This window comes from Prinia subflava, chromosome 3, assembly GCF_021018805.1.
Source record: "Prinia subflava isolate CZ2003 ecotype Zambia chromosome 3, Cam_Psub_1.2, whole genome shotgun sequence".
Lineage (NCBI taxonomy): Eukaryota > Metazoa > Chordata > Aves > Passeriformes > Cisticolidae > Prinia > Prinia subflava.
Window position 1 is genome coordinate 47,560,631 of NC_086249.1, and position 562,223 is coordinate 48,122,853.

The 562,223-nt window shown below is 40.3% G+C and overlaps 9 protein-coding genes and 2 long non-coding RNA genes across 28 annotated transcripts; 4 read left to right on the top strand and 7 right to left on the bottom strand.

The window, feature by feature from the left end:
- Window positions 1–505: 505 nt before the first annotated feature.
- Window positions 506–13,298, bottom strand: LOC134547958 (uncharacterized). Its single transcript, XR_010079656.1, has 3 exons — window positions 13,185–13,298; window positions 3,036–3,178; window positions 506–1,660 (listed from the first exon to the last, which is right to left on the bottom strand). It is a non-coding gene; the product is annotated as an uncharacterized LOC134547958 (long non-coding RNA).
- Window positions 13,299–13,370: 72 nt separating this feature from the next.
- On the top strand, window positions 13,371–191,551 carry VWA8 (von Willebrand factor A domain containing 8). 2 transcript variants are annotated; one of them, XM_063392167.1, is made up of 46 exons: window positions 13,371–13,625; window positions 25,036–25,113; window positions 34,775–34,905; window positions 37,022–37,132; window positions 48,950–49,117; window positions 50,984–51,148; window positions 51,547–51,596; window positions 51,918–52,026; window positions 54,555–54,659; window positions 58,452–58,583; window positions 59,905–60,039; window positions 60,120–60,197; window positions 64,755–64,915; window positions 66,084–66,197; window positions 73,503–73,671; window positions 73,966–74,043; window positions 77,017–77,132; window positions 78,048–78,154; window positions 80,040–80,146; window positions 84,522–84,593; window positions 94,948–95,024; window positions 107,035–107,110; window positions 107,750–107,885; window positions 109,206–109,325; window positions 111,190–111,395; window positions 119,429–119,580; window positions 127,660–127,768; window positions 128,775–128,913; window positions 130,656–130,858; window positions 137,355–137,471; window positions 137,943–138,007; window positions 138,107–138,232; window positions 138,852–138,961; window positions 140,976–141,130; window positions 142,842–143,043; window positions 149,444–149,525; window positions 151,495–151,699; window positions 166,562–166,670; window positions 167,420–167,576; window positions 170,315–170,423; window positions 174,258–174,383; window positions 176,239–176,397; window positions 184,182–184,280; window positions 185,467–185,705; window positions 188,062–188,202; window positions 188,591–191,551. In XM_063392167.1, exons 1-45 carry the CDS (start codon window positions 13,481–13,483, stop codon window positions 188,168–188,170), a joined length of 5,718 nt encoding a protein of 1,905 aa, XP_063248237.1. In that variant the 5' UTR covers window positions 13,371–13,480; the 3' UTR covers window positions 188,171–188,202; window positions 188,591–191,551. The 2 variants fall into 2 exon arrangements, with proteins under 2 accessions (XP_063248237.1, XP_063248236.1); XM_063392166.1 differs by having other exon boundaries at window positions 188,062–191,551.
- A 21,748-nt stretch (window positions 191,552–213,299) lies between these two features.
- On the bottom strand, window positions 213,300–226,642 carry RGCC (regulator of cell cycle). Its single transcript, XM_063392168.1, has 5 exons — window positions 226,487–226,642; window positions 226,113–226,289; window positions 217,133–217,240; window positions 215,549–215,611; window positions 213,300–213,919 (listed from the first exon to the last, which is right to left on the bottom strand). The coding sequence occupies exons 1-5, from the start codon at window positions 226,521–226,523 to the stop codon at window positions 213,912–213,914; spliced, it is 393 nt and encodes a 130-aa protein (XP_063248238.1). The 5' UTR covers window positions 226,524–226,642; the 3' UTR covers window positions 213,300–213,911.
- Window positions 226,643–239,474: 12,832 nt separating this feature from the next.
- On the bottom strand, window positions 239,475–301,394 carry NAA16 (N-alpha-acetyltransferase 16, NatA auxiliary subunit). 2 transcript variants are annotated; one of them, XM_063392169.1, is made up of 20 exons: window positions 301,264–301,394; window positions 289,837–289,921; window positions 287,500–287,604; window positions 286,771–286,928; window positions 285,573–285,707; window positions 279,511–279,664; window positions 277,893–278,012; window positions 275,659–275,754; window positions 272,037–272,143; window positions 251,803–251,875; window positions 251,397–251,566; window positions 250,882–251,034; window positions 248,887–249,015; window positions 248,140–248,353; window positions 246,212–246,405; window positions 245,378–245,486; window positions 244,772–244,870; window positions 244,046–244,189; window positions 241,538–241,635; window positions 239,475–241,273 (listed from the first exon to the last, which is right to left on the bottom strand). In XM_063392169.1, exons 1-20 carry the CDS (start codon window positions 301,315–301,317, stop codon window positions 241,073–241,075), a joined length of 2,598 nt encoding a protein of 865 aa, XP_063248239.1. In that variant the 5' UTR covers window positions 301,318–301,394; the 3' UTR covers window positions 239,475–241,072. The 2 variants fall into 2 exon arrangements, 1 of the variants encoding a protein (XP_063248239.1); XR_010079657.1 differs by lacking the exons at window positions 239,475–241,273; window positions 241,538–241,635; window positions 244,046–244,189; ... (4 more) ...; window positions 248,887–249,015; window positions 250,882–251,034 and adding an exon at window positions 262,102–262,273 and having other exon boundaries at window positions 251,504–251,566.
- MTRF1 (mitochondrial translation release factor 1) lies at window positions 301,159–320,017 on the top strand. Of its 6 annotated transcripts, XM_063392170.1 has the most exons (11): window positions 301,551–302,004; window positions 305,432–305,563; window positions 308,550–309,008; window positions 311,500–311,591; window positions 313,214–313,295; window positions 313,506–313,613; window positions 313,705–313,877; window positions 315,040–315,157; window positions 316,311–316,447; window positions 318,076–318,174; window positions 319,805–320,017. In XM_063392170.1, exons 1-11 carry the CDS (start codon window positions 301,557–301,559, stop codon window positions 319,922–319,924), a joined length of 1,968 nt encoding a protein of 655 aa, XP_063248240.1. In that variant the 5' UTR covers window positions 301,551–301,556; the 3' UTR covers window positions 319,925–320,017. The 6 variants fall into 6 exon arrangements, with proteins under 6 accessions (XP_063248242.1, XP_063248240.1, XP_063248243.1 ...); XM_063392172.1 differs by lacking the exons at window positions 301,551–302,004; window positions 305,432–305,563 and adding an exon at window positions 301,159–301,281; XM_063392173.1 differs by lacking the exon at window positions 305,432–305,563 and having other exon boundaries at window positions 301,900–302,011.
- Window positions 320,018–323,234: 3,217 nt separating this feature from the next.
- WBP4 (WW domain binding protein 4) lies at window positions 323,235–346,463 on the bottom strand. The gene is made up of 10 exons (XM_063392185.1): window positions 346,402–346,463; window positions 339,889–339,961; window positions 338,402–338,464; window positions 338,178–338,301; window positions 337,173–337,385; window positions 336,329–336,384; window positions 333,414–333,480; window positions 331,312–331,451; window positions 330,055–330,284; window positions 323,235–328,300 (listed from the first exon to the last, which is right to left on the bottom strand). Coding segments are annotated over exons 1-10 (1,176 nt in total). The 5' UTR covers window positions 346,404–346,463; the 3' UTR covers window positions 323,235–328,092.
- Window positions 346,464–346,541: 78 nt separating this feature from the next.
- Window positions 346,542–434,653, top strand: ELF1 (E74 like ETS transcription factor 1). 9 transcript variants are annotated; one of them, XM_063392177.1, is made up of 10 exons: window positions 346,569–346,663; window positions 373,613–373,676; window positions 396,919–397,228; window positions 405,443–405,617; window positions 413,254–413,361; window positions 413,952–414,116; window positions 419,297–419,380; window positions 422,375–422,567; window positions 423,655–424,122; window positions 432,950–434,653. In XM_063392177.1, the coding sequence occupies exons 3-10, from the start codon at window positions 397,157–397,159 to the stop codon at window positions 433,563–433,565; spliced, it is 1,881 nt and encodes a 626-aa protein (XP_063248247.1). In that variant the 5' UTR covers window positions 346,569–346,663; window positions 373,613–373,676; window positions 396,919–397,156; the 3' UTR covers window positions 433,566–434,653. The 9 variants fall into 9 exon arrangements, with proteins under 9 accessions (XP_063248252.1, XP_063248247.1, XP_063248249.1 ...); XM_063392179.1 differs by lacking the exon at window positions 346,569–346,663 and adding an exon at window positions 346,676–346,756; XM_063392184.1 differs by lacking the exon at window positions 346,569–346,663 and adding an exon at window positions 367,993–368,194 and having other exon boundaries at window positions 432,953–434,653.
- Window positions 434,654–437,311: 2,658 nt separating this feature from the next.
- SUGT1 (SGT1 homolog, MIS12 kinetochore complex assembly cochaperone) lies at window positions 437,312–463,022 on the top strand. Its single transcript, XM_063392186.1, has 13 exons — window positions 437,312–437,522; window positions 437,603–437,648; window positions 440,799–440,889; window positions 441,561–441,630; window positions 441,950–442,020; window positions 446,119–446,172; window positions 447,895–447,911; window positions 448,989–449,014; window positions 449,426–449,522; window positions 450,533–450,640; window positions 460,316–460,406; window positions 461,696–461,877; window positions 462,478–463,022. Exons 1-13 carry the CDS (start codon window positions 437,476–437,478, stop codon window positions 462,577–462,579), a joined length of 1,002 nt encoding a protein of 333 aa, XP_063248256.1. The 5' UTR covers window positions 437,312–437,475; the 3' UTR covers window positions 462,580–463,022.
- Window positions 463,023–467,583: 4,561 nt separating this feature from the next.
- Window positions 467,584–482,265, bottom strand: CNMD (chondromodulin). Of its 2 annotated transcripts, XM_063392187.1 has the most exons (7): window positions 482,106–482,265; window positions 481,703–481,837; window positions 479,187–479,327; window positions 476,025–476,138; window positions 473,250–473,403; window positions 471,880–472,082; window positions 467,584–469,500 (listed from the first exon to the last, which is right to left on the bottom strand). In XM_063392187.1, the coding sequence occupies exons 1-7, from the start codon at window positions 482,175–482,177 to the stop codon at window positions 469,285–469,287; spliced, it is 1,035 nt and encodes a 344-aa protein (XP_063248257.1). In that variant the 5' UTR covers window positions 482,178–482,265; the 3' UTR covers window positions 467,584–469,284. The 2 variants fall into 2 exon arrangements, with proteins under 2 accessions (XP_063248257.1, XP_063248258.1); XM_063392188.1 differs by lacking the exon at window positions 481,703–481,837 and having other exon boundaries at window positions 482,106–482,255.
- Window positions 482,266–491,523: 9,258 nt separating this feature from the next.
- On the bottom strand, window positions 491,524–496,380 carry LOC134548629 (uncharacterized). The gene is made up of 3 exons (XR_010079834.1): window positions 496,259–496,380; window positions 495,252–495,420; window positions 491,524–491,934 (listed from the first exon to the last, which is right to left on the bottom strand). It is a non-coding gene; the product is annotated as an uncharacterized LOC134548629 (long non-coding RNA).
- Window positions 496,381–503,709: 7,329 nt separating this feature from the next.
- Window positions 503,710–508,062, bottom strand: PCDH8 (protocadherin 8). 2 transcript variants are annotated; one of them, XM_063392191.1, is made up of 3 exons: window positions 505,544–508,062; window positions 505,195–505,402; window positions 503,710–504,727 (listed from the first exon to the last, which is right to left on the bottom strand). In XM_063392191.1, the coding sequence occupies exons 1-3, from the start codon at window positions 507,953–507,955 to the stop codon at window positions 504,354–504,356; spliced, it is 2,994 nt and encodes a 997-aa protein (XP_063248261.1). In that variant the 5' UTR covers window positions 507,956–508,062; the 3' UTR covers window positions 503,710–504,353. The 2 variants fall into 2 exon arrangements, with proteins under 2 accessions (XP_063248261.1, XP_063248259.1); XM_063392189.1 differs by having other exon boundaries at window positions 505,195–505,405.
- Window positions 508,063–562,223: the final 54,161 nt, after the last annotated feature.

A 562,223-nucleotide genomic window follows, 5' to 3' on the forward strand; every position in this document is an offset into this window, starting at 1 on the left:
AGGAAGGAAGGAAGGAAGGAAGGAAGGAAGGAAGGAAGGAAGGAAGGAAGGAAGGAAGGAAGGAAGGAAGGAAGGAAGGAAGGAAGGAAGGAAGGAAGGAAGGAAGGAAGGAAGGAAGGAAGGAAGGAAGGAAGGAAGGAAGGAAGGAAGGAAGGAAGGAAGGAAGGAAGGAAGGAAGGAAGGAAGGAAGGAAGGAAGGAAGGAAGGAAGGAAGGAAGGAAGGAAGGAAGGAAGGAAGGAAGGAAGGAAGGAAGGAAGGAAGGAAGGAAGGAAGGAAGGAAGGAAGGAAGGAAGGAAGGAAGGAAGGAAGGAAGGAAGGAAGGAAGGAAGGAAGGAAGGAAGGAAGGAAGGAAGGAAGGAAGGAAGGAAGGAAGGAAGGAAGGAAGGAAGGAAGGAAGGAAGGAAGGATATAAAATATAGGAGGGCATATTTAGCCATGCAATGGTGTTGCTGAACTCCTCTTGAGCAAAGTTCCAATTCTTCAAAACTTTAGGGCTTCCAGTTGTGCCAAAAAACCCCAATGAAAATAAATTCTCTAAAAGTTACAAACAATTGTACAAACAAAACAAAAAACAATTGTCTCAAACAAAAAATCCATTTTTATTACATTTCTTTGGACAGAAGTGGGACAGTATCGGTATCTTGTCCTTACAAACAAGTAAGGAAAGTTTTCCTTCTGCTCCTCAACAAAAAATATTCTTTTCATTAGCAAAGGGAGAGGAGTGGAAATACTTTGAGCTACATATGGTGATTAGCTATGAAATGGGGAAGTAAGCATAGAAACATGAGAAAATTTAGCTCAGGTCACAGATGAATTTTCAGCATTTTTCTTTTGCTGGGCCTTCTCAACCTACAGCTGAACCAGTACAGCTACAGCTAATATATGTAATAACTGCTACTGAAGAAAGTGGTATGTATTATTAAAAATAGTGTCAGAACACAGGAAAAAATACTGAAGATATAAAAACAAAAGTAGGAGATAATCTTTAATTCTGGGATAAGGGGGAACTAGAATACAGGGCGTGTCTATTGTCACAACTGAAGAGGTTTTAAAAGGCATGCAAAAAAGAGCAATTCAAATCAGACAAAGGTGTAAGTAGTTACTTGGCTTCACCTCACATGTCTTTGGGTGTCTGAAATACCCCACTTAGCACTGAGCTAGGGAGGCAAAGTTCCCATCAGAAGGAAACAGATGATTCAAAGTAACAATTCATCTGAACCTTACCTGCCTTAGTTAAGAGGAAGTGTCCTTTCAGGTATCTGGATTTTTCCCTGAGTATGAGGTGGACCTTCTGCTGGCTGCTCAAACTTTGGTGACGTTTCTATTTGCTCGTGTTAGAGCAATACTAGGCAACCCAGGATATGCACTGTCACCACGGAAAGCATCAAAACCTCGTTGAGATGAGGAAGCCTTTTGTACTGGGTCTGAGAGGACTGTAGTGAGTGAACCTGAGACAACACCTGAACACCCACACAGCCACTCACTTATTCCCTTCTCACATGAAACAGGGAATAAACAAGCATCTGTGTAAGTATTGGCACTTGACCAAGGTCAATCCACCACATAAAGTGGGACAGACCAACTTTATGTGTTTGTCAGTCTTGTACTAAAATCCTTTATTTCACCTGCTTGTCAAGAGGACTTTGTATGTTGATCAACCTGTTGAATTAAAAGATTGCTAAATGAATGTTTACAAACCCTGGGAGCTATAAAAAGAATCTGAAATACTGCTATCATTAAACATATTTTGCACTATACAGTTCTTCCATCAAGAAACAGAAAGAATCCAAATGATGGCTCTTTCCTGTGGATTTGTTAATAATGAGAAATCTTTACAGAACCAAGCAATAGGGTTTGTGAAATAGAGATGCCATATTTTTAGCAGGAATTTTTTGCCTGGGCTAACACACTTGGCAAGAAATTACCGTTAAATTCCACATTTCCTGATATTGACAAGGAAGTAAGAGAAGTAAAATGCTGATTTACTTACATACACATGCACAAAAAAAAAAAAAAAAAAAAAAAGAAAGAAAAAAAGAAAAGAAAAGAAAAGAAAAGAAAAAAGCTTGCTATATTTAGTTGTCTAAACACTTTTCCTGTTTGTCCACTCAATTTTGGTGATGTCAACTGCAATGGTTTCTTCAGTTTGTCTCCCTCTAGTGGATTACCTCTTTTGTGTGTCAGCAGATGCTTAATTTTCAATTTTTAATTTTTCCATCTCTGGTATTGTGTGGCTATAATGTTATTATAATAATTGAATAATCTATACACAGAAATTACTCTTTTTCATTCCTGATGACTGCATCATTTAAACTTATATTTGTTCTTATTGCCCCAGGTATCAGTTGTCTGGGCTACAATTCATGCAAAGTATTCTCAATCCTCTTCTCATCTAAAAAGAATACAATTATACTGTATTGCTTTTTAATCATTCTTCTGTCTTTTAGATGAGTTCAGGGACTGGATCAGTAGAGGCCTACATAAAGCAGACTTTTAAGTGGTCTAAATTAGGACCTGGTGAAACAAAATAAATCTAGGCACAGTTAAATCATGTCATAAATATGGAATGCCTTGTCTAAGCCTCCAGCAAGTATAATCTTTCAGCAACATCAATATATTCTATTGCTTGATGAATATAAGACAAAGTGGACTCGTCTTATTTTTCAAAGGATACATATGTAATTCGGGGGAAAATATATTTAATTATAACCAACACAGAATCTGTCTTGGGCTTATTTGTATCATCTGCATTACAATCTTAGTGTTTCTGTGGTGGATCAGAGCCCTTCTGTGTTTAACATCTATAAACCACAGCAAAAAGGCTTATTTCCTGCCTCAAAGATCTTACACTACGAAAGATAGGGCAGCCAAAAAAGAGGACTTGGCAAAGAGAAGGTGGGAATGGAAGAAGCAAATAAGAATTGATAGTTGAATGGTTGCTGAATACTATTAGTATTAGCACAGGCTGCCAAACATCTTTGTGACTGCTGTATTTTATAGGCAAAGAAAAGGTTTTGGGTTTACAAACACAGACCTGAAGATGGAAAATCTCATGATCACTGGTACTGCTGTGTCTGAAGGGGCACGACTCTTCCAGAGCAGAAGTTTCTTCCTATGAATACATCCAAATTATACTGTTGATTTTCTTTCCTTTTGTGCTCATCCCAGATAGCACTGCTGTTCAAGTAGGACATAAAATAGATTCTGTTGTAATTAAGCAAATAGCTGCACAATTAAATCTGAAGTTAGATAAGTGGTGTGAGCTGCACTTCATAACTACTTGTGAAGTTACACCTAGGTTTATTTGTTCCCTGTTCACTGGACTCCTATCTTCCCTTCTTCAAATCCCTTCCAACACTTATGGGAATAATAATCAAGAACAATAGCAAAAAATCTCACTGTCAAGCTCCTGCATACTGAGATGCTAAGCCACCACACTTTTACTTGGGCCTGTTCCCTCACATGGCAGTGAGCTGATTCATCTTGCACTAGCTTAGTGAGTGGAGAGAGGAGCTCATGTACATTCCCACTCCCCTTTTTACATCTGCTTGGGAAGGGATTTCAGGGGTTGATCTGGATTGAAAAATTGTGTAAGAGAGCATTAGTACCTTCCCTTCCTTACCTACTGTACTCCCTACTTCTATAGCACACAACATAGTGGTAATTAGATTGTCAGCCACTCTGTGCAATAGAAAACACAGCCAAAGCACTCTCAAGTTTTAACAAAAAAAATCCTCTCTCCTGTGAGCTTGTGTAATTGTTCTCCTTGGACCGATTCTACTAACGCCTACCCACTTGAATAACTGTACTCTTTCTTTGAAATCAAAGTGTGACTGTCTAGTTGCATGAAAACTAGCTTAAGCCCTCAAATTCTGAGCTTTTCAAGACAAAACTGCATCTGAAGTGGTTTGTGCTGCTCTTGAACTACTTCATAGCACACTATGAAGCAAGGAAATAAGAATAGAAATGGAGGCAAGGCTTGTAAGATGTCCTTAAACTGACCTTCAGAAAGAACAAAAAATGAACACTGAGAGAAAAATTGTCAATGAAGAGGAATATTGTTCCAAGTGAATATGTCAATGAAGAGGAATATTGTCCCAACATAAGCTCTACAATCCCATTTAAGCATTCTTAGAACATTAATCCATTTAAGATATTAGGACAGAAAAAGAGCATTGCTGAGGACAGCAAGTGAAAGTTGAGATGGGTTGGGTTAGTCTGTCCAACTTAGACAGATATAATATTTCAATTCTGAAAATACATTCAGAGGAATTTGAGGTATTTTCTTATTTAAGAGGTTCCATTATGGACTTTAAAAGTCTTTATTTTACCATACAGCCACTTGTAAAACAAAGGAAAGAAATCCACCTCCTAATGTATGAGCTAACCAATAGAGGCAGTTTAATCTCCTCATAATTCCCATTTTCCCATTTCTTTCACTTGTCATAAAATTGAATCTTCCCAGACAGACTGTCTGATAAAACTATATAGCTAGCTATAGTACATCAAAGAGAACCAGTGAAAGTAAGTTTCATTCCCAACACACATTGAAATTCTTGCTGCCCTAAAAAGAAAGAGGTTTTTCTATCTCCTGCCTCTTCTTTTGGAATCTATCATTGGTTCATGCAGTTAATGTCTCTAATTTTCAGTTTGAACTGTTTCATCTGAACGTAATGGAAAAGTAAAACAAAGAATTGAAACAACAATCAGATTATTAAAGGTCTTTGCCTATTGTGTAAAAGATAATACTGCTGAAGTAAAAACACTAAGAGAATTCTAAGTGAAGTTGGAGTTTCCCTGGAGGACCTATGTTAAATAGTCTTGTCCTAAGAAAGTAAAGATTGTACTTCATTACAGATGTAGACTTTGAGAGATGAATGACAAACATTTTCAAGGTCTTTTCTTTTAGAAAGAAAATCCTGTTATGGCCTCATGACAGCTGGCTTGGCTTTTTCTTTTCTTTTAATTTCTTACAAATTTTTAGGCCATTCTTTAAAAACACATTTAATCAATTTTCAGTTTAAAATTCCCAGAAAAAAAGTAACCTCATTCATTCAAATTTATATTAAACTCAAGAGATTATATTAATACAACTCTGTGGGACTTGAAATCTCATACCAGGTCATTTAGAGCTGTTTTAAATCTACATTTTCATACATGTATAGCCTGTGAAGGTTTTCATTCTGTGTTCATGTAATGCTAATGCAGTCATGACATGCAGGCCACAATGCCCCTTTCCACAGACGGCAGCACAGAAGTCACAATTTTGTGTCATTTATTTACATTGACAAGGTCGAGGGGTCAGGCTGCTGAGTGTGAACTCTCCTGTTAGATGGACCCAGAACATATGCCAGCAGGGAATTCACTGGCAGCTCGCTTAAGCAAGGACTTGGGATATTAATGTCTAAATGGAACAGTTGGGTGCTCACCTCGGCTTTCATTCTGGAGTAAATATTTCACTGTGTGCCACTCATAGCTCTGCCCTGTGGCCAGCCAGATGTGTTGACAATTTTTCATAAAAGTAATGCCTACAGAGAGGTCAAAGGTTCAGGAACGAGGCAATAAGTATTTTCACCATTTGGGAATATGTAAACCCCATAAAAGACCTCAGGCTCTACTGCACTAATGTAAGTTCTGCAGCTAGAGAATGGTAAAGCTGTATTCATTAACAGCAGACATGAGCTTGTGAGATTGCCTCACAGTTTATTGAAACTTAACCTTTGTGATACATGGAATTAGCCTGTGCTTCACAGGGATGATGCTGAATTACAGGGGAGCAATGTTATTCCTGTTTTCAGGAAATCTGGCATTTTAGTGATGATGTTGGGTCAGTGGCACATGCCACCAGTGACACTTTGGAGGTTATTCTGTGCAATCTTCTATAGACAGCAAAAGGCTGTCTACAGAAGACAGCCATCGAGACATAATAATTAGGAAAAGTCAAGTTGTTTATTACTTAAGGAAAAAGGAAACCTACCATTTCAACATGAAAAGGGATAAAGATTTCAGATAATCACTGATCAGATTTTGCTTAGCTCTTAATGTATTAACAGCTCTCCTAACATCTTGTGGCTGGCTTTCAGCTGTGGGCTGTGTGTGGAAAAGCTTTAGAATATAGGCACATAAGACTGGGATGGAACTAGTGTATTTTACCCAGATAGTACCTGTCCATTCCACTAACCAGCTTTGTGTACAGTTGTGTAACACTCCAGCTATAAAGTCAAACACTAAATACAAACCAGTGAAGTTAATTTGGCAGATGTTAACACCATATAACACCAGTGTTGAGGTGTGTGAAGACGATACCAGATTTGTTTTAGAGGGTCACAATAGCCATGAAGGACACAGGAAAGACACAGTGCCAGTGACCATATGTCTGATGCAAGTACAGATAAATCAAGTAAAACACAAGTGAGGTGATACCTGATATTGATGATTAATATGTATCAGAAGTAGTGCGGTCAGCACAACCAGGGTAGTGATTGTCCCTTGTACTTGGCACTGGTGAGGCTGCACCTTGAATCCTGTGTTCAGCTTTGGGTATCTCACTACAAGAAGGACATTGAGGTGCTGGAGCAAGGACATTGAGGTGTCCAGAGAATGGCAACAAAGCTGGTGAATGGTCTGGAGCACATCTTATGAGGAGCAGCTGAGGAATATGGGGTTGTTCATCCCAGAGAAAAAGAAGCTCAGGAGAGACCTTATTGCTCCCTACAACCACCCAAGGGGAGGCCGTAGCCAGGTGGGGGCTGGACTCTTCTCCCAAGTAACCAGTGATAGGACAAGAGGAAACAGCCTCAGGTTGTGCCAGAGGAGGTTTAGTTGGAATATTAGAAAAAATTTATTCCAGAAAGTGTTAACAAGCACTGGAACAAGCTGTCCAGGGAGGAGGAGGTACTGAAAAGACATGTAGGTGTGGTGCTTAGGACTTGGCAGTGTTGGGTTAACAGATAGACTCAATCTAAAGGTCTTTTCCAACCTAAATTAGTCAATAATTCTAAAACACATATCCCTGAGCTCCTCAGATTGTAGTAGTCACTATGCAGGAGGACTGTCCTCTTCAGGAGGTGAGACAGCAGCAGGATCTCAATGTGTGGATTTTCTGTCTCTTCTTGAAGGGGTCATGGTCTTTGCTAAAGTGCTTACATCTGAAGTGTTAACACTGTGCTAGGTAGTCCCTAAATCCATTAGCTCATACATGAGCATTGTCAATGCATGCTAGGCTTTATCAATCTATGAATATCTGTGAAGCCAAGGAAATCCCAGTGTCTGGTTGTCTTACTAATTCTGTAAGAAAATTTTGTAGTGAATGGGGCGACATCAGACTGGTGACCTGTTACTAGTGGGGTTCCTCAGGGCTCCATCCTCAGCCCTGTGCTCTTCAACATCTTCATAAATGACATGGATGCAGGACTGGAAGGGATACTAAGCAACTTCTTAGATGATACAAAACTGGGAAGAGCTGCAGGCTCCCTTAAGGGCAGGAGGCCCTGCAGAGAGACCTGGACAACCCATATGAAGTTCAACAAGTTCAAGTGTCAGATCCTGCACCTGGGGTGGGACAACCCTGGATGTACAGACAGACTGAGGAATAAGAGGCTATGGAAAGGGAGCTGGGGGTCCTGATCCATGGCAAGTTGAACAGGAGCCAGCAGTGCCCTGGCAGCCAGGAGAGCCAACCTTTTCCTGGGGGGCATCAGGAACAGCATGGCCAGTTGGGCAAGGGAGGGGATTGTCCCCTCTGCTTTGAGCTGGGGCAGCCTCACCTCCAATCCTGGGGGCTGATTTAGATGCCACAATGTAAGAAAGACATTAAACTGCTAGAGAGTGTCCAAAAGAGGCCAGTGACAATGGTGAAGGGCCTTGAGGGGAAGCCATATGAGGAGCAGCTGAGGTCACTTGGTCTGTTCAACCTGGATGAGACTGAGACCTCTTGCGATTACAACTTCCTCACAAGGAGAAGAGGAGGGGCAGGCACTGATCTCCAGTGACAGGACCCCAGGGAATGGCCTGAAGCTGTGTTGGGGGTTAGATTTAGGTTTTTTTTCTTCTCACAGAATTTTTTCCCATAAGTTTCCAAGAAGCCTTAATGACTACTTAGTCAGAACAAAAAGGGGTACTTGAGAGATATAGCAGCACAAGGCTACACCTATTGTTTCTGAGTCCCTGGGAGTGTCCCTCAGAGGGGAGAGATGATGAGCTTTAGGAAAGGCAAAAAGACAGATCTAGGGGAGGGAGAGGCACTCTTGCTCTCAGCGCTGAGGAAGACAGTCAGGCTGCCCTCTGCCTCTGTCTCATCCTAGGAAATCTATCGTCATCTGCTGTGTACCCAAGAATCCTGAGCTCGCTTTCTCCAGCCTCTCCCCCCACCGCCGATGCTTCTTCGGAGCTTTGAGGTTCCCCTGCTGCTCTGTAGCCCTGCACTGCCCAGCCCTGCCGGGACACCCCTGCTGCTCCAGCTGCCAGCGCAGAGCTCCTCATCTCATCCACCAGCCCGGGACTTTCCTTCCTTCCAGTTCGGCCTCTCGGAGCCCTGCAGGGGCACCGAGATCAAACTGCTTTGGGCTTTTGTAAAAGAAAGCCCTCAAGGTTCTTGGTTCTGTTTATTATTGATGCTGTAGTTGTTGTTTGTTTGTCGTTTTGTCATATATACTAGTAAAGAACTGTTATTCCTACCCCCATACCTCTGTCTGAAAGCTTCTTTAATTTTTTTTAATCAGAATAATTTAGAGGGAAGGAATTTGAATTCTCCATCTCTAAGGAGGTCCTGCCCCTTCCTAGCAGATATCTGTCTTTCAAACCAAGACAAGCTGTCACAGGACTTTTAGGTTGGATACCAGGAAAAGGTTCTTCACCCAGAGGGTGGTTGGGCATTGGAACAGCCTCTCCAGGGAAGTGGTCACAGCACCAGCCTGGCAGAGCTCAAGAAGTGTTCGGACAACTCTCTCAGGCACATCATGTGACACTTGTGGATGTCTTGTGCAGCACAGGTAGTTGGACTTGATGATCCTTGAGGGCTCTTTCCAACTTAGCTTATTTTGTGTTTTTGTGATAACTTTTTACTCTCACCCAACATCCATGCAGTTTTCATGCTCCCCTGCTCTCTTCCTCTTCAGGTTCCTCGTGCCTAATTCACCATTTTCTAACTGTCCCTTTAGGCTTGGCTCCTAATCCTTCTACTCTGAAGAAGAACAGAAAGTACATCAGAGAGTGTCTTTGCAGTGCTCTCCAGTCATGAAGGAGAAATAAGAGAGGGAAGTCTGGCTCAACCAGTGCAGTCTTCTTGTAGATCATCCTTCACATAAACAGAATATGTTGACCTGCTCCTTGATCTAAAGCTCATGTATGGTGAAGTATCTCATTTTAGAACTGTTTTCATGTGGGTAAAACCAGATGCAGATTTATCAAGCAGGATAATGATTTTAATTTTCATTCTCCCCTCCACTCTCCAATAAGACCAGGGAAAGCAGTAAGCATTTCCTTCAGGTGATGTGGCTGCTTAGCCATGCAGCCTTCCCAGTCACATAGGGGTTATAGCTGTTCCTCAGTAAAACATTCTCTTTTCTTTTTTGAAAAGTGGCTATGCTATTTTTGTTCAAGTTTTCAAAAGAAGCATTCTGCCTGCGGCAGAAATCCAGCATGAGAAATTTCTGCCCAAATTATTAAAGAATGGTGGAGTAACAAACTACTGAAAACAGATGGAGTTTGGCATAAGAAATTACAGATGCTATCACTCATGGCCTTTATACTCTCTAAGCATTTATACCGTAACACATACTCAAATGTGCACTACCACTCAGCAGAATTCTCATTTCCCTTACCTTCTGTATTCCTTAAAAGAAAAATAAATACAGGCTTTCTGGCTGTAATACTGATCTTCAAGAAATGTACCTCCAAGCAGCCAGAGACTATGAGGTCAACCTTCTACTCAGCAATCAGGTGACAAGAATCTCCTTACCTCCATGTCATTATTTCTTAAAAAAAAACAATAATGACTTTATCCTTACTCGCTGTTTTAGTACAGTGTAACAGTGCAAACAGCAGAGAAAAACTCAAGAGACCGAGGGGTCTGAACAGATACCAAGAAAGCTAATGCAGTGGATTTTAATAGAGTGGGTTTGAATTTCTTGAAGGATTTTGCCATACAGACAGACAGCAAAAATCTTTCAATCCTTAACTACGAAGGTAGTAATTATACATTCTAGGGTGGAAAATCTATCATAAACATCATTCACAGAATGAATTGTAGCACTGACTCTTGCTTATAAGAGTACAGAAGAAAGAGGTGGCTATTCTAATAACCATTAGATACAGAGAAAGACAATGAATGAAATTGACTGTCAGTTTAGCAAGAACTAGGACATAAGACCCTTTACATTTGAATCTTCATATCTTATTGGTGGATCCATTTCTTTTTTTATATCAACTTGGATTAAACTAGGGGACAAATTTAGGATTCAAGTCAACAAAGAAACAGCTATGCATTTCCATTTTTATTTGATTTCTATTGTTACAAATCATTTTCATACAAGAGAAGCACCTTCTAGTATACCAAAGACTCACTATGGTGAATTAGAGTGGTTCCATGGAAATAATAGTTATATTTGTTCGAAATTGATACATAACAGAAGAAAACAAGTCTGGCTCTCTCTACATATACTATCTAAAGCAAGACATCAGTGGCTACAGCTAATTTGGGAGAACAACTCTAAGTTTTAATCCAAGGAAACTAATTTTGCCTAACTGGAAAGACATTCTACAGAAGTATCCTCTTGATCTCAGAAAAAATAATGGTAAACAAGGCCTGCCTCAATGGTTTGACTTTCTCAGTTAGTATCACCAGATATTAACCCACACCACTAGGGAATTGTTTGAATTCAAAGAGATTTCCCTTTTTTTGTTCTTCACATTTTTTGGACATGGTTTCAAAGGAGTTTGATGTTAGACCTACCTTCTAGACCAAGCTTTAACAGTAAATGAAGACTGACCTACTCCTATTACTGCAGTCCAGCCAGACCATTTCTGTAAAATTCAGGCCTCAGTGCATTCAGTGGGAGATTTCCTATGAAGTTCAGATGAAGCCAGGATTTAATCTCAGCTTCTCTGTTCTTGTGTAGGAGACCTGGCTACAACTAGGCAGAGATGATGCATTGTTCTCTACAGTCTGCACCTGTGTCTAATTTAGTCTTGCAGCTAGAGCTACACAGCAAAGTACTTGACAGCTACTAGAGAGAATAGTCTGGAAACTGTCAACTCAGAGGGATGCTTTTAGAGTTCTCACTCTTCGGAGTAAGTTCTTTTCTATTTAATCAAAGGAAAAGAATTTTTGTTAAGAAACTTGACATTCCAAATAAGAGTGCTGTTAAGTCAGGGAATGAAAATATGAAATTGCTGTTTGTTACCGGAGCTGTAAATCTAGCTGAAAGCCTTCACAAACACACCAGATGCAGGCTGCTAAATCCTTCCACTTCATGACAGCACCGAACCACTGATGGAATCACGCTTTCCACAGAGAGGATTGAGCAAGTACCAGATATGTAAAGCCTGTATGCATCAGTTAAGATTAGCAAGTGAGACGGATGCCACACTCCAGCAATAATTTAATATTGTACAGCCAGATAAAATTTCACACGTATACAAGTAAAACCTTGATTCTATACATTCACACTATTAAATTTTGAGTACTGTCAGGACTGAGTGTATGGCCTAAAAACAGTGCAACATTCAAGTTGCCATCTGAGTATTTGTGTATATATGTATACATGCAACAAAATTACCACATCCATAATTATGCACAGAGATAACAATGTTTCCATTATATCTTTCACTGCAACATTTTGAAAATCAGTAAGTATAGTTTCCTCTTGCTGCAGATGGGAAATTGGAGGCTGACCTCCAGGCTGAATTCGAAGTTTTGGAAAAGTTGATTAATTCAGAATTTTAAGACAATGCTTTAAAAAGCAAAACATTTTATAGATACATGACTCAGAAAGGGCTGAAATTTAAAGCATTCCACTTGACAGGTGCATATATATACACACATACAGAGGTAAAGGAGGCTTTGTATGTTCACAGTGTGAAATTACTGTGCAAACACTGTCAATCTGTACAAAACCGAAAGGTCTCCTTATTTTCAGCATTCAGGTGATGCATTTAATAGCTTGTGTATCTGTTGCTATTTATTCTTTTTATATAGCTATGACAAAGAGGAAAAATGTAGTCTTCTAATTTAATATCCCATATTGCTAAGTTATATTCATAAACCATCCCACTGCTATTTTGCCTCACTGGCCTTCTAGTCTGTTCTAGCAGACCTTCTTGTTACTTAGCCTATCTTTAGCCTCCAGCATTTATGATCTTCAGCTTACAAGAAATTAGGGCAATATCCATAAAAGGATGTTTCAATTTAGTTTATCCTGCCTTAGACCCAGAAAACAGGTTCACAGACCTATATAAGGTACTAAGAATAGAAATTATACCTAACCAATACCCTGGCCAACGGGAAATGCTGAAGATCGTGAAATTTCACCTCTCATAAGTGTTTAATGCACCTAACACCGAACTGCAGAAATTACTAGGACGAGACAATAGTTCGTAATATCTTATGGGGGCTTAGAAGTCTAGGTTGCCCATGTTTAAACTGATGCTTAGTTCCCACTTTAATGACTTTTCTTTGGGATAATTGTTCAGTGCTGGAAACATGCAGGAAATGGGAAGTTTACAGGAGCAAAATCCTCCTGGCTGAGACAGCCAAAACCCGAAGTACAGCTGATAAGGGTGGTGGCTTCACTCTGGCTTCTACTTCCACAAAGGTCCCTCACCGTGTTTCTACTGGTGCTGAGATCCAAGTCTCAACTGGATTTTCCTTGGAATTGGGCTTAATTAGCGTGAAAGCTTCGGCCCTCCACAAATTATTCTAAAATTTACTCCCGAGCTTTCACATAACTCCAAGAGCATTACCTTTAGCTGGAATAAGCCACTTTTGAAGTCTATTTCTGCAACACGACCTTTTAAAAAAACCTCACATCTAAGGCAAACGTCACTCCGGAGTAACTCAAATTCCTCCCGAGGTACGAAATGCCTGAATGCCCCAGGCGAGGCCGGCACTGGGGCAGGAGGGCCCGTGAGCGCAGCGGCACTGGAGACACCAGAGGTGGGAAACACCTTCGGCGCACGAACCCACCTCAGCCGCCGCTGCCCGCGCCTGGCTCTCCGGGCTGCTTCAAACGTTTCCAGCTGTGGAGTTCAGCCCCCTCACATAAAGAGAAAACACGCTGTCCTCGCAGCTAGCCACACACCCTCCCGAGGGGCTGCGGCCCCGCTCCGGCAGGCCCCGCACCTGGCGGCGCCGGCCCGCGCCCGCCCGGCCCCGGTTTCCGGCGGGACTTTGTGCGGCGGCGCTTCCCTTCCCCCGCGCTCGGCCGGGCCGCGGCGGTGCCGGTGTGTCCGCCCCGCTGTGCCCGTCTCCCCGCGGTCTCCATGCCGTCGCGGGTGCTGTGCCTGGGCGGCGGGGCCGGGGGTCCCGCTGCGCGCAGGGTCCGCCTGCTCCTGCGGCAGGTGGTGGGCGGCGGCGCGGCCGCGGCGCGGTTCGGCCGCTCCGAGGTCAGGGCGCTGCACAGCTCAGGTAACCCACCCCGGGGGTCTCGGCCCCGCAGCCTCCCCGGGCTGCCCCTGTCCGGCCACAGCCCCAGCGCTGCCAGCGGGCCGTGGGGAGGCCGGCAGGCCCGCACCGCCCTGGGGGCTGCGGGCTTGTCCAGGCTGCGCTGCCGCCCCCGTGTCTCATGGGCGTGAGTGGAGGGGTCCGGAGAAGGGCAGCGGAGCTGGCGAGAGGTCTGGAGTGCAGGTCCATGAGGAGCGTCTGGGGGCGCTGGGGCTGTTTAGCCTGGAGAAAAGGGGACTCAAGCGGGCACCTCATCACTCTGTATAACTCCCTGAAAGGAGGGTGTAGCCAGGTGGGGGTCGATCTGTTCTCTCAGGTACCAACTGACAGGATAAGAGGGCACAGCCTCAAGCTGTGCCGGGGTGATTTAGGTTGGACTTGGGGAAGGATTTCTTTGCAGGAGAGGTGATTAAGTATTGTAATGGGCTTCCCAGGGATGGTGATGGAGTCACCATCCCTGGAGGTGTTTAGGAAATTGACTGCACATGGCACTTGGAGCCGTGGTCTGGTTGACATGGTGGTGCTTGGTCATAGGTCGGGCTCAGATGATCTCAGAGGTCTTTTCCAACCTGGCATGAGGGGAAAGGGCAGAGTTCAGTCACAGGCTTGCAGGGACGCCTACTGTGGCTCCTGGTAGCTCCTGGTCCGAGTGCTTCAGCCACGGTGAGGCAGGGGGCAGCCCTGCAGGCCGTGCCTGTGAGAGCCACCCCGCTCTGCAGAGCGTCTGTCACACCGTGCCCTGCTCTCTGTTCTGCATCCCAGGGCTTCCCTTGCGGCTGGGCAGAGCCTCGGTGTTTGTGTCGGGGCTGCCAGGGCTGGGGCGTGTCTGCGTGTGCCGGCAGCATGTGGTCATGAGATAGAGGCTCGACCTTGAGCCTGCAGATGCCAGGAAGGATGACCTGAACTGGCCTGGGATATCCTCTGGTGACCTTTGAGACAGGTGATGGGCCCGTGCGGAGCAGAAGTGGTGTCTGGGAAGGGTGACATATGCCCGTGGTAACTGAAGCTTCCCAGGATGAATGCCAAAAGCAACAAAGCTAAGTACAGAGTGAGTGATGAGTAGTGATCTGCAAGCGATTCTGATGGGGGAGTATTTGCTCAAGCTCTTAATTACACCCCTTTTAATCCTATTTCTCTCCATTTTGATATTTTAAAATATGTTTACTAGTTGACCGGTTAATTTCTTTGTTTAGTTTCTGAAATGTTACTCAAGACAGAAGTCTTTGAGGAACTGATAGCCATAAAACTACTTCAAAAATTTGTAAATAGATAATATTTTATTTGTGAAAAGTACTAAAAAGAGTTATTTAGCATCAAACAAATTAGGGTGAAAGAAAAGTTAACGATGAAGTGAGTCAAGTAAAACAAACACCTGAAGAAGGTAGTGGAGCACTTTTCAGCCCTTTGTTGGGATGAGTAACCTTAAAAAAAAAAAGAAATTTAGCAGTGTAAAATGGTAGCAAATGCAGCATTGCTAAAATTATTTCATCACTTTAAATGTGCTGTGGAATGCAACTGAGTTTAACTCAGCAATATTTGTGAATACACTGTATAAATGTGAATAGTAGGAGTGTTCCTAGTTACAATCAATGATGGTAGGAGTTTTGGTAGAAAGATTTAAGTCTCAAAGGTCTAGAGACTCTTGTAGATAATATTAGGGATATTTACTCTCCTGACACCTGAGACATCTCATCCTTTGTTGTGTTTCCCATTTTCTGTGACTTTGGGACCTTGATATTAAGAATACTGATTTTTTCCTGTTTTGTTTTGTGGGTGTTTTTTAAATTAATTTTTAAAATGTTTGTGTGCCCTCTTGCAGACCCTAGCATTTCTTTGAGGATACTGAAGTTACAAAGGATGATCTGAATTTTTTTGTGCCATATGTGTTTTTGCTATTTCTGTGCAGCTGCTGTAATTACAATTCTTGTTGTAAGCGGCATTGAGGTTGCATGTCTCCTCCATAAAGAAACAAAATGTGTCTTAAAGTGCTGGAAGCTGTTAAGAGTCGACTAAAGAGCAAATTGTTGTGTAGGCAGTAATTTGGATGTGACAGCTCTGCCAGGTCGGATTTACTGTCTGTCCTGGTACCTTTTGAGCGTAAGGGAGGAACTGTTGCCTGCTGTGCTGTTCCATGAAGAAGCCATCCTTCTTAGCTTTTCACCTCATCTTTGCAAAGTGACTGTGGCTTGCTGGTTCACTGGGGGCTGTGGAGGAGTCCTAAAGCTGTCAAGTAATAAAGCTTAAGAGAAGTCTCAAAATGAAAGAGACTGTATGACAAAAGGGTAATGGGAATATCTAGGAAGGGTTTGGGGTTGTACTATTTAATTAATTTACTAATTTATAGTAGCCAATGTTGTAGAAGGCTGACTGACAGAATCATTTTTTAATGCAGTCTTCTAAAAGACTAAAAAGTATCAACGTTTTGTAGACTGTGGAGTTCCTTGTCATGAATTAGTTTAAATGCACTACGAGCTGAATAAAGTGGGTTTCTATATACCTGAGTTGTCTGTTATTTAATTATTTTAATATATTTAATGTAATATGAATATTATAAAAAGCTGACAGAATATAAAGTATTGGAGTTGCTTTGAGGGGTTAGAGGGAACAAATGCTGAATTTGATGTAAACTGAACAGCTGGAAAAATAAAAAACATTGCCAGTCAGATAGTACAGGCAAAGGAAGGTCTCTTGTGTGCTTTGCTGCTCAGTGTACATAAAATAACCTATGCTTTGTCATTTGTGTAGACCAAAATATACACTAGCTACATTTGCTGTTTTCTGCAGCTCTGCCTGTTCAGGTTCACTTCCTCTACTTTTCTTATATGAAATTTTTGGTCAGTTCTAGTTCCTAATCTAACTTGTGTTTAAAGCCTAAAAGATCTCAGTAGTACATACAAGTGTATCTGCTGAGTAAAACACAGTCACTTGTGAAAATTGCATCACACTTCAAAATCCTGTAGCATTCATCATCACCCTACAGGATCTAAATGATTGATAATCTGAAAGAAGACTATGAATTTGACTGTGTGTTTATAAGTGGGGGGTTTTTTCCCAGTTTGTCATTGTCCAAAAACTAAAGAGCTGGTTGATGATGAGTGTAAAAGCTTTCTGGCACATTGCCTTTTCCAGTTTTACCTGTGTCATTATCTTTGTTGAAGTTCACATGTTGACAGCTGTGAGTGTGTTTCTGGCAATATTTTTTTCCTCTGGCAAAACTTATTTATAAAGAGACTTCATTCTTTCTTCTTTCTCATGACATTCTATAATTGTTCATTGCCTCTGTAGTTGTACTTAGGGGGCTGCATTGTGGTGACTGAAATGATTCCAGGGATTTGATTTATGGTGAGCCTTGTGTATGGCTGTTGCGTCAGCATAACTCAAAAGGCAGCAAACGGAGATGGGAATTTTTAAAGTCAGTTGTCTGAAAGTTTGCAGAGTTATGCCTGGATTATTTCAAATTATTCTAACATTTAGAAAAAAGGTTCATGGTAAAAAAAATAGTGTATTTTATTAGACATGCTGTAGCTGGAACAAAGGGGTGAAATGTCAGGTTGACTTCTGCAGGGCTTCACTTCTGGTATATGACTGGATGTCAATAAACAGTTTCTGAGTGTTAATATTTGCCAGTTATTTGAAATATATTTTTTTTTCTGTTAAACGACTGTTACAGGCCTGATATATGTTAATGTGTTCTACAAGTTGTGCCCAGCTTAATGCATAAGATTGAAGTTGTAGCTGCTTGGCATACTCAGGGACTCAGGATAGTTGTAGGCAATGCCATAGCTAATTTTGAAGCTGTTTTGTTAATTCTGGATAGTCTTTCGGTAAATGTGAAATTTCAAAAACATTTCTGTTGATTTTCAGTTGTAGATTCGTTTTGGTCGAAATACATTTTTTAAATTATACTAACGTACTTGTTATCTAAGCTCAGTTTAGACTAGATAGTCTGGTTTTTCTCCGCTGAGCAAAATGTACTTCAGACATCTTTGTACAGTTTTAAAACACTCTGAGCTAGCTTTTCACAAAAGCAGCACTGGCTACAGAAGATTTGAAAGGGAGCACTTGCGATGCGGTGGGCATCTGTTACCGTGTGACTAAGAGGAGCTGCTGGATATGGCTTTCTACAGACAGCCAGCAGTAACCTCCCACTCATGAGCTTTCATGCTCACAGAGGATTTCAGCCATGCAGACATCAGCTAGGAGGGCAGCCTGGCATTGTGCGTGCACTCTTGGTACTTCCTAGGCTGTATTGGTAAAAATTGTGTAACTCAAATGCCAGAGTCAGGGTTCACTCTTCACTTTGCTGCTTTCAAGAAAGGAAGAGTTGTGACCAGTTTGATCACAGGTGGCAGCCTGGATCTCAGTGACTGGAACATGACTGAGTTGCACATCTGGAGGAAGGCTGGGAAAGTGAGCAACAGAATTAGGATCCTGGACTTGAGGACGGCAAGCTTTTACTTATTCAGGAGATTGATGGGTAGAATCCTTTGGGTAACAACTGTGAAGATGGAAGGTGTACAGGAGAGCTTGAAAAATTTTAAAGAAAACTTAATTTCAGCTCAGGAATGAACCATTCAGCTGTAGCAGAAGGCCTGTTTGGCCAAACAGGGAACTTCTCAATGACCTAAAACACAAAAGGAAAACATACAAAAGTGCAGGTAAGGACAGACAGCAGGAGTGTAAATGTGCAATTTAGTATGTAGAGGCAAAATTCCCACCATCTTGGCAGAGTGCAGACATTTAGTCCAGAAGGACCCTGATGAACATGAGAACTGGGACAATGGAAGCCTCAGAAAGTTTAAGTATGAAGATCTGCTAGTGGACTAAAGTGTTGCTGGGAAGGGACTGGCTGAGTAACAGCTTTGGTGAAAAGCTGTGGGATAGCAGTGAAGTCTGGCTGAACACAGCAGGGGAAGAGATTGGCTTCAGTGGCTGTGGAACATCCGTCCTTGAAGGTTGGTTAGACAGAGCCACAGCTCATCAGATCTCATCTTGGTGGTTGAACTGATGTTGAAGATTACCAGTGTTTCTGCAGTGTTTTGATATTTGATAAAATGAGCAGCTTAACACCTCTCACATGGTAAATGTATTACCATTAGAGATATTCTGGAATTTATCAAGTCTGTGTAAGATCATCATGGTAGTACACATTTCAAGTTGACTTTTCGCCTCACAAGAGTTATAGGTGAGCATTATCAGACTCCCTACTTTCAGGGTATTGGCCCAAACAAATAATAGCTCTTGCTAAGCAAAGATTGTATGCTTCTTGCATGGCTGGATCATAGAGAACATGCTGAGTTGGAAGGGACCCTCAAGATTCATTGAGTCCAACTTCTGGCCCTGTGCAGGACACCCCAAGAGTCAGACCATGTGCCTGACAGCATTGTCCAAAATACTTCTTGAGCTCTGTCAGCCTTGGTGCTATGACCACTTGCCTGGCCAAGATTCAGCCACCCTCTGGGTGAAAAGCTTTTTCCTAATATTCAACTTAAATCTCCCCTGACACAGCTTCAGGCTATTTTCCCAAGTCTTATCACTGGTCACCAGAGAGCAGAGATCAGTGTCAGATAAGATTCTGAGTTCATGTTGTTGATCTTCCACTAATGCAGAAAAATGAATAAAAATGTTATCTGTCTGGAGTAAATACTGAGATTCTGGTTTCATGAGACCTTGGACTGTAACCAGTAGAGACACTCATTAGCCAGCCCAAAATAGACAATTGGAAAATCTAATGTTAGCTTCTGAAAATTTCAGAAATTTAATAAATAACCTGAAAATTAAAAAAAATAGAAGGTCTAAAAAGAATGTTGAGATTGACTAATATTCAAATTTTATGTTTGAAGCAATTGTATTGGTTTTTTAGAGGGAAACACTTCTTTTTGCCCATAAAAAACAGAACTTTAGTGGATTTTTTTGCTTAGCTCAGGGATAGGTTTTGTCATGTAAACGTTGTTTCAGTCAGCAGCAGCTGTCACACTGCAGCGTCCTGTTGACAGGAGCTGAGCTCCACCACGTCTATGTGTGAAGGCACTGGTGATCAAGGAACAAACCTAAACCTTGTAAGTGCAGGGAATAGGCTTCTGTCCCTCATATTAATGTGTGTGGGAGGTTTCCAATACTGATGTGAGGTGCAGAATAGGTAACAGTGTTGCTCAACGAAAGTATTTGCAGCCATAAAGATGGCCGATAAGAGCTGCTGTGAAATGTAAAAAAGAAGTAAGTTTCAGGGCTGCTTTTTTTTTTTTTTTTTTTCCCTCCCCTGAATTGTGTATTTGCAAAAGTTAAGGAAAAAGAAAAAACCCTGGAAGTATCATTTCTGTTTTCTTCAAAATAAGTCAGCTCTTCAAGGATTAGTAAGAGCTGACTCTCTTGTCTGTTTCTTTATGGAAGCGTACTGGATAAATACCAGTTCAAAGCATATTTTTCGTCTCCTTCACAGTAGAATGAAATTAGGACCTGGAAATATACATTTGAATATAATAAAGATTTCAGACTTCCCTTTAACAGGTGTGATTTTATCACATAGAAATTATTATTAGCAGGCCTTAGCACTTTCACAGTTTTAATATGCTCCTGCTGTTGCAGGCTCTGAAACCAGATGGACGGTCTGTGTACAAGTGAATGTGTTATATACTAAGGAGAGTGTGTTAATCTCACCTATTTTCAGGACTAAACAGGCCAGAAGGCAATAAAATCAGCAGGCTAAAAACATAATGTTCCTGAAGCTTCATTGTAGTGTCATACAAAAACACAGATAATACAAATATGATTTACACATGAGATTGGAACTATTTGTGTTGTGTACTCAAAAATCAAAATACATGTATCAATCTCCTCAGGTTCTTTTCCAGTAGAATTTCTTAATTCCTTTTTCTTAGAATAGCTTAGCTGGAGGTGCTGCCTTTCTGTTCAGAATGAGTAGAAGAAATAGGCCTGCTTGTCTGAAGATATCTTCACAGTTACTGTAAAAAAGATACAAACAAAAATATTGTTTCTGTGTGAAATGTAGGTCCACAGAAGACAGCATATCAATCACTGCTCTGCAATTATGGGTGTCCATGTGTGAATTTTCATATTGCCAGAGGTGCAATTCACACCTGTCTTTCTCAGATGCAGTAGAAAGAGCTCATTGCATATATTGAGGCTGTTTTCATATAGTTTTTTTTTTTTCCAGAAAGTCTCTTCAGAATCCTGTGTGCTGCCAGTTTTTGACCCCTATTGCACAGGCTCTCAAAAGACCTCCTGTGTCTGTATTCTGTCTGCCCTGTGAACGGGATGTCCTCTTTACCTTTTGGGTTCTGGCCTTTGTGGCTCTTGCTTTGTTTCAGCAGCCACGTTTCTTTGTGCACATTATGCACCGCTTGTATCTCACTGTTTCCCCCATAGATTGTGGTATCTAAGGTTACTGTTTTCTCTCTGGGAGACAAGAAAGCAGAAGCACATCTTCACTGCTTGCCCAAGCAAGCCTCAGACAGAGTCTCCTTCACAAAACCCTCTGGATATAGCTGTTGTTCACAGTAGTGTGCTAGTAGCTTGTGGAATGGGTTGGAGTATATATGGACTGTTCCCTAATTTGCCGTGTAGTCAAACAGTTTGTGATACATGTGCTCGAATTTTGGGTTTTGCTGATTTAACACCACTGTTTTACCAAGCAGGCTGTTATCAGTTCCTTGCCAGCTGGTGAAACAGAAAGAGCCTATCCAGAATGACATCTCTGTTCAAAGGGTTTGGAAATGCAGTGGAAATGGAGTAACCAAACATGAGTTTTTAAACAAGTATAGAAGAAACAAATTGAAATGAGATAATGTAACTCAGGTGGAAGTGTGTGATAAGATTAGTGGGCTAATCCTCCCTGTGCTCATTTAGCTAGGAAAATGGACTCTGCTGTCTTGGTTTATTATTGCTTAAGGTTCTGTTGAACACTGCTAATATTTTTGCTTTTTGGACAGATGCAAGCTGGAGGCAACATTTGTCTCCAGGCAGCAACAAACCAATTAAAAGCTGAATACCCTGTGTGCTCAGCTCTCACTGTATCTTACATGGTTCTCTCCCAGTCTGTTTTTCATGAAAGCTTGTAGGGTTCTTTGATGTCTGGAATACTTGTGGGATTTTTGAACATGGTTAGATGTGTTGATCAAGGACTGACATTAATACCACCAGAAGTGATACATTTTTCATTTTTCACCTAGACAAAACTTGGTTTTGTTTTGCTGTTTTTTTTTTTTTTTAAGAGAGAGTAGGAAATAAACTAAGGCTTTTTAGTAGTGTGCTAATAAACTAGGTAATTGGAATTCTATCCTGTAGATGATATCATCGTCCCAATGTATTGAAAAAGCTTGACCTCTTGTTGTTTTGGCATCTTGGCCCTACTGGGTTTTGGAAGACTGTGTATGCATGAAATAATATTTACTATTGAGCTGAGGTGATTTCAGCTAGGAGCTAATTAATCATATACTCTTGTCTCATTGCATGTTGGCTGGGGAATTCTGAGAAAATAAACTGTCACTAATTTCTTAGGGATATGTAGGGCAACCTGCTCTTTTTAGAATGTTAAAGTTGTTCCAGGCTGAGTTAATGAGAAAGATGTCAACTTTTGGAGGAAGCAGTGTACTTCTAGGGTGTTTTCATCAACTTGGAAGCATTTTCATAGAACCATAGATTAATAGAATATCCTGAGCTGGAAGGAACCCACAAGGATTATCAACTCCTGGCCCTACACAGGAATTTGCCCCAAGAACCCAACATGTGCTTGAGAGCATTATCCAAATACAGTTCCTGAGTTCTGTCAGGCTGTGACCACTTCTCTGAGGAGCCTGTTCCAGTGTCCAACCATACTCTGGGTTGAAGAGATTTAGGAAGAGGCTCCCCTGACACAGCTTCATGCCTCCCTGGTCATCAGAGAGAAGATACCTGTTCTTGTTCCTGCCCTTCCCCTCATGAGGAAGCTGCAGACTGCAGTGAAGTCTCCTCTCAGTCTCCTCCAGGCTGAACAAGTCGTGACCTCTGCCACTCTTCATATGGCTTCCCCTCATCCCATCACCATGGACAGCCCAGATTAACACCCAGGTGTGGTGGCAAAAATGTTGGTGCCCTGCCATGATCCTTTTTAGCTGTTCCCCAGTGAGAAAGAACGAGCTTGGAACTGTGTTAGAAGAAAGGGAAAGGGAGAGTAAAAGAGTCAGTAAAATAGTTTTTCTTACTTTAAGACTCAAAGAAATAGGCAAAACACTGGGATAGCCAAAGGCTAGATTTTAGTCCCTGCAGTACCTGTGTCTGTTGTTCAGTGAATTTAATTTATGTAAGAGTTTCCAGAGTCAGGACCAAGGTTCTAAGCTATTGCAAGACTTTCTTTTGGACTGTGTTTGAATGCTTCAGGCTGGAGAGGGCACAGTAGTCTTTGGTGCTAAGGAAAATTCAGCAAGATTCAGAAAAGGAGCTAAAGCCCTAGAGAGCTAACAGAGGGTTAATCAAAGAAGGGTGCTTAGTTCTAGCCTAGTGAGTGGGAACTGCTTGGCTCTGCTTGCCCTGAGAACCAGGAATGAATACTTGTCTGCCTTTGATATGGCAGTACTGCTGTTGCCTGTGTCCCACTTTCTGGCAAGCTGTTGGAGCACTGTATTGCTCCAAATGCATTATTGCATGAAATGTATTATATTGTATTGCACAAAATGTAGGAACAATCACCAGCTTACTACCTTCTGCCAATATTTTAGGGAAGAATGGAGGGCTGATTATTTAGACTCCAAAAGCAATATAAAGACCCATGTGCAGGCATGTATTTCAGGCTGTGAATCCCAGTCTCTGTATTCTAGCCCTTCAATTTCACAGGAAATCAGCTGTAATCCTTTCTTCACTGCTTCCTGTTTGTTACTGTAGGTGATTCTGCTCTGGCTGTTATAAATCTAGCCCTTTCCCATGAATTGTGGGAACCATGTCAGAACCTGGGAATTCTCAGTCCTGTGAGATGAGCAGTAACATCTGGGTGTGCTGGAAGAGTACTGCATTTGAGTGCAAAACTAGAGTCATGGCTGACTGAGATACTGCATGTGTGGGAGGAGTTTTAGTTGCCTCTTTTAATTTGGGCAAGCTGCTTCTCCAGCATCTCCCTTTCTGGTTCCAGCACTGGTCTCCCAAACTGTTTGGTGTCTTTCATGGTACTGGAGATAGGCAACTGTAGATTGGGTGCTCTTGGATGGAGCAGGACAAGGGGCAGGTCTACAAGTGGATTGGATCCTTGTTTGATCTTGTTTGTGGGCTCTGTACTTTCTGCATCTCACTTCTGAGAGATGTATAAACACTCAGCCACTTTCCAAAACTTGACCTGAGTTCACAGAAAGGAGGTGTAATCAGTGCTGTGGCAAAACTATACCACTGTGCAGCAGTTTTACTCCAGCAATCCTCTCCATCCTCATGCATGCGCTACAGGGCAGGGGAGGTGGTGTTCTCTTCAGCAACAGTAATGGGGAAAATGTCCTTTTCCTAGAGTCATCTTAGTTTCATGGTTTTAATACTTGTGAATTCATTTGTGGGTCCCAAACTCTTGAAAGACAATAAACTTTGGTGTTCTTACTAGTCCAAAACTCATTTTTCTGGGTTTTGGGTGTTTCCTGGGTTTTGATTGTGCTTTTTTTTTTTGGTGTGACTTCTGCTGCGCTGGTGCTTGCCTATTTCCGTACTGCAAACTAGACTTCACTTTTGTTTTCCATGAGAACGTGCGCAGGGCATGCCCTGCAATTCAATTCAATCCTGTGGTGGCAGAAAGGTAGATAAGACAGGCAGGTCCTAGTGAACAGAAATTTAAGGAAAATTACCAGATGCTTTAGGTTTGTTGAAACCCCAAGTAAGAAGTGCTTGGGACCACTCAAACTTTGGAAAGGTGCCAAATTCTGCAGCTATATAGTCAGGGAGTACAGGAAGGGCCCACTGCCATGAATGTGTTATTTTGTACCTCCAACAGGTACTGTCCCAGGCTGCTTGAAAGCTCGAGAAAATGATCACCCCTACTAGTTTTTGTTGCTGATAGCTCTACAGGCAAACATGCTAAAGTTTTAATTTCAGTAAATCCACAGTGTTTGCTGGAATTGTGTTCTACACTGGGGTTAATTTCCATAGCTCCCAACATCTTAATATTCTAAGAGCAGCAATAAAAGACGAAACAGGAAAAAGTAATGTTAATTAAATGTAAATTGTCCAGGTACCTGATCTAGTGAAAAGCAGCAGAGCCTAATTAGTAAACACAAACAGATTAGAGGCTGCTTTGTGAACACATAGTTAGCCTCACCACAGCAGGCCTATGATTTAAATTTTAAGGACTTTAAATACTTAAAAGTGTCTAAGTATGTAAGAACTAAAAGACTTATTTTCTTTATTATAGGTGATACTGTCACTATTGGAGATGTGTCTTTTAAACTCAAAACGCCGAAGAACCCAGAACTTGTTCCACAGAACTACAGTAAGCATTTGCTTTCCTTTTGTTGAAGTTTCAAGGTTTTATTAAAAAAAACCTTCTACTCACTCAATCACCTCACTGACTTTACTGAATTGATCTAAGAAATCTATTTTGAAGAAGCATGCAGTTTGGGGGAGGCTGTCTTTGCTATAGTTCATTACTGTATTTCTGGTTCAGCTGGTTGTATAGAAATCTTAACTTTGAATATAACATGTCCCATTGGTCAGTGGGACAGCAAGAGAATAATTTGTGTATATTTAATTATTTTGTTCAAAAGCTTTCTTATCCAGGGACTACTTCTAAAAATAATCTCAAGTTGTTTTGTCATGAAACTGTGGCTGTTTAGAATTATCATTCAATTGTGGTATGATTATATGTCCTAGGAGTTTGCAGATGTATGGTGTTTTTCTACTGTGGTATTTAGTATTCCCAGATTATCACATGACTCTTGTCAAACATACAGATTGTTGGGATCCATCAAGTTAATGAGAAGTCAGTTGCATAGTCATGAAAAATACTGTCAAATGGGAAATGCACAGCCAGTTATGCACATCAACAATGTGCACACATGTACCTAAAATTGATTCACATTATCTTTTGACACCTTATTATAGACATCACTGGTTTGCAGCCATCCTTACTTCCTGACTGTTGTTTCCAGTAGCATGTTTAAATTCATTACATGGCATTTTGAATCAAGAAAACTCCTGGGGCACTGGTCTTTTTGTTTGGTTTGTTTTATTTATGTTTTAGAAGGATGGCATTGATAATATCAACAATAGATTTTCTGTTTTGCACAGCTGGCAATATAAAAAGCTTATATTGTTTTCTTAGGCTGCATGTCATCAGACTGACTTTAGGTGGTCTTGCTTGAGCAGGGAGATTGGACAAGCTGACATCAAGAGGTCCCTTCCAGCCTCAACCTGTGTTTTTGTGATTCCTGATTTTGTAATAACTGGGATAGTAGACTATTGATATTGACATGTTTAGATAATTGTTTCTTACCTCTATTTTGTCACACAACATTTAGTCTGAAATATTTTCCATTGGAGAGATGTAGCAGAAATACAAAGTCATAGAACAGTTTGGGTTGGAAGGAGACCTTTAAAGGTCATTTAGTCCAAACCCACTGCAAAGAGTAGGGGCATCTTCAGGTACCTCAGGTTGCTGAGGGAGCAGTATTAAGAGGAAGGTTTTGTTTGTGTTGACTATTTGACTGGTATGAAATCTGCCAGTAGTCTGGTGGGCCAGATCACTGATCTGCATCTGGACTGCGGGCTGCTGAAGCCTCATAACTCAGTAGGCATCACACTGTCACTTTCCTGCCAGGTGATCTAAGGTACCAAAAATTTGCAGTGCCCTGTGCCAGCCCTTGTTACAGGGTAGCCTATGAGGAAAGGGTTTCTGGTTTAGACTGTAATGACACTTCTGATTCCTCGTGACTTCCCTGGGAATGCAGCCAAACAGTGGAGAAATTCCGCACTGTATTAATACTTTTTACAGCTCCTTAAATAATAGATTTTTGCTTTTTGTCCTTTATTCTGCACACCTCTTCTCTCATTTTGATCATCAAGGACATCAGTTGTCTATGCTAATCCAGTTCACTTATTTATAATTCTGATAGATTGATTTGCTTTCTTGTTTTCTGAGCTATACCAAATGTGTTAATTATAGCAATGCTTTACCAGTCACTATTACATATTTTCTTCAACCTGCACTTTTCAGCAAGTTAAATGCTAGCTCTAAGTTAGTTTAACAGTTCTTTGGACTGAGAAGGAAAGAGAATTATGAAAGCATTTAGTAGAATCAAAGGAGAGATTTTTCTATTTAATGACTATAAGAAGTTAAAAGTTATTTAGAATGGAACTGTACAGAATAATGAGATCTTATCTAAAATCTGATACCATATAATGATAATAATAATGATAATAATAATGATAATATTGTTGCTAACATAAATTTGATACCAAGTAACAGGAACATTTATTAGAACATATGTATTATTAGTAGGTTTGTCCTTTTTTTTATTTTAATATTCATGACTGAAAGGAGCCTGTGTCATGCATGGATACAGTTGTTCATCAGTAGTCATGTACTGAAAGTAAGCTTACTTAAGGTTAAAAATTTTTCTTGTAAACCTAAGTATCAAATGAGTTAAAATTAAGTGAGGTAGAATACTAATGTATTTTATAGCAGAAAATTGATTTCAAATACTTGAGTGCAGTTTCTTTATATATTTAAATTTAAGATTTTTTTTAACCCTTATTGTTTAAGTTCTTTGGTTATCTTACTATGGAGAACAAAGATGTATTCCTGTAGTGGAGTTAAGTAGATTGCATTGACCTTGTGTTGATTATCATCTTGTTGTGAGATATTTAGAGAGTGTGTGTGCATTACTTAACATATTTTTTCTTCTTTTAAGAGTACTTCTCTTTTTGCTGGGTGAGTGACTGCTGTAGATACAAGTTGATTTGGTGTAAACCAGACAGAAGTAGTTGCATGTTTATACTAATTTATAAACTAAAACATCATATATTTTGAAAACTAATTTTTAAATTAATATTAAATTTAAATGAAACATGTACTTACCTGATTTCTTTTAAACTAAGGCTAGAAATAATTAGATCATTTGCTTAAGTGAGAAATATCCCTGAGAAGGTCTCTGACATTGCAATGTTTGTAGTGGAGTAAGAACTAGTAGGAGGGAGTTGAAGCAATTGCAGTTGATTTACTAGTATTGCATATGATATTGTTTTCTAGTTCATCACTTGTGTAAAGTAGAATGTTTCTGCTTTTGTTCTTCTGCCAGATAAAAGCCATATTAAAATGTGATGATGTTGAAAGTGCATATCTATAATTTGCAGCTAATTTTAGGTATATTATAACATACTCTTAACTCAGTGTTATTTTCTAGGCTAAAAATAGCCTTAAAATCTGAAAAAATCATAACACAGTAAATAATGTAAGTGTATTAAGGACCTACAAACTTGTCATTTTGTCACATAATTGATACCAAAATATTTCTTTGTGGTACTAAATTAGACTGATTTAACTGCTTTATTGCACCTTATTACATTTTGCAGAAATGGATAGGATAGGTATTGCTGCTTGCCCTATGTTTCCATGTCTTTGCTTTTCAGTTTTTTTGCTAGGTCTCTAGCAAGTACTCGATGAAATGCTCCATTTTGTGTGTTAATGTGAAATATTAATTTGTTGTGCTGTTGTTGGCAAATGGCTTTTTCTTGGAAGACGATAATTAAAGGTACATAAAATCTGAGTTCTTTTTGTAAGTGACAAGTAAAAATGAGTCATGCACAAGGGAATTTTATTAATGGGATTTCTGTCATAATTGTGTCTGACACATTCTAGAAAGAGGGCACTTATTTTTGCACTGCTTGTTCTTTTATCAGTCTAAAAGTCTCACCATGTCTGAAAGCACAATAGTTTCTTTAATTATACTTCGGAGAAACTTTGTATGACTTTCTGTGATAGTTTAGATCTAAAATTGAATTGCAAGAATGCACTCTTTTTTTGGGAGGGGGTGGTTCATGACAGTGTACTGCTTTCCTTAATGGTTTCTAGAAATGTTATGAAAATGACAATGTACTTGATATTTTAGCTATTTATTAATCTTGTAAAATGACTCTGAACACAGCTCTTCCAGGACATTTTGTTCAATGATGGCAAATCCTCATTAGGGCAGGAAAAGGGATGTTCTTTTCAACAGGGCTTTGCTGCTCTGTAAAGGTGCAAGTGCATTTGAGAGAGTTTACATGCAACTGCACTGAACTGTGGAAGATTAATTTCGAAGTGTAATTTTTGCCACATGTCTTCAATCTGAGCATCCTGCCAGTGTGTGATCAGAAGTGACATGTGTGTATACAAGGGATTAAGTGATGAATTTTGTTAGGGGTTTGTTTTTTTTTCAGTTGAAATATATGAAACAGTAATTATTGTGAGGAATTCAAACAGAATGTTTGAGCATGTAATAATCTCTTCCCAGGATGGTATGTGCCACATATTGAAGCTGGGACTGGTGTATGTTCCGTGTTTGCTCTAAGTGGGCTCAGATTTTCACTGGAATGTGTGATCGTTCTTTTTTGTGTTAACTTTACATCTGAGTGTCGGAGTGCAGCACTTTCTAGAGACAGGTCATATTGCAGGATGACTGTAATTCCATGCTAACAAACACTTCAGTCATTACATTTCTTCCTTCCTAGCCTCAGGAAAGGTGTCTTTATTCAGAGATGATAATTATTTCAACAGTTTGAGCTTTCATGTAGGCTTCCAATGGTTCTGTTATTGGGATGTTACCACCCCATCCAGAATCTGGAGTAGTGGGCCTTTTGTCTGTACTAAGAGTGAGGCACAGGCACACATGGGGACATGGAAACTTACAGAGAAGGTCTGGATGGAGCTCAGGGAGTTGTCTGCACTGTTCCTTGTGCTTCAAAGCAAGGTCAGCTGAATCCGAACCACTCCTGAGAGATATTTGTCCTCCTTGTTCTTAAAATGTGCTCGTGATATAGATTTCAGAATTTCTCTGCACACTTTCCTCCAGTAATTGAGGATTCTTTGGTGACAAAAGCTTATTGGAATGCTTCATTTAAGTTTTTTTGGGTGTACTTTTAGTTGCCAGGGGTTTGTTCTATCTAGCATAACCTTAATGCAGAGAATTATTTTCTTCATGGTGCTTCTGTCTTGCATATTGGAAAACAGTTATGTCTTTTCTAGACTCAAATCAAATATCTTAGGATAATTTCTCTTGGTTTTTTTTATCCTAGATTCTCTCATACTTTTTGGTGCTGGCCTGAGCTGGTTGTGCTCAAAAGCACACACACTCTGTCCCTCCAGTTGGAGTCTGAGCTACGGATAAGTGCTCTGACTATGTATTTTTCTGAGTAGTGCGTCCATCCAGCTGGGAATAGTTTAACTTGTTCCATGTTTGTGTCACGGAGAAACTTAGTCTTCAGAATCTCATTCAGGGTTTCTTCCAGGAAGCTATTAGATTTTGCATGTTTTCTTTATATTACCTTTTAATTTCTACTTACATGGAGAAATATGATTTATCTGTGTAGAACTAATACCTTCCTGTGAAGTAATCAACTCAGAGGAGTTGATAAATGAGTTTATGGTCTCATACAAGAAGTAACTTCCCCCTTTCTAAGCCCCTGCAAAAACTTGCAACTTGTTTCCTTAACACCGCAAGACCAAAAATTTTTGGAATGAAGAATGTTCCCATGAAAAATTTATAAGGAAAAATAGTATTCCAGTGAAAACTGTCTGTGATGTAACCATGTTATGAGACTGAAAACTCTTTGGGTTCTGTGCATCAGCATAAAATGGGAAGAGCAGCAATGTTTTATTTGCTAAATGGCAGCAGCTGGAAGCAGACCACATAGGAGTGCCTCCCTCTTTACCTTGGCCATGCTGCCTCCTTCACCCTGTCCTGGCTAACTCACTCTCTTTCCTCATTGTCCTCCAGCCTGAACAAGTTGGGAAGTAAGTCTCAGTGAGCTCATTTAAAAAGTAAAATAAAAATTCCCTTTTTGAAATGTGCTTATGTTTTTAGACAAAGATCTCCTTCCTTGTCCCTTCTCCCTTAGCTGTATTTTATGGCTGCTGCTCCCTGTGTTGGATGTACTGCAGGCAGCCATGGACAGCTACAGGACCCCTCCGTCTCCAGGTGGGAGGGATATTTTGTTCCTGTCATTAATTTTTACCTCTCCTGAAACAAGGAGCCATTTTCAGACTCTGAGCATGCCTTTCAGTGAAGGTTCATGATATGCAGAAGTCTTTTTATCTGCTGAAATCATGTATATTGATGTCTTCTAAGTGCCTGTTGGTTATTATGTGATAGACCAGAGTCATACAGGGACAGGAGTTCTGCTGTATTTTATACTGCATCTGGAATGGGAATTCTTGGGAATCAGTTTACCTAACTGTCTGAGCAGTGGGAAGAGTTACATATCTCCATTTAAGGGATTTCTTCTGTAGGTGGGACACAAGGACTTGCCAGCAGATACTGTCTGGTATCTCCAATGAATCTTATGGCTTAAGTGAGTGTGCCAAAAATTCAAGTATGAGTGAACTGGAATATTTCCGAGGCTAGCACAGCCATTTCAGTCTTGGCTTTATCAAAAACTGATTTGTGGATCAAACAAGAACAGCTGTTGTGTTTGCTTCAAAAATCTATCTAAAACACTTTCCACTTTTCTTATTTGGGGATTTCTCTGTTCAGCTTCAGCTGCTCACTTTACAGAATGTTCATGCAGATTCTGCTAGGTGCTGTTCCACTTATTATGAATCAATAGAATGCAATTTCTTTTGCTGTCTGTCCTTGGTACACAGGAATAGCAAATGGTAGCACCAACTACTCTGCTGCATGTGCCAGATGGAGTCTTAGAGAATACGTAGCAGAGGCTTGCTGTGCACCCTCCTGCAGATTAAGAATATAGGGCCTACTATTGAACTGCTGCAAATCAGCAGAGCGCCGCTAAACAGATTGTGCAATCCCCGCTTGCATTAGATGCTATCTGACTCATCGGGTAATTAATAAAAATTGCTGTAATATGCTTGCTGATGCTTTCCTCAGTGAATTTGCCCTGTGTTCTAAATGTCATATAGAATTATTACATGATATTTGTGGTAAAGTTGATATACAGGTCTTGAATAAAGAAGATTTTTTTTTTCACGTCATATTAGAGAAAACCTAAAAGTCTTGCAATTCAGAGAACACAGTACAAGAAGTCTAAAATTATATAAATGGTATACAAGATACTGTGTATGTGCATCTGAGGTTGCTTTTGAAAAGCATACTGTGCTTTGGAAACTGCAGCACAGACTGCATGTACAAGAAAATGTTACATTCTTCTAATTTTAAAAAGACAACTGATAAGGTGAAGTGGATTTAGTATCCGAGCAATGTACAGATATTACATGTTAGAACTGATGGAACTGACAAGTGGAAGCTGCTCTCTTGACAGTTCACCTTAGGGAATCCTAGCTTGAAATTGTTGGCATCATTTGTAACAAGCTTCCTTTGAGTGAGTTTGCAGATGTCAGTGTGCTACTTTGTGATTGAAAACATGTATTATAATTGATCTAGATGTGATCTGTTTGTGTGGAGAATGATTTGAATGGGAAAGCAAGGAAACCTTTTTCTATGAAATTTATCAATAAGGAATTGTCTTTTGTGACCTTTTCTCAAAAAAGCAGGAAATTCTCAGACAGTGAGTTGTATTTTTTATATTGCTATTTCAGAGTACTTTTGGGCTGTTTAAACACAATAATGATTAGTGCCCTTAAACTCCTTAAGGTTTTCATGGGGATCACGTTCTAAGATTTTACTTTTATTTTTTTTGAATGCTGTACACTTTGTGTTCTCTTTTACATGATAATTTTTCTTGCAGAGGCTGCTGAACATTCTGAAGTGCTGTTGCTATTTATGGTACTGTTTTGAAGTGTGCGCCAGGTTTTTTTCTTGAGACCATCCTAAAAATGAAAAAGATAGCTACACATATTAATGAGAATTATGCCAAAGGCATTTGTAGTCAAGCTGTGTCAAAGCTGGTTTTGCTGTGCTTCTAATGCATTAATTTTGATATGAAGGAGTTCCAAGCTTATTTTTCCACTGCAAACAAAGTACTTTTCTTCTGTTGAGAACAGCTATTGTAGAAATACACTAGAGGCACATTGACTTCATCCAGGTAGAAGAAATGAATATGAGATTGGTCCTATAATTTTAATCTTACCTTTAAGATAATACTTTTGCTTTGTGTTGTGCTTTTCAAATTTCCATACCTGTCCAGTAGGTAAGTTTGGACACAGCAGTTATTCTGGTCTGATGTATTACCCTTTATTTCCCAAAGAGTGTATCTAGTAGGAACTTCCCTAATTTCCTTGCAAATCTTGTAGAAAGGACCATGTTATTCCCTGCGAGGAATTGATTTGCACTTGGCCAGCTGTGTGTGCCAAAAGCTGTACTGCTTTTGGAATGCAGTACTTCAGTGAGGAAGAGGAAAGCATTTTGCATTCATATGATCTCACCACAACATATATGAAAGCTAATCCTGGACACACTAATGGCAGTTGTTCAGAAAACAAAACTAGGCAATAAGGCAAAATTGTTTGTTTACAATTAATCTGATAATCCTAATGCATAGATTGCTCACCTGCACATGTATGCTATTTCTGTTCACACTGATAGTAAGGATATTGTAAATTTGTCTGGAAGTAGATGATTTCAAATGGATTCCCTGAGTACCAACCAAAGACCAAAACCTTCAGTCAACTTTTGTTAAAATTTTCCTGATCTCCCTTATGCTTGAAAAATCTTCCTTGATTCTCACACAGTCATTTAATGCTGTTTCTATGGTCTTACAAAAATGGATTTTAATTCTGGTTTGCAAAGATTCAGCAGTGAACTGAACCCCTTCAGAACTGAGTGGTGCTATTGCCTGCTGTCCTTAACTCTGCCCTGCACATACTGGTTCCCCTGTATCAGATATAACACCAGGCCTTGTTTTTGTTAATGTTGGCTTCTAATTGCACCCAGTAGTCACACTGAAAAAAGGTAAATAACCAAGTATTAGTTAGGAGATTTCTTGGCCTCTTTCTCCTTTCTTACTGCACTTCAGCATCCTGGTCGCTGCTCTTCAGCCTTCAGCTCCAAACCTCATCATTGGTCTTGTCAGACTGTTCTGAGAGCAACCATACACATACATGCATCCAGAAATCCCCCTCCTGACTTGCTTATGTTCACCTCCTCCTGTACAAGTGCTTTTTGCTTGTGGCTGAGAAAGAGCCAGGCTTTGCCAGCGGAATATGTGAAGGACCTTTCTGGGGATAGGGCGATGTACGGCTCCTTCAGTGTGCTGTTTCTGCATGATGCTTTCCAGTGCTGCCAATATTTGTATACATGTGGTGAAAGTTTTAGTTTAATTATTATCAGGTTATTGCTTTTTAAGTTAATGCATATGGTATTTCTTAATACAAGTAAATAGATCTGCTTTGATTTGTTTTTTATTGTGATTTTGGAAGCTGTATGGTATAAATATAGTGATAGGGCAAAGTTTTGATTTCCTTAATAATTTAATTATCAAAATATAAACAAGAATGCAGCTGTCTGTTAAAAAAAGTAACCAATTCAGTTTGTCCCTGAACACTAATCTTAGTCTGGTGCAATCAGAGTTTTTTGGGGTTTATTCGAGCTTCATGATTCACAGAACCATTGGGATATATATTTTAGATATATTTTAATAATCTGGATAAATATTTTAGAAATTATATTTTGTAAATATATTATGTAAATATCGAATGTATTTATATTATATTAACTGATGCTGGGGAGTCCACTCAACACTGAGTAGTAAAAACAGTCTTTATTTAATCAGTTTAATGTGAAATACAAATCCACAACTTTTTTTTTCTGATGTAGTTGTGCAGGGAAAAAGCAATGGGTGAGACAGATGTATAAATTTCTATGTGTAAGTTTAGTGGTGTAAATTCTGTGTGGAATTGTCTGCTTTTCAGCTGTCCAGATTAGGGCAGTACAGCTTTGTGTATTTTAATTTTGGAGATAAGATCAAAGAAAGTGTTGAATGGCCAGATATCTAACACTTTTCAAAATTTAATAACGTGTTCTTATCTTTGTGTTTTGAAGTGACAGAGTCTCTGGCCCAGTCTGTAGTCCACCATTTAAGATGGATAATGCAGAAAGATCTTCTTGGCCAGGATGTCTTTCTTATTGGGCCTCCTGGGCCTCTCCGGCGATCTATTGCCATGCAGTATCTGGTGAGTATGTTGGGTTAAATGTGTTGTAGACATCATTATAAATGTCAGTTATTCTTATACTAGACAAATGGTAAAAGGTAGTCCTAGAAAATCTTAGAGCAAGCTAATCAGGAAGTAAGTTTTTTCATAAATGTGCTTTCTAAAGCTCAGTTTTTGTTATAGACAAATACAAAGTACAGACATTTTAATACATGTTTTTCTGCTTAAACTCCAGGGGAAAAAAAAGAGTTGGAAAACTGTGTTACCATATGCTATCACAAATGGAGAAACAGTTTGTTCTCAGCGTTATGTATGTTTAGAAGATTAAGATATCTGCCTAGTGCTACAGACAACAAATCGTTTTTGTTTCATTACATAAAAAAAGAAATGAAGGAAAGGATTTGGGAGAGAAGTGTTCTGAGTAACATTTGGGAACAGTTATTCTGAGTGGTTAGAAAGAGTAGATGCGTGTATGATCCTCTCTTGGAATGTGGGAAGGACGTGCCTACAGCCATCTGCATGAACCATGGCAGCACCATGTACAAAATTTCACATTTAAAAAGTCAATGCCCTTAAATGATCAGGAGGAGGGGGATGTCTGCCACAGAAAGTGATGTGGGTAGGACTTGGTCTGCCATGAGCTGTATCTGGAATCTGGTTGAGCAGAGGAATCACAAATGGAGGCATATAAACTGTTGTCATAAAGATCAGACATTCCTTTAAAAATCTAAAGATGCTAATTCAAAGACTAGGTCTCTGAGGTAAAGCATAGAAGAGAAAGCTGTAAGATTTTGAATTTTGTAAAGGAGAGAAAAGACTTTTTTAATTCAGCAAACCAGATGTGCTATTTGACAGTTTGATACATTCCTTAAAATAAATTATAAGAGTTTGGTATAACCTAAAAGGAGGACTTGGAAAAACACCTGATATCCAGGCATAGGATACAGAATGTTCCTTGTTATTTATGCCACAGACTATATGCACTTGAGATCTATTAGAAAGGCTGCAGCTTTTCTGCCAAATGCAACTTTTGGCATTCAATGCCATGCCAAAAAGTGGTCTTTCCATGTGAGCTGATACATGCTGTGGTGCCTTTAATGAAAATATATAAAAACCTGGAAAACTTCTATTTGCTATTGCTGAAAGCTACTATGCATTCCTACACAGGGCTAATTGCTGAGAAACACTCTTTTCCCCCGCCTTTAATTAAAAGAAAGTGCAGCTATATCTACCTGCAGCATAAAGGAATGGGTGGCTTTGTAACCCAATAAGCACTGCAAAAGTGGAAAGGAAATAGTTTTAGTTGTATTTTATGTCTTCGCTTTATTTTTTTCATACAACTGTAGTTTACAGGTTCCTGTTAGGAGAGGTCTGTTAAATCAATGACATCTTTAACTGAGGAGTAAAGGTTAAGGGCACTTCATTATGGATCTGTTTCCTAAGCAGAATGCATGATAACCCAAATATGGAAGTAGCAGATATATATGTTATAAATACATGGAGGAATTGGTTTTATTCCTTTAAGTCAGCATACTCAAAGTATCTCATATGGAACCAAAATAAGGAAAACAATGGCAGGGTTCTCCTGTTTTAAATAGTCTGTAGTTTTACAGATGCAGAGTGCATCTCATGACAGCTAAGGAGGAGAGGATAAGAATAACATAATTCATCAGTGTGCTGGCAGAGCATGTGCAGGTAATAATCACAGCTGCATCCTAGTATAAATGTTAGTGAACTATGAGAGTTGAACGTTTCAATCTTTTACAGAAAACCTCTGATTTTTATTTGTGATTTGTAGATGCTGGCTCTTTTTTAGAGTCTGGAACCACAGGATTAACCTACAGGATGTTACAGATGTTCAGTGCAAAGAGTATATAGCTGGTTATTATGCTTTTAGAATAGATTTGGGGAAAATAAAAGTTTATTGAGCAGAAATTCAAACCATTTTGTTTGAGGCAGAACACACTGTTAACATTTTAAAAATCAGAGATATTAGATTTTGTTCAGAGTTATTTCAGATCACTGTGCTGCTGCCTAGAGCTTTTTTTGTACAATTATACCATTAGGTGTATTCTTAAAGTTCAGTCACTCAGGTTATGGTGTTATTTTTGCAATAACTTTAGACTGCTGTCCACAGGAGCTGACAAAGCGGGAGGTTGAATACATCGCACTGTCGAGGGACACCACAGAAACTGACCTCAAACAGCGACGAGAGATCCGAGATGGCAGTGCTTTTTATCTTGACCAGGCAAGTTGCAGTCACACACCACCTAGGCATTAATCACAAGTGGTTTGAAGGAAGTCATGGTTTATATTATGAAAAATCAGTATGTGGATTGACATGTTTCTAATCCAAGTAAGAAGTCTTTTGGATAATGATCTCATTATTAGCATAAGTGTTGTCTTCATCCAAATCTAAGATTACTCTGTCTCTTAAGAGTGCTACAGGGGTTAATTTAGACAGACCATTTTTGATAAGAGTAAGATCCATTCTGTGCAAGTTAGATAAGCACTACCCTTGCTCTCTTCCTCAACACTTGCAGCACATTAGATATATTCTTGAAATGAATCTTCTGCTCTAGTTTAATTGTAAAAGCATCTAGTTCATGTGTTTTACAACTGCTCTGTGTTGTGAAACCCAAGCACAGTCAAGGGACACAATTGGGAGATTTGATTTGAAGCCTCATTGCTGATCTGAAGTAAAACAATGATTTAAACACTCCTGCCATCCGTATTGCCCAGAGCAGTAGCTGATTTAGCACAGCCAAAGAGTGACTTGGGTTAGGTAAGATTTCTCTTCATAAGTTATCAATGGCATGTTTCCTTTCTGATTCTGCAGGTAAAATACATACTTCTGTTTTCCTAGATACCTAAAATTTTTACGTAAGTTAGGTTTCTAGTTATACAGGGTGAGTAGTTCCTGTGATGTAGTATGAACTTAAAGGAGTTATCTAAAAGAGTTTTCGGTTGGTGATTCTATAGAGGTTAATGATATCACTATCACATGGGTGTTTCCTGAGGGAAAACTGGAAAGCTTTGTTCTCTCTCTTAAAGAGACATTTTTCCTTGCTTTTTTTTCCTCTAAATTCCCAATTACTTCTTTTTCAGCCTCCAAACTTTCAAGAAACCTTTAAATAGATTTTCTTGAAACCACAATAAGTGGTTGAGCAGTGGAAGATCCTCAGAATGAAGAATTAACAGTTACATATTTTATTTTAGTTACTTTTAGGATTTCAAATTATTTCATGCTTATCTGGAAATGTGAGGATTGCACAATAGGAGTTAATTTGAAGCACTGTGCTGTGTCTTGGGGCTGTAAATGGCTTCTCATTTACCAGAGGATAAGAGCATTTGTGTAGGCTGTGGGATTGACCCATGGACTCGTTTCAACTCCACACCTGTCTGCTGTTACGAACAGCCTTATCCTCACACTTGCTACAGGATAGCCAAGGTAATTGTCTCATGGTGTAAGAGCATTAATTAACTAATATTTGTAAGGGCCAGTATCTTGAGGACTGTAAGAAGCTCACCAAGATGTGAGATAGTCTGTTACCTCTGTATTTGTCTGTAGACTTTGATCCCAATGTTGGTATGAGACAGCTTCACTTTGTACAATCTATTTTGAGTCATCTCTCTCCAGCATGAATGCTCTGGGAAGATTTGCTTCTTAAGATCAAGGTCTAAGATGACCATCTTCCTCAGTGAGTTAGAAATTTTCTAACTATTTCTAAAATAGTTGAAAGGTGTTTGCCAGAATCCAGCACAGCAGTATTTCAGACCAAGACTTTCCTTTAGCAAGATACCAAAATACTAAAATCAGTTGGAATGGTTGTGTCTTTCCTTGACTCATGTTTTACTCATCATATTTATAACCAATGTATGTTTAAGCTCTGAGTGGAGCTTAAGAAAATAATTACTTGGTATTTAGATGAACACATTTAAAATACTGGAAACATGAAAGATTAATCTCACAGATAGTGTTGTTCCAGCTGAAGTTTTCTTGTCCTGCATTTTAGTTAAAGATGCATAAAATATGGTACATATAGATCTAATTTAATTATTCCATAATATTATTGAGCTATAAAGTTTTACAGATTACACTGGTGCCTGAATTTCAGTGAGTTCATTTAATGATATTGAGGTTTGCAGATGCTGTATTAACTCAGAGCATTACAGAAACCAGACACTACTCTTCTTTAAACTGCAAAGCATTAACTGAGAAAGGTATCAGTAAGAAGCCTTAACAAAATATTCCTTTAAGAGCTTGGGTTGCTCCAGTTGGCATAGCTGATACAAAGAGAAGGTGAATCCATGTGAGGAACAGAAGATAGTAGACTCTGCTTTTCAGATTTTTGTACCATTTCCTTTCCTGTAGAATCTCATGCTTGCTCTTCATGTCACCCAAGAGAAGACAGCAGAGCTTGAAAGTCTGGTTTCCAGAACGTTCTGCTTCTGAATTCTATGGGTTCAATAAAACTTATCTGTTGCTCAAGATATGAGGCTATACATAAGCAAGTCATAATATAGTAATGTAGTTATTTTACACTTTGAATAATAATATACTGTAACAAAACCTGACATCTTGTGACCAGAAAGAGCATTAATTTAGTGGATTATCAGGTTTGCAGACACAGAAAGATTTGCAAAGTTGTCTCTGAGTGACTATTAGGATGTTGTAGTTGTTTATAGCTCCACGTTTAATAGTGACAGGTTAAATGCTGTAAATGATTATCTCAGAAGTTTCAAAACATATGCTATATTTTAATATGAAGTTATGGAATATGATTGCAGTTACACATTTAAAATATATTTGAGAGGCGGTGATTGGGAAGCAGTTGTTGAAATTCTATATTGAAATACATATTGAAGGGCCAGCATATCAAATATTCTTGCATATCTGCATTTCTTAGTACTAGAGTGAATCCAGTAGGAGAGTTGGAGTTAGGTAGTTAGAAGAGATATTTGATGAAGGTGGAAAAAAAGGGGGTTATTTACCTCAGAAATAGAGCATTAAAATAAAGGTAAACATTGAATTGTCAAATTCACTGGCAATTAAAATAATGTAAAATAAAGAACTTATGATGAGGTAATGGTGAATTATTTGTTTTAATTCGTGTACTGACATCAGAAAATTCTACTTTCTTGTCTTACCTTGGGCCATTAATTTTGGCTTACAACTGTAATTCACTGTTAAAAGCCTCAAAAATGTCATTATTGCTGTTACTGAGCTAATTAAGTAACCTCTTGATTTTATTCTATAATTTATTGCATGGGTTAATTATATTGTATATCAAGTGATTAGTTAGAATTACTTTATATTACATAAATATTCAAATGGCCCCTTCAGATTTTACTTATATTGATAGAAGATCTTGTCTTGCAAAGTGGTTTTCTGCTTCTATAACTGACAGTTAAGCTGTCAACTTCATTGAACCAGTAAGAAGATTCTAATAGACTATTGTATTTCCAAAAATTAGCGAGTTAGATTTGATTTTTTAAATCTTTTTTTTTCCCCATTTCTGATGTAGTTTTGCTTTTTATTTTGTGTGTATAGCTACGTAAGTCACATCCCTGGTTGAAACTCTTATTACTATGGCCTCTTAACATTAATAATTATTACATCCAAGGAAATCCTACATTATTTTAATGTAGCAGGTGTATCTGGGAGAGCAGCTAAGCCACTCTGTTAGTGCTTGAGAGGTGTATTGCTCCAGGATTGTGTTGCAAACCACATCGTCCAGAATGCCCCTTTTTGTTTATCCTTTATCTTCCAGCATTGGCATTAAATGAAGGAAGCTTCCCAAACACAAACCATGTAACAAATTGTACAGTCTTTTCTGTTCAAGACAATCAAACTGACTGAGGCTGGAATAAGTTGAAAGATGTCATATGGTTATGTGGTGAAAATTTGAAAATATGATGGCAAGTTTTTGAAGATTTGCTGATAAAGCTGCGTCCACTGAGTTGATACATATGTATATCACTGTCATTTCTGTCTGTACAAAATTAGACTGTTTTGCAGCGTCTTTGAACAATGTGAACATACTCATTTTAATACAATACTTTTACATCTCCACCTGCATCAGCATCATAAGTTATACAATCGTAAAATGTAAAATTGATTGTCAAGGTACCAGAAGAAGAATCTTCTGGCATGGCTTGAAACACTTCATGTGGTAAACAATTAAACACCCGGAGTGACAGAAATGACAGCTTAAACTATCCTGTCTGTAAAATGAACGTAACATGAAATCCCCTGGCATAGCACTACCCAGACTTGAGTTTGGCTTCTTTTAATCAAAGCAGATTAGAAAGGGAATTATAAAATAAGACGTGAGATTAATCGAATGAAATTGTAATCATATTGGAGAGTGAGATTAGAATATTTGAGAGTGTGTGCATATACACATATGTGTGTATGTTTGTGTATACAGATTAAAACCGTTCTATATCTTCCTAAAGAGATGTATAAGAATGATTCCGCTTTTAACAAAAATTAACCACTGAGTGGAAATTGTGTGATTCTGTGATTTACTAACTTACTGCCTTGGAGGTGGCAGTGGGTTTTTGATGTGCTGGTAAGTTAGCCACAACCACATTGTCACCAAGTATAACTTAATGGACTGACTAACACTGCAGTATCTGTGCATCTAGAACAAGAAGATAGTGAAGTCTGTAGAAAGAAGAGACAAGCAATGCACTCCAAAAGTGTGAATGTTCTTATTCATTTTCTTATTTTCTCCTACACTGGAGACAGAGGGAAATATTAGGTAGAAATCAACAGTATTTGGATGAAATTACTCTTTGTTGATGTTGACATAATATATCTTGTAACTAAAAGAAAAACACATGTTAAGAACCCCCATATGGTAGCCTCTTATCTCATAGAAGTGATATTGGTTTAATCATTTGCAATACTTCATTTATGCTTCCTAAAGTGTCAGCGTTGAACTGGATTTGTTGGGCTAGCAGCTCAGACTCCGGTATCTTGTTTTGATGTACAGGCCATATAGATGAATGTCTGTGATGTAATGTGAGGAATATTAGGCTCATGTATTTATAATTCCTTGTAAAAATTATTTTTTCTTATGTTTGTGTCTGTTACATGTATATTCCACTTCCTTTTCAGCTGTTATTTCCTACTGTGGGGAAAGGAGAAATACTTTGTAATATGTGGGATCATAATATCCATAGGCAATATGGACTTGATGGATGATGCTCTGAGTCAAAGTGATTTAAGAGTGATAACTAATTTCATAATTTTTAGGTATCTGTCAAGTATTTAATTTTCTTTTTATTTTGCTACTCATCTGGAAGAAAAATTTGAATTACCCTTCTCCCTTATTCCTGTATGAAAGAGAAACCTGGCCTAGATTTATTTCTTTGTAGGTAATTTTGCTAATAAATATGTTAAGAAACTCAGTTTGTTTTCTGCTGGGCCTGGTTTCTGGCCACGAGGCAAAATGTTTATCATATCTGATGTACCTGTGCTCTCATACTAAGATACTTGTTGTAAAGCAGCTAAAATAGCTGGACCCTGCCAAGGCAGGGACATAATTTCTTGTAAATACAGTTTGCAGGCACTGTTGCAAAAACACCTGATTGTTGTGTCAGGGGAAGGAGTAATGGAAGTAAAAACAGATCACTTGACATGTGGTACTTCAGATATGGAAAATAAAACTGTGTGGAGGAAGGTGAAATCAGTGACTGGGGATGCAAAAATCAATGACTGAAATGAAGGATTGTTCCAGTTCTTGTCACATTTACATATTTGCGTTCTCGTCATATGTTGATTCACTTTCTAGGTTAAACTTTTCTAGGCAAGTTTTCTGATTTGAAACTCTAATAAATTCAGGAGTTTATTTCTTTAGCTGCTTTTTGTTCTGTGCCATGGTATGCCATCATGAAATGGATGCTCACCAGTTCAGGCCATTCATCCTCACTGAAACACTAACTACTGCAGACAGTTGGATTCTCTCTTTGGTTACTGGCTAGTACTGACAGTACTTTGGGATACTGCAGTTTGTCTGCCTTTTGTGGATTTTGAAATTAAAACAGGAGTGGATAACAGTATCTGCTCTGTAATTTTGCTAAACTCACAGGAGAAAAATAGTTATAAAACCTACGCAGAAAACTCTTGATTAACTCAGTGGGGAGGTAGGCTGAATAGTGAAGACGTAGTCCCCTGCTCCATTACAGAGGGAGAAAAAGGTTGAATTAATTCTTAAGTTATCTTTTTAATTTGACTAATCATATTAGTTAATATTACATTGATTTTTCGTTAAATATGAGCATCACATTTGGAATGTGTGTAACTCAGCATATTTGTGGCCTAAGTTGAAAAATGCAAAACTCTAGCTTATCATCATCTACAAAGTGACAAATTTTGTAACAAAAGATAGAATACACATTTTTGATGAGACGTAGGTCCGTTTGTTTGTCATCTCGGAATAGCATTATACACATTCATAACTTTTTTATTAAATATATTTTATTTTAAACAACTAACATAAGATTTTAAAACTATTTAAGGAAAATATAACATTAAGTTTTCATTAAAAGGTGACATTTTAGCTTTTAAAGTGGCTGAATGTGCCTTTAGTAGGTTTTTATCATACTACACAGTTTTTGCTGATACTTTTATTTTGGAGAAAGCCTGTTCTCATACTCAGTCATTTACTGGCAGTCCTTGTCAACTGTGGAAGTCCCAGGTGACTGGAAAGTTGGCAAATGTGACACCTGTCTCTAAGAAAAGTCAGAGCAAATTTGTGGTTGTAGTATTCTATTACTTCAGTCCAGTAAATAGTCATCTATTTTAGTATGGCTCAACAAGTTTCTGCGTTGCTCAACTCATGAGGGAAAACAATAGCTAGGGAATTAAGAGGCCTTAAAGCTCAACAAATACCTTGAAATATAGTCTTTGGTAGAGAGATACCATTAGACATGTGTTTTACATATATCTTGAAAGTCTAAGAAAGTAGTTTCCCCAGTAGGATACAGTAAAAACTCCTCATATTCCATTCTGCTTCTCTGCCATTTCTTTTCCTGGTATCTTTTACTTTTTGGGTAGTTTTAACAATTTACATTATAAGGGTTCAATTAATTGTATTTGATTCATGGAAATGAATTTAGAAGATAACAATTTCCTGTGAGTTTTGTGGTATTTGTTAGCATGGTAGCTTACAGTGACTCAAATCTCTGATGTATGGAAGATAGGCTGTATCATGTATTTAACAGTTTAAGTTTTGTCAGCCTGCTGCAGCCAGTCAGCTCAAAACCAGCCAAAGTTTTGTGTTGTCTTTACCAGATGGTTGTTCAGGATCTCTTTTCATCATAAGTGACATCTGGACATTACATTGTTGTGATGTTTATGAGATGCAGAAATGAGTGGAAAGAATTGAGTGGATGCATTTGTGTGGGATATTGTGCGGGTGATGGGAACAAGATACTGCATTGGAAGGGACATCTGAAATGTAGGCTGCAGATGTAGAGAATCCTTACCTCATTAGTTCTTGTGCTCCCTGAGTTGCTTGTACTGTTTTTTTTTTCTATGTTCTTATGGTTGCTGTGCTTGAGATCTTATTACAGGGATCCAGTTTTCAGAGCAGGGCGAAGTCATAATCTAAAAAACCCTAAAATGTACCTTGAGGTAGCTCTTGTAAAAGACACAGTTACTGATTGTTGTTAAGCAATTTCTAGCCTTTTAATTGTAAAACAGTTCTGAAATGTAGCTTGTCCATCATACTCTGAATGGTGGCCAGATTTGAAAAAAGTCCTTTGGAGTTCCCCAAGAACCTTTCTCCTAGATTTCAGGACAACCAGAATTTTCTGGTGTGCAATAAGCATTTTCCTGAGAGAAGGGAACTATCACCTCAGTTCTGGTATGTGAAAACTATACTGTTAAAATTCTTGTGGCTTTACAAACTATTTTGGTAAGCTATATAAAAACGTCTTCCTTTCTCCAATGTTTTTGCATTTCAGTGTGTGCATTATGGTGAGCTTTTTTCTGTACTTCTTCTTGTTCTGACACTATATAACTTCATCCATATGCTTATGCACTGTGATTTATGTCAAAATGGGGTTTACAGCTTCATTTGTCGTATTTTGCACTGCTTGTCATGATTCAGCTACAGGAAAGTCAATGACAGGCTACCTAGGGTTATCTTGTTCCTAGGGTGTTTTTGCCTTTGTTTTAAAGACAAAAGTTACTTTTTTGTAGGTGCAGTGTGAAACTATTGTAAGCATTCTGCATAATGTATTTGTTGCATAAAGCCACTACAATGAGAGCAGTGCTGTGTGAAGTGTTTCTGCTCCCAGCTTCTGGTATCTGCAGGTATTCCCTGGAGCAGGTATCCAGGTTACCATCCTTCCAGAGCTCTGGGAGCACAGGTGGGAGGCAGCAGCATCTGTCCTCTGATGAGCAAAATAGTCCCCTTGCTGCAGTGACAATAAATCTGAAAGTAAACATTTAACAAATCCTTCTTGGCCTTTTAACAAGAATTAATATGTTTAATCTCACATTTAGTGACAAGATTATGATATAGACCCCCTCTGTCAAATTTGTGCTTTATGTTAGACGTTTAGAGTGAACAAAACTAATAAGAGAGGGGAGTCAATGCAACTCTCTCTGGGCTCTCATTATAGAGTTATGAAAATTTGTTTCTTGGGAGCATTTTTAAAAATTATTTTCAGCAACAGATTACAAACTTAATTTTCTTCCTCTGATTTTTTAAAATGCATTTTAGCTTCCATAACAATCCATCAATACACAGCTAAAACCAATATTTTCAGAGGACTCCTTGTAGTATGCCTAGCTTATTGGAAAAACTTACTACTCATTACCAGCCAGAATGCAGAAATAGCATAATTCAGCAAGAGATATTTCAACCGTTCTGGTCTTAAGAGCAGACTTTATGCTACTTAACACAGGAACTTTAGAGGTAGATGAAGTGTGCACTTACTTCATTGTATTCTAGAGAACAATTTCCCTTATTCAGGTATGCTTTGAGGATGGAAGAAAGCACGTCAGAGAAAATTGGTGCCCAGGGGGGTGGGGGTGGTGGTACTGCTGGTTATGAGGTGTCTTTCAACCTTTCCTGAATCTGATTGTAAAAGGTGCATATAGGTAGGCAGAGATATTTTTAAATTTTATTTTCCTGAGAAATAGAATTTTGAATAAAAACTTCAAACAGTTTCCAAGATGTATACTTTTAAAATTTTTTATCCTGTAAGCTAATGATCAGCAGTTAGCACAGTGTATGTCGTAAACTGCTTCTCAGGATTGCATTGCTAATGGAGAGCATTTTCTTTCTCAAAATTAATGATTGTTCTATACTTCCTAAAATTTGCTGTCTACCCCTACAGCAGATTTTTTTCATATACCAGTTCCAAGAGAGAGGTTTTTGTTAGTACTGGAAGCCTATTACTTCAGCACATCCATAGTGTGTGTGTGTGTGTCTCAACATGAGTCAACAAGATTCTATGGATACTCAAAATATTTTGAAACCATATGAACAGAATGTGTATTTTCCTCTGGCTAGTAAAAATCAGTTATAAAGTCTTCATAGGCTTATAATATGCAGAATCCAACCAGCTTGGCAAATAAATTGTTTGTTAAAGCAAGTTCTGGCTATGTTTCCAAGCTGCATTTAGACAAAATAGCATTTTGTTCATGCCAGGTATTGGACTGTCTGCTGGAGACTCAGGTTTTCTATTCAAGCAGGTTGGAGCAGCTTTTTGACATGACCAATGACCTTCCTAGGGAAGAATGTTAGTAGAAAATTTGTTCTTTGTACACATTTTATGGTATGAGGAGAGAGGTATTTTATGTTGCCTGTTAGGTAGTGCATGATGTCCTGAATGAAGAAAAAAATTCATTGCTTTTTTTAAAGAATTAGTGATTCAGTGGAAGAGAAATAATCTGAGATTTAGTCCTGGTTTAAAGGGCTTATTCCAGGTTCCTCTGATACTGATTATGAGGCTAAAATGATAAAAAAATGTTGTCTTTTTAAGAAGGGAAGGCGCTTTACACACAAAAGGTGTTCACCACCTCAGCTTAGTTCTGGCTTCCCCAGACAAAGACAAGACAGCAGGGGCTCCCACAGTCAGTGCTTCCTGTCCCTAGCTCTGAGACAAGGAAAATCAACGATGAACAACCCCCTGAAAACCAGGTCACCTTGTGCCATGCCATCTGTTTCTGGACAGCTCTGTTGGGACCCTGTTCCATGTGGCACTGCTGCTTTTGACCAGTCTATGCCTCTGGGGTTGGGTTGGGCTGAGCTCCTCTTGTCCTCGTTTTGCTTCAACTTCATTCCCTGTGGCCACTTCCCACACTGGCACCATGCCATGCTGGCTCTGCTGAGGTTTGACTCTGTGCCAGCTCCACTTCCAGACTGCTTTGCCAGGCTCCACTGGGCTCAGCTGCTTTCATCACCCAGAGCCACACGCTCCTGAGGGAGGGCAGGGTCTACATGGCAGGTCCTGGCAGCCTCTCCCCGAGTGAAAGAGTGGAGACTGTCCCACCTGTGGTGTGTGCTCACCCTTTGCTTCCCCTGAAGCCATGCCCAGTGATGACCTATGTGGCATAGAACAGCAGCCTGGCCATGAGCGTGTGGCTCTGAGCTCCAACCCCTCTTTGAAACCAGGGCAAGTGTCTTCTGTGTCTCCTGAGATGGGTGTCTGAGTCAGTCGTGTGCTTTAAACTCATGCAGCAATTAATTTGGTGTGCTGAACTCATCTTTATTTCTACTTTTTCCGTATGCATTTGTCTTTTATATGTCTGCTTTCATATGTAATTTTTGGTGGGTTATTTTTCTATTCTGGTACTTCTTCATTATTCTCATCTCTTCTTTCTCTCTGACCTATTTTTTGGCATCTATTGTATTCATCAGAGATTTCCATCTAGCATTTTATGACAGGTTCTTCTGTAGGAGTTTATAGGAGACACGCTGGGAAAAGATTTCATTTGTTCTCCCTTTGCAACTGTGCTTGTGTCTAAAATTGTGTCCAAATGTGACAGGAATGCAAAGAAAGACTCTGGTGCCTCTAAATGTTGTCTGTGCCCCAAACCTGCCACATTATTATCAGCTTAAACTTCTGCAAATTGGAAGAAGGCAAGAATGCATTATATTTCAGAGTCTGTTACTGGGCAGTAATTATGAATATTAGGTATCAAGTGTACTTAATGTACTTGAGTTAATGTCATTGTAACAAAGCTGCACAAAACCATCAGCACTAGAGGTTAGTTTTACATTTTGACTCCATGTTAAGAAGGAGCCGTATATAAACAACCAATAAAGCAGAAAAGAAACCATTTTCTAACTGTAAGTCTTCAAAGGATTGTCAAGTTAATGGCTGCATTTTTATTCTGGTTTTGTAGAAGACTATATTGAGTCAGGGAATATAATTTTAAATTAAATTAATCCTTTTAATTTTATCACTCTTTTAAAAATCTGATTATTTGTGGCACTATTTTGCTTTCATCATCCATGTTTGGTTTCAACAGACTTACATTCTAATCCAACTAAAGTGATGTACTAAGTATGAATTATGCTGGTGCATGTTCAGAAAAATGTGAAGGAATACCGCACTTTTTTTCTAAATGTCTTACTATAATTGTAAATAGGTAAAATTCCCTTGATTGTATGTTTTCTCTTAAAAATGCTATCCCAGAATTATTTGGTGGTGTTAAAATACTGAAAATACCGAAAATACTATGTGACACCAAAAAGAAAGGATATATATATTTATATATGCTGTGTTAAGTCTAAAATTTTACAGGGTTTTGTATCATATTCTGTTGGTGCAAAATACTGGTACTTTTGTCAGTCCCCATAGTACTTAGGCAGTAAAACTTCAGCTCATGAATGTGTAGCACTGTTAAAGATAGTCAGATGTCACTCTTCCTGATAACTACTGATATGAGTCATGTTGATTCTTGTAGAAATAAATGTTGTTTTGGGAGAGTTCTTGGAAGAACTTGAAGGTTCTTTTTTAGCAGGATTGAACTGATTATGCAAATTTTATTTCTATTAAAGTGTTGTGGGGTTTTATTTTTTTTAAAAAGTGTGCAGTTCGTGCAGCTACTGAAGGCAGAATCCTTATTCTGGAAGGCTTGGAGAAGGCTGAGCGGAATGTCCTGCCAGTGTTAAACAATTTGCTGGAGAATAGGGAAATGCAGCTTGAAGATGGTCGTTTTCTCATGTCTGCAGATCGTTATGACAAACTTTTGCAGGTATGGAAATTGGATTTTCTTTTTTTTTTTTTTTTTCCCCTCCTCTTGGTAGTGCCAGAATATTATTGTGAAGGAGAGAGTACTCAGGAGTCAAATGGGGGAAATCTCACCAAGGTTTCATCATTTTTTTCATGTCTATGTTGTCTACATATGAAAAGGAATAGTCCATATTAACCTTGTATGAAGCCTGTATGTTTATAAAATGTGAACACCGCAATGTGAGAATAACTAAAATGTCCTTGTGAAAAGATATTTAAGTTGAAATTGTTGCTGTGAAGTTTAGATAATGTTTCAGCATGGCAAAAGCTTAGTTTGTTGCTAAGCTTTTAAAATATTAGGATACCAAAAGAGTGAGGTCAAGATGAGTATCTCTATGTTCAGTCACTACATTGGTGCTGTTTTGCCTTTAATTTAAAGAATACATGTAAACAGCAATCTAAACTATAGAAAATGGTTAGAAGCTTTTCCTTTGAGAGGAAATGGGATTTTAGTGTCTGTTGTTAGTACAGCTTAAGCCATTTTCATTTCTTTGGCTTTGAGTCCCACTGCTTGGGTGGATACTCTTCAGGCTTTTTTTTTTTTTGACAGTTTCAGTAGTACTTTGCATCTCTTCTTCCACTTACTGTAGTTTCTAGTCACATACCTGTCAGTCTGACACCTGCTTGCTCGTGTTTCTCTTCCACACCTGTGGTTAGGTGTATGGTTCAAACCCATGTGGCATAGCAAGGAAATTTGCAATAAGCCTTCAGTCACTGATCTTGATTGTATGAAGTTGCCAGCTGTGCTGAAGTACCATAGTGAATTTCTGAACATATATCACTATTTCTTATGCCTTTCATCTGTGGTTAAAATTCCTCTGATCCATGCCATTTCAATAAAACTTGTTATATTTAATTAGTAGATGCAGTTATTGGAAGCATTATTATATTTCAAAAACAAGCTTTTAAAATGTAATTGTATTTAAAGAATGAAAATGAGAATTCAAACTTAGATTTGGTTGTAAAACATCTCTCTTCCTTTTAAACACATTTCTAATGATTAAATGTTTCAAAACGAGTGCCTTAGGCACACTGATAATACTATATGAATTAAATCTCTTGCTAGAACACTAAATCTAATATTGTTGCTTTGTTGTTTGGGGACTATTGTATTATATAAACTAATGTTCAATTTTGCTTCTCTTGCGTGAAAAATTAATGTGCATTTAGGTCTGAAGGAAATGTATTTGTGTAGTTTCAGGGAGGACTTAGCTGTGATGTGGATAGACAGCATTTTTGTATGCAAAGTATCCTTTGCTTGACATAATACAATATTCAATGTAATCATGAAGAAGACTAGTTCTGTATTATTTCATATGATAAAGTATAAGTTGTGAATGAAGCTTCTAAAATGGAGATTTTAGTTGCTTTTACACTTATAAGAGAGGAAAAAAAGAAAAAACCTTGTTCATTGTAACACACTTCTAATGTTTTAGTATAAAATATGTTTTGTGGTCAGTTTATTTTCTGTTCTTTGTAAAAAAAGTGTTGTATTTGTACATTTTCACAAGATATAATGTAAGGTAGCATCACAACAGGCACCATCATCTCTAGGGATTTTGGTCAGAATGCTACAGGTATGAAAACTATACCTAATTCATCATTTTTTCTATGTTCATTTTGGAAAAACTTGTTTGTGTCATCCACAGATTTGCCCAGTTCAAATCTTTCTAGTCACTCTGCTTGAAAGGCAAGAACATTTGAGAACGTTATCACCTTTAGGCTGAAGGACTGGAGCTTTTAGTTGAGCTGGAACTTAGTCATCATAAGTTTTTAATGACACAATCTGGGTTTTTTTCTTCCTGGTGCTTTGTTCCAATTTATTTAGGAGCATACAAAATCAGAGTTGGATGCATGGAAGATTGTTCGGGTTAGTGAAGATTTTCGAGTGATAGCCTTGGGCCTGCCAGTGCCTAAATACTCCGGTAACCCTTTGGATCCACCCCTGCGCTCTCGATTTCAAGCTAGAGATGTTTATCATCTGCCCTTTAAGGTGAGTGTGGTAGCAGAAGACTGGATCATGTGTATTCAGTAGAGATAATATTCTGAAGTTATGTTTTACTTACCTTGCCTCTGAAAAGAATTCTTGGGTAAGAAATTTATCTTAAAGTGCATTTTTCATATTTTTGTATTGCATAATGTATTCCTGACATGCAGTCTTAGAGTTGCCATGAATGCTGCAGCAGAAAAGTAACTTCCATAACACAGCCCTAAAAAAAAGAATTTGATCTTTTTTTTGTTCTTAAATAAAATTAATTCTCTGTCAAGGAGTGAGTAGAATCCTAATGTTTAAATTAGAGGGAAAGATAGAAAATGCTTCATATCGTGACCTGTGACCTACAGTATGATGCCAAAATTAATTTACTCTGTGATTTTATGTTCTATTTCCAGGACCATCTTCAGCTCTTATATTCAATTGGATCAAACATTTCCACAGAGAGGTAATTTTTCATAATTATAAAATCCAAAATTGAATGAAGAAGCTATGTCCTTTCAGGATTCCATGGTATTTTTGTGTCTCTATCACTGCATAGAGACCAGAAGTGAAGAAATTTATAATACATGTGGTCATATGCTCACACAGCTCTTTGTATGCAGCCTTCATATAATGAATCCTTAGTGCTTTTGAACTTCGGTCACACCTTACTTGTGTGCACTCAGAAGTAGTTTCAGCATCTTTTACTATATTTAATTTTTTGTGCTTTAGTATTTTAAATACAGATAACGTGTATAAAACTCTGTAATTACCTTTTCATATGCAGGATTTCTCAGCTCCTGTCTTTTGCTACAACTCTCTGCTCTCAAGAATCTTCTACACTGGGACTTCCAGATTTTCCTTTAGACAGCTTATCTGCTGCAGTTCAGATTTTGGTATGTGCATACACGTGCTGTGAAACTGTATGGGTTTAAAATTTCTCAGAATTAGATCTGGTTTATTCATGTTGTTAGAAGAAGATTAGCATGAATATTTTTAAAAAACCTGAAAAAAGGGAGAAAAGGCTCAGATATCTCTGGATAATACTTTAACCAAACATATAGCATAATACTGAAGAACAAAATATGGTATACATAAGATCTGTGTTGTTATTAAATGTATCTTAGTGCTCAATTATTTTTCCTCCCTCTGGTAAATCACATTGCCTTACTTCAGGGGATCTACAGGGCATTTATCTGATGGCACTGAGGTAATGAGTGGAGAGAAATTAAAAACACAACCTAGAAGTGCTTTGGATTTAAATTTACACATGTAAATCAGATGGATTGCATTACAAAGACATCTGTTGCTCTCCACTGACACCTTAAAGGACCCCCAAAACAATGTGGGCATAGGAAACAGTTAAATTGTATAAGATGAAGCCTACATTAGGCCTTTGGGCTGACTAGTGGATTTAGAATGAACAGAAATAGAGGCTTATGTGAATATGCAGGCTGTGCACACTCGAAGGTGCAATGCTTCCTGACTGCTAAATCCCGAGGGAAATAGAAATTGTACATATGTGGAGTTCACAGTGACAGGTCAGGCAGGTCAGGACTAAAGCTGAGTCAGACTTTCTGCTTTCCTGGATAGTCCTTTGTCCCTTGGACATGGTAAAAAGTCAAAGACAACATGGAAGGTGACTCCTGAAGCAAGTTAGGGGCATGAGATATTAAGAAGTGATGAAAATTCAAATCAGTGAAATTAAGTAGTATTTAGAGGGCTTTGGGAAAAATGTTGTTGGATTTTGAAACAAATTGCAACTTTTTATTCCTTGAGCTGCAAAGTGAATAATTATTTTTAAATGAAAGCTAGATGGCTTTCAGAGTAACAGAAGGAAAATGAGCCTTAAGCTGTTATCTAAACTGTGGAGTGAAGGAACCATTTTATTTTACATTAGAGAATGTGAAGTGTTACCATTGTATGACAGTGTCTTTTTTAGTTAAATGGAAACTGTTTCTTTTAGAATTAGTTTTAATCACTTAGATTTCTAAGCTGTGCTCAGTGAGTTTGAGCTACACCATTTTTCCTTTGTATGCTGGGTCAGAGCCATACTCTGCTTCTAATTTAGTTGGTCTAACTGTTTAAAAGTGAAGAGAGTGCATTGTGATGAGTAGTTTCTTATCTTCTGTCAAAGAGTCAGACATTCCCAAAACATAATTTCTTAATTTGAGAACTCCTGCATAACAAAAGGGAATTTTTTTCGTAGGGTCTTGTTCTGAAGAGGCTTCTTTTATACATTCCATTGTAATAATTATTAATTTGAAATAATGTGGAAAAATTACATGGTATGTCTTATATATAGATAGAGAGCTTTTAAAATGCAGTAAAGGGCTCCCTGATCCTTGAAGCTGTACATTTACTATGGTGCAATGAATGGTTTATTTTTACTGATTTTTTAAAATGTGGAACATTATAAATAGTGTTACTGCTTATAAATTGAATTACGCATTTCATGAAATATGCTTCTCCTGGCTTCATTTCCAAAGAACTCTTTTTTCAGTTGTGTGCTTATGTAAACCCAAGTGTATAACTGAAAATAAGTTAATTTTATTTGAATTGTTTTATTTGCTTTAATGAAGGCTTAAAAAGATAGTGCCAGTCAAATGATTGTTTTCCACTAGTGTTGCACACAAGTGGTCCTTAGAAATATGCAAGTCATTTTTGAAGCAAACAATCAATACTTAATCAATTAACTTAGAGAGTTTGAAGCACCTTTTTTTTTGACAGGAAAGGCTTTGTGCTTAGTAGTCATAAAGTCTTCAGTAGTCATAAATGTGTTTCTCCTTCTTTATTGCTGAAAAAAACTAGTCAAATGTTTTTCTAGTTCACGCAGTGATTGACAAAAGAGTTAGTACTTAACAAGGATATAGTAAAAAAAAGGTTGGGAGGTTTTTTTCTGTATGAACTGCAAGCATATTTAGTTATTCTTTTTGAAACAAATCAGTTTTGATCAAATTGTTCAGAAATTTCTATGAACTGATTTGTTAAGTAGAATTGGTACAGTATAATAGAATCAAAATTAAATACTATAAATTGCTGTGAATGTGAAATACAGATTTCTTGTTATATGGTTTCTTTTCTAGTAGTACTCTGAAACTCATTTACCCATGGTGGGATTTGTCTCTCTTGGCCATATTTGTCTTATAGGTATCTGAGCCAGTCACTGTAGCTTCTGTTTATGCACAGGAAAGAAAATAATTTTTAGGACATCGTTCTTTTAATCTACTTTGGGCATTTAAATGATAATGAATTACACCTGAGAAGTGCCTGTTTCAACATCTAGTTAAATACTGCTTGTAGTGGTCCTTGTGCATTGTCCTTACAGTCTTATTTTAAGTTCTAAGCTGTGCAAAATTTTGAGTTAATGGCTAATGACAAAATGAGCCAATATTTTTTTCAATTTTTTTTTAATCTGAATTAGGATTCCTTTCCTATGATGTCAGTTCAGCATATTATTGACCGGCTTTACCCCTATAATCTTTTCCTTGGTAAGGAAGGCAGGACTGCAGTCAAAGACATGTTAAAAGTAAGTATTGCACAATACATTTATATTATAATTCCAGGGAGTGATGGATTATGGCAGTAATTCTCCTGACTAATGGTCTGTCCTGGTTTAGGGCAATTTTGGGAGGAAACTTCAGAAATGGTCCAACTGGCTAGCATAAAAAAAGATGTTTAAGGGTTGCGCTCTAATCCAGCCTCAGCAGTGGTCTTTAGAGGTGCTTAACATACAAAACATTTGTACAAGTGCTACAGTTTGCAGTTTGCATTCATTAGTTCACTAGCTTGCAACGGACAGGACAAAAGTACCAAAATAAACTTGCTGATGATGTGCCTTTGTTTACCCTTACTTATTTGCACTTTGACAACTGTATCAATTTGTATTCTGATTCTTAAAGATGATCCATAACTCAGAAGATCTGACATAGGAAAATATGAGTTGGTTGGAATTTTGGCCTTCAAAAGTATTCTGTACTTCCATGAAATACTGGCATGACAAATTATTTTGACTGACAGATGAACATTTGAAATATAACTGTAAAAATTAAATAAAAAACTATTTAAGGTTTTTCTGTGCAAGACTGAGATATGGAGAAGTCACTGATTTCAAGGAAAACAGCTTTTAGTTAAACATTGTCAAACAGTAAGCTTGAGCATGTATGACGTATTTCCCACAACACTGGAGTTTTCTTTTCTGTATGCAACTGAGAGGCTTTTATGAAACTGATTGGCTTCATTGAGGCTGAACATGGTGTCAAATAAGAGGCTCCACATTTTCTGTACTTATTCTTTCATTGTCCAATAAATTTTTAGTATTTTACTCCACATTCATTGGATGTTTTGGGTTCACTCTTTTAATTCTCATGTGCCTTTTGTGTGCCTTTTTCAGTGTTGAAAACACCCACTGTTTGGATTTTTTTACCTTCTAATCAGGAGAATCTTTCAATGCGATTTTAGAAAAATGCATACAGAACAGATTTTTCTTAATAAATGAGCTTTTATCCAAGTCACTTTTAGCCTATATCATTTTTTAGCTTCACTCTAAAGCCCTATAATTTTTCTTCTTTTTTTTCATGCTTTGATTAATTCTGTGTTTACTGTCTTGATCTTATATCAGATAAAGTCTTTTTTGTTGCCTGTGCTCATTTTTGTATTACCTGCACACCCACTTTAATCTTCTCTGATCTCCTCATTGAAAACTGTTTCCTTGCCTCACAGTACATAGGAATTGTATTCTGTTTGTATTCTGTTCTATTTCATGTCTAGACAAGACAGAATTCTTCAGAATTCTTCTTTCTTCTAAGATATTTCTGTTGCAAATTTTGTTCTAAGGATGGATTTGTTTCTCTCTTATTCCTTCCAAAAATTTTTATAATCTTTGGAGTTTTGCATTAATAGATGCTCTTAGTGCCAATAAATACCACTGTAGTGGAATCTGTCAGACTCGATCTATCAGTCCATCCCATCTTGCATTTGCAGCTCCTGTTTTGCTCCTTGTGAAGCAATTCGGTCCTCTGGTTCTTTGGAAAATTCTCTTTTCTTCCCATGCAGGGAATCTTTCAGCCTTTGGATGCCTCTTTTGAAGAGCCTAGCTGCCTTGTGAGTTCAGCTGAGTGGTCGTCTGCAGCTATGGCTCATTTAAGCTCTCTGTTCCTTTGGCCAGCTAGATTTCTGTGTATTCTTTCCATTTTCCATTTTGAGATATTGCCGACCATTAGATGCTTCCAAGTGGTCAGAATTCCTCTTCCTTTTTTCCCCTAGCTTTTACAGTTTGCCTTTTCTTACATGTTCTTAGAATCAGAACATGGCCTGATGATTATGAGCTCCTAAACCTCTTCCCTGGTTTTTGGTGACTGCTCTATTCTTTTTGTTTTCCTCTCAGTCGGTGGGGCTGCCTGCTTCTGGCTTTCCAAGTATTTCTTAAACTTTGATACTGAATGGGCTCAGTAGTTGTTCTCTCAAACCAAAGATATATTTTCCTTTGCAGCTATCAGCTTGAACATTTTATAGAGGAAGTTGTTTCTGGCTCAGCAGAAGTGTTTAATGTGATGTACGTCCATTTTATGGCACTCTGATTCCATTTCTGCCTATCATAATTCTAAATGAAGAACTGTGTCAAAGAGACCTGCCTTGGTCTGAAAGCCACAGGCGGTTTTGTTTACTGCTCCTGTTCAGGTGTAAATGTGGTATTTACTAGAGGTCTGAGGTTGTTTAATTACTAGAGTATTCAGTTCAGCAACTGTGTAATTACATGTGATAAATTCCCATTCAGTTGTATGAATTCATGTAAATTCAGTAACAATTTGCACATAGACATTTGTTTTTCACTGTCCTGACCTAATGTCTAAATGCTACAGAACCCTCAACAACAACAAAGAAAACCCCACCAAAACTAAAAAACCACAACCAATCAAAAAAACACCTTAGAAATTTTAAAGTCCCAAGACCTTTGTGTACTAGTTCTGCTGTTGCTGTCCCTCAATCCTTGTTACCCAGTATCCAGCATCTGCTGGTGCAGGTAGTCTTGCTCACAGTTATGTCCTCTTGTTGGTAAGGGATTCAATGTACAAGCCATTGGCCGTTTTGTATAGAAGCACCCTTGACTCTATCATAAATGCCATTAACTTAGTAAGAATATTGGAACTGATTAATGAAGATAAGAGTGAGAACACTTGGTAGTTGCTTTCACAGAATCATAGTTGGAGTGTTTCTTAGGATCATATTTAGAGATAATACTCAGTAGACATTCCTGTCCTCTCTTGTTGTTCCAGAATTTAATGGTATCTGAAGTAGACTCAGCTGTTGCAACACAAATGTAATTTGGTGCAGCCCTTTGCTAAAGCAAATTTATTTTAAATATGTGTTTAAACATAGTATTTTTGTAAGCTTTTGCTCCAGAATGGAAATTTACAAAGTGATTAAGAGAAAAAGCTTTTATAGAAATCCATCTCAGTTTTCTTTTTAAACTTTAATACGCAGTGCTATAAATCCTAGTAGTAATAATAAATATGCCTTTTAAGAGAGATTTTACATTAATGACTTCTGTTTAAAAAACTGTTTTCTAAGAATTCTAAGGAGTTGGGCAGTACTCCGTTTTCTCTTGTTTACTCAATTTTCATTCTGTTGAATAAAATGGCTCTATGAATTCAGTAGTTCCAGCTATTAGCCTTTTTTGTGCATAAAGTCCCCAGTATGAGTCTTCTTACTGAACATTTTTAAATGGTTTTCATGCTTTCTATGTACAGGAAAAATAAAGAATATAATGCTCAAAAGAGGATAAGGAAAACATATGTCCTATTTTATGCCCTTGATAGACTCAGGACATGCTGAAGGCTTAATTTGTAAAGGTTGTCCTCAATTTTCATTGTATGAGGCAGCTATGAAACCAAGTAAAAGCAATATTTGCTTGTTATTCTTATTGGTAATCAGATGTTTAAATCTAAATTGGTTATAATGAGCTGCAGAGATAAGTGATATATTATTGCACATTCTAAAGGCTATGGTTCATTTTATTTGTTATTTTAGACTATCAGGCTTGACAAAGTCACTATGTGACACTTCCACTTTACATCTCTCACTACACTGACTAAGTAGTTGGTATACAATCTCTCTGCTTTGGTTTTAAATGTAAAATATATAGGCCATCAAGAATATGAACACAGTAAAAGTTGAAGTAAATGGATTTAGGACTTTGCAAGCGATTAATCATGAATATGCTCCTGGCATTATTTTAGAAGGAACAGGTGTTTTTTCTGTTTTTTTAAAAAACCAGAAGGTTGTATTGAATAATTGAGTTCCTCACCCCTGATTTTTACAGCGCTTCGAGCTTCAAGATTCAGAAAAACACTTGTTTCCCAGGAAGATTACTCGAGTAGAAAGTACACATGGAAACAAACCCTTCAAGGCTGATGTAACTGTCCAAATTGGTGAAAAAGAAGTGACATTCCAGGTATGAATTTATATATTTATCAAACTGTAATATGTTTTTAAAAATCACTGACTTGTTTTCATCCCTTTAAGAATTTGACACACTTGATACTAAAAGTTATTTGCACTGAACTTTTTTTTTATGGTAGAATAACGTATGGTTTTTATTGGAGACACATTTAGATTCTGGAATATTAGTTTATGGATGCACATGATTTTATTTATAGATAAACTCATCGTTTCCTCCATGTGAATCATTACAGTTTGATTGAAAAAAAGGCCTTTCAATTTCTTTTTATTTTGTTTTATTGGATTAGAATAGCAGAGAGTACTTATGATGCTCTTAATACTGCTTTCCCTTTTTCTTTTTGTAAAAACAATAGTCTGTCTTTGTTTACACTTCAAATAAAATCTAATGAGTGCTTGGTAATGTTCCGACACAGGATGTTGGGAAAATGGAACAAAGCAATGACATCAAATATGATTAGTTTGAGTTTCTTCCAATGAAGTTTATGACCTGCTAGGTGGTGAAATAAGTTCTTAATCAGGAAACAGATGCTGATCTGAGAATTTGAAGTTAATGTTGAATTTGGAGAGCCTAGAGAGTCTGTGAAGAAGGTGAATTAGTGGGAATCAGAGAGATTATAATAACATTAGTGAGAAATATCCTAGAAGAGTTTGTACCATGGCAAAATGAAAAGGGGAATAACAGCAAATGGGAATTTTTCAGAAACAGTTGAGTCTGTAGGAACTGGATTCAGTTCTTTTCTGAAGCAAAGATTATTGTTTTCGTTTGACATATAGGTGATACATTCTGAAAGTACTTCTGCAGAATGTCTCTCTTATGCTCTCTGAACAGGAGGGCAAAAGAAGTTTGCAGATGAAACATTTTCTAGACTAGAGCAGGAAGTGGAAATGTAGAGCAAGTGCCTTAATGTGGTGAACTATTGAAACTCTCCAAAGTTCAGGTCAAAGTAGTTCCTTCAGATTTTCACAATACTAATTACTCTATCTCTTCCATGTTTCGCTGATGAGCAGTGAATATTGGTAACTTTTATTTGCCTCTCTTGTGAACAGCCTGAAATTCTTTGCATACCCCAATGCTGTAATTGTATTGATTCACAATTTGTTAATTTTTTTTCATGAACAGTGGGTGAGGGAGTTTGTCTATTAGAAATTAGGTGGTTTAATTTTGTGACAGTGACAGTTTCAAGTTTGATGGATGACAATTATCAGCAAAATATTACAGTACTTTTGGACAAGAATAGTCTAGTTCACACATACCTTACACTTACCACAGTATAGCTTATTTAGCATTTTGATTTACTTTTTCTTTCTTATAGGTTCCAGCAGGAACTGGAATGTTAAAAAATCATTCTCGATCAGATACTTTCATAAGGACTTCCAGCCATAATCAACTATTGGCAGAAATGATGCAATCCCATATGGTTAAAGACATGTGTTTAATTGGAGGAAAAGTAAGAATTTGAATTTCTATTCTCCCTTCTTCCCCATGACCTTTAGAATATCATCTAATTAATATTATTTAACTTTTTAGGGCTGTGGCAAAACAGTTATTGCGAAGGAGTTTGCTGATATACTGGGATACAGCATAGAACCTATCATGCTATACCAGGTAAGGAAACTATCTGTTGGTGGTCATGCTTTAAATATGATCTCAAACAGAGGCTTTCTCACAGCAGCACTAAAGGTTTGAGTGGTTTTGCAAGCCCCAGCTTTGTCAAGCTTAAGAGCAATGTCACAGCCAGTGGTCACTCAGTACTTGAAAGAATTGTCTGTTCTTAGGGTTGTAGTGCACTCTCATCTCATGCCATAAACTGAAAAATTACAAGATTTAGAAGTAGAATTAATTAATTTTCTAGTTTTTCACACAGAGATCACATGTGTAAGGTTTTCTCCATAACCTCGAGGAATGAAAGTGCTTAAATAAAATATGAAGTCAAGGGTCTCCTATGAGAGAGTCAAAATACACCAAATATAACAGGATTTACAGTTCTAAGTGATAATTGGCAATGCTGCAGGAAAATATTAGCATCAGATTTAGTGCAATACACTGGTCTCTTTCTTCAATCCCTCTTCTGCTTTAATTTTTTGCCCAGACAGCGCGGAGACCTCCAAGGGAAGAAATAGCAATGGCATCTGATTTGAAACTGTACAGGCATGTGGGGAGAAACACTGACAGAGATGGGTGGTGAGGTTGAAGGGTTGAAAAAGTGGGAGGAAAATAGAAAAGAGAAATAGTGATAATGATGGTGAAAAAACAGACAGTCCATTTTATGTTTTCCTGCACTGTTAAGAACCTCCCCAGACAGGATCCCACTGCTTTTCCTTTCCCCTCTGTGTGGCTTCAGCTGATAAGGGTGAAGACTTTGAAACTCTGTCTACATAACTGGAGTCAGATGGATGACTTCTGCCCTTTTCTGATGCTTTAACGTGGCCGAGTGGGAGCAGATTTGGGTTCCAGGACTACATATCCTCATCAGTGTTATGTCATGTTCATAGTAATATACCTAGATTCCCAGCAGTGCCTACTATCTTTTGTATAGTGGCCTAATAAAATAGGTGTATAGCTTCTGAGCCAGAACTGTGTGTCCTGTACTCCTCTTTGTACTTGTCACTATAAACATAGTTTTAAATCATCCCAGAATAAGAACTTCTGCTGCTTGACAGACCTGCTGTAGGGCAGGTGCAGCCTAACTCTTGTATTGTTACACACAATACAATATTTGGTATTCACCAGCAAAATTAGATAATTATTTGCTTAAAAACATGGCCCCTGTTTCTCAACTTCCTGCCTTTATAGTATGCCTTCAATGAATATGAACAGAGGGCTTCATTTTTGGAGTTATATGAGCAGAGCTGACAATGGAACTATACATTTATTTGAAAGGGATCCTATAAAATTCCTATAAAAATAAAATCTAGGGAAGTATTTGAGGTATTTCCCACTGAAGTGAACCTTTCCTTTGGTTTCAACAGGGTTTGGTCAAGCTCAGAGGGCTAAGGGGTTTTATAGAAAGGCTTTTGGTGATATCAGAACAGTATCAGTAAAGCAAATAAATGACTGAGAGCTGCTTGTTCACTGTAAATTCCTGAGTAGCCAAGCCTAGGTAAGATCCACATACGCATCTATATGTATAAATGTTTCCTAATGTACAATGTGTTGCATAAACTCAAAAGCTTTTACAAAAAGCAGTGTATAAAAATAGTATTGAAGGTAGCTGAGCTATAAATAGAATTTTAGAATGCATTTATTTTTCTTAAAATATATAACCTATCAGGGCTTTGTATAGCAAAGTGTTAGGGTAATTTAATGATGAAACAAATGTTAATTTCATACACTAATTCAGCAGTGAAGACTAAGTGTGATAGCATTTTTTCCTACTTTCATTCAAAAAAGTGTTTTCTAGGGTTTTTTTCATCATATTGTCCTGAATCCATTTTTAAAATTAAGGAGGCATTTCTTTGTTTTATGATTCTTACTTACTTTCTGATAATTTTTGCAGGCACAAAAATGAGTAGAGGGACATTGGTCTGAAGCAGTAGCACTCTTTCTCCTCAGGCTGACTGAAGAAATTCATTCTTGTTTTTATATATGTGTGTGTGCATATATATATATATACACACATAGTCTTTACTTTTAATATTTGCTTCATCATTCTTTGCAACTGAAATTAATTAATAGTGTAAAAAGGTGAATCTCTCTATATTGATTTCATAGAAAAAACAACACTAAAAGCTTTTATGTTGTGAAGTGAGAATCAAATTTACGTAAAGCAAACCTTTTGGAACATAGATCATCTCTTATACTAACAGTTGGCTGAAAGAGCAGTTCCTGTCTTATTTGTGATATCTGACATCATTATATGGATTTCTCATTATATGCAGTTACATGTAGGTAAATTGCTGAGAAAGGAAACTCATCCTGATTAGGAAAGGTTTGTTTTTAAGTTGTCTCATAAAACAGTTAAGCAATACCAGATGAGAAGCAGTAGCCAGCTAGTGTTTTGTGGACTGTAGCTAGAGAAGTTTTATTCCAAGTTGCTTAAAATAAAATATTTTCTCCATCCAAAATTTCAGAGGGGAAAAAAGTAACAGTCAAAGTGGAGTTATAACAGTTTTCCAGCAACTTGCTCTTTTTCTTCCCTAGCAAAAACAGTTTTGTAAGCACATCAGTAGTGTTTGTGTACTGTGATGTTTTTGTTTCTAGGACTTTTTTATTTGCCTGACCTCATAGGTTTTTTTTTACCAAATCCTTCCAGGTTTTTATTTGAGAAATACTAACAAATGATGAGTCCAAATTGGCATGAAAAGCAGGAAACATAGATTCTTCACTTCATAATTGCCAAGAACATGTTTAGTACGACAAGCCATGAGAAATGGCTAGGTTGGAGGCTTATGTTGGTATAGCTGCTGGAGGGAGTGCAGCAGAAGATATCTTACTTGGTTTTTCTCCTAAACATTTTTTTCCTGTATACAAAGTGCTCTAGAAAATAACCAGTGACATTTAAAACACACAAGTTATAATGGCTGTTACAAATTAAAATAAACTTTTTGTTTCACAAGGCAATATATTGTCTTGCTTTGTCCAAAATAAGAGGAATAATTAATTCTTATACTTCACTTACCTTCACTCCAGAGGGATGCCTTTTTAGCATTAGATTATTATAAGATTAATTTTATTAGCATATACTAAGTGATTTGAATTAAATTTATTAAAAATTGGGTTAGAGTAAATAAATAACAATAAATCACTGGACAGGTACTTAGCCATAAAATAAATTCTTTACAAAAACTGTGCAGGGGTTAGCAATGGTATTTCTTTTTAATCATCCCATAATTGAATCTCATTCAACCATTTAAATCACAATGATATATTCATGTTATATTTCAGAAATATAATGTTTTGCACAAAATCCTCTTCTGCATTTATCTGCAGAAAACTAATGTGTGGTTCTCATTGTTAGAATTAAAGATGGACATGCTGTGTAGCATACCAGGCTCCCAGTCAATTCATACTGTATGTTGTTTCATTTCTTTAGAGGCGAATTATGTAAAGATGTGTTAGTTAAATAGTCATTACAGCATTTACTAGCTGCTGAAGGCACAATCCTTAAGCAAGTCCTAAACCCACATTTTTCTCTCTTTTATAAAAATGTTTGTCAAATTCATTCATAAAATAGAAAAGCATGAACACAGTAGTAAAACAATAGAAATACAACAATAAAAATATGGTATGGTTTTGTGGATTTGAATGTGAGACTTTAAATTATATAAATGTGGAAGCACTGAAGGAACCAGACTTTGTCCTGTTATTTTAGGGCTTTTAAGGAAATGTAGAAAAAGGAAATGATTCAGGCCATATGACGTAATGTGTTCTATTTTTATTCTTTAAAGTTCAAAGTGTTTATAGTTGTGAAAAAGACATATGCAAAAGCTACAATTACAATAGAAAGTATGTTTTTATCTGATTTTGGGTTGTGTTCACAACACAGCCTGAGGAAGGAATTTAGTTTTTCAGGTCACAAAATTACTGTTCTGTCTTTGTTTCTCTAGTGCTTACCTGTTGTAATGGAACATCTAAAATGTGTGTGCTGGAGGATATGCTAGATTTTGTCTTTGGTTTTATTCCTTGACCATTATTTTGTGATGGGCTATGTACTTTTGATAAATTCTGTGTTACAGGCTTTTTTCTTACCCTGTCTATTATTCTCAGATGCTTCCACTGTATTTTCCTGCTGAGAGGTGGAATGTCATGCTGGTTGGTGTTCAAGATTAATGATAAAATCTTTGCTCTTTCAGGTGGCTTCCATATGAAAGAAATTATTCTTGCTTGCTCCAGGTGTAAATTGCTGCCCCCTTCTGTACACAGGGCTGTGTACAATTTGTCATATGCTTGTGTTTTGTTAAGGGGCAGGGGGGAGAAGGAGTTGTGCTCTTGTTTCAAAGAGGTGATATTGGCAAGTCTAGAACTTCCAAAGAGTATTCAGCATTTTGTGAGTAGATTTGTGCGTATTTCTAATACTCTTTGGAAAAGTAATTGAAGATTTCCTGCTAATCTACCTATATTCTTGGGAAGAACAGAATGCAGTTTTTTTAAGGAGAAAGCATGTAGTTGTAATTTAAGATAATAGATCATAAATATATTCTTTTGATGGACTGATCCTTCCAGGATATGACAGCTAGAGACTTGCTGCAGCAGAGGTACACTCTTCCGAATGGAGACACCGCCTGGAGACCGTCGCCGCTTGTCACTGCAGCTCTGGAGGGAAAGCTTGTTCTTCTTGATGGCATTCATCGAATTAACCCTGGCACTCTAGCTGTGCTCCAAAGGTCAGGGTGTGAGCTTGGATAAGTCAGGTGCACGTGATGTGTGTATTGAGTGCATGCATACTGAGACCTTAAGTTCCTGCTGGTGAATATGGCTTTGTAACTTCAGGAATACTGGAAAGATCAAGCTGAGCATTGACGTTTCGTGGACTATGTAGTGCTCATTATTAACTCAAGAGAAGAAGCAATTCTTGAATTTTCTGTAAGCCTAAAATATTACAGGAAATTTCATCCTGTTGTAAATATAGAGTGTAAGTCTGAATTTTGGAATGAGCTAGATTTTATTCTAGAATTATGACATCTGAAAATTAGTAATATTTGTGCAACAATTTTAAAATGCGAGATCTCAGAAAACATTTGAAACACTTTGAGTGCATTCTGCTTCTAAACAAGCATGTTATAATATAAAATATGTTACATAGCATACTTTATATTGATTGCAAAGACCTCTTTCTAAACATTATTTCATAATTCAATGAAAAATTAATTTTGCAGAACACAATAATAGCAAGTACTATGGTAATAATTATTTTTACTGTCAGGTCAAATTTTTATGTAATTTCATATGCAAGCATCATACACTGCCTTTGCAAATCAAAGGACATCATGAGCTTTAAAAGCATGTTGTAGTAAAAGCATTTTTTTCTTTCTCTTATGTATATGCAGTAGGACAGAACAGAGATTTCTACTTGCCTATGTTTTTGCCTTTTCATCTGTTCAGTCTTCCTTTCTGATTTTTAATTCTGCCATGTGCATGCATTATAGCTAATCAACATATCTGCATATCACAAAATAAAAGCTGGGTCTCTACGTATGTTAATCATGAACACCAGCTGAAAGATAGCATTTCAAGAAATAAGTGTATTACTTGGTACAAGCATAACAAAAAAGCAGTTTCATGCTGTTTATGCACACTCCACTGGTAAGACAGATTATCTTATTTTTCATGTTCTTACCGTATGGGTTTATGGTAAAAAACTGAGTTGACTGACTGTGCTAAAACTTACATATATTGTTTTACCTCCATGCCTGGATGCATCATGAATTGGTATCACTTTTTCTTTTTACTGAGGTGTATGTTAACTGAGATAACTTTTGAAAACACCCTTAGTTGTTGTATGTATTACAAAAATCAATCAAAGGCAAGATAGAGCTTATTCTTTATTTTCAGACTAATACATGACAGAGAACTGACTCTCTATGATGGCACCAGATTGTTAAGGGAAGATAGATACCAAAACTTAAAAGAAGAATTGCAGCTCTCTGATGAGAAACTACAGGAAAGGTAAAGTATGACCTATGACAATAGAATGCAAACAACATTTCAATTTTATAATTTTTTGTCTAATAAAAAAACTGCAGAATGCTTTTCTGTTAATCTGATTCCTTCTAATTGCTAAGATTTGATCTTTTAAACATCAAATTCCTCCTGAACTCTATTTCTTTTTGTGGTATGGCAAAATTATATCCTGTTTAGAGTGCTTGAACTAAAAGAAAAACATTCAATATCCTTTAAGAGAAGGAGTTCGAAATTGAAGAGAAGTTCTAAGTAGGTACAAAAATAGATACAAAGCTGTATAGTACTTAATTTTGGAACATTTTATTTAAAGGCTTGCAAAATAAAACTAAATGGAAGTTAAATACTACTTGTTATTTCTTTTGCCTCATGAGCTAGATAGCTGGTATTTAATTTACAATTAATATGGGGCAGGAAATCCTAAGGATGGGTTGGGACCCATTATGCTTATTCTTTTTGTTCCTTTACTTCCACTTGTCTGCTAGAAACATTCCCCAGATAGAAATGTTTTCTAGTCCTCTGAGGCCTTACTTGATACATGATCAAACGCTGCTGACTGATTTTAGTTAGTGGGAGGAATATTGTTGGTTATGTGTCAGTACAAATGCAATCTAATATTCAGTAATATATAGGGAGCTAAACATATTGTGATTCTGAAATGGATCTATCCTCTGAAAAGACAGTTGAAGTTTTATGTCAGACATCCGTGCTCATATTAATGCGGCAGGGTGTGTGTGTGTGTCCAAACTTTGAAGAGGCCTGATGGGTTTATAGCAGGAGGTACATTCATCATGTGCCACACATTTTTTCTCAATTGTCTTACTGAATCAGATTTTTTCCTTTGATCTCCATAGTCCACCCTTTAGGAAAGCTGCTTTTCTTTTACTTCCTAGTTGTTTCCATATTTCTGGTTTCCTTTTCGATCAAAATACAGTGGGTTAAAAAAAAACAAAGGCAAGAACTGCTCCTCCAAAACCAACAAAAAACTCAAACTTCATTCTAAGCCTAATTGTTGCAAATTCTATCCAGTCTGCATAGGCCATACACCTGGCTAGATGGTCATTTCCTGCATTTGTTTGTTGAGTGAAGAGCTATATATCAAGGAAGTGTTCTGTTTATCGGGATTTTAAGCACAGACTTTGGAAAGAGCAGCAAAAAACCTCCAAGGGCCTATCTGGGATGGTATCACAACACTGCATCGGACTTTGTGCCACAAAATATGTCTGTTGTGCCAGTCTCCTCCCTGCTCTGTGTTCATGGTCTTGTCCAAGCTGCTTTCAGGCAGAATGGCAGTGGCTGTACTGTTTTGCCTAGCACCCTTTAGTTCATTGCCAATATACTCCAAAAACCCGGACAGTTCATCACATGTTCGTCTTCAGAGCTGCCTCTCCTAGTGGATCAAATCTCTCTCAGAAGAGTAGAGGTATACATCTGGATCCTACACGTCCTTTTTTGTTCTAACCATGGCTGTTTTGGCAGTGGACTCCCTTTAATCTTCATTATCCATTAGACCCATGAGCACTGTCCAAACTGTCTTCTTTAATGATTGTACTGCAGACCCTTCTCATTTGTGTTGCCTCTGTATCTACTTTCCTTTTCAGCCTCATTGAGTAACCTTTTGGTTCAGCTGTTCAATGGTAATCATGCATTACTTTTACTGTCTTTTACTCCAAAACTTGGGGGGTTTTTTGATTTCCTTGAAAAATTGTCTCTCTTTCCTTTAGATCTCAATGTACTGCATTTGTCTAACCACCTCAGTATTTTGTAATATCATGTTGCTGAGTTGCTAAGCTCTTAATTATCTGTTCGGCTGACAGTCAGCTTTCACTCTCTAATCCATAAGCAAAGGGTGTCTTTTGTACTACACAAGAATCCATTTCTAATTAGTACTTGGTCTTAGAAACAAACAGATACCCCATTGTGTAGGCATTCTTATATATGGAAGTTCAGTGTGACCATTTAGCGCCATCTTGCATGCAGACGAAAATTCTTGCTCCTGAATTATCTGAAGTCCATTTTGCTGAGAATCCTCACCTCCTAGGTGAAGTGTTCAATCTGCCCTTGTTTTCTGTAAAGACTTAATAAAAAAGCTAGGTTAAAGTAATGCAAACATGTAACTGCTTCTTTGGTTTTGGCTTTGGTCTTCTTTGGCTCCTCTATAGAGAGGGTACTGTTCTCATCAGCCAATGAGAAACTGAAAGGTGTTCCAGGACCTCATCTGGTTTTGGTGCCTTCCATATTCTGAAAACACCACTGCCTTTTAACTGACTCCAGGATGAAATGTCAATAATTGCTGTTTGATTCCAGGACTGTATTTGTCCTTGCTACTCATCCTCTTCAGCAGTAGTTACCAGTCACTGCAAACTTCAGTACCTTCCAAAGTTTCAGAATCCAACAGAATTAATCCATCAAATCATATCTGAGGTACTGACAGCTGATTTAATCATCAGTGCTCACCATCCCTCCTTTGTCTGCAATATATTGTCTTTGGAGAAGCTAAATAGAGTATGTTATAATATGAATTTATTAGCAGATCGGTTGAGCAAATTCTTACCTAAATCGCAGCTGAGAGCTGCTTTCCATATTGATGAGAGATGTTTCTCTTGCTGCATGCCAATGACTGGGACTAGTGGCCTGAGATGGATTTCTGAAGATAAAAGACAGCTTTACTTGTCCTGATTTGCTGGATCTGACTAAAGTAATTTCAGTGCAACTGCTTTTTGCCAGGCCTGTGGAATATGTGTTGTCATTCTCAGTTTTGTTGGGACTGAATCTGCAGTGTTTGAGTCTACCTAATTGTCTACCTAAACTAAATTTTCCAATAAGGGAATATTAATATGTTCCTGCAGTTTTAGTGCCTTTAATCTTTAGTGTGTCAATAGTCAGAATACTCATATGTGTAGTAGAAGAGAAAGAAGAAGAGAATCAAGAGGTTTGCTTGACTTTTTTTTACTAAAGGGATGATATTTCAGATCATATTGTGATCTAGAGAAATCACATGCCTCTGTGTACAAATGCAGACAGCATTACAGTAGAGAATGTGAATGTGCTTAAACCATGATGATGTTATTAGAGGTGCTGGACAAAGTGGAAAGTATGGTTTGGTTTTCAGTTTTCAATTTTTGTAGATTAGAGCACTATTACTCATAGGTTGTATTTTTGACAACATTTCAAGTTTTATGACTTTTGTAAGAGCTAATAAAATACATTCTGATTTTAAATGAGATTAATTATTGTCATTGAGTAACATGTTCACTATTATATCATTCCATTTTTACATCTGTAGAAGAAATTTCATTTTTCTAAGAAGGGCCTTAGGCTGACGGATGCAATTGCTGTATCAGGAGTGGCAAGTGCAAGCAGTGCATTGCCCTTGGGACATACTCCTTGGCCTCCTGAAAGCCTCTAAGCTACAAAGTAACTTGAGAGTCCTACAGAGTCCTTTTTCTTATATTTTTTGTTCTGCCAGTTTGACTGTGAAGTTAGCAAATGGTCATAGAACACATTCTCTCCTCTGAGGAAACTAAGAATTCATGTTTATGAGTTTAAGGAGAAGAAAAGAAGCTGCCCTTGAGAAAGTGACAGATGGTCCTTAAAGATATTTTACATAGAAGGAAATTATATCTGCTGATACCTTACTCATTTAATGACTGCATGATTTACTTCCCTGAACAAGTTCAAAGAGTAAGAGAAAGTGTGTCCAAGTAGTGTGCATATCCGAGATTTCTGCATGGAATTTCTGCTGTAATCATACATTACTTCACCAAGACAGATACTGTAAAGGTAGCACACAGCCTTTACAAATCAAACAGTGAAGTGTTTGTCTCAGGATGCAGTATTTAACCTGTTTATGTGTGTGTACCCCCTCAACACACACAGATGCTAAGTTCTTGATGTGAAAGGCAGCTGTTATAGGAAAATGTAGGAGTAGGTACATAATAGGATAGTTCAAAAACTAAAAAGTCTCTCATAATGCACGGGTGATTTTAATGCCTTGCAGACAGTGGATTCTTTTCCATGTGGTTAGGTTGAATGGAATGCACAGTAGATAAGACAAATATGAAATGTGGCAGGGAGTGAATTTAACAAGTAATAGAATTTTTAATTGCTTACATTTTTATCTTTTACTTCATTTGTTGTTTAGGGGTTTGGCTTTTTTCCAGTTTAGTGAATTTTAGGATAAAGTCATCTGTTAATGTTAGACTGTGGTGAAATTTAAAAGAAACAGCAAGAAAATAACAATAGGTCATTTGGGTCCTAGTGTTACAATAATTCCCAACTTACAAAGTTTAATAGAAAATGAGCTTTATTAAATCATGTTACCAGAAGAGATAACCAAAAATAGTTTGGTCTTACAAAATGTGGCATTGGAAATGCCATTTGGCATTTTATTTTATTTGTTTTGTTTTGGTTGGGTTTATTTTAGTTTATTTTGGATTTTTTTATGAGAAGCTTCAATTGTTCAGAACCATGGTCAATAACAAGAAAATCTTTCCCTAAAATCACCCTGATTAATGTGTGTGATTTGCTTTGTAAGAGCAATGGTGGTAGTCCTTGGCTGAAATTAAACAGTGATGTCAAAAGAGGGACACTCATTTTATTAGGAGAGTGCCTTGCTGCCTGTATTGTCAATAAATGTTTAATGGAGAGAAGGATAGAGACTCTTTGCATGAATCAGTTAACATAAAATCCTCCCTGTGTTTGAGGCTCATTAATTTAAAAGATGCCAAGTTTTTAATGAGATACACTTACTTTGTCTTCATCTGTAAAACCCACAAGATTTCTTGTCATGTCAAAGATTTCTTTTCTATGAAGTACAGCTCCATGTAGGAGCTCTCTATATTGTATTCTTTTTGAGACTTGATCTGTAATGTGATGGAACAACTTTTAAGCTCTGCAGTTGTGCTGATGGAAAATGGGAACTTACAGAGCTCTGTAGAAGTGAGTCATTTACGGTATTTGTTTAATAATGCACATAGCCTGATATTTTCAGCATCGCAAACATCACTCCAAACAATAGGCTTTTGAAATAGCCAAATAGTTTTTTTCATGTTTACAGCCTGGAAACCTAAAAGCAGTGATGTTGTCCAAGTCTAGAGAGTACGTCAGTGAACTGATGTCACCAAGTTAGCTTGCCCTGACTTTGCACCTGCTCTCCTCTCACTTCTTTCTGTGCCCTCTCTGGCTGTCCCCATGAAGACCTTTGAGGACAGTGACTAGGAGATGATACAAAAGAAATGTGATTCCTTTACCAGGAAATGATACAAAAGAAATACAATTCCTTCACCTGAAAAGTTGATTCCTATTGTGTTCTCTTATGTATTGCACAAGAGCCAGAATTTGATGGTTGGTTTTTTTCTTAGTAAGGTTAGGGAAGGTAAGTCTGAAAGTGTATGTATTTATCCTATCTAGGAAATACTTTCTTCTATAATAAAGTTGACTAATTTTCCCTGACCTTCTTTTATGCTTAGTGACGGTGACGTTCCCATTGGTTCCTCTTTCATGTGATGTTTTCAAACATCTATTTCTATTTTTATCAATCAGGGAGTAGTTTCTAAGCTTATGACTTTCAGCTAAGAATAACTCATACCACTGCCTTTGTTTGCTTTGATACAAGAGACTGTGGTAATTGCCCTGTTGTATCACGGGTTTATTGTTGCGATGTACAGATGAGCCAACTATGCAGTAGGTTTGTCAATTTATGTCTTCAGTAATTTGTATAGAAAATGACATGGTAACAGCAATATAAACTGCCTAATCAAATTTCACTTGCTTTTTCCAAATGAACAGCCTCTATTTTAATAAGATTAGTGTAAAATTAGTTGATGAAAACAGGCCCTTCTTGCACAAAATTTGACTGGCTTTTGTATCTGATGTGTTGCTCCATTGTTTCTGCTGCTTCTGGAGATCATCTCAGTTGATCAAAGGTGCTGATAACACCAAGATCACAGGTCTGATCTCTGTATGGGTCATTCACTTAAGAGTTGGACTTGATCCTTCTGGATTGCTTTCAGCTCAGACTATTCACTGATTCTGTGTGATGCTACAATCTTGCAGGTGTGCTGATTAATGAGTACCAGTAAGTGCCCAGTTCAGAGAAGGTGGAAATATTACAAACATAAGGGATACAAAAGATGTGAAGAAGGCAAAAATCCAAGGCAGCAGTCTTTTAGTGCCGTAACATACACATCTAAAAGTTGTATATTTAAGTTTGTGTTGCAAATTCCCATTATCTTCAGTGGAGTCAAGACTATTAGTTACCAAATCCTCAGGTGAGAACTGGCTTAAGCTAGGAGGTCAGTCCCATAAAGATTTAAAAAATTATAATAATAGAAGTACCTTTTACAGCCAGGAACAGTGCATGTTTTTTCACAGGAAGCTGCGGAGGCAGATAGGGTGAAGAAGGGAAGTTCAGAACGGTATTAGAAAAAAATTTTGGGCAAAGATAAAGCAAGTAAAGATCTATCCTATGATGTCTTTGAAGTTATGGTTGGGAGGTGCTGAAAGAATGTGAGAGGGACAGACTACTGGTTGTGTGTTGACTTTTGCGCTTGGTTGATTTAAGGAGCCAGAAGGCAATTCTGAAATTCTTGTAAATCTTAATCATCCACTGGAGAGACCTGTCTCCTCGTGCTGGCTCTAAAATGAGCCAGAGGTGAAGTGATTGGTTTGGTCTTTGAAGCTTAACTTTCAGGAATGTTATGAAGTTAGACATATTAATCCAAGGATCACAAAGAGCATCTGTAAGGGAGTGTTCCTAAACTGTTAAAAAATCAGCTCTTCACAGTATCTAAGCAAATCTCTAGTGTGTCATCATTTCTGTCAGTCTAATTCAGCAAAAGAAGTTGCTCATTACTGCAGCTCTGATAGGTCTTCTTTTGTCCCAGAGTTGCCCGTGAGACACCCTGTTCTAGGTAAAGCACTTGTAAAAGTCCATAAAATGAGTGAGATATGCCCATTTCGGACATACAGCACAGTAGACTGTAGCTTAGTTGGTGATATTTGTCCATCTTGAGGCATGTAGGTCCTGTTGCAGATGAAGAGACATGGGTACACTTCTGAGCATAAAAAATGTGTAAATTTTAAAAATCTCAAGTTGTTTTATGCAGCTTGTGTCTTTTTTTAAAAAAATAAAGTTGCATTGCAAATGACCTGAATATACTATTCTATGTGTCAGTACAACAGTTTATCTTTTTTTCATCCATTGTAAAAATTTAATCTGATATGATTTAATGATATTCATTCCTTAAGTCAGGTAATGCATTTTTAAACTCTTTTTTTTTTTTTTTGCAGGTCTATCTTTCCTATCCATCCTTCTTTCAGAATAGTGGTCTTAGCAGAACCTCCTGCCATTGGAAGTAGTATGCAACAGTGGCTGGGTCCAGAGTTTTTGACACTGTTTCTTTTTCATAATGTTCGATCTTTAAGCAAGAGTGAAGAAATTGAAGTTATTAAACAAATGGTAAGTACGTTCAGTACCTTAGGCACTTACTGGCTATTGCTTACTGAACAGGATTATTTGCTACATATAAAATTTATTGCTATTTCAGTGTAGCATAAAGGAGCTGATTTTTGAAGCTTATGAAAGCAACATACCTGTTTCTCTTTTAATGGCATAATTCTTATTTTAATATTAAATACTGCTGTAATAAAAAATACTCTTTGTCATAAGGTGACTGTGGCAACTCTATGCTTATTGCATATGTGGAACTTGGATATCTTGCAGTAAGATTAATATTGTTTTTCTTTCAACCAGATTCCAAATGTACCCAGTGGTGCTGTGGAAAAGTTGTTGTCAGTAACACACAAGCTTCGGGAGACAAATGATGCCACTGTAAGCCCTTTTTTTTCTTTTTTCTCTTTGAATTTACTATCTCCTGCTGTAACTGTCTTAACAAAGGCTAGGTGAAATGTGCTAAGCTATAGTGTTATTTCAAAGGCTGCCTGATTGGAAAACTAGCCCCAGAAAGCTGTTGCTGGCAATTACTGTGCTGTTTGATTTATGGTGCGTGTATTTGGAATCTCCGTAAGTTTTAGGAATTTGCACAAATCCCAGAGAATCAAGAACAGAACACCTGATGTCAGTGAGTTTAGGTATGTGACTCATAGTGAAAGATGCTTTCGGGTGCCTTTTTAATGTGTATAATCACGTGTGTTCAGGTATTTTTTGATTACTTTGCTTTGGTAATTGAAGAATTGGTAGCTGAAGTTATTGGGGTTTTTTGGGCAACAGGAGCTATGTAGTCATTATAAAAAGACCAGCAGCAGCAGAGAAAATAGAAAGCTCCAGAACTCCTGGCTGCATTGCCACTATAGACTAATTCTATTAAAGAAGCAATGTCAAAAAAAAAAAGTTTTGCTGACAAAGTGACCATAGAATTCTTTAAAAATACACAGTTAAGTCATGGTGAAAAGAAAAAGAAATTATTGCTATGGCAGCTAAAACACAGCATGGGTTTGTAATTAAAAACGTTTTTAATGGAATCCAGCAGTACCAGCTTAAGTAGTGCACAAATTTAATCCTTTGTCCTTAGTCTTCATGATTTTAACATGGATGATAGTTTTTATAGTTTTACTGTTTAAGAAGCTGAGAGAGGCTGTTATGTTCTTCTGAGCTTAAAATAGTAAGTACAAAATTGACTTGTAGGTACACTGTTGGGACAGTTGTTATAATTATCGACTGAGCTTCCTACATCTAATGTATAAATGTATCAGTTTTGACATACTTGGAGACATACCATGCCTGAATAGAGCATCACAAAAATCTTTTCCAAATCTGTAGATATCTGTAGAATTGTGAAATATCTAAATGAATTATGTGATACTGAATGAGAAATGAATCACAGTATGGTTTGAAAAAGAATTCTTGTAGATCAGCAGTGACATGAGACATTTTGGGAACAGCACACCTCTGCAGAGAGATGAAATGTGTGCCTTATGTATATTAGGCTATTTATAAAATTGTCTAAGTAAATAAGTCTCTGCCAGAGATTATCCTGAAATATTAACCATTGTTTAAATTGATTTTGTTAACAATAGAATACCTGTAGACTGTTCACTCTGTGGGCGTTGTCTGCGTCATTGTAATTGTTTGCTTGATTTACAATAGAATCGGGAGACCATAATCAAGATCCTGTTGAATTAGATGCCTCATAGATACATATTTAAAAAATTGTCACTAACACAATTTTGAGTTTGCAGCTGTTTGATATAAAAAAAACAAAACAAATGAGGTAAGAGAGGAGGAAATTTTGTTGACAACACCCTTAACTACCAGTTGGAAATACTCAGAAGATGTGATACATGCACCAGAGGATACTATCCACAGAGGATAGGACCATTTTCCTCAATGGTCCTATCCTCTGTGGATAGTAAGGATAGAACATTTGCCCTTCCCCCTTGCCCTTGGTTCAGTCATGGCTGAGTAGGTCTTGAAATAACACATTAAATGCCATCATTTATATAACAGTGTCCACAGTGCTGGCTTGTGAACTGGTTGTTCAGAAGATGCTTCACAATCTTCTGTCAGTGAAAGCAGAAGGAGCAGGAGTAGTAATCTTTGCAGTTAGCCCAATCTAAATAATTCTTGCTCATTGCTCAGAGGTATGCTAAAAAATATTATCCTTTCCTTTCTCATAATTTGAGAGAAGTTTTGTGTAATTTCATGGAACTGACTTTTATTTTTTAATGTAAATGCCTTTTTGTCAAAACTGCTGTTTTTTGGGGGAATGTGTTGGTGTTAAGATATTTCTCATGCTTAAAAATTAATATTAAGGGGAAAAAAGGCTGTGAAATTCATTAATCATTGCATTTCTCTATTTTTTTCCTCTGGATTTCAAATGTCAGGATTTTTTTTTCCAATTGAAACAGCAATATATATTTAGACCATTTTAATCCAGTTAAAAATCTTATATAAACTTGTATAAACCCAAACAAACCATTTTGAAATTACCTAATTAAAATATTTCACTTGACCAAGGCAAAACATGGCGTGACTTATCAGATCACACTCATTGTTGTGTGTTTCCTGCTAAAATAAGAAACCTATTTGTATTAGATACCTTCATCCGGTAGATACAATTATAGAATGATTTCTTTCTCGGTCTTTGGATCTTTCTTTAAATACATGGTTGCTTGTTTTTTGGTTCTGTTTGTTTGTTTAAATTTTGCTGTTTGTTTGAGGTCTGCCTTGCCTAGCATTGAATAATTTCTGTAAATCTTTGCTGAATCATATCCAGTTTTTAGCATTTGTTTTAGCACGTGGACAACAGCAAAGGACACAGTGTTCCAGTAATGGCCGGCCCAGAAGGCGTGTGCAGAGGTGATACGATCTCCATACTGCTGCCTGGTGTTGTCTTGTTTATATGTCTAAGAAACCTGCCAGACCTTTTTGCCAGAGCATTACAAGTGGAGCTCATGTGCAGTTTGTGAAGAGCAGATGAGTTTTTAGCACATTGATCCTTTCACAGTAGCTAACCTGCTTTTTATTGCTGGTATTAATGTTGGGGTTTATATTGCACATAAACTTCAGTTCACAGCACATTTTTCTTCCTGTTGCTTATTAAGTGATATTTTAAGGCTAATCTTTTGATGACATAATGATTTTCATGACAGTGACTTCTGCAAAAAATACAGAATTACAAGCTTGCTTATTAAAGTGCATGAGTTACTGTAGAAGGCACAAAGCGTCTGTGAATCAGGAGAGAAGTTGAAATAATTCCTTCTGGATTATGTTTTTCTTCTGACTTCTTTGCTCTAAATCCCTCAAACGGGTTAAATAATTAAACTACCCTATATTTTTTGACAGGCACAGTCACTGGCCTCATTTTTATCTACTCGACAACTGTTGCGAATTTGTCGTCGACTGTCACACCATCCAGATGAAAGCCTTTATGATGCTGTTAATAAAGCCTGCCTTTCCAGGTAGAACTGCTAGTTTTGGTGAAGTTCAAGAGCTTCTGAGTCAGTTGCTAACATGCAAGATAGCTTTTCATATGTTTTAGTAAATAATGCAATTGCTGTCTTGCTCCTTGAAGTTAGTAATTTCTTTAAAAATATTTCTGTGGTATTCTCAAACCTGGAAGGTAAGTAGAAAGGACTTGGTACACTTTTTCCATCTTTATAGAGATATGTCTTTATATTATATAAATTAGGTTGCCATTATCAGCATTGCATCACTGTCTAAAAACACTCAAAGCAGAGCTATATTAATGTCCAGTTTGACTTATGTTTTATGAACACTTGGGATTTTGTTTGTGGCTTTTGGTTTGTTTGGGCTTTTGTGGTTTGGGGATTTTTTGGGGGTTTTTTCCTCTTTTCAAAAGAAAGTAAGATGTTATCAAAAGGTTTGGAAAACTGAAAGGGTCTAGTTCGAGACACTTCAGAGGTTAATCTTTCTATCTGGAACCTGAGATACAAGTGAACTGAGTAATGAAAGAAGCTATTTCCAAAAAATATTTGTTTCTGTTATGGCTCTTACTTGCAATAAGTGAGTGAGTGAGGACACTACATGCCTCTAGTTCTAAACCACCCTACATTACAACCCTACTGCAATATTTGATAACACTTAAGCCTTTTAAAAAGAGTGCACCACCACTACACCAAATGTAGTTCATTGCCTATGAAAGAAGCTCAATTCCTCTCCTTGGGGACAGGTGAAATGTGGAAGGCTTATTGTGAAAGGAATAGACATTCAGGGTTTGGAGGTGCAAATGAATCTTCATTTTAGATTTTAGATTACACATTGCATTAGATTTAGATTTTTAGATTACAGAAAATACTGAAAACTTTAAGAAGAAAAACCCTTAAGAAACAATCTCTCTATTATTCTCCTTGTAGATTTTTACCAAACCTCGCCAGATCAGCTTTACATAAAAATCTCCAGGATTCTGGTATTGAAGCAAGTCCAGATGACACAGAGAAAGTAGAGAGAAAGGATTACACATGTAAGCTTCTGCTATTGTTTTTTTTTCCTGCTCTGCATGAATGTTATTCATATTGCTGGACATTTAAAGGTGTGTTAGTTATCCTCAAAATCAAATGTAATTTGCCTCAATTACATCTCTGACTTTGTTCTGTCAGAATGCATTGCTGCTATCAGTATGTTGTATTGTCTGCTGAATTCCATGCTCATGGAATTTTGTTTTCCATCATGTTTAAGTGTTTCTCAGTCTATAAGATCCATGGTCTCAGGCTTTTAGTACTGCTTTTTCATTTCTTTTCATCACTGACAGCTAGTCCTCTGTACAGTTCCAGCCTTAGTTTTCTCTATTCTGTTTTTTTACCATTGCTTCTTTCTCTCCCACTAAAATCACCTTTGTTTTTTGAGATTTTTGTAAAAGTTTTGTGCTCCCATTTGCTTTCATTCTAACACACCCTTCTTTGTTATTCTCTTTATTCTCTTTAAATTGCTATAGTAGTTGCATGTCACCTTCATCGAGCAGATCTTTGTTTCTTCAGCTTATCCAGCTTGTACTCATTTGTAGTAGCCTTCAGGGCTATGCTATATTTCTGCTTCTGGCATTTTTCTCACTTCTACTTTCTCATTCCTGTGTGACCCCCTTCTTGCTAGCTGTATGTCTTTTCATATCCTCTGTCAGGCAGCGTACTGTGAGCAATTTGCCGTTTTCCATTCACTACGTTTTTCCTCTCCTTTGCCTCACCAGTGTTATCTCTGCTCTTGTTCTTCTGTACGTTCGTTCCTAGATGTATTAGATTTCTGTATTTTCACTGTTAGATCTTTACAGTGGTAAACACATCTTTGGTTTTAATTCATGTGGATTCTATTTTTATGAATTTATTAATGTGTGTGTATATGGAAGTACACATGTAGATACTGACGTATTAATGGATATATAGTTTCTATTATAGGCAGTGTGTGTCTGTAACTATATACAAATATCTATGCAGCCATAGGTATATATATATGTATCTGAAACCATCTAGGTATTATTATATCTCTTATTCGCATTTTATATATATATATATAAAACTGTGTATACAAAATTATTTGAACTCTTGCCAGTTGTGTGATGCTGCCTGCTTACTTTTATTACTTTTAATCTGGATACTTCCCTTGAATTTTCTGTGTTTCTCTGTTTCACGCCATAAAGGCAAACAGCTAAAAACATCTGTCTAGAAATCAGGGTATTTTCAGTTTTATACCATGCCAGATTAAGAAATCAGTAGCAAAAAAAAAAAAAAAAAAAAAAAAAAAAAGATAATTTTTATTGCATATGTTATTATTTATTTGGGTTTTTTCCTAAGTACTGATTTTTTGGTTATATTTCAAATATACCATGCTGAAAGAGAGGATCAGCAGTGGCTCTGTGCTACTGTGGTGGGAGTGCTCGCCCTCTCAGTTGGGCACCAACTCAGGTGCTTGTTACCTGACCTCTGCACCTCACTCCACAGTAGGAAAGGGGAAGACAACAGAAGAATGGAAGTGTGAAATCTTGAGGATTGGGGAAATGTAGCCTAACAATATTGATAATATTCCAGCAATACAGTGAGAGTGTGAAATTAGACCAAGGCAGTGGTCACAACTTCTGGTGTTTCTTATGGTGCTTCTCCTGTAAGATCACCTTTTCATCATTTATTGTAATACACTTCTTTACAGTTTTGAAGAGAATTTAAATTGATGATAATGCAACCTTTTGTAAATGGATACTCTTTCAAGTGTTCTCTTTCTTTAGATAGAAATAATTTGCTGCAAACCACAGCTTTGTTAAAATTTCTAAATCGTTACTTATGAATGTTAGGTATTGATTGCATGTCTGCTTAGAAGATGTTGTAAGAAATGCATTTGCTTGTTTCCTGAAAAACGACTAGGTGAAATAAACAATGGGATTCTGAAGATAGGGTCTGTGACCATGCCAGTTTATAACTCAGCTGAGAAAATGAAAGTGCCAGATGTTTTGTTTTATGAAAATGCACAAGTAAGTACAAATCTCTGACTTCTGAGTTACAAAAGTTTGTTAAATGTGTACTAAAAGGTATTCTCATATGTGTAGTAAATAATGTACTAGCTAAATTTTAAGGATCTATTTCTGAAGTAGTTTCTTTAGTCTTGAATTTTTCTCATAGTATTTGGTGGTCATTTCAGACATGTCTTCATCCCCACGTGAAGAGATTGTAACAATTCTGTTGAACATTTTATTTATGTTTACGCCTACTGGACTGATCCATCCTTAGGGCTGGATTGTGGATTGCATCCTGAGACTGTGTTTTACAGGCCTGTTGCATAAAGTTGTACCTCCCTGGGGTGGGTTGACATTGGCTGAACTCAATTTGCCCACCAAGCCAGTCTATCATTCCCCCTGGACAGGGGAGAGAAAATAGGCTGGAAAACAACTCATAGCTTGAGATAAGGCAGTTTATTAAGCAAAAGCAAAAGTTTGTGTGTGCACAATCAAAAAGAAAAAACAACAGTTTAGTTCTCTACTTTCCATCAGCAAGTGATATTCAGCCACTTCCCAGGAAGCTGTGGGCTTCAGCACATGTGGTGGTTGCTTGGGAAGGCAAACACAGTAAATAACAAATGCCCCCACTCCTACCCTTTTGTTAGCTTTTGTTTCTGAGCTGATGTCATATGGTATGGAATTTACCTGTGGTTACTTTGGGCCAGCTGGCCTAGGTGTGTCCTGTCCCAGGGCCCTGCCTACCCCAGAGTATTGATGGGAGGGAGAAGCTGGGGAGACAGTGCTGGTGCTGTGCCAGCCCTGCTCAGCAGGAGCCAAAGGTGTGTTAGCAACACCTGTCCAGCTACCAGCACCGCAAGGGCTGCTAGTAGAAAGTGAACTCACTGAATCATAGAATATGTTGAATTGGAAAGGACTCAAAAAGATCGAGTTCAACTCCTGGCCCTGCACAGGACCATTCCAAGAATAACATCATATATCAAAGAGCATTGCCCAATCGCTTCTTGAATTCTGCCAGGCTGGTGCTGTGCCCACTTCTCTGGGAAGCCTGTTTCAGTGCCCAACCGTCCTCAAGAACCTTTTCCTGATATCCAACCTAAACCTCCCCTGACACAGCTTCAGGCCATTCATTGGGGTCCTGTCACTGTCACCACAGAGAAGAGATCAGTGCCTGCCTCAGTGCCTGCCCCTCCTCTGCCCCTCATGGGGAAGCTGTAACTGCAATGAGCTCTCCCCTCAGTCTCCTCCAGCCTGAACAGACCAAGTGGCCTCAGCTGCTCCTCATACGGCTTCCCCTCAAGGCCCTTCAGCATTGTCATTGCCCTCCTTTGGACACTCTCTAGCAGTTTAATGTCTCTCTTACATTGTGGCACCCAAAACTGCACACAGCCCTTTTGTGAGGCTGCCCCAGCCTCACAAATCCCAGCAGAGCAAGGATTGGCTCTCCTGGCTGCCAGGGCACTGCTGGCTCCTGTTCAACTTGGTCCATCAACCAGGACCCCCAGGTCCCTTTCCATGGCACTGCTCTCCAGCCTCTCAATTCCCAGTCTGTCTGTACATCCATGGTTGTCCTACCTCAGATGCAGAATTTGGTACTTGCCCTTATTAAACTTAACATGGGTGACAACTGTCCATCCCTCTAATTTGTCCAGGCCTTCCTGTCCTCAAGGGAGTCAACAGCTCTTCCCAGTTTTGTATGATCCACAAACTTGCTTATTACCCCTTCCCATTCTTTAGTATCCCTTTCAAGTCATTTATGAAGATGTTGAAGAGCACAGGGCTTAAATTGGAGCCCTGTGGAACCCCACTACTGACTGATGTCGCCCCATTCACTGTAACTCTTTGTGCCCAACCCATGAACCAGCTCCATCTCAACCAGACCCAATACACTCCTTTGCATTAGAATTAATATTGTATATTTGAAAAGCAAGGAGAATAGTACTTAGTAAATTAGTTTTTGGAGTTATTAATGATAGTGTCAATTTGTTCATAGTAGTAGTAAAGAGAGGTTAGTGAATACAAGGAAAAGAAAGGGCTTTGTGACTTTGAGTTTTTTGGTTTCTGTTTCTCCAGCACCCCTTTTGTAGAGCAGCTTTCTTCCTTGTCTAGCATGGAAGCCTCAAAACTCTCAAAGGTATCCTTAGCAAGACATTTACTCTTGGTTACCTTCAGAATATTTTGCTACTGAAAGGCAACACTCACAACATGATCTTGTGAAATTCTTTTGTTTTAGGGGCCTAGTATGGGCTTCCATACTTTATTTTCTTTGTCGTTTTTCGTACCTCACTTATAATTTTGCCCCAGAAAGACTATTCTACATGGGTATCACCTATTAAAGGGGCTGACAAACCATGTTAGGGGAACAGATGACAGACTTAATCTTCCCTACTAACATTTTATGTGAGATTTTGTTCTGTGTTTCCATTTTGATAAAAGACATAATTTGTGTCTGTTGGAAATGAAATTCTGAGTTCTTCTAGCACTTAACACCCGCATTGCTTTTTTTACCTTCTTGCTTGTAGCTTCAAAAACCCGTAGACAAAACTGTGTTCAGATTTTATTCGGGGAACCTGTGTTAAAATTGCTGCAGAGAATGACCTGCTCTGTATCTGTCTTTGAATAGCTAAACCTGCTAAATGCTGAAGGAAACAGCAACCAAATGCCAGTTAGGATAGATGTTCCAATTTCTAAATGAATTCTACTCTTATTTTCTGTATTGCTAGTTTGTAGTTTGGTCATTCAAGTGCTGTAATGATCATTTAACAGAATCTGCTGCAGAACGAATTTGATTTGAGTTTAGTGCAGTGCTTCATTACCTAAAAGCTACAGAAATAAACTGAAAACAGAGAAAAAAATGTCCTCAGCCCTTTGCAGTGCTGCACAGTGTAATGAAACACATAGATTTTTGTCATTGTAGTATGTTTGGTCTTGAAACAATTCACATTACAGTGAAATTTAATATTGCCATGGAACGACATTGCTGTTGGTCCACAACAGGTGGCATAGAGATGGGAATAATTTTTTATGGCATTGGAGAACATGGATTGATAAAGGTGATGGATGTGTCTATTTACAAGTCATTTGCATAAATAGCTAATATTAAATGTCTGCATGCATCATGGTACAATACTAATTTAGGTCCTGGTACAAAAAAAAAACCAAAAAAACCCACAACTGGTCAAATTTATTCTCCTCAGTTATAAATTTCTAGTGTATATATATGCCAAAAATAGAATAATTTGCCTTGAAGTGCTCCACTTAAATTGTGTATTGAGTTGTCTTTTAAAAGTAGTCTTTTGAAATGCCTGGTTAGGATTTCATGGTATTAAGCTGTGTTTACAAGAGTTTCTTTCCCCACCCCCAGCCTGTGTTCTAGAGAGATTTGCAAATTTAAAATGTCCTTCACACAGAAACTGAGGATATCTGTGCTCAGAAATTATAAGCAAGCTGCTGATTTTTAATTTTTATTTAAATCAAGTACTAGACATGAGATGATACTGTGTTTATTTAAAGACAATCATTCATTTCTCTAAGTAGGTTGAGTGACCTACTTACAGATGACCTATTTTTACTAGATACAGTGGAGAAAGATACACTGCTTTACTGCAAGTAAAGTAGTCTGCATTTCCACATTATCCTGAAATCCTTTCTATCCTTTTAAGCAAATCATTTGTGAGAACTGAGATAAGGTTAAATGATGTACAGTGTGTGTGTTACCTTTCATGATATTGGATATTGAATATATATATAAAAGTATACCTCCAGCATTTTGGCTTCAGTTAAGCACATGTGAACTAAGAATTAATAAAAATAGAGTACTTAGGCACATCTTGTAAGACACATAAACACTTTCAGACTTGAGCATGCATTTTCCTATCTTTATTTTCCTTTAAAGTTTGATTAGAACAGAAAAAGTATATTTGTTATTAAGTTAGACCTGGTGTTTAATGTTTAATAAAATATCTGTGTATAATTAACATATGTCCTTTATTCTCTCTGTTTGGTTTCTGTAATGTTCTGCTAGGATATTGCTGGAAAATTGGCACAAACTAAAAGAAAGTTCTTACACTCTGGGTGACAGGCATTCAACCAGGCTAAAAGGAAACATACGAGGAATAATTACAGAGAATTAAAAGTATTTAGGGAAATCAGGTGCCCAAAATGAGTTTGAGCAGAGGACGTAAATGCTTCATTGTTCTAGTCAGTGGATATATTGTCACTGCTATTACTGGCTGAGAGTCTCTTGCTATGAAATAAGTAGCTGTAAGTATAAAGTTGAAAAATATTTGGCCCAAAGTCCTTGAAGATAGGTTTCTGTTATACCACTGTCATTAGTGAATGCATAAACTCGAGAGCATAAAATCAAGTGAAAATTGTGGTTTTGTTTCTCTAGCATATGATGGTAATGGAAGATATGCTCAAGGACTTTCTGTTGGGAGAACATCTTCTTTTAGTTGGCAACCAGGTGAGTTAAATATTTCTTGAAAGGCATGGAATGAACTCATTATTCAGTAATGAAATTAAATCTCTGTTTTGCTTCTTTATAATTGCATTCATTTCCACTACTGAGGTACTTGGCCCATTTTTCAATTCCTTATTTAACAGTGTCCAAGGGTTTTATGGGCACACATTTGTGGAAAATGTAAATGCCATAAATGTGTTTTATATGGCTGTCAGAGTAAAAAGTCAAGGCATTAATCACAGAATATTCTGAGTTGGAAGGGACCCATAAGGATTATCAAAGTACAACTCCTGGTCCTGCAAAGGACCATCTTCAAGAATCGCATACTGTGCCTGAGAGTGTTGACCAAATGCTTCTTGAACTCTGTCAGGCCTGACCACTTCCCTGGGGAACCTGTTCCAGTGCCCAAACACCCTCTGGGTGAAGAACCTTTTTCTGATATCCAATCTAAACCTCTCCTGACATAGTAAGAGCTATATGTAACATCACTATCATTAAAATCTTCGGTGAATGGCTTTGGTTATCCTTCTTGACTGTATCAAACCATGCCTTTAAAATCTCCAGTGGTAGGTAAGAGGTGTACACTTCAGTATTACCTAAATCTTATTGATAGCTAAATATTAGTTCTCTCTAAAAGAGTAACAGATTTGTGTAGTTCTTTGGCTAGTATCTTTGCTGATCAGTACTTTATTGGTGAGGTTGGTTTTTCCTCCAAAAAGTAATCCGCCTTTAGTTTAGCTGTCCCTTAGCCAGGATAAAATTATCTTTTAACAGGTGTTTCTCTTTTGGTTTTGCGTTAGTCCTTTAAAAGGTCTAACACAAAGCATTAATTATCTAACCAACATGGCAATGAATATAAAATGCTAATTATTATTAATGTGCATATATTGAAGTATGCTCTTGTCTGTTTAGCATCCTTGTTATCAGCTTGAATTTACAAAGATGGTGTATTTGAAAGCTCTGTAGACTTCTGATGGATAATGCCAGCTTCTCCAAAGGGCTTAATCTCTTCATAAACAGAAATTGATCTGTTTCATAAATGAAGCAAGATCTATTTATTCATTTGTTCGATTTCATAAACAGTCCTGCTGATGCCTGCTTCCAAGCTGGTATTGAAAAAGTTATGTAGTACAGATTGCCTGCAGCACCTGCTGTTGAGGAATAGAAGGAGCCGGCTGAACCACAGGAAAATGGAGGCAGGGACAGAGTCCTTAATGACAACTTTTGCAGTCCCTTGCTGCCAAAGCAAGAGTAGCAGGTCTGGGGACAGCAGCTATGGTCACCCAAGTGCTCAGTGGCTGCCAGACTGGTCCATGGTAAATGAGACAAGACAGAGATGAAGCTGGGAAGGCAAGTCAGCAGGTCCAGGCTGAGATCAGCAAGATACAGGGCCAAGCACAGCATCACCACAGTGTGGGTTGGGAAGGAACCAAGGAAAGGGCTTGAGTGTTAATGCAGCTCCTAAGACATGGGGGACAAAAGGAACCCTGGCAAGGCAGGAAAACCATGTCAGAGCTGACCTTCAACACCACCAAGTAAAACCCCAGGGGTGGGGAAAGAGCTTGTGTAGACCAGTGGTACAATCAGAGCTCCTGCCGCATCTGCCACATGGCAGAAAAGTTTTGAAGACTGTGCAAACACAATTATTAGGATATAAGGTATTTTTCCAGCCATTGTATTCTCATCTCTAATAATTTTATGCATGTCACATTTTGCCCCATCTTTTGAGTCTCTAGTTGAAGACAGCATTAAAAGATTTGACTGGATTGAAGTATTGGAACATACTGCTTTGATTCTAGACATCAGCTCAGCTATACCATTAAGCTGGAAGATCAGTTGGTTTGCTGAGCTTTCTTTTTGGCAAATCAGCAATACAGTTGTTGGTTGTTTTTTTTTAATTGCTAACATACTTTTGAGTACTTCCAGGTTTACGCTTTACGAATTTGTTCCACAGTTTTTATGTGTGACTAAGAAAAGACCAACAGGCTCTTTCCTTTCAAAATACTGTTTTTAAGTTTGAAGTGCTGTATTTGCCATTCTGCAGTCTTTCAGAACCACAGCAAACATTCTTCATTTCTTGGGAATGATCACTAACCATTTAGAAATTCCTTGGCTAGTTCCTTAAATATTTTACTGTAAATTTGTGCAGCTTGTGATGAATCATGTTCAAGTACTTTAAAAGCAACCGTATTACATCAATTGTGCTTTCATGCAGTGTGTGCTGATACCTCATTGAAATTATTAGACTTTTCATCCATTTTTTGTAAAGAAATTTATTAAAAAAAAATTCTTTCTTTTTTTCTGTTCAGTTACTTTTATCAGTTGAGTCGGTATAAGAAGCTAGGGTTTTGTGATTCCTTGATATATACATCAGTATGTACCTGTGTTTCCCATTTGGAAGAAATAGATAATGATTTTGAGGAGATACAAAGTACTCTTTTGTGTTTCTTTCTGTTAAACTTCTTGTTAGTGAATGAGTGAATCGTGAAAATTTAGTGTAATAACTGAAAATTAAAATTATCTGAACCTGGATATTTCAAAACATAGGACTCACATCTCTTTGAATGCTTGCGTCATTTCCTGGATATTTAGTTGAGTTGCCATTTACCTTAGGACATAATTTAGTCTTTCAAAATGATGACTGTGTAAGTGAGTATCTCCATTCAACTGTGATTTAACATGCAAGGCTTGACTGTAGTCTTTCTTTTAGAGTCTGGATTTGGTTTTGGTTGGTTTGACTAAATGTGGTTTTCCACCTTTGTCTCTTTTGTTTGCCCAACACATGTACACACACAAAATTCCTGTTAGCTTAAGACCTCTGTCTTTTCAAAGCCTGTAAATGTGGTTTCTTCTATAAATCTAAGAGCTGACTGATGAGAATCCTTTCACCAAGATTGTTTTCAAGGTACAGATTCTGATGATTAGTATCAGTGAATTATTATTAAATTATCTCGGTGGATGTTAGGGACTGACTTTTTTAATGGAACTGAGGAGAATTTGAAGACAAATGTTAGATACCAACAGATATTTTTAGAAGTACTTGGCTTCTAAAGTAAACTGTTTTACAGCAGTTCATTCATGTTTGTTCGCTGGGGCTTATATGGCCCAGGATTTCACAGTATAAATGTTTTAGATGAAATATAAATGTTTGTTTACGGTGATTGGTGATTTATTTTGGATGTTAAATGGAATGTGTTTCCATTTTGTATACAAACAAACAGGTTTCTTTGAGTTCAGTGGATAGATACAAATTTTCAGCTATGAAATAGCTTCCAAGTAAAGGACATGCCTGTGCCTTAAATATGGGTTCTGATATTGCTTCCTGAATGAGCCTGTAGTCTGAGGAATGAGACCATCTATGACCATCTACAGTTTTTCAAAGCACCTGCAATGCATCTTCTTTGGCTGAGAGTAAGAAGCTGCATATTACTCTCACACCAGCAGGCAAAGAACAGCAAGAGCCCCCAGTTATTTCAAATGTTGCAGTGACTGTTTACATACTTATTTAATACAGGTGTTGCAGTGGCTTTTGAACTTCATGAGACAGACTGGAGTCATGATTCTTACTACCTAGGAAAATTTTTAGGCTGTGTTTTTGTGGTATTTTTCCTGATGGACAATGTGCAATTCATGGATTGGCCTCTACTTGCTGTCTTGTACTGTCTCCTTGGATTTTCTTTGGCAAATGCAAGAGAAACTGTGTTAATAAATAGAATTTGTTTATGTGGAAAGTGTTGGAAAATAGCATTGGCTGAAATGATTTTATTTTGTCTCACAGTTTTAAATGTTATATATAACATTTCCCAAATTGTTGCATTTGGGGGTTATCTAAAAAGATGTGTTGGATGCTTTCATCTTTCTAGTCATAGGTGAGGTCTTGGCAACCATCAGCTGTCTTTGAAGATACCAAACATAGTATTTAGACTTATATAGGATCTGTGGCCTTCTGGATAGAGAAGACTCACAACCCTCTCACTTTGGAATTGTTTTATTGCCTTGAAATTCTAAAGCACCCAACAACATGTTAAGCAAAATTGAAGTTACTTTATTTGGCATGATTCTGTTGCCATGATGTATTGAGTGAGCTGTTCAGAAGCAGAATGAAGAATTCTATGAAGGTGCTAAATGGTGTAAATAATCTGAAAGAAACTCTAGCAGCACTTGTTGAAAGTGTTGATGTGAACCCACAGTAAGTAGACTATCAGAAATACATGAATTATGAGTACTTTATCCAGCCTACAAAGGTGATGAGTGGACTGGAGCATCTCTCTTACGAGGAAAGGTTGTGGGAGTGGGGCCTGTTTAGCTTGGAGAAGGGGATCTTGTCAATGTAAACAAATACCTTAAGGGTGGATGTCAGGACAACAGGGCCCAATTCTTTTCAGCAGTGCTCAACAATAGGACAAGGGCAACAGACACAAACTGAAATACAGGAAGTTCCATCTGAATATGAGGAAAAAACCTCTTTACTGTGAAGGTGAAAGAGCATTGGAATGTGCTGCCCAGAGAGGCTGTGAAGTATCCTTCTCTGGAGATTCTCAAAACCCTCCTGGATGCAATCCTGTACAACCTGCTGTAGGTGAACCTGCTTTAGCAGGGCCGTTGGGCTAGATGATCTCCAGAAGTCCCTTCTAACCCCAACTATTCTGTGATTAAAATAACTTAGAAATGTAATGGCATTCTGGTACATTTGCTAATATATTTCCCTGACAGAAGAATGTAATTTCATCCTTTCTGCTGTCTTTCTTTAACTGGGAGATCAACTTACATGAATACTTGGGCTCACACTAGGAATTTATTTTATTATTGAAGAATTTAGTAGGACAAATGATTGAGCCTTTCTTAAAGATATTTAAAATTACATGCTTGATTAGATCTTTTCTTCTAATATAATATTTTTATTCCTAACTCCCTGTGAAAATGAATTAAGTACAAACTGAGAGTGTAATAATATCAGTCATCAAAAAACTTGAAATAGCAAATGCTTGGCATTTCAACTTTTCTAGAAATAAGTCTTGTTTTCCTGCTTAAACTTGTTTAAAAATAGACAGTTTCCTCTGCAAGTCAAGAATGTACTATCCCAAACCAATTTTTTATTATTATTGTGAGCATGAAAAAACTGAACTCCAAATGAGCTAAATTGGGCCAAATACTATGATATTTCTTGTCTAGGGAATTAGGTATCACAGTTGTAGAAAACTCAGAAAATATTTCTCTTTGACTTGGTACAGTCAGTGTGTACACACAGGAGAATAGGCATGCTTTTTAAATGTCTCTGCTTACAGTATTGCTTTCTGCCTTTACACATAAACTGAAGAACCAGAATTTAAAAAGAAACAATGAATTGATTTTTCTTTTGGATATTTCTTCTGAGATTCTTTTCATCATAAACTTTTCATATGCTCCTCTCCATTGGACCACAGTTGTCTTACCTCACTGGAAATGATTGTGTTTAGCCTGACAGGGCTCTGAGTTGACGGGCTCTGGTTGTACTTAAAGTCAGAAAAAGGCATAAACTCTACAAACTTATCTAGAACTGCAGTCAGAGATGTATCCAAAGCATTCCATTCATGATTTCTATCAGGGAATAAAGTTGATTCTTACGGTGAAGTTTTCTTCTTTTGCTGTCACTATAATTTTTGTGTGCCCCAGATGATAAACTTGTAATTAAAAAATGAGATAACCACAGAACACTTACTTTTGTAACTGATAAATATGTAGATAGCAGCTGGGGCAAGAGTTAAAATCACCACTGCTTTTGCACAACTATTTAAATTTGTTGCTAACATTCAAGCAAGGTAGCCATGATAGGGTTGATTGCAATGGTCCTCTGGTAGCAGTGTCTTGAATCTGCTGGTGGCACACCTTCTGCAGCTATTAAAATGCATTATTGACAGTTTTTCCAAACAGGGCTTCTCAGCACTTGGAGTGTGTGAAATAATTCTGCGTAGGTACTGCGAGTTGCTTTGCTGCTAATAGTACATTTTTTTAGAGAACCAGAAATACATCCTCTGGTCTAAAAATCGCAGCCTCTGCCAAAATATATGCATTGCAAATGTCTTTGTTGACAGAAACACACAAGCTGTGGCCATGAAGGGTGGTTTGGTGCCAGACCCAGTGTTAGAAATGGCATGTTATCAAAATTGTTTTAATTTTCTTTATTTCCATTGTTCAGAAAAAGTTTCTGTAATAATGATAATACAACAATTTCTATGATGTTGGAAACTGAGAAGTCTGACATGAGGGTTCTGTGTACTAAAATTGTTGACTCAAATTTGTCTTTCATTCTCTAATAATGCAATTTTAAAAATACTAGAAAATAAAACTCCTTAAGGTGAAAAAGTGATAAACTGCTTTTTTACCAGTTTCAAAATTTGTTTCATTCCTTTGTAATGAAACGTGCTCTGAGATGGAGAAGGTGTGATTGCAATGTTTTAGCTGAAGGGCAGTAATGAAGAGCACAACACGGCAACCTCTCTACCTCCTTCAGTATGACCTTCAAATCGTTTAAAAGAAAATAAAAACGAGGCAGCATGGGTTATATATTTTATTTTTTTTTCTTTTTTGCTAAGAGGCAGACAAATAATTTTAAGAACTTTGGTCCAAAGGATTGTACTATAACTTTATTGTCTTTATTTGGGCTGTGCAGGGTATAAATTTGTCCCACTATTATGGGTCAGGTCTTCATCCTGAACTGCAAAATGCCTCCTGGGACTTAAAACAACCTTGTTTATATTTGAAACTGCAGCTTCTGCTAGGAAATGAAGCCATTTCATCCTTGGTAGCAAGTGTTTACAGTGTCAATTAGAAGGATTTTTAACTAAGGGATTATTTTGCCTTTTAATTGCATAATTCTTGTTTGTTGTTCATTAGTGCAGCTATTTACTTCCCATTTTTTCTATTTCAGTTGGTCCCGTGTGTCTGATGGAGTAAAAATTGTCTAATATGTGCTTTCTGAAGTATTTTTATTCTGTTCAGCTGAAACACCAACACAGATGTTCTCTTCTCTCTAATTAGCATATGTTTATATTTCTGTTAAATTAAGTAACTGCAGCATTGTGTATATAAATAGCACACAGCAAGTGTTAATGGCAAACTGGCTTGTCCTCTGAACATTACCTTAGGCTGCAATGATTGTAAAATTACATGAGATTATGTTCTGAATCCAATCCAAGTTTGGCTCAGTCTTTTAGTATGTTAAAGTGAAAGGTAGCTCAGGTTATTCCTGTTTAAATAGTTTACTGCTAGCTGTGTGAGTGTCCAGAAGATCCAGCTTGATCTTTGGCAGACAGGGCAAAGGAGGGTGACTTTGCTGCCATTTTTGTAATTTCTTGTTTCTTAAATGCCTGCAACTAGAGTTGATTTGGTTGGGTTTTTCCAAAATGTGTTGGCGTTTTCCTCGTCTTGTTCACCTGAAGACTACTAAATATATTCTTTATCCCATGGAGGTCAGCTGAATTTGGAACAAACCTGCTCTTTTTGCCTTACACTAATGCACAGTACTTAAGGAACAAACTCATCCAAGCTCTTGTTTTTTGTGTTTTCATAATGGTGCAAAAGAGCCTTCTGAATATCTTTGGTCCCTTCCTTTCTTTCTATTATATTGTGACTTCTCAGCGGAGTAGCTGAGACGAAGAAGAATGGTAACTTGTCATGAAGTAGGAATGTAGAGGGATGGAATCAAATAGCTTTGACGTGAACTTTGCTCCAGCTACTGTTGCCAACCAAAGATTTTATGTGGTACACCACAACCTCTGTGAAGGCACACAATGTACCCTCTGAAGCAGTTCAGTCTGGAAGCTGGGCAATGTTAACTTGTTTATAATAGCTTAAATCTGGTGGGAATGCCTTCTGGCTTTTACATACTGCATGCACCTTTTAAAAAATGTATGATGTTCTGAAATTGAAGTATACTCAAACAGAAGGAGATATCCTGAGAGTGTGGCGAGATGCACAGATTAGAATGAAGAAAGGGTGAGATGTGGTCACGGCACAGCTCCCATTGACTTCACTGGTTACTTTGGTAACTCTGCTCTTTCCCTTCCTCTGCAGTGGCCCTCCACCATGCTTGTGTCCTCTGAGGGTTCTTAGAAGTGAGGTGCTCTCCTCTTAATACACTTGGTGATGATAGCAACAAATACGCAAAACAAGTTGTTTGCTCCTCTTTCTACTGGAATGGGAGAAGAAGAAAAACACTAGCAGTACTATTTTTTAGTTGGGAGAATATATTTTTTTCAGGCATAATTCTAAGAATCTATCATAAATATAGAAACCACATGCTCTTTCTGTCGATGCACATGAACACATTTTCTTTTTTTCATTACAGTAACCATTTTGCTTGATATTAAGTATGTTTTACATTGATTCAGTATGTTGATCTATTTCATCATCTTTGTACTGGCCACAGCTGGCTGAAGTCCCACTCTGCACTGAAACAGGATACGCAATCTGCTTGGGCTCAGTACAGAAACTGTGTGCAGACATCTGCCCAGCCATCTTTAGCTCTCTTAGGGAAGGAAGCTGCTTTCAGCATGGGTGTTTTGTGCTTGACATTAGAAATGTTTATTCACCCATTTATGATTTGACTGCAAGTAGCAGGAAACGTGAATAAAACTGTGTGCACCACTAGGGGATTCTTAGCCTGTTTCTGGTTACTTTTAATGTCTCTGATGAAATTTCTAAACTTGCATATTTCCTCCCAAATCGATATGTCCTATAAGTTCCTGCAAGAACCTGTGAGCACAATTTCACTCCTTTCACAGCAGTGGAGAATTGTTTCAGCTGACAGTTTTCAGAAACTACTGGTGAAAGGTGTTAAATGTGTTGCAGCTTCTTACTATACCTAAAGCTGTAGATTCTTCTGAAGATTCAGATGGAAGATTTGTGAGGAGGCGTGTGGCAGAGCACTAACAGAGTTGGCTCTTCTGTGTGGGAGTCAAGTCTGCAGTAGAATGTAGGTAGTTCTATTTTTGTCTCCTCTGCAGTATTTTTTCCTCTGCTCTCATGGTGAGAACTCTCCTTCTGTGATTTCATTATACATATGTGTGTGATTCTGCATTCTTACAAATGTAGTCAGAGGAGAGACTGTGGTCCCATTTTAAGAAGCTTAAACAGTTTGCAGTTCTGTAGCTGGCAGTTACCATCACTCAGCTAGAACTTAGTCTTAGACATTTAGTCATAAATGTCGTAACGTGCAGCTCTGAAGGCTCCTATTCTGTTTCAGGGCCAAGTGAAACAGATTAGTAAATCTCAAATTGGTTTCATCTAATCTTTTTAATCTTTCTTTGGGTTATATTTATTTATTTATATTATTTACACTGGTGTGGACTATTAGATACATTCATGCAGTCAGAGTGATAATCTCATCAGAGGGATAATGTCTTGTCAAATAGCTTTTGGTTGGTCTATAATTGAGCTTTTCTTTCTACTGTTTCCTTTTTGTTTGCAACCTGTAGTGCTCTCACTGGCATTTTGAGCTTCCAAGTCAGCAGCTACCTCCTTACAGGAGGGATAAGAATTTTTGCATTTGAGCTGTCATCTTGGTCTGCATCTACATTAGCATTTCAGACCAGATCTAGAATGTACTTTTGAAGGGAATCTCCTTACTGCAGTTTGGTACATACCCATATCTCATAGGATGAGGATGAAGTGGAGGGTGTTCTGCAGCAGCCCACCTAATTTGTGCTCTTTAATAATTCCTTCCCTGGGACCAGGTTAGATCTGGACTGAAATACCAGTTCCTAAAATGCTTTTATAGGATGCACCAGGCTGTTGGCAACACCTAATTACATGTCATCATTTTCCACGGCTTGCGAGTACAGACATCCTTCAATAGAGCTATAGATCAGTTTTATCTCCAGCTGAATTCTGATTCCATCTGGATCTCTTTTTGTGACTCCAGTGGAATGGGATCAGCAGCTATTACCAAGACTGTGCCCAAATTTCATGTGACAGTTAAAGGATGATTCCTACGGCCACCAAGAATTAACTTTGCCTATTAAGTGCAAGACAACTTCCTAGCATTGACATTACAATACCTTTGTGAAATAAAAAGGCTGGAAAAACTTGTGTTAGTTAAAGGATGCTCAGCATGTGTGACATAATTCTAGGGACACAATCCAATTTCTGGTTATTTCTAGTAAGACAGATAAGTATTTTGTGAAAATATATATATATAAAATAAAATACATGTGATCAACTTGTGTTCATAATTTTCTGAAATAGATTGAAGTTGTATTTATCTCTGAAGGAGTATGGAGAGTATTTTAACCATTTTGGCAAGTTATCTTTTCTGTCTTTATAACTCTTAAATATGTGCATCTGTATTTTGTCTTAATGTTATATTTGTTTACTGCAGGGTGTTGGGAAAAACAAGGTTGTTGACAGATTCCTTCACCTTTTAAACAGACCCAGAGAGTATTTACAGCTGCATAGGTAAGAATGTGTTGGATTTCCATCCTTTTTGGTTTCAGTCAAATTTCTCATGTTATTAAAACTCATGTTTCTGAAGTTTAATGTGTTCTTACTGTTTGAACAAAGACCCCCTGTTATGGTAAGTGGCACAGACCACAGGAATTTGTCTGGCAGAGGCAATAAGCTGGCAGGTTGAGGAGTGGGTACAAGAATGTAATGCAATCACCTTGTTTGATACATGAGGAAGTAGAAGTCAAAGTGTGGTGATGCTAAACTTTGTTCAAGAAGAAAGTTATATTTTGCTGTCATTTCTGGAAAGATTTCCCTAAGCATGAGGTATTGTGTGAGGGAAAAGATGTTTGAACATATCACTCATCAGACAAGAAACATTTTACATAGTAAAACCTTTTTGGCTTTTTTCCTTTGGCACTCCTCCTAAGTGCATGTATTTCTTTCTCACCCATAAAAGTTTAGATTAGAAAATTATATCATAAGCTAAAAAACAGACTTCAAGACAATAAACCAGCCGAAAACAATTCAAAAGCTGAAATAATAGGAAATTATCTGCCTGGTTTTTATGACATGAACTAGAAACTAATAAATGGAAATAAATAATAAATATGTCTAGAAGACTCATTTTCAATTGAACTGAATCCCATTTCAGCTTCATTCCTAATCTTTATCTCTTTGTCTTCAACTTCCTAGCTTCATCACCCTGTCTCTTTCCATAAACACTTTTTTTTAAATAGTGCTAATAAAAATGTCCATCTTTGGTATTTTGTCCATTACAAACACATTCTTTGTAACACTTTCTCTCTCACTTTCTCACCCAGATTTTTGTCTTCAAATGTCTTGTACTTGTATTCCTGATAGCTCTATCTCATTACTTTTCTACTGCTGTTTTCCTTTATACTACCTATTCTAGACTTCCATCACTTCTATATGAAGTACTGCTTTTGTGACCTCCTGCTTTCAGCATTGTGTTAACTTTCCTACTTGGAACAGCCACCCACTTTGTCTGGATAAAATACACTGTGATTTTTGCAAATCCCAATTGTGTCACAAAGTACTGCAGTATTTCTGTCCTTTGTGTTTTCTCCAGTGATGAAGTAGAACAGTGCTTTAATATGAATCCATGTAGCTCAGGAGAACATTGTTCAAGCACCATGTTTGGGGTTTTCATGGGGCTGTAGCATGTATAAATTACAGTGTGGTAGTTGAGACATCACTAGGAAGAAAAATGTGCGTTTATTGTGTTGCCAATACAGTGTTCTATAGTCTCTATAAGATGCTGCTTATGATTACAGGGGGTTAGAAATAGGTTGAAATAGAAAATGAAGCAGAAAATGATGAGCTGTGCTATGCAGTTTTACAAAAATAATCCATGAATATAGAAAAATCGGAAATTTCTATCTTCTGGGTAGCATTTTGAAATGCTATGTGAAAAACTCAGTCTATATGATATTTTGGTTATACTTTACAGGGTGTTTAAACAAGGATTACAGTATTGTTAGTGCACTCTTCTGGATTCAAAACAAAGTAAGAGCAAGTTTACAAAAAAACCCAAACAGTTTCCTAGTAAGCTTTTACATACTTGGTGAGGGAGATTCAGTCAGTAGCTCATGGCATAGTTGTGCTTTATTACAAAATATTCTAGAATGCACGCTTCATCTTTGATAGCCGCGTGTGTTTTTCCAGATTTCCTAGCTAGCTACTGTAAGTACCTTTAAGCATGCCAAGGAAAGTATTTCTAGATATAATGCTTTTAATAGTGCCTGTATACATGAATTGCAGATCTTGACAAATTTGTTAGGGTGGGGTTTTTTGTTGGTTTGGGGTTTTTTTTACTGTCTTGATGAAAGAGTGTAAGGAGTTCTGCTGTTCTAACTCTACATATGTTCAATGACATTCAAGCACAGAGTAGTTACCTTAGAGGTAATAAGCTATTACCAGGAGTAATTTTAAAATCTCACACTAAAAGTTTAAGAGGATGAGAGGAGACACAAGACAGAAAAAGGAGTGTGTTTTTCCTTAAACTTCCTTTCTGATATCTGTATTTACTTGCTCTGCAACTGATTCACATGGGAAGGGTCAGCCTGACCTAAAGGTTTTGATTGTTTTGTGGAGGTTATAAATCATTTATCTTAACCTTTCATATTTTCTCATTGAAAAAATTTATATTGTTGAAATTTATAAGTCTTATAAATTATTTCAGTACCATAAAGCAGAAAATCATAATGGAAGGAAGCTGCAATTATATTCAATAATGACAGAAATTAAGAAAAATGTGTGCTTATGAATTATTCAAAAAGTTGGCTGCTTTTTCTTGCATACTTCCTAATATTAGCAGCTGATCAGGAGTTGACCAGCTCTCTCATTGCATTAATTGTGGAGTTATGGAAACAGGTAATATGGCACAGGCTCAGCACAGCCTCTTCCTAGGACTGCACTGATGAAGCATTTTGCTACTTTTCTGTGTTAAGGAAGTACTTGCATCTGCCAGGAATTCCCTGTCACTCCTTTCCTACAAGAGTAAGTTTCAGTAGAGAAATCCCAAATTTTGTTTACCCTCCTGGTATGGTTGTCTCCATTTTGTTCACCCAGGACACCACCTACATGTTACAGAATAAATGACAGCTTTACCTTGTTTAATATTAAAGAACTTTTAATAGTTCTTTGTAGAAATTAAACATGTGCTGGTTTTACAGCCAGTAAGAAATGGTATGTAAGAAAAATTGGTTTTCTCCAAGCTCATGTAACAGAGTCAAGTATTTGTGTTGCTCCTAAATTAGTGAACTCTGGGAAGCCTCATTGTTTTATGAACCTTTCTGTTACTACTTTTGCTATCTCTCCTGTGAGTGATGTGGAAAGAATTTTCCAGTGGTTCTACACAAAAATCTGAATCTGAAATTTGGTAGACTAAATTGGTATTTTGTTAAATCAGGAAAATAATTTTCTTGGAAACTGATAATCATAGAATCATAGAGTGTGCTGGGTTGGAAGGGAGCACTAGGATCATCAAAGTCCAGCTGCTGGCCTTGCACAGGAGCAAGAGCCACACCATGTTCCCAAGAGCACTGTCCAAATGCTTCTTGAACTCAGATACACTGCGACCACTTCCCTGGGAGCCTGTTCCAGTGCTCAACCACCCTCTGGGTGAAGAACCTTTTTCTAATATCCAAACTAAACCTCCCCTGACACAGCTTCAGGCCATTCCCTGGGGTCCTGTCACCTTGTCCTCTGGTTTCTGTCATGAGGACATCTTGCTTTATTGTTCTTTATTGTATATTTATGTTTAATTATATCTTGGGGGTTTTTTATTCTCTCATAATAATATCTTGCTTTGAATTACAAAGTCTCTAAAACGAAGAAGATTCCATAAAAAGAAGAAAAAATCATAAAAATTTAGAGAAGACCCATGCAAGAACATATGCCATATTAAGACTGTAAAATCCTTCTTAGCACTGATGAGAGCAATAGATAAGTATAAAACTGCAAGCTCTCAGCTCTCCTACATAAAAATGTCAGAAGAAAGTATCATGAACTTTAAATAGTTGTCTCCTTTGATATGATTGAAGAGAAAAAAAAAGATTAATTTTGCTTCTCTTATCATCAAATTACTAATTTCACACAAAAATGCTTTTTCTGGAGTAAGATGTTCTTTATCTGTCATTTAAGCATTCAAGTGTACATCTATTTGGAATTAAGTCATACTCTCAAGCTGCTTTTTATATTTCAATTAGAACGATTTCTCCTCCTTGCAGTTACTTATTTTGTGATGACTATATATACAAAACTACAGCATTTATCCTTTTGTTTTCAGTGCAAGCTGGATTTATTGTTCCAGTTTAGGGATTTTGGAAGGATTTTTTGGTTTTGTTTGGGGATTTTGGTTTTGTGGGGATTTTGGGGATTGTGAAGAAACTTCTGATAGAAAGTTTCCTAAAAGCCTGGGTTCTGACTATGAGGATGTAAACTTTAGCGACACGATTTTTATGGTAGTTTCTGGTGGTATAAATGAGGTGCTAAATGTGTAGGCATGTGGATTAATACATATGCATCAAGTTTTTGGAGTCATATATTGTATCTGATCATCAAAATACGGTGCTACACTTAATACAAAAGTGTAAAAAAATAAAAGAAATATTTAAATGTAGTTTATTCTGATATACTCATTTAGGCAACTAAAACAACTGGAAAAATACTGGGGAGAACACAATGTCAGCTCAAGACCTGTGAGAGCTGTCACCTCTGTTCTGCTAGTGTTGGATTTGCTTTAAGTCACATAGCCAAAAAGAGTTACTCGTAACATGAAATCTCTAAAATTATCGTCTGCCATCATGAATTGTGCTCTTAATTGCTCTGGTAGCAAACAAAAACCTCTCTGTCTTGATAGTGCCTATACGAAAAATTAATTGCAGAACATCTGTGTTCTAAGAAAGATGTTTGTTATGTTCAGGAAGGCATTAAGTTCATTTTTCTATGTTAAAACCTTTTCTTTAAAGTTTGGTGTACATTGTGCTCCTTGATTTTTTGAGGTATTCAAAATCTGGGCACTGTCTTGAGCACCTTGACTCTACATTGCCCTCTTTAGTAGGCGGTTGGACTAGATGACCTCCAGAGGTGCCTTCCAACCTCAACCACTCTGATTCTGTGATTTATCAATTTCTACAAGGTAGCTAGCTCTTTTTCAAGGTATGCTGTAGTAATGTTTTAGTCTTACAAAAAAAAAAAAAAAAAAAAAAAAAAAAAAAAAAAAAAAAAAAAAACACTAAAATGAGTTTATCTTATCTTCATAAAATTATATAATCATGGGAGGGGACTATTTGCACTGTCCTTAGCTGATGATCAAATGTGATAGTAGTAACAGTAGTTAAAGCTCTGAGAATTGAGAAACAGCTTCAGACTAAACATTGTTTTCAGAACACAGTGTGTTAATGAGAATAAATTCGATAGCTTCTAGATCATTTATTTATTGTTATGATATGCATGTAAATAATGAGTGATTGTTAAACAGAAGTTTCTCAGATTTTTCCAGCTTCATGCTGTGTCAATGACAGATTATCTGAAGCAAATGCAAAATTTGGAGCCCACAATCTCCTCTGCAAACTATCTGTCACTGTAGACTTTCCTCTATACAACTGAAAGTGATCGGGAATAAAGAGTACTTATCCTTTTCTGTTGTGATGGGAACTTGGTTACTCTTACCTAGTAGGAGAACTGGATCCCTCCTCTGGGCTACTAGAGATGTGGCCACTGAAGTCACGATAAATAAAGCTAGTCAGCTTCAACTCGAATGTTTTCAGTGTATAGATCTGCATAAGAACATCACCATCACTTACAGAAATAGAAGCTTTTGATGTGTAGACTGCAGTGTAATCTACATCAATAATTTATTGATGGCTATGAATGGATTTTCTGCTGCTCAAAACCTCAGTGAATCTGCGGATGTGAAATGATTGGTTCCATTCCATTGTTCTCTTTCTATGTATCAAGAAAATAATCTTCTAGGAAATTAGTTTATTGTGAAAAAGAGAATATGAATCTTCATAGAGAGAGATGACAAAAAGAGGGAATGTTTTTTAGTGTATGAGTGTTTTGTTCTCTGTGAAGTGAAAAATGTTAGAACAGCTTATAAATATGATGTGTTGCTTTTTCATGAAAATGGGGAATGTAGGAAGTTTTTCTTCTTTGGCTTTTGATAAAACAGGTTTTACCCCTAAATTGGCGATGTTAAGTCTTAATTCTCCATGTGATATCTTTTTTTGTACAAGTTGAGATAACTTATTTTTCTAAGCATTTACATATACACTACACCAATTTCTCTTTGTTGTAAATGTGATGTTTGACACTGCCAATGGAATACTAACTGCTATTGAAATTCTATTTTGTATCTGATGATCTTACTCTTCTCTTTCAAGATATGACACTGCCTTGTTCTATGTGTCCCAAAACATTTCCTTTCAAAGAATTTGCTTATCACATCTTGATTTGATATCATATCTTCCTGTCAGAGTTACTATATTTACTCTAGTGAATGATTATTGGAAAGTGTGATACAGAGCTTATTTTAAAAATCTACTGCATTTTGTGTTGTGCCTTTTCTAGTTCCCTACTAAATTACAGTAATCTGATGAGCTTTTTTCCAAAACTTACCTGCGTTTGCATATGTTATCCTTTTCAAAACAAATGTAATTTTGCTGTGATCTTTAACAATCTAATTAATGGGGAGTTTGGGGTAGGAAAATGAGCTTATGGTGTCCCTACAAGCAATACTTACTACAAACGGTGCATTAATCTTTAGATCTTAATTTTCTTTCCCTCTTTTTCAGCACATGTAATCAGTATAAAATCTAATTATCTGTTTCCCCTCTTGAGATAATTTAAAACTACCCTTTCAGCTTTATTGACTTCAGATTTTATAAATTCTAATTTAAAAAGTTGTTTCAGCTTCCTTTGCCCAAGACAAAGGTGGATACTAGAATTATAGTTTATTTCTTCTCAGAATTGCATTTTATTGTCATCTCTTGAAAGAACATAGGACCACATGAAATAATTCAAATGCTGATGTAGCTCTGCAAGTCTGTTTTTTAAAATGAACAGTACAGAAAAGATGTAGTGGGCTGTTGAAGGAGGTGTTCTATAGCTGCACTGGTTTATTTCAGTTGAACACAGCAAAGGCAGGGGGTGGGGGTGTTGTGTTGTGCTTTTGTTTGTTGGCAGCCACAAAACAAAAGCCTAGGTAATTTTTCCTCATGAGTCATGAATGTTTAGATTATTTTCTTTTAAAATTGTCCTTTATAGCGTGTGCTTTATTCTTTATGTAGGTCATGTTTGGAAATAAGTAATAAGATGACACATTTTTGTCATGAAGATTTATGTTGTGAAGCAGTGAGTGCATTAACTATATAATAGGTGTCTTCATGGGTTTTTTCACATGTTTTTTACCCATTTTCTTAAATTCATTTTCAGCCAATACAGAGTTGCAATGCTAAGCTTCCAAGATTTCATGCTAGTCAATGTTTCCAGTGTTAGCTTTTCATAAGCTGGCTGACTAGCTCTGTTATTGTCAGATTCCAGGTGTTAGAAAGCTACTTCATTTGTCTTTTTTGAAGGAATTGAATTCAGCTTTAATATTCTGCTGCATAGCTGTTATGGAGAAATAGCTCAGGTTAGAAGACCCTGTTGTTTCATTTTCCTCTAAAACTGAAGAGTTTCTCACCGTTTACTCAAATATATTCTTACAAGCAATAAGGGAGGCTGCAGGGTGTCCTGTTTCTCCACTTACGGATTTCACAGTTAGGGTGAGTGAATTTTGCATCTTGTTTTGGCAGATGGATCACATACAAGTAATTGTGTAACTTCAGATTAGAGCATATAATATGAATAAAGCATAACTCCCTTTGACCTTTCTTCTGCCACCTGCAGTCACATTGAGTAGTGAGTACCTTTATAGTCAAAATAATTTCTTGCATTTTAAACAAACTTATGTCCCGCTGAGTAGCTGTTACAGCCTAGCAGGGAAAAAAAAAAAGATGGATTTAATTATCAGTGCATACGAATAAGTCAAAAAGCCTTTATAGGGTTGTTTTTAACAGAGCAATGAAACATCTGCTTGGCTTTTCAGATATTTCAGAATGTCCTAAACATAGCAGTCAGATCATGCAATGGAATGACTCTGTGATAGGTTGGCTAAAGAAATTAATTTGTAAATGTCGAAATCATGGAGATTGATTCTTTGTGTTGGGATTGCCTGCTCTTCATCAAGATAATCCATGAGTGGATTAACTGACCAATTAACAGCTGCAAATGGCCTTTGGACTAATTATTTTTCAAATACTCTTCAAAATTAGGTCACAACAGATGGGTATATTCATGTGTGATTGACATGTAATTGAGAAGAAATGCATATCTATGTACATAGGTATTTAGATAATAGATGCCTCACAGAAATGAAGAAGAATTTCTAGAGCATACATTCTGCATCTCTGATTTTTCCTTTCAACTACCATAAAGTTTCGTGTGGTAAATCAGAAGGCCAAACCTGAGCTTGGTTTATGTAACCTTGTTACCATGAGCAGAGACTCCTAAAACACAGGGTTACCTTGCACAAATAATCTTTTACCCTTTTAGCCTCAGTGTAAGTACACACAGAAGCCAGGACTGTCTTCTTCTGTACTTGTCAAGATGGAGTAACTCCAGGGAATGTGACTGTGATGTTAGCTGGGGCCCTGACATTGTGTCCTGTATTTGGGCATAAGCCTTCCTGGTATTCAAGTCTTAAATTAAGCATTGGAACGCCTTTTGTTAAACTAGAGGGTAAAAATCTAACTCTCTGAGGCTGATGGGAATTTCTCCTGGCACAGTTCATGGTTCTTCTCCAGGAGGAAGGCGTTGCTGTCAGTGAAACAGAAACTGTCACAGTAGTATGTTTGAGTCAGTCTGCAGACCTCAGAAACAGCTGCCTTTAGGGTAAATAATGCAGCAGTAGCAAAAAATAAATAAAAGACAGTGAAATGAGCTAATAAACATGAGAAGAATTGTCAGAAGTCCTATTATGAATTGAGTGGTCCTGTCAGAGGAGTTGCTGTATTTCAGTAGTATTTTTTTTTCTTTTTCCTTTTTAAATGGAACATGTAAAAGTACATTCTTAGGAAAGGCGTTGGGGAGCTTTTCATATTTTTCTTTTACAATGAGGTGAAGTCAAATTCAGGTCAGTTGAGTAAGATGACAGTATGTCAGACAGTTTTTCTCACTCATTTCTACATTCCTACAGTCTTGCTTTTTTGTGTGAGACATTTTCATCTTGGGTACTAAATGTGATGAAATTAGGAGGTTTTGGTATTCATGTCTTTGTTAGAGCCAGTTAGCTAATATTAAGGTGCTATTATTACTAAGTGAAAGTAAATTGGAGTTTTTAATTCCTTTCCTGTGGGAATTTTGAGTGCCAGACATATTTTACATTTAGGAAATGCTGCTTGCCATGTTGTTCAAAAATATTTCAGACTTAGTGTGTTTTTAGCTTTCTATTTTTCAGTGCCTTTACATTTACATAATTCATTGCAAAGTGGAAATTTAAGAAAAAACCGTAAGGAGACAGTTTATTTTTAGCCATTCTTTACATGTTTATGTCATGGTGGGTTTCTGAAGAACAGAAATTAATGATATATAAGTGTACAGCATATGATCCTGAAAGGAAAATAACATTAATCTATAATAACCCTTGTAAAATCATTCATAGATACATGTTTGAATGTAATAGCCTAAGCAAATACAGGAGTTTTGCACATGCTTATATTATCAAGCCAATAGAATTAATATTTGACTTACATTTAACTTCTGTAATACATTGCAAATCCCCCAATATATTTCCTTAAATATTAAGGCTGACTATCAATTAAACAGAAGAGAGATAAAATAAGAAAAAAAAATTAGAAGATAGATTCAAGATGGCAATTTTTATTTTAGTTTGATAGCTTCTGTATTTTTTCTGATTATGCTACTTTTGTAATAGCACTTAAATGAACAGTAAACTCTTGTAGTGTTTATTTTCACAAAAAATATGTCAATTCAATCTTCTCTGAAGAATGAGATCATCCTAAGGATTTGTGTGGGCTGCTGACTATTATGGAATACTAATCACAACTTCGCATTCCATATTAAGAGGTTGTAAGTAATCTCTGCAGAGCCAGAGGATTAACTCGCTCAGCAAAAGCAAAATACTGTTTCATGTTCCAGTAAAACACCATTTTTCTTTTTTTTTGTCATCACCTGTGACCATCCATAGCATCTCTAGAGATCTTCATTTCCTGATGTATTCTGTTCACTTTATTATTTTCCATGCATTATTTCCTTAAGTGCAAATTTATGATCTGTAAAGCATCCTGTAATGCATCATCCTATACATTATTCTTGGCCTGTGCTATCCTCAGGTCCTCTCATTTTCTCACCTTTCTATTACTTTGAAGATATCACAGTTCAAATTTGACAAATTCTTCCCCTTTTTACCTTGTATTAATTCCTCAGATTTTTTCTTTGAGTTATTTCTGACTAATTAGTACCAGTGACTGTGACCTCCATATACTCTAGCATTTCGTTTACACATTTTAAAATTCTTCTGCATCTGCAACTGTATAGGCTTGAACCAGAAATGTTAACTTATAGTGGAGGGAGGCTGATACATACAATCTGAGTATTCAGTCTTTAAATAATCTGTGTTCAAGAAACAAATATCATTGGTTTGTTGTTATTTTTGGATCTGTTATTGATTTCTCTGCCCGTATAAATTGGTTAGACAGTAGAAGCTTTGTTTTTGTGTCTGTGGTAGAATTTCTAAGGTAATAGATAAATGCTACTGCTTATTTTAGTGATTTAAAAAGTTTTATATTGCAAGTGAATACAATGTTAATATAACTATTTGGGGTGGGGTTGCCTACATGTGACAGGATTAAATGAAGTGAAGGTGGTCCCATCTTTGTAACCTTTCCCCTTCTGGACTGAAGTTCAGATCAAGTAGTTAAACATTAGAAATCTCTCTGCCCTCTGCTTTATTCCTGTGCATGGAAACTGTGGGATAAATCAACTGTGGGCTTAAAGCTAAACAAGAAAATATTAGTTATTAGGGACACAAATCCTGCTGACAGCAGTTTCAAATAAAGGAAATGTGCAAGTTATGCTCTCAGTTTAAAACTGTAATTGGAAGCTGGCCACTTAATAGTGTGCTGCAAACAGTACTGTTTGATTTCCTGTACCCATGGAGCTTATCAGAATTGTTGGTTTTTACAAGGTGTTGCAAAATTAAAGATAGAACTAAGTGGATATTTGGAAGAGTGAGTCAGCTAGGCCTAAGCAAGCAGTTTTGTTACACAGCACAGCTGTGAAAGGTAAGAAGAGATTTTTGTTGCACCAAATGTCACATATAGTGCAAAGGTGACCAACCTTGCCAATGGGCCAGTATGTGGATCTCTAGCAGCGTTAAGAGAGGTTCTCCTGATGCATTTTGTCCTGTGATCGGCCCATCAGTCTTTTGACACAGATTAATCCAAATTTTGAAATACAGGAGGAAAGGGGTGACAAAACCAATTTGCCCTAAGATTGAATTTCCTGTTGCCCATGACAGCATGGGAGTCATGAGGACCTTCTGTCATGACCAACCTCTGGATCATTCTCTAGCTCTTTGATCCCTCTGAACCCCAAAGTAAATGGGGTTAATTATACAGATCTTAACAAAAGTCTGGGCAAGTATTTTATACAATCAGGAAGGGCTTTCCCTAGGTTATGGACATAATTTATGTAGGGGAATCCATTGTGGTGATATCTATTGTTTCACCTTTCTGAATTGCAAGTGTTTTTTATTTATCTGTACATTTTGTGGTGGTTAAAATAGATGAAAATAGTGGAAGTTAAGGAATATTCTCATTACAGATTTTAATTAGCACTATTTTAAATTAGAAGACAAGGTAATTCAGCAATTCAAACACAAATAAAATTTCAGAAAGAAATTCTGCTACTGAAGCCTCTGTCCCATCTAAGAGCTTATACTGTTCATGAGATGAAATGTCGCAAGCCAGTAGAGCTCAATAGAGCTAAAAATAATTGATTTTAAGAATTCCACATGATTGGTTGTTGGATTTGTTTGTTTGTAGGGGTTTTTGCATCATGATGTGTGGAGAACAGCTAAAACAGTAACAATTCCTGTTTGTCACATAAATGACAGTTTCAGCATACTTAACTGGAAATAGTATCATCAATAATGTGCCTGCATACAAGAAATACTTCTCAATGGTTTTGTTTTCAGGGTTTATGAGAAATGGAGAACTACTGTGAGAGTCCTGGCAGAGGCAGGGATATTCACTTTTGACCACTAAGCTGGCAGACTGTTGTTCCCAGTTATTCAAATATTCTAAAAAAAGATATCTTTTCCTCTTAGGAAAAAGTCACTAGTCAGTTTTTTATTTATTAATTTTGCATTTTATTGTAACTAAATTCCTGTGTATTTCTAATTAATACCACCTGCTTTTCCACATTTCAGGGATACCACTGTACAAAGCCTTACCCTACAACCTTCTGTAAAGGATGGTCTTATTATATATGAAGATTCACCACTGGTAAGTAGTGGCACTTGGATTTTATATTTGGAAATGGTTTTGATTTATAATGTTGATGCCTTGATTTTTCATGACACAGTGAGTGAGCATAGTAGCAAACATTTTATTAATTTTTATTTTGTCACATTTGCTAAGCCGAATGTGAATAAGATGATAATCTTGGGAGTCCCCATACACAAAATGACTATGGAAAATAATTTATTATTAACCTGACACATTCTAACTGGTAGAGTGGTATTTGCCTCCTTCTCCTCTGTAGCACCTCACACCTACATGCTAAGTTGGGCTCCAAACAGCTGTTGCAGCCATTCTTCTGTTCTTTCAGCTACATGCTGACAATCTAAATGCAAACTGGCTTTGTGCTTCTCTGTCTGCACTCCAAGTCCTTCACAGTCAGGCTCCTCACTCCCCTCCCCAGCCCACCCCTTTCCGTCCCTATCCAGGAGAAGTGGAAACACCCAACTTTCTTGTCTCACCTGCCTCCTCTTCCTTCTGTTGTGGTTTGGTCACAGCTTATCCCTGTTCTGAGTCCCTTTCTTGTCTCAGTGCCACCAAGGTGTCGCTGCTGCTCACTGAGAAATCAGTAATGCAGCTCCTCATAGGGTTTTGGTTGGTAGTGATGATTCCTTTCTCTTCTAGGTAAAAGCAGTGAAGTTCGGACATATTTTGGTAATTGATGAGGCGGACAAAGCACCAACAAACGTTACCTGTATCTTAAAAACTTTAGTAGAAAGTGGGGAAATGGTTTTGTCAGATGGAAGGCGAATTGTTGCCAGTAAGTAGAGTGAAAGCGTTTTCATTGTTTTCAGTAAAATGTAACATGTTGCTGGTTTTCAGCAATTACATTGCTCAGTAGCAACACAGAACAGTCCAAATGGATAAATTGTTGGTTGATAAAAAGTTCACAATTAAAGAATTTAGTCATTTTTTTTACTACTTTTCCATTAGCCACAAAAGTTTACTTAAATTAGCATTCTTGTGTATTTTGCTGAAGAATTAAAAAAAAATCCTGAATCCAGCAAAGTGTATCTTGACCTCTCTGCTTCTCATTCACCATAAGAAATAAAAATCTAGTTGAGAAAATTACAGTCTTGGTTATGCCCATCCTGACAGCTGGAGAATCATTTGATTGTGTCTAGAATGAAGATACGAGTATACCTAGGGTCAAACTGTTAATGGTTTTATCTAATGCTTACTTGATTATATGCTTGCTTCATTATTTAAATAGATCCTGCAGGATGAGAGCATCTGTAATTTGGTGGAATTTAACTCATCTGAATTTCAGGAAATAATTTTTTTTCATTATTTTTCAAATAAAGGCCATATTTGATGGTCTTTCTGGATGGTGCTAGATACCATACTTTATGCAACTAGTTTCATTTTAACAGCATTGGGAATAATGTTTGAGTGCAGCAATCATTCAACACTCACATGCCACACCTGAATTTTGTTTGTCCTTATAAACTCTAGGTGGGTGTATTCTAAGATATTTTGCTAGCCAGTCCTAATAATTACTGTAGTATTTTAGAGGCAGGTAAATGATTACCAAACACCATGTACCACTGGAATCCTGCTGAAAGGGAACAAGGTTCTCAATGGGGCCAGTCTGAGTAGTTTTGGAGAACCAAGTCTTCACATCTGTTAAATAATGTATCTCTGTCTTCTCACAAATTTTTGTAGTAACCAGGAAGAGTTTCAGTCCTGTCTTCCCAGATCAAATAATGTCAGACCTGTATAAAATCACATTTTATTCACCATTGGCATCACCATTTCAGTGAAATTAAATATAAAGGGGACAGGTAGTCTGCACCCCAAGAACAGTGGATGCATTTTTATGTTTTTTCAATTAAACACTTTGGTTAGATTTTTATGAAACAAACTATGAAACTTTGAAATGAAACCTAGGAAACTCAGTTGAATGACATGTAAGAAGCTATTGAGCCTTTTTTTTCTAACTGTTCTTCTAATTCTAAGAAGAATATAATTGAATTAGAAGAATTTTTCTTCTAAGAATTCTTCACCTAATCTATTTATGTTCATTCATGCAGTATTGCAAAGCTTAAATATGCAAGTAATACATTTCATTTTTTTCCAGATCATGCTCATGTAGAGGGGAGAGAAAATGTAATAGCTATTCATCCTGATTTTAGAATGATAGTTCTGGCAAATAGGCCTGGATTTCCTTTCCTGGGTAATGACTTTTTTGGCACATTAGGTAAGTGATTCATATTAATTTATGATCTTTAATAAACTTGACTAATAGAATATCTGTCTTTATTAATTAGATTTTGAGGAGAAGGGTCCCTTATCCCTACTGATACTTTGTTTCACATAAGACACTAAGACTATCATGTAAATTTATGTATCTTAATAAAAGTGCCCAAACTTGCCAGGAGGGGAAAAGCTGTATGTGATCATTTCTGTTAAAATTATTTTGTCTTATGGGATGTGGATGGACATTGCAGACAGAAGGTATACAAATACAGCAAACAAATCAACTGTAAGCTTGACACCTGACATCTCTCTCAACTGCTCACTATCTTTTTCCCCATATCAAACAAGCCACAGCTCATGTGCTGTCCTGTTTGGTACAAGAGATGGTAGCTTGATGGATGGTTCTTTTCTTTCCTTTCACCAGTAAAGGTTACTGTATTTTTTGCTGCTAGCACTGTGCTACCTGCTTCATAATCCTCATTTGATTCTCCATGCATATAGCCGTGTATGACAGCCTTAGTAAAATACATATATTTGACAAGATACTGAGTTAATCTCAGTGTTACGTGAGGCTGTCCAAATAGCACATCAATAATTTTCATAACAACAGAAAACTTATTTTGGAAAGCCTCTGGTAGTTCCCAGAAATTCTGTGTATCAACAAAGAATCCCTAGAGCTTCATCTCACAGCAAAAGCAAGAAATTAAGTTGCATAAGGGAAAGTAGTGAAGCATCCATTGCTCCTTATATTCCAGTGTTAGTTTAAGTGGGCCTCTGGCAAGGTTTTAGCATTGTTATGTGATGGCTGTGAATTGAATACCCTCCAGACTATACTGACTGTATTATCTATGTTAGCTTGGCCATTTATATGCAGGAACCTAATTTATATGGTTTTGCCTATTAACTTTGGCCCTAATGCTTATTCTGCAAGAAATTACATACTCAAAAAAGCAGGTGCAAACCCAGTTCCATATTACCTGGCTGTTCTTTGGTTTTCAGGTGAATTCACTGAATGGACATTCTCTGTCTGAAACTTTGGCTCTGAATTTCAGCAAGCTATGTTGCCCCAAGAGAATTTATTGTAGTGTATTTCTTTTTCATAGCCTAATTTCCTGCCTTAAATGTACCCTTTAAACAAAACCAATCATCCCAGTGTTTACTGCTTTTGATCCACATGGCAGAAGTGTGGTTGAGATTTTGAGGTTCTTTATTGATACTGTTTTTCCAGCTTAGGGTTTCTTCTGCTTTTAATTCAAGTTCTCTTTCTGCTGATGTGATCATGCTTCTTTAAAGCTTTGTACAACTGTTTAGAGAATTTTTGTGAATAAACTTGATTTATAGGTTATATGATTGGGATAAGTATAATGCCAATGTATGGAAGGAATATCATGCCGAATTTCTTACCATAGTTTAAGACAGGCAGGGAGAAAAGATAAGATAAATTCAGTATTTTCTCTAGACCTCTTAACTGGGTTTGCTTTAGGGCCTTCCTGCATTTCAAGATTTCCCTGCACTCTATGTTGTTTTGAAGGGGTTCACAAATAAGTTCCATTCAACCAGTTATGTTTTCTTAAAGTTTTTTTTCTCTTACTTCTTCCTGCACTCATTTGACTTGTGTTTCTTCTTGAAGGTAATTTTTCCCTCCTGAAATCAGTTCCATTAAAATGACAGGAGAGATCTCTGTGTTTCCAGAAACCTCGGTGTTCTTCATAGTTTGTACTTCACATTTTTCACAGTTTTAGCAACTTGGTTCTCAGCATTCTTTTGAGTCATATCTTTTCTATTAAAGGTGCTGTATTAAACTTAAAGGGGCTGTTGTGATGCTACTTCTTTATAAATGACTTAACTTTGTGGGTTTTTTGTAGGTGACATCTTTAGTTGCCATGCTGTTGATAATCCCAAGCCACAGTCAGAACTGGCAATGCTTAAACAGTATGGTCCCGATGTTCCAGAGGCGACTCTGCAGAAGCTGGTAGCTGCTTTTGGAGAGCTCAGGAGCTTAGCTGACCAAGGAATTATCAACTACCCCTATTCAACTAGAGAAGTTGTGAACATTGTGAAACATTTACAGGTACAGTACATCAGATTTAATTGAAAACTTGAGTTCATCAATACTAATTTTTTAAAGCCTGAAGGTTTTAGAAAAAAGATGCTATTATTGTTCATGCATTTTTATTTAGTTCTTAGGAAAAAATTTACATTTTGAAAGGAACATAATATTCAGATATTCAGTCAGAGGGTAAGGATGACAGAGGTGCATGGGCAGATTTTTTTTCCTACATATTTATTTATGGATAGAAATAAACCCTGTAAGTCTGTTTTTCTACTGTGTGAGAAAAAAATCGCATACTGTGAGTACAGTGTGCAATGTTCATTCTGACCCTCATTATACAATTCCTTACTCAACATATAATACTTCCAGGACAGTGCAACTATTCATTTTATTCTGCTATAAATTTTGTGGATTTAATCCTTTCCTGTGAAACAACATTTCCTGCTGCATAACAATAATACATCCATAGTGGATTTTTTCTAAGGCAAATAGATGGATAACAACTCACCAAGGAAATATGAAGGAGTCATGATTACTTCCTACACACATTTAACTGTAAAATTGTGAATTCTGATTTCATGATGGTCTGGTTTTTAAATATTACAGTAAAGTCTGACTTCTATCTTTACAAATTGAAGGATGTTTTTTGGCTGAAATATTTGATATAAAAGGTGTCTTAATGTTCTTTGAAATAGCAGTCCTTTTAGTTTGTTCTGTTTATAATCTTAAAGTTGGTAATTTATTAATTTGTCAACCGTTTCTTGAATTATTGAATCCTAGTTTTAAAAAAATAGTGGAAATTAATGTAAGTAATACAATTAAAATATAGTTTCTCATGAATTTTGACCTACTGCTTCTATGTTTTATACTGCATAGCCTAGCAGGGCTGCATGATAGTTTTGTGTTTGTGGTCATGAACATATTCACACACAGTCAGCCATGTACATGGACATTCTGATCCTGCAGATTGAAATTACTGCTTTTAAAAATCTTCATCCAGATTTCTGGGGAGAATAGATTTTTGTGCTCTGGGGAGAATAGATTTTTGTGCTCCGTGGTCTCTAGAGTGCAAGAAGATCTCAAGACAAACTGGTACTACTATGATATCAATAACATAAAGAAAAAATAATGCTCTGTAACTTTGTACTAAGGGTTAAAAAGATTTAGACCTAAAGGCTGAGGAATCCAGATGAACACATAAGCAAAGCAGTCTATCAGGATCCATTACCAGCTGATAGGTATTTGTTTACCAAGCTGATAGAACATGTACATGCTGATCTCTGAACACACAGTTACATTCAAAATGAGAGTGGAAAAATTACAGACTTGAGGAATATGTACTGTGCTACTGACAAGCTAATTTTTTGGGTGTTTGCAAAATGAACTCCTTTTTGTCTTCATACCTTTCTGCTGTTCCTACCTTCCTTCCAAGCTTCTTTCCTTCATCATCTCTCTCCAAGTAACCTGAAGTTGTAGTAATTTCTGTTGGTAACCAGTGGAGAAACATAAGACTTAATTCTTGTTTTATTAGAGTGTGAACAGCATCTAATTGAAGATTGAAAGAGCTGCATTGCTAATTGAGTTAAGGGCTCTTACTGTCTGCTTCTGTCTCCTCCACTTAAGCAGACTAGTACAGTCACTTTAACCTGGACTTCAGGTGCAGTTCAGTAGGGAAGCTTCTCATCTGCTAAGCTATCACCTTTTTCAAAGTGCAAATATCCAAATACATCTCCAACATGCATCTTTGACTTGTTTTATAACATTTATTTTCAAGATCCCAGTCTCCCAGCAAGAATGCAACATTTTGTTTACTGTAACTTGCTTTTCAATCTGAATAATAAAAAAAATAGGAGTAGCCAAATGTAAACAATGAATATGAACATAGTGGTTATTCCAAAGTAAGAAACTTTTAGGTCTTCAGGTAGAGAATAAAGAGGAAGGAGGGAAATGAGTCAATAAAATTTCTGGTCCTTAGGAAGGAAGGAGGGAAGTTAGTCATGCTGTTAAAAAATTTCCCTTACAGCAGTTCCACAGCCCTGCTCTCTTTGCACTGTTGTGTCGATTTCTTTCACATAATTTTGGAATTTTTTGCTTGTGTACAAAAAGGTTGGATGTTCTGGAGGAAAAAAATTGCTTTTGATTACTGCTGTCTGAGAGCACATCTGAGTATCAGGACTAGTCAGTTAAAAATATACTGATTGCTATGCTATCAGCATATTGTTAGGCTAATCTCTGACTGACTTATTGGGATCTTCAGCACTTAGGATACACACAGAGAGTGCAGTTACAAGATGATCCTCCCCATGAAGATTATGCAAGTAGGGAAAATGTAGTAATTTAGTTGCAGCTTAGATCCTGTGCTCAGAGCTAGGTTGCCTCTATACTAACTTTTTCCTAGGGAAAGGTTTTTTTGGTGATGCTTGAGACAACAAACTATTTTGAAGACCCAAAAGTGCAGGCATAGAAAGAGTTGTCTAATGCAGATACTTAACTTGATTGCTGCAACTTTTCTTCCTCACATACTGTACTGGGAAATTTGGGTCTTGCAGCTCTAGTTGGCAGGTGACCTGGATACAGCCTTTTTGTCTTGCTCGCCTCCAGTTTTCAGACTGTCAGTGTCAAAAGTCATTATGTTAATAGTAGCTTATGGTTAAGCTCAGAAGCTCAGCCCTTACTCTGTTGGGCTACCATAAGGTGCCTGTAACCAGGGAATGCTATGACTGCTGCTCTGCAATCTAATCTGCTGTTTTTCATGAGACGTTGGTAGGTGTTAATCGGGAAAGCCACATTAGTCTAGATAAAATGGCAATAGCTTTTTTACTAACTCTTTTTTAGTTTTGGAAAGCTTAGATTTTTTTCTTATAGGTCATCTTTCTTGTTTATATCTGAGATTGATTCCTAATAGTAGGCACAAGTTATAACAATTTTCAAGCAGTAAGAAACCTTCTGGACCTGAAGTCTACTCATCATCAGGTCTGAATGCCTTTTCAGTAAGCTTTTGTGGTAAGATAGTGCACTTTTTGGGTTTTATTCTGTCTGTCTGTTTGTTTGTTTGTTTGTTTGGGAGTTTGTTTGTTTTTTTATATTCAGCCTAGTTTCAAAAGGAAACTAGGCTTATCAAATAACCTTCTCAACAGGCTTATGAATAATCTTCTCATTTTGCTGCCTAATAACCTTTACCCTTTTGGCCAGTCACAATGGATCTCAGTTATCAATTTTCAAAGATAATTAGGTTTCTGCTGGTTTAATCAAAATCAGTGCTATGTGACAGAGAGGAACTGATTGAAATTGCAGGGGGAGAATTCAGGTGTTTTGTTTGGCAGTAGATGATGCCCACTAAAGACATGAGTACTGGTTAGTCCATTAGTATGTCTGTCACTCAGGATGAGCCATAAATATGGTGCTTCTGGCCCTGCTGAAGGACAACTGAGGAGGCACAGGAAGAGCTGGCAACATTCAGTGAAAGGGCATCAGGGGTGGATGCAGGGAGCACAGAGGAATGAGCAGGTAGGCAGAGATCTGGTGGAGTGTGCAGGGTGGGCCTTTGAGATGTTGCTGGCAGGATGGAAAATAGTCACATATCTGAAAGATACCAAGATACATAGGGAAGTGGGTGTTAGGGAGAACACAAGGTAGAAGTCTAAAAGAAAATGTCTGGACTCATTACAGACTGAATACCAGATAATTTATCACTTTCTTTTCAGGGCAGTGGTAGTACAGTAGACCTCATTGGTATAGCATGTTTGAATTAAGATTCTTGATTTCTAGTAGAAAATTACAATTTTCCTTGTAGCTGTTACACAGACTGTAGCAATACATATCCTCCTGGAATGTTAGATCCATAAAAATATGGCTCTTTCACCCAGTCAAATTCTCTATCAAATAAAGCATACAATATATAAATAAAAATATAAAATTGTTGAAGGCAAAAAACTGTATTACTTGCTATTTTAAGGAATAGCTAAGAATCTAAGTTGTGAAAATAATCTAAGGTACACACAGAAGTGTTACTTGTAAGGGGAAGAATCAGTGAATGACAACTAGACAGACTGATAAGAGATCAATATTTTCTCTAGTAATCTCATTTTAAAAATCAATAGAAACCAAATAATTTTTTTAATGTTCAATTTAAACCCCAAACATTCAATCTCTTTTGGGTTTTCTTGTCTTTTTCTCCCTTTAAGTGAATTGTCATTTCCTTTCTTCAGTAAGCAGTTGTCCAAGCAGTTATTAAAAAGGGATTGGATTTGTTCTGGTTGAAACAAGACAGTTGTGATTTTTTTTTTTAATTACTGAAGTAGAGGACCTTTGTACAAGTGGCTTGTGATCCCAGAAGCCATCTGTTATACCTCAGGAAATTGTTGATGAAGTCCTGCTGATATGAGAGGCATGGCACTATTGAGGCAATTCATTGCAGAAAAGTGTATTGATGTCAGAAGTTACGCAGTGATTCAGAAAACTGTGGACATACTTGGAGACTTGTAAGGAAAACTGGATATTATTTGAAGTACTTGACCAAGATTTCTGCAGTACCTAGTGCAGGTGAAAGTGTAGTTCATGAGTGAGCTAGCTAGCTTGGTGCCAGTGTGTTGGTTGTGACAAGAACAGAGAAAACGCAGTATTCATCATATAAATATTCTTTCGGAATGATGCCTACTTTTGACTCCAAGGTGCATTTTAAAATACAGCAGTTAGCACTTTCACTACTAAACATTGTCACAAACTTTTCAATTTACCTTACATGTGAAATGTTTATACAGTGTTTAGTTACAATAGCTGATGGGAAAATTAGTTTAGTAGCTGTTTCATTCAGTAAGAACTGGACATTGTAATAAGGATGGCACAGGCTGTGGAACAATTTTATATTATCTCACAATAACTTGTATTTTGCTAAGCTGTAATGATGCAGAACTTCTAATAGATCCCTCATAGACGGGTTTAAAAAGCAGAACAGAGTTTAACATGCTTTTATAGCAATACTAGTACTAAAATATTCTGTGCCATGTACACCACAGATAAAAAAGGGTTTGTTCTAGCTTAATTTAGCAGTGGTATTCTGGTCTATCACAGTCACAGTGACTAGCTAATTTTAGTATTGCTCATGTCACATGTATTATATTACAGAGATCAGATACTTATGAAGTTGGGAAAATATTAAACTAATGCTGATATTTGATTAAGACTACAGGTCAAAAAAAATCTGAAAATCTTCTGTTTTCTTCTGGTTTAGTTTTTAATCAGTATTCAAATGTCTGTATTTTTAGTACATTTATAAACTTCTCTGACACTTGAGTCTTTTTTTCAAGTTCTCTGTACCAGCCTAACTCACTGATGGGGAAGAAACCAGTTAAGACTACAGGTTCCTAAAATACCTCTTCACAAGTTTATGTTCATCACTGTAAATGTGCCATACTGAGATGGAAGCATTTAGGTCCTTGAAAGATCTAGTATTTGAATGAAGGGTCTGTAGAGAAAGAGTGAGACATTTTTAAATAGAAAGATTCTCACTCCCATTTCTTGCCATAAAAAAGGATAAAATAAATCAGTTAAGCAGTAAAGTTCTGGGATATACAGCAAGTGGATAATTTTTTTTAATTCTTTTTATTTGGTTTGCTCCATTAGCATCTGTGGTGGGCTAACCCTGGCTGGATGCCAGGTGCTCACTAAATCTGTTCTCTCACTCTCCTCCTCAGCTGGGAAGAGAAAATACAATGAAACACCTGTAGATGATCACTCACCAATTACTGTAACAGGCAAAACAGACTTCACTTGAGGGAATTGGTTTAATTTATAGCAAATCAAATCAGAGTAGGAAGATGAGAAATAAACACAGATCTGAAAACACCTGCTCCCTGCTCCTCTCTTATTCCCAAGTTCAACTTCACTCCTGCCTTTCTTTACCTCCTCCCAATCAGCAGTACAAGAGGATGGGGAGCGGAGGCTGTGATCGGTTCTTCACACATTGTCTCTGCCATCACTTTCTCCTCAGGGGGAGAACTCCTCACTTCCTCTGCTCCAGCGTGGGGTCCCTCCCGTAGGAGACAGTCCTCCATGAGCTTCTCTATTGTGAGGCCTTCCCACTGGCTGCAGTTTGCAGGAGCTTCTCCAGCCTGGGACCCTTCCACATATTCTGCCAGCAAACCTGCTCCAGTGGGGGCTTCTCTCCCCACAGGGCCACAAGTCCTGCCAGGAGCCTGTTCCAGTGTGGGCTTCCCACAGTCAGAGATCACAGCCTCCTTTTGGCATATACCTACTCCAGCTTGGGATCTTCCACCTCAGTTGCTTTTTTAATAAATTACACCAATTGCTCTGAGTAGTTTTGTGATATTAAAAATTCTTTATTTCTCTTATTTTAACTTATAGAATCCTAGAATAGTTTTGTCTGGAAAGTACCTAAAAGATATTCTCGTTCTAACCCTGCTGCTGTGGGAAGGGACATCTTCTACTAGACTAGGTTACTCAAAGCCCCATCCAACCTGTACTTGAGCACTTCAGGAACAGGGCATCCACAACTTCTCTGGGCAACCTATGCCGGTGACTCACCACCCTGATAGTAATGAATTTCTTCCTAATGCCTGATCTAAATCTGCCCTTTTTCTGTTTAAAGCCATCCCCCCGTCCTATCTCTACGTCCCCTTCCAGTCCCTCTCCATCTCTCTTATAACCCCTTTTAGGTACTATAAGATGTTATAAGGTCTCCTTAAGTTTTCTCCAGGGTTAGTAACTCTCTCAGCCTGTCTTCACAGTAGAGGTGCTCCAGTATTCTGATCATCTTTGAGGCCCTCCTGTGGACTGAATCCAGCAGGTTCATGTCTTTGTTATGTTGGGACCCCCAGAACTGGATGCAGCCCTGCAGGTGGGGTCTCACCAGCACAGAGTAGAGGGGCAGAATCCCCTCCCTCGCCCTGCTCTGCTTGCAGTGCAGCCCAGCACACGTTTGGCTTTCTGGGCTGCAAGTGCACATTGCCAGGTCATGTCCAACTTCTCACCTTCCAGCACTCCCAAGTCCTTGTCAGAGCTGCTCTCGATCTGTTCATCCTCCAGCCTATGCTGATACCAGTGGTTATCCCAACCCAGGTGCAAGACCATGCATACAGCCTTGCTGAACCTCATGAAATTCCTGTGGCCCCACTTCTCCACCTCCAAACAGGTCCCTCCAGACAGCATTCCATCCCACAAGCATGATAGCTGGATCAGTCAGCTTGGTATCATCTGCAAATTTTCTGAGGGTGTACTAATCCCACTGTTTCATTGATGAAGATACTAAACATTCCTGGTCCCAGTGCAGACCCACCAAAGTCTGTAGTGACCATTTGTCACACAGCTCCATCAGGACCTTGAGCCATTGACCACTACCCTCTGGATGCAACCATCCAACCATGTAATTCCCCATCCCCAACCAGTCCAGCACAGTAATAAAACTTTAATTTCTTTTAAAGATACTAATGAAAGTCTGATAAATATTTGAGGTTTTAAAATGTACATAGCACATTGCAACTAGTATTTTTCCCTAAGAAAAAAAATAAAAGTTTGTGAATCTTAAGTGAATGTCTGTGTCTACTCAAATCCATCATGACCTAAAATAGTTTTTGTTAGCCAAGCAGTGTATTATCTTCTTCTCTACATTCAATATTATTCAACATAAGAGTCAGGATTCTTAATTATATGAATGAAGTACATGAATGTGTGTCTTTATGTCAGATCTTCATGGTTTACAGAAAGCAAATTTTAAAAATACAAGCTAGTATTAATTATATTCTTCAATGATTACACCATCTTATTATGTGTATGATGAAAGTAATTCTTTGAACCATTAATGGTGTTTGGTGTTAAATAATTGTCACATGCTTTTTTTGTTTAAACCAAGTTAAATGTCAGTAATTTCATTCTGACTTGAAATGATGTCCTGAAAATGAAAAGTAAAGATTGCTTCAGCACTTGTCTGTCAATCAAAGCTACTGTTACAATTGTTCATTTTAGAAGTACATCATGACATGCTGTAACTTAATAGATAGTCACTCAAAGAAATTTGTCGGTCTGTTTCTTTGCAGAGATTTCCATCTGAAGGACTCGCAAATGTTGTTCGAAACGTATTTGACTTTGACTCCTACAACAATGAAATGCGTGAAATTTTATACAACACATTGCACAAATATGGGATACCTATTGGAGCAAAACCAACCAACGTACAGCTGGCCAAGGAGTAAGAATAACATAAGATATATATTACGAAGACACGTTTCTTGTGATCACTTTTCATACTGTATTATCTTGCTGTTAATTGTTTTAAAAACAACCTGGAATTCTTGGAAGTCAGTCCCCCCCAGCTCAAATTTATAATCTTCCAAATGAGTTACAACAATATAAATTGCTTCATGATCAAGTATTTGCTTATTATTAATATTTAATCTATAATTTCCATGTACATATTAATAGCTTGTAAGGTAAACAGGTATATCTTAATAAAGGGAAATACTTGTTTCTTCTCCTGTGTTTTTAATTTAATTGCAATACACTTCTGTCCTGTTACTTATCACCTAAGTCTGCAGAAAAAAAAAAGATTTTCTTCAGTGGTAGTTGGGTTTTGTCTTTGATGCTCTCAGAGGGCTCTACAAAAGCATTTCTCCTGAATGGAGCAGTGCATATAAGCTCCAAAAACATCTTTTATATATGTCTGTAAATCACTGTTATTCTTTATTTATCTTACTAGTTGACATATTACACTATATACTTCTTTTGCAGAGGTTAGAATCAAAACAGCTACATTTTGTAGTAATGCCCTCCCGTCTTCAAGCCATCCCTCCACTCTCTGAAGGGTCCTTACCAGAAAACTGGAGATACTTTTTACAAGGGCCTTTATTGACAGGACGAGGAGGAATGGCTTTAAACTGAAAGGGCAAAAGTTTAGATCAGATGTTAGGAAAAAAATCTCTACTGTGAGGGTGGTAACACACTGGAACAGATTGCTCAGAGAAGTTGTGGATGCCCCCTCCCTGCAAGTGTTCAAGGCCACATTGGACAGTGCTTTGAGCACCCTAGTCTGGTGGAAGGTGTCCTTTCCCATGGTGGGGGGTTGTAACCAGGTGATCATTAAAGTCCCTTACAACCCAAACTATTCTATGATTCTGTGAAACAAATACACATTCTTCCAAAATTCACAGAAAACAGGCTTAAGTAGATCATATTAAAAAGCAATTAGAAAACTTACTCTGTCTTGAGCTTTAATATGTAATTTATTTATGAAGAAACAAATATTTCCCTTTCATGGAGAAAGGTTTATGGACATATGGAAAATTGAGTTTCCACAGGACATACATATATTTGCTAAGGAGGGACTGATTTTTATGGCATGATGTATTGATAGTGATTCTGGTGTGGGTGAGTGAGCACTGGAACAAATTTCCTAGAGAGATTGTGGAGTGTCTCTTACTGGAGATATTCAAGAACCTTTGGATGCAACCCTGTGCCATGTGCTCTAGGGTGACCCTACTTGAGCAGGGAGGTTGGAGCAGATGACCATTGTGGTCCTTCCAGCCTTACACATTCTGTGGTGTTCAGCATCCATGTCTAGGTTTCTCCTGCTGCAGCACCACTGTTATAATATCGAACATCCTACATGTAATTATTAAAAAAGATTGGCAGTGTAGTGCCTGTGGTGTACCTTCTAATCTTGATGACAGGACTATTACATGCCTTGGGAACCAGTATTTGAGCCTGTCAAATTCACAGAACACACTTGAAACTCTTGCCATAATTTCTTTGCTGAACATCACTTGGTAATTTCTATTTTAAAGAATTACGATGTTTGTCACAGTTTTTGAGAAATTTGCTCTTTGTATAATTTTAGAAGTATTAGATGTGGGAGAGGACTCTTTAGTAATGAGACAGCCAGAGGTTTAGGAAGCATAAGAGAAAGATTGCTGTAATTGGGGACTGCTCAGTCTAGAAGCAAGGAGATAAAAGAAAAATGCAATTATATTGAATTAAGGATAATCACCTGATCATTTTGAATTCATCACTGAGGTTTTCTAGGACAGGTTACACCAAGGATGACAGACTTACAAGATCCTCACAAGATGCTTATCAAAAGCTTCATTAGACTGGCAGCTGTGAGCACGTAATTTGTACACTGAAGGCCCAGGGGATGAGAAACTACAGGAGCAGTTCACACACAGCTGATAAAAGCAACTTTTTTTAGATCTCACCATGCTAGGCTGGGCATCTGGCTTTGATGGTCTAGCTGTGTTGGTCTCAATCCTTCACTTGTATCCACTAGAGCTGGCAATTCGGGTTCTTAGCCCTCCATTGTAAGACAACCTTGGTTTTAGTCATGAGATTCACTCGTATTGGAGCTTGTAAGCCACACATAGATCACCTTGAGTTACAGCCACATCTTTAAGGTTTAGGCACAGTGGATTCTGTCTTGAGGTTAAAGAACATTGAGATAGTATCTCCAAATCTGTTCCAGCCCATATTGCAAGCTCCCATGATTGACAGACACATTGAGGTAATTTGGTATATGTTGTTTGGACTGCTGCAGTAAAGGTACTGGAGTACTGACCTCTCTATTATTTTCCATGAATCTGAGAATAGGATAATGATGTTAATCTAGTCAGGCCCACTTCCTTCAGAAAAGATGCAGATTATTCTAAAACCTTACCTCATTTTTTTTTGTGATTCATGCCTGAAGATCTTCAGTGATTAAGTTCTATAACCTCCCAAGGCAAGTCAGTGTTGTTTCTATATAGCCTCAGCATTAGAAAATCACCTCTCAATCTTCCCTGTTTTTAAAGCCTCTGGTTTTATTTTTCTTTTATGATTCTTGTCTTCACTTGATGTGTGTCCATCGTTAAGTATTGGGTATGAAACTGGTCAAGTTTGTTTTTGCTGGAGCCAAGTACAGTAGTATGAGAGTACAGAATAGAAATGTACTGACACTTTAAAAGTCCAGGATGTTTGCATTTCATGCAATATTGAACTCATCTCTATCTTTCTAAATGTAAATCTCCACGTCCTTTTCACAAACCCCTCTATGGCTCTTACCCCATCTTTGCTTTATGTGATCAACTTTCTTCACACATTTTTCTTACTGTATTGGATTTTTTCAAATTGGTTTTATGACATGTCAAGATCACTTTCTGTTTTAAGCTTGTTTTCCTACCTGCTGCTAGGCTCTCACAAGCTGGCAATCTGAAGGTGTGATTTCTAGGTGTGATTTCTATGGTGTTCCAGTGACAACAGCACATCCCTACACTACACTTCTGTGCTTTAGTCTTTTTTTGGTAGACTTTAAAGACTTACTGGCCATCATAATAAATTGCTCAGCAGTTCTATTAAGTAACATGAAAACTGGGATAATAGTCCAAACTAACTCTGCCAGAGGATGTTAATCATACAACAGCAAAATTGTTGTATAAGAATACAAATTCTGTAGAATCAAATTTTGCGATACAGAAGCATTTCCAGGAGATTCTGGGACAGGAAGATAGTTACAGTGAAATGCTGATTCCTTTATATAGGTGGTCTCTGGCATGTCTTGGATCAAACAATTTGTGAATTCTTATTTTATTAAGCTTTGGAGATGTCTGTCACCTATTACTGAATCAAAACCAAAACTTGTATAAATCAGAATTATTTAAATTTCTGCTGCAACATAACTGCTGTAATTATAGGAAAAAAACCCATGAGACACACAAGCAACACACTAAAACACAGGGTCTTAATAGAAGAATTATTTAGGTATATATCCAGCTGAAATTGCTGAAATCCGGGAGAAATTGAACAGATGCTTGCAGTGACCCTTATGGGAATTTTAGATTAGACTCTGGAATAAATATACCTAGTCTTGGGAGGGAAGATTAGATGGTGTGTAATGACCATTTATGGAATGAGTCTTGCAGTAGTTGTTTTATCAAGAGAGAAATTAATTTGTTGATACTAATTTATTTATTAGCAGAATATATAGTATATTAGTATCATATATTAGACCTGTAAAGGAATGCTTTACTTGGTCTTTCTGCTTTCTTCAGTTGTCTTTTTTTTCCCAGGTAGGATAACCATTCTTCAAGGCACTGACATGTTTAGTATTGTCAGGTGTTAAAATACTGTCTGTGTCTCCTGATACCACCTGTCTACTAGTTTGTAATTTTTATCAATATTGTATGTAAAGCAGATGGATTGTCTATGTTGGTTTGCCAAGACATAGTAGGTAAAATGAATTATTTGTGGTACTGCGATTCTGTATGTGTACAATTACATTTTGTTTTTTCCCATTGACATCTGTTATATCATATTTTTCTGAATTCATGTTAATCTGCTATCTTCGGGCACAGTTCAGACCATCTGCAATTTCTAGCTAAAACAGCATTTAATCCTAATTCTGACATTTATCCTTGAAATTGCCATGCTATACTTTCTCTCCTGTCAGTATTCACTTCCAGGTGCTTCCTATAACTTCAGTATTTGTTTTATATGGACTGGGTGTTTTATATGTAATGTCAACATGTCAATTTTAATGGCTTTGTTTTTCCCTTGAGACTGTTCTTTTGTGTGTGGGTTTGTTTTTTTTTTTTCCCCCGAGTAATCTGTAGTTAATTATTGGATATGTCTCATATCATTCGTATCTGTTGTCGACCCTGCGTGCTGAGGGGCCAACTGAGGAAGGGAAATTGTCAGGGAACAGGAGTTTTAACATACAACTGTTCTGAATGTCTACTTCAGAATGTCTACTGAATGTATTCAAATTAAAATATGTTTGGATAAACTATGGAGAACTGGTTGGCAGGGAATTTTCCTGATTTCAAGCTGTATCTTACTTAAGTCCAAAAAGGTTACGTGGGATGGAAATCTTTTCAGCTAGATGGAGCACAGGCTGTTACTGGAGGCCTTGAATAATACATTCTGTGCCAGCACTGAGCTGGTTTACAAGGTCATATATTAAGCAGCTTTGTTGTCTGTCGTAGTTCATGTCCACAGCTGTACTAATACAATGTCTGACAGTGAAGAGTTTGCTTTCAGTGGAACTTCAGTTTTACAAGATTCATAGCCATCTTCTAGTATGTTCTCTGAAAGCTAAACAAATAACTTCATAAAGCAGGTTCTGTTGACTTTTTGAACACAGTTGTTTGGTGATTTAGGTTTTTTGTTGTTTGATAATTTTTTTAAATACCCTAAAATGAATTTATTTTCTTAAATCAAAAATATAAAATGGAAAGAAATTGTGTTCTCTATGTGTCACTTTGAAAAGTTTTCTAGCAGCACAAGAGAACTATGTTTGGGCAGATCATTTCTCCTTTGATGGCTGTGGATGCAGAAATTCAGGCTAAATCGTAATTTTTTGTAGAATTGCTCCATCATCTGTAGGTCTTGTGCAATCACTTTTCTGAACAAAATAGCTGCCTATATATACATTTCATGGACAGCAGTAATCATGTAGAAAACAGGAATCTAAAATTAAGGATGAATAAACATTAAAAAAATTTGAATTTTCCTTAAGCAACAGCCTTTAACACATCTATAATCAAAGAACTGATCAGGAATGATTCCTTAGAACTTGCTCTTAGATCTTGGATTTCTTACAAGAATAATTCAGTCTACCTGTAGTTTTTCTGTTCTGGAAACCCTTTCCAGCTTTTGAGGAAGGCAAAAATCCCAGGTAGCTGTGTACATCCCAGCTGGAGAGACCAATAAAGTTTTAGTATCATTCTTACCCAACCATTGCACTTTTTATACCTATCAGATCTCTTTGCCTTACAGATTTTTGCCAGTGTTGACATTTCCATTGCATTCTATCTACCTTTTACATAAATGCTATTGGATTAATTAATTTGAATTACAGCAGTGCGGCAGGAGTCCTGTCACTTCAAGTTATTTTCAAAATTTGCTTGTTATAATTATAAATCGTGGGAAAAGAAGATAACTACTTTGATGTGTATCATATGTATTTACTAGGGGAAGGCTGTTAAGATGTATACACATTTTCAGTGTTCATATATTGTTCCAGTCATTCTGCACCCTCACTCCCTCCTGAAAGTCGTTCAGAAAGCAGACTGATTGTAAGACCTTAATGCCACCAGCTTCTTCAATAGTCGTAGTCTTTCTTAGACCAGATCTATAAGAGCAGTGAGACAACAAAGGAAAAAAAAAAAGTCAGGCCCTGGAAGAGTGAGATCCCTACTACTCTTGACAGAGCTTTGTATTCTGAACTCTGCTTTCTGTTTTATTCTGAAATTCAGATCTACATTTCCCTCCTCTGCTATTTATGACGACTTGCTCTGCTGCCTCAGAGAAACTAAATCATTCAGAAACAGGGAAGAGAACAAAACCTCAAAAATCTAGGAGAAAGTAGAAATCAGTTTTCCTGAGGGAAGAGAGGAACTATTAGCAAAGAAAATCTCCAGAAAGCTGAAACTGAGTGGAAATGTTTATTTGGGAATGCAGTCTGTAATTCTGTTGCTATAAAAAGCAGGATGTTTGGTTAGAGCTGGTTATTAACATATGTTTTGTTTTAAATTTTAATAGCTATTCATGATCATTAGTAAAGTTGTTGATTTCTAGGATGTTGTCCATGGGAGTAATGTGTAAGGAATTAAAACTAAAGTCCAAATCCTTGTGAGAGCTGATGTTCCACTGAGCTAATGGGAAATAGCTTGCTGATTATAGGCATGTCAGAGATTATGCTACTCAGAGTCATAGAGCAAATAGATGGTTTCTCCAGGGCTTTTTTTGCACACAAAACAACTTGTGGCTCAAGACATAACCAGTGCTTTGCCAACAAATTACTTAGAAAACCAAATGGAAGCCAGAAGTAAAATTCTATTTCATAGACATCTAAACTGACATTTAGTCTAGTGACTTGACTGCCTGTTTTTCTGGTTGCATGAATAAACGTATCTAAGAATTTCATATATGTTGAAATAGTGCATCATGAATGTTTTTTCCTAATTACGTTGAATGTTGTCATTTGCCATGTAAAAACAATGCCATGTACTTAGGAACTTTCATTGTTTTTTTTTTAATCTGGCTTAATTTCTGTTCTTCATTTAGGAAGAGTTTTGTATATATTAACTAGGTGTAAGAATGGGAAAATACAGAATGAAGAAAAATGCAAAATTAATCACTCTGCAAACATTGATATCAATTATATTCTTATTCTGAAAATAATATAGAGAAGAAATTAAACAAACCTCTAATATCTAAAAGTGCCAGGTTGGTTGGTGAGGAGAGGGAAAATAATATTAACAGTAGGAACAAACATCATCAGATAGGACAGAAGAGACCAAGCAGATACTTTTAACAGTGTCAGAGAAGTTCCTTAAAATAGACTTTGAAGATATTTATAGAAACTAGAAGAAAGAATGTCTTCTATTCTCTTGCCAAGTCCTGTAGCTGTACAATAATGTGCAACAGCATGTAACACAGAATGCTGTTTTGATAGGAGGAGGAGGAACTGGTCCCAAAGAAAGAAGCCAAAAGTTAAGAATTTGTTAGCTTGAAGTTATCCATGCCAATTAATGAAGTCAAACTGCTTTCAGTGGCCGTAAATCACTTCAGAGGAAAGAAAGAAAGAGAGAAAGAAAGATTGCATTGTCTGTGTTTTGCTGTGATGCTACATTGTCACTCATCAGCATTTTCTTCTCCTGTGTAAATGAGTTTTGCTGTGGTCTACATATTTCTTCCTTATATAAAAGATACAGAAACTAGGAAACTAGACCAAGGCAAGCAAATGTGGCTTTTGAGGATGTCCCTGTCCTTTCTGTAGATTGTAGATTTCTGTAGCAATGGGATACTCTCATGTATGTATTCCTTTGCCTTTGTTCATGTGAGCAGTGGTAAAATAAGCAGAAATAATTTGCAGAACTTTCATTGTGTGGTTAACAAGCCACAGTGCTTACTGTGCTTATTCTGCTGGTCTTTTAGAACAGTGAGCTATTGACAGGAGTTCCTTTAAGGGGTGCTGTCATAACCTGCCTGATCCAAATAAGGCAAAGCAAGAGATGGTTTGGATATATCTCACATAATTCAGACTGGAAAACTTTTCCTTTTGAGGCCGTATTATATGCATTGCTTCTTCTTTTATGATACTGCTTAGATTGTGTCTGTATTAGTAGTCCAGAAGGCTAAAATTTTTGTGATTAAAAAGGAGGTAAATATTTTAGCAAGGAAACACTTTCTGCAAGAGAGTATTCAGATATGTTTTGTTGGAAAAATGCAGTTGTCTAAATTACTTATTTCATATCATTACTGGTTAATAAACTTCATTTGTTCCTACATTATTTGACAGACTGCCATTACCAGATCATAAGTTTATGGGCTACTGGAAAGTTGATCAGCCAGGAAATGCACAAAAGAAAATGCTGTGTCCATCAGAAACTCAAAAAATAGATGTAAAGGTTTGTCTTTTAAATTATTTTTTTATTCGTGTAATACTGGTTTTATGTATTGGAATGTGACAAATCTGAAATGTGATTAATTTCTTCAGAAAAGGGTGTATACAAGGCATGGTCCTTGTTGCTTGTTCTTGGAGATTTTACACTGACTCGAAAAATTACCATTTTTGTATACCTAGCCCTCACAGTGTAAGATGTGCTTGAAAATAAGTAAGCTTGACCAGAAGTTTTTGAAAAGAAGTATTTATAAGGATATTGAAAATACCTTATCTGAAAAAATGTTCTAGCTGTTTTGGATGTTTGGGGATGGCCAGTTACAGGTCCCAGATCTCAATTTTTGGCTAAGATCAGAGACTGAAAAGGTAGCTATTTTCTGTTTCTGTTTTGCCTGCAGCTGAAGTCTTACAGGTCTTTGGCACTGGCAAGTTTGCACCTGAACCTTTGGTACAATTTGATCTGCAGCCAAAGTTTCTAAGTCCTTTTCAGCTCTGAGTTCTTGGGTTAACTTCAGTAATTATTACTTCTTACTGAGTATTAATTTCCTTACTTATTTCCTTACTGAGTAAGGGAAAACCTGTACTTTTAATGTGGTTTATGGATGAGATTTAAACTTTATATAGTAATAAACTGCCATATAATTTCTTTGAAACAGATATAATCTGGTATTTTCTTTGTATAAACTGTGTTTTATCAGTACATGGTATCTCCTCGTGCTACTAAGTGACAATGATTTCAAACCGTGGAAAGACTAAAGAGGAGAGACACGAGGTTTCTATACCATAAAGGAAATGGTAGTATGGACATTCAGAGAGTTTATAGTTTCCTTTTCCCTTTAATTTGTTTAGTAATAAATAAAAAATTTAGTAATAAATAAAAGATTTTAATGAAATTTAATTAAAGTAGGGTTTTTTTGTTAATAGTGTTACAACATGAAGAAGACTTCTGTATTTTCATAGAAAATGTGGAGAGGATTATTTTAAGTAGCCCTCATGCTTATTTTTTGTTTTAGGGCCCTGTGTACTTAAATATTCAAGGCTTTCCACTGGAACGACATGAAGCCAGGTCCATCAGTTTCACAGAAGAACTTGCTTTTTGGACACTGCCTTTAGATGAAATTAACTTAGTTTGTGATGTCACGGTAACAAAAGGTATAGTAAGAAAAGTTACTGACTTTTGTAGTGATCTGCAGTGTTACAAAGAGGTGAGAAGTTCTGGAGATGAGGAAGGACTAGGCTGTTGACTTTGTGTTTGCCAATAACCAGTGGCAGAATATAAAAGGGCAATATGAGGGATTTCAAGTGTAGTAACAACACTCCAGTGCATTTACAGTAGTGTGTAGATTTCTAGATATGCTTGCAGTAGAATATAGTAATAATATTAGGGATTGTAATATGGGAATTAAAAATATGGAATGTGGGAGTGAACTATGGGAATAACTTACCTTTTTCCACTTATTTTAAATAGTAGGTGAAATACAAAAATAAACCACTGAAATCGATGCATAATTCCACTGAGTCATTGCGGTCATTGTAGGTATATGCATCTTTCTCAAACTAAGAGAAAGATGTGTAATTAAAGTAGAACATAACCACAAAATTGCAAGTTTGTTAAATTTTTAAGTTCAACACTGCATTACTTGACAAAAACAAATCTTTGACTTTTCCTCACTCAATTCAGTTCTAATACAAATCTTTTAACTTGGAGAGTGCTATGCATTTTTCCTCTGTTCTCACAGAGATTCTTTCTCACTGAACCAAACCTGTCTTAGTTACCTTTACAGCTTATGTCCCAGAGGGAATTGCACCATTGGAAATATTCATGAATGTTTTTAAGGTTCACCATCAAGCATGCCTTGATGCCTTAAGTTTTTAGCTTTATATTTTTCAGATCCTGTGCTGCATTAGTGTATAACTATGAACTCCATATAAAGTGTTAATAAGCTCTCTTCACATTTTGGTCACACAAACCAATCCTTCCATGCCTGAGAACTAAGGTCACCCTCACAGCCTCAGGCCTCAAAAAGTATAAACAAAAGTAAACTGGGGGAATGTGACTTCATTACCTGAAGCTGTAATTGGACAATTAACCCCTGATATGCAAATAGACCAAACTTACATCTGCCCAAAAAACTCGTGACTGTCGTCCATTTTGGTTGTAGCCTCTGTGAGGCTCCTGCACTGGCCAAGGTGTATCTGTTAAAGGCCTTTAATTAATACCTACTTTATTCTTTAACTCTGTCTAGCCTCTGTTCTAGGTAGTTGCTCCAAGGCATCAGCCTAAACATTATGTATTATAAACAGATCTTTAATGATAAATACTGGAATGCTGGAATGCTGCTCTTTTTATTTGCAGTCCAATTTACAAATACGTTAGCAGATTTTCACTGAAACGAAACAGAAATTAGGTATCTTTGTACTGTTTTCAAGAATTGTCTGAATAATTGTCTGAATAATAATTTCAAGAAATTATTCAGGAAGGTGGTTTATGTGAAAAGTTCTGTAAAATGTTTGCATTCAACCTATTTTTTTTTAATTAAATACATGAATTTAAAGGGAGGGTAGGATAGAGAAAGAAGAAGAAACAAGATTATAAACAAACAAAATCAGATTAATTTACTAGCAACTGGCAGACACTGCAGTCATGCCTACACAAATGTGACTTGGACTACTTGTTTAGAATTAATAATGTTGTAGCAAGGTTAACATGTAGTTGCTGTGCCTGTTAACATTTAGTTAATATCAAGAGATCATTTCTCTTTATCTCCCTTGTCAACAGTGGTAATTTTTCGTTACTTTTTGCTGTATCATCTGCCAAGTTTATGACATATCTATTTCCAGAAGAGAAATGCACAATGTCAGTAGCCTTTCACTATTTTGTTTTCCTATTTCAGAAGAGGAACATGGAAATGTTGTTTATGTAACTACATGCAATCCTGTTTCCTTGTACTTCATGAACGTTTCTAGTCAGACTGGATACTTTGTGGATCTTTATGACCTCTTCCCAAGAACAGTTGGAAGTGTCTGGCAACCTTTTGTGACTGCAGCACCACTGGGAAATCCACTTAAAGGTCAAGTGGTTCTGCATGAAGAGGAGGTAAAAAAAAATAAATTCCAGCTAAACGTTTAGTTATGAACAAGTGTCATGAGGGTATGTCACTGGGGACACCACCTCTATAAACTGGACAAGGCTACCTCCTGCTGAATATTCTCTTTTTTACTGTACTTGTAGCTTGAGAGTTGCCTTCAGCTTTAGTTTTTAAATGGAGATTTTCCTCTTGCGCTCTTTAGCTGGACAATGTCCTCTTCTATTCTTGAAGCTGAGTTCTGCCTGCTTATCTTCTCTTACTGATAGAGGATGATTGGCTTTATCGAAGAGAGGGGGAGAATGAGTCAAGTGCAGGCGTCTCAGTCAAACAGCATGTTTGCAAAGTACAGAGTAAAGAGTTTTATGTGAAATTAAGTTCTGCTCCAATCTTGTCTCCCTTTTACTTTCAACTAGTATATAAAAGAGATATTTTCAGAGTCATCAAGTAAAATGTTGCTTGTATTTGCACTGTATTTGTTTTGTGAATCCTTCTATTTCTTCTGTAACCTGTGAAGTGTCAAGATTAGATGGAAGACCAGGTAAGCCTTGACATCAGCAATGCAAAATGAGAACCACTGACAGTTTCAGGGTTGATTTGATGCAAATGCTTTTGTAAAGACAACTCTTCCATACTTTGCACTTCTCCTACTATCTGAGCAGATTGTAACATTTCCAGTTCAAAACTTCTTTGCTCACGAGTGGGAAGAGACAACAGTATATACTGGGCAGCTGCTGTTCATTTCTTAACATTAATAATGGTTTATTACGCTACCTACCAGTCATTGTGATTTGACGTGGGCTATTATTAAATCTGGTCATTATTGTTGGCTGGTTTTTCCTTTCTTTGAATTTCTTCTGTTGGTTTTTCAGTAGGTGAGAGACTTCAGTCCAGAACACCCTTTCCTACATTGAGTTGCAGTGTTAATAGTTTTCAGTCATTTAAGATATTTTTGCAATAATGTTGTTCCAGAAACATTTGTCAAGCTTGATGCCACTTTCTGGTGTCAGATGCTGCAGTTAAGCTCAATGCCTTATGAGAAACACAATTCTTCTGCCTTTGATAGAACTGCCTATGCAGGTGCAGCTGCCTACTGTATACTTTCCAATGCAAACTGGAAATAATATTATTCTGATGTTACCTGCTTGTTGAACAGCTATAGAAGTACTATTTGGGCTATTTTGAGGTGCGCGTAGCACTTCTTTTGGTTCTAAATAATTCTTGTCTTTCTTCAGTGAAGTTGATGCAGGAAACTAAAACAGATGGCAGTCTGTCTTGTATCTAAGAATGTTTAGAATGTCTCACACTTTTTAATATAAAGCCAACAATATTCTTTGCATTCCAAATCTCAGAAATTCCTACCATTTTGTTTTTAACCAAATCACAGTGGCATCAATGAATTCTGGTGTCAGAAATGAAAGTTATTCCGTCAAGCTTTAGGTAATTATCTCATAGTCTGGTTTTGACTGTCCTCATGGAATATACCTTTTAGGGATGGTAGATAGATGATAGATACATTTTTCAGACTCTGAAATAAAATTTGTTCTGTAGAGAGACTGTGGTAGTTCAGTGTCCTTTTCCAGATGACTTCAGTCACACTGTAACCTCATGTTTTACTCTGACAAAGCTTAAATATTGCCGGTTTCAGACTTGCCTTTCTTGGCAAGTGCTACAGGTGAATATATCTTGACTGTAAATAAGCCTATTTCACACTAGAAAATAATACAGAATTGAAATATTCTGAATGTTTTGCATTGTCTTAGGACTTTTTACATACTTTTACCATTAGGCAGACCTTATTCACTGCTTCTGAAAATATGTTTCATTTAATTACAAACTTGTTTGCAAAAAGCCCTGTTCTTAGGGCACCATTCAAAAGTAATTTTAGCCTTCTTGAGAACTTGAGCAAGTAACTTCGAAAACAAAAAAAAGAAGAAAAATTATTCTCTTGTATGTTGCATGTTCATATCCATGGATTACATTGGTAATTTATTTCCGATTGGTTCTCAAGTGAGGCACTAAAACATAGGTTAGATGAGTGCTGCTGTTGTAGTTTTCACAGCCACTGCTAATCCTTGCTTATGCTGGGGTTCAAGTGTTAGGATCTCTAGTTACCACTGAATCACAAGAGGGAGCCATGCGGCGGAGCCGTGGAAATATCATGCTCTCTATGCACCTATAAAGTGAGGTGGATCCTGATGTGTATGAAATTTAATCCATTATTATTGATGTTAGCAGGTAAGCATATGGTCTAAGATAATCTTCTGAGTACCTTCTGTATTTGCTGGGAGAATAAAAATGACCTGGAAAGCATTTCATCTCAGCTACAGTAGAACATGTTTAATTGCCCTCTGGAAATGCCTCTCTCTTTCTGCTGTCTACAGAGGGAGGCTTGGCATTTAGTCAAGATGCCTACATTTGAGTGTACTAAGATCACTGGCAGGCATATACTCAGAACTTGCAGTACTCACATGTTAAGAAAAGTAGATTAGTGGCACATCTGCATTTTGAGCCAGGCTACAAGGGTTAGATAGTTATGCCGGGGTGCATCAAGCAAAACAAGAAAAGGAAATAATATAAATAACATATTTGATGCTTTAGAGATTCATCTGTGTTTAGTTGCAAAAAGACTAAGAAGTATTAAAAATATCTGTAGAAATAAGAACTAGCATTTGTTAAATAAAAGGGCCATTTGACAACTGCTATTTCATAATAGTCAATATAACCCATTAATTAGACAATACCAAAAGCAGCTTTTCCAATTTTTTTTTCTTTTAATAAAGGTCTTTGGAGATTAATGTTTCTGACTAAGTTATAAAAAAGAACAATTCTAAATGGATGATAACATTATTGGAAAAGATGAAAGGATGATATTGTGGCTCTTAGATAAGCTCATATGTTTTATCTTCTTCCCAGATGACATCCAAAGATCCTAGATTCAGTAGAGCCCTCCAGTGAAATAAAATGAAAAATCACTATTTCTTCCTGTCCTTTTAAATAAAAATTTACTGAAAGTAAACTCCTCATGGATTTAACTTAATAGCACATGTGGGAGATTTACCTGATTTTAAGCCACATTTACATATTCTTGGAAGAAATGGTAGATGATTTTATTCCTCGTGGTGGCCATTGGTCTCAGTGGGTGTGAGCTGTTTTGACTCTATTTTTTTGTTCAGACTAAACTCATAGACTTCGAAAGGACTCTGCAGAAATTTCAATTAACTTCTTTGTAAGATGAGAATTGCATTCATCTTTTCAAAGCAGCAATGCCTCTGCCATCAGTCTTCCCCACAAATACTTCAGGGCCTACTCTTATTTCCTGCTAAATCTTTGTGCCTTCCATATGCACTTTTCTTTCTGCATCTATCACTTCTACTGTTCAGAAGCAGAACAAATACATACAGAAAAGAATTTTGGTAACCTTTATGCATGATTTTATATGGGGTTATAGGAGCAAACTGCACATGGAGAATTGATTTGCCCATAAATTAACAGCACACTTCCAGGATTTTTTACAACCACTTTACTGTGTTGAAAGGCTACAACTGGACAAACTGAATAACCTACAGTCTACCTCCGGGAGCACAACCAGCTTTGTTCAGGCAGTGTCCTGCTTGCATCCTTTAACTTTGCTTTTATCTTTCTTGATCAGGAAGTGGGGTGGGGAGGGAGGGAAATGCTTCTCCCTGTCTCACATGCTGCTGCAGTTCTGTCAAAGCTCTCTGATAGCAAGGGAGTGAGGGGATCTGTGGCACAGAAACTGACACAGAGATCCACCTCACTCACCTTAGGTAGGAGATGGCAACCATTTTTTAAGAGAAGACTTCTTTTAACAGTTTGTGATCTGGCCTGAAGCTCAAGTGAGGACTTGAATATGGAAGTAGCAGTAACATAATAGTAATAACTTCTGTAACCTCCAGTCCCCATGATATTCTGATGTATGTCTTCAGAACAAAGGATGTATTTTCTTATTTTCTTTAAATATTGATTATCTTCTCTTTTTTTGTAAGTCTTCCTTTTCCATGAGTACACCTTATAGTAAAGGTCTGCTTATATAGAAATGTGTGCACCTTCTGTAGAATTGGAGCAGGCTCATTTTCCATGAGCACAAAGTATATACCACTACTTGTTCTCAGGCCACTGAAATCTCAAATACAGTTGTCTGCCAGATCACCTGAAGGACACCACTTGAATTAATTAAACACCAGTAGTCTACTTCCATACATTTCCCTACCTATGAAGATATGATGGTTTGAGCCCCAAGTCATCAATTCTTGAACAGACTTTCTCCAGTTGAATCTGATGAACAGTGTGTTTATGTTTGTATCTGTGCCCAATATTTACAGTGTCAGGATTGTCATGTTTCTGTCACTCAAGGGATCTTTGAGTAGCTCTAATAGAAAAGGTGGGAAAAGGTTTTCTAATAGAAAAGGAGGCAAGAGTATGTATGATTACCCTGCCAAGCTAAGGATCAGCCTTAGTCTGAAACAGACAGTGTTTGCAAGCTTGCTTGCTCAGGACATGAACATCAAGGGCAGAACAGATCAAAACTGACAGTGAATTTGGGTAGAAGAATACAAGAATTTACTGAGTTATTTGCACTGTCCCACTCTGAAACTTCCCCAAGCTCTCCCCTCTGTATCCAAAACCATAAGGAACAACTTCCCATACCAGCAAAATGAAGTCACAGCCCTGTTCAGTTTAAGAACTTTTTAGAGGAAAATGCTAGCTAAGATAAAAACAGGAGTAAGGAAAGGGAAACTTTGTAACTAAAAATAACAACACACCACTTCACAAGATTGGTTATTGCATCTGTCCAGAGTTTGGAATTCCAGACATTGGGGTCGGGAGGTCGCCCAAAGGTTACTTTTCTCCCAGTCAAGAACAAACAGAGCAGAATCGCACACCAAGGTCTTCTCCCAGCCCACTTGAAGAGTTGCCAGAGCTGCTCTTGGATGTGTTCACAAGTGACGCAAAAATCTATTCTTAAACACAGACAGAATATACATCAATCACTTAGCACAGAAGGAAACCATTAACATCAAAAGGGGTGGAGTAGAGAAGTTTTTTATACTACCAACTGCTCTCATAAATTTAACACTAAAAATGTAATTGATTCATATGTATTCTTTATATCACATGGAAGGCTAATGTTGTTTTAGAATTGTATAAATGAAATATGGCAGAAAACCAAAGAAAATATCCCATTTTTTTTCCTGAGCCACATTTCTGTAATTTCGGTTTGTAGTACATAAGCAAGTGTCTTTTTTTAGAAATATTGAACTTGAACTGAAATTCCCAAATGCCCCAAATAACATGATAATATTTTAAATACTTTACCATATTTAGTTTCAAATTACTGTCATTATCAAAGTTAACTCTCACAAATATTTCTAGTAACAGTATGAAGAATACCCAAAAAGAACAAAACTTCTGTGACTCAGATTGTTTGTATTTGTTTTATTTAGGGGAATTTGTGGGAATTTATGTTTTACTTCCTTAACGTCTATTGTGTGTTTATTGCACATGTTGTACGTAGGCAGTTTACTTTTAGTAAGTCCTTGCAGAACCTAATGTCCTTGCAGAACTGAACGTTTCCTTGAATGGCAAACAAAAAATTGAACCCAAGGCTTAATTAACTTATTCCTTTGTACCTTTTGAATTTCATTTGGTGCAGTTAAGGTTGGCCCTGAATGACTATTGTCGTGCATTCTTAGTTAAACACATTAGGATCAGCTGTAGTCCTTTGCAAAAATAAATGTTTAAAAAGCCCCCGTCATTTGATAGCATGTGTTGATCCTTGGGCATCAAGTAACAAGTGAGGAATCTGAAAAAGTTCAAAATTTAGCACATTGTTTTTTCATATGGTACATGGAGATTTGCACCATCCCATCTGCTTCTGGTCTCCATCCTTTTGAGTCATGTTGCTGTCCTCCAAAAGCTGTCCTACGGGTAACACTATAAGCTGTCAGAGAGTGCAGGTCACAGAAGAATTATCACACTTTTGGATATTTAATACGCTCCACAGTATGAGAAGTATGAACTTGGAGAAAAAGTACTAAGTCATTTCTTCTTTCACCAGTTTGTCACCTTCAGTGGGACTTAAGCAATGGGTACAACAGAAAATTGGTAAGAAAACATAAAAACTGAAATGAAATATTTTAGTGACGTGACAGAGCTAATTGATATGTCTCTTATCTGTAGCTGCATCTTAGATATGTAAGCCATACTAGTTCAGTTCCTAGGGGTTATGCAGAAGTGAATGTGAGATATGTAGAAAAAATGCTGTGGAAAAACTGTAATATCATTCCAGCCCTTGCATGTACTTCTTCAATTCAGTTTCTCCATGAAATGAACCAAGAAAATCCAGCTTACGTTTTGCAACAAAATCTAGATCACCTTTTCAAAATGGCATAAGTGGCTCGAGTTGCAAAAGTGCTCCAAATAGATTTGTTATAGTCTCTTAAATGAGCTTGAGATGTACATGGATCTGCTTTTCATTTACAGAGCAATGTTGTTTTGTTACTGGATACAAGCAATGGTGCCCTTCGCCGACTTTTGCTCTCACCAGATGTTCAAGACTCTCCGAAGAGAACATCTTGGTGGAGCAACAAAGAAGACATGGTGAGGAATAGTACCTGCCCCTATTATACTAAGGTTTTTTTAAAAGCAATGTCACTATTGGAAAAACAGGATCATTAAGTTCTTCCTTGTTTTACAGCCCAAGCATTTAATTGTTTAGTCTTATGTATGTTTAAATGTCTTACACATAAACTAGCATTGTTATGGAATATTGATATAAAATATATATAAATTTTCTGAAAGTGTGCATTTTTAAAATATCCCTTTTTAGAGCTAGAACTGGAAATAATGGAACATTTTGTTACAATGAACTATGTCCAAAATAATGAACTCAGTTATTATACGCCTTATGACTAGGAACAAGGCAGGCTGGATAGGATTTTGAGAGGTAGTGAAAGCTGTGAATTCTTCTAAATAAAAAGGAAAAAACTAGTACACTTTCAGAGAAGTCAGGGAAACTCACTGGGACAAATCTAGCAAACACTAATTGTTCTATGACGTATTTTTATACAGAGCAACTACAAAATGTGCCGAGAGTTTTCACACAAAAACTGGCTGGTATTCTACAAAGAAGCTGGGTGAGAGTAAATTATATCCTTGTATTAAATTGATTTGTATCAGATCTCCTTGTGTATATCCCTATCTGATTATTCTTTTCTTGGCTTCCAATTTTACAGAAACTACCTTATTGTACTGGATGTATTGGAGGGTCAAACTCACACCATCTCACTTCCAATCAGTCTGAAATCTGTTTTCCTGGTGGCTGAAGACCGGTGGCTCTTGGTGGAAAATGAAACAAATAAGTTAGTTCAGCCTAGTTTTCTTGACGGCATTATTTTTTTGTGTCTTGCCTGTGTTCAGGAGTTTCACTGCGGGTCTCAAAGTGTTTTTTTCTGTTTGTGAAACTGGCTGGACTTAAAAAATGAGTGTTTAAGATGCAGATTTGTTGTGGTGAAAATGCAGGTAGACTTTTAGAGTAGGAAATGGAGAAGATATGCCAGCCTCTGAAGGTCTAGACTAGCTTTGATCATATGCATGTTAATATTAATTTTACTGAGGTGATATTTGATCTTTAGAAATGAGGATGTTGGTGTACCTAACTCTGGACATGTTGTCAAGAGTTAGAGCCTGCTTCCTTTACTTTCATGGTCACATGAGAGAAATGTTACTCTGCAGTCTCATTTTTATAAATGCGCAGCAAATTAAAGTGTGTAAATAGTTACCAGAAGACAAATCTGCCACTTGCTGGCCTACCCTTTGCTATCTCACAGATGTTTGGGAAATTATATTTAGTTTTAGCAAAAGGTGTTGATAACCTTGTTTATATAAATGTAGAATGTTTTCACTGTTTCAGAAGATAAAAGTCCTGGTTTAGAGTGACAAGTTTAATCAGGAATTGCTATAACTGTATACCTTTTACAGGAAATTTCTTTTAACCAAGAGTGCCCATATGGGAGCTCAAGACAGTGAGGTTTGCCAGCTGCATGCATTGAGTGAAGAGCCAGTTGACATGGGATTTGGCTCAACAACAGGTACTGAATGCAGGCTTGGCTAGTTCCATTTTTTTTAGTTCTTTTTGTCATTTCTGTTTGCAGCTGCATAAACAAGATTCTTTATAGGTCTGAGTAACCATCTCTGATTCTGCTTTTTCCCTCTTATCATGTTTGGTTAATAGTAAGAGTTTTTCTCAAGGCATGGCACATTCCATGCTCAAACTTCAAGTTGTTTGAATAAATCATTTTTGTTTCATTATAGTGTTCAAGACCCTCAGTCGTGGACTTTCAGCAAACAGACAAGCATAATGAATGGAAAGGGAAGAAAGATGACTAGGCAGGAATTAGAACAGAAATAGAATGGAATAAATACACTAATGATTCCAGGCTGTAGACTGTTGCAGGTCTGCTACTCATACTCAGATGAGCTAGAAAACATTTCCCAACCCTTAGAAAAATGCAAACCACCTACTGTTAAAACAGAACAGAAGTCACAGTTTCTGTAGTTCTGTTGAGAGTTTGCAGGAGGCCATTGGGGCCGTCACACTTGTGTTGAAAGATAGGGGGAATTTGATCAGTAAAATTCCCAGATGGTGTTAGGCATTGAGACATGTCTTAGTTGCACAGTAAGGCAGAAATCTGCAATGGTTGTCATTCTGCCTGGTAAGATCTGTCCATCTGCAAATCTGATAGCATTTTCAACACTGAGCATTTGATCACAGTGCGCAAAATCTTTAGTCTGCTTGGTTTAATAAGACTGGAAGTATATGGGCATCCCACTTAAGAGTTCATAGGTTTTGGTCATTATATATCAGAGAGACAAATAAAGGAACCGCTTTATATCTCTTAAAGAAGGAACAAGTTTTGTTCTGGTTCTTGTGGCTAGATAAGAAAAATGAGATTAACACAGTGTAAACATGGTACAAATAAACGTTACTGACAAATAATAGGACTTTGTTTACATAATCAGCAACCAGGTGGATACCAAAAACTAACCGTAGCCTAAATATCCAGAATTCTTTTTAACTCTTGTACAGTTTACTCTACCAACTTATCAAGCACTATCAGAGCACAGTAGTTTCCTTCCTCTTACTACCTTATTTAGAAAACATTCTGGAGTATCATTCCTCAGATGGATAGAAATGTTATTATAATTTCCAGTCTCAAAGTATTTGTGGGCAGTTTATTGCTGCATGCTTTCTATGCTATTTTTATCCTTTGTTATCTTGTTTCTTCTCTTCCATTCTGAAGTACTATCATATCCTCTGTCCACCTTTTTCCAAATCATCCAGCAAACCCCAAATGTAACATCTTCAGCCTGTTCCTGCAATTTGAGGCAGAATCTGTGGCAGGAGAACTAGAAAAAGGTAGACTAGTGTGGTTTTACTGCTCACCCAGACCATTTATCCTTTGAGGGAGGACAGATTTTCTCCCACTGCCATGTAAACAATAGTCTTGTGCCTATCAAAGTGGAAACAGTGCAGAACTAAAGATAGCAGGTTCTGACTGTTTTGATAATTTGAGGCAAGCTAAAGGGCTCTCACAGGTGCACAGAATAAAATTCACTTTTTCTTAGCTTAAAGACAAAGAAAACCAGACCATTATTTAACAGACATGCATTACAAAGAACATTATTTAAATTGCAAAGACAGCAAGAGAGTCACCAAGATATGTCACATTGACACTTACTTGTGCAGACCTATGTTTTGCCTTTTGGTGCATTTGTATTAAAACAATTTTCAATGAGGTCACATGCTGTTCTGTTCTATTCCATAGGCTTCCTGCCTCATTTGTACAGTAGAGGGCAAAATTAAGTGGTATAAGCAACTACAAAGCTACTATTTCCTGATTTTAAGTACTTGACTTTACAAAAATAGGATTACTTCCTTCTCCTCTGTGTTATAGTATAGTATAATCAGATCTTCTGCTTTTTAGTAATTTTGTGCTCAAAGTCATAGGCGGTGTTCAGCGCTCAGCACGCTTACAGTTAATATAATTTCCTATTGCACATCTGGATGTAATGACTTTCATTTTGTTTAATTTTCCTGTTTAGTGTCGGAATTGTGTGTGCCTCATGCAGTTTCAACTGACCAGCTATCTTCAGAAAACCTCAGTGCAGCTGTGGGACAAAAGATCAGCTCCCCCAACAGGATCTTCTCAGATGAGCATAATTATGCTACTATTGTTATTGGTTTCCCAGACCTCTTGGTAAATACTCAGCATTATTGCACAATGAAATAATGTGGTCTCATTTATTCTGTAACCCGTTAAGTACCTATTCACCAAAGGATTTGGAAAAAGAAGGGAATGACAGCAAGGGACAAATTCATGTAGTGTACACCATTTTTATGGTAATCTAATCTAGAGGGTTGGTGGTGGTATTTTAGGTGGTAAGAAATGGGACAATACAATGTCTAGCACAGACAAAATTCATTTTTGGTGAGCTCTGAACAGTGCTGGCTAGAGTAATATTTTCTAAATCATGTGTTTTTACAGTTTTTTAATTAAGCATAACCTCTGAGAGGAAGGCTATCAGTATAATTTTGAACTGTTCAGTGTGAACTCGCCCAGTGTGCAAGACTAGATTAAGGAAAAAGAAAAAAAGATGCAGAAATTTATAGCAAAACTATAAATCCTCTTCATTTCTGAATAATGTAGCCGAGTATAAATACTACATGTAAGTGTGCTCACTGCCATGACATAGTTAGAAAAGGACCAGAAAAGAAAGTGAAACTTAGCAGTCTAATGACTAGTGCTGTTGCAAGGAGTAAAGGCAAAGACAGGGATAATACAAACACTATGTTTAATTCTTTGGACTTTTTTTGTATTTGCTACCTCATGGTACATAAAAAGAGTAGTGGTTATGGAATAAGTAATTGCATGTCATGTTTATTTGATAAATTGGGGGAAATTAGAAAATGTAACTGTTAAGAGACATGAATTTTTGGAAAGCCGAATGACAGAAGAAAATTCTTTGCAATCCAAAATGATTCAAAAATATGTTTTTGTCAGTAAGACCATCTTTGCAATTAGCTTTTGTGTTTTCCTTGGTTTGGTTTTATATTACCAGATGGTTTATTCAAGCTTTTCATACTACTTACAATAGATGTGAGTTTATTGCTGGCAAAGGGAGGTGGTCTAGAGTAGGGAGTACTAAAGAAGCTGCACACTTCCATACTAACACATCAGTATGGGTGATGAAGCATTTTTGGCTCTGCCTGATTTAGTGAGGTACCATTTTTACTCAGACAGAGTTTCAGATACCCTTGTGAATTTCAAAGAGGGAGTGCTAAGAGTGATGGGGCAGAACTTCAGATTCAGTGTTTAGTGCTGGTGATGTTGGTGTTTAGTATGAACAAGGTATCTGAGCTCTTTTTTGTAATAGCAGTGCTCAGTTTACCGATCACTGAGACCTTTGAGAGTTTTTTTGCCAGGCTCTTTCAACCACAGTGGGAGATGAAGCCACCAGCTTTCCTGTAGAGAACTACACTTAAATCTCTGAACCTGGAGCTAAGTCCCAGCCTTATTGCTTAACTTTGAACTTATTACCGAAATATCTGTTTGCATTTATCTATATTAGTAGAAACCTAACAGTTTTTTACACAATTTGATTCCAAATTACGTTATTTCAATGCTTTGTTCCTGGTTAAATAATATAAAAAGATTAATTCAACTTCAGATCTTCAGAGCATCTTGATGCCTAAAACTCATGTAGATGGTTTCTTGGTTTTCACTCCTATAGGAGTTTTTGATGACAAAATAATTCAGGTCATTCCTTGTCATGTGATAGCATAAGAAGTGACCACAATAGCTACATTTGATTTGAAATTAAATAAGAAGTGGAACTTATCAAAAAGTGTTTGTTCTGTAGATATAATAATAGTAACATTTTCTTCAGTAGACACGTTCTCTTTTGCAGTCTCCCAGTGAAGTATATAGCTGGAAAAGAAACTCTTCTCTGAGTCACAAGCATGCTTCTCCTTCTGATCCATTGTATTATGGAGCCCAGAGGAAAAAAGGAGCTGCAAAACAAACCAATTGTGTTACTTTATTGGCTTCTAATCAAATAGTCCGAATTTTAGCACCTGGAGATGTGCCTCTGAAAGACATTTACCCAAAAGGTAAGAGGTTCATATGCTTGTGCTGCAATACACTTGTTTTTTGTTTTATAATCTGCTATATCATTCATTAATTTTTCCAGAATGCTCTTAAATAGTCACAGAGCAGGTATTTGAACAGGAATGATTGCAGTTGCACTTAGTTTTAAAGTTAATTTGAATCTTATTAGCATGCTGAATTATACTTCTGAGAAATTACCAGGGTGCCTACACTGTTGATATCTCAGTAGATAGGATTTTCCTCTGTCTGCAGAGGAAACACAGTAATAGACTGTCACCATTGCAGTTTAGCAATTGGCATTCACCAGTATTTCTAGCTTCTGCTCAGTGTCACACAGAGATGCAGTGATAAACCTTTTGTATGACTAACTCAGAATTCTATCCCCAGCAGAGAAAATAGGAGAGATTATTTTTGGAATGCATGTGAGCCTATCCACTTCTTTGTCTTTCTCTTCATACTTTCTCAATATGTGCACTTGTTTTGCTGGGGATGTTGCAGAGAACATCCCTGTGTCAGGCTTTAAATCTTCTTTTATGAACCTGTTGTCCACAAGTTTGTCTGGTGCCTCTTTGAACCTTTGCAACTCCACAGCAAACTCACAAGTTCATGATCTTTTGTGATCAACTGATCTCTTACCAGGTTGATCAGGTCCCCCTTTTCTAGCATTGCAGTCTTGGGTGAGTAACAGTTCTGCATTCACCTTAGCCATCGCTTTCATGACTTGGCAAACTTCAGTAACTCCTGCCTTCTCTCCAGCCTGAAGAATCCAGACTATTTAGTTCTACTCCTGTCCAAGAGAATGTTGCATGAACGACATTCACGTGCAGCAAAACCATCCTCCATTCTGACACTAATAAAGCAAGTGTAGACTACAGATCTTCAGACATTTTTGTGCTGCCTTGCCAAGCTTCCTGTTACCATTATAACTTTAGCTTCTTCAGCCAATAAATAAAAATATACTAGTTAGTGTTTAATAACAGCATTTGTGAGTTATGCATTAATTACCTTTAGGAATCTCCAAAGTTAACTATCGAAAGAGAAAATGCCCAAAATATTTGTATATGGTTGAATGGCTTCATTTCATCAGCACAAGAAGCTACTCCTGATTTAATCTCTGTGTTAACTCTCTGTCCCAGAATAAACATTTTATTCCAAATTAACTCAAACAGAATGAATGATTTAATCTGCTTGTCCTCATTTAACACAGATCAACTTCCTGATGTATAGAAACCTTTTTTATAATTAAAAGGGTAAAACATTTACTTGGCTAAAGAAGCCAAGTCAAGGATATCAAGAAGGTAGAAAACTTCAGTTACTTTCTTTTATAACTGAAGGAAAGATTACCTCTTAAAAAGATTAAACTTAATAAAATTAGTTGAAGTTAGAATCTTGGAACTAATTATATAACTTCAAGCTGTAAGCTTCTTATACTTTATAAACTGCAGAAGGGTCAGACTGGGTCACTTTTTTTCAGGCCTTCACAGAAAAAAAAATCTGAATCTGAAGTAGATGTTTTAAAAGGTAAATCTTCTCAGCTTTTGTTAGAATTAGTTTACTGATTTCAGAGTGAGGGAGGTATCTTCCCTCAGCACTTCCAATTGATACCTAAATTGAGATCTTGACTGCTATTTCTAAAGTCCTTTTACATTGCTCTGCTATGTAACACCTTGTATTGCTAGTTTGTTATAATTAAAAATCAGGACTTTCTTCGTGAACCCAGGATACCAGTAACCTGAGCAGATTATGAGTCTGCGAATTGGCGTCTCTGAAAGAGAAAGCTTCTCTGACCAAGCAGTTTAATTTTTTTTCTCAGCTGTGATGAAATATGTTTATGAATAGTGATTGATAGCTTTAAATGTATAGAAAATTGTATGAGGTTTGTACAGTGCTTTATAGCCATTTAACTTGAAAGATTTCATGTCTTGAAGATCGTTATCATTGATTTTTCTTTTCTGAGTGATGTTTTAATTTATGAATTACAAAGACTAATTTTAACTGAATCATGTTTAATACAGCCTTACTGATTCAATTAAATAGGACCTGACCAAGACTCTAGGTTTTCTGTACCTTAGCCTTTTTCAGGACTTTTTCAAGACATTTCCACTTATCAGTTAATGGCTGGATTTTCTAGTGAAGGAGGAGCTATGAGGGAAATCCTATGGTGACCTGTGCTACTCAGCATGACATGAAAAAATTGAAAAATTAATTAACACTGAGGCAACAGTGCTGATAATAGTGGTTATTATTCATGGTAGGAAGGATTTACCATGAAGAATTACAGGAAGTACTGCAATTCTGAATGCAGTGGAAATAAAGGTGAAATTCAGTATAAATGAATATATGGAGGAAGAAAACAATCCTAACTCTACATCAAAAAATATGGGGATGATGAGAACATCTTACAAGCATTATTTTGTTTTCACGATAGATGGTTTCATTAAGATAGCAGTTCAAAGCTCAGTAGCACTTGAAAAAAGCAAATGAAATGTTAAGAATTACTAGGGAAGAAACAGAAAATAGCAGAGAACCTCTTTGTGCTGTTGTACAAATCCACATATCCATAATACTGTTCAGTTTTGGTTTTCCATCTCAAGGTTGGGAGAAGGCTGAACTGAGATAAGTCCAGAAAAAGACAACAAGGATGAGCAAGATTGCATCGGCCGACCCTCCAATGTGTGAAGAAAAGATCAGGAAAGGGACATGGTAGAGTTCTACAACAACATGTATGGCATGGAGATGTGGAAAAAAACAACAATTTTGCACTCAGTTAGGGAGTTAGGGAGCAGCTAATGAAGCTATTAGGAACTTCATCAAAACAAACTAGACATAGTTCTTCATAGAGTATTAACCTGTGAAAGCTCTTCCAAAAGGACGTTGTGAGTGCTGAAATATGGATCCAAAAGAAAACTGGACAAAATCCTGGAAAGTTAACTAAATACATAAATATGAAAACACAGACACCACATTCAGTTTAAGAAGCCCCTAGATTGGAACTGGTTGGTAACTTCAGGAAAATACCATTGTGCCCTTTTCTGTTCTTACACATTTCAAGCATCTAACTCTTCTTGGAGATAGGGTACTGGATTAGACAGACCTAGTATTGTCCTTGTTATGGCACAAATCAAAAATATTTCCAAATGAAAAAGGGAAGACAGAAAAAGAGAAGCATGTGTCTTTGTGCTCACTTGGAAGGTGAGATAATAAGGTAGTAGCCTTTATGATGCCTATTCTGTTCTTGCAACCCTCTCTGCTGGGCTGTTATTTCTTCTGGAGTTTGCCTCTCAGTCTCACTGATTGACAGAATATTGGATTGAATGCACATTTAACTGCTACCAGTTGCTGCTTACCAGTCTTGGTCCCTTGAAATTCAGTGTTGCTTATTTCTAACGGTGCTCCGTTGTTTCTGTGTTGGAAACCTGTAGCTACTTACCTATGAGAGTTGTATCCTTCCCTGGGAGATGGTAAAGTGAAGCAAAGGCATCCTGCTACGTGAAATCATGTGTCAGTCCCTTGAAGTTCTTGGACTATTGTCTTCTGTTGCCTTTGAGTTGTTGTTCTGTATTTTTGATTTTGTTTCCATATCTGTCAGATTTTCTTTCTCGTCTTCTTGGACAAATGGTCAGTTCTGGCATAGAGCCTTCCATTTCTATTAATAATTCAAAGTACTCAGCCAAACTCTAGCATACTCCAGTATGTATTACTGAAGGTGTTCCAGGAAAAATAAGCAGGGAAATAATTGCCTATATATTTTATTGGAACTGTAAACCAAATGATAGTTATATTTGAAAAGAAATTAGAACAAGTAATAATTTCCCCAAAGACTGCCAAATAGATGTATGGACACAAAATATAAACTCAGAAAAGAGATCATGGCAAAATCCAGCAAAGAAGAATTTATGTTTATTCTAAAAACAAGACTGTAAAGATGAGGGACTACTTGAGATCAAATATTTACTTGGATTCTCAACATTTTCTATAGATGAACATAAAATAACAGCCTATTACTGGGTGTGTATCTCTGAGAGTATGACAGTAACTGAAACAACATGTAGTGTAACACACAATGTTACCAAAATAGCCTTGACACATTATCTGGTCCACCTGTTTATATTGGGACAGGATGACATGTGCAGTCTCCTCTTAACTGTTGTTTGTCAAACAATTGGTCTGTTGCATTGCTTCATTCTCCTTGTATAAGAAAAGCTTTTTATGGCATCCATCTTTTCTTTCTCTAAACAAAAGTGAATACTTCATGTCACCTTCACTCACTCAGGATAATATTGCTTTCTTTATTACAATCTTCTCAATAAGACTGGATGTGTTTTTTTAAAAAAACCCCTCTGTTTAGCAAAAAAAAAAAAAATCCTTGCATTTGTCCTGATAAACCCATCTGTTCTGACCACTTTGTCATCCTCTGGACTATTTCATGTCACAGAATCATGGAATGGGTAAGGTTGGAAGGGACCACTTGAGGTGATCTGATCCAATCTCCCTGCTCAGCAGGTCCTCTAGAGTATGTTACTCAGGATTGTGCCCAAACAGTTCCTCTCCAGAGAAGGAAATCATACAACCTCTCCTGGCATCCAGTTCCACTGCTCACAGTAAAGAAGTTTTTTTATTCATGTTCAGGTGCAACTTTCTGTGCATCATTTTCTGTCTGTTGCCTCTTGTCCTACTGCTTAGCACCACAGAGCAGAGCCTGGTCCATCCTCTAACACCTTCCCTTTAGATACTGACAGACACTGATGAGACCTCTTCTCAGTTTTCTTTTCTTGAGGCTGAGCAGGCCCTGGTCCCTCAGCCTTTCCTCGTAAGAGAGTTGCTCTGATCTCCTCATCATCTTCATGGACCCGTTCCAGGAGCTCCAGAGGAGCCCAGAACTAAACATTGTGTCTGCTTCCCTAAAGTTTGATGTCTGGAGCTGTGCATAGCTGTTCTTCTCCATCAGGCTTTGGCAAAAGAAGAACAAACTACACTTGTTCATGTCTGATGTTCATATTTCATCGTCAAGATTGTTGATTGCAGTTCTGGGGCCTAGGCAGCAGTTCTTGTGTAACATTTGAACATTTGATTGCCTTTTTGTCTGCTTCCTACTCTGCAATCCTTTGTCTTTTTGTTGTCTTTGTTTGATTTGTGTTCTTTCTCTAATTTATTAACTTAATTTTTAATTCTTATCCTGAAGTTCTACCCTTTCTAGTTCAGTGTCTGACCTTGTTCTAGATCTTCATCAGAAATTTTAATGTGTATCTTATTCTTCATTACTAACAAAAGAGAGAAAGCACATTTTAAAACAGTAACGAAATCTAGGGGAAACCAAGAGTGGCCTTGGACCCATAAACCTGCATTTTTCCAGACCTTTCTTCCCTGTTTCTGGTGTGTTTGATATTCCCATTTTTATGAAGATGAGTAAAGTCAGTAGTTATGCTGCTGTAGGCATGTATACTATCAATATATAAATACATTGGATATGCATACAGTGCTGCTGTGGGTTTTTCTGTGTGCTCCTTTGAATATTAGATGTCCTTATGCTGCTGATCATACTCGTCTTTTCTGTGTGTGCTCTATGCAAGCATCAGCACTTGCACAGGTAAGATCAGACTGCTTCATTTCAAGGAAGTGAAAGACACATTGTTTCAGAGGAAAATCTGGACTTGCTGTCATCCATTTTGTATCCAGGCTGGGCAGTGGGATTCAGTCTTGTGGTTTCTTTTCTGAAAAACTGCCTCAGTTTACTCCATGCAGATGAAAGTCCACTTCTGAGCCCAGGCACAGTGTACTCATAAATTGGCAAAAGCCAGTGCAGGCTCATAAATACTCATAAATTTTCTGAGGGAAGGACCATATAATAGCTGTATTCATTAAACTGTCCATAAACAGAATATTTAATGCTTGATAGTCTAGGGCCTATAAGTTATAAAATCTTTGCATACTGAGAATCTGTCTCCAAAAATGTAGCTCAATTTCAGGGAGCAGCGTTTAGGTTAGTATTATTGAGAATTTTTTAAGTGGAAGTCATAAACACAATATTTTGAAATGTTCCTCAATGTACTTTTAAAGTCAGATGTACAACTGACATTATCTTCAGTGACAGATCAAAGCAGTGAGTTAGGGATTGCAGTAATGCTTGAATAGTGCTTTTGTGAGCAGAGCTATATTTGTGTGTAATTTTGACATTTACTGTACAAATACATTGTTCTTTTGTAACTGTGACTGTCTGATTACTCACTATTGTAATAATGAAACAATTCCTTATTTGCAAGTTATATTCCTGAATTGAATATGAAAACTTATCATTTTCTGACAAGTACTGTATAATAAAATGTTTACATTTAATCTGCTAAATGTGAGTGCAATAACCAGTTCATCATGCAGCTGGAAAATAACATGTTTGTTTGTTTTCAGATGTCACTCCTCCACCAGCTGCTGGATACTTGGAAGTAACAGATCTTAATTCAAAGAAAATCAAATACATTGCAATTCCTAGGTAACTGATTTTATTGATTAGAGCACTGTCATCTTAGAAGAAGAGCAAAGAGAATTTAGTGTCTATTAATTCTTCAGGATAAGCAAATATTTCTTTTGCTGTGGAAAGTAAGACTAATTCATACCTAGTGTAAAATTCTGCAAACATTCCAGTATGTTTTTGTCAACATTATTTGTCTGTTTTTACTAGTTAATGCTGATGAAAATGTAGCAATTAATTAGTAAATATGAAAGGTAGCTTTATCTTCTGGTTTTCATTCCCTTTGGTCCTTCCTCCTCTTCCATCTACTTTATTCTCAACCCTCTTTCATTACGGTTTGCAGTTGTTATTTTCTTTTCCTTTTTCCCTATCCTTAGCATCTGAGAAAGACAGGCAAAATGATCCAGTGCTAGGTATTAGGAAACTGAGAAGTTCTGGTCCAGTATAAAGTTCACTTTGAAAATAGCTGGAGCTTTTCTGTAGTTCTCCCTTTGGAAAGTATTCATTCCCAAGGATCTTGCATGATACACAAGTATCTTATATGATAAATTAAAATAGCCAGATTTTGTGGCTTCTGTTTGGTTTTAACATCTGTCTCTCACAACTGTAGAGAGTATTTGCAAATGTTTTGTTGTATAAGATATATTTTGGTCCCAAATTGTCATTTTCTCCTGTAATAATAATAATAAAAAATATTATTGTTTTAAATAGCACTCTCTTCACTTTGCATATTTAAATAGTACATGTATGAAACTCACATGCAAAGAATTTTTTTTAATTCTATGCACTCAGTGTTAATTTTAAAAGTACTTATTCTCATTTAAATTCATCCTGGTTCATTAATAGTCTGGAGAAAATTTTAATTACTAGAGATTTCTTTTTGCACTGTTCACCATTTATAATTGATCCATTGGCCTAGATCTTACACAGTCATTCAAAAATGAAAGACATTACCATAAAAATAGTAAGGAATCACTTTATTTTTCACTAGGATTTTATAGGAAATAACAGAAATTACGAGGCCGTATTTCAATATTAGGACCCTTAAGATAGCATTAGGATTTAAGCTGTGTATGACAGATCTGAGCTGAAGTCCAGATTTAAAAATGTACTCCAGTAAGAACTGATGAATAAAGTAAGTTTTCATCATATGTATATGAATAGTTCTCTGTTAAAATCTAACCACCTTTCTTCCTTCTGGCAAAGTTAGCCCAGTCAAATGCTGAGATAACTTTCAGTTGAGTTACTACATAGTGGTTTCAGTCATAGGTAGAAGCATATGTGTTGCTCCTTCTTATATTTTTGAAAATTATTAATTTTGCCATAAGTAAGATTGCCAAGTCTTTTTATTTATGCATGTAATTAACAGTAATGAAAAATGCATAGATTCTTCTCTACATTGTCTAAATTTCCCTCCATGTTATGTACTTACTAGGCCCTGTCTTTCATCAGTAAATTTTTGTCAGCAAGCTGGCTGTTTAAAAAAGTGGTGCAATTCTCTGCACATAAAGCTGTGTCACTGTTAAATAAGTATTTAAATCTTCATATTTTATTAAAGCACTAAAGAAAGGTGTTACTCTGAGTTGATGGAAATGTATTTTCCTCAGTGCTCAGATCATGTTCTCTCTATTTCTTTTTTAGCTTTATATTTTTCTGTAGCATCTTTTTACAGTTTTTGTAGTCTTAATATTGTTTTTTCTAAAGATGGACTTACTTTTAGATAGATCAGATACAGCAGTGTATCTAAACTACAGCAGTGCTTTTGGCAGCATATTGCCTTTCAGCCTGGTCTTTTATACTGCTTCTTATACAGTCAAGTGTCTTTTGGTTATGTCCAGTTTCAGATAAAATAGTGGGTCCACAGGGCTTAGTTTATAGTCTCTTATAAAACAAGGATGTGATTTCATTTAGTTGTCACCTTAACTGCAGAAATGCTCATCCCCCTTTTAATTGCAGCTTTGAGAAAAATACATTAATTCTTGTTTTTCAGGTCGCAGTCTCTCTCTCCATATACATCTTGGCTCTCTAAGATCTCGGATGCTGATGCCCTGCTGGCACCGCTGGGCAAAGTGGGTTTGGTTACTGTGGACATGGGAGGAGGTGTGAGGCTCTGGGAGACTGGGCTGGAAAGCCTCCAGCAGTCACTGCAGGAGTGGAGGAACATGATTGGCCAGGAAGATGGTCGTCCTGTGCAGGTAGGACTTCACAAAGCTGAACTGGGAAACAACTAAATGAGCTGTGGATGAGTTTTCTGCTGGGAAAAGGGTTGAGGGGAGAGCTGTGTGGAAAAACACTGTGAAGTAGAAGTGCACCTGTGAGAAAAAATTTAATAGACTTCTTTTCTGAAAAAAAAGAGGCACAGTGGCTCCATTTAAAAACATTTTGTAGCCCCTGTAATTATGGTTACTGACAGACTCTTTGTCTTACACTGTTTGTATTTTTGCCAAATTCCAATGCAATTAAATGCAAATAAATTCTTTATCTCCTACTGATTTTTTAACTGCAACTTTCAGAACGTACAAGAATGAAATTAATTTTTAAGAAAATTATATACTTTTCCAGAATTTGAATTCTTGGGAAAAATTACTGGGGTTTTACTATGAAAAAGACACTTGAGACTTGGGTGAAAAACACCTTGAATTCATGGCATGGTGTGTGTGCATGTATGCGTGTTTGTATATACAAGTGTTGATGTCCTGGCTAGTAGGTGTGATCACCATTGCAACACAGAGGGAACATTCAGGACTGTTCAGTTTCATCTTTAATTAGAATGGGAAAACAGAATGAGTCTATTCTTAATTACATCTTTCTTTGGTTTTGGTTGGATTTTTTTATGAATGAGATACCTCAGGCCAAAATGTCTTTTTACTTTCTTTTCCCACTCTTAGCTGCCTTTCTACAAGATGTTCTTGGGTTACAGATACTTGGGCAAGAACTGACATGTTCTTGTTACTGGACCTCAGCAAATACCATCCATAAACGTCATGAGAAAAGGAAACTCTTACCCAGTAGCACCTTTGTGCTCCACACTGTGGCTTTGCCAGTGCCATGTTCATTGCCAGTGCAGTAGCACTAGCACCATCTTATGGTCAGATATAAACGGTTTACACCAGGCCAGGGAGTTGGACCAATTTAAATAAGTTTTTTTTCCTTTTTCCTTTTTTTTAATAACTTGTTATTTCATTCAAAAATATTACTATATTGTCAATAATAGCCAAAAATTATTCAACAGTACTGGCTTGGAAAGTACATGCTATAAGAAAATTTAAGTAATTTAACTAGAAATCTCAAGTAGTAATTTTAAAGAAGGCTAAGAAGTTTTCCCACAGTCACAAAGCAGTTTTCAAAGTCTGCTGCACAATTTCTCTCCACTGACAGCCTGCCTCACTACTAGGCACACTCCAGGGTAAAGTCTCCTTAGAATATCTTTCTTTTTTCCTGTGTCAAACCAGTGGTTTCTCAGAACTGAAATAACGTGCTCTTTGATTTGTGCTAAAGGGCTGGAACAAAGCCTCCTATGTGATCTTCTGATTTGCATGATTATCATTAACTTCTGTTTCCCTACTTTATTTTTTTGTTTTGCTTTGAATGGAAAGATAACGAGACCTAAGAAGCTTTGTTTACAAAGGCATTGCAAAGCAATAAGAAATAAATTAGGTCTTTAGTTTTATGTAATCTCCAATAAGATAATAGATATTTAGTTGCTGTGTAAATTCTGTATTTTGATGATTGGATATGATGGCCTTCACCTTTCCTACTTAATTTCTCAGTAGACCTTGACATAAAAGCAGTACTTTATAAAGGCATTAATTTCTGGAAATGAAAGGATCCTATTACCTTAAAAACGTATTCATGTAGCTTCCCTGTGTAATTGAGCATGGCAAGAACATGTCTCCTGATTCAGGGAAAATTACTTTGCTAAGAATGCTGCAGATAAATATTTCCTGATACCTGTTTTTGCAAAATTGGATGTATTTTGCAGCCATGTATTGATTTGATCATTCAAGTGAATGAAAATTATCTCCTTTTGTGTGATGTTTCATGTGCATGCTCGTGTTAAGTAACTTGTAGGTTGATGAGGTTTGCCTAGTTCTTTTACTAAACCCATGATTCCAAATCATCTTGTAGCAGGGACTGACTTTAAGAGAATTGTCAGTGTTCCACATATCACCCACCTACCTCCAATTTCCCCTTCCCTTAAAACTGCCATTTTTGCATCCCACAAAACTACCAGAGGCATAGCAAAGCTTATTATCCTTTGTGGTGATGTTCTTGGACCAGTCCAAGACCTGTCTATGTGGTTGGGAATCACTGATCTGCAGAAACACACACAAATTGTTTCAATCTTCCTAATTCTTTAGAGAAAAAAGAATTAGAGGACCTTCAATATAAATGTAGTTTCAAAGAATTGAAATTAAATGAAATCTTCAACCAGGCTTTGGTTGGACCTATTTGTACTACCTTCTAGGGCTGCATTTTTGCTTTCACAAACATGTTAGCTCCGAGAAGGAGGCTGGATATACTTCAGCAATGAAACAGAGGAAAACAAACAGCTGTTCCACTTGCAATCAGTAATTAGGCTCCCTTGATATAATTTGTGGCAATCTTCAAAACAGTCAACATTTGTTTTGTACTGTTGACATACTCAGCAGAGTTCAAACTGCTGAAGTCTTCAGGCTACCAAATTAGTTTATCAAAATATGGTATGTGTTTGCATAAGCCTGCATTTATAGAGACAGGTCAGAATTTTTTGTCATTTGTTGAAGTTTTAAACTCAAAATAATACTACCATTTTCTGAAATTATTAAATTGGAGTGTCTAAAATACAAAATCTAAACAAAATACTGTATTTTCTAAAGCTGTGAACTCTACTCCAAAAACCATTGAGCTTTTTCACTGGTTGGTGTCTCTGACAACAAGGTCACTTCATTATCAAATACCTGAAGAGAATTTGACAGACAATTTATTTTTAAAATCTTCCCCTAAAAGTTGCATGGCAATAGGCAGACATTGATAAGCTTGTGTTACTTTTTTCATCCAAGGGTTGTTGATGGAAATTAAATAGAACAGCACTGATTACATTCTGATATAGTTTGGATACTGTCTTTCAGTAAGCATTATTTAGTGGTATGTCCCATTTAGATAAAGTACAATGCTTAGATTAAAATAATTCCAAAATGTTTCATTCTATGTACTCAGAATGCCACTGTTTTCAGAAGTCCCAGGACATATCCAAACTTGTAGAGTGCATAAAAATGGACTTAGTCAAAGATTGCAAGAGCTTTGTCATCTGGTTTATGATAATATGCATCTGAACTCAAAACAGAATTCACAACATTTTTTGAAATCCAGGTGTAGTCTTGATCTTGGTAATATCACCATGCAAAGTGACATCCTGAAGCTGAAGATAGTAATTTCCTTTCCTGAAGCTGAGAATAGTCCTGTCATTTCAGTACCAACATTGTCAAAAAATGTGATCTGATTGATTAAAAAAAATAATAAATCTTGTAAACGAAGACTATTTAGGGGTTTATTTGGGTGGGGGATTTTTTTTTTGTGTCAATTTTTTAATGTCTTTGTTGAAAGTGCAGTAGTTATATCATCTCCTACATGCATGAGATGGCTTTTTGAAATTGCAGTAGTGCCCTCTGTTTGTGGCTATATATAAAGGCTTAATGAGTTAAGTAGTTGTGATTGTAACTATTTTGATTTGCTATGGCCTGTTCTCTCATTTTCAGTATAGGAAGCCTTCCTCATAAACATGCAGTTGGAAATTAATTCATATTTACATCTAAGTAGCAAGACAGAAAAAGAGACCTTTCCATTTTCCTGTCTTTCTGCTGTCCTAAAACAGGGTCACCATTTCCTGGTACGTCCCAGATCTTAAAGGTCAAGGCCTGATTGTTCTACAGTACATTTCTTCTTCAAGGATGGATGTTGCTTATTTCTCTTTGGCCTGTGACAGAGCCCCACTGTAACATAAATGTTCTGTGTAATGTGTGTTTTTCCTCAGAAACATAAAAAGCTGAAACGTTTAACTCAGGTTATGTCTCCTATAACTCTGAGAAACTCAGGTGAGTTTCCTAGATGATTCAGATTCAGCCAATATGATGTCAAGATCAGATAGTGCAGGACTGAGCAGAGCAAAGATATAGCACATGTGAATTGAGTGGGCACAAGCTGTGTAAATATAGATAAAGTACATTTACCTGTGAGTGAGTGCATGTGCTGTGTAGAACCTGAATAATACAACACTTACATCATCCCAGCTCTCTAGTCTAAAGACTGATGGGCAACACTCAGCTTAAAAAATGACATACTTCTTTGTAGGTGTGTCAGTCCAAAGGAAGTGTGTAAGAGAGACAGACACCTTAGTATGAAGTCAGGCACTTCCAAAGAAAAGGATCAGCCTGGAAACATTTTCTCCCATTTTTTCCTCACTTTGCTTTTGTGACTTCACCTGACGTAAAGGTTGAACTTGAGTCAAAGTTGAGTACATTCCTGAAGTATTCATAATGCCAAAAATATCACACTTACTGTAAAGTTAAAAGAATCATGTTAAATTAAGTGAGGGGTGTGCAAATGTAGCCAAGTGTGTTTATTGTATGAATTCACACACAGGTATATGTATATATTTGCACACACACACACGTGCTCATTTTTTTCCCCCAGTTTTCATACCTAGACCTTGGTTCTCTTGAATTAGAATTACCTGAAGAGATCATCACAACTTTTCATGTAGCCAGTCCCACAGGGACTATATTTCATAATAAGCAAGAATTGAAAGTCGATTTGAATAATGATTCTCTTATTCCCTTCCTTAAATAGTCTCACTTATTCCATTTGTATTCCGTGCAGCTAATCATGTAGAACTCTACATGAAGTATTCACTCCTTAAGTGAATTCTTTTTTTTTTTTTTTTATTGAATGCATCCTTTTTTTCTCTTTTTACTTTCCAAAGCTGTACTTTAAAGCTCACGTTAATGTGAGTTCACCTGATGAAATTTAATTTTTTATGTTGGATGTTTATCTAAAGAATAATTAATTCAAGAGTTTCAAGAATTCCAACTTGCCTATGTTTACTGCTCAGAAGCTACTTTAATCTCTACTGTTAGTTTGGGGGTTTTCTCCCTTTCTAAAATGTGACATTGTACTTTATAACGTAACAAAAATCCAGCCTTTTCCTGATGTTAAGGCTGAACTGGGCAAAGCTGCAGTTCTTTAATCGAGCTTTAGCAGGAGTGGCCGGTTCTTATCCCCACCAGCCTCTCGTTCTGTATTTTCTACTTTGCACCAAGCAGTCTTTCTGACCACACGAGGGCATCAGTGGGCTAATAACAGTGCTTTCCCTCAGCTTTTAAATACTGGCGGTGCAAACCCCATCAATCATGAGAAATACGTGGAGAGCTTCTGTAAGTTTGGAATAACCATATGATGGCATTCTGCAGACCTGCACAGGATCCTGAAAATCTTGAAACACTGCAGATTGCAGCGTTATCTAGCCAATAGGTGGATTGCAAGATAGGTTGATAGCATTTCCAGTTCTGAGATCCATGAGCCCAAATCCACAGCTCATGTCTGTGACCTCTTCATGGGCCATATAATTTATTCAGCTGAGGACTAGCAGCTGTCTAACAGCCCTTGAATGAAGGCATCTGAGTAGTGGAAAGCTGCTAACTCACACAGCTAAAGAAATGCATCTCTCTAGAAGTATTTATGGGATAAAGCAACTCATAAAGATCATTGGTTCTCTGTCTGATACTTTTTCTATAAATTTTCTCAGCTTGAGTGAGGGCCTTGTTAGAAGCACTGTTAGACACTGAAATGTGTCTAAAATATATTTTCTTTCCTAAGGAGATCTTCCAGTCTAATTAGAGCAGACAGACAAAGAATGGGAGGGAAATAACCTTGACTTTCTATTAGAGCAGACTGATCCAGCACAAAGCTCCCTTTTCTTCCTCTGACCTTCCTGTGGAAGCCCAAAGTTCTCATGGGAGAAAAATATATTTTCATTTATTATTTGTTATTATTACCTCAACACACCGTCTTGAAGATCTCCAAAAGTCTGCACCAATACACACTGCTGACATAAAGGTTGGAGCTTCTAACACCAGTGAAATACTGCTGCCCTAGCAAGTCAGATGCATACTAATAATTATGCCTTTATGAAAGTGGCTCCCTGATTAGTGAAAGGACAAACATAGGGAAAATTTAAATAATCTGGTATGTTACAGTAATGCAAATTATAAGAGGCTTTCCTTTGGAAAAGAAAACAATGTAGTAGATATTAAATGACTTCTGCCTCTGCTTCATAAGGACAGCATTGACAAGGTCTGAGGTATGCAGAAAATCAGGCTTTTCTCCTTCCACAAGTAATTTTTTTCAACTTTCTTTTTACCCTATGGTCTTTAGTCTGGACCATTCCAAACTTCCATATTGTGTTCACTTATCCCATCTTTCTAGCTGTTGATTATTCACAGTACTCCAGCAGAAGCCAAAGTCATTGTTTTCTGAGTTCATTGATCTTGGAGGTGTGTAATCATCATAATAAATAACCAAGCTAGACATTATCTGTCTCTTCTGATAATATTTCATAGTGGATTAGAATACTAAAAAGATTATGACCTCACACCTTATAGTTTGACAGAATTGACATGGGAATTTGAAATAATGAGAGGACAATGGACTTTACATAGGTGTTTACATAACAGAAGATCCATTAGATGAAATAAATGTATTATATTCTCTTACTACTTTAATGAGTTTTCTAGCTTTTACGCTGTACAGTGTATATTTGTGGACAAAATACCTTAATGCATCTGCTGTGCAGAGTTTCTGAGTTGGTTCTTCAAGTGACAGCATTTAGTTCAAGAAAGAGCCCACAGCAGCATTTTGTACAGTGGTTTGGTTTTTTTAGTTGGTATATATAAATTCATTTGCAAGCCAAATACAGCTTTTTATAAATTTCACTCCAAATCTCCACCTCTTCCTTTTCCAGATTCACTTTTCTAAAATGCCATAAAAGTTATGATGCTTTCAACAACTCTGGTATTCAAGACAAAAGCCTGCATGAATTTTAAATGCTACTTTTAGAATTAAATGTTCACAGGGGTCAGATGATGCATGAAGCTTCAATAGTTCAGTTTGAACTCCTGCAAAGTTTTACAGATAAGATAGAAAATCAAAATGAAGTCAAATGAATGAAAGAAAACATATTAAAAGTTTTATACTACTGTGCTATAAATGTTTTTTTCATTTCAGGATACAATTGAAGAAACAGAATGCATTTCACACATTTTTATTGTCCTATCTAAGACTGAATATCTTTTCTGTGGAAAAATTACTTGTGGACTCAATTTTGTGCTGTTGTTGTGAACAGAAATTATGCTATTAATTTTTAGTACATAGAAAAAAGCTGTACATATGGTACAAATGAATGTAATAGAAACCATTAGAGGGAGTTTTGCCTGTTTATGCCTTTCTCTAGTTTGTGTAAGCAGATTATAAAAAGTTTTCTTTTTCTCTTTTCTGGAATCAGTTTTATGGTAGAGTGTAAAACCACAATGGAACAGGAAGGTTAGCCTGTGATCTGCCTGATGTGGAGCTTCTTTGCTCTTTGAGAATGTAATGCATATTTTCATGCTGCTGATAAAGAATGTGTTAGAGAAAGGTATGTTCTTGTGACCTGGTAATTGCAGCCTAGGATAATATTGAGGGTTTAAGGTTGGAGAAGCTCAGGAATAAAAGAAAAGCAATTATTTTGTTTCAGGGAAACATCAGTCTTTTGCACATCTGCAGAAGTACATTCTGCATTCCATGGAATACATTTCCTAATCCTTTGTGCCACTGTGGATGGATTACTTTTAATGCATTTTTCACCTGGAGTACATTTGTGTTTTGTTACAGTCAAAGCCAATCTTTTTTCATAATAATGTATGAGAGTGAAAGCTGGTTTTGAACTGATTTTGATAAAGAAATTACCATCTCCAAATCACCCAAAGGCAAAAATCTACAAAATTTTCCCTTCTTTTCCTGCAGTATTCTTCTGCTCAATCTTTGTTTATGGCACTAATGAAGAAAGCGAGTTAAGATACTTTAACTTTATAGTGTTTCTAGTGGGTTTATATTCATATAACCAATATTTTTCAGCAATAGTGTCTTCTATGGAAAGTAACCCATATTTTTCACTGACTAGGAACTGCCCTGTTTAATATGTTTTATGTTAATGAAAAGACATTAAAAGATTAACAAAGATTAACTCTTTCCTTTTGTATCTCAGATGTGTTACACTAAGAGTGGATCTCTTCTAGTTTGGATCTTGGAAGACTTCTTTCCTTTATGATAAAAAAAGTAAATGAAGAATGGGATATTGCCAGCCTGCATCTGCCTGCTTTCCAGGATTGTCTAATCATGCAACTAATTAAGCACACCTTCTTAATTTACATTGAACTAAGCACCTGAATTATATAAATTGTACCTCAAATCTTATTGCACACATTCTTTTCCCTATTTTCTTCTGATCAAAAGTAAGAAACAGCCAGTAATGCATTATTATTACTAACAATAGAATAAGTGCTTGTAAAAACAATATTTGGACACCCTAAAATTTTCTTTTTAACGATTTTCCTCCATAAATATGGAGGTTTACAACTCTACAGCTGCAAATACTGCAGCTGTGTCCCTGTTTGCTTGTATAATTTGTATGCATTTATTCATTTGTGACGCTTGAAATCGTGCTGGTTGCATCTTTAGTAAATGTGTTCTACGTGGAATGATCCACTGAATGCTTAGAAGGGCTTAGTAGAGAGGTTGATTCCTTGTCACCACATGCAACAAGGAGGAATTCCATTTATTTCTATTATGAAGGTGTAAAAGCCTGTCAAGAATGCCCAGCTCTGCTTAAACATTCCCAAAAGGATAAGAAATACTTGATTTGAGGAGGTTTGGGAAGGAAATATAGACTATTTTTTAAAGTAAAAATTTCATCCCTTTACACCTGCAGGATGTTAGTGTGGAATCAAAGTGGGGTTTTCTGGTTTTTCCACCTTTTTGTACCTGGAGTATTAAAATAAGCATTGTGTTTTATGTGAGAGGATTAGATATGAGTTCACCCTGTCAAGGCCAGAGATAAATAAAACTAAGAGGTGAAAGGTCTGTTCCCCGTACATGAGGCAGCTCAACCCCTTTGGAAACCAAAGTTTCTTTGCCATTCCTGAGGCAGAAATTTGCTTTTGTTGCTGTGAGCCCCACAAAGGAACTTTCTGGCAAGCAGTCCTGAATGGAAGGCACTGACACCTCCTGTGCCCTTCAGGAATTTTAATGAAGTTAACCCTGTCAGAATACAAAAGTAAGCTGCTGTATTAAAAGACCATCCAGTCTATGGCAAATTTGCAGTGTTGCAGTATCACTTACAGGGCAGGAATATCTACAACAAAAAAAAGTTACCTGCATCTCAATTGCATCCCAGTAGGCATTAAGGAAAAAGCCCTTCACATTTTGCAGGAAGCTGTCACTCATTGATTAATTTTTTATTCAAAGCTAGAAATATTTTCAAGCTTGTCTGACTTCTGCTTACAAATTCCAAAAGGTATTTCCTAACATGTAACCATGAGTTCTCTTTCTGCCAGCAGTTAAGTCTGAGTACATGTTCTGGCCCTTGTTTTAGAGAGTCAGCTTTTTACACAACTGTAATGGAGGTTTGGACAGTGAAAGCTGTTGGCTCAATCTCTTGCATAAACTTGCCAGGATTAAACAAAATTTCAAGTGGTATAAGACAGGAGGAGAATGAATTCCCTCTCTTTCCCTGTCTCCACAATAAATACAACTTGAGGAATTTTAGTCTTTAGCTAGTTGTAACAGACTTGAAGAGTGAAGAGCTGATGAATGGCTTAAAATACTTGGGGAAATGTTGTTAATACTCTGAAACTGAATGGCTGAATAATAGATCTACTGAAACATTCATTTCAATTGACTTTGCTAAGTGTCTTTTACTCATTATATTGGATACTATTATAAACACATTAATAATAGAGCTATTGATATACATTCAATGCAGATGTACTTTGAATAGTCCTTGCTAAGATATAGAAGTGCAGAGTTGTGCTTCTTGGGACTCTCTTTGAGTGGTGAATCTTCTTTTTAAAGAGTTGTTTTTTTATTCTTCTCAGTTGCTGCAATGTAGAATTAAGATTACTGAATACCAAAATGCTAAGGTCACTTGCACAGAATCAGCTGAAGCTGAATTTGATAATGCTTTTGGTCAGCTTTACTCAGAGAGCCAGAGAGATTTTTCATGCAATACATTATAAGAAAACTAATTCTGAACTCAAAAGGGAAGTACTGTATTGTTAAATTAACTCATATGTTAGAGTGAAGTATGGATATGTGTGGGACATCAATAATTTTAATAATAGAGTGCAGCATCCATCTTCATAATTCCCATGCTTTTATTTGGGGTTATTTTCTAATGGGGTCATGCAAGCTCTTTTCTTCCCATAGCTGTGACAGAGTCTTTTAGGGGCAGTGCACAGTGTATCTGGTTCAGCTGTGTGATCCTCAACAAATACAGCCTCTGTCTCTTACTGAGGGATTATAAAAGTGTCAAAAGGATGCCAGTGTTTCTTTACTCTCCAGGGGTTAATGTTATTAAATTAGATGATTTCACATCACATTTCAATAGAATTCAATCCCACATCCACTTAACTGGCATGAATGTGGTTCTAGATCCACTTCCAAAATAGTTAAGATTTGTTTAGCACACAGTATATCAGAGTTTGTCTAACCAGCTGAAGTCTAGACAAAACTCTCAGCCTTTGACTCATCTTCACAGTGGCCACTGTTACAGATTGGAATGTGTTTAGTGGCTGTTTGCATAAATATGGCACAGATGTGAAACACCTGGCTTCACTGTGTGGTTGTGTGGGGTAAATCATGCAATGGACTTTTTTGAGGCTCTTTATTTTCATCAAGGATGATAAGCTCACTTAGTTTCCAAAGTGAATATGTTTGTGTCAGTTTTCCCTATGCAGTTTGCTCTTAGAATCCCAATTTTGTTGGGGAAGGGGAGAAGAAAAAAAAATTCAAAAGTAGTGTAGCTATGCAAAACCATATTGCCATACATTCATATTTTTCAGAAGGAACTGATCTAGAGCAAGTTGTTCACATACCATGCATCTCTCACTGAACGTAAAATCAGTGTTTAGTTCTATTCCTGCCTGGCTGCCCTTACTGTCAGGAGTTAATGGATGTGTAAGAGGCAAGACCAGAAAATTAAGTCAAAGCATTAACAAATCATGATAGTTGTGGTTATTTCTTAATTTCCCTTTTTCTTTGGCACTCTTTCATGCTATTGCCTCTTAAGCACATTCCTTTGGCATCTTTTTGACCTGAACTGTTCATATTCTTCTCACGCAAAATTTTGGTTTGTTTCATTGAATTTGGAAGACCTACAGAGCCTGCATCACAAAGTCCTTATGAGTGTATCCATTACCTATTGCTGCAAGTGCCTGAGAGTATAGAAGGAAAATGAGAGAACAAAAATAATTGAAACCAGAGACTAAGATAATGGGTAATTACTGATAATTAAGACTCTACAGAGAATAAAATAAGAATCATATATTCCAGGAGAGGATGGCAGCTGTGCTTCTTGTGTGACGAAGACTTTGAAGAAAAACCTGCCCAAACAGGGAGTGGAAAAGTGCTTTCACACTCTGATTGTGAATCACCAATATGTATAAACAAGTTTAGATAATTTACAGTTGAAACGTGTGCCTTGAATGTTTTGGAAATAGTGGTTATTTTGGAAATCAAAAGGAACTTTCAGAGGGAAAATTCAGTTTTTCTAGCTATTCTACTCTGACCTGTGCCTCATAGCTGGAGCTCAAGGCTGCAAGACTGAATTTGTGTGTTGTTTCACAAAGCCATAATGTGCACACCAGGCAGTATGGAATCTGCACAATGATGCAGTAATGAATGGTGCCTTTCAGTGCATCTTAGCTAGGAAGAGCACAGATTTCTCTCAAGAAGGAGAGTTTAATCAAAACTTGTTGAAAGAAACAAAGTTCATAGAAGTCTTGCAATTAGACTCAAATGGAAAGTATTCAACAGGGGACAGGTCAGCTTTTAAGCAAGGAAATATTTTATATATTTGAAAAATACCCATCATGATAGTAATAAAAAACTCATTGTAGAAATTGCAGTAAGACAAGCTTGGAAAAGCTACTGTGGATTTTAGGTTTGCTTAAGTCCCTTCTCTGCTTTTAACGTTTGTTTTTCTTGTCTTCCTTCTCACTCCAGAAAAACTAGATATTTCCTGCTGAGTGTTCTTCAGTTTCTCAGGTTTCACAATCCATCTAGTTTTGGATTCTGGCCTTTAAATCTATCTTTCCAATAGTTTCTAATGTCAGGAATTTCTCCAGTCCTAAGAGGGGTGACTTACTATGGCTCTTCCATCTCTTTATATTTGTCGTGCTGAAGAATGTATCATTGTCCAAAAGTTTTCTCTTCTGTTTTTTCCTCATCCTCCCTCTGATTTCATGTCAAGGCTCATTGATATACTGTCTATTTTTTTGTAAAATATATCTTCAATTCTAATATAGGTATTTGGTAGTCTAACTTCTAGTTTATAGTGATGCTTTCAGAATAGGGACAAGTTGTTGGCTGTAAAATTACGTTGCAACTTGTAAAATTATCGTCCATAGGTAGGGAATAGGAAGGAGAAAAGTCTGACATGTCACTTAAGGAATTATCTAAAAGCCAAAGAAAAACCAGGAAAGTACATGCAGGAGATTCTCTTCAGAGGATTCTATGGTGTGCTAATATAATGCAGTTTCCAAGTATATGGTAAATTGAAAAATAATTACCCCACCAAACCAGTGCTAATAAAAATTGGTTGCTAAGGTATTCAGACTACTACCTTCTGTTACCTTCTGCCTAAAAGGCAGAACCTTCTTTTTAAAAGAAAAGTAAATTAAACTGCTGCAACTCACTGGCATGACATTTACACATCTGCTGGTGGTGTTCCATTCCAGTATCATTGAATTTTCAGTTATGTTGTCCATTCAGCCATTAACTATACATAAAAAGAAAAATAGTGAAGAACTTGCATTCTTAAGCTATGATAGCTTGTAGCCCTTATTTCTTTTCTTCTTTCTCAACCAATTTTTTCAAAGTTTTAACAGAAATTAAATATTGGATGTTTGGTGTCCTTTTAAGAAGAGAAAGCAAAAAAATCATTATAAAAGAGAAGATTTTCTATTAATCACTTTGCCATTTCAAAATTACAAATACCTACTTTAATCAGATCTAATTGGATCAATACTGTTGTAAAATAAGTTTCTCTTAGAAACTTGTCTGGTGCATGTGTATTAGAAATATTATTTGTGAACAACTTATTCTTGAGAAAGATAAATGAACAACAAAGCTCTTTTATCTACAGACCTTTTCACTGAAGATTTAAAACATGTTTGAATTTCAAAATGTTTAGTGGAATTTTTCAGTGGAAAAACTTGACAAAAATAGAATATGACATCTGCATCACTGGTTATAGTTATGTTGTTTCATAGAGCTTTCTGTTACAGACAATATTTTTCTGTAAAGAGTACGTAAGCATGAACATATAAAATTTTTGCCTAATTTCATGTTTCTCATTATAGAATAATATTTTGTTTTCCTTCATAAGGCTGACACTATCATTTTGGTTTTATAATTTTGTTTTAAACTACTCAGCAGTTTTTGTTAACCAGCGTTTCTGATAGTCTTTTTTAATCCACCAGTTAGCCAAAAAAGAACAGCTGATTTTTAAGGAAATCTCTTAAATCAAAGAAGTCTATAACCCTAAGGGTAACATGCTGTTGTGGTTAGATGTTTCTCCCTATACAAATGTTAAATGGATGTAATTTATCAGATTAGACCTTGATTTTACACTAATGACATGGTTCACAGAGGATGTATTGTACCTCTTTGAATTGATATAAATTCTGTAAAGGGAAAGAAAATGATGTTTTGAATAGCTGCCAGGACAGTGTTGTTAGAGCACGTTTTCAGTTCAAAAACATGTGTGGAATTCATGTCAGCAGTCACTGCAAGACAGTGAATTCAAGGATTATGCTTCTCTATACTGAAAACCCTGATAATGCCAGAGAACTTCTGAGAATGCAATAAATTGTAGTTATTGGGACACATAAATTCTTTGGAGAATTAAATGTATTATGGTAGATAAGAAGAAAGTTAATTTCAAGTGGTTAGAGACATTAATTTTCCATCTCAGTAATTCGTTTTTGTTAACAGAAAACCCAAAAACTTAAAGTGGCACTAAATTATAGAAGATTAGTAAGGGGCAGTTCACATATGATTCACTGATTTACTACATGACTCAGAGTTCCTAACGGGAAGGAGTATTTTTGCCTTCAGTCACCCACTTAAATCCAGCCCCAGCCTAAAGTGATTCAGCCCTGACCATCTGGCAGCTGTTGGGTGTTTAGCTGGGCCGTGAATCAGCGGCGAAAGTGCTGTCAGCAGGCAGGTCTAGAAAACCCAGCACGGGAGAACCTCTGTGGTCCAGACAGTGACAGTGAGGATTGCATGAGGCTGTCATTTGAACTGGCCATTTGCTGACCAGTCTTTAGTCCCTGTTCATGAAAGGAACTTCAATCTACCCATCAATAGGGAATGTGGGACATGAAATGTGTAAATTGATGTGCAGTGCTGTGGATATACAATATGTGGATATACACTCTGAGAAGTGTTTGAACTGCAGGTGATTCTGTCTACAGGGGCATTTTGAGTTGTGCTGGGCAGTTATCAGGAAGCGATTTCTAGTGTGGGTATGAACAGAATGCAAAGGAGTTCAGATGTGGCAGTACTCTTAGTTTGGGTGTGGGTCTAATGCGCCACTCAGGAGCCCTGTTTTTCTCTGCTCTGTTCTGAGGTGGAATGTTGCATTTATTGAACTAATGCTGGTCCTACAGCTATTCAGTACACCTAGTATATTATTATTCCATTGTTAGGGTGTTTTCTTTACTATAAGATATTTACCTCTCTCTTTCTCTCTTCTACAGATAACCATTGAGAGGGAAAGTGGTTTGGATGTCAGCTCCCCCAAACATGGAAAAGTGGATCCAGACAACATGCCACATGTTGGTGGAAATATGTGGGCTGGTGGAACAGGTTTTTCAGTGTTTTTTGTTTTGTTTTGTTTTTAATGCATCATTGACAGATATGTAAGGAAGATGCTGTGCCAGTCAAAATTGGTTTTATACAAAGCTGTCCTCTGCCTGGAGCTGTTTTACCCAATACGGGGTTGCTCTTTTGCCAGTAAAAGAAGAGAAAAGAGGTATTTGCAATATCTAACTTAAACCGTATGTAACAGATATCTTCTTCAATTATATTTTTTTCTTCTTTTTACTGGCCATGCAGAGAACAAGAAGCTTGCAGCCACAGAAGCTAGGCTGATTCATTTGCCATTCTCTTAGATGCCCCTTGTAACTGCAAAAATTTAGGTAGTGTAGGCAAGAGGTACACAGAACAGGCAAAGTACCTCCTAATTCTAACAGGTCATGATCACTAGATAAAGTGATTTGGAAGCAGTGTAAACCAACAACTTCTAGGGAGAAGACAGAGTCTGGGACCAAGGACCCTTGAGGATATGTACAAGATTGATGGTCCCCTTTTTACAGCGTAGGAACCATTACCAACCTTGTCTCAAGGAGCTATAAACACAAGTATTCCATGGGAGTTCTTCTTTACCATGATAGCTGTTTGGTTTTGAAAACCTTTGGCAAGAAATATTTCAAGTGGGGATTGTTAGCAACATTTTTGGAACATGTTGATGTAGATGACAATGGAAGCTTTAAAGAAAATGTGTTCTTATTTTTTTATCAAGTGTATATTCCTAATTTTTTTTATCTCAACCTTAGGTGGGAGAGACACTGCTGGCTTAGGTGGCAAGGGTGGGCCGTATCGACTGGATGCTGGCCACAGGGTTTACCAAGTATCTCAGGCTGAAAAGGATGCAGTGCCTGAGGAAGTTAAGAGGGCTGCTCGAGAGATGGGCGAAAAGGCCTTTAAACGGAGGTAATGTGAAAGTCTGTCTTTCTTTTCCATTTCCTAGAGAATTTGAAAAAGATAGCTGAAAAGAATTTCCTTTCTTAACTGCATTTATCAGCTACCTTACCCTGTTCATTATCGCTTAACAGAGATTACCAGCACATGTTGAGCTGCTCTCAACAAGATGTGTGGAATGTTTTATTGAATTAAACCACAATGTTAAAATGACTGTGTGATTTGGTAGAGTAAAACATAGCTAGATGGAGAAGGAAATTGAGGTAAGTATTTATCTTTTTAAAAAGAAATAGATTATATGAAAATTTCTTTGAATTATGATGAATACAGATTGTATGTTGTTAGGAGTTAATCGCTTAACAAGTGTCTTTCAAAATGGACCACTGCAAGCAAATTGCTTCTGTTTGAAAGATCTGTAGGCAGATGATTAGAGCATGGTGCTAATAATGTTGTGGGTTTGATCCCTGTGTAGGCCATTCACTTAAGAGTTGGACTTGATGATCTTTGTGGGTCCCTTCTACCTCAGAGTATTCTGTGATGCTGTAATTTGCACTATTAAGCTTCAGCAGCTAATTAACACAAATAGCAGGTCTTCCCAGCCTGGGTGTAATGTGTGATTACTGATAAGACTTTCCCAGAATGTGCACAGAGATTCAGATTTCTTCTACCACCTGAACTCTAAAGTCAGTCTCTGGTATTTTGTATTAAAAGAAGCATCCAGACTCTTCAAAATTGCTTCTGAGCTGCTTCATAATAAAAACAATGGATATGTGTGGTTGGATACTGGACATCTGTCTGTGCATATGTCCATATACAGACCTGGCATGCTTTGATGAGTTTCTACTGCCTGTGTGGTGATTTACTGAAATAGAGAAAAGTGACCAGAAAATTCCTGGCTACTGTTACAGAATTGTGCAGCTATGCCCTGCAAAATCTGGGTATCTGCACCTGAGGTAACAATTCTTGTCCTGCAAAACCCAAGTGGGCTGGCACGTACCAGCTGCAATTATAACCTGTTATGAAACCACATTTGACTTGGATCATTATTCTGTACCACTTGGAACAGTTGTGGGAACTAACAGATAAGAATAAGGAGGTTGGAGTCCTCAGACTGACCAAAAATAAAATAAGAAAAGGGAAATGGCAGATTTCAGAGCTTTGTTTATACAGGACTATCTGGAAAGGAGAAATTTCAAATACAAGTTATTGATGCTTTCCTAGCTAGATAGTATTTCTAGTGGTAAACATTTTTAATTGCCCTATTTGACAAAAATGGAATTAACTACTACTCTGGAATAGATGCAGTATTTTTCATGGTATTTTTCTGAGCTACCTTTCACTTTGGATTGATGTAGAGTGCAGCAAAGTAAAACAGCATGAGCGGTGCTTTTTGTTTGAAACAAAATGTTTCTTTTATAGATCTGAAGATATTGAGCTCTTTTAGCAGGAGTCATGAAATTAAATGAGCATCACTGAAAGTTACTTTTTTTCTACCTCTAAGGAATAAGAGTTGGCTATAATGACTATGTGTATGCAAAACTTAAAATAGAAAAGACATCATTATAGAGACAACAAAGACTTGATGTTTGATTTTAATATTATCTTCAAAGGGTTGGTCTAAACAGCAGTTTTCAGGTATACTTTATGATTCAGGCAATTAACTTGTGATACTGTTATAAAATTTGCTATCAGAAATAAAATTAGCCTATATATAGTTTACTATCCTATATATACTTTACTATCCATTTATAGTTCAGTTAAAAGAGCAGCATTTTTTCAACACTGGGAGTGAGATTATGCTGTTACGAAGTCCTTGTGTGAAATGGGCCAGGCACAGATAGGCCAATATGTTTAGCTCAGGACTGAGCCCAGCCACATGCTGGCAGGTGGGGTGGGCAGGTACACAACTGCTGCCTCTCTGCATGGTGTTGGGTCATGGCAAGTACTGAACAGTGAACACTCCAGGCATATCTGCCTGTCCCCTAGCTCATTCTTCACTGTTGGACCTCTGTCATTACATTCCAATGGTGAATTTCACCTGTTCTGCTGTGTTGTTTAAAAGGTGATACAGAACTTGAAATGGGCACATCTTTGCTTATAAAGAAAGCATGTATCTGTTTTCATGGTGCAGGTGTGCTCTCGGTTACAGGCCTCTGGACAAGATGGTGCATGACTCATTTTCTATGGGAAAGCACATTTTTGTTAATGTTCATTTAAAACGTCTTTGCTTCAAGGTTTCTTCATTTAATGAAGCACAAAGATAAGCATTCGAGACAATTACTATTTGTAGGTCTTCAAGGACAGATTTTGCAGTGTGTCTTTACTTAACCTTTGTGTTGAAGCATGAATCAGGATATGTTTAAAATTCTCTGAGAGTGAAGTAATGAATAGACAGTCGTGATCCTTTTATGTACAGATAGCAACACCTGAGCCAATAAAACCTTTCAGATTAGATCACATTTTTCAGAATCTCTGATTTACTTCTCAAACTTTAAAGCAGATTAGGAGAGAGTCACAGGTTAGTAACTTTAATAATTTTTAATGTGATACAGTCCCTGTAGACACTGATGAGCATCTGTTTTATCAAAAATTCACAAGAGCAGCTGTCCCTTCTCTGGTTTGTCTCTTCTGTGTTCTTGTAGCAGTCTAAATTTCCCTGTTATCAAGTAAATAAGCTTCTGGTTTGCATAAGTAAATGGAAGATATTCTTGTTTCCTAAACTGTTCTTAGCTCCTTGTTCTTTCCTTTAGATTGAAAGAGATTCAGATGAGTGAATATGATGCATCAACTTACGAAAGGTTCTCTGGAGCAGTCCGACGTCAAGTTCAGTCACTCCGCATCATCCTGGACAATCTGCAGGTAATCTTAAATTCTCTGATAGAGGAACATAGGGAGGTCATTACATTAGGGCCCAAATACTATCCTGCTAATATCCTGTTAACATCTAGTGGTCATACCTTAGGTAAAAGCTAAAATCAGTTAGGAAAAACAATTTCATATTACTGTTTTAAAAGGCAGCCTACAAGTGGATCCCAATGCTCATCTCTACAAGTTACAGCATTCCCATTCCACACCTTACAGAGATTACTTACTGAGGAGCACAGTTTTGTGGCAGAAAATACTACTACACATTATGGAAAGAATTTGTGAAAGTGCGTAGAGCCCAGGTTTGCCTTTACCTCCAGTTCAAAAGAGTATTTTTTAGCTGTGAAGTGCAAATGCTATAGATGTTAAAAGAGGCACCCACTCCAGGCAGGAGCTTTACTGCATATGCAGCTGAAAACATGGATTTTTCTCATGTTTGTTTTTAACTCTTGCTAACAGAAATAGGTATAGCCCAAATCTCCTAAATGGAAACTCACTTAAACCACCAGTTTGCCTTTCTTCTGGTAACTGGCGTGGTGGTTGTTCTGGGTTTTTTTTTAATATTAGTGTTCATATTCAGGGCAAATAAAATTGTAAGTGCATTCTTTCAAGGAGGCATCTGCTAATCTTCAGTTAAAATTAAAGGAAAAGTGATTTACTCCTTATAAGACATATTTGATTATAAATATTTCTGTTGAGGGTTACTAACCACTAGTATATATATACCTCAGTTTATTAGTCACTGTACTGTGTCTTAAGCAACAAAACTGAAATACAGGAAAAAAATCACTCTGTATGATAAACAGCCTCCTCCTGGACAAAGAAATCCAATCTCCTGGTATTGCAAGTAAGGAGGGTAGTGTTTATTTGACTTATTTATACCTTTAAACCTTTGTAGCTACAACAGCATTACTATAATCATATATATGCACAGTGAACCATTAGCCAGTTTTATTATGAATGTATCAATTCAGAGAAATCCTCCTGTAATGAATATTTAAGTTAGGCATGATTAGGTGATTCATGCACTTTCTATTTGTCTTAGTTCAGAACACAGACTTTTGGCTTATAAAGACAGGTCTCTGTTGAAAAAAAGTTGGATGTAAATCTCAGTTTTTTTCAACAACATTTATGTCTAAGTGGGTTTTTTTGCCATGTTTCTAGCACATGTGCTATTGGAAGCACGCTCTGGGTATGAAATCTATAAGTGAATCTTCAGTTTGAAGTCTTTTCTTGTCTTACCTGTCTCTTGGAGCCAAAATTCTTACATTCAGGGATCGTGTTAATCAGAATAAAAAGGTAATATATTTTAATATAAGGAGGCATATCCTCTTACTTTTTTAAAAAACGTCATTTTAATATCAAGGCAATGTCTTAGAAGCCGCAGTGTTTTATGAGACTTTGCTAACTTCCTTCCCAAACCTGTATCAGCTAACCACAAAGTTAGGAAATGTAATTTATGATGGAAAAAACAAATTACTGAATTTGAAAAAGCTAGCCATGGAATAAGAGCAATAGTGAAAGAAAACTTTTAACTTTATAAATTTTTATATAGTTTTTGGTAGGGATTTTATTAGAAGATGAACTAGGAAAATGAAGATAAATGATAATAGGAATTAATTGCAAAATGCCTTTTGTTAATAACGAAGCTAAGTACAAACACATTTCATGTGAAATTTTTGAGAGGGGAAAAAAGTTTCTTGAATTCTTCAGCATGGTAATTCATCCAGCCCTCATGAGGCACTGTGCATCTGTCTCCCATTATTTTCTGTATAGTCCTGTGTACACCATGAGTTCTCAACTAGAACAGTTTTCTTTCTGTTAGCAGTCAGTCATTCCTCATATCTCAAAAAATAAACCAATGGCAAAGTTCATTACAGTAAAATTTGCAACTCAAATGTCTCTGTGTTTTTAACTTTGGGAAAATCCCAAATTACCTTTTCAATAGACAACATGCTTGGCTTTTTAAAAATTTGTTTCAAACTGTGTTCACATAATCAAAACATATTGCCCATATTTATTTAACCTGGGTTTTCTCTTCAATATATGCCTTTTATTTTTGTTTTTGTGGATTTGTTTAAAATATATTAATTTGATTAAATTTTATCTCCCTAGGATCAAGATTAAGGTCCAGTTGTCTATGGCTCACCAAAAGTTAGTAGCAGCAGAAAGATTTTTGTAATAGGCAGGTCCTTGAAAGTGATACATAAACATAGTCTGAGAATGTAATTTCATTGTTCATTTTGCTTTTTATAACTAGCTGGTATCTGTCAGCTCTTTGAACAACGTTATCAAAACATAATGAGGTTTTGTTTATCTTCTGTAGAAGTAGCAATGCCAGAAGTCCAGGAAATCCTGTCACTGATGGGCTTTCTTCTCTCCCCTCAAGCTTGTCTGTCTGAAGTCCAAATTCAAAAGGTTATGGTCAGTCACTCAGAAAGAATTCTTTAATGTTAGGTGACTTGCTTTACAGAAAGTTCTTCTCTTGTTAGTGATTATTGCAGAGAGAATTAGGGACAACTGTCCCTGTAGCTTCTGAGCATCATTTAGGCCCCTACACTTAAACTGGGCAAACTGAGCCTGAGTTACTGAGCCTGCTGGGCACTGTCTGATTTAGACCACGTAGAGTGGTCTGGCCATAGCAGCAGCAAGAATAAAATAGTAGCAGTTCTATAATAGGCATGGCTTGGAGAGCTGGAAATATGAAAAGCCCTGTGCCCTGTCAGTAGCAGTTTTGTGATCTCAGCAGCTAAAGGAACGTTTGTGTAATGTTTTCCCAGAAACAAATGTAGACCACAACTAGCAGTGTTTAATACATCCTCTACCATTATGAGCTACATATTTAGACATGATAACATCACATACACAACTTTTTCTCTGACATTTACATACATAATCGCTGGGGGGTTTTTTGTTTATTTTTTGGGGTTTTTTTTGTAAATATGCCTATGACATCTTCCAGTGAAAAGAATTACTGTAGTGGTGCACTGCGATCAGCCACTGCCATACTGATAAGATATAACATCTAGCACATTTTTCTAGTTTCCAAATATACAGACTTTGCTGTCTTTAGAAGGATCTTACGTATTATGAATCATGATGAAGCTGTCCTTGGAAAACATGTTTAAGTATGTTGCTTTTAATAGTATAACACTTGAGTCTTCAATCTTAACTGCATACTTTGCATGCTACAGGTGTTTAATGAATATTTGAGTTCATGGATTGTAATGTATTTTCATCAAGTCAGGCTGTCGATAACCAATGTCCTTTTAACTAAAACAAAATAAGTGTTTTTTGGACTGTCTCTTGAGTATCACAGTTTTAAAAGTAGGTTTTTTAAAGTATGTAATTAGTTATACTCTTAATACTGTTTTAAAAGCAAACATTTACCATTGCCTAAGGTGGATAAAGTGGATGCTGTTTAGTTTTTTATGTCATCCAATGACTTTTTCTTGTTCAGTGTGGACTGAAAACACCTAACAAATGGTCAGTTACACATGTCCCTTCAGTTGTACGTAGTTCTGAACAGGCATGCCACACATTTTTCAGCATATTTGCAAGAAGAAGGGTTAACGTTTCTGCAGTTCACAGTTCAACTCCCATAGATGAAACTACTGAAAAAGGCCAAGTTACAGAGGGAATATGGTTTTTGTCAGTGTTCGTTTTCCTTTCAGAGAAGAAGACCAGGACAGCTGTGAATATGTTTGGTTTGACTTATGCCAAAACTATCACATCATTACAAAGAAATTAACGTGTATGTCGTGTGCAGTAGGTCTTAAATTGTCTAACATACACTCCCATCACTGAGGAAGATTTTTTCTGTTGTAGGCCAAGGGTAAAGAAAGACAGTGGCTGAGACACCAAGCTGTTGGAGAGTTAGATGATGCCAAAATCATTGATGGGCTGACAGGAGAAAAAGCCATATATAAACGACGTGGAGAACATGAGCCACAAGTGAGTATCCAACAAGAAACAGAGAAAGGTGAAGAAGAGCTTAACCGGGTTGCTGATTTCCTAGTGGTTGTACAGTGTCTGTGTTTGGAGTTTGAGCACATTATATGGACAAGAAACTCAGAAAAATATCTCTGGCTTGGGATGTCCCTGACACAGAGGCAACCACAGGATGGAAAATTTGCTGTACCTCTTCATGTAGTCTTGCATAAACATTTCCTGTTGACCACCCTCAGAAAGAGGACACCAATCTAGGCAGTGCTAAGTTTTGACCCATTGCAACAGTTTTTTATGTTCTTATTTCATACTTTAATGATCAGGAGGCAATTAGCAGAAAACATTTATTTTGTTTGCTTTTATAGAAAAAAGGAAAATATTTTCTCACTAACTTAAATTTTATTAACAAATATGCTGACCTCCTAGGAAGTTTAAAAAAAAGTGCTTTGCAAATGTATTTTCCTTATTCCATGGTATTAAAATAATTTCAGCTTCCACACATACTTGGATTTACAAGGATAAAAATTATGATAGAAAAAAAAAGTGTGAGGAAAAGCCATTAGGATATGATAAAGTTGACTGTCCTATGGCCCAATTCAGCCATTCCTTGGGAAGGCTTTGCAGTTAGACCTATGTGAGTCAGCAACAGAGAAACCACTTGAATCAGACCAAGTAAACCGGGCCAAAACTAGTGGGGCTAGTAATTAACAGTAATATTAATGACAGATGGCAATTTTTAAGTACACTAAGTCTTTTTTTTTTTTTTAATGGCTGAGCACAGCATCTTATTGCATGTCAGCTACCCACATGCAATAGATCCCTGGTGGGTTTTTTATACTATTTGGTCCCTATGTGGCTTTGAATGATTTATGGAATTTGGTACTGCTTGTGTGAAAGATCAGTAAGGGAAAAGTGATTGAATCCTCAATTCTCATTTGTTTCAAAGTGAGTTTACTCAATATATCACTTTTAAGGCTTTGTAAAAATAATTAAATTAGGAGAAAAAAGGACACCTTTAAGTGTGTTCATAAAGACCAAAATAAATGTAGGATTTAATGGGCTTTCTCTTCTTTTGTTTCTGGGAGGGCAGTGATGCCACAGTCTATTAAAAGAGTAATTAAAAGAATAAAGTACACAAATCCTTTACAAGTAAAAGCTGTAAATTTTAGCCATTTGTTTATATTGTGACTGGATTTTTGTCAAATCATCTTTAATAGCCTCATACTTGAATCCAGACACATCTCATTGCATGCTAAATAAAACACCTCCCTTGAATGTACCGTGCCAAAAATTGTTAGAACAGATGGGATTTGTTTTCAGAAAAATGATAATGGTTTCAGCATTAGAATGAAGATGGAACTAGTAGTTAATCAGAACAAAATTTCAAACATTTTTAGAATGTTATTAACCTCAGCAGACATTTTTACAAGTTTTTACAGTCATATACAGTCCCTGTTAGTACTGCATGCCAAGGAAAAGCATTTCCATTATAAACCTGGGCAGAAAAAGCAAATTTGAAAGTTTCTTTACTGAAATGAAATGTTAAGAATTAAAACTAAAACAGAAAAAATATTTTCCTGACAAGCATGTGTGGAATTTTTTGAGATATTTTGTTTCCAGTCATTGAAGGTGAGGGAAAACAATGAGCTGACTTATCTGTCAAGGAACTGGTTTGAAATAGAAAAATAGTTGGGATTTTTGTTCTTGAAAAAAAAAAACCAACAAAACCAAACAATGTTTGCTGGATAAAATTTTCTTGATTTGCAAAGTGCATTGGGTTCTCTTTCTGGAATGTTTTATCTTTAGTGATGTTTGGCTTTCCCATTTCCATGGGCTCAGTTCTGTTGTGTTTCCTTGTCAGCTGGGGAGCCCCCAGCAGAAGCCCAAGCGCCTGCGCCTGGTGGTGGATGTTTCCGGCAGCATGTACCGCTTCAACGGCGTGGATGGGCGCCTGGAGCGCTCCATGGAGGCCGTCTGCATGGTCATGGAAGCTTTCGAGAATTACGAGCACAAATTCAAGGTAATTGCAGCTGGGCTGGCAGCTCTGGTTATTGCACAGGCTGTGTGCAGCAGTGGAAAAAGCGTTTCAGCAGTCAGTCTAGCCAAAGAATTTTATTCATTCCCACAAGGAAATAAAGACATTAATCTATTTCTAGCAACCTGAAAAATAATACTAATGAAAGGGTAAGAAACATTGCACATTTCAGCAGGGGAGTATTCAATCTAAGACTTTGATTTAGTGAGATTTGCTGGGTTTTTTCTGGTTTTATCTGTTTCTTTGAGAAGAAACACTTAAGCCTACAAAACACTAGTAAATATGAGCTTCAGGACATGCAGAGAGGTCACGTCCTTCCATCTGCCCAAAGTGCACACAGCAGTACTTGGTCATGAGAAGAGACCAGACTTCTTTGTCCCTTCTCTCTCCTAGTTAACTGAAAGCAAGAAATAATTTCTTGTACTGAAATATACTAGGTTCCAAATGTTATTTAATGGTAGCCTGCAAATGAAATGTAAAGAAATGTCTTTTTGTCTCGGTAAGCCTAAACAAGGTCTAGGCCACGTTTCTTTAGCCATAAAGAAGACAGGAATGGCAGTCTCCAGTTAATTCTAGACATACCTTGTGTTTAACACAAGAACAGACATGTCCAGTACCTTTGCTAAAGAGCATATCAAACATAAGAATTGAAATAGATCTGAACGAAATGTAAAATCTCCTGAACAAAGTTAATAGAAACTTAGTCCAGATCAACTTAGTCAGGTCTGCTTCACCTTGTTCCTCCAACAACATAATTCCGCAGGTTTCTGTTCTTCCATAGAATCTCATGTACAAAATCAGGCATATGTTTTTAGAATGTCTTCTAAAGTACAATCATGCACACTTCTATTTTTTAAGAGAAAAGTCTATAAAAGGAGGCAGGCATCATTTTTTCCTAAGAAAACAAGGAATGTGCTACCATCTTCTTTGGCAGTATTGCTTTCTTGCCCTTAAACATTCTTAAATGGTACATGTTGTAGAATTTCAAACAAATTTGAAACTATGGTTTTGTTCCCAAAGTCCTGAAAACACATTGAAAATATGTTCACATTCCTGAAAACATAATGAAAATGGGCTGGGTAGAGAGTGATGCTGTATAATCCTGTTGGAGGAAATTGCTGTAACCATAAGATTCTACTTTAGCCCAGAGAAGCCATACGGAAACTCAAATGTAATTTAAAAAATAATTGGAAGTCAGGGCTTTATTGGTTCTGCTGTTTATGTATCTCCTGCTCACTGATAATAGAAAAGTCAAGGACAAATATTTACAGTGCAGTTATGCAGCATGATTTGTGTAGCTTGGCTTTGTAGCTTGGCAAATCAGGCATATCTGAGCAACTCAGATATGAATGAGTATGGCAAAATGCAAGATCATTCACACAGAAAAGTAGTGGGCACAAGGATAAATATCATATACTGTAGTGTAGTCAACATGGTTTTGTAAAGGGAAGTAAGATATCTTTGTGTTACAAGCAAAGTTGATTGGTTAGTTGGTTGGTAGAGTCTCCTTGGTAAAGAGCAGTTGACAAACTCCCTGCCCACATAAAAAGGAATAAAAAGGGATTTTGGGGGGATAAAAAGGAAATCCTTTACATAAACAAAATACTGCTAAAAAAAGCAGTTCTAAAAAAAAGTTTCACTCAGGAAACTGACTGAGTGGTCGTTTCTTAGTGGGTCAGTGGTGGAGCTGTGTTGGGATCTGTGCCAGAGTCCATGCTGTTATGTTGTTTTGTATATGTGTAAGTGATCTGTTAAAAGGGATGAATAGCGAGGTGGCAAAAGTTGCTAATTCTATGAAGTTATTTGAGAAAATTAAAAGGGAAATCCAGCTGAAAGAAGTTGGAGAATGACCTGGCCATAAATGGGGACTGGGAAATAAAATGGTAGGTGGTGTTTAGTGCTTTTAGATGTAAAGTGCTGCAGGTGGAAGAGAAGAATTTTGGGTTTAAATACACAGTGAGAAAGTCTCAGCTTTCTGTTAGTCCTCACTCCCAGCTAATGCCCAACAAAGATGTCTTGTAATTATGTTGCATGGTCTTTTGAACACTCTGTTCTCACCAGGTGTAAAAAAGTTAATAGAATGTTAGCTTTCTAAACTATTAACAAAAGAAGAGAGAAGAAAGGAGAATGCATGAGAATGTTGCTATAAACAATCCATAGTGCATTCACATTAGAAGTAATGTTTGCTCCCCCATCTCACAAAAGTTGTTGTAGAGCTGAAAAAGAAGAGGGATTGCAAAGATTGCAAAGGGTGTGGAAGTGTCCCCATACAAGGAATGACTAAATAACTAAGCAAGTTACTTAGTAAGAACTGCTCAGTGTGGAGGAGATAAAAATCAAGGAGCTGATAAAATCTCGACTAAAACAGAAATGGTGACCAGGGGACAATTGTTCATTGTAGTCTTATTTTGAACAATAAATTATGTTCCATTCACACAGCTGAGGAAAATATCTTAGAAAGTGATAACACTGGAGAAGGATGTAACACAATGGCAGATAACCACTTATCCTTATTTCCAGTGCAGAGAACCCAGAACCCTCGAATGCATGGTAAAGGAATGTAGAACTAGAAATGCAGCCAGCACACTGTGAAGAATAAGTTAAGATCCTTACAAAATCTCTTAAGTTCTGTGATTTTAAAATCTATGTGTCAGGCTTCAGAGAGCAGGAGAGGCAATGATTTTTTAAAATATCACTGACTTCATTCTGTACAACTCTTGAAATTTTGCATTATGCTGCTGATTTTTTGCAGCTGAAGGCTTGGTATGTCTGCAAAAATATACATTTCTCAATATCTAGGGGAGAAACCATTTGAAAAAGAAGAACTGTGTAGTGTGCAGTTAAAAATCTGCAGTTTATCACTTCTTTCTTTCTTCCGTATTCTCTTCTTCCCTGGTTTTATAAAAATAGACTCTTTTGCCCTTCAGATATGCCTGCTGTTATCTGTTCTTGTTGTAGCCCCATCTGCACAGCTCACAACAACATATGCTGCAAATTTCAGGGGTATCTTGTAAAACATGTGTTGAGCCAAGGGGATCATCTAGCTTGTTGAGCAAAGGGGATTTACATAGTTAAGTTCCCTTCAGCTATCTATCTAACTGCAGTTCAGACGTTGGAAAGCAATTCCTGGCTTTTGCTCAGGATGACTTTTCTGATGGTGCTTGGTTTACTTCTCTGCTAAATATGGTTGTGAATTAATCTGATGAGCTTTTCTTTGGCTGTTTTATCTTACCCAGCTGAGCTTTCTCCATGGGTGGTACCCCTTGGTATCAGAGATTGTTTATTGTCTGATGATCTTAACAGCACTGAGTGAAGGTAGAAAATAGTTTCTTTTTGCCTTCTTATACAGAAGAGCTGAGTATTGGGTATGTGACTGCACCAAGCAGGTAATGAAGTTACCTTTTATAAAGTCAGACAAGTGCAGCAGGTATTTTTCAGCTTTTTATGCTCATGTGGGACATCCTCCCTACTTCCATTTCCCATAAGTGCAGGTAGGGGGAATTGACATTCCTTGTCAAGGGGAAAACAGGATGCCCATCTTCTAAACATCCCATTTTGTGCCAATTGTTTGAAAATGCACAGAAGGGCAGTTTGTTCTCTTTTTTTATCTGAGGTAGTACTATGTCTGTCAGAAACTGTATGTTTTTATATCATCCCCGATTACCATGATTTGCACACATAATGGCAGATTGAGGAGGCCTGTCCACTAAATTATCCAACAGCAATTTTATGAAGCCTTAAAAATATTGTGACTCAATAAACAGTATATTATGTAACTGGTAGGAAAAGCCTGAATTGTTATTTATAGCTGTATTAAAGGCATATTGAAGATTTTGTATGCCTCTTTTAGCATTCGGTGTTTGTAGAATTTACTGTGGAGGCAACACTGCTAGTTCAGGAAAAGAAGAAATGGTCCACATGTTTGGCAGAATAGTTTCTTTTAAATAACAAACAAAAGGCTTGAAATAAATTCAGAAAAATAGAATGTTCAGTATTGTCCAAAGAAGAGACAAATTTTATAAAGATCTAGCCCTCCAGCAGAGTCTAATTCACACTGCCTTTTACATTCAGCACACATCTTCTTTCAGCTTTTTAAATGTCTTCAGAAATGAAACCTTTTGGCATGGCAGCTGCAGAAGACAAAGTCTTCCATTTTACCCATATTAGGCAGCATCAACCATCCATTCAGTGCAAAATGTGACTGTGGAACAGAGATTGTTTTAGCCTTTCCCTATGAAAGAAACCAACAAAATGATGCTATTTCAAGATACATGTTTACATGTTGTGTACTGTGAATAGGGGAGTCATTGTCTCAGTGTACCTGAGGCTATTGGAAAACAAGCTCCTGTGTACCACAATAATCTCTTATTTCAATTAAGCTGCACTACGGCAAATGTATTTTACTGCTGGATTTGTCCTGAGAGCCTTTGCTTGGAATTTTGTAAAACAAAACCAAAGTCAGTTCCAAGTAAGATTGTATCACAGCTTTTCACTACCTTGTAACTCCATCCACATAGTTCCTCCTTAGGGAATTTATAGGGAACATAGCACCAGATTGGAACCTTGCTCTCCAAAGGCCCTTCTTCTGTGCTTGTCTTTAGCTACTGCAAAGGAAGGAAACTGCTTTTGATGAAGTCTGCATGTGCCTGCATGTGTTGGGGTTCCCAGTTGACCAAGACTGTGGAGGTGTCTGCACCTTTTCTTTACAATAAGTGCACCAAGATAATATGAAATCACTAAGGGTTCATTTACTAGAACACAAATCAGGAGGAGGTAATAATGTACTGCAAGACAGAGAGATTTTAATTCTTTGCAATTTCAGAGTGAGCTTCTTTGTTCCAGTTTTGCTCCTGTCCAAAATTCTGTTTTCCTAATTTGTGACAGATTCCATACATTCCTCTGGGCAAACATCTCAGTTCTGTCACTTCTAGTGATTTGCTGTGAGCCTACTCCCATGCCCCCTCCCAGGGAAGGTCTCCCAACCTGCAGTCTTATGTTGATTTAAGTCAGTCCAAGTCAGTGCAGCTACATTCCCTTGTTGTGAACTCGTCCAACCTCACAGTTTGGGGAGCTGACCTTCCCAAAAGCAAACTCACACTCATTAGATTTTGGCTACTCCTGGTCCTTGGCTTGGCTTCCAGAGGGATCAAAGGACCATGAGGACCAGTGCACGAGGGCTGTTCACCACAGCTCCTCTTTTCCACAGTGCAGCAGGATCTCACTCAGTTTCTCAGGAGGCCCTACTTGATCCAGGATGCAGCAGTCAGGATGAATCAAATAGCTGCATCTTCCCTGCTGCCTCACCAAACGTTTTTAAATCACAAATAGCATAGTAAGCTGTCAGCAAAGAAACAAGGAAACTGATAACATCTGTTAAAGATAAGCATACATATCAGGTGCATGCATGGGCACACACAAAGAATAATAAGCAGCTCTCTGGGCAGGGAGCAGACAGGACATGATGTTCCCAGGTGGATGGATGCCTTTCCCTGCCTGCAATAGTTTGCTCAGATCATTTCAGCCTCGCCGTGCCTGTAACTGGGTAGTTTGTTCCTGCCTTGTGCAAGAATGTGGAGGGGGCCCTGTTGAAGGGTCAACATCTAGTGTTTCATCTAGGAGATACAGCAATTCCCCTTACACAGGCTGTCTCACTGAGTTTAAGCTCAGACTGTTTGACATGAAAACTTGGTCTGTTACTGGTGTATGTCAAGAACCACAAAGATATTCCCAAACAGCAACGTTTGCCCTCTTCCCATTAACTCAGTATGGCAGAGCTGACACAAGGACAGCCAGTGGGAGACATCCAGGAAGCCAGGAAGGAGCCTTCTACAAAGGGATCAACCTTTTTACTGAGAAGGGAATGGCAGCATTTTGCTTTACATAGTTAGCTTGTTGATTTAAAAGTGATACCAAATGCAAAATTGCTCAGCAGAGGATGTGCAAGGTTTCGTAATTAGGAGCCTGCCCTGAAGATGTGTGGGCATTTCTGACATTGGATAAGAACCACGAGCACTGTATATTTTCTGCTCCATTAAACCTCTGCTTTATTTAGTTCCTCTGATTTGAATAGTCTCTAATTTTTAAAACAGTACTCATGCACACATTCCCTGTGTGTGGTTCAGGTGTTATTAAATAGGATATATTCCTATTTTATTTAGGAAGTATGCTGAATGTAACCTCAACACTAGCCTCAAAAATCGTGTTATTTTCATTTGCCATATCTTCGTATCCATCAAGAAAGAGAGAGTCTGAAGCATTATTGGTGATAAGAAATAGGTGTTGAAGAGAAAGTGTGAGGCAGACTGAAAGCTTTACATGAGGCTGGGTAGCAAATACTAGGCATGTGAGAGCTGAGGAGAGCAGAAATGGGGAAAGCCAACAGAGCAGAAAGAAATGGGATTGTGTGGAGACTAGATTATAAAAGGATTTCCTAGGGGAAGGAAATCTTTACATGGGGCTGTCGTGAAATAGTCTGACCTTGGGTGAAATAATGTACAGTATGTGGCATGTTTGCTCTTTTACAGAGCAAGATGTCACCTTTAAAAGTGTTGTTCCAGCTGCTGTAGCTTTCTTTTGATATATTTTTAAGCAAATTGGGGATGTGGAAACCAAAAGAGCTTTATCTGTAAAGGCTGCCATTTCTCCTCTCTCTAGGACCTGACTTATTCCAAATAAAGAGTCTTTCAATAGGAAAGAAAAGACAGAGAAACTTTGAGGAATAGACCTGCCTTTTACCAAATGATTATGTGGGAATTAGGGATGGTGAACTCAGCAGGAACCTGTAGCAGTACTTGAAAAAAAGAAAACAGAAAGGTAAAATACTGCATCAGAGCTCCCTGTAAGTAAAGGCAGGTCTGTGCCAGCTAGGCATGGGGAAATACAGGCATGTTCATGCTAAGGAATTGCCAACTCAGGTCTCTCTGGGCTCAGATTCTGTACACTGTGCTCTCTTGCTTGGTGTAGACAGCTCTTAAATCCATTTTTGTCCTGCTCATGAATTCTCCCTGGGGTGACTGCCACATCCACAACACAAAGGGCAGGTCAGGACCTTGCCATAACTCAGCTTGTCTTGGTTTTCACGTAACAATGAAGCTCTCACATAAAACAGAGGCCTTCGCAATATTGCGTTATTTGTTCAACAGCATATTTGAACTAGTGCGGTTCTACATGTCAGTTTTGCAGCATCTCACAGGAGAATGATGTGCACACCATCTCCTTTGAAAACATACAGGGGCTCTTGGAATTCTCTTCTCTCCATACTTTCAGCAATGTCTTTGATCTGTTGTGCACAAAAATAAGGAGTGCTGATTTTCAAGAAAGGGGACTTGTAATACTTCTTTTTTTCAGAGCAGAATGAGGTCACTAAAAAGATTCATCAAACATAGGAGCTACTCTCAAACAATGTGCTTCTTGTTTGTCAGAGTCAAGAGGATGAAAACTGCTGCTTTAGAAGAAGTACATGGACAATGTGCGAGGGCAAGGTCTTAATCTTACACATCACTGCTCTGCAGTTGGTGGGATGATGTGAAAAACAGGCTATGGAAATAAGGAACCGTTCCTTAATTTCATTATTTAGCAATTCTTTCCTATGTTTTCGTGTCAGTGAGAAATTGCAAGTACTTCCCTTAAGCAGCTCATAAACAGACACAGGAAAGAGTACTTGGGGTCTTTTGTTCAAAATTGCAAATTACCTTTGATCTGTCTTAAGTCATTGTGAGCCAAGGACCATTTATGACTAACAGGTGACTGATGATGTTTCTTTCTTGCAGTATGACATTGTTGGACATTCAGGAGATGGCTTCAACATCGGCTTGGTTGGGAGTGACAAAGTTCCCAAGAACAATAAGCAAAGATTAGAGATTCTTAAGGTAAATCCTACTGATAAGTGATGCTGGTAATTGAGGATTTTATGACTGCAAAGATAAAATTGTAGGCAGGTCACAGAATGCAAAACATGGGGATAGTAAAATAAAGGAAAGACAAGAAAGCAAAAATCTGCATATTTGCATAAAATTGAAACAGGACCTTTCAGAGACATGGCAGAAAACCAATTGTGCCAAAATAGTAGAAGCTGGGTATGCCTTATTCTGGACTGCTGCACCTAAATATGTCGTTTTGACTCCTATATCAAAGGATAGGGGAAGTTCCAAAGATTATACAGTGATATAGATAGCTCTGCCCAGATCATGTGATATTATTAGTGCATAAGTGACTCATTCAAAACTGTAGAGGGGTCCCAGGTCAGTGATTTAGCCTGGTACCTTCAAGAAGTTATGCGTCACAGTAGCATTGGGAAAATGTGTCAATGCTAAATTTGAAATGTTAAATCACAGTGGCAAGGAGAGTGTATTCACCAAAATCTTTCTGTGGTAGGATGAAGAAAAATTGAGTACATTGTAGGATTTACCTGGATGGCAGCTTGATAGGCTAGAAGCAGGTATTTGAGCTTCCTTCAAAAACTATTTTTAAAATAGCTCCTTTGAGTAAAAGAACTTAATATAATAACATCTAAAATTCCTGGCCTTCTACATAGGTAACAGCTTCATCAATGAATATGGTGTATTTATTTTGTAACAGCTCAAACAAAATGTTTTATCATTTTTAAATGTGACTGCCACTGTCAGGAATCAGATATTTGATAATAACTAAGACACTACTAGGATTTTGAAGTCTAGTGCAAATTATGAAAATGCAGGAGCTGTTCATAGCATTAGGAAACGAAGTCCTGCTTTTCTTCCTAAAATACAACGTATCTACTCAAACTGCAGCTGACCAAAGTATTTTACCTTCTCTATGGCCCAGTCTAATTCAGTCCCTGTGTGGGTTTTGATTGTTTGACCAACTGTGTTTTTAAGAAGCGCTGCCGGTCTTAGAATATGACATATCACGTACAAAGATCTGCATCTTCTTTTCTATCTGGAGCACGGTCTGCATTTCTGATGGATCCCCCAATACAGCAGTACTGCATATTTACTCCCTCCTGTGCTAGCTGAAATGAATGCTTGTTCCTAAAGTCATCTTACATGTTTCCTCGTGGTTATGCTGTGCACACAGACCATGCATGCTCACGCTCAGTTCTGCATGAGTGGAGACCATACCTTGGAAGGGACAGAACATGCCATTCGGGAAATCACCAAGGAGGAGGCTGACGAGTATTTTGTTATCGTCTTAAGTGACGCGAATCTTGAGCGTTACGGAATCCAGCCATCGACGTTCGCAACGGTCTTGACCACCAACACTCAGGTCAATGCCTTTGCCATATTTATAGGATCCTTGGGAGACCAGGCAGATAGGTAAGTGTGTTTGGTTTGTGCCTAGTACTGTTTGCTTTCATTCAGCATAAATCTAAATCATGCCTTTATTGCAGTGAGTTGCCCATGCTGTTGTTCTGCATTGAAGTTTTGATAATACCATAAAATCATAGAATGGCTTCGGTTGGAAGGGACCTTTAAATATCATTTATTCCAACCCTCCTGCCATGAGCAGGGATGTCTTTCACTAGATCACATTGTTCAAAGCCTCATTCAACTCAACTTTGAAAACTTCCGGAGATATGGCAAACACAATTTCTCTGAATGACCTGTGACAGTGCATCATCGCAATCATTGTAAAAATTTCTTCCGTGTGTCCAGTCTAAATCTACCCTCTTCCAGCTTAAAGCTGCTACACCTTATCCTGTCATTATGGGCCCAGGTAAAAACTCTCACTATGTCCTTATGAGCCCCTGTATTTATTGAAAGGCCTCAATAACGTCTCCCTGGACTTTCCTCTCCAGGCTGAACAAACCCAACTCTCTCAGCCTGTCTTCATAGCAGAGGTGCTCCGTCCTGCTGACGATTTTTGTGGCCCTCCTCTGGACCTGCTCCAACAGGTCCATGTCTTTCCCTTTCCTGTGCTGAGAACTATGGAGCTGTACACAGCTCCAGAGTGAAGTAGAGGAGCAGAATCACCTCACTCACCCTGCTGGCTGCACTGCCTTTGAAAGCAAGCCAGGGTACAATTGGCTTTCTGGGCTGCAAGTGCACATTAATGGGTCATGTCTGAGTTTTCACCCATCATTTTTTTACTATTATCATTATTAATGTGCTGGTGAGAAGCTCTAGCTCCTGAGTGGTGTCAGGGTTGGCTTGTGGATCCTGCAGACATCCCTTATAGCCAGCGAGTTCAGAGAATCCTGTACATCCAAAGGAAGCAGCTGATGCCATCCTCCTGCTGCAGGATGTGCACTATACCCGTATGTAGTGTCACCATGTAATCATAATAGAGATGTGGTGCCTTTGTTATTGCCCAGTATATGATTCCAATGTGTATAGGCCTAAGAAAAGAGATTAAAACAAAAGATGCTGGACTTAATTGGTCTTCCAAACAGCCAGAACTTTGACTCCCATACTCCCCTTGTGTTAGAGACAAATTCTTTGGAGTGTCTGAGACAATATGGTGGGTTTAGTTCCACTACATAATTTCACTTTAAAATGTTTGGGCACGAGAGGAAAAAAAAGAAATTCTGTCCCAGGTATTCTTCCAGGTTCTACATCCACTGAGGACCAGTACCTGCAGCAAAAAGCTGGTATAGCCACCAATGTGAACAGTGTCTTCTTCTGTTTCTGTTTGAGTCTTCAACTAGAGGAGAATGAGAGAAATCTGAAAGGGAGTTGGTCCTCAGTAGATAATTTTAAGCAGTAAAGGGTTGGAAGATACAACTGCACAGACACGAGTTGTGGCTGCAGGTCTGTATGTCAGAGCTGTATTATTCATGAAAAGAGAATCCATTCTGAAAGATTATAATTACAGAAAGTCCCTTTACTTTTGATAGGAACTAAAAAAAGAAAAAAAAGTCTTTGACCATATCCTGCTGTGTAAGAGATCTTATAATGGCCTAGTTCACTGGCTATGGAAAATGCACACAATGCTGTCACTGAAATGCATCTCTATGTATGTGAAAGTACAGAATTAGACAAAGCCCTGCTGTAACTGCTGTGGGGGAAGGAGAGGGAATTCTCTGTTGCAGCTTTTTTTAAAGCTAATTTTTAAAGTGAGAATTTACTTAGCATTAGAGGAATAGTATAGAGCAAAATTTCATGTAAAAAGCAGAGAAAAGTAAATCCCAAGCCTGCTAACTGGACATGAGGGAGATGGGGTTTGTAACATGCATCTAGTTTGACTTTTGAGGGTGGGTTAAGCTGTGAAGAAAAATGTGTCAGGTTAATATTGGCAGAAGAATACATTTCCGTGTAATCTGCAGCCATGTGAAAGAAGAAATACAAAGAGCACAATTAGAATCATTAGACTTGTTGAACCTAAAGAGCTGTGGGTTCATGGTAGTCAATTTAGGTTAAGTATCATCATTTCCAGTGTAAATCTGTAGCTGTCCTCAACAAACCATTTGTGGTGATGCCTCATGGGATCACTGGTACCTTGATCAAAATGGAGTTCTGGCATGTCTGAAAGAGGGCATGGATAAAAATCTCTGGAAACACTCTTGTGTTGCTGAAAGGAACTCTGTGCCCTACCTGCTCTCAGTGTTTTCTGCTTCTGTTGCTTTCCCAAACTTTTAATTGCATGGTGACAGCAATGTGAGGAATCCTGTCTTGTGTTAGGGAAGACAATTTGAGGTGGTTAGTGTGTCTTGTCCCTCATTCTGCTCCTTAGGCTGCAGAGGATGCTGCCAGCGGGTCGGTCTTTTATTGCCATGGATACCAAGGAGATCCCTCAGATTTTGCAGCAGATCTTCACATCTACCATGTTGTCAAGTGCCTAAGCATCACTGATGTCACCGGGCTCCTGCTGGAGGTACAAACCCTACAGCTGAGGATAAACACAATTATTAATGAAATACCCTTCTCTAATCAGCCAAGTAACCATAATCTATGTGAAAGCCAGGCTGTAAAATTTTCCCCAGAATCTCTCAAGCACCTTAGCACATTCAAAGAGCTGCACTGGGGCAGAGGATGGCAACAGAAGGAATGTTTTACCAAAGGGACAAACAAACAAAGGACAGTCTGTGATCATTCCTCTGCCTGCTGTGTTGCCAGCACTATGGAATCATCTCACCCTGTTTCATTAAACATGGTTCACTGGGATTTGGTAATCCTGTGCAGGGCAGCGCCATGCAATCTGTGTCAGTGTTTCGCGTGCATATGTTTGAATGGGTGATTAACTCCATCTCTGATTTAAACAGGACTGCTCTTGCCAGGCAGGAAATCCTTCCTTCCTCTCCTGTTGCTTTCTTGTCTTGATGGGCATCGGGGCTTCACCCCGCCACCGGGAACAATGGAGCAGTTTGGGAACACTGACCGTCACATGTAAACATTCATTGTCTGATCAGGCATGGTGCTCCGAGTTGTCAGATCTAGAGAACGCGGCTGTTAAGAAGTAAAACAGCACAAAAATAGATCTCAAAAATAGAGGCTCAGCTCTGCCTATGAAAGGTAAGGGGAAAGGGTCAAAACGCTCTTAAGAACCCAAGAGGCAGCATTTCCAAGGAGGAATTCCTGCTGTGTCTCCTTTGCACAACCAACGCTGCTGCACCCACTGCACTGTTACACAGAATCCCTGGGATGGCCTCGGCTCATGGGGGTGACTCTTCAATCAGGAGACAAATAGATTACCAGTGCTTTGCTAGAGCACGTTCATGGTATGTTTTTCTTGGGTCATTTGAAGGTGAAATGAGGAGAGATGTAGGCATGAAAAAATAAGTTATATTTTATAAAGGAAGAGGAAAAAGTATTTTAGCAATATATCCGTGTTAAAATATATTTAATATCCAAGTTAGTTGTAAAGAGTTATTTTATGATTCAGTCAGTTGGTGTTTGGCTTGTCCCATGAGGCAATAATTCCTCTTTATCTCCCAAAGAAGAGATATTTTGTAGTTCTTTGGGAACACTGGAATACTCGATGAATTGAATGTATGATTTAATTAAGCTGGTGCGGGGGATGTGCATCATCACTGACACTCTGCTGATATTAGTTAGAGAGTAACTGAATAGAAGAACATTTGGGAAGGTGTTTATAAAAATCTGAAGGAGGAATTGCAATTCTTTTAATATTTCTCTGCAGTTGATCAAGCTGCACCTTGAGCAGTATCTGTGTAAGGGAGGAGGCAGATTAATTTGATCTCATTAAATACAACCATTGGTTTTTTAAAGGGTCCAGCTTATGATGGTCATTCTTTACTCCATCAGTCCTGCAGCAAAAATCTTTACCAAAGCATCAAAAATGTCCCCTGTTTAGGATGAGTTTCAAAGTCTGGTCAGCTTACAAACTCTTTATGACAAAAGGGGACGGAAGACATTTTTCAAAGTCTTGTTAGCATTGTTATGATAACTACATATGTGAAAACAAAGAGATTGAAGATGCAGTTCCTGTTTGGAGAGAAGGGAATTGGGAGGAGAAGGTTGAGAAGGTTATCCCTGGTTGGGACAAATGCACATGTATGCACATATACACAGATGCTGCTGCTAAGGGGAAGTGTGCTTCAAAATAAAAATATCTTGGTCCTGTAAACATATGATGAAGTACTAAATGCAATAAAGAATTGATATATTAATAAGGCTCTTACTAAATGTCTATTTACATGGAAATTCCTTTAGCAAGTCTGCCTGTATTGCCAGCAGTCCTGAAAAAAAGAAGCTTTTTCTTGCAGTTAATTAGCAAATGCACTATACACTTTCTATATGTCTTGTGTGGATAAACTTTCTCACCTCAGATTTACATGCAGTAAAATATTGTTATCTTAATCATTAAAAAATTGTGCTATTTAAGGGAAAAGCCATGATAAATCCAGTTTTTAATCTTTTGTTTGATTATGCCTCTAAATTATACTTTATGTATAAGTATCATTTACAATTACCTTTCATTACAGTTACATCCTTTGCAGTTGCCTTTTTGTAGTGTTTGGTTTTATCCTTTGTTTCAGGACATCTGTTGCATTTCAGTTCTTGTTCCTTGGGCCCATAAGATACAGCCATGTCCAGGGCCAGGCCTGGCCGTGACGATGGGCAGGAGTGAGTGGAAGTTCTAAACCTGCCCTATTTCAGTTTAAGGCCATTCCCCCTTGTCCTATCGCTATCCTTGTAAGAAGTTCCTCTCCAGCTCTCCTGAGCCCCCTTTAGGTACTGGAAGGTGCTGTATGGTCTTGCTGAAGCCTTCTCTTCTCCAGGCTGAACAACCCCAGCTCTCTCAGGCTGTCTTCACAGGAAGAAAGCTCCAGCTCCAGCCCCCTGACCATCTTTGTGTCCGTCCTCTGGGCTCACTCCCACAGGTCCATGTCCTTACTGTGCCGGGGCCCAGAGCTGGATGAAGCCTTGTAGGTGGGGACTGTCAAAAGTGGAGAGGAAGAGGTATTTCAGTAGATTTTGAGAGAAAGAGAGAAGAAATGAGTGAACCTTTTTTAAAATTTTCAATTCAGAAGGAAAGGGTTTGAGTTCTGGCTTTAATAACATTTCATTGCAGAGCATATTTGACCTGACAGCGTCTCTCTAAATTATAAAAATTCAGGGCAAAATTTTCCCCAGGCCGTACATCTCTCACCTGCTTTAATGCCCATTGCTACCCCAGGGAAATCAAAGCAGCAACTGTGCTTTTCTCTGTCTCACCAGGACTTGCAGCATTATTTCACTGCTCAAAAATTCAGCAAACTCTCCTCTTTCATGTTGCTGGGATTTGCAGAGCTTCCTAATATGCATTTATTTTTAATTAGTGGAATGCTTAAGAGTAACATGGCTTTGTCTGGCTAACAGCAGCACCAGTGGCTGCTCCCATTGCAATGCAGGCACCAGCTTTGTGTGTCACTCAGCCCTTCTGAAAGCGTGTTAAGGTATTTTTCATCTCTTCTCACAGTTTAATAAGGCACTTTTGCACTCATCAGTTTTTATGGAAAGGCCCTGTTTCAGCAAATGAATAGAGCTGCCAGTTGGAGCAGGGCCTGACCTATCACTAATGCTTTAATAGCATTAGTCACATCAGCAGTAGTGATTTTAATTACCTCTTGTAATGCAGATTTTGGTCTAATTCTGTTTCTATATGTAATATGTTCATACCCACTAGCCAGTTAGTAACACTACACAGTCATTTAGGATTATTATTTAACTTTGGTGCAAAAATTAAAAAAAAAAAAAAAAAAAAAAAAAAAAACCAAAAAGTCCAAGCAGATGAGATTTTAATCAGAGCAAATGCAGGTGATGTCTCACTCAGGCGTGAGATTGTTTACAACAATTTGTAGCAAACAAATTCCCCTACAAAAAAAATCACTCACAAAGCAAGCTGTTCAGCTGAGGGATTTCCTCTTCTAGGAGACAGGCTTTACACCACCAAAATAAACAGGTAACAAATTGCCTAATTCAGAAGAGTTTTTGGTTTTGAGATTGCTGTGTCAATGTGAACAGCACTGTGACTGAATAAAATGTTTCAAAGTCAACTGTGCTTTCTGGGAAATAAGTGTATGTGGGAAGACTGCAGAAGAAATACAACATTCTTCAGGATGAAGGTGATGGTGGGTTTTTTTCAAAGGCAAGAACAAAATCACAAAATTTGAATAACTTTATTTTCATGGCCATCTATTCTCCACCTTTTGATAGGACAACTAAGCATATGAAAATGAAAATCTATTTTTAAAAAACAGATACTTTAACATTACTCACAACATCCTTAGTCTGAACATCTGGTGTGACTGCATGCAGAAAAATTCTGTGTATCAGAACACAGATCTACTATTACACTTGTAGTGTGATCCTAGTCAAGAAAAACCTCGTTGCAGTAAATGTACTGAGAGTTGGAAATGTAAAAGAAAAAAAATCTCAGATACTGACACTGGTTTTTCCACCCATCAGATATAGTTTTACTTTGGACAGGCTGAGCTGTGCAAATCCAGGTAGGGCTGGAAACTAGACCCAGACCCTGGTTGCCTGAGGCTGTGGATCCCTACCAGCTAGGTGTAATCTGGCACCAGAGTTCCCTGAGTTCCAAAAGAAACATAAGGAGAGAGAGCAAGCAGAAAAAAAAAGGACAAAATCCTCAACTTCAACCTGCTCAGCTTTCTGAACTGGCTTGACTTGAGCACTCAAAGCAGGGGCAATCAGGATGGACATGAGAAAAGCAGATGAAGCAGCCAGAAAGATCTACCAGGCACAGCCACAGCAGTAAAATTAGCCCCAGTGAAAACCCCAGTGCAGGGCTAGGAGAGAGAGGTCAGGGGAAGCACATTGGGCTCACAGAGCAGCAGTGAGGTGCTACCATGTCCTGGCCAAGCCTTGCTGTGAGCACCAAGCAGCACAAACCTACCCTGGCTGAGGATGGGCAGGCTCAGAGATGGAGCTGCCGAAGTCGGCACCACATCGGAGCCAAGAGGGCTGAGCCTCAGCCTTCAGCCCTTGTGCTTAAGCCTCCTCATCAGCAACAGGCATCAAATAAACTTCCCAGGCACGTGCTCAGAATGAATTGAGGCTTGTTAACCTCATGGAACAGCAGCATGGGGACTAGAATACAACATCTATGTTCCCTGCATACAAATTGCAGGGGCTTTCTTGCTTTTTAAATATGGACAAGTTCATTCTAGCACAAGCCAAATTTTACTGGTCCCTGGAACCTCTTACTGAGGGTGGAAATATTCACTCAGCACCTGTAAACTAAACACATCTCACAAATATGAAGAAAAAAAGAAGTTCTTTTTATATCAGGATTTGATACAAAGCCCATTCTTAGCAACAGCCTTTTCAGTTCAAATCATTAAATGAATATTTTATATGAACTACTCTGGCCAGGCTGAGTAAGATGACAATATTATATGCAGACTGTGGTCTGGAAAAAGTCCACAAATAACATTCATGGTTAGGAAAATGTGTTATACTGAAGGGTGGTATAAAGAATGGTGTCCCACATATTTTTGCTGTCGTCATGGCTAAATCATGCTCCATACCATCTGCACCAACATCTGCATTTCAGCTTGGATTGGTTCAACATCTGCAAGGTCACCTACTTTGTTTTCCAAGTTGATAATTATAAATAAGTTTGAGATTTTTAAAGAAATGCATTTTGTTAGAAGCAAGGATGCCCCCCTTGAGTGCTGCATTCAGCAGCAGAAAATGTGGCAGAATTTCGATGCACCGAAATGGCCATAATTTTTTTTCCAGCAGAATTATCTGAAACTGCTCTGCAGGTCTCCACCACTCCCTGCTCTCTCCAGCTCCCTTGGCATTCCTCAGGAGGCTGAACAGGAACACTGAAACTCTGTCCTTCTCTGCTGTACCGAGGACAGAGTACCTCATTGCATCCCTTCAGAAAGAAGTCATATAATGTGACCAAAACAGCAAAATCAGAGTAGTCAGAGTAGATACAGCTGCCATAGTCCTCCTCACTCCCTCAGTTTTCTGACATGACCCACTTTCAGTGTGGCACAGTTCCCAGAGAGTGAGCCAGATGCGAGAGGAAAAGGGATTTCACACTGATCAATACATTTGCAACTATGACCCTGGAAAAGGACCACGTTTATGTTTAAGCACAGATTTCATGGTACAAGGGCTGAACAGGCAGGCACAGACTTGCAAGCAAGCCCCTAGTGAGGAGATGTTCTGAACTGGCTGTCAGCTTGCTATCTGAGGGCAGCAATCATATTAGGAAGAGCAAACAGTGGAGCCCATGCTTGCCCAGGGCCATGCTGACCTGGAACACATGGGTCTGCTACGCTGCAGCTGCTCCCCGTGTCATTGCTGACTTCTCCTTTGCTGTTATCTTCTTTTTTGAAGAGGACAGAGATTCTTTCCTGCTTCTGCTGGGATTTCAAAAATTTGCTGCAGAGGTTGTAGCTGAGCACTGAACAGGCACAGACTGATGGAGCAGTGAAGTGGGGACAGTCACTGGAAGTGCCACTAAAAATATTTTTTGAAAGGTTGCCTTATTCTCCCTCATTCTTACATTTTTAAGTCCCCTCAGTTGCCATTGCACTCAAGAAGATCTCCATGCCCACAAAACCAGCAAATTTCCCTCTGTGTTATAGCACCTTTAAGACCTCAAAACTCTCCTCTACTTTAGCACCAGCTCAGAAACAAAATATCATCATCCCCTCAAATCACTCCTCTCTCTGCTGCAAACAGTACTATATTTACATCAAGGAGCAAGATCAAGGAGCCTGTAGGGTCTGGTCTTTTGCAGGCAGGACAAATTGGAAGCAGAATGTCTTAAAATACACAAGGTCTGGATTAACACAGCAGAAGCCTCACACCCCAACACTCAGGAGCCAAGCCCTGAGCTGCAGCATCCATACCCAGACATGGGCCAGCATTAATACTGCTTGTGCACTGGGTGCAGGGAAGTGTGAATTATTTTATTAAAGCTTTAATCACATGGTATTAAAGCTCTGAAGTAATTTAGGAGTTTATAATGCAATGAAAACATGGAGTGTCCTTTCTCCTCTGCTTTTTAATTCATCAGCTCTGAGTTTTCATCCACATGCATATCACAAATAAGTCATTCAGTTAGAACTAAGTAGTGACAAAGGCCAAAATATAATTTCAAATTACCATCTTAGAGTATTGATCTAATACTTGGAATCACAAAGTAGAAGCAAAACGTTTCCATAAATGCATCTGAATGATTTACAAAGGAGCTAAAAGATCCTGGTGTTTGGTCAAAAGCAGCTCACAACCTGTTAGCCTTTTTGTGATGATCCTTCCTGTTTAGTGCAGTTCCTAATGGGTGTCTCAGGACTGACAGGCAGATGCACAGTCACTTCACACAAGTTAAATCTCACTCACTGCCACCTGCAGTCCCCTCCACGAGACCCTGCACTCCCTTCTCAGCCTCATCCAGATCGTTTGGCTAAAAGATTGCACAAGTGGTTTGCTAAAGCAAGACACTGAAATGCACACCAAGCATCTGCAGCAGTCTCTGCATTGACATCTAAGCGTGACCCTTGCAGAGAACTGTCTCATGAGCCTCTTGAGGCGTTGTCTGCACCCTCCCCACGGCACACCTGCCCCAGAATCCGTTACACAAACTGGAGCCAGCACGCAGGGGGGTTAAAAGCTTCCTACTTCTCGAGCACTGGTGTGTGCCCTCATTAGCGTGCCTCGCTCGCAGGGTGGGCGAAAAAAAAAAAGGGAAGCAGTGGTGATTCTCTGTAAAAACAAAAAGGGAAAAGATCCTTCCTTTCACCGCCACCACCAAAAGTGAAGAGGGAAACCAGGAGAGAAGTTATTTTTCTAAAATAAATGAGAGCAGAAATAGATGCGAGGGGCTGGCTAGAAAGAGGCAGAAGAGAAGTCAAAGCCAAGCTGACACAAAGAAAAGCAAATGGCCAAGAATAAGTGTGCCCAGGCACAGACTGAGGCAGAAGCGACCCTAAAAAGAGCTCTTTTCTATCTCTATCCTTCTCAAGTGCTGTGGAGAGTGGCTCTGAGTAGGTGTCGGGCTCCAGCCTTGGCGTCTCCTCGTCCCACCCAGCAGCTCTTCCCCAGCCACCCTTTGGAGGCCCAGGCTTTGCAGGGCAGCATCTCCCTGGGCTTTCAGCTGAGACCTGCTCAGTGCAGCTTCAGAAAACAAACACACCTCATCAGAGGGCTTGAGACCTCCTGTCTGTCAGCTCACAGCCTGCAAAGTCCAGCCTAAATTGAGATAATGTGAGACAGCAAACCAAAAGGGCACTGAGCTCTTTCCGTGCCGTGAAGGGGTCTGAAAACAGCATTATTTAACTCAGCTGGCTGCTCCTAACAAAAGGCACGTTGTTCCTCTGGATGACTTCTTCTAGGAAAAGCATGTGTGTGAATGTGGGAAACGCAGACTGGCAAGGCAATAAAGGTCAAAGTTTAGTCAATTTTTCCTCAAAACAGGAGTTCAGCACTCCATGGCTTAAAAAAAAAACAACTAACCGACCCCCTTTGAATCACTCAAGTTTCACACTCTGTCCAAACCTAGGTGAGCATCATTTCTTCAGTCCTTAAATTTTTTTAACTTCTAGAGTTAAAAAAATGGGCTTTTCAGGTGGATTTAGACCCAAACCATAAGGGACCAGTCTCCAGGCCTCAATCTCCAGTTCCCTCCAGGCTGCAGTGCTCACTACTGCTGACTTTCCACCATGTAGGTACATGAATGAATGATGTAGCCACTAATGTTGTCCTCCACTGCCTTAGGGTAACAGCTCCCATCCTACATCTTTCCTTCTCATTTCCTATCTCCTGCATCAGCAGGATTGCTGCAGGTGGGAAGAATTTGCTGGGTTTTAACCTTATTGATGATTGATTTTCATGTGTCCACACCAAGGAGGATACGCCAGTGTGCTCCCAAGCCCCTGTGAGGCAGGCATGCCTCCTGCAGGAAAGGGTGGTGGAAAATGGAACAGGCAGGGGCTTTCTCAGCATTAAAGTATTATGGTACAGGATTACATTAAGTCAAGACAGGAATTAAGATTCTTGCAACAAACCCATGATTAAAACAGTTTTAATTTAACAAGGGCTAATGCATACAAATATTTAAGCATTTGAGTATCCCTTTCTACTAACTGAAACTTAGAAGTATCCATCAGTCATGGAGCCTTGGTTAACACTGAAAAATTCCAAGATGAAGCAAACTCCTCAGGGAGTCAAAGACAGAAATTCTACGCATAGGCATAAAAGTAACTTGTTCCATTACAGATGGGGTTTGAACATTTCTTTTGCAGTTCAGATGCTGTGGTGTTTGTGAAGACACAGCTGTAGTGTGGTTTAACCCTTTTCTGAAATGCTAGTTATTTTATTAATATTTATCTTTTTTATATTAAGTATTTATCTATGTTATATTAAATATCAAATATTTATTAATATTTTATCTGTTGGTGATTGCTGCAAAGCATGCCAAGAGGTTTGCAGTGATGATTTACTTATGGGAAAAAATTAAAGGCATGAGACATCCTGTGAGTCACATTAACCCTTGTGCAGCCAGAGGCAATGGTTCATGTTTGTACCATATTTGACACAATCTAATTGCAACAAGATGCTCTAGGAAAAGTCCAACTCCATCTTGCAGGCCCACCTGAAGACAAATATCTTAATTTCGGCTGGTGGGCTTTGTTAATTTACGCTATTTGTATCTCATGCATATTTTTAGAAAAATAACAAGAAGAGAGCAATCAGGGGATTTGGGGGGCTCTCTTCCCTGTCCTTGTGGGCATGGCAAACATGTTGGCTCCCAGACTCAGGGGCGACCGTGCTCCAAAGGGCAGCACGATGGCAGATGCCTGGTGAAATCTGAGAGGGTCAGCTCCAGGCCCCCAGAATGCAAATACAGGAGGAACCTAAGGGCACAGACAGGTAAGAAGCTCAAGAAAATGGCTAATCCATCATCATCCAAGCTCCTGCTGGCTATTCAGCAGGGTGCCAGCACACACTGACCATTTCTGCTTGGACTTGGAACACACAGTCAGTGGTCAGTCATGTTTATGCAATCCTTCTTTTCACCACAACACTGTTGGAAAACCCTTACAATGAAAAAAATTCTCTACAGCTTCTCCAAATGCAAGGACAGAGTTTGGCATTAAACCCCCAAGAGATTAAATTTGTAAGCAGACACTGTCTGGGTTTTGTCAGTTTTGTCCCTGAAAAGCACAACCTCCTTTGTCCAAACAACTGGAAGAAGGAGGAATATAATAAAAATAACTGAAAGACCCCCTGCCTTGGAGGTAACTCCATCCTCCTCTGGGTACAGACCACCAGCTGCTGCCCCATGGCTGTCCAGTGCCAGGCCAAATGGGGCAGCTCACCCTTCCCGTGGCTTTGGGAAGACCAATGTGACACAGATCCTGCCAGGCACCTCCTTCTGCAGGGCACTGGGCCAGGGGAGGCTGGTTGTTGGCACAGAGCAGCCCCTGAGCCCACTTCCCCAAGGCCAGCCTTCCACATCTGTGTTTCTAGTATTTCCTAAGCCTCAGGAGTCCAGGAAATCCCAATCACTAACCAATCTCTCATTATCTTAAAACCAAAAATCCCGTTAATGGCTTTACCTCATACTCTGCAGCTCTGGAAAGGTGCCCACTCCTTCTTGAGTTACTTACTTCAGCTGATGATCTTGGCAGGTTTTTCCCAGAGACCTTGGCTACTGTTCCTTGGTGAAACTGTGCCTAACCCTCTTGTTTTGTGGTTGTCTGTCCTCAGGCTTGACTCCACAGGGCATTAATTCCTGCAGCCGTTCACAGACTAAGAGCTGGGCAGGCAATTAATCAGTGCAATGCAGAGGCTCTCAGGCACCTACAATCAATTAACGACTTCACCATGTGTTCATTAGTCAAGAAAATGTTTCCATGCATATACCTGTGATAAAATCACTGAGAGTGGTTAAACCTGCTTTCCATAGCTTAATTTTAAAACTAAGCTTTATTGCAATGCTTCTCCCATGGCAAGGCTGAAAGGTGCAGCCCTTGCTCCTCTGAGTCCTTTAAATAAGTTTAATAAAGTTCCCAGTTACAAGCATTTCTGTGCCATTATCTGGCATGAGGTACATGAGACAAAACCCTTCAGAGCCAACACCTTTATTAAAAATGTTGTTAGGGTTTCATTTTGGACTCCTTTGAAGGTCAGTGGGATTTAATGACCCTCCATGCTTTCAACACTGAAAGCTGAGCAGGGGCTGTGCAAAGCTGAGGCACAGCCACGGACAACTGGTGGAAGGAAATAGCTCCAAGTTTCAAGGCGAGACACCATCCATCCAGAAATCAGACAGTAATGTAGGATGAGGCCAAAATTCCCCCAAGATGTGCATTTGCACCAGCCAGAACATAATGGGCTTCTACAGGTGTCTCATGTGTTTGGGCTCAGTTCAACCGTTTCTTATTAGGTGACACTTTTGGGGAGCTGCATCCAGTCAAAGCAGCCCGTGATTTGCCCTTGGGGTGTATCCACAGAGAGGTTTCAGCCAGGTTCAGGACTAACTCCATCAGTGCCTGTTGCTTCCTCAGCTGCATTTTAAGCCAAACTGCTCATGCAGGGCACTGGAATGCTGTTTTCAGGAGTCATGGGCAAACCATGGGGGTGCTCATGTCAGCTGCCACCATCCCCAGTCCACTGGCAAAGTCCACTGGCATTGGTGACAAGGACATTGGAGACTAAGCTGTATCTCCTAAAAGAAAAAACTGGGGTTTCTTTATCCTTCCTAAGACAAAACAGAAACAATTGTCTCAGATAATCTGATCAAATTTTGCTTGCAGACTGGTTCTTTACCCTACCACATGTGTCCATGGAAGATGGTTGTCCCATTGAGCCAGGTGGGTTGAAGGACTTAGAATTCTCTCGGCCACCACTCCCAGGCAGCCACTGACTCTTCTTTGTCCTGAGTTAGCAGCACAAGCAAATCTGGGAGTCGTGCTCGGCGCACACCAGCTGCTGCATAATGACACAGAGACAAAGGAGACCCGTGTTCCCAGGCCTGGCATCTCCCAGCAGAACAGTCTCCTCTTTGTGGCTTCAAAGAGCCCAGAACTATTTACAGCACTTCAGTTTCTGTTCTTCAGTAGTTTCATGTTCATTTGAAAACAACTTTCTAATTTTGTAATGCCACACAAAAAGCACAGACAGGATGGATTTGTCAGCTGCTTCTGCCTGTAAAAAAATAATAATTTTACCAGCAAGTCCTCCTTCACCAGACTCTTTCCACCCCTTCCCCAGTAGTCTCTCCCACCAAGAGCTTTTTCAGCTTCTGCCTTTACAGGTGGTTAAGTGTCTCACCTCTGGCAAAAAATTCATCGAGGCAATAGTAACACTGCAATGGAATGCACAGGGCAGGACTCACAGAAAGTCATTTTCGATTTCTGAGCTTGAAAAAAGCTGTGAAGCCTCATTAAGAGATCTGGAAACTCCTGTGAGATGACAGTGCAGCTCCTGACCTTCTGGGAAGCTTGTGGGAGGCATTGGTTTGTGTTTATGGTGAATGCAGGAAGGGGCTGCATGTGATTTGCAGCATAGAACCACAGAAGATTTTGGGTTGGAAGACACCAACCCCCTGCCATGTGCAGGAACACCTGCCACTTCACCAAGCTGCTCAAAACTCCATCCAACCTGGCCTTGAACACTGCCAGGAATGGGGCATTCACAGCTTCTCTGGGCAACCTGTACCAGTGCCTCACCATCCTCATAGTGAAGAATTTCTTCCTGTTGTATGATCTAAATCACAAATCCAAAATTAGTGTCTCATGACTGGGGAATATTTTAGGGGAAGAATTAGGTGAGAATTAGGTCATAATGCTGTGGAAGAGTTACAAAGGGGCTACAAAAATAGCTGGAAATATCTGTATGACTGTCATTACATGGACCTACATACCTATCACAACATCTGCTTGAGTAACCTAAAGTGAAATTAAAGACTCATCTGAAGTCCAGAATGACTTACTGTCCCGTTCCTTAAATGTCACGCTGAAAGAGAGCAAACTAAGAAGTTCCTACAGCGTTTCAGAAAGAAACTTGTCTAGATAGTGAACACCAATAAAGACAGAACACCTAGCAAGGTCAGAGCCACCACTCTTAAGTTGGTTATATCTGAACAAATACTTTTCTTTTTCCACTTCTGAGCTCTTCAAACTTACTGATTTTGGAGCCCTCACTTTTTATTCAGAGATTGCTTTAAGATCACATTAGGTGAAATTTCCCTCTTCTTTTTAAGCAAACCTTCCAGCCCTTATGGTTTCAGGAAAAGTTTTATAAATATCACACAAGTCAAGCAAAGGATTAAAATGCTGTCATAATTTCTGATGCCTGCCCCAAAATCAGGTTTGAGGCAGTCTGGAGTCTCCTTGGTGTGTTTTGAATACTTGTCATAGCTTTAGCTTTAGCTTCCTAAAATGTTCTTGTCTCAGCAAGGCAGACAAAAAAAAACATGATGACTGTTTGACCTGAGCAGATCAGATACACCGTCCTGAAAGAGAACATGACTTCTGGCTCAGTGTGTGTGTCCTCAGCAGTTTGCTATTTGGCCTTTCTTAACAAACAGCACTTCAGCAGTGGGACTGGGAGCTATTCCCAGGGCAATTCTTTGAGTCACTCTGTCATTGTAAAATTTTTTAATGTCCCTTTAAAATGCTCTCCAGATTTCATAATATTCACCATCAAGTGTTTGCACCTTCTTCCCTGGGCATGTCCTCAAAGGCTCCTAGCTGCATGAGTCTCCATACCATGGAGGGGCATGCCTTGGACCAGCAGTTTCTAAGGTTTCCAAAAACTTTGCTAAATCAGTACAGACTGGTTCTGGCTGGAACATTTTACAGCTGGGGTGCTGGGGTGGTCTGAAGAGCTTTTTTTTCCTCCCTTTGTGATGCACTGAAATTCAAGACAGGTGATGAGGGGACTGGAAAAGGTATTAGAGAATTTCTAATAATAAATGGGGGAGATGAGAAGCTTGGGCCCAAATCTGCAGGCAGCCTCCTGTTTCCAGGTCCAGAACATCATTTATGTTGGATTCAGAGGTTTTAAGACAATGTCAGATTTCACCAGAGGTGATTTGGGACCTTGGAGAAAAAGAACAAGCATCTGATGTCCAAGGTTAACATGTTATTCAGGCAGAAGCACAGGCCCTTGGAGAGTGAGCATCAGAAGATAAAGATGAAGGAACACAGCATGAAAAGCTCAGCAAAGGCAGCAAGGTATGCCATAAATTAGTAGTCAGATATCCAGAAAAACACAATTAAATGAGATGCAATTACTAAGTCAAATAAGTATGCAGAAACAAGGATAGCAAAAGAAGCTACAGTGTTAGATCCCCTCTGTGCACTGGAGATGACCAGGTGGAGTCAGCTGGAGTCTCCTTGGAAGACTTTCCATGCACTGGAAAGATTTTATGATCAGTTGCTGCCAATATTCAGTCACAGAGACAGGTCTCCACCTCAGATCTTGGATACAGACCCGTGTCCCCAACCAGCCAGAGACTAAGATCTTGGAGCAGAACACTGGAGAGAGCCCTGAGGTGTATGCTAAGCACAGAAAATCAGAATGTCTTTTAACTCCCGTCTGACATGAGAACTCGATACAAAAGGAGAACTTGGATGGGGCCTGCAGGCATCTGAGCAACCTAGCCCATACATGCTGCATGGGAGAAGAATTTGGCCCAGGATACACAAATCCACTTCTTAAAGTCAACCTGTGTTTCGGAGCAAAAGAAACCCAAAAGAGGCTCCAAAGTGAATCACAGCTGTGGACTGCACCAGAGGATGGAGGCAAACCTTCAGTGAGTCACAATCTTCTGGAAGAGGGATGCATGCTTGCAAGGAATCTTTATCTTGGGCAAAGTCAGTCACTCCTGAGTTATGCCAAAGCAACACCACTCAGATGATCAGACAGAGAAGAATATCCACATTGCCTTTCCCAAGCAGAGCAGGTGGCAAATGCAGAGCAGGTGGCAAATGCCATGCAGGGGAGTGACGATGTCCATCTGCAGCCCTGGTCCCTTTCAGAGAGCCCTTCCCCCTCTCTGAATCCTAAAACCCAAAAGAGGACTGGAAAGAGGTGGGAAGAGGCCTGGAGTTCAAAGTGGATCAGTTCAGCTCCCCAGGAGGGATGTGGTTGCCCCCCTGCAGTGAGTCAGGGGCCTGGAGGGCACCCAAGTTGCACCACGGCGGCTCTTGTGCCGCTGCCAAGGCCAACCCCTGCAGCCGCACAGGAGCCTGCCAGCCCCGACTGCTGGGAGCAGGAGGAGCTCTTCGGTGGCAGGAGGGGAGAGGGGGTGCTGGGGACAGCGAGGGGGAGCATGGGAGGCAGGAGAGGAGAAAGTGAACTGAGGGCAGAGAGGATGTCTCAAAAGAAAGCCAGAAAGCACCTACACATAGTGTATAAATAAAAATTTTCCTGTCCCTAATCTTGACACATGTGGGAAGAGACCTTTTTGCTGTGTGTGCTGGTGGATCTGGGGGTGGATCTCAGCAGCTGCAAGAGGAGCACACGCTCCTCAGTGACTCCCTTCACATCAGGATGGAGGCCAGGAGAGGCCTGCAGACATCCACCCTCTGCTGTTTCCCTCAGCTCCTGCACACCCAACAGTCAAACAGCCCCAGATACTGGGCAGCTTTAGCATCCCTAAGAATGAGGCAGGAGTCCTGCCTACACACACCTCAAACTCTATTTCCTTTCACTGAAACAACTTCTACCCCTCAAGGCTGGAGGCTTAACAAAAGGCCATAAATGGGATCTGCTGATTCAGTGTGTTTTCCAAAGAGAGATCACCTGTGTGCAGGTAGGAGGAAAAGCCATCCGCTCAAGCTTAGGCACCCAGGAAAAGGACCCACGTCAAGCCTATTATTTCAAGCCAGTGTAATTTTCCTAGAACTGGTAGGGACTTGGGTTAATCTGGCTTGCAGTTGGGGAGAGGCTCTCAGGCATGGGGTCAGGCACATGAGCTCAGTGCCTTTAGAACAGGCAGTAGGTCTGAGCATGATGCTGGCAGTGAGTCAGGTCAGCTCCTCATCTGGGCGGCTGAGGTTTCACAGGACGGAGTCAGCGACTTTCTCAGCTCCAGTTAAAGCACAGAGTGAGCTAAATATGAAAAAACAGCATGAAGCCAAGCCTCTAAAAGCTGAGAATACATAATTTGATGCTAAAGTAGGTCTTGATTTCTACTGAGCTGGCTCTCTGGTGCACATTCCAGCATCGGCTGCTTCACATATCATCAGGCGGGAGTGTCACACTACCACTTGTTCACTGCTTGCACTGTAGCTTGGTTTCTGAAGCACTGAGCCAACAAGTCAGGCAGATTCAAACTTGCCACGCAGAGACTTGGGTCCGTGTTTGGGTGTTGTTTGGGCAAGCTTCCACTAAAAGCAGTTTATTTTCCCCAAAGCTTTGGCAAGGAAGTAAATATGCTAAAAGGGCCAAGACACACATGGACTATCCATCACTTTCTTCCCTCTGGATGAATGACATTAACACTATAATCCATCCATCTGGCATATCTGAAAATGGTTCAGGATCCATTTCTGCCAGCGCTCCTTTGATGGTTCCAAAGGAGAGTACCCGAGCTAGAGGGCAGGAGGCTTTTAGAGGGGTTTCATTCTACCAGTCCTACCATCTCCTGAACCTCCCTTCACCTGCTGCTAGGTGGAGGAGGAATGGTTCACTTCAGATGGTAGAATTTGGGGTCAACCTTCCTTTAAACCAACAAGCTAACCCCCAAAAGGAGTGGATACTGTAACAAACAACCACAGAAAACTTAGAAAAAATTGCTGGTGCTTGTGTCTGCAGGGAGCTTGACACAGCAGAGTCACTGTGGGGCCATAAAACAACAGTGGGTTTGCTCCCTTTGGGGAAAACCCAGCATCCTGGAGTCTTTTCTTCACACAGCCAACGTGACAGAGGCAAGGCCTAATGGGGCAGCAGAGAAACACTGACCTGGTTAACACTTACACATGCACATACCACATTAACATATATTTTTCTTCTATTTGTCATCTGGTTTCATGAAATTAGATGGAGGCATCACACTAGGCTCTGCATATAGGCTAGCAAATCCCTCACCACATGAACTAGGGTTGTCTGGAAACCTTACATGTTTTTTTCCATTAGGAACAAGAGACTGTTGTAATTCTGGCAGTGAGATGAGCTGAGGGCATCAGTCTCCATGTCATTTCCTATGATATCAGTCTGATTATGGGGGAAAATAAAAGCTCAAAACCACAGAAATTGGAGAGAGGCCAAAGAATAGGAAAATGAGAAGCTGAGCCCTTAACTGAGCAAAGCTCAGAGAAGTCTCTTTCCAGCCTTTTCCCCTTAGCATGGTCAGTTTGTTACCACACATCGCTACCATGTAGTAATGTTCCTTCTTGATAAAAATTCTACATTTGCAAGGCTGGCAGGTCTGTCATCATGCCATTTGGTTCTCAAAAAAGCCAGGAAAATTTATTTAACAGGAAAGTATTTATAAGTTTCAAAAGTCACAGCATAACTGGTCTGGCTTTAAGAAATGGTCTGTAAATTGTAGAGAAAACATCTGAAATTATACCAGTGATCTAACAGACATATACTGCAAATGCATTTTTATGTACAGATATAAAGCAAGAATTGCACTTTTGGGATCCCAGTTTCCAGTCTGTTAGCATGGTACTGCATGCAGACACACCAGCTCGTGTAACTCTGCCTCTGAAAGCTCTTCAGAGAGCTCTGTGGGGTGCCAGAAACTGAGAAAGCAAATCATTACAGCCTGGCACCCTCAAATTCCTACCTTGCCTTTTCCCTGCTTCTGCAACTTCACCTCTGCTACTGAGTTCCTCTTTTAGGGACCAGTACCACCCCACCTCAGGCCAGGCGTTTATGTATATGCATATCTGTGCACATCAAGCCCCCAAAGGAAAGGCTTTGCTCGAGGAACTGGCTCAGTTCAGAGTCTGTTTCCCATTTTGGACATCGTCATCACCACACCAAATGCTCACCCCTGCATGGAAAGAGAAAAGAAGGCTGAGAAATAAGAGCTGCCTGGAAATTTTTCCATCGAAGTCTAGACACGTCATTATGGGGAAATAGCCTGCAACAGAGGTGCTCTGAAAGTAAAAATTCCTGAATAGAAAAAGTAGCTCAAAGGAGGTTTCCAGAAATGTTTGGGTGATTTTACTCTCCCTTCCTCTCATTTCATGAGGTGCTAACAATGGCATGTCACAGGATAGCACAGAAGCTCAACTGTCTTACTGTATTTTGAATATCAGCCAATAATCAGAACCAGATTAAATCACCTTTTTTTTTAACATCAGGCTTTTGTTACATGGGAGCCAAGAGACATTTCAAAACAACTGCTATTCAAAATACATAGGGAAGTCTGCCTCATTGGCTTGGTAATGTAAAATTTGTTTTTAGTCAAAAAGAAATCAGTTTTTGAAAGGTCACTGGAAAAACACAATTGGCAGAAGCTGAATGGCTCCTTCTTATTTAACCACTCTATCATGAGAACTAGGGAAGAGTGGCAGATGGTCCAGCCATCACTGTGAGAAATGCTTGTTTTAGTCTTAAACATGAGTCCATAGACTCATGTGAGCCATTGTGGATGCATCCTATTGAAGAAACACTAAAACAGATCTGACATTTGAAACATTTAAATGTTTCTCTGTCCAGATTTCCCACTGTTTGGGTGCTTGTTCCCTTCTCATCCATCCCTACTCTGATAGGGATAAACAAATAACACATATGCTAGGGCCCACCCTCTGAGGTTGAACCATTTAATCACAAAGAAAATAAAATTAAATTTAAAACCACAACAGTACCAACAACAACAACACCCCAAAAACAGATGTCATATTCCAATAAAGTGTGTTTTGGTGCTTGCTGCTGCTCTAGCACAGCCAAGGCATGTGCAAGGCTGCAGCTGAGCCAGGCAGGGCATGGGGGACAGGAGCAGAGTCACTCCACAGCCACACTGGGCCTCTGAGAAGGGATGTGATGAGGGAGCTGTTGCCCCTTGGTGCACAACAAGGCACTGATGATGCTGGGGAAAGCCAGAGTCCATGAAACAGTCTAAATGCTTATACACTTCCTATGGCCCCACAAATCAGGGAGATGGGGCCAGCTGGGAAGCAGAAGATTTAAAAACCTGGAGAGATGAGCAGAGTCTCATTTAGCTCAGCTCTGGCTCTGCCTGCTCTCCGTCTCTGAGGTTACAGGCAAGGGGCTCACGCTTCTCACAGCTCTTTCCCAGAGAAGACTATGTGAATTTTGAGCCACAAAAGAAGATGAAGGAGGAAAAGAGATCTGCAGCCTCTAACTGTGTCTCCTTTCTTTTTGCCTTTCTGTGGATGGACTAGGGCAGCCTGTAACATCCACCTTTTGGTCTGATTTGGGAAGACCCCTCTGTAAGAAGGGGTTTTGTAAGATACAAAGAGATGTAGAGGGAAGAGAACCATTCATGGGAAGAGTTTTGTGTTAAGAGGTACCTCCACAGCTGGTGGAGGTGCACTTCAGTAATGCATTTCACCGGGGATCATGTGTTTCTTTATACCTTCATGGTCGGTGGAAGTGTAAAGAAACACGTGGTCCTTGGTGATAGCATTACTGAAAACACTAAACAAGCATACTAATGGATTTCAGACAAGTTTCTCAAAACTCTGTAACTTTTCTCTGCAATCCTCTGGGCTGGACTTACCTGGTAGCAAGCTCAGGAAAAACCCACCAAGTTGGTTCTCCTAATTTCATTCAATGAGGGCTCAGGAATGTCAGACAAACTTACTATGGCAAGACATTTCCTACAAGATTATTTAAAGATGAAGTGCTGTGAACAAGAAGCCCTAATCCTAAACTCAGCATTAATGCAGTCTTTGGATCACTGATGGACACTGCCAGCCTCCTCTGGCCAAGCACCAAACCTTCCCCTCTCCCTCCAAACTGGGGCTGCTGTGTGCTGGAGAGATCTGCCCTGAGCTTTGTAGTGGAACTTATTTATTGGAGCATGCCAAAGGGCTTCAAGGCAGATGATGTATGGCTGCTAATGTGTAGTAACTACTGTTGTATTAGCAGCACATTGTACCAGCTGTCAACAAAATAAATTCTCTGGGATGCTATTTGGAGACTGAGAGCTGAGCTGTTCTCTTTGGCCTCCGAGAAAAACATGTATTTTGTTTCACATCATAAACTCTACACATAAACAAACATAAAGCTACTGTTCATAAATCAGTTTTCCAAGAGCATAAAACTACTAAACTATACATAGCCTTGAGAACCAGTCTATGGAGACGGATTGCCAGCATCAGGGTTTAATGTTGCATGAGAGTCCATGGAGGTCACAGCTTGAAAGCACAGAATATTTGTGGGTATAAGCTCTTTGCACCACTCTGTTGCCAAATCGCATGGGGAAAGAGTGTCAGGTCCCATCCACCCTCATGAATCACTCTGCTTCTCAGAGAGACGGAAGAAAACCGAGGGACAGCACAATCATTCACTCGGTTTCAACCTAGATTCTAGGCTAAACGTCTCCTGAGAGGTTCTAAATAGCATTCAGAAACTCCTACCTGTGCTGCACAAGGAAGCTGACACACCCCAAAGGCACAGACCTGGAGCTCTGAGGGAGCCCTCAGCACAGCTACACCCTGACCCAGAGTTAAAGCCCAGCCCAGCTGCAAATTCCACTGTGGATTTCGGTGGCAGCCATTCCGCCCTCAGCCCCTGAGCCACGCACTACGGATAATTAACCTGGAAACCGTGTGCGGCTGAGATAGTCACTGGCATAGTCCTAGAACGCTTCTTAAAAAACAAAACAAAACAAAACCAGCCCAAGGCTGCAGATCCCCTGCTACAGCAGCAGGGCTGGCTGACCGTGAGCACGGGGTAGGCAGGTCAGGGACCGGAGCTGGGCCGCAGCCGGGAGCGCTGGTGGGGAGCAGCAGAAGGCAGAGGGTGTGCTCTGAGGTGTGCTCTGAGGTGTGCTCTGAGGTGTGCTCTGAGGTGTGCTCTGAGGTGTGCTCTGAGGTGTGCTCTGAGGGGGCAGAAAGCCAAAGGGCAGGGCCTGGGCTCAGCACCGAGCGCCATCCTGAGCCTCCCCGCGGTGTCCTTGCTCCTGCCCGAGGAGGTGACTGGAGCTTCCCGCCCTGCCCAGCGCCCTGGGAAGCGGCAGGCCGTGCTGGCGGTGCTGAGGATGAGGAGTGCCCGTCTCCTGCAGCTCGTTCTGCCAGCTCTGCTTCCCAGCCCGGAGCTCCGGGGGTCCATCCTGTGACACCCCATCCGGGCTCGGTGCCCGGGCTGTGGTGCCAGCGCCTCCCGCCTGGCACAGCAGGGCCCCAAGGCCAGGGCTGAGGCACCTGCTGGGCTGGCACAACGGGATGCAGAGTCCCAAACACAGCACCCCTGCCTGGCTGGGGGGTCTGCCTCTGCTCTTCCAGCCCCACCAGCTGTTGGTACACTTAAAGGCTACTTGTAAGCAGGTTTATTTTGACACCTATACTTTTCTTTAGTCAGTGTATTAAGCCCAAGTGAAAAACCTGCTGGACTGCAGTGCTTTACAATATTTGCTGTAGCAAAGGATTAGGGGATAATTCAGCCTTCCTCTCCTTTCTGTAAGGGCTATTGAAGGAGCCAAGGGCAACATTCTAACCTCAGTGGTTTATGTAAGTGCTTAATTCAGGATAAATTTGTCCTGACCTTATTTGATAGAGTAGCAAGATTTTTTTTAATGTGAAGACTACATATGTACCACAATACTTTAATTGGTTTGGGTGTTTTTAAGATAAGGGAAACACTTTTAATTAAAGCTTATGATCTGAAATACATTATCAACAGAACCAAAGGATGGCAATCAGTGTTACAGCCATCAGCTATGGAGAAGGCAATATTAATCTCCAGTCTGAAGCCTATTTAAGCATCCTCAGGCCTCCCAGAGAAGACAGTGAGCTCTGATGTCTTGGGAGAATGGACACACAGGCCTCCAGTCTGTAGCTTTTAAAAGCTAAACTGATAAATATTTTAGCTTTCCAAACACAGGTGTGAAAGAGCAAAAGCTACCAAAGCACTGGGGTGCCTTTGTAAAGACTGGCCTATTTTAATCCCACAGGTCAATCTACAGCATTTGACTGATAGCTCTTTTAAACTCTAAGAAAGAAAAGAATCTTGAAAAGATCTGACTTACAAATCTGATTTACAGTTTAGAATCTAAACTGATGAGATGTAGCAGCCAGGATCATCTTACATTATTGTAAAGTTATCTAGAGAGCTAGAGCTGTCGGCCAGGCTGAAAAATAAATCAGTAACGTAGCGAGTAACATAGAAAATAGGAGATTTCCCCATTGAGAATATGGATTTCGTGCTGTCAATATGCAGTGTTGGATGTAGTTCAAGAACTGCTCCAGTCATATTGGCTTTGCTTCCAAACATTGCAACTTGGGAAGTTTCTCTCCAACAGTCTAGCAGATGTCATGTCTAGCACCTTCAGACAGATTAAATCTCCCATGATGGGCTCTAGTGGTGCAAACACCACTCATATAGCCAGCTGGGTACACCTGAACCAGCTGAGATGAGCTCCAGAGGACACCCATGCAAGGTGGACCTTTCCCACTGGTGAATTCCCAATGTTTCCCAGCAGGCAGAAACTTCCTGTGTTTGTGTTCTTTGCAAGCATCCACTACTGAAACCAAGGCTTAAACGACTCTGTGAAGCTCTGAACATGGATTCTCCTGCCCTCTTTGACCCTCCAGATTAGGCAATGCTACTGGAAGTCAGTTCCACACCCAGCATTTACCAAAATGCCCATAACAGTAACAAAGAAGGGGGAAAGGCACCAGCACAAGGGCCATGGGAGCCAGCAGGGGTAGAGCCCTTCCCTTACAATCAGGTTCCATCACTGCCAAGGATGGATTTTCCTCCCTCCTAAAAACTCACCTGGCTGTCAGGGCATCAGCAGTGGCTACAGACACAACCCAGGAAAAACATAAATCCCTCCTTTGTCTGGCCTCCCTCCCTTGCTAAGGTCACAAAGCACAATGTGTTACCTGGTATCAGCTCGCACCAAGGACACACAGAGTCAACAGCAAAGCCAAGATAACATACATTAGCTCAAGCCTTGGTGATGGAGGGTTTAACTAATCCAACTAACCCTGAATTTGCAGCAGGTAAAGAGTACACGTGCAAGGAATTGTTTCACCTCACCTTCCACAGGTTAAGCTGTGGCAACACATCTGCTTAGTCTAAGCTGCTCATTTCCATTTCTGGGTGCATGGTGTTGGCACAACAGTGCCGAGACTCTTCTGAATTCCAATTCAGCATTGCAGCACAAGAGCGAGGTCAAAACTAGGATTAAAAAGTCAGCCAGGCCCATATGGACAGTGCAGTCTCCAGGCATGTTCCTTGGGGATAAAATATGACAGAACTTTTCCCAGCAATGCATTTTTCAGTGCTATATGTAATCAGATGATGAACTTAAGTCATAAGCATCCTCCAGTGAAATGACATCTACATTAGTCATCCTTCCTTCTGACACACTGAAAATTGAACATAAACTGGCGGGCAACCAGATAAACAGCTCCACAGAAGAGACTCACAGATTTGCAGCTGATGATCTCCAGATCTGCTGTATAAGCAAAAAGTCTCCACCTGTCTCTGCACAAACAAGATTTAAAAAACTCAAACAGATGGTGACTTAATCCCTAACTCCATCACCACTGACGTTAGTCAAAATGAGGAACACGCCTTGCTAAGACCTTTGCTTATACTGGAAAAACCTTCAAAATTGGGTGTCCATAAGGACAAAGTATTGCCATTCCAAAGTACTGCACTAATGTGGTGATTTCAATCTATACAGGGAGACATCTGACTTTAAACACTGATTATAGGCACAGAGTATTCAACAGGATCAAGCAACAACTGAAAATGCAGAAGTGGAAAACTCCTGCCTCAAACAAGCCAGCCTGAGGAACAGAGGAGCAAATAGTTCTCCATCTGCCACCACCTCAGGATCACTTGAAGTGCCCACCCCCCTTGTTCACACCATCAACTAGCATTAAAATATAGAAAAACAGCCAAAACTGCTGCTGCTGTTCCAGCAGGTTTAAAGTCATGCCTTATGCTAAGGATATTTCTTAAAAGGGAAGCAGAAGCTTGTCCCTGCTGTCCTGGTTCCCCTTCCCTCAGCTCCTGCTGAAAGGGACAGTGTCTCTGCCTTTAACAGAAGTTCCATACCAGCCAAAGGAACCCCTTCACACCTGGGACTGGGAAGGAGGGGCAGACACCCCTCTTAAGGTCCATAGAGGCAACAAAAAGGAATAATTGCTCCTGTATATTTACAGCACAGTAGCAGTGAATTTTACACTGCTAATAATCAGGTTCCTGTGATGCAGGAGCTTCTGAGAAGGTCCTGGAGCAAGGAGAAAGACATCACTGTCTCACACCTGAAATTTTCTTCACAGATATGAAAGTTAACCTACTGCAAGCATGAAACTTTACCCTCCTAAATCATTTTACTCCCTTTCTATTCCAAGGGATAATTTACCAACAGAATCTGCAGTCGGACATGCTGAAAGGAATGTTTCCTCTTCAGGAACACACTCCACCACATACAGCTCCACTTTGCATTGCCCTTCTGCCTGAAAGAGGGAAAAAACCCTCACACAACAACCTCAAGACTTTTTCAGACTGATAAAAGTGTACCTAGTTCAGAATTTTTTCCTTATTGATGAATAAAAATGGGTGAGGGAGGGGAAATCATATGGTGTTTAATAAAACCCGAATGTTTTGGTCAATTGTTAGGAAATCTAAAGTCCAAGGAGATGAATCTGCACCATCCTTATGCTGTTCCTATTAGGAAGTACACAGTAGGTTTTCTCCAAGCTGCAGAAGGCAGGCCCAAATGTGTCCTTTAAGGTGCCCTAAGCAGACAGCTGTGTCACAGGTACACACACTGCAGACACACTAAAGATAACACAGCAAGGGCCACAACAACTGAGCCATTCAAGGAACTGCTCAGGACAGAGCTTTGGCCAAAACTAAGCAGGAGTCCAAACCAGCCCAGCCCCAGCCCCCCTGGTCTGAACAGGCTGGAGAGCACAGCTCAGGCTGCAGAGCCAGGTGTGATGCCTGCAGCAGCTGGGGAGAGCTCATATGATGACATTCCCAGAGCCCAGTGCATATGGAAAGAATCAGGTTCCTTGTGAAAGTGCAGCTTCACCTTCGCTCTTTCAGCACTGCACTGATGGCCAGGAAGTCTTTTCAGAGAGGTTGGCTGCTCCAGACCCAAGGGTCTGGAGTTAGAAGTACACAAGTACTTCTAACAAGTAGTTAGAAGTAGTTAGTCCAGACACAGGTATTTTCTCAGTGCTACAGGACCTCTATATTTTTAAACTGATGGGCCTTTAAACTGTCTGGCCTTCCAAATACTGAGTGCTTCATGTCAAATGGTCTGAGAGTTTAAAACCAGCTTTTATATAGGGATCGAAATAGGTGTTGTTCAAATGTCAAAGTCAGCGTTATTTTATTTGTATTAATACAAATCTGAAGTAGCAGTTTGACCAAATTTATTATTTTCATGATTGTATTAATTTTACATGGTACAAAGCTCTTATTTAAGCAACCACATTAAACTAGCATAGCAGATTTTGCCTAACAGGAAATATACCATTATCAAGATATTTTAAAGCATGTTGTTTTCAATAAGAGTTTAATTTGTACTTGTATTTCAGAGTTTGCATGTTCATAGGAAGCTTCCAGACATCTGGATTCCAGTTCAGGGTTTATTTGCATACAAAAATATATTATAATGGAAAAAAGCATTAAAGTTTTCAACTATATAAAATTACAAATATCTTTGCATAAAAGCAACTTTAAATTAAAATTAAAAATCAAGCTATATTTTAAAGCAAAATACAGCTCTAACATTTAAGTTATCTTATTCCATCTGCTGCAAAGTAAAGAAAACAAACAAACAACAACAAAAAAAAAACCAACAAAAACCAATGTTGCCAGTTAAATACTTGGAGGAGTTCACAAAGGTTATGCTCAGAGGGTATTTTGGGGAGTGGAGTTATCAGACAAGGGCAGCAGTTCTCACTGATTGATGTCACTTATCCTTCAGAGGACATCCACATGCAAGCACAAGGCTAAAAATACGTTTCACATACCTGAAAATACAGAACAAGAAAGATCATTAAGTTCTCTCTTAAATAAGATTTCTTGTTGTTGACATATCAGACACTTGCCTGTCCCCAGCTTGCTCGACTGCCTGACAAGCCAAATGATCTGTTTTTTTAAGTTTACACGAAAGCTGAAATGCTGGTGTGCAAAAGAGACAAGGCAAGTACTGTTTTAACAAGTGCATTAGGCTTGAAAAGGTATGTGTACAAAGTTCTGTGTGACCTCAAGCACATACACACAGCTCCTCAAAAATGTTAGGATAAATACCAGATGGAAGTTGGACTTCTTCATCACTGTACAAATGAAACTCTGCTGAGATCACTGGAGATTTGTTTAGATGGGATTTTAAAAAAAATCACACCAAAGAAAAGCACAAAACCACTAGAGCAGGTGGTAGTTCCTGCCTTCACCTTTGATGTACTTTTGCAAGGGAAAATGAAACCTACTTATTACAGGCAGCCCCTTTAGAGTTGCAACATGGCTGTGCAAGATACAGCAATGCAAATATTTACCAGTTTGGGCTTTCGCTGCCCTACACAAACCTTCAAAAACTTGGATGTTTATCAGAGGAGTGGTCAATTAAATTTCAGTGGTAAAGATAGAGTCAGCTCAGGCTTACATCCCTGACAGAAGACAGGAAACTAGAAAATGTATTTTAAGTCTGAGAAGTGAAACCAGCATTCAGATACAAGACAGCAGGGAAGCAGGAAGCTCATAAGGGCAGCTGTCTTGAATTAAGTCCATATCTTCAAGAAATACAGGGAAAGGAAAATACCTAATGAATACACAGAACTCTCAGTTCAGAGTTTGAGAGGGCTTTTTTAATGCTGCTATTTAGGTCTAGTCCTACAACTTCATGGTTTGGGCTCTATAGCCTAGTTCCACACAAAAAAAACCCCCTCAATCTGAGACACAAAAGAAATGGTATTATGTCCACAACAGAAGAGGAAGAAGCAAAAGGAACAGGCAGAGCACATGGTTGGCAATAGGTGGCCAGTTTTTTGGTTGTTTTTCCTTAAAAATCATAATGAAGAATTCATTACTATAGCTGAAAGACATAGTTTATAGATAGTGGCAGGAAAAGTGATCTAGATTCCATTCCTGGCAAAGACAAGCACAAATAGGATTTTGACATGCAGTTTAAGTCAAGAGATACAGATATCTACTCCTTAATTCTTTCATAAAGCCAGATCTAGAACAAGAATGTTTTCCCTCACCTAAGGATACTCCTCCAGTTACTTAGCTTTATAATGAAGAAATAGATCACCAGTTTTTAAACTGAATTTTGAGTATTTAAGAAACTGACATTTATTTATCAATCCACTGTCAAGGAGGGGTGAATTGCAGCTGACTCAGAGGTGGGACCAGGGGTTCATTGAGTTCAGTCTGTCACACAGCCTGAACTGCATGCCTCGAACATTCAGGCAAAGTATAAATTTAGTCTGTTTTATCTTCTTATCCAGATAATGATCCACAGGACTAGCAAGCTAAAAGGAAGCCACACTATATAAACTATTTCTATTTTTCCCTTCCCTCTCTCCCTGTACATTGGCTTTCAACACTCTTTGTAACAAGGACTAAGTGAGATGCAAGCAAGCAATAAAAAATCTACTTACTTGCTAGTGTTCTGTCAAGATCAGCAATGAAGTCCTCCAGTTCTTTTGTGTCTCCAAGCTTTGCTGCAAAATAAGGGTCAATACTGCTTAGACATGACATATTTCCCTGGCTAGAAGAAACACGAGAAACACACAAGCCTCCAAATAACTTTCAGGGGTACCAAACATGCTGTGGGTTATCACCAGCAACGCTCAGGAGGGTTGCTGCAATGTCCAGAAGCCCTTGGAGAACATGGGAGACTGAACTGAAATTCTAGCTTTTATAGTTTTCTATTTAACAAAAGCAACACAAAGCAATACTTTATGTAGTCTCCTTAAAAAGAAAGGGTTGCAGTGAAGAATAAAAGACACATCAACTAATCCATGTCTTTGCTGCTGTGGTCATCCTTCCTGTTTCATCTCTTCAGATGCTGCATGCATGGCCCTAATCAATCCAAATGAGCTCCCAGTCCTACCCAAATCTCAGCCCTTTAAAATCATGTCAATGTCACAGGTTCACTGTGCTGGCAGATCCTTTGGTCTTGGGCCATACACCATACATTTGTAACCAAACATCCACCAAATTTTCCACTCCTGGCAACAACACTGGTTCCATTCAATCTAGTTTTACTGCAAGTTGCTTCCTGATCTCATTTCTGTGGTCCTTTCCAAGACAGTTCCAGCTCTTTCTGTCTTCGCATCAGGCAGAGCATCTTGTCCTTTAGTGCAACTCTTCGCCAAATATTTCCTGTCAGTTTAACTGAGCTCTTTTTTTTTTTTTTTTGCTACTTCATAGAAACTGTTAGTCATTATTTCTCTCTAATATCCCACTAACTGAGAAGAAAGCATTTAACTTGTTTTTTTGTGACTGATCACTGTGGAAAAGAGATGAACGTGTGAAAAGCTGTTGAACGTGCACCTGAGGAGAGTAGCTGTAACAAAAGCACCATGTAGTGCATATGTGTGTTCACTTACTGGTGTGTCTGCTCCAGAGTTAATCCAAGTTAACCTGACTGGGGAGTCAGATCAGCTGCAAGACAGAAGCCTCTTTGAAGCAGCATAGCTTCAAAGGAGGAAGGAATTGCTAACATATGGCTTGTATAAACCCTGTGTAAGGTCTGTATGGATCTCAGCAATTGTGTTAACTTAAATGGCAGCATATGGCTTCAGAGGAGTCCTCTAGCCCTGCATTCAGGCCTAGCATTTCTATAGAGAAATGGGACACTTAAGCCACAGTCACTTCAGTAAAGAAGTAGCACAAGTTAATAATTAATCCTTATCAGCCAGAAAAACTATAGGGTTTTTTAGCTCAGTGTTTCAAAACCAAAAGAGTTGCCAGGCCACCTGCAAGGTGCAGATACAGAATGCTATTGTCATTTATAATCAAGACAACAATACTTGGATCAGTAGTGTGCTCAACAATAATCCTTAGTTTTGTTGTCAGTAAAAAAACCAACAAAACAAAACCCCAAAAACAACAACAACAAAACATCAAGAAAAAATGCCCAAAGAAAAGTCCATTCAAGCATACGAACCCTGCCTCCCAGCAAGAAGCCCATATAATTGAGGATTAGGAAGAAATGCCAACAGTTAAAATTAAGATACCTTTGCAAGGAGTTACCGAAGGGGACGGCAAGCTTGGAGTAGATGCAGCTGAAGAGTTGAGCTTTTCATCACTGAGACTGAAGCTATTTCTGTAGAGGGAATCTGCACCTGTAAAAAAGCAACATTATAAAATAAATTTGACACCTTCTGCAAGTTTGCAATATAACTGAAATCTTAAATGCAGTTTTTCCTATATAGACTTCAAAGTCTGTAGAACTCAAATTTAAAGTCTTCAAAACCAGATAAGTGAATAAATAAACGCTTTACTGTGTGAAGGCTGCTGTTCCCACTCCTACTCTTATGAAGAAAGCAGCCCTAGGTTCAATCCTCATCCCCAGTAAGGAAAGTGTTAGCTTTCCCTGAAGTCAGCACCATTTGAAAAATTAAACTGAAATTAAAACTATCCCACATCAGCAAAATTAGACCTGGTAGGACCTGTCTCATACACAATATTCTGGGAAATACTATTACCTAAGTTTTTTAAAAGTTACAAAAAAAGCCTGAATAGAGAATAGAGGGCTCCAGGGCAAGGACAGCCCCCCAGAATAAAGAGTATGTTTAGTGTTGTCCTTTATCCCCAAAGCAAGTGCACCCCTTTCTCCATACATTACTCTGCTGTTTTAGAGACGGCATTTTTAATTCTTTTATTCTGTGACTCTCTGGAGTTCATGAAGCAGTACACCAGTACACAAGATACCCTGCAATCTCATGTTAGGTGATCTTTCAAGGAAAGCCTTATATGCCCTGGAAAGGAACAGAAAAGGCCCCAATACCATTTTGATGTTCTTGTATTTTAGAGGAGGTCTTAAGCTTGAAAAGTATCAAAAAGTATATTTATGGCTAGGGCACCCCAAGTATTAGCCCTGGCTCCACTGGAAGGAGGCATTGTCATCCTGCTAGAGGCACTGAAGCTGCTGGTCCTGCAGCTTCAAGCCAGTGACCTGAAACTGCAGCTCTACAAAAAGACACCATTGGGATACAAACATGTCCATGCTCTCCATTTACTTGGCATTGCCTAGGACATCAATGCATGTCCTAGTGGATGGGGTGGTGACTACCACAGCTTGCCACTGAGGCCAGCAGCTCTGCTCCCTGCAGCACACACAGCACCTGGAGCCACAGCCTGGGAGGTGGCCACGCTGCACACCAAGTCCATTCCAGAGAGAACTGTCACACTCCCTTGGATGCCTGTCCCATTTGCCGTGCCAGGAGAGGAGTGCTTAGCTAAATGAAGGGTGTCTGGATGAATTGGGAGAAGGGGGCAGGACCACAGCTTGCCTTGCCAAGGTGTGCACAGCTCTGCTGAACGCCTGGATGTCTCCAGACAGCAGACACGGAGACCAGCCTCTTGCAGACCGCTGCTCTGCCTCACATTCAGCTGTCTTTGGGAAGAACAGTGTGTGTCCACACCCCACCTCCTCTAGCCTGCCGTCCTTTCCAGCACAAAAGCAACTTCCACAGGAGCAGACAGGCACAGTGACAAGTCAGACCAGACAACTGCACCTACAAAGCCTCTCAGATCTTTCCTCAGCCATAAAAAGCTGATTTGTTTGTTCTGTGCCAGCTTCCAAGCTCACCTCTGTTACAATACACACTGAAAAGGCCTGGGGAGAAAAGCTTCAACCTGGAACACTTTCCTCTTTCCCATGCATTTGGCCCACCACTGTGCTGTGTCTTTCCTCTGCCATCATCTCAGGTCCTGTTCTGGCAAACACACACATCCCACAGCACCAGGCCAACGTGAGCCATGACATGACTGACATCCGTGACCTGGAGCTTTTGCCACCTGGTCAGCCCTCCTTGGTATTTCTTATTTACAGGGATGGGTACCCTTCTTCAAACTACCCTCTAGCTGCAATTTCTTTATCTTCACTCTTAAGAAGTGCTCTTCTCTCTAAACTTCAGCAGATCAAAACCGAGCTACTTGAAACTTTAAATACAAGAAAGGCTTCATGAATACAATGCAGAAATGAGATCATTTTAGATAGAAAAATGGGGAAAAAATAAGCCATTTTAAAAGTAGCTCCTAAAAAAAAAAAAATTAAATAACCTAAGGGTAAAAGAATCTGGTAGTGCTCTGCAATGATGTGTATCACTAGTGCTGTACTGCACCACTTGAACTGATACTTTCTCTCCATTAAAGCTATGACAAATTTCCTCTGAAATCAGTTTGCAGAACAATTACCTACTAAGGCCACATTTTTTTTAGCCAAGATGCAAGCTGCAGTGACTAAGAAACACAGAATGGAAAATTCTAGCTGTTCAGGACAAAAACCCTGACGTCACCAAAAAGCCAAGTAACTTGTAATAGCTCCCACAAACAGTAATTCACTGAAACACTGACAGAACACACCAAAGAGAAAACACTTTCCTGGCTATTTATTTGAAAAGAGGAGAACAAGAATTTCCAAATTAATTCATATTTTAAAGGTTTTACACTCGTTGAATTAATAAAAGATACAGAGAACTATGGGTATAAATCTGAGTACACTTTTAATGTGAAATCTCTGCTGCTAACATCCAGACATCAAGTGTAGCAAGGCTGGGTTGACTACAGAAAATGTTATTTCATGCTGCTTTCCACAAACCTTATGTTGGGAAATAATTACAACTGGGCAAAGATGAAATATGACAAAAATGTTGCCTTAAATCTCTGAATGTTTTTCTTCCAGTTTCAAAAGGTGAAATGTTTTCACATAAGTGTTATCTTCTGATGGGTTGTAATAGTTTCAGGAAAATATCAACATTTATCTTTCTCAAAGCAAAAATATACTCTAGCTACTGACTGTGGCTTATTCATGCCACCAAGCATCAGAAATTCTAGCGATGTAAGGAGGAACTCATTGACTCCACCAGCAAGGTCACCATAACTGCTGAAAACAATGTACTGTTAAAAAACACTTATGACATTCACCACAGAAAAATATCCTCTTTGCCAAAGTGTGGCTGTAGGGCAGAAAGCTCTGGGAAAAGGACACTTCAGTCTTTGCTCTCTACCAGCTGCCAAAGCCAAGATTTGCTCATTCACCTCCAATAATGGCCCTTGGAAGAGTTCCACTGCCAGACAAACACAGCATCCTCTGCAACCCAATAACCAGCGGCTGATGCCAGGGATCTCTTGCTGCTGTCCTTCCTCTTCCAGCTCCTTCTCTCCCACCACAAGTTTGTAATTCGTTACTTATTTTTCACTTTGTACATTGATTCTAGTCCCTGAGGTTATATATAAACCATTTCACTTCAGCTGTTTGAAAAATAACAAAAGTCAAATTGCCTCTTAAAAAAAAAAAAAAAGCCTTAAAATCTGAGAGTTTTGTCAGTGAGTTGATTTGCATCAGTCAAGCTACACTGCAAAATTAGGGGGTAGGAATAAATATGGGTGTACTTTGGCAAAGTAATCTGTATTTAGTATAACTTTAATGTTCCAGTATATGGTTAAACCACAAAATAAACCATGGCAACACCATGTAAATATAGACATGTCCCCATGAAATGAGCAATTGAAAGGCTCCCAGTAATAATGGGCTGAAGGAGGAAAACCTCAGACTTTTCATTTTAAAACAGACAACGGAAAAGTTCAGCTGTGCAACTTCTTTAATATCATGCTCTTTCTAGTACCATGGCTCAAGATACAATTTTGAAGAGCACTGGACCTAGTAAAATTTTTACTGCAGTTTTCAGTAGGAAAAGTTTTAGGGGAACAAGTTAAAGCACAGCCCTAGGGCTTTCAGAGAGAAGCTTCACAAGTCCACTCAAGTGTCTACAAATCATGAACTCATTATAAAACAGTAACCCAGCACCTAATGAGCAGACTGCACAACTAATTGCTAACAGAACATAGCCCTGCTGAAAAATCAGAAAAAAATCTGGAAATTGTAATGTCACCAGTAGAAGTGAGAAATATTCATGATACAAAAAGCCTGTTTCACAATATGTATGTTTCAGCCCCCAAGGACAGTGTTTATTTTTATCATCATCATCACAGTTACACTTGGCTGCATTGTTTATTTTTGTGGGGATTTTTGCCTAGCTAACAAACATCTGTTCCAATACTGACCAGAAAATGACACCTCTCTATTAATACATCTAAGCACCATAATTTAAAGGATTTCAAATCATATAGCCACAAGAAAGTGATCTAGAAAGCCTGAGATCCAGATGTACAAGCATGTTTTCTCATCATATACAAAGCTTACCTTCCCACTCCCCCTCATGCTTACGAGCTACAAGACAGTTTCCAACTCCAGCCTTCCCTTTACCAATTTCCTTTCTAATGAGTAAGAGCAATGGGTATGCTGGAGTGACAAGAATGGGAAATGTTATGAAAAAGTGCATTTCTCAGCACACTAAAATACCTGTAGAGAAGGCAATGCACCGGAAACTTCCACATTTTCTTCCCCTTGAACACGTGAGTAATGTAATAAAAAATTATTTGTCAGATCATTTAATAAAAGGGACTTTTTCCAGAAGAGTCTCACTTCACTTTTTTTCATTATAAGCATTTTATTGTCCTCTTGTTTGAGACAAGCCACTGGAAGCTCACAGACACAATCTACCTCCTTTTCATGTTACAAGACTGGCATTTGCTGCAGAGACCAAAGGCTCACCTACCTCACATCCTGTCTCTCACAACAACTCACAGCAGATGCCTGTGGAAGAGCTTTAGAGTGGTGCAGCTTTAGAGTGGTGCAGCCACACACTGATAGCAGCAAGATGAGCTCTACCAAGTTCTCTCAATGCACACACCAGTCTCTTTCCTGAGACAGCAGTGGCATCAGCCCAAGCAGTCCTCAATGGCCCCATCCCTCCTGCTGGGATTTTATCAAGTTATTTTTGAGTATGGGAACATCAGTAATACCTTAAGGCAATATCTTTAACTGTTCATGAATGAAAAAACACCTTGTTTCTTTGAAACATGCTAATTCCATTTGATTTCCTCATACTGGTGAGGTAGCAGTCACTTAGGATTCTCCAGAAGACTGTCTTGTCCCCACCCAAAACATCTCTTTTTTTGCCTGAGAGTCTCAGACTATTTAAGCATTTGGAAAATAAATTGCATCTTCAATCATTTCTGTTGCCTTTTTCTTTGCCTTCTTTATGGTCACATAACAAGACTGACAATGTAAACAGGTTTTTCAGGGTGAGTGCTGCAGTACTAACAGTGGCTGATGCTTCACCTCTGGAAAGCCTAGGCATTAGCATGAGCACATGGAGACATCCACAGCCCTGTCCATGTAAACACAAGTGCTGGCACTACACCAGGCAGAGTGTTAAAAGATCCTGCTCAACCCCTGCACCTACTTGATTTTTAAATCATTAAATTAAGAGTTCTAGATGCACTCAGGATTTCTTTCTTGTGTTTGAAAGCCATGAGGCATTGCTCAGAAACCATTTACTTACCCCTAAAAATAGCTACAAGGAAACACAGTTTCTTTGAGCACAAGAATTGAATCATGAATTTATTTTGCAACGCTTTTAACAGAGAGGCAGGAAGCTGAACCTGCCTCAGGAAAACATGGAGCTACAAGCGTCAAACATTCCTGAGAGCATGACAACAGATTACGATGTAGCTTTTCAGTGTCATTGTAACTTTGACCCAAGAAAGCACTAAAGCACTTGCCTTCTCAACCTCTCATAAAGTCCAACTTCCCATTCATTATCCTAAGCCTCAACCTGGAAGACTGTCCTGACACTGCCATATACTGTACTGGCACTCTGCACTGACCGGGCATGCATTTTACACAGGCAAGCCTGCTCTTTACTTTGCAAGCACAAGAAGACAATGCTATCTGTAAGTTCATTAACACAGCTGCATCCACACTAAGGGCTTCTGCCAGCACAGCACTCTCCAGCACAAATCCTCCTTTATCACAGCCAGGATATGCTGTGAATAGCAGAGAATTACAAAGTATTCCTCAGCTTAGGAGTTGCAGCACGATTTATAACCTAAAGAACGAAGCTGCTAGGCTCTGATTAGTTTGAGTTCATCAAGGTGAACCACTATGGTACTCACTCACAGTCCAGGAGCTCTGGAATGCTGGAGTAACTCAGCAGTTGCCTCATGGCTTCCAGCAGTGCCCAGTCAGCTGTGGTGGTTAATGTAACACCCGTGGGCCCAGATGTTCACACACATCTGCACGCACGAGCCTCTCTGTTCCCGCAAGGTCTGGAGTCCACTGTGCTACGTACAAGGCTTAACCACTGCCAAGCCAGACCTCGTCCAAAGATCATTTAGCCATGTGCCAGGACAAGATGTGGGAGAGCAAAGTACTACTGCACTCCTTTTCACACAGAGACTTCAAAACACTACTTTTTCTCAAGAGCCAGAAATACATAATATAAGAATTTAAAGTGGTATTTTTGGAGCTAGCTCCCTCAGGAGATTTTAAAGAATAACAGAATATTTTCAGGTTTAACTGCATTGATAGAGATCTTCTGTAAACTTTTCTGTTAAATTAAATGGGCTCATGGCAGAAACCCCAGGAGAGGAAAGGCTTTCCTTACCCTACTAAACAGTACTGTTCAAGTACAACCACTTGACACCTGTCAGTAGCTTCCCAGGAAACTGAACTTAAGGCTGATTCAGGGGCACTGAAAGAAAAAGTTGCAACAATTTAAAATCCTTCCCCCCCTTACAGTTCCATCCCTGAGTGGAAAGATCTCACTGCAAGAGTGGCCAGAAGATACATATGCCTAACCTTCAGCCACACCATATCAGCTAAGAGGATTAGATTGAACAGTAAACATCAGATAGCACTAAAACACAATAGTCTGAACTGCTCTATACACACGTGATAAAGTGTACTTGCAATAGTCTTGGCACTGAAGAACAAGATTTTGCAAAGATGTAAAGAAAAATATCATTCAAACTACCTGCAGACAGTATGATTTTTAAAGACTTGTGTTATCAGAACTTGCTCTTTCAGCCCAGTTATCCCTTGATTCTGCAGTGGTATTTTAACCTAAGCTTTATCACAGGAAGAGCAAGGTCACAAATTCAGCACTATACTGGCTAACACTAAATTACAGAAATCAAAGGGAAAATAAACTCAAGAAATACTTGAGTTTGAACTGAAAGAACCTGGGTAAGTAGGCAACTCCCTGCATTTATTCTTAAAATAGATGTAGGGAGTGTAACTAGATTACATCAGACACTAGAGCCTGTTTATAAAAGAAGCTCTTCATAAATCCACAATTCCTCTCCAATCCTACTCTAACTTCAAAATAAAAAGTTGACTGCACTGAATGACTCCTTTAGGAAGAAATGTTTCACCAGGCCTTTCCTGAGCCATGAGCAGAGCTGGGTGGTTTTTTTCCTTTCCCTTAAACAGATCCTCATAGAGTCTGGTGCACCCTTCCTGGTCCCTCATATGCCAATGTGCAGAAGGCAGGGATTTCAACTTCTCCAGAGGCACCTTTCACATGATCACCAAGGCAGGAACTCAGGCATGGGACAGGATTCGAAAACTTGATGAGTTCTTCATACAAGATCTTTGAGGACTTTGTATGGAGCCATCAAACCCTATCTATCCTATTACCCCACTGAGACACAGTAAGCATATGTGAGAGGTCACACAATGAAGACTGCACAAGCAATAGTAACACTTGGGCTGCCAGTTTGACTCAGTGAAGGCAGATTTCACCTTACACACCCTCAGCCACCAGAAAGAAAATTTTCAGTCTAAATTCGGCACACAATTCTAAATTCCCCTTGGAAGTAGCGAGATTCTTAGAAGGAGTTCTACACTCCCTACATTATGAAAAAGAAAAATAGCATCTTGATCTTCCACAGAAAAAACCCAAAGGCAGTGCTAGGCAAGCTATCCAAGTTCAGGGCAGGTAAAACAATACCTGTCAACAAAATGAATTACATCTATGATGATAAAATAAAGAGCTCTGATAATCTGGAGAATATGTGCTCTCACAGCTCAAGTGCTAGCAAAACAGCATTAGTGTTTAAGCACTAAATCAACAAAACTGCACCTTGAGTCCCTGGACTGATAAAGAGGCAGGAAAGAAATTAGAGGAGCAGTCTTATCATAAACAGCTGCAAAGCAGTTAAATTTCATCAAGCTTCCCAAGCTGCTCTTTAAGTTAGGAACTTAAAACAAAATGCCAGACCAAACACAAAACCCAAACCAACAAAACTGGTTATAGTTTGCATTTAGCAGGACTTCTGAGAAAGTAACCTACTGCTCTCAAAGAGACCAGCAGTTTACAGACGCACTGTCTGGAAGAGGAAAGGTGTTTTCTCTCCCTGATTAGTAAAGCCAATAAGAGGGGTTGAACTTTTTTCCAAGTTAAGTAGAAAAAAATTAGCTCCAGTTCTATATTTTCTTGCTCCAAGCAACTTTCTACCCTTCCTTTTCCATGTTCTGCACGCACCATTCATATACTTTGAGTGTATTTGGGCACAAGGAGGCTTTAAAACACCTCTGAAACAGTGTTTCAGCACCTCTGAAACAGTGATAACACTGTCATCCATGCAGATGGATGGATGGATGGATAACCATTCTTATAACGGGAAATCGGGGTGAGTTTCCACCTGCTGTGGAAAGCACATCGTGGCTCTCTCGCTGTGCCCAGATGATTCTGGTTACCGAGACAGCGGCTGGACAGTCCCTGCCAACATAAGAGACACCTTGCACTGCACACGCCGGGACGTGCCGGTGTCCCGCAGCCGATGGCAGCCCGGCCTTCTCCCAGAGCCAGCTTTTAAGGCTCCCCTCCAGCAGCTCTCCCCTCCGTTCAACACCAGCGAGTAAACCCAGCGGGGCCAGACTACTCATCCCTGCGACTTCCAACCCAGCACGCAAACGAGAAGGCAGTGCTTTTACACAAACAGGCGGGTTCCCGCTCCCGAATCCCCGTCTCTCAAAAAGGGCGACGTGCTGGTTTAACACCCGCTCTGGAGCGTCGCTTCCCGGCCGCCCCCGCCCCCGGGACCGGCCCAGCCGGCACGGACGGACCGACGGACACTCACTCTCGGAGTCGCTGAGGCCGCTGCCGTCGCTGACGCTGGCGCTGCTCCGCCGCTTCATGCGCTCCAGGTGCTCCCCGTAGAAGAAGCGGCGCCGGCCGGCGGGGCAGGAGAACTCCGCCAGCACCGCGTCGAACTCGCCCAGCGCCTCCGCCAGGTCCCCGCCGTCCTCCCCCGCCCCTGCCGGGCGGCGGCAGCGGCGTCAGGACCGGACCGGACCTGCCCGACCCGGACCCCGCGCCCCCAGCCCGGCGGAGGGAAAGAGAGGGAAGAGCAGGGAGAGAGGGAAGAGCAGGGAGAGAGGGAAGAGCAGGGAGAGAGGGAAGAGCAGGGAGAGAGGGAAGGGATCCCGCCCGCCCCCAGCCCGCCGCTCCCACCTTGCCCCGCCGGGCGCTGGGCTGCAGGAGACTTCATGGCGGCGGGCGGAGATGCCCCGGCGCCGCTGCCGCCTCCCGCCGCCAGCGTGAGCGCCCGGCCCCGCCGCCGGCCCTCTTATAGCGGCGGGCGGGGCGGGGCGGGGGCGGCCCAGGGCGGGCAGGTGTCCCGGGCCCGGTGTCGCCTGTCCCGGCCCGCCAGCGGGAGTGCGGCTCCTCCGGGAGGATGGCGCTGCGCTAACCCCGGCCGCGGGGTCAGCTGTGTGTGCCGGGCCGTGCGGAGGGAGGACACAGCGGCAGCCACAGCCGGCTGGAAGGAGGGACTGTCACGGGAACACAGGCTGGGCCAGCCTTGCCCGGCCCCATGACTGCCAGCAGGACAGGGCACACAGCACGGCGGGGAGGCAGCAGCTCGCTTGCAGAGAGCCCCAGGCTCTGCGTACAACAGCAGCGCTGCTCGGCCACCCCCGGATCCCCCTCCCTCCCCATGCCCGGGCACTGTGCTGGCGTCTGTCCGCGGTTATTGCCCTGCTCCGTACAGAGGTGAGCAGCGGGCACGGCCATGGGGCAGCGGGGCCAGTAAACTCCAGAGGAGGAGCCGAGGAGAAGAGCAAGGGACATGCAGGGAATGCTCAGGCAGAGGGAGTCAGGCCCCAGGTGCATCAGCCAGAGTGTTTCCAGCGGAGTGCTTTCCTCGCTCCTACGGGGAACACTGCAGCACTTGTCCCGAAGGCAGATAAACCTGATGTTTATACATGCCACGGCTACGGAGTGCTGCTCCTGTGCCGTCTCTTGTTCGTTTGAAATGTAAGCGATCTGAGCAGCTAAAACACCAGCTGTGTTAAATACGCATTGGGGAAGACTCTGTCATATTTAGTTATGGCCAGAAATACTGAAAACAGACATCAGGCGCTAGTCCATGAAAATGCATCAGGACTTATGATTATGTTTGTGTGCTGATGAAAATATTTAGAATTAGAAGAGCCAGGGAGAGGTAAGAAAAAACATCTCTGAAACTTTTTGACATTTTCAGACATGGTGTCATTGTTCCTTCCAGACACAAAATGAGAAAAACTGTGTTCTAGACAATAAAACAGATTTGTCCACCTCTCCTTACAGGCTGATGTGGAGGCATTTATTTATTTTTGCAGTGAATCAAAAGAAATTCTCATGGTGAAGTTCAATTGTTATTTATTCTGTGGCTTCCTCCTCTCTGTGGTCTTCCACTGTTGTTTTTTTTTCTGCTAATATAAGTGTCTACAAACAATCCTTTTTAAAGACCATAGTGACACAGATGGAAAGCGAGGTTAAAAAGTAGGGGGACAAGGAGATACAAGGGCATGACGTCAATAGCACGAGCAGGATGAAAGACAATGGATGCAAGGCAGAAAGGGGAACTGTCGAGGACGTGACTGGTCACAGCCCACAGCCCAGAAAGAAGAGGGCCTGGCCCTGCAGCTGATGGCAAATCTCTTTTGCTCAATCACATATGATCAACCCTCAGCCCTACCTGTACCACACACATCCCCACCGAGCACTGGGGCTTGGTCTACAGCACAGCCTGGCTTAGGGGCAAAAGGTGTTTGAGGTTAGGCTTGAATCTGAGGAATACATCTTCTGAGGAATACAGGCAAAATAACCAAAGGCTAGAAGTCCTCCTGTGCCCTTCCTATTGTTTCTCATAAAGATGGTCAAGCAATCTCACAGACTTTTGGGACAAGGCCTGAGGTCACGTCACAAAGAGCGAGCACAAAGAGGGATGAAGCTGTACAAGAAGGTTTATGTTGCCTGGGGCCTTGCTGCCACAGAAAGGGGAATGACCTGCCTACTTCTCTCTTCTTGTGCTCCTGGCCTAGACCTTCTGCATGTCTTTTGAGCAGGTTTTTCTCATCTGCTGCTGAGCCATTCAACACGCTAGAACAGCAGAAAACTAATCCAGCAAGAAAGCGAGTGATTTTATGTTGAATTGAGTTGAACGGGCTCAGCTCAGGGAGCTAATAAAAGGAGGGTGTGGATAGATAGGGGGAAAACCAACTGTTTTTCTGTAGTGATATAAGAATTTATCCCTGGCATTCTCTTTAAATTATCTTACACTCAAATTGACCATTTTTAGAATGATTTCTAGGCATGCTGAAGCAATTATTCTACAAACTTCCCTTCTTTACAGCCATGTGTTTGGGAAATCTTCTTTCCTTAAGACAACTTGAGCTTAAAACTACTTAGTTGTGTTTACTGTTCCACAGACTTAATATTTCTTTCAGTAAATACTCATGTTTTCTCCTAAGCAGCCTTGATTCTGCTGAATGCAACTGAGACAGCTGGTGAATTTCAATTTTCCATATAAACCATTAGCTGATACAAGAGGAAACAAAGATTCACTTTTATGTTTCTTGGTTCTGTGTCACAGACCATGTAGCCATGCACATCCATAAACATTCTTGAAAGGCCCCAGCATGCTCCAGCTGAATGCTCCAGCTGTGGCTGCACTTTTGCCACAGATGCCAACAGGAGCAGCCCACATCTGGCAAAATGAAGAAGTCACTTTTAAGTGCAGTGCCCTGAAACGCTGCAGGCTGACACGCCTAGCTGCTCATGTTTATAGGGAGAAACATCCAACCCAACTCCTAATGTAAACCTCAGCTACTGAATCCCTCCCATTTTTCTAGGCAGCCATCCAAGCTGTATTTAAAGTGAATTTCTTCTTGACCATTCGACACAGTGTCTCCAGATCCTCCTCAGCTGGTGACACGATGTTTACAGTGGCTTCCTACTGCATTTTTAACCTCACAAACTTGTGAGCCACACAGCAGTTTAAATCAACAAATCCTGCCTGTAAATATGCTTCAGGGAAAGGCTTTTAAACAGGCACTTTAAGATAGCCAAGCTGCAAGGCTCATGAAGTTCTAGTTTTCTAAACAAAGCATGGGGTAATTTGGGACACAACATATTGTGGTGTTGCTACACTGAAAAGACTCCTAGAATGGGTTTAAAAAGGCATTGATGCTGCAGGTTGAATAATCTAGTTGCTTCCAAGGCATGGCCCAGAGATGCCCACAGATCCATGAACAACTTCTGAGGCATTCACATAAAACAGGAAAAAAAACAACAAACACCAAACCAACCCAACCAACCAACCAACCAACCAACAGCAACAAAAAAGCCCCACAAAACACAAAAACAAAAAAACCCAAAAAAACCCCTCACCCAAAAAACCATCCACACCAGAATGAGAAATTTACTGGAAATATGTTAAAATTCACAGTACAGGTGCAGCACCATACGCACATACACAGAAACTGGAACTGCTGAAGGGGGAATTCGCAAATCTGAAATGGCTAAAAAGTTTTTGTCTAATGAATCATTTCTTTTTATCACTTCAAAGATCAAGAAAAACCCAAAATATCAATTCTGTTCAGTATCATATTCCCACAGTTAAAAACAGACATGTTGTGAAACCTACACCTGTATTCTTATTGGTATTGATACTAGACAAAAGCCAGAGTGCCAGATCCCTGCCCATGGAAGCAGCCTGGAATTTTGAATATTTAATTTCCACAAGTCTTTTAATATTTATTAGTCTGTGAAGATAATAATTCTTTACATAAGTAACAATACCAAGTTGTTAAAGTAGATAATTTAAAACCTGTGAATGCCAAACAACAGCCCATTATTACCAAAATTCTAGCTGAAGGAAGCAGGGGAACCTGCAATTAAGACAGCTCTCAAAGAGGAAAATGAAAACTGCCAGAGGATGAAAAAGCACAGGTGCCAGCCAGACTGACACACAGGGAAACCCAACTCCTTGGGCTGCAAACATCACCAGCATAATTTGTCTCCCTGTTCAGCACATCACAACCCTGCCCTGGGGATGCTCATTTGAAGGGAGGCAGTGGTTGACACTCCACCCTATTTTATCCTTCAGGCTGCAAGTGGAATTGCCTATGGGAGTTAATTGCTAACTTGTTTTGTAATGAGGAGAGCTGCCTAATTAAACCTTGTCAGAGATGAGCCATGCATTTACATAGGCTGCTTTACTGCCATCCAAGGTGTTTTGCTACTTCTGCTGCCAGCTGGGCTAAATATAAGCCCATGACCTGTAGCTCAATCCACACCACCAGTGGGGAGAGTGAGTGAGCAATATAGTAATCTTAACAGACTTTAAGAAAAAATCTTAATCTTTAATAAAAAATCTTTTGCCAGAGATCTTTCATGAGATTTTACATCCTGTTCTCCCTACACATTCTGTAGACCTTGAACTGGAACCCAGAGTTATTACAGACTGATGCATTTCCTTTTGGTTTTCTCTCTGCCCTTGACTGATGCACGGTGGATGCAAACTCATGGACCTGCTCACAGCCATTCACAGCTGTGGCCTTGTGAGCAAACCATACACCTTCCTGCTGAATTCTGCCAAAACCTAAACTCACTTTCTCTGCCCATTATCCTTCTAAATTTTCTGCTTGTCAAATTAACCTCCTAAGCTGGAACACAATATGGTCTGTGTCTCTTCCTCTGTCAGTAACTAGAGGCAGAATCTCTTGGAACTTTTGAATGGATGTCTTTAAATAAGTTAATGATGCCAAAACATATTTATGGCAGTTTGGATTTAATCACTATTGTCATAGCTGGATTGAAAGTCATTTAAACTGATAAAGTAGATTTGTAACCTATATTGATATCACTAGAATATGGAGTTGAAAGTTGAGCTTCTGTCTACAGTAGAGATGTAAAACCACTCAAGACCTTGAATGTTCTGGGTCAAGGGACTTTGGCTGAGCACTGCATGGGAAAGGGAGAGAAGTTCAGGTAAGGAGAGGGATGGTAGTGACTGAATAAGAGATAAAGAAGTTTCGAAATAATTGTTTGCTGCTTTTTGAGAGAAAATTAAAGGATTCGTGTCTCTTAATGGAAAATATGTTCTTACTACAAATTTGACTTGGGACCATAGTAATTATATATCCAGCTGTCTTCTAGTGATTTCAGTTTCTACACTTTTTTTTGTCCATGAGCTGACTTCTTTCAGAGTAAACTGAACTGGAAGGCCAGCCCAAATGTACCCCAACTCCACAAGAGCCATGTAGGTCCCAACCAAAGACTTGGACCTGAAAACGTGAGGTTTTTTCCTTTTGTACTCAGGAAAGTACTCCCTGAATGCATGTTGTTCTTCACATTAGTGTAACTTAAACCTAAATTTTAACTGTTTGGGTCAAAAGAGGCTTCTGACAGCCTAACTCTTGGTCACATTTGCAGAAACACCTTTTATATCGAGCTTGATGACAAGACCTTTTCCTCTTTTCCTCACTGGTCACTTTTTTTTCCCCCCCAATGATGCCTATATTTGTTTAGTTAGTACAAAACATGATCCAAATCCTGAAAATAGAATGTGTAGGAGCAAAGCACACGGAATGGATTGCATTTTAAAACTGGAGTTACAAGAGTTAGTGGGCTGTAATAGATATTACAGGTTTGAGGAACGCTTCAATCTTGAATTCACTAACAGTCACAGTAAAACTTCATGTCCATCAGAAAATCCTCAAAATCCAACATGCACTGACTGTAAAGTATATAGGCAGTAGATAATACAGGAGTGGCAACGGAGAGAGGTGAGAAGCTCCTTTTCAGAGTGAGATTGCTTCAGAAGTTGGGAGAAACCAACCAATACACTGCTTGAAAGCTGTACTGGTGTTTCTGGATCTCAGTACAAGGAGGTGGATGCTGTCTGGCAGTCTTTTCCCTGCAGTGAAAAGAAGTCACCAGAGAACAAGCAGAGAGAAGTGGATGAAAAGCCAAGAAAGTGTAAGCAAAGGGACCACGGCAGTAAGCCAGGAGGGGGAGAGAGCCTGGCATTTGGAGTGCTGTGTGGCAATCAGAGGTGAAGCAATTGCTTCCATTCTGGCTCTGTTTTTGGGAAAACAAGGCTGTGCACATGTCCTTTGCATGGAGAGGTTGCACATGAGACTCTGCACAAGGCTGAGTGGAGGAAAGGATTTGCTTTTCTTCCATTAAGTCCTCCCTCAGCAGAAGTCATCCAAACGAGTCCAGTAGCAGTAAATATCTGTTTGAAAGGGTAGTGTGGGAAAAAAAAAAGGAAAAAGCATACTTATGAATACAAGGTAAGAAATTTATCTCTTGTGTTAGGCTGTGGGCCCAAGCTCAGGGCAAACCACCACCTCTACCTCTACCTGATGTTGCTGCCACCATACCAAGGTCTGTATATATGGATCAGGAACTGGAAATGCTGAATTCTTTACTCTTCTGCTTGTTTTGCTTCAAAATCTTTCATGACTACCACTCCATCAAGAGACTGTACTATTTCAAATACAAATGAAAAACAGTTGTTTTCTACCTACTTTGACTCTGAATTGTTGACAGATTGAGGAGTTAAGATTGCTGGATACTATGCTACTTTAGAAAAAAATGGCAATTTTGTCTAAGAGAGAAGGAATGTTCACTCAACAGTAGGTGATTGCATACAAGAAAAAAAAAAGGGAATTTAAGGCTGAAGAGGCTTGTATTTCATGAAAAATATCTGACACACAAACCACATTGGAAGCAAATTTACAGCCTCGCAAAGCAAAACATGTAACAGAGCACTTATGTATTAAAACAATAAGACATCTCTCCTAATTTCCTCCTCCTTGTTAGTAAAACAAAAGGTAGTGGATGGTAGATGATTCCACATCAATGCTATTTGCCGTGACTAAAAATTACACCTTTTATATTTTTTCTATTATATTTCACACACTCAGGCACACAGAGCCTGTTTGGCTCAGTCATTAAGTACTTCCTATCTAACACTGTGAACTCTGTTTCCAGAGCCTTAAATCTGGCCAGGAAATAGAGATTCTAAATATACACAATTAATAACTAGGCCAAAATACCTAGCCAAAAAGATCCTGCCCACATCTAAAGGAATAAAAACACTTCTTGCTGAAGAATTTGAATTAGATTTTCCTGGGAACACTGAATACCCTCTGGGTTTTGTGGTGGCTTTTTGGTTTGTTTTTTAAAATGTACATGGGTTTCCATTTTGTTGTTTCTGCTTGTCCTTGTGCTATTAAACCAGTATTTTGAGTTTTCCATGGTGTATTGCACCAATCTCAAGGAAACCTAGACCAGTATAGCCACAAGAACAGGAGAAGTTTGGAATGGCAGGGGTGTTGGGTGTTGTTTCCATCCATCCCACTGAAGCAAGCTACCAAACCAGGCTGAAAAAATCAAGACTAACTCTCCCTCCCATGCTCTGTTGGCTGACAGGCAGTAGGAGACAAAATGAGAAGCCAAGACTGCTTGTTTGCTGAAGGCATGTAGATGCAGAGGTTAGAGCAGGAGAGGAGCTCTTCAGTTATTGCTGTTGCTGTATGCCAGTCATAGACCAGGACCCCACTGAGTCAGCCACCATACAAATGTGGAACAAAAGCAGTAATTTTTGAGCTTTGGTTAGCCAGTAATTCACATCCCTTTAAGGACAGGAATTTGCATATTTATGGTTGGGCAATAGCAATGCTTGAGTCCATTGGAGCCTCTCCTGTTACCTGTACACAGGGGATTGTGTTGATGGGAAGAATCAGTGTTCCAGCCAGTGGCCATGTACTGCATTCAGCCCTTTCCTCTGAGTGAGGCAATTGTACTTCATTTTAGGAATAACTATTGAGCCCTGGGTGTTTTCCTCATTTTTCTCAGCTTCAAATAATTTTTGTGACAAGCCATAACAGAATCTTGTTTTCGTCACAAATGGATGTTAAGTAAACCATGCACTAATTCTCCCAGCCAGAGGGAGGATCTGTGACAGCAACTTCTTCCATATGCCCATTTTCTATTTTCAACTCTTATTTCATAAATAACAGGCTTTCAGAGTTGCTCACTCCATACTGCCCAGCACTACTAGTTGCATGTCTACATCAGAGGACTTGCATCCAAATCTAGAGTTCAGAGCATATACACAAGAGGGAGGCAGTTTAAAAAAATAAAAGAACATGAAACACCCCCGAAAAGCAGAAGCTTTAACACTGTAGACATTTAAAAACCACAGCTCTGCACATCCAGATTTATCCTGCCATGGCACTGAGAAACATTTGTATTGTGCCATTGTATCCAGGGTTACTTGGGCAACAGGTGTCCCTGAAAGCAAATTCAAGGAGCACACACCTAACTCTACACTTCCACAGCAGGGTGCAACACTTGGCACTTGACACAGATATGAGTTTCCTGTTATTACAGCAAGATTACAAGCCCTCAGCAAGAAGGAAGAGACAACAGAGGAAAAGAGGTGGCCGCCAGAGACAGAAATAGCTTGTGTTTTTTGGAGGATCTCTGCAGCCCATTTATATCATGGTAGGCCATGTACCTGGTCAAACCAGGACAGCCACTGCCCACTGTGGCCCTCGCTCCTCAAGAGGGCCAGGGCTTCTGTCAGCATGGTCAGGGTCTCTCATAATAGATCCAAGTGCAGTGACAACTTTATTCTGATCAGTTATTTGTTGCTGCCATGGCCCTGCCCCTGCCTGGCTCCTCTGAGGCCAGGATTGCGAGAGATTACCTGTGAAACATGGCAGGAACAGCCAAGCATGGTCATAGCAAACCCAGAAGGATCATAATTTCTTCTAGGAAAAACATACTTCCTATGATGGAAGGTGATTGAGAGGAATTTGTACCTTCCTTGAACAGAAGGCCACATACAAAACAGCCTGATACACCTGTATGTGGACTGCTCATCAAATACTTGATTAGCCATTGCTCTCTTTTCATTGTCTATCCATCTGTAATTGGTAGACAACCAACCCACATTTGCCGGGTAAGGTTTGTGCTAAGCTGTTGACTTGAATCTGTTCACAGAAGCAAACAGCAAGTGCCAGAGCCTGAAGTGGAGAGAGAGAGACTGGGGAAATACAGTGGGGAGAACATAAAAAGCTCTTGGCAACACATTGTCAGATAAGCTCAGGAAATCACACGGATATACATCTTTCAGCACAACTTGTTATAGTCTAGGTGGCACTTCAGAAGCAAAAAGAAAATCAGCCTTGCAGATCTCAGTACTGCAATAACTATTTTTAGATGTCTGGCATCCTGAGGTGCCCATAGCTTTGCACTGGATACAGGGCTGCTCCTATATATAACAGAGCTGTCCAGTCTTCTGATTTTTTATGAATTCATTGCCTAATTAAACCAGAAAGTCTTCAGTGAAGGTGTAAGCTCTCAAAAGAGAAGACTGACTACACCAACTGATATCCCCACAGGGCTGTTGGTTTTCCATTGCCTGTCCCCTGGAGAATCACCTTCTGTGTCCTTCTGTGTTCACAAACGACACAGCTGAGTGCCGTGGTCCCGAGCAGTGCAGGACCAGCAAGGGACTGCTGACATTCCTGTACCACGGGGGAATGGATGCTCTGCAATGCCTGAGCTAATCACCAGTGCATGGCTCACCACCTGAAGCAGCCCTCCAACCCCTGAGCAAACAAATCATGCTCTCTCTTATGGATCCCCCAAAAATTTATCCATGGAAAATCTAATGGCTTCATCCCAGTGGTTTGAATTTCTCTGGATGGGTATTTAGACATGCAGGGAATGTCTTATTAATAGAAAAGTTCCTCCAACTTCAGGAACTCTCAGAGTTCATTTTAAACACGATCAAATGCATGGATTAGCTAACATTTGATTAAACATCTCCAGTGACAGTTAACAGGTTCCTTTGGTGCTTGATGCCTTTTGTGGATTCCTGGATGTCTCTTGCACTACTGTTTACAGAGCTCGGCCTCAAGCAAGCATTGTTTGCTTGCATTTACAGATAGGCTTTATGACAGTTTACTACCTGTAGAATAAACCTTTGTCCCAAACTCAGAGTTCTCTATGCTAGGCACTGTATGGGGAAGAGGAAGACAGCTCCTGCTCTGGTCCTTGCTTCCTCCCTTCCGTGTTGCTTTAAATATGAGCATTTATCATATGAAATCGACCCTAAAACTACCATGTATTAGTTCTTCCATCTTACTGCATACCTAAAATACATCTAGGAACCTCTCAAAACCTGAGCCTCCTCCTAAGTGCTAACAACACATTCTCAAATGCTTTGTCTAGACTTGAAATATGTTCAAGCAGCAAAGTTCAAGTGGGGAACAGACAACATGTGTAGTTCAAGATAAAATAACTGGAGTGAAGGCTAATCTTCAAGGCCAACACATTCTGCCTTTCTTCAACAGCCTGAAGGCAGGAATGAGATTGAGTAAAACTTTTGCATAGGACATGAGATTTCCCAAAAAAGCCAACCTGATCATCTGTGGGCTCAGACATCTTTTCCCAGTATGTCTGTTCTCCAATGGTAAGAAGTCCAACCAACTGCACTCTCTCAACTTGAAATCCCCACATCAATGCCTACAGACAGCTAGGTTATACAAACACGAATCTAATTCACATATTTAAGCATATACAAAACAACAACCTCTCTCCAGTGCCTGAAAGGATGAAAAAATATAAGCTTTTTCCTACACTTTGACTACAAAACAACACTTACAAGACTTCAGTGTTTTGTTACTACGAAAACATTCTGGATGCAAGGCTTCCCCCTAGTGGAAAATCCACGAACTCTTCATTAGAAGCTGCAGTTAAGGCCTGGAGAAACAAATGCCATGAGTACATATAATGCTGCTGTTGAAACAGCAAGTGGCAAGTGCATTCACACGTGCCAACACGATTATGCTTGAACCTTCTACGTCACACTTAACGCTTGACCTCTTTCTAGATGCTACAGCTGCAGGGATGGGAGAAACCATCCCTGTCACCTTAATTCCCAGTTCAGGACTAAATGTTTGCTATCCATATACGTAGCAGGTCAGGATTTTCTGTTAGGACCTGGGTTTTGGAACAAGCTTATTTCTTATGATGAGAAGGTTGTCAGCCTTGGGGTATGCCTGCCTGCCGGTAGGAACAGAGGCAGGAAGGAGGGCATACTGTGTGAGATGGCAGGACCCTATGTGAGATTAGATGCTGAGTCAATGAGCTCTCTTGACATTTATACTGTTAACAAAATTATTTGGTTGTTGCAGGGATCAGCAATAGGGGTTTTAGAAAAGCCACAACAAATCAGCTCAAAACAAAAGGTTTTCAAAGATGCAGAAAACAAGACAGGTAACTAAATAAATGCACTATAATTAATAGCAATTGTAATCAAGGCATCTATAGCTTCACATACAGTCTGTGAAGGAAATTTGAAAGTGTTGCTAAGACTGGTAAAGAGCAAATGAAGCCTAATTAACCTGTATAGCAAGAGACGACCGAATACTTCACACAATCAAAGGGCTGCTGTATGAATGCAAGGGCTGCAGAACATCTGCTGGGGCTGGGCAGCAAAGCCAAGGCCAAGTTAGATTTGTGCCCAAGCCTTGTGGCACATACATCCCAGTGGTGTTAGTCCTATATTCACCATTATGTATTCAGGAAGCACTGCTGCTACTCCCATCGTTTTCAGCTCCTCCTTACGAGCTTTCACAAATCCCGAGGAAGGGCACAGCCACAGCAGATCCGACTGAAATGCCAAAATGGATAGGCAGCTTCTTGTACCAGTGGTGTAACATTTTTGGTATCCTGCTAGTCAGTGGGGATAAATCCTAGGCCATGACAGTTCACAGTGCTGGCACAGTGCCCCAAGCAGCAGCAGCGCCTGCACTGCAAAGGAAGAGGAGCTGCCCCTGCCTCAGACCACTGCTGCCACACTTCCCCTGCACTGGGTTCTGGCCATTGTGTGATGAACTCATTAACCACCAGAAATCAGAGCAGTCAAAACAAACGTTTCCATCAGTTCAACAAGCTCAGTTTAGCTTTCCTCTCTGAACGATCTAATGCTGCCAGGCTTGTTTAGATAAATGAGGTCCTGGGATTCTGCCAGAAGCCTTGTGCTGCATTTGTATCTTTTCCTTCTTTCTGCCTGGACACCTTAAGGTAGCAGCAGGTAGTTAGGGCACACAGCATGCTCTGCCCATCTGCAACAAACATAAAATCTGGAGATCAGATTGACAAGCATTTGTTACCCCAAGAAGTTCACACCTGCAACAACAGCCCTAAGGAAAACTCCACAGACTGCATGCCTCCAGAAGTTGCAAGAGAAAACCAAACCATGCACTGAGGGACAGAAGACTCAATTTCCAGAATTATCCTAAGTTTCTACAACTCTTAGCCTAGATATCAAAACTATTCATCTACATTATCAAGGAATCCACTGCTGAAGAGGTACTCTGGCTGTTTTTGCTGAAGTCTGACTTCAAGTATCAAGCTAAACAGCACAGGACTGGATAAGCAGTCCTATCTAGAGTGCCACAGCCTTCTTTTGAAGGCCTGAATTAAATATCTATCAGGAGAAGGTTAACACTAAAAAAAGACAGAACACACGTATCTCTTCATGTCTTCACTGTATGCTGCCAATAGGGTGACTCCCAGGTGCTGCTGAACCAAAACAATCCCCTTATGGTCCACCACCTTTCCCTGCCTGAGACATCTGTGTGCAAGCTGTTCCACAGCAAGCGGCACATGGTGAACACGTAGAGACAAAACCACATCACCATTTCTCAGGTAGTGTGTTACTATCACAGCATCACACAATGGTTTGGTTGGAAGGGACCTTAAAGACCACATGGTTCCATGCACCCTGCTATGGGCAGGGACACATTCCATTAGACCAGGCTGCTCAGAACTCCATCCAACCTGGCCTTGAACGCCGCCATGGATGGGGCATCCACAGCTGCTCTGAACAACCTGTTCAAGGGCCTCACCACCTTTACAGGAATTAATTTCTCCCTGTTATCTGATCTGAACCTACTTGACTGCAGTCTGAAACCATGACTATTTATAAACACACATATCAATCTGCTAAATAGTAATTTTTTCCTTAACTGCTTCCAGAGTTAATGTTAAAGCAGTGAATGTTGCAATTCAACAGAAAAAAATGAGAACAATGGGCTAAAGTTTGATGTCCATAACTATGCAAAAATTCCAAAAACAAGGCAAGTGTGTACAAAATAATTTATTACAGCATAACATGTTGGCAATATTTTACAGTGAATTTTCCATTCAACAATTTTTTAATCTAAATAGATGACACACAAAGGAGAATTTTAATTAGAACAGTTTATTTGTCTTAATAAAATCCCCTCTTCATGAACTGGTATTTGCCTTTGAGGGGCTAGTTAATACTACTGAAATTATTTATATTGCAGTGAAATAAAAACAAACCGAGATTGAATAATTCCATTACAGTTTCCAGAGAACAGATTTTCTGTACAAGCCATGGTATAATTATGTTTAGATAGCAGTTCTTATAGAATGTAAAGCTGTCATGAGATAATGTAGCCATTTTGTCGAGCAATGCTATGCTTTAAATAGGTATATTAGATTTAAACTTCCATTTTGATGTGTTGTATATTTAATAGTTAATGCACCAGAATACAAAGTAAGAAAAAAGGTTCATTATGATCTGTAGTCAGCCTCTTTGTGATCCCTTAAACAGTTTTGAAATGTAAAACGTATTTCTCACATACTGTTTTGCCTTGCAGCACCTACAGCAATAGCATTTAGGCAGAAGTTCTGGAGTATTGGCCATAAGTAGACAAGTAAGACTTTTAATGGAGGTAATACAGCACACCCACCACTGAGTTTTTATGATGCAGAGAAAAACTGTATTCCCCATTACTGTACCTTCTGCATTTGTCCAAAGCTGGAGCAACTTTTTTCATCCTAAGTGTCAGTGGGTGAACAGATGGGGAGAAACCAGAAGGAAGAAGAGGAGAGATGGAAGAAAGGACAAACAACAGTATTCAAACTCATTACGTCTTCTCAGAGAATTGCTTCAGAATATTAAAACTTTAAGATGTTAAACTTAAAATAAGGATCATAAAATTAAGGAAACAATAGCTATGGAACACAAGGTAGAGGGAACAGTTTTCAGAAAACCTTAGATATTTGTTGTTTTCGGGTTTTTTTACACAAACCTTATCTTCATAACTGTCAACACTGGTTCCAATATAAGACACACACCTGACAAAAACATGCAACCCCCACAATGATTTCATTGTTGCTGTGCTTCAAAAGAAACCAAACTGACCAAAGATTAAAAAAGAAATCCAACCAAAACAACCCAGAAAAAAAAACCCCTAAAGAAGAGTAAAGACAAAGAGGGCAATTCAAGCAGCACTTCAGTCTTAATCTGCTAAAAACTCTCAAATGATAATTTATTAACAAGATATGTTCACATATACCTGCATATGTAACAACACTTAAGTGAAAGCAGTCTTCAATAACCATATTACTGTGAGGGAGAGCTGATGAATTATTAAAAGACTTAAACCTGTACAAGTATAAACATGAAAAATGCTAATTAAAGATGTTTACATAAATATTGGCAGTTTTCCTTTGGAGGGGAAAAAACCCTAATAGCATACTCCATTTAACTATCCAAATATTTTGTTTTAGATATCTGTTAAAGATATTAAAATACAACCTGGAAAAGTAACCCTGATCTGTATCCAGCCAGCATGTAATGAGAGTCAGAGTTTCATATACACGTGTGCATGTAGGTATACACACACACAGGGGCTTGCACAAGCTGCTTCAGATTTCATTGGACAGCAAATCATGGTTGATGGCCGTGTGATTCACAGATGCAATGCTGCTGTTGTCCTCGTTTGTGGCAGGCATGAAGGCAGACGTAAAAGGGAACAGTTTATGACATGCTGCTTGATATTCTTCACATTGAGCGTGGCAGCTTCCAAAACTGCCATCAAGCAATGCCTCAAAAACCTTTGTTAATGTCTAAAGAAACAAAAGCAACAGTTAATAAATGCAATTTACAATTGTTTTATTTTTAAAGGCACATACTATTAAACAATACTAGTCTGAGCAAACAGGTTTATCTGTTGGTATTTATATATCTTTTAGTTACAGGACAAATTTGAAACCTTATTCTTTTAAGTATTAATTTATCATGATAAATGAAGCGTGCACATTATCCTGTGTTAAATTACATACTATTTGAGATCCCACACAGTTGGTGGCTTTGTATACTGTATCTTTTACCTTCACATTTTTGTCTCTCATGTTTTTATCCAATCTAGTTGCAACAGCAATTGCTTTTTCTTGTCTTGATTTGTCCAGGAAATACATCATCTTTGCACCTTATCACAAAACAAAATGCACAATGTTTAGTTTTCCTAAATGCCATGCTACATATACAGACACACAGAACCTGAAAACTTACACATGAACATGAATTAGACTTCTTTCAAGTTGTAATAAACTTAATCTTCCTCCCTGACTTGTAACTGAAAACTAATGGTAACTGAAAACTAATGAAACAAATGCCATTTTGAAATTTTTTAGAAGCTTAAGGACTGAATAACACTGCAAAAGTGACACGCCTCACTTTACTGACAGGTCTTCAGCAGAGAAAAATATCACAGAGTACACTGATGACAAACCCTTCAAATCAGCAGGCTAAATGAAATCCATCCAACCAGTGCAGAAGCAAGCAATCCTCACAGACACACTGAATTGTCTTTAGAAGTACTGGAGGCAGGTGAACAACAGTTACTAAACAACTGTGGACCATGGCCCAGTGAAAGCTCAGGCCAGTCCATACGGCAGCACGCAGGGCCATGGCTGCTCTAAGGGCACAGCTCAGGTACACGGAAAGCACAAGTTTCCTGGACCAGACTACATTGCTGGAAAGGAAACCACTGCATTATGGAACTACACAGCTGCTTGGACCACGAACAGTTTACCAAAACTGGTCTGGGCATCTCTGCAAAATTCTGCTCCTAGTATCATAGCTGCCTTAATTTAAAATCTCATCTTAATGAATGTGTTGGCATTTCATGTACTTTCCTTTGCCCAAATACAAAGTCCAGACCCAGCCCACTTTGTAATCTACTGCAAAAACCAAAAAGCTTCATCATTTTACTGGAAAAGTTTAAACCCCACACATTCTGAATGTTTTGTCTGTCTTTTGGTTTTGCTCAACTCATTTCCCCAATTATTAGTTTTAACAATTAAATAAAGTTTCCTAGTTCTTATTCCTTTTTGTAAGTTTAAGAAAATAAATTGCTAGACTCAATGTAGAGCCACTATTGCCTAAAACACTTATATTAGCCTAGTTACTCTTGCCTAAAGTTAGAAAGGCTATGGTACAGAAATTGGAAAGAGGTTAGAAGTCTGCTTTATAGTTTTTTACCAGTAATTTTAAGCTGAGAAAACATTCATTTGTGCTCTCAAATTTAGGGTTTAGGTCTTTCAGGTCTTCACATTTGCAAACTTTAATTAAAGATAACTGTTCAAGAAACATAAAAATTATACAGTAGGTAAGTCAATTGCCTCAAGCCTGTTCCAGCACAAACAGAAGATTGACACACAGCTGAAGTCCTAAAGCTACCAAGAACCTACTCAGTGACTAATGTTTTCCATAACACTGGAGAATCAGAAAATAAGATCTGTAAAGCAGCCAGTGAGATGCTAAACAGTTACAGGAGTGGAAGAACACACCTCTAAGAATTAGGGGCAATTGACTGCTGAGATGTGTATTTGACTTCTCAAATCTTGAGCCTGCTGGCAGCAAAGGAGTACGAGTATTTCTTTCAAAATGCTGTCCTGAAACACAGATCTTATAGAAGCCACTAGAAGTTTGTGGTATTCTACCTAACCCTCCTTTAGGAGCCAACAACAATCCCCTGAAGTCAACTCCTTCCAGTTATTCTGGACAGACCCTGGGTAACTTTTAAAGACCAGGTGAGGTTAGCCCTAAGTACTTGAAGTGCCTGATAAAACCACACTTACTGTTGTTTCTTAACTGCCAGAAATGCATTTTGTTTTCTCTACCAGTTTATCAAGTCACATCAATGTTCCAAAACTTTCTGTACTCAATTCCAACTTCCTTTACTTAGCTCCAGCAGCTACTTGTGGCTCTTCTATATAAACAACATCTGAGTGTCAGATTTCAATATTTTCACTGCTGACCATGAAGCAGAAAAGCAAAGGCTGCATAACAAGTTATCATGGTACTTTTATTGATGCTGTTGCTATGGGATGAAGTTATGAGTAGGAACAGAGACATTCCAGTTGAAAAGAAAATAGAGAAAAGCACTTGCTAATGGATATGGGATTTTGTAATATATTTTCTAATATTTCAAAAAAGGAAAAAGCTGTAACAGGAAAGATGACAGTGCTTCAAAACATGAATATCTATGGTAGTTTGACTGCACTTTTTGAAGGTAAGGAGCAATTAATTTATGCATCTAATAAAAAAGTGAAGTACATTTTAAAAAATGGTACAACCAGACAGAAAGGCACTCCTCAACATAAACATGCAATTTTACATCTCATTAGAATTTATGTATGAATTCATAGAATGGTTTGGATTGGAAAGAACCTTAAAGATTATCTAGTTCCACATGCCCTACCATTCCCAGGGACACCTTACACCAGACCAGGATGCCCTAAGCCCCATCCAACCTGGCCTTGCAGACTACAGATAAAGATTCTGAATTTACATCACTTAAATCCTTTTCAAGAGCATGAAAAAATTAGACAAACCTGACAGTTGGTGCTGAATGGAGGTAGCATTTTGTTTGAGAAATTCTTCATTAAAACTCTCCAAGTTTTTATAAACAAAGATTTTCTGCATTTCTTGAGTTAGGACCTTGCTCACAATTTCTGGGAGGTTACTATGGTCAGACACTAGAAGAGGGAAGGCAGGGGGGAGAGAAGCAAAAAATAAAAAACCATTTAAACAACTGTAGAAAACATTGAAACCACACACATCATTGCTAAAAGTCCCAGTTTTAAAATTTGTGCACTTAAACAGGAACCTCAGATCAAAATATGTCAGCACACAAACACTGCTGATGCATTTACAGAGGAAACATTCATACAGGGTGCTCTGTCATGTAAACTTGCTTCTACAAGTTCACCACACAAATTGTTTCAGTCAGAATCTCTCTCTGCCACTTATTTTCTTAAAACTCTAGGTTTTCCAGAATCCTTAGAACACTCACTTTTCTGTGACATCTAGCCAAAATGAATTGTTGGGTCCACCTGGTGGATTAATGGAGGAAGGAGCAAAATATAATACATACACAGTAAACTGGGTAGCACAACCTGTGTTTTCTTTAGTACTGCCATGGAGAAAAACCCATTTATTTTTATTTTTATTTGTATCTGTTTGTGTTTCATGAGTATACATCACAAAAATATGTAATTATGTCCTTGCAGAATGTAACTTCTTGTATCTTTATAATCACATATTTCCTACACACATACCAGCTTTAGAGAATTTAATCAAGCACTCATGTAGCCATGGGTTATTCCTGTTGATAGCAAAAGCTCTTTTGACAGACTGTAACATTAACAGAAACTTTCCTGTGGAAAGGAGAAAAAACAAATGTTAGGAAACCAAGATTAAGAATACAGAACTTTTTCTCTTCATTATCAATTAGTGTTTTCTTCAGTAAATCTAGTACAAGTACTAGAAACAGCAGTTACTATACAGACTTAGAACAGAAGTTTATTTTCTCAATTCAATTTGCTTAATAAAACAAGTTCTTGCTGCTCAATCTCTGGCAACACTGCACAGATGTTACCATCTATTTACTTTTGGTTTCCTTTAGATAATTAATGATCACACCACAAATACCATTCCACAGTATTTATGAGTATATAGCACAACATAGTCTGCTCTTGGGGTATTTTTTGTTTAAGGGTGACTAAACAAAAACACTATTTACCCTATTATTATTGGATATGATAGACACCTCAGCTTCAGTCAGGTATTTATTCCAGATCATTTTCCACTACACTTGGATAACACAGGCTGCACTGAAGGATTAATATTTTGTAGAACAAAAATAAAATTAGGCAGTACTTTACCTTTTCTAAAGTATATTTCAAATGCTAATAAATGTGTTTCTATATCATCTCCAATAAGATTCTTAAGTGGTATAAGGAACTTAATGGCTTCTTCTAATGGATTTTCTACCTGTTTTAATAAAAGAACAGTGAAATTTATGGCTTAAAATAAATGTCAAATAAAACCCAGAAAACAGTTTCTGTTATTCAGAGCATTTAAATAATCAGAGGTCAAAGGTGAACTGCAGCTGGCTTTCTGAATTAAACTGCACCACAGCATTTTTATTTAAACAGTAAGAATTTTAGAAGTGTCTGTTCACCATTTCATGTTAACAAAGACAGCATTATTGCTAAGTCTGGCACTGCTTGTGCACTCAAGTGTTGTAATTTAGTATTTAGGAAACAATTAAATACCACCACCTTACACAACAAGCTTGAAGTTTACTGTGGTAACAGAGGCAGTTCTCTGTGCATAGAAAAATGCTGGCTCATGTCTTCAAACTTTGTAAACTGCAACAATTTCTATTATTTTTTCCTCTATTCACTGTATGAAAAGCAGATTTCTTCAGGCAAAAATGCATCTTTTTGTTCAGTATCTATTTAAATGAACCATGGCCTACTGTTTGAGAAAAACCCCTGAAATTTAAGGAAAGCAACAGTATTAATGTAGAACTTGGATTTATTGAGGAAAAGTTCTTCTCTTTAGTGTAAAAAGAGATGGACTACAAAAAGGTACCTCTGCATGCAAAAATGATTTTATAAAAACACCTAGATTTTTTTAGGAGAATCTGATAGCAAACATATATAAGTTTTTTATGACAATTACAAGAGTTTAACATGAAAAACCATGCTAACCCTTTCCAGTTTTTCAGGAACCAGCTCTTCCCTAGGTCCACTTGTTTCCTCCTCCTCTTCATCTCTCTTTTTCTTTTGATTTTTTTGCTGTCGTTCTCTTTCTGCATGCTTTCTTTCTTCTTCAAGTTTTGCTTTCTTCTGTGCTCTTCTTTGCTTACTAAGCATTTTCTTCAATTCTTTGGCTGAGAGATTTTCTACAGATTAAAGTAGCAGACAACATACAAACATTTAATTCAAAATCTTGTTTCCCTCAAACAAGTCAGGTCATTATGCTTCTCTCCATCTCAACATGGCAAACTGTTAAGTGATTTCCATAACTACCATCAGTCACCAGAGCATCACCACTACACAGGCCAACACTGCTGCTGCTTTACTGCTCACAGCCTAACACAACACTTGATCTTGCATATTTTCTCTTACACGGCTGTTACAGAAACCTCAGTGATTTCAAAAGTTAGCTACACGAAGTTGTTACATCTGTCACAGGTTTTACCTTAGAAAATGAACACTGGTAATACTAAGCTCTCATTTTGACTGTAGCTTGTTTCTAATGCCATCTAGAAACATCCAGATGTATTTTCATTCCATCTGAAAAGATGCTGAACTTGCTATTTTTCATTAAAGTGTCTGACTACTATACAGCCATGATAACTGCACTGATTTAATGCAAATGCCATGGATAACTAAACAGAAATTATCTGTTTAGCTGGAATAACACTGCAGCTTCCAGTTTGCTTACCCTGGTATTTCACTGAGAGTAGGATTTTTGCTAAATGTGGCAAGGCACAGAAAAATGGGCTCCCAAGGGACTAACACACCTATTTTGTGGCGATGGCAGCATGACCTCCCTGCTTGGGTCATCCCTATTCTGAGGCAGGGAAGCAAGTGCTCTTTTCACCCCATCCACACAGTGCTGCCTTCTCCCACAGATCAGCTACTGAATTCCAATGAACAGCAGGCAAATGAACTAATGTGACTTCTTAGACACCATCTACCTTTATGATATATTGCTATGCTCTCTGACAGATCCTCTGTCACACACTTATCTTACATTATATACAGAAACAAATTAAAGTTGGAGAGAAAAAAGGTGCAAGTTCAACTGTTCAAATATGCCTCTTCATTACTCAAAAGCAGGCACAGAAAAACTTATTCACCTCTGAATAAAGGTAAGACTTTATTTGCAATATTAAGTGGCATTTTTGGTTTAGCTTTCCTTTTTCTCTATGTCAAATATTTTTCCCTTTGCAAACAGCCAGGCATGAATTTCACTGCTTTGGACAACGGCCACTGCAAGGCTGACAGTAACTGCAATTCCACTAAATGAGAAGCAACTATTTATTTTAAAGTAAAAAAAAAAAATCTTAAATAATCTGCCATTGAACCCTCAGATTTCCAAACCACACCCCACTGGCTTCCTAAGAATGTCTGTTTTCCATCTAATATTAGCTTTAAATAATGTTCTAAACATATTAATATTGCTTATAGATTTACCCACATATTCTTTGGTCAAGTTGTGTGGTAAAACTTAATGCAGTAGTAACTGGTATTACCATGTCATAAATTAAATAGAAGACCAAAATTAAATTATTACAATTCAGACCTCTTTTCCACAAAATCTATCAAGTGCTTCATAATTCATTAGTTAAAAATATTTGTCTAATGGCTGAATCTGATTTTAATGTTCTAAAATGTCACTCCTCCCCAAATACTCGAACACTACAGCTAGGTTCATTCATGTTCTAGTTCTACAAAGCAGTGAGATGTGAACAGAGAGAACTGTAGCCTGTTATTGATGATCTCTTTTCAGCTATTGTGACAGAAAAAAAGAAAAACTTGTGTTCTATTTACTCTGTAACATGTAACTTACTTAGCTTATGTTTTTACATGTGTCACAGACATATGAGCCTTCATTGAAGTGTAGGTACCTGAATTCACTTCTTGCTCTTTGCTTTCATTGGTAAGAGGATTATCATGGAGCTTCAAGTAAATTTCAATTGCTGATCGGGCAGCCTTGAAGTAGAAGGCATGTTTCCTGAGCACATCTTCTAATCTCAGAAGGTCTACATAGGCACGGAGAGTCATCTTTCTCATGCAGTATGTGTGGAAGTCAAATTGATCATCTGTTATCTCAAAAAAATGCTAAAAAAAAAAAAATACACTCATACTTATCCTTTACTTAGTCTACTTTTCATTAGATAGAGGTGAACACAGTTACAATTGCTATTACTTACAGACAATATTTAACAGGTATAGACATATCCTTATAATACTGACTGTTCAAAAGAACCTATCGGTAGGGAAAAACCTCAGTTAACAAAGCCTATAATGTGATTATTCAAAGACTTAGGCACTCTAAAATGTGACTGTTCTGATTAGGAACACAACTGTCAAAAGTCAGCATAAAGTTAATGCACGAATGAATAGCTGTCTAGTTAGGAGATATGGTACTTTATATTGAAACTTTCTCACTTCAATAATAGCCTTTCACATAATAGCTGGAGAAGACATCTCCTGTTACAATAAATCAAGTATTAACCTGCTGTTAAAAGCCATTATACTACAAGTTTTGTATGCTTCTAGCATACAAAACTGTGCTGATTACACCAACAAGTACCTTCCTTTGTATATGAGCCATACTGGGGAAGCAATGGGTGGTGCTTGCACCTACTTACCCTTTCTACTTCATGGCATTTTTTCAAGGCATCACCATACTTCCCTAGCCTTTGGTAAGCTGCGGCACATTCCGTCTGGAACCACATACACTGCATCTCATTAAGGTTCTCCATGGCAGAAGTTCCTTCCTGAAATAAGTGTCATCATCAGGTTTTGCTATTGTCATTTACCAGCTGCATCTTTCAACTGTGGCTGGTTTCAGGCCACTAGGAGCCTAAATCAATCCTTCAAGTTACTTGGAATACAACAGGAAATGAATACCCAGTGACTGACAATAACACCTGTGATATTCAATGCTCCCCCAGGTAGGTAGAAAGTAACAGCTTGAAATTATTAAAAAAACCCAATTATCTGAAGATTAATGTCTCAACAGGTTTTGAAGATTAACTCATGCTTGTACACACAGTCTCACTTCTACAATTTGGGGTCAGAAAAGAACATTATTGAAAAAAAAATTCTTGAGTTCAGCAAACAATTTTAGCTGTTTCCCCCATCAAGTAAGTGGCATCACCAGTCTAAAAATCCACCAACATATTCACTGCTTTATCACGCAGTATGAGCAATTACACATTTCTTAGAACTTGTTTGTCTAAATAAGCCAAGTTAGATTTATGCTTGATATTTTGACAAGAAAAAATCCTAGGATTGAGACTTCATAAGACCTGTAATGTTCCAGACTAAATGAACTGGGAAAACAGTCCATGTATCATTAGGTTTTCAGAACAGTCTTTATAGCACAAAAAAGACCCAGTTACACTCAGTATTTAGTTACTGAGGATGATATTTATCCTGTCTTTCCAGATATCTATGATAAAATTCTGTCTCTCTTACTTTAACACTTCTGACAAGCAAAAACGATGAGTTTTAGTAATCAAATTTTCAGTCCTAGAAATACCTAGCAAGCTGGAATCCAATTTCAAGTGTTACCACACGTAAAATTTAAAAGAATGAAATAGCCTAATTTATGTATTCCAGGATATCCCACAAAGTAGTCTTCATGTTCAGTTCCATGAATTATATGAAAATCTGATGTTTATAAATCCAAATTTTGTCCAATATCAAAAAAATAGAATTTAAGTGCTTATCCTATCTTTTAGGGATAGACTCCACTTCGACAAAAGTTTTGTGCGTAATACTAGCTTAAGGAAGGAAATGTTCAAGTCTAAATTAATTTAGGTTAATACTAAATCATGAATACAGTACACACTCCTGTGCAGTTAGATCAGATGGTACCAAAGAGAAACAACAAGGTATCCATCAGATGCGTTTCAAAAGCAGTATTTTGATGTACGGCAATAAAAAACGCTCCTGGACAACTAAATTTCAACAGCCCTTTTTCCCAGTATTTAGTGGGACACTTGGAGTACTGCATCTATCTCTGAGGCCCCCAGCACAAGAGGGACATGGGCCTGTTAGAACAGGTTCAGAGAAAGGCCATGAAAAGTCAAAGTTGGAACACCTGTCCTGTGACAAAAGGCTGAGAGAGTTGAGGTTCACCATGGAGAAGAGCAGGTGGGCTCCAGGGAGACCTTACAACAGCCTGTCAGTACATAAAGAAGTTCATAAGGCAGAAAGGAAGAGACTTTTCACCAGGATTAGTAGCAGCGTAAACATGAGCAAAAGATTTGAATTAAAAGAGGGCAGCTTTAAACTGGATGCAAGGAAAAAAATTCTTTACTGTGAGGATGTGGCAATACACTGGATTGTAGTCGCCCAGGAAAGTTGTGGATGCCCTGTCCCTGGAAGTGTTCAAGACTGGGATGGATGCAGCTTTGAGCAATCTGAGTTAGCCAAAGAGGTCCATACCCATGGCAGTGGCATTGGACTATTCCATCTTTAAAAGGCCCTTTGCTACACAAACCGTTCTATGATTCTTCTGTAGGTTCTTACCACCAGGCATAGGAGCATCATAATAAAAGATATTTGATGAAAAGTTTAAGTGAAAAACCACCAGAGGCAAGCAAAACACCTCCTAATTAAAGCAATATACTTGCCCTTGTGAATTTAGAGCACATCTCCTCTGCATCCTTCACCATATTTGCTCGCAGCATGTACTTAGCACATTTAGAATTGATAAATCTGTCTGCAGTATCCAAAGATTGTGCTTCATCCATCCATTTGGCAGCTTCCTTGATGTTACCTACATGCTGTTAGGGAGAAATAAAATAGTTAACCTTCAGTAGAGGCCTGCTATAGACCATCTCCTGAAAACTGTATTTGTTACTGTTATTTCTCCATAAGAACCAAAAGCCAGTGTTATTCTCATTCCCCCACTCCCAGATTTTTTTCAGAATTACAATTCGCTGTAAGTTGTGACTGGTTTTGCAAAACCCAAACAAAAGGGTTTTCATTTTCTTCCTGACAAAACAGTGCCCAAAAAGAAACCCACGTGAAAACTGATACCCATAACCACTGAAACTGAAATATCGCCCACACATTCACACGAGTTTCATGGGTTGATTTTTCTTTTATACACTAGGTACTCCACGTGTCCAAATTCCCCTTTTACCTTGTAAATTTTTGCTTTTAAATAGAATAGCTCTATTAATGTTGGAGTGCTTGCAATTGCAGCATTAATGTAATCCAAGGCCAAAGAACACTGGCCAAGTTTGTCAAAGTGCTGTGCCAGGAAATACCGAACCCAAAGCAGTGTTGTTGGGGGCTCTTTCTCTCCATTTTCTGCAACAAAATGGGAAAGGTTACAATAACCAGTAAAGCTGAAGACTGCATTTGAAAAATGAACACAAAAACAAAGCTTGGCAAATTCAGCAAATATTTCCTGTAATGAATTTTTTTACTAGAAAATATAGTAACTATGTTTTGCAAGAAGTATCAGTACTTCAACAGTTCCTGATAACTTCCATAAACAGTATTAATAGTTAGAGACTAATTAACACAAGACCATAGAAACTTACCACATGTACTAAAAAGGTCACAAGTTTTCAAAGAAGCTTCATAACCAGTAACAAGTTCCTGGATTGTAGAAACCTACATATCAAAAATAGGATGTGCTTAAGTTTTGTTTTACTATCATTTTAACAGAAACTTATACACTGAAAAGAATACTTGAGCAAATTAGAGAAACTATACAAAAATAACTACTTATTTTGGAAAAAAATTGGATGTATCTTCACATAGTCTACCTCACCTTTCAGAGGTATTTTTGATCACCCATTTTAACTGGTGATGTGGCAGGTAAACAGGTTGATCTCAGACAGCTTACAGCAGAAAGTGTTCAAGTCCACATGATTAGTATCTTCCATAAATATTCCAAAATATAACTTAATTTCTGCTATTCATTTTTAAGCATTGAAACTGAGCCAATTTTTAAAAAGGGTGCTTTGAAAAAGACCATGTGTGAACTTCCCATAACAATGAAGAAACAGACTTCTGTGGTTTTTTGGCAGGTTGATCTGTAGTATTAATGATTTTTGTTTTGTTTGAAAGGTATTGTTGCTTAGAATGCAGGTTCCATCTTTTGACAAAAATCTATAAGGCTAACACTTCCTGAAATCAGACCTTGTCAACAATATTGGCTTTCATTCCTGGGTTTAAGACTCAAAATTCATCCATACTGTTTTTAATTCACACTATATAGGTTTGACATTTACAGTAAGTACAAAACGTTAGATTCTGTGCATTTCATGACAACTATTCCAATTCCAGGTCCACAGCTCAAAAATGCCACTGAGTATTTCTAAACATTTTATGAAGTGCTCAACCTGTTTTGTAGCTTCATTCAAAACATGCCCACCACATCCAGCAAGCAACCACCAAGCCTCTTTAGGTAACAAGAACAGTATCACAGTAAAAATATGATCTATGTATATACACTCGAAACACAGAAGGGACTTAAAAATGTAAGAGCTGACTGTAAGCACAGCAGGATAATGGCTACTTTCACCATTAGGTGAAATCCCTAGAAGGTAAAAACCTAAAACATCAATGGTTAAAAGTAAGATGATCCTACATTTTAAAAGCTGGTTGCAAGAGTAAAATAGAATTGTAGAGACGGCAAAATTTTTAAAAAGCACCAATTGACAACGTATGCATTTACTTCAAGATATACGTTGGGAGAGAAGGGAGAAGAGAATAAACCTTGTTCTAAAAGATCAAAGTATACAATTTGAAGGATACCACTTAATTTAACCTAATTCAGCACAATAGGCAAAAATGGTTTCAAAGAGAGCAGAGAAAGTGACACACCCAAGTCACATATAGGCACTGTAAATATCTCAAAAGTGTAATAAAATGTATAAACACACATTCTGGAAAGCTCTCAGCAAATCTCAGAAGAAATGAGTTTTAGTAGCAAAATCTCATAAAATATAATAAAATGTTACTGGACTTCAAATAACTACCAAGGGATAAAGGAACGTGAAGAAGTCACAAGTAAATGGATGAAGGCAAACAAATGCATTAAGTTGTTCTCTGGCCTGCCTCAGACATCTGTTCACTGGAAGAAATCAACACCCTCACAAAATATTTGAAGATTCTTCTCTCTAAAAAAAAGTTTAAAAGCAGAAGCATCTGCTTCAGATAACAGGGTTGCAGTGTGTGTATGCAGCTGTGTAAGTGTTACTTCCTTGCTGATGTTCACTGCAATTTCCAAGTACTCCCAAAAGTTATTGTCATCTGGCTGCTACTAACCTCATAATCAGGGAACTGTGTGTAAAGGGAGAAAGACTGCTTCATTTCTTGAATAAGTACACCCCACCACCAAACTCTACATATAAATGCTTCAATTACCACACACTTGGGTGTACAGCTTCACATCTGGACAAAGACCAAGCCACCACCAGAAAGAATGGCTTCACCACCCCTGAGCCTGGTCCCTGCTTTGGCTGAGTGCTAGTGACTGTATCCAGGGTTACAAGTGATTTCCTCCCTCTTCCACCTCCGTGCACCAATGCCCAATTTCTCATTCCATCAGCAGCTGGCACTGGCAGTGGACAGACCTGCAACATCCCTCTATGAGAGTTTTTAATCAGCCGACATTAACAGTGAAATAAAATACTCTGAATCTTGAGGAGATGGAGAATACCAAGATGTATTCTGGTGTAAAAGATGCCAAGTTCTTCCAAATTCAGAAGTCTGCAGAGGTTTTGGCTTTTGCAGTTCAAGAAAATACACTGTAATTGTCATTCTGGAAGCTACTACGAACAATACATTTGGAACCAAGTATTCAGTGAAAGCAACAGCTAAGAAAATGCAAATTGGATAGCTGGATTATTGCAGACATACTTATTGAAAATGGCAGTATCTTTTCCTCTTACTTTTTATGCTTCAGTCTCTTGCTAGTAATTTAGGAAAATAATTCCAGGTTTGTGTGCTGCTTCAGGGAGTAAATGATCTGGAAATATGAACCATAATTTCTGTGTCCATATGAACTACAAATTTAGTTGGAAAATCTGTCTCTTGAATTTGCTATTATCTGTATTCTAGAATTACCACTGCCACCTTAAAGGCAATAATATTTTACTGTTGCTAAAAGCTACAGCATTCTTCATAATTTTATAATTTCCAAAAATTGTGCTGAGGTATCTGGAAATACCATAATATTGACCAAAAACTATTTCAAGCAGAATTATTCTAGGAAAACAATGTTTGTTCTCTTGCCATTGAGTTGAAAAAGCTTAAGGTATCACAGAAGTGTAGCTGAAGTCATCAACAAATCTCTCATTTCATTACAAAAAGACTGAATTAATTCCTGGGGTCACCAGTTTCAGAAGCCTCTTAATCAGAATTCAAGCCACAAACCTTTTCATAGGTCACTGTCTGCACCTTTCCTTCATTCCGGAAGAACAATGAGCTGAGCAGTAACACTCCGAGAAGGAGGGAATGGGCTTTAGCCTTCCTCATCTGCACCAAAAGTGAAGTGCTCATTTTTCCTCATATACCCTTAAAGATTAAAATTGTACATGCTCTCAAACCATTATATATTCTTGTCAACTGCAGTAATCCTGAAAGTTAAAAAAGCATCTTCCACACTTGGTACTACCTCAAGCAAAGACTCCACAAAGGTTGCAATGCTCTTCCACTCCTGTGCAGTTCATTTCCATTGGAAAGGATAATTTTGTAAGTAAACTTTGAGTAAATGCCTTAAAATGAATGGTTGAGAAATACAAACAGACTGGAATAAATATAATGCACACACACCATAATTTCTTTTTAAATTGTAAATAACAAGAATCGAATCAATTTGGAAGTCCAAGTCTGAAATACCTTTTTCTGTGAGCACCAGTTTGTAATTATTTGATTAGACCAATACATGTTTTGTGTCCTCTTTTGTAAGGGACAGCCTGAGGGAAAGTGACTGTCTTCTAGGTAAATAGGTGCTGGCTAGAATTCTTCTACCATCTTTTGTAGCCATTACAGTGGAACCTATGGGCCAGTCATGAAATAGAAATCTATGCTGCATGCTGTACCATACACTGACTCCTGCTACAGAAATTTCTCTTTAGACAAAAAGAGGCCTATCAAAGGTAGAGAACAATAGGTAAGAACTACAGTAGACTAAATTTTAGTTTGATGTTTTTCTATATTCCATATTAATACATGGAAAGTAAGTTGAATGAAATGACAAAAGGAATAAAAACAAGGAGAACCAGCAATACAGAAACGTTAACAAATATCCGTAACAAACGTGAGGTGAAATACATAATGGAAGACGAACTCAACAGCCCACTACCACAAAGCAAGGATGCAAATTTTTCAAGTAAAAAGCTTAAATTTTCTGGTTTATTTATGGAATCTAAATAACTACATTGATCCCACATCCTATTAAAATTATAATAGACTTCTGTTTCAATGACAACCTTCCAAACACCAATACAGTATTTCCTTCAATGAAACAACTGCAAGAAAAGGAACTAAATTACTGTAATGTACTATAAAGTGGTTAGACTTCAGTTGTGTCAGTAGTTGTTTTTTCAAGACTTCAGCTTGTTCATTTATCAGTTACAAATACTTCAGTTAACTATTTTTGTTTTTAGTTGCTCCCATTAGAATTTAGTAAAAAGTTACCAGCACTTCTAGCACAAACACAAGTCAAAAGCTACCATATAAAGGCAGTTTGGGAAGCAATCCACATGTTGGCATTTAGCACAGGTTTGAGTCCCTGCCTTTTGATTTCCTGAGGACACATTTAGTATAATCTGCTCCATTTTCAAAGCAAACTGACCAAAAGGGAAACTTTGAACACTAGTAGTGAGATGTAAAGTTTCAAGGTGCACCCATAAAGCTGTCCAAACAAGAAAACATGCTACTGATCTATAGATACAGATGCAACAGTAATCTTTAGCTTCGAAAAACTGATTATGCATTAGTACAGGCAAATCTTCAAGTAAATCCCAAAAATAGTTTTAAGATGTGTGTTCTGGTATGTGCTTTTATAAATAGATTTCACTCTTGAAAAATTCATACATAATTACATAATTACACTACTGATTCAGGCGAGGGATACATTATTGAGCCTTAAACATCATCAGCAGCGAAAAGGACACAAAACAGTCAGGGACACTTAAAACACTGAAATGGTCCATCATCATGCATCAAATGGATCACTTCTGGATATAATCACACAATAGGAGACTGAAGCTGTAAAAAACCACTTTGAATGTTTCCTCCTCATGGAATGCCTAATAATCACACATACCAAAAGCTAAACATTTGCATGTTGTGGTTGTTTTGGGATTTTTTTAAGAAAACTGAAAGTTTCTCAAGACCAGCTATTCATAGTTCTGTAGTGCATCCAGAAAAGTTTTAACTGTTCAGTTACTTTAATGAAAGCCACTTTATTCTCTTTCAAGCATAGTCCACTGAAGGCTACTCCTAAACAGCAAACACTGTCTCTAAGATGATGCTGCTGTCTCAGAAAATAGTCTAATCTCAGTGTCAAGTCTACAAGATTCTGAAATATCAGTGTCTCATATTGTACTTTGTTCTTCAAACAGAATCCAATAGATTCTGTAAGTTTGAAAACCCCTTGAGCTGGAGATTCTTCCATGTGGGAAAACGGGAAAACTTCAGCTAATCCTTCTCATAACCTCCTACAAAGGGCTAGAGGACAAAGACTAGACAACAGTTTTTCAGCAGATGACTTAACAATGCTTCTCTTAAGCAATTTCTGGGTACTTATTTGACAGTAATTAGAGCAGATAGGTACTAGAAAAATAAAAATTTCACAAGAATCTCACCTACTCAGGTTCATCTGTCTGTGAAAGAAGGATGACATCGAAGAATCATTCTACATTCAAAACCCGTCTAGTATCAGACTGGGAAAAAACAGAGTGAAAGTCCAGGGGCTGCTTATTCCCCACCTATGCAACAGGACTTGTTTGAGACATCAATCTTCAAGTATTTAAAACCTCCAGTTGAAGGAAAAAGACCTGTAATGTTCAGGAATCAAAACTGCCTTGCTATTACTGAGCAGGTATTTTTCAAATAGTTAGCAGCCTGAAAGTTCAGACACTGTATTTTGGCATAAGAATCAGATACATTCTCTATGGGCAGGCCCTTCATTTCGGGGACAGTGTTAATAGAGCATTACCTTTCTGAATTTCAATATGCAGACAACTTTAACAACAACTGTAGTGCTTCCTGAGGAGGGCAATGTTTGCTGCCAAACTTTTCTCCCTCCTTCAAAATAAGGGAGTAATTGCCCATGAACATCATCTTATATTGATAAAGCACATCTACTATTCTAGCAAAAGGACATCTAATGCAGAAAAGCCTGAAAAAGAGAGGGAAAACAACTGGGAGGAGGGGATACCCTTCATGAATTTGCTCATCCTGTGAAGGATGAACATCATCTTGTGCTGGAAAATACATAAGATGATTCCTAAAACAGATGTTCTCTAATCTGGAATCTGACAATCTGACTTAGATGGCAAGCAGCTTTTTATGATTCAAAGTGTTGATATGGGTGGCCTTCACCACTGGGAAGATGAATTTTTCAGGTGGTTCTAAAGCTCTGGAGCAGGAGAAGCACTGTAGAAACCACCTGCAAAGGCAGTATTTCCGCAGCATTTTCACTTAAGGCAAAATGATGCATACAGGGGAAAAAAGAGCATGTGTACTTCAAGGAAAGGTTATGTCATCTGTCCTTGAAACTCGGGATTGAACAACATTTCTCCTTAAACAGAGAATGCTCCACATAAGCATCTTTCCTGAAGAAAACTTGTTTCTTGCACATGATGCATGGTGCTGATGACACTGGCCCTGCTGGTCACAGAAACCAATCCCAAAGAAGCACTTTTTTATCACCAGCAAATCAAACGAGTACTTATTTGGAAAACCAACTCCTAAAGATGCAAAACCTCCACTTTAATAGTAGAAAAGTATGTCTCAAAGCTTGGTTTACATCTCAAAGTACAACTGATTTTTTTACTTATCTCCCTTCACCAGCTTTGCTAGTAGTGGTGCTTATGTCTATTTTTATGTCACTCATGTCTACTCAAGAAACTGGAAAATAGCTGTACTTCTAAGAATATCTAAACCCTCCTATATCCAGGTATCTCCACTTCCATAGATTGAGGTTAGACACCATTTGCAAATGACTTTGCTACACAGTACCCAAAGGAAACTGCTGTTGTGCAACTTCAAAATACTCAGTCTTCATCATCTAGAAAAAAATGGGATACCTAGAGACTGAATGACAAACAGCCTTTAACAGCAGTTGACTGTTGTCATTGCAGCAGAAAACCATGCCAACATCAACAGAAAATCCTTGTGACCAAATTAAGAATATCTTTCACAACACAAAGAAACATGCAGTGTATGCCCTGAAGCAATACTCTAAATACCTCATGGGAAATGCAGAAGAAACAACAAAAATAGTCCACCAGAGTACTATGTCAATACTTGAAGTTTTTGCTACAAGAAGATCTTATCTAAGAGAGTGATAAGAAGGTGCATGAAGCATTATCAGTATCACATCTTGCAGATGTGGTATCAGTACACCCCGAACAACATTTATGAGCTTAGTACCAAATACATTAAGAAAACATACAATGCAGTTGCTGGCTCAGAGTTCTGGAGAAGACCTTTGATGACAACATTTTGAACAGGGTTTCCAGCTGGTCTGTGCACACAGCACCAAACCAAGCCTTTCTTGAGCTGTCTCCAATATCAGTCCATTTCTGAGACAGTGGTCATCATTCACACATATACAAAGCCAGCCAACACAGCAGAGCTGAAAGCTGAACCCACAAAACAATGAAGATTCCCACTATTATAAGGTGGTTCCTTTTCTTTTGATTATGGTCTCCACACCATTCTAAACAGAACCTTCCCCAGAAACAGCTTAGCACTAGAAAAAGCTGTGACACAATGACAGCACAAACAAGAATGTGTCCCGTTGCTCACAGAGACAACTTCCATAGCCTCCCTGAACAGGGTTACTTGATTGCTTGTGATGAATGAGCCAGACTTACAGCCTGGCAAGGAACTTGTACTCCCTTCTTGAGAAGGGCCTCTGGAAACACTGTGATGGAGGATCCCAGGTTTAGACTCAGTTAAGCTCTGCCCATATGGCAAACCTCCAATCTGAAGTTCCCATCCCTACAAATGCTGATGCTTAAATGTGAATTTTCAGGCCTGCAAAAATACTTAAGAATGGTAGCAGAGGCACACTTCCAATAATCTCTATCTAGCATAGCCCCTTCACATGATTAATGGTATTTCCGTCCACGGCATTTTGACCATACCTTTGTGGATGGAAAAGGGAAGAAAGTTTCAAATAAAGAAGCTACCAATAGACTCAAACAGAAAAAAAAAGCTCATAAATTCAATTAACTACATGGGGGGAAAAGGGCAGGAAGAAAGGGCAGCTACACTTGTTCTGAAGTGTTTTACTACAGCTTAATGAACACAAGAAGCATCTTCCATCTGTAGCCAAGAGGTGACTGGCATGAACTGAGATCTATTTTTTATCCAGACAAAGAACAAAACATGCCAAACACACGAGCCAGCTGGCACACTTGCACTGCACAGAAGGTCTGAATTCACGCTCTCCCAATGTAATCCACACAGGAAGGTGTTTATGGGCAGCCACCTAAAAAGTTGCATTTCCTATGACTTATTATAATTCTATGTAAATTAATATCTGAGATCACAGCATCTATAAGCTTAGTTTAGAGAAGAACCAAAAAAACTCTGCAGCAAGGCTCAGATTGGTTGATTTTGATTTATTTTTAAAGTAACATTTCTCCATTATTTAAAAAATGTCCCATCTACCTGCTTTCAAACATAAGACATCAACATTCAGATTCATCAGTGTAAAAAGTAAAAGGTGTAGGGTATGCAAATGACTGAGTATTTCCATTTTTAGTCACGGCAGCTATACTTACTTGCAACTGCTTCCTTTGTCTCACTTGAAAAGTTTCTGCTCCCCAACTGTTTATACAGCAGATATAGATTTCCCTCACCCAGTGTGGTATGAAAAAGCCCACAGAAAATATTCAAATAAATTACTCCAATTGTGAAAGCCTAGTCCGCCTTATACAGACAACTTCCATTGCTTACACGTTAGGCTAACATCTGAATGCAATAAAAAAAGTCACAATCAAAAAATATTCTACAACCTTCACACCATGAAAATAACACCAGGAAAACAGGACAAGCAGCCTTTTACTTAACAGAACTTGCCTTAAACTTCTTGTTTATCTTTGACATATACAGATATAAAGGATGTAGCTTTATTGTTTTGTGTATCACCCAATGAAAGAGTTGCTTTAAAACTAACAGTATTTCACACATCTCTATTTTAAAATTTATTCAGCTGAGCCATCAATACTCCCTTTTGTTTCCCTGAGAAAAATATTCTTGAATGTGTGCATATGCTCATGTTACACAGGCAAAGACAAAAATCTGTAAACTGCAGTAGAACACACATCTCATGGTATCATGGTTAGTCACCAACTTCAGTATTTCTCACTGTGTGGTGGTTAAGCAGGCATTTACTCTCAGGAATTCTGCCACAGAGCTACCAGCTTGTAAGGGCTGGCTAACGACAAAGCAGTAATCTTGCACTACCATATTTAAAACCACAGATGTCCACTCCTGCTAGCACTGCTAACAGCTAATCTTGAAATAAAATCAGTGATACTTTTTCCAGTGTCAATAGCCTCAAATGAACATACAGGCTACCTGAAACACTAAGCTCCAGAAGAAAAAACTTCCTCCATTTATCTGTGTGAATCTAGTTTGCATTTGTCATTCAAAAGAAGCTTGTAATACCTATTCTATGTGCTTGCTCTGCTGAAACAACGTGCCCTTAAAAATAATGCTATGTACAAGCATAATCAAATGGAAAGTTTATAGCAGCAGTTTGTACAATACAAATACAAATTCAGACCAAAACAATACCTAAGATGACAGTGTGGTCATCATGCAACTAATTTAATGAGAAACTGGTTTTCTGTAAGCTTTTGGACAAGTCTGGGGACTGAGCTAAAGAAAGCAAATCATTTGACATGAGCAAAACACCAGTAGGAGCAACTATAAGCAGAGACATCTAGAGCATTTCTTGTGGGTCTCCAAATAGGTTATTTGGAGCTGTTAATCCCAATATGGATCACTCAAACTAAGAAAGCTATCTTGATAAAGTAGTTCATAAATCAGCTGCTACACTTGTCAGCTCCTGGTTTACATGTTACCTCACAGACCTAAACTGTCAGCCACCAGCATGTTTTACACTCCCCATTCTCACTGCACAGTGGAAGCATCATAGCCTTGCTGTACCTACAACGACATTTTCAAGCCTGCTTGTTCCTCTACTTATTTTAAAACATTTCTTTACTCCTCCTTATGATCCAGCTGTACAATACAAATGCTATCTTTAACTATGAATGTACCAGTTGTCAGCCAGATCCTGGGTAAGTCCACTTACCAGATGACCCCTCCTGGAATTCTAACTCAGAGACACTGCTTCCTAACACTTGAAATGATAGGGCTGTCCTTGGTTGATCTTACAAAACTATTTCTTCTTAAAATGCAGTTTCCTAAAAGAACCAATGTTTTTACTTCCTTATGTACTCCACCAACAATCTGCAGAGAACATCTAACTAAAAAAAAAAAAAAAAAAAAAAAAAAAAAAAAAATCAACCAATAGTGGCAACTTGCTTTATATTGCTTTAGCTTTCCACATTAAGGAAGAAATATGCCTTCTTTCCAGAAAGGTTAAAGAAAGATCTTCACTGAAGACAGCCTACCTTCCTGTGTAGACAGTCTTACACCTTTTTTTGAGACTGCTGTTTCTGATGTTTCTTCCAGCCAGACATTTTCTCTCATCCAGTACTTCCTCACAGTCTCCATGATTTTAGATACTCAGAAAAAGGGCACATGTGCACTAATGTCGAGCTTCAATGGAATCAACCAATGCACCTGCAACACAATCGACGTAAACCTTGATGTTGACTAATTGAAGATCTTCGCTCTTTGGATTTTTTATCTCATGGATACAGAGACCAGCATGTATGGGGAACCAAAGAGGATTTTTGAGCATTGATCAAGTACAAGGAAAATTTTCTGGGGAGGAGGTGAGGGTAGCACTCCAAGATCCATTTCTTGTGAGGAAGAGTAATAAATGAGGCTGTTCACAGATATTTCTAGTACATCTGGACTGTAGCTTGTAGAACATAAAAATTACTTTATTTCATTTAATTGCTTATACTTCAGGTTAGCTTCCAGCAGAAACATTCTGCCAAGAGCCACAGTTATATTCACTCTGGGCAGTAACTTTGCATCAGCAACAAAACTCATAATAATCAACTGGCATTCCTAAATGCTAGTTTTCGCTTCCCCATACAAAGGCTACAGCTTATTCCTGACATAAGAATTATATCGACTGCACAAATTATATTCAAGCAGAAAGATATCAGTAGGATAAATGTCATTTAAATAGTCAAGTACTCTTGCTAGTCAGAAGCTAAAAAAGACTCAAAAAAGATTTAATAACCCTCCATGTTATACAGTGAGCTTTTTAAATTAAAGGTTTCACATAAGGAAACGCAAGGAAAATGGTTATACTAAGATATCAATATCTTAATAATAACAAACATCAGATCCTAAAGCACTAAGCAAAGTATAAAAGCTACAAAACCACTTGTAGCTTAAAAGAAAAGCCAGCAACTAGATAGTAAATCTCTTGGCTTGGACAAGAGACTAAGACACCCATACCACAGTACTTAAATTTACACACAGACTATATTGTGTTGGGACATTTTCCTTGTCAAAGCTCCATGTTTCTCAGGATACAAAAACCCCCATATATACAGTCACAATTCAAAACCTTTCATTCGCACAGCAGGTTTAACTGATTATTCCAAAAAGTCTCCACAAATTATGAAAATTAAACTGTTTATACTATTACAGAAATATCAAATATAAGTAAAAAAATCTACTATAATTATTTATATTTTTTAAAGCTGCATCTAAAGTAACATTTCAAAGTTGTAGAGGAAAGCAGGTTATCTTGTTAATAAAACCCCCCAAACACAACCACAAGTTTCTTTATGTTGGATGAAGTTCTTTTTATGATAGCCTCCCTGCTATCCTCCCATGTATTTCTCTTGCTTAGAATCACTTCACTGTTATTAGCCACCTACAATTCTTACAACTTAGTCTTTGGTTAAAAGTCACAAAGACCAGAAATTCACTTTAAAATACATGTTACCTTCAAGTGTGTTTTTGAATTGATGATGTAAAGACCTTAGTATTTTATGGCAAGATCAAGAATATTAAGTGAATAAATCTCCAGCGGCAATATGAGAACTACATATCTTAAATAGTCTTAAAAAACTACATTTTTTTGGAAATAACTACAATTCTTCAAAATACACTATCATAACTGGTCCCACTACAAGCACCTCTTGTAGCCTGTGATTTTTTTTTTTTTTAAATCATGTCTGTGGACTCTCCAAATTAGTTCAGCAAGTATTTTTTTAATTTTCCTATGTTTAATCCATCCGCCTTTTAAAGTCTGGCATTGCAGAAATGCTTTGTCGAGCAGCTCCACCTTTTAGCTTAATAGCACAACATACAAAGAAAAAACTGAGAAAAATTTAAAGCTGTACAGATTCAGACACTGGTATTTAAACACTTGCACTGTTCTTTCAGCAAAAATGGCAGGGTGGAAAGATAGGGTGGAATGGACAATTGGGAATGTGAACTACTCTATCCACAAGTCAGGGTTCCTATGTAATCCATTCTGAATTGTATGAGAGACTCATAGATCAGTTCCCTAAGAATATAATCTGCTGGAGTCTTAAATTCTCTGTCTTTTATTCTTCCCATCAAAACACACAGTATAGAAAAAACCAAGCATTTTTCTGGTGCAGAATTTCTATGTATTAAAACTCCAAGATGAGGATGACAGCTCATGGTACTTGTGTTATCACTTCCCATAAAGCAAGCTATTTGGGGGTTTAAAGGCCATCTTCTCTTTAAACATATGTCACTGTAGTTGTCACCGTAGATCACAGTAAGGCACCAGGTACTAGGAATAGTAGATATAGGTAACAATTGTTAAAAACTTAAGTTTTGATTTCCAAAGCATAACACCTCATTTATAACCTCGCATACGACATCTGTCAAGCCTTAGACAAGGCGTGCCACTGAGCACCTCCCAACAGCTGTGCACTTACAGAGCACACTGACCCCACCAGTGTCACACCAACAGTCCCTGCTGCATAATGTTACCAATGCCAGCAGGTTTGCTAGAACAAACTGACTTCATCAGCAGAAACCTACTCAAAGTGAACACGAGCTATCTGACCTGAGAAATTAGTCTGGATGCAATTATAACTTCGTTAGACTTTTACCAGTATTTTGTTCTCTTCTTTTCCTTTGCCATCTAGATGGAGGCAAACTTATCTTCAGAGAGCATCTACATCAACAGCCTAGCTAGACTGCTGCTTTCTAAGCTGGAAGTACTCTTTACACAGCTCTTTTTCTTTAACTGAGACTACAAGCAGATGATCACTGACAAAATACCAAATGCACAACACTTTCGATTAGAATTTGCACTGTGAAATTTTGCAGAAATAAAGATAGCTGCCATATGTGCCACTTTGAGAGCTCCAAAATCAAGACTGATGAAGGACTGTACAGAAACAATCATATGTGATCTGCAGATCACATCCTCAGCCTAATCCCACTGCACTCTTTAATATAAACAACCCATTCTTTGGCAAGTGCCTACCTTAAAGCATCAGATTCACATGCTTCATGTGACCTGTGGTGAACTATACATTCACTCACATTTAACATAAATCTAGTGTGGGTCTGCAGTTACCCAGCTGTGTTTTGAAGTTAATCCATTTCTAAAAGGCAGATTCTGTGACAAGTTTTTCCCTTTGTGAATAGCCTAAAGCAAGAAATTCTAGGAAGTGATTAGGGCTCTGCTGGCAAATGGATATGAAAATGACAACTGGAGATTCCAAATTACAGTATATGGATTAGGGATCTCAATGCTTCTGTATACAGGCATTCATGTCTATCAGCATGTCAGTCTTTACTGTGCCTTGCTGCAATGTTTGCTGTAGTGCCTCAGTGCTGCCAGACTTACATAAAATGCACTTGCTCTGGCACTGCAGTAGCAGCTCAGACGAGCTTCCCTGCTGCAATGTAAATGGCTACAAGCTGGTCCTGCACTTGAAGGCGAAACACATTAAAAAGTTTAGCAATCATAAAGGTTTGAAGAGACCTCTACAGACTGCCTAGTCCAACCCCTTGTTACAGAACAGGGACAGCTGAAGCAGAATATTCCTCCTGGCCATGTCCAGTCACATTTTAACCATCTCTGAGAAGGCAACTTCACTATATCTCAGCAACCTGTTCTCATGTTTAACAACCTCTATGATGAAAGTGTCTTTTCTTTTGTTCAAATATTCTCTAGTATTTTAATTTGTCTCTCAGGCACCAATGAGAAGCATCTGTCTTTTTTTCATTCTTGCCTTCAGTGAGTTACATATACAAAAGCCCATCTGAACCTTCTCTTCTCCAGTCTGACTAAGTCATTAACAAACATGTTCCCCACTACTGCCCCAGTGTTATCTACTTGAGGACACCTGCTGGAGTTCATGCAGCAGATGACAACACTGAACCTGGCAGTTCAGTCAGTCTTCAGTACAAATTACTGTCTACTATGGTGTACTTCAACATGTTGTCTCTTATCAAGATGGTGTGAAAAGCCTTGCTAATACACAGGATCAACTGCTGTCCCCTTGTACGCTGAGATAATTTTGTTACAGAAGGCTATTAAGTTAATCAAGCATGAATTCCCTTCAAAAATCCATCCTACTTACTGCTCTTTGAGCATCTGGTAATGTTTCCAGGATTATTTGCCTTATCAGCTTCACAAAGATTGAGAATCAACCTGACTGGCTTACAGCTCCTCAGATTCTCCCATTTGTACTTGTGAACATTCACTCTCCCCCAGACCTTAGAAAACTCCATCCATCATGACCATCTCTCAAAGACTGAGTAGAAGTGCAATTACGTTGTCTAGCACTGCTAAGGGTTGGAGATGCATCCCAATCAAGTTTGATGTGCACATCCAGTATGTTTAGACATTCTATCCTCCAGCAACAAGAGGAGTGTATTTAAGAAAGCAATTAAAGTGACACCCACATACCCTCAAAAATCACAAAAGTGGTGTACATTCTCTGCTACCTTGATATACCAAACTTGATACTTCGTCAGCAACTCTTACAAGAGTACCAGAAGATTTGCCGGAAGTGTTGAGGTTGAAGTGACAATCTCGTTAGAAAAGATGACAAAAAACAATATCATGGAAGGTGCTTTGAACTTTACTGGATTCTGTCTCATGAAGTGTGGAGTTGTATTTTCATTTGTTTGCTTTTTATTTTTTAGAATAACAGCAAAGTTGTCAATGAAGTCACTGACAATTGGTATCTTCTGCTTCTCCTTGATATATAAGAGGAATCCACTCTTGGACATGTAAAAGAATAAACACACACAACATCAAGACAGCACTACATGCACCAACTAGGCCTCAGCTGAGCAATGCACTGCTCTTGTGTTGTATGCAATTACAGAACATATACAGGTGCCTTAACTGAGTCTCCTGATTTAAGAAGTGTCCCACCAGAGGTGCAAAAGAGTTCTAGAAGATGGAAAGATAAATATCATCATATCCAATGTTTGCCTTGGTGCTAGCAGATATGAAGATGCAGGTTGAGAAGGTAAAAGAAACTTAAGTACCTGCTTGGGACAAGTCTTCCTCCCAGGAGGACAAGGCATGTGCTGTATCTACCAATTAAAGCCATAGATGCAATGCATGAAGAGCAAAGTTTAAACTGCAGATTTAGTGTCAACACTACCACGATGTTTTTTAACAGAGTGCTTTCTCTTTATAGTTAACTCTTACCCCAGAATTCTTTCATTTTATGATAGAAATTATCCAAATAAAGTTAACAGGGGGGAAAAGGTCTGAGAAACCAACAAATACGGAACAAACAGAGAATCCTGTAGAGCAGTAAGACATTCACAGAGTTCCCTCAGCATGCCTTACACAATAGCCAGGACCAAGAATGTGTTACAAGAGGAATTGTACAAGCAGGCAAAAGCTGGTGTTTGAGAAGGGTTTTTGAGAACCTGTAGAGAAGCTCCCAGCTCTTGTTCAGATCAGCCATTTCCTTTCTCCAAACCTCATGGGTGAGTAGAATCTGGTGCAATGCTTTTTACACTTGTGAGCTTTGCCTTTATATGATCAGACTCATTTACGCTACTTCATTATCACCGTGGGTTTTCGCATTTAAAAAACCTCAGGCTGTCATATAATGAATAGAAGGAAAGCATAGCTAATTTCTTCACCACATACAGTAGTTACTTTAAGAATCATCTGAAACCAACTGGTAGGAATGAACATTATACTTCAAGTAATTTTTTCTAAAAACAAAACCATCAAGACAGTGTTCCACAAAATGATTTCTCTAACATTTTGCAGATAAAAAGTGATCTATGACTGAGTACCAGCAATGGAACCAGCACCACCGAACACAGTCTATAGGATATTATAAACTTCCTTTGAATGAGACACTGAAAAACAGTGTAAGAGACTGAGTCTGGCAGTCTCTATCATCCTCCAATTGACCTTGTCTTCAGTTGGCAAGACACAGAATCTGGCTGTGTACCAGTGTAGCAAGTTAGGAAGTGATTAGTGCATGCCTTGGTATCTGCAAACACGGAGCACAGTAACAATTATCACCGGAGAAATAACTTGAACTCTTTACATCCTAACTCCTTTTACTCCTTATTCATGCACATAGACTGTACAAAATCAATTGCCAATAGCATAAAAAAAAGTAAGTAGACATTGACTCAAATGGCCTCTGTCTAACTGTTCATCCTGCAATTCAATGCCCCTCTCCTTATTCCAATACTAGTGTTACTTTATACTATAGCATGGTATAGGACTGCACTCAGGATACTGAACAACTGGTATGATTTTTTTGAGTATGCAGTACTTTTATAATCAAAAGTTCTATCCACAGCACAATATATTGATCAAGTTAAGATGACAGCACAGTTTATAGGGAAAAGACATTTGTTAGCTCCTTGTCTTATGGCTTCTCCACCCTTCAGCCTGAACTACTTCTGTCTCCTCCAGTCTAGGTGTCTTGACAAAGAAGAAACAATAAAAAAGGAAACCTGTTCACATGCTACTTTACCATAGAAGCATAACAACACAAAAACTGAAGAAATCACAACCTCATCTGAAGAGCTTTGAAGGATTAAACCAGTTCTAAAACTATGGAGAAAATCATAAGTCAGATCACTGACTTGCAAGCAGTGATGGACCACCAAGTAATAAACTGGGTCTTGCTGAAAAAGCACACACAGTAATTCACAGAAAAGCCAGCTTAACACACTTCCTACCCATCAGAGTCTATAGTTCTATTAAAGTCTGCTTTAACATAATCAGCAGCGGGTTAGCAATTTCCACCTAAGAGGCAACAATATTGCTGGGAGTGATGAAATCCAGCTGCTCTAGAATTACAGGAAAAACACAGATTGAATAATGCAATATGAAGCATATTTTAACTCATTAGAGACTAATTTATTAAGGAATGATCTACTTCAAAACAAGTCTTTGAGTACATACAGAGCTTTATTGCTTTTTGGCAGTCTTTCTTTATTGAACATATTTCAGATTCTTGTGGCTTTGGCTGCTGAAAGAAGGTTTCTTCCAGCAATAAACTTACTTAAAGATTACTTAAAGAACTTAAAGATTACTTTAAGAAACAAATAGTTTACATTTCCCACTTATTGGACCCTTCTGAGACTTCACCCAAAGGATCTTAATTCTACTTACACTGTGAAGGAAGATTAAAACCCCCTTTCCTACTTAAACAGTAAAACTTATTCTTTTATGAAGTGATGAAGAGCCAGTTATAACCCATACCCTTCACCATACCAATATTCACACAAGTATATAAACAAATTCCAATTCAGTAGCAGAAAAAAATAACATCCCATGCACCCAGTTGGCACTGCAGTGATGCCAGTTTTATTTTTGGTGGGGCATTCATTAATTCTTTCAAGAAGCAGCTGGCAAAGCCTCCTCAATGTTAGTTTCATAGATATGAAGTGCTCATGGAATAGATACTTTGGGAAGAAACCTACCTAGCACAGCCAAAAGGCTGAGTACCAACTTACAGCAATTAGATAATCAACATCTCCCTGAACACATCGGACAAATGTTTGCCTTGGTCTACACAACCAGTCTTTTCTCCTTGCTGTTCATGAAAGATAACAGCCCACCCAGAGCTCTAGAAAGAAGGAACTTCCTAGGCTTAAATACCAACTTTTTCATCAAGTCTTCATAACTATGTAATTTCAAAATCCAGCTGCAGCTGACCACACCAAACTGCATCTGTTTCCAAAGAAACACAAGTGGAACTTTCTTCCCAACGGGTGGAGAAATCAGAATTTTTCTAGGTATTTTCTAGAAGGCATAAAACAATACTGACTACAAACCTCTTTCAGCCAAACAAGTAATTTATGTGAGAAGCTAGTACTAAGCTCCAACTTCGACAAATTAGATACCAAAATAGAGTATTTTCCTGGAAGATGTAGCACACATTACTTTGTCACAATTTTCTGCCCTCAACCTCTAAATTTCAGTAAATCTAAAATTAATTGTCAGGGACAAAAATTAAATTTTCTTTTAGTTGCAAAGATTCTTCTGTCACACTACAGCTATAGGTAAACGCAACCAAGTGAAATGTAAAAGACAGCCTATCTTGGTACAGAAATGTGACAAAAATGCTTTTGCAGAAGTTAGCAGCATAAACAAACCCCATGCATGTTTAGAAAAGGTGAAGCTCTTGATTATAATTACTTTTTAGGATTAAGCTGGCAGTTTTGAGCAGCACTGATTTGATATAATGAATATAACTACCAGAAAGGCACCTTTCTGTGTAAACTCTGCCCCAAAATATGGTAGCCCTCTTTTTTTACCTATCATGTCAAAAATTACCCAAGTGCTAAAAATCTTCTCAGATACCAAATGAGTTTATACGTATCTTTCAACATCCAGATTCTTCACGCTTCAAATCGCGGAGGTAAAGCTTCCCTAACATTGACTGTACTTGTATCTAGAGACCCAGTGTATGACAGTGCAAAAAATTTCAATTCCATTTCATTTACATTGATAAGTGTGCATTAGCAATAAGTGGGCACTGTAGAAAAGCCTGTACTATACAAGTGTCCTGTTTTCAGCTGGGATAAAGTTAATTTGCTTCTTAGCAGCCAGTACAGTTCTGTGTTTGGAACTCAGCATGAGTATAATGCTGACAACACACTGATGTGTCACTTGTTGCTAAGGTGTGCTTACACTGAGCAGAGGACTGTTCAGGTTCCCAGGCTCTGTGAGGCAGCGGGGGCACAAGAAGCCAAGAAGGAGCATGGCCAGGACAGATGACCTGAAGCAGCCAAAAGGATATTCCATATCATACAGTGTCACGGCCAGCACATAAACAGGGGAAGTTGGCTGTGAGCTGTCAATCACCACTCAGCAATGGGCAGGGCACTGGTCAGTGAATGGAGAGCAACTGTTCTGTGCATCACTTGTTTCTCTTCAATTTTGTTCTTCCCCCTCCCCTTTTCATTACTATTATTAGTAATATTACAGTTTATCTTGACTCAACATTAAGGTGTCCTTATCTCAGCCCACATGGTTTATGTGTTTCTGATTCTACTTCCCATCAGGCAGGGGTGAAGTAAGCAAGCAGCTGCATGGTACTTAAGTTGCCAGTTGTGGTTAAACTGCGACATGAGACTGGAATTTACCAACACTATCTCAACCACGGAAAAAGTAGAGATTACAGAAGTTATGTAAGAACATGTTAGGACACTAGCAAAGAAACTCTTCAAAAGAAGAAGAATACTTCTTAAATATTTTAGTCCAAATAAAGGAGTATTCACTTGTGGTTGAAAAGCTTCATCATGTATTTAGGGTTTTTGCAGATACAAATCCCTCCTTTTACCTAGTCTGAATGGATTAGAATACTCATAGTGTTTGTAGCAAAGATGATATCTGAAGAGACTGATCTGAATGATTCTGTTTTCTACACATTTTAGTAACATGCCTTAGTTCAAAAATTTATTTTTGGTATACCTTACTATCAAGTTTAGAAGGAAGAATTACATTTGAAACAATAGCTCTTATGCGACACAATTACACCAAAACTGAGTTTAGAAGTACAAGAATTATACATTGAAGTTTCAGCTAAAGACTGAAACAGGAAACAAGCCTTTGTGGTAAATACTAATGTATTCATGCAATGCAGAAGTGTACATAGAACAATAGCCACCTGTTATTTTAAAAGCTTCACTTCTGGTGACATCATAAACCATAAGTTGAAAGAATCCTGTAACACTTGCACACAAAGTTAACGACCATTTTTGATTTTTCAAGAACTTCATTGCACTCTGAACCAATCTGACTTCAAGCATTTTGACATCAAGTGATCATTTACATATAAGATAGCACATTAGGGAAAAATACATTCAACAACTAACTGGTAGGTTACAGGAAAAGCTACATAAAAACGCTTAGATAGTCTATCAAATTCAATACAGAAGACTTCATTAAAACCAAATAAATACTAAATTTTACCTTTTCTGGATTGTAATATAAAGATTTCAAAGTGGTAAACAAGGGTGGGCAGCCTTTACTGAAGTTAACCCTCAGGAACTTATCCGTTAGTTCTCTAAATTTTTCACCTAGGAACAAAAGCGTGTTTGGTTATATGTCAGTGATTGCAAGTGTTATATAAATATATCCACTAACTGCTGTGCAACTCTGGATAACAGAGGAACTAACAAATTGCAATTAAGGGCTTTAATCTTCCCTGTTATTTAATAAGACACAAATATGCTCCAGATTTAAAAAGAAAAATAAAAAAAAAAAATCAGAGAAAAATGTTTAAGTTGCTAGTGTTTAAGAGTCTGCTAGCAGACATGGGAACAGTCGTCAAACCTGCAGTTTATTAGAAAGAGAAAATATGAAGTGCTGACTACAGAGGATGTAGCAAAAGCTATTTAAACTAACACTGAAAACACCCTGTAATATTAAGCATAAAAATGGAGATCTCGCAAAAGCTCCATCATTGGAAGTTTTTATGATTAAGTTAGACAAACATGTTAGGAGTAGTGCAGACGAAGTATTCTGACTTGAGGAAGAAGGACGGATTAAATGAACCCTCTGCCTCTTTTGTAGTCCTATTTTTATTAGTAGGACATGACTTGTGGTATGATTGTTTCTGGAATTAGAAACAAGATTTATTGCTTCACAAACATAAGCTCCATATCAGAATCACCTGTATCAAAATATACTGCAGAAGGCTAAAAATCTGATCTAATTATATTTTCACTTAAAAATTACAATACTTGCAGTAAGTGCTACCTTTCCGAGAAATGCTGTTTAAAAACAAAGGAAAAGCAGTTTAGTTCAAAGATAAGACATCCAGCCAGGAAAATTGCTGGTGTTCATGTTTTTTTCCTATGATGAAAGTGATTGTGATTCAGCCTGAGGGGAGAGGTGAGGGCAGGCTGGAGGAGGTGGTTGTTTTTTTGTTGTTGTTTTTTTGTTTTTTTGTTTTGTTTGCTTTGCTTAGGGATGAACTTTTTCCCCACTTCAGTGCCTCCTCTGTTGTGGACTTCTCTAACTTTCTCAACAAGGAAGTAGCACACTTCTTGTAATACTAAGATTCACCCATAAAACTGACAAAACTGTTGATAAACTTAACTTCAATAAGAACACATTAAAAATTTGATTAACATATTGTTTTTAGATATTCAGAAAATGCAGACACACTGCTTTGTATACAAGGTTTTCATTTACTTCTATCACTTCTCAGTTGTCCTACACTGTTACCAGCAGTGTTGCTAATAAACACTGAGACTAATGAAAGTAATTCACGTTCGCACCTTGCTGTACTAAATCTAACTGCTGTATATAGAAACTCCTACTACCTGTGGATGGGAATCCATAACCGGACTGTAAGCACATGTTTTATTGCGGACTGATTAATTACAAATGTGTTGTCTCACACTACAGAAACTCCCCTATATAAAGAAAAAAATCCATCTCAGCTTCTTCTGTTGAATTGTTCTAATTATTATCTTGCTAGAAGAATCATAATTTAAAATTTTGGACAGCAAGATTCAAGTTTCCACTAAATACCTATTTACTTATAGAAAGCAGAACAGTTTTAAAACAAAGTCTAAAAAAAAGCACACAGCTGGGCACCCACCTATGACAAGAAGCCAAGTTACATTTCGCCTCTGAGGCACACACCTAACCACAGGAGCATAAACACATCTAAAACTGCATGGACACACACTTGATCAGCCTTCCACCATAAAGGTGGTTTCCAGCTCAATCAAGGAGCTGATTTGTATCAAATACAAGGTTAAGATGCAATGCACAGCAAGGTCTGGACAAGAACTTGTCCTTTTAACATAAGCCTGGATTTTAGAGTATTTGAATTTTCATGAGTAATTTAATTCTGAATCAAACAGTGACAGCTGTAACTGGTCAGTGACCACACTAGAACAGTAATTGTATTTAACCAGAAAGTCTATCCTTTCGAAACTTGCAAATATCTTTCTGCAAAGATATTCCTTTCTACATCTTCACATTCTCACTATCAAATTTCAACCAAAAGAAATTCTTGTCTCCTGTACTTGTAAACATAGAAAATCATTTAGTAAATAGATTAATCTCTACAGGATCGAAAACAGTCTTACACATTCATGCCTGATAGGCTTAATAAGTAAGTGAGCAGAAACAAGTTTTAATACTGAGAAATTTTTATTTGTTATAAAAAGCTATAGGAAGTAGCCAAGATTTTATAATGAATCTAATAATGAATTTTGCTTTCTTTTGTCCTATTGTTACAGCATGAGTAATTAATTCTTGTTACCTTACAGATTTCTACTTATAAGAACATCAGCTGTGAAACTACACTGTCAGATATAAAGGCAACCTAGAGCAAAACACACAGTGAAATGAAATAAACAGCAAAACACACCATTAATAAAGATATAGGAAAGCCATTTTGGAGGTTTCCTTGTTTGCTGTGCTACCATAACAATCTTATTACATTAAAAAAATCCCAATTACTCATCATCCTGCTTTTGAAATCTAGGTGAAATACCTTAAAATTTGCCTCTGTATCTTCAAAGAAACTGAAGTATGGTAGATGGTACAAGGCACAAGTGGCAATTTCTTATGAAGCAGTTAAAATCTTTTGATTTTACGCAGGAAATGTGTGTGCACATTCAGACACACGAGCAACAGGGGAGTAGACTAGATGTGCTCTGGAACATTTTAAAGTACCAACAAATGTGATGCTCAGCAAATGAGCTAAACTAAAAACTAACCTTATAAATTTAAAAGTATGAGGAGGTATGTTGGGAATTTGCAGCTAATCTCAAATTTCTTGACACTTGATATCTAGCTTATGTACTTTCCAAAAGTTTTCTACTGGAGTTTCAGCAGCTAGACAGCTACACACTAATTAGATATTTTTATGGTATTTATCATTTCATTTAGTCTCCTTCCCTCTATTTTAGATGAGCACAGCTTTCTATTTTAACAAGTATATACACATTTTCCTTACAAAACTGAGGGTATTTGTGCACTGTATTTCAAAACAAATTTTGAAAGGGCAAAGTCACAAAGAACTTAGCTGTAAAATTAAATAATTTGGGCTACATAATACTGCATATATTTTTTTCCTTTTCTTTTGAAATTAGCAGCACAAAGGCAGATTTTGTTGTCAAATTAAGTTCTAATGTCTCTACAAGAAAGTAGGTGTACATTTTTACAGCAAAAGTATGCACATTAAATATACAGGAAGGGGTATGCATACATATACATTCACACCTTGAACTAGAGTGTACTATACACCGCATTTTAACTCATGATTCTTAACTTGCATAAAGCAGAAAAGTTAGGTACAGGAATTCCTACAATCTACATATTCTGTACTGTAGTTTTATCAACACAAATATTACATAGCTCATATATCTGAGTGCATGAAGCTTTTCTATCAACTCCTAAAACATAAAACAATTTTGTCTAATCTAAGAGAAATGCATACATTTGATTTGTCTACATCTTCAAGTAGGTATTGAACACACAGTACGTATTAAATACACATTAAACAGCCTGATAACTTCAGAAAAAATAGGGAAAAAAACTATTACAGAACAGATATGCAACTTGTTACCTGAAACAAAGTTTAAAGGTAATCTTCTAGGTGAAACTGCTCTGGGATGTCTTTTACTAACTTCTTCATAAATCTGAAGCCTCTCTTCTAAAGTGCCTATTATCAGCAAATACAATAGATATAAGTAACAGACATTAAAACCTATTCTTTTAAATGTCTTTAAATGTTGAGAATTAAAGTATTGAGAATTAAATGAGCTAGACTCCTTATGCTGATTTGGAACAATTTAAGCATTTCACGTTACTTTTTTCCAGTTAATCATAAACAAAAACTGTACTGAGAACACACTGTATATACAATACACAACTACCAGCATTAATCACTCTAAGGATAAACTGTCAACAGCACCATTACCTTGCACATTCAATCACACAGAGCTGGAGTTTGGTTTCTTTCAGTTACATGTTCTTCCGACCCATTCACACATTGTACTACATTCATGGCTTCAATTAACCCTTTTTTCACTAGGCAACCATTTCAGACACACTTAAAAGCATTCAGAGAAACATGCTGCATTTCTAAACCATAGGTATACAAATAGCACACTATCCAAGCATGCCTGTATTATAGTGACAGCAAAAGCAGGGTACAATACTGCCAGTGGATGTACTGCGCACCAGAACTCTTTATACCTCAAAGTTTAACAAAAATAAAGCTACTTGAAGATTTTCTACCCACTCCTCCCCTTTCCCCCATAATATGCTTTGGAGCTCCAATGTGGTTAGAATTTAAATAACACTCATCTTTTGCTTTAAAATGCCATTTTTATATAAATAAAATCATTTTTTCTTAAATATTAAGTTTATCAAACAATTTAAAACTGAATGTACAGATCAAGGCTTCAATACTTATATATAAAATATATCTGTCTTCCTTTAATAAGGAAAACAGTTTATCTTGTCACTGAGCTCAGATGTTGGGGAAGAGGGGGGAATCTATTACCCAGTGTCTCCAAGAGACGTAGAATTATAAAAGTAATGCTAAAATATTGTTTGGACTGGAACTAAAGCATATAAAATCCCTAATTGAAGTCACAAGTTGGAGCTCCAGAACTTACCATGGGGGAGGAAATAGTCCTAAGAACACCTAAAAAATAAAGTAGCATTATTAGTTTTATAGAATTAGTACAGTTTTAGTCTACATAGGATTTTAATATGTCAAAAACTACTGGACTGGTGTTTTTGTTACAAACTACATGCTTTCATCAACGTATTTGTTGTATCAGAAAGAATAACTGAGTTCCTGGGTATTTTAAAAAATTTCTGAGAAAATAACCATGTGATTCAAGTCTATGAATACACCAGCAAAACCACTCCAAGGGGAACACTACACTGAATATATGCAATAAATTAACAATTTTCATTACCCAATCACTAGCTGTATTTTCACACCACATGAGACCTAATGGTAAAAGTTTCTAGAAGGAAGTTGGTTGAGAAATACAAAGCAGCTGTAACACCTACACATAATATAATTGAGAGCTTATGATTTATGATGTCATCAGAATAACTCCAATAAACTTTCACTAATTAATGAAAAACTAAATACAAAGAAACCATTCCTGTGTAAATGTAGACACTCTGGAAAGTTATCACTGCAAAACGTTTAACATAACAAACACTTGCAATACTGTAGCTTTGAAAAATGAGCTATTTTTTCTGGAAAAACACAATAGCAGAAACATGAGCTGGCACCAGAGCAATGAGGGTTTTAACACATTTATCACCTTTACCTTCTAAACTGCCAATTAAAAAAAAAAGGAAAAAAAGGTATTTTTTTCAGATGGTCCATCTTAAATGGTCATCTTAAATAGATATTTGAGTATTTCCTACCCGCCCCTAGAAAGAGGTACCACCTAAACAAGTTTCAAAACTACAATTTTATCTTGTGGTATATGATAGCAATCTGACAATCAACTACCAGACAGGAATTAATTGCCATTTGGTTTCCAAGTTCACATGCAGCAAGGGAATGTTCTTCATTTAAGCATCTCAGCAAATGCAACCCTTAATTCCAAGAATATAAATACTTACTGTTGATATTTTCATGCATACAAGTTTTTCAGTGAACATTTTAAAAATGAAAGAGCATACCACGTAATATTCGAGATCAGAAGGTACATAATTTTCTGCCAAGTAAAACTTTCTAATCTAAAGCAGTACCATATCAAACAAGAGTTCTAAGTGTATCCTGTATCATACATCTTTTCACTACATCTGTGTAGCTTCACTTACTGGGTTGTAGGGCCTTTTCCAAGCCTTCATAATAATACCAGTTTTCTGCATTACGCTCAATTAACTCTTTGTATACTTCACCAGCTTCTTTCAGTCTTCCTAACTTGAGTAACATCTCTCCTAGAAAAAACACAGTACAGAACTATGAATTACACCAGAAAACACTGGTGAGTAAAGTTTACAATACTAGATATATAAAATTGCTCTTAAGCTACACAGATTCTTAAAAAGAGGCCTTATTTTCCCAAAGGCATTTGCTGTGTGTTACAAATGCTACTTGAAGCTACCACATATAGAGCTCAGAATATTCATCGTCTGTGAAAACAAAGACTACTTGTATGTCTGTATCTAAGTATTTAAAATAGCTGTTGGGAACATCAAATACACAAGCAACTCCTCCTTCCAGGATTTCATCACACAACCAGATCAGTTTTTATCAAGCTGTTTACATAAGCACATTTTTCACATCAACTAACCAGTCTTTAACCGGTTAAATCACACTGGTTTGCTACTAAGTGAATGGTTCTACCAGGTGTAGCTTGCAGGGAATTTGTTTTCTTCACAGCAGCTCATGCTGGGCTGTGTTTTGGGATTTGTCACAAAATGTTCATAAATACACCAACATTTCCACCACTGCTAAGTGGTACTTGTAGAATATCAGGGCTTTGTCTTTTCACTCCAACTCTGCCACCCAGCAAGTAGACCAGGGTGGACAATAAGGCAGGAATGGACACAACCTTAACAGCTGATCCAAACTGGTCAAAGAAATATTTTATGCCATTTAGTTTCATACTAAGCAATAAAAATTGAGGAGGAGTGTTGGGGCAGGTAGCCATGGTCTGGAGACCAGCTGAGCATCAGTCTGTGGGAAGTGTACAGAGACTGCATCAGCTGAAGATTTAGGTTTCATTTCCTTCCTTCCCCTTTCCATCCCTCAAGCTATCTTCATCTCAGTGCACAAGTTCTCTTGCTTTTGTTCTTCCTATTTTTTGACAAGTGAGGCTGGGTGAAGTGAGTGGGCAGCTGTGTGGGGCTGACCACACTGGTCAGGGTCAGCCTGCCACACCTGTGCAAGCAAGGAGTAGCTGAAGAACACACATATTCAGAATTCAGTATTAGCACTTCAAATCCACAAAACAACTGAGTTATTTTTAACCAAAAAAGTCAACTTCAGTATTCACTTCAATAAGCAAGTGCATTAGGAAGCTTGAAAAGGTAACAAGAACTTGATACTTTAGCAAAAAGGAAGAAAAATTTGTGTTTATTCTTCATGAAATTCTTTATTCTTTATGAAATTCTTTTTCATAGGATTAAAACTGGGTTATCATAGTTCTGATTTATGGAAAGCTACTCCAGTGTACCAATATCATCTGAGATTTTCTTTATTCCTGTGCTAACCCAAGACAGACTACCTGCACTGACTATCCACTTTGGTAGGAAAAGTTAATTGCTTGTGCACAAAATTGTAAATCTGTTGGTGCCAGTTTTCCTACAATAATTGTTATAAATAAAGACTTTACATGTTGGATGTTTTTCCTTTTACTCCTTTTTCGTATCTGAAAGCCATTAGCAAAAATTTCTAACAAAATTGGCCAAGGGAAGAATAATAATGACTTACCTTTGATTTCTTCTACTATTAATTTATCACATATTTGCTTTTCATATGTCTCTATATGTTCTAAAGACTCCTGAAAAAGATCTGCCTCTCTCATCACTTGATTCTGATATAAAATCAATTCACTATACTCATAATCTATTTTATTAGGAGGAACCTGGAGGGAAAGAAAACAACATATTAGCTAACATTTACGTGTACCTCAGATTTATGCAGTATTACAGAATTCAAGATTTAAGCTACAGAACATAATCAGGTCTGTTTATATACACCATCTAAACATTCAAAATGTAAAATTCCCATTACTCACAATCAAATCAGATTCATTCAAGAATATCCTTTGTAGTTAACATTTTAGAAGAAGTCCTTTATTTCTCTTTTTTCTATCACTGTGGCAAGCTTAAAACTGAATTATATGAGAGAAAGCAAAGATCCTCATTTATTTTCTTTCAGAAGCACCTATGCACTACACACCAATTTTGACCCAAGTTCTACAGCAGATGGCTGAGGTCTAACAGTATCATTTTCAGTATACCAGAGTTCTGGATCAAACTATTTCCAAGAGGAATGACCCATCCATGGCTCGACAACTGGAATTTTTGATAGAAAAACTTACACTATTTCTCTTGAACCAAGTGTTCTCTGTACTAAACTTCAATCCCCTGGAAAATACAGTGCACAAGTATACAGAAGCAACAGAAAATTATTTTTAGGTCTGCCTGCAGTTACACACCTAGGACTTTCTAGAGGCCACAGTACAACTACAGGCTCATCCACCGTGAAGTGCTACAACAGCCAAGGAAGCAGGATGACATTCAAAATTACTCCTTTCAGAAATAACTCCCTAAGGCGGTTTAGGCCATGAAAAGTCTTGCCAGAGTTACAGTAATTCTTTTCATACTAAATGCTCTTCACTAATACACAAAACACTACTCTAATTGCAACAATGTTAGAGAGAAAATGCAGTCTCTCGAAAATGCCCAGCAGATCAATGAAACTATATGAAATGTACTGTCCCAACAGAAACTGTGACAGACTTAAAATCTACACATGATTTTTTATATAATAAAAGATGAGAAGCAGTTGAGTTTGACAAAGGTTAATGATATTTTTTCCTCTTACACTACATACTTTGTTTCTTCCCGAGCAACCAACACTTTGAAGTCACATCGGCCATTAAAGAGTTTACTATTATTTTCTGTTCCCTGAAAAAAACTTTTCCTTGAACTTTAGAGACAAATAATTAAAAAAAAAAAAAATCAAACACAACAACATAAAAAGCCAAAACACTACACTGGCTGAAAGAAACATTCTTATTAAGAATGCTGTCCTAAACCACTGCTTCCAGCCCTTCCCTAAGCACAAACTGACTTTATAGGATTTAACATTTCTGATTGCACGCTCTTCAGATTTTGAGAGCAAACTTTTACAGTACTACTGGGCATTTTTAGAAAGATTTACTTTTATACATAAGTGGTCTGAAAGATAGTATAACAAAATACTGTAAAGATTTGTGTATCTGACAATAAACATTACTATTAAAATAATATCATTCAAGTACTTTTTTTAGCAGCTAATACAGTATAGCAAACGATTGGTAATGGAACAAGACTATACTTTACACATACTAGTCAGCAGGTAGCATGAAATTCTACCCACTTCTCAAAGTAGCTCTCATCTACAGCTTCACTTCCATTTCCACCTTTGCTCAATTTTTAGTCTATATTAGCCACAAATCAAAACACTGTTACCAGGAATGCATTTTTAACTGCTTCACAGAATGGACTCATGGAACAGGGGTTAAGCATGTCTTCCTGTTTATCCTCACTGCAATACCATGAAACAAAACTACACAGCACCAATTTAGTTCTTTCTCCTTCACCTCCGCATAAAAATATCCTTTCCTCCAACACAACACACATATCTAAATTCCAAATTCCAGAAGTAGCCCAGCTTTTTAGCACATCATGAATTGGTTTTAGGCCTTCAAAACACAGATTACCCAAAATTCCTTAAAAAAAAATATACACAATACATAAACAACTAGCCTCCTCATGGCTGTTTTGGCTCAGCAGGATAACAAAAAAACCCTCACAGAATCAAATAATAATAATAAAAATTTCAAATTAAATTATTCTTATGCATAGAGTAAATCCAGCAGAAAGATACTGCACTTACTATCACTCCACTTGAAAAGTATTTTTAAAAGTAAATTTAAGAAAAGTCCATCTTCAAAGTCATCAATTTAATGATAATTTAAATCTTTAATTCATCAGAAGGCAAGCAGTTAACAACTCCAGTAGTTAATCTGAATAATCAGATTGTTTTATAAAGAATAATATATTCTATAAAGGGAATGTCCACACGATTGTTACTGCTCCTCCTCCTCTTTACTCCTCCCTCCCCCAAGAAGAGTTATGATTCTTGAACAGGAGATGTCCAACTTTCTCCTGAACTCAGTTCTGGTGTTTTAGAAGAAATTTCTTCCTCTCCTCCTGGACCAAAGAAGGACGAATTTTTCAACCGCAGGTCCTCTAACAAGTGTCACTGACAGAATGTGACAAGATGCAGCCAAAACATACCTAAGAGCAGACCCCCAAAACTCCAGAGGTTTTCTGTCCATATCTGTATTTGTGGGCCTGATGCGAAAATTAGGAATAAAATAAAAATTAAGAATAAAAAATTGTTCTGGAAAAGAAGAAAGGAAAAACCGGACATACAACAGTAAAACAAATTGCATAGCTGTTTTACACCTTGGTTCCTGAAATTTAAATTCTGAAACTGTTACATAATTTTGACTTAACTTGGGACAGCACAAGCTGTTACATTTCCTGCAGTGATGTCTAACTTTAACCTCATAACCTGTTTTAGACTGAGATATTGTGCATCTGGCCAATTTACAGCTTTCAGATGACAGGCAACATTGATCTTAATACATTAAGAGACAAAAAATTCCCCATTTCCAGTGATAATTTAGCCACTAGAATAAAACTGTCCATGATAAAAAGTAATTTATCACTTTAATTTGTTGATCAACTTCCTGACACTATTTCTTCCTTTATTTTCCCTGCTAAGCAAGCTTCCTAGCTATTACTCTTCCCAAACCCAGCAAACAGTTTGTACTAAAATCACCTAGGCTTTTTTCTGTTGACAGTAAACAAAGAGACTCTCTACCCTTCAGAGACAGCTTTCTCATCTTGCCATATTCTTCTTTTCATTTTCTAACTTTTTTTGACAACAGGCTCATCAGTAAGTCTTGATCTCGCAGTAATGAGTGCTTTATAGATAAAATCCCTGCTGTCAGAACTAAGAGTGTATTTTACTTTTCACCCATAAGCTTGCCCCGAGGGACAGTTTTACAGCAAACTAAGCCAGACTAACTGCAGTCTGGATCAACAAAGGCAGCTCACTTCCCTCTATTATTCTCCTTCCTCTTTCCCCTCTCACCTCACCGTTGTTCAGTTCAGCCAATCAATCCTTCCAAAGAGTGATTATCTTTTTGGCACTTAGGCTTCCTGAACCAACCCTCCACAAGTCAGACAGTGGTGCACAAGGAAGTGGTGTGAGCACACAGGAAAAACTCAGATTGCTCATTTTGGCAACAACTTGTAGCTAGATTAGCTGCATTATTTTGTAATACTGCATGTTCAGGTATTCATCTACAATCACTAAAATGACAGTTTCTTGATTTTTTTCTTAGTTTTACTGCTTGGTCTTGGCTGTTTGCATTCACATCTGAAAGGACAGAGCTGCCTGAGTAATTCAAGTAAATAAATATCATTCTACATTACCATTATTTATCAATTATTATGAGAGCAGTGTTTTATGTAACATGCTACATTTCTTTGTCTATTCATTAACATGAACAGTAAACAGTATCAGGCCTAACACAGATTGCCATAAAACTAAAAAACATCTGATTGTTGAAGAGTCCTGCTCACAAGACATTTGGATCCCCTCCAGTCTTTCAATCCTCCTTTTAAACTACCACTCTTCTATTGCAGTCACATGCAATATTCTGTGAAGTCCATCACAGAAGTTCATTTATCAAGTTGAATGCATACCAACTACAGGCCAAGAAGGAAGATTTGGGAAGGAAAGTAAACATGATGTGTACCTCCTCAAGATCCACGCAATGTTCTGAACTAGATCATTTTAACTGCAGGACTGAAAAAATCCACACACGCAAACCCAGTACATTTGGGGAGTACTGTGGAAGAGCCAACACATGGTGAAACTGTGAGTTTGCCTGGGCTTTCCTGACTGTTCTGGACGCAACACATTGATCCCCTCCCTCCAGTGTTTGGGGTTCTACCTGGGCCTGCACTCATCAGAGAGCTGGGCACAACAAAGCACAAGACTATTTTCAAGAGAAATGGAACTAACATGTTCCTATGCATTTTTTAGTGTTTTGGAGGAGAAAAGACAATATACCACTTAACTGTCTCTAACAATTCCAAAAAAAGAAGACAGCTTTACAGGACTAATTTCCTACAAAACTATGTTAAGTAACATTTGTAGCATATTTCTGTCCTTCAATGCTTAAGCAGCTTTTTCACCACTTGCCTCTGACTAACATGATGCTAATCAACAGTTAAACCAGCTCATTGTACAAGTACAAACAGCCTTCTTATTTACCAATAGGAATTTCCCAAATATCTCCAGTTTTATCAGAAAATGGCATCAGTGCTTGTGCTCATCTTAGGCTCATCTTTGTTTTAGGGTGGGATTTGAGTTGGTGGTAACTTGCACAGCAGACTCAACCAATATAATACATTCATCTACAGTATTTAAATCTGGCTTAGTCACTAGACTGAACAGTGTATCATGACAGCCCTCAAACAACCATATTTACACACAACCTTTTAGAAAAGACAACACTAATATCACTTCCATTCTCTCCAAGGGGCCAATATCACTACTAAGCTCTCTTAGTCCTCGAAGAGCCTCAGTTTCTGATGCCACATTTGTTGTTTTTCCATCTACTATATATTCTTTCTAAATCAGTCATTTTGACACCAAACTCAGACTGGGTGCTGCTGACTCATTTGAGAATGATGACTTTTTGGGTGTCAAACACTCACAGAAGAAGACCCAATTTTAATTAAAACTTATTCTTTCCAGTTTTTATCCAATGCTGAAGTTACAGCTCTTTTGAAATATCAAGCTATATATATCCAGCATGCAACATTCTTTTTTTTGACCACGATATGTGATCAAGACAAACACTGGTCTCTCCTAGCCATTTATTTCCTTTCTTACACTTAATCCCACAACTCAGAAAGGATATGAGATTTTTGTTTTAAAAACACAATCTAGATGTCATGTATTATCTTAGTATTTTTACACAGTACTTCCAAGATGCCTCCCCAGCTGAATGGACCTATAAACATGTTTCTTTCTTTCCACATTACAGAATACTCAACACATCCACCCTGTTCTGCTAATTTAGACTTTATAGCTCTGCATTGCCACTAACAGAACAAGGGAACAGTCTCTCTCAAAAAGGTTATACTCATGATGTTAGGATTGTACCATTTGATTTACTCAGGTCTCAGCAACACCAAGTCTGATCAAAGAATTTTCAGCTACACGTTCATGTTACTCTGACACCAAGCATTGATTTTAAGTGTACTATATACAGATGCATAAAACCACTGACAATATTTCATTCTTTGTAAAGATGTAATGGCATCCAGACTATGGCAGGAAAAAGGGCAAATGAGCACATCCAAGATATTGAAGTATTTTCTGTAGTTTCATCTTTTGTCCAGGAGCAGGATCATCACAGGTTTTTTCTAGCTGTAAGTCTCACAAACATTAAGTTACTCTGCATGATACTACTCATATCTCCAACCCTAACACTTTATTGAGAGGGATGGAAAGTATTCCTGTATAATTTGTGTCTGCTGCTAAGCTCCTGGAAATCTTTCTGCTCAAAGCAGAAAGCTTTACAAATAACACATTTATTCCTAATTCATAATTGAGTTCTATTTCCAAAGAATTAATCCCTCAGATTCTATCCCTTATACAAAAAGTGCTCTTTCCAGACCAGGAAATCTTACCTGCTGGGTTTTCCTGAACTCTTCAAGTAATTTTAAGGCCATATCATAATCTTTTAGTAAGTGGTATGCAATGGCATATCCAATCCAGGAAGCACGTTGTGTGGGGCGCAGCTGAAGTAGCTGGTATCTTGTCTCCTTCAGTAAAAAAGCAATTTTAAAAGAAGAATCTTTAACCAGAGTTACTACACACTTATCATGATTTAACACCAAGACAGCTAATATTTTAAAATAACTTTTAAAAGCCCTAGACAACCTTTGAAATTCTAACAGCATGGGGAAAAGCAGCGTATTTCTATTTGATAAATCTGGAGGTTACATTCTAAATACACAAGTCATGGAACAAAGCAGAAAATTTATTTGTGGAGACACAGAACATGTCATTTTCAAGAGCACCTCCTAAGGGCCTGAATTATTTCCAAAGACAGAGCTTTGAAATCTCAGAAAACCCTTTCCACCAGTAAACAGGAGCTCACTGCCACTGAAAGAGTGGCAGTCACTCTCCTAGGCAGAAGGTCCTCACACACTACAGCAATACTTCTCAGAACTTCTTCCTGAGTCAAATCATATCCTCAGGTCAGCCATTCTGTTTTCCCTTTGCATTAGCAAATTCACAAGAATTAACATCCTTAGTAAGGAGACCAGCTAATGCCAAGTCCAGTCCTCTACTTCACATGAGACAGACAAATCAGTTCAATCATTTTGAAACTACTCGCTGGTTTTGGACAAATTTTAAGGTTTTATATACAATAATAATCATCATTGGGATTCCAGAATCAGTCATTGCGGGAGCAAGTTACCCACGTACTAACAGGAAACACGATAGTGTATTTCTTATTAAAAATACCTTCAGCATTTGCAATCAAAACACTGTTTGTAGGGTTCACAATTGCATGGTAAGTACTTGCTAATTTAAGTATTGTCCCTTTTTCTTACTATTTTAGTAAAAAATGAGTTAAGAACTACTTTTACAAAGTGACTAGTGAACCCAATTGCAGAGAACAAATATTTCTAGTTCTGCTCTCGAACTTATACAGAGCTTTACTGCAGTATCTTTTCCTGCTTTCCTAAACAATAGCTTAAAACATTTTTGAATCAGAACAAGATAGGCAACAGAAATACCACCAATAAAAGGTTTCACAGTGGAATAGAAAAAGAGAAGGCTAACAGCAACAAGTGGGAATTCAAACAGAATACTTACTCTATACCCTTCTAAATCCCTCATCTGAATCTGCAACAGAGAGAGATCTCTCAAGATTTGTAGGTTATCTTTATCTAGTTTGAGTGCATTCCGGTAACACTTGATGGCTTCATCATATTTCTTATCTGAACGCTGCAGAAGACCGTACACATGCCAACCTAATGCAGGTTAAGGAAGATACATTTACAATTTTCACAAAGTAACTGCAGTTACAGGCCAAACAACTTGACAACTTCCTTGAAGATCAGTACCCTTACAAACGAAGATGGATTATTGCAGCCAGACTTTACTAAACCACTGTAAAATATTAAACACTTCTAAATATTTTTTTAATGAGACGTTACTGCTTAAGTCACATTTGTGACTCCCTGAGCATTGTTATACAAATTAAATTATCCAAACTCCACCAGACTGTAAGAGTTAATCACAAATTTGTTGTTTAAAACATGCTACCATAATTACAGCAGGAATTCTTACTCACGGAAGTGTTTCATTCTAACAATAGAATTTGTGCATGTTTTCTACTTTTCCCCTCTTGCTTATCTCTAACTTCAATAAGACCCCAGATTTTATAGTAAGGAAAAAACCCAGAGCTTCATTTGATTCACTGACAAAAGGGGATCTTAGCATTTTGCCCATCAGAAGTCTTTGTCACAATCTCAGGATCTTAGATTTGCATCAACAGTGTGCCACAGCAAAACCAATCAGGCTTTGTACTCCAAAGGATACAGACGTGACTCTTCACATCATTACGAAGTCCTTTGCGAACAAATTCATACGCCTCCTCCTTCTTCCCCAAGCAGTTCAGGGTCAGTCCTTTCATCGCAAGTGTCTCTGTAAGAAGCATCAGATACTTACGTTTCTGACTTCCCATATGCCCACTTCACAGTGCGCACAGCCTTTGAAGTTGTTACACAGTGAAGCCCCCCATTACAATACAAATTTAGATTGGTATATCAGCCTAGCACAGCTGAAGACTATTCCATGGAAGCATTTCCTTTCTCAAAACTGGTCTTAAAAAGACCACTTGTAGAGCATCATACAGATGTGATGAACACAGACAACACAAACGTCTATTAATTAAAAAATACACTTAGCAGGCTTCGAGGGAGTTAACAATAAGCTAAAGCAAATTTAGAGAGCTCCTCAATGTGTATTAAAGTTCTAGATGCAAAGATCAAGGGAAAAAAGGCTGTGTCACACCACAAGAAACAAATCTGTCAGAGTCAGTTTCCCTGTTACAGACTTCTTACAAAGCATTAGTTAAGGGAAGCATATTTACTGCTACCGTATTAGGAGTGTAAGAGACCTCAGTGCAGTAACATTTTAATCAACATTCTGAGAGACACAAGACTTCAATCAGCACATCGGTATGACTACTGCTCTCCTTCTTCCTCCATTCCTCAAGGCACACAGTAGACAAGCAAGTTGCATGTAATGCATGCACTATGCCTCCAAGCTGTTCCAGATTCATATTTCAGGTTTTTTGTTAAACAAGAGGCCACTTGTTTTGGTCCCTGCCAAAAGATTAGTCACTTTTTTCATCATAATGCTCTGGTTTTCTTCCAACTACAACCTCTTCCCCAGTATTAATGGCAACAGACTGATCTAAAGGTCAGCTGTAACAGCAGTTAGAAGTTTTACTGATAGACCCATTTAACACTTTCCTGTACAGTACATTTACAAGTGAGTGATGACCCAAAATTAGTCAAGGGTTTGTTTGTTGTTGTTGTTGTTTTTCAGTTGTCCTATACCCACACTGTAAGAACAGAGAAAGCCAGAATGACACCTTTCAAATAATATTAGGATGTTTGAAAAAGGATATCCACACTGTGGCAATGGGAGCAAGCTAATCCTGCCTCCACAAACACGAGAGATAACCACACCAATCCATCTGTTTTGCCACCTTCTCACTAAACTTTTGAAACTCCTTTTCTCTGAGGCTAAGTGTGACAAGTGCAGCTTTCCATCAGATCACTTCACTGGCTGGCTTAGTTCTGCTTCAGCTGTTCACTCCAGGCTTTCCTCCCAAGCTTCAAAGCCATTAATGGCTCAAATCCACGTAGTACGTGGATTGCCAAGGCAGCTAGCTGTCCTGGAAAAGTTGAAGAGGCAGCAATAGAAAAAAAGACAGACCTGTATACTGAGATATTATAAAAACAGAAGTGCTAGTAGAGATGCATTAGGTCAGAGCTGAACAAACCACTTGAGCTTTGAAGCAACAAAAAACCTACTTTTATCTCTAGGGAAGTAATGAAGATAACAAAGCAGACATGGATGGAAGCATGAAAATGATTAGTCAAACATTTTGACAAGATTTGATAACATCAAATAGGAAAATAATTTTACTGACACAGTACATGCACACTCAGGTTGCTTCAAGAGTAAAAAAAACCAAAAAATATTCACTGTATCAGAAGGAATGATTGTCTGAATAATATAACAGAAACCCGTAATCCAGTAAGACTAGAGTATCCTATTGAGAATGTAAATAGAATTTAACAGATGTAAATAGAAGCAATATTCTGCTGCTGTTTCTTACAATATTTATGAGAGCAAGATCACCAGGTTCTGCCTTCAGCTTCAAGTATTAACAGCAACAGTATTACACTTTACTCTACTCCCTTTAGGCAGCAACTTGGTATGCAGTATAGAAAATTTAAGACTACAAACTTGACAAAAAACCCTCCGGATTTTTAATTTATTGGCAGAACACGTTCATATAATATTCAAAAAAAGGCTGGGCTTGCTTTAAATAGGAATATAAGAAAAACCCACTCTAGCATTCAGACCCAGAAACCTAGAAAGGCAAGCTGGAAGCTTCACCAAAGTGTTGCCTCCACCATATATTTTCATCTTCAACATCCCACTGCACAGGAGTGTTTGACTGAGGCAAAGGGGAAACCTGATCTGAATGCACAAAGACTGAAAATCCAGAGTAATTACTCAGTCATAACAGAATCACACTCCACAATAGGCTCTTTTCTTTCCTAATAGTATGATATAGATAATACATTTAAGCTCTTGACAGGAGACAAAAAAAAAAAATCTTGAGTCTGCAGTTACCTCCATGTTCAGCAAATTTTGGGTTAGAAAGAATCATCTTGCAGAACTTGAGTCCATTTTTGTACTGTTTTTGTTCGTAACATTTCTGTAAAAGAGGTGAAATACAATCACTGAAATGCATTTAAAACCACAGTACTTGAACATATTACAAATGTAGTCATTCATCCAGTAAGGTATGGTGATCAGATCACTAACAAACTGTAGGCAAATATACCTATTTGTATTAAATTGCCTATTCTTAGCATTTAGAACATGCAACAAATACTCTCATGGTCCACTTTTTTTAAAAAAGTAATTCATTCTCAACAGAAATAGGACAGGGAAGTACCAATATCTACTTCAATTCAGAAGTATTTCTTAAATAGAAATTTCTTTTTGATTTCTTCTTCTTAAATTTAAATTTCTTAAAAGAGAAAGCACAGTTAGAAATCTTGACTCAACAGAACTTCTGAGGAGAATTAATCTCCGAGTTTACACACTCCTTTCAAAATCCCATTTCCCTGGCCTAGTGACTTCCCAGAACAAGACATCTCAAGACAGGAGACTTTGCTAGCTGCCAACATAGACTTTTGGAAAGAAGAGAGAAACCATGAAGTAGGACAGACTTATCATAACCTCAGAAATTGATACAGAAGTATCAGTTTACCTAATTACTAAGCAAACTGGCAAACAGTGTGGTTCAACTGTGGGAACATATGGAAGAAACAAAATGTGAATGTAGGTCCTTTTTCCTCTTTAGGAAGGTATTACCTAAATCACTAAGGTTTTGGTAATTTAAAGCAATTACTGATCACTACAGTGAATCACTAAAACAAATCTGTTTAAAGCAGTTAAAGGCATGCTTGTGTGTCAGTAAGCATGAAAGTGGTCATGCTTTGAGGTCACTTAAGCTTTTCAAATGTAGGAAAACCACCAAACCAGGCTTAACTTGGCACCACTTCTGGTCAATAAGGAGTATTGTCCTGCTGTAATTGAGATAGCTATTCTCAGGAAAAGATATGTCAGTTCAGTTACGTGCTTGAGTGCTTTAGCAGTGCTTTCTCTCATAGATCATTCCCACTCCATCAATCTTCCAGCACAAAGGCAAAATCTGTGTTAAATTAATACAGAGAAAGTAACTCCCTTGCAGATCATCCCATTACTTCACAGGGTAAAAGCAATACAGAAACACACCTAGGCTCACTCTGGGGTGGTTGGCTAAGGCAGCAAAACAAGGGTCTTCCCCCAGTCTGTGAGGAAGGGCTAAATGCAGACAGTTTTTAGGTTCTTGTTGCCTGAAACTCAAGACACTTGCAGTTAACCATGACTAAGTGCAGATTAAATCATAGAATAATTTAGGTCAGCAGGAACCCTTGGAGGTCACCAAAAATCAGCTCTCAAAACAAAAGAGGGCTGACCCTGATATCAGACTGGGTTGATCTGACTGACTGACTTTCGGCAGGATGGCCAGAGAGTTCCCATCAGAAGCAAACAGTTACACAATGGGAATTCACATTTAAACAACAGCAACAGAAAAGCTCTGACATTTTTTAAACTGAGAACTGGTTTCAACGTCTTTTACCACAAATAACCTAGGCTGTGGCAAAACTTGGAGTCTCCTCTAGGGGAAGGTGAAATTCTCCTATTCATCTACTCTCTTTGTTAACTTATGATGCTTAGTATAATTTTTAAAGAATCCTAGGAGAATACCAACAAGTGCTAAGTATGTTTTCTAAACTAATTCAAGTACGCCTAAAAATGTAGCAATAGTGAACATTCATTCACAGTTCTACAACTCTTGCAATGTTGAGTGAGACCCCAAATATACAGCAGTGCTTAACTAGAAGCTATTTGAGTCAAGTGTGCATTTAAAATAGATTAACTACTGGAGAAAATCAGATCCATTATCCTTGTTCTGACATTTTTATCCTATAGAGCTCAGTCTCAGACCTAGAATAAGAACTGAATTGAAGATAATTAGAGATAAATGTGATTTTTGGAGGACAGACAAGATCATATTTTCTAAAGCCCGAGAGATGAATGGGAGAGAGAAATTGATGCACTCCACAATGACAGGAAATGTAAGTTCAATATTCAGTTTTTTGGCTTGCTGATAAGACAACCAGCATCCTTAATTTAGGTTGACAGAAGATCTCAGAGCCCCAAGTCCAAACTTTAATCCAGTACTGCCAAGTTCACCACTAAACCATGTCCCTAAGTACCACATCTATATATCTTTTAAATATCTCTAGGACTGGTGATCCAACCACTTCCCTTGGCAGCCTCTTCCAATGCTGGACAATCCTTTCAGGTGAAGAAATTTTTCCTCATATAAATGTTAAACCTCCCCTGGTGCAACTTGAGGCCATTTGCTCTTCTCCTGAAGCTTCTAGGAGAAAAGACCAATCCCCATGTTACTAGAGCCTCCTTTCAGGTCCTTGTAGCACACATGGACATTCCATAGTTGGAAAGCCTGATGTCTCCATATGTGTTCTCAAGTCTTTCACTTACCAGGACAAACATGGCTGAAATGCATTCACTAGAATCTGTCCCACTGCATTAAGTCTTTGGTACACTAAAAGCTCAAGTTAATTTGCTGAGGTTTTTTTAACTGTCTTATCTGTAGTACTTAATGTGATGTTCCCCATCACCCCTTCATGGCAATCATTTTCTGCTAAAGCTAAAAACAAAGCATGAATGTTCACACACTTGAAACCTCAAAGAGAAACTGGCAAGGCAAAAATGTTATCCAGAACTTCTGCTCAAAGGATGCTACCTTGTCTGGCAAAAATCTCATTTATTCCCTTTTTCAACACTAACTCAACAACATAATCTACTTGTAGACTGCCATACAATTAATCTAGATACCATTTTGTGTACTTTCAAGTAAGTATCAAGTGCCTCTACACAGATGTCAAATTGACACTGCATCTGAGAAGTAATCGTAATTGTAAAGGTAAAAAAAATCCTACTAACAAGGATACAACAATGAAAAACAAGAAAAGACTTAATTCTTGTATTACAATGCTTTGCTGCATCTACTTAGCAAAATGCCATTCATAAATTCTATTTTTATGTAATTTTTAAAAATACTTAAAACCCCTTCCACTACTAAATAGGAACAGAATCAAAGATCTGAATCACTAGCATTACTTGTAAAACAGAAGGACTTCACGTATCACTACTCAATCACATATGTCATTTACATGTTACTTATGTTTAACTATTTACAACACCAGGTTAGTGCAGGGATGATTTACATCTCCCTGAACATAGCATCTGCTGCCTTGAAAAAGGCCATGCATTAAGAGAACAGCTCTATTTTTCACATACATAGTTTAATACACAGTTAGGCAATTTTATGGCTGAAGAACTTCGCATCATCTCAGACATTAACACTCACTTCCAAGAAGTTGTCTTAACAAAAACTTCTCAACTAGCAACTCCAAGAGAGATTGCAGCTGCAATAACCAATTCCTCCCTCCCTGGCCCCAGTGCCTCTGAAGGTATTCCAAGTGATGTACTATTTCACAAAGCATTTTTATGTGAAGCCTAGATAAAGAGTAGTATCACATTCAAAGACAACTTTTTAGCAGGGCTAAGGGGTGATGTTTTTATGCAAATAGATCAATTCACAATAGACATAAGTAAGACTTTTTTTTATGATTATAGTAGTGGAACACTGGAACAGGCTACCCACAGAGGTGACAGATGACCCCTTTCTGGAAACATTCAAGGGGTTCTGAGCCACCAGAGCTAGTTGAAGATGTCACTCCTAATGGCAGGGGGTTGGACTATGTGGCATTTAAAGGTCCCTCCCAACCCAATCTACACTATAATTCTGTGTGAAATGTCTTTCACAACAATCCCACAATTTAAAAATTGGTTCTGCTGTCTCTCAACAACAACTGAGCAAATGCAAAATCTAAATAAATCAAAAATTTTAATGTTATTCTCTGATCCTACTTGTACAGCTGACATTCTGTTAAGACATGTCTGCACATCAATAGGCTGCCTTACTAGAAACATGATGGAGCATCAGAACCACCAATAGGAAAAATAAGCATTTCAAACCAATGAAAAAATTTCAACATAGCTGCATAAATACAGCTTCAAGTTTTATTAGAAGAACAAATGAGAGAAACACTAGGTTGTAAAAGACCTCTCTAATTGCCAAGTCCAGCTGTCACATTCCCATTGAACCATGTCCCTAAGTGCAGTATTTACATGCCTTTGTAAATACTCCCAGAGTTGGTGACTCAACCACTTCCCTGGGCAGCACGTTCCAATGCTTAACCACCCTTTCAGTGTGAAAATTTTTCCTCATAGCCAATCTAAACCTCCTCTGATGCAACCTGAGGCCATTTCTTTTTGTCCTGTCATGTGTTACCTGGGAGAAAATACTGACTCCCACCTCACTACCATCTCCTTTCAGGTAGTTGCAGCAAGGGATAAGGTCTCCCTTGAGCCTCCTTTTCTCCAGGCTGAACTATCACAGCTCCCTCAGCCACTCCTCAATAAGACTTCTTTAAGACATCACTTGTTCTACTCTTCCCTGCTACTGTACTTCCATATAATCCTGCCTGCAAACCTCTCAGCACTCAACAGTTCCAACATGCTTCTTGCCAGGTAGTGTCTTGGCTCCAGTTATCAAGATTTTGGTGTAGAACTCAGGAAGGGTTTTGGCAACACCAAAGAATCACTGAAAAAAAATTACGCATGTTCTCAATGCTCTGTAACACTGATGGAATGCTGCTCAAAGAAGGAAACCAAAGACTACATGTGGAACATCAGAGCCTAGGGAAAAAGGACAAGGCTTACATATCAAGCCTTATGGAAAGAATGTTGGAAATCTCCCTCAGTCACAATGGTGATCAAGTTCAGTAGTAAAAAATTCTCAGTGATCAATGATACAGATTCTGATCAGCACCTTTTCCTGTGAGCTATCTGACAAGTACTTTGGGGCTGATCAAATTACTTATACACACTTCTGACCAAAGCCAGGCACAATCAATACAGGAACATCAGAACACTGTCAGTATTCTTAACTGGCATTTAACATTTTGACCTTTTAAAAAGCCTTGTTTTACTGCACATCTATAAAACAATGTCATCAACATAAAACAGACCTTGTCTTTCCTACAGCAGCTGATAAAATTAGTTAAATACCTCAGTCAAATTTTAGGCAACACTCAGTAGCTACTGATTCTAAGCTAATAAATCATTATTAAATTATTCAGCAGTTTGACAGCAAGGTCTGTCTGTCTTGTCCGAAGGAGTTCAGCATCCGTGCTGGAAATACTCCTCATATTAGAAACTATACGGATGTTTGCAGTACTGATTGAAGTACTGCAATACAAAAAGAAAGCATCATGATACCATTTAAATTCAGAGACAGATTAGAAACCTCTCCATGAGGTTTTCCAACAGTATCCCTCTCTCCATTCTGACTTCAGTTCACCGATGTTTTACAGAACAAAAGAAAAGGATTAGTGGGAAGGGACTTCGGGTCACAGAGGCCAAGAAAACCCCATCGCAAGCATCTTAAATTTCCAGTCCCAGGGCAACCATTCCAGAGCACCAACATGTTTTTCTACCCATTCTCCATATCCTACCAGGGTTTTATATATGCATGGCCATCCCATGACTGCTATTAGTCTGCTGGTAAGAGCAGCTAACCTTATCATCTGAAATAAAGAGAGGAAGACAACCTAGATACATCGTTGCTTGCTTCAGCTGTCAAAACGGACAGGCCACACCATTCTTCTCCAGAGCTGGGGACTTCGCAATGCAGAACAGTGCTGAGGCAGAGCACAATGGTGCACAACAGAACGAGCAGCCAGCGCTACATGTGGTAACATTTTGATCAATGTATTCACCTCACAGTAATATCCAAGTTTTCACTATCATGATACTCTGTATACAACAACAGCATTTTGTCCCTTAACCAGATTTTCACAATTATTCAAGTTCAAATCATCACAAGACGCACAACTTGGTACATAAAGCAGGTAGTAATAACAGTTGTAATCACTGCTGTTTGTATTCTTTATTATTGGCAGAATAAAATTACTGTTGTATTTATCATGGGAAAAAACACGTGCAATAAGAGAATGTTTTTTCATCATTTATTGTCACAGACCTCTTTAACAGTCCTGTAAACTACACCTCTTTTAAAAGGGAAAGCTATTATCAATAAGCTTGCCTTAAATTAAGGCCTAGTGTAATTTCATGCTGTGCACACACCTCAGTGCAATCTGAATTCCTAGAATATCCTTTGCTTCAAGAGGGCAGAAACAAGAAAACAGAATAGAAAGAGCTCTTGCTGACAAATGCAATACTTTGCATTTGTAACTTTTACACTGCTTGACTTAATACAGTTCTCTCCTGTTTATGAACACATGTGTGCCCCTGCAAAGCAAAAACCGTAGCAGCAACACTAGAAATGAGAAGTTGTAGCCCTGACAGACATTTTCCAGTAGTTTTCAACCTGCACTTTGTGTAGAAGTACTGAAGAGACTGATCTGACATCTCCTGGGATGAATTGCAATTTGCTTAGCAAGAACTCAGACTAAGCAGGTGGCTCCACAACCTAGTGGAACTGCATCTGGGAGCAGTTAAGTAAATGAAACCATGAACACCAGCACTGTTTCGTGGGATCTGATACAACACACAGTAAAATAAACACCAGGCTTTAAAAGTTACAATTTTTTAGGCATCTTGAAGCAAGTTTAAGACAATCACCAACACAATTTAATTTAATCTCAACACTCCATTCTTAACAAGGCAGTGATTCAGCCAAAAGTCACATGAATCACAGCAGCTCAGAGCTGAGCTCAGACACACCTGGTACAGGCCACTAGTAGATACACAAGTGCTGGATGCAGAGAGGCTTACGAGAAAGACAAGCTCTGCTGCAGTTCTCACCAGCACATTCTTAGCCTCCAGTTATTTGTGCCTCACCAACACTCCAAGCAAAAGTGTTTATCTTCACTCACAAAAAGAGTAAAGAGGGTCTCCACCATGCACTCCTCAAAGCGTCCAAACTCTTTCATATGGCCAATACATCATGCAGCAAAGGGTTCCACAGTACAATTGCCTTTTTGTTAACAACTTCTTGTTTGGAACTTGCTACTTTGCAGCCACCATTTCCACCAAAATCAAAATGAATCATGGTAGCTTGAAGATAGGCAAGTATAGACTTAGCTTCTGAATCTTCTGTTAAGTTCTTTCTCCCTCTAGGAGGTAATTTTATACTCCTCCTTTTGAGGAGGCCTGGGGGAGGAACCAAGAGAAAGAGCAACACACACTGCACTGCAAATGTGGACTTGCAGTGTACTTGAGCAGTGGCATAACATCACATTCCTTTTCCCAGGATTCACCAGTTTTCAGTGTATAGGGCAAACTGTCTTAACAAAACTTCAAATACCTCTAAAAATCTCAAATCTTGGGCCCATCCATCTCACAGCCCATACAAGGTCTGTATTAAAGTTAGGATTTCCAAGTCTTACATTCATCTACAACCCATTTCACCTGTTATGACCCAACTTGCTCCAAAAATATGGAAGCTTTCAGGTGGCCTTCACTTTTTGTGCCACAAATAGTTTGGAACTGAATTCTTCTTGCTATTGAGTGCTTGTTCTGTTCCACATAAACAACCAAATAAGAAAAAATTCCAGCATCAAACACAAAATTACTTAACTCTGAAAAATTACCATTTTTTAAAAGAAAAGTATGAATAAAAGACCAGAATAAAGAAACAACCCACAGCATTCCACAGAAGGCTGCTTTCTGAGCCTTGTATGACGACCTTCACAAACTCCTTTTGAAAAATGAAACCAAGAATATCTATCTGGGATAAGGTCTTCTCCACATGAGACTCTCAAATCACTGATGAGTGTGAAGTGTGACTTTCCCTTATGAAAGCCTTACTGACTGTCACCATTAGCCTGGCATCTATCCTCCACAGCTCTGTCATTCCAGTAGTTTGCAGCTGGCCAGGCATCCTCAGCACCTCGTTTAAAAGCCCTATGGAGGGAACCGCCCACGCTCCTCCTAAGCTGCCCGTCCTCACAGCGCAAGCACCAACCACACCAAGAATCAGTCTGAAGTTACACCAGAAGATTTTAAGTGACTGCCCCAAACTCTTTTCTTTAAAAAAGGGATCTTCAGTGTTAGTGACTTCAAACTTCCACTGCTCCAGTGGTGGATTAATAATGGTTCCTCACCTATGGTATTTGCCTCATTTGGCAGGCCCTAATTAGCATAACAACATAACTTCCCAGTTATCGAATTTAATAGTTCAGTAACTCCCCCACATCATTACTAGGAGAGTGACTAGTTGCATGCTTATAAACCATTATTATTTCATTATATAAATTGTTTAAAAATCTTTTAGAATTCTATGCATAAGAATTAAATAAATCCCACAAACACCTGTATAGTTCTATTTCATTAAAGAATAAATCTCTTAAGTTCATTGAAGAAGTTGGAGAACAAAAAGGAGAAGAGAATTACAGAAGTTGAACAAATCCTCAGACAGGGCACTTTAGGTAATTTTCCAACGTTTCCTTACCCTAAAAAATGGAAAATACATGCCTGAATGAACTGAGCAGCAACAACTCACTGCTGCAAGGCTATACACTTGCAGACTTTTTGTGTCTTATTAGCTGAAATCGGCGGCAATTAAAGCAGCAAACCTTATTTTAGGCCACAGCAATATGAGGAATTTGCCAAGAACCCAAAGGATTAGTAATTTACAAGCATGATACTATCCACAGTTCTATTAGTCATAAAACAAACATCAGACCATACCTTACACTGCACGAGCCTGGGCTGACACCAATACTTATTAGAAAACAGTAAGCAATTCTTAAAAACAAAACCAACTTGGCAAGTGAGCCACGAAAGCATGAGAAGAACCCCAGGGCTTTCCTCCCAAGCCTATGAGACTACTTACAAAGACTATTGCCATGCCCTGTCCAGACAGAGCTGACTTGATTCCATAAAGCCAATGTTGAACTCTGAGACAGTTTATAGTATGGATTCTTAAGTGAAGGGGAAAAAAAAAATCAAAGCTGCTTATACTGAAACATACTCTGAAGGCAAGTTTACAACTCAATTTTAAATACACAAACCAGAAGATCAAGCTAAGCTTACTAGAAGTAAACACCAAAAACATGACACCAAACTTCAGCCTTAACAAGAAGCATTTCTAAGTTACCATGAGCATGCTACAATTGCTATTACTTCCCTAATCATCTAACTGCTGGTTTAAGTCAGCCTGCTCAAGCGCTGCCAAGCATGCAAGCACACAAATTGATGTGGCTTAAAGACTATTTACTCAGCTTCTTGAGCAGACTCCCAGCTTACACTGAACTCCAAGAGGCCACAGCAGCCAGGGCAGCTCTGACAGCTTTGCTGTTACATGGGCATCTTGTTCAGAACCTCTCTCCTATGTTACATACATAGCAGGTCACTGAGAAGGATTTATCATGATCTCCAAATGAGTTTCCCCTTTCACAACTGCTAATTCTCTGCAGAGCATTCATAAAAATACTAGAGTCTCAGTATATGAGTACAATTTCCTTGCATCTGTTCCAAGTGATTAAATCACTACATGCTTGTAGGGTCTTATTATGCAGCCTCCCACCCAATTTTTGAAATTACTAGGGATGCTATGGGCATTTTAAATATTCTAGCAGTGCCAAAGTAAGCAAAAGCTACTTCGACTAAAGTGCCTTTAGCACCACAAGCTATACTACTAAACTAAAATGCTCTGAGACATGTCAAGCAATCGAAGGGTTCCATTTGTAGTATGCCAGCATTAGTATTTCAGAGTCAGAGCTGGCCAGAAAAAAATTATAAAAAATTAACTTTCAAGAAGTGACACTATATGGAGACAAGCCAGTAATTTTATGATCAACACTTTGCAACTGGCTACTACACACCAGTTAAAGGCTTCTGAAAGTTTGAGAAAGCAAGTAAATTTCTGTATGAACTTCACTGAAGGTTTATGTATCACTCCTCCCTGCCTAAGCACTAATTTCCAACAGTTTTATCCACTGTTTAATATTTTTTTTAAAAACTGTCTAAAATATGATCTCCAGAAAAGCCATTCTATAATCCAATCAAAAAAACTTTGGCTGCTACTGTGAACTTGTCTGCTGCTAGTAAGAATAATCACTTAACTGTTCTAATATTAGTCACTTATTTTTAGCAGAGAGAAAGAGGAGTGCTAGAATGACTTACTAAGATGCATACCATAAGCATGCAGTAAGCAACAAATTACCATTAAGAACCAGTTTTTTAAAACCTGCTTACTACACAAAGCAGCCAAAAGAAAACAGCTCTGAAGCACCTGCCGAGACACACCAGCTCCATACAGAGCACAGGAGCTCACATACACTGAGCTCAAATGTCTGCCTCTGAACCACCAAGTACTGAAACTGCCTAACCCATTCGTAGAGAACTAAAGATATTCGTGCCTGCCAGCAGGATTACCTAGTGTGCTGCACAGACGTCCTCTGCCTGCGGAGTGGTAAACTGACACAGAACACCTCAATTTTGTTGAGGCTGGAACTCCATTACTATCACACTGGCGAGTTCATGAAAAGGGGAGCGTGGTGTTTTCTTGTCTCGGCAAGGAGGAGTGGGGCTTTTCCTGCCCATAAAGTGTTAGCATGATAAAGTGTACAGTGATTGAGTTAGAAACTCACAGCTAAAGCGAGCTCCTTCTTCAAAGTTATTTCACAAACACTAAACGTCCTTTACACCATTAAGTCTCAAAGAGCGGAATTCGCCCAGCACAAAGGACTTGAGACAAGTCCCCCGAAGGACGCACACAAGCAGGGTACTTCAATCCACCACACGTCTTCAGCTACACTCAAAACTGCTGAGCGAGCGAACTACTTTTAACCCGGTCCCTACACCGAAACCGACGCTCTCGCTGGAAATGAGGCACAGATGGGAACCAGCCAAGCAACAGCAGATCCTGCTGCGCTCGCACCGGGCTTCGAGGTCGCCTCCTCCGGCGCCGCGCGGGGAGGGGAGCGGGGAGCGGCGGCGCAGCCCGGGCTCGCCCCGCAGTCCCCGCGGCGGGCGGGAGGAAGGCGCCCGGCTCCCCCCCTCCTGCCCGCCCTCGCCCGGCCGGGGGCCACACAGCCCTTCTCGGCCGCCGACACGAGCAGGGGCGGCTCGCCCGGCCTGCTCGGCGGGCCCCAGACAAAGGAAGGAAGGAAGCGGGGACGAACCGGGGCGAGGAGGCGACGGCAGCCCGGCTCCCCCCCGGGCGAGCGCGGCCGCCGCATCCGTGTGCGCTCAGCCGCGGCCAACTCCGGCGGCGGGCGAAGTGACCCCGAGGGCACTGAGCGAGGCCGGCGTGCGAGAGGGAAGAGGAGGGAGAAGCGGCGGCGGGAGGAGGAGAGAGGAGCGGGGCCGGTGGCTCACCAGGATCCGCTTGAAGAGGTTGCTCTCCTTGGGCGGCAGCGGCACGGACGGCATGGCGCGGGCGGCCCTGGGACAGGCACGGCTGGCGGGGGTGGGGGCGGCCCGGGAGGGGCGGCTGTCGGTACGAGGGACGGGAGGAGGGGGGAACGCCGGGGAGGAAAAGCCCGAACTCGGCGGGGCGGCGGCAGCGGCTCTTTAACTCATAGCCCTGCGCCGCCCGCCCTCCCCGCCGGCTCCCCCGGGCCCCTCTGCGCAGCTGCCGGGGCGCCTCGCCGCCCGCCTGACGCTGCAAAATGGCCGCCGGGGTCCCCCCGGCGCAGGCGCAGCGCAGCTCCCTCACAGACAGCCCCTCCGCCCGGCCGGCCCCAGGGCAGGCAGTGAGGATTCCCTCCGTGATTCCCCGTGCGATTCCCGGAGTGGCGGCTGAAGCGCTCCGCGGCCGGCGCTCACACGGCCGCTTCGGAGAGCCAGGCTGCTCGCCAGCCTCGGAGGGAGGCGGCGTTGGGAAGGAGCGCAGCCTCTGTCGGCGGCGGGGCTCGGAGAGGCTCTGCAGGCTTGCAGTGCTCTGGCTGGTATTTAAGGAAACAACAGCAAACTTGGCAGCCGGGCTTGGAGCGAGCGGGTACGGCTCCCGTCACATTAAGGCATTTTCAGCAGTTGGTTATGTAAAACTTCCCGACACCATCGTGCGCCCATGGAACAGCGGCGTTTATTCATCGCTTGGCTCCTTCACCGAAGGAGGTCTAAGGTCTTTTAATTTTTTTCTTGTTATTCTCAAAAATCGTTCTTAAGACCAAACCAAAACCACCAACAACCCGGAATATTAAAACGACATGACCCAGAGCATTACTTAGAAGGAAAATTGATTAAACTGTCAAGGTTACAACCAATTAAAAAGACCATCTTGCGAGAAAAATAAACTAGGCGACTGCAATTAAAATCTCTGTTTACATAATTAACCCTTAAAAATACTAATTATATTTTGGCATTTATTTCAGAGTATCTTAGTTCTGTAATAATATGGTTACCCACCTACAGTCACAGATGATGAACATGATAGATATCCCCAAGTTAAACAAGCGTGCACAAAACAGTAACTCATAAGAGCCAATTAGAAAACTGGTGTACTTAATATATTTTATTTCGTACTCTGTAAGTAGATGGCTATGAGAGAGACTGACGATCCCAAGCAGCATGTCCTTGACTTGACACAAGCCTTGCTGAAGCTGATTACAGGATAGCTGCTTTCCTTTACAGCTAATAGAGGGAACAAGAGAGTAGAGGGAACAATTTCTTGAAAGAGAGTAACCTGGATTTCAGTCTAACTTGAGGACTACTAATTAGGAAAAAAAATAAAGTGTTATGTTTAGGAACTCTCTTGACATAAAAATAGCAAAGATGAGAACATAAAGTATATGCTTTCCTATAATTCTTTATAGCTGAGCCATTGGCTTATGGACACTTTTTGTGAATGGTTGTGGGTTGCTGTTGGTGTTTTGGTAATCTGTCTAGATGCATGGTTTGTCATAAAGAATATTCTCTGTTGTGTTTATTTCTCACTTTTTTGATCTGGCATGCTTCTAATGATGCCAGTCAGCAGGGTCACTGATCACAGTATGTGTGCTTTCCACACGCAATACCAAATTCACTGGTTTTTCTGCTATATGCTGTAGGAGTGCTGCATTGGGTATCCGAGCTTTGTAAAGCAGGAGTATTACTGACAGGCATGGCAGCCTTGGCATTGCCCTGCAGCATCATTTTCAGAGCCTGTTTGTACCATGGCATGTCTTCAGCATTTTCAACAACGAGCTGAAGCCTTGACTCTATGAATCCTAGTTTGTGTTTTAGCAAAAGATATATTGTGCTTCTGGTTGGGTCGAATGATAAACAGATGCATCATGGAGAATGGTCAGACAAATATTGTGCTAGGTGGACCTTTGATCTGAAGTAATAAGGCTGTTCTTGATAGCTAAAGGTCTGTGTTTCCTAATAGTCCAAACACTGGAAAGAATGTCTGTCTGAAAGTAAGCAAATTGCAAATAAGAGGCAGAGGTTCAATTTGCATCTAGATGTGTCCATATTAAAAGTCTGTGTTAAAAGCAGCAAGAAAAGGAAAGCAGGGAGGCAATAAAAGAAACGTTTGTAGGCTAGCTGGAGAGAATAAACAAAGAAATGAGCTTTGTGGGAAGGCAGAGCTCCAGCTGAAAGTGAGGTTTGGGAGTGCAGTCAAGAAAACTTCTTGTCATTTAATCCCACTGTGCTGGGCAAAACAAAGCTCTCTCTACGGGCTTTGTTAATAAACAGGACTGTATTCAAGGCGCGTTTGATTCTGTCACCATTTTTTCCTTCAGACAGAAAGATTTCAGAAGTCTGAGCTGTTTGGGTTGAAACGGGGGAACAACATTGAAGTGTTACACACATCGTAACAAGTTTGCTATTTTTGCAGTGTGTGTCACTTTGCTCCTGTGGAAGTTGTGGGGCAATGCTCGTACACCACTAAATCCAGTTAGGGCTCTCTGGGCGAAAAAGGACACCGTGTGGGCATGGACTTGCCTTCAAGCCAAGCATGTTGTAAGGCCTGGAGCCTGTTCTGTCGGATGAGCCATCCTTTTGCCTCCAGTTTCTAAATTGGCAGGTTAAGGGTGCCAGGTTTTAAAGTACAGGACCACCATATCTATCCTGAAGCCTGGGAGCCCAGCTGTCTTCCTGCTGTGACTCTTCCCTTCTAAACCAAATGTCACTGTGGGCTGCTGAGGAAGGTGAGGAAGGCACCCCACCCCAAACAGCCCATGCCCCATCAGCAGCTGCTGCTTCAGCCATGCAGGTTTTAAGGCATTGAAACAAACTGTAAGAGGGGTAGAAGCACAGATTTCACATCCTTTATACTCAGTTCCCATACTGCAGTGTAAAAGCACGTGGCAAACTTAGAGAAGGTGTGTGTATTACATGGTTTGAATATGACATGCATGGACAGGTCCTGTGGTGCATGGTCCCTGGCAACCCTGCTGACTACACAGAGTCCAGCCCTTGTCTTGGCTGTGTGTCCCCTGTGTGCTTTGCTGCCTGGTAGGGTGGGAGCAGGACTGTGTCACAGTCCCTATTTTCACACTTAAGTTAAAACATTCATGCACAAGGCATAATAAAAACTGAACATGATCATGTTTAATCAGAGGATTTAATGCAAGAACCATTACTAGCTGGAGTAGAAGCTGATTTTCTTTTCCATGGCCTACCCTCTTCTTTTAAAACCAATTTTGGAGCACGAGGTCTACTTGCTGTTTCACGTTATTAGGTTCTTGGTTGTCTTCCCAGAGCGTACCTTCCCAATACTTTTAAGTACCAAATTGCATATTTAGAGTATGAATTCAAGTATAATTTTCTTATTTCATTTCACTGAGTCTCAGAAGTCATAGAGGAAGAAGAGTGAGGTGCAATGGGGATGGTGTCTGGCTGATGGCAGCTCTAATGGCACATCATCGTGGGTTTAGGCCTGGGGAAGATTTCAGGGTGCTGTTTGCTGTGGCCCTTTGGAAGACTGGACCAGCTCTCTGGTGTGGTTCCTGTTCTCTGGAAGTGGTTTTCCACCTGTCTGCCTTGCCTCCTGTCCCCATAGGTGAAGCAGAGCCAGAAGCTGTCCTCAGGTCTAAACAAGTGCTTAGTTGTCATTCAGGTGCTAAAGTTTGATCCAAATCCTACCCATTGATTAGTCCCATTTTCAGCCTTTTGGAATATTTACCACACCAAAACCCAGTCATGTTTTACATGCCAAATACAGAAGTTTTACTTTTTTTTCTTTCTTGCTTTCTTTTTTTTTAATGTTGTAGAATGACAGTAGCTGGGAAGAACGGTACATTGGTGATTATAGGTATAAAAAAACCCCTATTGATTAAGTATTTTAAAATTTTAATTAAGGAGGTAGTGGTATAATGTTTAATAATAGCTATTAAAATGTCCACATACATAGTATATTTCAAAACATACTTTATGAGGAAGCTGCAGCTAACTGGCATAGTCATAATCAGAATGGTAATGTTTATTAATATTGGGTTTGCCTTTAGTAGCATTGTAAACATTAATTTCAAATAGAATTGAATGGTGAGCTTCGACACAAAGTGGAGCTCAATGTATTTTATTCAGGTTTCTCTGAAACGAATCTTTTACTAACCAGATTCGAAGGGCGGAGGCTGCCTTTGCCGCCGGCGGCGGCGGGGAGAGGGGAAGCGCCTTTTCCCGCGGGCATGCTGGGACTGCGAGTGCGCCCGCCGCACTTCCGTCTGCGCGGCGCCCGGGCCTGCGGACGGTGAGTGCCGGGGCCCCGCCGCGGCCACGGGGAGCAGCCCCAGAGCTGCCGCCCCCGCCCGGCCGAGGCTCCTGCTTCCTCTCCCTGCCCGCTCCTGCCTCCTCTCCCTGCGCCCTCCTGCCTCCTCTCCCTGCCCGCTCCTGTCTCTCCCTGCCCGCTCCTGCCTCCTCTCCCTGCCCGCTCCTGCCTCCTCTCCCTACCCGCTCCTGTCTCTCCCTGCCCGCTCCTGCCTCCTCTCCCTGCCCGCTCCTGCCTCCTCTCCCTGCCCGCTCCTGCCTCCTCTCCCTGCCCGCTCCTGCCTCCTCTCCCTGCCCCCTCCTGCCTCCTCTCCCTACCCGCTCCTGTCTCTCCCTGCCCGCTCCTGCCTCCTCTCCCTGCGCCCTCCTGCCTCCTCTCCCTGCCCGCTCCTGCCTCCTCTCCCTGCCCGCTCCTGCCTCCTCTCCCTGCCCGCTCCTGCCTCCTCTCCCTGCCCGCTCCTGCCTCCTCTCCCTGCCCGCTCCTGCCTCCTCTCCCTGCGCTCTCCTCCTGCCTCCTCTCCCTGCCCGCTCCTGCCTCCTCTCCCTGCGCTCTCCTGCCCCTCGCTGCCCGCTGCTGCCCCGTGATCCCCGCCGCCGGCCGGGCTGCCCGGGCGCTCCGTGCCGGCTCTCGGGGGCTCTGCTCGGGATGCTGCCCGTGGTGGAGGCAGAGGTGTGTGGGAGGTGCTCCCGGGGGCGGCCGCCAGCAGTTCCGATCCAGTCGGTGTCCATTGGAGAACCTCCTCCTGCCCCGTACCTGCGAATTCGTGTGCGCCCGAGCGCTGCTGCATGGCGCCGGTAGCATCTTTGGTTGTTAGAAATGCATTCATGATCTCTGAAAGAGTTCGCAAGATCGAGAACTCTTTCCTGTCTTGAAATTATTACTTTTTAAAATTATTATTTTAATGGGTCAATTACAGTTGTTGTTTTCGCTTACTGGATTTTGATTTGTGTTGTGCAGGAGGTAGTTTTAATCACATTAAAAAGTTATTAAAATCTGTTTTGGAGATCATTTAATAGGTCATCTAATGCTCATAGCTCTGTAAAAGTTATGTCTGTTTATTTTTACACAAATGTGGTGTGGCAACCCCTGTCTGAGAAGGAGAAACCTTTTTTATTTAACATAGCAAAATTATTTTGAAACTTTAGACTTCCATGAAGGTCTGTGTCATTTCATTACTCTTTTTTTAACTCCTAAAACCAAGTATTTTATTTCTGAAATCTCAGGCAAAGCAATACAACAAATTTGTTATTATTTGAATACATTGCTTCTTAACTACACCAGTAAAAATTAGCTAGATGGTTTTAACTATTATGTTTAATGAATTAATTAAAATAAAACATAACCTCATTATTTTAAAATTGAGTTGATGGTGATCAGCACTTAGCCAAACAACAACAGGCCATGCTGATCTGGAGCAAGTCCATGTTCATCATCAGAAACAGGAACTGAGTCCACTCATGGCTAAATCCAGGATCATAGATGATGAGCCTGATTTGTGCCTTTTGCTGTGTTCCTGGTGAAGGGAACAGGATCCCTTTGCAGCTGGTTTTAGTCACTGTAGCAATCCAGGAGGGTATAATTTGCTTTTTGTACATTAAAGCAGTCTTGAAATTGCTGCTCTGGCTTCAATAGCTCCTGCTGGCTGGGGAATCTGGAGAGGGTACAGAAGTAGAATAAAGGTCCTTGCCTCCTTCTGCAGGTAGTAAAACAAGATTCAGGCAAGATGCAGTACTTCTGGTTTTACTGCATATTGCTCTTTCTTCATTGTGGACAAATGGATGAAAGTAAATAGGTGAGAATAATGGGTGAGTTGATTAGTTAGAGTGTCACAGTAATTTGGTAATAAAAAGCATGAAGATGCACAGAAGGTCTTGTCACTGATGAGTAAAAAATAATTGTGTCAGGAAACTGAAATATGAGTTTCCAGATCTTGTTGCAAAAAGGTTCATGCTCTTTTTTCCCAGAATCCACTTTTTTGTAAAACTCAGTGGGCAGATGGGACCGTGGCAATGGCAGGGTTACTAAGAATGCTTGTCTGTTAAACCTTTTCTGTGTGTGTATCCTAGAACAAGTGTGCTCAATTTAGTCTTCCTGGCAGAGCCTTGCACTCCAATATAAAATTTTAGAGCACAGTAGTAATTCATATCGTAGTTTGCAATGTTGATGATATAAAATGAAGGGAAATGATCTTTCATGCAGCAGCAGTAATGCTAAGGGGGGCCTGGGTCCTATAAAACTAAGGACCAAGTGGGCCAAATGTCTCAGAAAAATACAGGAGTTGTATTTCAGAGTACCTGCTTCTTACACACTTTTTGGATGGAAAATATTATGTAGCTTAAGTGTAAATATATCATGGTAAGGAGTATAGAGAGGACATAAAGCACATAAAGTAGTTCTCCTGTCTTCTTCATGTATGAGTGAGTGATTTTTTTTAAGTGCGTTGCAGTCCTATTGACTGATCTGTTGTATGGTCACCTACTAATGTCCTCCTTTTATGGTAGTGGATATAACTTGGCACATAATTCTGGACATTTCTTACAATCTCTATATAGAATTCTTTACCTCTATTTGAGGTAAAGAATTTGAGTATTGATTTGTCTTCTCAGCAACTTTTTTCTTTCATCAGTAAGGCATGAAATGGTTGGATTTTTCTGATGAGACATATGGCAAAATGGAGCTATTGTCTGTAAAACCTCTTCCACAGGAGCTTTTCCGTAGTATAAATAAGCTGTTTGAGGAGGTGAGAGAAAAGACTTTTTCCAACCCTCAGTACAATGGTGTGATAAGAGGTTCTGGTTTAAACTGGGACTAAAACAGGAACGGTTTTGTCCGTGACAGTTGCATTTGTGTCGGTGTAATCAAGCCAGGATACAGGCTTGATACTGTCCTTGTGTTTGTTTGTTGGGGGATTTTTTAAATAGAATGCTTTCTTTTTCTAGATAATAATACTGTGTACTTTTTATTTCAGGTGGTGGAAAAATAAGAAACAGAATGAAACCTTTCCAAAAGGTCTGTCTTTTCAAGAGCCTGTTTGCCAATTGCTGCTGTCACAGCCAACTTGACAGCTGTCTTCTCCCTCCTGTTGCAAAGAAGATCGGCTGCGTGGTGGGACTGCACAGCCATGGATTCTGGAGGCCAAAGCCTTTATTGGACACAGCTCGAGTCACTCTGTCCTTTAACAGTCGGCACAGGAAAAACCATCAGAATTCTCAGGCTTTGTGGAAGCATAAGGCTGTGCAGAAGTATCTGGAGACTCTAAGCAAGGAATACCAGCAGGTTAGTCATCAGTTAAGTGCAGACTCATTAAATGACTTTGAGCAAAGAGCCCTGAGGAGAAGATGCGCCGATCTGTCCCCCATTGCAGCGGCATTTCAAGAAATCAAAGAGGCTGAGAGAGAAGTTCAGGAGTTAGAAGCGATGTGCACAGGTAAAGGAAAACACAGCTACTTGCTTGCTTCGGAACAGCAGCTGTGCTTGTGACAGATTTCCTTGCCCAGCCTTTGAGGAAAGCTTGTGAGTAAGTTCAGCCAGCCCTGGAACACTCCCCGGTCCTCCCTGCTCCCGGGAGCTTGTGTGCTGCGAGCGCTTTCTGCATCCAGCCACATCCTTCTTTCATCTCACCTCACTTTAGTTTGAGGTCTTAATACGGTAATTTTGGGAGAGTAGGGATTGTCTGGAACCTCAGGGATATCCGTCTAACAGAAATAGTTGGGAAGCATCCATTTTGAGGTTATTTATTGGTTGAACTGAGAGCAGTTTGAACTGAAGAAAAAAAATCAGCGAGCCTAAAACCTTTGATAGATGCAGACCTCAGCCATGTTATTTAAAATGGGATTCCATCTGACCAGTTCAGTGATATTTATTGAGCAAATGACATGAACTTTCATTAGGCTCTGAGTTGAAAGCTTCCAATTTAAATGGCAAGAGCTAATATTTCTTTGGAAATATTTGGAGAGTCCTTTAAGGAATAAAAAATGATGGTTGTTTAAGAAGCTGCTGTTTTTCAGTAGTCTGCTACAGTAGGAATTGGGGTAAAAAAGAATTAAAACTTGTCACTGGTTTTTGTACCGTTTAGGAATAAGAAAGTACACAGGGAATAAATAAAAGAATTTAAAAAATAAGTAATGGTGCAACATTTGGGAAAAAAACCCCAGCATTGTTACAAGTGTGACGAGGTGCACACAGTAGGAAGGAAAAATTGCATCCGTTCTGCTACAGTGGGAAGTATTAAGCCAAGAGAGGGCAACACTGACCTGGAGAGAATGGAGTTTACATTAAAACAGTGAAGGAGGACAGGAGAATTTGGTACCCAACAGTGTAAATGGAGAAGGACAAAATTCATGGTGCTTTTCAGAGGTCGCCAAGGGGTGTAGACAAAATGGTAAGAGCCATACTGAAATAAAGATGTAAATTTAACTTATTAAACAGAAAACATTTGTATACTTTAGTTTTAAAAATAAATAGATGTTTCTGCTTTTTGAAAAAAATTTGTTAGTTAAAATATTTTAATCCTCAACCCTCTCTAATTCCCTTCACTGGAGAAAAGAGGAGAAAGAGTGAAGGAGACAAGATACAAAAACCTAATGCTGAAAAAGAAATGTTCTTGAAAGAATTAAAAAATATTAAGAAAACTTTGGAAAATTCATATTTCAACTTAGAAGGGCTGTTTTAGGATCAAATAAATATAATGAAGAATTTTTCTAATTCCATAAATTAGGATGTGGAGGTTAGAGTGAGTTCTAGTTGAAAGAAGGGAGAAGAGTGGCCAATAAATTAATTAAATAGAGCCAAATTATTCTGTGTGCACCATTTATCTTGTGGCCAAGTTAAGCCACAGATGTCCTCTTTATTTGCCTTCATTTGGCTGTTCACTGTTTTCCACTTAGCTCCCTAACTGACCCTCTTCTCTCTGGTACCTGAATTCCTGACAATTGATGTAGGATTTTATATTTGCAACACTCAGTGAAGCAGAAAAATACTTCCCAGTTTCCCTCTAGTGATGTGAGTCCCAAGGTAGGTTAAGTGAATTCTGTTTTGCAGGGAGGTAGGAATGGGATACCAATCCTTTGAGCCTTAAGCTTGTTGGTCATCACCAGACCATCTCTCAGCACTGTTGCCAGTAGTTAATTTGATACTGTTTATCTAACTGATCAATAAACATATTTTTTGGACCAGCTAGAAGTGATTGAGAGTCCAGTTTTATGCTGCATCTGAGACGAACCTGTGGTTTCTGTGCTGGCCACAAGGCAGAAGGTTTTCACCTCCTCTTTGTTCCCTCACTCTTACTCCCACCAGCTCAAAGCTGACTTCAACCATTCCCTCCTCATTTGCATTGGTAATTGTCCAGTTGTAATTTAAATCTAGTTAATCAACTTGGCATGGTAAAAATATGTGTTTATTCAACTAGACTTACTGTTTTAATTTCAGTGAGTTGGATTGTTTCACTTTCTGGGGAGCAGAAAAGTGGAAAGATGAAAAGGAGAGTGAGTTCCCTGTTTCAGCAGTGACAGGTTTTCCACTCACTCCAACTGTCTTCCAAGTTTCTACTTAGTGTATAATCTATTGCTAACTGATCAGCATTTTTTGTTACTGTAACCTGGAGCCTCCATAGCAGAAAAGGCTTGGAGCTTCTGTGAGCTTTACCTGAGAATGTGTGGTAGTTTGTTAGTAAGCTCTAAAATGTGGGAAGGGGCAGTCCAATCACAGGTAAAATATCTGCTGCTCCTTCTAGCATGCCTCTAAAGTCTGATCATTGAGTTAGCAATGTGCATCCTAGCTTGGGCTGCTCTTATTTGAGTATTTCTTGCTGGCAAAACACTACAAGCTTTTCTGTGCTGCAGTGCATGTCTTTGGACAGCTGTGTTACAATTTGCTCTAGGTGAGATTGGCTAACATCTATTCCTGTTGTTGGAATTTAGAGCTAGACAGCAGAGATGAGAAACAGCTTCTACAGCTTGCCTTAGAAGAGAAGGAAAGCCTGGATAAAAAAATGAACATGTTGTGCAGAAAGGTGAGCCTGAGGTAAAATTTTACAGCTTTGTAAATAAAGATTTCAGAAAACCTTTCCTTTATGATCTTACCAATAGATTCTGACACTTGAGTTTAATGTGACAGAAGTCCAGCTTCTGTATTCTCCCTGAAAAGAAGTGGCAACATTAATTATTAGTAAGTTTCTTAGTGACAATTGTGTCTTAGAAGATGATTAATTGAGTCATTTCTCTTGCTTGCTTGTCTGTCTGCAAATGCTGAAGGGGATTATAAAAGTGGTGAGTCTGTGCTACTGACACATGACATGACATCTGAGTAACTGTTTGTGGCAGTGCAGCACGCACTCTTGAAGTCTTTCTGATTGGAACTTGCAGTCCTTCATTTTCTCTTCAGCTGACAGCGGGGAAAATATAAGCTGTCTTGGTTTGAAAGACAGATATCTGCTAGGAAGGGGCAGGGCCTCCCTAGAGATGGAGAATTCAAATCCCCTCCCTCCAAATTATTCCAATTAAAAGGAAAATTAAAGGAGCTTTCAGGCAGAGGTATGGGGGTAGGAATAACAATTCTTTACTAGTATATATGACAAAACGACAAACAAACAACAACTACAGCATCAATAATAAACAGAATCAAGAACCTTGAGGGCTTTCTTTTACAAAAAGCCCAGAGCAGTTTGATCTGGGTGCCCCTGCAGGACTCCGAGAGGCCGAACTGGAAGGAAGGAAAAGTCCCGGGCTGGTGGATGAGATGAGGAGCCCTGCGCTGGCAGCTGGAGCAGCAGGGGTGTCCCGGCAGGGCTGGGCAGTGCAGGGCTACAGAGTAGCAGGAGAGCCTCAAAGGTCCGAAGAAGCAGCGGCGGTGGGGAGAGGCTGGAGAAAGCGAGCTCAGGATTCCCGGGTACACAGCAGATGACAGTAGATTTCCCAGGACGAGGCAGAGGCAGAGGGCAGCCTGACCGTCTTCCTCGGCGCTGAGAGCAAGAGTGCCTCCCCCTCCCCCAGATCTGTCTTTTTTGCCTTTCCCAAAGCTCATCATCTCTCCCCTCTGAGGGACACTCCCAGGGACTCAAAAACAATAGGTGTAGCCTCGTGCTGCTATATCCCTCAAGCACTCTTTTTGTTCTGACTAAGTAGTCATCAAGGCTTTTGGAGACTTATGGGAAAAAATTCTGTGAGAAGAGAAAAAAAAAAAAAAAACAAATCTAACCCCCAACATAAGCAAAGAAGTTGAAATAATTTAGTGGAGACCACTGTGTTTGGGCTTATTTCTATATTCAGACTGAAATAATATGAAATGTGACTTTCTGAAAAATAAGATTAATGTAAAGATTGGTTGGGTTAGCTAATAACTGTCTTCATAGCTGGGGCTGGGGTGGGTGACCTGGCACCTCACTTGGCAGGATTGCATTTTCAGCTGACTTTCATGTGGATGCACTAGCATGTTGCATTTCCACACTGACTGCACTGAGTTGCAATGGTCATTGGACCATTTTTAGTAGATTTTAGTCCTGCTTAACTAGCTTGCCAAAGGAAGTCAGTGGTTGTGTGTGCTCAGGCTGCAGCAATTGGGAAGGCTGGCTGTAAATTTGATTAAGAGAAGATCCAGGGTCATGGAGGAGATAATGGCATTCTTTTTTTTTTTCAGCTTTTCCAGCTTCTAGTGCCAAAGGAAAAATATGATAGAAGTCCTGTCATATTAGAAGTGACAGCTGGCAGAACAACTGGAGGTCAGCAAAGCCCCTACAGTGAAGATTACTTCCAACCTCCATCCAACTCCATTAAACCTCTTATGCGTTATTTTTAATGCTTTTTTTATACTTTATTGGCATAAAATAATACTTTCTAAAGATGAGCATTAACCTGCCTAATGACTGGGGTTAGAGTCGCAGCTACATCTGAAAACTGCTGTTTATGTGGCAATGCCTTTTCATTTTTAGGGGACATCTGCCAGCAGTTCACTAAAGAGATGTTTGAGATGTACCAGAGCTATGCCGACTACAAACGCTGGACCTTTGACATTGTGAACTATACACCGGCTGAGATAGGTACAGCAGTTCTTCCGAGATTCCACCTAGGCAATGAGATTGAAAGCAGTGTTCCTCTGCTGTATTTGTCACACACTGTTTGTCTCTGCAGGAGGCTTGCATCATGCTGCTGCTCATATTTCGGGAGAGAATGTCTACAGGCATCTGAAATATGAAGGAGGGACTCACCGGGTCCAGCGAATCCCTGAGATGGGCTTGTCGTCCAGAATGCAGCGTATTCACACTGGGACAATGTCAGTCATTGTCCTCCCTCAGCCAGAGGAGGTAAACTGTTCATTGGTGTGCTAACATGGTGCTGAACCCCTGCTCACCCATTTTGGCATTGGAGTAGGTGTTATTTAAAGCCATGTTACTGTTTTGGGGATTTCACTGATAACGAAGTGCTTTGTGCAAGTCCCAGCAAATGAACTGCAAGTGCTCTGACTCTGGGAGGTGATAGCCCTTGGCTCTTACCTTACATGTATAAATGAATCATCAGAAGCAACTTTGCAAAGATTTACTGTTGCCTGAAATGACATGTAAGTGAGTGATCATTTCATTAAGTGTTCCAGCCCCAACACTGACAAGGCTCACTGCTATGAGTAAGCCAATTTTAAATTACATCACATATTAAGGCACAGAATATATCCAAGAAGATACTCAATTATGTGATTCTGTACATCCTTTGGATTTTTTTTTTTGTTTCATTTAAATTATTGGTGTCCTTCTCTGGTAAATCAAGGACAGTCTCCTTTGAACCTGAATGAGTGTGTTGGCTAGTCTGTTTGTGATCTCACTGATACTGACAGTTCTCAATTAGACTACCATTTTACACTGAAAATAAACAAAACCAGATCATGTAGGCTTTTCCTGCACCTTCTCCTGCTTCTTTGTAACACTTTCCTTGCAACATTGATCAGATCTGTATGTTCCTTTCCCATTCACTGAGCTCAAACTATGGTCCAGGTCATCATGGACTCCTGTTTCCAGCGTGGCAGTCCTTATTTGAATGGATCTGGATATTCCTATTTTCGCCTCAGATGATTCTAAGTATCATTGCAAGAATCATTCAGGCTTGACTCATAGAGAAGATCCTTGCACTGCTGTTTAGAAGTGGTTTTTAAATATTTGCTTATTTCCTAATCTCTGCCAAAGCTAGTGGTTTTGCAAAAGAGTGATTTTGTTTTGTTTCTCTCACACACACACCTTGTTTTGTGAAGGACCTGGAGTAGGAGTTGGAAAAACTAAGTGAAATCTTTAAGGCATCATTTGCTTTACAGAGCTATTTGATACTGCGTTTTTAAAATTATAATGATTATGACTGTTACTTAGCAACAATTGTTAAGGAGCAATTTTTTGAGAAGTGATTTGTTATTAATGCTGAGTGTCACTGACACTCCAAATATTTTTAGAATGAGCAGGAAGTAGTAATTTTCTTTGATTCTAGGTTGATGTTAAAGTGGATCCCAAAGATTTGCGTATAGATACATTCAGAGCCAAAGGAGCGGGAGGGCAACACGTGAACAAAACTGATAGTGCTGTGAGGATTGTGCACCTTCCTACAGGTAAGTCTGGCTGTACTTTGGACTTTTAATCACACTGAATCTGTATCTTGAAAAGGGAGCTTGTGATCCTGCAGGTTGTCTCTTGCAGGGCTGGGCCTTATACCAAAAAAAGGGAAGTAGCCCTTTCTGGTTCTGTCCCTCTTATAGCCATGCACTGTGAGAAAGGGGCTGTGTACCAGGGGCACAGTGATTATGCCACTTTTGTCTTCAGAGGGAGTGTTTCATGGGTACACTGGCTTTGAGGGATGGAATAACAAATGAAGGGTGATGCTGATGGGGTAGAAAATGTAAATAATTTGCACTGTGTGCTCTGTACCTTCAGCAGTAATGGCCACTGGCAAGCAAAGGCATGCTTAGCCTAGCTGGAATCTGTGTAGTTACATGACTGATTAAGAAGAAGGCTTGAAGATTTTCATTCAATACTAGATGATGCTATTATATGTTAAATAGAAAGGAAAATGTATATTGATGGGAAGGTACTGTGTAGACTAGATCACTCTGTCTTTTTTGGGATTTGTTTCATTGAAACTCAGCAAGCTTCTCTCTGTACAGATGCAGAATCACTTTAGGCATGGGAAATTCCAGTAATGACCTGAAAACAGCTGTTCTATATGCCTTTTTCTTTCAGAAATCAAATGAGAAGTTATACATTTCTTTTAAAGACCTTTATTTTGTTTTATTTCATTTTCCATAATTAAGTTTGAGACTCACCAGTGTTGATTTGGCATGCCTTTCTCCTAGAATAATAAATTTTCCAGTCTCCAAAAGCTTATCTGGACTAAGATTTTAAAAACTTGTGTTGCACTCTTTTAAACGTGCTCTTGTAGACTGTTCAAATTGCATTTTTAACATATGACAGCTAATTGGAGTGAACCCAGTTTCTAGAGGCGGTGTCAGAAACTTACTTGTTTGCTTCAAGAAATTTTAAAATATCCCTGACTTTTCTGTAGCACAGAACAAAGCCCCAGGTGCAGCTGTGACAAGTTTAAAAATGCACTAATGGTTCTGGTCAGTGTGTTAAAATGACTTTTTATCCCGCAGCTGAAAGGCCCTACAAAGCAGCACTGCAGTAGGTTTGATCTGCCTAATGTGTTAGAATGAATTGAGCTTGTTTGTTCTTTGCTCTAACGGGCTCTTGGTTGCCTCTGTGGAGGGCTGGCGGTTGAGTGCCAGCAGGAGCGGTCACAGCAGCTGAACAAGGAGATTGCTCTGCGGACACTGAGAGCAAAGCTCTACCAGCAGCTCATTGAAAAGCAGCTCAGCCAGGAGCAGAGCGCCAGGAGGCTGCAGGTGAGGACAGGTGGTGCCTGAGATCTGGAGAGGGTCTTGTGTTGTAGATTTGTTTCTGATCTCTTTGGGTGACGGGACGGGGCAAGTGAGAATGTGTGTCTAACTAGGGGTGCTTAGAAGGGAGGGCAATCTTGTACTTTAAAATGGTAAGTCTGCCTTTACTTACCCCAGTTCAGTGCTATTGTAGACTTCTCAGGCAATGAAAAGGTACTGCAACTGTGGCTCGAAAGAAGAGTCAAAACACTGGCTGAAATTCTTCAAAATGGAAGATTTTCTGGCCCTTAAGGCCAGAGTTACACAAATTACGCATCAGTAAAAGGTTACATTCAATGAAAACTAGGATCAGGAGTTCTCAGAAGTTTCTAAAGAAGAGTATTTTAAGGCCATACAGAGCTTTTGAGAGAAGCGAGTAAATAAACAATCCCTCCACTATGCAATTAAGTAGCAGCATATTTGATACAGTTTAGGCAACCTTTTGAGGAAGAAACAGTTTCTGGAAGAGTTACCTCAAGTTAGGCTGCAAAGTGTTCTTTTCTCTCAAAATGGCATGTCATTCTTTTCCTGTTCTTTGAGTATTTTCCCATTTGTGGTTCAAACTTCAACAATGGAATAAAACTTCAACTATTGGAATAAAAATGCTTCAGAATTAGAGAATTACTCAGTATTCCAGATTTTCCAGCTCAGCTATTTAATCCCTTATTTCAAGTTGCATTTAAGCGTATTGTCCCTGCAGATTATTAACCCCATTGTTGTAAGCAGTGAGCCATTTATCTTTTGTTACTAATTCCAGTTTGAGAACCTTTGAAGCTGCATAAAAAACTTGTGTTTATATTTATGTTTAGTTTTAGATTTAGGTTTATATGACTAGTGTGGAAAATCAGGCAAAAGTAAATTACCTTTCCTAATGTTTCAGCATTTATTCAAGAAATTCCACATTCCAAAATACACGTGTTAAGTGCAGATGAAATTTTCACCAAAGCCCACTGAAATGTACACCTATTTATTTCTCTGAGCATTTTTAGCATTTACTTCTCCATTTTATAGGGGACCACAGCGTTTAATGAAGTGTTTAACCCCAACAGTGCTACATTTGGGGTCTGCATGAAAAGTTAGAATTGCTAAAAGTTAGAATTGACGTTTGCACTCTCCAACGTCACCACTAGAGGGTAACTTTACTTCTTACTTTTAATCCAAAAGTGCTAATTTTTTGTGGTGCTAATTTATGACAGCCACACATTGACTGTGCTGCTTCTGTTATTAATGGAGCCCATTTTTATTATTTTGTGTGGAAACTACAATCCTTCCCCCCAGAAAACCCCACTTGCATATTTTTTGAAGTAAGGACTTTTATACCTTACTTGACCTCTGAGAGTTACGTGGTTCTTTCAGCTACAAAGCTGGAACAGAAATGTGCTGGGGGGTATAGAAACTCGACCTGTGATACAGAATCACAAAAAACACAGTTCAGTAATGCCACAGTATTTTAAAAAAATCCCATGTGCCAAGCCAGCAACCACTAGGTTAGTAGTTGGAACAGGCTGATCCATTACAGTTTTAAGTATCCTGTTCTAGAGAAGTATTTGGTTTGTTTGAAACACAACAGATTTTTTTTTCCTGCTTTGCTGTAGTTGGGAACAAGAGCCCAGTCAGAGAGAATTCGTACTTACAACTTTACCCAGGACAGAGTCACTGACCACAGGATCTCATATGATGCACGCAATATCAAGGTAAGGGTTGCTTATGAGAGTATTTAGTACTTATGTTTACCATAAGAAGAAAAAATTAACATAGTAAGCATGACTTCATATATATATATATATATATGAATAATGAAGCCAGTTGTGCTCTGACAGAACACTAGATATAGAAGGCTTAAACTTTCTTTCCTGCCTTGGTGTAGTCTTGGAGGCACAGGCTGCAGCTCACTGGCCTACTTCTCTGTGTGTTTTTCCTGCTGTATGAATGAAAAGTGACCAAGCATGTAGTCCTCAATGAGATCTGTGAGTCCCTTGGCCATACTGGGCAAGTGATATTTGAGACTCTTGAAGCATGATACATCCAAACCAAAAAACCTGACAGGAGGGACTTTTTAATTTTTGTTAGGTCATTCTTTCCTCCTCCTGATGCTGGAGTAAAGAATGAGAACAACTTTTATGTTTGCATCACAGGCCACAGTTAAAAGAAACTGAATGTTTTCATTTTAAGATTATCTGAGATCTTGTTTCTGAGTAAATACCTACATATGGCTTAAATCTTACTGATTGTTCAGCCTGGGTAAGAGAAAGCTTTGGAGTGACCTAATTGCAGCCTTCCAGTATTTAAAGGGAGCCTGCAAGAAAGAGGGAGATTTTTACAAGAGCATGTAGTGACAGGACAAGGGGGAATGGCTTCAAACTAAAATAGGGTCTATTTAGATTAGATATTAGGAAAAATTTCTTTACTGTGAGGGTGGAGAGACACTGGAGCAGGTTGCCCAGTGAAGCTGTGGATGCCTTATCCCTGGAAGTGTTCAAGGTCAGGTTGGATGGAGCTCTGAGCAACCTGGTCTAGTGAAAGTTGTCCCTGCCCATGGCAGGGGGGTTGAAACTGGATGGTCTTTACTGTACCTTCCAAGCCAAACCTGTGATTCTATGATTTCTATGATTCTGTTTATTGGGGGTTTTTACAATGGGAAAAAAACCCCCAAACTAGTAATGGATTTTTTTGTCTTGAATTTACAAAAAACAAAGTTTTGGGTGATCCCTCAATATTTTAGCTTAGGTATCCAGTTTGTTATAAGTGCTGTTTCATAAGGAGCAACACTTTTCCAACTGTACTCACAGGTGCCCTGGGTAACTCCAGAGAATGCAGGGCATACTGAATATGGAATGGTTTATAGTTAATGGAGTGCAGAATACCATGGCAGAGGAAATAGATCCATGATTGCGTAAAAGTGCCTTTGTTAGTCAGTTACTTAGTGTTTGGAACTTTCTTGAGTGAAACTGGAACCATAAACTGCCTAACAAAAGTTACTCAAGCTTTGCTTGCAAAACAGCCTCGCTCTTGCCATGGAATGTATTTGAATGAGGTTCTTCAGTCCTTGATGGTTCTTGTAGGGAATTTCCATGTAAGTGCATGGGTTCCATGAAAGCAGGGCAACAGGTGCTTTTGTTGCTGCCAGAATCCATGTGCCTTGCACAGAAAGGCAGCTGATGTCCTGCTGCTGTCCATCACTGCTGCTTGCACGTGGGAGGGACCTGCAAGGATGACCAAATGGAGGGACTGCCAACAAAGTGCATTTCAGGGGGTTGTGTAGTTGGTGTTTCAGAATAATGCTGAAGGACAGTCAGTAATGCTTTTGTCTGCTTTTTTTAATAGGAAATTCTAAGTGGGAAAGAAGCACTGGATAATCTAATCAACAGACTACTGGAGTTTGCAGAGATAGAGGCTGTCACCCAATATCTAGAAAATTTGCAGGCTTTAGAAGGAGGAGGCTGAAGACCTCAAGTAGAATTAAAACAAATTGTTGTGTTTGGTAGCAGAACAAAACGTGTTTTTTAGATTATGTTGATTAAAACCCATTTCTCTGTTTTTCAGTGTGTGATACTGTTCTTTTTGTATCTTGGTGCAAGCAGGTTGAATTCATTGCAGCAGCCCTGGCAGAAAAGCATCAGCTTGGAGTTCTGTGTGCATGCTCCCCCTGTCTTGGCAGCTGGGCTTTGTTAAGCTGGTCCTTCTCTTGACAGTAGTGCAGCTGGAAAGGCACAGGATTGTGGTGGTGGAGCAGAATAAATACCACATAGTGCACTTTTTGTTTGGGGGTGGGAGATGTTCCTCTACAGGTGAAAGAAACTGAACTCCTCTAGCGTAGTCTAGAACCTGGCCTCATGAATACTATTTATTGTTTTCCACCTATGTGAGCTTCCTAGATTAAATCCCTTGGAAATAACTTTGTATTATGATGCTTGATTTTTTCAGAGTAAATATGCAAAAGCAAAGGGAGTGAAGGGGCTAGAATGTTAAAAGAGAAGCCCGTTAAAATTCTTCCAGGCACTCTTGGGTCAGCCTATGGTGGGACTGGCCCATGTGCTGCAGTGGCAGGTGGAAGTATTGCTCTAGTTTTCAATTAAGTTTATGAGGTAACAGGCAGCTCCCTGCCTTCTGGCAGAGAAAATGAGTTCATACGGCAGATGCTTTTCGGCAGACCAGGTAGCTCTGGAACTCAGCTCCTGTCTTTGGGAATGTCTGCCTTTGCCTGTCATTGAGAGGATCCAGACGTCTGCAGGGCTTTGACAGGACTCGTGCCGATGTTTTGCCCTGCACAGCTGCAGTGTAGCAGGCTCTGAGCACAGGCAGGCACGGCTCCTAGGCCTGACTCAGGAATGCTCCGTGCTCAGGGTGACACAAGGATTGGTGCTCTGCTCAGCTGGGTTCACTTGCCAGATCACGGCATCTTCTTTTCATCCTGCTTGTCCCAGGTTCTGCTGGAAAGCTGCTCTGCACTGTCTGCTGCACGAGAAGAACCAGTTCATTGTTACAATTTAAATTATGCCCTGTGGTTGATTTATATTTGCATATTTATTTTGTAATCAGGAATGATGTAGTGTGAGGAAATGTTCTTGTAAAGGATGCAGTTTTTATCACTGTTTATATAGCAACAATTGTAACATTATTCACCTACATTAAGAAAGACAGAATTTGTAACAGGAAGAAAACAGGAAAATTATATTCAGTTCCTCTGTTCTGCCATTATTTTTCCATTCTTTTGTGTCTTCTTATCAGCAAATTTGACAATTTCTCTCTTGCTGCCAACATTTCAATTACAGAAGCTTTAGGGCTTTAGTTGGGTTGGTTGTTGTTTTTTTTTTTAATTGGTATCTCTGCACGTCAATCAGGGAACTTATTACCATGCAATTAAGGATTCATTTGGCCTTTGACTTCTTTCAGTAAGCAGTCCAGAAAAAGAACCTTCCAGAAAGATCTGCAACTGAGCTTATACTTCTTGCCTTGCCAACAGACTGGCAATAACAAATATGATCAGCTGTAATAGAATATCCAGTTAATATGGTTATCCAATTACCATGCTCACTTTCATTATGCAATTAAATGCACCAATTTATTTTATTAATTATGTCTCTCAAACATTTCTAAGTTTCTCTTAAAAACTTCTTAAAAAATTTAAATAATAAGATTCCACTTCCAGGATTAGTTAGTGTCTATGAAGTTCTTTACTATGAAAAATTAATGAAACACCTAAAAATATGAGCCTTTTTTATTTTACTGGAAGAAAGGCAGTGATATTTCTGCAGAACCTTATGGATATTTATGATTTACTAGTTTTCTGTAGCCTTTTTTGTTGATGGTTTTGTGCAGAATGATGAGAAGAGGGAAAGCAGACAGGAACCCCCCTCTTTACTAAGTTTTGGATTTCCCAAATGTAGGTATTGAAATTTAGAAGCTGAGCCCTTTCTGCTAGCCTGGCCAAGGAGATCCTGAAGGGTCTTTGTCCTAAGCTTTTCCTGCAATAGCATATACATGTGTATGTCAGCAAAACACGGCAATGACAGTTTGGGATAGAGTGGAAACACTTCTACTGGAGGCCACTGCCTGCAATGCTCTGCTTTACTAAAACCAGATCTATTTCCTTCTCCTCATTGGGAACATGTTATTTCAAACTGTTTTCTCCAAACCTAAAAAATGCTTGAAGCCTTATTTTATTCTAAGCTTCTACCCTAGCCTTTCTGTGGGATATAAGAGCTGAGAGATTGTTTGACCATGGCTTGGCACTTGTCCTCAAGGAAGGGATGTGCACTGCTATTTCTGAGATGTTTTCAGGATGGACTATTTCAACTTGGGCTTTTTGGTTCCTACAAGGAATCAGGACTCTCAGCAGTGAAATCAGTAGCAGGAAAAATGACAGTAACAAAGCACGGGGAGGAAAGGGGAAAACAGTTTAATGGGAAGAAACAAATCTCAAGGGGACAGCACAACAGCAGGTTCCTCTGCTGGTAACAGCCTTCTCCTGCAGCTTCCCTTGTCAAATAGTGTTACAATAACCACTGCTCTGTCCTGCTTCCCCTCAGCACCATGTGGGGACCGTACCCACGGATGTCATGTCACAGCTGGTGCAAGGCACCAACTCCAGCGCTCTGCAGATTCTGCTGATTGGCAGGAATCGTAGTGTCTGGATGTCTTTCATTCCTCTGCTGAGGTCTCACGCAGCAGCATCTCACCCAGCCAGCAGGGAAGCCAGACAAAAGCTGTGTGTGGCTGGGAGCAGCCAGCAGCCCTTCCATGGCAGTGGAGAGGTGGATGTTTACCCTCTGCAACAGGAGGGCAGCCCGGGTACCTTGCCTCCACTGCTTTCATTGAGGCATCGGATGTGTACCCCACCCTCAGAGCACTGATCATTGATCCTGAGGGCAGCAAACATGTAATGCTGAATCACAGTCGGCTATAATCAAACAGCTCACATATTCAGCTTTATTTGGAATGTTACTACCAGTAACTGCACTCAGTTAAAATCTGAACTCAGTTAAAAATTTTAAATAAAAATTTTTAACCCAGGGTTTTTGTTACTCATAATTGATGCAGAGAATAAACCAATTTCCAGTAACTGCTTAAGGTGCAAGAGGAAGGCACACAGATTTTCTGTTGGTAGCCAAAAGTATTTATTTTTAAGAAACATTTCCATATTTACAGACCTATTTTAGTTTATATTTACCCCAGGCTCCTTTTTGAACAGAATCTGCACCCCTAAATGTCCCAGGTTGCCTTAAACCCCCTGAAGAAATGCATGATGGTAACACAGATTGTTCAAATGAAAGCTTTATTCAGTATTTTCATATAAATTCCACTTCAAGAGCTTGCAATATTTTATAATTGCAACTGAGAAGAGAAACCAGCTGTTTAACTTAGCAGACATTACTTATAAACTAAAACAAATGCTTTTCAATCACTGGAAGCAAATCATTAAAATCCACTGTCTCCAGCCCACGGTCTGTACAATACTGTCTGCTGGTTTTTTAAATAGGCTATTTATGGTTTTATGAAAATAAATCAAATCTGCTTTTGGGAATCCTGGGAATTCCACAAATTCTCCAGGAATCTCTGAAATTTGGGTCTCGGGGGATCCTATTGGGCAAATTTAGCCTTTTTGAGATGATAATTTGCAACATTTTCTGCTTTGTACCGAAACCTTTATTCAAAACACTTCACAAAGCTAAACCTGTTAATCACACAGATGGTTAACACAAATTTTAAGTTAAATAATTTAGCAGGTAGAAGGTAGGGGCACAAGAGGTAGATAGAAGAGAGACTGAAGAGGTCTGGTTGACAAAAATGAACCCAAGGGTTGCCACAGCTGATAGAAGGAAATATAGAGATGGCTTTTGTACCAACAAGTAAAAGGATCTAAGGGCTGCAAACTCTGGAATGGAATAGAATCTGTCTTGGGAAAAGGAATTATGAAGGAAATCAAAAGAGCACATGTGGTCAAGTTTTGAAACAGCTTGTGTGTTGTTGAACAGACAGGGTTCTTCAGGGCACAGTGCAAACAGGCACAGAAGTGCTCGTGAGAGCTGGGACCTGCACACACAATGGCTACAGAAAAGCACGAAGCTTTCTGGAAATCTCAGCAGAGCAGGGGAGAAGGTGAAGGAGGACACCAGAAACACGGCACAGCAGTGAGAGAGATTTGCATATCTGGGAATACTGGAGGAAGACAATTCGAGGAAGACAGCAATAGTAAGAAAAGTACTAAAAAAGGGGGAGACACAACTCAAAAAACAAATCAAGGAAACCAAGCAGCATGAAATTTTTTACTCTCTTTCCGAGATGCCAAAATTTGCACTGAAATAACATTTCTTTCAGGGAAGAAAAAAGAAAAAGGAGAAATATTTTTATACATGCACAGGTTAGTGAAATTAACTCAGATCCATGTCATGACCAGCCCCTCCCACTTCTAAAACTGAATATTGGAACTGGATGATGCTGCAGGCACAGATTTTATCTGAGGGTCAAACAAAAATTAACCCTATTAGGAAAGTGTGGATTTCAATCTACAAATTCCCAGGTAAAAGATTAAAATGTATTTAAGCCTAAATAGGAACAAGGATTATCCTATAACATGGGTAAAACTGAGCAGTCTCTGCACAGCTCCTGGCATAGCAAATAACCAACATTTTTTTTCTGTATTTGCAATATATTTGCTTCTGAAAGCATCACCAACTTCAGGCAGGCCTTACTGTAAAAACACACACAAGTCTTATGCTGTGAAGCTGCCCTTCTAAGCAGACAAGGTGGATGAAAACATGAGGCAAGGAAGGAAAAATACAGAGCAGTGAATTGACTCAAAATCACACACAAGAAGTAATCAGAAATTGCAATGACTCCCCCCTGCTCTCTGGCTCTCCTCATATTGCTTATAATGTCCGACATCATATAAAACTCAAGGAGTTTGCAGTAAAAACAGGCAAGCACATAAAAACACTGTGTCTGATAGAAAATAGATCAGCCAGAAAAGACAACACTTGGCTGAAACAGTAAAAGGAACATTCCTTTGTCAAAAGCCAGTGCAGCCCAAAGAAGAGTTAGCAGATGAGGAGTGTAACTGTGGCAACACCTAGAGGGTTCCTACAGCAAATTCCAAAAGTAGAAGAGTTTGCAGGGAGATAGGACAGAAGGGAGGGAGATCTGTGCAAAGCAGATGGCCTGGAAAAGCCTTAAATCTCACACAAGACAGTATTTTTGTATTGAGCAGAAAATATTTGGTTTAGATACACAGTAAGGAAATTGAATGACAGCATGGTGCAAAATTAAACAACGGTTTAGGATATATCAAAATTCATTCAACTGGCCCTTTTTACAACTTACACTTAAAACCAAAGAATTTACTGTTCTCTGACTTTCTGGGGAGCTCTGACTTCTCTGGGGAGCAAAGTGCTGTATTTCTTTGTGAAATGCAGGCTTTAAAAGTCACATCAGCTAAAACCACATATATGGTATTTAAACTAACTTTACTAGCTGTGAGCAAAGAAAACTCTAAATCTTTTTTCCTAATATTCTGGTTTGTCTATTTAACACAATACAAAGATCTTTGGTTCATATTACAACTAACAGCAGATCCACAAGGCAACAAGTTTTTAGCACTCATTTTCACATGTCCTTAAACATCTGCTCAAGAGATTTAGTTACAGGTATCTTAAATTACTGTGACCACTTCAAAGTGACAAAACATTTTAAAGGAAAGATGCTAATATTTTGGGAACCCCACTAAAAGAGGAAAGCTATCCTCCTCAGAGGATATTAAAAGTGGAGCCTACAAGAAAACCCTATACTATTTGATAAAACTGTACTAATAAACAAACCCAACTTTTCAGAAATCATAATGAAATGCATATACTTTAGGCTTGGAGTAACAGAAAGAGGATTAGTACAGAAGTACAAAAGATGTCTAAGAAAGTAAAGAATTGTGCTTGAAAGGAAAGCATGACCAGCTGGTAACTCAGCAGCTGGCAAAAAAAGGAGCAGAGAGAATCAGATGTAGTGGTGAGTCACTGGTAAGCGTGCCCATGGCAGACAGCATGTGGGGTCATGTGAAAAGCAAACGAGGTTTTGGGACGTATCAAGAGTTACTTGCATTATGTTAAGAAAGCAGTGGTGACATCATGCACGGCCTTAATCGAGGTGAACTAGCCCAGGGAAATCCACCCAGGCAAGCGTAGTCCAGGCTTAGGCTGGAATGGGTGAAGAGAAGCACTGGTGGGACACTGCAGATGCTGCCACACAAGGATGCTGTTTGTGATTTCAAAGAGAGAAGGTGTGACAGATTCAATATGAAGGGAAACTACTTAGCTCAAGGGCAGGACTTGTGTAAATTGGAAGAGTAAACTGGCCACAAACACAAGGAAACTTCAAGTTAGAGCAGGCTCCTGGAGTAATGTTCAAGTGAGAACAAACCCTAAAAAATCTGATTAAGAAACCCTCTCCTAGGAGTACATGTACATTCCTGCATCTCAGACTTTGAAGCATCCTGCATGTGTCCTCCATCTCTAAGTGATAATCCAGGGTCAGATATTACAGTAAACTTTCAAATTTATCAGAACAAACATCAGACAAAATACACCAACCCCAAGGAAGCCCAGAAAACACATGGGACTAAACACAACAAATAATTCTCTTCTAAACATACAGTAAAAGTCACAGATTACAAAAAAGAACTTCCACTGTAATACAAAACAAACCAGAATCCCTGTCTTGCACTCCATTTTCAATTGATCCAACAGATTAATAGTTGTTTTCTCAAAGAAATTCAAGCTCAGCAGTTACCAACTCTATTTTGCTGGACTCTTGACAACTGCCTCAGCTGCATTCCTTTTTTTATTTGACTGAGACTCCTGAACAAAAGGACCATGAGGTTTAAGAATAGAGGCAAAATTTTTAACAGATTCATTATTTGGACCTTTATGGTTCACTCTTTGAGGGCTAGAGAAGCAATGAGTGCAACTATATTCTGACACAGACAACAAATTTAGCATCCTGTGATGCTAAATACAGACCAATCCCACCATGTGAAGAAATCAGATCTACAATCCTTAAGAAAATGTCCAAGTCATCTTGGACTCTACAGCCATCAGCTTTGCTGATCTTTTGGTTTCCTCTCCTATGGTACTGAGAATGATGAAGCTTCAACACACTTAGGCCCTCTCAGCTTATCAAACACTGCAACCATAAAACACACACTTCTTATCAACAGAAAAAACACAACCACCTCAAAAATGGTCCTATATGCTGTAGCACGGCCAAGTCTCTCGAGTATTTTCTCATTAAAATATCAGGCAAGTGGTTTTTTGCTAGGAAAGAGACAAAAAGAAAGCAAGACTAAAAAAAGAAAACTTGGTAAGTAAAAGGAAGGAGAGATTCAAGTATACAACAATAAAGCAGGAGGACATCACAGAAATGTCTACTCAAACAGGGGTGGCTCTGGTGCTGTGACTACAAGTTAGGATTCATTAGGATTAAATTTTCTGCAGAAGTTTAATACATTTACCATACACATACACAAATAATTTTTCAGAACATCATTTGGAATGGGTGGCACTGATGTGACTAACTCTCGTGCAAACAGCTTCCAAATGATCATTTTGAAATGTTGGCAGTCTCACCACCCACTCTTTTGCAAGCAATCAGATGAAGGTTAGTAAGCACAATATTTCACTCATTAATGGAGAAACTGTGCCACATAAACAATCTTGGGGGATGACTTTACTCTCTAGTATATTCTATTGATCTAGTTCCTCTATGAAAATAAAAGGTATTCTTCATTTTGTCAGTTAAAGGATTACTACATTCTTACACACTTAGAAAAGGAGTAAAAAACTTTATGAAATGTATCTAAAACAGCATATACAGACCAAAGAGAAATTGGATGGCATGGTTAAAATAAAGGATACATACATTTACAATATTGCATAAGTAATTTAACACAAAGTTCCATTCCAAAACCAATCACATCAAAATAAAATAAAAAAATATTAAGCTCATATATGTTTAATACCTATAAATCCTTACCTTCTATCCAACATTTTCTTTATAAAAGCCTGTTTAAAATATTAAACTTTTGATTCACTCTAGCTTAAACAGAATCTAAAATGATTTGTTAAATATTACTGATCACTTAGTCTTTGTCTTAGGTTTCTAGACTTTCCATTTTCAAATTTCCTCTTCTTAAAGGTTGGCACCCCTTCTGTCAGGTCTCCAAGGGAGGTGACGGTCTTCTCTTTAAAGATGACTGTTTCCTCTTCAGGATCCTCTAGCACTGCAGGTGCTACATTGTCACTCTCTGTACTTGGAAGCTCCAGGTCCACTTTTTCACTGGGAGGAGTGAGAAAAGTGTAAAAGGGTTAATCTACAAGGAGAAAGCAACATGGTATACTGCAGACAGCAACAGCTATTTTTATTTGACAAAACACCTTTGAGCTACATGCAGTCTTCTGGTCATCATGACAGGCATCAAGAAAAACCCATGTTCTTTGTTTCTTCCCCGTGGACTGCCATAAAAAGTAACAAACTAACACCTCATCCTGTACAGACCTTATAGCATGGCCCAAGCACTCATCCTGTCAACAGTCCCCCAAGAGATAACAGGGCTGGGTGTCTGTGAATTTAAGAATATTGAAAGACAGTAGACAGTGAGTAGTAGCAGTGGTTCAACAACATTGATCTGTTTCCCTCAAGTGTCCATCCTGAAGGGACTGCACGAGAGAAGAGAGACGCAGCTCACCAAATCAGACAGTGACCCTAAGCTGGGAGAGGCAGCTTTGGAGAGCAGGATCACAGCCAATACTGATCCAGACAAATCCAAGACAACAACTGAAAATGACCTATCAGTTCTAAGGGGTCAGCAGCAAAACACTGTGCTCCACAAGGATAACCCGTGGCGCAAACGGATGATGGAGAAGAATGGAAGAGTTGGCAGAAAGTTACCTAAATCACAGGTATCCACCAGCACAACACTGCTGCAGAGATATTGCCAATCCTCACAAGAATACTTCTGCCACTACTGAGTGTTAGTCTGATGTCAGCTCGTGTCCTACACCCAGTCTGAGGTTCCATGCTTCTAGGAAGACATGGATCTGCTCAAGCACCCAGACAGGAATCACAAGAATGACAGCACGTTAAGAAAATGAGATTGTTGCAGTATCCCAAAAATGTAAACTTCCTGGAAGTGGTTGGCACTGTGCCTAAATGGAATTTAAAGTCAGAAATGAACAACTGCATTTCTCTCATTGACACGTGTTCATCTCAAGCCTGTCTGTTAAAGATCTATGAGGTTCAGTGGCTGAAAGCACTTTTTACTACACAGTGCTTTCCAAAAACCCAGAAGAATTTTTCAGCTCAGGAGTCAAGGAACACTTTAGCTGGTCCAGTTCAGGAGGTGTTATGGGAACATTATCATCTCCAAGAAGTGTATCAGGGCTTAATTTGGTATGAGCACTGTCAGAGGTCCACTCGCTCAATAATGTTGGAGAGTGGAGTAAGCATACGGAGGAAGACTGTCTTCATTCTCCAAAAGCTATTTTTGCCAGACTCCTTGAGGAACCCACTAGAAGAAGCTGCCAATAAAAGAGCATACTTCACAAGAAAAAAAACCAAAAGATCCACCTCAGGCATTATGCAGAAAAACAAAACAACCCTTCTGATCAGATGCACTTCATGCAAACATCTGCAGTTCATTGGTCTGACATGGGAGGGGGAGAGAGAGAAAGGGAGATCACAGGAACTCCTGGGGCAGCTGAATCAGATTGTTGAAGGAGATGATGTTAAGGAACATAAGCTTAGAGTAACAACATTTAAATATTTGATAAGCAGCTTCTGAAAAGCTAGTGCATGACTATGATTCTTAAGTAATTTCCATTTATTTTGTACTCATGGTGAACTACACAAAACCCAAAACACCACCTCTATCTGCAATGGAGAGCTATTACTTAAAATAATCATTGTGAAAAGAATTGTTTTTGGGCAACATTTCTAATCACAGTTGTTCTAATTCTGCCAGAATTCAGAGGAAAAAGCTTCAGTTCTTGCAAACAACATTATGACAATAAGGATGGTAAAAAGATACTCACCCTGCTTCTTCTTCTTGTTCTTCCCCTACTTCCTTAAGTGCTTTCCATTTTCCATAAGGGTTGGTCTTGTTAGATTCATCACTTGAGGTTTCTTGGGAAGCTGATGTACTCTCCTCTTTATCCACGGTTTCTTCTGATTTAACTTCTCGCCATTTTCCATAAGGGCTTAACTTTCGAGCTTTAGGAGATTTTTTCCCTTCCTCTGATTCTTCACCATTATCTCCTTTCCTCTAAAGAGGAAAAAACCCATCTTAAGCAAAAAAGCCTAAATAAAAACACAATGTAGCTTTATTTTACATCTTTTATTTGCTACTATTATTATCTACTTATTATCCACTATTCATGCTTTTCAACCAAGAGTAACTTGAAACAATAAATTCATATAGTGATATAATCTATAAATTTTTCTTCTTAAGCTTTATAGATGAAAAAAATATCTTAAATGTTACAAGAAATTTACTCAGGAAAATCCCATCTACCAAGGCTAAAATTCACAAACTTACAAACTCATTTGAAAACAAAGCTTAGCATACCTTAAAATAAAGAGGAAAAAATTCACATGCAACTTGCTCTACATGCAGATGCACACATTTGTTGCTAATACCCAGTAGCAGCTTATAACGATACAGTGATACAAAAATATGTGGTTTACAATTATCACTCATCTTGGAATTCATTTTATATTTAGACTGTCTCTGTCTGTTCTGAATTACCAGCTCCAGGGAAACCATCCGACCCAACCAGAGACATTATCACATCCCTTATCTCAGGTTTCAAATTTATGTTTTAAACATATAATTGATACCGATTTTGTACTATGTGCTATGTTTTTTCGCAATTTAATAAGGAAACTACAACCATGCCATTTTCAGTCCAAAGCATTCCCTGAAGGTCTATTGGCAGTCACATTTACCACTGAAAGACTGAAGTCATCCTCACACCGAAATCCAAACCATTTTGTGGATTATTTCAGAGAAATGACAGTGACCTTTCTCAGAGAACATAACATGTCTTGCAGAATTCAAGGTACTTCTGGTGTGTTGAAGGAAAGATTATGCTTTCTATTCTGGAACAGTGCCACTAATGAGCCACATAATTGAATAAAGATTCATTTTATTAAGAAGTGCAAAATTTTACTTTCAGTCACACGTTTTAATCTCATTTCAGTAAGTACAGCCCAACACAAAACATAAAAGATACAGTTATAATTTTCTAGTATAAGATCATATATGTAAAATAAATCTGAAGAAAACTTACCTTGAAGTTTGTTTCTGAACTCTCTGTTTCATTCTCACTATCTTCTGAGTCTGATTCAGACCCTGTTTCTGCAGGCTTGTCACATTGACCCTTCTCATTTGAAGATGAAACAAAACCATCCGGTTTCTCCCATGTGGATACTGTCCAAGACATTTGAACAACCACGTTATTTACGCTTCTCATTTTGATCTGTTACTGCTTCGACAACGTAACCTTTCAAAAGCAGTGCTGCCTTATGCAAAAATACAGCAAATCATTTAGCAAAAAGCTTTTGCCTTTGTTTGGTACGTTTGTTTTAATAACCATAATCAGAAAGATAACATTTCTTCCCAGCAGAGACACAGTCAGGACAGCTGAGTTCACTGTGGATAAAGCTTGTTTTAATTAGCTCTTGCAAAAGACATCACACATGGCGAACCATGACCCACAAGACTGTAGCCTCTCTCATCCTTACACAGGACAGACAAATAAATTAATTGCCCTGTAGATGTGCCTATTTGATTTGAGCTGTTGATTGATTACAAAAACTGGATAAAGAATGGTAACTGCAAGCTTCAGGTCTCCAGGCAGCTAAACCCTTTTCTAGTGCTACTTTTCTTAGTAATGTTAGGTCTCTAAAAGAGCTCCCAAGCAAACAAGGAAATATAAACATCAATCTGAAAATACATGGAAGTACATACAGGATATGTACATACATATATATATATCCTCATTTTCAATTTAGAAGTAGTATTCCAGTAAATATACTGAGAAGAAATATTCAAATGCAGTTGACTCAATGGTCATAAAAACTGGTTTTAGTAAGAATAAGGCAAAAGTACACCAACTTTCAGTCTATAATTTTATATAAGCTTCCCAGTGTAAAAAACCCCTATTCTTTTTCCTAACTGCAAACAACACAACATGTAAGTGCCTAGATGTATCTTGAAGAAGTAAAGATGTAAGAAACTGGCAATGAATGACATTGCATGAACAGCACAGTGTCTTAAAGGTACTGCTGTCACCTGGCTTCAGGTTAGTAACTGTGCAAGTTCACTTTCCCAGGTGCACATACAGAGCGGAGGAGGTGCAGCCTCCCAGCACCAAGCCTGGAGCCATCAGTCCCCTAAGTGTCTGACATGAGACACTTAACTATTTATATCAGTTAAAAAATTGTGTTGTCATCAGAGGATGGGATTACTGTCAACAGAACAGAGAAGTCATTTTCAAGCACTCCCAAGACACTTACTTACAACTATATAAAAGTGAGGGATCAATTTGAAATCTCAAAAGCCAAAATTCTACCAAATGTGATGATCAGAAACATTCTTCACAAGTGTCATATGTCCATGAAGTACTTAAAAGAGCAGCAAATATAGGCATCAAATGTATCTGAAGTTGAAAGGCAATGTTTAAAAATAACCAACATCTCCTTTCCTTGTTAAAAGAAATTGCAAATCATTTGGGCAGGGGAGTGACCCAGTGAAAAACTGAAAGGGTTTGGATTGATTTTCTTGTTGTTTGTTTTTTTCCCCTATTCTTGGCATCATTAGCAATGCCACTTCATACCCAGTTGCAGAAGGAAAACTCATAGCCAGCATAAAAACCACTTGCTCTCCAGAGAAGCATCGCTGACCTTAAAATTATTGAAATAGATTTAGAAAACAGATGCTATTCTGAGGGAGTTACCACAAAGTTCCCCATGTAGGGGAAAAAAGTGGAAAAGAAGTAGGAGGTAAGATTCTGCACTCTCTTATCAATGCTATGTCAGCAAGGGGAAAAGTTCAGGAGATTCTTAGTCAGCTCTACATCCTCGTCAACACAAAATCCTGCCCCCTTCTAGTTTCCAAATTGTAATTTCAATATGAATGTAGTAAAGATGAATGCCTAGTTTACAATTACAAGTTGAATGGACAAAAAATCTCTGAAGCAAAAATGTATGTACACTGACTAATGCTGCAAGAAAGCCAGCGTTGACTTAAGCACCTATTTTATTTCAACCAAGACAGGAGATTAAAAAATACAAAACTTAGTAAAAAATGCAATTATTTGCACAACAAAAAGCTTTTCTGAAAACCCTCTCTCCTGAAACAGAGCTTAACTGGAAAGAAAGTACTTCTTACCTCCAGTTTGTGTGTTATAGTAATAGGTATGACCATCTTCAGTGACACCTTCCACCCACTCTGCTCCCTAGGAAAAAGATACAGGAGGTCATGAAAAAAAGTTCCAGGTTCAGCAAAAGCATCACTTGTACATCTCTTCAACCCCTGAGTACTTTGTCTGTGATCATCTCACTGGTTTAAAGCTTGAACCCCTAAGGTTGTTAGAAAGTATTCCCTTTGTCTACAACGAGATGGAATTCCATAACTTAAAATACTGCAAATGCACCTACACAATAATTTCTCTAACAGTGGATAATTAGTATGATAATAATAATAAATGTATAATAAATGTTGCCATACTGTTTAAATTTTTATATAGGTCATTATTTTACATGTTTGTGTTTTCTCAAAGTATTCACCCCTGAGGCTGTAATTTCCTATTTGTCTCATTGTCTTTAGTGGAGACTGCTGAAAAAATTCTCAGGGAGACTTAAGTCTTTGTGAGGGCTACAGAAAACTAGTGTGATAAAATAAGTTTTATCACAAATTTTATCACAAATTAAATATATACAAATAAATTAAAATTTTCCCAAAAATTGAACTTTACAACAAATAATTATAGAATCAAACTTTGCATGCCAACAGTTCTACTTCTTTAGTAAAGCACCAATTTCAACAATGCACTCTTTTTCCCTACTGATTGATAAATAAACATGAAGTGTGGCCAAACTTGCTGGTATATCTTTGTGGATATTTAATTTTTTTTTCCAGAATCAGCTACAGCTATATAATCAGTCATTACCCATGCCCCAATACCTTAAGAAACCAGTTTTCATCCCCTCTTATGCACACAACTACTTAAGTACCAATACTGCCAGCTCTGTGTTGGGCAACTTCACCATACATAATTTTGGTATTAATAAATGTGTGTGTGTACACAGAGATATACAGACAGGCTTTTGCACACCTATACATTTGCTTGATACTATTATTAAAACTTTGGGTTTTTTAATAAAAACACAATACAATGAGAAGTTAAAGTTCCTGCACCCACTCTGTAAACACAAAAATTGTACTGGTAGGTTCAGAGCAGGCAAAGGCATGAAAGCCTTCAGAATCATGTTTTCTCAAGGTTTTGCCCTCAGAAGTTTCAGTGTGCTGGTTTTACAAAAGAAGCAAAATGAAAGTTTATTTTAAGTATAAAGAGGATAAAAAACCCAGTCTTAAAACCCAGTAAACTCATCTTTTTTTTTAAGAATTAGATCCTGAGCATTTGTAGACCTGTTGGTGAGAGGTTTTCAGCCAATACCTGACACTAGGCCCACTGAGTGTCCCGTGACATAAAGGCTAAGGAGCACTCTGTCAGTCTGCCTGGTTATAGGCAGCCTTCAACCGGCCCCTTCATAACCCTGTTCTCCCCACCTCTTACCAAGTCTGAGCAAAACCTAACGTGCTGAAAAACCAGGAGGGCTCCTGGCACAACACATTGCAAGCATGCCCCTTACTTTCTGGGCAGTGAGTCCTTGTTAGAGATCTGGAATGTTCCAAATGTCCTTAGCTCAGACTAAATAAGGGAGCAATCAAATGCTGGTTTTTAGGCGTAACAAAAATAACACAAGACAGGAGGAAGTCACTGAGCAGGGTGAGGGAGGAATGGCAAAATACAGCTGTGTGGTGTTAGAGATACTGGGGGCTGAAGGTGTGTGCTTCTGATATGGCTAGGATGAGCTAACTTCAAACTGTTGCCAAGGGAGTGCCTTCTCACCCCAATCTGCTCTCCCCACATTGGCATTTTCTCTGATTATTCAGAATGCTGATAGCAAGGAAATAAGCCACCAAAGCACTAAACTCTGCTGCCTCCACTGCCTGAACTAGTTCACTGTCAGGGTAAATATGTACCAAGGACCATACAAGATTAGTTTCAGGACCACATCTTTCAGCAGAAGGCTGCACTAAGACTGACTTTACATATTGCAACCCTGTGCCTTGACTGGAAAGATAAAGTTGAAGTGCTGATTAAGAAGTTGTGCAAACCCACAGGACAAGGGAATCAGAAAGCCAGAGTAGCAAGCACTGTGATGACACAGAGCTACAGAATGTCAAACACTCTGAAAAGACCGGGGGTTTTTTTGAACTCTAGTGTAAAATGCAAATTGGCAAACCCAACAAAACTGACATCAAATTGAAGTATATATATGACATCTATCTTAAAAACAGGGAAACCTAACATCACAGGAGTGTTGGAAAAATCCTGTTTTCAATGCTGTGAAGCACAAAAATCCTGGAGTGGTAAGTATCTTGGGAAAAACATTAAAACATCGTAATAAGAAATTTTTCTGCCCTCAGACTATTTTGCAAGTTTTTCTGTGCTTCAAATAAGGAAAATTAAGTAATGTACTAAATTACTGATTTTGCTGAATAATTGCTTGCATATAGGTTCCACGATCGTAAGAAACCCAGTAAAACCCCAATTTATTGTGTAATTGTATTGTAAAGCAAACACAAAAAAATGGGCATTCTTTTTTTTCAACTACCTGACAATGCAGTCTCAGTGCTGCCTTAGATAAGGAAGCTTAACTACTTCAACTGTGTAATATTCAGTTTTTAAAATTACATTTCATTCAAAAAAGGTTTAACAGAATTTATTCAGAATTTCCCAAAAGCTTTCAATTTTATGTGTTGAAGAATAAAAGTAGTATAATTCTGCAGGAACCCAACCATCACTAAATACTTCTCTTCCCTTGACAGACAAATTAGCCAAATAGGATTTCTATAGTAAAACTGCAGTTTATCATAAAAGATTCTACATATTGAAATTACATTTTCCTAAGTTTAGAAAGGGGAAAAATTTATCTTCCTCAATCATATGACTTGCAAATTGCTTAGATTATTGAAGTGTTTACAAGGACAAAGAAAAATATGAATAATTTGATTACCGTTTGTGAGTTTTGAGAGTTGCCTTGGAATCCTTTAGGTTTCTCCCACTGTGATTCTTAAAAAACAAAAGAATATTTCGCCCATTTCACATCATTCAATTTTGTTTATAATTAATAATCTTAAAAAAACCCACCAGATCTAAAGGAGATGACACTGCTGTGTGCACACATATAAATAAATTATATAAATATATATACAACACAGTGGAATACGAATAATCCTTGATCAAACTATGGTATGAACAATAACTCAAAGTATCACAATTACAGCTGGCTCTACTGGAGCTAACAACCCTCCAGACTCGATTACTATGCCTGATACAGAGATACAGGGCTTTTGGTTAAAAAAACCCAAACAATTATGAAAGAGTACAGTAAACACTAACATCAATCCTTAAATTTATGAGAAACAGTTTGTAACAGTCTCATTAATCATAAAAGAGGGTTGCTTCTATGTCCTAAAGTAAATTACAACATGCAGCTCCTCAAAAGAAGTCAGATAAATCCTGCAAATGTGGAAAGACACAATCAGTTTATTTCATGTTCCTGATCACAAAGCTTCTCCAGGAGGAATAGGGCTACCTTTGTTACTTAACCCCTGGCAGGATAAACATTTGCAGAAACGGCAGAATTACTGCATTCTTCCATTATTAATCAACAGCAAAACCAGTCTGAAATTCTGGATACCCAAATCTCAAATGTTAAATACCAAAACTCCATCTAAGTGTTCACACTTTAATTAACAGCACACTGCTGAAAGAGCAGTGAAGTAAAAAAGTGCAGGTCATCTTTTCTCACTTATATTCAATAATTGTATCTGCACTTGCTCCTCAGTAGCTTTTACCTCCAGTTTTTGTGTTGTAGTAGTATGTATAGCCTTCAGGAGATAATCCTTGCACCCACTCCTTTGATTCAGTTTTTGGTGGCATTGAGGCATCCTGAGGTGTCTTTTTTTTCTTTTCTTTCTTTTCCTTCTTCTCTTTCTTTTCTTTCTTTCCTTTAGTTTCCACTGTGTTACTCTGTGTTTTACTCTGTGTTGAACTGGAACCTACATCATCTTAGAGAAAATAATATCCTTTAAAAATGAGTACTATTCTGCACTTAAATATTAGTCACTCGTGCACAACAGAAACAGGAAACTTTGTTCTTATGAATATTTTCACTAATGAGTGAAAATCATCAGTATTATGCTCATAGCAGGTAAGACTGTATCAAAAGGATGATGCTTTGTACCACTACTATAGCATCATAACAACACCCGAATTTAAAATGAGGAGTAACAAAGAGAAAAATCATAAGGACCAATGAGCTTTAAGTAAACAACAAAAGAGAAACTAAAAGAGTTATGAAAAAGACATCTGCTACAGGAGCCTGAAACTACAAACTTGTTTTTAAAGGATAATATGCCGTCAATGTACAGAACAAAGATACTTGCTGAGCTGCAAGCTGACAGGGAGGTTCTCATCTCCACTGTTCCACATCAGTGGGAACCCAGCCTCTCCTACTCATGGGAACTTTTGCCTCCAACTGGCAAAAGTGAAATATAAAATTAATCAAAGGAAGCTGCATTGTTGATTCAAAACACTAACTACAGCCTAACTTTCTGTTAATGCATTGTTTAATTTTTCTACTCCAAATTTGATTGTTCCATGAATCAGAAGATACCACAGCTATAAATGCTCTGTACTGCAGCTTCTACTACTGGCAATTTGCAGACTCCATTTTTTTTTAAATGAGCAACAGTCTTGGAAGTCTCTTCTCTCACTCCTAGTCCTAATTTAAGACAAAACTTTGCTATTCAATATTCTTTCAATTCTGTCTTTAATCTTCTGGCAGCTCTATGAACTACCTGGCTTAATTCCAAGCCTTTTCATATCCTCTTGATATGCTTTCATTGCAGCCTCCTCCATTGCTGCAAATTCTTTTGACATGTTTTCTTCTTCTTTTGCCTTTTCCAAGCTTTTCTTCTTAATCTAAAACAAAACAAAAAACCCCCAAGAGAATAAATTAAACCAACTTGATAATGAAAGAGAGTAAAAATAAGCATTTGTGCAATTAAGATATTTGAGTTACCTCACTAATTCTCTTTGCCACATTTTCTTTATGATTCTTTCCTCTTTCATGAAAATCAATGCTCTTCAAAGTAAGAAAAAAACCAAGAAAAGTAATATGTATTATACAATTTTAAAACAGTTAATTTTAGTTACTTAATATTTAGTTGGACTAATTTTAGTTGAACGAGCCCAAATGTAACCTGTTCTGAAAACCCTTACAGCAAACACTACAGCTCTAAGATGGCTATAGGAATACAGGAACACTGAGGAACATTCAACAGAGAAATTATAAAATCTCATAGTATATTTGTAAGATTTTTTTTTAAAATAATACTCCTCAGCACACATGTTAGAGACAAATAACAGGGAATCTGGGTTCCCTCTTCATGCTATCTTTTCATGCATCATCACAATTTTTTGTCTTGTTCTCATGCAAACTTTTAAAAACCATATGGGTTTTTTAATGTTCCAAGTATTAGTTACTGCCCTTAATTACATTATGCTACACTTCAGAAACATCTCATGAATTTAAACTAGTCTGCAGGTTCAAAAATCTGAAAAAGAGAGAGAGAAGGAAGAAAAGGCAAAGTGGGAGAATTGGATAACTAAGGATAACAGAACAGTCTGCAAGCCAAAAAGCTGTCAGAAAGACTGAAGCCAGTGGGAGCTGGGAGGTGTTCAGAAGCTCAGGTACAACAGTGGTAGTTCTTATGTGGTTCTCACATAAAAACATCTGTGCTCATTTGGGTGTTCAGATGTTGGATGCCTAAGCCCGACCTTTGCACAAACTGATGCGCAGAGGATGCACATCCCGGGATGACTCATCTCATTCAGAGACAGACTTGATAAGTTGCTCAAATCCTTCCCTTGACACAGATTTCTTTTCACTTACTCCAAGAATTTACCTGCAGTTCATGTGAGCTAATTTGGTATCTTACTGTAAGCCAGAGGAAGCTCAGCTCTAGGAGTACCCCTGGCATCCAGTCAGGAATGCAGAACCTACTGCAAAGGAAGACACCAATGTGTCTAGTAGTCTGCAAAAGGCATCTGCAAGTCTGAAACACCTTTCTGTAACCCAGTAATGCTTCTGTGGGCTGTGTGAAATGAAAGAAACCTGCTTCAAGAGCTCAGAGCACTGCCTGTACTGTGCCTACCACATACAAGCAGTATAGACACCAAGTTTTGCTTTCTACTTGCACATGAAAGCAAAGGACAGGTGCAGACAGTTTCAAGACAGACCAAATATTAAGTTACAGAACTCAAAGAATAAGCAGGGTCAGATATTTAGTCCTTATCTCTACTGCCAAGGAGAACAGCACACACCATCTTGTATGTGGGTATCTGGCTCTGACGTAATATATTTTAAGCACCACAGGTATTACAAAGGCATCTTTATAGAACAAATTTCATGCATCAAGAGATCAGTATCAAAAAGTGATGTTTAAAGCCTGTAATTCAAATTCCTAACGTTTCAAATAATGGACATAGTATGGTAGACCATCGTACAGGTCTGTTGTCTGCTATCCAGCACTTGCAGTAATCGCAGAATTTTTTAGGCTGAGATTTCCAGTAATCGGCCCTGGGGAAAGAAAAAAAAAGATGTATAATCTGAAACAATAACCAAAGCCACAGGTTTTCATATATATGTATATATATCTTCAGAAACAAAATTCAGTCTTCTTTGGGTGATTAAATACTAGGAGTTTGATTTTCTTTTTTTTAAATCAAGTCTGGGGAGCAAGTAAGAGTAGCTGTATTAACAACTGTGTCTCATGAAGCACAGTTCAGTATTGGGATTTTGACCATCTGACCTCCAAAAACTGCAGAATTTTTACAACTGAGGTGGTGCTGTAAGAACCAGAAATACGAGACAAAGCAAGCCAGAGATAAACTAGCAGCTCTAGAAACCCCATTTAAACACAGAATGGTCAGAAAAGTGCAACTTGCACCATTTTTCATAAAAATGCTGGATACTGTACACAGTGAACTCAGCTACACAAAGGTGCAGTTGTGGACAACACTGAGCTACTGTGGGGAGTGAATCCTGGACCAGATTCTGACCTGTGGGGTCACAGAGCAGTAAATTGTTTCGATGTTTCAGTATAAAGATGTAGGAATTCCTGAACCGTGTAATTCCATACATGGAGGAAAATTGGGAAAACTCTTCAGAGCTGAAAAGTTAGTATATCAAAGTATTAAACAATAAAACCAACAACCTCCAATGGCTGTTTCCTCATCAAACCCCACTTTCTAATGCCAAATGAGACTTGTGTAGAAGCAATTCTATTTCTCATTGGCTTGCAGCAACAGACACAATGCTTTGGCTCACCAGAACACATTTAAGCAACAGACTTCTATGTTTTCAAGCTAAAATGACAAAGAATGAGGGACAAAATTTAAAAAAAATATTCATAATTACACTGAGAACATCAGAAAAACTGAATTTTGGCCTTTTGTCTGAAGACTGCACAAAGTTCAAGGAAAATACTTTGACATTCTTAATCAATAAAACAAAAATTCCTTCCATGCACAACAATGGCACCCTCAATTCTTATGATATGTGCAGATCTTTAATTACAAAAACAGATCTCACCAACTCAAACTCCTACAATTTAAGCAAGTATCATAATACACTCTCCCACCAGTGCTTCACATAAAAATACAATTACCATGAGGCTATGATTATTTGAAAGTCTATGTACAAAGGATGTACTCTGCAAAAATGTAAGGCATAATGTAATCAACCTGTAAGCAACAGTGTGTTAGCAATACACAGCTTTTCATGCAATTTCCTGGAAATCTAGAAAGAAGCAGCTGGCCTTTCCCAGATTCAAACAAAAATCTGCTCATCCCTAAACAGTGTACTTTAGAACTGTGTGATTACTTAGTCACACTTTTAATTAAAAGCAGTTTTTTGAGACTTATACTCAAACATACTGGGGCAAAGCCCAAGAAATCTAATGTTCTGGCTGGAAAACCAGCTGAGTGGGAGGGAGAAATTCAAAACTCAGAAATACCTCAAGATCCTTTTCCTTGTTTGAGCTATAAATTGTCTCTAAACCCTTTGACATGATCTACAATAAATTTCCAGCTAAATGCAGGGTTAAACTTCCTATGGCAATGGACCAATTTTGACAGAAAACATAAACTGTAAAAAAAGCCTCGCTGCATGTTTTGGATGTGCAAGAACCTCTGCCTTCTTCCAACTTTAACCTGAGACAGGAGGCTTTTTCTCTTCAACAGAATCAAATCTAAGTGCTAAAATTAAGACTGTACACCTATACCCACCACAAGTCAAGACCTGAGACTTTGATGAGCCGTATTTTCTCAGCTCTAATTTACACCGATTTCTTTCCTAAATGCTGCTGGTCACCACATCTGTTGCACACCACTGTCGCAAAACAGAGTAATCACTCTAGAGGACCTCAGGGCACATCTGTGGCTTCAGTACAAGTCCATATCTTAATAAAAGTCTTCTAGCTTCATCTCCTGCTGGTTTTCATAAAAACTGGAGCTGTCTCTCTACTGTTACGTATAAAATAAATGTTAATGGTAGTGTGCACAAATATCCTAAGAACCTTAAATCCTGCATTTCATGATTAATGAAATTACTTGTGTAACTTATGACCTCAGTTCTGTGGCTTATGAGCATGAGGAATCTTACATACCAAACAATTCTCCTAAAGATTTTCTACTTGAGTTCACACCACTGGAAAAAAAAATAGCAAGCTCAGCTGAAATATCCATGGAACAACATCTGCCACGGTAACAACAGCAGAACCTGCAAAGTTCCGGTGGTGCTGCAATGAGAGCAAACCAAAGAGGAATATTTCGAAGGGAACAGCAACTGAAGTGAAACCCCATTTTATAGAGATGCTACAAGTGCTTCGTGGGCTCTAGTCACAGTTCAGATCCATGACAATTTTTTAAGGTCTGTGGTTGCTTTATCAATCTCACAAATACAGGCTTGAGAGCAGATGCCCTTAAAGTAGTACACAGGTTTTTATTCTTGAGTAATTGTGTACAAGTCATGGGAAACACAGTTACTTTATAAAGTCATTGCAGTCAAAATGGTACAGCTCTTAAGACTCCTTGTCTTCTGCCAGAAATGAAGTTAAGGTTGATTTAGCTCTACAGCTGAGCCAGCCTCCTAAAGACTAGAAAGTTGGCCAGTTGGCCAGCACCAGTACAACTCCCTTTTCTCCTTTCACTAAAATGGAGAGACAGTCTAGAGTATATCTCGTCTGCCTTGTCCAGGTTTGCAGGGTTGAGGTTTAGCACTGCACACACTTCGCCAGGCGTGGCTCCCAAAAGGGCGCTTGGTGACACAGACCCAGAGAGATGTGCCAGTTTTACTAAGAAGCTCTAACTCAGAGAAGGTCTCCAAGTCTCTTTGGAGCCCAACTTTCCAGAGCTGGCTGAGCAAGGCTACTTGATAGCCTGCTACCAGGGAACAAGGCAACAAATACAGATGGGTACTGGGTAACTTCTGGACAAACTGCTGTAGACCCATCCGGACTTGGAAATCCCATACTAATTCACAACCAATTTGTATCTCCTCAAGAACTGTGATTTTCTTTCAACTTTTACTACTCATACCACTCAGAAGAAGAATGTACAACATTTTAGGGGGCTAAAGGAAAAGGAAGGAAAAGGAGGAAATGAACATCAAGCTAGTATTTTCAAACTCATGAGATGACAGTCTTGGCTACAAACAGCAGAGCGCAAATTGATCAATGTTAGAAACATTTTCAGATTTCTGAAATTAATTTAAAGCATCAGAGTGAACAAGAAGACAAGAAAGAACAAGTAGCAACCCTGCATTAACAATGCCTGCCCAATTTACCATTCCAAAAGATATGAAAATGACGAAACTTGGAAAGAAGGCACTGAAACTCGAGTATTTATACTCTGCACAACACATTTCTTGAGCCAGGAGAATCACACAGCCTACACTGAAGTGACCAGGTTACACATCCCAGCGCAGGAGCCACATGTTTGGGAGTTTGCAAAAAGGACAGGCTCAGGAAGTAACTGCAGACTAACTCAAGTACTGGAGTCCAGGGCCTTGAACCCTCAATCTGCAGGCTGCTGCTTCTCACAAGTTACTGTACCATGAAGGTTTCAATAGGTGGTGCAAACAGCTTTCCTTATACAGGGAAGCTTAAAAACCCTCATAAAGTGGTGATCTTGAGCTGAGACAGCTTTGCCAAACTTTATGTGGTGACTAGGCTGGAGGATCTTGTTCCTACCATGTACTGAAATCAAGGGAGGACGAGAAACAACTGGTTTAGGTGGTTCTGAACACAATGAAAAAGAATTTTATTGTACAAACAATATCTGGAAGCATTTGCTTTGAATAGGCCTGTTCTAAAATATCTGACTTGAAATCTGGCAGGGATGCAGGGAGTTTGTATTAGGGATGTATCTGTCCAAATCAGAAGCCCTCAGGGGTAAAAAAAAAGCTCAGCAGTCTTCTTTGGTTTGAGTATCTACACCCTCCAAACACTTTACTTGAATTTAACATCTTACAGCTTTCTGCAAGTTTGAGCACTGAAGAGCTGCTACGTGTATCATTACCTTGAATAATTGTTTATGACTAAGATTCAAGTTCTTGACTATACAAGCAAATTAATTCAGTGTAGATATTGTGGCTGTTCTATAACAGCCACTCAAAAGGACAGAATTTATTATTATTTCTGAATACTATTTGGAAACACTGAGTACTTCTGAACAAAACTAACACCTCTGTAATGGAAAGAAGTAGGAAAAAACAAAAGAAAAAAAATTCCGTGTATTTCACAACAGACCCTTCTTCACATGGGAAGCTGTTCCAGAATAGCTAATTCTAATTCAAATATTCCAGTATTGGTGAGACCTAAAATTGCAATGCTAATATTGGCAGAGAAGAAGATCAAAAATGTTTTCTTCTACTGTGAAGTAGGTCCCAATGCCATGGCCCCTAAATGACTCACACTCCCCAATAATTCACAGCAACTCTGTTCATTCATAGTGTACTAATTGCACCCTAAAAATTGCTCTTAGTTAAATATCCTTAATTTTTTAAAAATAAATATTTTTTAGATTTTTTTTTTACAAATTTTTTTTCGTAAAAGTAAAGAAGAGAGTATCCCTGACATATAAGTACATGGGACTGTCCTTCTGCCTAATTCCAGCTTGTTGGCTTTCTAATAGATCACACAATATATTTTTATATGTGAGCTCCTACAGAGTAGAACCAGATGGGAGTTTCATCCACATGAAATACAGCAGTTCTATGAAGGGCTTTGCTCTTCTGGCTCTCAAGTCAATTATATATTTTGCAATCCCTCTGTAAATTCTAATTCACAGCCCAAATGTCTACTTCTTTCTATCATTGTATTACCCCCCTGTGAACTACATATGAATTACAATACTCAATGGAAAACAGAGTCTGCAGAAGCTGCTCAGCCTGACCTGTATTTGCATGAATCTGCGTTGTCAGACCTCTTATCAAAATTGTAAATTACAGAACTGCAGAATCATTTAGCTTGGAAAAGACCTTTAAGATCATGGAGTCCAACCCCCAGCCCAGCACTGTGAAATCCACCACTAAACCATGTCCCTAAGTGACACATCTACGTGTTTTTTAACTACCTCCAGGGATGGTGACTCAGCCACTTCCAATGCCACAAATACTTTTAACACACAAGGATGCACAAAGATATCAGGGAAAGCAGCCTTCTGCATGTATGGAGCTCAAATTCTCTAGGTCATCTCCTCTAACTTCAGTTGTCTAAGTAGTGAGGTAGAGTTGTCTCACTTCTCCCTGTCAATAGATGGAAACTGTCATCTCAAAACCAGCGTTCTTTGCATCCTAAAGAGACACTTGAGAAGCACACTGAACTCCTTAGGAGCGTGTTTCATCCTTGTACAGGGAACTAAAGTGAACCTCCTGAGTCAGCTTTCAAAAGTTAAATATCTGAAGTCAGGGATATCTCCTGAGAGCAGAGGTCTGCTGCTGTAGATGCAGAAGAAGGATATGGGTTATGTCAGGAAGAATGTGATAAGAATTAGAAGAGAGGAAAAAACCAGCAACATAAATTGGGTCAAGAACTGTTCAGGTATAATTTTAGCAATAACTAAAATTAAGAACACTGCTGTACCTAGTACCAGTCTGCAAGGCAGACTCACACAGCTCACAGCTCACCATCAAGTACTGCTCCACAGACAGACCTCTTGACCAGGTTAAGAATTTTTTTTTTTTTTTTTATCAGGGAAGTTAGGATATTTTGAAAAGTAACAGAAACAAGAAGATAGACATACCATTTGATATGCCCATCTCACCTAATAGAGACAGCAGCTTGGATTTCTCCACAACCCCCTCCCCAGAACGTGGTCAGATATCAACACAAATTTTCTAATTAAAGACTTCAAGCAGGTAGTGATGGCCAAGTAAAACCAAGGCCCAGACAATTTTCTTCCTCACGCCTCGCCCAGAACCGAAGGCGGCAAAGGAGGCCGCAAGGTGGGGGGACCTGGGAGAGAGAGGCAGGCCAGGGGGGAGGGAGAGAGGGGCAGGAGGGAGTGCGGGGGAGTGCAGAGGAGAGGGAGGGAGAGAGCGAGCGGGGCTGAGAAAGGGTACAGAGGAGGGGAGCAGGGCGAGGGGCCACGGGCCCCATTCCCCGCAGCCCTGCCCGCCCCGCTGAGGGACGCCGAGTGCCCCGCCGGCAGGAGGCGAAGGTGCCCGGCGTGTGTTGGGGAGATAAGGGCAAGACAGCGCAGCAACAACAAACAACATGAAGAGCGCGGCAGGCTGGACGGGAGCAGAGGGACCGGAGCGATAGCGAAACACCTCCCTCAGCGGGGCAGGGGTCGCCGGCCACAGCCAGGGCACGGCCGCAGCCCCACCGTCCCCGACCTCCCCACGGCCTGCGGGGCCCCGGCCCGGCCCCTGCACCGCACGCCGCCAGCCCTGTCCAACCCCGGCTCGCAGGGCGAGGGGCTGTGCCCGCTCCCTCCCGGCCCCTCGGCACTCACATCGCCGCTCCCCCGGCAGCGCCGCCGCTCCGCTCCCCTGTCCTGCGCTCCCCTCCGCTCGCCGCGCCGCTCGGGTGGGATGGGGCGGCGCCGGGAGAGAGAGGGAGGGAGCGCGGCGACGGGAGCCGGGAGGGCTCAAGGCGCGTTCTCCGCCCCGCCCTTCTCCACCTCCTGCCCTCGCCCGCTCCTCCTCCCTCGTCCCCGAGGAGGCGAGCGCTCAGCGGGAGCCGCCCGGACAGGGAGAAGGAGCCGCGGCCGCTCGGTGAGTGCCGCCCGCCGCCCGAGTCCCGCGCTCGGGGGCACCGGGAGGCTCAGCCGCCTCCCCGGCGCTGAGGAGAGACACGGCGGGCCACAGGTTCGAGCCTCGCCGCCGGCAGCGCTCCGTGCCGGGTTCCTGCCCCGCGGCACCCGTGGGAGATGGCAGGTGTGGGGAGAAGGGCGGTGACAGGGTGCGAAGGGGCTGGGGAGGCAGCGGGCCCGGCCGGGCGGCGGTGCGCTCCCTGGGGCGGCGGCCAGCGGAGCCCCGTCCCGCCCGACGCCGCTGCCAACTTTCTGGGAGTTCGGGAGGGCTCCTGCTGCGTGCCGGCTTCGCCTCCTTCCTCTCCCCGCTGCCCCCGGCGCCGCCGCCCTGCTCTCCCTGTCTCCCCGCCTGTCCCTCCCGGCCGCCCCTTCTCCCGCCGTCGTGGGGCAGCCGTGGGGCGGCGGCCGGGCAAGAGGGGGGGCAAGGGCCGCCGCCGTCCCGGGGTGAGGGGGGACAGGGACGACACGGTCACACTCGGGCGTCCCCGGTACATTGGCCCCGGATCGCCCCCTCCGCTGCTTCCCCTACAAATAAAACTCACCCCGGGCTGGTGTTCCACAGCACACCCTCACCCCCCCACGCCCAGCCCTGTGTGACTGATCTCCCCACGGTTCTGCGAAAAAAGTCGTGTTAATTCACCGGCTGCAGCTGGCAGCCTGTTTGCTACAGTCACGCACAGGGGTGGAGGAGAAGCCTGCGGAGTGAGTCATGGCTGTAAGAGGCCCTCCGGTTGTTTATGGCAAAACCCAGGGGGTGGCTCATTCAACATGTGGGAAATCCGGGGAGTAAGCGTGGCCTCGATCCATCCTACAAGGACAGGGCAGTGGTACCTGTACCTAGCACCCCCTGCCCCAGCTCGCTGTCGAGCTGCCTGAGAAAGGAGGTGAGGAGGTTGCCTTTTCCTCTCACAAGGAGGGCTTGTGGTCAGACTGTCATAGCTAGCTGCAGGAGTTTTGCATTTGTCAGCGTTTCCATTATAAGTGTACTTTTTATGTAGTTTGCAACATGGCTATAAATATATGCCCTGGGTTGAAATTTGGTTGATGGCCTCTTCTCTATGTAAGCGACTTTTGAAATGATTCTACTTAGATGCTAAGTGGAAATCCATGGAAAATACTGGCTTTTTATATTTCTTTTGACTTTAAAGTTTAGCTATTTACACACATGGACTCATTTACAGCTGTTACTCCAAAAAATATCTTCACCCCGAGTTTGTTAAATTGGGGAAGAGTTTAAGGGCTTTGGCTCTGTAGGCATTGCTCAATAGTTAGTGCAGCAGAGACTCTGAAGACTGGGTCCGTGCTACCTCGAGGGAGGGCACCTCCCTACAGAAGGGACACGGGACAACACTGTGTCTCCTCACGGTTCTAACCCCCGAGTGCAGCTCCAATGCCTCAGCACCGTGGACAGGAAGCTGGTGTTAAAATCAAGGCAGCATATGTTGACTTCCCTCCGTGGGATTTTAAATTTTTGTTCTTTCTTTCTACCGTGTCCATTGAATTGCTGGGTCTGAGATAGGGAGCAAGTCCAGGATTTAGGAGCTTTCGTTATATACCTCTGTATACGCACTGGATCTTGATCCGGTGAAACATGCCTGCCACCCAGTGGATGTCGCTGATCCCTATATATTCTATACGTTTACCGCCTCTCCCCCGTGCCCGGCCCTACCCCGCGGGTGAGTTTGCAAAGCCAAGTGCTCAGGTTGCCGGGCTCATCTGTACGGCCCCTGTGCCCGAGGATGGTGTTGGTCGTGGCAGCGTCCAGCTGTCCTTCCCGGCCGGCTCGGGACCAGAGGTGCGTCCCCCCAGCTCTGGCTGGGCAGCAGAGAGGAGAGGTAACGTGAATGAGGCAAACAACTGTACCGAGAGGGACAGGCAGCTTCGTGGCTGAGACAGCTGGAGAATCGGATTTTGCAGCTCCTGCCGTTGATTTCCACATAAACATAAAGGTTTTTTGCCCGTGGTCTGTTGGGTTTTCTGGGAGTCTGGCCTGAGTCCCTGGGATCTGCTTCACAGTTATGCTAAACTTAACCATCTGGAACATAAGTGAGTGTCTGTTTGCTCTCTGTGTACAGAAGATGTTTTGCAGGTCTAAGCATGCTAGAAATACAAGCCTTGAGTGTCAGAATTGCTCACTCGGTGTCCATAGTTTTTTTCTTTAATCTATCTTAGTTTCCCATATTAAAAATATGTGGATGACAGTATCCTTTATCTTACAGATTACTGTAGTGATGAAAACTGTATAAGCACCCGAGAGAAAATAAATAATTTCCTCTGTGATTTGAAAGTGTGTGGTGATGCTCTAGAGAACAAGGGCAAAAAGAGGAGTTTGTGTGTTAATTATAGCAAAGCTTCAGTGGGAAAAAATGTGACTAGGTCAGTGGCAAATACAGATTGATCTAATTAGAGATGGATGCATATGAGCACTAGGAGACATTTTTAGTTACTGTAGATCACTTAGTTCTAATCATTTCTAAATTCTGCTTTGCTTATCATGTTTTTAATACTGCATTTTGTAAGTAATTTCCTATGTTTTCTTTCCCTTAGGAAAAGCAGCAAAGGGCAGATAGGCAGCTTAGGGTAGCATATTTGTGTCACTGTCCTTCATCAGCTGGATTCGTAATGTCACAAGTGGGACTCTGCTGTCAGAGCCCCCTGCTGAGGGTAACCAGTGCTGGTAGCTTGTGGCTGTGGTCTGTGTTGCTGCACTTGCTCATATCCCTCGTGTTGTCTGATCACAGTGAGGAGCCGAGAAGAATGTGGATGTGGCCTAGCAAACACCTACTGAATCGCACACACTGCGATTTGGTTTTGGACATTTGACCAAATGCAGGTGGACTTTTCGTGGGGGCAGCAAAATGGGGACCTCCAATATATGGGCTCCACCCTCATTCAGATCTGTCATCAGGAGATGGAAGAGCATAATAGCTTTTCAAGTTTGCCACATGCCTGTTGCTGTTGGGAGACAGCATTTTCCCTGGTTTTGTTCTGAGCATAGCTCAAGTATTTTGGCTGAGTTCTTCTAATCCCGGTCTGCCTCTTTCTGCACCCCTCACTCAGAGGTAGCTTCTAGAGCACATGGAACAAAATTTAGCCTGAGGCAGACATTCAACTTGGAAAATTTCAACTCAAGCAGTCAAAGTCTGGCCAAGTTACAAGCAGCTGGAAGCAGCATCTTGCATTGGAAGTGTTCAGCAGCTGCCTAATAGGCGATGCTACAAGCTTCACCAATCCTGTGTATATGTTTGTGCACATGGATATATGCTGCTGAATTACAATGCTATTTCATTGGTTACATGGTCTACTAACTGTTTTTTTGGTGGGTTTTTTTTTGTTGTGTTGTGTTGTTTTTTTGTTGTTGTTGTTGTTTTTTTTTTTTTTTTTTTTTTTTTTTTACTAGAGAAAGGAACCTAAACATCTTTGGTTAATGCTGAGAGTGATTTTCCTTACTCACATTATTCATTGTTTTCCTGGCTGAAAAATTGAAAACTTTAAAATGGAGCCTCTGAAATAAAAAACAAGCCAGGGCTTACTCGTTCTGAATATTTCAAAATGACTTAACGACTGTTAAAGACCAGTTTACAGTAGAACTAAAGCAAATTGCTTCCCAGCGTTTTGAACTGTAAAAACCCCACATCTCCCAAATTCCTACCCTATTCATCAACTGCTCTATTGTGGCAGACTCACCCTGTATTGTGTCCCTGATATATCTATTAAGTCTGCAGTGAAGTGTGAGTTTAAAACAATTGTGCCATGGAGTCACTGTGGAATAAATACCACAAACATTGGCAAAGTTTCTTCATAAATCTTTTTTAGTTTAGAGAGGAACTTAGGCGTGCCTTTCTTCTTCTATGGGAGTGCAGCTGTTTCTTGTGAGGTTCCCTGGGGGCTGGATCTTGGTGTAAGGCTGGTTAATATCAATATATTCACAGCTTTTGTGATGATATTGCATCATTACCAGCACATTATGTGCAGGTTTGTGCACTCATGAAACAAGTTACTAGTACATGATACTCCAAATAATTTTCTTAAATGATCAGCATCCATCAGAAGGCATTTTTCATGCAGCCACATACAAAGGAACCAGGATTGTGGTTACGCCAGCACGATAGGGGATTGTCCTCAAAGTGGTAATTTATTGGAAGAAGGCTTAAGAATTTGTGCAAAGAATCATCTCAGTGGGAGTTTTCATTGCAGTGCTGCCACTGAAGTGTGGGCTTGGCTGTGTAGCAATATAAATATTGCACAGAAGTAGGAAAGTACGTGGCATTAGTAAGATCACAGGAATTCCATGTCTAGTTTTGCTGCTCACGCATGAGGAAGGGTGTGATATATTAATAAGAGCACAGTGACAAAAGTGATCCAGGGTTTGGAGACCAGGTGTCACAATTGCAGATTGTACATCTGAGAGAGGAAATGGTGCCTGTATATATTATTCATGTGTGTAAGGAAAATATGTAATATTTACTTGACCATCCAGTGTCTGAGAGATGAAGTTAGGCATGTTGTACTTTGAAATAATAAGTAGCAACAAGTGCAGTAAAGGATTGTAGTGGATTTGCTGTTGCTGAGAGTGTTTAAAGTTACTGGGGTTTTCTTCTCAAAGATGTGCTTTCACTTGCTCTGGTGGAGGATGTTTCCAGTGTGTGTAGAAAGGGGAAGGACTTTATTCCATTCACCTGCATTTTTCCCTAGATTGAAAAAACAAGATTACTTGCAGTGCTTTCTGTGTATTGTAGCACATGTTGCTACCTTGAGAAGATGACAATAAAATGCCATATTTCAGAACTTGGCTGGTTTTCTCCTGGGTTGGGAGGACCATTTTTTCTTGGTGCCTAATTTGACTTGTGGGAGTGTGATTAATTATTGTGTACTTCTCTCGAGAGTATCAGCATCTGGTGGCAGCTGGTGACAGGATATCAGATCCTCACTTTACAGTCCCTTCCTGTTCCCAGGTTGGTGTATCATCTTTCTTTGTTCAGGATACTGTCAGTTATATTCAGGGATGAAAAAAAATTTCTGCCTTTAGATAGGCAAGGACGTTGCTCAGTACTCAGAAGTCAGCTGCTCACTGCTCTCCCCTTAACCATCTCTCTGTCCTTCGGGCATTCTTCTCCTGCAGCCACATCTGCTCAAGCAGACAGAGGCAGGCGCTGTGCACATGGCCTGGCAGCAGAACACCCCCGCAGTCACTAAAACAACAGAGGGTACGGCAGTGAAATCATTTTGTAACCTGAAACATGACTGACTTCCTGAATCAAGTTGAAGCATTACCTGCAATACTCCTTTTCAGGCAGCTTCACAATAAACCTGAAGGTTTAATTTGGCCTGGGAATTGAACTTGAGCCTCGATGGCTATGAGACGGTGCTTTATAATTCCATAGTCCATTCTTTTTGATATAACAAACAGACATATTTTTTCCCCTGGCAGCTGAACTAGGACAAATATACTCTAAAGTGTTGAATTATTTCTTTCTGTAAAAAACTCATTTTATTGCATGTACTGTAGCATATATGGATTCAAAAGTCTGATGTTCAGTCTTTTACAGCGGTTTTGATTTGTCTTTTTCATTCACACTTTAAGATATCCTATGAAGGTTTTAAGGTAATAAAACATTTTCTATATAAGATGAATTTACTGGAAGTTTTCTTGTTGAGAACAACTGAAACTTGGGAAGACCAAGTTCTTGTAAGTCACTATCTTTAGACTTGAAAGCATGTATATAAAGCATCCACTGACTTAGAAATAATCAAGCACGCCTCTCAAACGTGATTTTTAAATACATTTTCCTCATCTGCCCTATTGAGATGTTCTTGTTTGAGAAAATAATGACAATACAGCCTTCTAAGGTTTGGCCCATATGCCTGTTGCTATGTTCATTGGAATTAATAATAATGCACTATTGATTTCTAAGACATGCAGGAGCCAACTTAATAATGCAAGTACAAATCACATTGAATGTTTTCAATTTTAAAGAGGTCTAGTTAGGCTTTTTAATAGGTTTCCTCTCAGAAAATGGCAGAATCAGAGAACAATAAATTTGGCATTATGTTTCAGTACTTGCATAAAACTTGTGTTAATATAAGATGATAGTGAGTATTGCCACATTGTGTCTGTTTTGAAAGTGCAGTCATGGGTTGTAGTTTGCCACTTTGTGACATTTTACTATGTTTATAATATTTAGTGAGTTTCATTCCCTTCCTGGTTGTGAGGGGAGACAATGTTTGAGGCTGAGATTAAAATTGTCAGAATTATTAAGTGTCCATCTCAGCGGCATATGACATTTGAACATTATACTCTTAAATGGTTGAGCTATATAGCTGACTGTTTGTATGCTTAACAGCACAAATTTATGTGTGTAGGGTAATTACGCACCCTGAATTAACAACTGCTAGAAATAATAGTAGGACTGTGTTATCTGTCAGGTTTGATTTTCCACCTCACCACAGCCAAGTGTCACTATAATCAGAATAGTCAATAGGTGTTTTTATGGAATGCATTACTCTGTACCTGTTGTGCAAACTTCCCATTTGGTCCCTAATCCAGCACACTTGTGGCCACTGAAGATGTAGTTTTGCTCACTCTCCAGAATTTAACTTACTTCTTTTATTTGTATGTGTGTACAGAAATCTTATTTTCTTGTTAAAACTTAGTACTAAAACCCACTTGTCTACTCTAGGCAGTGGATATCCTGGGGTTTTTTTTCCTCCATGAATACAATAGTGACATTAAGCAGTTACATTGTCTGGAGTTCCTGGTGATACAGTCATCAACAAAATTTAATAAGATGTTTCAGCTTGCTTGACCTTGTTCTGTGGCTCATTTGCGTGCCATAGATTCAGGTAGGAAGCCAAGCACTTTCCAAGTCCTGGCAGAAGGTTTCTCACATGGTATCTGCTGCTGCAGCTTCTGTTTCAGCATCTGCTGCTGCCCAGAGAGGCACTGCCACTGTGACATTTGCAGCAGCTTGCATGTTAGCCAGGGTTGGACCATTCTGGGGGGTGTTTGGCTCTTGAGAGAGGGGCCATGAGCTGGTGGTGGAGCAGTGGAACTGTCGGTGGAGAAGCTGTAGGATTCTGCAACTTGCTGCAGACCTTCAAAGACCTTTTCCAGGCAAGGAGGTATTGAACAGCATTCTGATATCTGTTCTCTGTTCTTTCATTCTGTTAAAAGAGAAACTTCTAGGAAAAATTGAAAGGTCTATTGATTTTAAGGTCCACTGTTGATCAAGAGAATTACAGCAGATATGTTTAAGAGAAGCTGAGGGTGGACTTTGTCACCAGTTTACTGGAGAGGTGACGAGATTATGCTGTCCTGTGTCATGGGATTTGGTATTTTTTAAGATAAATGACAAGGGAAGTGGTATTGTGGGTAAGAGGACAGCAAGACTGATCAGAAAAAGGATGGTGACAGTACTTAGTGTTCATGTACTGCCATAGGAACACTGACTGATCCAAATTTGTCACAGTTGAATCCAACATCTGGTTATGTTGTGATAATAATGTGTTGTCTAACAAACAATGAATCTGTAGAGCATAGTCCATAGCTGTGATATCTGTTTGTCTTCTGCATCAGTCACACCCCCACCCCTGGCAGCTAGTCACTCTTGCATTTACTGTCCCTGACCTGCCAGCTGAAATCAGGAACCCTTCTCTTTCTGCTAAAATTATTTTGCTTAACTTATCTGGTTAAAATGTAGATTTATTTCACTCAAGACAAACTGGGGAGCTTAGGTGGCAAAGCTGAGGCAGGTTCTGATAAATGTGCTGAGAAACTGCTGGGGGAATGGTTAAGGAAATCAGTGGTGTGTTAGTGGAGATATTGGAAATGAGATGTATCTATAGAATCTAGAACTGTAAACCTTTCTCCAACTTTGTGCTGGCAGACCTGTGCCAGCATTTTACTTTTATGTTTCCCTCTGGTAGAGGGGAATTATACTCACGTGGAGTTTTGCACAGAGAATAGACCCCCCCAACACCTGCTTACCTCCACAGAGGTAGAGCTGAGCTCTTTTCTTATGTGTTTGGATTGCCATGTGCACTGTGTAGTTGTCTTTCACTGGATGCTTTTTCAAGTGAAACCATCATCTTATGCCATCCAAAACAAATCTCCAGGGTTTTGTTTTTTTTTTTTCAGGTCTTCTTAGTTGACCTAATTTTGTGGGTTAACAGATTCGGTCTGAAGGATTTATAAAAAGATTACTAAGAATTTTTCAAATTCTGTTTTCAAATGTTAATATTATCACATAGCAAAGCTTGGCAACCATTACAGGTATAATATTTAATTAATGAACAAACTGGTTTCTCATCATAAGTATACTGCACCCATGATGGTGAGAGACAGAAACACACTTTTATATTCTTTGCAAACAACCATTTGTGAAATTTTTCCAGGATGCATCTATTGATGTTAAATTGTTTCTGTGTCCTTAAGATAAGGTATACCAATATACTTCTATCATTATTGTACTCTTTTGGGAGGGTAGGGGGTGATTGCTTCATTGCCTCATTTGAAGTGAATTATTGCAAATGCAATACCTAAAGTCTGATGTAGCTGCTTGCTTTGCCTCTGGATGTACATTTTGGGGCAGTCTAAAGCAGAGGTCAGATAGAACAGATTTTCAGGACAGCATGTTTTCAGGATGTTGTTGGCATAAAAGGTCGTGTGTTTTGTGCAAGAAAACCATTATGTTAACCTTTGTAGATGTTGTATTTTGTTCCTCTGAAATAAAAGCTGAGTTAGAAATGGGCATTTCTGTTTTACCGTTGTGTGTGACTAGCAGCTGAAAGGTCAAGTCATACATGAGACTGTTACTGTACAAGCCCTCCATTGTTTACCAGGTAGGTGCGTTTTTTCTTCTTTTCCCAAATCTATACACATTAGTCAAAGAAAATGACTAATTGCATGTTTTCCTGAAGGAAAAAAAGGTATCTTTAGAGAGAATGCCTTTACTGTGGAGAATTACTGCGAAGTACTGTGTACTTCTTCACATACTTTCAGATTCAGACTGGGTTTCAGATCTCATGTCTTTGCTTCAACACCTGTCAAGAATATTACTTTTCAAAAAATTCTTTAATTCTCTAGGTCTCCTGGATTCGAACTTTCCTTATTTCAGATTGACATCAAGGCAGCAACAATAAATGTAGTTGGACACTGTGTAGTTTGTTGGAGTTTCTGGTGTATGATGTGGTGGATAACCATATCAACTCTGCCCATCTTTTTTGGGGGGGTTGGAACATGTATGTTCAGATACAAGTTCCCATTCTGTTTATGTTATTATCAGACTGAGCAGTAGTCTTGCTGTACATGTTTCAATCAGCAGAAGTATTTGTGCAGGTGCCATTAAAGGAAGAAAATGCATAATTGTGGTTCTTTTGCATAGCACTGTGATCACATTTGAAGGATGACTGCTTTTTAGCAGAGCAACCTATCCTAAATGGGAAGTATTAGGGAAACCACTGAATTTGGATACAGTGTTTAAGAAACTGGAGGACAGATGTGAGAAGGTGGCATTATGAACGCTGTCACTGGTACTTTGTGTGCTCCCACTTTACCTAGTTACATTTTTAAATAATGGCTTTCAGTTTTTTACTGAACTGGAGATAAATAAAAATAAAAATTCTGAAAGTTTTTGTTTTGTTTTTTCACCATTATTGGGAGGAATCTTTTTTTTGGGATTACTTGTTTCATCTGCCAGAAAAATATTACTTGCCATCTCCAGATAAGCAGGGAGGAAATGACAATTGTATGTGGATTCTGACTGGAACATGATCAGAGCTTGAGTGGCTTAAAAGCAGATGTCTCCGTGCTTTTGCTCTAGAGAGCCACCACAATCAAATTTTCCTATCTTTATTACAAAATGTATCTTGAATATTCATTTATATGCCTGAAGAATGGGGAATAGAGCTAGGAATGAAAGAAAATAAGGTAAAACAAATTAGAAAGGGAAGGAAGTAGAAAAAGGCAACCTAAACTAGCTTTCTCCTTCTATCTGTAAGAACATGAGCCAGGGAAATGAGAGAGAAGGAATTGAATAGTCCCACTGGTAAAGTTGTGATAATTGAAACTCCTATTGAATAACTGGGAGCTAGATCAGTGCTTGCATAAGAATGTTGAGTTAAATTGATTACCTGTAGTGAGAAATTTACCTCCCTCTCATCCTGTTTAGTGTGGATATTTGGTTACTGAAGGATTTTTTGTGTCCTTTTTAAGAACAGTTACCTTTTGTTAAATGTGAGAGAAATGGACTCCAATCTGAATGCTGCTACACAGCAGCAGCTAACATTGAAGAGCAGTTACCTGTAATTACAGCTTAAATCTCTTTCCCCTTGTCTCCTGAACACAGTGTTAGTGTGGTGTAGTTTTGAGGACATTAAGAGCATGAAGCGTGGACAAGCAGTTTTTTCACCTAATTAATGATCAGATTTTCTAAGTGAATGGTAACCATCAGTGAAGCACCAGAGCTTTCCCAGATGGATATGACCAAGACTTCAAACTCCAGATCTTCCAATTCCTTTTAGACAGTCTGGACTTACTTTGCTGTGCTTTACAAATGAGGAGGGAGGTACAGAAAACCTCAAGCAGTTCCGTGGGGAGTCCGGTGTGGTTGTTAGCTTGGGATTGGTGCCAGTGATCAGACCTGAGGGGAAAGTAATGGGGAAAGTGAGGCACTGAGGCCCTGTAAGGGATGTAGAGAAAAAGAGTATATGAATTAGCAGCCTGCCACCAGTTGTGTTTTAACTCAGTAGTGGTATTTGTTCTTTTTTTTCCCCAGATGATTTCAACTCTTCGCACTTTTGGTGTTTAATAAAAGTGTAAACGAATGGATGACCAGGAGATACCTTTTTGGGGCTTTGCTTGCATAGCTAGTAGAAGTATTTCTGGTCTGCTCAGAGTCACAGAGATGGTGTGCATGAACAGGTGTTCAAAGTCAGGTTGGATGGGGCTTTGAGCAACCTGATCTAGTGCAAGAAGTCCCTAGCCATGGTGAATAGGGTGGACTAGATGATCTTTGAAGGTCCCTTCCAACTCAAACTATTCTATGAATCTGTGATGTTGATGCAGAGAGGAGCTCTGTAACAAAACAAAATGTCTGTAGCCCTGTGGAGAAGGACTTGGGGGTTCTTGGGGATGAAAAACTGTACATGAGCCAACAAGTGTGTACTTGCAGCCCGGAAGGCTGCTCACATCCTGGGCTGCAGCAAAATCAGCATGGCCAGGAGGATGAGGAGGTGATTCTTCCCGTTGGGGAGATCTCAGCTGGAGTGCTGCATCCAACTCTGGCATCCTCAGCAGAAAAAAAAAAAAAAAAAAAAAGACATGGACCTCTTAGAGCAGCTCCAGAGGAGCGCCATGAAGATGATCAGATGTCTGGAGCACCTCTCCTACAAAGTCAGGCTGAGAGAACCTGGAAAACAGAAGGCTCCAAGGAGACCTTATTATGACTCACAGAAAGGAGGGATAGGGACTTTTTATGTCAGATAGTGACAAGAAGCAATGATTTTAAACTAAAACTGGGCCAATGAAATAATTATACAGTTTTCCCCATTCCTCTGTTTTGCTTTGTCTATGTGGATTACCAGCTTTTTGCTGCATTAACTCTGACCTGCAATCCTCAGGTTGGGTGTTCAGCCTACTCCTTTCTGCCTAGAAGCATGAATTCTTCCCTGGGCATTGTACCTGTTGATTTGTACCCAAAGTAGGGTGCTCCCTCCTCCATTTTCTCTCTATATGATATCCAGCTGCCACTTCATCACAAAAATGCAAATCTGCATTTTCTGATGATGCAGGTAGAATTTTTCCTGTTTGCTGTGTGATGAATTTTCCAATTTGTTGTATAATTTTGTTCCATAAATCCTGTACCTCCAAATCTGACTTTTGCTGGAATGGTGCACAAATAATATACTTCGGGTGGCTTTGAAAACATTCGCTGGATAATGTCATATACTTGAGTAGAAAGGGGAAATTTAGTATGTTTTAGTATATTAAGGAAAATTAATATATTTTCAGAAAGTTAAGTAGAAATAATGCACCTAACATTGTTACAATCATCTGGAACCACAACCCTGAGACAGATTATTTAGGATCTTCTGGGGAAGAAGCAGCCTGCTGCATGCAAGTAAGGATTAGCAATAAAAGAATTAAAGGGTGCTTGTTTAGGGTAGGGGAATTCATTTTCTCATGAAACAGACTAGCAGGAAGTAAGCTCCTGCTAGCTTATGCAAAGCAGCAAGGGATCATAATCATACAACCAACAGAACTAAGGATGAGAGCAATTAATTAAAAAAAAACCCAAAAAAGTAATTTTCTTTACTCTTTCTCCTTCCTCAGAAAGATCATTGACTATATCTTAAAAAAAGTTGTTTTAATTATTGTTATTCTGAATATTAAAATTAAATTAGTTTGATGTTACTTTTCAATTACACAGGAGGATTTCTGAGATCTCAGTCACAAGTGATATTTTTGTCTGTTATGCAAAGCTGGAAAACATTTCTAATGAGTCTTGCTAAAAATGGGGAGCATTAAAAGGAAAAGTTCAGGAAATAAAATTAGTTACAGAGATCCAGTAGAGTAAACACTCTGAATTTAGATTACCATGCTAGAGAGTGAGCTCTCCTGTTCCTTGATGGTGGAGGGCGTTGAAATCCCTCCATTCTAGTGGGGTGTTTTCAGACCACACATATCTTTAAAGCTGATGGACCTTCTATAAATGCTGGACAAAATGGATTATAGGGTTAAACATATATATTGAAATGCTAAAGACACAAATTAGACTGAAATAATAAATATAAATTATACATAGTACTTTGACTGTAGCATTGAGAATACTAAATCTTTGTGACAGGTTATTTGGGGAGAATATTGAGCTGCTTCCATTAATAACAGAATGACCTCTGTTAGTAGAAAGCAGGAGGAAAATCACACGTGTGAAACTGTGCCTGCCATAATGTCTTCTTGTTCTCTTGGCCTCTGGTTCTCAATTTTGGTTTCAGGGCTCCCTAAACCACAGAACCAGGAAAGATGATCCCTGGGAGGCTTTTGGAAAACACATCATAGTAGCAGCAATTCTCTCTGGAGCTGAACCTCTGTGCCTGTTTAGGATATGTCCAACTGCTGTACCTTGTTTTTATGGGCAAATGACAATAGCAGAAGTGATGGTTTGGTTTATTGGACTGATCCACAGCATCTGAGTCCTACAGGATTTGCTTGTAGGACTGCTTGCCTGGCTGAAGATGAGCACAGAGATGGAAGCTGTTGTTTTTCTGACTTGAAATGTAACTGAGAGATAAAAATGTTGGCCTTCCAGCAGCCAGTTCCCCTTCCCAGCAGCGCTGAGCTCCTCAACACCTCTCCTCTTTGTGTCACTGCAGTCTTTATTTTTTTTTTTCCTCTCTTCTACATGATTTATGTATTCACCAATTGGTTAATGTAGCATGTATTTGGATAGGTAAGCCTGCTACTAAAAATATTATTTCCTGAATGAGCAAGTAACCAGGTTGGGTTTCTAGCTAACTGTTCTTTAATAGCCAGGTCTCTGCCTGAGTGAGTTGCAATGGAAAATTGATTAATTCACATGAGCTTCTTTTTTTTGCAATTTATTTTCTATCTCCTGCCTCTTCGAGTTACCACTTTTATCTTTCTCCATTAATTAGAGCAGCTGGAAGAGCAGTAATAAACATACTTTCCTTTCCTTTGTGTTCACATCCTGAGCAGTGCAGAAATACCCTGTTGCATTCTTGTAAGCATCTGAAATATTTGTGGAACTCTAGCTCAACATTTTTCTAAAAATGATGTTTATCTGGATTTCCTTTAATTCCATGAATTTGGTCTGCATCCATGCATGGAGTCAGCACAAGTGTGTGAGGCAGCCAGTGTGGCCTGGGTAAGGGGGCAGGATTGAAAGGATAAAAGAAATTGGACTAGAAGTAAACACTTTTTCATCTGACCGGAGCAGTAGAAAAACTTGCAGCGACCACCCTGACACGTGCATCTGCTGGCTGCTCTTTTTGTTATTGTCTAAAACACAAATGTGGATAAATAATTCCCCGGTACTTCTTTAAGACATCAGCAGTAATTTTAGTGCGGATGGCTTTCTGGGACTGCTCAGCCTCCGCAACCTGACTCTCTGGTCTTTAAATGAAAATTAATTAAAAAAAAAAAAAAAAAAAAAAAAAAAAAAAAAAAAAAAAAAAAAAAAAAAAGAGAGGCAGCTGCAGAAGTGCAGCTTTGGGTCCAGTACTGTGTAGCTAAGGGCGGTGCCTAGCTGTTCTCCCTCAGGAGAGGGTTTGATGGGGAACATGATGATCCCTCCCCCTGTGCTCCCGCCCTGTAAGGAGGCCAAACAATAACAGCAACACTGACACCGCTGTGCTGTAACTTTGGCATGTGTCTGTGTGCTAGTGTCTGGGTGTACCAAATACTTTGTCTGTGATTAATAGCATTCCTTGCATAGAAACTTCTGAAAATCTCAGCTTCATTCTTGATTTTTATACTGATAGATAGAGACATTAAAAAAATCCGCTGTGGACACTGTTTTGGTTTTTGTTTTTTTTTTTCCTTCTTCCCAGTATGTGTTTATTATTCATGAATGTGTTGCAACATCCAAAAATGTAATGAGTGACTCACAGAATGAGCAGAGGAAAAAATACTGTTACAGTTTTTTAATGAGGATTTCTTAGCCAACTACAAAGTGTCCCAGTTAAGAAACCAATGTTGGACTATATAAAATTTGCCCAGTCCTTGGCTTTGTGTTCCTTCTGGATATATTTGCAACATAGTGTCACTTAGTATATATTTCTGTTCATTCAAGTCCCTGATTGTTTTTCTTTCTTGTGTCGGGGATTACAACACTCCAACATCAAAAAGAGAAACTACAGAACAACATGTTTACAAACAGTTCTGCATTTTGTGTTTGTGTGTGTAAGAAAGGAAAAGAGCTACACTGCTGGTGTAGTAACATCTCTAATGGTTTCAGATTAAGGTAGTATTTTTCAAAAACTATCCTTGCAAGGATTCCAGAGCAAATACAACCATCCTGTTAATGCAGCATAGCTCTGAAGTAGTATAGTAGTGGGGGATCTGAAGCTTGTGGGATTGTGTTGGGTGTGCTGTTCTACTTCAGGAATCAGAACTGACTTTCTTTCCAGAAAGATTGGTTCTTATTCTTGGAAAGTCTTGACTTTTCTTTCATTCATATGTTTTTGAATTTTATCTGTATTTATAAATTTTACTTCATGTCTTGTACCCTCTTACTTTTGTTGCTTTCTTGCACAACAGTGGGAAATCTGTATTTGCTTAAAAGTTTTGAGTGCAGATCTGTAGAGATAGGCAACCTAACCTTGTCTTTCAAACCAGCCGTACCCACAAGTGATCATTTCCTTTGTAAAGTTAAGGATCTAGCATAATATTACTGCAGTCAGGATTGTACAGATTTTTATTTTATTGAAGTATATTTTAAAGGAATTTTCAGGGCTGATACACATACTGTGTGAGAATTTGGAATAAAGACATTATATTGCTATACCCTTGTTGGTTCTCTCGGGATATTCAGTAATTCAATAACAAAAATGAGTTCATTTTGGCTTTGTTTGTTGCAAGTATGTTGTAGTGAGGTGTTCTGTACATAAAATAGTTTTGCCTTTACAATGCAAAGCTGTACTTGGGCCTTAATTAGAATTATACTATTTTCTGCCTTGTTTCTGAAACAGGCTGTGCCTTTTCAAACAGTAAGTTCTTCTAGATTAAAAAAAAAAAGTAAATCCAGATAGAGTTAGCTCTTTGTTGGTATAAAATGCATTCCTCTCTCCATTTCCTTCTGATTAGTTGCCTGGTTTCTTGTAGGGTGTGTGCTCAAATAGCTTCTGTAGATGGCATTCAGAGATGTAAGGAAAGTTGGCCTTTTTGGATCAGTTTAGTGACTCTGAATGGAGAACTGGAAATTAGCAAATTACAAGTGATTTGGATTTTAGGATGCCAAAGCTTTAACTGTCTGAGTGTGCTTACCAATAGCATTAGGTGATGTATGACAATTCTCATTTTTCTCCTGGGAAAACTTGGTAACATTGCATTGTATTTTGCAAATATTTCCAGATCATGTTTTCACTCTTTTTGTTTCATGATTTTCATGGGGTCTAAAGCTCACTGAAAGTAGTATGGAGTATAAATTTGTGCCGTCTCTATTTTTGTTTCTATGCGTGACTTGCCTTTGAGCTGTGGGTTTACAAGTTGACTTCTGTCACACTTACTGGCAGGGGTAATTATAGGATGTTGATGAACTTTCAGTGCACTTTCTGAAACAGACAGGCAAGGAGTGTGCAGAGGGAGGACAGAACAAGAGTTAGCTCAGATCAGAAAGCCATGGGTTAAGCAGTACCTTGTCCCTCCCCTCCGCCTGTAGCATTCCCAAGTAATGTATCTTTTTTTTTCTTTTTTTTTTTTTTTCTGACTGTTGTGCAATCATGTGAATCTTAGGGTAAAAAATTTACCTGCTGGCCCAGTGTAGTAGTTATTACTACCACAGAAGGAGGTCGGATGTCCTTGGATGGCAGTGCTCATCACAGTCTGATTTAGTTCAAGAGCAGCCAGCATTCCCCATCCACCCCAGTCAGCTTTCTGCCACAGTAAGGCATTTAATAGGATCAGTGGAAGGCTTAACAGGTACCCCATAGATCAGAACTAGTGCGAGGAGAGAATGGGAAGGAAAAGTGTGATTGGGGTTGGTAAAGAAGTGCTAGGGAGAAGTTGGAGCCTGTAATTTCTGGCTGAGAGTGAATCAGAGATTATCCTGTGTCAGAGCTGTATCTACTACCTGGATTTTTGCAATTCTTTTCTTCCACAGCTTGCTTGTCAGTAGAGAGTATACCCAGATTTTAAACCATTCTCAGAAATATTGAGAAGCATTACTTCTCAGCAGAGGCAAACCTAAAACAAAAGGAGGAAGGAAGGAACTTGAAAGAGTGAGGAAAAGTAGATTTTCCTAGAGGCTTGCCATTGCTGGGATGTGACCTAGGAATACCTTAGACGTGATCCAAGAAGAGTTTGTGCAAGGCTGTACAAGGTCAGGGGTTTGTAGCTGTGTGGGATGTTGCTGTACTGCTGGCAAAGACAGCACCTTTGCCAAACCTGCCCTCAGCAGGAAACACTGGAGGCACAGTTGGAAGGACAAAATGGACGAGGTTAAAGCTGCCTGGTGCTTGACTGTGAATCCATTTGATTTCAGACACCTCTCTAGCCCTTCTGCTACCAAGGAATCATTTCTGGAGACTTATGCTACCACAAACTTGTGTATTTTAAAAGATGACATTTACTATCTGAAGGATTCCAATTAAACACAGATGGCCAGGATACCTTCCCTCTCAACTTGTGAAAAGTATAGTGGCATTTTTATATGCACTTGTTTACTACTTTTCCTTTCCAACAATTCAACTAAAGTTCAGAAGACGAACACAGTGTAAAAGTAGACTGTATTTTCTCGAATTGATTGTGCTGTACTTTCACAGTGTGCACTAAAATATCACAGAACCATACCTTTAAATTGCAAATTAAGAACTGATAGCTGCATGGGCTGCTCTCCAGGCGTCATCTACATTTCTTCTCTGAGATTCTTTTCTATTGAAATCTCTGAAAATACAAGTTTGTAGATGGCAAGCAGTTGTCTTAAAAATATCAGAAGTGTATTGCCTGAATTTGTGATTAAGTTTTTAAATAATACAGTGGTAGGACTTCTCCAAGCCTAAAGTCCTAGCAGAGACTTCCTTTGGGCAGAGGAGTAAGTTACCTTAAAATCTCCTGATGCAATTTCTCGTTGTGTAAATATTTAGGTCATTTTGCATCTGGCAGCATTAGAAATTCACAGCACTGTCAGCCTGTGCTGTATGTGGCATCTACCCCCGTGGGAGGTGCTGCCCCACAAACCCAAAGTACCAGGACAGTAACACTGTGATAGATCCATATCATATTTATTGGATTAAAATGTAATAGCACCGCAACTAGTGTGTTTCCTATGTTGTACACAGGGAGAGAAGAAGGTGGAGGAGTTTGCGTGTTAAGACTTGGGTGAAAGCTGTTGTCCTTTCATACGCATCATGCTGGGCATATCCATTGCTCAGGTGCTCTTTAGGGCTGTGCTTGTGAATGGGATTGTTGGAAATTTTCCTTCCAGAGACACCTGAGATGAACTCTTCTGCAAAGCTTGAGATACTGGGACCCTACAAAAACAAATGCAAACCAGAAGGTTCTTAAATTGTATTTTTATCCAGTCTTGAGACAGAGTTTGATGAAGCCCCAAGTCTGTATGAGGTGATTGTATGAGGCTGAGCTGGGAGCAGGGTGGTGGCATCTCTTCTTGCAAGAGTGGAAAGGAGTTACAGCATCTTGAGCTGATTTAGGAATGGTACACAGGGTGTCACATAAATGGGGGCTTGCTAGGGCTTTTCATGTGGTGAACTTGTGTATAATGTAGCAGAAAAATAAAAAACTAAGAGCTTTTGGATCTAAATTTCCTGCTCCCTTTCCTTCATCAAAACAGTGGTTTCTCCTCCCCAGCCCCCGTCCAAAACTGAAAGCTGAACACAGTCACAAACCTTCCTTTTGGCTTGTTTTTCTGAGACTAAATGGCATGTCTTTCAGGTGGGGCAGGATACCTCCAGAGCACATCATTCTGGTGTGCCCTCGCGTGCCTTCAGAGTTTCAGGCTGCCCCTTGTGCAGGAGAGCTGCTTTGTTCTGCTCCTGTGCCTCCCGGCAGCCCATCTCATCCCGCCCTTGCAGACCTGTGGCTTTCAAAGCCAATTGCGAAGGAGGGAGGCGATTACCGAGGCAGGGTGTGAAAAGACAAGCAGCTTGCTTGGCTTCTTGAAGCCAGCAGAAGTGAGAGCCACATGCAGGTCGCTGCCACCCCAATCCTGCTGGGCTGCACTGCTCCCCTTGGAGCACAGCATTTGGCATATGTTTCTCTGGGAGCTGGGACCAACAGCAAGGTGAAAATGGTACTGTGCATTGTTTATTTATTTATTTATTTATTTATTTGTGCAGCCTTAACTTTTCTGCTGGTGGGCTCCACCCTCTGCCATGCTGTGCGGCTGCACAAATATTTGCTCTGGGAAACAGTGGGGGGAGTAGCTCAGTGCGAGGAATATGAAGCTGGGATGGAGTGGAGGGCTAAAGCTGTTTAAATTGGCTTAAGCTGTGCTGTTGGTCAGTGTCTAGCTATGTCTTTTGGGCAAGCGGTGATCTAAGTTTCGTGGAAATACTCATCCCAGCAATGGGCAAGGTCCCTTCTTCTTCAAGCCAAAATTAAAATTAGTAAGAAACCTGATACAGTTCCAGGGATGAATCTGAAAAGCAAATCCACCTGCATTCTCTCTTGCTAAATATGTTTACATTTTACATATGCTTTTAAAAAAAATACTGCTTCCAGATTTAGCTTAGAAATGGCACAATGTTTGCATAGTTTGTGCTAAAACTTCACTACAAAATAAATTTTCAATTTAGTTGATTGCCTGGATCAGAATATATTATTTCTTTCCTCTCTAAAACATAACTATCAGACCTTCTTTAATTATTAAAATGGTGCTCTCCCTGTGCCAGTGTTACAGTTCCTTGTAACTGCTCTGCACCTGGGTCAGATTTCTTCCCTCCGTGCCCCATGATTTACAAAGGGTTTTGCTGCATAAGAAACAAATGCTTTTAGATGTAAGATTGGATTAGACTTAAGTTGTTGGAGAGAAGGAATATACATCTGCTGTGAGAGGTGGAAAATATATAGTGACTGAAATAATGACACAATGTGTTCTCCTCATGGACTTTTTTCAGCTGAGAAATACAAATGAAGTCATATTTTGATGAAGATCTGTAGTAAAGATATTTTAGTACTGACTTGATACTTTTAATCAGTAAGTCATAAAAAGTGTACTGCTGCTTCTTTTTTCAAATCTTCCACTAAAGCAGGCTGCAAAACCAGGATGACAAACTACATCTCATAAAATCATACATGGGTAACTGCCCTTTAAACAATAAACTGGGATCTAATTTTGCTTTTAAGCACCATGCAGGTGTCATAAGGACTCAATTACTTGGAAGTAACCTCAAAATTTTCTTCTTGGTAATTAAATATAACCAGTAGTTGGAGATTTAATGTCCATAAAACCATAGGCTTTATGCAGCACAGAACTTGTGCAACTACTGTTTAATTACTACTGAGAGTGTTAATGATAGCTGTCCTGAAATATATTTGAATTTATCTCAATGTGTTTGCTAGAAGTAGCTTCAGGTTTTTCTTACTATCATCTTCCCTGCTCACTGCAAGGTTGCTCCTGCTGCTTCCTCTCCTCCCAGCTCCTTGCCCTGCTACACCCTCTCCGTTGGCTTGCATGGGCTGGGTCCCTGTGCCCTGCCTTCCCTTATGGCCAGTGCACTGCTTTGGGCTCTGCCTTTCTGGGAATTTGTGGAAAACCAGTGCACATGCCAGCAAACAGAGCATGAGCTTACCCTTCCTACAGAAACAAGGTGGAAGTAACTCTGTCCTCACCCTCTGCACCACACTTTTGAGATTACACTTCTGTCAGGCCTTTCAGCATGCCCTATGCAATTATAGCGCCCGTCTCAAGCACCTGCAGTGCTGTGGGCTAGGCGGCTTTCAGCTTGCTGTTTACTAGGCACAAGGGTTTGTTTAAAGAACATGAAGAGCGTATCAGAAATTTACTGGCCCTGGCACTGGCTCTCTGTCCGTGCTCCATTGGATACTGCACTGTAACTAAATTTCCCCAAGCATTTTGGCCTCCAAAGTTTCACTCTCTTTCAGGGGTCAACAAGTTTGGTGTGAGCAAGATGATATTGCATGAAAAGATGAGATGTTCCACAGAAACATGTTTATTTGTTTAACTTAGGATGAGAGAACACAGTTTTAAACCGTGCCAGGGGAGGTTTAGGTTGTACATTAGGAAGAATTTCATCCCAGAAGAGGTGGTTAGACATTGGAATGGGCTGCCTAAGGAGGTGGTGGAGTCACCATCTCTGAAGGTGGCACTTGGTGCCATGGTCTAGTTGACAGGGAGTTGTTTGGTCATGGGTCAGACACGATGATCTCAGAGGTGTTTTCCAACCTAATTGACTCTGTGAATTATTACTCACGGAGGGGAGCGGGGGGGATGTTTCGGCAGGACCGGAGCGGCGGCGGGGAGCCGGGTGGGAGCGGGCGGCGGGCGCGGATCGGGCGCGCCCCGCACCACACGAGGCAGCGGGGCCGAGCGGAGCCCGGGCGGGCCACGAGGCCGCCGCCGGCCCGTCCCACCCCGCCGCCACCTGCGGGCCGGGCCCGGCGGAGCGCCGGCCGCCGCCCCGGGGCGTGTCGTGTCGTTCCGAGCCGAGCCGCCCGGCCCCGCCGTGAGTCACCGTCCGGGGCCCGGGCACCACTTCCCCCTCTCGACAGGAGCCATTTTAGCTGCACGACGCTGCGGGGAGGCCGGGGCGGCGCCGCGGGCCCCGCGGCCGGGCGGTACGTGCTGCCCGGGGAGCGAGAGCCGAGCGGGCGGGCGGGGGGGACGCGGCGCCCCGGGCTGCGGGCGGCGGCTGCCTCTGCCTCGACGTGCGGCCGCGCCCGGGGCAGCGCTCCGCAGCCGTCGGGAGAAACTGCGGGCAAGAGGGAACTTCTGGAAAAGCGCAGCACCAGGGAAAAGCGAAATACAAATTGGGCCGTGAGTAAAGGGACGTCTCGGGGCAGCAGCGCTGTGAGCCGCCTGAAGCTGAGCTTGTTGCTGCGGGCAAAGGGCACCGCGGCTGTGCTACTCTGAGCAGCGCGCTGCACGAGGGTGACAGCTGGTTTGTTATTCTGCTGCGTTTTAAACTTTTGTCTCCTTTTGAGCGTGCGGGGGTGCCAAGCAGGCTGCCGGTCTGAGCCCTCCAGCCGCCGCTCAGCGGACCGTAAAATACACGTATTTTATTTATTCTGAAGCTGCGTGTGCCTGGACTCGCCCAGCGTGGAGCAGAGCGATTCGGGCAAAGTGCTGGCTATCAGCGCTGCGGCTTCGAGCGCCTTCGCTCCACTGCTGTTCGCCCGGTGTGGTCCGAGGTGACTTTAAAATGGCAGATTTAAAATACCATTTCAAAGACAGATCATTCTCCGCACCCTTAAATTGAAGTTCTCTTTCTGCCGAAACGGAGCTATTAACGGCAGCCGCCACGGTGTCATTTCAAAATAGAAGGAGTTAAGTTGCTGTGCGGGCAGGTACCCACCTTTTCCTGGAAATGATTAAGAAATTGAAGTTATGGTGATGGTGTACCTGGCAGACCAATTAGAAAATAGGCTTAGTGGTAGTTGTAATGGGAGAAGAAAATCTTGGAGGTAATTTTGGTGCGTCAAATTGCTTCTTAAACTTTCAGTGGATGAAAGCCACCTTGATTCTCCTAATTATGTACTTCTGGACTCTAGTAAAGTGTTTTGAAAAAGAATCACTGTTTCCACCTTTGTTGCAAGAAAATGTTCTTCTTCTGTCTGAGTGTATAACTCAGCAGTATAAAAACTGAGAAGTTTTGTTTAAGTGTATAACTTTGGACTCCATATTTTAGTCTGTCACTTGAGAAATCAAATTCGATATCTTCTTATTGAAAATTAAATGACAGGGCACTTGGGCTGTTGTGCACAGGGGAATACTTCCCGGTTTCATTTACTGCCCAGAGCCTGGATCTCAGAAGTATAATGGAGTCTTGCTCAGTACTGTGATCAGCTGCAGGGAGGGAGAGAGGGAGGCAACCATTAAGTAAATGGTCATATTTTGGGTGAGGCTGTCTCTTGTCTTCAGCCTTCCCAGGGTTCAGCCATATCTTCCTTTAGCATCTTACAGTACGGTGTCTTTTCAGTGTCTTTTAATTTTACGTTTTGCTTTTTTTCTTTCTAAAAGCAACAAGTTTTGCAAATGTTTGGGAAATTTATTTGGTGGTTTGTTACATGTTGAAAAGTCACAGATAAAATTACAGAGGAAGCACTTGAAAAAAAGTGTGAGTTAGTAATAGAAGTTTTTTTCTGCAAAAAATCTTAAATATATTTGCATCTTTCTTCTTGTCATTGTGACTTTTATTTTCAGATCCTAGGGCTATCTGCTTGCAACTGGTAGAACATGATCGTCCCTTTTCTTATCTCTTTTCGCCTCTTCTTTCTTTTACACCAGACCCTGTTGAGACATCCAGCCCTAAAAACTTGAGGTTTTAAGTTTTTCTTTTTAAGTCATCTCCCAAGCTGCAGCTGCTTATCTTGGTCAGAAGGCTTTTTGTGTTCTAAATGCTGAGTGGCTGCTGCAACTTTCTCTTGATCAGGGCTTCACAGAGGAGCAGTTCCTCTTTGAAGGCAAAAGCTGCCATGTTCAGTCTCTTGCTGCTGTACGAGAACTTTGCCAGGGCCACAGACGCATCTGTGGTACAGTGGTGGAGCTAGGAAAAAGTGATTTTAAGGTCCTCCCAAGAGTTACGATGACAGCTTGGACAGATCTAGAAGGCAGAGAGGTGGATTAGAAGGTACAGAAAAATGATGTGAGGTTTTGTCGCTGAAGCCCATTTTTGTCTCAAAAAAAAAAAAAAAAAGATCCCACCTTTCCTCTACCCGCCCCCCCCCTCCAGGGCAGGGATCTTTCAGTTTGGACTGAGTTTGCAGTTGTTGAGAGAGCCGTAGGAGTGGTGTCATTAGATGCCAGTTAGGTTGAACATTACTTCCAGATCCCTGCTCTTACAAAAGTGTTGGTTTGCTAATGTGCTCTTTTCTCATCCGTTGAATATTAGAATTGTCAAGTCTGTCGTCTTGGTCTTCAGCAGAGAAGAAAAGAGGTAGACATCCAGATCTGAAGAATGTTGTTGGCCTGGTATAGCCTGATGTTTCAGGATTGCTGCAAACTCATACGTCAGTTGTGTGTGTTACTTTTTGGGCACTTGATGTATGAAAAAAGCTGAATACGTGAGGTGTATTTCAGCACAGCCATTTTCAAGGGAGGGAGCTGTGGCAGGACTGTGCTCAGTGAGCTGATAGAAAAGAAAGAAAAATGGAGGATTTCCCTCTCTGTCAGAGGAGAAGCTTTGATCTCCAAAGCAGCTTTTTTTCCTTGCAGGTGTTAGCAAAAATTTCTCAGCTTTTGCTTGCAGATTTTGTTGTTTTCACTGACAATTTTGGTAACTCGCTGAAGTTTTGTTGGGTGTGTGAGAAGGAGCAAGGACTTTCCCCCACCACAGTGATTCAGCACAGGAGTGGCAAGAGGTGGAGTTCACCTTTCCAGCCTTGGTTACAATCTGTACCATAAGCTCTGAAACTTTGCTACCATATGCCAGTGATTTATGGTGCTTATAATTTTAATGCCACTGGCGTGTTTTAGAGATTATTTGCGTTCTTAAATCTTGCTTTCTTAAATCTTACCTAAGTGTTTCTTCACAGATAAAGTAGTTGACAGAGACTATACGTCCTGGAATTTTAAGTCTCTTGCTTATCAAAAGTCTGCAGCAGCCGTGTGAAAGGCTCTGGGTGTTTTCACTTTCCTGACCTGACCTGGCTAATCTATGTAGAGGTAAAAACGATTTATTCTTCAGTATGAGCCTGGCCTTTGGCAGAGCTTCCCACTGTGTCAGTGGTTGTGCTGAGAGGATCCCATTGGATAGGGACCAAAGTTTATGCATTCTTACCTTGGTGTGCTTTAGGCTTTACCTGTCAGCCATCTTCAGTGTTGAATCAGAGGGCTGGAGCTGAGGTCATTTATTTGTCCTTAAAGAGATCATTCCTCTTGTGTCATGTGTGAGTTTGTACTAGGTTCAAGCAGGCTTCAATGTGAAACTGATAATAATTTTGTTAGCTTGGAAAGAACCTCCAATTCCTAAATTTGCATGTAAAAGTTATTTCTCTCTGTATCAGGAGAAAAGATACTATGGTTAAGATAATTTGCTCGGAATAGAAATGCTAAGTACATAAGTTGAAAACTGTGGGAAAGACTTGCTTTGGTATGGATTGAATGTCACTGTCTTCATCTATAATTAGATATTTTAGTCTATTTCTAGAACACCCTATATTTAACTCATCATCAACATTTCTGTGTGGATATACCAAATACATTTTTTGTTTTGAGGCGAATGTGCTGCACTTCTTAAATGTTCCATTAGTGTACTAACAGTTTCATAGCCTCACTTGTGAGCTCCTTCTGCATTTCCTTCACCTTCTTGCATGGCAGTGGTTGGACTTCTGACATGGGCTCAGTATAAATGTTGTGCCACACAGCTCTTGAGTTTCTGTGTTGGAAGAGAGGGGTGAGCTTGGGTGATGCAAGTTTTTGTCTGCTCTTGAGAGAAACATTTTTACTTACTGTGGCTGCATATACTGTTTTGTCGTGCGGTATGTTCCTCTAGACTCACTTGTGTTTTTCGTGAGATCCTTTGACAGAGTGAATAAAGCTGACAGGTTAAAAGAAAACTACCTTGCTCTTCTGAGCTTTGTATCAAGTCACTTCTGCTGTTCTCCAGTTTTCAGTTATCTTCGTGTTGATCCAATTTTGAGTGGCAGCTAGGGAAAGAAGTAGCAAAATGTGATTGTGAAACTACAGTTACAATTTGTGATACCCAGTGCTGACCACTGTCAGAAAATTAATGTTTAACTTACCTTTCCAACCAGACTCAATTTCAAGTTAAAAACAAGTTGACAAGGATACTGTCAGTTTTCCCTTCTTTGTGCCTGCTACATGTGTTGCCCTGCAAAATTTTGGAGCTAAGAAGAATAGTTTCCCAAGGATGTGATGACATGGTTTGTTTTTAGTGGAGGCTGTCTTTCCAACCAGAAGATGACCCTCCTAGGAAGAGCTATCATGAAAACTGTGTCTTGAAGGCACCAGGGCTTGCACATTGTCTGCTGATGACAGAATTTGCCTGGCATTGTCTTTGGAGGTGATGGTTACATTATCCACTGGCATCCTCTTGATGCGTTTTCTGTTTTGGGCTGTCATACCCCTGACTCCAGGGCCTCTGTAAACTATTTACTCTCTGTAGCTATTCAAGCTTTATCCTGATGCCTGTAAATTAAGCATGCAAATGAGAGTATTAGCTATCAAGAAAATAATTGTGAAGCTTACGGGCCGTGGAGGGCAAAGGGTTGCAAACTGCACACATGGCAAGAGTTCACTTCCCTGGCTCGTGGTGCCCCTGATCCAGCTTGTTGAGAGCTATGTGAGCCCAGCAAAGGGCTCCAGTACTCTTGGTGGAGAGACCATCCTGTTGGTTTGGGTTTGGTTTTTGTTTTTAAAGACCAACTAATGTTTATTTCAAAGAGAGAAAAGAAGGAACTGTAGAGAGGAAGTGTCCATTTGGGGACATTTTTTCTGTACAGAAAAAAGATAGTTTAGTCATATGAATGAAATGAAACTTTCTTTGTTGAAAAACTGTTTTCAATTTGCTGAGGATGGCTTGCAGCATTTTCAAAAGTGCTGGTCCTTTTTGGTAAATATACTTTTTTTTGAAAAAGGTATATTTCTCTTATTATCAGTTCCAAGCAACAATGAAATAAGTTGCTTTTGAAGCAACTAAGTGAAACACAGTTTGAATTTTTGTGAAGGGGCTGTAATCTGAGCAACATGATCTAGTTGAGGATGTCCGTGGTCACAGGAGGGGAGTGGACTAGATGACCTTTAAAGATCCCTTCTAACAAAAACTATTCTGTAATTCTGATGCAGAAACCATTGATTTAGAGCATTTAAATATGGACTATGAAGGGATTTCTGGAGAAAAATAGCAGCAAGAAAATTACTTTTGGCAGAATATTTTCCTATTTGGGCACCTCTGAAATACATTTATCTGATTATGAATGCTTGATGTAATGCAATATTTTACCATTTGTTTTTATAAAGACCTAATTGTCTTTTAGTATGGTCCTTCAAATGACATGTATTAAATCTTGTTTCAGTGGTACTGGACTAGAAATAATTCTCAACTGTAAGAAATATTGAAAACTTCCACCAAACTACAAGGTAAGAGCTTGGGCTTGTCACTTTTTTATTATTACAGGGGTGATATTTGCAGAAAAGGTTTAATACTTTTGAAGCAGGGTAGCTAGAAGGGTATATTTTGGTCTAGATTCTGGTGTTTGTAATATTTAAAGCATATCTTATGGGTGCCATGTATTCAGGTGGGCTTTGGAAGCATCTTGTTAATTTACTTACTTTCAGACTTCATAAACAGAAAAGCTGTGATGACATTTATTGATATATGGTGATGTGAAATCTGTGCATTTGAGGGGAGAGACAGTAGCAGTTATTACTTGCAAATAGCTAGCTGGGTAAAATCCCATTGCCTTGAGAGAGGAAACCCAGGACTCCTGACACATGCATGCTGCATATGGCAGTAAAGAAAGGAAACAGAAAACAATCAGTGTGAAGTTTGGTGGGTTCATTTTTGCTGCCTTAAATGAGGATCTGTAAGTGGGATGAAACCTCTACTGCATGGAGAAAGCAGTTTCTTTCTGACAGAGACTGCCTTCAGAGAACCTGTTACAGTGTCTGTCGTGAGCAAGCCTGGTATTTATGAACTAGATGGGAGAATAATGCTAGTGCCTTGATGCTGGCTCTGGTATTTTCACGCACCGTGTGCCTACAGAGTTAGGTGCACACTGAAGGTGCTTCAGCCTCACACCAGCTGCTTTTTCACTCTTAAGTGAAGGCAGTGTGTGTAACTTCCCTGCTGGCTTGGTGGCACATCCCATTGAACCCATGCAGCAGCCAGCGGTTTGAGTGGCTGTGCCCTGGAGCACAGGAGTGAGGTTTGGGCTAAGCAAGTTTTACTTGGATAGAGAATTGTCCTGGAGGTGATGGGTTGTAAATCCTTAAACAGCTCATTTAGCATCTGCCCAGGCCCTTAGCTTGCCCTTAGGTGAGATTCAGCAGTAAAACTGTAGTGGTTGAGGTAAAGTTGCAGTTTAAACTCTAGACTTACATTTTTGTGAACCTGCACCAGTCTAATTTAATTTAAAATGTGCCTTTAGCAAAACAGTCAGAGGTGGGCATAGTGATTCCTGGATGTTTCCTTGGCAGGAGCACTCATCCAGCTGCTTGAGGACTGCCATCCTCATTTTTTCTCGCTGACAGCATAGATTATTTCCTAGTGCTTTATTGCCTTCCCCTCCTATCCGCAGTCCAAACTGTTTGCAAGAGCAGCCTTTTCCTTATCTGGGTCAGCCAAGATGAGCCAAGTTGGCAACTCAGATATCAATGCCACAGAAGCTGCTGGGCTGGTTGACTGAACCAGGTTAGGGATTGATTTCAGAGTGGTGGAACTGTGGAGTTTGTAAGAGCTGGGGTTGAGCAATAAGGGGAAGGACAAAGTAGCACAGTTGTCCTTGGAAAAGGACCATTTTTCATGGCCAATGCTTTCGCAAAGTGATGCTTAGGATGATTGACTAACTCTTCTACATATCACATCAAAACTTGTTTTCCAATGAATTATCTGAACACCACAGCTATATGCTTCTGACTGAGAAGAGGAATGTGTTAACTAATAAATTAAGTATTGCCCAAAGTTATGTAAAGGTGTAAGTCTCGATAATGTAAAATGGGAGGAAAAGGTGTTTGCTTGTTAGTTTGGGATCCTGTGCAAATAAAAGCTTTTGGTGAAGGCAAAGCTTGGATTTTTTTGTTCTTTTTACTTCAGAGAAGTAAAGTGAGAAGAAGGGGAAGGAAATGCAGGGATGAGAACTGCATTGCTGCAGTTTTGAAAGAATGTTAACTTCTTGCTTTGTTTAAAAATATTTTAGTTATTCCTGTCTGCTAAATCAGGTTATTGAAATGAAATGATGACCTTTGCTCTGGGCCTGAAACAATCGAGAAGGAAAGCAGGTGTTCGAGAAGATTAAACCTCTTACCTCAGCTAAGAAGTGTTCTGGTAGGGCTGTGGTTCTAAGGGTGCCCTATTTTTGCTGAGACTGAAAATGTAAGAATGAGGAAGAATTTTAGAAGTTGATTATGGTCAGTTGCCAAGAGCAATGCCATGATAAATTATTAACTCATTGCACTGTACTGCCTTGTAGTGCAAACAGAATAGCTGGTTATTGTGCTCTGCTTGGTAAGTCAACACTGTAAAAAATTCCTCAGTTATCTGGAAAATGTCTTCTTTGGGGTGTTTATTAAAGGGATACGGAGGAATTAAAAATCATGTTCCCCTCTGCTGAAGGTGGTTAAAACCAGTAGAAATCCACAGAGGCAGTTTCTTTCCTTCTGTCTCGGGAGCCTGGTCAGCGATTGTTGGTCAGCTCGGTTTCACTTTTGCTCCTCTCTTTTCGCAGTGCTTTGGTGAGGTGTGGTCCCTCCAACCTTCCCCAAAAACACACTGGAGCAAGGCAATTGGGCTGTTAGGTGCAGAGACTTGAGGCAAGTTGACTCATAGCTGTTCTGCTGGAAAGGCCATTCTGTAGAGACCACTCCTCCCGTGTTAGCTGTTACTGAGTCAGAAGAACAAATGCCAGGAACATGTGGGTACCTTGCTGATGCTGTGCAGCGGTAGTCTCAAAGAATAAATTTTCAGTCTTTTAAGAATAAAGTCCTGATTTTTATTTGGCTTTTATAAACATAAATACCGCAACATTTATCTTTGCGTTTTTGCTTAAGCTATACAGAACTTGGAAACTTAGATGATTTTAAGGTGCCTCAAAATAATTTATAAATTAACATTCCCCTCCCACCCTTATATTAGCCCCATGCTTATTCCATTAAATTTCTCAGTTAATAATCTGTAATTCATATAATATATATGAATTTGCATGTAAATAATACTTTTTGTGTTTGTTATGTTTAGATCTAGTACCCTAGTAATACACCATGAAAATAAATATGTGTGAGGATTTTGAAATGTTTGTTGTGATAAAATCTCTTGTTATATAGCAGGACACAGATGAACTTGCAGGGTTAAAAAAGAATATCAAGTTTGAGAGCAAACCATTTCTGGACCAGTGTCAGCATCTGCCACACTAGTTTTCTTAGGAAAACATTGAATCCTGCCAGTACATGTTGCAAGATATGACCAATGTGACTTACGAACTAAGAAGCAAATCTGCAAAATGCTGTTGGCTACATAGTATTGTTGGAATCTGAGATGGAAAATACTTTTTTTTTTTCAGTTCTCCTTTTGCCAATTCCAGCAAAATGTAGTAAGGTTCAGTTCGTGCTGCAAGGCTTTTTTTGTTCAGAAAGGCTTTTGAGCAACCATTACTTTTTGTATTTTTTTTTTAATGTGTTGGCTGCTTGGGATTACTTGAGTACTTGTCAAGGGTGGGATGTGTGTCTTAAGTGGATGTCAGAAATGCCGCTGAAGCAAACATTCTCTTAGTGTCTGATGGGTCCTAGTTTTGGGCTTTCATTCTGATTTCCAAGGCATGACGTGGTCAAGCGTTTGGTGATGTGGAGTGATGTAGTGCTGTCTTTTGAGGCAGGGGGCACCTGTGGTTCTGTGGAATAACCCAGGTAGTCACAGAACTCATGTGGGAACACGTGAAAGCCAGGGAGAAAATACGCTCTGTCAGAGAAGCCTAATTGAGGAATATGTTTCTAAGTTAGAAATGAGGAGAATTTGGACCCTGTTCTTTTTCAGGGAATTGCAAACCTCTGACTTTGAGGTGACTGTTCTACTAAGAGTGCCAGTCACCAAATGAAGGCGTTTTTATTCTGAACTGTTTCGGGATGGAAGTGGAGACCATGTTAGGATGGAGCACCTTGGTTTGATGAAGGGTAAAATGTGTCAGATACTCCTTGAAATCCAATGAAGATGTGTACTGCTTTTAAGTTTATGCAGCAAATTCTCCTAGACTGCAGCAATACATGATAGTTGATATATTTCCCAACTTGACGGGTTGATACATTTCCCTGCTTGACTGACTTACATGACTGACGTGTCTGCTCTTGCTTTAATTGGTAACCCTGCAGATAACAGCACAAAATTGGTTTTCCTCTGTTTTATACCACCAGTTGACCATTGATGGAGGGAAGGATATGGGACCATCTTAATAATTTCTTGTCCTTTATGAAAATACAGTTTTTAGGCTGACTAAGGAGATCATGTTTTCTGACAGATGATATTATGGGGAAATCTAAGACTGAACAGAAGACAATTTACAGAGGGACCGATAGCATATTGCTTCACATATAGATACTATAGAAATTATAGCTGTGCTGGAGTTTCTGCTTTTCACTGAAGTTCTGCTTTGTCTTGCAGTTGGTTTTTATGCTTACTATGTGGTTACCAAATGCTTCTTCAGGGTTTTAATTTTGCAGTAGACTGATAAGTGTGTTGCTCTAGGTATTAGTGTTGGAAAAGCCCTGTAGATCATTAACCTGTCCCCATTTCTAGGACAGGGTGGTCACAGAAAAGGCTGGTACTGTATTTGGCAGTGGGTTTTTTGCTGCTGGTTGTGGTTCACATCTGAAGATTTCAGAAAGAATCTTAAAAGATTTCATCTGTTAAGTAAAGTAACTCAGTTTCTTGGTGGGTGATGTACAAGCCTGGTTGAGGGAGACCAGACTCAAAAACCTCCACAGCTGGTCTGCCTGTTGTCCTGGGCCTTGTTAGATGAGAACGTGCCACCAGTGTTTTGTACACTGCTTTGGTGGCCTTCTGGGGCCACATTTCAATACGCTTGACCTGTTTGGTTCTTTATCCGTCCATCTGGCTGTCTTTCTGCATGTGGGCCTGCTTTGTTGTTTTTTCTGTGTCTTCAGACGGTGTCACAGAGCCTGAGCTCCTCGTGGGCAGCCACGCAGGGGGACAGACCTGTGCGGGCAGGAAGCGCTGGCGGCTGGGCGCGGGTATCTTGGGCTGCGCTTCCTGTCGTTAAACCACGAGCAGGGAGCAGATGCGCCAGAGATGGCAGCGCCGCCGCCCGCCCCGGGCAGCCCTTGTGTAACCAACTGCCTTCTCAGCAGCGGGCTCCGTGCCCTTGGGGCCTTGGTGGCCCTCCGAGCCCCTTCTTCAGACACCTGGGAGGAAAGGTCAGGGTTTATTTAGCTCAACGGAAAGCAGGACTTGAACTCCTGAAGCATGAATTGTGAGAGGGTAACCGTGGGAGTTATCCTAACACAGCGAGAGCTGAGATCCAGTGTTTCGTTTTCCACAGCTACCAGTGTGGGAGTTTATAAATGCATTGAGAAATGGCAGTCAGGCCTCAAGTCGTGCAATTTCATGAATATCTTTCTGGGCAGGTTGCCCAGAAAGATATTCATGAAATTACCACATTACCTGACCAGTTTTTTTTGTAAAATCTGTGATCTTTGGAGTTTTTTTTTTCCTTTTTAATTGTTATTTTTTTCGTCTCTATACACTTGTGGTTTTGAGACAGCTCTGGCTTTGAGTTAAAGAGCTTTTTAGAAGTGCACAGAAAAAGCACATAAACTCTTCTGTTGTAAATGATGTAATTTTTTTATGTAGGTTGCATGATTTCTGAAGATATGTATGTTACTGCAACATAATTAATTTACTGAAATTAGAACTCTTGTTGTATCTGTCCCCGCATCAGATTTTAGAGAACCGAGTACTCTGTACATCAAACTATTTTAGAACCGAAACTGTGCGTACATTTCAGCCTTTTTGTCTTGTTTGGTGATCTTTTCTTCCTCATGTGACAACATAGCTCCCAGAATATTGTTTTTTTCTCTTAAACTGTATGTTTGTTGACTAGCCAGCACTGAGTAGGGATGTCTTTGCCATGTGATAAAATGTTTCTGTACTATACAGTCTTTAACGTAGAAGGTTTCACCAGAGGGTCACATTTCTCAGGGTTGGGAAGAGTAGAAAGATTGTAGGGGCAGTGAGATTGGATGGGTAAGGAGTGTGGGTTTTTTGTTGCTGTTGGTTTAGGTTTTTTTCTCCTGCCTTGTGTTGGGCTATGGGGCGCTCTGCGTCGCAGCCTGCATGAGAGGTTTTGCATCCACAGAAGAGCTGCTCTCACAGAGGTAGGCAGCACTCTGAGCTCCTGATCCCCCGGGTTTCTGCAGGGCCAGGAGCCAGCACCACAAGGGCAAAACTCGGCATTTTGCCTCTGTGAAAGGCACCAGCTCTCGCATTTCTAACATAGCTGCACTGGAAGCCTTTCACAGCGACACGATGATTCTGCTGGCCTTTCTCCCTTTCGGTTTTTGAGCACTGTTGTTCTCAGCACTGCCATGTGTGAGAAAGGAAAGATACTAACACAGCTCAACCCCTGAGGGGAACACACAGTAAACCCTCCACAAAACCTCTTGAAGTGTATGGCATCTTGAAAAAAGGCATAGATTTGGGGGGGGTTACCCACTCCCACACAATTCTGATATTCTTTCGTTGTATCTATGGTCATAGTAAACCACTGGACTTTGCAGAAGCAGATGAAATGTTAGACAACAGAAATGAAAAAGTAAAGGAGGGTGGAGGATAAATTAGAGGATGGATTAGAAACTGTGTAAAGCAGCCTGTCTCTGTGTTACCTTGTTTATTGTACTAGTTAATCTTCCATCTACCACTCAGCTTTCCCTTGTGTTTTCTTTTGCTTTTTTTTTTTTTCCCATGCTTTTCTGGTTTGGTTGATTTATTTAGTTCTTTATTATGGGGGGGGGTTGTATAGTTTTTTGTTTGTTTCATTGCGGTTTTTTGTTTTTGCTTTTTGTTTGTTTGTGTTTTGTTTTTTGGTGTAGAGTGGGTTGTTATTTTTTATCTTCTTTTTTTTTTTTTTTTTTTTTTTTTTTTTTTTTCCTCCTGACTCTGTATGGGTTGAATGTTGTACTGGGAGGAAAGGGTAGATTAGAAGTGATACATAAAAAACATTCTGCCTCTGGTTCCTATGATAATTTGTGGGTTTTCATAACAGAGAGGATGTCTGCTGAGGAGCTTCTTGCGTGATGAGGCTGTGGTGCTGCAAGAAAAGCTGGAATGTTTGTTTTCCCAGGGACCTAAATGAAAATTGTCAGAGGGCTGGAACAGCTATCCTGTGAAGAAAGTCTAAGAGAATTATTCAGCTCAGAAAATAGAAGACTCCAAGCAGATCTCGTTGCAGCCTTTCAGTGTATTGATGGGACTTAGAAGAAGGACAGAGATGTTTTACCAAGTCCTGCAGTGCCACGAAAAGGGACAATGGTTTTTGACTGAAAGAGCATAGATTTAGATTGGACATAAGGAAGATATTTTTGACAATGAAGGTGGAGAGGCACTGGCACAGGTTGCTCAGAGAAGTTGTGGATGCCCTATCCCTGAAAGTATTCAAGCTTAGGTTTGATGGTGCCATGAGCAGTGGGATCTTGGGACAGATGTCCCTGCTTCTGGCAGCAGAGTTGGACTTAGATGATCTTCAAAGGTCCTTCCCAGTCCAAACCATTTTCTGGTTCTCTGCACTGGGGCCTGCATCAGCTCCTGATAATTTAACAAAGTCAGATGTTACTTGGTTTGGAAAGACAGGTATGTGTCAGGGAAAACTGGAGTTTCCCTTGGAATGGAGAATGTAAAACCCCCTCCCTCCAAATTATTACAATTTTACAATTAGGAGCTTTCAGGCAAAAATATGGAAATAGGAGTAACAGTTCTTTACTAGGAATATTAAAAATGCAAATGCAGTAATACAAAAAGAAACAAGCAAACAAACAAAAGTTCTAGAAAACTCTGATGGAGTCAGGAATACGACTTGACACCCTGTCGGCCAGGATGTTGGAAGCAGTCCAAATAAGTCCTCCTGGAGTGACAGATGTGGTTCTGTTGGAGTAGAGATGACGACAGATGTGGTTCTGTTGGAGTAGAGATGATCCTGTAGTGGTGGTGAGATGAGTCCAGTCTTCCTCTGATAATCCAGTGGAAAAGAGGATGCTCTGCTCTTCTGAATCTCAGGTTTTATCTAGGTAGGAATGCTTGGCTCCTCCCACTGGGTGGAGAATCTCACAATGCTAAATCATAATTAAAATGATTTAATTTTATCAGTTGTGTGGTGAGCCTTAATGGCTCATTAACAGCAGATATCCCCCTGGAGGGAGGATGGGTTGTGGAAGAGATAAGGAACAATGCTCCCCTGGTTTTAACAGCTGGCCCATTAACAGAAGGCATTCACCCCCCTCCTGCCTGGAGTTACAAGAGATAAAGGGAAAAAAATCTCCCCAGCTGGTTTCAGCAGATGAAACAGAATACACATTTTTTGGTTACATAACCCAAGATGGATGTGACCTAAAGAAGGACCTTTCATCTTCAGGAGGTGCAACCTGCCTTTGCTCCTATTCAGTATATGGAAAACTTAGAGCAATCTCAGTCCTTTCTTATGGAAGTGTTAGAGTTTCTTAGAATGAATGAAAGGTAGGAGCAATCTTATCCTTGTGGGTTAAAGTGGGGAAAAACTGCTGTAGGAGAAACATGTCTCCTCAATTCTTCTTCTGTGTATGACACTGTATGGGTTTCTCTCTTGGGAAGCATGAGTGGAGTTGTGCAACAGCCCCATTCAGAGAGTGCTTGAAAGAAGGGGCAAGTGCATGCTGAAATATCTGTGTTACTTGCTCTGCAGAGCTGAGGGGAGGTAGAAAGAGGTCTGCAGGTTTGTAAGCCACTGACTGCAGTGAGATTGTGCTGCTTCCTTTTGCAGAATGAGACCAAGCTGGGCACACAATTCAACACAAGGTGATGGGATGATTTTGCATTTCCCTAGGTGATTTGGTTCCCACCCCAGCCCTGCCTGCTGCGTTGCTTCTCTCCACAGCTGGGGAGTCAGGCTGGCTCACAGAGCCCAGTGGTAGGGGCTGCAGCTGGATGGCACATGCACAGCAGCCATCTCTGATACCTTATTTAGTTCTGCAAAAGACATGGGAACTTGAATGACGAAATGAGGAAGAAGTGAGGCTTGAATTTCTCTACACCTGGCTTGTGGGAGCTCTGAAAGTCTCCAGAATACACTGATTCTATAGGTGTTTTCATGCAGCACTCATAAATTCTGTGTGAAGTTCATTTCATTAGCAGTGAATTTCTGTGTCTCCCAGGAGCAGGTGTGTGCTCATACGAGAGTGACTTAGGCTTCAGTGCACCCTTCCCCAGACATTACGAAATGAGAAATACTGGCCTGTCCAGACACTGCCTTCCCTGGAGGGACCTTTTCAGACCCTGTTCCTTCTCCATAACACTCTTAATAATTTTTTTTTTTGCTTTTTTATTTTAATCTTGTTGGTCTTTAAGTTGTCTTTTGTCACTGGTTGAAACCCCATGATGGGAATTGTTAGTCTAGCAACAAATCAGAAGATAATTTATATTCTCTTAATAGCCAAGTTCAATAGCTTGAAATTCCCCAGACTAATAGTCTCTCTTCTTAATCCCACCCCATGCAAATACTTTAGGACATAAATTTAGGCTGCACTGATCTGTAAAAAGAGAAATGTACAAATGGCATGGGAATATTAGTTTCTGTCTTATTCTGCATAGCTGCAAGTTAATGTATTTATTATTGTAATTATGCTAAACATCATGAAGCATATGCATTTTTAGAAGAACCTGAATGAATATATTGCATTTCAGAGTGCATTAAAATTGGGAGCTTAAAAGCCCAAAAAGCTAACTTTTAATTATGTCTTGAGTGAATGTTCTTCTCCACTACAACTGTGTAAGCAGTCTCTCACCTTGAGGAGGTTTTAAAGGCATGATTTTAGATATTCTCTGTTTGCTTCTTTAACTAAGATTCTTTTCTGCAGACATTTAAATTACTTGAAACTGTAACATGTTATGTCCTGGATGCATGTTCAGTACAGCGGAAATGTCTGTACTCTTCATACTGTTAATGCATCTTTTCCAATTCAGGCAGCCTTCAGCACCTCATTGATTTAAGTCAGCAGCGGCTTTTGGGGAAGTGCAATACTGAAGAAATAGGTGAAGGGCATTGTTTTTAAAAGGCTTTTGGTTCAGGACTCTTACTGTGCAGGATTAAGAAGCAAAGACACCATCACACTCCAAGTCCAGGGACTGGTGGATGAAAAGCTGCTCATGACCCAACAGTGTGTGCTTGTAGCCCTGAAAGCTGGCTGCATCAAAAGCAGTGTGGCCAGCAGGGTGAGGGATATGATTCTGCCCCTCTGCTCTGCTTTCCTGGGAGCCCACAGTTCTTTGCTTCTGTGAAAACAGCACAGTTCAGTGAATTTCTGACTTGGAACCTGAAAGGTAATGATTACCTTTTGAAAAGCTGGCTGAAATGAGACAAACATATGCAAGACAGAAATAAGAACAGTGTAGATGCATTTACCTCTCAAAATGTTATTCTTAAAGCATATTGAGTGAGTAGTGTTGAAGATGGTAGTTGGGAGAAAGAAGGAAAGATGATGACCAAGATTGGCAATTAAAAAGCTCAAATCTGCAGCTTCTCTGCAGGGATGGAGGAGTCATCTCTGGAAGGTTTAGAGACAAGTGAATTGTGTTGCTTTTTCCCATGTACAATGGGGAGATATTCAGTGTGTTTGTGTTTGATGGGTTTATTGGTATAACCTGCACATAGAACTCTTTGTGCTATGTGTTCCACACCTATAAGTAGTTGGCTGTCCAGTAACAGGGTGGTTTGTGTACCAAACAAGTTACAGCAAGAGCCTTAGGTCTGGGTTTTGTTGTTGTTTTTTTTTTTTACCTTTGTTTTATTTTGAAGTTCCTCTGGCTATGTAAAACTCACAGTTTCTAACCAAGACCATGTCCCTCCTTCCATGTCTCAGTGCTGTGTGTGTGTTGGTACTTTCTTAAAGTTGTATCCAAACTTAAGTTCAGTTTTAAGCTAATGTTTTGAAAGTATTCCTCGAGTTCAGAGCAAACTGGTCAGCAGGTGACTTTCTCCCTTTCCTGCATGGTGCAGATCTTACCTATTGTTTTGTACTTGAGAATATCTGGAGTATTTTGTTCCTTCTTGTCTTTCTCTTTGGTGAGCTGTGATGCTGGTAGAAATTGCCCATGCGGAAAGCACGTCCCACCTCAGAGCTGACTCATTCTGAGGGAGGATATACAGCCTTCCAGCCGAAATCAGCCTTCACCCTTCTACCTGCAAATTTAAAAGCTTATGTCCCTCAGTCTATAAATTTCAATAAATTTCAATATTGTTAGGCTTTAGATGACATGTGAGTTGCAGCTCCAGGGATGTGTAAATTACGATACACTGGAAATCAGACAGAAGCTTTCACCTCAGAAGGGAGTGAAAAATGTCTTGCCCTGGAAGACTCTCTCAAAAATGTGGCTTCTTTAGGTGTCTTGTTTAAGGAACAGGTCTACCCTGCCTACATAAATGATGTCTGAGCTATCATAAAAAAACTGCTTAAGCTAAAAATTAAGTTGAATGCGCTTGTGCTAAAAAACTCCAGACAATTATATTAGAAAAGACAAACAGTGAAAAAGACTACCCCAAACTCGTCGGACTTGGAGGTTACAGGGAGGGAGTTCAGAAGTCTGACTGATGGCTCTGACTTCCCTGTGTGCAACTGTTCCTTATCAGTCTGCCTGATTGTAGGTATGGTTTGGTACTTTGCACCTCCTCTTAAATTACCTTTCATTGCTGTTTCTACAGACTTTTGAATTAAGTAATTCTGCTTGTGAGATGTTAGGAAGTATTGTCACCTTTTCTTATGTTGGACATTTTTGTTGCTTTTTTGAGTTTTTTTGAATCTATGTGAAAGCTCAGTGCAAGTATCAGCTTTGTGATTTTGACAGTAGGAGATGTACCTTAATTTTTCCAAGAGATTTGCTGATGGAGGTTTGTCACTCCCATCCCAATCTCATGAGTAAATCCCTGCCTGTGTTAGGAATAGTGTTGGACTCTCCAAGCCCTTAAAACCAAAAAAATCACAATACTACTTGCCTTAGTTCACTCATCAAACTATTTCCGAAAAAAAATCCTAGAAAGAAGTAATCTCAATTGTTGTGACTGAATGGGTGACACAATGGACCTTTGGGGGTGTTTAGGGAAGGTGTGTGTTGGGGCACTGTGTAGGTGCTCTGACTGGTTACAGATTGGAGAGAACAGGTGACTTCTTGCCTGGTGCAAAAGTTCTCACTGATTTATTCCTGTGGTATAACCATTGGAAATGTGTGACAGAGTATTTAATTTCTTGTATTTATGGGTAAAGTTTAATTAGTATCTTCATGGCAAATAGATTAAAAAGTTTCAGGCATGGTTTGCAAAAACATGTTTTAACTGATAAGCTTTATAAATAAGATGGAAATAGGTATTTATATTTTACTTATGTGTCATTGTTAACCATGGTGCTAACTTAAATATAAGTAAAAGTGTTCTTGTAAATGAGTAGAATCTCTCAAAGACCAAAATGTTTGTCTAGTTCTGAGTTAGAGCAGCTTATAGGTGTTAGTTGCAGTGCTTTGTGGTATGGGCTGTACTGTTTCTCAGTACAAGCCCTCTTAGCCATTTATTTTTTGCTTTGCCTTTATTGGGTCTGTGATTCTTATCTAAAGGAGTAAAAGTTACTTAAATAAAGATTTAAGTTAAAGCAGCATATAATTTAAGTTCTTGTTCTGTGTTTCATCTCTGCTCTCTTGAGTTAGCTTGCTTGTAAGAGTGTAATGGTGTATCACCCTATATTCTCAGCTTTAACAAAATGGACCACTGGTCCCAAGAAGGAGGATGCCTGAACAACCCTGGATAAGTTGTAAGAATATACATATTCATTTGTTAAAACTCTGTTTACGTCCAAGATGCACGATGAGCATGTAGAAAAGCTAAAGTACCTGTGATACAAGAACACATAAAATACCTTGTGTAGTCCTCTGAAGCCCTACCACTGCACTGGGATGGCCATGCATCTTGTCTAAAGAGGGAAATCGCTGCTCCTTTTGTTTCAGCATTACAGGGTTTGACTTGCCACTGTCTAAATTGTTGGCCCTAGTCTGGGGAAATAGGGTTAGCAGGACACCTTCCAGAGAGGGAGATTGGGCTAAAAGCCATTGGGAGATGGTGGAAGAGCCAAGCCCAGGGCAGCACGACATCCTGGGTGGGCAGAAGGCAGCCAGTGTTGCTGGGAGAGCCGTGGGCTGGAAGCACCATCCCCTTGCGCCATTGCAGTTACGTGCTGAGAACACGCCTGCCTGCCTCCTGCTCTAGCAGCAGGGTCTGAGGGGAGGCAAGGAATCTGTGTAATTACATGGTCTTGAGCCCAGAATGGGGACTGGGGATTCTCAGACCTGCTGAGATAAGCAGCAAGTGTTTCCAGACAGGGTTCTCAGACGTAGGGTCTGCAGGTGCAGGTTTGTTCTTGCAGGCATCTTGGAGCCTCTGTTCTTGGCATAGCCTGCCTGTGCTCTGCAGTTCCTAAAATGAAATCTCACTCTGTCCTGTAGCTGTGAAGTACGAAGGAAGAACGACTCCTCTGCTGCAAATGTTTTGTAGGTGATACAGTCTAGAATAAAGGTTTCCTCTGTTGGTAGAAAGGGTTAAGCATTGAGGGCAACAGGTATAGGCAGACTTAGGTATGTGATATGTTCGACTGTTTTGCAAGGTGCTATAAATGTTGGCTCCCTGTAATCTGATACCAGGGCAGGACAGGCTAACCTAATGGAGGAAAATAGACAGCAATGTAAAAGAACTGGAAATTCAAGTCTAGCTGACTAATACCAGCCTGCTCCAGAGGCTTTTGACTGTTCATTTTGCTGACAGCTGACAGCAAATGAGAGGCAAACAACAGAAATGTGGTCTAATCTGCTCTGAATTAATACAGATTTTTTAAAGACACTGCAAAGGTAAGACCCTTTAAATTTCTCAACCTGGCACATGCCGAATACAACCTTGAACATAAACATTACTGACAAGAGCAAAGTACCAAACTGAGGCTTGAAGTCCAGGTCTATGAGTATGGCAAAAAGGAGGCCTCAGCAGGTTCTGTGTGGATTAGTTTGTGCCCGTTTCTAGCTGGTGCACATCAATTCATATTTCTGAAACTGCTTAAATACTCAAGCATAGAAATGCAAATCACACAGCACTTCTATGGCTCTGTCAGAGAGTAATGTTGAACTTACTAAAATATTTTGTTTGTTGTGCTTGACAGTCCAGTTAGAAGAGTTTTTTAAAAAAATAATTGCAAAATGAAATGCACAGAATGCTAAAAATCTGTGTTGCAGAAGTTGTAATGGGATTTTTACTGAGCTGGGTCCTGTAGCAACTTCTGCAGAATGCTGAAAAAGTCCTGTGGGAGTTTAACTCCCTGATCTAGAATTACTGATGCTTGGCTGGAAGAGGTGGCCTGGAATAAGAAACTTTCAACTTGAACTTGATCTCTGCTGGCTTCTTTTTTTTGTTTTCCTCTTTTATATATATATATATACACATATATATATGTGGTGCTTATTTATAGTGCAGCTAAAAAAAAAGTAACTGTTTTTGGCCATCCATTTCTCTTTCATAAACTTAACTTTTACTTGCATGTGATTTAAAAATAATGACTGTGTTGCTAATTTATGGGCAAAACAGTTTTTAGAGAACGATTGACAGTTTTATGTCAATATGGAGTACAGACTGGCAACTGGTAATTTGTGAAGTCTGGCACCCTTCCAAAGCAATTATGTTTAGTTTCTTTGATCTTTCTTCCTCCCACTGCCACTACTTCATTTTCCTGTTCGTATGTGTTAAAGGAGCAAAATCTTTCAGGGTCAAACAGTTCTTCCCCCATCCACCCCACTTTTACGGGTTTCCTCATATCCTGTTTTAGCTCTCTTGGAGCTCATCCCTTCAGCTCTTTCTGTATTGGGATCTTTCCCTTGGAAATCAGTGAGATTTGACTTATCTGCAGCTCTATTGTTATAGATGCTTATAGGCTTGTGGTCTCAATGCTCCATAAAAGGTGCTATTAAATGGCAGAAACCACTTAAAGGTGCCTTCTAAAACATTACTTTTGTGTCACTGGAATAATACATTCGGTTTGCAAAAAATTCTGAACCAGATTTGGGATTTCATCAATTTACTGTTTTCTTGGTATAATTTTTAAAACAGCTTTTTGAGATTTTGTGCAGTGTAAAAAAATAGGAAGATATACTTGATACTCATGTTACTTATTAGTGCTGATAGCTTGGTTATCTTATTACAAGACATAAAACCAGTCCTGTCTCTGCAAATTTACTATTGGATGAAATAGCATATACTAATTGTTGTAGGAGAGGAAGTGATGAGAGATCTTTTGTTTTCCTTTCTCTCCGTAATTAGTATCACTTACTGCTTGATGAGCTGGACTAAGTGGACATTTGCAGTGTCATATCCAACTTGTAGTCCATCTATTCTGGTTTTGCAATGTTTGATATATTACAATTTTTCTGGAGAATATGTAAATCCAAAAGTGCGCAGTTAACAGGAATAAAATGACAACATACTGCATTTAGAGACATGATTGCAATGTGCATTACTGAAGGTTTGTCATGTGTTAAGACAGCTCTTTTCCATTGTTTAAAAGGAAATCCTTATGTAATAGGGTTGGTTTGGTCTAATTACAGTGAGCTGTTTTTAAAACATTTTACCATTTTCCTGAGCTTTTGACTTCTGTCAAGTCTGTAGCAAGGAGTTTGAGCGAGTACATCTAGGCTGATACATTTTTAATTGCTTTCTTTTCATGCTTTCAAAACTAGTTGCTTCTTGACTTAATTGAATGTCTCCTTGTTCTCACTTTATTAGCTGGGAAATATGATCCCCTGATATTTTTCCTTTCTTTACCAATAGTGATGATTTAACTACAAACGGCAGAATCAAGGGGCAGACCAAGTTAGTGACTGCCAAGAGTTTTGGACTAGCAAATCACACTTCCCAGCCTCTGCATTTACTGGACATTAGCATATTCGTGTACCATTATGCAGTAGCAAGAGGAGAAGTAGGTCTTTGCTATGAAGAAGGTCTTATGTTTTCAGCTGGCCCTTGGATCCATATTACATTGCTGGACAAGACCATACTTTCAGAAACATTCCCCGTAACAAAACCTGTTAGGATAAGAGACCTTTAGATAGTCCTGCAGACAATTCTTAGAAAGATGGGCGGTCATACTGTTGGTTGCCAGGGAGCTTGGTGTGATGGTGTGCTTGTGGCCAGCATTTTTCAGGTTGAAGGCATGACTTACACCCCTCTCTCTTTGACAATGCCTATGCACAGATGTTAGCTTTCCAAGACCAAGGTGTTCATACTGCCCTGAGATGTTGATGTTGCTCCATTACCTGGCTGGTAGACAGTGTGTGGAATTCTTGCAGGCTTGTCAAACTGTGTACTGTCCCCATGCACTGCCTGAGGGACACTGTCCTTTTAGGTGTCCTTTTTAAGGAGGGAGCAGTTCAGCTTGTTTGTTGGTCTTTCAGTGGGCGAGGGAAAGATCAAGCTAAACATTTTCCCAGTGGTGCTGGGGTGTTGATGAGCAGCAGTGGGTGGAGGTGACTGAGCTGGGAGCAGAGGAGGACTTTCACATATCCCCTTGTTGTGTGGGAGATTGTGGGGTTTTAATCATTGGCCTAACAGCTGCACCAGAAGTTAAAAGTCAAGTCAGTAGAAGGGCACACATTTCATACAGATGCTTTGGTGAGTATGTGATGCATGTGCTCATGGATGTAAAGTGTGTTCATGCAACTACAGCTGACGTGTGTGTGCCTGGGTCCGTGTGTCCGTGCGGGCAGGTAGAGTAGTGGCTGTGCAGTGAAGCAGCTTCAGCTGGCTTTTATCAACTGTACTTGAAATAAGTGATTTATCTGTGACCTGAGGCTTCAGCAACCCAAATTCAATCTGAAAAGTTTCAAAGCTGTATGAGTAGCCAGGTGATGGCTTAACCACTTCTAATATTTTGCCCTACTCTTCTCTTTTCAGTGTTTATTATGCCAAAAGTCCGGCAGCTGCAAAATTATGTTTGAATCCACAAAACAGTTTTGATTGGGATGGAAGGAGAGCTGGGGGCTGGCAGGCAAGGAGGAAAAGAGGTCCAGTCTCTCACATGATTTGTGAGGGAGAGGTGGGATGGAGTTGTCCCATCATGGGGGATAGGTCATATCCCATCTCCTTAACTTCTTGTACTATGCAGCCAATCTGTGAAAAAGCAAAATTCAGTTATTTTCATGCCTAGGGAGTGGGGAAGCTGGAGAGCAGAATTGGGCCCTCTATTCCCCCTGGAGTGTCCTTGCTCCCTTGCTTTAGGTCAGCTACCTTTTCCTGTTGAGTTGGCTCTTTTTTGCTAGAGCAAATGTTGCAGAAAGGTGACTAAAACCCAGCCTGGCCTTTCCTTGCCTGATCAAATTAAGGAGGCTTGCTCTTAGCAGATGCTCCAATACTTCTTTTTGTAGCTCAGGAGCTTCAGTAGTAAAGCTGGGGAGAGCCTGCCTCACTTCAGTATATTTTGGATTGCTCTTCAGGCCTGGCCTGTTAGTGGTAGGCTGATCTTTTATTGCTGCAGCATCAATCAATTGAACAGTGCTCTACATCTAAGCACCTACACTGATCTGGGGCTGCCGTGACACATTGAACAGGCTGGCAGGAGAGGATACAGAGGGAACCAAGCCTCAATCATGCTTTAATTGTTTTCAGCTTTCCCAGCAGTGCTCTGCCAGGTTGCTGGGTTTGTGTACAACAGCTGTGTTATATAAATGTGCTGAATAAAAGGGACTTAAAAATATGAGGCAACATGGGAGATTGGAAGAAAAGGGTTTTCGGGGCTGGGGGAATCTGTAAACAGTGCTGGAGCCATTACTGTTAATAGTCTGGAAAGGAGTCTTGCCTCAAATTAAACATTCAGACTCAAAGATAGTTTAAAAAAGGAGATGAGAATGTGATTTTTTTTTTTTTTTTGTGATGTCAAGGAGCTTGTTGCTTGCGTTTGTGTTTTCTGCTCTCTTTGGAGTAAACATCTGTTTTTATATCAAGTGGGTTCATTTCATTTCTTTGATATTGACTGGATTTTGTGTCATTTTGGGGTTTTTTGTTTATATTTAACAGATAAACCCTCTTGCTGTCTGTCCTCCTTACTGTATGTGCACTGAGAGCCTGTGGTTTCCAGACAGACTGCAAAAAAAAGGGATTTATTGATACTGATGATTTCTTTGTCCTTAATGAAAGCTCAGCAAAGGTCACTCTGTTGGCTTTTATTATGTCAGCTGCCCTTTGCACAGTTTGCCCTAGGCAGCATGGATGCTCTCAGAAGACTTGAATCTGTTCCTTATGTTGTTTCTTTCCTTCCTCAGTGCTACCCTCTTAACCATGTTGTTTTTCTATCTCCTTTAATTTGTGTGAGCAGTTGAAATACTGAGCCTTCAGAAACTTTTTGTGCCAAGTGACACATATTAATTTGTTCTTCTTGTCATTTCATCAATGCAGATGCCCTGGGTCTAAGGACAAGTTTCAAATCCCTTGTCCTGTGCAGATTTGTAATATTACCAAATAGTAAAAATTAATCTATGAAGAATGACACAGAATACCAAATTAAAATTTATGCTTGGTATGGACTATATATAAAGATCATTGTTGGTCTGGGATTTCTGCATTAAGAGAACTGCAGTATCATTCAGCTTTGCCCTCCTTTTTAAGAAAACCTGACTCTATGATGATACTTGTTCATTATCTTAAAGGGATGTGAGTCTTTAGAAGGTGAACTATGCCTTATCTCCACTGGTAGAAGAGTTAAAATTTTGAGTGAAAAGGTGGTTACCATCCCTGTGTTTGACCTCACCTTGAGATAGTTTTCAGTCGTTCTGTTCAGATTTCCAGGTGAGATCTTTAATCTTCCCTCTCCTCTCATTCAGTCCCCTCTTTTCCCTATATCCAAGGTGGTGTAGAGAAGGGGGGGGGGGATAGTTCAGCTTTGCATTTCTGTTAAGTCACAATTTTGACATTTCTAGGCTAGTGCTAGTGCTGCAGACTCTCTTAGGAAATCAATGGGAAATTCCAATCTCAAGTGATTTGTCCCCATGCTGAATGACTGGGTCTGTTTCATCAGTAACTCAGAATTCAGATCTGCACTTGAATCTTAAAGCAGCTAAGCTGGTTCTTATTTTAAATGTGTGAATGATCTTATTAATTTCATGAGAAAGGCAGTGCAGGATGATTACAGTCATCTTTGGTAACCCCAAATGGGACTGGATCCAGCAGCTTGCTGGAGGCATCTTTCAGCTCATCTGGCATGCTCTCAGTACCAAGACTTGAATCTTCTAAGCTCATAGCTGACCTTTAGCAAATTTTTGGGTTTCTGCCTGGTACTTTTATACCTGCTACACCTACTCCAGTGTGGAGCCATTTTATTATTTTGGTGTTCTGCATTACAGTGCTTGAATGATGATGAGGTAGTGTGGCCTATACTGGCTCATATTATCAGGATTTGAAGGAGAATTTGTGGCTTTGTGGCTCCAATATGTAGCCTAGATGCAATATTGCAGCTTCACCATTGGGACCAAAAACATTGGTTCTGGAGGTATTTCTTAGCAGCTTTGATGAACGGGCGCAGTTAGTCTAGTTGAACGGGCTAGTCAGTTAGTGGGCTAGGACTAACTGGAGGGATAAATGGTGAAGAGTTGTGGGGAAAAAGTTATGATGTGTAGCTGATGTCTGGGACAGAATCCTATAGTTCATCTTCTGGAGACCAGAGTAGCATGTAGTAAGGCTTGGATTGACTGTGCTTTTTGACAGACTGATTGAGGAGCTTGTTTCTAGATGTTGAAATCAGTGGATGAGGGGAGTTTCCAGGGGGATTGAAATATTTTGAGTTCAGTTTCAAGGATTAAGCAAAATTAAGATCTTGTTTATATTACTGTGTCTTAATGCTGCTTTTTATAATATATTTGTACAACAATTAGTAAAAATGAAAGCAAAACTTACTCCTTCTGTAGTTCTGAAAATTTGATGTAAATTTTATGATAATATATATTGGGTTCCCATTCTCCTAGGTTTATTTGTATGTAGTCAAGCCTACTGTGCATGTGAATAGAATTTACACATTTTATGCTGTTTGCAAATAACTTATTTTCTACTCGCAGATGTATGTAAAATCAGGCAGGGGATAAGTGGCATTACATAGGAAAAACTATAGTCATGTTTGTGTTATCCTATAGACAGCAGGACCCTATGATAGTTGGAATAATGAAAGCATAGTTTATAAAAATAGATTTGAAGGAAGATACAGCTGGTTTAGAATTCCCCTGGCTTCTGTGAAAAGCTGCACTTGTTTTCTATATGGCAGAGAAGGTAATATGGATTAAAGGAAAGCACTTTTGCATTATTCTGCTGTGCTGTTGTTGCCCAATAGATCATTCTCTACTACATATACTGCATTAGAAGTAATGAAAAATATCCTGCAAACAGTAGTAGTCTGAGTCCCCAACCTTTATAAGGTTAGATGTAAAAGCTCACTTGTCTTTGGTACTAACGTTGTGGTTAGATGTTTCTTTTGGAAAAAGAATGTATCGCTTGACTTTATCTGAGAGCCCTTGGTGGTTTTTGGGATGGGGTGTAGGGGAGAAGGAACAGTCTCACATCACTGCATCACCACAGTGCACAATTCATAAAACATCTTTTGACTGACTATCCCTACAGTGGTACCAGATGATTAGGAGTTATGTTAGCGTGAAGTGTGACTGGTTGAAGCAATGTTTGTGTGGATCAAATGCATTATGCTGCTGAAATCTCTTAAATGATGTTAAGTCAGGATAATTATTTTGCATTGAGAATTTAGTTGTTTCTTTGTTAAAATAAAAAGTAAGGAAACATATCTTTATGGCTTTTAGTAAGTTTACTGCCTCAGTTTTTTGATCTTATGCATTTAGTGTACATTTTGGTATTGTAGTATCTACTGTAAAATATTAATATTTTACAGAATAATGAATAACCTAGCACTAATGGAAGACAATGTCAGTTCGCAGTGCATGTGGGAACTTTCAAAATTTTTAGGGTAGCTTGACCCCCAGTTTTCCTTATATTTAAGAGTTTGCCAGGTAGCCTGTGTCTCCAACATGTCCTTTATTCAGATTTTACATTGACTCAATTAATTGTTATTGACCTTAGAAAATTACTGGGTCTAAAGAACTTGTAGCCTTTGTTCATGTAGGTGGCTTCCGTCAATGTAATGGCCATGATTGTAAGCCCTTGCAGTATTCTGGCTCTGGACAATTAGCTTTACCCCCATTTAAACAGAAGTCTCCATTTGGACAACTGAGGAGGTTCTTGTATTTCCCTGTTTGCCTTGTGATCCTTTACAGTGAAGTTGCTTTTCACTGATTAAGGGTGTGACTTAAAATATTATTTAATCTTGTTGGACAGTTACAATTTAATCCTAAGCAGGAACCAAATTAGAAGTTGTATTCAATAAATTTCCATACCTGTCTTCTCTTCTGAAAAGGTTGGTATATCCCTGTGGCCATAGATTGACCCAGTTTAATTGCTGTCTATAGGCAATATTAAACTATATATTGTATAGTTATATGTATATTTTTCAAGCTGGTATACAGGATGGTAGGAGTCTAGGACGGGCCAAGTTGTGCTTACTCCCGCTATGCTGGCAATGTGTGTCTACTTCCTTATGGCATCCACATCTTCTAAAAGGCAAAGGCAAATAAGTAGATTTAGGGAAGTCACCCACGATTACATGGCTGCATGTAATGCTTTCAGTGCCATAACCCTGCTGATGTTTGGAGAAAACTTTGTTAACTATTCAAGTCAACCTGTAAAATGGCACACGCTGAGGTTGAAATACTTCTTACAGCACTTCCTTCTCTGCTCATGCAAGCAACTCTCATTAAAGCAAATATTCTATAGTTAAGGTTGTGGCTACTCTTATAAACCTTTTAACAGCTAATTAGAGTGCACTTTGGAAGTTGGGGAGGTTCTCCTGTTTGCATAATCTTGGGTTTCCTGATTTCTTAGAAGGATAGGATCTAGTGACTTAAATGCCTAAATACTCTGCCATCACTACTTAGGAATTTGGGAATACCACAATCTATATAGGAAAAACAGCTGTTACATTTCCTAGAGTGAGGGAGTGCAAGTCTCTGACATGATCCTCCCTAATTAAATTGCTTGGCACTGGGGAGAGGAAGATGCTCTTCATTTTTTTGAGTTTCAGCCTACTGCAAAAACAAGGCAAAGTTAAACCTCCTGTACAAAGGCAGATGCTGATCATCACCAATGGCACTGATGCAGATTTTCCTGAGGGTCTCACTCTGGATGGGTATATGTTAGACCTTTGCCCCTTATTCTTTTGTCACAGCAGGACTTAATCAAAGGCACTTTAAAAAATTTTGCACAAAACACTAGGAACCATATATTTTTCTTCCTTTAAAATATATTGATTTAAATTCCTGGGCACCAACATACTCCTTAGGTTCCTAATTTTAGGCACCTGTTCCTGTTATTATTTTGAAAAGGTAGAATTTTTAATTAATGTCTGGGTCACCTGAGTTGTATATCAAGAGTTCTTTTTGCGTTTGCCTCGTTCCCCAGAGGTGGTGCAGCAACCTCTTGGTCAGCTCACCCTAACCGAGTTTACCTTTGGCATTAATGAGTAAGTAACAACATAGCAGCTGTGGGCACACATCCCTTCACTGATGCTGTTTACATTCTGTAGTTGGGTATTTTTTTTTCTCTGTACTGTTTTTTTGACAGTTCTAATTTGCCGTGACGTGGTCAGTGCTGTTTCCTTCCGGCTGCTTGTGAGCCTCTGGTAGAGATAAGGGTATGTTTACAGTGCTTTTTTAACATGAAGCTGAAGATCTGCTTCATGTAGCAACATGAGCACTCTCTGGATTGTACAAAGAATTGATTTATTGGTTTCATTGTTTTGACACGAGGATTCAAGATTCATAGCATTTTACTTGCAAAACAACAACTTTGCTAAATTTGAACTGTATGTGAAGAAGAAAAAATGTGATATACTTGAGTTATCCTACAGCTGAGTAGGTTGGTCTGAGTTTTGTATTTTTACTTTGAATAAACTGTGGAGATGAGAGGTACTAATGAATGTGAAAACTGCATATCTGAATCAAATGAAAATATGGATTTTCATTTTGTTAACTTTTTAAACTTTTCCTTAGTCTCATGCTTTTAATATGAAACACTTTGAAACTGACGTCTTATTTCCTGAAACGGTTCTGTTTCAGGTAATGAAAGTTCTCGTACATTAATCAGTGAAAGTAATGCCTTTGGAGACACAAAAGTGTCTGACTTCCTCGGATGTAGATAGAAGAGTTTAATACGTGCAAAAGCTTTATTGCCACTGCTACTATTTCACATTGCTAATGTAACAAAATTTTAATGATAATTTTTTTATTTTTCCTCCACAGTGGTAAAAGCTATCAAGGCAGAACAAGCAGCTCAGGAAAGGATTTGCCTTGGTTTGTTTTGCTTTGAGAAGAGAAGAACCCAGGAACACTGATGATCTAAGAAATACAAACATTGATACTCGATTCATTTTGTGAACCTGCCTTTCTGCCCAGCTGGACCTCAGTGAAGCTCTCTGTTGTTTGACACTCAAGAACGTTTTCCTTTGTATGTGGAGCTGAGACCTGGGAATGCGTTATTATGGCAGCAGTTGTACAGCAGAATGAGCTTGTGTTTGAATTTGCCAGCAACGTCATGGAGGATGAGCAGCAGGTATGGGATGGTGTAAGAAACCATATTTGTACAAGGTGGTGCTAACAGCATTATGAAACATGAGGAAAAAATGTGCTGTAAAACACAAAAAGGAAACATTGAGGTCATTATTGTTGCAGCAAATCTTTGTGCTGTTTCAAAAGCTTCCTGTTGCTTCCTGTAACTTGCATGCGCGGAACAGAAATTGGTTTAAATGTTATAACCTCTGCAGTATTGCAGAGACATCCTCCTCCAAAAATATTTTTCCTATTTTGCTGATTTGTGCCAGTAGAATCCATGCACGTGTGATGTAGAATTCCCAAAGTTATGGTATTTTATAGTAGTTTCTACTTCTCTAGTGTGCTAGGATAGAGTTCTGAGTAGAAGCAATGGCCACACTGCAGATGACTGGAAGGGGCAGTATGTACCTGCTCACTGTTATTTACAGATTGGTTTCTAAATTGTGTTACTGCATGCTGGTTATTCAGAAGTAAGCTTGAAAGTAATTTAAATCGGTTTCTTTTACACTACAGGGAAAATATGTCTGTTTCTTTCTACCTGAGTAGACTCTCAGTTATGTGTTGATTATTTAAACCACATCCTGTGAGTCCTGAAGCTTCAGCGTAGGATTCGTATTGTAAAAATCACGTGGCTCCTCTATAGCTGGTGGTTAATATTAGAGCTTGCATTTATTAACAAGAAATGGGGTGTCTGAGCCTTTCTAAAAGGCTAAATGCCATGACAAACTGTTCCTTTTTTGTTAACATAAAAAGCATTTTTTCTCCTCTCTTAAAAAACTCCTACTTTTGGCTTTATAATCTTGTCTCTGGTTTTCTGCGTGGCCCAATAGCTGGCTGGGTCACTGGCCTGTTTCTGCTGTCAGAGTCATGCGATCATTTCAATGAACTGAGTGTTGTCTGTCTAAAGTGCTAACTCAGTTTGGGGTGGAATTAGTAATGTAACTTCCTTCCCTGTATTTTTCCAGAGCTTGTGGTAGCCTGGGGATTTAGATATGGGAATTGCACAAGCATAGTTGAAAATGAGTCTTACTTGTTACCTCTGCTGGTTGTTCATTGCTGACTTTACTTTACAAGGCAATAGGAGAGGGAAGAATTGGGGTACTTCAATGTGGTTCCTGGGAGGTGTGGTTTTGGCTCGTTTAGCCATGCATTCTGCTTCTTGCAATCTTCAGATGCTCGCCTGAGAAACTTAAAAAATACTAAAGAGTGCTCAACAGGACAGTAAAACCTTTCTAAACAGAGCTTTCTCCAGCTTCAGAACAAACTCAGCCTTGATGTTTATCTCATAACTCCACTGAATTCTACTCTAGATGAAGTCTAAGAAAAGATGTTCTGTAGTGTACCTAAAGGTAGTGAAATCAAAGATGTGAAAAGCCAGAGATAAAGGGTACATAGCAGCAAGTCCATTGCTGCCATCAGATGCAAGTTCCTTTTAAATCACTGGGTTCACTTAGTTCAGATGTCAAAGATGCAGGTAGCCGGCTAGCTGGCTGCCTGAAGGTACATCCTAAATGCTCAGTTGTTGAAGAGAAGTTCTGCACAGGCCAAGACCTGGGAAACTGGAGGAAGGTTTAGTTCGGCCGAGGGCTCATAGCACATTAGCCCAAAAAGACTGCTTTTTGCTTACACTTGGCTGACCTGCTTCTAACTACACAGGAGCTGTTGCTACTACTAAAGTTTTTAAATTCATAGATTAGTTGTATTTAGGGATGGATAACACAATTTGTGTACTTTGCAAAAATTTTAGCTCTGTAAGTGCTCTGTGTTGGGCAAAAGCATTTTTTTGGATCTTCATCGTATATGAAAGGTGTCATTTGACTCATCTTTGGATAATTATTTTTACAATGCCCCCACAGGCTGGCATTTTAAGAACTTTGACATTTCTTCTTGTCAAATCTTTGCCTGGAGCTCTCTTGTGCCAAGAGCTCTTGAGACATGGAACAGCTGTGGGGAGAGGTTCAGGGTCTAAGTGGCAACTATGCTCAGTATTTCAGGGAAGTCATAATTCATGGCTATTTTGTTTAATTCTTTTTTTTTAAGTCTTGGTTAAACAACCATAAATTATGAACAGTCCATTTGCAAATGTAAGCATTCAGCATTCAGTGGCAGATGCCAATGGGAGGGTTCAATCACATGGACCCGTGTGAACGGGAAAGGCTTGCTCTTATCAGCTTTATCCTTTGCAGTTTAGAAAAGAATGATTTTTAAATTTTTTGTTTTTCTTGGAAGGTTCATTTATCACACAGTAGATCTGTGGTGAGGAAGAAATGAAGTGAAAATATCCTTATAATTTTCAGAAGGGAACAAGTGGCTTGGGCTAAGGCTACTGATAACCTGTCTGGCTTCTGCTACATGTCAGGGATCTGGTTAAAATTGAGTTTGCTTCCCCCCACCCCCATCTTTTCTGTGTTTCTGTTTTATTTGGGTTTTTTGTTGCTGTTGGGAGACAGTGCACACAGAATTGGGCAGGAGTTCCTGCAGGCTTTGGCTGAGTCAATGCTGCTGCCTAAAGCTGCTTCTCATCCGATCTGCAGCTTCTTCACTCAATGCCTTTTCATTTAGTCCTTTGTGGATTTACAGCTAATGTGATATTTGATCAGGGCATTCTTAATTTAAAAAGCAGAATAAAAGCAGTTGCAGTAGCTAGATCCATAGTAGGAAGTTTTAAATGGTGCCAGGGAGAAGTTGAATCATTACAACCATTAAATTGCTAACATCATTCCCAGCATGACTGCTCTGTGTCGGGCAGTGCTCTCTCAGGTGGCTCTGATGCTTGTAGTAACCTGTGCCTGAAGACCCCTTCTGTACCTCTGGCATTTGTTTCTTTCTTCTGATAAAGAAGGGTCTGAGACCTTAGGTTGAGCCATGACTTCTGCACCATCATCTCCTGACTACATTTGCTCTTCCGTGTTCCCTGATATCCCCATGGGCTTTCAGAAAGATTAATCCACCTGGTCAAGATGATGGTCTACTGTTTTTTTGGCTATTTCCAGCTCCTGTAGAAGGTTCCTCCCCCCTTATCCACTGCAGAAACCTTTAAGGAAAATATGAAATCTGTAATGAGGTTGTTTTCCCAGAAAAGTGAGTGTCATGTGTCTGCTTGCAGCACCCCTCTGTGCAATTTCGTCCCGTCACAGATGCTGGCAGTGGGAGTACCTTTAAAGCCGAGAAGATGCCTCTGCACAGGGACTGTCAGCAAGGGGAAACCAAAAGCTGTTTTCTAGGCACTAGGATCACTTTCCCTAGTTCTGTTTAGTTTTTTGGGGTGTTTTATTTGGTTTTTTTTGGGAGGGGGTTTCATGTTTCAATATAAATGTCCATCTGTATTATGAGTCTGAATGGTGTTGTTTGGTTAAAAAGACAGTTATTTTTCCCTGAGGTTGCTTTCTCTTTTTTTATTCCCCATGTAGCTTTTCCCTTCTACTATCTATTGCATGTGCTTCTTCCCACCCATCTCTCACTTGTGCAGAATTTATTCCACACCAGTTAAAAGCTAGTCATCTTATTCCTGGGAAAAGCTGTCATCCTTAAAGACTTGTAGTATGAGAAGACAGTACCTCCAAAGCAGAAGAAATCCCCTTCCTTGTTTTCCATTTCCGTGGCCAGGATGGTGTTTTGAGCTTCTGTCACTTGGTGACAGTTCATGAGACAATTTTCAGAGAAAAAAAGAAACACCTTGTCAGCATGTCACACATACTAAAAGAATTAGAGAGCAGGAAGGAAGATTGCTGCTTTTAGCCCCTGGAGGACGACTGGGTTCAGTTTTCAGGGGATTGTGGAGTATAACCAACGCTTTCAGGGACCTGCTCACGGGATTTCCCATGGACTTCAGCATCTGTATGAAGTTTGCACTCCTCTGAATTAGTAAAGTCAGTCTGCAGCGGTTTGGTGTGTAAGATTTGGGAAGATTTTAGCAGTAGCTCAATTGTTTTATGTGTCCAGCAGACGTGGGAGATGGGTTGAAGCCAAGTCAAAGCTTTGCTGGAGCTAGGGTATCATATTTTACCTATATTTTGTATGAGAAACATGAAGCAGCAGAAGTGGGAGAAATTTAAAAATACACAGATTATTCTTCTGTGGATGTCTGTATTGATTTCTTGAAAATCCTTGCTGACACTTTAATTTGGGACTTTTAAAAAACTTGGGGATAGTTTGCACTCTCTTTTTTGCTAGGGTGTATAAAAGTATGTTTATATTAGAAATAAATTATTTTTTGATCTTGCTATTAGAGTGGTAATCTAATTCATGTTAATTGAATCACTACCTTGTGGTTCTTAATTTAATGCTTCCTCTGTGTGTAATTCTCATAACACAGTAGATTCAAAGGGAGCCATAGTAAAAAAGGGCTCTTTTGCAGTTCCAAATGTATACAGTTATTTTTGTGTCTTACAAAACAAGAGCTAGAGGAAGGTTTAGCTTGGCTTTCAACTGGGGTTCAGGCGCTTTCAGTGAAATCAAAAACATTATAGAAGTACTAAGGTGAGATTACTTCACAACAGTCATGTGTACATCTGTGTACATTAGTATTAGCTTTCAAAACTGAATGAAAGGCTTTTTAATGAAATCATAACCAATTGCAAATACGGTACAAAAAAGCAATGACCACTTCCACAAAAATACATTTCAAATTAAATTTGTTTGCAGGTGTGTGAGTGCTTTTCTCAATAGGAGTGTATTAGAATTTGTTCTTTCCTTTCCTTTTCACAGTCATGGCAGGAAGGAAAGTCCCTACATTGTACCACTGTAGGGTATGAGTTGAAAGCAATTATAACAATAGTTTTAAAATAAAAGGCCAAAAGAAGTGATGTTTACTCTGATTCTTCCAGTTCAAAACTGTTTAAGTTAAAGGATAGTACATTTAAAGTGTCTATATTTATGGGTGATTGTTTTTGTGTTCATCTCCAGTCTTTTGGAAGCATAGTGTGTCAGCAGCTTCCTTGGGTAGTCCAGCACCAAGTTCAGATGAAGAGGTATTGCCCTGCCATGGGGGTTTCTCTGCTGCAGACAGACATAGCGACCATATCAGAGTGTGTGTATGATGGATGTTTCTAGATATGGGCAAAATACAGTTTAACCTTGCAGAGCACTTCAGATCTGATCATATGGATCAAACCAAGTACTTCTGAACCACATGAAGCAGCACAGTTCGGTACCACAGGAAACATTCTGGTCAGTAGTGAAGTGTATTTTAGAAATATGCGGATGTTTGGGCTTTTGTAACTAGGTTTCATAGCAAAGTGAGTAGGGTGTAATATAAATAGGGCTTTGAGAAACTGATCTGAAAACATGTGACTTGATTTTGTCTGTGTTTTATTATTCTGTAACATTTTTCTACAACTTATCCTCTCGGAGGCCATTCCAGTGGCATGAGCATCAGCCATTAGAGAAGGACAATGCTGAGCCAAGTAATTTTCTTCTCCAGGAGAAGCTATTGTAAGGCTTATCTTGAGCACAGGCAACTCGATCTGTGTGTGCAGACAGTGCAGCCATTGAGCTGCTGCAGGGGCGGCAGCGGGGCGAGGGGAGCGCTCCTCGCTGCGCAGGCTGCTGGGGAGGAGCAAGTTGGCCACTTGCTGATGAGTGTGTGGAACACAGATGCCTACACCAGAAACAAGCACCCCAATGCCTCCCCCATTTCATAGTCAATGCAGAGAAATAGGTGCTTTTAGGGCATGGCATCCTGTCGTAGCACAGGAGCCTAAAACTGGGCAGGGAATTGTGCCCTAGAAATACCATTTCTGGCTGTTGGCTGGGAAGGAAACTTGGGGTTCCTAGCTCGTGTCCAAGTGCCTGCACCACAGCTGTCTGTAACTTAAATCCCAAAAGTTATGTGTTGTGGCATATTGCTGAAACTGAGGTATTTAAACTATTTTTAGAACATAATTGTATCTCAGGAATGAGGCTGGACCATCTACCTTGTAGCTTATGGAATGTATTGTTGCAAATAATTTTTTAAATGAATATAGTTTTTTACTTTTCTTCTCCGTTAACAGTGCTTTATCTTTTTTTATTGATGTGGCTTTTATTTAATCATATCTATTTGTTTATTCTTGCCTGGAAGCAAATAGAATCAAGGATGTTAGGGTCAGCAAACAAATTGGATGCAAAATGTGAACATGACTTTTTCTGAGGAGCAGTAGGGATCTCTTGGCTATCAATGATTTCCGGTTCCTCAGCTCCAGCACAATACAGCATTGGTTAGAGGTGCCCACAAAGGTGTTGGGTAACAGCTGTCCCATTGCCTGACTTGATATACACCTGTCATCTGATGATAAGATTGCACAAGAGGGCTTTAACTGGTCTGCACTTTGTTCATTTTTATTGATCTTCTACCATATTGCTGTCTTTTGAAACGTGTTTCATAGAATAGGTCATTATTTGTTGGGTATTCTTTTAAATTTTGCTTTTGTTGATTTTTTTTTGTTTTGTTTAGGAGACTGTCTATGATAGAAGCCCATTAAAATATTATTTTTGGGTTTTAGTTCTTTTTTTCCCGGTTCCCCTTTACCACAGTTTTTGCTGAGACTTGTTTTATAAAACACAGAGCAATTTAAAGTGGTAATTGCTGCCTTTTAGAACTTCTAATTGCATTTTCTGCTTTCAGTACTTACAGTCCAGACTCTTCCCTGGGGGGGCTTACTCCCATAGCTGTTGTCTGGGTTGAGCAGATAGCTCTGATACCATTTTCCGTCGGTGACGGTGTGCGTAGCGCCAAGAGTGAGAGATGAGTAATTCTTAAACAAGGGCAGAATCATACAGTTGGTTTTTTCCCTTGGGTTTTTAACTTGTGTGGTTAAAAAAACCTACTTGATCTTCCTTCCAATACCTGAAGGGAACCTACAGGAAAGATTGAGACTATTTACAAGAGTGTATGGTGACAGTACAGGTCAGTACAGGACAGTACAGGGAATGACTTCAAACTTAAAAGAGGCAGGTTTAGATTAGATATTTGGAAAAAGTTCATTACTGTGAGGGTGGAAGGGTACTGAAACAGGTTGCCCAGAAAAGTTGTGGATTCCCATCCCTGGAAGTGTTTAAGACTAGGCTGGGTGGAACTTTGAGCAACCTGATGTGGTGGAAGGTGTCCCTGTCCATGACAGGAGGATTGGAACTAGATGATTTCAAGGTTTCTTCCAACCCAGGCCATTCTATGATTTGATTCTATGAAGTATACATATCTGTGCTCTTCTGTGGAGGGTGAGACCAAAGGTACATATACTAGTTTTCTCAGAAACATGTTTTAGCAACTTTTTAGGTTTTTTCTTGTTTTTAAGCTTGACACATTCATAATGTGTTTTATTTTTGTAGTCAGGGAACCTTAGAGTTACACTAGACTTTCTTTGAACCTGTTCTGCTATCAATCTGCAATGACTCTCTTCTAGCAAATGACATTTTAAAATACTTACTTTGAAAAATACAGTGTCTGTAGTAGATGTTACTTGGTGAAAACCTCTTCCTGTTGAGCGGTTGCCTTTTCAGAGAGCATGTATCTTGTTATTATTGCTAGTCAGTTTGATTTTTGTTTCCCAGCTGCCTCTTTTCTTTTGTATCTGATGCAAAATGACTATCAAGACCAAAGGATTGTGTCTAAAAGCAGACTTAGGAAGGAAAGTGGTGAGGGGGGTGTGGTGTGAGCAAATCAAATGACTAAAGCCATAAGAATTAGAGAGGGAATGTATTACAGCACCTTCTGTAGCAAGTGTCCCCTAAAATAGTGATTTTCAAATAGTGTCTCATAGGAAATTTGGTGCTTGTGGGAGCTTAGTCCATTCCTCACAGCCACAGGACTCCTTCACTCTCAGCTTGATGGGAAGAACAAAAAGTAAAGGTGTTTGCAGCAAGTTGCTCATCCAGTATTATTGCCAGCAAAGTTTAGCACTTACTGTGGTGTGCCACTCCTCTGTATCGTCAGCTTTGATGCTGCAAAGCTATGTCATGCAAGTGGTGTTATGTGCATACAGTCAGTATACTACAGCAATATACTACTACAGCAGATACAGTCAGATACTACAGCAATATTCAGCCTCTGGCTCCTCGTGGGCCACTGCTGCTGTCTGCTTTCAGGTGCTAAAAATCATCTTGTCCTTTTAGTCCTCCCTCCTGACTGTTCATTATCCAGGTGGTTTAGTACAGCTCTGTTGAAGTATTAGTCACTAAGTGGCTAGGTTGGAGGCAGGCTAACTAATATTTTGTTGTTTTTTTCTCCAATCCCCAGCTTGGTGATCCATCTATTTTCCCTGCTGTCATCGTGGAGCATGTTCCTAGTGCAGAGCTCCTACATAACTACTCTGGCTTAACCTGTGTGGATGAACCTAGTGACATGATCACTGAGAACTCTCTGGATGTGGCAGAAGAGCAGATCATAGAAGATGATGATATCACTCTCACAGGTTGGCAGTAAAACCATCTCTGTGCCATGTCTTTGCACCAAGATGGCTGTGACAAAAAACAACAGGGAGCAACATGAAAAGTGGTATTGAATGCTGTTAATTCTGTACAAGACAGAGAAGATGCTGTTAATATTGTTAGCAGGTGGCTTGCAATCCCAGTTGCACAGCTAATAATGGTGAAGAGTTTCATCCATCAACAGTGATTAAGGCTGAGTCCTGCTCAGAGTACCAACAAGGTTTTTCTTTGTTCTTCGTAGGTTTTGTTTGTTTTTACTTAATAGGTGGTATGTTCCTAAGTAGACATACATAACAACAAGCAGGAATTTGCAGCTTGAGTAGATGTACTGCTTTTAACTTCTCAAGGGTATACAGTTATAAATTAAAAATGTGCATGCTAGCTTGACTTACTGGTGTTAAGTACACTCAGCATAGTATTAATTTTGGGTGTCTAGTAATGATTCACACCTAAAATACAGATTTTTTTTTGTAAATTCTGTTAGAAAAGGTACCCTAAAGAACAAACAATTCTTAAGAGAAAAGCTCAGAGATCGGTCTCATATTTTAAAAACAACTCTTTACTGAATGCATGTATTTGAAGTGCTTTTGCAGAAAATATCATGAAGGTGGGGTAGATATTTTACAGAAAGAAGTTTTCTTTCAGCCACTAGGCTCCACACCTGGACTGTTTCCAGGGTTGGAGACAGCTTCCTGGTTTCGCTCATACTTTTGACATTATTTCCAAAGACATGCTCTGATACCATCTTTTGCTATCAAAAGCAAAACAAGAACTTAACATAACTTGACATGAGGAACAGTTCACAGAGTAAATTGACATGAGCTGTTCTCAGTAAATGGTTTTATCTGATGATTACGGCTCCTTTTTTTCATAGTAGTGAATTATCTGTGAACAGACTGTGACCATACAAATAAGTTAGGTTATTATTCAAGAAGATTTTCCATACTCAAACAATATTTCATGTTGAGACTCTTGCCAACTTGCTGTTCAGATTAATTATTCACACTACAACTGGCATTTCCCCAGTGTGTTACTTAAGCACCACTTAATGCATCTGTGTGAATTTCACAGCAGATCATTTTTGTGAATCTATATTCACTGTAATATGTTGTGTGTGAATTTTTACATGTATGAGTAATTGTGAAACTCCACTTTTGTGAATACCCTTGTTAACCTTCATTTTATTTTTTTTTTTCTTGCTGGTCACATGAGAAGGGTTTGCAAATTGCTGCCAGAAACTAAAAATATTTAATCCTTGTAACTGATGGTGTCCAAAGGTTTCTGGGATACTTTGCAGGCAGACAAGTACAGTATTGTTCCCATCATCCATTACAGTTCAAGAAATCTGGTTTTCTTTAAAGGCAAAGTCCTTAGAAATTGAGAGCTGCCACTTTGCAGAGATGATTGTTGTGAAGGAGATGTTGACTAATTATCTGTTTCACAGTCTCCATCCTGTGCATGCTGTGGATTTCCTTAGAAGGGAAAGGGGGTGAATGCAGTCCGAGCTGGGACCAGCACAGTGGCTCGAAAGCTCCTGCTCAGGACAAGGCAGGCAGCACTGGTGGCTCAGCCCCTGGCCTGTGGCATGAAGCTATCAGCTTGACTCTGGTGGGGCAGAATTTGGGGCTCAGGGGTGTGAGGGCACCCCACAGGAGGAGACAAAAGGACACTGGTGAGGGAGGCCCCTGTTACCTCCCTGCCCACTGCGGGCAAGCATTGGCTCTGGCACAGTTGCCCAGCTGAACTGCAAGGCTGCTGTGTGAGAGACCCCAGTTCAAGTATAGCTTGCTGTAGGCTGCTTCTGAAATGGAGTTAATCATAGCTCAATTTTCCCACCTACTCTATTTTCCAGCTGCTTTTTTTCTTTTCTCCCGTCTTTGAAGTTTCCTTCTTGATTTTGTTTGCTCTCAGCAGTGAAATGTGTTGTTTTGCTCTTTGAAGTTAGTACCAGTTTTTTCAGTCACTTCCACATTATGCCTTTGAGAGAGGATCAGACATCATAAAGACTGTACTAATTCCACATTAAAATATTTATAAGACTGAAGTTCACAGCAAAACAAAACTGAAACCACCATAATTTATGACTAAACATTACTGAGCGACAACTGCTTATATGAAGGATTTAGGGTTTTTTAAGTTACTAATTTTTCAGTACTATTTTATGACTGTCATCCACCGGGCTTCTCTTTTCTCCTAGGTTAACAGAAATTAGCAGTAGGCCTCATGCAACGGAAGCCATCAGTTTTTCAGGATCTATCTGCAGAATAGTGGATGCTGATAGGTTTTTTCATCTGTAGGATGTAGCTTCAGCCCTTCAAAAGCACAGTTATCACATTTTGGTGATTACTTACCTGTCATATATATTATAACCTGCAGAACACTATAAGAACAGCATCTGTTGCACATGAAACCCTGCTGAGACATGGCCAGCAATCAGCTTTTTAGCTAGATTTGTGCTCGTGCTGTAAATTTTTTTGTAATGAGTAGGCAGACGTGCCTTATCACCCTCCTCTTTAAAAGCACTTTTCCCTGGAAGAACTGTGATGGCAATTTTATGGTCAGTTTGTTGCCAGTCTTATGAGATTTTAAGTGATTAACCATCATGTAGTAAAAGGTGATTAACAAAATTAATTGGAACATTTGGCTTTGAATGAAGTTTTATCTCTAAAGGGAATATTGAAATATTTTTTTCTCTGAAAAATACAGGCGATAATGTTTTGTGCAGAAAAACTCCAGGCCAACTTGTCAGATGGTACAATTTGCTACACTCTGTATATCTTATTAATTGTGCTAGTTACGGATATAAGGTGCACACGAAGGAGGAACTAATTGAATTATGTAATTCCTGAAAACATTTTTTTTTAAATTCTTATTATAATATTTTTTTAAAACTTTGTCATGTTTGGTGAGTTTCATTTATTGAAAACCACAGTTAATCAAAGTCTGCTGTTTGGCGTTGTTTTCATGGGATCAGGGAAGAGGCTGCACTGAGACGGTTTGGGGGGGGAGGGCATGAGAGAGCAGGGACAGAAAATGTGCATTTAGTTGTCCTGTGCCCTGCTCTGTATAGGGAGCATGGAAGTGTGCATTTTCATAGATCAGTAATGGTACTTGATAACCAGTTCATTTTATAACATTTTGAAGTTTGGTACCACTTGTAGTACATTTCGTGGAGCTCTAGCAGTCCTGCACAAACACAGCTTCTTTGGCGGTCATTTGTGGTGTTAACAAAGAAATCCGAAGGAGTAGTTAGGTGGAAACTGAACTTCGTAGTGTTAATCTGTGAGGATTGTGAGTTGATGAGATGCCAGTTGCAAAAAAACAGGTTTTGGTTTCAGTTACTTTGTAAAGAAATTATTCACAGCTGCCTGTAGCTCTGGTAAAACCAGAGGGATTTTTTTTTTTATATACCTCCTCAATGAGACAATTTTCTTTACAAATTGTAAAGCCTTATTTAAAAAAGAAAATGGTGATTTGCAGGTCTCCTGAAATACCTGTGTTTTAAACTCAGTTTTCCAGTGTCAGATAACAATCAGCTAAGAGTGGATACTAAAAAATAAGTGCTTAAATTTACCAGCCAGCTATTTTGCATAAGGGGGGGGTCTGTGCATTTCTAATGGCTCTCTTTCCTCTTTTAGCAACTTTAGATTTCTTCTGACGTTATTCTGAGGTTCTGCAGTCCCTGTCTTTGTCTCTAGTAAAACCAGTAGTGAATTCAAACACAGCTGTGACTAGCACAGCCTTTATCTCGGCCTGGACAAGGACTCGTGTTGTCCACTCTCCAGAGCTTTCAGCAACCAAGGAAGCAATGGGAATGGGATAGAATTGCCTGAAGTGGTGTTAAAATTTCAAAAAAGGCACTAGACAGGCACAGAGAAAGCAGGACTTTGAACTGAGGTGGGGAACTTCCAACCTGAGGCATAATTTCAGAGCAGAATGCTGTGTTTGGGCAAGCCTTGTGCTAACGCTGATTCATAGGGAACCTGGATTCGCAGTAGCTGGGCAGAAATTGGCATGCAGATACGGAGGCTTATGTTTGTGGCTTGCTCAGATAAACAAAAACTTGTAGAGTACCCTGAGAAAAAGCTGAAAATATTTTTAGGTGTGTTTGGTCCCCTCCCTTCTCTTTCTGTCCCTTTTTTCTTCTCCTGTTTTCCTTTTTTTCTTACCCATTTTTTCTTCCCTGCCTCTTTTTCCCTTTTTCATTTTTTTCTTCCAATTTTTTCTTCCCCCTCACCCTTTTCTCATTTTTTAAAAAAGCTTCTGCCTATTTCAGATAGTGTTTGAAACCTGATACTTTGCAGAAATGACACTCCCTGCTGCCCCATTTTTTCAGCTCTGACTTTGGCAAAGAGGAACAAATGAGCCATTTAATCCCAGTTCTTCTTAAAACTGGGGCTGTATCATAACAGCCAATTATTGGAATACCATTCTGCAGCATTACAGAAAAGCTAAAATAAGAGACACCAGCTTGCCTTTGGTAGCTGAGCTGGTTATCCCTGAGCACTGTCTCATGTTGAAGGATGCAAATGAGCATCTTGCTGTTAAAAGGACAAAGAGGTGGTCCTCCACTTTTTCTGTGAGGTGCCCCACACCTTGTTTGTATTAGCCTTTGAGTTCTTGTAATTCAGCTTGCTAACCCAGCAAGACCCCCAAAACCTTTTCAGACATTTTATGAATCTCAGTTGTCTCACTATGTGATAAAAAAAACGTGAAGCATGGCATATGTTAAGTGACAGAAGTTTGGATCATGAGCCAGGGGCAGAGATGGGAAGAAAAACCACAACCCTTTCAGCAACAGGGAAATATTAACTTGTCTTAAACCACTTTGTGAAGTCATCTTCTCGGAAGATGCTTGAAGAGTGTTGGCAAGAGCAGGGGAGTGGTTAAGAAACTTGTATTTGCCATCCTGTGTTTGTGGATAGAAAGATAGTGCTGCTGCTGGTAGAGGAATACATCTGGTGCAGGTAGCTCTGCTGGCAAGCTGCAGAGTGAGAGGCACATTGAGCTCAGCGTGGGAGCCAGACACAAGAGGCTGTGAATTGCCAACCTTTGGCAGGCAATGAACAGTGAGAGAGACTGTAGCAGGTTTTTTGGAAAAGAAAGGAGAAGACAGGTGATAGCAATGGCATGGGGTCGATGGACACAGAGAGGAAGAGGGAGACTTGCCTGCAGGTGGACTCTGAGGTTATAAAAGCCCAAGGATTCCTTGGTTGGGGTCCTCCTTGGGGGCACCAGCTCTGTTTCTGTGTTACTGTGCGTGAATAAATGGCTTTATGGAACGAGACTTCTGAGACTGCTGTGGGAAACCCGGGGTTGAACCGGTGAGGAAGCCTGGTCTGACTGTGGGGTGTGTGTGTGGGGAGCTAAGGGGACACACTGGTCACGGGAGCTGCCCACTGCAAAGGGGCTTTGACACAGCAGTGGCAGTCTCTGCCCTTGGCATGTGACTGCCAGGGAGTCTCGTGAGTGGTCAGACTGGGAAGTTTCCTTAACATGCTTATATTTTTTGTGAGCAACAAATTATATTAATTTCCATGTTTACATTATTTATATGGCTATTAAAAATTCCTTTCATTAGTCTTGGACAGGGATGGTAAACTTCTAGCCATGTGGTGTAACAACAATGTAAAGCTGGTAGCCTCGTCCTGCTGTTATTCAGACTGAAGAACTGGCTCTGCTCTATCACCTTAGTTACCTGAAAGCCAACAAGTGGGTTTGGTCCTCCTGCAGCTCTCTCTGAGGAAAGAGCAGACAGCAGCAGCTCTCTCCTCCCTGCCTGCAGAACTGAGAGCCTGGGGGTACCACTGCTGGCTTTAAAATTGTATGTGGTAAGCCAGCCATGCTCCATGACTTTGGCTGAGCTGGATCGTAGCAGGGTAATTTTCCATTCAATGTCAGAACTGAGAACAACTGCTTTGGCAGTGCTGCATGCATTTATTTATATTTGTATGATGTGACATCTTTCTTGAAGTCTTGGTAATTCTGGTAGATGACATGGGAAGTTCTCATCCAGATAAAACTTGGAACCAGAAGCATCAAGTCACCAGCACCAGTCCAAGAGTGTACATGGCCACAGACTGAAAGGGATGTGTATACTCTGTCTCCTCCTGATGGCCAGGCATTCCCTAGGGATGCTGTGTGGCTCTTGGGGCTGAGATGCCCTGGGTCTGAGCTCCTGAGTGTTGCTGGGATATTTTTAAGGTTAAAATATAGAAATTCTGGCACAAACTGCTTGCTTTTGTGTGCAGAAATATTCCAAGGTCATTACATTTTGTTATAGCTTATATGTTTGCTTGCTCTGTAAGTCAGTGGGACTTTTTTGTTTGGTTTTGTTTTTTAATGTGACTGCCCCACCAAAAATTCCTCAAAGCTTAACAGAGAGAGAGAGGTGTAAAGCCTGTGAAAATAACTGGGGTTTCTTGGTGTCCTATAGGGGGGTATACTAATGCAGCCCTTTTTATCATTTTGATAGATGAAAGTGAATTCCCCAAAGTTGCATCAAATTCATGTCAAAGGATAAAGAAGCCCAACCCAATCATTTCCATTCAACAAGCAGTAATTTCTAAAAGGATGTGTTAAACAGTTGTAAATGTTTATGGTACCAGGAACTGCCATCTAGGTTATTTTTCATGCTACAGTCATTTTGAAAAAATCATTTGGTAAAGTACTCTTCCATTTAAACCAGTATTATCTTCTTGGAACAGCTGTTATTCTGCAAAATGATATTTTACTGGATTTTTTGTTGTGTACCCCCAGATGACCTTAACATGTACCTTAAGCATTATAATTAATGCTCAGGAGCTTTTGGTTTATCTAATGGCTGCCCTCATAAAATTAATGAGGAATTGTCTAGAAGTCAAAAATTTTGAAAAGCTTGCCAACCTTCTATATTGCTTTTCATGTTTCCAGTGTGTTCTTGGAACCTGCACTGTTAGCCCTACATGTAATTCCCATGAATTTGAATGGTTTAGGATTCAGCTGCACCCTTAAATCACATGGTCTCTAACTGAACATGTGGAATATTTTCTTGTCTTTCCTCCAGGTTAAATGACTGGATAGTTTTGGTGGGCATCTCTTATTTATGGAATTAACTTCTAGAACCACAGATTGTTAGGGCTGGAAAAGACCTCTCAGATCATCAAGTCCTGCTGTCAACCCAGAACCACCCCCATGTTCACTATTAAATCATGTCTTCCATTGTCATAGCCACATGTTTTTCCGTGGATAAGACATTGGAGCACTGTAAGAATTTAGCAATATTGTGTTTTTAAATAATAATCTCTGGAACATTGTTTGTGGTAGTGATATTTCTTAGTTTCATGGGTGTTGTGTTTTACTGCATGTTCTTGATCAGCAAAGAGAGGGGTTAGAAAGATGAGGCAGAAACAAAAGGTTTGTTTGGGATATTTTTATACATGCAATCTGAAAAATGTACTGTACTAAATAAATGAAATTATTGCAGTGTGCATTTTCTCCCCAGCTGATCTGTTGCTGCACATCTAGTAGAAGACCATCTCTATCATTTTTTTTCTGGGAATGAAATAAGAATAAATATAATGTTAAGCTTTAAGTCTAGTGTGTAGCTTCTTAAGAATTTCTTTTCTGTCTTGCTTTTAGTTGAAGCATCTTGTCATAATGGAGATGAAACAATGGAAACAATTGAAGCTGCTGAAGCACTTCTTAATATGGACTCCCCTGACCCTATGCTGGATGAAAAAAGGATGAGTAAGTTTTTTAATGAAAATCCAATCTGTATTTGCCAGGTTTATTTGTGAAAGGAGGAGGGATTCACTGCAGCATGGTTGCATGGAATTGGTAAGATTTTTATATAATTTCCAGATAACCTTTATGTACATAGTTTGAGTATCAGAAGTCCAGTGTTGTACGCAATGAAGGATTTCATTGCCATGCCAGAGTTGAACAGGAGAGGAAAGAGTCAAGAATTACAGAGAGAAAGTGTGCATGAAGATGGATGGTTTAGATTGCAGTGTTTTGTTTGGTTGATTTTTATGTTGTCAGGATAAAAGAATATGCGCTTACATTTACAGATTGCCTTAAATATGAAAGTGTGATCAGCAGATAATTGTGGTTTTAATGAGGTGGGTTCTGTCATTAAATTGTTCAATTTTAGTAGTGCTTCTGCTTGTGTAGAATGTTGTCAACACATATATGGAATTATAAACTAGTCTTCTCTCACTTGAAAGACTTAAGTGTCATAGTTTGATTTTTTCTATGTTTGAATTTTTGCTCTTAAGCCAGCTTTTTAAAGTCCTCATGGCTGTGTGAAAATACTCCTTTTGTCCCTTTCCCTTAAGCAACTATGTTTGGTGCAACTGAAGAGGAAGAAATGGTGCCTCCTATCACACACGTGTCAGTCACACTCGATGGGATCCCTGAGGTGGTGGAAGTTCACCAAGCCCCAGACCCTTATGCTGAATCACCAGAGACTCCAGAATTTGAACAACCAAAGAAGAAAAAAGGTGAGATGCTACTGGAGAACATCTGTGTGGAGCAGGAGAATAGTGGGTGGAGTGGTTGCTTCCTTGTGGGTATCTGGAACCCTTCTGGGTGTCAGGCCAAAATAACTGGGTGAGCTCAGCCAGAAATGCAGGGAAGGCGTTTTCTTCCTGCGTAGTATGAGCACATGTACAGGTGCTTAGACTGATGTTGTTGTAGAGGTAGCAATGATGGCTTATCCTACAGGAATCTCTGCTTGTTCTTATTTATAGTTTCATCTTCAGAGCAGAATTGCAATACAAGCCATAGATAAAGCTTTTGCTGCTGTGAATTCAAAAGTACATTCATTACCTCTTACTTAGCTTCAACTGAAGACACTTGATCAGTTCAGAATATGGCATGAGAATGGGGAGGGATTTTTAGCTTTTCTTAAGTATTACTGATTTTTTAGTATTATTAATAGCTGCATGCTATAGTAAGTGTTAGTCCCATTTGTAGTAGAGTACATTTGCATAGTGTAATGATGTTCCACTGCAGGCAGTGCTGTGCCAAAGAGTCATGAAGTGATGTCAGCCAGACATTCTGCTCCTGTTTCAACACCCTGCTTCAGTGTGGACCCCATTAGAGGCTCTGAAGGTGGTGTCTGCAGGAAAAGGAAGTCATGCTGTACATATAGATGTTAAACGCTCTTGCAACAAATTAATATAAAAATAAAAATCAACGAAGGAGGTTATGTTTCTGGAGCTAACCCTAGGGCTTATCGTTATCCTAGAGCATGAGGACTTTAACAGATTCCCCTGTGTAAAAGCCTTCCAGAATAAGGCTTCTGCTACCCTGCCATACTCCTGTGGAATAGGAATGTGGTTTTGATGCTACTTTTGCTGCTAATTCTAAATGTTGGGACTTGTTATGTGTGAGAGAGACCATATTGTCCTGTGAAGATCTTGGGGAAGCCTCCTGAGCCCCATGTGTGTCACAAGGTCTCACAGGGATGGCTGTGGGTCAGGAAGTGTCTGATTCCCCTGAGAAAGCTGAACTGAAACTGCTGTGGAGGAGAGCTTTACCAGCAGCCGGCCCGAAAGTGCTGCTGGGGAAGCTGCTGTGGCTGTGTACACTACTGTGAGACAACCAACTGTAAGAGGATTTTAAATTGAGGGGATTTTGTTAGTTCTTTTCTTCCCTTCTTCTTTTTTAATGTTAACTGCTGTGTGGGTCAAAACAAGGAGCTGCTGTCTGCCAGATATTTAACCTCTTTGGTTTGATGCTTTCATGGTCTTTCGTGTTGTGCTTCTGCTCACTCCCACTCCTTCCTCCTCCCTAGCTGTAGGTTAGAAAACCAGTTGCTTCACAGAAAATGTGTATTTGTTTTAGAAAAACAAAAAAGCTAGAAAAGATGCATCAGTTTAGTCTGTCATTAAGTACTAGTTTTAAGTGAACTTGAGACTTCATAAAGTAGATGGTATGGTCCAAGTGATGTGGAAGTGTTACTTCAAAATGTCTGGGGATTTGTAAGGCATTGTTGTACAGGAATTGCTGCAAAATGTTAGTGAGATTGTAGTGCACTTTAGGATAATGTGCAGTGTGTGGGTGGGATTCTTTTGGGGTTTTGTTTGTTTGTTGCAGGGTATTTTTTTTTTTTTTAGTACACTCTCTTTCCTTTCCTTTGATTTGTTCTGTGCTGTGGCAAAGGATGGTGACCATTTTGCCCTGTCCATATCACTCATGATTTTATAGGGTTTTATAGATTTTAGAGACTTCTTTTATAGACTTCTAGCATGTGTGAGCCTGTAGCTGAACTTCGAGGGATTCACAGTGCAGAGCATTGCCAGCTAACTGTGCCAGAATGGCACTGCTAGGTAGAGCTGCTCCAAGAGAATGTTCACCAGAAGCAATGTGGTGGTTTCACTTCCTTTCCTTTTGGCCTTATTTCTGCAGCAGGAGAGCGGAGCAGCCATCTGCTCAACTCCAAACCTGTGTTCAGCATGGTGTTTGTACTCATGAATGTTTGAGCACTGAGCTGCTCAGCTATGGATCAGAAAGAGAGGAAAAACAAGGGGATGTCAGCCAAAGAAACTTGGAAATTTGCTATATTAACACCTTCAGTTCTGTGTTTGCTGTGGAGGATATCTAGCAGCAGGTGGTCACATAAGTTATATACATCAGATTTTAGATCTATGTCATTTATTTTGTTTGTACATACATTATTTTTTAAATAAAACTCACTGAAAATAGTGCAAGAAAATGGATTAAACATTTCCTGGTGTGGTATAAAATTATAATCAGGATGAACATTTCACTGCCTAATGTCACCTTAATTTGTAGCATGAATTTCTAACCTGAAGTGTTTTACAGCCATGGAAGTAGGAAAGTGAAAATACCAATTTTAAATCCAATTAACTATCCAAAATTATGGTAGGCTGACATAAGGCTTAGCTCTTGCACACTTTTTGTCCTTCCTCTTTGTATAATTCTCTCCTAAAAAGGAATTTAGCGATGTACTCTGAAAAATAACAAATTCATGCTCTATTGAAGCAAAGGAGGAAGCATGCTAGTGCTTAATGTGCTTTTAAAAACATCTTCTTTTAAACAAAGGAAACATATCTGATGTGTCCCTGTTAACTTTTTTTTGATGGTATCAGTCAGTGCCTGGAGATTATAGCTCACAGTGTAGTCTAAAACTATCCAAATAAAGTATCTCTAGCCCGGATATACAGCAGTAAGAGCAATACATTTCTGTAAACAAGTTTCACATCCTTCACTGGTTTCTAATTTTGGATGGGCTTCTTACAGAGTCCTGAAGTAATCTAGGCTGAAGAAAGAGAGCCATAGTCATGTGTAGTAGACTAGGTTATCTCTAATCAGAAGTGCATAAATTATATGGGATCAGTTCTTAAGTTTCCTGAAGCTGACTTAGGAGTAGTTCAGTCCTGACCTAATTGAGCTCTCATCCACTTTATTTCCTTTCAAGAACTGAACTCATTTAGACATAATGTCTAAATTAGTGCTATCAAAATAGCACTCCCTGCTCCTTAATGCCTACATTTACACCTGTTCAAGAGGGGAAATGAGACAACAGAATTTTCCCACAGCTCTAATGGGTAAAGCACTTAGCCAGAGTTACCCTTAGGGACTTCTTGTGTGTTAGAAGCTCATCCAGGCAAGTGACTTCATCTAGGACATTTTAGGTAAAAGACATTTCTGCAACCTGCAGTGGTGAGTGCAGAAAAGCTACTAAAAATGTACTCCATTGTTCTTTATACTTTCATATAATGATATATGAAGGAAACAATGTTGTAGGTTTTCCTCCCTCCTGCCTTCTTTCAAATCAAGGACGACATTCCTGGCCAAAACAGTGGGTGTCATTTGTGTCCCATTCTCAGTCATGAAGACTGTCTGGATGAAAGCAAGAAAATTAGAGGACTCCTAATTAGTTTACTCACTATAGCTCTCTCAACTAGTTATCCTATGCCTCTCCTCCCCCATGCACTGTCAAAAAAACCCAAAAAGTACAAAAATGGAGTTAGCAAGACTGCTAATGTCAAAAAGTGAGTGTTTAAGCTGAAGTTTCTTATTATTTGTCTGTAGATGCTGAACGTTTAAGATGAAGGAAATAGTGCAGGCTGGCACTGAGGTGTTTTGTTTTTTTTCGGAGCTGGTGAAAAACCCTCTCTCACTCCGCAACAGAGCTGTTTCTTTACTAAAACAGCCCCTCAAAACAAAACCAAAACTGGAAAGTCAGAGTGTATGGGATTGCACAGGCCTTTTGGTCTTGCCTCTTTGGAACATTAACTCTTTTGAAATGCAATAAATAGAGAAAAAAATTCTTTATATTTTTAACTATGGCAGTATTCTATCTGAACTAGAAATATGTTTCTCAGAGTCTTGTGTATACTTAGACTATTCTACCTCTCAAAATACTATAGATAATAATATAGGTATTTTTAGGAACACGGAATTGATGTAAAAAACATAGTAATATGACCATCCGTGGCTGGGAAGCAGCTAGAAAATCAGAAGAGCTGCCTGTCTGTTACCTAGAGGAAACTTGCATGCAAAAAATTACAGGGTCTCCATTCCATGATACAATGCATAGAGAAAACTGAGTTTTCCACACATTTCTTTTTCTGCTGTGATTCAGAGGAGGTTAAATATTCTGCCTCTAGGTAAAGCCAACCTGTTTTTTGCAGCCAGTCCTCTCCACAGTGATTTTTAGTGGCTATGCAGTGACAAATTTTCAGGTTGCCTTGATGCAGTTGAACATTTTTATTATTATTATATTATATTATTGTAGGTAACATCAGTGTAGTAATGGGTCACTACAAAACCTGGTAAGATAAATTCTTATTTCATAGGAAAGTTCTGAAGATTTCTGATGAATTACATCACCTGTAAAAGCTGCCATTGCAGGGAATGAGAACTAATTAAAGAATAGGTTCAAAGATTTATATTGAAAAATATTTCAGCATGATTTAGCTTTTTTGTTCCCTTCTATGTTGGTAGTTGATTTCTCAACATTTTCAAATGAGTGCTCTTCATTTTTGTAATCAGTTTTAAGTAACTCCCCCTTTCAGTCTTCCTCGCCAGGGAGCCACCATGCTTGTGACTTCAAAAACTGGTATTTTTTAGAGCCTGTTACTGGTTCTTCTGATCTTCATAAACAAGTGACTTCCCTTTACCTGCAGCCACTGTAAAAAAGGTGTAAAAGTCAATAGGGCTGAAAAACATGTTTGTTTCAGATGACAGTGTAGTTTGCTGCTGTCAGTGTACACTTGCAATAGATTAAACCAGGAGACAAGCTTGTTTTGTCCCTAGCTTCCATTTTGGCAATGAGTGAACATGATACTTCTCTGTATTTTATCTAGCTTTTCCTGTTTAAGCCCTTCCACATAGTTAATAGCTTATTTTTCTCATCTTGTCTGTTTCAAGTGCTCTTAAGAGTACCTAAATAGCCACAGAAATTTCCAATGTACATGGACTTCGGGAAAGTGTAGTGTAGTCTTTTTTTAGAAGTACAGTAAGAGTGTAGGAGGTCCATCCTGCCATAGAAAAAGAAGTTCAGCACAGAACTAAGTTCCCAACTTACTAGAAATTGAATCTTTTATGAATTGGAGAAACAAGTCTCTTCACTTTTTAGGTCCTTTTTCTTTCTTTCTTTCTTTTTAATTTCTTAAGCTGCAGTTGACTTACTGGTGATTTATTTCAGGGAAGAAACCAAAACCATCTCGTTCTGAGTCCCCTACTACAACTCCAAACATATCTGTGAAAAAGAAAAACAAAGATGGAAAGGGTAAGTCAAAATAGTTGTCACCAAAATTTTTAGAATGGTGTTTCTCAGTGATCTGTAAAAAGAAAAAATCACCAGTTCACTTGTGGTGTAAACACAGGTCTTATGTTCAGGGGTGGTTAACATCTCAAGGCAAGCAAAAGACGAGCACATGAAATACTGAGTTCCTTGGGAGAATACTGTATTTGTCACTTTAGTTGCAAGGGTTCTTGGAAACGCTTCAACATCCCTGCTGAGTTTGCTGTGTTTTGAGTGAAGTCTTGGGGAGTGCTTTGCATTATATTAATGCTTCTTAGGCTATTATGGTTGTTTTGACAGATGATCTTTGAAAATGTGTTCCATCTGTATGTGTATAATTCTGCATGAGGCTAACCAAGGCTGCCAGTTGGCAGCAGGAAGTACCAAGTCCTGAATTTTGGAAAAAGTTATAGCACAGCTTGAACACTTGGGCAGAAAACTTGGGGGTTTGATACTTTCATTCCTTCTGTTTTTAGAAGGTAGAAATAAAAATAAATGCCACATAACTGATATAATAAATCATTTGCTCAGACTGAATTGTTCAGTAGTGCCTGTGACAAAACTCCTGTCAACAACTGGGTTGCTTAGCTGTGGGGTCCAGCACTGCACCCGTGCCCAGGCTGGTCTTTGAAGGGAATGCTGATTCCCAGCCCCAGTGCTGCTCTCAGTGGGAGCTGCAAATGAGCCTCCCCTGAGTCTCAGGTGCCTGCTGGTACAGCTGGGTACAGATGTGCTTGCATGCATGCAGTACTTGCCAGGACAGCAGTCTAGCCAGTCCTGGACACTGATGGCAAAAGAGTGTCACACTCTGGAGGTCAGAAAAACCTCTACTCTGACAAATGAGCATGTCAGGTTTCTTTTTCTTTTGAAAAGGCATTTTCTGCAATAACAGGAAGAAAAACCTGTTGGCAATCAGTAAGTATTTTACATGTTAATGCCATCAATTTTAAATATGCATTGTTGCCTTTTTTAAAAAATTTAAACCTGATTTTTATGTAAAAATTAAATGAGTATCAGAGGAACTTCCAAGTGGTGCTCAAATAAAATTATAGAAAATATGGAAGCAGCTAGACACAAAATTAAAAGGCAGAAGAGTCTAATAGTTCTGTCGATGATAGCAAGGATACTCCATAATTCACATTGGTCCATTGTTACAAAATTGCTAATCTGAAGGGAATAAAATGGAACATGTTGCCTGAAACCACTGCTTGTTATGAAAACCATTTGTTTTGCATTTTTAGGAACACGGAATTGATGTAAAAAACATAGTAATATGACCATCCGTGGCAGGGAAGCAGCTAGAAAATCAGAAGAGCTGCCTGTCTGTTACCTAGAGGAAACTTGCATGCAAAAAATTACAGGGTCTCCATTCCATGATACAATGCATAGAGAAAACTGAGTTTTCCACACATTTCTTTTTCTGCTGTGACTCAGAGGAGGTTAAATATTCTGCCTCTAGGTAAAGCCAACCTGTTTTTTGCAGCCAGTCCTCTCCACAGTGATTTTTAGTGGCTATGCAGTGACAAATTTTCAGGTTGCCTTGATGCAGTTGGGCATTTTTAGTCTAGACTACAATAAAAGCACACTGGATTCGATGGTAAATGGCTGGGAATGCTCTCACTCGTATCTGACACTGTGTCTTGCCTAGGCAGTCTGTCTTAGCCTTTGGGGTATGAGGGCCAGGAGGCTACTTTGTGTAGCCTGGAGAGACATTTGTTGCAAAGCTGGGAGACATTTGTTGCAAAGGCAGTGTTTTTTCTCTAGGAATGCTCATTTTTCAAGCTTCCACCTGCTGAAGGAACTGCTAACATTTTGTATTGGCAGTGCTGATGACTTTGAATATTTGGTAAATATAGTTTATAATATAATATTATAGGAATTTCAATTTTTAAGAATCTTTTATTGAAAAAAGTTCAGACTGATGGTCATTAAAGTAGGAAAAATCTGCTGGGCTAAATTGAAGCTATGAAAAGAGATCCTGTCACCTTTTGATTTGCTAAGCATCATTTTTTGTGAAACTTCAGCACATGCTATCCTTGCTGTTTTTGCACAGCTACTTGTGGGAGGTGATACAAGAAGTTTTTTCTTGCTTTCTCAGACTAACAACTAAGAAGCTTATGTGCAGCTTCAGATTCCCAAAAGAACATCAAACCTGTTCCCAAAAGAACATCAAAAGCCTTAAAAAAAAAGCAAGAAAAACGGTCTCATTAGTCGTATGAGTTTAGACTCCTTAAGTGTGGTTTTGGAAAAAAAATGCAAATTTTGTGCTAGTTTTAAGTATTCACAATCTGTGATTTTAATACTCTTTCTTTATATGTAGTAAACACTGAACAGATGTGAGGGATTTCCATCTAGAAGTGTTTGTCCCCACTTGTTTGTAAAATGAAATTTGAGTGTTGTCTATCAGCAAGCACAAGCACTGGATTAAAAAAATTACCTTTTTCTGTACTTTGTTGTTGAAGGTTTGCCTACCTCAGCACATATCACTGATTGCCCCACATAAATCTCATTGTTAAAGGCAAGGATTTTATTTAGCCTTTTAGAGGATTATAACACTCACCTCGATTCAGCAAAGCATTTAAGCAACAGCTTAATTTCCAGCATTTTTAGGGCATAGAACTGAACATGTTCCTTTTCAAGGTAAAGCAATAGTGACTGCTTCTGTAACTGGATTAGGCAGGAGGGAAATGGGCACATGGGTGTCTGATGTTGGTGGTCCAAATGCAGTGGCTGTAGGTTACAGAGTGGCTGGGCTATTTGGACACCTAGATTATGATAACTCACAAGATTATAATAACTTCCCTTCCCATGCCCTGCTGTCACTATTTCCTAGTCTTGATGGTATATTATAATGTATTTTGTAAAGATACCAGCTTCTTAATTTTAAGATGATTTGCATCATTAGTAAAATATGTCCAAGTAACTTCTTTTTCTTTCTCCTTTTCTTTTTGTTTTGTTTCTGAAATTCTTTTATTCTAGGAAATACCATTTATCTCTGGGAGTTCTTACTAGCACTGCTCCAGGACAAAGCTACATGTCCTAAATATATCAAATGGACTCAAAGAGAGAAGGGCATTTTCAAACTGGTAGATTCCAAAGCTGTGTCCAGGTTGTGGGGAAAACACAAAAACAAACCTGACATGAATTATGAAACAATGGGTAGAGCTCTCAGGTATGTACATTTTTAATAGTAGGCTGTTTTTGTTGCCTTAGTGTTTGTGTGTATTAAATGCCTCATCTAGTTTGAATAACAGAAAAATCTAGTGTTCTATTAGTTTGGGAAATGAAAATGTTATTTCAGCAAAATAAATTAGCTAACTAAAAGTAACCCTCAGTAACCTCAATTCCAAGTCAGTCACCTTCAGTTTCAGCATAGACATTTTTCAGTATTGCTGCAAAGCTGCATCTTCACAGTCAGACACAGACTAAGTAGGGAGACTGAAGATTTCAAGTGAAGCAAACCTTTTACATAAAATTTGAATCTCCCTTCAAAAAAACTCGCCAACATTCATGTGCATTCATTAAATTATTTCTATTTGTTGCATATGGTTCCATCTCCAATGGAAAATACAGTTTTAGAATTCAGTTCTGGTTTGACTTCCCTGAACTTGTGTGTACAGACAGCTCTAAAACAGAATCGTGTGCCACTGCCTGTCAGTCTAGGAGTTGTCTCATACATAAAAAACTGTGTAAAATAAGTAGACAACCATGGAGCTTCAATCTTATCAGCTGATTGATAATCGTCCAACTGAGCCATATGCATTTCTTTTCATTTCCCCTCACCTTGGTGTGTGTGATTTCAAGCTGTCCTACTAATTTGTAAATACAGCAGAAATAGTGCCCTCCTGTCCTGTTTCCTTGGCTTTGTTGTAGCTAAAATGTCTGTCTGTGCTCACTGGTGAATAAACACGAATTCAGATGACTGAAAGAACTATAGGAGTCAAAAGGAGAATTGAAAGTTTCATAGAACTTTTTACAAAGTGTGAGTTGATAGCAGATCTGCCAAGTCATGGAGTTCTTTTCTTTCTCCTCAGAGTTATCTAAGTTGGAAGTTAAAAGGTGGCATGAAATATCAGTTAAAAAAAATTGTTTGAAGAAGAAAGTATACAATTAAATTGGCTACTTTTTATAATGAAGAAACTAGACACATAAAAGTTTTTTGTCTTGCTGGTGCTCTGTTTATTTTCTGGGAGTTTTGTTGCTTTGTTTTGTTTTTGGCAAAAAACCTGTGTAACTTGATGTGGATGCATTTTAAACAGATACTATTACCAAAGAGGAATCCTTGCTAAAGTAGAAGGTCAGCGCCTGGTGTATCAATTTAAAGACATGCCAAAAGATCTCATCTATATTGATGATGAAGATGCGAGCCCTAGCACTGAATCATCAGAGTCAACTCTGCTCTCCCCTGCCGTGGCCAACAGAAACCCATCGAACAGAACTAGAGCGTCTGCAAACGCAGGAACAAAGGGAGGATCAGCCTCAGTGGTAAAAACAGGAAACTCAAAGCCTGCTAAGCTGAAGGAGCAAGTAGAAGTTGTACAGCAGCAGACACCTGGCTTGACTTCAGAAGTTTTGAGGACAATGCAATCTCCACAGCCAGTACAACCCACTCAGCTTTTTCGGACAGTTCATGTAATGCAGCCTTTGCAGCCCCTCACAGAAGGACAAGCAGCTGTAACCAGTAATGTTCCAGATGAATCGTTAAATTCCTCAGTTCAGAATATAAGGTAAGAAAATGTACAGAAAATAATAATAAATTCACTGGATGATGGCTAGATAGACTTGATTCTTTGTTTTGCTTCCAAGAAATGCTAGTCTTGCAGTTTGATTGAAGTTAAATGAGGTCTTTGTGGCACATCCTAGGAATTTGGAGTTACTACAGCATAATATGACAGGTACACACATAACTGTACTGCCTGTGGAGGGAAGCTCATCTTTTCCATGGTCTGAGGCCTGATGCATATAATTTAAAAAGGAAAAATGTACAACTTCTCTTTAAAGTTGACATTGTCAGTTCTGTCCCACAGCAGAAGCTCTGTTTTCATGTCTGCTTTTACGCTGGTGTCTTTGCTTTTGAATTATACATGATGGGTCTGTGTGATACCTTCCAAAATTATTTTCCTTCTTGCTTCTTAATTTTTCTTTGTAAGATTTTTTTGTCATCTTTTGCATCTTTTGTATTGTCCCCAGTTACAAGGAAAAACTCCGTATTACCTGCTCTAGCCTTTTGCTGCTGTTACAAGAACAAGTTGTTCTGATTGTAGGAAACAATAGACTAATCCTTTGGGAGCTGTGCATCTGCAGACATTTGGGAGACAGTTGTGTTTTCATGCTAAATTTGTGAGTCAGCTGGCTAACACTACACTTAAGCATCATGACTCTTCTACACTTACCCCTTAGTAGCAGGATTTACTTGTAAAAATGGACAAGGGCAGTATAGTAAAAGGAAAGCAGTACAGACATAACTGAGGCTATACTGAAGCGTGTAAGTCAGCAGAACAATAATGCTAAACATAAATGGGGGAAAGTTCAGTAATTTGCTGAGTTAAATCACTCTAGGCTAGACCTACACTAGATTATGGATCACAAACAATATCAGTAGTATAGATGGTCTAAGGAATGGTAACAACAAACAGAAGTATCTGTAAGACTTAAGGCAGGCAGGAGTCCAGCCTAACATGTGGAGAACTGTTCAGTGACATTATGACATCCAATTATTGCATTACAATATTTCCCAGTCAGACCTTGGGTAGTAAGCTAAGGGAAAAAATAGTAGAGATGATACATGTGTGAAGTTCAAATGAAACAGAAGCCTTCAATCCTTAGAGTTCTCTATGATGTTGGTTCACATCCATTATTTTTAAATAGAACATTATTCCATGAAGTCTCTAACTGTACTTAGCCAAGATGACAAAGTGAAGGAGTTAAAAAAGAAGCATCAAACCTTTTCAGAATGGTATAGAAGTACTGCTGATTAAGAAACTTTATACAAAAGGGTCTGAGCAGTTGGAATGAAAATAAAAACTACAATCCAGACTTTTTTGGTGTGCTTTTAACCAGGTTGGGACAAGCTGCTAAATAGGTTCTGTTGAGTCCTGTGCTGTGCAATAGACACTGCCCATTCCAGGCTCTCAAAATACAATTTATGACAGATATATTTCTGCTCAGCTTCAAAGGACAAGCTTCAAATACTTAGTTGAGGTAGAATGACACATTGAACATTTTTCAGGGCATATGTTTTAGGTCTTGTTTTAGAGTAAGGTTGAAACAAAAGTTTGTTCAGATAGCTGTAAATCCTAGGCAAATTAATGTGTTTGTGTACACATCCTGAATTGCTGCAGCAGGGCTTCCATAAGGGTTGAAATGAATGGTCTGCATGATTTGAAAATGTACAGCAGGTATGTCTGCCATTGTAGACTAAGAATTGACAAACATTCTGATGTATGCACACTCTGTGGGGTTGTGGTTGGAGTCACTTTATAGTGTGGGAAGCATGAGGACAAATATCAGCTTTGGCTGCCCGTTGCTGTTCAGTGGCTGGGGCATGTAAATAGTCAAGATCATTTGGGCAAAACAGCAACCAAAATCTGGTAATGATCATCAAAAGATTTTCTAATACATACTGGTTAATGGTTGGGCTCTGCCTTGAAGCATGGACATCTTGAACCCATATAATTTGTCTTATGCAACTTAGTTTCTACAGTTTTACTCATGTAAATGCCCACCCCTCTTCTTCACAGAAATAGATGTTTTTCCCTCTGCAGCAATTTGCTTCTGTTCTGTTGTGAGAAGAAAAACATAACAGAGAAAATATTGAGCATCCTTGAGTTCAAAAAAACCTGGTTTCCTAACACTTAACCATGACCTTCAGAGAATGTTTGAACGTACATCTTCTCTGCTAAGGGACTTGGTAAAAGAATCATATTTGAAGATTGTTCATGTATCGTCATCCCTGACCTGCACTAGGCAGCACTGCCTGGTACAGACCACTCCCAAAGCATCACTGGGAGAGTGTTGCAGCCCAAGTTCCGCAAGGCCTCTTGGTGTTTCTGAAAGGAGTGGGCATGTCGATGTAAATCTGTGGTTGACTCTTCACGAGACAGGCAGTGACTTCTTTTATAGCTGCAAAAAGCTTGTGTCTTACTCTGAAGTGGAAAGGTCTTGGCTTTTGGATGGCTTTTGATGTGCTTTTTGGACAAGTTTTGGTGCTGCTCTATGGAAGGGAGACAAGAAGTGTTACTTACAAAAGAGAAAAGTCTCTTCAGCCCCAGTGCTTAAACAGAAAGGCTGTGATGTGCTAACTGAGGTTTGGGAAACAGGGCAGGAGCAGGGTCAGGTCAAGCAAACTGGGTTTTGTGGACTGAGGGAAACATCTAGTATCCCCAGTGGGAATATTCAGAATTGTAAATGCACTGCTATTCTGCAGGTCTAACTGTTCTAGCTTGGGGTATGCAGGTACAGTAACTGCAGACTCCAGTCACGCAACTGGTAGCTGAGTTTGGTACCACATGTTTCCAGTGAGAAGACAAAACCAAAAATACCTCTCTGGATGAGCATTTTATTGCTTACTTTTTCCGATGAGCCAGAGTTTGTGTGGGGTTTGTTTTTATTTGTTTGGTGGTGTTTTGTTTGTTTGGTGTTTTTTTTGTTTGTTTTTTTTTTAAGGATGAAAAGGTTTCTTTGAATTTTGTGCTTGTAAAATTATTCTGTTTAAACCAGAATAACTGACACAGGTTAACCAGAATACCTGGATTATTGAGTAATTGTGTTTTGTCTTGGAATTAGGAGGCACTGGCCTGGGATTTAGCTCTGTGTACATTGGCTCATTCTGAGCATTAAAGGCTTTTTTTCTGTTGCTGCAGAAAGTGCATCTCTCCTGTTGGGCTAGTGACTTACCTCGCCTAGGGCATCCTAGAGGGCTGAAAGGTCTCCATGTTTGGACAAGTAAATTTGCCCCTTAAATGATGAGGGCTGCAGATAAAGAGAGATGCATTTCCATTTACCTTTAATTTAGAGTAGTAGTGATTTAAGAGGGAGTGAAAAGAGATTCTTATGTTACTTACAGTTCAGAGAATATCATATAGGGAGTAATTTTAAGTTATATGTCTCTGTTATTGGCTGTATGGGACATGGCTGAACCTTTTAGCTGGCAGCTCTGTATACCAAGAAACTTGCAATTAGCTGACTTCTGACAGATCCTGTGCAATGTTTCAGCGCACTTCAGGTTTTAATCTGTTTCTGTCAAAATTCAGCTTACTATTTCTTTTCTGTACTTGCAAGTTGTCATTGTGATAGCTTGGTGAGAGCACGTTAGAAGACCAGAATCCTGACTTGGTTCTGTAGCTGGGGGAAAGCTAATACAGACCACAGAGGACCAATGGGATATGCTCCCAGAACTGTGCTCACTTCTGAATGGGAGAATCTTGACATGATTAATCAGCCACAGTTTTCATCTTCCAACGTAGAAGATTACTTCTGAAGGTGATACAAGCATGGATTGCAGTGGCAGGCTCCTGATTGAAGATGAGGAGGAAGTAGCTGAATGTGAATCATGTTTTTTTAGGGCATGAGCATTCTGTGTAAGAACAAGAATTTGCTGACACTGTACATTGGTCCCAGTAAGCAGAGTCAATTGCCTTTGGAAGTCGCTTATACCCAAGCAAACACATGCCTTCTGCTGTTGTTCCATAATCTGTTTCTGTGTGCAGGCTGTGATGCTTTGGTGGTCTGACTGCAGCAATGCTGATGCTGAAAAAAAAATTATCTCGCAGGAGTTTATCAGCTCTGAAAATGTGATGACAGCTGCTATATCAAAAGAAGTGTTTTCGTCTCATATCTTATATAGACATTGTCTTGTGTAAGTTGCACAGTGAACTTGGCCATTATTCTCTGTAATCATCCTTCACACCCTATCTCTGTTGGCTTTGCCTGAGCTCACATAACCCCACAGACACAGGGAACCAGTCTGGCACTGTCCTACTGACACTTTTTATTGACCATCTGCTTTCAGTCCCTTTTTCTTGAATAAGAGCAAGAGTCTCATCTGCATGATGTCAGACGGTGTTGTAGCCCATCACTCCTGTGCCATTTTCTTGGTAAAGGGTTCCCTAGGTCTCCCTGGGACTTGATGGGGAATATGGGAAAAAGAGGATGATGGCAGCTGAAGACTTACAGATAACCAGAAACAGCTTCTGAAGACCTTCCTTTGATTGGCCACCATCAGTGCACTTGCTTTGCTTCTGTCAGTGCTCTAAAGGCAGGCCTGCAGTCTCAAAAGCTCTCCAGCACACTGACTAGTAGGTGTTGTTGGATCTGGCTCACTGCTGCCATTGCCTTCCCCAAAGGAAGGGAAACGGGACTTAAAAGAAACTCATCTCTGTAATCTCGTAAGTGAAGGCTTGACTTCAATCCAGGTTTCAGGCTGGTGAGAAAAATGTCCTTCTTGAGGGAGGTGCTGGTCAGAAATAGGCTGATGTGATGTCAGTGAGCTACAAGAAACTGTGATTTAGCTTACAACAAGGTGTGTGTCTCAGAACACATTTCCAATATGGACAACTTCTATCACAGACAAGGCTTTGGTTATAAGCAAACATTTTGATTTTCCTGCAGCTGAAGAAAACCTTTTCTTAAAACCACTTCTGATTTTATTTCTGAGATACCCAAGAAGGCAGTTGCTTATTGACAGAAAAGATTACAGTGTCATCTAATCAGATTAATTTTGTTTCTGCACAAGAAGAAGATATCCATAGGAGCTCTCTTTCCGTGTCTTTGGCACTGCTGATAGAGGTGGAGGTTCTGCAGGTCTGTTAGTAGCAAAGTTCCTGAATTTTAATTCAGGTGACTGTGCAGTTTTGAAAAATTCTGGAAAGAAGACTTTGTGGTTCAGAAAAAAGGACACCTTAAGAGTTGAGTCCTGTGTCTATGTTCTCTCTTACCTCTGTCCATGTATTTCTTAATATCGCTTTCTTTCATTTTGTTACTGTGCTGTGAAATACATGTTTTACCTTGGTTTGCAGTTTCAATATTTTTGGTATCTTCTCCAAATAATAAATTTCACAGAAATTACTATAAATAAACTTCTTTTTCTTCCCTGTCACTATTTACCTCTTGATGAGCTAAGAAGATATTGCACAATTCTAGGCTATTAACAGTAAAAAATGGCCCAAGAAATAGATGGCAATTTTCTGCCAAGCTAAAATGACTTCAGAAATTTTGTCATTCTTTTCTCAGTTGTATCCAGATTGTTTTATGGCAGCATTTCCTTTCCATCACTGTTGCTCAATGTTCTTGTTCTTTTTGAAACCTCAGCAGCAACTTAAAAAATAATCACCCAAAAGATTTGTACCCTAGAGAAGAAAGGCTGTGAGCAAAATGCCAGTGAAATTCAGAAACATAGCAAAATAAAGACTTAAAAATACCTAAAATAGTGTAGCCTAATGTTAATAAATCACCTTAATTATTGTGTATTTTTTTTTTGTAAAACAGACAAAACTATTAACTTAGCTGTATCTTTTCCAATTGTATTTAAGGCAAATTGTTTAGGCAGATAGATTTTTAGTTAGTAATCAGGTTTAACAATTAAGGCAAATGTCTTGCTTGGTCACCATTAGCATAAATAAGTATTTATGGTGTGCTTGTACAGATAAATGCTGCTTGCTTCCCTTGCAGCAAGTTCAGACTGTGTGTGTGTGCATATATGTGTATGTACAGGTCGATGTATGTGTGTATCATATGTTTGTATCTTGGCTGATGGAGAAGACAATGCATTTGGAGTAAACCTCAGGCACAAGACTGCCTTTCAAGAGAAATAAAATTGTTTAAGATTAATATGCAGATACTAATTAGAGTGTGCTGAGGCAAATGGTCTGGCTTTGTCTCTCAGAGCTGTTGCTCCTAGTGCTTTGCAGATACCAGCATTGATTAGATGCAGTTCACACATTTTGAGCTTATCCTTTAGACCTGCTTGGCAGCTAGCAGCTTTTATTTTTACAAAACAACTATAGAACCAGAAAGTAGCTTCAAGGTAATACTTGGAGGGCATACCAGCACAGGCTGGCAGCTTCAGCCCCTGCTTTCAAAATTGTAGCTATTGAGTTGTTCTTAGTCCTTCAAACTCAGGTAAATTTCTTCATGAATTAAAGAACTGGCTTGGTATCTTTCCTGATACTTTTGATGCTTTTCTAATGGCAAGTGTCAATTATCTCTCCTTCATAGTTGTTCTACTTGCATTGCTGGTCTCTGTAAACTTTCCTGGGTTGAGTTGTACCTATCTGACATTTTGATTTTATTACAAGTTTACATAACTGTACGTAGTTTACTTTTTTTATTTTTTAAAGAACCTAGTGGATGCCCTCATCCTGTTGCTACTTCTGACACAGACATTAATGACTTTTCTGTCAAGGTCTCTAGGGAATTGCTGGGGAAAAAATAGCACTAATAACCCTTAGGAGACTTGGTAAGATCCTTGGTACTGTCATTCTGAGCCTTGCACTTTGGGCTTGGTTGTTGGTATTTGCTGTGCTAGCACCAAGTTCTCCAGAAGTTTGAAAGAAACAAGCAATCACTCTAGCTGGTGCTTCACCTTCAACCAGTCCCATTTCCATGAACTTTTTCCTTGGGATTTCTTCTGTTGTGTGAAAAAGGAGCTCAAGATTGACTCTGGTGTCAGTAACATAAAATTTGGTGTCATGGTTATGATGGCAGCTGTGATAAGACCTGTATGGGAGCCTCCTTGGCAAGGAGTTGAATTTGGTTTGGTGTAGCAACATTGCTGGGCACTGCAACTGTCTTTCTTGGGAGGAAGAGAAAGCTACAGATGGATAATTTGTTTCTTGTGTTTCCAAGCCATATGGGAGCAGGGGAAAAGATTGTCTGCAGCAGGGACTGGCAGCTGGAGAATGCTCCGGGAAGCACCCACATGCTCTGAGCCTGATACCAGCAGGGTTACTGGGCCTGCTCTTACTAGAGCAATCTTTGGAGCTCAGCTAGAGACCTTTCCCAGAGGACTGCACTGAATTGGACATGAGAAATCTTCTACATATATTCCTGCACTTGTCTCTGCTGCTGCACTAAGAAAGGGGGAACACAGCTCCCTGTGTGGTTGGACTATGGCCAGCAGCAGCATCTGCATCCACATTGTCCCATAGCTTCAGCACCACCTAAGTCCTGCTTTGGTGAGCTTTTTGTTGCAACTGTGGTAACCAGAATATGGTTTTAAATTAAAGTTTTGAATACGCTGAATTGGATTGGACTGGTAGGTGGCTAAATGCTGATGTGTAGACTTGCACAGAGCTGCAAAAAGTAAATCCTGTATGGGCAGAAAGACATTCCGTAGTTTGGTGTATGGCAGGCAACCCTTACAGCATATCTGAGGTCCAGTCTTCAGAAAGTGGGGCAGGCAATGTTGTGCATGGGTGTGAAAGTACAAATGTTGACAGTAAATTGCTTTCCATCTAAAGTGATTTCAGCAGGGGTAGAAGTAAGCTAGGAGGTGGAGATAGTTTTGTTGGGTTTTTTTGTTTGTTGTTTTTTTTTTTATTTTTTTTTTTTTTTTATTTTTGAGAAAACTCAAGGGAGAGCTTAAGATTAAAAAGGGAGAGGAGGGCAGGCAGGACTAATCATTGAAGAGATGCAGGAAGATTGGAGACAACTCCGCATGACAAATAGAAGGAAAGAAAGATTGCCAGAGACAGCGTGGCAGGGTGGCATGGAACAAGCTGTGACAGTCTCAAAGCAGTTACCCTTCCCTTCCTGTCTCCCTCCCCTGGTAACCATTTATGTTTTCTGGGCATTTTGTTTTGTTTTAATTTGTGTGACTGGAGTGTGTTTCCACATTTAAGTCACCACTGTGCACTGCAGTAGCTGTGTACTCCAGCAATACAGCTCTTCATCCTCTAATGTTGTCCCCACAGCTCTACATCTACTGACAGTAATGTGGTACCCAAGTCTGTTAGCCTGCAACTGATGGAATCACTCCTAACTTAACATGATGTTTTGGAAGCAGGTTCTGATTAGTTGTTCTGATCACCAGAAGGTGTGTGTGAGCCTGGCAGACAGAACTCTGTGTCCTGGGAGTGTGGCAAGGCTGTGCCCAGACACTGCTACCATGTGGATACTTTTGAATATATTAAATGTATATGTGGATGTCAGGACAATCAAGGCTTGTGTTTTATTAATTACTTGGTGTAACTTTTGAAACTGATGGCAGACACCTAGTGGGTTGTGCTTTTGATGTTGGTCAGTGCTCGAGATGGAGGTCTTGGAGGTGATTCCCAGGTTTCCTGATGAACCACTCAATGTCTCAAAGGCAGGCTGTTCAGCTTGGTGATGGCAGTATTGTTCACGTGGGGTACCTTTACTTTGGGAACCATCTTGCTGAATTCAGGGGTCAGGTCCAGGTCTTATTTTATTAGGAGAGATTATTCTACCTCTTTGGAAATGTTGGGTAAATTAAATGTTTATGATGCCAAATGTTTTTTCTGTAGTAAATCTATAATTACTTTTTAAAAATTCAGTATGGAAGTGTTCTGACCCAATAATCTTGTCTAATCTTAGCAGGACTTTACAGACTCCAACCCAGGTTCCAGTGGTTGTTTCTCCTGGAAATCAGCAGCTGCATACTGTAACACTCCAGACAGTGCCTCTTACTACAGTGATAGCCAGCACAGATCCAGCCTCAGTAACAGCAGGACAGAAATTCATCTTACAAGCCATTCCTACTTCCCAGCCCATGACGGTTCTTAAAGAAAACATCATGCTGCAGTCTCAGAAGCCAGTCTCGCCTCCTTCCTCGATTGTGCTGAGCCCAGCACAAGTTCAGCAGGTGCTCACCAGCAGCGTGCAGACAATTTGCAATGGAACAGCCAACATGGCTTCATCTCCATCCTTCAGTGCCAGCACCCCCGTGGTGACGTTCTCGCCCAGCAGCTCACAGGTGGTGTCTCAGCCATCGGGCACGGTGATCACTTCGGTCATCAAAGCACCAGACACAAAGCAGGCTGGCCTACAAGAAGAGGAAAAGGAGCAGAACGACAAAGTAGAAGATACTGAGCAGTCGGAGCAGGGATTCCAGCAGCAACCATTCGTGATGGTAGTGTCCAGTTCGAATAATTTCCCATCTAACGTTCAAGTGAAGCAAGAAAATGAGCCATTGGAACCCAATTTGTATTGATAATTAAATAATTAAAAAAAAAAAAAGACCCTGTGGATGATTATTTTCATAAATGTGATGGGACCTTTTCAGTTGTGTATATATGATTTGATTCTGAAGCAGGATGTTGCAAAGCTACTTAATTTCTGCAGTTAATTCTTAGAATTCCTGTTTTAGGATGGATTTTGATCTTCTGTTAATTGCTAAATATTATCATATAAATAAAATGATATATTACTCATTTTTCAAAGTACAGGCATGAAGGAACATACTTTTTATGCTATGAAGACCTTCTCCTGAGGTTGTTGGCCAAAGTTTTGAACTTCTCTCTTAGTTTGTTGTCAGTCTGTTGCTGATTTACATTGCAGGAATGTTATTATAACCTCTTCTGTTTAATCTGTATGTGTATCACCTTCAGAAGCAGCAGCTAGTTTTAGTAAGACAGTTTCATTCCATGTGTTTGAATTTTTATGATTGAGTATCTGTTTCATATCAGTGAATAACATCAGTTTTAGACTTTGATAACCAGGTATCCTCTTGCATTTTTTGCAGCACAAGCTCTTGTGTGTGCAAAATTGAATATACACTCCTACTGAGAGTACCCAAAACATATATTCCAGTAATGGACAATGCCATGTCTATATTTTATATGAAAACATCAGATATATTTAATTACAGAAGCTAAAGGCATCACTACAGGTGCAAATGTTTCATGCCATTTTGCGACTATGAAGCTTAACAATCTTGCTTTCTACTTCAGATTATTTTGTAAGGGGGGAGGGAAATTAAATATATACAATTTATGCAGGTTTTTGGAGATTATTACTGCTGAAAGTTCTTGTTTTTGATTGTAAATACTGTATATTCAATGTTGCAGGGAAGTTTTTTCAGCTAATTTTTTTCCATACAAATTTTTGATAGATGCAAATAAGATCAATACGATCGTTATGTTTAGAGGTCTAATGTTATATGTATTCATATTACTGAGTGACTTTGTATTTAAAAGACAAATTTTTAAATGATGGAGCCCATTGAACCTTGAGCTCTTCTTTTGTATTTTTAATTGGTTTATTATGAAAATAAATCAAATGGAAAAACATTTTTCTGTATTTACTCTGAAATGGTTTTTTATGATTATGATAATGTTTTGGCAATCATCATAAATAACTAAAATACAGTGAGAAACAGGACAGTGTGATTAGTCAGTGTGGGTCTGTGAAACATGAGCAATTCACAAATCACTTCTGAACAGACCCAAATGCAATCAGTGTGTTGTTTGTATCCTTTGAAGCAGCAGTAATGTATGTTTCTGTAGGTGAACTGAAGGTTGAGCTAAATCCAGGAACTGGACTTCTCCTTTTCCATCACTTCCCCGTACATTACAGACAGACAACACAAAATTTTGAGCGTAATTTGCAAAGGTTGTTGTGGCTTGTATGATACAACTGACAGCCCAAACTATTAGAGCTTCATAAACTTGCATGTGGCAGTGTTTAAGCAGAGGAGAAGTTAATAATAAATACAATGCCTGGTGTTATGATTCTGTTAGTATAAAATGAAAGGGAAAGACTTTCCATGATTGAAATAATGTTGGAATTTTCTTGATTGGTTGGTAAGGTTAAATGTAACTTTAAGCACTAGTACTAGAAAAACTAACAGGACCAGAACTGTGGCAGAGAGAGTATGGTCTTCCTGGCAGAAGAAACTCTACAAACTATTGAACAAGCAGTTCTCTGCCACAGCTGCCCTGTTAGTTCAGTGCTTCTTCCCTCTGACTCTTTGCAGTCAGGCTTCCACCTGCAATCCCAGTGCCTCACCCCATTTACAGGAAGGCTGCTCATACCCACACCGGTGGCTGTTTGTCTGGCAGTGCTCCCTGCAGCTGGGGAGTGCTGGCAATACTTTCAGGAATGTGGATAAGCATTGTGGAAGCGTCTCTGGTAACAATCCCCATCCTGAGAGCTATGTTAGACTGATGGAAGCACTGGAGAGGGAGGATAGGTATTTTAATCAAACTATAAAATAGGGATGTTTTCCTATACTACAAGTATTTCATAATTCTAGGAAACCTGAAGTGATAATGCTTGAATGACATCAGTGTTTTTAGATACAGGGAAGTTGCTTTGGTGTTTACTGGAAATGTGGGGTGGGGGGGAAAGAAAGTTTGAACCACAAGGTTACAGCTTTCAGAACAAAACTTCATGCCATAGATGCAGCTATTACACATGGAAAATGATTTGTCAGTTTCGTTTATGTCAGTGGGAGAAGTGGAGAAAATCTCCAGCAGCAGTAATGTGTTCCCAGCAGCAGACTGTTGTGTAACAGACAGTAAATGAAAATCACTCCCTCCCCACATCCCTTGGGCTCCGGTGTGCCAGCCGGGTGGATCTGTACTTCAGACTCTCCCTGGTATGGCAGAGGAAGGGAGAAGCTGGAGTAAATCATAAAATGAGAGCTCACATTGGGAGTTTGAGCAACCCCTCCCCTGTCACGGATGCCTTTGTGCCTGTGGCAGCAGCCAAACAAAACACAACAGCTAAAATCCCAGCCACTTCTGAGTCAGAAAATAAAAAATGAAGCCACAGTTCTTTTCCAAACCTGTGTGAAGCCACCGAGGAGAAAAAGGCACTTTTTTATTTCCGAGGCATTTCACGGAAGGAAATGCCATCCTCCTCCTCCGGAGGAGGAAGAGAATGGAGGCCTCAGGCTGCCTTTGGGGAGCCCTGCCCACCACCCTGTTGTCCCGAACACGGCCTGGGTACCCGGTGCACAGCACCAGCTCACACACTGAGAGGTGTCTCTGTCTTTTATTCTAATTGGCACAAAGTAGGGAGCTGGGTGGTGACCCACAAAAGGCTGGTTCTCTGATTACTAAAACTTCACACTGGTTATAAATTTTAACAAATAAAGGCGTCAGCCTTCATTGGTTACAGATTATATAACTTTTTCATTAATTAGTATTCTAACCCCTAGTGGTATCTTAAACTGCACCAGGGGAGGTTTAGGTTGGACATTAGGAGGAACGAGGGCAAGTAGACATTGGAATGGGCTGCCCAGGGAGGTGCTAGAGTCACCGTCCCTGGAGGTGTTTAAGGAAATACTGGACTTGGCCTAGTTCACATGGTGGTGTTCAGTCAGGGGCTGGCCTCGATGGTCTCAGAGGTTTCCAACCAAACTGATTCTTTGATCTCTCGCTGCTCACGCCTGCGGGCGCAGTTCTTCCCTCCCTCTGAGCCTGGCTTCCCTTCGAGGAGGCGGTCAGCGGTCCCGGTGTCCCAGCGCCGCAGTGACCTCTCCCCCAGTCACCGCCCAGCCCTGCTGACTGCGCTCCTGGCGGCTCCCGACCAGCCAGCCAACTCCTCTGGTGACTCTCTTCCCTCTTCCTTTAAGACCAAAGATCAGCCACGCGTGCCATGCTCACAACGCAACTGCGCAGCTACTCAGTCATCACTGGTCCGGCTACAGCTACCGGTTAACAACCGGAAAAAAACCTGCAGACTTCGATACAAAGCTCAAAGCTCGAGGGGCCGAGCTGTCCCGCGCAGGAGGCGGGCGCTGCGGGGCAGGAAGGGGCGGGCAGGCAGGGAAGGCGGGGCGGGCCGGGCCGGGCAGGAAGGGAAGGCGGGCCGGGCGGGCAGGCAGGGAAGGCGGGGAAGGCGGGGCGAGCAGGAAGGGAAGGCGGGGCGGGCCGGGCAGGAAGGGAAGGCGGGCCGGACGGGCAGGCAGGGAAGGCGGGGAAGGCCGGGCGAGCAGGAAGGGAAGGCGGGGCCGGCCGGGCAGGCGGGGCCGCTGGGCCGGGGCCGCTCCGGGGCGGTGCCCGCGCGGCCGCTCCCCCGCGCTCCCGGCAGCCCTCGCGCGGCGCGGCCTTGCGCGGTGCGTGCGGCGCGAGCGCCTCGGCGGCTCCAGAAGTTTCCCGGGGGCGACGGGCGGCATGGAGGAGGAGGAGGCGGGAGCGGCATCGGCAGCGGCCCCGCCGCGGTGAGCGCCCTCCCCGGCCCTGCCTCCCCCGCGGCCCCGCCGCTCGCCCGCCCGCTGACGGCGTTGTGTTTCCTCGGCAGGTTCTCGGACGCGGACGTCGACCGCGACCCGGGGGCGGCGGCGCAGGTGAGGGCCGGGCGGGCCGGGGGCGGGCGGGGAGCCCCCGGAGCCTGGGGCGGGGAAGGTCGGGCTGCAGGGGAGCCCGGCGCAGAGCTGGCACAGTGCTCCTGCTGCCTGTGTGGCAGAGGAGTGAGGGGGGGAAGCAAAACAAACCGACTTGTAGGTAGATGATAGTTCACATAACTCAATTAGCTAAGATTTGTGGGTATAAAACCCCCAAGCTTGTTGAAGAGAGGTATTCCATCTTGGTTTTTATTCTGCCCTGGTCTGTTTTTTTTCCTCTCCCTATATTTTGTCGGCACCACGACTGATATTCCTTTCATCACCACAGAAAATAATTTTTACGTAGTGCGAACGATCACTCCCTGAAACAGCCTCCCCACGGACGTGCTAGAGTCCCCATCACTGGAGGTTTTCAGGACACGAATAGGCAGGTTGCTAGATACTCCCATCTAGGCGGGCTTTCTCATGAAAGATTAGATGAGATGATCCTTCGAGGTGCTTTCCAACCTGGCCTGTTCTATGACTTTATCAGTTAATATATTTTAATGTGTTTTCCAAGGTTTTTTTTACTTAAAACAGATGGTTGATGAGAAGACAGAACTGGAGGGTGGATAAGTATTTCTATTTAACTACTTGGGAGGGGAGAGGATGTAAATAGTTAGTACTGCTTGAAGAGAGTGGGTGGTAGAACCATAAAATAGTACTAAATTATCTTTTCAGAAAGAAAATGGTGAAGCTAAATTTTTCAGTTCTTTGGGGTTTAGGCTGTAACTTTTAGAAGTTTGTCAAAAATTAAATTACATTTAAAAACCAGTTTGGAATAGCCAAATCTATATGGCATATTAAAACTAATTTACGATCTAAAACCAAAAAAAATAAGTTTCACGTTTTGTGCTTGATGGTCTCTGAATTAGTAAATCCCACAGTTCAGAGCAGCATTTTGCTGACTTAGGGGCTCAGCTCTCCAGGTGCTGCACCATGCTTGCATGGTCTTATATGCCGTCTCCATGTTCCTGTGCTTAATATTTCTAATCTGGAAGACAGTTCTGTAGAAGTGATGCTGTGTAATGTTTTCATACCTGGCTAGGCTTCTGTTCAGCTGGCCTGGCATTTCTTCACTGTGTCCTCGGGATTTTTGATTGCTTTAATTCCTGAAGATTGTATTTGGTTTTCTGCACCTTGATCTGATGCAATTGAAAGATCATCATCCATCTTTTAATACTGTCTATTACTGTCTACAGTGATAAAGCTGTGAAGTCATGAATGACTTCTCATTTTAACCTGAAAATGTAGGCTATGCCGTGGAGACAGAAGGCACCTTTAGTTCATGCAAACTCTTAATCAAATTTTCCAGTGTATTTAGGAACAGATCTGCAATTTGGTCACATGGTAAAGTCCTTTAGAGTCAAAATATGCAGAAGGCACATACTTGAGTGTGAGGACAAAGTCTAAGCTTGTTCTGAGTAGTTGTTGCTGATGTCATAGTCTGGGGTTCCCAGTGCTAGTCCAGCATTTCTTGTCTTCTCGAATAGCTTACAGGAGTTATTGCTCCGTGTGTGTGCCTGAGCGAGGTGCGGTGACTCACTGACAAAAAGCACACAAAGAGGGACGTTTCACACTGTTGGAAATACTTGGCTTTGCTTTCCTTTGCTTTGCTGGCGTGAGGGTTAGTTTTGTAGGAGGATTCATTCATATGTTGCTGACTCTAATCAGTGCATCTGTCATCAGCATAACTCACAGGAAATAATGTTTGAGGGGAGAGGTGATCTGTCAAAGCAGTGCCTCTGCACCTGCATGTGCCTGTGATGCTCAGTGTCAGTCAGAACCTGCCTGGTTTTGAATGTCACAAGTACTTCACCTCTGAGCATAATACGAACCAATTTTGATGTATGTGTTGCCTCAAGTCCCTGCCACATGGAATACCTGTAGCCATGAGTATTTCCATAATGACAGCTGCTTTTGAGTGACTTTAAATCTCAGGAAGGCATTGGTACAATTAGATCAAGTTACTGCTGTCTGCTGCCTGCCCCTTCCTTCAGAGACCCCCAAGGATTTAGATTTATGTGCTGTGCCTCTACAGAGGTGTGTGTATCTTACACTGAACTCGTGCCACTGCTAGAAGCAGCTGTTCTGGCCCTGTAAGGCCTAGGTGGCATAAACATTTTATGTGACATCTGTCAGAAAAAGACACTGGTCTGAATTAGAAGTAAGGCAAGTCCTCTGTCCCTTCTTTTTTCTCTGGCTTGGTGGGACAGAGTTTTGGTAACTGTGCTGTACAAATATTTCTGCAGGTTTAAAGCTTGTACCTTAGCTATGTTCATGCTTGCTAGATTCCAGACTTCCAGGTGGAAGTCTGAGTAGAAGCCAGCTTAGCAAAGAGTTACTGTCCTGTAGCAATGTAGTGTAGCCACTTTTGGAAGACTGACTGGCTTCTAGCAAAGGGAAGAACTTCTCTCACCAGTAAGGAGAGAATTGGAGATGCTCTTTCCAGATGTGTGCTTCAAGTCACTGTGATTTTATTTTGTGTGCAAAGTCATGAACTTTTCTCAGAGAGAGCAATGTGTGATTATTTCAATCCATATATTCAGTGATTCCCTTAACAAAGGACTACTTTGCGCTTATTTCCATTGTGCAGTAATATCTCCTCTGAGCCCTGTGCTCCATAAATCTTTCGTTCTGCTTTTGTGCTCAGCATAAATCAAAACAATCTCTTAGGCACTGTAATATGTGTTCCATGGTATTTCACAGCATCTTATCTCCACACAGCTGTTCTGACATACAGTGCATTGATTTCCAATCTCCTGATACGGTGCTGCTCTCTCAAATCCAGCACCTCTGTGTACAAGCATGCTGAGAACTGTAGGAAGGTTTTTGGAATAGAGGGGATCATCTGTGTTAGACTTCATGTTTAGGACATTTGAAATCCCACTTCCTTTGCAGTAAGAAACAGTCTGCTGGAATTTGGTATAATTGGCAGATTCCTTGTATTTCAGGCTCTGATGTTTAGCTTTGTGCTTGAGAACTGAGCAACAGGTAAACGGAAATGCCAGTTAGGATTTTATCTTCTGAAATGTCTCTCAATTGGCAGGGTTCGATACTGTGTTTTTATGAGGATTTCTGAAGTTCCATTTCATTTTTTATGTGTGTTTACAGGAACTGACAGCAGCTTTGGAAAAGAATCCAGATGATGCCGAGTGTTACTGTCAGCGCGCTTATGCTCATATTCTTCTACAGAAATACGCTGGTAACGACTTCAGTCTAAGAATGCTTTTACAAGTGTATCATAACAGCTTGTGTTTTACGGGAGATGTCTTCAATCTGAAGCTAAATACAGTAACGAGAGAAAGTGTTATCTGTAACTTAATATGCTGGGTTTGGTCAGTACATAATCTTGTAGTTTCCTTAGATTTTGTTACAGCAAAACTTGGCCTGAAATGGGCTTTCTGTTTGCTTCCAGTTTAGTATTATCTTGGCAGCTTTCTAAAAGCAGATTACTTAGGCAGATACCGAGATTTTTGTGTTGTGTCTTCCATCGTTGTGTTCTTGGTAGATAGTGAATCCTGTCATGGTAGGAATGTGATAAGTGAGTAATGCCTGGGAAAAAGATTGACTGAATAGGATCTGGTTTATTTTTTCTTTCCAGTAAAACCAAACAAACAGAATCACACTTCAGATCTAAGCAGAGGCTTTCACTAAGTGAAAGTCATGCTACTTCTTACATAAGAGCTCTGCAGCCCTGTGAGGGATTCATGTGTGACAGTTGTGGCTAGACTTAATTGAAACAGTGTGATTTGTGTGCAAGCTAAGAAAGATAACATAGTGCATCCTAGAAAAATACCACAACTTAAAGACTTGTCAGTTCACTCCTTTTTATAATATTATTATGTTTCTCAACTTTAAACTGACTTTCAACAGATGCAGTTGCAGATGCAAAAAAGTCTCTAGAACTCAACCCAAATAATGCTGTAGCGCTCCTCAGAAAAGGGTATGTATCATTTATGGTACTTGGGGAATATTGTGATAATCTGTAGGTCAGTACTGGAGTTTGGATTATGGTTCTGTGCAAGCTTTTTACAACACTGGGAATGAATAAATTCAAAGACATGCTGCTTGCAACCCATGTGTAATAAAGCCATTTAGTTTGGGGTAATTATCTTAATGCCCTTGCCATTTCAAAAACACACTTTTTGGGTAATTTAAATTCTTACAAGTCATTTTAACCAATACAGCATGCTGTCAATAGAATGTGGGCTACACGGACAAATAATCACTGTTTTCTTGTGGTGTTTCTTTATTTGTGTCAGGTTAGGTGAATATCACATCAAAAACTATGCATCTGCTTTAGAGTCTTTCAGAGAGGGACAGAGGCTGGACAGTAAGTACTAAAGTTTCTTGTATGTACAGTACTCCTTATGTTAAAATAGTGGATAATGTGTTGGATAAAAATGAAGACCAGAGAATTTTTTTTTAAAGGCTAATGTAATGGGTCCCTAACATTATCTGTCTGACTTTTGGGTACTTTAGTGCAATCACTGCATAAAGTGTTTAACTGTTTAAAAATGTGTATCACATTCCTAGCAATTAGTAGCTGATTTAGTTTTTTCTTTATAAAATGGGGAGTATTTTCCTGCTTCCTGGAGGTGTTGAAGATAAATAGTGGCAATGTTGTAGTGTTAAGTGTCATTGAAAATTTTGTGAATAGAGCAGGCTCCTTACATATAGTGGGAATTTCTTCTTAAGCAGTTTGATAGATCAGTCTTTAGAAAGAATGTGCAACTTGCTGAGTATTCAGACTGACAAAGTGGATTTTTACCTTACATTACATACCACTTAATTACAGAAGCATATTTATTATATCTCTTTTTTCTTCTTACAGTGTTGGCTTTCCAGCTGGACTTGGGCCCTTTTTAGTTTGGGAACTCTTAGAGCTTTTTCAAAACCTGACTTTTTTCAAGATAGGCAGAAAAAGGAGTAAAACAGAAAAAACAGTAAAACAGTTTAAAACAGAAAGCTTTGGTAGAACACATGGGAAAGCACAAAACAAAGCAATTGCAAGATGGTTGTGATGCCTTTCTCTTCTCTCCTATCCCCCATTATAAATAAAATCTCCTCTCTTCCACAAGAAACAGCAAAAAAAGATGGTGGAAAAAGGCACCTTGAAACCTTATGCATTGTGAAGTGCATTAATCTGATAAGAATTGTCATGGTCTCAGATCTTTTCAGTGTGTTGTCTTATCTGTAATAGTAGTAGCTAGGACATGCAGGCTTAGCAAAAATTTAATTACTTTGCATCTCCCAATTAAATGGTCTAATCCTCTGCTTTAAAAGTGGAGTTTCATGGAAGTGTAAGCTACTTTGTGCTTGATGCCAAGTGATCATGCTCCTTATTACTCTTGTGCTTGTTTAGCCTCTTCTTTCAGTGCATTAAGTCTGCAGAAAGCTACTATTTTTAAAGTCTTTTCTATGATGAATGTGTTGAAATGGCCCAACATAGGGTGTGAGTGCTGAATCCATCCAAAGTGAAGTGGCAGAGCAGTGTTGGGCCAGTGGTAGAAGGGGGATGATGTGAAATTGCAGCAACTCACAGCTGTCACTTTAGGCTGCCCTGGAACAGGAGTTGAAAATAAGACATTTCATGAAGCACTTTCTGTATTGGTACTTTGGATAACTAGGTGGTCCCCATGAATTTTACAGCAGAGAGACAGGTTTGTCTTTGCAGTCTAGTCAAGTTCTCTATTTAGTAACTTTCCGTGAAAGGAAAAGTTTCCTTCCACTGACCTATGTTGCTTTCCTTACTTGGTAGGTAACTTTTTGTACATCTCCAAGCCCATCACTGCTGAATTTAATTGAATGACTAATCTTTATTTTTCATACTCTTGCCCCACCCCAGGCAACCAGTATCAGTTTGAGGTTTTTCATGTGTATGGATAACCTCACATTCTATTTATGTTGTATAGTACAACACAGAGCTGCAGGTATCTTTGTAGATAAGTCAGTGAATACCAGGGTCCTCTTGGCTAATTCAGAATCCCTGAAATACAGCACATTTTCCTATGTTGAATTGCTTCATTTCTACCTGTTTGAATTTAATTTGCTGTTTTGCTGCTTACTCAGTTGAAGAGTTTCCGAAGCTTCTTAGCGCTTCCTGAGTACTCTCTTATCTGGAGATCCTTTCTGCTGTGCTTCCTCTATCTCATTACAAAATTCTGTGGCCTGCTGTGAGATGAGGAGTCTCCTGAAGGCCTTTTTAAAATTACAAACTTGGTTGATTCTCTTTCATATATTATCTAATTTGCTGGCAAGTTTTTGTCAGTAACAGAATTTACCTTTGTGGAATGTTTCATGGATCCCAGGTGGAAACAATTGTGAGCACAGGCATTTTGGCAACACAGTTAACTTCCAGTTAAATGCAGCTAGTGCAAAATGATCAAAGCACAGAGGGAGAATTTGCTACGTACACTAAGCAGGTGATGAAGAGAGACTTCAGCTGTTGCTGCCTTGGGAAGAATTGCCGTGGTGGGGAATCCTTTGCTGGCAAAGCTGATTTCTTTGCCACACAAGTGGGCAGAAGTACATGGGAACACGTTTCTGTTCTTTGCTAATGTAAGGGCTGTTGTAAATCTCAATCTGGAATGCTGACAAGGATGAGCTCCCTGCCTGTGCTGATCACTGGTGGGACTGACAGGCCCAGGCTACCACAGCAACCTTCCCATTATCCACCTACAAGGATATTGAAGTAGAACTTGATGTGATGAGCTGTGGAATGTACAATGTTCCTTTATTTTATGAAATAACATTAGAAAGCAATATTCCTGTCCTTCAACTGTGCAATGCATGCAGATTTTAGCAGTTCCTATTGCCTTAGTTGAACAAGTGTAATCTGGTAGTCTTCAGTGTGCTGTGTGGATTTAGGACAAGTATTCTCAAATTTTCTTGGGTTTTTTGCCGTGACCACTGAATGAATTTAGTAAAGCTGGAATGTGGCAACTTTTAAAATACACTTCTTACTTTTCTTGTATTCTAAGAGTTAGTAGATTTTTAGTAAGTGAAGACCCAGGAAAGTTTTCTGAACTATAGTTATTAGTAGAAATAAGTTATTTGGGAGGATAATACAAATTTAGAAAAAAAAATTCATTTGCCTCAAATTATAAAATGTGCCATGATGCTGGGAAAGAGTGTGATCTTCTAGGAAAACCGGGAAGTTAACTCTGGATTTCTCTTTTTAGGTTTGTATTTCATAGCAATCTAGTCATAGGCCATGGTTAAAAAGAGAACTCCTCACCTGCTGATGAGGGAGGCTAGATCAGTGGAGACTTTGCTTAGACTGCAAAACTTGGAAGTCTTTTTAAATTATGGTGCTAAGTTTTGAAAATATTGATTGAGGTTTCAGGGGAGCTCTGGAGTTCATATAATTCTGTGCTTTGTACAAAAGTAATATTAATTTTGAACTTGCATGTTTGCTTGGGACTTTTTACTATTGTTTCTCAAGTATCTCTGAGACTGAAGATTCCACAGTCTCTTTGGGCAACCTGCTTCAGAGTTTGCTCATTTTTTTAGTGCAACGTTTAGGTAACTCTTAAGATGTCTGGTCAGATGGCAGAAAAAAAGTAGAGATGAAATGGCTTGAGAAATGGGGTAGGAATTTTATGACCTAAGGTGCACCCTAGAATTTATGTACATTTTATATTTGGAGGGTTGGGGTACCTTGTGTACTTCCCATGGAGTCAGACTGGGTATTACATTTGTGTCTGCTGGCAGCTCTTTTGTCAGGCTTCATGTCCTTTACCTCATAGCTAGTGTGAATTCACTGGTAAAGTGAGAGAAAGTTCAGCTATTAGTAGTTGGTCAGTATTGTTGCCACTTTCGTACTTTCTTCACTGTGAAAGATTTTTTGGGAATATTGTTGAAACAAGATGATTGCTCTGTTGTTACTCTGTCATCTTTTTAGCTATTTTCCAGTGAATTAATTTCTATCTGGAACGCTTGTGTCCTGGAGAGAATTCTTGATGTTTGTCCAAAGTAGCACAACTTTGGGTTGTCCACACAGCAGACTGTCTCTCCTGACATTCTCTGGAGAGAAAGTGTGTGACTGTTTGAAAAAGTAAAGAAAAAAACCAAAATTGAAAGAAAAATGGAAAAATGCGTAAAGCTGTGCTTCTTGCTTTCTGAACAGCTACATAGGGGTGGAACGGATTGGAAAGCAATAGTATATTTGTGTCAGACAAAATCTAGTCTCCTACAAATTAATTAGAATTTAATTAAATGTAGCACATAGTGGAGTTGTACAAAAATACTTAAAGCCTAAGTGGAATGACAGAGTTTACAAGAAGTAATAGGAAATAACACCTTTTTTAGTAAATTGATACAAGTTTGGGATGGATTTGTTCCAATTGGCACCTGAGAGGATGTTTTCTTCATGCAATACATGTAATGCTTGAGGAATTTTAATAGTACTGTGTTTGATCTCTTTTAGATGTAGATGATACCTTCACTATTTGGATTAAAAGATGTGAAGAAGCACTAAATGGTAAGAAAAACCACATTTACTTACTGAGGGATTTCATAAGCCCTGTGCTAAGCTGTGTTATGTTCTTCAAAGATTCACTGCTTTCCTTTTATTTAGAACAAAATAATTTGTTTTTCCTTTTTAGAAGTCATGTTTTTCTCTCTTGTTTCTCTTGGAGTAGACACCCTTAACACTTGTATGCTTCATTCACATTTATAGGAACATTTATATTGGGTTTTTAGTGTAATAATTAGCTGTGCCAGGAGAGTACCTATTTAAAGATCAGACAATTGTAATTAATTTTAACTTATTTTCATATGCAACTGATTTTAACTGTAGAAGTGTGTGTCGGCTTGCTATCTAAAGCCTACATCAAAATAAGTTTTCAAGTTTTGCAGAAGATAAAGTTGGAATGGAGTAGAGATTTGGAGATTTTATTCCTTGATCGCATGTGGAAGATCCCATGGGTGCCAGTGGCTGTTCTGGTGACTTACCCATGGTAGTCACTGAGTGTGAGTGTAGCTTCCTTTCATACCTTCCTACAGATACACAGCTCTGACAATTAACTCATCCACAGAGCTTAAGCTGTCTGGGGATTTTGATGACAGAGAGCAGAATAACTGGCGTAGTTTTTTCCTCTGCCTGTTGTGAGTTTCCCTCTTCTCTGTGCTGAACACTGGAGAACGGGACAGTAGAACAAGTTTGTGCCAATGTGCTGACTAAAAACCAAATAGAGGAGAACCCTTTTATGTTGTGTAGGGATGAGCAGATTTCTGCTTTGTGAGACATTTTTTGATAGGTTTAATTTTATTTGGAGGAATTAGGCAAGTGATTGGCAAGCGTGCTCTTTTCTGCAAAGAGTTACTTTGGTGACAGTTTCTTCTGCAAGAGGTTATAATCCACTATTTTCTTTAATGTCATGTTTATATTTTGCAGTGTTTTGTCTGGTCCAACTAGGTTTTCCCGTTTTATCCTGAATATTTACTCTCTTGTCTTTGAACCATTTTCTTAATCCTCTGATACAAAGTGAACAAACCAGCCAAGAAAGCAGTAACTCTGATTTCTTCATTGCAGCTTAATATTTTTTTTCCTCTTTTTCTCGGTGTGCATTTTAAAGAAGCAAAGGGAAAGCTTGTTTCTTTTCAGATATATTTAATCTGAAATATTTTAGAAAAAAGTACTTAGAAGAGGGGATACTGAGCTATAGTTAGATACAAGTACTCTCAAGTACTCGTATCAAGTACAAGTATATTTAGGATCATGTGAATGAATTTCTCTGCCAAATTTCCACCTCATTCCCCGGTGGGGTCTCCCTAGCATGAGATAAAGATGTGATGAGAGCTTTGTGCTATTCCTGGGGATGGGTGGATGATAAACCTAGTGCAGACTCCCAGAAAGTGATTTTTTAAAACTTTTGTTTCCTGTAATGTTGTTTTCATTAAAAAAGGCCTGTATCCGTTTCAGGTAAGCAAGGGAATGTAATGGAAAGATTGTTGATTCAGTTAATCAGATCATGCTTTATGTTAGAGTTGTTGGTTTGCACAAGTTGTTGATTGAAGTCTGATTACAAAGTAGTGTTGTGAAAGCAAAGTACTAGAGGTAGAACTGATGTGTTTTTACCTCCTCTGCTGTTGAGACTGGAGTGAATGTGGGATGTCTGGAGTAACTGAAGCAAGCTAGGGTGAGATTGTGCCTTGTAAGTTCAATACGTCTTTTTCTGAAAATGCAATTTTTTTTTTCTAGCATCACCGACTGATTTGGTAAGATGTTTTCCTTAATATGTTTGCTACTTTGATTTTTTTTTGTTATGCTAGAGTATATTTTCTGCTTCAGTGGCTTCACTTCCAAGCTTTAAAAAGAATCTTTCATATTTCATGCAATTCTGAAGTATTTAACTTTTCTTGTAAGCATGAGTGCCTTTGAGACCAAGGCTGCAAAATTTGAACCTTGTAAACTCTTAGGAATGGTTAACAAATCTGGCAGTTACTGTGCATTCATTGAGGTAAATTTTAACTTTCTGGCTCACAGTCTGCAGCCTAATTTACAAATTAACCAGTTGTGGATAATTGTGTTGTCAGTACTAACTTGATTGGGACGGTTAGAAAGTTAACTTTTTTTTTCCCAGAAGCTTGCAAGTGGTTTGTGCAGACATTTTTTCTGTTATAACCTGATCAGCATTCAGGTTTTTTTTTTTTTAAATTGGAAGTCTTCATAAGAAATGTTGAAACTGACCTCTCCTTGTGTGTTTTTTTTTTTCCCTGGGGGGGGAAAAAAAAAAATAAAAAGGAGGGCTTGCATTGGATAGCCTGCTCCCTCTTTAATAGTCACCTAAATCTTTTGCATTTTAGGAATAGGGTAGAGGAGAAAAAGGTACAGGAAGCATGGTGATAACACACGAAGACAAATCTTAGATTTAGAAGGATTTTATGTTTAAAAGTTAAAACTTGTTCTCAGACCTATTTTGGGTTTCCTTCATGATTTATAGATTAGCAGCATAGTTACTGGATGTTTTCCAGGTATACATCTTATCCAGGAAGAAATTAGTTTAAGTTGAATGTAATTGCTATTTATAAAATATACTCAAGTTACAGACTGACATATTTAATGTAAATTGAAATTTTTTAATTTGTAATCTGCCATCAGTGACTAAACAGTGAAGAGCTTCAGCTGTAAGTTAATGTTCACACATAAATCAAGGAAAGGGACTAATTGGAATCAGGAAAAGGGGAGCAATTGGTGAAAATGATTTGTGCCTTGAAGAGTACTTCACAGTATATTTTCACTTACACTGATGTAACTTTCTTTCCAATTGAATGTGCTTCAACTCGAATACACAGCAACAGCCTCTGCCACCAAAGATCAAGTAAGTTGACTTTAGCTTTACTGTGAAATTTGAAATAATTGACATATTTTAGCTCTGGCTTGGGGATTGGAGAAGCAGGATAATGACTGTAGGAGGGTTTTTTGATAACTTTAGAAATGTGGCAGTCCAAGTGAAATGTTCCTCCATGCCATTACTTTTTTTCGGACTGAATGATACTTACAGGAGGTTAAACCTAACACAGAGGGGAATAGCATCAGCATTCTGGCTTGTGTTTTCTCTTTCTCATGCTGAGCTCAATTCAAAGCCTGTTTCATTGTGCCTGGTATAAGTAGTGTTTTTGAGATATATTAAAGGTTCTGAACTAAAAAGTGAATGGTTTAGGAAAGTGATCTAATGTTATATGCTGTGTGATCTCAAAAAAAAAAAAACCCTGTTCTTTCTTTTTTAAAGATATGACTGGTACCAAACAGAATCTCAAGTAATTGTGACCATAATGATCAAGAATGCACAGAAGGATGATGTCAGTGTGCAGTTTTTGGAGAGAAAGGTGATTTTTATGACTATTGATACTCTTCCCTAAGGTGCAGTAAATTCCCTGAGGTGCAGTACTCAAGCCAGTGAACATTATGTGCTGCAGTAGCACAAAAACAGTGGAGTTGGAGCTGTTCTGCTTGAGCTTCTCTTCTGTACAGTTGTGCTGCACGTGAGTGTGTGCCCAGTCAGGTGATTTGGGACTGCTGGCCACAGCAGTGTCCACAGGACTTAAACACAAGCAGTGTGAGGTGTGCCTGCTGCAAAGGAACATCTGGGTTTCAGCTGCCTCTGTGGAGGGGTGGGGGAAGAAGTGATCTGGATTTGAATGTTAGACTATACATCTGGAGTAGGAATGGGCAGAAACAAGGTATTCCCAAAATAGGTATGAATGAGTAATATTTTGCTCTAGGCCAGTTGTAAAAATAGACTGAATATTTGTGGGAGGGTTTTTCTTCCTTTTGGCACCACTAAAATTGTGGCAGCAAAATATATTTTTTAAGAAGTACAGAAATCTCTTTAATGAAGCAGCATATGTTGTACCAATGAATTTCATGTTTAATTTAGCTGACAATATTGAAGAGTTAGGTTCTTCTTCTCAACTAACTTGATACTTCATGAAATACCAGAAGCACTTGGTTATTATCTGCTTTATGTTGTTAAAATAGTCTGAGCACTTGCTCTGTAATTTGCTTGTATTAGAAGGGAAGCTGCAGATTGTTTTCGTGTTCCATTATTAATATGTTGATTCTCCATTTGTTGTATAATTCTTTCCCTGAAGACTTCAGATCAAGCTGACAAGATAGTAGGGCTTTTGGGTACATGTAGCAAGACCTGAAATCCTGTCCAGTAATGCAGTAGTGTAATGGCATGGTCTGAAATGATATTAATTTAATCACCTAATCTCTGTGAGAAATGACTGTCCTTTATTTGAAAGTGGAGCTGCTGTTGATGCCTGAAGTTCCAGGTGGCCTCTCTAGGCATCATTGTCAAAGATGACCAGAGACCTGTTTTCCATTTGAACAGATGAATGCATCAGTGAGACTTCCATCAGGTGAAGACTTCAACTTAAAGCTTGATCTTCTTCATTGTATAGTGCCAGAGCAAAGTACGTTTAAAGTGCTTTCAACAAAGGTGAGCTTCTTAAAGTGTAAATTGTTTATTTGACTGTTGTAATCTTAAAAATGTTTCTGTTCTATTGTCTTGTCTCTCTGCAACAGTCATCTTGCTTTTCGTATAGAAATGCTTTTTCTTTATTCAAGATGTCTTTCAGCTGGTGGGAGGCCTTCTAAACTTGTCCAAATAGCAGAAATAGAAATATGATGGTGCTTATTGAAATGCAAATAGTGGAGTTATGTTGAGGATTATTTCCCTTGTTGCTAGAGAAAGAAGACTTCACTATTAAAATTCAGGTATTAGGAAAGCATGAGCACCCTTTTACAAAACTTTCACGAACCAGTCTTGCCTGGTGAAGCATTGTTACCTTTGTGTGCCCAAGAAATAAAAGTCAGACTTGGAACATTCTAGTGAAATTGTTCTCTACCCTTTCATGGCTTCTCGCTGGTAAAGGTTAATCACATGGTTAACAGTCTGTGGCTCTTCAAGAGTGTATTCCATGCTATTCCATGCTGTTCCTGGAAATAGTACATGCCTAAGGACACTTGCAAATGGCATGGTGTGAGAGACTGCTCCTGTCTTAGCAATTTGCTTCCTTTATATTACAAGTATAGAAAAATAAGAAACAGTGGTCTGGCATAGCATTTCTTGTTGGCTTAATGAATAGACAGACATACACTGTGTCCACAGTGCCAAGACTGAATCCCCAGTGCTGGAATGTGATGTCAGTTCTTTTGTATTTCAGCAGTGGTTCTGCAGAGCTTGTGGACGTTCTCTTGTGTACTCATGTTCCATTCCACCTGTTCTGTTCTCAGAAAGGTACCTATAATAATCCTCACATCATTTCATAGAAGGGGGACTTCACGGTGGCCCGAGAGGATTGCCACAGACAGTTGGTCTTGTTTTTCCACTCCTTGTACAAAGAAACCTGCACAGGTTGTGCGATTGAGCACTTCACTTACCTCCTCACAGTGTAAGAGCTTACATGGTTCAAAGTATGTAGAAAATCTGGTAGTCCTTTAGTGTTTGTATAAATTTGAGTGGAATGAGGACGGACCTTGTTAGGAAGAGTAGCTGTGAGGTCGTGTTTTCTTTATGTTCATACCTAGCTTGTGTTGTACTTTTAATTTTGTCTTGAAGTTTACCATTACTTTCTTGGGAAAGTAATGAACTGAGCACCGTGAAATTCACTTGACTTTGTCTTTTCCATATTGCCATCTCTAGCCTGGCTTATCTCTGAAATAATCTCTAGTAGTCTGCCACCTGATTTACTTTCCAAAGGGTTCCAAAACAGGTGTGAAAGCCTGAGTTACATTCAGGCAGTGTCCGAACTGTAAATATTTTCCATTTATTTTCAAGTACTATTGTTCCTAAATACTTGTGAGAGACTATATTTAGATGAAATGGGTAAGAGGTAACACAGAAGGTGTTCTAACTGCGGAAGGCAGTGCTTCAACATATCCAGTCTCCTTTTGCAGAAAGGAGTTGTATAAAGCTGTCTGTGAGGGCGTAGTGAAGGAATACAAGTGAAACCAAGCCCCGGTTGATTCACGTTCTGACCACCAGATGGAGTCTGGAAGAAAAAAAAATTAAAAGCAGCTCTATGTTATATATGAAAATACTTCTTTACAGGTTTAGAATATTTTTCTTTGAAAAATATTAAGCGCTTTAAGGGAGTGATGCAGCCATAGTGTTTGATTACCAGAAATTCAGTTTTCTTTTCTTAGCTTTGTGTATATACTTGGGTTTTGTGAGCAGCATGGAAAATAGGCACATAGCACTTTGAGTAAATTAATCTTACTGATTAAATCTTCTCAAATCATTCACATGTTATTTTGTGTTATTTACATGAAGTAGTTTTGTAAGGATTTGGAAAGAAAGATATAATCTGATTATCTTCCCAGTTACATGAACTTGTTACTGTGCATTCCTAAAGAAGCTGAGTTTTCATGGGATAGAAACAGGTCTATTCCTGTGGATTAGTAATTTCAGGTGAGAATAACTTGATTTGTTCATACTGCTTTGTTTTGTGCTCCTGCTTTTAATGTATGAGCCAAGTTGCCACTAGTATCTTATAGTCATCAGTGGGCAACAAAGACTCTGGCCTTTCTTTTTCACTCATATGAGCAAATATATGAGAAAACAGCGGAATGTATGAGCAGGCTGTGTAGTGGATAGTTTGGATCCATGAACTTTGTACAACTAAAAAAAATTAATGGATAGAGAATGAAACAGCAGAACTGGCAGAGAGTAGAACAATCCTGCGTATTTTGGAAATAAGAGGAGCTGAGAGGGTTTTCTCAATACTGCTTGTAATTCAGCATCACTTTACAAATGCAAAGACATGAAGGTAAAGATGCAAATTCAAGAGGAGAAAACAGACTTAACTGTGTTTGCAGAACTACAAATTCTGAAGTGACTGCGAAGAGCAGACAGAACTCACAGACTCCTGAATTGGTTCTTTCAGCGAGTGTTGACAGTGGTGAAAAATAAAATTGCTAACATAAGGATTGTTTTTTTCCCAGCAAGGAAATGAAAATTGCACCTTTCTATCAATCCATGCTGTGTCAAGCTCTGAGATATAAAGTCTGGAAAAAACCCAGGATTAGCAAGTGTTAGAGAGGTAGCATAGATAGGTGTTTTGAGCTGTTTTAATAGTTTCTCTTGGACCAGAAAGAAATTAGTGTTTGTCATCTGCAGACTTTGACTTCAAACTGTGAACTGGAAGATGTAAAGTGTTTGGTGCCAACTCAAGAACAGCATAACGTGTGGATGAAGTCTAGTTTTCAGATAAAATCTTAAATTTGTCTTCATGCATCTTCTAGTATTTTATATTCTGCAACTGTCAATAGTTTTACAGATGATACAGGCTGCCTTTAATACTGACTGTATCTATTATTGCCATACTTGAAGCCTTTTTTTTTTTTAATCTAATGAGAAAATTTACTTGCTGTTCAATAGATAACAGTGCTGGCAAATTCAGCTTTGAGTTGATTATGGTTCCTGCTCTCATTTAGTGGCCAGTTACTTAGAGATGCCTCTTGTTCAGCATTTAATTCTGAGGCCTAAGGCCTCAGGTTAATGTTTGTGTTAGGAAATGCTGAATACCACTGAACTGAGCCCTTCTCTTGCAGGTACTGCTATATCTCCATAGCGTTTTGTACATTAACAGCACAGTTGATAGATCATAACTAGATCAATTAATGTTAGCGATTGTACTCCTCATCTCTCAGAGGTGTCTGACTGTAGCAATATGATCAAGCAAAAGGTAACAGCTGCTTCTAAAAGCAAGGTAGAAATTTGAGATTTGATGTCTTAAAAATGGACGCCTGAAAACGGTGTTGCATTCAGTATTTCACAGGGGGAAGGCACCTCTAGTAGTGCTGCTTGGTTTTTTACTTCTTGCCAGAAGAGGGAGCCAGAATGTAAAGGCTGGATGAGGTTTGCTCTTCGCAAGTTGCCTGGGTGCAGTTATCCTGTGGCTCAGTGTGCTTACTGTCATCATGTTCCTTTCATAGAAGGAAAAAGGCATAAAAAATTAAATGAGTGACTAAATATGTTTAAGAAAAAAATAATCTATTTATATCTGTCCAGAAAATATATCAGGAAAGTAGAAATGTACAAACTGTGTAAGGATTTCTACTGTTATTAAACATGCACAATCAGCCTCACTTTCTTTTCCCTCTTCTGCTCAGTCTATCAATCAGTGTATTTGGGATTCCAGGGGAATATTCTGCAGTGCTCTCCTGGAAACTTGTGTAACATGAACAGTTTCTGTAGGTCTTCTGGTGATTTCTAGGTGGTTTTCTTCTCCTCAGACTTAGAAGAGGAGAGTGAAGATGACAGTGTGCTTTCAGCATGTGTGCGTATGACCTTGAAGGAAACTTGAGGCAGTGCTTTCTGATTCTCCCCCTATCTACAGACAGACTGAGGACAATTACTGCAACTTTTTGGATTGTAGTGCCTTGGGCTTTTTGCAAGCAATGACTTGCAGCAGTGTGGAGCCATTTGAAAAAGTGGTAAAAAGTGGTTTCTTTACCCCAGAACTGTCCTTTAATTAGAGATCAAAGTTGTGCTGCAAACTGGGGAGGTGTTAGAAAGCTTCAGCCTCTTTTACAGTTGACATTTGTTGCTTAATAGAGATGTGCTGAGGTAGAAGAACACCCTCAGCAGCTTCATGCCAGGAATATGGTTGTGTACATCAGTGGAACGTTGTTTTTTTCCTTGAACCAATATTTTGCTTTGCAAATGCTGAAATACCCTGTGAAGCCAGCTGGAGCTGATGCCTGCTGCTGAATGTAAGGGAAAAGGTAAGGAGTGGAACTGTCTCACACACTCTTGGACTGTCATCAGAGTCTCAACTCAGAGGCAAATTTACACAAATAGATAAACAGAGGAACAGATTTATTTTATCTGAAGTTGGGTCTTACTGTTGCAGTCTGATCCTTAAAAGATGCTTTTCTGTTTAGGGTACTTGCAATAAATTGCTTGTAGGCATTTGAATGCAGACTTAACTGCTCTCATGTACTTGTTTTTTCTGTGAGGGTTTAATGAAGATTGATATCTCCTATGTATATTCTTGAGAATTTCCTATAAATTATAAACTAATATTTAAGATGAATGGGTAATTTTCTGAAATTTATTGCATCTTTTAGGCAGGGCTAGTTAGAGCAATTTCTTGGATATACTATACAGAAACCTCCACTATGATTGGTGTGATATTTATTTATTTAACAATAAGTTTGATTTTATTCTTTTCCTTTTGTATGAATGAAGATGGATGTGAGACAGATTTAAACTTGCTAATACTCTGAGAACTGTTATTTTATTCATGCATATAAGTCAGTGCCCATGCTTTATATAAATGCATAAACGAATATTATACATAAGGGGGTTTATCTGTCTTGAGAACTATGGGAATAATGATGGTTTACATGGAGAATAAAGTGACAAATAGCTTTAGAATACCGAATGATCTGTGTTGCTAGCTTCTCCTCTAAAATTCAAAAATTTTGTGTTGGCTATGTAATATCAGTCAGAGGAAACTTAAACCTTTTCCCCTCAGTTCCCCATAGTACATAGCTGGCAAAGAAATGAAATAAATCCCTTCTGTTGCAGTGTACTCTCTATAGAAGAAATATCTTAATTATCATTTGTATGTGATAACACTGTAGAATTATTTTCATCTTAATATATTTTGTTAAAAGCTTTGGAGGAAAAATTGGAATTTAGACTACAAGCAATATATAAAAAGTCTTTGAATAATTAGGACACCAGAACTGTAGGCACATGTTCTCTTAGAGGTACATTTGGATAGGTCTTGTATTTTTAGAATATTGTTCTATTTCATCCTACAAAATTTATGAGATGATCGCAAAAGGACAACTCTAAACACATACAGTTTACGACTCAGAGAAGGCAGTCAGTAGTTCAGTAAATAACAAAGTATTTGATTAGAAACACTGAATTCTTGTTTTCAATGTGTTCGATACAGCAGAACACCAGAACTGAAAAGGGTATTTTTGCTGTGTCTTAAAATTAATGGCTGGATTGTTGTTTAAGCTTTGCCTGGTTTTCTTCATCCATATGATCAGAGCTTGACAGAAATTTGCCAGTGGTAAATGAACTTTCCCTGACCGTGGACTGTAAAATATACAGTTTACTGTGTATTTCTACACAGCAGAAATTGTGTTGCAGTTTGCCAGCCTACACCAGAATCTCCTTTTATGGTGGAGGATACAATTCTTCCCCTTTTAATGTAGCTCAGTTAGACTGACACTGCCTGTCCCAGAATGTAAGTTCATGTGAGATCAAGTTCATCGGAGGTTTCAACTTTTTAATTATAAGTACTTACCTAGAAAATAAATGTTGGCTAACTTGTGTTGTGTTGATCTTTGCCAAAGGGAAGGGGTTATTTCTTAAAAGTGGATTAAGTGTTCTTTTATGCCAATCACCTTAAAATAAGGTGGTGTTTTATTTTCATGCTATCAATGAAATGGTTCAGAGTAGCTTTTGAGAGTAACTGTGGTGTTTTTTTCTGATAGCTAGCACATGCATTAAGCTGCAAAGAAGCATGTCCAAATCTCTGGTAGGCTTTAAAAAATTGATTACTTTTATGACTCGAAAACTCTGAGTAGAAATTCACCTGTGTCCTTACACTGTGTTGTGGTGTTTCTTCTAGACAATAAATCCCTCATTTGACCCTCTTCTGAGAGGGGTAGGTTTCTCTTAGGATGGTATTTCACACAAGTAGTGCATGAATTACTCTCCAAATGTCCTTTCCTTTTTGTTTTGCTCTCTTTGAACCCAAAACACAAGGGGCTTTAAAGAGGAAGTGTATTATATCTACATTGGGACTTTTTGTAGATCTAGAGTACCGTGTCCCATTGTAGGCTTACCAGTGCAAGAAGGGCACTGATGTACTGAAGCAGGTCCTAGCAGAGGGCTGCCAAGATGGTCAGGTGGCTTGAGCTACAAGGAGAAGCTGAGGAGTTAGGCTTATCCTTAAGTGGCATGCAGATCATTTAATTTGCAGTTAAATTTTCCTGTCTTATATACTAAAGTTGGCATGAGGCACACAGGCATACGTTTTATGAAATATAAATGTTGAATCAAAGTAGTTGGCAAAGTGTTGATTTATTTCTGTTGCCCAAGTGAATTTTTTTCAAAGGAGAGGAAAAAGCTAACAGTACTGTTTTGTTGGATATGACACAAACATCTGCACTGATGTGTTACTTTTCTGTGTGATAGCTATCAGTATCTGTACTAAAACCTTCATTAAAATGCATTTATTGCCATTTGTGCACGTAATTGGGACTCACAAAGTTGTTCCTTCTTAGATCAAATAGAGCTCTCAAGTTGAAGAAACATGCGCCTTCACAGAACTTTATAGCTTTATATTTTTGGAAAATGTGGTTGTATAATGGTATGAAGTTAATGATTTCCCTAGCTTTGCTCCTGCCTGCCACTTCGCCTAATGAGTAACTTCAATTGAAGTGGATGTAGTAGACAGAGTAAAAGTTTAATCATGTCAGAAATACATTCTGTCTCAGTTCTTCAGCTGTGTGCACTTCCAGCTTGGCAGGGTTGAAATGGTTTAGAGTTAGGAAATCTGCATCTTACACTGGGAATTAGTTTGTGTCATTGGCTTCTCCTTAGGGATGTTTATCATGCAGTACTGGTTTAGGGACAGTTTCAGAGAGCAAAATGTAAGAGCTAGCAGATGAGGAAAGAAGAAGGGGGATTACTGGAGCGGCAAAATGAAAGTTCTTCCTTGTTCTCTTCTTTTTATGCGTGGGCAGAGTGCTGTGGTGAATAGCCAAAGGACTGTTAGCCATCGTCTTTATAAGGACTCGCTGAGCAGGATTGTATTGTGAGAAGAAAAAAGTCCATGTTTAGTAGCTCACATCAAGCATTACAGTGCATCAGAGGTCATTTTTGGTGTGGATGAAATAATCTGTGTTAGAGATACTGGAAGGTATTGGTGGAAAGCCTGAAGTGTAAGGGCAAGAGGAGTGAAAGAAAATATAAACAAAGAAATTGAAGAGGTATGGGGGAGAGCAGTTTCAGTGTCAAGCATCTGCTTTTCTTTTTTTCCCTCCCCTAAAATATGTTGGGGGATGCACTAATGAGTATAAAATCTTAACATTAGAGCCTCAACTGAAATGCACAACTAAATTGATTAATAGAGTCTCCTCGGGTTGAGAAGAGTTTATATAAGAAACAGAGGAGAGTGGTTTTAAATTAATACTCATGTTTCACTTGTAACTAATTAGTTCCTTTGTAAGTAGCTAATTAACTTAAATGTTTGGCTCAGGAGATCCAAATCCACTGGGGAAAAAAAACCTGCTAGTTCTGCCACTTGTGGAACTACTTGATTTTCTTACATGTAGACATTCAAATATTTTTTGCTTCCTTAAGCTAATCACAGAACATCAGATTTATGAGTGTAGATGCTAAAAAATGAACTTTATGATTGCAATTTTCAAAATGTTTTAAAAAGAGTCCAGTGGAGGTAGCTTTTGTGACTTTTTTTGTTTTGCTGAAGAATAATTCTTCTGCATAGTTTAACAGAAATCTCCACATCCTTACAGATTGTGATGTTAAACTCTGGAATACAGGCCTTTTTTAGGGATAGTAAGTTGGTCATCCAGACTAAAAGCATTTTGATTTTCTTTGGTTATTTTTGGTTCTGTGACGTTATTTTTAAAACCGATACTCTGATGTCTAATTTGTGATTTGTAAAGTGGCTGAAAATATTGAAAAATCCAACAGATGCAGGGAGTAGGAAATCAAATACATATGGGTGTTGGACTTATAAGTTTACTGAAGCTCTACCCTGCTTTGAAGGACATTTCATGCCTCTTATCTTAAACTTTTTCTTGTTCTCAGCACATGCTAGTGATGAAAAATAAGTATTTAAACTTATCTTGGGAATTTGTATCTTCCTGAGGGATGAAAAATAAAAAGAAACATTCAGAACTGAATATTCTGTTTCTTAAAATTCATCCTGATTGCAGACGTGGAAGCATTGAAATTTAAACCAGCTAATTTTTTTTATTTTGGTAAGATACCTCAGTCTGTTGCTTACCAGTGACTGATTTGAACAATGGGTTAAATAAAGTTCAAGTTTCAGATCAACACAATTCTGTGCAATGAGCTTGCTGTTTGAATCTAGGGTTAGGTTTTACAGTGGTGCCTTTGTTCTTGGGTCTGCAGGGATCCCCAGGTTGTTGTGGCTTTAGGTAGAACTAGGAACTTGCTTGTGCTGAGCTGTTCACAAATAAGGAAGCACTGAAGTTTAGCAAGCACTGATTTCAGTTAATTAATAGCATCGTGTGAACTTCGTGACATCTCCTTAAGTGAATTGGAGTGACATTAGACAGTCCTTGTTTTGCAGACATTGTTTTGCAACTTTGTAACCCTGTAACCAAAGGAGAAGGTTAATTATGAAAAAAAACATTTCAGTATGGTTGTCTAAAGGGATTGTGTGAAGTTGTGAATAGGGCATGACATCCTTCACTTAATTTTGTTTCTCCTATGATAATTGCAACAGCATCCATTTTTAATTGCTAGTTTTGTCAATGAATACTCAACAATTTTCTCCATAGCAGTGTTTGTTCATTGAACCAAATGAGTACAGCTTCTGAATTTCTCCAGTGGGAAGATCTGCATAGTCCCAGGGTGTTTCTCTGGTTTGTGTACTACACATCAAACATGGAAATTTTTGGTAAATGAAATGTAAACTTTTAAAGCTAAATTTTGTAGTCTTTCAAAACTGCTGCTTATTAGAGCTGACTGCCAAGAAAAGGATGCTTGAAAGGCAATACCTTCGAGCCTGGCAGTGTAGAGACATTGGGACCGATCATTACTTTTGGGATGCCATAATTTACAAAAGAATCAAGTGAATAGTAAGCAAAAGAAAGTTAAGTGATCCTAAACAAAGAAGTAGAAGTCTGATACAAAATCCGGGCAGGCACATGGGAGCTTGTTTGATGTGTGACTTGAACTCGAGTAATGTTGCTTGTAAGGTAGGTAAATTTGGCTGTAATAGAGGCTTCCTGTTAGAGGCTGTTTGGTTTCTAAAACCAAATACATGTATTTTCTTACAGCTACAGGATCCAGCTACTTTGGAACTGCTTGGCAAAATTGTTTGCATGTGGATTAATTTGTTCTTTGCCTTTTGTTTTGTAGGTTGAGATAAAAATGAAGAAGCCAGAGGCTGTAAGATGGGAGAAGCTGGAGGGCCAGGGAGATTCTCCTAAGTTAAAACAATTTACACCAGGTTTGTTCTTTGAACTATTAAATATTAAATGATTTATTTGTATTGAGTGAGTTACAGTTATTAATAATAGTTGTGCATTAAATATTGTTTATAAAATCACAGCTTCAGATTTGCAGTGAAAAGCCTAATAGTCTTGTTTTCACTGCCAAGAATTGACAGAAAGTCTGCAAGCCATTAGTGAAACATAGTAATTAAATTTAGTCATAACTTCTGTTAATCTGATGAATTGATATAAGGGTATATGCTTTTCATTAATCCTGCTTATCTGTTTGGGTCCCTGTTTTGCAGTTCTGTATGTTGTTAAGTGCCTGTGTTGTGGTTTAGGAATGGTACCTCCCAAATCAGTGCCCCACTGGCACTCTCCCAAAGGACATTGTCCAGTCTCATTCTCCTTTACTCTCCCCTTTCTCACTGCATTGGGATGGAGTTGAGACTTGGAGGCTCGATCGGTGAAGGTTGAGATAAAAACGGTTTGCTGGAAACAGCAATGACATTGGAAAACAAAGAGTAACAGCAACAACATTAATAACAAAAGGCTACAAAAGAGAGAGTGATTTACATGCAAAATGCTCCAGTGGACCCCGGGTGACAATGACCTGATGGTGGATGGCTTCCCCCTCCCCACACCTTTTTCTTGACTGAAGCCCTGCCCTTCTTCTGGGCTGCCAGAGTCCCTTACTCGCACCCCAGCAGTGATCTGCCTTGGTGCAGAGTATCTTCCTGGCCATGCGCACAGAGCTTCAGGCCCCACCCCTCACCGCTACTGCCAAACTCGGTCCTGGCCAGACCCAGGGCAGCAGTTATGTTATGTGACCTGTTGCTTAAGTATTGGATTTCTCTTGGAAACTAATACATTGGAGTTTTTCAATACAGATGAACATTCTGTCTTTGACAGAATTTGAAATTCTTGATTTACTGATTTCAGGTTTGTGGGTTTTTTTATTTAGCTCAACTCATTCTATGGCTCTAGGCTGCTGTTTTGGGTCTTTTTTTTGTCAGCCAATATCCTTTGCCTCATTTTGATTTAAATTATCTGTGTTGCTGTTGGCCAGCTTTTTTTGTGTGTGTTGGATAACAAAATTATATAACTCTGTTTACCTAAAAATAAACTTCTGCATTTCTTAGTTTCCTTTATTTTTGTTACTGCAATGCTTATATCAGTTGGAGGAGTCCATTTGCATTTTCATGTCCCATTATCATCTCTGATTCATCAGGTACATGTGTCTGTGTTCTCTGCCACTCTCAAAGTGGTGAGAAAATCCTTAATTAACTAACACTTCTGTTTTCAGATACCCAGCACTTATACCCATCATCGTCTCACTATACAAGGAACTGGGACAAACTGGTAGTTGAAATAAAAGAAGAGGAGAAAAATGAGAAGTTAGAAGGAGATGCTGCTTTAAATAAACTCTTCCAGCAAATCTATTCAGATGGTACAGATGAAGTAAAACGTGCCATGAACAAATCATTCGTAAGTCTTCATTCTTTTCTCTGAAGAAATGTGTGACTTTTGCTCACTGATACAATTTACTAAACTTTGCATGCATTGGGAAAAGCCTCAGTTACCAAAGTTTTTGGTCTAAAATTAATAAATTTTGGCCATGGTTCTGTTGGAAGTACTGGTACAGCTGCTCTCACTGAAAGCTATGGGGCTGTACACTAATGAATATGACTCTAAGTCCAAGGTCGTGCTTTGTCACTGGCCTCTTCATTTCAATCAGTGTTATCAAAGGAAGAGGTTTGGCTCAGGTAGAGCTTGAAGACTTGCCAGGGGGGTGAAAGGATCAAATCCTCCTGATTGCTTGAATCTAGTTTAATTTGTAGTCATAACAGGCAAGAATGCGACTGGCCCTTTAAAAGCTTCTTGTTAATGAAGCAGCATTTCACTGTGTCCAGTAGTGACAAAAGTACTGTTGGGCTGGAGATTATGGAATGATGGCTCTGTCAAATTTTATTTCATAGGTACACAATTTCTGTGTAATCACTACTCTTTGAAGTTTGCTGTAGGAAGTGTGGTTTTTATATTACTAGAATTCTCAGCAGACTAAACAAGCTCTCTCTCATATTGCAGATGGAGTCTGGTGGCACAGTTCTGAGCACCAACTGGTCTGATGTTGGTAAAAGGAAGGTAGAAGTAAATCCTCCTGATGACGTGGAATGGAAAAAATTCTAGTCCTATTTCTGATCTTTACCATCTATGTGTTGCCATAGTCATGTACTGACCACTATGTATGGACATAGCATTCTTGGATTCAAAGCACTGAATGTTCCCTTGAAAACAGGAATTGTCTGTACATTTTGCGTGCTTTAGAAATTCCTTCATCTGCAGATCTTAAAGATATACTCAAGAGTGGAACCCTATTTTTATCATCTCTGTCTTAATTTCTGGGAATTGAGTCCATCAGTCCAAATTTTCTATCACCTTTATCAGCTCTGTTCTTTGGGATAGGGTGGTCTCTAATGGCTGGTCAGGATTATTGCCTTACACTTGGTATTTCTGTTCAATAATTTATTAGATATTGGCAATTTTGGGTAAAAACACTTCTCACAACAGTGTTAAAATTGTTTGCTCCTTAACTCTGCTAAATAAAACTGTAAATACAACTTTTTCTATAAGGAAGCTGCTTTATTTCATTTTTAATATTGTTTTTTGATAGGGGAATCACTTAAAGCATATAGGTAAGGATAAGGAAAGGATGTGAATGTACTGCTTCAAAAGAAAAGCTGGCATGTATAGGAGCAAAATGTGCATTCAGTGAAGAGGATGAGATTACTATGCCTGATGCAGGCACAAAATACCCACTTTGGAGTCCCTTCACCTGTGTGATAAGTTTAACTGTAGTCACAGTCATGGAAGATAGCAGATTTGTTGTGACTGGAAATCTTTATAGAAAAGTAGGTCCTCTGTCTACCTTTTAAATTCAAAATAAATTTACCTGGAATCAAAGCCAGCAAGCAGTTGCTTCAAGTTATGTAATTTCTGAATACTAGAAACAGTTTAAAGAACAACTTGTATGTCCTTAATTGTTTCCATCAGCGCAGCTTTATTGTTATGATCAAATTGTAAATAGCAATAGAGAAAAAGAAAAAGAATTGAGAATCTGTGTACTGTCTATGCTTGTACTTTGTGCGTACAAGTTTGCAGGGACCTAGAGATTGCTCAAAGGCTGTCTGGATATGCTCCTGGGCACCTGGCTCAAGATGCCCCTTCCTGAGCAAGGGGGTTGGACTAGCACACTTCCAGGGGTGCCTTCCAACCTCAGCCTTTCTGTGATTCCATGAGAGATGAACTCAGAAAGTTGTGCTAAACGTGCCTTGTCCATGTGCCACTGTCTCTTGGCAATTCGGGGATAGCCAAATGTTCTGGCATCAGAGAAACACCAGAATTGCAAATATTGACAGCTCCATGGAAGCTGCTTCTTCCTTGCAAACCATTGGATACCATTTAAAGTTTGCTACTTCTCCTTGCTGTCCTAATTATGTGGGGTTTTACGGATCATTTGTTGTTCTGCCTGTTGTCTTTGTATTGGACGTGTTGTTTTCCTGCAGTGTCAATTGGATGAGCTTGGTAAAATAGAAAGGCTGTTAGAACAGGTGTTTTAATAGGATGAGGGAAGTCTGCAGCTGTTAGGTATTAAATGATGATTGAAAATTAAAGAGGAGGAAGGAAGGATATATTCTGTTCTTCCTGAGGAATACAAACCTAGATTTTGCAGTGATGCTGGGAAAGTGCAGTGGCTTTTTTCCCACTATTATTACTATGCCTGTGCAGTAGAGAGATACCAGGACTTTAAACTCTCACAAATGTTAAAAAGAGGTTTTGGATGTAGACTGTGACTACAAATCTTGACACAATTGCAGTTTCTTGATGCACTGAGATTATGATTACCCTGCAGTTCAGGCTGGGCAGTGGTTTCTTTTGCATCACTTCTGGCTTCAGAATTGATACATGTTTTTCAGAGCTCAAATTTGATAACCTTCAGAGCTGAATGTTACCCTGCTCTTTGAATGCAATGAACCGAGGTGGATTGGATTTAGGAAGGGTTTTGTGTGCCTTACCTCTTGACATTTACTGAACAGTGTCTGCTTCTTGGAAGAGTTTCTCAAAGCGTATACTTGGGACATGTTGCATTGAAGATTTTTTAATTTTGGTGTGAGGCTTTTCTTGGCCTTCAGAGAATTCTGAGTAGCTGGTTCCTTGATATGTAGAGCATTTGCCCATCCATATGGGATGCTAGCATTGGAGTTGATTTGATTTGGAATAGGTACTTGAATTCCATTCTCCCAGATAAGTGCTTTGCTGCTATTTATTTATGCACAAAAGCATTTCTTCCTTTTTAATGTCGAAGGAAGACAAATGTCTGAGTGCTTCACTTTGTCACAAAATTGGGTTCTTGTCTCTTGGCTAGCCTTGCTTTTTAAATGTCATTCAGAGTACTTAACAGAGCTTAGCAAAGGCTTGCTGTGGGGAAAAGCCTAGGTAAAAGTCTCTTAAATAGAAATTAAAGAGTAATTTGAAGATGTTTTCCGCCCATCAAGTTGCTCTTAGTTACTGAACAGAGCATAGCAGAGGTTCCTCTGTCTTTCACTTACTGAAAGACCATGGGAATATTATGTCAGATAAACACAATATATTATTGTATTAAGTGGGTACTGTTTCACTGCTTTGAGATTCAATTCACTTAGCTTAAGGCAAAAAGTAAAATAAAATGCATTGCTACTTACGTACTCTTGAGGCATATGTAATGCAAATATAATGCCTTAGCTTCAGGCTAAAACTTGTAGCAATCAAGTGGTAGAGCTCACTGTCCATCTCAATCCTGTAAACCAAGTTTGCAGGTCTAGACATAATTCCAGCATGTTTCTGAGCACAGGCAGATAGTCTGTGTGTGTTCCTCCTTCAAGTTTAGGTTAAGCAATAATGGCAGGTCTTGTTGCCTTATAGGCAGAGGGGAATGTGTGTCTAGGGGGGAGAAGTGTTGGGTTTTTTGTTTGGAGGGGATTGGATTAGATCAGTAGGCAAAATTTCCTTAGAAAGCTTGGGGGAAGGGCCTCATGAGCTTTGTGAAGAGTGTTATGTTGTTCTTGTCCAAACACACACACAAAATGGTACCAGAAGCTGTAGATCAAGAGAATGCTAGCAGTCGCTTGGGCATTGAATAGAGGCTCTGAAAAAAAGCAGTGACAAAGGGAGTTTCCTTTGGGACGGGGGAGGGTGAGCGGAATATGTAGCAACACTGATAATGAGTTGGCTGGAGGAAGAGAACTGCCTGCAAGGACAGAGTGGCAGATGTTTTTGAATTGTGTTCAAACTACTTGAGGGTTTTTTCCCCAAGCCTTTTGGTCATCTATAGATAGTGCTGGCTGGAAGACCGAGGCAGTTTCACTTCTGTGCTGATTTGTACTGATGCAAATACTGGAACAGGACAGCAGGACGTAACAGTTCCCATTTAATACCATAGACGGGATTGCTCTCTGCTCCTGCTCTCGAGGAAGATGCCTGCTGCAGGTTAAGGCTGTCTCTCTCATCTTTAGTATATGTGCTTGTGAAAGACCAGTTTGTAGATGTGTGTTTGCAAAAGACCAGCTGAGCCTCTCAGAAGCAGAAGAGGGTGCTCCTGGTTCAGTCTCTCTTTTGCCCTTTCTAAGCAGAGATTCTGTCCACCCAGACATGTCAATCAGCAAGCAGTTCATTGCCAACTGTAGTTTTATGCTTCACTACTTTTTTTCTTTTTTTTTTTTTTTTTCCCTTTTCCCTGCACTGCATGGAACAAGTGATTAGTCTGTTCTTCACTGAAAGTTTTTTGGAATTTTTTCTGTGCTGCAGTAGGGGTGAAGGGTTACATGGAAGATAGAAGCCACATTGCTCCCCTTCCATGCCTCACAGCTTCTTTTTGCTTTCTCAGTGTAGATACAAGTGGAGGGTGATTCCTGTATGAAAAAGGACAAAGGGTTCTCGTGTTTTAAGTGGGGAGAAAGAGAACTGTAAATTTAGCAAAACTCCTGCCTTCCCATCAGTGGCTTTCACTCTCTTTAACCATATGGGATTGCTCCCTGTTTTCCATCTCTTTTTCACCAGCCTGAATTTATCCCCTCTTTCTGCTCTAATCTGCTCTGCCATCCTAATCCTCCTAGTAAAATCACATGGGTAATTAAGTTTTAAGGATTGTGGAACTGCAATGCTGTGACAAACATCTACCCACTTGTGGTGGGAGAAAGTGTTGGTGACAAACTCATTCCTCTTCTCCTTCCCTAAACTGTGGCCAAAGGAAGGCTTTCAGCTGTTTTCTGCTGCCCCAGGGTCAAGTTCAGGGAACACCCTGCTCTATCCTTCCCCAAATCCTGATATGTTGTAATCTCTCTAGTATTACATTTGTGATGGCAGCGAGAAACTTCAACACTGGTAGTAAATACAGTGAAAGGATCGGCTGTGGATGGTTAGAGCTGGAGTCTGAGCCACAACTGCAGGGAATATTACATCTTTTCACACTGTTGGCTTTTTGGTTTTACTGCTGTCCCTATGGTGCCTCAGAACTTTTACTTCAAAATCAGATGTTATGCTGAGGTAGGTTTTTTTCCCAACCTTGCTGCAGCGTGAGATCTTTACTTTTCTCTCTTTGGTTCAGATATGAAGGTAAATAGGCATTTGCTTGCTTGAAGCTTGAGTTGGAGAAGGCATTTGGTTGCCTATCTTTTGGAAATAGATAAACGTTATGGTCACTGGGGCTTTTGTGGCATGGTGTGTACAGTTGTGCTCTTGAGACGTACATGCCATAAGTGACAGCTCTATATCCATGAGCAGGATGCTTTTTTGACTTCTTACATGCTTTGTGACTGCCCATAGAAAGCAAATTATTACAAGCTTTTGTTAAGGAATAATTAATTTTTTTAAGTATGTGTAAACATGAAAATCACCTACAAGAAAGTTGTTTTTGTGTCTTCAGAAGGAGGCTGTTTGTTTTATTGGGGGACACAGAGATAAGCAGATGACAGGTTGCCTCAAGATGCAAAAGAGCAACAATCTAATTCAGACATAAACACAGTCACATTTCTCTCTCTTTGCTTCACTTGCTGATGCCCTTCCTTTCCTCTTCAGACAGTTCTTGAACGACTTTGTGAAAGAATTGTTACACCTTCTACATTGAAAAAAGCACAGAAAGCATCTGGGGTTTTTTAATGTTTGTTTAATCTACAGTAAAAAAAAAAAGGAAAACTGACTTTTCTAAGCATATGATAGACGTACTTCTAAAACAACATAATGATCAAGGTCATTTTCAGTTTAAAAAGCAGAAACTCAAATTTAACAGGCCTTGAAATCCCACTTTAAGAAGTTTATAATTTAAATATTTCAAAGCAAGTCTGTCCTTCAGATTAAGGGAAGGTGAAGTTTATACTAAAAAGCTACAATAGAACAAAATACTGAATTCTATTCTCATCTTATTCTCATTTAACACTTTGCTTTTTAGATATGCAGTTTAGCATTCCACATGAGGTTGTCTTTATTTTCTTTAAGCCATGATTATGTCAAATTAATTCCTCTTTTCTGTGTGTCACGCAGTGTTAATAACATTACTGGGCTTGCAACATCTCAAGAGCTGTTTAGTCACAAAAATGAATGCTCCAGAAAGCAAACTTAAAGAAAAATTGAACCATTTTGTTAATAAAGACAATGTAGATGGCTCCATAAACTCAGTGGTAGGGTTCAAAATGCATAGTATGGATAAAGGCACTGTAATACCACTATTTCTGTTTTTCAAGGCTAGAAATACTAAGTTGTTCCACCTTTAAGAGTGTTTCATCTTAGTACCTTAGAGATTTAATGTGTAATGGGATCAATCCCAATAATTGCAGAGTTTGCCTCAGCAAAAAGGGTGAGATGAGAGAGGGGAAAAAAAAAGGCTTTTTTTCCCTCCCTTCTGGTAAACAGTTTCTCTTGTGGGGAAGGGATGTGAGCTTCAGCAAAGCTAAAGGAACTGGTGTGAACGGCTGCAATCCATGTGAGATAAAGAGGGGTTGTAATCTTGTGTCAAAAGTGTCTAGTTCAAGGATTTATAAATAACAGTGGCTGTTGTAGATTCTGAAGGGTCTTGAGACTCCTTGGTCTGCAACTGCATGTAAATACTTTTGCTGTAGTAGCTGGATAGCAGATACTTGTTAGACACTACAGTGGTATCATGGATACAGGATTCTTGATGCTGGGGCTTCTTTGATGTTGGGATGTGTGAAGGGTTTTGATTCTGTGGCCACGCACAGAATTCCCTTGCACAGCCCCTTTTCCTGCTGTTTGTTTCCGATTTAGCACAATGTGTGCTTTCCCGTGTCCCCTGGAGCAGCTTTGTGGGAAAAGTATGCTGTAATTGGTTTATAACCATTCACAATGACCTGGCAACTCTGAATAGCAACTGGGAGCAACTTAACTTGTGATTTATTTAAGTAAACTACGTGGATTAAAGGCACTCCCAAGTGTACAAGTTGATCTAGTTGCTTAATTGGATGTAAATTTTCACATATAGCTTAGAAAAAGAGGGGTTTGTTTTGAAAGGCTGAATTTAGATGTATGGGCAAGCTTCTGGACTGCTAAACCAATAGTGAGCAAAGTTTAATACTGTCTTTTTTTTGGGATGTCTCAGTTCTTTAATTCAGCAGGTGCTGGTATACCCTTGCCTCTTGTAAATCTAATGGAATATTAACTTGAGATTTGAATTTGAGAGTTGAAATATCTGACCTTGCTCTTTGTGCAGAAAAACAAGCTCTGATTTTGTTAGGCAGGATCAGTACCACTGTTTTGGTTTTAGTCTTTTACCAGTTCATTGTGTTCCTGCTGGTTTTGTCAAGGCTCCAGGTTTGGATTGTGGTTTTTTTTGGTCAAGGGATTTTCTCACACAACGCCCATGATTCGAGCAACCCACCAGCTGCAGGGCATGATGATCCGGCAGGCGCTGCGGCAGCCCTGGTAGTTGTAAGGCCAGGGGTGGTAGCCCATGAGGGGCTCGCAGATCCGCTGGCACTGCGTGTAACTTCGCCGGCACTCGATGCAGCACACGCCCAGGTGATCCAGCATGGGGTCAAAAGCCATCCCTTCACCTTCCACCTGCTGGAATGTAAAATACTGAATGTCATCCCCGTGCTCTCGTTCTCACGGAATAGCAGAATACATCCATGCTCCTGTTAACCCCACAAAGGGTGAAACCTGCAGTCTTGGGCCTGTGGAAGTTGACAAAACTCCCACTAAGTGACCCATGCATCTTGCTTTATTATTTTTTCTTTTGTCTTGCTCTCTTTGGTAGAAGTGTGGAATTGGTGCAATCACCCTTGTAAAATGGAAAGAACAACAGGCAGCTCTGACTTCATTATTTTTATTCTACAGTCCTTGCAAAAACTCCAGCAACAGTAAGCTCCTCCCAAACTTTAAATATTAGTGGTGGAAAAGATTTCAAGTTACTTACCCAAGTCTTTCATGTAGGTGAGAATTCCTGAAATAAATGATGTACTTTTCATGATCAGTTTTAGTTTCTGTATTTTAATGCTTTTTACAGCATTTTTAGGAAACTATCCCTCTGGTCCCCTGCAGTTTTCTGAGGATTTGGCTCTTGTCTCTTAGTCTGGTTCCTTCCCTCCCACCCCAGCACACTTAGGTGCATTGTGGACAGTGAGAATTCTGCCTGTTCTGTATCTGATAGTAAGGAGTTCAATGGAGTGAAGCAGGCACAAAATACCTAAAAGCCTTTACCCTTCAAAATTCCTTTCCTCATTTCTGCAGGAAAAAAAAGGACCTGGATATTCTGCTTTTGGTTGTTCTTTGCCCATTGGTGTTATTTCAAGTAAAGCAGCAGTAATGCACAAATGCTGAAGTACCAGTCAGCTCTTCATCTGAGCATTTTTCATTTTCAAAAAGCAGCAGCACAACAAAAAAGTGACATAGTGCCACCCCTTGTCTGAGCTTGTACAGGACACTAGTGACAGCTGGGTGTTTTTAGGAACGCCAAGCAACTCCTTCCCAGTCCTGAGAGCAGGGAAGATGTTTTCTTGGTTAGCATTCATCATCCTTGAATTCAGCTACCTGCACCATGAACTCCACCTGAGCTTATCGTCCCGGCTCCACTTAAAATGAGTAAAGAGAAATAGCTCTAGGGAGGATCCATTTCATCCTTCAGGAAAGGCTTAGAGCACAATTAATGGTCCTTGTCAGTCCAACAACTCGGTCTCAGAGAGAGCCTGGCCATCGGCATTGGTGCAGTAGCTGTGGGTGCAGGCGAATCCTGCCCTGCAGGCTGAGGGGAGTCTGATGGCTGCATCTCTCTGGCCATTCTCCATTGGCCCTTGCTGCCCTCTGGCTGGAAGAGCAAAGCTGTGGCAGTTCTGCCTCCAGAGGCAGGGCAGCTCAGACCTCATGGAGATGCTACCCCACGGTAGTAGCTATGAGGAGAAGCTACATTCCAGTGCCACTGCTGTTTTACTGGCCTTGTGAGAGAGTCAATTTAGATCCACTTTATTTGGAGTGATTAATTTAAGTTTAATTAAGGGATGTCAACTCGGCAGAATGCTGTCACAGTATAATGATCTCCTGCTGTTGCATAAATGTCAAGTCAAAGCTGGGACTTACTTCCAAAGCAGGAGGCATTTATCTTGTGACAGTGTTGTATTAAAATGACTTACTCCTGCTGCACCAAATGATGGGTGTAAATTGTCTGGCGCTGGTGCAGCAGACTGGAAGGTGCCTCCTGCACAGCCAGTGTTCCTGCAGCACGGCAGAGGTGTTGGGACACAGCGGGGTGGCTCCTCTGCTCTTTCTGGGGCCTGCTGCTTCTTGAAGGGTGAGAACAAGTTTTACGACAGTCATCCTCCACCCACTGCTGCTGTCTCAAAACAGATTCTTCTCTGTCAGGTTCTTGCTAGTCTAGGGATGCTTAACCTCACAGAGAAGAGCCTGAGAAAGAAATTTATGTGGCTGGACCTCTATCTCTTTGCATCCAGACACTTCTGCTGTGTTCCCCTGTAGCTGTCATGTCTGATGTTAATTTCTGTTTGAGAGCAAAGCGTGTTCCTAGCTACTGGACTCTCTTCACATACTAAATGATGGGGCTCAGCTGTCTGATCAAGACCAGCTTTAGTTTGTTTCTAGAAGGTGCTATCCTTGTCAGATCTCCAGTGCTGTTTCCATATGGATCTGGAAACCTCAAAATGCAACTTGGCATCAACTTGCCTTAACCTTGTGACCTCAAGCACTTGTGCTTGTTTCAGACTGAAATCTAATGAAAACTGGGAGGACAGAGGGAAGACATTTTTGAGCTTCTTAGGTGTTTTACCAGTCTATTATTTCCTAGAAAAGCTGAACAAGCAAAGACTGCAGATTTAAAAAAAAAAAAAAAAAAAAAAAAAAAAAAAAAAAAAAAAAAAAAAAAAGCCCCACATTACCAGTTCTACCTGTCCAACACAGTCCTGGGCTCTGAAAGATTACAGGGGAAATACTTACGTTGTATGGGTTGTCTGGATTAAATGTTTGATCAGTTTCTTGTCCCATTGGCCTGGTTTCGTTAGCCTGGTGGCCAAGCTCTTGAGTCAGGTGCACGGTACGTGACCTGGAGTTTACTTCTTCAGAAGCAGCTTCCAAGTCTTCCTCATCAAAGCTTGATTCTGATTGGCGCTTGTTTCTCTTTATTTCTCTCCTTTGGTTATCTGAAGAAATAATCACCAGAGGACAATCTTACCTTGTGTGTGTCCTTGTAGTTCAGTGATTTGTTTAAATATTAAAAAAGGAGAGGATGGAGGGCAGAGAGAAAGCCAAAACTGTGCCTTGGCAAACTTGGTGCGCATTGCCATGGGAGTTGCTTGCCTTCCTACATTGTGTCTGTAGCCAATGCCAGTCCAAAGCAGTCTGATTGCCTTTCCCCCCTCCCTCCTCCCCTTGAGGCAAAATGTGTGTGAGGAGATTTGTTGAGGTTTTTTTGACCCAGCCTGTAGTCACTGACACTAACCCAGCAGCAGTTTCCAGCACTTGCAAGACCAGCTGTACCCATTTGACTTATTTTTAAAAATGCTTTTATGGTGGGATGGTGCCCTGCTCTCAAGGACATATGGTTCTGGCCAGCTTTGATACTGCTCTTTTGTTGCCCAGTGGGATATGCAAGATCATGAAGGAAAGTGGAAAATATTGGTAGCTTGGATCCACAGATGTTCTAAAATGTGGTATTTTTTTTTTCACACATGTTGTCCCACATAATTATTCTGATATTAACTGGACTAAGGAGGAATAAATATTTTTGAGCCTTCTCTCCTCCTAGGCCAGGAAGTTAGCTGGAGGAATTGCCATCTTCTTGGTGACTCCTGAACACCTTTGCTAAGCTTGCCTATGGGCCCCAAGTTCGGAGCTAGGACTCTCCCAGGGTCTCATAAACCATCCACCAGCTGGCTGGCCTAAAGCATCTTCCTTGCACTCCACTGAATTCCTCTGGGGAAGCAGGGTAGAAAACAGGACAGGCTATGGTCCCCCAATTCCTGGCCAGTGTTCCTGCTACGTGGTGTCAGCTGCCTACACCTTTAAGGGGCTAATTTAAGCTGTTGTCTTGTCCTTCTCTGGAAGGAGGCTGACCTCTCTGGAAATGTTTCATCTCCCAGCAAGTCACCCATTTGGGCTATGCAAATTGTCTGAGTAAATACAAGGATGGAAAATATCTAGGGATAAAATCCAAACCCACAATCTTGGCACAAGCTCAGGAAGGTGTGGGCAAGAGAGGAGAGGAGTCTGGTTTCCCAGATGTGGTAGTTTCAGTAGCAAACCTGATGTAGGAAAGGCATTTAGATGAAAGGAGGGATAACATACTTTTCAAATAAAAGAAAAGTTACCTTTGGGATATGTTGGTCGCAGCCAGAAAATTGGAAGATCCGTGCAAAGCTCTAAAATTTTGGGGCTTAGGAAGCTGTTATGCTTGATAGGCTCATCTGCAGCCACCCAGATAAGGGAGTTTTTGTCAAATCTCACAGGCATGATTTCATCTTCCTGCAAGTAGAAGAGCATAAATCCTTTGCTGCTCAGTGAGCAGTCATGTGCCTGCTTGCTGTTAATTCTTGAGCACCAAACTGTTTAATTATCTGCTGCAACTAATATTGAGCATCCTTCTGTGTCATGAGTGTGAACGGATCGTGCTGAGCCAAAGCTGGGGAAAGGCTGCCACCACTGAAACGAAGGGCAAAGCCACTGGCAGCTTTGCTGGGGCTATGATTTCACCCATCTCACACCTGGAAGGCTTCTGCCCCACACGAGGACTGCGTGTCAGAGATCTTTCAGCCCAAAGCACCACGATTTCAGGTGGTACAAACCTGAGACCCACCACCTTCAGCAAAGCAGCAATGAAATACCAGCAAAACCCAAGCCCCTCATCTTTTCTTATGCCCTGTTCTCATTTGACATACTCCCAATATATAACTGTATTTACAATGTGTGTAGGGGGGATAAGGGGTGGAATTTTGTTCAAAAGTTTTAGAGAGGATTATAGCTTGAGAACTGCTCCAGCTTCCAGTTTTAAGTCAATGTGATTGGTCTGATTAAAGGTCTTGTTTGGTAAAAGCAATTCAATTGACCAAAAGCTTGAAGTGCAAGTTAAAGGAGCCTGCCTTTTTGAAGTGTACCCTGCAGGTTTTTGGTTCATATCTTCAAAGTAATGTAGGAAAATGCCAGTGATTGATTCTTTAAAGTTGTTAGTTCAAAGTATTATTTTACATAAAATGTGTAAGTATTTTATAGCAATGGTGAAATATTAAAAGAAAAGTAACTTTTGAATCATGAAAACCAGCATGATTTCAAAGTTAAAATTCTAAATTGCTTTCATAGAAGTCATCAAGACTTGTTATATAACTGACTAGATCAATTTATTCCCTTGAGCTGTTGTTTCTTTAGTGTGTTTATTGATTTATTTTGTAGATCTCAAGTCATTTAAGTTTGCTATCCAATCTGTCTACTGCTCTTTATATTCTCCTGCTTAAGCTTTTATCAACATCAGAAATATCTGGGCCTAAGTTTCAGAAATAAAAATATCCTTTGTTTCTGTTTGAAATGATCCTGACTTGTGAGCAGCCAGAACTTGGTTATCTATAAAACTCATTATTCTCAATAATTTTTGCAGATAGTGTTGTTATGATGCCCATTGTAGGAAAACAGCATATGCATACTTTCTCCTGAATACTTCCATATCAGAGACGACTTGGCCTAGAAAAACAAATACTGCTTTGCCACTCCTGTAGTACATCTGGCCTGTAATATCGAGTGACAGGGAAAAGTTCATGTCTTAGTGGTTGCACTAAGTCAGTGCTTGGTGCAAGAGATTCATTGCAGCAGTCACATTGGCCATGCATCTGTGGAGAAGATGCACAGGAAACAGGACACAGAAATAGTTTTACTGTCACCAGGCAGAATTAGAAATAACTTTTTGATTATTTAGGGTAATGTCTTCAGGTCTGTGACTTTGTTTTTACAAAAAGATGAAAAATTCACACATTGACTTCAAGCAATAGTGCTAATTAAGTCAAGGCGAGCTGCCTTTAAAATAAGGCAAGGCAGGAAAGATGGAGGTCTCTGGAATTGGTGCAAGTTCTCTTTCCCATCATGGGGAAATCCTGCCAGCTTCAGGAGGCTTTGTAGCATTTGTCAGCCTTTCTGATTCTATTAGGAGAGATCTTTTCCCTCTTCATTTTAAAGCAGAAGTTCAGTAGTCACAGCACCACTGCAGGGAGGTGCAGCCTTACAAGTGCCTCTCTCCCAGCTAATTGTATCTGCTTTTATTCTCCCAGAAGCAGAGCAAACTCAGGGAAAGGGGCTGTGGATCTCCTGTGCTCTCCTGACAGTGATCGAGCCTCCAGCAGCATCCAGGCTCAGCTGGACTCAAGTCACTGGGGCCACCCCTGTGAGAGCAATGAGTTTGGGGATCTGAGCTCTGGGAAACTCAGGCTCTGAGCACATAAGGCAATCAGCTTTTTGGGTAAATGTGAGGAGGTTTGGTGGTATCTGGGTGAGAACTGCAGCTTCTGTGCTGGTTGTGATGCAAATTCTATGAAATTTAGTTAACACGTAAAATAGATTTATGCTAAGAGAGAGTCATATTTTTAAAAATAAACTATTTCTTCTGAATTATTTTAATTTTTGACATGTTTTCCACAATTCCCTTTTACTGACTAGAGTGAAGGAGTTCACGCTTCTGCTCAAGAGCGTTGATAGACATCTCCTGGGATCTACCACAGTCCTCCACTGCATGCACTAAAGCAACTGCTTCTTCCACACCCTCCCTTTCAGCCTTGTGCACACTCTGGCCTCTGGCAGCTGCTCTTATCACTGAGGTCTCCTGTGGATCTGACAGAAATCAGTCTGTGGTGTCCCCACTCACTAATCTGCAGCCTCTCACGACGTCCCTGGACACAGTGACATGTCTGACACCAATCTGGTTTGTCTTACCTTTCAGGGACTCCTTGCAGCCAGTGGGTGAATCCTCTGCTATCCTACCCTACATTCAACGACTCTACCACAAGTCAGAATGCCTCTCAAATGCCATTTTTATTTGTGTTTAAGTACCTCCTTTAGGCTCTCTCTATACAAAGATTAGTTTAAAAAAACAACAAACTACCCCTTACCAGCTCAGATGAGAGGCTTGCTTTAGCCATAGCATCAACTTCAGGGATGTGAGCTTTTGGCTGAGCTTTGATGTAACACTTCTCTCCTTCAGCAAAACGGATCCCAGTTATGCCCTGTAAAGCAGAAGGCAGGGGGTTGTGCACAGCCCTCCATCTCCTTACCACCCCCAAGAAAGTGCCTCAGCTCTGCTAAAATTGCCACTGAATTTTCAGTCTGAAGGCTAATCTTATTTAAAACCAGAAGCAATAAAATACTCTTCCTTCATCATTTTAGCTTCCCAGTTTTGGTCAAATTGGTCTAGAAGTTTTTGCTTGATTTCTGAAAGCGGGGGGTGTTTATGTAAGTGCTTCCATGCAGGCTGTAGGCTACTTGGAGTAGCTCTGTTAATGAATCAGTTGACATGATTTGAACTGTAACTTAGCACCTAACGTAGGCAATCTTGAAATTGTGTTAGCTGGTGGTGTGGTACCCTTGTGACACAGTTTTATAAAAATGTGGGGGCAGCCTGGTTCAGTTTGTACAAATAAGCGACTGTGACAGCAAAGGGAAGATTGTGATGGGCGATTTGGTGCAGAAATCTGTGTGTGGGACTTCTTCTGGCCTACTGGGGTGAAATCAGTTGCATAAACTATAGATGTCTAGTTCTAAGCAAGAGGAAGAGCAAGTCTCCTGCAAGTCCTGGGATGTACCTTCCAGCCCTATGCCAGAACCTCAGGTATCAACATTTTGCCACTGTCTGTAGTTTCTCTGTTCCTACTGTAGGTTTTTGGGTATCCATAAAAGAACTCTCTTCTACATTATAAATGTAGATACTTTGTAAATGGCAGAACTTCTGTGTTTTTCATGTGGTTGCACAAGCTCCAGTCAACCACCTAAATATAATAATATAAATATAAGTTGTGCTGGTTTTCTCTCTGGCCTCTAGGTGCCAGGAGAAAGGGGTGTGGGTGTCAGCATGACCTCTTTCCTCTGCCTTGAAGGGGTATCATGGAGGCCTTTGTGTGCAGTTTTGGGTGCCACAATGTAAGAGAGACATTAAACTGCTAGAGAGTGTCCAAAGGAGGGCAATGACAATGCTGAAGGGCCTTGAGGGGAAGCTGCATGAGGAGCAGCTGAGGCCACTTGGTCTGTTCAGGCTGGAGGAGACTGAGGGGAGAGCTCATTGCAGTTACAACTTCCCCAGGGGAAGAGGAGGGGCAGGCACTGATCTCTTCTCTGTGGTGACAGTGACAGGACCCCAGGGAATGGCCTGAAGCTGTCAGGGGAGGTTTAGGTTGGATATCAGGAAAAGGTTCCTCAACCAGAGGGGTTTGGAACAGCCTTCGCAGGGAAGGGGTCACAGCACCAACCTGGCAGAGACCAAGAAGCATTTGAACAATGCTCTCAGGCACATGGTGTGATTCTTGCGGATGGTGCTGTGCCAGGAGTTGGACTCGATGATCCTTATGGGTCCCTTCCACCTCAGCACATTGTGATCTACTGCAGCATGAGATGGATGGTACTGGGGCACCTGAGCCATGTCCTGTGTATCTGCAGGTCCTGTGTAGCTGGACACATCCCCTTCAAAACAAAATGACTACCAAAAGCAGTGAGAGAGGGGATGGCTATGCAAGGATGGGTGCATTAGAACTTAAGACTTTGTGGTGTACCAAGTGTGCTAGGAATACCTTATATTACCCTCTCTGACGATGCAGTCATTCCAGCACTGCCAGTCAATCCAAAACTGCTGATGTAAATACCAGTCTGTTGGGAACACATCTCTTCAGTTGCTCTCTCCTTTGTGTGCATTCTTGGCTGAAAACCCAAGTGGCATCATCCCTTTGCTGAGGTTGTCCCTGGCCCTCTGTATTTACAAGCAGGCACGGTCCCTGGGAGGTCCCTTTAGCTGGCTGGTGTTAGGAGCTGATTCGTGACCTGGTTGTGGCAGGCAGTATCTCACCAGCAACACACAGGGAGGCAAAAGGAATTCAGCATCTCTCCAGTGGACTAGTGCTTTTGTGCAGATGTGAAATGGCAAAGGCAAATGAGAAGAGCTCACCGTGGATGCTCTTCCTCAGCTGCTAATAATGTTGCTATGGTGATGCTAATGAGAGTTGCATAAAAGCAGAACCACAGCTGTTGGGAAAGTTGGGGTCCAGCGTCTCCTGGCACGGATTCATTTGTTCTTGCTGAAAAGCCAAGGAGCTGGACTTCCTTGTCATTCTAGATCCAGCAAGGGAAAGGTGGCTGCTCCAGAAGCAGAGATGCTTCCTAGCAGCAGCATCTTTATTTTAGGTGCTGCTTTGACTTACAGAGGGCTTAACTCTGAAGTTGAGTATTTTGAGAACATTTAACTGCAGGGCCTGAGCCCTGTACAAGGGTTTGTGCAGCATCACATAGATGTGCCTCAGTAGCTCAGGGCAGCTCAGAGACCCACTCTATCCGAGCTGCTGATCTCTGCTGAGGTTTGGCATCTGTTAGTCCAGGCTCTGTGCTGAGCAGCCACAAGTTGCTGGGGTGCCCAAGTGCCTTTGCTGTCAGCCCAAGTGCCAGCACCTAGCGTTTGGTGCACGGATGCACAAACTGAGCTAAATGCCTCCATTCTCCGCCATGCGGATGAAGCCAGGCCAAGCCACGGAGAACAGCTCCCATCCTCGACCTCAGGGCAAAGGAAGCTCCCCAGGTAAGCACTGTAGAGTGGTCTCTCCTTGGTGTCTCCTTGGCTTAATGTGTTGATCCTATGCTCAGACAGGGATGTTTGGGGGAGGTGTTTTTGCCAGTTCAAACCACATGAAATCATGCGAGAGTTGTGGCGCAGCCTGACAGAATGTTTTATGTTTTTCTAGTAAGATCCCAAGGTCACAAGTCACAGTTCTGCTCAGTGGTTTGGAAATGCAAAGTATTTACATGGAGCCAAACCTGATGCAGCCTAATCCACACCACTTCCTGGAGTGGTACCTGGCATGGCTGATCTCCAAAAAGCACTTAGATTTTTATTTTGGAGGAAACTGCCTGTCTTCCTGCGAAAGCAAGCCAGGAGAGCAAAAATGTTTGTGTGGAGGGCTGGATGCTGGAACCTGAGACTGACTCGGGCAGAGAAGTCAGGGCAGGACAGAACAAGGTGTCCTTAGGAGTACAGAGCTGGAGTGTGTTACATGAAGGACAAGAGTGGCACTACTTACAATCTGAAAATCATGGACTTCAACAGCCTCTTCACTCCCACTTCCTGTTTTGAATGTCTCTAAGTTGTTTCCAGCATCTATTTCCATTGATCCATCTTGTACTTTTCCATTAATGCTCATAGTGTAGTGAACATTGTACACCTGGAATCAATAAAAGAGCGGTAGCACACGTCAGTGATTACTTATTGCCTTCCTCCTACACCAGGCAATGGGTCAATCTGACTCATTTAGCTCCTAAATTGTGCTGCTGCAGGCATTTGATAACCCTCCAGCAACCAACACTGCACTACTTCAGCGCTGGGGCAGGCTGGCAGTGGGGCAGCCAGCCCTGAGAGGTTGTTCAGTGTCCATCCTTGGAAGTTTTCAAGGCCTGACTGGATAAAGCTCTGAGCAACCATCTCTGACCCCACAGCTGGCCCTGCTCTGAGCATCAGGTAGGACTACAGACCTCAGATCCCCCTTCCAGGGAGTGCTTATAGTTTTACTTCAGTGTGGGGTGAGTCCACACCTGTGTTCACTCTGACCTAAAAACCATCTTCTAGGACATTTTAGGAATTACTTGTTATGCTGGCATGATTCCCAAAGGACAGCAGGCGTGAGTGTCCTACTCTGAAGGAGGCCAACCCCTATTTATCTCTCAGGATGTTCTGCTGAGGCACAGGAAAACAGGTTCCTCTTGAATACAAACATACTTCCCAGCTTGTAATGGATGTGAACTTTGTTTAAATTGGATGTGAAGTTGTATAGACTCGTATTTTCCTTGTCAGCATATTTGCCCTTATCCTATTTTCAATGAGGAGAGCTACAGCGTGGTTTGTATTTGCTGGAGGACCACAATCTGTGGAGGGGTTTTGTGATTCTCTTGTGCAGCTCTGCTAGAAGTGCTGCACAAGCAGTTTATTTTGGGTCTTAAAAAAGCCTTTACAGCATTTTAATGAAAAATTTACACTGACAGCTAGAGACAAATTTCTTCTTCTCTCACCTTCACTCAGGGAAGTCTAAGGTGCTAAAGATTTATGGTTCCTCAGTTATACACAGCCACTCCCATATTTTTGCTTTCTAGGATTCCTGCTGAATGTGGTCCATAAAACCAGACCAGTGCATGTGGTCTCCTCTTGATAGGGGCTGAGCTAGAGTTGAGACTTTGATACCCCTGTCATTAGAGAAGAATTTAAAAATATAAAATAAACCCAAGAATTTAAAATTTGCCTTAGTTTTTTAATGAATGACTCTGGATATAATTTTTGCAGTTCCTAAAGATTTGCAAGTCAAGTGCAGCTTTCTGAGTTTTGAAGGCAGCTTGGAAAAATAACTCTCAGCTTTCCCAGGGTCCTCACCTAGAGATCAGATCTGAAGCTTAATGGAAAGTGTGAATGTGACATATTTTGTATGGCTGAATTTAGATGACAGGAGCATTAAAAAGGGGAAGCATTGTTCTGTACTCCACAAATGCACCCACCTGCTCAGAGCTGAAAGCACTCTCCTCTGCCTATGTCACCATTTGCATCCCTCTCCCTTTTCAAAAGCCTAGAGAAGCACATGGTCCTTGCAGCACGCCTTGGAGGTCAGCAATGTGTCCTGTCTTTTTGCTGTAAAACCTTGTACTTTTCTTTCTGATTATCTGAATTATCCCTGTGTGGAGGGGTGTATCTCACAGGGCCACTTTTTCTCTGGCTGCTGGAATTCACACAAGGCTCTCCTTGATGAGGGCTGCCGTGTGGCCGGAGGCAGTACAAAACTTCTTCCAAAGTAAATTCATAAATTACTAACCTAATTTATGGAGAAAGTTACATTCATGTGTGGAGCATCATGTTTCAAATGTTTTAAACACAAATTCTGTGTAAACAGAAAGAAAAGTTAATCTGTAAACATGTTCTAATGCTCCGAAGTTTGGGTCTTTAACTCATCACTAGCTTCTCAGTTTCATTCTTTGCATAAAGCGTTTCTCATGTACCCCAGAAACTGTAAATAATAAAACTCAACTTTTAAAATTGCAAACCTAAGTGTACGCACAGTCATACAAAGCACCAGAACTAATGGTGCCTGTTAAAATAATTGGAGCATTACATACTTGAGGGTCCGGTAGAACCTGGACCGAGAATGCAGATGCTGTGAAAAAAGAATTTACACATTTCAATGCTTTTTTTGTCCTGAGAGCTGGAGTTTGCCCAGTATGTGAATCCCTGGGGACTTGTTGGGGTTTGAGTTCACTGAGGATTTGTGAGCAGAAATCAATGTAGAGTCTGTGCTCTCAAAGATATGTTTCGTGTTCGCTAATAAATGTGCTTCCAGGAAGCTCCATCCACACAGCCACCAAAGACAGTGATTAAGGATTGGGGTTTTAGGTGTTTGGGATTTTTGAAAGCATGGAAAAAACCCTACAGGTCTGCTTAAAGACCTCTTTATAGACCTCGCAAGAAGCGCTTCCAGCCCGTGCCTCTCCGTCCGTGCGAGCTCTCCCCGCCCGGCCGGCCCCGGGTGCGGGCGGCCCGTGGGGCCCGGCCCGCCGCGCTCACCTGCCGCTCCGTGGCTTTCCAGAAGTAGAAGGCGCCGATGGCCCCGGCCAGCAGCAGGAGGGCCCCGGCGATCAGCACCGCGGCCCCGGCCTTCAGCAGCCGCCCCGGCCCGGGGGGCGCGGCCGCCGCGTACGCCTGCGGAGAGCGCGGGTGGGAGCGGGCAGGGACCCGCCCGGGACCCACAGGACCTCATCCCACCGGCCCCGCTTTGTCCCGATCCGTCCCGCTACATCGCGACCTGGCCCGACCCCACCCGCTCCCTACCATCCCAAACCACCCCCGTCCCAAACCACCCCGTCCCGTCCGCTCCCGACGCGCTCGGTCCCGCTCCATCCCAACTCGTGTCCCCACGCTTTGTGCCGATCCCACCCTGTCCCGCCCGGTGCCCGCCCGCAGCACTCACGGGGGGCAGGCACAGCTCCACGTCGTCGGGCCCCGCTCGGGCGATGGGCACCTTCTCGGAGCCCTCTGCCATGGCTGCCGCGGGAGGGAGACCTGCCCGAGCTCGGCCCTGGCCCGGCGGGGCTGCACCGCCCCGGCCCGCCCCGCTCCCGGCCCCGGCCCCGGCCCCGGCCCGCGGGGAGGGCAGCACCGCCCAGTCCCGGGCACAATGAGCGCCTTGAGCTGCCCGGCAGCCGGCGGAGCTCCCCGGGGCTGAGCCCTCCTGCCCCATCGCCGTCCCCTCCAGCCGACCCCTGGGTCTCGTCTCCAGCTTCCGAGCAGGGGGTCGGGGTGTAGGGGACACGCTGATCGAGGTGTAGGGGACACGCACCTCCCGCATGCCGCGGCGGAGAGGAGGGGTGCCCCGTCAGACAGACGGCCGTCATAAAAAAAAAGGCAAAAAGGCACCTTTAAAATAGAACAACGTGTTAAGCGATTTTTTACACTTGCCACAGGAATTCACAGGCGCTGGAGCTGACAGGCTGCTGGTCGGTGACTGCTCTGCAGAACACCTCGCTGACTGGCACAAGCCAACAGCCTCCAGCTGAGCCCCGTGTCCAGGCTGGGCACAACCTGGGCAAGGGAGCAGCGAGCCTGGGCCTCCTGCAGGCTAAGTGGAGGCAAAGTGAGAGGGTAATTTAATCTTTTAATTTAATAAGGATTCCTTGCACCTTTATACCTGAAGTAGATGTATCCCTAGGATTTCTTCTGTTTCCTGTCACCGTGCTCAGCTGGGCTTTTTTTTTTTGAGTATCTAAGGTATGGTAGGATCATAAATTTGGGGTGGAAGGAATATTCGTCTGCATCTGTTGGCTCATTCTAATATTGTACATGGCAAGCTTTGAAGGCTACAATGGGCTATGTGTGTCTATCCATGTGTCTGTCCATATCTATGTTTCCTTCACGCCCCTTATGGATGTCCTGCCTGTACATACATGCACATGCATGTGTCTGTGTGCACGCTTTGATGCTGGAAAATAAACTGTGCTGGACCCCTCTGGGGCTGGTGGTGTCAAACACAAAGCACAGCATCCTTCGTAAGGCTGGAGACCGAGACACAAACACCAGCTGCAAAAGGAGTGTGATGGGGGGTGAGTCTGAGTTGTGACCCATCCTGCCCTGCCCTTCTTGCTCAGTGGCCCAACTCCAGTTACCCAGACAGGCAGCAGTGAGGGGGGGTTCATCTGGGGAGACCCTGCCACAGGGAGCCCCATCTCATTCCAGAGCAGGGCCTACACTAACCAGCTCTGCTGCAGCAACATTTTTTTCAAAGTATGTGCCTCTATATTTCTCTTCCCCTTCCTTCTCTATTTTGCTCATCTGGCAGGTTGTTCAGTTGTTACACACTACTGACATGCCCCCCATCGTAGAATTTCTGGAATCTTGATAGCAGAAGCCAGCTGATGACCTTGTCCCACCATGGCTCATCCCACAAAAGGAAAGTCTGGCCCCCACTGTTGATTGCCTACACCTCACTCTCCTCTGTGCCCCACTCCATAACAGCAAAAATCTTTGTTTTTCATGTCTGAATCCCCTTAACTGACTTAACCAGTAGTTGAAAACACATCATCAAGCACTGCAAAAGCAGAGAAAGCTCAGGCTCTCCTGACCACCTTGTGTTTGCTTGCTTGGGAACTGAATCCCGGAGACATATGATTCCCATTTTCCTCCCCTTCAACCTAAATTCATCCTTTCCGTCGATTACTGTCGTTAACAATCAGACCTTCAACCAAAATTTAACAGGCATAGTTGCTGCTGAAAATAAACACAATCACAGCTCATTAAATCAAAAGCAAAGCCCACTGTGCAACTTCCTAAACTAGGACATATTCCAACCCGCTCTTGAATGACATACTGTGGTAGTTCAGGCTAATAATAAGATTATGATCCTCTTCATTAGCAAGTATTTTGTTACACCAAAAATCTCGTGAATGGATATGTCTATCTTGGCAGAATGTGAGAATCCCAGCCTTTGATCTCAAACCTTCATTTAGCATCACTGCTTTAAAAAGACAGATTTATTTTAAGGCCCCTGTACTTGTCTCCCATGGGAAAATGTGCCAGGGAAGGAGTGCTTGCCCAGGAAGAGCTGCTTCTCACTGGGGTTCAGCTTGTTTGAGCTGCCTCCCTGAGACTAAGGAGAAGAAGCTGCTGTTCCTCCCATCCTGGCATGAATCTGAGTGCCCAGTGGCTCCTTTCTTGGGAGGTGACTGGAAGGACAGAGGGCGGCTGAGCTGTTTTGTCTTGCAAAAGTGTGGCTGAGACTGCCCTGACAAGGACTGCTAGCAAAGTGCACTACCAAAGTGCAAGAATGACTAGGTGGAATTCTGTGCTGGATATTCGTGGAGAGGCCTTTTCTTCAGTGCTGTGTGGCAAAATGCAATATCCCTCCTGGAGGAAGAAGGGTAGGGTCGGAAGGCTCACCCTCACCCTACTGATGGGGGCAGCAGTGGCCCTGGCAGGTTTTGGCATGGGCGGATTCAAGCAATTCCAAGCCGTGGTGCCAGCTGCAAGCTGACCCGCAGGGATTGGTGCCTGGCTGCTGGTCCTTGGCAGGCTGCAGTGTGAGATGGGTCCTGCTCACCTGGGGAGGTGTGGGTGGGAGAACCAGTTCTCTGGGAGGGAGCTGTTCTGCCTAAACCCTGGGAGAGAAGCTGTGCAGTATTTCCTCCTCAAGTCAAGGTGCAAATTCCCCAAGTAATCCTCCAAACATATTTTCTCATGCAGGGAACAATCCCAGATTATTTTTTTTCCCAATTCAGAGCATCACTGCCTCTTCTTCTTTTGCTCCATAGACAGAGGAAGAACAGCATGAAATTTCAAGCAGTGAAAAAAAATATACTCCTGTTACAGGGTTCACAGCTTACCACCTCTAGTTAACCCCTATGCTCATGCTTTGCCTTTTGTGTGGGCACAGAGCTGTTTTCCTTGGAGGGTGCAGGGAGTGCATCTTTTGCCATTTGATTGATTAGGTGACAAGAGAGAAAACAGGAGTTTTTAGACAGATGCAAATCTGTGCAAACAGCTCCGCATTCAGCAGCTCCAGACTCTTGCTGCAGAGTGCAAAGACGATTGCAACAGCCACTGTTTGCAGGGCTTAGGACAAAAAAAAACGTGACTTGCCTTTCACTGGCTGAACCTTTCATTTGCAATAAAGATGACGGTGATAGCAGTGTCTGAGCTCAGTCTCCTCTCTAAATAACATGTGTGTGCTCAGCTGGATTAAGCCAACTTCTGAGACTGGAAATCATAATAACAGTCTTTTACAGGACAGCCTTTCTGGTCGTCTAATACTATTATCCTCTGGGCTGAAAAGCATTCCAGAGCACTTGGAGTGCTACGATGAATGTGAGGCTGTTTAGCTGATAGTACTGGCTTGTCTCAAGGAAGCACATTTTCTCATTATTTTCAAGTTTAAAGAAAAAGTTTAGAAGAAGAAATAGAAATATTAAAAATGAGAAGGATTTGGTCATACTGTGTGCCTTTCTGAAAGTCTCTTGTGGTGCCTTATGCATTTCATCTTCATTTTCTCAGTGATCCAAATTGTTGTTTGAACTCCATTGTGGCCTGAATGAAAATTTGTGAGGGTTACTGAGACTGGGCACCTGATTCACTGCTCTGCTTTTCCATGGCTTTACACCACCATAACATGGTGGCAATTCAAGTTCCACATACTTGATGTCTCTTCAATAATAACCAAAGTCCTTGGGGGAAAAAGTCCCGCAGAAAAAGAAAATGTTGGCTTTAGTATTGTGGTGGGCTGACCCTGGCTGGGTGCCAGGTGCCTGCCAAAGCTCCTTCACTCCTCTCCCTGGTTGGACAGGGGAGAGAAAATATGACAAAAGGATCACGGGTCAAGATAAGAACAGGGTGGGATTAGTTTCATTTAGTACCAATCAAATCAAAGTAGGATGATGAGGAGTTAAACCAAATCCTAAAAATGTTTTACCCCCACTCCATCCTTCTTTCAAGGCTCAACCTTACTCCCAATTTTCTCTCCCTTCTCTCCCGCAGTGGTGCAGGGGGACAGGGGTGTGTGGTCAGTTCATCACATTGTCTCTGTTGTCTCTGCTGCTCCTTCCTCCTCAGGGAAAGGACTCCTCAGACTCTGCCTCTGCTGCAGTATGGGGTCCCTCCCACAGGAGACATGAGCTCCGCCATGAGCTTCTCCAGCATGAGAACTTCCCATGGTTGCAGTTGTGCACAAACTGCTCGAGCCTGGGCCCCTTTCTGGGGTGCAGTTCTTCAGGAACAGGCTGGGTCTCCCACAGGGTCACAAGTCCTACCAGCAAACCTACTCCAGTGTGGGCTTCCCACATGGTCACAGCCTCCTTTCGGCATCCATTTGCTCCTGGAGCACTCCCTCTCACTCCTTCATTGACCTTGGTGTCTGCAAGGCTGATTCTCTCACAAATTCTCCCTCCTGTCTCCATTTGCTGTTTTGCCAGCTTTTCCTCCCCTTTCTTAACTCTGTTACCCCAGAGGTGCTACTGCTGTCCCTGACAGGCTCAGACAAGGCCAGCGGCACGTCTGTCTTGGAGCTGGCTGGCATCGGCTCTGTTGGACACTGGGGAAGCTTCTGGCAGCTTCTCACAGGAGCCACCCCCGCATCTCCCCTGCTCCTAAAACCAGTTATTTAACTTGTGACAGCCTAAGAATTTTGATAAACTCTAAAGATTCTTGCTGGCAGTGAGGCCAAAGGATGAAAACTCACGTATGTTTTTCATCACCACGGCTCTCATCTCTGTGGTGTCCCTGGACACTCTACTGCTCCAGGGATGCTTGCCTTTCCTGCTCTCCTCCTTCACTGACACAGTCCTCCCTTCTCTGACCAGCAACTCATGAAATCTCAAACACCAAAACCATTGCTTTTCCTGGTAGGCTGTGAAATTCTGCCTGGAAAGCCCTGCAAGGTCCATGCTTTAATGCTGCTCTCTGGAGAAGATGAGCACCCCTGTTTGCCCTGCTTGGGACACATCCCCAGCAGGACACCCCTGCGCAGCTGAGCTGGCCCCAGGATGGCCTTGAGTGTGCTGGGTGCAGGATGCTGCTCATCCCGATCCTCCCTCTTGTTTCCTATGGTTGGGTGAGGACATATGGCCCCTCACAGTTTGCTCTTCCTCACCCCAGGACACTGAAGGCTGATTTGTTTTTCCTCAGGGCTGGCTCCCATCTATCCATATGTCTTCATCTTATTCTTCTTAATTTAGCTAGTGGCTGTGCCTTCTGTTTTCCTTGAATTAAAGAAATAAAATAAAATAACTAGCTGTCATTACATGCTTTCATTCCCACTTCTAATGATGTGATCTCTTTTGTAGCTGTTCTGTGCAAATTGCTCATAGGCTACTGTCTTTCTTAACCTCCAACCACAGCTTTGTGCTTTGGAGGTAGTTATTATCTTAAACAACTTGGTAGCATCAATCTGTTTCTTTCCCAGAGGCTTCTTTACACTTTGATGAGAAATCTGCCAAGTCTCTTTCTGCTTTGTGGCAAAGGCTGAGCTAGCTGTCTTTTTTTTTTTTTTTCCTCACCCAAAAGCACCCATGAATCAACTATATTTCTCTTTTTCAATCCATGGGCTGCTCTCTTAATAATTTCATGACCTGACTTTAGAGAATATTTCCAATGAGATGGTCCCACAGGCATCTGCAGCACCAGAATGTTTTTTACAAATCCAATCTCTTGAACTGTGTATTTTACTCACCCTTCTGACAACACTTGAAACATTTTTTTTTGCTTTCATCACCTCTGTGAGATTTTTGCAGGAGTTCATTCCAGCAGATTTAATCCTTATTAATCTATTCTCTGTTTTATTATCTCTTACATGAGACATTATTTTAGCCAATCTACAATACTTCTTCCTCCAGATTAGATCTTTTTACTTAAAAAAATATTCTTTTTCCAAAATGCCCTCCCTCACATCAGATTTCATAAACTAACCCTAGGAGAGTGAAAGAACCATGAGAAATTTTAGCGCTGTGGGGCTTTTTGTCTTCACAATCCTTTTCTTGAGCCTGCTGGCCCTCAGAAATGACCGTGAGAATACAACATGTCCATCAAGGTGTACCAGGGCCTCTGTTCCCCATTGAAGGCTGTGAGAGCTGCACTGCCTCTAAGGACCTCTTGTGCTTAGGTTGGGACATGGACGAGAAAAGGGGTGAGTCCCTGCTGCAAAGTCCAGCAGACAGTGCTATGACTCCACTCTCCTCATGAAATGGAGCACCAGCAACAACAATTTTGGCCTGCCTGGGGCCAAATCTCCTGACTCAGAGATGTTATTTGGTAAACCTGGGGCAGCAGGGTTGTCATGTATGTCCAGTGTGGACTGCTGAGGGGAACACATGCTTGAGAAATAGCATGAAAAAAGCTGTGGATCTTTCACCTTGGACAGCTTGGAAGAGTGAGGGATGGAGGGAGGAATGGCAGCCTGTGGCCCTGGAAGTCAGGTGAGTTTGGAGTTTGGAGAAGGAATAGTGAACTGCTGGGAAGAGCTGGCTGCTCTGGGGCTCACAGTGCAGCTGCCTCCAGGATGCCCAGCAGATTCTCAGAATTTGCCCACGAGCAGCACCACGAGCAGCCATGAGCAGCCATGAGCAGCCACAAGCAGTCACAGCACCACAAGCAGCCATTTCCATGCTGTTCCCAAATCCCAAAAGGGAAACTGTCAAATAATTGAAAGTCCATGTGTTATAGCCCACCTATGGTATGGGGGAGAACTGAGGGTGGCAAACACCACCACAGAAAAGCTGTCTGATTGGAGAACGGGTGGCAGTGCCCTTTGTCCACCAGTTTGTCCTCCATGGGGTCCTGTGAGTGCAAGGCCAATGCCCAGCACACCTGGCTGGGGGCACACTGGGGAGGGCTGAGGATGGGCATGGACTGTCCCTGCTCCTTACCAGCCAGGCTTCCTCATGGCTGACAGACCTTCTGGTTGCTGCCTCAAGCTGTTCACCTGTCCTTGCACAGTGTGTCAGGGGCAGCAAGGACTTGTCATCTGGCAGTTTTGGGGCTGGTTTAGGGGATAAGAACAATTAGCTTGCAGAGACCCAGAAAAATATGTTCTGTAGCGTCATACTAGGTGGACAGAACTGCCTTGCAGCTGCTCTTCCTTCCTGTCTTCTTTGTCCTGTAAATATCTCTTCACCACCCATGGCCTTACTGGCCCAGAGGAGGTGCCCAAGGTAGCTGATTTCCTGGCCTCTGCCCATGCAAAGCCAAACTTGTGGTCCTTACCACACATAACTCCCCTTTCCTGCAAGGAGGTTGTTGCAGCTGACCCAGAGTATCTCGTGGCCACAAAGGAAACCCGCCTTCCATCTGGGATCAGCAAGTGGCTTTGTGGGAGAAATGTCCTCTGTGCAAACTTGGCCTGATGAAAAGAGCTTTGTTGCCTCATTGCCTCTGCTTGTTGGTGCTGAAGAAACCTGGCCTCCAGCTGTGGCAACACAGTTTTAAAGGCAGAGGTGACTGGCACAGCATTTGCTCTGTGGTTGAGATGCAGCTGGGTGGTCCCTTGTGTGATGAATTAGTCAATGTGTGAAGAGCTTTGAGGAGGGCATAAGGCACTGAGCATTTCTAGCGCCCTCTGAGGATAATGCATTTTAAAGATCAACTTTGGGTTTGCCTGCAATGTGATTTGTTTAATTATTTAAAGCCTGTTAGCATATTTTCCTCAAGGGATGGAAAATCCTCAGCAAAAGGATCCTTACAGCAGAACAGAGATTGCCATTGTACGCTGAAGGCTCGTGCTCATGTCCAGCCACCCGCACAGATCCCACCATGCTGTGCAAACATCCACCTTCCCAGCTCCAGAGGGTGCTTCATTCCAGCCTCTTCTTCACACCTACCACTCACCAGTCACTCAAGAGCACTTTGTGGGGCAGCTAGGGTTACAAGGGATAGGTACCTGGTATGGAGAAGGCTTTGAAAGACAGTTCTCAACCTCAGCCTTTTCCAAGCCTGTGTTTGGCTGGATATGTCCTCATGGTGGTGCAAGGTGGGATAATGTTAAGGTAGACAGAGAAGTACACCTGGGATCCTTGTTGATGCCCATGAAAGAGCTTTCTGGTTCAGGAGTCTCATCTCCACACAGCTGCAGGACTGTATGAGAAGCTGCAGAGCACGTTTGGGAGCAAATGGCCTCACCACAGGACTGGATTAACTGCATCTCAGGTGCTCTTGCTCTGTCTGGAGACAATTTCTTGCTCAGTTTTGCTAAGCCCACTGTGACAAATGGCACATGCAAAGCTGACTCCACACTGCTGAAATCCCAAGGCACGGTGCCTCTCTCTTCTTCATTGCTCCCCACCCTTATTTCCATCTTGGAAGCTCTGGTTCCTCTATGCCACCTAGAAGTCTGACCTGAAACCTCCCACTCCAGAGGGAAAAAGCTCTCAATTGCTCTCAACTGCCCTCAGCTTTGAGAGAAATCAAGTGTTTTATGTGAGTCGATGTGTGTGGGTACTGGACAGGGTGAGGTAGTGAGGCAGGGCTTCCCTTCAGCATCTCTGTCATACCTGGAAGGTGTTACACAACAAACAAGCTGTGCCAGCACCTCCTTTCACCTCCTTCTGTTGCACTGAGTGACGGGAGCTGTCAGAGGTGCCATCCTGCCAGAGGGACACTTTGGAAACATTTTGGTCATGGCGTGAAAGAGCACTAAGTCTTCCCTGTCCTCAGCATAGCTCATGCCAACTTCTCCATGAGGGGCCTCCACAGATAAGGGAAGAGATGTCACCTGTCTGGCAGCTCAGAGGTTTAGAGAGTAAGGGGGGCCTGGCTTCCCTCAGCTGGGACTGCACATGGCACACAGTTTTCCCAGCACTGCTCGGTGCGGCAGATGCTGATGTACCTGGATACTGGAGCTGGCACCACGTTGCCTTGTGTGTGCTGGAGGCTGCAGCACTGCTTTCTTTCACTGAAGCACAAATTGCAGGGATAGCTCCTAGATTTGCTCTGACATTGTAATGGGGCGCCCCAGAGACCGAGCGTTGTTTACACTGGCAGGGCCTGACGTCCTCGTGGCATTTGAGTTGGGTCACCACAGATTCAAATTGTTGTTGATTTTTATTTTGTATTTACCCATAAAATCTGGAGTCAAGGCTCAACTGGGGCATGGCGGATGGTTTCCACGAGGTCCATCCTTCAGCCAGTTTTACAGCTGACTTGGCTAAGGTGCAAAGAGGTCAAGAGCCCTGAGAGAAACACACCGAACAGGAGGCTCATTAAGGGCTGAACTCCAGCCCCATGTTCCCAGTCCTCTGCTCTAATCAGCAGACGAGACATGGGAGAGCCTCACGGGGCTGATGCTGATGAAAGAAGTGTCAACAGCTTTGTTTTGCAGCTTTATTAGCAAAACGATGTAAAGCCAATGTGCCTGACTCTATTATTGAACCAGTAATCTCTGTGTGCTTACATCCAGAGCTTCCCAGCCGTTTAACTAGGAGTCTGAACAATAAAATATGTTCAGTCTGAAATGGCTAGAGCAGAGGCAAAGCAGGAGGTAAGCTGTCTAATTGGAGACGTTGCAGCAGGATTCTCACCCCAGGGGTCTGTCCCTTGGGATTAATGGTTTGCTGACATGTGGGTTGTGTGGCACTGCTGCCTTGCCCTGAGTCCCACCAGGGCTGATGGCAGGGAGCCAGAAAACAAAAAAAGATAACTCCCCAAACTCTTATAACAGGGAAGATGAAGATTTTTATGCTGTCAATGTGGAGGCTGTTGGGAGAAATAAACTGGCAGCTTCTACCCAGAGACATATGGTTGTGACTTCTCTTGGCCTGCAAAGCCACCTAGGGAAAGAGCAGGAACAGGGAATTACAGTCTCTTCTCCTGACACCAGGGGTTGTCCCAAGAGAGACAACCCCACTATCTCGTCCCATCCAATTTTAAAGGCCTGAGGTCTTATGTCATACACTCTGCAGAGGGATCTGGACAGGCTGGACTGATGGGCCAAGACCAATTGTATGAAGTACAGCAAGGCCAAGTGCCGGGTCCTGCCCTTGGGTCACAACAACCCCAGGCAGTGCCACAGGCTGGGGGCAGAGTGGCTGGAAACTGGCCAGGGGAAAAGGACCTGGGGGTGCCCATCAACAGCAGCTGAACATGAGCCAGCTGTGCCCAGGGGGCCAAAAGTGTCAGTGGCATCCTGGCCTGGATCAGCAACAGTGTGGGCAGCAGGACCAGGACAGGGATTGCCCCCAGGAGCTGGCACCGGTGAGGCCACACCTCAAATCCTCGCTCCAGTTCTGGGCCCCTCACTACAAGAAAGACATTGAGGGGCTGGAGTAAGTCCGGAGAAGGGAAACGGAGCTGGGGTGGGGTCCAGAGCACAAGGCTTATGAGGAGGGTCTGAGGGCACTGGGGTTGTTTAGCCTGGAGAAAAGGAGCCAAAGGGGAGACATTACCATCTTTTACACCTCCCTGGAAGGAGGTTGCAGTGAGGTGGGGGATGATCTCCTTTCCAAAGTAACAAGAAATAGGACAATGGGATATGGCTTCAAGCAGTTCCAGAAGAGGTTTAGATTGGATATTAGGAAAAATGCTTCATGAAAAGGGTTGTCAAACATGGAAAAAGCTGCCCAGGGAGGTGGGCACCCTGGAGGTAAAGACGTATATGTGGCTTAGGGACATGGTTTAGTGGTGCACTTGGTAGTGCTGGGTTGAGGGTTAGACTTGATGATCTTAAAGGTCTTTCCAACCCAACTGATTCTATGATTTTATGTCAGCTACTCAGGATGATGCCTTCATGGCAAATGCATGGGCACCTGTTGCAGATGGCATCCTCTCCTGGTTGGGCAAAGTGGACCCAAGTCCATCTCTATTCAGGCATGCAGCAGTTTGTGGCATGCCAGGGTCTCAAGGCAGGACTTGGGCTTCTGTCTGCAGCCCTTCTCAGATGCAGGCAGTACTGAGCCCTCAGGCACTACCAAGGACAGATTCCTTTTCCCTAGATAGGGTGCCTGAACTAGTTCAGAGAAAGAGGTAGCAGCTGGAAGTTGGAGGAACCACCATTTAGAGACACCCATTTCTTTCACTCCTATGAAAGAGACATTGTGGTTACTGGCTTGGATGCAGACTTTTGGGGGCCACCAAATAAGTGAGATGTGTCTGTCCCACACCAGCCATTTGTCACTTTGCCTCTCCCTCTGGAAGTCTTCCCAGATGAAACCAAGTCGCTGTCCTAGCTCCTGTCCTCCTGCTTTTCTTTCCCCTGTGATCCCACTGGAACCATCTACTGATGCTGATGAAAAACTGAACATGGAGAAATAAAAAAAATTTAAGAAAAGTATCAAAATGTGCGACAGCTCAGGGACTGAATTGGACACATAACTATGGGCACCTTGGGAGGGCCATCACCCCGGGTCAGCTACTGCACACCACAGTGCTGTGTCTCACACAGGCTCAGAGCTCACTGTAAATCCAACTGAAATACTCAGCCTGTTTTGAAATCCACCCACATCCTTGCTTTTTACAACCTCAGGAGGAAAATGGCAAATTAATCCTTTTTTTAAAAAGGATGAGTCGGTTTCTTGTCATTCTCTGCGTGGCTCAGGATAGTTTCTGCTGCATAAATACAGATTGTTCCTTTTCACAACTTTCCTTTCATCAGACTGCTAGGAAGGCCTGGAGGTTGTTAAAAAATGTGAAAGAAACTTGCTTCCCAATTAAGGTCAATCTCTTTTATCAGAGTCTTTGCATATAAACCTCACTTTCATAAGGATTTCTGTAAACTCCATCCCCAGCTCTGATGAACTGGGAGATGCCCAAATCTCTGAAGGAGCTGGAGAAGAGGCTGCCTTCTTTCCCGGCTCACAGCGCAAAGCAGGGATCTGATCTGTCATGATGACTGAGAACATGTCACAACAATCTGTTTGCGTTCTTCAGGAAAGAAAAACATCTTTCTCTCCCCAAGCTGTAAGCTAATTTGGAGATTTTGCAAGCTGACATGCAACCTGATTAAAATGACCTCAGGCCAACAATTTTTCTTAGGCAGCTCCACAATTAAAGTCTAGACCTATCTGTAGCTGAGGGATTTTTTTTCCCCTTCAAATCCCTTTTAGGGAGGAGAGTTCTGTGTTTTTATTTTTAAATCTACATATTTGGAATTTTTCTTTTACACTTTGCTTCTACTGTAGCAGAATGTGCTAAGGGGATCTATATTTTTCACATTTTGAGCAGATGAAACTTGTGCGCAGAAGCCCCAGTTTCTTGCCTGCTGGAAAAATATACTGAATTTCGGAGGAAATAATACATGAATAAACTCAAGGACTCTAAGAAATACCCAAGGCACTTTGTGGCCTACATAAATCTGCCCTCTGAGGTAAAAATGTTGTGCCCTCAATTTTCCAAAGTCAGTGGATATTTTTGTAATGACCATCACACTACTACTCAGATCACTTTTTTGCTTTTTGCCATTAGTTAAGCAGTGGGATCAGCTTATTAATCTGCTGAATTTTTGTGAGCCCAGAGATTTGTCAGGCAGCAAGCAATGGAAAATAAATGGGCACCTTCTGGCTGGACGTTTTTCAGACAATGAGTAACACCTAAACTTAATTCAGTGTTTTTGGGAGATCTGGAGATTTGTCCATGAATGTTACAATGCCCATTTCTTAAAAAAAAAAATCACTGGTCATTCGTCATTGGTCATTCATTGGAGATAAATCCAGGAGAGATTTTTCTTCCCCTCTTCTGATTTGGCTCAGCCTGGATGATCATCTGGTTTCTAGTTTGTCAGCTGGCTAAAGTGATTGACAACTTGTGTTTTGCTAATGCTCTTCACAGAGTAATGAGATCCCCTAAAGGGTTTTATTTATGAATTCAAATTATATACTTTTGAATTCCCAAGTAAACTGGAGTGGCTTGCAGACTAACTTTTTAGCATCACCAAAATACCCTGTACAGCCATGGTTATTTGACACTGGTTCCAGGCCCCCTGAGCTGGGGTGGGAGCTTTCCTGGGTGCAAGGCTGGGATGGTGACAGGGAATGCTGGTGGCTTTACACCGGGGACCCAGGTGGGTCATTGCGTGCCTATCCCCAGCACAGGCAGCTCCGTGCCTTGTGTTTCTCTGGCTGCTGGGGCTGTTGAACACATGGGCTTTTCTCACCTGATTGCACCACCCTGACTTGGCTTTAGCTCTTACAAGACTTCTCTTCTCAGATTACTTCAAGAGGAATTTGCCTCCTGGCCCATTTCTTTCTGCAGACACTGCTCCAGTTCAGAGGTGGAAACTTCCCCTGAGGAGGTGAAGGAGATATCTCCTGGGAGCACAAACCCTAGGAAAGTCAGATGGAGGCTGTCTCACTGCTCCCAGCCAGGCTGAGCAACCTCCACTGCTCCTTCCCATATCCCAGGAGAGTCCCTGTTCTGCCCTGCCATGGTCTGCTTTCCCTGCTCTCCCAGGGCCTCACGTCCCAGTCCCGAGTGGGAGCTGACAGAGCCCAGACACCTGGCGTCTGTTTGGGGAACAATACTGCCTTTGGTGAATTTACACCGAGGGGAGAAGGACACATTCCCTGACCCACCCTGCTCCCAGGACCCTGGCCATGCAGGAGCTGGGTCAGAAGCTTTTCAGAAATCATAGAATCATAAAACAGTTGGGGTCAGAAGGGACTTTAAAGATCATCCAGTTCCAACTCCCCTCCCATGGGAAAGAATACCTTCCTCTAGACCAGGTTGCTCAGAGCTCCATCCAGCCTGGCCAGCTTCACGGGATGGGGCACCTCTCTGGGCAACCTGTTCCAGTGCCTCACCACCCTCATTTCTTCCTAACATATAATCTGTACCCAGCCTCTTTCAGTTTAAAGCCATTCCCGCTTGTGCTGACGCTACGCATCCTTGTCAGAAGTCCTCCTCCAGCTCTCTCGCAGCCCCTTCAGAAGGGCTGGCAGGGGCTACGAGAAGGTGCCACAAGGTCACCCCGGCGCCTTCCCTTGTCCAGGCTGCGGACGCGGGGCTCTCCCAGCCCGCCCTCCCAGCAGAGGTGCCCCGGCGCTCCCTCCGCAGCCCAGCCCCGCTGCAGTGCAGGGCTCAGGGCCGAGCCTCCTGCCCCGCAGCAGGCCGGGAACCTCGAGGAAATAAGAGCTCCGTCACCGGAGAGCTCCTCGGTCGTACCAGACACCACGATCCGAGCACATCCCGCTGCCTCGCGGCTTTCCGGGCGGGGGCCGCTGGCACCTCCCGGCCCCGCCGTCCCCGCGCTCCCCACACGGCCCCAGCGGCGGGGCCGGGCCCGCACCGCCCCCTGGCGGGGCCCGCCGGCAGCGCCCCGGGAGCGCCGCGGCTCCGTGCCGGCCTCAGGCGCCGCATGCGCCGCTGGCCCCGCCGGGACACGAGGGAGCGGGGCTTTAACAGAGACTGAGTGTCCGGAGAGACCGCCCGCCCTGGGTGCGCCGGCGGGGCGGTGGATGGGGGCACGGGTAAAGGCCCTCGGCACCCAAGGCGCCCCGCACGGTGTCTGCCCTGGGATGGGCTCGGGTGCGGGCTGCCGCTGGCAGCGCCCGGGCGGGGCTGGCACCCGCTCCGGGCCCCGGTGCTGCTGCGGCCGGAGCAGGTTCCCTCGCCATCGCATCCAGCATCATCCCTTCCAGCCCCGTTCCGTTCACGCCTTACACTTCTGATTGTCTTGGGTTAAACATTTCCAGAGGAAATAATACTAATAGCCTTTCACAGCGAAGAAATCAACTTCTAAGGCATTTGTTATGGGAAGGATTATAATAAATTAAATGCTTAAACTAGCACTGTGCCAGCATTTTTGTCTTGGATCAAAATGTTTGCACTGGCTGTTTAAACATTTAATTTATTATAATGAGAAATATCATTGTAAAAATAAGCATGTTAATTAAACCTGAGTTTTGCAAATGTGAGTCATCCCATGTGGACACAGTATAATGAATATAGACAGGTAGAGTCTGCATGCCCTTTTTTTTTCTCATTAAGAAAATTAACATTTACATCTTTAAACCCTGCAGCTATTAGTTATTTTTAATGAAATGTGTTGCCATTTCAAAGTTAAGCTCTTATATGATGCAATCAGATATTGCTAGGTCAGGGAAGAACTTTGCAAATTAAGTTGCAGAGAAGTTGTTTGCCACAGATAATTGATTAAAGTTGTTGCACGGATAATCAATTCACACAGTTAAATAAATAAAAATAAATAACTGCTAAGAAAACCCAGGTCATGCCAGGGTGGTAAAACAAAGCAGTACTCAGGCCATCCTGGGGCCCAAAGGAGCCATGAATTTGGAAGCAACAGACTGAACCTCTTTGTTATCATCTGACAGGGGACCGAGGGACCGTGGAGACTTTTACAAAGGCGATTTGGACAGTGATGGCTTGCTGCTGGTGTGGGTGAGAGAGGACAGAGGCAAGATTCCCTTTCTCTTTCAAGTGAAGTGACTGGAAGAACTTTTTCTACCTTCTCATGCCACTGGTCTCTGGTGCATCCATCTGGTCTTGTCCTGGATTCATTGCATGTGTCAGGTTGTATGCTGATATGTAAACAAAATGCACTTGGATTTACTCCCAGCTCTCTCACAGATACGTGGCGTAGCCTTGAACGTGTTCCTTTACCTCCTAGAGGTTCAGAAAATGTTCTCAGCTATGGCCTTGCAAAGGGTAGAGGTAGTGTTACTCTGTTTTAATTAACATCCTGCCAAGCTGTGTGTTCAGAAGTATCTCGGGTCTTTTGTTATTGTACATTACTCCAACAGGCAAAGGTCACAGCAGGCTGCCAGCCCTGGCTGGATCCTGTTTCTGAAGTGATCTAGCCCCCAAGGGACGGAGGGAGGAGGAAAGTCTTTGGCACAGAAGTGAAATTAAACTCTAGGGAGGGAGGAGACCTTGGTGAATTACCTTCTTGAAGCTGCAGCAGAGAGCTGGGGATGGAATGCTCTCACTTAGGGGTCACACTCCAAATACACTGTATACTGTTGTCTCACCTGCAGAGATTCAGGTAGGAAATTTGTAGACAAAAGCAATGTTAAGATCTTGATTTGCAGAGGTTCCTCCTCATGCTGTTCTCTAGCTCGTTGTCCACTGATCCTGCTCTTAGTGTCTGCAGAAGGACTTTTGGAAAGTCAAGGTTCTTGAATTTCTTCCAAGTCCAGTGGACACATTTTGCATGGAAGAAGAGGATGAACTAAGCCAAGGATCCTCTGTACATAACAAAATTCCTGATTTAACTAGGGATCATCTTCTCAAACCTTCGTGTGTTTGCAGCCTCTATACTGCTTAGTCCCCCATCATGTGAGCCCCTCTCATATCTTCCCAAACTCCTTGCTTTTTTTGTCTTCTCATTGTGAGTGGGAGAAGAATTTTCCAGGTGAAGGGAGGAAGTTATTGCCTTTTCTTCTTCTTTTTGTGTCTCTCTTTCTCTCTGAGCTCTCTATCATCATGACCTCTGCTGACATCCTGCAAAACTCCCCTCTTCTTGCAGGGGCAAATTTAAGGTGTCTCGAAGCTATGTTGCTTTAAACCACAAAGGAGTATTTCTACACAGAGCCTGAATCTGTGGAAAAAAAGGAGAACTTGTCTGAAGGGTCCTGTGGGCTGGTTGTTCTCCAGTGAGTTGCCCCATTCTGAGGGGATGGAGCACATGGCTGGGGTACAGTGACCATCCACAGAGCAGCCAACACGGACAGGACCAGGACTCACCTGGCAGAAGGCTGCAGCCAGCAGTCAGGGGGTGAAAGGTCCTGGCAGCTGGGCTACAAAGATGGGGCTGCCTAGCAGACATCTGCTAGGATAAGTGTAATTCCTGTCACCCAGCATTGGGCCATCCAGTTAGGAGAATGAGTGGGAGGCAGCCTCAAATTCTGGCCTTCAGCACATTCATCCAATATCAGTTAAGGCACAGCTGCACAACTTGGAATAGTTTTCAGCTGGGAAAGATGAAGTTGCCACAGATACCTCTGCATTCTTTAGCAGCATTTGACTATAGCACCCCACAGGATTGCTTCCTAACCTCAGATGTGGGGCTACTGGGTCCTTCTCACATAAAAAGTACCCTCTAAAGTACCCTCTAGAACTACCCAGAGCAGCCAGCCATCCACTGCAGCAGGAGCTGACAGGCAAGTGGAGTTTGCTTGCTGCAGACTGAGTGCTCATGCCTGTGACCCTGAGGATACTGACTGAAAAATAATTAATAATTATCAACTGAATGGTTTCTCACACCCAGGCTAAGTAATTGCTTTTCTCAGCTTGGTGGCCACTTGCTTCCTTTCCGTGCACATCATGGGCATGAGTCTGAAACCAGCTTTGTGTGTCCAGCAGGAGGGATCTGTATCTGGAAACCCAACTCCAGGGGGATTCTCCTAACCATCTTTATTAAATAAGGAATACTAGAACACCTTGGTGTATATGGTGGAAGTAACACTTCTCTTCAGTTACTAGTCAACATCCTTCAAGCTAAATTTGGGCTTAGGTGACAGCTAAAAAGTCAGTGGGTATTACCACTAGTGAGGCTAAACCTTCAAATGATCCAAAAGACAATGTTTTCTCCTTGACCAACCTTGAAATCGATTAGAAACCTCCAGAGGTTTTATGTTACATATAGGCTGATCTACTTTGTTGGCTGCTGCTCAAAAACACAGTCCTATCTTCTTTCCAGGCCCTCGGGCCCTCTTCTCTCTCTGTCCCCTTCCTAACATTTGCTTGACAGCTGGATGAGCTAAATGTGCAGCAATCTACCTGATTTTGCTACTTTGGTACATCTGTCCATGAGCAGATGACTTTCCTGTGTGGTGCTGTCAAAGGAGTCAGGGGAAAATGAAGCTGGAGCTGGAGAGGATGGACCGTACCCTTAGGTGACAGTGCACTCACCTGAATTTCTATATCCACAAGGTCTGTGCCTGTGTTTAGGGCAGGTGCTTAGTCTGCTGTCATATACCATGGTGAGGTAGTCAACACAGTTATGGGAGACTAGAGAGCAATTGTGAAAAGAGAATGCAGGTGTCTACTGTGAGATCTCAGCCCCCCCTAGACCCCCCTGACCAGCCCTCCTTGTCTGTCACAGGACTGCAGATGCCTGTCATTCATGTAGACCCTACACATTGGCCACAGAAGTCACATCTGTCTGAATATTCAACTAAACCCCACCTGGTGTCTCTCTGCCTTCAGGGTCTGGTCCAGGCAGCATTTTCTGACTCATTTTCAACACATCTTGTATGTGTTGAGGACACAGGATTAAGCCCCCACCCCAGAGGTCACATCACAGCCACGTCCACTTACAAGCGTAAGTGCTGCCACCCTGTTTTAGGAGGAGTCCTGCACCTACAGCATGCAGTGAAGGAGCCAGAATCAGGCACCTCAGTGGTGTTTGACTCCATCACACATCTCAATATATAAATCATCCTTGAAGGCATTCAAGTGGCACAGGACAGAAGAGCAGGTCGGTGGGAATTTGACTAATTTTTTGGCAGAAGCACCAGAGAAGGCATCCCTGGGATCTTGTCTCCTTGGTGTGTGTGGTGGGTAGACCTTGGTCAGCAGTCAGACCCCCTCCCCATTTCTCACTCACTCCCTGTCCTCAGCAGAACAGGGGTGGAAAATCAGATGAAAAACCTCATGGATCAAGATAGATACAGAGAGATCACTTACCCATCGCTGTCATGGGTGAAACAGACTGGACTTTCGGAAAATTAATTTTAATTATTGAGAGTGAGTTAAAAGAGATTTGGAGGCCTGCCCAAGGTCTCCAGGGTGTCAGATGCAAGCCCATAGTCCCCAGAATATCAGTGGAGCACTCAGGAAATATTGCAGCTATGCCTTAATGGCTGTGAAGGTGCAACTGGAAAAGAGCCTGTAGGAATTACCCAGATCTGTGTTTCATGTCCTGAAAGTGCTTGTTTCTCCCCAGTGATTGTGGAAGGTGTTGAGGGTGCTTGGCTCTATTGTAGATGACTACTAGAGATTTCAGCAGGAGCAGGCTCAAGCTCAGTGTCAGCCCTTTTGTGATGTCTTGCTGCTGTAGCCAGTTTGGGCCATAGAATTAATGCTAGCTCAGTGAAGCAGTGCTGTCTCCTGTCCTTTGTCTTGGCACCTTCTCCTCACCTCTGTCCTCTGAGCCAGGGAAAGGCAGACAGGAGAAGGTAGTTCTTTGTAAGCAAAAGGTTCTGGGGCCATACAGTCTCATCATGCAACATAGGGTTGATGGGACACCATGCTTGGCAAATAAATGGAATTTAAGTGATAGGACTGCTTCATTAATTTCTGAAGTATATGTTAGCAAAAATCTCAGTTATGATAATCAAAAACTAAAAGAAAAAGCTAGGACATACACAGTGCAATACATCAATGGAGCAAATGTTTGATCCAACGGACTTAGCCCAGGAGGTAAGCCTTGGGCTCCCCTCTGCACACAGCTGCACCTTGGGTGGTGTGTGCTCTTATCTGATGGAGCTTGGAGACTTCCCTCATCTAATTTTAGGCATCTAAGTTAGAGGAGTCTAGACTGCTGCCCCTTGCCCTTACAAGAAAAGGGGAGATGAGGAGCTTCAGTGATGCACCTGAACAGTCCCCATTGCATGGCCAGGCCAAGATCAGAAGCTCTCAGAAATCTGTATTTCCACTAACCACAGAGTCCCTGTGAAATGATGGTATTTAATACAAAAATCCCACATTTTATAGCATGTGAGATGCCAGAACAACCAGATCCCAAACCCTAATGAGACTGTAGCTGCTTGCTGCTGAAAGCTGTTTTGGGAACAGGATCAAGTGTTTATTTTCCTTTATTTTCTTTATTTCCTTTATTTTCCTACCATTTCAAGGCTGCCTTGCATTGGGGTGGCCTAAACTCCTGATCAGGCAGTGAGGACCATCAATGCACTCACAGAAGGGCACAAGCTCTGTTGCAGGAAACAGCACGAATTTGATGCCAAAACCCACTGCGATGAACCATCCTTCACCTGTGGCTACCTCCTGTTGGCCCTGCTAGGGGAGCGTAGGGACCTGCTGTGAAATTGTTGGGGTATGTAACCCAGGCTTTTGGACTAGATGAGGAATAACCAGCTTATCAGACAGTCCAGCTTTTTTTGACAGAGAGCCTTTCCCTCCCAGAGTTCAGTTATGACTAATTACTTCCCAGGCAGGCGTTGCTGTTCTGCATCACTGGTGATAAGCCAGAAGGAAGGCTACCAGCCTTCCTTCTCAGCACCCAACTTTCAGCCACAACTTCAACTCTAAATTTAACCAGAATGACCCTCTGAGTTCATTAGATGCATCATGATTTTTACTACCAGACTTCAGAGGAATCACCAGAATTGCTCACCTGTTTTCCTGACCATGGGAAACGTATCACAAAAACACAGCTTCCCAACTGAGTCTTGCATCAGCCTGATTTAAATTCCCTTGAAGTACAATCTATGGAACTCTTTGCCCACCACAAATTTTCACGCAGAGACTTTTATGAAGCCCCAGCTGAAACTCAGACCCCATGTGCATAAAAACTTGATTGGGTTCTGCCACTCTTGCTACATGGGCTTAAGAAAGCTGCAAGTTGGGGGAGAAAGGGGATTTTTGTTGGTTAAGGGACATACAGGTGAGATAATGTTTTCTAGTTACATTTTAGACACAAAGCTAAATAGAGCTTCATTTGAATCTAAGAGGGTTTTCTATTTCCTTGGTGAGTCATAATCTATATATATGTACCATACTAATTAGATAAATAGTTAAAAAATTCATGATAAAACCCCAAAGCTTTACCATGTACAGATTTTTTGATTATTGATTTGTATAAAATGTGAAGTTATGTAGTCCACATAAGGAGGAAGTTCTCCCTTTTGGAAAACTTCAATCAAATAATAAAACTCCAGTAGAAGTGTTACTTCTGGTGTAAGCATTTTTTTGAACACAGGAAGAAACAGTCATGCTTCAGTGTTTTTCATTAAATGCTGTTCTATACCTGATTTCAGCAGAAGGATTTGAGATCTGCTTTTAGCTTGAAACCCCAGTCGGAAGGAATTTCAAAACTCTGTACGATTTTTTTCCAGGACAGTCATTTCAGGGAGAAATACATCTCATAGAAAATGTCAATATAATCAACATTTTAAATTCCTGTTTTATGCACCTTTCCCTTGATGTGTAAATATATGTACACAAACACCAGCTACTGTCCTTTAGTAAGGCTGCTTTAACAAGGAGTAAGCATTTGAGCACACACCCATAGAGCCTGACTGAATGTCTCAGCCAGAACAGAAAGCGAAGTGCTCGGGTGGCTGCTGATGCAGAGACATCGGCACAGCACGAGCGTCTCCACTGATGAACGGAGCTTCACCTGCTTCACTAAAATGACACTGCCCGTGAAGGATTGAGCTGGGAGAGCTCAGACCAGGCAGTGACAAGCAAAGGCTGGCTCTGTCACCCAAGCCTCCCTCCCATCCAGCATTAAAAGCCTTAGAGCTAAACCTCCAGAGGTATTGCCAGAGACCAACGATGGCCAAGGCTAAAAGTAGCGCCTTCCCACTGCATTTCCCAGCACAAAACACTTTTGCTGACCTGCGAAGACCCCTATGCTCTGAAGCATAAAATCCATGAACAGAACCCTCTGAACATCACAAAACCTTTATTAGTGTTTTATCAGTGATACAGATTACAGGAACCAAAGGCAATTAAATAACACTTAAGTTGACCACAGACTCAAGAAATACAAGTCACATTTGGCAAGGCAAACTTCTCAGTACACTGGGTTGCTTAGGTTATTATTATACCGTGAAAGAGGAATTTCCCTTACAAGATTCTACATATTCAGGATATTATTATTATTATTATTATTAATTGTTATTACTGTGTCTTTCAGACAGCTCCTTTGGCAAGAATTCCCATTTTTAAGTATTTATTATATAAAAATATAACATTTTCATTATGTACAAACATTACATTACACAATGTACAGGTTAAAAACACTACAAAAAATGGCAGGCCATGGGTAAACCAAAAGCAAAAGAAAAAACCCCAATGTAGAAAACATGAAAAGAAATTTAAATACTGCACATTTCATAAAAATTACATTAACTACAAACAATTTTTTTTTGTTTGCAAATATCAAACAGTACTGATCTGATTGGAAATCTTTCCCAAACAACTTCATTTTTAAGGCACATCTTGCATATTTACACATACGACACTGGATCTGGTCAATAACTTAAAGGCTCTCGGGAGTGACCTAGTTGTGTGCGCAGGGAGGGGTGCACTCGAGGGGGAGCACGCCGGGCTACGCCTTCTCAGTCGTCTCGCTCTGGGGGCCCAGGTATCTAGCTGAGGGGGCTGGGAAGAGGGGCACCCCGATCTCCTGAAGGTCGGGGAGCCGTGCAGGGCGCGGTGGGGAGAGGAGCGTGATCGTCCGGTCAAAGTCCCTGTGCAGCACCTTCTCATAGACGCTCTGAAGCCCGACTGTTTTGGGCAGCTGGGCTTGATAAAAGTTGTCCCTGCGAAGGGGATCCCTGGGCAAGGACGTGCTCTTGCAGAAGGTGGAGAGGGATGCTGAAGGATGTGGAGAGGGGTGAGGGTTGGCTCGGCCACAGGAGGGGCTCCAGCAGCGGTCGGAGTGCCCCAGGATCTTGCATTCAGCAGTGCATGCCCACAGTCCTAGAGAGAGAAAGGGGAGGAGAAACCTGTCATTACTGCAGGAATAAATCCACACTGTTCACAGTCCTCAGAGTTACCAGTCACAGGATGATTCACTGCACTGACGGTAGGAGTGGGGAGGTGATGCTTTACTGCACAACAAAAACCCGTGCTTGGTTAGGTAATGTTGTTTTGTTAGGGACACTTCTCTCAATTCTAACTTTAGGGGAATCTTTTTTGGGGAAGAAAATCCAATCCTACAGCACTTCCAGCATATGCTAATTTGTGCTGGGCTCTCTGTGCAGAGAGGAACCAACATCTAACAGCCTGCCACGAGGAGAGGGCAGTATGTGTCACGGAGTGTCTGGCTTCCCCTTCCAGCTGCCCCGCCTCATCACTGTGCCCGATGGATGGGTCCCTTCATCCACCTCCCCATCCACCCGTCTTTCTGTCTGAGCTCCAGTGGGGAGCAGGGGCAGAGCCCTTACCATTCTGCATGTGCGTGATGAGATCTTTCTTCAGGGCATCTCCGCTGATATCTGAGTCACTGTCGTTAAAATCACTGTCGCCTTTGCCGCTGTCTTTGCCACTGAACTTCTCTGCCTCCCGGCCGGAGATGGTGTTGAAGGAGTGTCCCTTCCAAATGGCCACGGGGGGAGCAGGCTCTTTGCTGTAGCTCGGAGTGGCAGCAAAACCCTGCTGGTGGGGAGGAAAACCAAAGGAGACATGAGAGAGGGAAGTGGTGAAAGGTAAACCAGCATTAACTGCACCTCTGCAATTCATATCCTCCAAGACACCCCCCACCATTTGCCCCACTTCCCTGTGGTGGGACCTTACCTCTCCACTCTGTCCCCTCAGCCTCTTCTGACCCTCGTAGAGGCAAGTGCTGTCACTGCCGCTCTCAGTGGTGGAGATCTCTTCAGCAGCTGGAGAGGGGTCAGGGCTGGTGAAAGAGGTTTTGCTGGGAAAGGTTCGTACCTCAAACATGTTCCCCCTCTGGCTGCCCTCCTCCTGATGGCCCTTCTCCAGGTGGGAGATGTCTATTTGGTCCTTCAAGGCAGTGTTGTTTTTGATGTTGTTCCCCTTCTTGCGCCTGTTGCAGGTGGTGGCGATGGTGATTATAGCCACCAGGAGGAGGGTGCAGCTGCCTGCCAGGACAATGATCACGATCAGAGGGATGTCCCACTGCAAAGCCTTTCCTTCCCAGGAGCTGGGCTTGGCTATGTCTTGGATACTGGATGGAGCAGTGGCGGTTACCAGGAAGTTGACTGTGGCAGTTGTGGCCAGGGGAGGTCTGCCATTGTCTGTCACAGTGAGGATGACCTTGAATAGCTGTCCCAGCTCTTCAGAGAGGTCACCCCTCAGCACAATGTCCCCAGTACTTGGGTTGATGGTGAAAAGGTCCTGCTGGGACTCTTCCAGGAAGGCAAAGGTGAGCTCGGCATTGGCCCCATCATCTGCATCTCGAGCTTTGATTTGGGCCACCAGGGAGTCACGGGAGGTCTTGCTGGACACACCAATTTCCACAGTCCCGTTGGTGAGCACTGGGTGGATGATGACAGGAGGGTTGTCATTCTGGTCCACCATTCTCACTTTGACAACAGTGCTGCTGGAGAGCTGCGGGGAGCCACCATCAGTGGCCTGGATCCTCAGGTCCAACTGCTTGAGGATCTCATAGTTGAATGTCCTGAGGGCATAGATGGCCCCGGTGGCGGGGTCCACTGAGACATAGGTAGAGATGGGGGCCCCCATGACCTGTGTCTCCAGGAGCCGGTAGGTGACCTTACCATTGTGGCCAAGATCAGGGTCACGAGCCACCACTGTGGTGATGTAGGCGCCCGGGGGGTTGTTCTCAGGTACGGCCACCTCGTAGAGGGGCTTGGCGAAGAGCGGCGCGTTGTCATTCTCATCGCTCACGCGCACTGTGTACTGGCGGACAGTCTTGAAGGGCGGCGAGCCCAGGTCCTCAGCCACCACGGTGAGGTTGTACTCAGGGATGCGCTCGCGGTCCAGCGCCGCCGTGGTGACGATCATGTAGCTGTCCTCATAGGCTCGCTGCAGGGCGAAGTGGTCGTGGCCACGGAGGCTGCAGCGCACCTGCCCGTTGGCACCCGAGTCGCGGTCTGTGGCGCTGACGAGGGCCACGAAGCTCTCGCTGGCTGCCGCCTCGCTGACGTAGGCCACGCCGGCAGCACTGGCAGCGCCACGGAGGGCGCTGATGCTGATGCGCGGAGCGTTGTCGTTGACGTCGGTGAGGCGCACGACGACGGTGCAGGTGGCAGCACGGGGGCTGGCACCGCGGTCCTGGGCACGCACGTCCAGCTCGTAGGTGCGGGTGCGCTCGTAGTCCACGGCAGCCTCCAATGTGAGGTGGCCTGAGCGCGGGTCGAGGCGGAAGAGCCGCCGCGCCTCAGGGGGCACCTGGCTGCTGAAGGCATAGACCACCTCACCATTGGGGCCCTCATCAGGGTCAGCGGCATCCAGATCGAGCAGCAGGGAGCCGGGCGGTGCATCCTCGGGCAACTCCACCGTGACTGAGCTCTGGGCAAAGGTTGGACTGTTGTCATTGGCGTCGAGGACGCGGACATGCACAGTGGCCGTGCCTGAGCGTGCTGGGCTGCCACCATCCTTGGCTACCAGCTCCAAGGTGTAGGAGGGCTGGCGCTCGCGGTCCAGTTCCTGGAGCAGCACCAGGTCAGCACAGCGTGCCCCATCTGCCCGTGTCTGTGCCTCCACACCGAAGTGGCTGTTGAGGGAGACCTGGAAGCTCTGGATGGAGTTGGAGCCCACGTCCTCATCCACAGCCACCTCCAGTGGGAGGCGAGTGCCAGGTGCAGCACTCTCCGACACCTCCAGCGCCATCTGGGCATGGGGGAAGCGCGGTGCATTGTCATTGATGTCACGCACCTCCAGCTCCACGTGCACCAGGCGGTAGCGCTCCCGCCAGCAGCTCACCACGTCGAAGGCCAGGACACACTGGGGGGCTTGGCCGCACAGCCGCTCCCGGTCCAGCCCCGCTTCACCGATGCTCAGCTGCCCGTCCTCCTCCCGCACCCGCACCAGCGAACTGTTGCTGAACTGCCGCATCAGGCGAAAGCTCATCTCGCCCGGCGCCTTCACCGGCATCTCGTCGGCCAGAGTACCGATCACCGTGCCCGGCGCGCCCTCCTCGTCGGTGCGATACCTCACCGTCTTGCAGCGGGACAGGGCCAGCAGGCAGGCGGCGGCCAGCAGCCGCAGGGGGCTCATGGCAGCGGCGCGGGGCTCAGCCCGACGGCACGGCGCGGTGCGGGCGGGATGTGCGCGGGGCCGGGCGGGACACTCCGAGATGGCTCGGCCACCGTCTGCGGCCCCCGCGCCGCCGCGCCGCCTTTCATAGACGGCGCTATGCAAATGAGCGGGCGGCGGAGCCAATGGGAGGCGGCGCGGCGCGGGCGGCGGGCGGCCCCCGGCGCTCCCCGGGCCGGGCCGGGAGCGGGGTCGCGGAGCGCTCGCCTTTGTTTTCTTTAACTCTGCGGGGTCTGGCGGTTTTCTTTTCTTTTTTTCCTCCCCCCCCCTCCCCCCCGCCCCTTCCCCCGCCCCGTCGCTATTTCTTTTCCCCCATTTATTTATTTCCTTCCCCCCTCCTTTCCTCCCCTCCCGTCTCTTTCCTCTCTCCGGAGGCGCGGCAGCGGAGCTGGCGCGGGGATCACGGAGCGCAGTGCGCGGTGGGGTTTGTTAATGCTGCCAACAAGTCGGGACAGGTGCCGTGCGTGCCGTGGCATGCCGTGCCGTGACATGCCGTGCCGTGGCATGCCGTGCCGTGGCATGCCGTGCCGTGCCGTGGCATGTCGCGCTGTGTCGCGGCGTGCGGCGCGGGCAGGGGCGCGGGGCGGGCGCGCATTAGCGGGGTGCGGGGGGCGGCGGGAGCGGCATTCAGCTGCGCCCGGAGTGGTGTGTCACTCGCGTGAGAGCCTGTGATCAGCGCCGTAAGTCGCCTTTCAGGAGGTGTCCCCGCATGCTTTAGTATGCATGTCACCGCCCGGGTTTCTTAAGCCTGGGGCACTAGCAGGCGAGGAGGAAAAAAAGAAAAAAAAAGTTCCAAATAGGATTTAGCATAAGCTTGAGGAGATTTGGAAAGGTTTCAAAGATCAGGCTGTATCAAAGGCTTATGAAGCCCTCGTTAGCTGTAGAAATATAATAGCATGGCAGGCTATCCCATTCGAGGAACCAATGTCTGTATTATTTCACTATGACAGGCTGAAGGGAGAGAAAGTTGAACAGTTTCCACAGAGGAGTTGGACTAAGTTGAATATAATGAGCAAACGCCACATGTATCCATTATGTCCCTCTATTCATTCCCAATCACTGCCATAACTCTTTGACTAAACGATGATGAGCGCTGAATTACACACAATGCCCTGCTCATATTAAAATACATTTAAGACCTATCCCTCCTGGTGCCCTGTTACGCCTATTCACAGGATTTTCTTTTTGTCCTAATAGGGCCTCTCTGGGAAGCAACACCAGTCTCGTTCCAGAAGAACAAAATAACAGCATGAGGCTGAAACCTGGCACGAACCGGGGGGAACGAAACCATCTGCCCCGCAAGGCACCGAGGCCCTGCGAGGAGCCCGCTGCAGCCTCCCAGCCCCGCAGTGCCTCAGCAGCCGTGGGGAGAGCGGCTGCCGGCCCTGGCCCGCAGGGAGAAGACCTGATGGGGGAGGAAGATGGGGGTCCTGAGGAGCAACGGCTTCTCTGGGAAACCTCATGCCCTTGCTCTCTCCTCTCTCCTCTCTCCTCTCTCCTCTCTCCTCTCTCCTCTCTCCTCTCTCCTCTCCTCTCCTGTCTCAGGGAACTCTAGAGATGAATTTTAAAGGCAGAGGGTGACAAACAGAATGCGGTCCGGTCCGACCCCGCCGGTTTCCTTAGAAAGCCTGGGATAGAAGCGCTGGGCGCTGCGCACGGAGCGCTGCAGCACCCCGGGGCTCCATCCCGAGCTCCATCCCGAGCTCCATCCCGGGGCTCCATCCCGGGGCTCCATCCCGAGCTCCATCCTGAGCTCCATCCCGGGGCTCCATCCCGGGGCTCCATCCCGGGGCTCCATCCCGAGCTCCATCCTGAGCTCCATCCCGGGGCTCCATCCCGGGGCTCCATCCCGGCTCCGTGCGGGGTGCGCAGGGCGCTGCGCGGGCGGCACGCGAGCGGGGGGCGGCGGGCTGCCCGCAGCGCCGGCTTATGGAAATGGGATTTAAATCGCGCCTCGGCCCTGGCTGCGGGGGCGCGGGGAGGGGGGCACGCTCCGCCGCCAACAAAAGCTCTCCGAACGCGCGGTTTCCATACGAACAAACCCTCCGCCGAGCTCTTTTCTCCTGCCCGCGGGAGCTCCGCGGGCGGCCGCCCGGCGAGGCGGGGAGCGTTCGGGCCGGGCCGCCCAGAGCCGGGCCGGGGTCCGCACCGGGCAGAGGTCCGGGGTGTAGCGACTGGCACCGGGCTGCCTGGGAACGGGGCCGCTGGTCGGGAGCGGGCAGCGGGCAGCGGGGCGGCCCCTCGTGTGTAACAGGATTATCTTTGCCATTTCAAGTTCCATACAGCATGTAATTTATTTTTAATTAGGATTAGATCGAGCAGGGAAAGAGACCAGACCTTTCCCCCACCTCCCCCTCCCTGCAAAGGCATGGCTATTCCACGAGGAGCTCTTATTCTTTACAAAAAAGCCAATCAATCGATAAACCAGGACCTGTGTTCACCTCCCACGCACTTTGCAGGAGAAAAGGGTGAAAAGGGCTGTATTTTCAATGTGTGCTCAAGTATCTGAATCAGAAGGGGAGGTTTGGAAATCCTTCTCCTTTTCCATCCACCCGGTCCTGCTCTCACTCATGCTTTCTCTCCAAACCCATTTTTAAGAGGGACACAGTGGGATCTTGCTCTTCATGCTTTTTCTATTTTTTTTTTTTGTATGTGTATTTTGTTTTAGAGTTCAAATACACTTTCTGCCTGCTTGGGTTATTCTTTTCCTGCTGTTGTGACTTTGAGTTTTAAAAAATCCCCAATGTATCAGTTTCTGCCTTCTCCCCAATAGAGTCCACCACAGAAATATTCTGAAAGCTAGTGAAGAATCCTGTTTTACAGCTCAAAATAAACATACGGATCAGCTGCATTAAAAGCACTTCTTTGAAATATTGTGGTTAAACAGCCCAGATTGGTTGATTGCTCCATGTGGGGACATATGTTCTTGCAAACTGTGCGTATTGTTACTAATGGGGATTCTCGCACCACAGCCTTTCCTTTGAATCTGAGGCACTGGTGGTTTCTCTGGAGCTGTTGCAAGGTTGTTTTAATAATTTACCAGCTCTCTTGCACTTAGTGTTGTTGCGGAGACTCAGAGCGTGCAAAGAAGGAGGTGTTTTGTGGTGTCCAGAGGTCTGATCACTGCTGCCAAGCTCCTTTCTGTACCTCTTCAGACACAGAAATCAAAGCTGCTCCGAGAGATGGGTGCCAGGCAAACCAAAAAGCAAGGCTGCCCCACACAGCTCTGTGAACCTGGGTTCTTGGGTAACGTGTTGCATCCAAGGAGGGGGAGCACTCCTAGATCACCAGCCTGTTGCCAGTATCAGTCAAGAAAGTAATTGCCAGCAAATCACTCCAGGTTTCTCTTCTTTAGCTTTAAACTTCTTTTTTCCCCTGATTCAGCCCTTGGAAATAAAGTCTGTGGGTGCTTTTCCCTGTCCCTAGGTAGTTGTTGCCCTACAAGGGGTGGCAAAACCCCAGGATCTCATTCTGTTCTTCACTGCTCCAGCTGAGCAATGACACTTAACTGCTTTTTCCCATCACTTACAGCACAATAGCTTCACATATGTCTCAAGGTGTCAAGGGTTCCCAGAGCAACAGGGTAAGACTTCCCTCCTCTCAACAGGTGCCTGGGATCTCTGTTTATGGAGATAAGCTTGAAGGTCCTACATTTTAGAGGTATGAGAGAAGGTAAGGCTCCCATTAATTCCCATCTGGTATCTCAGGAGCATATGTACCTTGAGGGAGTGGGTGCAGCTTCATGCAAGCACGAGACAGTGTGCTTCCCTGTTGCACAGTATATGTACTTCCCTGTTTCCAGGAGATCTTAAGGGCATCAAGCCTTGGCTATTGAAAGCACCCCTCTTTGGCCCTCTCAGCATAAGCTCTATGGTGAGTGCACACCCTGGGGGTGGTGGGGTGGGATCCCCCTGTAGCACAAACCTTAGGGTGGTATGACTGCCTCTCAGGAGAAGCCAGGCTACCTGGGCATGGTCTCCAGCTGGTCCTGCTCACCCACATACCAGAGGGTCTGTTTCACTCTCTCCAGATATGAAGTTGAGGTGCAACATGTTCCCCCATCTTGTCTCTTAGCCTGCAGAGCAGTGGCATGGCCCTCCCTTCCTGGAAGCTCATCTCCATGAGCTTTTGCTGGCCCTGCTTTTCCTTCTTGGGCATCCCCACAGCTTGGCTGCCTTGGAGTGATCTACAAAAACAAAGGAATTCCTTCTGCTTCAGGCCCTAAACAATCCCCCCTGTTTAATCATTTCTGCTGAAACTAAGGAAGTGTGGGTTAACCTGTCAAGCTCCACAAGGCTGGGCTGACCAAAACCCTGGAAAACAAAGGAGTGGAACGAAGCGGCGAAGGGTTTTGTTGCTCTCTGCCTGTTTGTGTTGGAGGGTAGCATGCGGCATTGTCCTTCTGTCTCTGGCCATGCGGGCTGTGGAAGACACGCTCCAAACCTTCCCGTGGTTACCTGGTACCAGGGTTATAAATCATCCTGATCATGTGTTTATTTGCTTCAAATGCTTCCCTGCCTGTGTCTCCCCTCTGTGAAATGTGGGTTAGAAGAAGGAGTTTGTTTTGCAGAAGAAAGAAACTGTATGCCCATACCCCCCACCCGGCAAGCAGTTTTGATTCCACAGGGAATTTATTTTTTAATTGGATTAATTTCTAGCCTCTCCCGGAGTAGCAGCTGGGGTCTTTGATTCAAGAGGTTAAAACAAAGGGGCATGAAACAAAAGACCAGTTTTCTGCATTCTCCACACAGCGTGGGCCTCGTGCGAGCTGCCTGGAGGTATCCTTGGGGCAGCGCATTCCTAAGGGTCTCCCCATGTTGTCCTCAGCTGGGGTCTACTGCAGGTTTTTTGGGGGTGTTTCCTGGTCTGTCTTGCCTTCAAGGTATCTGAATAGGAGGTTTAACCTCCTAACTGAGCTTATGTTCCCACATAACCTTGTTCCTTGGTGTCTCTTTCCTTTTCTACTCTTCTACCCACCCTCCCACCACCTGCCCTTTTTCCAGCTCTCTTTACCAGCCCTTTATGTTTTCTGCTGCAGAAGAGATAAATGAGGCTTTTAAGCTGTTAACCAGGAGACAGGTTCTTATGTTCAGTTCTTAACTGTCTCATCTGGAGCAAGGCTCAGCCCCCACCAAGGTCTGGGATATTTAGGTATTAAATTGTCATTGAATGCTGTGGAAGTTGGACATATTTTAGCTTGACTGAGGGCTTGAGGCTCTCCCAAGTTCAACCCCTCATGTCTACAGACTGTAGATGCATTGGACAGGTGACAGCCCAAGTCCTGCTGTTTGCCCACTACAAGGACTCTTAGGAGATCAGACTTGCCCTTAGAAGTAACTACCTTTATTGTGCACATCCCTTCTGGCTATTTTGCCTTGGTGCCTTTGGTTTTTGGGAGTGCAGGTAGCAGAGTAGTTATTCATGTCTGTCCCCAGTCTGGACCTTTAGGAGAAATGCTTACCTTCTCCATAGCTTGAAGTCTGATCTGATCACCAGGATGTTAAAGAAGGGGGTTGCACAGCTTCTCTTGCTGGCTGTTGAGAATTGGTGCTCCTGCTCCACAGCTGCTGCTACATGCCTGGCAGGGATGTCTTTCACAGCACTTTGAAGGTGTCCGGACTGATATATTTGGCTTTCCTCCAGCAGCTCCTTGTTTCCTCCTGGGTCTCGTTCACACTCTCCTCCTTGAAGGACTGTTTGGAATTTTAGACTCTTACAAATGATGAATGGGTGGAAGAAATACACCTCTTAGCTCCCAGAAAGATGTACAGTCCTCTGCGAATACTTACGTGTGATGGTTGTGATGGGCTCCACTGATTTCTCTGAGAAACAGCTCCCTGGCTATTTGGTGTGCAAAGTCCCTTTCTAAATGTCCTTCTGCTGCCCCTGCCCAGCCAGTGTCCCCTACCCAGCGCCACACTAAACAAGTATGGCCCTGTCACTCTTTTGGCTCTGCCCCTTCCTATGGTTTCGGAAGCCCTTCCCAGTCAGATCATATGCTTATACAAGCACAGGGATAGTCACATACATGCCAATATATTTTTACTATGCCCATAAAAATAGCCTTCCCATTTCTCTGCTGTCTATATGTTTTCAGTATTACCCAGCACGTGTGATTTTGCACCCCCTCTGCTGATACATCTGCGGCACAGGAGGGACATTGGGAAGCAATCCTCATCGAGGCCCTGGAAGCTGAGAAGTTGCATTAGCGTGATGCCATGCTGGAGCTAATTAGCCCAGTATCGCAGCGGGGTTAATGGGCTTGGGCACAGTGCCACAGCTTCTAATTCCCAGGCTGAGGGGGCTTGCAGGTTCCAGCCCTGGTCTGCTCCCGGTTGTTTCCCGGAGGATTACAGTGAGAGGCAGCACGGGGGAAGAACGCGACAGAGAATCAGGGACTCAGACATGTGCCATGAGTCCCTTCCTCCATCTCGCCTCTCCTTCTCCCCCCTGCTTCCCCCCTTGTCCTCCATCTTAATCATGCCTCAGCTTGCAAAGTCAGAGCCCCCAGCTGTGAAGGACTAAGTCTCTTCTTCTCCCAAGCTCCTGAGCAGCAGCAGGCTGTGAGCAAGAGTGTGCCTCGTGTCACTTCTGTTGAAGAGGCTGTGAGAGCAGGGGAAGAGCTCAGACGCAGGCGGCTGCCACACTTGGCCGCCTGCCAGGGCAGGAGCACACTGCGAGCATCCTCCCTCCTCAGCCGGCCGCTTCCAGGGCTGGGAGTCTGCCCAGCACCGGGTTTGATTTTGGCACAGTGAGGAGCACCCCGCAGCTGAAGGATGTGGGGGGAGTGGTGGTGAGTGCCATCAGGCTGCTCTCCTTCATCCTGGTTTCGGGATCATCTTCCTTTCCAACATGCAGGAGGGCTCAGCGTTAAATGCCACTCTCTGCCCTCACCCTTAATGCGTTGGGTGATGGATTTTATCTTTGATGTCTGCCAGGGTGTTGCTGCCTGACATGTGGCCAGCTCCAGGCAGAGCAGGGCAGGAAAACAGCACAAAGCTGTACAGTGGAGGATGAAGAGCAAACACATCCTATTACAGGAGAGATGGAAAGGCTTTGGATATTCCTACTGAGTTGATGAGAAGCAAACTTTTCAGAAGCTTGGCAAATCTGGTTCTTAAATCATTTGGGTGCTCTTGAGTGTTTCATCCAGGATTTTTGCTTTAAGGTTTTCTGCTACTGCATTCTGCTGCATTTCATGAGTTTGGGATGTTGCTCAGGATTAGACCAGACTGCTTTTCGAGGCCACTGATAGACTTTCTTTTTTACCATATCTGCCATTCTTTGACCTCTGCAGCACCTCCAGATCCATGAAACCTTCCTGTACTCACTGTTCATCTTTCATGCGTGGCATTTGCTCATTCTCCACACACGCTTCACCGAAGGGGTCTGGCTGAGGAGGCAGAATGTTGGCCCGGGGTGATGTGACCTGGGAGTGGAGCTGGTGACAGAGCGGAGAGGAGTAGAGCTGTTTTTGTGGCTGAAGGACGTATGTGTTCCACAGCCCTGAAGGGCATGCTTGCCCATCTTTAAGAGTTAGCCAGTCAGTCTCCAAATGTCACCTGTCCCTCCTGCACCTGTAAATGTACATCACAGCAGGATAAGGAGATGATTTGGAAACACTGCAGTGTCTGTGGCTACATCTACAACACTGAATAAAGTGCTCCTTACGTTGGCTCTACTTAGTTTACTTCTGCAGACATATTTGATGAAGATATAGCCCTTTTACAATTTGTGGGGAATTACCTGTTTGCCTTTTGAAGTTTAGCCATTTGGTGCCTTCACTTGTTGAACTCATTTTAAAAAGAGGCACATATTGCTACTCTGTGTCTGTGGTTTTTGCATCTGGAAATACAGATACCATCACATATTTCACACACAATCCCCAGGAAAAAATGATCTGCCCCCAAAGTCTGCAGAATTCTGTTCTGAAAACTTAAATAAATTGTTATCGCTTCTTAAGTGCCATAATAAATGTATGGAATGATTTCACATAAAAGCTGGAGGCTTAGAGAGTAGGTGCTAAAGAAATGCATCAAATTAGACCAAAAATGAGGCATAAAATCTATGTTATCCCAAAAGATAAGAGCTGGAGGCTTAAGAGACTTTTCTGTTTGCTGCTGTACTAAACATCAAATTCGTTTTTCTGCCTAAAAGAATTTGCATCTCTGCAGTGAGCAGATCTGAAGGCTTTGTTTTTCCATAGAGGTACAAGGTGGTGGGGGAAAAGTAGGAAATGATGCAATCAGGCACAGTTTGTAAGCAAAGGGTCACAGATGGGTGAAGCCTCGCTGAAGTTAAAACTAACAAACAAGCAGTTGGAGATGCTCTTGGAGCATCCTGAACATTTAGAACTGAAGAGGTTTGAGTTTGCCTCAGCAACATTATGTATGTATATGCATGTGTTATATATTATAATGAATATGATAATTACAGGAGATAATTTATAATATATGTGTATTATATATGAGTGCCTCCTCAGTAGGCTAAAACAATGCCACGAGAGTGTAAAGAAATGTGAAATCTAATTACTGTAGCTGTGTAAGTGAAGTAATGAGAAGCTTGAGAGTGTGACTGATATGCAATTAGATACTAAACTAATGAGCAAGCTGTCTGCAGTCCATCAAAAGAGTGAGGGAGGCTTGTGCAAGACAGCCCTAGCATTGCAAAGAGGACGATACACCACATCCAAATGCAGCTCACTAATGACTGGAGATTGTGTGCTCAGCTTGGGGACAAAGCTGTTAACCAGTCAAAAAACCTGTGGTAGACCCACAGGAGATAAGAACAGTAAAAAGTACAAAATATATAGAATCTCAAGTGTACATAGGAGAGCTGTAGCTTGGATCGAGGGTTCTGGATTAGTGACTCCCCCGAATCTGGTTTGCTGTGCTATCTTACCCCAGATAAAACAGTCAGAGTGAGAAATTGGTGTCAGGTTGGGTTGTGTGGGTGGCAATCTAAGTTTTGCCTTGGGAGAGCCGGGCTGGGAAGGGGCAGCAGAGAGCCAGAAAAGGTAGTGGAGGCAGAGACAGCAGGCACTGTTGGGAAAAGGCATTCTGGGGTCACTATGTCCTGTAATAACAATACTTACACTGGATAGATGTCTGTCTACAGGAGCTTATTCTTAAGCATGTATTAAGTGTTATAAGCTGAAACTTTCCATCCTGGGTATTGACTTCAGGCTGTTAGTTCTTTCTAAGAGAAAGTTTCAGCTGAAGCAGGTTAGTTATCTCCAGAACAGAAATCAGGGTAAATTTATCCAAGGCTTTTTTATGGTTGCTTTGCCTGTGGGATAAATATCCAGAATATCCAGGCTCTCTTTTTTTTTTTTTTTTCTTTTTTTTTTTTTTTTTTCCTCCTTTCTTTAAGTCATGGAGTCCTTATGGTTTCATTTGAGGACTTGACATTTTGCAACAAGACGCAGGCAGGTGGCTTGTGCCATTTTGGTAAGCATTCAACCAAACGGGACTACACATTTTAAATGGTGCAGCCTGTAGGTGTTAAGTAGAGTAGAGATTAAGCAGGTAACCCTCCTCTTTTTTTATCCTGGTCTGCCACAAACTTGAATTGGTATTCTGGCTACTTGAGAGACAGAGCCAACTATTTGTCTGGTATCAGGAAAGAACTCCTAGCAAAACATCCCTAATGCTCCTAATTTCTATAATGGTTGGCCATGACAGTCCAGTGCTGTTCTTGGCTCTGTGCTTCCCCAAACAGGACATGGTCTGTACGATGGACCCAAGGTTTGCAACTCTGGGAACAACTGCAGGAGACCTGGTGGTGAAGCTGTGCATTTCCAGGATCTGTACCTTAAAGTCCAAGGAAATGTGAATAAAGCATCATGGATTTTGCAATGTCAGGCTCTACAGAGTGAAAGGAAAACTAGCCTTGAGGTTTTCAGCTTAGGTGTGCAAAATTAGCAGATATTAATCTACTAACTTGCAGCTCTGTGTCTCAGCTCACCAGCTGTAATGCGGAGTTAATGATACACCTTCCTTCCACAGGTTCATTATGGAAATAAGATAATTAACATCTGTGAATCACTCTAATTTAAGAGCAGGGAAGGCCAAAGAAAAGTCTATGAGTAAATTATTGCTTCCATCCTGAGCAGGGCTTGAGTGATGTGAGGAAATTATGACCAAGGAGCAAGGACCTAGAATATGCCACTGAAGCTCTTGGGTCTGCAGAGCAGAGTAGGAGAAAGGTGGAGAAGTGACACTTCTCTGGATTGCAGATAAGGATTGCATCACAGTGTGACTGGTGCTACAAAGACCACCTTAGGCCCCATATTTCCCAATTTAAGTGCCTGACTTTGCAGTCTTACCAATGTACTTCCAGCGCAGTTCTCTCGGGTGTCATAACCATTGAAATATATAGGTCTGTGGAGGGAAAACCCTGTCCTCTTTGCCCTGTAATAGCACAAGCTGGCATTATGGAGGTTTAGATCAGTGATTGCTTATTAAGCTGCAAACTTTGGCTGCCCAGGTGGTGACTTCTTTTGTTACTGTTCTCCAGGTACACACTGACCTTCTTGGTCTCCTTTTCCCTGCAGCTGTAAACCTTTGCTCTTCCTGCCTTGAGGAAGAAACCTCTGCATGGGACTTTCTTGTTTTGCTGCCTTGTGAATGTGGCTTTGGAGAATAAATAGAAGCAAAGATTTATTTGGAGGCTGCAGCTTTTTGAGGAAGAAAAGAGGCTTCTAAGGTGGTCAAAGGCTGAAGACCCAGGTAAGCCTTAAAGCAGAGCTGTGCAGAACTCATTTGGGCTGACAAAAATGATGCACAGGCACAGTTTGGTTAAGGTATGCCTTGTGAGTTTGAAGGTTCAGGTCTTAAGCTCTGTGTGTGTTCTTGGGCAAGACATCTCCTTGTGTTGCCATTAAAATAGCACTTCACAGAGGGCAGTGGGTTCAGCCTGCAGCTAAGTCCTTTTGAAATCCTGAAATGAAACAAATCAAAGCTATTGATTTTATTTTTCTAAAACCCATCCAGACAAATCACTAAAATCTCAGTGAAGACTTTATGGATGAGAATTTCCTCCTGAGTGACTCTTTTGGAGAGGAACTGGGCAGGGAAAGGGAGCTGTGGGGTTTCATCTGGCAGGGGAAGCTGGAGGTTTGCTCCTTGGGATGTCAGGCCTGTCAGCAGCATGGCAGATACAAATGGCAGGGATGTAGATGGGTAGGGCTCTCTGTATAGAGAGGACACAGCAGGGAGATGGGATAATGGGAAAATTTGGGCTGTGGGCAGGGGTGGGAGAGGGAAGACCAGGTGGGGGCTGTGTGGTAAAGGGACTTGGTGGGACTAGTTGAAAGGGGGGAAATATGGGTATGCCTTGGAGGGAGGAAATGGAGCTGTGAGATGGTAAATCTGTGGTGCAGGGTTGAGGAGTGTTATGGGGTTTGAGGAGGTCTGGAGAGCTGAGGTCTTGGTGGGGAAAGTGATGGGAGTGATATGGTGAGAATGCTGGCTTTGGGGACAGCAGCTGGAGTGGAAGAGGCTAGATGTGGTCTGGAAGTAGCTGGGGAATTTGAGCTCTGAGATGGTTTAAGAGGTCTGGGACCACAAATGTTGGGTATGGGAACTTTGTGGGAAGCTGAGGAATCTGGACTGGGAAGGGCTGAGGAAAAGCCCTTGTCTTTGGGGGGCAGCAAGGGCATGTGTAAGGCTGAGTTTCTGAAAGATGGGAGATTTTAGGATGGCCACCAGTAGGCATCATCCTGTCCTGGGATGCAGGCAAAGGCCTGATCTGATGCTTGCTCCCAGAAGGCTGTCTCATGCCTTCTTGCTGTCATAAATATGCAATCCTAGGCACGCTGGGAGCTTCATCTGTGCATGCATCAGGCAGCTGGACTCTCACGTTAGATATATCACCTGCACAAACCAGCAGTGGGGAACAGACTGGTCTGGATGTGTTCATCCCTCGAGCAAGCCACCAGGTGATCCCATTAATATAATAATTTCTCACCTTCTCCCTCTGCTCCCCCTTCTGTGGCTTGTCCCACTTTCTTTCCACCTCCTGCTGAGACAGTGCACTCCTGTCTTTCCAGTCATCTGCAGCATGTCTGGCTTGCTCTCAGAGAGTAACCCTGGAAAAAACAGTAGATATCCCTATAAACAGATGTGTATTGCAGCACAAAGCATTTCACAGAGAGTGCTCCCATGCTGCAGAATGTGTTGTTTGAGGGCATGGTGTCAGGGCATGGGGGATGGTTGTGGGGTGGCTCTCAAAATGCATTTAGAGCTGCACATGGGCAAGCTCAAACTGTGCATAGCATGTTGGCTGCCATCCTGTGCTGAAGCACCGTGTCCAACCCAAGGATGTTGGATGTAAGCTGTCCTCGTCGCCTGTCTATTTCAATTTACAATATTTCACCTGAAATCCCTCTCTAATCATAAACAGGTCAGAAATTACTTATTACAGAGTGCCATAGGTGCACATGGTGCTTTACAAACATATGAGGAGACAGATTGCTGCCCTGAAGAACTCACAATTGGATTTAGACAAATACAATAAGAAAGGAAAAAACTATCGGGGTTGAAACTTTAAGCAGACAAATAAATGCCTGTATACAATTGCATTAGTTGCAGTCCATGGAAATATTATCTTTTTCTTTTTTGATTCAAGTGTTCAACTGTGTCACATCTACTGCTGAAGATGACAGACTGCTAGTTCCTTAGGTAGAAAATGCTTATATTTTAATGCTTGTTATGTCATGATTTATTAAATCAATTTAAATGTAAAAATCAACTGAAAGGACAAACTTATGTTTAAGGATGACCTGCAGCATCTAAAATGGAGACACTGACCAAACTAGTAGAAGCAAGGTCAGATTTTGTTTAGTTCAGATAATTTATGCCCAAGTTGTAATGCTGATGTAATTTATGTTGCATTTAGGGCTTTGTTTCCTATGAAATTTGACTGTGCAACAGTGTGATATGAGTAATATTTTAAGACAGGATTTTTATAGATGAGGCTTGTAGCTAATACACACAGAGCTCTCACTGGTTTTTCTTGTGAAAGGAAGAAAAGGAGGAAGAAGGAAAGAAAGAAGTAAAAAGCACGAGGCAATAGCTGTGCAGGATTGCATCCTTTGAATCATGGATCATATTTTGCTTATTTAAATTTTTCGGTGCGTTTTCCTGAAAATAAAAAATGGTAAATATATTTTGAAAATCATGGACTGACAAACATAGCTCTAATCTCCAGAGCAGCTGTGAGGTAGCTCTCCTGTCCTCTGGTCCATGCTTCTTTTTTCAGGCTTTTTTTTTATCCCTCAGTGAAGAAGTCCAGCCCCTGTGCTACAAATCAGCTGGAAAAGATCCTGCTCGTGTGCTGTGAAAAAGTGCCACTGAAATATGCCCTGTACGGCAAAGGGAACGGTCCTGAAAGGCAGCATGTAGATTTATAAAGTATGACAGCAGAAACAAGAGGTGTTGGTTATTTTTTATGGGCAGCCATTAAAAAACAAGCCCTTATTTATCAAATCTGAGACAACGGTCACATAAAGGGTTTCTGGAATTCAAGGTGAATCAAAGGAAAATTGTGTCCAGGAGGACAGAGACGCTCAGCCCTATGTGCCACTATGGCACTGGCACATGACATACCCAGCGGCAGGGACAGGGCTGTGAGTACAGCTGCCCGCAGACCCTGCCAAGGAGCCAGATGATGCTGGAAGAATATCTTTCACAGCTCTGGATCTGGCTATTCTTGGCTTGTTCTCTGACTGCGGGAGCTGGAGCTCATTGCTGGGCAGATAAACAGAGAGACTAATAAAGAAAATGAGGAGCTGTTGATCGTTCGAGCAAATCGGAGATGAGCTGTTAAGCAGAGGAGCGTGGCGAGCCCTGTGAAAAATCACCTGGTGGCTGACACTTGGTCCGGGATGAAAGTGCCTTGGAATAAAACTTTCTCTCCCCCCAAGCACTCCCTCTCCCCAAATGATTAAATCCTGTGCATAATTACAAAAGTGTAAAAAGCTCTACCTCTTTCATACACTGATTTTTTTTTCTAATTCCCATAATTGGCAAGCGAGTGTACATGGGGGAAAAAAGGGGAGAAAGCTTTGATTTTTTTTTTTTCAAGCTGAAAACGTGCAAGCCCTGTGTGGGTTAGGTCCTTTAGATATTTAAAAAGATTGAAGCAACTTCAAAGGAGACGTTCTGTTCTATCAGGTTAAGTATATTTTAATATTAGAGAGTCTTTTTTTTTCAAGAACAGAGATCTGTTCTCTTGAGGAAATAAAACATTCTGAAAGATTTTATCCAGAATGGTTTTTCATTGTTTTTAAAGAGACAACACAGGATTTCAAGCATACTGAAGCTGGTAAATGTCCCAATTTCTGCTTATCGGTGTTGACTGCTCTGTGTTATCAGGTTGATTGTTGATAGTTATGTAAATCAAATTTTTTTATCAACAGACTGCTGGGGTTTTATTTTGAAACAAGAAGGGAGAAGCATTTGGCAATAATGTTTTTATTTACCTGTTATGAAAGCCAGCATTTTGTGGCTGAACAGGGTGCAGAGTGCCAGCCCTTCAGTTCAGAGACACAAAGGAGTTTTCCTAAGGAGGATTGCTGAATTCCCTGCAAATGGCTGAGAATATGATGAATTACCAGAAGGCAAAACTATTCTCTCTCCAATGCAAGTGTCTGTTTGAACTACCTCTCCTGCCCTGCCTGGTGGACCAAGTGCATTTCTCATGAGTAGTGTACTTTAAAAACAAACATGAAACATGTGCTGGACAAATACAGTGGTGATGATTTAACAGAAGGATGAACAGTCTTTGGAGGAGAGTCACTGCAACAGCTTGAAGCAGTGATGTGGATTATAAGACATTGTGAGCTCATATGGGGATGGAGCTGCAGAGGTTCAGGGCAAAAGCAATGCAAAGTGTGGGCCCCATGGTCCCACAGCTTGTGATCCTCATGGAACTGCCCTTCCAGGCCCACTGGCAAGATGTGGTGCGTGTAGCAAAGAGCTTTTCCAAACCCTGAGGGACATGGTACCACTGGGGATGTGTGACTCTGCAGATCAGTATCCCAGGTGACATCTGCTGTGGCAGATTCAGGTTGTGATACAGATAACTTGAATGCTTTTTTCAGGAGAGGAAAAGGTAGAGGCCATATTTCTGTCTCCTGTTGTCAACCCTGGCTTTGGTAGCAAAGCCTCTGTGTGGGTTTTGTAGCCAGCTGGTTTAACATCTGGGCAAGAAGTCTGCAGGGAAGAGACTGCCTCTTACCCTCTTTTCTCTCTTTTTTATTGTAATCCAGATAATGAAAGCAACGAGTGGCAGATCTGCCCCTTGTGAACCCCGAGGAAATCCAGCTGCCAGCTTCTGAACATTCTTGTTAATTTAGATTACTCTCCTGGCCTGTGTGCCTTTTGAGGGGTCAACACCAGAAATAAGGCAGTGAGACAGTTCAGTGCTTGAGCAGGGCCTCTTCCCTTCTGGTTCAGATGCCACATAATGTAGCTGGGATGCTTTAGTCTGGGAACAGTCTGGAGAAAGGCTCCTTGCCAGGTTCTCCCAGTGTGCAGAGCCAGGGACCAGACGCATGTGGCAGAGGACTGTTCCATAGGTTTTCCTCTGTCCCGTCCATCGTGAATGGTAGGGTGGGGAGGAGGCTCTGTGTTTGGTGAAGGTGCTCCTGAAAATGGCTATCCAGGGGTCATGGGATGGTGGAAGGGGTGACTGTTGTCCCACTGGATGCCCTCCCTCAGTCTGTGGGAAGGCAAGCTGACTCAGGACATCCTCCTGCTGGGATCAACACAGCCGGAGGACAGAGCATCCTGTCTTGTTAGATCCTGTCATTACTAAGAGTGGTTAAACATGTGTTTTCATGTATAACGTAGTGCATCTGTCCTGTTATCCAGACTCCTGTAGCTGAAATAAGGTCATGTCCCCAGTGTGTGTTAGTCACTCTGAAAATTCCCTCTGTATTTGATTCCTCCTTGTCCTTCATATCATTGTCAGGGGGATTTCAGTTTTACCACTGGCGTAATTTTAGGCTAGAGTGGTCCTGAATGAAATCTTGATGAGGCAAAGTAAAGAAGGAAAAAACCAGCAATCTTGGAGCTTCTGCAGTGCTCATGTGTGCCTTATGATCTCTGCATGAAGTCTTAATGGCGCACAGCAATGAGCAGAGTACATACGCGCCATGAAACAGATGCTAGACGTGTTTCCTTAAACAGATCTTTTGCTAATTCAGCTCAGCTTTGGCTCTCTGCTTGCTCTGGGTGTCCAGTCCCCTGATAAAGTAATTCCCCTGATAAAGAAATTGCTGGGGATGGTACAGATTGGCACAGAACTATGACCAGGGAATTAGCTTTCCTCAGAAAGAGTAGAAAAGGAAGATGCCCCAAAAGTAGACTATCCATAAGTGATGTAGATAGTCTCAAGTCATAGTCTTCATCTAAAGGGATTTGATTGGCTTCATTCATAAACTGGATCAATGCAGCAAAGGAAATTTAACATTTCAATGGCAAAACTGTCTCTTTTTGCTGCTTGCTTACTTCTTAGCAGGGACATCCAGGTAGTACCAAATTTACCCCATTCTTTCCTGGATACCAGATTATCCCACAGGAGGTGTATTGAAAAATCTGGTGATGCAGACACTGAGTTAGCTGCACAAAAATTTATGGTTAATTCTGTTCTTGAAGTGGTCTGATATATAAAATATGCAAAATGATTTAAAAAGTCAGATAAATAACAGCGTGTGTGCTCTCATTATTCATCCTCATGTTTAATTTAGAAACATCCTTCATTTTTGTAATGAATGTGACACTGAATGCTGCAGAATTTCCAGCCCAGGGCACTGCAGTACCCAAAAACCAGAGGCAAGATCTGTAAGAAGTGCTCCAATCCCACATGGCTGGTCTGCTGCCTGTCTTCCACTTGCCAAGCTGAAGCTCTCAAACATGGCTAAGGGCTTGGCTTCTCAGAGGGATTTCCATGGCTTCCAGGGCTGGCCAGACCCGTGAGCTGAGAATGGGTGGCTAAGGGCTGCAGAGTTTGAAACCCTCCCGGCCTGCAGCCCCAAGATGCCCACATCCTGCCTGCAGTAAAGGAGTAGGTCTCACCTCCCTGGCCTTTTCAAACAACAATTTTTATTTTTCATAAAGGATGGAACAAGTCTCATTTTTTTCTGCAAGAGATGTCTAGAACATGACAAAGGGTCTGTCTCTTGCATGGTAATGACAGTTGTCCAAGTTGTAGATCCAGCTTTGTTCTCTGCTCTTGTGAAGAGAGTTTCAGTCTGTAGGTCACAACTACCAGGTGATGGGCTTATGAAGTGTGGAGGAACATTGCAGGAAAAAAACTCCTTGGACAGGATTCCAGGGAGAAGAGATGGAAGAGGGTACACGAACAAAATGAAACAAGATAATTGTGTGAACCTCTGTAAAAGCTCCTTCAAGCTATCATATAGATGAAGGATACCATCCTTAGACTGTCCTTTTCCAGATGCTTTTTAAAAGTAGAATGCCTCAGGGTGCATTTTGTGAGCACTTGGACTGCATCAGTGTTAGGTGTGCTTTGACAGTAAGCCTTGCAGAGGGCTGCCCAGGGAACTTTGTAGTGTATTTTGTCTGCATCTTGTTAGTCTATATGTCAGAGATCCCTGCACCTGGAGCAGATCTAGGCTTGACAGGAACCAGAACTCTAATTTTTTTGGAATGTTTTCCATTGGAAAGCAAATATTTTCACCTGGAAAGAGAATGGCTACTGGATTTAGATACTTCCAGGGCTAAATAGCTTTTCAATGGGGCACCAAAACCCCTAATGGAATTACCTCTACACCAGTGGACTGCTCTGGTCCTTATGTAAATATTGCCAGTACAATCAGAGAGACTCTTTAAACACACTTTTGCAACCTAACATGAGCTACAACACCAGGCTTCTAAAGGTTCAAGTTACCTTCAGCAGATTGTGCCAATCCCCATTCCTGTTACTTCTCTTTAAAAAGTACAGCCGATGGCAAGCAAGCTTGTTATATAAATGCAAACACCACAAGAGAATCGAAGTGTGGACAGTTGAGGCCAACACCTTGCGAGATCCTCTGTTGTGTCTCTAAGCTGGTATGTGACAAAGTATAAATGGATGAGGACAGCAAGAGACTAAAGCAGAAATGTTCCTGTAGTGGGAGCTGAGCCACCCCAGCAACAAAAGTGTGGCAAGGTGACCAGCCCAGTTATTCCAACTTCTTATCAATATAGAACTATTTTCTTCTTGTGGAGTAGCAGGGATGGAAATAGTTATTTTCTGATGTAGCTGTATGCAGTTGAGATTTTCTGTTAACACAGCTGTGAACCGTATGCCTCTGTGAGCTTCACGGTAGCACCACAGCGAGAGTCCCTTGAGTTACTGGACAGCTTTTGTAGCATCATCTGAGAGACAGTCAGCTCACAGTAACCTGGAGCACTAACTGGTTTCTGGTGGTTTTATCTTGTGGTAAAATTGATAAGCAAACAATTAAGAAGATGTTATACTGGAATATCATTCCTGATTCTGATGGTGAGAATTCTACACATGACACATATATCACAAGATTTTATTTTTCAGCTACAGTGAAAGGCTTAAGGAAATGAAGAGTCATGTTTTGGTGTTGGATTATTCTTTTTTCATCCCTTTTGAGACTGTTGGGAGAGAAATGAACTCTTGTTTTCAAATGACCCCCTAAGAATTTAGTGTGCCTTTTGACTTTTCTCAGTCAAAATGGGAAGATTTTCAGAGGAAGAGAACAAGATCTTAATAGTAGGTAATGGAGTTGGAAGTCCCAATAGCAGACTGTTGAGGTGCATTAACTCCATTTGTTATAGGAAGATTTATCAGGAGAGAAGACTAAATGGGCAAACCTGGGAAAACGTATTAAAATAAATAATTAAAAAGATAACTTTTAACTTACTGTATTCAGAGACGTAGTGTTTCATGAAACAGAACAACAACAAAAAAGATTTTCCCAAAAAGTGTGCTCCCAAAACAGTGCTGTGTATGTATGTGTTATGATTTCATTTTTTTCCCCAGTCTTTGAATTAATTAGCTACCATGTTGAATTCTAAGTGCAATAATTAAGCAAATTAATGCTGCAGTGAAGTTATTAATGAGGCAAAATATGCTAATATGCTTTTGATAAAGAACTCTCTTTTTCTCTCTTACCAAGAAACTGGAAAAGCTCTTTTATTTCAGGCCAAACACCTTATCTGGAGTTCTTAGAGAGAGGGTTCTCAGTCACATGCTGGTGAACAGTTGCTTAAAGCAGGGGTTAATATCTGCATTTTTAGACACCTGTAAAATATTTCATAAATGTTGCAGTGACAATGAAGTTATCAACTTAGTTTCTAGATGCATAAATAATGAGGAAAGGAACGTGTTCTATGACCTGTACTTCCATTATGGAAGAGGATAATACCTATTAAAGGATTGCTATTTTTATGAGGATATTTAAAATATTCAATTCATATGAAGCAGTGAAGGCAATTATTACCAAGACATAATCAAAAATACATTTATCTATTCAGTGTGTCTGGTGCCATTATGTTTTGAGATTGAAAAAAAAAAATTCTGCATTGAAACGTGATGGTAATTATTTAGTTGCTTGGAAATACGTGCATGTAACAATCATAACAATAACTGGTTTCTGCAAACTTTGCCCAAGTGTTTGGAGATGGGCATGTAATCTGTAAAGCCATTTAAAACATGACAATAAAAGGATGTTCCCTGAAATGCTAAAAGTATCCATCTATGAAGAAAAACAGTCATAACTTAGCCATTGTATGGCTCCTGCTTTCTCTGTCTCTGCCTAACAATCACTTCTTGTAATCCCTAACAATCCAACAGACACTGAATTTTCCTCCACTGAGTTCTTGTTTATAAGCAGCTTCTATGACTTTTAGGTATAGCTTCTCTGGGAAAACCTTTCAGCCTCTTTTTTTCACTCCTTACCTCTCCCTTGCTGTATTTTATCTTTCTTGTTATTTGCATCAGTTTGGTTGGATTTTCAAGTGCTGAAGGGCTTCTAACTGGTTCAAAGAGGCCCTCGAGCCAAGCCAGGCAGCTGTGTTCATTAGTTTCTTGTTTTTGTGTTTCATCCCTTTTTAAAAATTTTATTTTTATGTTCAGCAATATACATGCCTTGGAGATTTTCTTATCAATCTCATGAAAAGATGTGTTCTTGCTACCTCCTAGGATTTAATTTCCTTCCTTTAAACCTTTAGGATATTTTCCTGTTCATTTGCTGACATGTCTTTTGTTTTCAAATATGGTGTTAGCAGGTCCCTTTTTGGTACCAAACTAAGCCCTTGGACATATTTTAGTTATTTTTCAGTCAGTAAAAGTGGTTCAGGTAACATTATCTACTGTGTTTTAACTCTATGCCAAGAATAATCTCTCCTCTTGACATGCTTATTTCCTGGAAATGCTAATTTTAGAGCATTAAAGTGGTGAGAAATCATTTCTCTGAATTTTCTCCCTGCAGGCAGTTTGACCAGTTTACTGGACAGTGGATGAAGTTCTCTGTTTAGAAAACAGAAATGTTAGGAGTTTTCTGCTGCTTTGATCTGTAACTGCAGCATCTACTTCCCTTTAACTTGTTCCAAGGCTAGCAGTTCATCCATATATTTATATCCTTACGGGCTGGATCTGTTACCGGATGGGCTCTGCTGTTTAGCTCTCATCACTCAACATTTTTGCATCACTGGGGGTGCAGGTTCCATTTGATTACAGCACAACCCATCCATGTGTTTACCCTCACCTGCCTTTTCGGCGCATGCTGACTCTGACATTATGGATCTCCACTTTTCCTCTTGCCATTTCTGCAGTGCCCTCTTCTGCAGCTCTAAAACTTCTTGCCAAGATTTCCCCATGCCAACTGGTGAGTCTACTTCTGCGTGCCAGAGTTGCAGACTGGCCTTGTACTCTGGAGCATCAAAAACTGGTCAGCATTGAAGGCTGACATCCAATCTCAGGGAATGAAGGTAAACTGAACACCAGTTTATACCATCCTATATTTGGGTGTCTAAACATCAGCTGTTGGTCTAAAAGCCACAGTATGTGAAAAGTGGGTAATTTTAGTAAATTAACCTTTAGTGAGGTTTTGGAATATGATAAGGTAGTTGTTGAAATCTAAGTTAGAGGACATGGGAGGATGTAAAAAAGCAGGGCTAAGTATTTGATGACATCTAGCAGGCAAATTGACAGGACACTTGTCCTTTATGGTCTGACTTTGAAAATACTATTTGTGCCTTTATCTGGTCTTGTGCATGTGGCTTGAGGTGAAGACAGCCAGAATAGAATCTGGTGGAGGTTCTCAACACATACAGCTCTTACAGCTACAGAGAATGCTGTAGTTCCTAAAAGCCATGTGTAAATGCAGGCACTTTCCATAGAGATTCATTTCAAGAGAAGCATCCAGCTACAGCATTTGGTGTTAGTTTCAGTGTGGTCCTATCCTGGTTAAATTTGGACTGTCGCTATTTGTTTGTGTTCCTGAGTGCCTTGGAATCTTTGGCATGGATCTGGACCTTGCTGTGCTCACACTGCACAAGAGCAAAAGGAAAAGGTCACCTCTGCAGTAAAGAGTTCACACTGTATGGAGCTGAAGTTTGCACATATCACCCTCTTCCCCCTGAAGACTCTTGGTTAAACATGAGAGCTCTGATATCAAAGACTGAAGGTCTTTCAATTCAAAGGCCAGGATATTTTTCTATAAGGTAAATAGTGGCAGTGCCTAAAGAGGGTCTAAATGACTTAGGAAGAAATATGCCAAGAATGTCTGCAGCCTTTTGTATATTAGTTTGCTTTTCTGTATGATTTTCTTTGATCCAAAATGTGTTGCTGCTTCACTTATTGTGGAGGTTCTCACATGATTTCCTTAGTCAACAACAGAACTCCATCAGGAATTCATTAGAGAGTGTTTGTACAGATGTAAAGCTCCCTCTAAGTGATCATATTATTATTTATATTGTGCCTGATCCTGACCCCTAGTCACATAAATATTTCCCAAGAAGGCAGTCAACTGATGTGACAGAGAGGACTGCAGGAGGGAATTTAAATTTATGCTGCCGAACCAGGAGTAAAATTTTTTCCTTGGTACATATGAATTTTATTATTATTCTTAATTCAGGTGTGTTTTTTTTTTTTTTTTGTGGTTTTTTTTTTTTTTTTTTTTTTTTTTTTCCCTGGATTTAAATTGATTATTATGAACAACACTTCCGTATTGTGCACTGTGCACGCTTCTTTGAAAATACTTTAGGGTAAGTGAGGAACACCTTACTTTTCATGTTCCCAGGAACCATTTTAAACCTTTAAACAAAGCTGTACTTTGTTATATGTTCTGTCTGGACTTCTGTAAGGTTTTTGACATGACTTCCCACAACATCCTTCTCTCCAAGTTGGAGTCATATGGATCAGATGAGTGCATTGGTGAGTGGAAGAGGAATTAGTTGGATGGTCTCATCCAGAGGATAGAGGTCACCAGTTCAATGTCCAGATGGACACTGGTGACGAATGGTGTCCCCCAGGGTTTTTAGTGGGACCAGTACTGTTAATATCTTTATCAATGGGATGGAGCGCACCCTCAGCAAGTTTGCAGACACCAAGCTGAGAGGTGCAGCTAACGTGCCTGGAGGATGGGATGCCATCCAGAGGAACCTGGACAGGCTGGAGAAATGTACCATGGAAACCTCATGAATCTTAACAAGACCAAGAGCAAGACGGCAAGCCCTGGCAGGAGCACAGCCTGTTTGATTGAGATCAGCCCTGCCAACAAGTACTTGGAGATGCTCATGATGAAAAACTGGACACAATCTGGCAATGTGCGCTTGCAGCCCAGAAAGCCAAACCTGTCCTGGGCTGCAACAAAAGCAGCATGGCCAGGAGGCAAGGGAGGGGATTCTGCCCCTCAGCTCTGCCCTGGTGAAACCCTACCTGGAGTGCTGTATCCAGCTCTAGGATTCCTGGTACAGGAAGGACATGGACCTGCTGGAGTGGGCCTAGAGGAGGGTCACCAAAATGATCAGAGGGATGGACTACCTCTGCTGTGAAGACAGACTGGGAGAATTGAGGCTATTCAGAGAAGAGAAGGCTCTGGAGAAACTTTATTGTGGCCTTTCAGTATTTAAAGGGAGCTTATAAGAATGACAGGGACAAACTTTTCAGCAGGGACTGTTGCAATAGGACAAGGGGTAATAGCTTTAAATTATAAGAGGATCAATTTAGAGGAGATATAAAGAAGAAAATTGTTGCAATGGGAATGGTAAAACACTGGCACAGGCTGAGAAATGTCCAGAGAAATGGTAGATGTCCCACTGCTGGAAATATAAAAGGTCAGGTTGGATGTGGGTCTGAGCAAACTGATCTAGTTGAAGATGACTCTGATAATTGCAGGGGAGTTGGACTAGATGAACTTTAGAGACTCCTTCAAACTCAAACTATTCCGTGATTCTTTGGTTACTGATGGACCAACACAGATGCAACCTTATGTGATATTGTTGAATTTTAGGTCATTACTGTAGAACATTTCTGAGGTCATACTACCCAGTTACTTGGCTGACAATGCAAAGAGAGAAAAGTTATGTTCAAGAAACAGGGTAAGAAAAGAAGAACAAAGAGTTTCTTTTTCTCTTCAGAGAGCATAGCTGTAAACATTTGAACTAAGAACATACATATCCTCTCAGTTGGAGTTAGTGGCTTGTCATCTCAATGCCAGGGGAAACAGCCTGGTTGCAGTGAAGGTTGAAGCTGGTGATTGTTTTCAGCATTAAGCTCTGGGATGTTGGTTGGATGAGGTGACCCCAGAAGTTCCTTCCAGCTTAGCCTATGATTCTGTGGGGATTTATTGCTAAAACAAGGTTGGAAATGGCATTAGATGTGTCTTTGGCTTGAAAAAGTACTGCCACTGTCGTATGTCTGAGTGTGTGTGCGCATGTAAAAATGGGCATCCTCTTCCTGCTGCAACTAGTGGAGGTTTTGGCTCTGTGTACATGAGGCACCATGACACTTGTGATGGATAAAACTTGCTCCAGGATGCATACTAAATCTTTGCTGGAGGCAAAGGTTTTCCAATGAGAGAGGTATGGTATGACCAATGAAGATGACTTCTGTTCTTCAGAGCACACAATCCATCTTACAATATTCAGTTTGAGACAGGTGGCATAGCAGATGCTGCTGCTTCCCTGCAGTGTTGAGTTGAAAGCTTTGTCAAGCACTGGAGAGTTACCACTTTGGATGCAGAAAGCTAATGTGCAATAGTTAGGACAGAAGAAGTCTCATCAGGGATATAGAGGGATCTGGCTTCCATATGTCTTCATAAAACCACTTGAAAATGGTCCTCCTGATTCTGAGCTCCTGTTAAACCATATTCCTCACATAAATGTAATGAAAAAAAAAATCTGTCAATCTGGAGACACTGAGCAGCACAGAGAAGAAATAAAGCATTAGGTCTTAGAAATGCACATCTTTCTTAGGCACCCTGGGAAGCTTGGTCTGTGTATCAATGTTGAGTACAGTTGGCATATGAGGGCAGTGATTTCCCTTCCCAAACACCACACATCTTTAGCCCATTTGGAGCACAGCATGGTTAAACTTACGGTGACTGAAGGCTCTATGAATGAATCCAAATGAATGTACTGAAGGTTCCTCCATAGCCAGCTGTTTGCATCCACTGTCAGGATCCCCCCTGCTTGTGACTGATGGCATTCTAGTGATGACAAAACCTTGCACTGATGAAGCTGCACAGTGAATGTGGGCTCTGTCTGGCTGTGTCCTCTTTAATCAAATGTTTTTATATAGCACAAATACTTCCAGGCTGGTGCTTTTATTTCAGCAGGAGTTGATCTGCACTGGGCTGACTGCACGTGTCTTGTTGCCTGTCTCCAGCCCAGTTCAGGGCACCTTAGAAGGAATATCTGTCCACATGCCAACTGCCTGAGACAGAGACTTCAATTTTGTGTGCTCCTTTGCATCCAGGCAATAAATCTTGTAATAGCTTAACTTTTTATATGAATGCTGCCTCAGGCAAGGACTGTGTGGCCTAGAAAACAGGAGGTTTAATATTTTATAAAATCTCCAAATGCTGTTTTGCTGCTACCTCTCCTTGAGTGAATGGAAGCCACAGATAGACCTCCAGGTTCTGAACAGCATCAGGGAACAGAAATAATCATGGACCATCTCAGTCAACTGACATTACACAGAAATCAAACACTGGGGAAAAATGGTTTGAGTGAAAACACTTGAGGAAATCACAATCCATTTTGGGAATAAGCAAAATCTAAAAAACCCCCAACCTGTGCCCCGCAGGTAAGTCAATTGAAGGAAATTGGTCACTTGTCTCTAATAGTAGCAGGGCTGGGGTGTGTTTTGAGCTAGGCAAACAGTTCACATGAAGGTAGACATGAGACCGAATAGTGAAGTCAAAGCATGGCTCTGTTCTTCAGTAGTGTTAGAACTTTGAATTGTTGAGGGGACATTACTGTGGCTACTTTAATTCCGTCTATTAGGCACCACTTGCAGCAAGCAATTGGGGGGCAGTTAGATTTGTTATGCTGCAGGAGTACCCAGCATCCTCCAGAACAGAAATAGTTCTCTTGATGTGTGTGGGTTAGGACTGATCCATGTGGCAGTGGCACTTACTGATTCATCTATGAGATTCATCACTACTGACTTAGGGCTGCTCTTAGACTTTGGTGCAGCTGGGACGCTTTTGTCTTCCTCAACTGTCTCTCTGGTCTCAGGACAAACCTTTGAAAAGCCAACTGAAAAGCAAACCATGCAGAATGAAAAGAAGTCAAGAGACTCCACGACAAAGCTTAAGATTGTAACAATTTGCATTTTTCCAGGTATAACATGCACCTTTATTGAGGTAAAAAAGATCCTGTCTGTAGCCCTTGGTATCTTATGCAACCTCTTCTCAACAGTGCAACACAGAAAGCAGTATCCTGTGATGTACTGCAATGATTATACCTTGGCTATGGGCTATGGGCTTATTATTGGTAGGAATTGCATCGGGAGAGCATTTACAAGTGTTTCTCCCATGGAATTCCATAGATTTGCGTCAAAGAGAAGGAGGAGGTAGGGGATTGTGCCTTCCTCCCTGTCTTTTTTTTGGTGTGATGGACTATGACAGGTTACACACTGCGGTTGCATCCACTCCTCAATCTTTCCCCTCAAAATGACTGAAGCCAGCCAGGAAAGGCAATAGCGTTCACTCAAATACTTGAAATGAAACACTGGATTGAATGGTTAGCAGAACTGTATTTGTACAGCCCCTCTGGAGACTGGAATGAATTGCTTTGAGTCAGGAGCTCATACTGCCATTTGCAAGCCCTGCTTGGGATCTCACATTTAAAAGCATAAGCTTAAAATGGTCAGGGAGGAATCCAGTGTTGCAGAACCTGAATGCATTTCATCATTATCTTTATTTATTTTGTTTTTAAACGGTTGCTGTTCTGACCACATTTTCAACCACAACCATCTCATAGTGGGCAAAAATGAACAGAATCACTTGGAATTTGTCATCTCCAGGTGGTAATTCTACCAGTCAAGATAGATATCAGACGGGACAATTTGTATCAATTTTTCTCAAAAAGAGATGGGGAAGAGACAAATGATGGCTCTTGAACGTGCTTCACTTATTCATCCATAACAAGTGAGTGGGTTAAAACTTGAAATGTGTTCAGCAAGAGTGAGTGGGACTAAGATCTTCTACAGAGGTTGTGATAAATTACCTTTGGAAAGCCCGTCTGCCTTTCACATGGGTGGCAGATGAGGAGTCACCAGGAAGCTGAGCTGGCATGTTCAGGGTACTAGGACTTCAGGCTGCTTTTTTTCTGTACTTCCTTCCAACCCTCTGTTCCCATTTTGTATTTTTGTACCAGTGCAGCTGCTCAGCTAGGTTCAGCATTGCCTCTGCTCTCTCATTCCTGCATTCCTGCCTTTCATTCCTGCATAGGTCCCTCACTCCCTCTGTTTCTCCTCCCTCTTACGTCAACCTCTTGCAACATGCACCTTGGGACACCAGTCCTACAGGACATCCTTCATGGAGCTTGTTGCCTCTGTGCAGAGAGTAGTGGTGAGGGGTTGTAAATAGCACCAGAGAGAAATCCCAGACAATTAACAATGCAGAAAATAGTCAACCTGGACTCTGTCTAGTCTCTCTCTTCCCTTACCCCTCCTTCTCCCTCCCCGCTTCTTTCTTGGGGACTTTGTCCTTTTTTCTGGAGCTGTGCTTGGCATGTTGATGCAGGTCCAGTGTGTGAAAAAACAGGCTGGGTCTGGTCCTGCATTTAAGGGGGATTTCTTTAGAGCCATCTGCCATCTCGAAAATTAAAGCAGGGAAAGGTCATTGGGATAAACCGATTTGCTAAACAAAATGGTTAACAACTCATGAATAAAACTTAAAAAAAAAGAGAATATCCTGAGGGGAGGGGCAAACTTTGTAACAAGAAAGAAACACACCTAAAAAATCCCACAGTCTGCCCATGCTGATCTCCACCCACCCCTTTCCAGTTCATTTCCATCCTTTTGGGAAAGGGACTGGTCCCCTTCTTTCCTTCCTGAATCCCTCTCCCTCCTCCTGAGTCCCCATGCCTTGTCTCTGCCTTGGGAGAGTAGGACTTGCAATCTGTGCTGAGGATGTGGCTGTGAGCTTTTTAATGACTTTCCAGTGGTAATGTCCAGGGGCTTTCTGCCTCCCCTTAGCAACTCTGCAGCAGTAGCAGCAGCAGTAGAAAACAAGTCACTTTTGTCCCTTGCTTGCTTCAGCAATGCCTCCTCCTCCCTTTTGCTGGGTTTCTTGCAGGTCACACACAGGAGCAGTGAGCCTGCCCCTGTGCAGACAAGAGAGAACTCACAGCCCTGCACAGGCACAAAAAGCAGTAAAATCCTCTCCCTTCCCCTCCCCCATTTCAGTAGTAAGGAATAATAAGGATTATAGGGAAAGCTGGCTGTTGGAATATGGCAAGCTGGCCACGCTGGCCACAGCCACTGCACTGCTTATCTGGGCTAAGCCTGACAAGGCAGCAAGTTCCCTGAGATGGAAAAGAGGGGGTGAGGGAAGCCCACAAGCCACCCATCACCTGCTTTTGTTTCTCTGCCCAGCAATCAGTTCTCTATATTCCCTGATGAGACCTTAGCAGAAATACAAGCAGTAGACAGTTCCCATGTTTGTTTCCACTCTGCAGGGCCTTCTCTAAGCACCAAGTTCTCAGGGGTCCCCTAATGGAAGAAACCCTTAAAATGGTTGCTGTCTGCAAGACCTGCTAGGGGCTATGGGAGGCTTCTTGGAGATGGCTGAAGACAGCCCCTAAAGATCTGAAAAAAGCTCTGGCAAGGAGCACCGTGAGACTGTTCAAAGGGACTGTCACTGAGGGTGAGTGTCACATCTACCCACACAGCTCTGGATCCTTGTCCTTGCCCTGCCCTCTAAACCATCAAGGTTGTGCTACAGCCTTCACTATCTTCCCCTTAGGTCTGCAGGAATGAGGAGAACTGCCCATAACCTTAAGAAAATACACTGAAAACATCCAGTGCCGACAGGATGCATGCCTACCTCTTTATGGGTGATGAAGATGCAAAGGGGCTGTATTTCATTTTCTCCCCTCATGTTGTTCTTCTCACCCACAAGTTCCTGATGTGGGAAAATGGCACCTGTGCTCTGTCAATTGCCAGAGAAACTCAGCGATCATTTCATCCAGTCAGCAGGGTTTTGTCCATGTGCAGCCAGAAAGGCTGTTAAGTGTTTTGGTGTGGGATCTCAGGAGTTAGCTTCTTTCTTGGACTACCAGGCCATGCTGACAAGCAGCTGGATGGACTGATTTCTCCCCCAAACCCTGTGTGGACAAAGCCGTGTGCCACCAAGGCTATGGGAAGAGGGTTTGAGAATGCTGAGGTAAGGAAATGAGGGGCTAAGATGCTGGGAGATGGGGTGTAATCAGGCCTGGATCCTATCCGAATCATGGTTTCACCACAGATCAGAACCACTGACTCTGCTCCCATGGTCCACTCCTGACTTGCCAAACAGCAGTTTGAGGGGGGAGTGCTGCCTTGCTCGGGCTGCTGAAGGAAAACTACATGGGCTATTATGTAAGCCCTTTCTAAAGCTACTTTTCGGTGGTATTTTGGGAAGAGTACGTTAATGAAATTTAGCATTTATTTATCTGAAGTCTGATGACATCAATTGAAAGACATCCATTCAGCCAGTTCTTTTATAGGGGCTTTTAGTGTGTGCTCTTTTCTTTTTCCTTTCTCCATTTTATTTAGTTTCAGAATGGCTAAAATGAACAATATTAGGGGAAATTGGAAGTACTTGACTGAAAAGAATTAATGAATATTGTTATAGCTATTGCTAGAGCAGAGTTCAGCTTTTCTATTGGTCTTGCAAGTGAAAGCATTAAACTGCCAGAGCAGACAAGGAAGGTCTCTCTAACCATGCAGCTTGCTTTATCATCAAACTCAAGTGGGCAGAAAGGCATTTTCTGTACTTTTGTTTAACTTCCCAGTGTAAATGAAGTTGGCCTACATTGCTGATATGCACCTATATCAAACTCATACTTGACTTCATAAATTGTTTATAGAATTCACACCATGAATTTTGCATAAAATAGTTGCAGAAGGATTGTGCCTGGACTATATTTGCTTTTGCATGGGTAAGGAGGTGAGTACTTAATGTTTAATTGATTAACAAGCAGGACTGTCCAATATATTTTCTTTCTAAAATGCACAGTATAAAACAAGAATCTGTAACAACTAAGGTCGAGACACCACCAGGAGAAAAATCACAGGAAGCTTGAGCTGCAGAAACATTTATCAAGGTAAAATTTCAGAATGGGTGATAGAATAAAAAAATGTTGTCCCTGTATTAATTTTTACTCTCATTATTTCTCATTTTCCCTTAACTCATACTACATAAAAACATATAGCTACTGACTGCTGTTTACATATCCAGGTGACTTTTCCTTTGGTTTTGGGCAGTAGAACAGGCATTTAATATGTTGCTTACCTGCTTTGATCTTTGACAGTCATTAATACAATTTTAATTTTAATTTTCGGACTTCCATGCTTATATTTAAAGTATTAACCCTGAAACATCATTGTTCTCTGGGGATATGATTGTTCCTGACTTGATCTATTTAGAGTTAGAAAGAATCAAAGAGCCCTACAGGGCTGTGGCAAAGCACTCGAGATAAGTGTTTTTCCCCCCATGTATTACTTATTTATTAAAGCTGGTGGAGCATAACTAAAGTGGAGAAAAAAGACCAAAGAAATACAGAATACAATGGCCTTCAGATTTTAATGGGAGATATGGCTGGAAGCAATTTCTAAATTATTAAATAAATCGATTTTATTCTTGCAGTCACCCTCCAAGGTGTATTTGTCAGCCTTGTTATATTCATCCTCAGTGCTATTCAAAACCACTTATAGAGAAACATGTTTTTCCTGGCCACAATTCTTCAGCCCTCCTAATTAAACATGAGATTTACATTATAGGTACAGCATTCTTTCCTTTTCTTTCTCTTTTTCAGCCTTCATTTTTCTTTTCCTCAGTCAGTTCTCCTCATGTTTGCTTTCTAGGCCCAAAGACAAGTAGATGTCAGGCTAACAAACCTGTAGGCAGCCCTGTTCCCAATTAAAATTCAAGACCTATTGGCTGCAAACATTTTTTAAGATAATGTGCGCAGTACAGTCCTGCTTCTACTGTTCAGAGAGGATGACAGGGCACAAAGCGTTAAACAGCTTATTTGTGACAGCAGGGTTGTAATAAAAGGTTATTGCACAAAGGAAAATACTTTAAAAAATATTTGATTTATCATTTAAGAGGTTCTGTGCTCTCTCACTCTCTCTCCATGCAGACGCACATTACATAAAATCCATTTGCTCAGCTTTTCCCATGAGTAATCCAACCACAGTGGTTTGGAGCAAAAACCTGAAGAAGCAATTGAGAAAATTCCAGCATTGAAAGTTATTATTAAATGCCCATCGATAAACCAAATGTGCTGGCGTGCTGAGAGGGGGAGAGGAAAGTAGTAAAGTATTTATTTCCCGAAGATCAACTTTACAGTCTCCAGCAATTAAAAATGGATAAAGGCAATGCATTCTTCCCCCTTCCCCCAGTTGTCAGCGATGCTGGTGCTCAGCACATTGAAGCATGGAAGGAAATTGGGAACAATTTTTGCTGCTCCCTTTATGGAGGAGAGGGAAGATGCTCTGCTGAGAATGAACACTTCAGAGCAGTGGCATGGGGTGTACCTTTTGTGACCATTCCTTCCACCAGCATCTTTGCTGGAATACAGATTGGGAAAGCTCTGTGAAAAGATGAGTGCATGGAACTCAGAGGTGAGGTACTTTACAGCACATGCCTAGAGGTTGTGCTTTTAAACAGGGTTTCTTTGTATGTGCAAAAACATCGCTAGTGTTCTGCTGCTTTCTGTGTGGGTTTACCACAGTGGAACAGAGCACAATGCTACTTAAAATAGATGACTACCTCTCTAGAAAATATATGCCCGCTGTGTGGTGTTCTTCCAGCTGACTCTCTGCCTCTCTGCTCATTGTTTTTTCTGAGAGATGTAATTTTTATTATTACACATTGTACCCATAAATAATATGCAACTTGAGAAAGAATGAAAACATTCCTCAGCTCAATTAAAAAGCAGGTTATCTCAAGGCTAGAGCCGCTGCCAAGTACATAATGGCTGTTTCACTTTACTGCCACAATCACTTTATTGCCAGAGCCAGGCTCATTACTTTGGGCTACTATGCATCTCAAGGCTTTGCTCTGAGCAATGCAGAAGCTGGGTAGCTGCCTCATCTCAGGAACTGCTCTGGGAAACACTGTGCCTCTTGCACACCTCCCTGCTTCAGCTTTGCTGCAGGGGACAATAATTCACTGTTAATCTATGGGCAGCAAATTACATCAAGCCTTGTGCTGAGCAAGGTGTTTGGGAGCAGAGCCCATTCCCCACTTCTCTTTATTCCCTCACTGCTGCTTCCCCCTCCCCACAGCCCCCAGCTCTGTGAGCTGACAGATGGGCCTATGCCCACTGGTTTTCATCCTGTTGGATGCATGGTGAAATGAGCCTGGGAAAGGCACAGCCTGGAAGTTCCTCTTTTTGTGCAGCCCCTCACCTTAAGTCACAGCCAAATCCTCTGAAGTGAGGGTGCAGGATGGGATGGCCACAGGAGCAGACCCACATAATGCAGTGATGCTCCATCTAAAACCTTTTTTACTTCGCAAGGTGAGTTTAGTGGGTGGAAAGTGATTTTTTTATTCCAAGAATTCCCTTCTATAACTTACAGATGTACGACACACATGAATCAGACCCCCAGCCTCACTCCAGTCTAGACCAGCAACCTGGACCCTGGGGTGCAGATGTTTGCTCTGACAGGGGGACATGTCAGGTCCTTGGTGGCAGCTCGACCCCTACACAGGGTGGTTCCACCTGGGGCAACAACTGCTTCACTGTGTCAGCTGTCCTAGTACATACGTTCTCCCGCCCCCAGGAGACTGCTGTTTTTAACTATTTATTACTTTCTAAATTAGACTGTTGGCATAAGCTGCCAATGACTTTGCTAATTACATTGCCCCAGGCCGATCTCTCTGACTTACTCCTTACTAAGGCCAATTAGCAGTTGCCAGAGTGGTTTCTGTCACCCGCCGGCCTGCCGCTCCAAATGTGAGTTCAGCGACAGTTATATAACAAAGTTCACCTAAATCTCTGGTTTTTGGATCATTATTTCCATCAGACAGAGCTGGGCAGATGCAGACAAAGTCTCATAGGGGGTCTTTTGGGGAGGCTAGTGCCTACCTCATGGCCCAGGACCTGCTCAGTAGAGATCTCACCAATGGTTTTGAAAGAAGTGTCTAGAACCCTCCATACCTGCTCCTCTTCTATCTCAGCCTTCCCGTGACTTCCTGCAAAAACTTTGAAACTAATTTGAAAGCAGACACAGGACAAGCTCCATCTGCCCTGAGCATGAGTGCATGGGGATACAACTACTTTTCCATGACGCATGAGGTCGTATAACTCACATTGCTCTTAGTGATTTTAACAGAGAAATTGTTGGTTTTCCTGCTTCTATGTAAATCTGCAGGGCATGCATGAAGGTAAGGCAGTGACATGGGGCAGGAGTGGGAGAATGTGTGTTTCTGTCCTCTTCTTGGAGCCCCTGAACGATGCAGTGCCCCTGTTCAGAGGTGTAATGGCTGGTGATGCTGCCAATGAACACATTGGTCAGTCTCACTTTTCAGTGGGGCACTCCACCCGAAATCTTGGGAGGCTTTGTGGGGCTCCTGCAGAGAGAAGCAAGCCTTGTGTAACACAAACTCAGTGAAGAGACTGTGCAGCCCTGTTGGTAGGTGAATGGTGCTGTTTTGTAACCTTGTTCTGTTTTTAAGCTTATTTAAATGATGCCAATGCAAGGGCCTTGGTGGGCCAATTAGTCAAACATTGCTGTTGATTTTAATCATGGAAATTACATAAGGCTGAATCTTTTCTCCTTTGGTTTTTCTCATCTGCACTCCACTGTGGAATGTGATTGCACTGCTTATGTTTATGATATCAGTGCCAGAGCTAGATTTAAACTAGTCCATCTGGGTTCTGCTAGTGAGGTAGCAACAGCAGCAAAAACTTGGCCCAGAGTTTGCATGAGCCTCACTGTAACACTTCAGACACAGGATTTAGTTCTGCTTTTATTTACCAGCCAGCTGGGGTGAGAAAGGAGACATGGTCAAGACCAGAGAAGAAGGCAAGGATGCCCCTTTTACTCAGGATATAGGGAATAATGATAAAAAAGGACCAAGGAGAGCTGATCTAGAACAACATGGCTTTTGCCCACAAGGGTGGCAATGGTGAAATGGAGATGGTTTATTGAGGTTTTCAGGTGGAGGGGAACTAGGCATGATTTTGACAACATGCTCAACAGAACTGGTGGGAACAGCTCTATTGCACTCATGCCTTTGGACTGCACTCTGCACACCAGCATACAATTTGTTCTGGGGATATATAGCCTCATGTCACCAGACCTTTCCCAACTGGAGCAACAATATGGCTACCTAGGATCTACAATAAATTCCATTCCTTCAGGACTGCGGTGCTGGCAGCTCAACCACAGAGATTCACTTCAGTGAATTACTTCATGCAGTTGTTTGTGTAGGCACCAATGAAGTCTTTGCACATGCCTTTGAAAATAATTTACAGTGGGCACTGTAGAGTTCACTAAATTCCTTACAGGGAAATATTTGAACATGATGATATCCTTATCCACTTTCAAAGGCAGAATTGGAGAGGTTTTAATGATAGCCACTGTCTATACATTTTATGCATTTTGGCTGAGTTTTTCAAAGCATGTAGGTAATGAGGACATCCAATTCCCATTAATTTTAGAGGCACCTTAAAAGGCTTTATAAATCTCAGCCTTTATGCTCTAGTCAAGAAGGGAAGATTGATTTCCTTAGTGAGAAAAATTTTAGCAAAGTACTGATAACGTACTATAATAATGTCCATGATAGCTCACAGAAAAATTAACCTCATTATCTGCACCATGTATGAATTTCTCTTCTTAGTGGCTTACCTTGCATATAAAGGTAGTTGAAGGCTATGATTGCTGGTGTGGTTGATGTTACATTAAGGCTGAAATTGTTAAGTACTTAGCTTTTTTTCTGCTATCCTCCTGGACTCATGAAGTTGCTTAGATTGCTTTACACAGCAGTGTCACTTAGGTTGGACTAAAATTTATGTAGGAAACAGTTTCCTATTCCTAGAGCTTCTAGACATGTTTTGTTTGGAGCTGAAGTTTTTTTGGTAAGATTTTTTCAGTTCAGATCAGTTCAGCTTTGATCACTTTTGACCGCTCTTTTTATGGTATTTTCTTCTTCCCCTAGGTTTTTCTTTGCTCTCCTTTTGATTGAGTGGAATTTGTGCTTTCTTCTACAAATCTGTGATCCTTAAGCAGGCTGGAGACTTTATACAAATTTCTGTGAACTACAAGCTTATATATAAGCTAATATATTTCAGCCCTTGGATTGCTCAGTAGCTGTTTTCCAACAATTTTTACTTTAGGCTCATAATCTGGAATTTGAGCTGCTTTGGTTGTATATAAAGGGTAAAATGATATCTTTGCTAAAGACAGTGATTTGAGAGAGAGAGTGCTCTTAGTTCACATGCATGTGTTTGTGTATCATGTGGGAATTTGTTCTTAATTCAGAAATTGCATGCATGTAAATTGCAATTGATACACATATCTATAGCTGTAGAAACACACAGATACGGATATCTGTCAGTGCAGTTCTCACCATTGCTGTCTCTCAGCACCTTTGGCTTCACTTCCAAAACTCCCAGTGCTTCTCATCTGACATCCTCTGTCTCATATAGGCAAACTGAGGCCCAGGCCACCAGCTGAAGTGAGTGACACTTTTGCATGCACCATGTAATTTAGCAGGTGAGGGGCGTAAACACTCATCTCTTGATGCACAATGGTTATATCCAAGGGGTGGGACCTGGTAGTTCCTCCTGGCTGCTGGTTCTGGGTACAGAGCATGGCTATGTTCTGCCCTTTGGGGTGGACGGAACACTTCCTGTGGAGCAGCCCCTTCTGTGTCCCAATTTCTGAACACTGGCAGCCTCCCCATGCCTCCTGCACCTGCCTCTTCACTGCCCATCCCTCTTATAATGGGTCTCGATACAGAAAGAACCACCATAATACACACAGTGTATTTAACACCCATACTCTCAGCTGGGTGGGGTTCAGCTGGCCCAGCTTCAGCACCACAGCAGGTTTGTGCTGAGTGTCTGAGCTCCTGTTATTCCAGATGTAGGCACAACAGCTCTCCAGACTCCACTGACCAGAGCATGACAGGGACAATATCAGATCACAGAGGAAACCACAACACATAACCATGGCACATGGACTTAGCTCATACCTGTGTCATGGACACCTCATGGTGAGGAAAACTACACACGCCCCTAGAGGCTGTGTTGGGCTCATGGCTGTGCACACATATTGAATGACTGTGGTTACAGCTGGGGAGACAAGCTGTATGAACTCAGCAGCTCTGTATGGATAGGTTTTATTGGGAGATGTGGTGCTGTACTGTGTACTCTCCGAAGCAGAGCTGTGCAACCAGTTCCTTCTCTGGCAGTTTGCATGGGAATGAAAATGTGAATTACTTGGCTCAGGTCAGTCGCTATTATGTGGCTTTCTGAAAAATATGTTGGTTTCTTACAGGCAAAGCTATTCCCATGAATGCACAATACTAAATTCATCCTTGTTATATGCCCAGTGAGTTACACTTGGGGTGAGTTTCATCCAGAATTTTTATAGGTATCAGAATTATATAAAGCCATAGTTATTAAATGCTTCCTTTTTTTAGAGCTGCAATATGTAATTGTCATGTAGGTTGCTGTGGTTTATGCCTTTAGTTACATTGCCAAGGTACTTAACGTTTAATAAAATCCTTTCATAACCCTTTGTCATTAATACATAACTTGAAAGTGCTAGGACAACAGTCATGGAATATAGATGAAGTAGTAAGCTTGGCACTTTTTAGTCTTTGTCATTATCTATCTTTCAAAGTAGGCTAGTGCTAAAACAAACATACTTCCTGGAAAGTATTATTAAGACATACAGGACTAGTACTATAGGAAGAAGCCCTGTGAAACAATTGTATATAGGGTAATTTTTTTTTATAGGATAATGTTTATTTCCTAAAAAAAACCCCTGAAAACAGTATCTTGTTAGAACTAAATGTTCATTGAAGGTTTTTCCTTTTTTAAAAAAAACCAAGTTACTCTGTATGCTTAATAAAGTTCCTTTACTAAGCAATTATGGCATTTTGTTCATTATGCATTACACCTTGTCACATGTGATGAAGGAAACAGCAAACTCTTTCTCTGTCTTTAAAAACCAAAAATGTAAAAAGTGGCATTAGTCTCGAGGGAAGAGCTGTGTTAACTGTGGAGCACTGTGTTAGAAATCCTGGATATTGTATGTCCCCATTGTTTTGTTAGTGCGGGGTGGTTACTGTGGGATTTAAACCATATGTCACTTGAATTCCAAAACTGGTCTTTTCAGTCAGCTGTGCTTTATCATTCAGTATTGATCACAGATAATATGCTTTGCAAATTAGGGGTGGTTACAGTGCCTTTGTCCGTAATAGATGTTGTCATTCATGTAGAATAGCCTGAAAGTGAAGAACATTTTAAATGGGGTTAAAGCTTCTATAGTCATCATTAATGAATTTTCTAATGCTGTCTGGATTCCATAATCGTGTGAAGATCAATAGCTATTACAGTATAATATAAACAAACAGAGAATCCATTAGGAATGGAGGGGTTGCGCTGAAGTATTTTACTTCTCGCCTACAATGGTACTTTACTTATTATCAGGGCAAAACTGAATAACTGAGTGCATAAAGCAGCCTGAACGAGATGGTGATTAATGAAAGTGAGGCTATAGCTGAACAAAGACAATCTTAGTACCTTTTTCAAGTGAAATGAATTTGAACAAATTTAGCTGCAGTAACAGGATCCCTTTTAGGTATTGCTGTGGTACTGGAATACTTTATGAGGTGGATGTTTGAAAACAGTGAAATAACAAGACAGTTTTGTTGTCTCACACCAACACTTACATTGTGGCAGTGCATAGAGGCTCCGCTGGGGTGGGACCTGCATTACCACAGACACAGGAGAAATGTGCAGGAAATTGAAGTGTTTGTCCCTGATGGGCATGGTCTGACATATAAAGCATAAGAATAAAAAACAAACAAAGAGGTGAAGGGATGACAGGAAGAGTGGCTGGTATTGAACTTCTCTCAGCATATTTTAGCATAGTCTGGATAGCTGTGAATCTCTCATCCAGCTGGTGATAACAGCTTCCCCCTAGGTCCGTCGCTGAGCTGTGGCATTGTGAGCATTCGCTGCTGCAGAATGACTGAAAGTTGAACTCAGACAGAACAGCAAAATCCACCACAATGGAGTCTGATAAATTGCATTTCTTTTGTACAATTTGTGATCCTGGGTCACATGTATGGTTTCTTTAGAGCTTCATTAGCTTGATTGCAATGACAAGCACAGAGGTATCTCTTGTCCTTATTTGCAACAAATGTTGTATTTCTTCTCATTGTTGTCTGCAATTTACTGAAGCTCTCCTTAGCAGATAATAGGGGAGGCTCAGACCTGGGCACCTCTCAGGGCTTTTCGGGGCTGAGCCTGAGGATGCCTGCCGGTGCTCCTACACAGCACTTGGACAAGGCTGATGGTGTATTTGCAGGGACAGAGGATAACTGCCCAAGACTGAAATGTGTGTCACACTCTACCTGCCAGCCTTCAGTGGGAATTGTCACCTGGAATATCTGTCATGCTGCGGAAAACTGCTCCAGTCTATTTCCCTGTCTGCTTACCTACATTACAAAAGAAATAAGAGATGTGTGAGCCCAGGCTGTAGCACAGCCCCAGTTTGTGGTTGTTTGTTCTGTACTGGTTTGTGGTTGTTTGACTTTTTAAGGGGAACTGTGGTGTGACACCAGAGGACCCACCTGCCTTGACTACAACATGATTTCTCAAGGATTCCCAAGGGGGATTTTTTCTGCCTTAGTGCAAATCTTACTGTGACTTTGGGATTAAGACATTCATAAACCCACATGTCCCACATATCTAGAGTCTAGTAAGAGCTGACTTCGCCCAGCAGAAGTCAGGTCTGGTGCCATTAATGTCTATAGTAGAGCCCCTATTTTCAGGAAATTTATGGGAACTTTGGGTGGGCTGTTCCTCTGTGATGTTTGAAACATCTTGAAGACAGGCCATATGGAACTAACAAACAGAGGGACTGCCTCTCCGTAAGAACCTGAGGAACAGAAAAGGGACAAGAGACTTCTCTCTCGAAGGAATTTCCACTCCATAACACACCAGAACTGAAATACAACACAGCATGTCACTCGCATGAATATAAAGTTAGTACTTTCCATTTACCAGAACTGACACCCTCTGAGGAGCCCAATCAGTTACGAACACATACTGGGGAGCCTTCTCTGTCCTGTCTGTGATGCTGAGATCCCCAGTCATGTCACTGTTTCCATTTCTGCGGCAAGGCACAGAAGAGCATTTGGCTTAATCTTTCCTGAGCTGACAGTTTGCTATTTGTGGCATTTTCTCAGATTACATTCTCTGTGTATCTGACAGTAGCTTGTGATTTTCAGCAAGTGGAATGCAAGGGAATGACATGCATCCCTGGAAGTCTGGTAACAGTTCACAGTGGGCTGTTCTCAGAACCTTGAAACATTGAACCTGTGTGAACAAAGGGCCGGGACAGGCGGGATCTACTGATGCCTCCAGCCAGGCACAGTTGTTCCCATGTTTGCTACCCAGCTTCCAGAATACTACTCGATTTTTGTCTGAGTGCAGATTTCCAGGACTGAACCCAAAGAGTTGATCTTATTTCAAACCCAGATTTTCTTTTTTCCTGTGCCTAAGAAATAAGCCTGCAATTACCCTGGTCTGAAATTTGTCTGAGAGGAAAAAAGGTCAAAAGCATTGTGCAATTTTCTGCTATTTCTGATTCCTGAGATCTTTCTGGAGCCTTCAAATTTTGTGCAACTATCATGTCTCTTGGAACATTTTTCTGTCATTCTAAATTGTCCTGCATTTGTTGTAAGCTCTTGAGACTAACTGCTGCAGAGCTGCACGCTGCTCCTCAGCACCTCACGTGGTGACGTGTGGGTGCAGATCCACCATGGCTGACTCTGAGCATAACTAGTTTGGCTTGTGTGGCTTATTCTTTCAGGCACAGCAGTGGCAGAGCAAGGCTACATCCTTTCCTCGCCCAGCAGAGAGAGGGAAGCACTTTAGTCACTTTTGCACCACCAGGATGCCTGTACACTGCAGTCTGCCCAGGCCTGGGGGCACTGTGTGTCCATGCCCTGGGAATGGTGGGAGCCTGTGTGTGGCTCTGCATGGAGATAAGCCCCATGCAAAAATGTTCATCCCAGCTCTGCTAATAAATTTGACAGAACAAGGACAAGGTGCTGGTTCTGAGGAGAAGTGACACAACCTGGCTTGTGTCCATGGACCTCTTCTCTCCAAAACAAAGCAGCCTGCATATTTAGGAAAATCCAAGGTCTGTGCTAGTCTGTGAAGGGTGCCTAGGAATTGTGTGGGAGACAGTAAATTGTTATGGGGCAAAACTTTACCAGAGAATGTGCTAAGGAATACCCAGTACAGACAACTGCAGAGCAGGGCACAAGCCCTCATCCTGGCCCTGGTTTATTTTCCTGTGCAGTCAGCTGGAATTAGTGTGGCTCCTGAAAAGCCTTCAGGTTTGCTTATACTCTGCAGATGTGAGCTCACACTTGGCAATGCTTTGCAATGAGGTGAGCTTGCTCTGCCTGCATTTTAAGTGGACTTGGTCTCATTCTGCCTCCACTCAGAGCTGAAATCAAGCCTTGTGACCATGCTAGCATGCTGCTTTGACTGCATAAACTTTGCACAGTTCCAGGGTTTATTACTTTTGACTCAGGGTTGGGCAAAAATGTTACTAAAACTTCATTTTGTCCGTAAGTAAGCTTGGTGATTGTGAAAAAGGCATATTGTATGTGTGGCTCTACGCAGATATTTACTATATGTAATCTGATAGAAAAGTTATACTATATTAACATTAGAATAATGTAAGTGAATGTAGTTTTGTAATTAACAATGTCATAGTACTATAGAAGCTGTGTATGTGTGTTATATTTTTTTGCTCAAGAAGAGAAATTCCTCAGCACAGAGATAACATTCACAGAGGCCCCTAAATCTTACAGAGGCCCCTAAACCTTCTAGTGAAGAAGAATTTATGGCCTCTTATCCACAGAACCTAACTTTCTCAAGGACGTATGCTCTCATGCGTTCTTTTAATTAACAGAAAACTTTTGTGACAAGAAACAGCTGAAAATTACTCGTTTTACGTAAGATATGAATAGTCATAAATTGAAGGCTTAAAAAAGAAGACTTCTCTTTGTTCTGGGCCCTTCTCCTTCACAGCCTTTGTCTGAGAGGGAGGGGGGACGGTAGACCCGGGCTACCTTCTTTGCTCTTATTGTCTCATTATTTGTCCTGTCTCTGAAAACTTTTTTTTTAAACTTTTATTATTGTATTAATATTTTTGTAACCAATTTTTATTCTTTATTAAATATTCATAAATAAAAAAAAAACGAGTGATTGGCGTTTATCACAGTGCTCATGACATCTGATAGCTGGGGTCAAAGTGCCACAGAAAATACATCCTGTGTCACCCAGTGCAGTTTGCCGGGACAGTGACACTCACTCGAGTTAACAAATTGTCCAGAAATTCTGCACCTTGGGGAAGGGTGTGGGTAGATACTCCAGGAACAATGAGACTCAATAGCTCTGGGTCTGTGCCAGGTCCTGGTTTTCCCAGGGAATCACACAGTGTTTCTTCATGCTTTCTTCCCCAACACGTATATGTCCCAAATTTTCTCCATGGCTTTTGATATTTTAAATTCCAATTTTTCTGAAAATAGAGAAAGAATATTTTTGTCTGATATGTAACAAATAGCCAACATGTTCATATTCACGATTTGAAATTCCTCAGTATTCTGTACCAATTTGAAAAGAACTGTTCCATTTAAAAGAGAAGTTTCTGAGTAAGTGCTGCTGGACACGCTTATTTTTGGTAGCTTTTATATGGAATGTGCTTCAGGCTTATGTCAGGTGACAGTGGGACTCCAAAATCCTGTACTTGACTTTAGATTCCTTGCACTGACTTTACAATTCATTTTCTTGGTGGGGTTGTGGTTTTTGTTTTGCTGTTGTTGTTGTTTTTATGTTGTATTACAATGGTTTTAGTTGTGATCTTAAAAAACTAAGGAAGGGTAAGGTCTGAAAAGGGTAAGCTACAGGTATCAAATGGTGTCTACACTGTGAATTTGGATTAGCCTGGAATGGCAGCACATGGAACCAGGACTACATGAATATCTACTGAAGTGTAAATGAGCAGACTGTTCACATGTCACTCTGGACTCAGACTTGCTTGGGAATGCAAATCTCTTTTGTTTAAAATAGAACATCCTGCTTTTAGGAAAATATTTAATTCAAACAGCTGACCTACAACAAACAAAGACAAAATTTTTCAAAAGTGATTTTGGATAAAAAAGGGAAAGAAAAGGATGTCCCTTAATTTCTGGGATGTGAAGATTTCAGATGTGTGAGAATGAGGGAAGTTGTAGCTACTGTGCTGCTGGGTGTAATTAGTTTACAGATTATATCATTTTTGATAATTAGATCTACATGAAACCTCCATCAGAGACTTCACAAGCATTTCTTTTATGTCAGCCTGGATATGTGCTAGTTGGAGTGATAGATCTACTGGATAGATCTAGGCTAGTAGATGCTTTGGGAAACACCTTCATCTTTCTTTTAAGCTGGCAGATGGTTTGAGTCCAGGCTGGACTGCCTGCTGTTGTTTTCAATGAAGGAGTGTTACCTTTTTGGACTCATGAAAGACTCTCAATCAAAGCTAAAATGGCAGGCCAGTGCAGTGAATCAATAAAATCTCTACTTTCAGCTGGAGTGTCGGATAGTAATTCTTCTCGTGTCACTGCCTGGTTAAACAGTCATACTCCCGCTAAAAGCCCTATAAGACATAATAGATTCATGTGGCGTTAGTCTATTGTACTGCATTTACCCAGAAAAAGGGAGAGAGGTTACTGTTTCACTAAAACAAACCAGACACTGATGCATTGTGTATCAAAATGTATTCACCCATTTCGCTCTGCCTCATTAGAGCAGGGGGAGCTTGTTTTCTATACCGCTTGTGGAGTAGTGTTAAGACATCTGACATATTCATTGCAAATCCTAGTTCAATGATGACTTAGACATCAAATCCCAAATGATTTTGTATACTGGCTGTCTGATTTGCCATTACAGCACATATTGTGTGCTTTCTGTTTATTAAACTACAATAAAGATGTGCAAACTGGATGTATTAGAACATTTTCCAAGGGGCTTTAGAATAAATCAGTTGGCCCTGTGGAGCAATTACCCCACTGTATCATTTCTAATTGCAGGAAATTAACTTGTTGCATCTGATTTGATGTATTAAATTTTCTAGTATATCATGTTTTAGTAGAAAATGTTTATGAGACAAAGAGTTTGATTCATTCAAAATGAATCTGAAAGTCCTTAAATGTTAAATACCAAGGTTCAGAGCATGCAAGAAGGAATGGCTGCTTTAAGCCCTGCAGCTGGAGGTTGGTGGCCCTAAACCAGCTTTATTCAGATGCAGGCAAGTTTCTGAGCCCTTGGAGATTCCGCAGTTGCATATATCAGCTGTAGATACCCTTCCCTTATTCACTCCTAGAGACTGACCTTGTATCAGAGAACTGAATTAACAAAACATATGCAAAGATCTGAGTTAAAACCCTGCTTGGAGGCCCCTCATGTACATCACACTCTCCTGAGACAGCCAGAAGTTAGATCCAAAGTTAGACCCAAAGGAAAAACAGTCAGTGCCTTAGAGGTGGAAAGTTCATGTTCCAAATTCTATCTGTCTTCCTTGTGAAAGAAAGCTGCTCAAGCAGTGGAAGTTTTGCTTCCTATTACCCACATGGTGCTCACACATCTACCATATCTATTCACCTACATGCCTATCCAGCTACTTACTTATCTTCATGCAAATTACTAATGGGAATCATTGATTATTTTGAAGAAAACTATTAAGGGAGTATTTTCATTCCTTATTTTGGAGAGATTTAGATTACCCTTGCTTGTATACATAGCAGTGCAGTTTGCTAACATTGTAATTCAGAGGTGATGTGCAGGATTTTTATACTTAATGAGACTCACATACCACATTATCTCACCATCTGTGTGGATCTGGGAATTGTTGTAGAAAGTTCCCGTTAGTCATATTAACATCCATCATTCTTTCAGCTCACCGTGAGGATACAACCATGGAAATGTTTCTTTCACTGTGGAGGTTATTTTCCTTTGAAAATCCACTGAACTTTTGCATCTTGGACAACTTAAATATCCCTCTCTGCTGCTAGGTCAGGTATGACCCTGGCTAAACAAGGGCAAACTACAAAATATCAAGGGTCCCTCCCTCCACCTCTCTGAAGCAAACCTCAGCAGATGTAGACAAGATTTTAATAGCTACAAAAAGAGAAATGCATGACAACCTCATTAAGGGAACTATAATAGGCTGTCAGAATATGTCCAAGAGGACAATATATCAATGTCTAGTTTGTTGCAGCATTGCTAACTATGGTAGTTTGCCCCTCTCATAATCTTTCATTCATCCTCTATTGGTCTGATTTCCAATAATACTTCACCACCACATGCATCCACTCTCCTTTTCAGCTGCCTCACAATTGCTGACATAACTCTTTAGGTACAGAAGAATCAGGACTAGTAAGTGACAGTAATAAAAAAGCAGTTAGTGGTCCACCCCACTGATAGCCCTGATACGGTACATTAGAAGGGTTTTCACTTTCTTTCCCTTTCTACCATGCTGAGGACCATTTTGTCCTATCCCAACATCTGCAGAAGGTCAAGGTCCAAAGGGCCTAGGGATCTTACACCATCTGCCACCTCCAAAAAAAAGAAAAAAAGAGAAAAAAGAGGGAAAGGAAGGCCCTAAACATTGCTCTAAAGAGCTATTTAAAGTTATTTATCACTGTAATGGCAAACCAATCATTATTAATTGTACACGCCCTTTGTCTTTCATGTACACCACAGGCCATGAGACATTATTAAAATAGATTTAAGCCACCACAGTTGGAGTTCTTTCCCCCTCCCCTTTCACCTTCCTCGACCCTTTGGGAAGATGAAATGGAGTCCAATGATTTTGTTTCTTTTCTTTCACAGTGAAGCTGGCTCTCCTGTTCTGTTGGGGATCCAGCATTCCTCTGAACTAGGAGTGCTCTGTAAGGGTTGTGAGACATCTCACCCTAGTCTGTGCCAACTGCTGAAACTGCTTCTGAAGCTGAGCTGGAAACACAAGCAGAAGCTCACACCAGACACCCCATAACATTGCTTCCTCCTGTATGTTTAAAGATTTTTTTCCCTGCCTGCCTAGGAAACATCATTCCCAGTCAAAAGACAAGAAGACAACAATGAACTTTGAGGCTTTTCTGTTCATGTGTCAGTAAGCAGCACTTTTGGTGAACCTGGCTTTGTATGCGTTAGGCAGCTGTGGTTACGATAATGTGTCTTGAATGAAATGTGCCAATTGGAGGAAATTGTCAACTCATTATTGTGGCTAACAACTGAGATACAAATGTTTCAGTCAGAGCAGAAGGCGATTTTGTAAACAAGGAGCATTCCTGAGGGGATTTTTTTGCTAAAATCCATATGAAGTAGACCTGAAATAATTGTAATGACAAAGGGTACAGCTCTGCTCCAGCTGAAGTTGATGACAAATCTCCATCTGACTTCCACAGGGCCAGATCATGCCCTTTGGGGAAACACACCTAGCTCTGGTTTGTGCTCTGCAGGGTTGCTGACATGTGCCCAGCTATAACCTGGAGTTCAGTTCAGCCAATTTAAACTAGCTGGTTAATGGCCCAGTGCCCACATGGATGCTGCATTTCCTCTTCTGGTCCAAACACACTTTTCAGCAGCAGCCCCCCACTGCTTGCTGGCTGTGACAGCTCGGGGCACAAACCTGAACTCTGCTGCCCAGTTATCCCAGTGCCCAGACGCTGCCTGACCTACTTTCAGACTCTACAGTGCTGTTTTAGAGATCCCTCTTCTCTTGGCTTCAATTATATTTATATATAATATTATATATATGTATAATATTTGACTATATGTGTGAGCACACGTGCATGGCTCCCTAGAAAGCTGCTCTGACACAGGTGTCCTTGTGCAGGCAGAGGAGACTGGGGTGTGTTTGTATGGGAGGGGGAGAAGGAGAACAGGAGGAATGGGACCATGAAAACTTTGAGTCACCAAGAGACTAAAGTTGCCTCTGGGGAGAAGCTGAGAAAGGCCAGGCAGGAAGAAGGAACTGTGGCAGCCCTGAGCACAGAGAAGGCTAACAGAGAGTTTAATATTCTCTGCATGATGTTTGACACAGTGAAAGAGACATTAATCTTTATTTTCTGAAGGTTTACATTCTCTTGAGTCTCTCATACAGCTGAAGAATCTTGGTACAAAAAGGGGCAAAGGGTGGAATGGGATTAGTCAGGGGCACAATGTCTTTGGCAGGGACTTCACCGTTGTCCTGGAAAGTGGTGGAAGAAGGACTTCTCAAAGCACTAACCAACAAAATCTTGCTGAAGCCAGAGGGTGAAAGGTAACAAAAATGAAGTTGAGGCTTATCATCTCTCTGAGTTCAGCTGGGATAAAAAATATTATAGAATTGTAGAATCATAGAATGGTTTGGACTGGAAGCAACCTTAAAGATAACCTAGTTTCAAACTCTCTGTCGTGGGCAGGGACACCTTCCACCAAACCAGGTTTCTGCCTTAGTGGGAAACCCCATCTGACCTGGCCTTGAACATTTCCAGGGATGGGGCAGTGAAATTTCTCTGGGTAACCTGTGCAAGTCCTTCATCAGAAGAAAAATAAACTCTTGTCTGTTCCCTCAGAGCCCTTCTCCCTCTGTTTAGCCTTTCTTAAGAGAGTGACTGCATGTATAACAATGCAGTAAGGAAGATAAAAGGTACTTGGTTTGTGATGAAATAATGTACCTTTTATCATTATATAAAACAGAAAATACTGGAATGAGCAACCTTAAGTTGCTCCATAAAGAACAGGTTTTGAAGTAAGGCAAGCAAAAAATTAATTTCTAGTTGCAAATCTCCAAAACATTCAAGAAGTGCTTTGCATAAATACTGTTGCTTCAGAATTCATCCATAGCCTATGAAATATTTAAAGTAATCTTGGCCAGCAACCCAGTAACTGGTCATTAGCATTCTATGAGTTGCAGAACAACCCAAATGTAAACAGGTAAATGCTGGATACTTTGTTTTTACTTGTCCGAGGCCAAAATAGATTTGCACTTTGGAAAGTCTGCAGTAGGTATTTATCATGTTTCAGTGTTTGAGCACACAGATTCCTACACCAAACCTGTGCTGCTACTCAGGGAATGCACACACAGCACTGGGACTTTCAGGCACCCCTGCACTGCAGGGTCTGTTTTCCACTGCATCATAACTGGCTGCAGCAGTAGATGCTGAAGCTCCCCAAAGGCAGGAGAATTGTCACCAGGGACAGTGCACTATCACATGTGGCATCCAAGCCTCTGCTGAGAGAGAGCTGGCAGAGGCATTGAATCTTGGCAGCTGGACAAGCAGATTCTGGGATGTGCTTGGGTGGAGGGATAGTGATTGAGGGATGTGACTGTGGGAAGTTGTCTCAGTGGTTTCACAGTTCCCAGAGAACAAGGCTGATCTCACACCAGGTAGACTTTACTGTCCCACTAAGCAACAAATATGCCAGGGAGTGACTTGGCACAGATCAATGACTCCTTTTCTGTAAGAACTCAAACTGAGATCACAAGCTCTGATAAGGACCACGTGTGCCTTTTCTAGTGAAACAGCAATTTCAACCAGTCTGCATCAGCAGAATCTGTCCTCTGAGGTAGGAGTGAAAGCACAATATTTCCAGTGGCATGCCTAAGGGAAGACAGGTTTGGGATTACAGCCATCATATCAACAAAAAATTTATGCCCTTCCCTCCACTGCCTTCTCCTTACCTTCTCCTTACAGATGGTTATGTTCTTCCCCTCATCTTCTGCAAGCCTTCCTTTTTAGTGACCCACTTGCCCCAGAATATCCTGCCCATGTGATGAGATATTTCCAGGATGTGTACAAAGAAACTAAAGCTGTGGTATCATGTAACATAAAATATTTTCGTGCAGCAACTTGCTGTTGCCAAATGGTGAGGTTTCTGTAACTCCTCTGCTCTCATGCCTGGTTCCTTTGTGTCTACTCCTGTTTGCCAGACCCTTCCCATAGCCAGCCCAAATCACTGAAATTATCAAAACCTCTTAATTTTCTTTTGGATTTCTTCTCTGCCATTTTCATGAGTTAGTTCAGCTTCTACAGGGACCCTTTAAGTAACAAACTGGTTGAGTGAGAAAGGACTTTTCATACAGGGCTGAACATTGATTCTCCAGCCTTCTAAAAATTATTTTGAAACAAAATGAATGTGAAAACACAGTTGCTAAGATGCTGAGCAACTGGCACTCTTTGCTGAAGCCACTTCTGTTCTGGTGCTGGTTCTGTGGGAGATGCTTCATGCAGTGAGTTCCCAGACATTGGCACTGAGGGCAGGCAGTTGCATGCACATAATTTACAGAGGATCACAAAATGGAAAGCATCAGCAGACCTGACTTTTCTTTTTATAGAACTATACACACACCTGGATACACAATGGCTTGGTGAATGGCTCATAACAGGTGTTCTGAAATAAAATGGAGATGAGTGTTTTTCGCTCAGGCACCTGGCAAAAATAATGTGTGTGATGTGGGAAATAAACAGTAGCCCTCAAATCATGTGCAGTAGAGATGGCTGTGAGCTCATCATTTGTTTTCATCCACAAAAGAACCAACAGCTACATCTGGGCAGAGTGAAAAAAATTGTGATGAAAAGCTTGACATCTAGCCAGTTGAAAAATCTGGTCTAACTTTTCAGGACAGGATTCATCTCTAACATGTGAATGTATACAGGTGAATACAGTGGTTGTCCTTCTGCAGTACGAACATGAAAATAACAGAAAATTACTGCTTGTTTTGTACTTGTTTTTCTCCACCTAAATTACAACCTACCTTCTCTCCTTTTGGGCAGTTCAGTATTCCTGATTCCTTCACATGCAGTTCTAGTTCAAAGGAAGACAGTGAAGGTTTTGCAGTCATAAGCAGGCACATGGAGGCACAGGGATGAGATTTTACCTTGTTGCTTCCTGGAGGGCTCAAACAGGTGGTGCCTTATAGTGTAGCCTTGAGGAGGCTTCTCTGACCAAGGTAGGGCTCTCTGCACTGTGCTGTGGCTCTTGCCAATGAAGAGCTTCAAAAAGCCACAGATGTGGTTTATAGCCCTATCCTATAATCCCCATATTGCTCGCCTCATTTATTCAAGACAAAGCACAACCCCTTATTTTTAGATATGATAAAATGCTGTATTTTTAAAAAAAAAATCATTCTATTTGATCTGTCATTTTAAAGATGAAATTGAGTTTTTCCAGTTCAGGAACATTTTGTTCTTTTTTAAAGCTCAGAGTTATACTAAAACTATTTGAGAAGACACACCAAACAGAGAGCCGCAGACCTTGAGAGGAGATCCTTTGTGTGAAAATATTGATTCTACCTGGCACACCTGCAGTGAGTGAACAAAATTGCTCCAGTTGTATAAATGTAATTCCTATTGAAATCAGTCTTCTGGCCTGAACTGAAGAGTTTAGAATCTGAAATGAAATATCTTCCATTAATTTTCGTGGTTTTGCTGGTCAGTTTCATTACTTTGTTTTTTGCAATTATCACTCTTCCATCAGACCTCTCTTATTTGACATGGTGTGAAGGGTGTTCAATATTTTAAACTTAAAGGCTGTCAGTATTAGAAGAGTTTTTGGTTAATATGAGAATTTATTGCTCTTCATTAAAGACATAGGGTAATAAAGAAACCTATTTTCTTCAGATACTAATTATACAGGTGCATAATTAAACATCCTAAATAATGAAATAGTTGCTTTGTTAAAGGCTAAAAATATGTGGCCATAAATTAGTCATCTAGACTATATTAATAAATAAGTCCTGGATGTCAGCTTACAAAGATTTCCTTTCTGTAATTTGACCACTGGTATGCGCATGGCAAACACATCAGACTCCCCATCTAGACACTGCTCAGTTGCCTTTCTTTGTGTTCCTGGATCACTGCGCCTCACAGAGCTGGAGGGCTTTGTGTACATTTTGAGTCTGATGTGATTCTTGTACGGACAATGGTTTTGTGCAGAGGCGTAGGGTGGCTGTGTCTGTGCAGGATGCATATGAGGCTGTGCAGCAAACCCTTCTGACTGCTGACCTGCCTGGGTGCCAGAGAGGCTGGGATTTCATCCCCAAAGCCGTCTGAGAAATCTCCGTGCTTGCCTGCCATAGATGCATTGCATTCTTAGGGAGTTATTTCCTTTTGCTTCTTCATTCACCTTTGCAGAGTGAAGATTATGTGCACGTAAACTACCCAAATGAACTGCTCTGTGGACCCAATAACTGATATCCATACAGGACCAGGAAGAGTTCATGCTCCAAAAAAATGCTAGCAGTTATTCTTAGCCAGGCTTCCTAAGGAAATTAGACTCCCATGATCCCACAGTCTGTGTTTAATTTACTGTTGTATTCTCTTTAACAATAATTAAAATGTCTATTTTAAGCAAATTCAACACAGCAGTAAAGGCTCTAGGACATTGTGGTCCTGCAACTGCTGTTGGTAGGTAGGTAAGTAGAGGAAAGACAAGCAGATTAGAGCTGTCACCAAAGGAAAACCCGCAGTGAGAGCAGAGCCAAGTAGCAGGCACTAGATAATCCACTTAGAAAAGAGAACATGGCTACTGAAAAAGCTATGGATAAGGATCACAGTTTATAAAACGAAGTTACTCAAACTGTAAGCTCCCTTGCACAAGACGGTACCTGTTTAATTTGGTTAACCAAAATGATAGGGAAAGGGCTAATATTTTTTGGAAGAAAAAACCCACTCCACTTCTCCACTAGCCTTTTGCCCTTTTCTAAAGCCTTGCTCTGATTGAATCTTTGTGAAGGTTCTGAAATATTTAGTTACTGCCTACCCTTATTTTTCACAGTTTTTTCTTGTGTATTTCTGTGGACTGTGGCCAGAATGGAAACAGATTGCTGAATACAGCAAAAAAAGCTGTTCTCAAGGTACTCCCATGCCATCTGAAAGCTAGAAATGCCGTAAATCTTGAGCTAACCTGCACTTGAAACCTTGAAACTTGCTGACAGTGCACTTCATCTGTGCTACCAGGTATAACTGCTGACTGTTCCTGTATTAGCAGGTCTCATCTTACCAGGGCTGGCCCGCAGGTATCAAGGTAATACTGCTGTTCTGTGTGGTACCAGACAACTGTAACATCATTCAGTGCTGCTACTTTGCAATGCACACTCCTAGCGTCAGCCTGGCTCTCTGCTGCATTGCCTGTGCAATTGCTCTTGTCTCTGTCCATTTTATCCTCTGCTGTCTCAGAGCTGAAGTGGCATTTGCCTGCAGGCTCCTATAAAATCCAGTTTGAGAACAGGAGATGGACTCTTTCTCCTACCTCTCTGTATCCTGTCTCAGAGCAAATAGGTACAGAAGAGCAGAGTTGCTCTGTACGTGAAACCAGTGCAGGACTATGCCTGTGCTCAGGACATGCTTGGAAGGGGGTCTTATAAACCCCTACAGAGGGGTTTATAAACCCCCATGGAAGTTCCTGTGATGCTACTCTGTGTTGCAAACCCCACCACTGTGTCCTAGAGACTGATCTTTTCTTCTGTTGTCCAGCAGGATCAGGTGAGCTGAGATAGAAAGAACTGTTCAGCTTTTAATGCTTGTCCCCTCAAACTCTCTTCATCTTCCCAGTGCTAGCAATGTGTCATAGCTGTATTACACTACAGTACTTGTGTACTGTATTGCTTTTTCACCATTGTTATGAAAGCTCCAATCAATACTGCCTAAAGTCTCTTATTCCTTCTGCTTGTACAGGTACAGCTTTGTCTTTGATTTAAACATTCGAGATACAGGCTGTGCCTTTGCTAGGTTATTCATCCTTGGAATAATATATTCCCTGATGACTCTCAGGATCTCAAGAAACTTCTGTAAGACAGACAAGGAACACTGTCTTTATTAAAACTTCAGAATTTCTATCCAGCTTTCAAGATCATGTAAATAAAAATACCTTAGATAAGACTCATGAAGTCCCAATTTCATCATACCCCAAATGGGCATATTTTCCAGGATTATTTGATTTGTGGTTTCTTTTGCAAGCACAACCAAATCTAGCAAAGAGAAATGATGAATGTTTTTGCTGCTATTTAACGAAAAATAGTGAATTACTAGAGAGTGCAAATTGATTCCAAACACATTTGCTGAGAAAAGTTCTTAGCAAGTTCTAAGAAAGTTCTTTTGTTCTGGATTTAATTTTTCTGGACAGTCAGTCTCATAAGGGATAGTCTTGCACAGATAAACCTGTAGTCACATGAGAACTCCATTGCTTTCCTGGAAAACAGCCTAAGGAACTAAGTCCTGTCACTTCTGATGAGCACTTAGCAGATATGTAAATGGCAATAAACATAAGCAAGGCATGTATCACTCAGGTCTGTATCATCTATTCATTTGGAGTGCCACTTGTTGATGTGTCTCCAGATCTCAGAGCAGCATGTGAAAACATACCACAGAAAACTGTAAAGAGAACTTTTCCCTCTTTGATTCAAAGTGAAGGAGGCACACACCATTTATTTCATTTGATGATTGGCAGAGAAAGAGAGAGAAGAAAGAACTGTTCAGACGCCTTGAGAAAGCTCATGAAGAGTTTTGGGTTTAGTTATGCCGTTTTAGATTGACTGGTATTTGTACCTTTGCTGAGCCCAGTTTACCTTCTTTATGGCCACTGGCCCTTCATAGGCTGACTAAGCATTTGATATTCTTGTATTCCATCATTTCTGCAACTATGATTTTGAAGATTAATGCCCTGCTGATGAAGCACCCTGCACATGAAACACATCCTATCCCAAGTAATTATCTTTCTAGAGAAGCAGACAAAGGATAGGTTTGGGTCATTTTTCACTTTTGGGTCACCCTGAGGTGAGGAATTGGCCATAGGAGAGAGAACTGGCTTTCAAGGGTTAAAAAGGAAGTCTGTGTCCAAGCCAGGAACTGGTTTTGTGTTTCCTGAATCCCAAACTGTAGTTTTAACTATCCCTTCCTCTCAAGTAAATGGAAACATTTATGAATTAATGATACTGGTAAGGTTATTTTGTGATGGGACACAGGCCAGTGAGTGAGTGAATGGGGATTTATAAGGAAGGGCACAAACATAAACTATACATATGACTGAATAATCTTTATCCATAAATCAAAATTGTGTTCTTCCTGCCAAGGAAAGATATGTGCCTGTTTTTTTCTTCACAGTCTTTTAGTCAATGTGGTTTGAAAATTTATTTCTCACCTTTAAGGTATATGTGTTAATATCTACAATCCAATCATGTATCCTTTTGGATTGAATAAATGTTGGGGGAATTATATGAATTCAGGTAAAACCTCAAGCTCATGAGAGTAAGATTTGTTTTCCCGTGTTGCCTGTCCCTGAACTTTGTGAGAAGAAAGGTTTCAAAAGAGGAAGAATACAGTGGAGATGTTCTCAGTTTCTCAGTACTGAATTTTTAGAGGCTGAATGGGAAAAAAAATGAAAAAGACATTACTCGTGCCAAACACTGCAAATTTTCACATGATTTCTGTAAATGAGTTGCATTAGAAAACCCAGCCATTTAAGTTATGCAAAATCAATATGCTGTGGATACGAACATATCTCAAGGACAATTTCATTTCCACAGAGGAGGTTGATGGTAGTTGGAAGGTGCACATTGAGGGCTGGAATTAACCCAGAAGAGCTTGTTACCTATGAATAGCACTGAAGTCCAGTAGGTGAAAGATTTACATAGGGGTAATCTAGGAGAACTAGAGTTTTACCTCCATATCCATGAATTTTTACATAGCCTTTTTTGTTTCTTTTCTTTTTAACAAAATAGCATCATGTTAATCTGAGGACCCTCAGAAACATTTAATTATCTTTACATTTCATGGCCAATATGGTGTCAAGTGTTCTACTGCATTCCATGTGGTAAGGTCCTCCTGATCTGGTGGTTGTGTTTCAAAGCTGTAACGTATTCAGAGGAGCTGAATTCTCACAGGCGTGGCATGACTAGAAATCAGGGCTGGGTCATCCTCTGTGTGTAAACGTGTGTCACTGTCCCTTATTGCTCACAGGGCTATAGAAGCTCTTACCAACAAAGTTGGAATACATGCTCACTGTTCACATTTCTACCTGGTGGAACAACACGTTTTTGAATCTCAAAATCAAACAAAACTGCATTTTAACACATCAGTGTACTTTTATTTGTACAAAGCATTTTTTCCTTCTCCCGAAAAAAAGCCCACCCAAAACCCACCCCAACAATCCTTACTTGAAAATATCCTAAGTAACTTTGGATTTACTTACCGAAGTGATAAGTGGGAGCATAGAGATTTATTTAAATT

Excerpts from the sequence above, each read along its gene's own strand:
- MTRF1 (XM_063392170.1), top strand. The coding sequence starts at position 301,557 with ATGGCCGCCGGGGTCCCCCCGGCGCAGGCGCAGCGCAGCTCCCTCACA. Across the intron at positions 309,009-311,499 it reads GTTAGAAGCGATGTGCACAG|AGCTAGACAGCAGAGATGAG; the intron begins GTAAAGGAAAAC and ends GTTGGAATTTAG. Across the intron at positions 316,448-318,075 it reads AGAGCGCCAGGAGGCTGCAG|TTGGGAACAAGAGCCCAGTC; the intron begins GTGAGGACAGGT and ends GCTTTGCTGTAG.
- CNMD (XM_063392187.1), bottom strand. The coding sequence starts at position 482,177 with ATGGCAGAGGGCTCCGAGAAGGTGCCCATCGCCCGAGCGGGGCCCGAC. Across the intron at positions 479,328-481,702 it reads GGAAAGCCACGGAGCGGCAG|GTGTACAATGTTCACTACAC; the intron begins GTGAGCGCGGCG and ends TATTGATTCCAG. Across the intron at positions 469,501-471,879 it reads ATCCAGACAACCCATACAAC|CAGGTGGAAGGTGAAGGGAT; the intron begins GTAAGTATTTCC and ends TTTACATTCCAG.
- WBP4 (XM_063392185.1), bottom strand. Across the intron at positions 336,385-337,172 it reads CTACAACACAAAAACTGGAG|AATCACAGTGGGAGAAACCT; the intron begins GTAAAAGCTACT and ends TTGTTTTTTAAG. Across the intron at positions 330,285-331,311 it reads GTTCAGAAACAAACTTCAAG|AGGAAAGGAGATAATGGTGA; the intron begins GTAAGTTTTCTT and ends TTTCCTCTTTAG.
- PCDH8 (XM_063392189.1), bottom strand. The coding sequence starts at position 507,955 with ATGAGCCCCCTGCGGCTGCTGGCCGCCGCCTGCCTGCTGGCCCTGTCC. Across the intron at positions 505,406-505,543 it reads TGAGGGGACAGAGTGGAGAG|CAGGGTTTTGCTGCCACTCC; the intron begins GTAAGGTCCCAC and ends CCTCCCCACCAG. Across the intron at positions 504,728-505,194 it reads CATCACGCACATGCAGAATG|GACTGTGGGCATGCACTGCT; the intron begins GTAAGGGCTCTG and ends TTCTCTCTCTAG.
- NAA16 (XM_063392169.1), bottom strand. The coding sequence starts at position 301,317 with ATGCCGTCCGTGCCGCTGCCGCCCAAGGAGAGCAACCTCTTCAAGCGG. Across the intron at positions 251,876-272,036 it reads TATATTACAATCCAGAAAAG|GTTTCTACAATCCAGGAACT; the intron begins GTAAAATTTAGT and ends TTTGATATGTAG. Across the intron at positions 241,636-244,045 it reads CATTCAGCACCAACTGTCAG|GTGCAAAGATGATGTATTTC; the intron begins GTTTGTCTAATT and ends TTTTGTGATAAG.
- VWA8 (XM_063392166.1), top strand. The coding sequence starts at position 13,481 with ATGCCGTCGCGGGTGCTGTGCCTGGGCGGCGGGGCCGGGGGTCCCGCT. Across the intron at positions 54,660-58,451 it reads CAGTCAAAGACATGTTAAAA|CGCTTCGAGCTTCAAGATTC; the intron begins GTAAGTATTGCA and ends TGATTTTTACAG. Across the intron at positions 58,584-59,904 it reads AAAAAGAAGTGACATTCCAG|GTTCCAGCAGGAACTGGAAT; the intron begins GTATGAATTTAT and ends TCTTTCTTATAG.
- SUGT1 (XM_063392186.1), top strand. The coding sequence starts at position 437,476 with ATGGAGGAGGAGGAGGCGGGAGCGGCATCGGCAGCGGCCCCGCCGCG. Across the intron at positions 449,015-449,425 it reads CCTCTGCCACCAAAGATCAA|ATATGACTGGTACCAAACAG; the intron begins GTAAGTTGACTT and ends TCTTTTTTAAAG. Across the intron at positions 460,407-461,695 it reads GTTAAAACAATTTACACCAG|ATACCCAGCACTTATACCCA; the intron begins GTTTGTTCTTTG and ends TTCTGTTTTCAG.
- ELF1 (XM_063392182.1), top strand. The coding sequence starts at position 397,157 with ATGGCAGCAGTTGTACAGCAGAATGAGCTTGTGTTTGAATTTGCCAGC. Across the intron at positions 405,618-413,253 it reads TGATGATATCACTCTCACAG|TTGAAGCATCTTGTCATAAT; the intron begins GTTGGCAGTAAA and ends TCTTGCTTTTAG. Across the intron at positions 419,381-422,374 it reads GAAAAACAAAGATGGAAAGG|GAAATACCATTTATCTCTGG; the intron begins GTAAGTCAAAAT and ends CTTTTATTCTAG.
- RGCC (XM_063392168.1), bottom strand. The coding sequence starts at position 226,523 with ATGAAGTCTCCTGCAGCCCAGCGCCCGGCGGGGCAAG. Across the intron at positions 217,241-226,112 it reads CGGCCTCAGCGACTCCGAGA|GTGCAGATTCCCTCTACAGA; the intron begins GTGAGTGTCCGT and ends GCTTTTTTACAG. Across the intron at positions 215,612-217,132 it reads TTCGGTAACTCCTTGCAAAG|CAAAGCTTGGAGACACAAAA; the intron begins GTATCTTAATTT and ends CTTATTTTGCAG.